The sequence below is a fragment of the Stomoxys calcitrans genome, chromosome 5 (assembly GCF_963082655.1).
Source record: "Stomoxys calcitrans chromosome 5, idStoCalc2.1, whole genome shotgun sequence".
NCBI classification, from domain to species: Eukaryota; Metazoa; Arthropoda; class Insecta; order Diptera; family Muscidae; genus Stomoxys; species Stomoxys calcitrans.
The window spans coordinates 6,460,595-6,945,162 of NC_081556.1; the positions used below are offsets into that span (position 1 = coordinate 6,460,595).

The following is a 484,568-nucleotide window of genomic DNA, read 5'->3' on the forward strand; positions in this document are numbered from 1 at the left end:
AAAGTAATTGCGGATTTTTCATATAGTCGGCGTTGACAAATTTTTTCACTGTTTGTGACTCTGTAATTCCATTCTTTCTTTTGTCAGTTATCAGCTGTTACTTTTAGCTTGCTTTAGAAAAAAAGTATAAAAAAGGTTGATTAAAGTTCATTATAAGTTTTATTAAAAATGCATTTACTTTCTTTTAAAAAATCCGCAATTACTTTTTGGGCAACCAATAGATAAAGATAAGAAGTTAATAATTGTTTCAAAAGGCAAATGTATCACCACTTACTTACCCCCAGCAAACGACAGTTGGCTGGAAAATTTCTTGAACTACAAACACATAAAACTATTAACACATCCTTGAGAACTGGTACAATCTTTCCATAGTTGTTCAAATCACATACATTAAACTTTTAATCAAGAAATTCTAGAGCGAAAGATCCAATTTTGTTGTCTAGAGGTAATGAGAGATGCTGATCTAATTCCAACAACACTTTTAGCCCATAGCGTCTTTAGGCTAATTGTTGGAAATCACATTCCAGCTGCTTAACGGGAGTAACAATGCCATCACAAGTGACATTTAGCACTTCTATGTGCAAAAGGTCGTTTGACAGCCTAAATTTACAATTAGAGGTTATGAAGTTTGGCAGACAAGGTCAAATGAAATGATTAAAAATAACTCACCTGACTGATATGGGAAAAATACAGAGCTTCCAAATGTATTACTAATTGCTTCAACATTTTAGAAACTAAGTTTTGAATCAGATAACAAAATAATGAATTGTTCTATGTATAGCAATTTTCCATAAAATTGGTTTGTTTTAATTTATTCCAAATGAGTCGGATCATTGAACCTGTAATTATGCATAATAGCTCTATTACATGTAGAAGGGAAGAGTCAACTATACATTTGTTTTCAGCCATGTATAACAGTTATAACGATTATAACAGTTATAATCAAAAATGCATGTATGAATTATGGCGGAAAACTTATAAAGGAGTTTTATTTATTAATAGCCGAATCGGTCCGGCTCCCGCTCCGCTGTGCCTTCTTTAACTCTTTAATATCATTTTAGGGAGGGGACACTTCGCCCTGAATGTGGATATCGAATTCGTGCCACTGTAGCCTGTGTCCGCCAATGACTCTGAAAGCCTGTGTTAGAGTCCTGGCAAGAACATCGGACAAAATTTAAAGCGCTGGTTGTCCCCTCTCAATGCTGGCGACATTAGTGAGGTACCATGATATGAATGGCCATGAAAAAAATTCTCCCCAAAGAGTTGTCGCACTGCGGCACGCCGTTCGGACTCGGCTATAAACTTCAGTTGGAAAGCACTCTTTGATGTGTGAGAAGTTTGTCCCCGCTAGGTTTCTGGGAAATTTTTTACTCTACTGCCAAATGTCTTTTTTGGAGTCCTATATTACCGTATTGGTAAATATTTACGGTTAAGGGGGCATTTCTGGGGTGGGGTGGCCACCCAGACCCTTGGTCCTTTAAGTAGATATAAGTTTCGTGCTCTACTTTCAAAAACATTTTATATGAGCCCCATAGTGGCACGATCGGTAAATAAGTTGTGTTTGAGGGCGGGGTTGAACCCAGGGTATTCGCCTCGAAAATGAATATCAATTTCCCTAAAACTTTTATTAATAGGGAGATATTTTGGCGTTGAGCGGCTCCCCAAACTCATAACTCTTCAATTGGATATCAAATTAATTTTTTTTTCTCGAGCACCTTTCGCTTGAGCTCTATATTGTCATGATTGGTCTATACACCCATTTGGCGGGTTTTGGGTAACCCCCGAGGCACATAATAGGGAGTTATTTTGGGGTGGGAGGCTCCCCAAACACATAGCTCTTCAATAGGATATTTCGAATTTTATACCTTCCACCATAGCATAGGGGTATACTAATTTCGTCATTCTGTTTGTAACTCCTCGAAATATTCATCTAAGACCCCATGAAGTATATATATTCTTGATCGTCATGACATTTTAAGACGATCTAGCCATGTCCGTCCGTCGGTCCATCTGTCCGTCCGTCAGTCCATCTGTCAGTCGAAAGCACGCTAACTTTCGAAGGAGTAAAGCTAGCCGTTTGAAATTTTGCACAAATACTTCATATTAGTGTAGGTCGGTTGGGATTGTAAATGGGCCTGTTCATAAAAATATGAACACAATCTATACATTAGAATAATCTTAAGGTGGAGTAATAAAATATCTTAAGCATACTTTTCTTATCAAAATAGTTCAGGTCATTAGGATCATTTATCCCTACTCTTTCAATAGAGATTGTTTATCTCTTTACAGTTTATGGTTTCTTAATGCATATCTAATGTAGCCATAAAGTAAATGAGTTTACAAGCGATAATTGTTTAGGGTTTTCCTGCCGCGCATATGGAAGACGCTTAGGTAGTTTATGACCGGCTTATCACTTAAAAGGGACGCTGTAATTAGGTACTGTTGTTATTCGTCTAATAAGGAAGATAAGATTGTTCGCTTAGTGTAGTTTAAGAATTAGTTGGTAAGATAGTATATAAACAGGATTGAATGGCATAATAAATTAGATTTGAAGATACAACCAAACCGTACGGGTGTTTTCATTTCTCCTACTTCAACATTGGTCCTTCGAGAGAAAGAGATCAGCGGCCGTAAAAAATATAGAAACAATATATTATAAATAAAACAGGAAAAGAAAAAGCCAAAAGGGCTGAACCAAGAATCATAAGAGCCAAGAATAAAGGCAACTACAAAACAAAAAAGAAAATAAAAAAAAAAAACAGCGCTAAGAAAATATATATGTAAAAAAAATACAAATAGCCAAAAAAAAAAAAGAAGGCAAAAACAAAAATTAAAAAAAAAAATATATCAAAAAAAAAAACAAAACCAATTAATAACAGCTAAAAGGCAAATACTAAAAAAAAAAAAAAAACAAATAATAAAAATGTCGGCAGATAGACATATTCTTTACAAAATTCAAAATAAAATCCTTAAGGAAATCATTGAGATTTCTGGAAAACTAAAGACGGAGAAGTTCAGAAAGGCTACATTGGAAAGTACGTCCAAGTCGCTAGAGAATAAAATGGAGGAAGCAAAGCTAAATAATTATAAATTAGAGCAACTTGGGCCGAATAGCGATGTCTACTTCAAGGACAACATCTGGGAGAGAATTGAGAGTTCCTATGAAAAATGCAAGGAACACATGCAACAAATTAGAGAGGAGCCCGAAAATGAGGAAACCGGAAGCGAAAAAGTGGAGCTTGCGCTACTGACAAATCCTACAACGACAACTGAGCACGAAAAGGGTGCAAGGAAAAAAGAGAACCAAGGAGCAGTAATGGAACAATTTCGGGCATTACAGGAAAACATGCTACTTCAATTTCAAACACAGCAGGAGCAACTGAAGAGACAGCAGGAGATATTTCAAAAGAAAATGGAGCAGATGCTACAAGAGCAATTATATGAGAAGAAGAGAGAAGTCACCCAGCAAGTAGAAGAGCGAGCAGCGTTGAAGGAATTGACCATAGCCACCCCACATACCAATAGTGAGAGAAAAAATGCAGTGCTGTCTCAATTCCGCAGAAGGATCATGAAGTTTTCCGATGCCATGGAAGCAGATATTTCTGGGGTCTCCATATATGCTCTAGAAAATATGAAGTCTATGTGGGAAAAACAATTCGACGACATCAAGCGGCTTCATTTGGAATTAACCACAGAACATGGAATGGAAGAAGTGGATGAAGAACTGGAAGACATAGAAGAAAAAATGAACACAAAAATACAAAATATAATTGTAAAGATGAGTGGCTTGAAAGAAGAATCACAGACTGTGGAATTAAAAAGGATAGAGATTCCATGCTTCAATGGAAATGTGGAGGATTGGAATTCCTTTCATGACCTGTTTAAGAAAATGGTAGATGGAAACTCTCAATTATCCGAAGTTCAAAAACTGTACTACCTAAAAACGAATTTAAGAGGAGATGCCTTCCGTTTAATTCAGCATCTGCAAGTCACAGACGCAAATTATAAAGCAGCATGGGAATTGCTGGAGAAGAGATATAATAATAAAAGAATTTTGTTCACGAAACTAGTGGACAAGATTCTGGATCACCCAAGTATAAACAGCCAAGTGGCGGTGGGTCTAAGAAAATTGCTAGACAGCGTGAATGAGAGTATTCATGCTTTAAAAGCAATGGATATTCCTTTAGACCATGCGGATCCAATTTTAGCCCGAATTATCATACGTAAACTCGATAAGGAGGGGCTTATTCAGTATGAGCAAAATGTAAAAAAATCTAAAGAGATTCAAAGACTGGCAGATGTGTTGGACTTTCTGGAACAGCAGTATCAAGCACTGGAGGCTTCAACAAGCAGAAAACAATTCGTACCAGGACTATTTAAGCCGCAGGATAGATCTGGAATGGCGGAAAAGAAGCAATGCCGATTCTGCAAGTTTAATGGGCATGATATTGTTGCTTGTAGGAAATTTGCGGCACAGTCATCGAACGAGAGATATAGTTGGGTAAAGACATCGCAGTTATGCCTCAAATGTCTCAAACACGGGAAAGATAAGCGGTGTTTGAGTGATAGCAAATGTCAGAAGTGCGGATTGAGTCATAACACACTAATCCATTTGGAGAGAATCAGCAACACGAAGGCAATGACAACAAACTCAGCAACAAATGTTCTTCTGGCTACCGCCCAAGTTCGTGTAAAGTCTTTACATGGAGAATACGTAACATTAAGGGCTTTAATTGACCAAGGATCCCAAATAACATCGGTATCGGAAGACGCAGCGCAGCTACTACAACTACCAAAGACGAAGACGGAGGTGAAACTACGAGGTCTCGGAGAAACCATGGTGGGAATGGCAAAATCTAAAGTACTAATGGAAATAAGACCTAGATTTGTCAGCAACACTAAAATCAAAGTGGAAGCACTAGTCCTGCCGAAACTAGCATCAGCTCATCCAGATAATAGCTTCCAATACAATATTGGAAGATGGAAGAACATTAATCTGGCCGATCCAAACTTCAACAAATCTGAAAGAATCGATATGGTAATTGGGGCCGACCTTTTCCCACAAATATTGGAGGGAGGAGTTCGTCATGATGAAGCGATTGTGGCACAAAACACGAAGTTTGGCTGGATCCTGTCTGGAAAAATACTAATGAGGCCTGGAAAAGGTAGCGGAAGGTATGTTGCTACCACAACTATTGAGCGATTTTGGGAAATTGAGGAGATAGAAGACGAAGAAACGATCATGGAAGATGATTATTGCTTAAAACTCTATGAAGAAACAACACGAGTAGACCAATCAGGAAGATTCGTCGTCAGGTTACCGTTTGCTGAAGACAAGGTATTGGGAGAATCACATAAAAGAGCAATGACAAGATTTTTAAATATGGAGAAAAGACTGGAAGAATGTACGGAGTTGAGAGAAGAATATGTAAGGACGATAGATGAGCTAATATCAATGGGGCACATGGTGAAGGTAGAGACGAAAAAACTAGCGAAGTATTATATGCCCCATCAAGCGGTTGTCCGAGAAACCAGTCTTACCACTAAAGTAAGGGTTGTGTTCGATGCGTCATCAAAAACATCGAATGGAAAGTCGCTGAACGATATCCTTCATACAGGTCCCAAACTACAAAAGGACATATTCGACATCATTACTAAGTGGAGATCGTGGAGATTCGTCATATCAGCCGATGTGGAAAAAATGTTCCGACAAATTAAAGTAGAAGAGGAAGACCAGGAATATCAGTATGTACTCTGGAGAAATAGTAGGTCCGAGCCGGTGCAACAATATAAGCTCACTACGGTCACATATGGCACGGCGTCAGCACCGTTTCTGGCCATAAGGACGCTTATAGAAATTGGTAAGAGATGTACAAATCAGGGCATTGGCAATAGAATAAAGGACGATTTCTATATGGACGATTTGCTAACAGGAGCAAATTCAAAGGAAGAGTGCCGGGATGTTCAAAAACTAATATCGAAAGAGCTAGAAACTTACGGTTTACATTTAAGAAAATGGATCGCAAATGCCCCTGAAGTTTTGTGTGCCGTAAGCAGAAGAGAAGAAAATGAAGTACTACAGATACGAGAAGATGAGTGTCTGAAAACATTAGGGTTACAGTGGAACCCAACCATGGATTGCTTCACATTCAACATGCAAATAGGCGGTGAAGATAGAGTAACTAAGAGATTGGCGTTGTCGAGTCTGGCAAAGATTTTTGATCCATTGGGTTGGCTGACCCCAGTAACGGTAACTGCCAAGCTATTCATTCAATATTTATGGAGGCAACAAATAGAATGGGACGTACCATTGGAGGAAAAATTGAGCGCTGATTGGAAGAGATTTGCGCAAAGTCTTCACTCGCTGAAAAGTTTGCAGATACCAAGATGGTTTCAAATAACACCATCTAGTGGAGCAGAGCTGCATGGATTTGCTGACGCGTCCGAAAAGGCATACGCAGCAGTAGTGTATCTGAAGGTTGAGTCTAAGATAATAATAGTGGCCGCAAAAAGCAAGGTAAATCCCATTAAAAATGCAAAGACTCTCCCAAAATTGGAATTATGTGCGGCACACCTCCTGGCGAAGCTACTTCAGAAGATCAAAAGGGTCTTGACATCAACCGCAAAAATGTATGCATGGAGTGATTCCATGATCACGTTAGCATGGATAAACAACTCAAAAAATAAAGACAAATTTATAAGAAATAGAGTCGTTGATATTTTGGAACGAATCCCTGAAGCGAAATGGGGATATGTTAAATCAAAAGAGAACCCAGCAGATTTGGGATCAAGAGGCGTTCCCCCCGAGACATTAATAACCACCAGGATATGGTGGGATGGGCCTGAATGGCTAGTGAAAGGTGAGCAAGAATGGCCCAAAATAAACGAGAAGTTAGCAGTGTCAGCAGCGACAAGAATTTCAGCGGAAGAGAATGGCGTGTATGAGAAAATTATGCAATTTTCGTCATTCAAGAAACAACAAAGGGTCATGGCATACATACTACGGTTTATTAAAGGATTGAGAGGAACGAAAGCAGAAATAGAGCATTTAACTGCGATCGAGCTAGAAGAGGCTGAAATGAGAATAATTAAACTGCACCAGGAATTAGAATGGCCAGCGGAAATAAAACAATTAAAAGTATCAGGAGCCGTGGATCACCGAAGCAAATTAGCGTTATTACACCCGCAGTTAGACAGTCTTGGAGTGATGAGAGTCGGAGGAAGACTTCATTATTCAACATTACCGTATAATCAAAAACATCCGATTATTATCCAGAAGTCAAGGTTAGCTGGAAACATCATCCGACATACCCATTTCGAAACACTGCATGGAGGAAATAGGGTGATGGAAAACATGATACGAAGGAAGTACTGGATTATCGGTGCAAAGAGCAGAATAAAGTTATGTATAAGATGCTGCCCAACATGTATACGCTATCGAGGTGAAGTAAGAAATCAACTGATGGGGGACCTTCCAGCATGCAGAGTCAATATAAGCCAGCCATTTCAACATTGTGGAATTGATTATGCGGGTCCGATTCAACTAAGATGCTCCAAAACTAGGGGAACGAAAGCCATGAAAGGCTATGTTGCTGTTTTTGTTTGTATGGTGACTAAAGCTATTCATTTGGAAGCAGTGAGCGAGCTTACTACGGATGCATTTCTAGCAGCTCTTAGACGATTCTTTGCTAGGAGAGGCAAATCAAGCGACATCTATTCGGATAACGGAACGAATTTCGTTGGGGCGTCAAAACAGCTTGAAAAAGATTATGTAGAAGCCATAAAAAATAACTTTAAAGTAGCGCCGATCTTGGAAAATGAACAAGTAAAATGGCATTTTATTCCCCCGGCAGCTCCTCACTTCGGAGGAATATGGGAAGCAGCTGTTAAGTCAATGAAGCATCACCTGAAAAGAATTATTGGAGACACGAAGTTAACATATGAAGAAGTGAGCACAGTGCTGTCTCAGATTGAAGCGGTTCTAAATTCAAGGCCTTTACACGAACTCAGTAGCAGCACGGAAGATGTCGACACAATAACACCAGGCCACTTCTTAATTGGGCGACCATTGTTAGAAGCTCCGGCGAAAAGCGATGAAGGAGACTTGGGATGCGTTAACCGGTGGAAATTAATACAACGAATAAAAAATCATTTTTGGAGAAAGTGGAAGGAAGAATATTTAACATCCTTGCAAAATCGAACAAAATGGAGAAAGAAAGAGCGGAATTTAGAGGTTGGACAAATGGTGATACTACGAAATGAGGATACTCACCCAGCTCGGTGGCCACTAGCAAAAGTCACAGAAGTACATACGGGCAAAGATGGAGTGGTAAGAGTGGTGACGGTTAAGACACAAAGTGGGGAATTGAAGAGACCGGTCCATAAGTTATGCCCGCTAGAGCACGAAGATGAAAGATTGGAGGAGAAGAATATGGAAAACTTGCAGCGGAAAAATGCGCAGTTAAGCACGACTAGGCGATTACCAAGTATACTGGGAAATCCCACAATGATGATGATTATGTTGGTAAACATTTGTATGTTGATGCCGACTAAAGCTACGTTTGTGCACGAGCTGAACAGTTCCACGGCAATGTACTTGGATCCGATATCACAGACCCATATGTCATCATCTTCATGGAATATGGTCATATATTTCGAAATGCGAAGTTATTTGGATGCTTTGGAGCTTGCAGCAAGATTACTGGACAAATCAAAAGAAATATGTCCGAGACTCCAAACATTTCAAGATCAGTGCTGGTCAGTTATAAGGAACATGGAATACAAAATAAGTAAAATAAAGGCGAATAATCGTTTATTCATGAAAGAAGATAGACGCCAGAAAAGAGGAGCTCCATTGAAGTTCGTAGGCTCTTTTCAACATTGGGTTTTCGGAGTGATGGACGACGAAGATCGCGTGGCAATGGAAAACAACGTGAGAAACCTATTAGCGAACCAGCATGATCTTAAAGAACTAGAAAGGAAGCAGACATCTGTAGTTGATGCTACGGTCAATCTGCTAAAGAGAACGACAGATGAAGTCAATTCGCACTTTACGGAAATGAAGTGCAAAATTGAGAACATAAGCGCCACAATGAACGAGAATTATTACGTTTATAGAGAATCAATTCGGTTCTTTATAATCACCAAAGAAATACACGAGAGTATCACAGAATGTGACGAGGCGCAGAAAGAGGTCATCGACGTATTGTTGGAAGTGAACAATGGTCACTTTCACCCCGTGCTCATGAGTCCCAGTCAACTGCAGTCTGAGATAATAAGAATACGTAATGCTCTACCAGAGAAGTATGTTTTACCCGGTAAAAGCACTGGTGCAGAACTGAAGGAGGTGTTGCATTTAATGAGAGGTCATGGGATGTTTGTAGGCACTCAGTTGGTAATCGACTTGAAAATACCTCTTTTCAATAGGCAGTCATCGCAACTATACAGAGTTATTCCGATACCGTTTGAACGAAATAATGTCGTCATGATAGCGAGGACAAAGGCACCGTATATAGTGTACAATTTCGAATTGGATTCATTTCACTATCTAACGCAAGCCATGTTGAACGAGTGTAAAGGCACCTTGGATGATGAAATTGTTTGCGAAGAAAATTTCCCGTGGAGAGATGCGTCTACAAATGATTGCGAGTTAGCTCCTCTGAGGCCACACATAAACTTGAAGTGCACTTACGATGAAGTAGAAAACAGTCCATATTTTATACAGCTCAAACGCAAGGCAAACTGGTTATTCAAGATATTTGCTAACACAACAGCTCACGTGAAATGTTCGGACAAACAGCAAACCCTAATGGAGCTTCCACAGCAAGGTATTTTAGTCCTAGAGCCAGACTGTGCGGCAAGGATAGACCAAATCACATTGGTGGCGGTCCATCAGCAAAAGGATGAGATATCTTCCAAATTTCCCTCAGTTCTTTTGAAGGATGTGAGTCCGGCTGAAAGAGAAATCATAAAACCCCTTGGAAATGTACTGGTCAATCATCACGAAGAGATCAACCAACTGAAGAAGGTCGTGGACAATTTAAAGAAGGAAGGAATAAAATTAAGAGGCTTAGAGTTCCATCATTGGTCCGGTCATTTGGCATTTATTTTAGTTATAATAATATCAATAATTCTAATAATTCTATGCATAAGAGGAAAGATAAGGAAGAGGCGCATAGCTGCAATTCAGTTCCCAGGGGTGCCGACGGTCTAGAATGTTTATTTGCCGGCCGGGAGAATGTTCATAAAAATATGAACACAATCTATACATTAGAATAATCTTAAGGTGGAGTAATAAAATATCTTAAGCATACTTTTCTTATCAAAATAGTTCAGGTCATTAGGATCATTTATCCCTACTCTTTCAATAGAGATTGTTTATCTCTTTACAGTTTATGGTTTCTTAATGCATATCTAATGTAGCCATAAAGTAAATGAGTTTACAAGCGATAATTGTTTAGGGTTTTCCTGCCGCGCATATGGAAGACGCTTAGGTAGTTTATGACCGGCTTATCACTTAAAAGGGACGCTGTAATTAGGTACTGTTGTTATTCGTCTAATAAGGAAGATAAGATTGTTCGCTTAGTGTAGTTTAAGAATTAGTTGGTAAGATAGTATATAAACAGGATTGAATGGCATAATAAATTAGATTTGAAGATACAACCAAACCGTACGGGTGTTTTCATTTCTCCTACTTCAACAGGGCCATATCGGTCAATAACCTGATATAGCTGCCATATAAACCGATCGTGGGTCTTGACTTCTTCAGCCTCTAGAGGGCGCAATGCTTATCCGATTTGAATGAAATTTTAAACGACGTGTTTCGCTATGACTGTGCTAAGTTAGGTTCAAATCGGTCCATAACCTGATATAGCTGCCATATAATCCGATCTTGGGTCTTGACTTCTTGAGCCTCTAGAGGGCGCAATTCTTATGCGATTTGGCTGAAATTTTGCATGAGGTGTTTTATTATGACTTCCAACAATTGTGCTGATTTTGGTTTAAATCGGTCTATAACCTGATATATCTTTATATAAACCGATCTGGGGTCTTGACTTCTTGGGCGTCTAGAGCGCGCTATTTTTATCCGATTTGGCTGAAATTTTGATCGACGTATTTTGTTATTTCAACTTCCAACAACAGTGCTATGTATGGTGTAAACCAGTTCATAATCTGATATAGATGCCATATGAACCGATCTTGGGTCTTGACTTCTTGAGCCTGTAGAGGGCGCAATTCTTATCCGATTTGGCTGAAATTTGGTATGGCGTGTTTTTTTTATGACCTATAATAACTATGTCAGAAATGGTTCAAATCGATACAAAACCTGATATAGCTGCCATATAAACCGATCTGGGATCTTGACTTCTTGAGCCTCCACAGGGGGTAATTATTATCCGATTTGGCTGAAATTTTGTACAACGGCTTCTCTCATGATCTTTAACATACGTGTCGAATATGCCATGAATCGGTTTATAGCCTGTTACATCTCCCATATAATCCGATCTCTCTATTTAACTTCTTGAGCCCCTAATGGGCGTAATTGTTACTCGAATTGGCTGACTTCTGCTATGGTCTTCAATATTCAGTTCAATTATGGTACGATACGGAACATAACTTGTTCTCTCTAGTAACTTCCGTTTGTGCTTTATATTGTCGTGATTAGCGGGTTTTCGGCGGTCCCCGAGGCATCCAACCCCAACTACAGCAACCATATTTTGTTTTTGGTGACTGTAAGAGTTCAAAAAAATTTCGAACGAATCGCATTAACAATCTCCGAGATCTAGTGTTTCGAAAATTAGGATAATGAGAAGTGCTGTTTAGTGTAGGGAAGGCACCTCAGACATTTCAACTCAAATATGGATATCAAATACGTGCTCTACTCCCAAATTCCCTTAATTCGAGCCCCATATTGCCATGGTCGGTTTATATGAACCGTATGGAGGGTGTTTTGGGGCTGCGGCGGCCACCGGCATTTTGCTCTGAAAATAGATATCAAATTCGTTCTTTACTACCAAAAACCGTTGATTTGAGCTCCATATTGCCATAGTCAGAAGTGAAGTCCAGTTTAGGGGATGCTTTAAGCCGTACCCTTAAACACTTGGCTCCAAAATTGGATATCAAATTCGTTTTCTACTCTCGAATACCTTTCGTTTGAGTCCTATATTGTCATAATGGGTCAATTTGCCTATTTGACGTATTTTTAGGAAAAAAATCGCCACCTAGACTTGATGCAAATTGTAATGTCATTTTAGTAATCTACTCCCAAATAACTTTCATTTGAGTCCCATATGGTCATAGTCGGCTAATTTGCTTATTGGGGGTATTTTAAGGTTAGATGACCTCCCATTACTTGAACCTAACTTTTTTATGCAATCCTTGTTATGTAGTAGTAGTAGTAGTAGTAGTTCTTCTTCTTTATTTAACTATTTTTTCTTTTCATTTAATATCAAGAATACATTCAGTTATTCTAATTTATTTTTAATATGGACAATGTATCATCAATTCGTTGTGAAGAAGTAAATAAATAAATGTTATTGCGACAATGTATTTAACGTCTGTCGCTCAATAAATTTTAACATTTTGGGAATTCTTTCTATTGGAATTCAGATAATAAATAGTGTCTATAAGTGTATGCTGATTTTAAATATGTTACGATGTTGTCCCAATCGGCATCATTCTTGCCGTCCAATTTCTCCAAAATCTCTTCCTGATTCAATATTGTCTTTCCAAAGGCCATCATTCTAAACTCCTTGTTATGTACTGCCAAATACTTTTTATTTGAGTCCCATATTGATAGGAACTTCGAATATATCTGTTCAGAGGAATTTTGAGGATAGTGCGGCCTGCTGGGTATTTGAACCCCAATTTGAATACGATATTCGTTTTCTTGTCTCCAATACCTTTGATTGGATATCCATATTGTGTCTATCGGTTCACTTTTGGTTTTGGGTGTCTTTTGTGGGGTAAGGGGAGGGTCTGCGCCATATCCGATATCTAAAAATTATATAGCCTATGTTTGCTTCCAGACAAACCTACACAATCTGTGAAAATTTGAAGAAAATCGGTTCAGCCGTTTTTGATTCTACGGAACAAACAAAAAACCAAGTCCCATATGGTCATGATGGGTCATATGCCCATTTATGGTATTTTTGGGAGTTATGGTGACCTCCTTCAAACTGATTTTGTATGCCAGATTTGTAATCTACTCTCGAATACCTTTCATTTGAGGCCCATATTGACATGAACGATATGTCTGTTTGGGGGAATATCGGAGTTTAAGCGGCCCGATGGGTACTTAGACCCAAAATTTTAATACCATATTCGTATTCTATTCTCCAATATCTTTCATTTGATACCCATATTGGGCCGGACGGTCCACTTTTGATTTTGGGTGGTGTTTTTGGGTAAAGGGGAAGGGTCCGCCCCCCTTACCCAGACCAATCGGAATCTACTTCCTTGCTGACTTAAGGCTGACCAATCGGAATCTACTTCCGAATTTCTTTCATTTGAGCCCCATATTGACATGGACGTTCAATATGTCTGTATGGGGGAGTTTTGGGGTTGGGGCGGCCCGATGGATATTTAGACTTAAATTTCAATACCATATTCGTATCCTACTCTCCAATATCTTTAATATCGCATAACGTGACTTGCCGGACTTGGGTATAAAAACCACCCTTGCCTCCCGTTAGGCTTTTGGAGTATATGCAAATCCTAGGCACGCTGTGAAAATTTTGGCCAGATGGGGCGCCAGATAGTTTGCCTCTTTCTTTAGTAATGCGGGATATATTCCATCAGGTTCGGGTTACTTAAATGGTTTGAAGCTCCTCAAGAATACCTTCATCATGAATTCCGCTATGATATGCCGTCGATCAATGTCATTATTTCAAGATTCCGGTGCATCCGTGAGTCCCGTCGTACCAAAAGCCTCAACATGTCCTCCATTGTTTGTGCTCTCACTTCCATGTAGTCTACTAATGATTCAATTTGGCCAAGGATTTTTGAGAGAAATTTTTTTAACTTGGCGGCGTCATTACGGCAATCAATCTATTCGCAGGAAAACTTCCAGGAGGTAGTAAGTTTACCGCTCTGGTAACCTCTCTGTATTCCTTGAGCCGTGTGTAGTACACATCCTAGTAAACTTCCGCTTGTTTAAGACGTGCTCTGTCAAAAAGTATGTGGACCTCTTTCCCAATGTAGCGAATCTCCCCGGTCATCGAGGGTTTGTTCTTGGGCTGATTCCATTTTCCGAAGAGAACAACAATCCCCACCAGTGCAGTCGTAATCCTGTTGACATTGTCGTCAATGTCTTCTATGCTTGGACAATCTAACATCATTGTATTCCTTGAGCCGTGTGTAGTACACATCCTAGTAAACTTCCGCTTGTTTACGACGTGCTCTGTTAAAAAGTCTGCGGATTTCTTTCCCAATGTAGCGAATCTCTCCGGTCATCTAGGGGTTGTTCTTGAGCTGATATCAATTTCCTTAGAGTACAACTATCTTCAAAAGACCCCACCAGTACAGTCGTAATCCTGTTGACATTGTCGTCAATGTCTTCTATGCCCGGACAATTATCTTGTCCAAGTCTTCTTCTGAGTTGTCTTCCGAATTTGGGCCAGCTGGTTTTCAACTTATAACGGAAGTTTATCGGCGCTGACCGAGCTGTTCTAAACCTGATCTAGCGATGGTCAGAGAAGGCATGCTCCATGGAGACCCTCTAATCCTGAAGCTCATCGATTAGATTTTCCGAACATATTGTCACATCTAAAACCCCCTCCCTAATCCTATTAACAAAGGTAAAGGTGTTACCAATATGAAGTGTTATTAGGTCGTTAGTATTCTAGAATTCTGCCAGGGCTTGGCCCCGCTTATAAGTGTTTGTACTATCCCACGAAATGTGGTGGGAGTTTGCATCGCACCCTATGTGTATCTCAAACTATGAATGAACAAATTCTTATCCATTATCTTTGTATGCCTTTAAAGAGATATGGGGCAAAAAACTTGACAAATGCTATCCATACATGGTTACCTTTAAATTTTGATTTTACTTTAGATCCATAAATCAAAAGACATAGTTTTTTCTATTTTTTTGCTATAAAGTTTTGTTAATATTTTTCTCAATCTATTAGAGACAGACTGTTTCTGTTTGATGAATACAGAATAGAGAAAAATGTTTTGTTTGTTTAATAAGTTTTTCTCAAAGATTTTTTTCTCTTATCCATTCCATACTCTCCCATGAATAATTGCTGCCAATGCAGCCGCCTTCACGATCTCGGCACCAGGGCTCCGAATACCGTATACTTTGAAAACAGTCTGCCTTTGTCAATCAGAAGTATGCTTGCATTGAATTGTGAAATTTGACCATGAGGAGGAATATTCTCCTCAGTAATTGTCAGATCGGTCATGTTGTATTGATGGTTCTGTAAGATTTGAAATTTTTGGTTGTGGAAAAATAGAATACCGGCAACGACAAGTAACCGCTGATGTCTTACCGCCAAAAATGGACACAATATCGGCCAGTTAGTTGACCTATATAAACTAAGCATATAGTCCTTAACAATGGGCAAGAGATTGACGTGGTTTAATAAATCGCAAAGATTTATTTTCAAATCCATTCGTTTTCGCAATTTTTTTCCATTTTTTGGCAAGCTGTCAACATCGATGCCTACCTGGACGCTGCGGGGCAGCTCTCTATTGAACACCATTGCGCTGCTTAGGGCAAAGCGACTTTTGGCCAAGTGTTTGAAACCGCATTCAAACATTATGACGGGAGATTGGAAGCCATGACAAGTGACATTATACACCTCTAGCAGAAATCGACGTTTGGCGGTCTATGTAAGAATAATGGAAAAAGCTTTAATTGAGAAAATTTCCACCTTCTATCGGTTGTTTGACTCACCTGAGTTGGTTGCCAATAAGTGCAAGCGCTTAGTAGAAACACCATATGCAATAACATTTCTCATGCAGACTTCCCAGTGAACTAGCGAAGCCAATGTGTACTACTGTCCATATTTATAAATGCTCCAATTACAAGAAACTTAAAAACAAATTAGAGACAAAAACAACAACAACAACAACACAAAATTTTGCTTTTGCAAAGGTTAAAAATAAAAAAAAAAAATTTTAATTATGGAAATATTGTAATTACCCAAATCTTGATCATGTTTTTTGACTTAATTTGGCAACAGTGCCTATGTCTAACATATGCCATGTTGCTGCTGTTATTTGGATGGCTGAATCATAGGCATTTAAATGAAAACAATTAGGGATATGCTTGTTACATACATTACGATCCACTAGCATCCCGCTGGTCCGCCTCGCTACCCCCCTTTTTTGATACGCACTTTCTACTGTAGGACTTCCAAAAACCCAGGTAGTCACTCCGTATATAAGATAATGAAGTTCGGTAATAACTGCGTATAAAATTTCAGAAATCTGTCCTCTTCTGTAGAGCATGTATCAAGAATAACAATACATCGGAAAAATTAATAAGTCGCCCAATATATATTGTCAAGGTGTAAATGACACGACATTGTTGAGCGTTTTAGCTCATTGGTATGTTTTAGCAGCTAAATGTACGATTTTGAAAAAAAAAACTTCTGGTCAAGGTTTAGCTGGATGTCAATTTTGAGAACTTAGCAGAACTCTGTAGAGAAAGTACCATATTGTATGTTTAAAGTACCTAAATGCATGAATTTAAAGCTAAGCTTCGAACCGTCCAATTTTTTATGTCAAGGTGTGACCGTATGCCAATTTTGAGTGCTTTAGCTAAATTCGTAAGGAATGTACCATTTCGTACGTTTTAGTACCAAAAAGTACAATTTAGAATAATCACTCTGGTCATCCAAAATGTGTAGTCAAGGCCTATATTTCAGTTCCATCTCTAGCTTTATTTATGAAGAAAGTACCAAATGGTACCAATTTTGGTACCAAAATGAATGAATTTTTAATAAATAATTTAGTCAACAATCATTTATTTCTTAGTTGTACCTATATGCCCCATATTTCAGTCTTCTAGCTCCATCTATGAAGAAATGACCAAAATGGTACCAATTTTGGTACCTAAATGCATAAATTTAAAGCAAAGCTTCTAAACGTCCAATTTTTACTGTCAAGGTGTAACCGTATGCCAATTTTGAGTGTTTTAGCTAAATTCGTAAGGAATGTACCAATTTAGAATACTCATTCTGGTCATCCAAAATGTATAGTCAAGGCCTATATTTCAGCTCCATCTATGAAGAAAGTACCAAATGGTACATATTTTGGTACCAAAATTTATGAATTTTTAATAAATAATTTAGTCAACAACCATTTATTTCTTAGTTGTACCAATATGCCCCATATTTCAGACTTGTAGCTCCATCTATGAAGAAATGACCAAAATGGTACCAATTTTGGTACCAAAATGCACGAGTTTTGAGTAGAGCATTTAATCATCCATCATTTATTGCTTAGTTGTACCTTCATGTCAAATTTCGGACCTCTAGCTCCATCTATAAAGAAATTACCAAATAGTACCAATTTTGGTACCAAAATGATCGAATTGTGAAAACACCATTTAGTCGCCCATCATATATTTCTAAGTCTTACCTACATAGAAAAAAAAAAAACAAGCGTGCTAAGATCGGCCGAGTCGAATCTTACATACCCTCCACCATGGATCGCATTTGTCGAGTTCTTTTCCCGGCATCTCTTCTTAGGCAAAAAAAAGGATAAAAGAAAATATTTGCTCTGCTATTGGAGCAATATAACGATATGGTCCGGTATGGACTACAATTCAGATATATATGGTGGAGACCTGTGTAAAATGTCAGCCAATTCGAATAAGAATTGTGCCCTTTGGGGACTCAAGAAGTAAAATAGAGAGATCGATTTGTATGGGAGCTGTATCAGGCTGTAGACCGATTCAGACAATAATAAACACGTATGTTGATGGTCATGAGAGGATCCATCGTACATAATATCAGGCTAATCGGATAATAATTGTGACCTCTAGAGGCTCAAGAAGTCAAGGTTCCAGATCGTTTTATTTTGGCAGCTATATCAGGTTATGAACCGATTTGAACCATATTTGGCACAGTTGTTGGATATCATAACAAAATACTACGTGCAAAAATTTATTCAAATTGGATAAGAATTGCGCCCTCTAGAGGCTCAAGAAGTCAAGACCCAAGATCGGTTTATATAGCAGCTATATCAGGTAATGGACCGATTTAAACCTTACTTGGCGCAGTTGTTGGATATCATAGCGAAACACGTCGTGCAAAATTTCATTCCAATCGGATAAGAATTGCGCCCTCTAGAGGCTCAAAAAGTCAAGACCCAAGATCGGTTTATATGGCAGCTATATCAGGTTATGAACCGATTTAGACCGTACTTGGCACAATTGTTGAAAGTCGTAGCGAAACACATCATGCAACATTTCCGCCAAATCAGATAGGAATTGCGCCCTCTAGAGGCTCAAGAAGCCTAATCGGGAGATCGGTTTATATGGCGGCTATATCAGGATATGGACTGATTTACATTATACTTGACACAGTTGTTGGAAGTCAAAATGAAACACTTCATGCTAAATTTCGGCCAAATCGGATAAGAATTGCGCCCTCTAGAAGCTCAAGAAGTCAAGACCCAAGGTCGGTTTATATGGCAGCTATATCGGGATATGGACTGATTTAGACTATATTTAGCACAGTTATTGGAAGTCATAACAAAACACTTCATGCTAAATTTCAGCCAAATCGAATAGGAATTGCGCCCTCTAGAGGCTTAAGAAGACTAATCGGGAGATCGGTTTATATAGCAGCTATAGCAGGTTATATACCGACTTGGACCATACTTGGAACAGCTGCTGGAAAACATACCAAATCGACATATGCCAAATTTCAACCACATTAGATACAAATTGTGCCCTCTATAGGGTCAAGAAGTATAATCGGGAAATCGATTTATATGGCGGCTATATCTGGTTATGAACCGATTTAGACCATACTTGGGACAGCTTTTGGAAGTCATACCAAAGCGACATATGCAAAATTTTAACCATATTGGATAGGAATTGCGCCCTCTAGAAGCCCAGGAAAACTAATCGGTAGATCGGTTTATATGACGGCTATATCAGGATATGGACTGATTTAGACAGTACTGACACAGTTGTTGGAAGTCAAAATAAAACACCTCGTGCGAAATTTCGTCCAAATCGTATAAAATTTGCGCCCTCTGGAAGGTCAATAAGTCAAGACCCAAAATCGGTTTTTATGGCTGATTTAGACCATACTTGGAGCAGCTGTTGGGAAACATTCCAAATCGACATATGCAAAATTTCATGCATATTGTTTAAGAATTGAGCCCTCTAGAAGCCCAAGAAGTCTAATCGGTAGATCGGTTTATATGGAAGTCATAACGAAACTCGTCATGCAAAATTTCAGCCAAATCGGATAAGAATTGCGCCCTCTAGAGCCTCAAGAAGTCTAATCGGGAGACTTACCAGAGCACTTCATGCAAAATGTCAGCCAAATCGGATAAGTATTGCGCCCTCTAGAAGCTCTAACAGTCAAGTCAGTAAATATGGCAGCTATATCAGGTTATCAATCGATTTGGACTATACTTGGCACAATTGTTGGAAGTGATACCAAAACACGACGAGCAAAAAAATTCAGCCAAATCGGATAAGAATTGCGCCCTCTAGAAGCTCAAATAGTCAAGACCAACATCAAAACATGGACCGATTTGGTCCTTTTACAATCCCAAAAAGTATTTATGCAAAATTTCAAGCGCCAAGCTTTACTCCTTCGAAAGTTAGAGTGCTTTCGACAGACAGACGGATGGATATGCCTAGATCGACTTAAAATGTATCTCTCTCTCTCTTCCTCATAGTGTCTGCATTCAGATCTCCACTTTTTTCCCTACGTCATGGCGTCGAGGCCTATCTTTTTCCTACCCAGTATTTGTCGGCGTACCTGGCCCCAATATGAATCCCAGGTCGGCCCCTGAGGTGGCTTGCATCCTTTCTGGGCCTTGGATCGTCTCGAAGACTAGTAACCGATTTAGCATAAACGCAAATTTACCCATGAACATTTCATTAAGGAACAGGGACAAACTTCTCACATGTCAATGAGTACTGTCCCATTCAAGTTCCGCCTTTTTATAGCCGATTTTGAACGGCATGTTGCAGTGCGACGCCTCTTTGGAGAGAAGTTTTCACATGGTTACCATGTCCGCCTATGACGCTGAACGGCTGGGTTCGAATCCTGGCGAGAACATCAGAAAAAACATTTTCAGCGGTAGTTATCCCCTCCTAATGATGGCGAGATTTGTGAGGTACTATGCCATGTTAAAACTTCTCCCCAAAGATGTGTCGCATTGCGCCACACCAATTTGAATCGGACAGCACTCAGTGATATGTGAGAAGTTTGCCCCAGTTCCTTGGTGGAATGTTCATGGGCAAATTTGGAATGTGGAGTTTGATGGGGACGGTAGGAAGGATGGAAGGAAGTGGATGTGGCGATGACGGGTGAGGCGATGGGACAACGGATGGATGAGCAGTTAGTAGGCTGCATTGAAGAGGTCGGTGAGCAGAAAGTGGCTGGACCATGAAGTTTCGGAGCTGGTCGGAAGGAAGTGGATGTGGTAATGGATGGGTGAATCGATATCACGATGGATGGATAAGCAGTAAGTAGACTGCATTGAAGAGGTCGGTGAGCTGAAGATGGCTGAACCATGAAGTCTTGAAGCTGGCTGAACCATGAAGTCTTGGAGCTGAAAGTTTTAACACGTTATCGCTGTTATTCCTTGTGACTAACATACCGTGTGTGTGAATATTTCGGTGGCACTCCAGTTTTGGTTGAGACTTGTGCTGAGTCACTAGGGTGAGTTATGCCACCTAATTTCTGACTGTTTCTGAATGACTTCTTGCTACGGGATGGAGCTTACATTATCCCCTTAGTTGACCAGTCAGTAACTGTCTGAAGTTCAACTGGTAGTAGTTGGACTACGTGGTCAAACCAGAGTCCCTAATCTGGTATCACGGGAGTCAGGAAACCCCTGGAACTTCGATTCCAGCCTGACTATTGGTGAGGTCCCAGTTGGGAGCAAGAAGGCCATTTCGATGCCGTGACCCATAGAACGGAAAGAGTTATGATAGTGTTCTGATCCTAACTAAGGGGGAGAACATGTCCAGACAATGTGAACTGGAATTAGTACTCATGCTAGCTTCGGCTATGTATGGGGGCGTTGGTAGACGCATCGTTATCAGCCGGGGTTAAGAGCCCTGCAGGATTAAGCCTTTGTGGCATAAAACACCATTTGGACTTGTCTCTAGAGCCTGTATAATAGGGATGGTGCTTGTCTCAGCCCATTAGGTGACCAGTCCGGAACATTCTGGAGTTCAACTGGTAGTAGTTGGACTATTTGGTCGAACCAGAGTCCTTAATCTGGTTCCGCAGGAGTCAGGAGCCCCATGGAACTTCGATTCCAGCCTGACTATTGGTGAGGTCCCAGTTGGGAGCAACGTGGTGACTGTTGATTAACACCTAAAATCGCAGGAGGGGCATTTCGATGCTCGGTGTGGAGTTGCATGTACTAAACCGGGTGCCGTGACCCTTAGAATGAAAGGAGTTTGGATAGTGTTCTGCTCCTAACTAAGGGGGAGGACACAACCAGACAATGTGAACTCGAATCGGTACTCATGCTAGCTTCGGCTATGTATGGGGGCGTTGGTAGGCGCATCGTTTTCTGCGGGGGTTAAGAGCCCTGCAGGATTAAGCCTTCGAGGCAGGTGCCTGCATAAAATACAATTTGGACTTGTCTCTAGAGCCTGTATAACAGGGATGGTGCTTGCATCATCACATTAGGTGACCAGTCCGGAATATTCCGGAGTTAAACTGGTAGTAGTTGGACTATGTGGTCGAACCAGAGTCCTTAATCTGGTTCCGCAGGAGTCAGGAGCCCCTGGAACTTCGATACCAGCCTGATTATTGGTGAGGCCCCAGTTGGCAGCAACGAGGTGCCTGTGGTTTAACACCTAATATCGCACGAGGGGCATTTCGATGCTCGGTGTGGAGTTGCATGTACTCAACCGGGTAACGTGACCCTTAGAATGGAAGAAGTTTGGATAGTGTTCTGCTCCTAACCATGGGGGAAGACATGTCCAGACAAGATGAACTCGAATTGGTACTCATGCTAGCTTCGGCTATGTATGGGGGCGTTGATAGACGCATTGTTTTCAGCCGGGGTTAAGAGTCCTGCAGGATTAAGCCTTCGTGGCAGGTGCCTGCCTAAAACACCATTTGGAGTTATCTCTGGTGTCTGTATAACAACTGACCACCTCAGGCTGTTAAAGCCATTAATGATGTCTATCTAAATACTAAATTGCCCATGAACATTCCATTAAGGAACAAAAGATACTTCTCCCATATCAATGAGAACAGTAGATACTTCCCTCACAGATATGAGAGAAGTATTTTCATTATTTAGAGCATTTTTATAGCCGTTTTTTTTTTTTTTGGAATTTTAAACTTTTTTTAATTGGATAAAATGTAAAAAAAAAAATTGATTTTTAAGAGAAAATTAAAAAAATCCTTTGAACAGTAGATACTTCTCTCATATCTATGAGAATTTTTTTTTTTTTTGAAATTTTTTTCAAATTAATCAAGGTTTAAAACTCAAAAAAAAAAAATAAAACATCAATAAAAATGCTCTAAATAATGAAAATGTATTATTCATCGAAAATGGGCAAGGGAATGGAAGTGATACATCCCTCATATCAAAGAATGCATTCCCATTAATGTTTTAGCTCACTGATAAGCAATCTTCTTTTTAATGGCGAATGCAAATGGCGTGCCGCTTAATGACACCAAGTTGCAATGAAGTCAATCATGACTGGATAACTCACAAATTTCGCCAGCGTTAATGGGGGGATAACAACCGATGAAATTTGTTTTCTAATGTTCTCAACCGTGGAACCCAGGCGTTAGAGGCGGCCATGCTAACCTTTGAACTTTGTTGTATTTTCAGGTCCGCACATGCTAACCTTTGAACTTTGTATTATTTTCAGGTGAGTAATTAAAATTTTTTTTTTTTTTGCTTTTAATTTAAATTTTTATTCAAATTCTGCTCAGTCAATCAAGGACAGAAGTTGGGTTTCATAAATACAAAAAGTAGAATCATTTTTTTAAATTAAATTTTGTCTTCCTATTAAGTTTCAAGTTTATCCAAAAGCTTAATTTTCTTATCCATCCAATACTCTGCCTTGAACAATTCATGATCTGGGCACCAGGGCTCCGAATAGCGTATACTTGGAAAACAATTTGCCTTTGTCCAACATAAGTATGCTTGCATTGAATTTCGACAATTGACCATGGGCAGGAATATTTTCCTCAGTTATCATCAGATCGGTCACGTTGTATGTATGATTCTGTAAGAATACAAAATTATTATTCCAGAAGAATGGATGACCACCAATCACTGAGGACTGATGACTGCGGCATCAGTTGATTTCTTACCCCCAAAACTGGACAGGATATAGGCCAATTACTTGACCTATAGAAACTAATCATGTAATCCTTAACGATGGGCAAAAGATTGGCGTGGTTTAATAAATCGCAGCAATTTATTTTCAAATCAATCCGTTTTCGCAATTTTTTTCCATTTTCTGGCAAGCTGTCCACATCAATGCCCGTCTCAACGCTGCGCGGCAGCTCTTTGTCAAATATCATTGCGCTGCTTATGGCATAGCGACTTTTGGCCACTTTTTTAAAGCTGCATTGCTGCATTAGAACTGGAGAATGGTATTCATGGCAAGTGACATTATACACTTCAAGTAGAAATCGACGCTTGGCGGCCTATATGAATAATGGAAAAAAACCTTAAAGCAAATTTCCACCTTCTCCAGCAGCTGTTTAACTCACCTGCATTGGTTGCCAATAAGTGCAAGCGCTTAGAAGAAACACCAAAGGCAATAACATTTCTGATACAGAGTCTCGCAGTCGACTAACAAGGCGAATATTGGACAACCCATATTTATAAACTGCCCCAATTACTAGAAATTAGAGACAAAAACTACAGCAGGAACACAAAATATATTTTTGGAAACTTTAATAGCAAAAAATTGTAATTACAGAAATTTTGTAATTAGCCAAATCTTGATCATATTTGTTGACTTAATTTGCCAAACAACAGCTGAGTATCCTACACACCATGTTGCTGCTGTTATTTGGAAGGGGCAGGGGTGGTATAAATTATAGACATTTCATATGACAACAATTAGGGATGTTTCTTACACACGTACTGATCCATTAACCGAACTCAGTATAGACTTTCAAGCGCTTTTTCTCCAAATTTACAGTTTCAACATAAGTCACTGTGGCAAATTTCAGTGAAATCGGATTATAAATCCGTCTTTTATGTGTCCAAGACCTCAAATCGAGAGATCGGTCTATATGGCAGCTATATCCAGATCTGGATTGATCGGGACCAAATTGAAGAAGGATGTCGAATGGCTCAACTCTGCTCACTGTCTCAAAGTTTAGCAAAATCGGATTATAAATGGGGCGCAGGTAGGGTGTAACCCACACTGCCTGAAACATCGGATATTGCATCAAGGATAATACAGTGTCCGTTGCCGCCACATGAAAGAAAGTGCCCTTAACCTCACGGCAGTGATCGCAGCTATTTGTCTATTCACAATGTCCAGAGGCATTAGAGGTAGCATTAAATTCAGTGCGTCAGATGGTGTCGTCCTCAGTGCGGCTGTGATGCACAAACCAGCCATCCATTGGATCCGGTTAAGTATTGAACAGTAGGTGGACTTTTGAAGTGCCGTCCACCAGCCAACAACACCATATAGCATTATAGGTCTAACAATTGCAGTATATACCCAATGCATGACACGCGGTCTAAACCCCCAACTTTTGCCAATGGCACCCTTGCAGGTGTATAGGACAAGAGTTGCCTTTCTTGTCCTTTCCAAAATGTTGTATTTGAAGTTCAATTCCTTATCCAGCAAAACACCCAGGCACTTTCTTTAAACAGAACATTCTCTCCTCTCAATAGTATATTGCCAATGTCAAAAATTGCTACCCTTGTGTATTCCTTGACAGCGAGAGAACCCTTTAAGTAGCTGACTAGGTTGTGAAGGGCTGCTTCAGTGGATTTGCATTTGCTTCTTATCGCCCAAAGTATTTTCGGCTTGATCGTCGTGACATTTTATGTCGATCTAGCCATGTCCGTCCGTCTGTCCGTCTGTCCGCCCACCGTCCGTCTCTCTGTCGAAAGCACGCTTACTTTCGAAGGAGTGAAGCTAGCCGCTTGAAATTTTGCACAAATACTTCTTATTAGTGTAGGTCGGTTAGGATTGTAAATGGGCCATATCGGTCCATGTTTTGATATAGCTACCATATAAACCGATCTTGGGTCTTGACTTCTTGAGCCACTTGAGGGTGCAAGTATTATCCGATTGGAATGAAATTTTGCACGACGTGTTTTGTTATGATATCCAACAACTGTGCCAAGTATGGTTCAAATCGGTTCATAACCTGATATAGCTGCCATATAAACCGATCGTGGGTCTTGACTTCTTGAGCCTCTAGAGGGCGCAATTCTTTTCCTATTGGAATGAAATTTTGCACGACGTGTTTTGTTATGATATCCAACAACTAGAGGGCGCAATTCTTATCCGATTGGAATGAAATTTTGCACGACGTGTTTTGTTATGATATCCAACAACTGTACCAAGTATGGTTCAAATCGGCCATTAACCTTATATAGCTGCCATATAAACCGATCTTGGGTCTTGACTTCTTGAGCCTCTAGAGGGCGCAATTCTTTTCCTATTGGAATGAAATTTTGCACGACGTGTTTTGTTATGATATCCAACAACTGTGCCAAGTATGGTTCAAATCGGTCATTAACCTTATATAGCTGCCATATAAACCGATCTTGGGTCTTGAATTCTTGAGCCCCTAGAAAGCGCAATTCTTATCCGATTGGAATGAAATTTTGCACGACGTGTTTTGTTACGATATCCAACAACTGCGTAAAGTATGGTTCAAATCGGTTCATAACGTGATATAGCTGCTATATAAACCGATCTTGGGTCTTGACTTCTTGAGCCTCTAGAGGGCGCAATTCTTTTCCTATTGGAATGCAATTTTGCACGACGTGTTTCGTTATGATATCCAACAACTGCGCCCAGTATGGTACAAATCAGTCAATAACCTAGTATAGCTACCATATAAACCGATCTTTGGTCTTGACTTCTTGAGCCCCTAGAAAGCGCAGTTCTTATCCGATTGGAATGAAATTTTGCGCGAAGTGTTTTGTTATGATATCCAATAACTGTGCTAATTATGGTTCAAATCGGTTCATAACCTGATATAGCTGTCATATAAACCGATCTGGGGACTTGACTTCTTGAGCTTCTAAAGGACGCAATTCCTATCCGATTTTGCTGGGACGCAAATCTCAACCGTGAGCTTGGCTGTTCAATTCCCAACCGCGGTGAATCGTTGCAAAAAAATCTTCGATCATTAAGAAGGGGGAAAAAATTAAAACATTAAAAAAATATTTTTTCCTCAATAAAAATGGTATTAAAGTGGAGACGGTAATTGAGGTGATACATCTCCCATAACACAGAATGCATTCCCATTAATGTTTTAGCTAACTGATAAGCAATCTTCGTTTTAATGGTGAGTGCATATGGCGTGCCGCTTAATGACACCAAGTTGCAATGAAGTCAATCATGACTGGATAACTCACAAATTTCGCCAGTGTTAATGAGGAGATAACAACCGCCAATGACAATTTTTTTCTGTTGTTCTCTATCGTGGAACTCAGGCGTTAGAGGCGGGCATGCTAACCTTTGAGCTTTGTTTTATTTTTAGGTCCGTAATTAAGAGACATTTTTTTTTTGCTTTAAATTTAAATTTTTGATTCTAACTCTGTGTCGAGTCATTGCAAAAAAAAACTAAAAAAAACATAGTCATAGAAATAAAAATAATCTTCGCCTTAACAGGCAAAAAAAAAAACTTAAACAAAAGATAATTTACTCTTATTTCAAATGAGGCCCATTATCGAATTTTAATCTTTTTTGGACCCTATTTAGATTCTCTTAGGGATATACCGCCTAGTGGCATATATATTTTATAGCCGAGCTGGGCCCGCTCCGCTGCGCCTTCTTTAAGTTTCTAATATCTTTTTAGGGTGGGGGTATCGAATTAGGGTGCGGATATCGAATTCGTGCCATTGTAGCCTATCACGAGAACATCGAACAAAGCGGTGTTTATCCCCTTTTAATGTTGGCGACATTTGTGAGGTACAATGCCATGCATGGTCATTTAAAAAATTTTCCCCAAAGAGGTGTCGCACTGTGACACGCCGTTCGGACTCGGCTTTAAAAAAGGTCCCTTATCATTGAGTTTAAACTTGAATCTCGGAAAGCACCCATTGATGTGTGAGAATTTGCCCCTTCTCGGTTCCTGATGGTATTGTTCTTCCTTAGGGTAATGTTCTCATTAGGGGAGGGATGGCACCTCGGACATTTCGACTCAAATATGGATATCAAATTCGTGCTGCACTACCAAATCCCTTTAATTTGAACCCCATATTGCCATGGCCGGTAAATATGAACGGTTTGGAGGGTGTTTTGGGGCTGGGACGACCACCGGCACTTTGTACTGCAAATAGATATTAAATTCGTTCTTTATTCCCAACGCAAATGAAGTTCAGTTTAGGGGGTGCTTAAGGGTGTACCCCAAAACACTTGACTGCAAAATTGGATATCAAATTCGTTTTCTACTCTCAAATACCTTTCACATGAGTTCCATATTGTCATAATGGGTTAAATTACCCATTTGACGTATCTTTAAGAGGAAAGGCGCCACCTGGACTTGAACGCAAATTTTAATGTCATATTCGTAATCTACTCCCTAATATCTTTCATTTGAGTCCCATATAACAATGGTCGGCTTATGTGCCCATTTGGAGCTATTTGGGGGTGGGGCGACCTCCCATTACTTGGATCTAATGATTTATGCCTTATTTGTAATCTACTGGCCAATACTTTTCATTTGAGTCCCATATTGACATGAACTTCGAATATATCTGTTTAGAGTCGTTTTGGACCCGCTGGGTTCTTGGACCCAAATTTTAATACCACATTCGTTTTCTGATCTCCAATACCTTTCCTTTGATACCCTTATTGTGCTCATCGGACCACTTTCGGATATGGCTGGCTTTTTTGAGGTAAAGGGGAGGGTCCGCCTTCACCCGATATCTAAAAATTATCTAGTCTATGTTTCCTTCCAGACAAACGTACACAATCTATGAAAATTTTAAGAATATCGGTTTGAGTGGTAGGATGACTCCCTATACTTCGAATTGATTTTGAATGCGAGATTCGAAATCTACTCCCGAATATCTTTCATTTGAGCCCCATATGGAAATGAACGTCCAATATGTCTGTTTGGGGGAGTTTGGAGCTGGGGCGGTCCAATGGGTTTTTAATCTATGAAAATTTTAAGAATATCGGTTTGAGTGGTAGGATGACTCCCTATACTTCGAACTGATTTTGTATGCGAGATTCGAAATCTACTTCCGAATACCTTTCGTTTGAGCGCCATATTGAAATGAACGTCCAATATGTCTGTTTGGGGGAGTTTGGGGCTGAGGCGGCCCAATGGGTACTTAGACTCAAATTTAAAAACCATACTCGTATTCTACTCTCAAACACCTTTCATTTGATACCTATATTGTCCCGATCGGTTCACTTTTGATTTTGGGTTGTGTTTTTGGCATAAGGGGGAGGGTCCGTCCCCCTTCCGATATATAGCCTATGTTTCCTTCCAGACCAACCTACACAATATGCACAAATTTCGAGAAAATCGGTTCTGCCGTTATTCAGTCTATAGGGAACAAACAAACCAAGTCCCATATATCCATGATTGGCTAATGTGCACATGTTGGGCGTTTTGTGGGGGCGGGGTGACCCCTCTATACTTCGACATGAATTTATATGCCAGATTCGTTATCTACTCCCACGTACTTTTCATTTTATACCCATATTGTCCCTATAGATCCACTTTTGATTTTGGGTGCAGTTTTGGTGGTAATGGTGGAGGGTCCGCCTCCCTCCGTTATCAATAAATTATACATCCTATTCCTACTTCCTGACCATATTCGTAATCTACTCCCAAATACCTTTCATTTGAGTCCCATATTGTCATGATCGTCAAATAAAACTATTTTAAGGGGTTTTGGGGCTGGGGCGGCCCCTCAGGTTCTTGGACCCAACTTTTATTATGAAATTCGTACTCTACTCCTGAATATCTTTCATTTGAATCCCATATTACCCGGAATGGTCCACTTTTATTTTTGTATAGTACCTTTAGGGTAAGGGGGAGGGTCCGCCCCCCTCCCGATATCAAAAAATTATATAGCCAATGTTTCCTTCCAGACCAACCTACACAATCTGTGATCATTTCAAGGTAATCGGTTCAGCCGTTTTTGAGTCTAACACAAACACAAATTGAATTTTATATATAAGAAAGAAGATAACACAGGTCCTCTGCCAAGTACCAGTGTTTGCATAGAATAATTGGTAGTTGATATGGTTCAGTCCAAAAACTTAGTTCTGGCCCGTCCATGGGTCCTGAATTAAGGCAATATGAATGTTGCCCTTACTGATTTTCTCCATCAGAGCGTGAATGGCAGACTCGCTCCGGTGAAGGTTTATCTGGATGACCTCAATTATTGGTCCTCCATTAGATGGGCTTCTTGGGAGTGACTGATGGTCTCATCGTTTGCTCCCTGTTCTTTAGGTTGCATTGAGTTTTCCGTCACTGCTTTGCCTGATGTTTAAATGTTAGTATCTTTGCCTATTCTAGTCTTCCGAATCTTGAGAAAGTCCGTAATGGTCCTATCATCGGATCCCTGTTTGTTTGGCTGTATTGAGTCTAACGTCCCTGCACTGCCTGGTGTTCCAATATTAGCCTATACTAGGCCACCGTAGCGCAGAGGTTAGCATGTCCGCCTATGACGCTGATCGCCTGGGTTCGAATCCTGGTGAGACCATCAAAAACTTTTCAGCGGTGTTTTTCCCCTCCTAATGCTGTTTGTTAGGCTGTATTGAGTCTACAGTCCCTGCACTGTCTGATGTTCCAATATTAGGATCTTTGCCTATACTAGGCCACCGTAGCGCAGAGGTTAGCATGTCCGCCTATGACGCTCAACGCCTGGGTTCGAATCCTGGCGAGACCATCAGAAAAACTTTTCAGCGGTGTTTTTCCCCTCCTAATGCTGGCAACATTTCTGAGGTACTATGCCATTTAAAACTTCTCTCCAAAGAGGTGTCACACTGCGGCACGCCGTACGGACTTGGCTATAAAAAGGAGGCGCCCTATCATTGAGCTTAAACTGTTCCTTAGTGTAATGTTCATGGGCAAAATTTGTTTTGTTTGTTTGCCTGTACCAGTCTTCCAAATCTTGAGTAAATGGGCTAGCTTACCTTTGAGTTTTGTTTTGTTTTTAGGTTCGAAATTGAAAGGTTAACTTTATTATTGGTTGCCCAAAAAATAAATGCGGATGTTTTAAAAGAAAGTAAATGCATTTTAATAAAACTTAGAATAAACTTTAATCAAATATACTTTTTTTACACTTTTTTTCTAAAGCAAGCTAAAAGTAACAGCTGATAACTGACAGAAGAAAGAATGCAATTACAGAGTCACAAGCTGTGAAAAAATTTGTCTACGCCGACTATATGAAAAATCCGCAATTACTTTTTGGGCAACCCAATATTTTGTTTTATTTTAATTTAAAAAATGTTTCAAGTTCTGCTCATGTAATTAACGACAAAAGTTCTGTTTCAAAAATACAAAAAGTAGGTCTACAAAAATTTCATGAATTCCAAAATCTTGTTTGAACACATTTGCCTCTATATTGAATTTTAAGGGTTTTTAAAAGATTTTTTCTTCTCTCTCTCTCTCGAACAGTTGACATGACTACCTTCATGATCTGGGTATCATGGCTCCGATTATCGTAAACTTCCAAAACATTTTGCCCTTGTCAATCATAATTATGGTTGTATTGAATTTTGAAACTTGCTCGTAAGGAGGAACGATTTCCTCAGAAATCGGCAGATCGGTCATGTTGTATGTATGGTTCTGTAAGAATCGAAAATTATTATTCTTGAAGATTTAATAGCGCCAACTGATGACTGGGTGGTCTGTTGTTATCTTACCCCCAAAATTGGACAAGTTATTGGCCAAGTACTTGCCCTGTAAAAATTAACCATAACGTCCTTTATGATGGGCAATAGATTGACGTGGTTCAGTAAATCGCAAAAATTTATTTTGAAATCTATTCGTTTGAAGTACTTGTTTCCATTTTTCGGCATGGTTTGGTAAATTATGCCTACCTGAGCGCTGCGGGGCAGCTCTTTTTCGAATATCATTACGCTACTTAATGTGTAACGACTTTTGGCCAATTGCTTTAAACTGCTGTCAAACATTAAAACGGGAGCATGGTATTCACGACAAGCGGCACTATGCAATTCAAGAAGAAAACGCCGTCTGGCTCCCTATTGGGATCAGGAAATAAGTTTAAATAAGAAACACTCACTCAGCCCGCCTTCGAAGTTTTTCAACTCACCTGAATTGGTTGCCAATGAGTGCAGGCGCTTAGAAGAAACACCATAAGCAATAACATTTTTGAAACAAACTTCGCAAGCGACTAACAAAGCGATTATTGGACAACTCATATTTATGCTCCAATTACAAGGAACTAAAAACAGAACAAATTAGACCAAAAATAAAACTTTAAATTTGTTTTTAGAAATATTAAAAACGTAAAGTTCAGATTATAGAATTTGTTGCAATCAGCAAAATCTCTTTCCTCTTTTGTAATTAGCAAAAATCTCTTTGGCTTAATTTGACAGCAATATTAACACCATAATTTTGCTGTTGTTTTTGGGGGGGAGGGGAGGTGAAAATGATGGGCACTTAAATAACAGCAATTAGGGTCACGCATTTGTTCATTCATTCATTATGATCCATTAACATGTTACATATTTTCAAGGCCTCTTTCTCTAATTTCTGAGTTTCACAGTTTCGAGATGTCTTTGTCCACTAGGGCTTTCCATGGGAAGTGTAATGTTCCCTTTCAGCGTTTACTGCACAATGAGAGAAAGAGAGAGAGAGAGAGAGAGCAGCTACGATACACAGAAAAACAAAAATATCACTAAAATGTTTCCAATTAAAAATGTAGTTGTAAACAAAACTCAGTTCCACTGATTGCAGACATTGAACATTGAATACAGATGATAAAAGAGGACACTGAGAAGGATATAACTAGGGCAAATAAGATTTCGGACTTCAGAAATAATTCAAGAAACACAGAAAAAGAAAAGTTCATGCTTGGAATTTACGAATATACCTGAAAATTGATCAAAGATCACAAGAACACGTACAAGACTGTAAGCGACGATCCTACAATGAAATTAGAAAGAACGAACAATAACATCGTACAAGAACTGTATAAGAATAATAACATAACGAATTGGGAAAGATCGAAGTTAGTTTGCAATTCAGCCTTGATTTCTTTCTTCCTCAAAGTCCTATCGCATAGTTCTCATTCAAACGCACACTGTTTTCAAAGAAGTGTTAATTAGCTTCTATTTTTCCGGTTTTATTTCCTAATGTTATCAATTACATATGTATGTTGCTACATAATTTTCCACATACTCATTTTTTGGATAATTGCCAACACCGTGTTATTGCATTTTAAGACCACGGAATTGTAGAGCCCATCACTTTGAAGGTAGAAACAAGCTTGTCGCCAATGAAACCTGTCAATGTTAGATTGTAGTATATAATTTGGGAGTAGATGGGGAAGAAATCCTCGGTAATTATTAAATTGGAGATATTGTAAACATAATTCTGAAAAAGAAACAACAAATAATTGGTTTTTTGCCGTAGCTTAAATGAAACTCATATTCACAACTCACCCCTAATAAAGGACAAGATAAAGGAAAATTACTACTTCCGGCCAGACCAAGCATGTAGTCCCTCATGAGTGGCACTATGTTGGCATGACTCAGTACATCGCAAACATTAAATTTGAAATCAAAAAATGTGACAATTTTGTTGGCATTTTTATTCTTTGTTTTGTTCACAATGCGTAATTCGTAATTGCGTGGCTATTCACGTTCGAAAACCTCTATTACATTGATGGCATAACGACTTTTGGCCATTTTATCCACGCTGCAATCAAAACGTTTTATGGGAGATACGAAATCACAAGTCACATTATACATTTCAATTTGAAAAGGACGTCTTCTGCCTCTGCCAGCCTTATAAGGAAAAATTCAAATAAAAAAATCATCTTTAAGATAATAGTTAAACTTACCTGCACCATGTTTAGACAGGCTATAGTGCTCAAAAGAAAAATTATTTGCCTTAACATTTTAGCTCAAAAACTGCCAACTGACTAACCCAAAACCGTATTTGTTAGTTCTGTTTTATATGAAAACAAAAACTTAGAAAAAATAAGTACTCATGCCTTCAAATTAGTTTTAATAAAACCTCTTTGTTTTGCTGAAGATTCCAAAACAAGATACAAAATATTGACCAAAATTAAGGCTTCCCAAAGTATACATTTGAAATGCATAATTTTTTTTTTTTTTTGCTTTATTGCGACAGAAATTTACGCTAATAACTCTTTTTGTTAATTTTTCTTAAAAAAAGTGCATAAACACCCATTGCAGCCAATATGAGTAAAATTTTTTGCAATTTGCCATCAACTGGAAAATTGTTTATGAATTAGATACCCGCTGGCACTTGCCTTTATTCTTTCTCCCACTCTTAGTATTTTTTTAGATTTATGACTGTGTTCTTTTGAAGGTTAACAAAAATAAAAATTGTTTTTGTTTTTTAATTTCACCAATGCGTGTAGCTGTTGGCCAATATTAATCAGACGTTTAAATTGCATGCTGTTGTCGCCTGTCTTGGCAATAGCATGCATACAGTAAAGGCAAGTCCACTGAAACAGCCCTTCACGGCCTAGTCAGAACGGCTACATAGATAGATCTCTTGCTATCAAGGAGTATACAATGGTATACTCATAGAAATTTGTTAGTTAAAATAGCGGAAAGTCATCTGAAAACGGGTCAGTAGTAATTTCTTGCTAAAACAGCAAAATTTTTTCTGTTGTTTTCAAACTTTAAAAAGTTAAAAAAATCTCAAAGATTTTATGAATATTTCAAAAAGTGTTATATTTCATCTAATTTATCAATTTGACAAGCATATAACTTAAAATTTTTTCAACTGAATTTCTTCAAAGAAATATTCTCCCTGGCCCATCTGCATTCCCTACAGAGCTTAACTTGTTGACGCCCTATACACTTGCAAGAGAACTATTGAAAAAGATGAAGATAGACTTATTTGCAAACTATACCTCTCCTGTTCTCTCCTCTCCTCTCCTCTCCTTATCCTTATCCTTATCCTTATACTTATCCTTATCCTTATCCTTATCCTTATCCTTATCCTTATCCTTATCCTTATCCTTATCCTTATCCTTATCCTTATCCTTATCCTTATCCTTATCCTTATCCTTATCCTTATCCTTATCCTTATCCTTATCCTTATCCTTATCCTTATCCTTATCCTTATCCTTATCCTTATCCTTATCCTTATCCTTATCCTTATCCTTATCCTTATCCTTATCCTTATCCTTATCCTTATCCTTATCCTTATCCTTATCCTTATCCTTATCCTTATCCTTATCCTTATCCTTATCCTTATCCTTATCCTTATCCTTATCCTTATCCTTATCCTTATCCTTATCCTTATCCTTATCCTTATCCTTATCCTTATCCTTATCCTTATCCTTATCCTTATCCTTATCCTTATCCTTATCCTTATCCTTATCCTTATCCTTATCCTTATCCTTATCCTTATCCTTATCCTTATCCTTATCCTTATCCTTATCCTTATCCTTATCCTTATCCTTATCCTTATCCTTATCCTTATCCTTATCCTTATCCTTATCCTTATCCTTATCCTTATCCTTATCCTTATCCTTATCCTTATCCTTATCCTTATCCTTATCCTTATCCTTATCCTTATCCTTATCCTTATCCTTATCCTTATCCTTATCCTTATCCTTATCCTTATCCTTATCCTTATCCTTATCCTTATCCTTTTCCTTTTCCTTATCCTTATCCTTATTCTTAAATGCTCCTTAGCCACAAGTGTTTAATCATTCCTCTATCATTTTTAAAATAGTTGGCATTGATCACCATACTCCATTAACCGTTATAGGAATTGCCCTTAAAAAAATTTTAAGCACCCAATTCATCAAAATAAAATCCTAAATAAGTACTATTTACTAGACAGTAAACCATGATGTATAGTTTTGGCTCCATAAGAGATTTATCTGAAATCCCTCCTAAAGTTTCATGCCCTATGGTGCGTATGATTACCAACAATTTACCATTTACAATGTAGCCCATACACTCCCATGATTTTAACCACAGATAAAGCCTTAGGAAATTTAATTGAAGTTTCTGATGCTTATGCACCTAATTTAACACATTTCCTATTATTTTTGAGACTAATACTAATTAACATCTTCTACAGAAATTAAACCCAGCAATTTCATTTTCACCCCAGCCAAGTCAGCCTTTTGTTTGATAAGAACAAAAGCCGCATAATAATACACACCCACACACCAACACACATACACACACTCATTTTCGTACACAGAAGGTAAGTCGTGAGCAAAGACTTTCTCTCTCTTCCTTTCACCCTCTCTTCATTTCTCTCGTTTTATTAAAAGCTCAATCAATATAAAAGTGTTTTGATGTAAATAACCTTAAGCTCTATAGCTAAACTCAGACATTGGCCCCTTATCTCAAACCGCCGTCGGCTTAGTGCTTTAGTTGCTGTGTTGGCTATCAATTGCCGGTTTCTGTGCCATGTTCTGCGTTGTTACTTAATGCTAAGGTATTTACCTTAAGTGTGGGTGGGTGGGTGGTTGAATGAGTGTTGGTGATTGGGATGACTACAATTTAAATGGCTTTTGTGTACTAAACATGGCCATCAATTGTCTGTTTGGTTTACTTTTCCTGTCCATGATACTGTTGAAACAAGAGAACAAAAAAGGAATACAAGACGATCAACCAGTTATGAGAGAGGTATGGGAAATTTAGATATTTATGGTAAGTGAATATCACAGAATGAGGGTAAAGCTCGTGTAGATGTACTATTTGAACGTCAAAATAGAACCAAATTTGTTTTGGTACTATTTTTAGTTCATAGGCATCAGACGAAAAAAAAACCCAGACTAATATATCTCTAGAATTTGGCATAAATTAATTTCCCTCATTTTATTTGTTTGAGTTATTTTGAGATCTATCCATATGCTCTCTTGCTCTTGCTCTCCGCTCTTTCTCTTCTGCCCACCATAAAAGTGCTATTCTGCCCTGGGCATAGCGATTGTTTTTCAGTGCTTGTGCGGTGTAAAGATTCATGCAGGACATGAGACTCGGCTACAGAAAATGTCAGAAACAACAGCAGCAGCAAAACCAATGACAACAACTACAATAACAGTAAGTCAGGCTATGGAGATGACACGTAATAGAATGACAAAATAAATTATGTAAATTGTTGCACTGCTGTTTTTTCTAAAGCCTCCGTTATGAAAGTGACAGTGCAAGTGAAGGCTATGAAGGACAATCAGGATGCAGCTACAATTGCAAGTATAATAACATTTACAACAACTACATGACATTAGAAACATTTTGCATGATATGTCCAAAGAGGATAAAGTTAAAGGATAATGACATTCGAACAGAGAAACAAACAACTCAATTCTCGCTATAGCACCACCCTATGACAAGGCAATGGCATAGAAATGCAAAGACCTCCTGTTCCTAGTCAATCACAAATGCCACAACAATGGCAGCATCAATACCACTAGGCATAAAGCTGTAACTGGAGCTCTGTAACATGGCAAAAAGGATCATAGCCCCACATGCCAACAACAATTCATCCAACAATGGAAGGGGAAATGCCATCTGGCAAAACATTCAATGTGTCTAATGCCAAATACCGTATAATTTACAGCAAATTCAATTCATTTCGGTTGGATGGTATGTCATTGACTAGCTGCAGCTCTTAGCCTACGATTCGGTCTCCACTGTCTGCTGTTGTTATAAACGAAAAATTCTGGCTCTGAATGTTAAACATCCTTTTAAATGTGTATATCACAAGGGTTTGTAAACGAAACAAACACCCCATGAAACCATTAGTGATGTGTTGACAGCAATACTTGGTGTATTCGAAGGCTTTGTAGGAGAACATAGCGCCGTTTTGTTGGCTTTTACAAAGTAAACCTTATTTTTTTTTTCATACTCCACACGACTTGGTATGGAATTTGATGCTGTAACAGCTTTTGAACAGTAACTACAAATCAATTGAGCTTTGTGCAAAGGCCTGGTCGTTTTTCCAAGAAATTACATTTGCTATAGCTTTGCAGTGATGACAGGACGCAAGATTGAAAGAGGATACCTTGTTGATATATATGTTCGTGTTTTTTTTTTCTTCGAAGATATTGATTGCTGTAAAATCAATTCTTTAAAGGAAATCAAATTTTTAAATGAAGGATTTTTTGCAAATTTTGTGTCATCCCTTTAGGGATGAGTAATTGATGATTAACGGTTGAGTTTTTGCTATAGTATTTGAATGGTTAGGATGTAATATGGAATGTTGTCAAGGTTTTCTATGTGGTTTGTTTTAAAATTATTTCGACAATCTCCGCTCTTAGTAAGAGTTAAACTTAACTCGTTTTTTTATTTGTAACAACACAAGGTATGGATTAGTGACTCTTTTAAGTCTTTATATGTTTCTTATCTCTGTAACATTCTATGTGCAACCAGTTGTGCCCCTCCGTAAGTCCATCTGTCTGGCAATCTGCCTTTTTGGCCATCTATCTGTCTTTCTCAGTCTGTATGTCGACTGTCTGTCCGTCCGGCGACCTAGTCGCCTGTCTGTCTTTTATTTTTTTGCATAGCTGAGGTTGTGGAATCTTCGAAAAATGTATTCAGCCCATACTGAAAAACATGCACGATTTCTACGTACGAAACAACATCCCCATCTCTTATCCCCGATCTCGCGGAACTGTCATATGCTTGTTCCACTTTTTCAGACACTATCTGCACTTTGGAAGCTGAGTGTTGCTTGCAATGGCTTTTGGGCTATCTCTTCCTCATTCAGTCTTTTGTGGACTGTCGTCATGGAACGCGATGTACGCGTCTATCGGCACTCTACCCGCGATTTGGGTCTTAAGCACAGCCACCACATTGCTCCCCACTAGGGCCTCACCATTGTCAGGCTGGAACCCAAATTCCAGGGGCTCCTGACACCCATGGCATCTGGTTAAAGTCTCTGTTCGGACTTCGTAGCCTTATAATACTACCACCAGTTGAACCCCAAACAGTTCCGTGCTGATCCCCTAGGTAAAAGAAATCACCCTAAACCGATCTATAGCCAGCATACAGGAGTATGCATAAAAACCGCATACGCCAGGACGATATACACAAACTCAAACAGGACACGGCAGCCCTCTCAGGCTACGCCACATACATCAGCTCCAATATGGGACTCACAGTAAATGGAGCCACCCTCTCGAATCACCGAACACAACCACAAAGGCAAGGGAACGAACAATGGGCAAACGCCGCGGCATCAACATAGTCAAGACAGGTGCCAGGCCATGTCATGCGCAGCACAGAATCATTCGGTCGCGTCAGTACAGTAACACCTCGTAATGGATACCTAGCGTGAATTTACGCCTCCACTTAGTCGCGTTCGTCTCATAATAACCCGGGAAAAGCTGGCTAACCTTGTCTTTGGCCAACAGTCGTGTAGTCTTCAATGGCCCTAGTGAAATCCCGCACCGCCTTGGCAGTCTCCATTGCGCCTAAATCTCTGATGTCTGCATAGTACGGACATTCAGTCAGCATATGCCTCCAGTCCTCAGGTCTCGCACAGCCGCACAAATCATTTGCTGAGAAATTCCTCTGCTGAAAAAATGCATTTACGGAGCCTTGTCCCGTCAGTATGAAACCCAGACTAAGGTCGGAGCCAAAGTCCTGGCGGTGCAGTACGGAACTAACAACACTTGCAAGTAGCACTCCTCGACTTTGTCTCGGGCAGCCTATAATTGGCATCATTCTGGAGAGAGAGCTGTTCACATTCGATGTCTTTTTTTACGGCATATTTCACGTGCTCATTGAATTCCAAGCAGTCTTCTATAAGGTCTGTCTATCCGTCTGGTTATCCGTTGTTATGATCTTTATATTCTGGCTATTAAAGGGTCAAATCGGTTCACTCCTCCTCTCAACTCATATATCCTCACCCTCACATAGCTGAAATACGCAATGTTGACTTTTGTAATGACTGGCAATATCCTCTCGAAGTATAGTGAGTATCATTTCTTAATCTACAATAGCCTCTATACAAACTTACAACTAATAAAATCTCAGTATATCACGTAACCGCAAGTGATTTCCGACTCTCATATTCTCATTTCTTTGAAACTCATATTCATGTGTGTATGATATGAAGTTCCAACTACATTCGATGTGTTTCTCTTCTTTAGTATAATGAAGCAGTTGAAACTTAAACTTAAGTTATTACCAATTATTAAAATCCCTTTATCGTAATTCGTTGTATCCTCCATTTCCCAACAATCTTTGTTTCTCGTCTTACGGCCAAACTTCTTCCAACACTTATCCCTATATGGGAGGTACATAATTGAAACATATGCATGCATTTCCTTACAATTGATTTCCGACTGAAGACAAGAAAGTTCAGTGAACCAAGAAATTGCAATTCCCCAGTAAATCGAAAGGCTTACAATGGCTTGACTAGTAAGACAGAAGACAATTTTCTTTTGTGTTGCCATGTTTTTTTTTTTTTTCGAATTTCATCCTCCACATCAGTAAGGCGATGAAAGTGGGGCAACCGTATGATAAAAGCATGATTTGACATTTATTATAGATGAAGGAGGGGACGCAATTCCCTCCACACCATGCACAAATTACTTGCCTTAGACAGACTGAACAGAAAAGCAAACTAGACCGGAGAAGTTTTGCCAGAGCAGAGTGATGAGGGGTAAAGGTTTGAAAGGCTTATCATAAAATATTATTACAGCTTCCAATAAAACAATAAACGCATAGATGATGCCAAAAGACGCCATACTTAGTCTGTGCAGTATATCTTTGCGTAAGTACAGAAACAAGCGAATGGAACACTGAGAAAATAAAATTAAACATAACAAAGCAAAATATATTAAAACATAATAAAATAAATTAAAATAAAATAAAATAAAATTAAATAAAAAAAATAAAATAAAATTAAATAAAATATAATAAAATAAAATAAAATAAAACAAATAAAACAAAATAAAATAACATAAAATAAAATAAAATAAAACGAACTAAAATAAAATAAAATAAAAAAAAAATAAAATAAAGTAAAATAAAATAAAATAAAATAAAATAAAATAAAATAAAATAAAATAAAATAAAATAAGATAAAATAAAACAAATTAAATAAAAAAAAAATAAAGTAAAATAAAATAAAATAAAATAAAATAAAATAAAATAAAATAAAATAAAATAAAATAAAATAAAATAAAATAAAATAAAATAAGATAAAATGAAATAAAACAAATTAAATTAAATAAAATAAAATAAAATAAAATAAAATAAAATAAAATAAAAAAATAAAATAAAATAAAATAAAATAAAATAAAATAAGATAAAATAAAATAAAATAAAATAAAATAAAATAAAATAAAATAAAATAAAATAAAATAAAATAAAATAAAATAAAATAAAATAAAATAAAATAAAATAAAATAAAATAAAATAAAATAAAATAAAATAAAATAAAATAAAATAAAATAAAGTAAGATAAAATAAAATAAAATAAAATAAAATAAAATAAAATAAAATAAAATAAAATAAAATAAAATTAAATAAAATAAAATAAAATAAAATAAAACGAACTAAAATAAAATAAAATAACATAAAATAAAATAAAATAAAATAAAATAAAATAAAATAAAATAACATAAAATAAAATAAAATAAAATAAAATAAAATAAAATAAAATAAAATAAAATAAAATAAAATAAAATAAAATAAAAAAATAAAATAAAATAAAATAAAAAAAGTAAAAAAAATAATAAAATAAAATAAAATAAAATATGCAAAATAAAATAAAATAAAAAAATAAAATAAAATAATGTTGCTGAAATTGAGGATGTAGGGGCTTGTTATGACTTCCAATAACTGTGCAAAGTACGGTCCAAATCGGTTAAGAACCTGATATAGCTCCCATCTAATCCGATCTCCCGATTTGACTTCTCGAGCCCCTGGAAGCCGAAATTTTCATCCGATTTGGCTGAAATTTTGCACATAGTATTTTGTTATGACTTCCAATAGCTGTGCTAAGTACGGTCTAAATCGGTCAAGAACCTGATAAAGCTCCCATATAAACCGATTTCCCGATTTGACTTCTTGACCCCTTGTAATTCTCCATTTTTGTCCGATTTGGCTAAAATTTTGCACAAACTATTCTGTTATGACTTCCAATAACTGAACAAAGTACGGTCCAAATCGGTGAAGAACCTGATATAGCTCCCATATAAACTGATCTCCCGATTTGACTTTCTAAGCCCCTGGAACCCGCAATTTTTGTCCGATTTGGCTGAAATTTTGCACATATGACTCTCAAAAACTGTGACAAGTACGATCCAAATCTGTCTATAACCAGATATAGGTCCCATATTTTAGCAGAATCCATGGTGGTGGGTGCCCAATATTTGGCCTGGCCGAGCTTAGCACGCTTCTACTTTTATCACCCTAAGTACCTTTGTTTCTTTCTATGCATTATGCGGCCCATCGTTAGATGCCAAGAAAAAGTCAAATTTCCTTAAAAAATATGTTCAGCTAGAAAAGAACCTAGGCATTTCTATGGCAAAGTTATTTGTAACAACATCGCCAGCATTGCTAGCAACATATTCGACGAGACAACAGCAAAATAAACAACATTTTTTTTTGTACATGCCTTTTTTCGTATTTGTCCAAGGCGCGTTTGCTATACATCAGTCTGCGAAACGTACAGGAACAATGCTGACGTCTAGTGGCTGCTGCGGCTGCTGCTGCAGCAAATCAGCGTAACAGCCTAACCATGCCATGCTGTGTTGGCAATTTTATTTTTGGCCATAATAGGACAACTTACGGTTATGGTGCTGTGCTAGCTGACAGAACATTGAACGCCAAAAGCAAGGAGGATGAAAAAAGAGATGAACAGACGAGAAAAGGAGGTGGTGAAAGAGGAGGAGGTGAGATGTGATGAGAATAAGGTGAGAAGAGGAGGAGCCGAAAAGAGCTAGAAGAAATACCCAACTATCGAATCAAATAAAAACAAAGCACTTCGTTTACTTTTTGTTTATTGCGTACTGTAGTTCTTGTTGAATGATGCTGATGTTGATGACGATGATGCTTTGATGCGGATGCTGCTGATTTGTAGCTTTGTTGCTATTGTTGTTGTCTTGGCTTTGTTGTTTTTTCTTTTCGGGTTTTAGAATTGGCATTTGCTCTGCATGTTATATTTAACCAAATCTGTTGCAGTATCCCTTCTTAGAGCAGTCAGCAGCCATAAATAGTCAGTACTTTCGATGCAGCCACCTCAACAGCACTATTGGCATCAAAACACCACCAGCTCTATGCCATTGTCATTGGAATTGGTATAAGCTTAAGGAGATAAAACTAAAGTTCAACATAATAACAATAGAATGGATAACATAAATTTTGATAAGGATGAATGCTAAAAATGAAAGAGTGAGAAAAGGGAGGTTTATTGAAGCTGAAGAGTGAGAAGGTAGGAAGGTTTATTGAAGCTGAAATTGATGCAGATACTTTTTATGCCCACCACCGAAGGATGGGAGTATATTCATTTTGTCATTCCGTTTGCAACACATCGAAATATCCATTTCCGACCCTATAAAGTATATATTGGGTTGCCCAAAAAGTAATTGCGGATTTTTTAAAAGAAAGTAAATGCATTTTTAATAAAACTTAGAATGAACTTTAATCAAATATACTTTTTTACACTTTTTTTCTAAAGCAAGCTAAAAGTAACAGCTGATAACTGACAGAAGAAAGAATGCAATTACAGAGTCACAAGCTGTGAAAAAATTTGTCAACGCCGACTATATGAAAAATCCGCAATTACTTTTTGGGCAACCCAATACATTCTTGATCAGCGTAAAAATCTAAGACGATCAAGCCATGTCCGTCTGTCTGTTGAAATCATGCTACAGTCTTTAAAAATAGACATATTGAGCTAAAAGTTTGCACAGATTCTTTTTTTGTCAATAAGTAGGTTAAGTTTGAAGATGGGCTATATCGGACTATATCTTGATATAGCCCTTATATAGACAGATCCGCCGATTTAGGGTCTTAGGCCCATAATAGCCACAAATTTGCTGAAATTTGGGACAGTGAGTTGTGTCAGGCCCTTCGATATTCTACTTCACTTTGGCCCAGATCGGTCCAGATTTGGATATAGCTGTCATACAAACAGATCCGCCGATTTAGGGTCTTAGGCCCATAAAAGCCACATTTATGGTCCGATTTTACTGAAATTTGGGATAGTGAGTTGTATTAGGCCCTTCAACATCCTTCTACAATTTGGCCCAGATCGATCTAGATTTGGATATAATTGCCATATAGACCGATCTCTCGATTTAAGGTCTTGGGCCCATAAAAGGGGCATTTATTATCCAATGTCGCCGAAATTTGGGACAATGAGTTGTGTTAGGCCAGTCGATATCCCTCTTGAATTTGGCTTAGATCGGTCCAGATTTTAATATAGCTGCCATATAGACCGATCTCTCGATTTAAGGTTATTGGCCCATAAAATGCACATTTATTGTCCGATGTCGCCGAAATTTAGAATTTAGGACAGTGAGGTGGGCCCTTCGCCATTCTTCTGCAATTTCGCCTAGACCGGTCCAGATTTGGATATAGCTGCCATATAGACCGATATCTCGATTTAAGGTCTTGCGCCCATGAAAGGCTCATTAATTGTCCGATTTTGCCAAAATTTTGGGACAGTGAGTTGTGTTAAGCCAGTCGATATCCCGCCTGAATTTGGCTTAGATCGGTTCAGAATTGGATATAGCTGCCATATAGACCGATCTCTTGATTTAAGGTTTTGGCCCATAAAAGGCGCATTTATTGTCCGATGTCGCCGAAATTTGGGACAGTGAGTTAAGTTAAGCCTTTCGACATCCTTCTGCAATTTGGCCTAGATCGGTCCAGATTTGATTTAAGGTCTTGCGCCCATAAAAGGCTCATTAATTGTCCGATTTTGCCAAAATTTGGGATAGTGAGTTGTGTTAAGCCAGTCGATATCCCTCCTCAATTTGGCTTAGATCGGTTCAGAATTGGATATAGCTGCCATATAGACCGATCTCTTGATTTAAGGTTTTGGCCCATAAAAGGCGCATTTATTGTCCGATGTCGCCGAAATTTGTGACAGTGAGGTAAGTTAGGTCCCTCGACATCCTTCTGCAATATGGCACAGATCGGTCCAGATTTGGATAAAGCTGTCATATAGACCGATCAGCCGACTAAGGGCCTTGGGCCCATAAAAGCCACATATATTACCCGATTTTGACAAAATTTGGGACAGTGAGTTGTGTTGGGCCCTTCGACATACTTCTTCAATTTGGCCTAGATCGGGCCAGATTTGAAAATAGCTGCCATATAGACCGATCTCTTGATTTAAGGTTTTGGCCCATAAAAGGCGCATTTATTGTCCGATGTCGCCTAAATTTGGGACAGTCAGTTAAATTAAGCCCTTCGACATACTTCTGCAATATGGCACAGATCGGTCCAGATTTGGATATAGCTGCCATATAGAACGATCCACCGATTTAAGGTCTTAGGCCCATAAAAGCCACATTTATTGTCCGATTTTGCCAAAATTTGGGACAGTGTGTTGTGTTGGGCACTTCGACATACTTCTTTAATTTGGCCCAGATCGGTCCAGATTTGAATATACCTGTCACATTGACCGATTCCTCGATTTAAGGTTTTGGGGCTATAAAAGGCGCATTTATTGTCCGATTTCGCCGAAATTTGGTACAGTGAGTTGTGTTAGGCTCTTTGACATTTTTCTGAAACTTGGCCCAAATCGGTCCAGATTTGGATATAGCGACCATATAGACCAATATTTCGATTTAAAGTCTTGGCCCCATAATAGGCACATATATAATCCGATTCCACTGACATTTGACACAGTGACTTATGTTACGCTTTTCGACATTCATGTCGCATATGGTTCAAATCGGTTTATTTTTAGATATAGCTACTAAGAAGGCCAATATTTTGTTACGCACAATTGAACAATGACTTTTACTGATTAGTATTTGGTCCAAGTCGGAACATATTTCCATACAGGTGCTATGGGACATAAGGTATGCAATTTTCACCGTATTTTGATGAAAGGTGGTTTACATATATACCCGAGGTGGTGGGTATCCAAAGTTCGGCCCGGCCGAACTTAACGCCTTCTTACTTGTTTTTGTTTGTGAGTAGTTTAAATCGGGAGGGGATGATACTTAAAGCCTATTTATCTTGGCAAAGACATATGCCAGTTAAAGGCCCATTGTCTCACAGTCAGATTAAGTTTGAAGAAGTGTTTATTGGAGTATATTTTGATATGCTACAAAGATCGATTGTGCGAAGGCTTAGTTTTGCATAGAAGGCTTAGTTTTCATCCGAAATCTTTGAAATTTGGAATAATAAGTTGCATATTTTGAAGGGGATATACTTCACCTGTTCCAAATATGCTGTAAAGGCGAATTACCCATTTGATTTCTTAAAGACACTGAAGCCTGTTTTCGATAAAATTTCGAACAATTTTAAAATTGATTGATTTATTTGGCCCTCCTACTACCTCTCTTGGAAGTATGCTCCCAACTTTACCATGCAATCTATAGGAATTCTTTACTAATTCCAAATTTTTATAAAAAACTACATCAAAATTTGTTTTTAAAGACAATAAGAAATATGAATAATTTATTAAAGAAAATGCATGCCAATATATCACTTCGTTACATAGTAAATGACAGGCAGAAATATAAGTCCTCAGACTTCTTGCAGTCATAAGAAAAAACAGACAAAAATGCCTTAAAGAAAGAAAAACACAACTGATGTCTTCACAAAGATTTATTATTTAAAAATCAAAAGTTTTATTTTGGCAGTCGCTTAAGACTTTGGAAGCTGCAGCTAGTCTGGCTACTCAACTGCAGTTCACTGGCGATGATGATGATGATGATGATGTTGATGTCTTTTGGCCCAAAACAAGTAGCCTTATTATTCCAGCTTGTTATTACTCTTGTTTTGGAAAATTTATTTATTGAAGTCTTGTTGATGTTCGTTCTTCCTTCCTGCTCTTCGCCCTGCGAAAGTAGTGATTTATGCTTTCTGCTGTAAGCCCAAGAAACAGCTCACAAAAGCAGGGTAGAAAAAAAAATAAATCTCAAAATAAAATTACCCGAACAAATTGGTTATATAAAACAAGAAGACATACTGACAAGCAGTTTGCTTAACTCAAAGCTACCTCGTTGGTCATTTCCTAGCAGTCGACACAAAAGGAATTCCGTAAGGCAAAATTAGCATTTTTGTGGAATTCTTTCAGATTATTTGATTGTAAACGAAATTTATTACATTTAAGGCAATTTGAAGAATTTTTGTGATGACAGAAAATATCAGTGGAGTTAAATTGGCTTGCAAGGGGATATACATAATTTGAGATGATGGTTATAACCTTGAACTTGCTCTGAAGGCAACATGATGGGATTTGTCATAAAAAGGGCATAAAAATGCAAGATGATTACGAATAATCCATTGTTACATGTTTCGTCAAAGTTAAATGAGAAAGAAATCTTTTGTCTTGTAGAGGTCCAAATAATTAATTTTTCTACTATCTTTATACTAGGTCCAAGATCTCAAATCGATGAATCGATGGCAATTATGATCCGATCCGGAAGTCAAGGTGTCTTATACAACTCATGGTTCCAAGTTTCCATGATATTGGACAATAAATGTGTCTTCAATGGATTCACCACTTTAAATCGGGACATTGCTCCATAAAGCAGCTACATCTAAACTAGCATCCCGGTGGTCCGCATCGCTATCCCCGCTTTTGATACCCACTTTTTAAGTGTAGGACTTACAAAAGGTAGGTAATTAGTTTATAAGGTTATGAAATTTTGTAATAATTGCGTATAAAATTTTAGAAATCGGTCCCCTACTGTAAAGGAAGTACCAAATAATACCAGATAGCCCAACATATATTGTCAAAGTATAAATGAATCGCAATTTTGAGCGCTTTAGCCTAATTTGTAAAGAAAGTAACATTTTGCTTACTTTAGTACCTATTTCGCACTTTTTGGTACCAAAATGTACGAATTTTTAATGGATCATTTAGTCACCCATTATACATTTCCTTCCTATACCTACATGCCAAAATTCAGACTTCTAGGTCCATTTGCAAAGAAAGTACCAAAAGGTACTAGTTTTGGTACCAAAATGTATGCATTTTTAATAGATTGTTTAATAACCTATCTTATATTTCTTGATTGTACTTACGTGCTAAATTTCTAGCCTCTATCTTCATCTTTGAAGAAAGTACCAAATAGTACCAATTTTTGTACCAACATGTGCGAATGGTGAAAAAATCATTAAGCCACCAAATATTTATTTTTTAGTTAAATCCACTTGCAAATTTCAGATCTCAAGATCCATCTGAACAGAAAGTGCAAAATGGTACCAATTATGGTACTAAAATGTACGAAAATATCATTTAGTCATCCATTTTTTTTTCTTAGTTGTACCTACATCCCAAATTTAGGACCTTTTGCTCCATCTGAAATGAAACTACAAAATAGTACCAAAATGTACGAATTTTGAATAGTCATCCATCATTTATTGTTAGTTGTACCTACGTCCGAAATTTGGGACCTCTAGCTTCATATATAAAGAAGTACCAAATAATACCATGTTTTGGTACCAAAATGTTAGAATTGTAAATAAAATCATTTAGTCGGACATCATATATTACTAAGTTTCACCTACATCACAAATTTCAGTCGTCTAGCTCCATCTGCACAGAAAGTACAAATGATACGAATATTAATACCAAAATGTACGAATTGTAGAAAACTCCTAGTCATCCATCATATTTTTCTACATCACATTTTTCAGTCCTCTAGTTCCATCTGCACAGAAAGTACCAAATGGTAACGATATTAATACCAAAATGTACGCATTTTGAATAGATCATTAAGTCACCCATCACATTTTTCCTAGTTGTAGTTGCAGCCAAATTTCTGACCTCTAACTCCATCTTTAATGAAAGTACTAAATGGTACCAATTGCCGTACTGAATGTACGTTTCCTCCCGTTACCAGTACTGCTTATCCATTTTTGCTTTTTACCCTCATCCTTTTGCATCAGATGTCTTTTAAGTCAAAATTCTATCCATCCGCCCTGTTCAAAGTACTCCCATTTCGTACCATTTGGTACTTTTTTTAGTACCTAAATGTACAAATTTCCAAATAGTCTTATACTCACTCAATTATAAAGTGTACCCAAGTTCCAAAATTCAGAGTTCGAGCTCAATTAATAAAGAAAGTACCAAATAGTACCAATTGCGGTACTAAACGTACTATTTCTACCACTTCTGGTAAGATTTTCCAAAATCATTTTTACCATACCTTTTTTCGCTCTTTTCTATGAGCCTAAGAACATAATTCTAACCCTTTTCGTTGGCGCTGGGCAAATATGTACAATTTCGGTCCTTTTAGTACCTAAACGTACGAAATCCAGTCTTATCCCGTACGCCTACGACCCAAGACCAATATTCATGCAAAATTCTGACCAAAAATCGGCACTGATGTCGGGGAGTCTGATACAACTCACCTTCATAAATTTCAGCTAAATCGGACAAGAGAAGCTACAAGGGCACAAATCGGGCAATTGTCTATATGGCAGTTATATCCAAATATTGTATAATCCAATCTGGACAGCATTAGCCACAGATATGGAGGAGTCCAAATACAATATTTATCCAAAATTGGAAATTCAAGTTCATTTTATGGAACTTAAATCGAGACACTGTTCTATTTGGCAAGTCCAAGTAGGCTTCCCGTTATCTGAGCCAAATATGGTCCAAATCGGACTATATATAGATATAGCTTCTCTATAGACCGATCTGCCCATAAAGGGTCTGAAGCCCATAAAAGCTTTATTTTTTATCCGATTTCACTGAAAATTGGAAAGAGTGAGTAGTTTTAGACCTCCCGATATCTGACCCAAATATGGTCCAAATCGGACTTTATTTAGATATAGCTGCTATATACACCGATCTGCCCATAAAGGGTCTGAAACCCATAAGAGCTTTATTTATGATTCGATTTCGCTGAAATTTGAAAAAGTGAGTAGAGTTAGGCCTCCCGATATCTGAGCAAAATATTGTTCAGATCGGACTATATTTAGATAAAGCTGTCATATAGACCGATCTGCCGATAAAGGGTCTGAAGCCCATAAAAGCTTTATTTATTACCCGATTTCGCTGAAATTTGAAAAAGTGAGTAGTTTTAGACCTCCCGATATCTGACCCAAATATGGTCCAAATCGGACTATATAGATATAGCTGCTATATAGACCGATCTGCCCATAAAGGGTCTGAAGCCCGTATAAGCTTTATTTTTTATCCGATTTCGCTGAAATTTGAAACAGTGAGTAGTTTTAGGCCTCCCGACATCCGACCTAAATTCGATTCAAATCAGAATATATTTGGATATAGCTGCTATAAAGACCGACATATAGCTGCTTAGCCTCCCGACATCCGACCCATATATGAATCAGATCAGACTATACAGATATATCCGTCATATAGACCGATCTTCAAATTTAGGGTCTTTAACCCATAAAAAGCCGATTTCTTGACCGATTTCGCTAAATAAAATATGATCGAGACCAGCCCTTATTTAGATATAACTATGAATAAAGTAGTGAAATTATAATAAAATAGGATGATTATATATCCTTGGTGGTGGGTATCCAATTATATCCTCAGTGGTGGCTATCGGTTGGACCTACCACCATAATCATTCCGTTAGCAAGATTGCAAATTTCACCCATGAACATTCCACTAAGGAACAGGGGCTAACTTCTCACATATCAATAAGTGTAGTCCGATTCAAGTTTAAGCTCAATGATAAGGGGCCTCCTTTTTATCGCCGAGTGCGAACGGCGTGCCGCAGTGCGACATCTCTTTGCAGAGAAGTTTTACTCGGCATAGTACCTCACCAATGATGCCAGCATTAGGTGGGGAAAACCACCGCTGAATATTTTTTGCTAATGGTCTCGTCAGGATTCGAACCCAGGCTTTCCGCGTCATAGCCGGACATGCTAACCTCTGCACTACGGTGGCCTCCGTTTGTAACGTCTCGAAATATTCGTCTAAGATCCCATAAAGTCCGTCGGTCTGTCGAAATCACGATAGAGGTCAAACGCGTAAAGCTAGACGCTTGAAATTTTGCACATATACTTAATATCCATGTAGATCGTTAGGGATTGCAAATGGGCCATATCGGTTGAGATTTAGATATAGCTCCCATATAAACCGATCTCCAGATTTGGTTCTTGAGACCCTGGAAGCCGCAATTTTTGTCCGATCTGTCTGAAATTTTGCATGTAGTGTTCCGTTATGATTTCCAACAACTGTGCCAAATGCGATCCCATCGGTCTATAAACTGATATAGCTCCCATATAAACCGATCTCCCGATTTGACTTCTTGAGCCCTTACAAGCTGCAATTTTTGTCCAATTTAGCTGAAATTTTGGATTTAAGGTTCAGTTATGACTTCCACCAACTGTGCAAAGTACGGTTCAAATCGGTCTTTAACCTGTTATAGCTCCCATATAAACCGATTTCTCGATTTGACTTCTTGAGTCCTTACATGCCGCAATATTTGTCCGATTGGGCTGAAATTTCGCATGTGGTATTCTGTTATGACTTTCAACAACTGTGTCCAATACGGTCCCAATCAGTCTATAACCTGTAATATCTCCCATATAAACCGATCTTCCGATTTGACTTCTTGAGCCCTTACAAGCGGCAGTTTTTGTCTGATTTACCTGAAATTTTGCACGTAGTGTTCTGTTATGACTTCCAACAACTGTGCAAAGTACGGTTCAAATCGGTCTTTAACCTGTTATAGATCCCATTTAAACCGGTCTCTTGATCATCCATGTTCGGTTCCTAGAAACTTGAATTTTTTACAGATGTTTGGTATGTAGAATAAAATTTTGCCCTACAACTTAATTAATTTTGTACAAATTTTTGCCAGAATCCATGGTGGTGGGTTCCCGGCCAAACTTAGCACGCTTTTACTTGTTTTTAAATAAATTTATTTTCAGCCTCTTCTATCGTTTTAAAATTTTTAAAAATTTTTCCTCAAAGAAAATTTTTGCTTGAATAAGAAACCTGAAGCCTATTTTTAGGCTAAACCAATATCGTAGTGCTTGAATGTTAGTGAATTTTTTTAGATGGTTTGAAATGTTATTAGCTTAGATGCAATAGGCCAAAGACCATAGCAAACAATAGCATGAATTAACAAAATGAAAGTCTGACGAATAGCACAGGGCTACCATTGCTTAAATAAGGCTATGATGACAATACATTTCATATTCACTTAGATAAATTGTTCCTCACAGCAGCAACAGGCCAACGCCATTAGAGAAAATCAAACCTATGGCCCACCTTTGAGAGCCAAGTTTGGAATCAACATGGCCACCGAAGAAGTTAAAAATTCAAGACTGAATCGCCGCAGAATATCAGGCATTCTTCGTACAACTTTTTGGAGTTCTGACAACCCTCTCTCGGAGTATTAGTCATCCACTTTGTAAACCTCTGTTGAAGTGTGGGTAAAATCCATCAATTCGATTCTGTTCCGCTTTTCTTTTTTTAACGTTCACATTTCACCATCCTTAGTCTTTGCCTGCAGTCCTTAACATTTTAAACTTCTCATGGGTCTGCTTATTGTTAAGTAATTTTTCCTTGGAAAAATTACCTTCCTCAAGTGACTCTGTTGCCCCTAACATAATTTTCTCCTAAGTTCTTTCTTTTTTCGGCATACCATTGGCTATTTATGTTTTTTTTTTTTTTTGTTCAATTTTATCTCAATTTCCCACAACATACTTTCCCTTAAACCACATTTCTTAAGATCTTCAAATATTTACTCACGAAAAAAAAAAACAAAATCCCTCAACCTTACAACCCGTAAATGCTTATTTTATAAGCAATAGGAATTTTTGCAATACCCAGGAATTTTAAAATTTCCCAAAGATGCCGGGTAATAAATTTAACATTAAACCCACCTCCTTGGCCCATCACAAGTTGCCACTGACACTAGCACCTACTCAACTCGAACGGACTGTAGAATCCTTGATTCCCTCCGGCGGGGATGTTTAAGAGCATGAATGCAAGAAGGAAAGATCCACAGACAGTGGAAAGGCAGCAGGATGTTTGGGCCGTTGCAATGTGCTTGAGCCCAGTTGCAACATGCAATGCAACAACATGGTGCATCATGACATGGTGATGGCTGTCTGTGATGTCTGACTGTGTAATAAATTCTGCGATTGTATGTTACACATGTTAAGGAAGAATTTATCTAGTAAATCACCCACAGCAGGAAGGAATCGAAATCAGGCACTTCACTGCACTCCAACCCACTAACCACCACACCAGAATGAATGGTCAATGCCAAGGAAACTCCCGTCAAACAGTAGGTGTATGCAGGAAGCAGGAGGCATACAACTTTTGTGCAACATCTTGCCAGAACATGTTACCTGCAGAGCTGCAGATCCATGCTGAGGCATGGCCAATAACAATCTGAACACAACGAAGAAGTAGAATAAGCCAATAGGGCTTTGCCATAAAATTATATTGAGACCGTGAAATAAGCTGCCGCTTGGTGGACAATGGACTACCTACCTATCATCCCACAAAAGGATCAACAACAACAACAACAACAGCAATAGCAACTATTGTATTGACCAAAATGGACAAACTCAATAAATGTAGACGAAGAAGAAGCCATGGCCCCAGTGCCCAAAACGAAATAATGTCCAATTTAGATTTTGAGCAACGAACGAAATGTTGCACATCACATAAAACATTTATATTGTTTAAATCAAAATAACAACAATACCAAAAGGGCCAAATAGATATGTAGGCATACTATGGCCTTGGTATGATGTACACACACACATGCCTACCACCAATACATCAGCAGTAGATATGAGGCAATACATGGTTAAGTAGAACACAAAAAATTAAATAAAATAATATACGATAAAATAAAATAAAATAAAATAAAATAAAATAAAATAAAATTAAATTAAATAAAATAAAATAAAATAAAATAAAATAAAATAAAATAAAATAAAATAAAATTAAAATAAAATAAAATAAAATAAAATAAAATAAAGTAAAATAAAACAAAATAAAATAAAATAAAATAAAATAAAATAAAGTAAAATAAAATAAAATAAAATAAAATAAAATAAAATAAAATAAAATAAAATAAAATAAAATAAAATAAAATAAAATAAAATAAAATAAAATAAAATAAAATAAAATAAAATAAAATAAAATAAAATAAAATAAAATAAAATAAAATAAAATAAAATAAAGTAAACTAAAACAAAATAAAATAAAATAAAATAAAATAAAATAAAATAAAATAAAATAAAATAAAATAAAATAAAATAAAATAAAATAAAATAAAATAAAATAAAATATAATAAAATAAAATAAAATAAAATAAATAAAATACAAAACAATAAAACAAAATAAAATAAAATAAAATAAAATAAAAAAATAAAAGGAAATAAAATAAAAAAAAAATAAAAAGGCGTTTAAAATTTATTTAAAATTTTTAAAAAATTTAGAATTTTAAAAATTTAATCAAAATTTTAAATTAATTAACAAAATTAAGCTTCTAGGAACCGAACAAGAATTATCGAGAGACCGCTTTATATGGGAGCTATATCGGGTTATAGACTGATTTGGACCGTATTTTGTACAGTTGGTGGAAGTCGTAACAGAACACTATATGCAGCCAAATTGGGCAAAATTTGCAGCTCATGAAGTCAAATCGGCAGATCGGTTTATATGGGAGCTATATCAGGTTATAGACCGTACTTCCCACAATTGTTGAAAGTCATAACAAAACACCGCACGCAAAATTTCAGCCAATCGGACAAAAATTTCGGCTTGTAAGGGCTCAAGAAGTCAAAGCGGGAGATCGATTTATATGGGAGCTATACCAGGTTATAGACCGATTTGGACTTTACTTAGTACATTTGTTGAAAGTCTTACAGAACACTACATGAAAATTGCAGCCAAATTGAACAAAAAGGGAGATCGGGAGATCGGGTTTTATGGGAGCTATACCAGGTTTTAAACCAATTTGAACCGTACTTGGCACGGTAGTTTGTAGTCATAACAGAACACTACGTGCAAAATTTCAGGTAAATCGGACAAAAATTGCGGGAGATCGGTTTATATGGGAGATATAACAGGTTATAGAATGATTGGGACCGTATTTGACACAGTTGTTGCAAGTCGTTACACAACACCATGTGCAAAATTTCAGCCAAATCGGATAAGAATTGTGGCTCCCACGCCAAGAAATCAAATCACGAGATCGGTTTATATGGGAGCTATATCTAATTCTGAACCGATATGGCCCATTCGCAATTCCCAATGTCCTACATCAATTGTAACTATCTTAGGTCAATATTTCGAGGTGTTATAAACGGAATAACTAGATTGGTGTACCCCTATCCTGAGAACCTAGTCGGGGAATGAAGAAACGCCCATCTTCACATAAGCACGGATGTACCTACGCCGGAGCTTATGGCACCTCCCGTCTGAACCCTTCAGTTCCTTCAAAAAATCTCGGGAGACTTTCCAGAGTTACGTTCGCAAGTTCACCCAGACCATAGAAGAAACGGCTCCCTAGAAAGAAGAGCCTACGCCCCTACAGCCCCAGACATGAACACAGCAAGTGTTCAATTGTCCCCTCTTCACCCTCATTGAGGCAACTCCTACAGAAGTCATTGTGCGGTATTCCCATGCGCGCCGCCATGAGGCCTATGGTACAGTGTCTGGTTATGACCCCTGTCTTGGTATTCGTGGACCTCTTATCGAACGCCGGCAATTCTCTTGTCCTCCTCCGTTCAATGACCGGCCACAGCACCTTTGAAGTCCGGCAACCATCCACCGAGTCCCACCTCGCCACCAACGCCGCCCTAATCATCCCTTCTACTGTGTTTAGTAGCTCGACAAATGACACGTAGGCAAGACCGGTGACTGGTCCGTTCGGCGTAGACGAACCCCTCCTGAAGCACTCGTCCGCCCTATCATTCCCTGGAATCCCCTCATGCCCAGGAACCCGTGTCAACGTCACATCGTGGGCCGGAGGCTATCCAGGGACCCCAAACAATCCGCCACGCAACTCCACCCCACCATCCTCCGCCGCCATACTGTCCACATAAATTCTGAGTCTTGAGGGCGGTAAATTCCTTGGTAGAATTTCCCATGCGGCCACTGCAATGGCACACCATGGCACTCCACCCCACCATCCTCCGCCGCCATACTGTCCACATAAATTCTGATTTTTGAGGGCGGTAAATTCCTTGGTAGAATTTCCCATGCGGCCACTGCAATGGCACAGAAAGGCCGTACTTTCATCTGGCAGTCTCAGAGACATACTAATATGTAGTGCATCAGAGTAGACCCCCAATCCAGTCCCTGGCTCCATCTCGGAGCCATCGGTGTAGATTGAGGTCTCATCCTGCTCAAGGGCGAATGCTGTCGCCCTCCATTCATCCCACTCCAGTCGGCACTTGTGCCAGGTAGTCGGTGATCCTTCTCAGTCTACCTTTCGCATACATATCACCCAGAATCAAACTGTGGCTGCAACCATTCTCCTTCAGCATGCCGAGCTCCTCAGCCTAAGCGCGACCCTGGCGGCGCAGTTCTGAATATAGGCCTCAATGGGCTGCATATCCAGCATTGCCTCAAGGCCTGCCTGCGGTGCGGATCTCAGCGACCCCTCCGACGCCGCTGCAGGCAACCATGCCAATGTTTTGAACAATATTTCATCGCCTTTCTGGATAAATAATTTTGCAATTTCCCATACCCATTGTTTTCATGTAATTCGTTAATGTTTAAGATTTTTATTTATTTTTGTTACTTTTTTTTATTTCGGTTACTTTTCATTGTTGGCCTTTGCCAGAACAAAATCATGATGCATAACTAAGAACAAACCTACAGTACAACGAAAACAAAAATCATTTATAGCCAAAATCCAAAACCTGACAAGCAACTGACAAACGACCGGAGATAAAACATTAACAACCCAAAACTCAAACTCCGAAAACCAAAAACATTTTCGCTGTTGATGACACAACCTAGCCAAGCAGAGTTGTGTGCTGCTGCACAAGAAAATTCTAAATTCGTTACTCGTTTTTACCACTGCACACCAAGCATGCAATGGCCAGAATCATTCTCTTAGAGGTCCTAAACTCTGAGGATAAATGCATTGTTCATAAGCTTCACAGTTTTGCTGTTGTTTTTGTTGTTCTTTTTTTCAAAATATAAAAGTTTTATTTGCACGCATGCGTACGTGTTTCAATTGTCCAATGTTTTGGCTATTGCATTTGTTGTTGTTGCCCGAGGGCCAAGTTGTTGCAGTAACAGCTCATGCAACATGCAGACACTTCCTCAATGCCGCCAGTGCACCTTTTCGGGCAATGGTTGTTTAAATATTGGCCAACGTTAAGGCTATGGTGTTGGGGCATCTTGATTGTGTAAGGTACCAAATGAAAGTTGTAAAGTACGACGGTTGTGTGTGTGCACTGCAACATTGGGTTTAAAGAGGTTATAATCTGCCTTTGAAATTGAGAAAATATTTTAATCTTAAAACTTCATATTCATAAACATACTGTAACAAGCAAAAACGTGCTAAGTTTGGCCGGGCCGAATATTTGGAACCCACCACCATAGATTCTGCTAAAAAGTTATACAAAAAAATTAGTTGAAGGGCATAATTTTATTCTACATACCAAACTGCTGTCAAACCAGCAAAAATTAAGGCTTCAAGGAACCGAACAAGGATGATCGAGAGATCGGTTCACATGGGACCTATATCAGGTTATAGACAGATTCGGACTGTATTTGGCACAGTTGTTGGAAGTCATAAGGGAACACCACAAGCAAAACTTCAGCCCAATATGGCAAAAACTGCGGCTTGTAAGTGCTCAAGAAGTCAAATCGGGAGTTCGGTTTATATGGGAGCTATATCAGGCTATAGACCGAGTCGGACCGTACTTGGCACAGTTGTTGGAAGTCATAAGGGAACACCACAAGCAAAATTTCAGCCCAATATGGCAAAAATTGCGGCTTGTAAGTACTCAAGAAGTCAAATCGGGAGTTCGGTTTATATGGGAGCTATATCAGGTTATAGACCTAGCTTATACTTGAACCGGACTGCACTCTTTCATGTGTGAGAAGTTTACCCCTGTTCTTTAATGGAATGTTCATTTGATTTGATTTGATTTTGACCAAACTTGACACAGTGATTAGAAGTCATAACAGAACACTATATGCACAATTTCAGCCAAATCGGACGGAAATTGCGGCTTGTAAGGGCTCAAGAAGTCAAATCGGGAGAACGGTTTATATGGGAGCTGTATCCGGTTACAGACCGATTCGGACCGTATTTGGCACAGTTATTGGAAGTTACAACAGAAAACTACATGCAAATTTTCAGCTAAATCGAAAAGAAAACAGCAATTTTTAAGGGGTCAAGAAGTCAAATCGGAAAATCGGTTTATATGGGGAACACCACATACGAAATTTCAACCAAATATTACAAAACGATCGACTTGTAAGGACTCAAGAAGTGAAATCGGGTGATCGGTCTATATGGGAGCTATATCTCATATTATAGACCGATTTGAACTGTACTTGGGACAGTTGTTTGAAGTCTTAACAGAACACTACATGCAAAATTTCAGACAAATCGGACGAAAATTGCGACTTGTAAGGGATCAAGAAGTCAAATCGGAAGATCGGTTTATATTGGAAGCTATATCAGATTATATAGAATCTTAAGTCTTAATAGAACACTACATGCAAAATTTCAAATCGGGGGAAAACTGCGGCTTTCAGTGACTTTATTTACCTTATATCTGTAAGTCCTGCACGAGTCAAGTTTTGAGTTAAATAATGAGTGAGGTTCTATTTATAGATGGCTGCGAACGACGTGCTGAAGAGCGACACCACTTTCTGTCTAGAACTTATATATGACTGAAGATTTTACAATTGTTTGCATGGTTTTAATTCGAATTACTTTTTGTTTTCACTAAACTTTTTGTCACGCAGCATAATTGGTATAAATTTCAACGAAATTAAAGGAAAATCAAAAAGACAACTGCAATTGTTGCGTTAATGGAAATTTTGGACATAATAAAATAATGTTACATAACGATTATTTCGTTGCGTACTCTTAAAGAAATATTATTTTAAAATTAACATCTTTCTGTTGCTTTAAGTACGATATTTGCGCTCCATTAGGTTTCGTTAGGTCACGTTACCTTACGTCATATTGCGTTACGTCATGTTACGTTACGTCATGTTACGTTGCGTCATATTACGTTACATCATATAACGCTGTATGTAATTCTTACGTTAAGTGATAGCTTTTTAGTTTATACCTATCGGTTAGCTTTGACGTACACCGAATATTCAATGGTCCTGTTAAGTTAAACTACGTTACGTTATATTATTCAACGCGATCTGTGTTCGCATACTCAAAAATTTAGGTAAATTTGCACCAATTGTTAATGGAATTCGTTCGCGTACTTAATATTTTCCACTTAATTTGAAGAGAGTGGAAGAGTACGTGAGAGCGAGCAAAATTTTGAGAGTTTGGTAATTGAATGCTCTCAAATTTTTACTGGAGGTTTTTTCCTAGCAGAAATTTTGCAGCATCGAACAGCTGTTTTTTGAAAATCTGTTGGTTAATTGAAATAAATAGCAAAAGAGAGTAAAGGCTGTGCTTACCCTCCTGCAATTTTTTTTTTACAAAGTACAAACAGACATTTCATGAACACTTTTTGAAACATTCTGTCAATGCATGCTATGTAGAGTTGGCTGACTCTAAATTTGATGTAGCGTCAATTTACATTAAATTACCTTGAGTAAATTTTTTTATTTCATATATATTAATATATCAAATCAAATATTTTTTTCGGTGTTGCTTAATAAACATTTTTGTTTGGGATACACTTTGGTCTTGCCTGAATTGCTACCACTGTGCAATTTAGGATGTCAGGGCCGCTCTTTTGTTGCATAAATCTTAAATCATGAACTAAACAAGACCTTTTGATGCAACACGGCACGACTGCATATGCCTTCTAGTCCAACAAATGCGTTTTGCTTCCAATTACAAGAAAATTAACATTTTTTAAAGATTTATTTTGTTTGGGAGCTCACACTGCCACGTACATAAAGTATGTGTGGAGGACTTCAAATTGTTTAGCAGCAACAACAGTGGAGTTGTAGTTATTGCAGCGTAGGCGTTTTATGAAAACTTTTTTTTTGCCAGTTGTGTTCTGGAACCAAAGGATCCTACTACCTACCTGTCATGAAGTCAGTCATGAAAAGGCCAAGTTCTTTAGATGTCTTGCGAAATCGTTTTGTTAAATGTCATGGCGCTTGAATTGGTGGCTTCTGTTTGTGCCACAGAGTTGGGGAAGTTCATTTAAAATGTCCCATTTCTAGTTGGAATAAATTGAAATCCTGCAGGGAGAATTCCTGAAAAACATGGAGGATTCCTGAAAAAAAAGTTTAAATCACATTGTCATTGGCATTAAAAAAATTTCTTATGAACGCAAAATTTTCTAAAGAAACAAATTTTGACAAAAACCGTTACCGTAATAAAATTTTAAAAATAACTTCAATAAAAGTAAAATATTTAAAAGTTGGTATTACACCCTACACCACTATAGTGGTACAGGGTATTATAAGTTAGTGTATTTGTTTGTAACATCCAAAAGGAAGACAAATAGACCCATTGATAAGTGTACCGATCGACTCAGAACCACTTTCTGATTCGATTTAGCTATGTCCGTCTGTCTGTCTGTCCGTCCGTCTGTCTGTCCGTCTGTCCATGTTAATTTGTGTACAAACTGCAGGTCGCAGTTTTCATCCGCTCGTCTTCAAATTTGGTATGGGCATGTTTTTTGGCCCAGAGACGAAGCCTATTGAAATTGGAAAAAATCGGTTCAAATTTGGATATAGCTTCCATATATATGTTAGTCCAATTTGCAGTAACAATTCAATAAAATGGTCATTTGCTAATCGATTCTCTTGAAAATTGGTAGGAATATTCATAGAAATCGGTTCAGATTTATATATAGCTCTCATATATATATAGCCCGATTTTCACTCCTAGAGCCACTGCAAGCGTATTTATTGATCAATCTTGCCAAAATTTTGTACAACGCTTTCCTCGATGACTACCACAATATCTGAAATCGGTTCAGATTGTATTTATAGGATAGGTGTAGGGTATTATACAGTCGGTACCGCCCGACTTTTGTCCTTCCTTACTGGTATATAAAAATGAATTTGTGGTTGTTAATTTGTCGGTTTGTTCCGTATGGACTCAAAAACGACTGAACCAATTACCTTGAATTTTTCACAGATGGTTTAAGTTGGAGGCCACCGTAGCGCCGAGGTTAGCATGTCCGCCTATGACGCTGAAAGCCTGGGTTCGCATCCTGGCGAAGACCATCAGAAAACATTTTTAGCGGTGGTTTTCCCCTCCTAATGCTGGCAACATTTGTGAGGTACTATGCCATGTAAAACTTCTCTCCCAAGAGATTTCGCACTGCGGCACGCCGTTCGGACTCGGCTATAAAAAGGAGGCCCCTTGTCATTGAGCTTAAACTTGAATCGGACTGCACTCATTGATATGTGAGAAGTTAGCCCCTGTTTCTTAGTGGAATGTTCATGAGCAAAATTTGCATTTATTTTAGTTGGTCTGGAAGGAAACATAGGCTATATAATTTTTTGATATCGGAAGGGGGGCGGACCCTCCCCCTTACCCCAAAAATAAAAGTATTCCGATCGGGACAATACGGGACTCAAATGAAAGGTATTTAGAAGTAGAGTACGAATTCCATATTGAGAATTGGATCCAAGTAACTGGGGGGCCGCCCCAACCCTAAAACACCCTAAAATAGGTTTATTAGACGATCATGACAATATGGGACTCAAATGAAAGTTTTTTGGGAGTAGATTACGAATATGGTCAAAAATAAGGTATAGACTAAATAGTTTGATGATATCGGAAGGAGTCGGACCCTCCCCGTACCCCAAAAACACCACCAAAAATCAAAACTGGACCGATAAGGACAATATGGATATCAAATGAAAGGTATTGAAGAGTAGAATACGAATATGGTATTAAATATTTTTAAGTTGAATCCAAGTACTCAGGAAGTCGCACTAACCCCAAAATATCTAAAAACAGACAATTTGAACGTCCATATCAATATGGGGCTGAAATGAAAGGTATTCGGGAGTAGATTACGAATCTGGCATATAAAATCAGGTCGAAGTATAGGGTATCACCTCACCCACCAAAAACGCCCCAAATGACCCATCATGACTTTATGAGACTTGATTTGTTTGTTTTTTTTTCGTAGAATTAAAAATGGCTGAATTGATTTTTCTAAAATTTTCACAGATTGTGTAGGTTTTTAAGGAAGGAAATATAGGTTACAAAATCTTTAGATATCGGATGGTGGCGGACTCTCCTCCTTACCCCAAAAATGGAGGACTGGTAGGCACAATATGGGTATCAAATGAAAGGTATTAGAGACTAGAAAACGAATATCCTATTAAAATTTTGGGTCCAAATACCCAACGGCCGCCCCAACCCCAAAACTTATCTAAACAGATATATTCGGCGTTCGTATCAATATGGGACTCAAATGAAAAGTATTCGGCAGTAGATTACAAATGTGGCAAAAAAAATTAGGTCCAAGTAGTGGTAGGTCGCCCCACCCCAAAATACTCCCAAATGGGCATATCAGTGGACCATGGCTAAATGGGATTCAAATGAAAGGTATTTGGAAGTGAATTACGAATACGACATTAAAATTTGCGTTCAAGTCTAGGTGGCGTTTTTCTTTCCAAAAATAAGTAAAATCGGTTGATTGACCCATTATGTCAATATGGAAAATGAAAGGTATTTTCGAGTAGAAAAAGAATTTGATATCCAATTATGGAGCTAAATGTTTGGGGGTCCGCCCTAAATCACTCCCTAAACTCAGCACAAATCAACGGTATTTAGGGGTAAAGAACGAAATTGATAACTATTTCCGGGCAAAGTGCCGGTGACCCCCCCAGCTCCAAAACACCATTCAAACGGTTTATATTTACCGACCATGGCTATATGTTGCTCAAATTATAAGGATTTGCGAGGGGCGCACGAATTTGATATCCATATTTGAGTCGAAATGTCTGAGGTCTCATTTCTTCTTTCAATAGCACTTCTCATAACCCTCAATTTCAAAAACACCAGACCTCGGGGATTGGTAATGTGATTCGTTCGAAATCTTTTGCACTTTTACAGTCACCCAAAACAAACCATGGTTTCTATTGTTGGGGTCGAGTTCCTCGGGATCCACCAAAAACCCAGAAAATGGACAATACGCGACAATACGAATGGTGCTTGAGAGAAAAAACAATTTTGATATCCAATTGAAAAGCCATGTGTTTGGGGGTCGCCCCATTCCAAAATACCTTCCTAATCGGACATATTTACCGACCATTGCCATATGTGATTTATATAAAAGTTATTGGGGAGTAGAGTATGAAATTGATACCCATTTTTGGGACAATGACTCTGGAGTCCACTCCACCCTCGAATAGAACTTATTTACCGATCATGCCAATATAGGGCTCATATCAAATGTATTTAAAAGAGGAGCACGAAGCTTATATTTACTTTAAGGGCCAGGAAATATTGTAAAAGTGGTAATGTAGGACTCAAATAAAAGGCATTTGGGAGTAGATTAAAATTTTGCCCATGAGCCGAGCAGGGGCAAACTTCTCACACATCAATGAAGGCTTTTTGATTCAAGTTTAAACACAAAAAAAATATTTGGCTAAAAATTTTCTTGTTTTTCCAATACCAAATACTTAACTTCTTTTTTTAGAGTTCACTATGTTTTATAAGTTCTCCGGGTATTCGTGCTTTTTTTACTTTTCAATTCCAATTTGTTGAAAAAAAAAAAACTAAAAGACAACAACAACACAAATGAAATTTAAATCCATATGTTATGTAAAAGCAATAAAAAGCATTGGTTTTTGTTCGCCTACTACCAACTGTAGGAGTTGAAAAAATGCAACTCATTCCAGATCAGGATAAAGAAAAACAGCTTTCATTTGCCATGGTCCCCATAACAGTTCCCCCAACAACTTAGACTATAGCCACCACCAATGGCCCATCTAGGCAAGGATATTTGCCTTCAATTTCAACAGTTTTGTTAAAAATCCTTCCGTTCCCTGCCATAGGAAAGTGAACTGCAATGTCCCTTCTTGCCTAGGTTTGCCTGGGTTGTCAACGGCCAAGGCAAGGCAGGGCGATGGCAGTGCAGAATAGAGCAAAAACTTACACTGCTAATGCATTGGAGCGTGTGAAAAATGCAATTTCCAAAGCTTTACACACATACTCTCACACACACACATAGGGAGGGACTTTAAGCATATCTTCACATTTGTGCACCAAAATTATTCCTGTCGATTGTGAAATATTTCCAGAGTGTTTTTTCCACAGCCATTTTGCTGTTGTTGTGCTTGTGTTTATATTTTTGGTTCGTTGACTCGGTTATTGCATACAATTTGTTTGTATTTGTTTGAGTGTTGTTTGAATTTTTTGGTTGGTAACCCTTTTGATCAATTTCATAGCCAAAGGGACATAAATATTTTCCCTCGAAGAAATTAATGGAGAGGAAACGAAGCTGCAATGGCATGTTGCGCATTTCTGATGACAGTAGCCTTTTAAATGCATTGCAATTTTATAATGAAAACCATTAAGGGTTCGCTTTCTCTAATTGAAATTTTAATATAGGGGGAGACAGTATTGCTAAGGAAGGATGGTAGAGACAAATACAAGTAGAAACCAATTGATATACATACAAAAATGCAACAATACTTTTTGACTTTTATATATGAAAACATTGATTAAAATCATTACCTCAATATCCCCGGCACGGGATAGCTGTCAGCACCACACCGGCCGGAACATTGATGTCCGATCTGTGTGGAGGTCATTGATATCACGAGAAGCTTAGCTGTGAGCTACCGGGCGCGTCCACAGGAACATTGATGTCCGATCTGTATGGGGTTCACAGCTATCACAAGAAGCTTAGCTGCGAGCGTCCACAGGTTGCGGATAGTGGAATATTCCATCCGGAGTAGCTGGAATGTTCCATCCGGAGTAGCGTCCACAGGTTGCGGATAGTGGAATGTTCCATCCGCAGTCGCGAACTCTACGCTGTATCGAGCGGAGCCTCTCACTGAGACTCTCCGCTCGATACAGCGGAGAGTCTCAGTGAGAGGCAGCTCATGCACAAATACTGAATGCCTATGATGCTCGATATGACAAGGCGAGTTATTGACGCTTTTAAATAACCATTGGCCACCCTGTTCCCTCTGCGATCGGTCCTTTGGATCGGTACGAGCTTGCTCACCTACAGGAGCTTGACGAGGATCGCCACCCTCACATGAATATGTGGATACAACAACAACGACAAAAATTACCTCGATATCTATCCAACTTAAAGAAGTAAGTGAAAAAGTGTTACAATCCCTGTTTTTAAATAAAATCGATGATATTTCGTCTCTATTCATCTTCTCTCCAAATTGTACACAAAAATACAAACCGTCATACACATTATTCTGCTAGCAAGTTTTTTATTCCCATTGCCTTTAAGTTGAGGTGAATTCTTTAAAAGGCTTCTCCCGCTAAGTTGTTGGGCGGTAATGCAACGATATGCACACCATATGGCAAACTTTCTCTTTCTTTCTATCATCTATTTGTAAGCATAGCTCTTAAAGACTGCATTATCTACACTTGTTAAGCAGTTCACTAATATACCACAACATAACACCACCCACCATACCCACCCACAATCCCATGGCAGCCGATTGTACGTACTCCTTCATCGGCAAGGGCTGCCGCCTCAGTATACAACACACTGCTACAACAACAACAACCCACCATGCCATTGATCTCTAATTATGCTCTTACAATACGTCATATATTCTCTCTCTCTCTCCCAATAATTTAATTCTTACCAACACACACTCTTTCACCTTTACCGTTGTTCCAATATAAATAGCAAACTCAGCAACAACTAATCCACACATGACACCTCGATGTAAAGCAATAACAACTACACAAACAATATTAAGTCAGGGTTGGCAGACGGTATTTAATGTTTTTTACCATAATTAAACTGTTTCTTACACATGACTGGCATTAAGAAGAAAAAAAGTTTTAACATGGACGTTCTAAAGAAATTAGGGTAACATCTGCTCTATGTTAAATCCATGTGGCAAGAACGCTTATTCTGCGGCGGGCACCGTTTTTTTTTTCTTAAGCATACATATATAAAAGTCAAGTGCGTTTGTTTGTCTATCTGTGCTATGGTTTTTGCTTTATTTGATTGTTTGCTTCATTCAAACTCGAAAAGGGCTGAAGCGTTTTCCTTGGAACTTTCACGGAATGTATAAGTTGGTCTGGAAGGAGTATTAGACTTTAAAATTGTTCCATATCTGAAGGTGCGGAACTACCGCCTTAATTTCTTCATATGCGATATCTCAGAGGACTGGTTCAAAGGATATTTATTTTTGGCATGTAGAAATGTGGGGTAACGTCCCACCCTAAAACCTTCTCAAACGAACATTTAACCGATTGGAACAATATGGGTATCAAAAAAAGGATGTTGGGAAGGGAGTCCGATTCTGATATAAACATTTTGTCTGGGTCAAATTGACATAAAGGCCGTTTAAGAGAAAGACAATTTTATCTTGTGGTACCAGATACTACAAGTACCTGTGATTATACTCCCTCCCTCGAAAATGCTTCATAAAAATACATGTAGGCTGATGAACACAACATGGGACTGAAATGAAAGGCTTTGGATTGTGATAGTTACAGCCACGTATCAGTGGTGCAACCCACCCCCAAAAATCCTACCAAATCGAAGCGTGGGCCTATCATGCCGATATGGGACTTCAATGGTTATCCAATTCATTCCAAACACCACAATTCAATCGTTTTGCAATTTTTAATTGGTTTTTGGTAGTTTTTATATATTCTTTGTATTTCTCTCATTCTCATTCTCTCTCTCTCTCTCTCTCGTCTTTTAATCTCTTACGTTGAATCTTAACTTAAAAAAGTTCTAACAAAGACGTGACAGACTATAGGACCATTAATTATTTCCGGATAACTGACATCTCTGTTTTTGGTCTCATCCAATGGCCCAATATCCGTTCAATCCTTTAGTAAATGTTCTTTATCATTGCCTGCCAAGAAGACGACAAAAAAAAACAAAAGGATGGTGTAGGAACATTTAATGGTCAATTGTAAAAGTTAACCAAAAAAAAAAAACAAAAGCAAGCTAGCAAAAAAAAAAAAAAAACAAACGTTTGTGTGCATAAGATTGCCCACAAAAAATGGAATGTCCTTTTTACACATCAACAGACGAAGTGCTGATAGCTGAAGTAGTCACATAACCAAACACACTCAACAGCTTACATAACATGTGTACATATATAGTACACATACATGGAAAAAAATTCAACGTTTGAAATAACTTTGCTACATACAAATCTGTTTCATGGGAGGAGTACTATTTGTACGCAACGTACGCCTCCACCGTTGCACGTTAGTCATGAATTTGCCATATTTTGATGTTTAAGGCACTTTGGTTATGGTAAAACTATTAAAAACTTCATCTGTGGTAAATGATGGCAATTTTACGCAAAAGTAAAAAAACTTTTTTTAAGCAAAAAATGCTTCGTTTACAGCAAAAGACGATTTATTACACGAAGAGATGATTATTTTGGTTAGTTTACATCTTGTGTCTCTTCCATTTGGCAGAGAGTGTAACAAATAAACACTTTTTTTAAGTTTTTTTTCTTAATTGGATAATGAGTCAATATAGTGGTTGGGATGTTCGTGGTCGTGTTAGGATGTAAACTCGGTAACTGTAACAGGTTATAGATCTAAAGATCTAAAGCCTGGGAGTAGGCTTAAAATGGACTCCAAAGACCCAACAGCTGCGGTGGTGGTATCAGGTCGTAGCATGTTGTCTGCTACTGAAACCACGGCTGGTGAAGCGGCTGCTGCAGGCTCCACTAGCCGACAGACGTCTGGTCAGCAGGGGCTTCTGAAGAAGACGCCTGTTTCGAGACTAAAGGACATGGCCAAGAACCTTTGCTAAGGAAAGTTTTGTGATGGCAGTTGTCGACAAGGGAGAAGAACAGGGCTGCATACCTAGGAATAATTGGAGTGGGACAGTCAATGCCGTTGCTCCACCACTACCTCCAGGCATGGACAATTTGTCACGGCTATTGAACAGCACATTCAGCTCGAAGAGTAGCAAGCCAGTCTGGACGACCACATTTAGGCCAGGGTCAACATATGTCTTTGGGGCCAACGGAAATGCAGGCGCCAGTAGATCCGCTAGCCTCGTCGTTTCAACAGGCCGAGGCGTTATACTCACAACCACCGCTTTTTGTACCAAGCACCAGCGTGGTCCCACCTGCTGGACTGTCATCAGTATACTCCGATGACCTTGCGGAATTTCTTGGAGCTCTTCCAATTTGTAACGATGCAGGCTGGTATCGAGACCGATACAGACTAATTGCCTTCGGCGATCAACGCTCAATTGAAATATATCATTGTGCGCTTAAAAAAGATTGGTGAGATCTGGCCAGGTGCAGCACTAGATTTAGTCAAGAAGGAAGATATTCCTTCTCGACCAATGGCGCATGCTAGGATACAAAGAATTCCCCTAGATCCTGAAGCGAGACTTGGAAGACTAAGGGATTGTAATCCCAATCCTTCAACCACCGGCTGAATGATTGGTAGATTGGATGAGGCTAATGGTGACCAGAGACATGCAGCATTCGTACTAAACTCCGGCTGTCTGGCAGACCTCAACAAGTCTGAAGGGGTTGTATCCTACGGATTCTATAAGTTGAAACTGTAGGGGATTGGGGAATCAGAAGACTACTCAGCAGTTGTTGCTGAACACTTGCCTGAGGAACTATCGACCACATCGCTAAAGTCCGGCGGATTGCGGGAGACTGAAAATCCCTCTGCCACAATCGAGACAGTAGGGAATGGCATCGAACAAGCCCTGTGTGGGTGGGTCACAAAGTTGGACTGGGATCAAAGTGCGCGCCAGCGGGGAAGCACGGAACTCAGAAAGTACTTCGACAGCAGCAGTTAGTAAAGAATCCAAGGAGTATCCTGAGGAAGAGTGTTTTCACAGCTTTCTCACCTACCCCTGGATGTGTATGGCAGCTCATCATGACAAGTTCTAACGAATCTTGTGAGTATGAACTCAGAAGACGAGGCTAACACAACAGTGGTGGAAGTTCTGAATCCTGACTATGGTCCGGTTTCTACAGATAAATCTCCACCATGGTAAGGCCGCTTCGGCGGCACTAAATGTCCTCCTGATACCTGGGGGATTTGAAGTGGCTCTTATCCAGAAACCATGGGTGTATGGAGGAATGGTATGAGGACTAAGAATTACGAGATTTAAACTTCTCGAGGGTACGGGGAATGGGAGATACAGAGCCTGTATTCTTGCAAAGATAAGTCTAAATGTTTTTCTTCTTCCGTCGCTAAGCACTGAAGAGTTGGTAGTAGCCAGCCTTGAAAAAAAACATGGCTGGCTTCCCTTTATATGGCGCACGATTCAGAGATGCAGCCTTCAAACCTTAAGTCGCTGGTTGAAGCTGCTTCTGTAGGAAAGAAAAGCCTCATTGTAGGAAGTGATGATAATGCACATCACCAGATATCGGGAGATCGGTTTATATGGGAGTTATACCTAAATCTGAGCAGGCCACTGTAGCGCAAAGGTTAGCATGTCCGCCTATGACGCTGAACGCCAGGGTTCGAATCCTGGCTAGACCATCAGAAAGAATTTCCAGCGGTGGTTTTCCCTTATTAATGCTCCCCAAAGAGGTGCTACAGAGGCACGCCGTTCGGACTCGGCTATGAAAAGGAGGCCCCTTATCATAGAGCTTAAAAACTTGAATCGGACTGTACGAATTGATTTGTGAGAATTTTCCCCCGTTCCTTTGTGGAATGTTCATGGGCAAAATTTGCAAATTTTCATATCTAACCGATATGGTTCAATGACCTACATCGATATTAAGTATATGCGCAAAATCTCAAGAGGCTAGCTCTACGTGTTCGACTGCTATCGTGATTTCGGTAGACGGACGGACATGGCTAGATCGACTCAGAACGCCTAGACGATCAAGTCTATATACGCTTTAGGGGGTCTTAGACGACTATTTGGAGGTGTTACAAACGGAATGATTAGATTAGTATACCCCCATCCTATGGTGGTGGGTATAAAAACCTCGCTCACCACAGCGCCAGGTTGGATGAAACAAGGATTTCAACAGCGCATAAATTTTTTGAAAATTTTTTGAGCCATAAAAAATATTCTCCTTTTATACTCATCACAAATTCAAAAAAAATTACTTGACGAAAATTTTGTTTATGGCTAATGAATTATTTTTTTGCGTGTACTCATACACAATAAGGGTAGGATATCTGTTCATCTGTCTGTCTGTAGCTATGTGTGTTCTGGCTTATATTTGCCATTTGCAAGTCGATTGGGTTGATGTGAAAACATGTGTTGTAAAATTGTTATTACACAAAAGTACTTTACCAAGTAGGGGGGGAGGGAGGGGGGAGAGTAGTGAGCAAAAGGCTGAGGAAATGATTTTCGGTTTTTATCTTTTGTAGTTTTTCAATTTGTTTAAACGATTTTTGGGACCTCCTATTCGATTTCAGAGAGGAACTGATGCTCAATATGTAGTCCTATTAGCCATTGGGCAATGAGGATAATCACACAACACTTAGAGAAAATTGGGGTTAACAAATTTTAAAATATTACGCAAACCGATTTCATGGCACATAAAACGATTTTAATATTCCCTTGCTTACTACCTAAAAAGTTTTCTTATAACACTTCAGCTTGCTCTTGAGTTTTATTTAGACTTTTGTTTTTTTTTTCGGATGTAAACCTGACAAGCAAATTTTGTAGGCAACACCGATTAACACAAAACCAGGATGAGCAAAAACGATGATGTTGTAGAAATATTCATGAATGCCGCCACATTGAATGACAAGTGAACATATTTGAGATGTCAGTGAGTACTTTGAAAAAGCAGAGCTCAGCCAGCCAACAAACAGTTGGGAACTTAAGTTGTTTATGATGTGATTGTGGGCATACTGCCAAGGTTCATGCCAGCCCAACTAAAAAGACAAGTGGACAGACAAGCCGCACAATCAACCTCCCCCTTCATAGGTAAAAACCCAAAACTTTTATGGCGGCCATTTGGTTCAGGCAGCATTCCAAACACAAATGCTACAATCATTGTCCCCCACAATGAGCAAAAGCAGTGGAGATCTTGATGAGGAGGAGAAAAGAGGAACCATGGTTTTTGATATCCACTCGCCCAACTTCATAGATGTAAACAAAGTTGTTAAATTTGCAATATCCATTGTATGCTAACGAAAGAATTTTGTATACCAAGTTACTTTGTGTGTGGGTGTGTGTGTGTGTGTGTAGTTTTTGTCTCCAATAGTCAAACCCGAACTACACAAAGATCCTGGCACTTTTAAACGAGCAAAAACTTATCGCTGCATGATGCTATACATGTTCGATCACACACATAATCTATCATAGAATGCTGGGTTTTTGTTCATATGGTCATTTTATCCATACATTTGTTTTAAATATATTTCATAACTATTTTCATATCTACCATTCGTTTTATATGCCAAAAAGCGTAAATTAAAACAAGTAAAAGCGGTGGTGGCACCATGGATTCTGCTAAAATATGGGTGCTATATCTAGTTACAGACCTAAGTGGACCGAACTTGGCGCAGTTGTTGAGAGTCATAATAGAACATTAAATGCAAAATTTCACAAATCGGATGAAAATTGCGGCTTCCAAGGGCTCAAAAAGTCAAATCGGGAGATCGGTTTATATGGGAGCTATATCAGGTTATAGACCGATTTGAACCATACTTGGCACATTTTTTGGGAGTTATAACAGAACACCATGTACAAAATTTCAGCCAAATCGGATGAAAATTGCGGATTCCAAGGGCTCAAGAAATCAAATCGGGAGATCGGTTTATATGGGAGCTATATCAGGTTATAAACCGATTTAAGCCATACTTGGTACATTTTTTGGGAGTTATAACAGAACACCATGTACAAAATTTCAGACAAATCGGATGAAAATTGCGGCTTCCAAGGGCTCAAGAAGTCAAATCGAGAGATCGGTTTATATGGTAGCTATATCAGGTTATAGACCTATTTGGACCATACTAAGCACAGTGGTTTAAAGTCATAACAGAACACTACGTGCAAAATTTCAACCAAAGCGGACAAGAATTGCGGCTTCCAGGGGCTCAAAAAGTCAATCTGTTATGAGTTCCAACAACTGCGCCAAGTATGGTCCATAACCTGATATAGCTCTTGTATAAGTCCATGTCCCGATTTGACTTCTTGAGCCCCTGGAAGCCACAATTGTGTCCGTGGGAGAGAAAAGAATTGTGAAGCTTAACCATGCCGAATAATATAGGGGAGCGTCCCACCCTGAAACCCCCAAGCCGATATGTGGACCGATAAAGACAATATGAAAATCAAACGTCCCACCCTGAAACCCCCAAGCCGATATGTGGACCGATAAAGACAATATGAAAATCAAATGAAAAATATTTGAAAATATAATACGAAAAGAGGGAATAGTAGTGCCCATCCAAAGGGGGATAGGACCCTCCCCCTTACAATAATTTTCCAAACGCCAGATTACGCAAAAAGTTTCACAGATTAAAGCGAAATTTTGTTTAAAATCTTAAGGTAAACCAAAAACACGAATATGTTAAACGAATTGAGGGCAAGAAATATAGGGGAGGGTCCTACTCTAAAACCCCCCATCCGGCATGTGAACCGATCTAGATAATATGAATATCAAATGAAAGTTGGTTTAAAATATAATACGAATCTGATACAAAATTTAGGACCTAAGTATCTGGGGCCGCCCCAAACCAAAAATCTCCCCCTTCCCCCCAAATGGACATGTACACCAATCGGGACAATATACCATTCAAATGATAGGTCTTTGATAGTAGTTAGCGATTCTGGTATTAATTTTATGTGTCAGAGGGGTCACCCGGCTGCCCTCAAAACTCTCCGAAAAGACGTATAGACCGATTAGCGTTATATGGTTCTCAAAAACACAACCTTTCAGAGTAGAGTATGCATCTGATGTTGGTGTTAGATGATCGTTACGAGCCTTCAAGTCTCTAGGCTCATATAGTAAACATATGTTGTTACTATTTGGGGCCCAGAACCTAGAATGCATCCCCAGTCCCTTAGGAACCCCTCAAATGGACATTTAGGTTGACTGGGTCAATATGGGACTCAAATGATAGGCCATTGAGAGTAGTGTACGAATCTTATATAAAAATTTGAGTTGGTTATCTGGGCCTGCCCACCCTTAAAGAAACCCCAAGCATGTTACTCCAACAAACAAAAACAAACACAAAATTTGGGCAAACATTTGGGGAATTCTGACACAGAAAGGATCATGAGTTGTTGCATCCGCTGTGGTTCCTTTAAGGCATGATCTTAAAAGTAAATGATAAATACGGAAAAAAACCAAAGAATGTAAATCTAAAATGGACCCATGTTCCTACAATAAATGTCTTGATCTTATGGAAACCAGCTTTATTGCGTTAAGGAGAGTTGGAGGACTTATTGAGCCCTGTTTCAAAACAAAAGCTTGCTCTACACCGTACTAAATAGTCGTTGGGTATGTAGAACACCTTAATAAATATGATAAAGGTATTGATAAGAATACATGGCGTTCCAGAAATCGCGATCCACTATGCCAGTCAACGTGTATTGACAACAGCACGCACTTGCTAAACCTTAATAACTTCTTTGCACTGAATTTAAATGATCACGAGCTGCTATATGTTCGAAAAATCAATAAAAAAAATTAAATATTGAAATGATTTTTTATATTTAAAAGTTTAACAAATATTTCCATAAAAAAATTTAATTTTACCAAAAATTTTTATGAATTCAAAATGTTGATAAGGTTTGTTTTTTGCTTAATTTTTTGACGAAATTCCCATAAAAAAATCTTGACATTTTTTTCTATATAAAGTTATGAAAAATTTTCACAGAAATCAGTGTCTTAACACAGCTCTTTGTGCCAAATTTGATCAAAATCGGATAATAAATTGACCTTTTGTGGATCTTATGCCTTATGTTGTAGAGAGGTCTATATGGTAGCTATATCGATATGTAGCCTAAATTAAAGCATACTTCGTGAGGATGTCAGAGGGTCTTACACAACTCACTTCCAAATTTCAGCGAAATCGAATGATAAATGCTCTTCTCAGGGCATAAGATCGTAAATACAAAAAAAAAAAAAAAAAATAGAAATACGGCATCAAACCTTAAAACGTATTAAATTATAAGAAAATTAATTTCCTTTAAATATAATTAAGCCAGAATCACCCTAAAACATTTGTTATACATTTCTATTGTACGTTTTCTCATGACTTAATTTTTGGACATAAACTATTCTATTCCCGTTCAAAACAGGCAAATTTACTTCCTTATGCCATACCGTTGCAAATTTATAGTTGTAATAGTTATAGTAGTAATGCTGTAAAAATATATCAAAATTTTTGTGTTGCCATATGGCAATACCAGGACAATTTGGTGTAATTTAATTTAATATAATCGCTTTTTCCCGCCTTAACCTCGGAACCAAACAATGGTTGCGAGCACTGAAATAACGGTGACATCCAGCACTTGTTGCTTTCATCTACCAAAAGGTGTAATGTTGCCAGCAACATGTTGTCGTCAAACAAACGTTCAAGTCTCATGACTCAAACAACTATGTTGCCTAACAACAGCACATGTCGTACTAATCGAACATGTATGAAGCCAATTGGTTTAGACCTCCAACTATAGCAGCAATGAGTAACAGGCCCATTTGAAGTAGGCCTACAAATAAATGCTCGTATATGGAGCAATAAATCAAAGACAAGCATCTGACATTGAAAGAAGTCTATGTTTTTCTCACGAACAACCCTTAAGGGCATGAAAAGGCAAAAAATTATAAAAAAATATTTAAAGATTTTTGAGAATTCATTGCAGGATATTGTCCGGCAATAGACCATTTTGTTCAATGTTTTCTATTCAAAGAATAGCACATCAAAGAACACTTACAAGTAAGGCAAACTGTGTGATGTTGCTAAAAAGCATTTGACCGGCTCGATTCGTTAAATGGATCATGGTGCTTTGCATACTAACCCAATTAGAGTAGGTCGTAAAGCACACATCTGAATTTGAACAGGGCTCTTAAATAAGGGAAGTAAGATTTCAATTGTCTTCTATTGCGCTTTTTGTTTAAGATTAATAAAAAAAAATAAAAAATGTTATTGAAAAAAAGCTCAATTTTTTTACCCAAAACTAAATTTTGCTAAAATTGTTTAATGCACTTTTTTCGTGATTTTTCGAACATATTCTAGATCGAGAACATTTAATGCTTTCTATTCAAGGAATAGCAAAGCAAAGAACTTTTAAAAGTTAGGCAAGTGCGTGATATTTTCAAAACACTTTGACTAACATAGTGGATGACGATTTCTTATCTTTATCTCTATTAACACCTTCGTCAAATTGATTAAGTTGCTCTGCATAACCAACGACTATTGAGTACGGTGTAGAGCACTCTTTTGTTCTGAAACAGGACCAATAAGTCCCCAAAAACTTCCTAGCGCACTAAGAGAGCAGGAAGACTTATTTTCCATTATTCTGACACAAACTAATCATCAGTGCTTAGAAAAACGAAGCACATGATCAATGCCAAACACTTTTTGTTGTGCACTTGAACATTCATCGAATCTCAATGCAGGTGCTTTTTGTGCTTAGGCCACATTGCCATACAGCTGATCTGTCCAGCACGTTCCGAATCGGCCTGTAACATGAAATACATAGCCGTCATATGAACCATTTGTTGGAAGGCGTTACGGAACATTACCGTAACACCTTCCAACAAATGTGACAAATACGGTCTACATCGGCTTAAAAGCTGATAAAGCTGCCACGATTTAATTTGTTTACAAGTCAATTTCTTCCCAACACATGACCTTACATGCCAATTTGTCTTCTTATTTTTCATTTTACTCCACTTAGAATTTATTAAGGACTGTTCTATGTTTTGGGTATTTTCTTTCTAAGCGTTTTAATATCAACAAGGATATTTGCAATTCCTTATGATTCTTTAATTCTAAACAAAGTTTCATTCATTTAGTTTTTAGTTTGTTTTGGGTTTTTTAGTTTTTTCAACTTTTGTTTTTTTTTTATTTCAGCAAATTACGGCAGATTTATTTATTTACAAACACAACAAGCTGGCTCAAACCTTTGCAACTCATTCAAATGTTGATAATGTTTATAAAACCCAAATGTTGCCAACAGCCCACACATGTTGCCAACATAGCGCCATCGAACCTCTGCATTTGCTGCAGTTGGTTGGTTTCTTTTATGTGTGTGTGTGTGTGCACATGTGTATGCCGCCTGCCTACGAATGGTCAAATGGTGCAAAACAAAGAGCCTAAGAGCCATTTCAAATCCCAAAGACGAATCAGACGATGTTCGATGTTGTGCCGTTGTGGTTGGCTTTTTACTACGCGTCGGGTTACGGTTCTTTTCTTTCTCTTCTCCGCGCTCCGCTCCGCAACTTTGATGTATGTACGCCGCGTGTGACCGAACGTACGAACGGCCAAAATCTATAAAACGAAAAAACAGGTGCGTGAATCAAAAATTATGAAAATTAAATGCCATCCATACGCTCAGCTTGGCTGATGATTATGATAAAATCACCACCATCGCCAGTCAAACAAAAGAAGTGCAAATGAAGAAACCACAGCAGTAATAACAACAACGATAACACACCAAGTGGTAATCCAATAAAATTAAAACAACAACAAAACGGGCGTAAAGAAAGAAAAAAAAAACAAACTACGGTCATTTGGAGTGTTTGTAACACAAAGCAAAAAAGTGAAAAAAAGAAAACAAAAATCGAAATGATTCAGGTGGTTGGTGATTTGTTTTAATAAGAATGATAATTAAAATAAAGAAAATATATCCGCGAGAGTGAGAAAGTGCGACAGAGAGAAAGAAGGCAAAGTGAAATGTAAGAATTCTTTAGTTTTTCCTAAAGCGATAAAAGTGATAAGAAAAAAAGTCAATATAATTTGTCGATTTCTAAGAAATCCAACGACAACAAAGTGCATTGGCACTCATAACAAGTATTTGTAGTGTGGTGGAGGTATCAAATTTCCCAGCAAGTCTTCTAAAGTCACGGAGAAACAACGAAAAAGGTAAATCTCAACACATGCGAGTAGTTAAGAAAATGATAACACGTTTGTGCGGAAGTGCAGCAGCAAAAACTAAATACAATACAAGAATTGCTTGCCAATAACCGCTGTCTGTCATTTATTGTCAAACTGTTCCAAGTGGCGTAGGGCATATAGGCACATAGCGTGTATATAACATTTGAAGTGTTCTTGAAAAAAAACCCCTTTTGATATTCAATCGTAGAGCATAGAAGATTCGCATATGTGAAAGTGTGTGTTGTATGTCGGTATGTAACTGCAATATTGTTTGGTTTTCACTTGCACGTATACGCACTCGTTACGCATTGCTACAGCCGGGTGAGCGTGGCAGCAACATGCGTTTGTGACAATATGTCAAAAGTGACAAGTAATGTTCATATCAATAACTGTCAAGTAAAAACAAAAGTCTAAAAGAAAACAACAAAACTATCAAATGAAAACAAACCAGACCCAATGTTGATGTTCTTAGAGGGTAAATAAAAGGCCGGTGACCAAGGAAGGCAGATTGCCAAGAAGGCAATGCCTTGCTTGCGTGACTTGCCCTACCCCCATTGTATTATAGGCTATAGGACGACAAGTGCTTTAGTATAACAACAATACAACAACAACAACTGAAACAATAAGGGAATGTGACATTCAAAGAAAAACTGATTACAACAAACATGAACAAAAACACCAAATAACAGGAAGTTGTCTACAAAGAGAGTAAGAAATTCAAACCCCCTTTTCCCTTCTGCCTACTTCCCGGAATGGTTGACTTTTTCCAATGGTTTGTTAGTTTATGTGTCGTATGTGCTTAACTGTGTATTGTTTGCCTCCTCCTCCTCCACTGTCTGCCTAGAGGGAGTGAAAGAAAATCTAAAGCAATTTAATGATAATGAATATTTTTGTGGCTTAAGTTGTGTGTGTGTGTGTGTGCATCTATTGTGGGGAGTTGTTAGAGGGGTCCTTATCATGCGGGTCAGCAATACGTGTTGGATTAACGCCTGCGCTTATTTAGTTAATGAGCATAGACATCTCTATTTCTCGCTCTCTTTCTCTCTCTTTATCACTGCCATCCAAATGGTGCACCTGCATTTGACATTTTGACAGCAGCACGCGAACTATGAAAATAATGACAGAAAACAAGAACAAGAACAAAAGAAAAAACCAAAATACATATTGACAGCAGTACTAACGAGTGTGGATGGGAAATGCATTTGATTTACATATATGAAAAGGAAGGGAAGACATTTAGTTTACTTTTATTGTATTTAGTTGATAGGCTATGTTTGAGGGCTGGCTTTTTTAAAGAAAACATCAGCGGAACATGAGCGTCGCCATATGCCAAGTTTTGGCGAAGAAACAGACGACCATTTGCTTCGAAGTGCTTCTTCCATGAACAAATTTCGTTAGCCTTTTGAGCGATTGTCAAACTGTGCGGAATCCAACCAGAACAAACCTTTTTAAACGGCAAGGTGTTCATCCTACTCATGCCTCTGTTTTTAATAACGTCAGATCTGGCGCATAGGTAAGCATGTCCGCCTATGATACTGAACGCCCGGCGAGAACGTCGAAAATGTTAGGCTGTGGTTATCTCCTCCTTATGCTAGTGACATTTGTGAGGTACTATACCATGTAAAAACTTCTCCCCAAAAGGGTGTCGCATGGTGCCATTCCGTTCGAACTCGGCTATAAAAAGGTCCCTTATCATTTAGCTTAAACTTGAATCCGACAGCATTCGTTGATATGGGAGCAGCTTGGCCCTGTTACTTAATTGAATGTATATGGGAAAATTTGCATATCTCCGAGACAAATGAAGCGTTTTATTTAAAGCTGTAACAAGGGCTAGATCTACCCTCAAAAATCTATCGAACTGGATCTGATATTCAAATACGGGGTCAAGTTCCTATATGGGGCAAACATGGTGATCGATTAAAGCAATATGAAGTTTTTGTTTCTTTCTCTTTCGAGACGAGCTCAATGATCGGAGATTTTCTTTGCAAATGGAAAAGGAAAGCTAGAGATCACCACACACCAACCCCTATGGGACGAGTTTCGTCTTTGGTTAGAAGACTTTACTTACTTACTATGCTTGGCAGTCGAAAACTTCAGTCAATAATACGGCACAGCAGAGCGGGATCCGCGAGATTCGGGTGATCACGAAATGCTGAGTTCGTATGGTGTTAACGCGAGGACTTCGAGTGTGAACATTCTTATGGACAGTAAACAGGCCATCAGGGCTATAAAAACCAGGATAGTAAGTTCACAGTCTTAAAGTTTACAAAGGATATTAACGCCTACTCTAAAGAAGGCATGAATCACATGGTTTGGGTGCTAGGCCATAGTTGGTTAGGGGAAATGAAAGAGCAGACGATTTGGCAGTGAAGGTAAGAGTACTGCCAACAACAAACATGGTTAACCTGAAGTCTTTCGTGGCGCGTAATCCGAGTTAAAGGCGTCCGAGTTTAGAGCGCACACATCATCCCATGGTACGGATTAATGTCCGCACTTCTTTTCAATCTAAAGTAACCTAACATAAAGCTAGGCTAACTAGCTTGAAATTTTGCACAAAATACTTCCAATCAGTGTATGTCGGTTGGGATTGTAAATGGACCATATGGGTCCATGTTTAGATATATCTGTCATATAAATCGATATTTGATCTTTACTTCTTGAGCCTCTACACGGCTCAATTCTTATCCGATTTGGCTAAAATTTTTCATGAAGTCTTTTGTTTTGATTTGCAACAATTGTGCCGGTTAATAACCTGACAAAGCTCCCAAATAAACCGATCTCCCGATTAAATTCTTATCCATTTGGGCATACATTTTGCACAAGGTCTTTTGTTTTGACTTCCAACATGCCAAATATGGTACAAATCGGTTAATAACCTGATATAGCTGCCATATAATAACTTGAATATTGACTTCTTGAGCCTCTGTAGTGTGCAATTATTATACTATGGTCTCCTTCATCCAAACCAAGTATGCTCTAATTCGGTCCACAACCTAATTTGCCTCCAATAGCAGAGCAATTTTTATCCATTATCCTCTATTTGCTTATAAAAAGATACCGGGGAAAGCCCTTGGCAAATGCGATCCATGGTGGAAAGTATACAAGATTCTGCGCAGCCAAACTTAGCACGTGTTACTTGTTTTATTTTATTTAACTTGAATTAAATTTATTTTTTATTTAATTTATTTTATTTTACTATATTTTATTTTTTTACTTTTATTTTATTTCATTCCATTTTATTTTATTTAATTTCATTTCATTTCATTTCATTTCATTTCATTTCATTTTATATTATATTATATTATTTTATTTTATTTTATTTTATTTTATTTTATTTTATTTTATTTTATTTTATTTTATTTTATTTTATTTTATTTTATTTTACTTTATTTTATTTTATTTTATTTCATTTTATTTTATTCCATTTTATTTTATTTTATTCATTTTGTTTTATTTCATTACTTTTATTAAGTTCAATTAATTTTTAAATTTTTGTTTGTTTCTCTTTCGAGACGAGCTCAATGATCGAAGATTGCAAACGGAAAACTATGTGACACGTTTCGTCTTTGGTTAGAAGACTTTTCAACCATATTAGGTGTGATGGCTTCAAGGGCCGTGCGTTGGTATGTTGTATGGCATTAATTGCTAAAATGCATCTATGATACAATTACAACATTAACCACGCTCGACAACCCTCTCTATTAGCTTTACTTTTTCCCCATGCATGTATTTTTGTGTAATGACAGTTTTTTTTCGGTGGCACTTACACTTCTTCCGTACTACACATGATTTTATGCATCTGTTGGAAGTTGTACTGATGGCTTCGAACGCTAGACAACGAAGCCATTAAAATGTATTTAGATTTCATATAGTCCAAAAGACTGCTTGCATTAATCAGTCGACATTTTCAAAAGATATTCGCTTAAAATTTAACCAAGTTAACTAAAGAATGTCATAGGTACAAATTTACTTGTTAACATACTTGATCTTTATTATTGTGGTTTGTGTCCAACATCCACTCTTGAATTAAAACGAAATTCAAGTTTAACAGATCTAAATATAAATAACAATCAATAAAACACATCGTTTATTGCCTCAAACCAAAACTGGTCTAACGGTGTGTGACATTTGTGATCAAAACGAGATAGAATCAGCTTCTTTGGCAGTAATCACGTTTGTTGGATAATTTCAATTGTATCAAACCCAACCTTTTATTGATTGATAAAACCATAATGCCTGTGTGGCGTTGAAATGAGGAAATAATGGCTATTAAATAATAACCAAATAAACCAAAACGTGTTTGGTTTCTAAGGGGGAATGTTAGTCGAAAAGATATTCAGTTAAAAAAAATACAAACAAAGTAAAGTGACCGGTCTTAACATTGAATATTCAATCCATAATCCATTGAATTACGATATTTGATGTGTATGTCCAATGTATTTGCCATGGAGCTGTGGAAATCAATTAGCGATACCCCTGTATCGCTCGATGGCAGATATTGTGAATTCAACTCCAACTATAACCTTCGATCTATTACTACAAATTTGCTAAGTGAGTCTGCAATGGACTTACCACTATTACCTTACCTCTAGTACTGTATTGCTGTCTTCACCACACACTATATTACCACAGATTTGAAGACACCTAATTAAAGAGCTTCACCATAAGCCTCAACAAATAAATTTCCCTAAAAATGACAAAATTTTTCTCAAATCCAAATTTAAGAGTCCATAACAAGCCGATTACTGGCTTTGGTGTATGTCCAGAGAGGCTTGGGGCGTATTAATACCCTCTTTTCAATCTTACCTACCCCAATTCTGCTGAGTTGTTCTTAGCAAGCAGCTTTATATTTTAATTCAAGTTCTATATGCACACCCTGTGTTTTTGTATAGCTAGCTAAAATTACATTGAACATCTATCTCATGGCACGTTTTCATTCTATGATTGCAACAAAAATTCCCACTTGTTTACCTCCTCACAGCTCATTTGCATTTTGAGAACCGCCCTCGTCTTGAACGTGGTTAACGAACCCTTCTAAAATCCCCATAATAATTTTCATGTCAGCATATTTGAGTTTATTTTTTTTTTTTACATTCCTTACTTTGGCGACGCAAGAATTGCAGTTGTAAACTGTTTTCCTTTGTTGCTGTTCTTTGTTGTTGTTGTTGCCGTATCTGAACTTAACACTTCATTTTGATTATTGGTTGTTGTTTTTGGTTTATTTGTGTGGCTTTGTTATTTAAGTTTAGCCGGTTTTATTTTTGTTTATTGCTTGCTTGCTTTCTTTCTTCAATCTTGAATTTTGGTAGTAGTTTCAGCTCTCACAATGTGGGCTTTCATTGCTCTCTTTCTCTCTGCCAAACCCATTCTCAGGCTCATTCTCAGTTATTTACACTCTCGAACATTCAACTTATCCGACTTGGTTTTTGTTTTTCGTACTGGTAGGTTGTACAACATGTATGTGCCGTTTAATTGTTGTTGACGTTGTTGTCGTGTTTTGCACAAAGTACCGTTGTCTCTTGCCAGCTGTTTTAAGGCACAAACAACAGCAGCAACATGATGGTGGAGCATTTCAAAGCAAAGCAGAGAAGTCAACTGCAGCCATGGCAGCATAAAGGCATGGCATCATGTTTTTGTGTGTGATGCCTGATGGGTGTCGTGATGTTTTGTTGAGCTCTGCTGTAAAATGTCGCCTCCTTTGGGTTTCTGGGCTTTCAGAGGCTTGGTGTCTGCCTACAAAAGAAAAACACTTTTGGCGCTCTACTCTTGTCATTCTGATTATGTGTGTTCGTGTGTCAATGCGTGTGGGTCTTAACCATGTTGTTTTGTTTTAGCTTCTTTTGCTTTTTGTCGCTCATATTTTTCTTGCATATCTCACCTTGTCTTGCTGTTTGTTTATTTGTGTTTGTTTGATGGTTTGTTTGCTTGACTGTTGAATGATGATTAATTTGTTTGTAATTTGTATATTTTTTGTTGTTGTTTTGTTTTCGCTGCTCGATGTTAGTTAGGTTGCCCGTTGTGGCTGTTCTTGTTGCTGGTGGTTGCTGTTTCTCCTGCTGTCCACGCACACACACACACACACACACTTTCCTATTTGGAAAGCTCCTCTTCTAACGTTCATTGACTTTTGTGGCGGTGTTTTTTCTTCGTTTGTTTCGCCTCGTTTTTTTTTTGCACCAGAGAAAGACAATTAAAATTATGTTGAGCATGAATGAAGAAGATGAAGATGAGGCATACTTATATGGACCATCAGAGTACGCCATTAGACATTTACATATGTATGTTTGTACATAAGCATGTGCTTTTGTAATTTTTTTCCGTCTGGTCAATTTGTTTACCTTTTCTCTTTCGTTTTTTTTTATGTTTGATTTCTTTAGAAATTAGACTGGCGGCTAATGCCGGCCGCTTGTTCCATTTTATTTATTTTTTGTTATTGTTGTTACTGTTATGAATGTTGCCACTTCAATTTATTTTGCTTTCTACTGAAAGTCGTAATAAGTTTCCGTTTCCTGTGAAAATTAAACATATCATTAGTTTAGAACAAAAACCAACAAAACGTTAATGTACAAACGACAAAATTAGATTTCTGTTCGGAGACAAAATTTGGTGCCATACGAGGGCTGCTATATAAATTTTTGGCCTAATAATGGAAATGCGAGTTTTTGTTATTGCTTTTATTGGTTTTCAAAGTAGGTATTTTCCAGCATGATTTATGCATGCATGATTTTGTATGCATTCAAACCAAAGCAATTTCCCCACGCCGATTGAGACAGCCCTAAACCAGGTTAGTGAACGCTTCAAAAGCATTATCTTGCTACGGACGATCCATCTATTTGACGTTTTTGCCGGTCAAAAAGACATTCTCATGGGGAGCAATAATTCGAATTCACTTGTTCGTTTTTCGAATTTCTCTAAAGACTTTAGGCAAAAAATTGTGGTGTACCACTCAGATTTGACCGTCTTAGATTGCTTAAGCGGAATAATTGCCACACTACCAGTTTTGCCGAAAAAACTTACAACCATTTGCTTTGAAGTTCTTCTTCCACGAATATTTTTCGTTGGATTTGTCTCATCTCTGAAGACCCACACTGTCGATTGTTGTTTTGTATCGAGGTCTTACGCATAGATCCACCATTCGCTGACTGTGACGATATTATAAATAGTGCCAAATCCAACGAGATCAAACCATTTTTACGACAAAGTGTTCCATCAATATCGAATGCATGCTGGTGGAAGAAGTGCCCAGGGATGTCTCTATCTCACGATATGTCCCAGTACCATTTTGCATTGTAAGTTCACGCACGGAATCAATATACAACGGCTGTTTTTGGCCGAGCATAGGCCATGACTGAATTCATTAAACCAATTTTTCACATTGCTATAGGAAAATGCTTTATCGTCATTAGATTGAAGTTCATCAATGCACTCTAGTCGTTGACAGTTGTGAAAAATGGCCCCACGAAGTAAATTCCACTTTTTTGTGAAATCAATTTTTCAAGTCACTGTAAACAAAACAAATGATGGTCGTACGTCAAAATGTTCTAAATACGATTGTGGTAGAAAATGTCAAACTTTCCAATGGCAATGTCAAATTGGACCTGCTAATACTACGTTTGCCTAAACCAGAGATTTTTACAGCTATTTTCGAATAAAACTAAAAATTCTCAATTGAATTTTTTTTTTGGTAACAGGTTTAAACCAACAAAAACATTTGAACTTTTTCTCTAATCAGTCTTAATACCTTCTTGGATTCAACAAGATATTGTCCGACTTATCACAGCATACTAATTAAATTGGTTAATTTCAATATGCACACACTTTTATATTAAAACTAGACTACTTTTAAGCTAGGGAAAAACTATTAAAACAGGATTCTAAAGCTAACCTTTCCTTTCTCTCAACTTGAACTTTTCTAAGAGGAAGAGTACAAAAAATACCCTTTCCCAAAGGAAAAGATATTAAAACCACCCTGTCCCAAAAAAGGGTACTGTCCGAAGAGAAAGAGTATTACAGCTACCCTTTCCCAAGAGAAAGAGCACTACAACTTTCCAGAAGGAAAGGGTACTAAAAATACCATTTTCCAAAGGAAAGCGTACTAAAAATACTTTTTCCCACAGGAATTGCAAATTTTGCCCATGACCATTCCACTAAGGAACAGGGACAAACTTATCACATATCAATGAGTGCAGTCCGATTCAAATTTAAGCTCAATTATAAGGGGCCTCCTTTTTATAGCCGAGTCCGAACGGCGTGCCGGAGTGCGAAAGCTCTTTGGAGAGAAGTTTTACATGGCATAGTACCTCACAAATGTTGCCAGCATTAGGAGGGGAAAACCACCGCTGAAAATGTTTTTTCTGATGGTCTCGCCAGGATTCAAACCCAGGCGTTCGGCGTCATAGGCGGACATGCTAACCTCTGCGCTACGGTGGCCTCCAGGAAAGGGTACTAAAACTATCTTTTCTTGAAGGAAAGGGTAATAAAAGTACCCTTTGCCAAATGAAAGGTTACTAAAACTACCCTTTGCCAAATAAAAGGGTACCAAAACTAACCTTACTCAATGAAAAGGGCACTAAAATTAACCCTTGCCAAACGAAAAGGTACTACAACTATCCCTCCCCAAAGAAAAGGGTACTACAACTACCCTTCCCATAGGAATGGGTACTAAAACCATCCCTTAAGGAAGGAGAAGGCACTGAAGCTATCCTTTTCCAAGGGAAAGGGCATTAAACCTACCCTTTTCAAAAGGAAAAGTTACTAAATCTTCCCAATGCCAAAGGAAAGGGTACTAAAACTACCATTTCCTATGGGGAAAAAACTTTAAGAAGAATTTCCTATGCGAAAGAGTTCTAAAATTGAACTTTTCTAGGAAGAAGAGTACAAAAACTTTCCCAAAGGAACGGTACAAAAACTACCCTTTTCCAAAGTAAAAGGTATTAAAATTACCTTAAAACTACCCTTTAAGGAAGGAGAGGGTACTAAAACTACACTTTTCCAAAGGAAAGGGTACTGAAACTACCCATTTCCAAAGGAAAGAGTACTAAATCTTCCCTTTGCCAAAGGAAAGGGTACTAAAACTACACTTTCCCAAAGGAAAGGGCACTACAACTATCCCGTTCCATAGGAAAGAATACTGAAAGTACGATTTGCCAAAGAAAAGGGTACGAAAACTATACTTTCCCAAAAAAGGGTACTAAAGCTATCCCTTCCTAAAAGAAATGGTAGTAAAACCTCCCTTTTCCAAAGGAAATGGGTACTGAAACTACCCTTTCCCAAAAGAAAGGGTGCTGAAACTACCCTTTCCCAATGAAAAGGGTGCTAGAACTACCCTTGCCTAAATGAAAGGGTTCTAGAACTACCCTTTCCCAAAGGAAACGATGCTAGATCCACCCTTTTCCAAATGAAATAGTACTAAAACTACTCTTTCCCAAATGAAAGGGTACTAAAATCACACTTCACCAAAGGAAAGGGTACTAAAGCTGCCCTTTCTTAAAGGAAATGGTACTAAAGCTACCCTTTCTAAAAGAAAAGGGTACTAAAGCTACCCTTTATTAAAGGAAAGGGCACTTAAGCTACTCTTTTCCAAAGTCATATGGTACTATAACTATCCTTTTCCAAATTAAAGGGTACTTAAACTACCCTTTCTCAAAGGAAAGGGTACTAAAACTACCCTTTCTCAAAGGAAAGGGGTACCAGAACTACCGTTTCCTAAAGGAAAGGGTACTAAAACTACCCTTTTCCAAAGAAAATGGTACTAAAACTACCCTCTCCCAAAGGAAAGGGTACTAAAACTAACCTTTTCCAAAGGAAAGGGTACTAAAACTACCCTTTTACCAGGGTAAGAGTACTAAAACTACCCTTTTCCCAGGGAAAGGGTACTGAAGCTACACTTTTCTCAGGGAAAGGGTACTGAAACTATCCTTTTATCAGGGTAAGGGTACTAAATCTATCCTTTTCCCAGGGAAATGATTCTAAAACTAACCTTTCCCAATAGGAAAAGGTACTAAAGCTTCCTTTTCCAAATTAAGGGGTACTAAAACTACCCTTTCATAAAGTAAAGGGTACTAAAACAACCCTTTCACAAAGGAAAGGGTACTAAAACTATCCTTTCCTTTGGGAAACTACTACAAAAACTACCCCTTTCCAAAGGAAAATGTACTAAAACTGCGCTTTGCGAAAGGAAATTGTACTAAAACTACCCTTTAACAAAAGACATAGTATTAAAACTTCCATTTCCTAAGGGAAAGGGTACTAAAACTACACTTTTCCAAAGAGTACTAAAACACCCCTTTCGCAAAGGAAAGGGTACTAAAAATTACCCTTCACCAAAAGAAAGGGTACTAAAACTACTCTGTTCCAAAGAAAAGTGTACTAACTCTACTCTTTTCTTACAATGACTTTTACAAAAATGTAATTGTACTAAAATTACCCTTTCCCAAAGGTAAGGGTATTAAAACTGCCCTTTTCCCAAGGTAAAAGTACTAAAACTACTCTTACTCAAAGGCGAGAGTACTAAAACTATCATTTCTGAAGGGAAAATTTATTGAATCTACTTTCCAAAGGAAAGGTTAGTGAAAATACTTTCCCAAAGGAAGGGTTAGTACACCTGCCCTTTCCTAAAGAAATAGGTATCTAAACTTATCTTTCTCGAAGGAAAAGGTACTGAAACTACCCTTTTCCAAAGCAAAGGGTACTAAAACAACCCTTTCTCAAAGGAAAGGGTTCTAGAATCACCCCTTCCCAAAAATTCCCTTTTCCGAAGGAAAGTGTCCTGAAACTACTCTTTCCTTGAGGGAAGAGTACTTAAAAGACGTTTTTCTTTAGGGTACGGTACTACAATAGAACTATTCTTACCTTTGCGAATGGGTATAATTTGCATAGGGAAAGCCTACGAACAAAATGAATGCTTTTCCTTTGGGAAGGGTACCAAGATTTCCCTTTCGTTATGCAAAGTTGCAAAAAACCCTTTAGTTTGGAAGAAGTTTACAAAACCAATCTTTGTTTTGGTTACCAGTACTTCCAAAAGGAAATGGTAGTTTTGTTGACCTTCAACTTCATCTGATGTAATAATTCTAAAGGGATTGTGAACCTTTAATGCTTCTTCCCAATCCCTTTAGAAATGTTACATCAGATGAAGTTGAAGGTAAACAAAACTACCATTTCCTTTTAGAAGTACTGGTAATCTTTACAGAACAAACTTTAAACCAACTCGCGTATTTATCAGATCATCAGAGTCAAATGAGGTGGATGCAATATCAGGTTATTAACCGATTTGACGCAGATGTAATAGACCATATGGAAATCTTCAGTCAAATCATCCCATAATTATGCCCTGTATCGGCTCTAGAAATGAAATCTGGTGAAACCTCAAAAAAAAAAAAACATCACATACAACATTTTAGCAAAATCGAATTATGATCGTGCGCTTTGCAGGATAGTGAAGTAAAATCGAAACGTCGGTTTAACTTGATATGGCCTATTTACAGTCGCTTTCACTCAATCATTTTTGTACAAAGTTTCGAGAGAATATCTTAATCAATTCAAAAGATAACATCCTTTTGATTCATTGATATTCGTGCAGAAAGTCAGGTTCGTCCAGATTATGCCTTATAAGGTCTTCAACCAGTATTGTGTTACAAAGAGACGAAGGATAAAAAAATATAGAAGGACTTTTAAACCTTTGTTTCAAGGACATTTTCCTAATTTGGCTTTTTGTTATTCTTTTACATTTAAGATCCATACCATTACCATGGCTTTCATTATTTTTCTTTGTTTTTGGTTTTTTTTTTTTTTGTTTTTTTGCGGCTCATTATTCCCTATTCACACAAAGGCCTTTTAATGCTCACATGAAATTCGATATTTTCTCTTTGGCTGGCATTTTTATCATCATTAAAACATAAAGCGAAGGCATGTCAATGGCAAGAGGTTTTGTTCCATGGCTCCATTCTTTGCCATATCATATGGATATGTGGCTGATTTTTTTTTTTTAATTTCAGATTTCAAGTTCTAATTTTGGGTTTCCTCACTTTTTTTTTAATTTCTAACTTTCCAGGAAGCTTGTTTTCCACATTGTTCCGCTTGTTAATGATACGCAGAATGTCATTGTTAAATATTATGGCTTTAGCTTTTTTCGCTCGCTTGTTATGCCCCAAAAAGCCACAGAAACAGTAACAGCAACAGCAAAACAAAATTTAATTTGGAAAATGAAAAGAGTGTAATTTCACCACGCAATATCTGTGCTAGACGCAAAGAAGGTAGCGGCGCATGGCAGTTATCTGGTCTAGATAACCATTAATTAGAAGTACCTGCTGGAAGAAGACGGCGTAGTGGTGGCAGGTTGAAGCACTGGTACGGTATTCTTGTTTCAATTGCTTTGGCATTTCATAATCAATATGAAATAGAAGGCAATTATAATTCGCCCATGCCGGCTAAAGATAGCACTCTAAGGGTTCCATGGAAAATGGGCCAATGACAGAGAGGGTGCCTAACGGTAATAATAGCTGGGCTTTCTGCCTCTCTCACAAATCTGATACGGTTTGTTATCAAACGACAAGGGATTTCATTAAGAGCTGCCTGTCATTTGAACAACTTTTGTTGATAAAAAACACACACACACACACACACAAAATCAAAATTAGTCTTGGGACTATATCAATTTCCTGGCCATAATTTTAATCGAAGTTAAATAAGTTGTACTTTGTTATGCAATTTTCGTTGGTTTTTTTGACAAATTTCCTAACTTGTCTCTGTCATTTGCTTGATGACAATACATTTCTGTTTAATTACTTTGTTAATGTTTGATGATTTGCATTGCGTGTTAGATTTGCTTGCGTTGTACACCAATTGTGCCGTGACGTGGAACCTCAGCAAAGAAACCTTGAAAGACCTCTGCCGAAGATCTTAAGTTATGTCTTGCATAACAGCTCCAAGACGACACATACACAAAGGACGGACTACTATCAAAAGTCGTTTCTTTTTCAAAAAGTCTTATATTGCACAATAGATAAGATAATCATTAGGTAGAGATTTGAATCTTCAACATCATTAACTTACGACATATAAAAATGCAGCGCTTGACAAACAGAACAGTTAAAGAATAAGTCATACAGTTTTTCAATATATACTGCTGACATTAACTAATTAATAAAAGCAAATGATTTCTACTCATTCACTCGATTTTCCACTTCTCAGACATCTTACATTCAGCTTAATTCCATTACACTTTACCTAAGCAACAAAACTAATACCCTGCAATGTGTCAAAATTTCAAAGGACAAAATTGAGAATGTGTCCAATGCCATTCATTTGAGGATAACATTTCTTCACAGCTTTCAAAGTTTCTATGAAATCATGACACGTTTCATCTGACAATGGATGACATTCAGTTTTTCTTGCCTAAGCTGTTTCCAAGAAAAACCAGGAGTGAAGAAAACGTCTAGTGAAGAAGGCGAGGAAAACATGGGCAAATGCTGCATGCAAAGGATTTGTGAAAAGGGAATAAATGTTTGCCTTTCACCTGACACATTTCTAAAAATTTTAGATACTTCTGAAAGCTTAAATATGATTAAAGGGAGGTAAACTTTGTATTTGAAAGAAAAATAGAAGAAAATGTTATAATTTCTCGAGGAAAAGCGAAATTTTGGTGCCATTTTCCAAAGCAAAAAGAAAAGTTTTAATTCACATTCCCAAACGATAGGGTATTTTAAATACCATTTCTATTATAATAGGATAGTTTTATACGGTTTTCCAAAAGAAATCGTAGTCCCAATCCGAAGTTTCAACACCTTTTCCCCAACGAAAGGGTTGGGGGAAAGGTGTATTTAGACTTCCACCTCTTTGGGGAAATGGTGTCAAAACTAACTTAACTAACCTTTCCTTAGATAAAGGATATTATACCTACCCAAGCTAACCTTTCCTTAAAAAATGGATATTAAACATACCCTTTTCTTAGAGAAAAGGCATGAATACTACCCTTTTCCCAGAGAAATGATATTAAAACTACCCTTTACTTAGAAGAAGGTAGAAGTACCTTTTCTAAGAGAAAGGGTATATCGACTAAGCTTTCCTTACAGAAAGGGTATAACAATTACGCTTTCCTTACAGAAATGGTTTTAAATCTACACTTTCCCAAAAAAGGGTATTGCTATGGGGTATGAAAACAACCTTTTTCTTAGAGAAAGGGTATTAATTGAACCCTTTCCGGAGAGAAAGGATGTTAAATTTACGCTTTCCTAAGAGAAAGGGTATTAAAACTATCCTTTCCTTAGAGAGGGAGTATTAAAAATACCCCTTTCTTAGAGAAAGGGTATTACAATACGTTTTGCATACAGAAAGGGTATAACAACTAGCCTTTCCTTAGAGAAAGGGTACTAAAACTACCCTCTCCTCAAAGAAAGGGTATTAAAACTACCTTTTCCTTGGAGAAAGGGTATTAAATTTACCCTTTATTTACAGAAAGGGTATTAATTTTACCATTTCTTTAGAGAAAGGATATACAATTTCCTTAAAGAAATGGTATTAAAATTACGCTTTCCTTAGAGAAGGGCATTAAAACTACCCTTTCCATAGAGAAATGGTATTAAAACTACCTTTGCCTTAGAAAGGGTATTAAAACTAACCTTTCCTTAGAGAAAGAATATTAAAACTACCCTTTGCTTAGAGAAAGGTTATTCAAACTACCCTTTCGTTAGAGAAAATGTATTAAAACTACCCTTTCCTTATAGAAAATGTAATAAAACTACCCTTTCCTTAGATAAAGGTCATTAAATTTACCCTTTCCTCAAAAAAAAATATTAAATTTACCCTCTCCTTGTAGAAAGGGTATTAAATTTACCCTTTCCTTGGAGAGATGGTATTGAATTTACCCTTTGCTTAATGAAGGGGTATTAAAACTACCCTTTCCTTAGAGAAAGGGTATTAAAACTACCCTTTCCTTAGAGAAAGGGTATTAAATATACCCTTTCCTTGGAGAGATGGTATTGAATTTACCCTTTGCTTAATGAAGGGGTATTAAAACTACCCTTTCCTTAGAGAAAGGGTATTTCTTAGAGAAATGGTATTAAAACTACCCTTTCCTTAGAGAAAGGGTATTTCTTAGAGAAATGGTATTAAAACTACCCTTTCCTTAGAGAAAGGGTATTAAAACTACCCTTTCCTAAGAGAAAGGGTATTAAAACTACCCTTTCCTTAGAGAAAGGGTGTTAAATTTACCCTTTCCTTAGAGAAAGGCAAGACAAGAAAAGTTTCTTTACGAACAGCGTCTTCGTGCCAAAGTTATTATACTGGCTGAAATGTTTGCAGGAAATTCTTCCTTGCCGTTTAGCAATCAACCTGATTGCAAATTTTGCCCATGAACATTCCACTAGGGAAGAGGGAGATACTTCTCACATATCAATGAGTGCAGTCCAATTCAAGTTTAAGCTCAATGATAAGGGGCCTGCGTTTTATAGCCGAGTCAGAACGGCGTGCCGCAATGCGACATATCTTTGGAAAGAAGTTTTACATGGCATAGTACCTCAAAAATGTTGCCAGCATTAGGAGGGGAAAACCACCGCTGAATTTTTTTTTTTTTTTTTTGATGTTCTCGCCAGGTTTCGAAACCAGGCGTTCAGCTAGGCCTCCGTAGCAATCAACCACTCGCCACGAATAATAGTGTACCTAGTTCGATGCCCCAGATATTCCTTCGAACACGTGGAGTTAAAAGGGTCCTTGAGGATCTCGACGTTAATAAACCTCCGGGCCCGGACGGTATATCAACACTTGAACTTTGTAAGTGTTCTTCGACGCTTGCTCGTCCACTACCCAACCTTTTCAAACTTGCTCACAGTGAGTGGGTCTCCCGGCGGGCTGGAAGATTGCGAACGTTCAGCCCATCCCCAAAAAAGGTGGGGCGAACAACCCTGCGAATTACCGGCCAATTGCGATATGCTCCGCGCTCTCCAAGGTTATGGAGCGTATGGTTAACCATCATCTTGTCAGATACTTAGAGTCCAATGGCTTTCTTAGCAATAGACAGTATGGGTTCCGCAGAAATCGCACTTTTATCAAAGCTTGTCGCTTTGGGAGTCGGTAATAACTTCGTTCGATTTATATCGAGCTTTCTACGAGATCGCACTATACGAGTTGTTGTAGATAGGTTCTCATCCGATGAGTATATATTGACCGCAGATGTGCCACAAAGCTCTGTCCTTTCCCTTTTTCATATTTTCATCGACATTCTATTGGGTTCGACTTCGAATACAGTCTACTACGACAGTGTGGGTCTTCAAACGGTCGAGTGTTTCTTAGGCAAAACTGATCGCGTGGCGACACTTGTGTAATGTACAGCGGTCAATTGTAAGTGGGACGCCAAAATTTTTTTATTTGAAGTTTTCAGGGTAATTCGAAAAAGGAACAAGAACAGTTGTGTTTGCTAAGACAATTTTGACCTCTGACACATCGGCTCACTTCGGCCTCTTATTGATCGGCCAAAACGTCGAATTGGGGGTTTATCTGCTGTACATCCCTGCTTTGGCACCTAATGACTTCTTTTTATTCACGCTCATTAAGAAAAAAAAAATACATGGTCAACGATTTTCGTCGCCAGAAACCATATTTTGGAGGTGTCTCTCAAACAGAGTGGAAAAAGTGCATCGACAATTGGTCCTCTTACATATTTCTGGCCTTATTATGAAAATGCGAATATTTATCATCAGAAATGCTTTCTCATTTACATTGATTTAAACGTAGCTTGTATATGAAGACAATCAAATTTTACTTGTAGAAGTTTTTGATAAACTTTTTTTTATCAAATCTGCATTGAATCTTTATTTGTTTACTATTTGTCAAATTTTGCTCTGTCCCCTTTCTCAAAATTCAATAAGTGGCTTGAGCTCTGAAAGATATTTTCAACTTCCACTTCTAAGAAAATCGGTGAATTCAAACCACGTTTTGCATTTTGATAAAGAGAGATAAAGAGAATAAATATCTCTCTTTATCAAAATGTGGCTTGATTTCACAGATTTTCTTGGAATATGATGCCATACACTAACCCGTTTAACATGCAATTTGCTATTCGGTCATTGATTTATATTTTAGAATTATTTTCGCGCGGACGTAGTTCGTTAATGTTGACAATAAAATTTTATTTTTGGAATTTTTTTCTAAACTTTTATATCAAATCTGCATTGAACGGTTATATGTTCACTATTCGTCAAGTGATCAAATCAAACAAAGAACACTGAACGGAAAGTATAAACCAGCGACAAGACTTCTCGATGTATAAATTAAAAAGTAACATTTTTATTAACAAGATAAAAAAACAATTAAATTTTTTTTTTGTTTTTTTTAATACTAATTTTATTTCAAACCTTAAATCTCATACCCCTTGAGCGCTCTCTGCTGACTCATCTCTCTATGACACTAATCGCATCTCCTACTAATGCTGGTCATAAATCATTTCGTTGTTTATTTTACTGATGTAACCATAAAATTTTTAATAATTTGCTATTGGCCCACCAGCAAAATGTTAAATGTCAAAATTTAAACGCTAAAAATATTCAAATAACCACCTCTTGGCCATTTCAAATGCAAGAAAAAAGTGTTAAAAATGCAAATGTTGTCAAAAAATGTGAAAAGTAAAATCAAAACTCAAAAAAGCAAAATGACATTTTGAGGCACAAATTGTTACACCCAACAGAAACACCCTTCACACAAACAAAGCGACAGCCCACAAGGGAATCCTACCCATCCAAGTTGTAAAAAAAAATTCCAATTAAATTGAAATATTAGAAAAATGACCGCACACGTTCATTCACAAATAAAAGGTTTTTTTTTATACATTCCTAGCTGAATAACAGCATCAATTTTCAAGCGCGCGCCTGTTAGTTTTTAGATTCTCCTAAAGGGAGAAAATCAAAAAATTCATATGCTGATGGAAAAAGCGTTAAAACTTGGCATAAGTAAATATATGGTGCTATGATGTTTGGGACTACTCAAAGTTTGCGTATTTGTTGTCCAGTATGTGTGTTGAGGAATCCATTGCAAACCTTCATGGTCAGCAATTTGATGTTGTTCAAATAAAGGTGTAATTTTATACAACAGCGTACAAATGGTAGATGCACAAATAAACAGTGGGATTTTGTTAAAAAAAATTAAGACTGTATAAAAAATAGAGCAAAAATTAAGAATATAAACAAAATTATATTAAATATTATTATAAAAACTAAAAAAATAAATAAAATAAAATGAAATGAAAGAAATGAAATGGAATGAGTGAAATGAATGAAATGAAAGAAATGAATGAAATGAATGAAATGAATGAAATGCATGAAATGAATGAAACGAATGAAATGAATGAAATGAATGAAATGAATGGAATGAATGAAATGAATGAAAAGAATGAAATGAATGAAATGAATGGAATGAATGAAATGAATGAAATGAATGAAATGAATGAAATGAATGAAATGAATGAAATGAATGAAATGAATGAAATGAATGAAATGAATGAAATGAATGAAATGAATGAAATGAATGAAATGAATGAAATGAATGAAATGAATGAAATGAATGGAATGAATGATATGAATGATATTAATAAAATTAATGAAATGAATGAAATTAATTAAATGAATGAAATGAATGGAATGGAATGAAATGAATGAAATTAATTAAATAAATGAAAAGAATGGAATGGAATGAAATGAATGAAGGGAATGAAATGAATAAAATGAATGAAATGAATTAAATTAATTAAATGAATGAAATGAATGGAATGGAATGAAATTAATGAAATTAATTAAATGAATGAAATGAATGATATGAATGAAATGAATAAAATGAATGAAATGAATGAAATGTTTGAAATCAATGAAATGAATGAAATGAATGAAATGAATGAAATGAATGAAATGAATGAAAGGAATGAAATGAATGAAATGAAGGAAATGAATGGAATGAATGAAATGAATGGAAAGAATGAAAGGAATGAAATGAATGGAATGAATGAAATGAATGGAATGAATGAAATGAACGAAACGAATAAAATGAACGAAATAATTGAAATGAATGGAATGAACGAAATGAATGAAATGAATGACTTGAATAAAATGAATGAAATGAATGGAATGAACGAAATGAATGAAAGGAATGAAATGAATGACTTGAATAAAATGAATGAAATGAATGAAATGAATGATATGAATGAAATGAATGAAATGAATGAAATGAATGAAATGAATGAAATGAATGAAATGAATGAAATGAATGAAATGAATGAAATGAATGAAATTAATAAAATGAATGAAATGAATGAAATGAATGAAATGAATGAAATGAATGAAATGAATGAAATGAATGAAATGAATGAAATGAATGAAATGAATGAAATGAATGAAATGAATGAAATGAATGAAATGAATGAAATGAATGAAATGAATGAAATGAATGAAATGAATGAAATGAATGAAATGAATGAAATGAATGAAATGAATGAAATGAATGAAATGAATGAAATGAATGAAATGAATGAAATGAATGAAATGAATGAAATGAATGAAATGAATGAAATGAATGAAATGAATGAAATGAATGAAATGAATGAAATGAATGAAATGAATGAAATGAATGAAATGAATGAAATGAATGAAATGAATGAAATGAATGAAATGAATGAAATGAATGAAATGAATGAAATGAATGAAATGAATGAATGAATGAAATGAAATGAAATGAAATAAATGAATGAATGAATGAAATGAAATGAAATGAAATAAATGAATGAATTGAATGAAATGAATGGAATGAATGAAATGAAATAAATAAGAAATAAATAAAATGAAACAAACTATATTTTATTAATTAAAAACAAAAAAAAAACAAAAATTTCATCACATTGTGCCTGATACTCTTTTTCTTCTATTTTCACTGTGCCAGCACATATCAGCCAGGCACGTCTCTCTGTCCCTGCTCACATGTATTGATATCATCTTCTTTTTTCAGCCCAACAAATTAAAATTCATAAAACGTTCGGTTTCAGTGGGCATTCAACAACAGAAGTTCATTCACTCAATCTCTCGGGCATGGCATTTTCATTTACAAAAATCAAAAAATATTAACTCAACTCGAAGAATGTTTTAACATAGAACCAAATGAATAATTATTTAGAAATCCAAAATTCCCTTGTTATCCATAAAATTGCTGCCGGGAATGGGAGTAGATGCCTATCCTCCTTAAGCTTTATTTAGCTAATCACTTTGGACTGTAAAACATTTTTAAAATGCCAAAAAAAAAACCTTATTGTTTTTGCCTGTTCACAAATTTTTTGGTTTAGTTTATGACGTTCATAAACTTTTGCAAGCGAGTTAATATTCATGCAACCACAATTACACAATATAATTGTTTAGAAGCAGTACTAGAGTTTATGTTGTATATTTGTATGTAAGTATATCGTTTGTGTTTTTGGCAAATTATAATTGCTTATCTGGAATTATAGAACTTCCGCTTAGTTAGCCGGTTGGCAGGGTTGCCATGGTGGTGGTGTCGTGTAACGAACATCTCAAAAAGATTTCAAGTAAAAAAATATAAGAAAAATTTTGAATTCGCTAAGATACCTTCTACTTTCGGTAGGTAAATGCTTAGGTGGTAACCTATAGTTGGCAACGCAGGGTTGCCATGGTGGGGGTTTCGCATACCGAATAAAAAAATACAAACGTTTTGAATTCGCAAGATACCTTCCACTTTCTTTGGGTTAATGCTAAGGTGGTACCCTATAGGTGGCGAACTTTGGTAATGCAAAAATTTTCTGAAAAGAGGGTGCGGATATTAATCCGCTCCATGCCACTATGTACATACACCTAAGCCAATAATTGGCTTGTTGGGCGCTCTAAGGCATTGTGACAAAGAATCTCAAAAAAAACTGTGGCTGTTCATGTTTGTAAATTTATTGTTAACATTATTGAAATATTTTGGTAACCCTCATTGGTCAACTTAATTTCGCCCATTTTTTATTCAAATGGTCATCACATTTTATACGGGCGCCTGGGTTAATCGCAATGCATGTTAACATTTTGTTTTATTTTTCTGCTTTGCAAAAAAGAATCCAGTGAAAAGGCATTGAAATGTGCACATACTTATCAACATATACTGGTATATGGGGCAAAAAGCAAAACAAAAGCACAGCTCAGTTGAAATGTGTAAATTTACGACCCATGATGGAAATAATAACCGAAAAATAGTATGATAATAAAAAATCCTTTTGAATGAAAATCGGATTTCAACAAAAGCCACTAATAATAGGGGACCACCCAAATGAGAACCAGAAAAACAAAGTACATAAAACAACAATGTATGGAAAATGTTATCTTGTTTTTGTTACACATTTTCAAGTGTTATTGGTTTTATTTGTTTTATCAAAAGCAAAAAAAAAAAGAGAAAATGAAACTTTATCAGTAACAGAGACCAATTGAAAACAATGGCCCATATGACTATAATGGAATATAATTACAGCAACAAAAAACTGTCCATTTTCAATGACATACTGCGGGTTGATTGCCATTCAACAACCATTTTTATTGAGATTTTCCTATATGTTCTCCATATAGGGATTGACATGTACTCTCCTTTGTTATTTTGCAATTGACAAGTGATAAAATTTCCATTTTTTTCATGCGACTAACAATAAAAGGCATGCTCGATGAGCCATAAGAGCTGTAGGTAGAATTAAAGGAAAAACAAGTAAAAAGGCATTAAGTTCGGCCGGGCCGAACTTTGGTTACCCACCACCTCGGGTATATATGTAAACCACCTTTCATCAAAATCCGGCGAAAATTGCATACCTTATGCCCCATAGCAGTTACATCGAAATATGTTCCGTACATATTCGTACATATAGCTACGTACAGTAGCTATATCTAAAAGTAAACCGATCTGAACCATATACGACACGGATGTCGAACGAAAAGCCTAACATAAGTCAATGTGTCAAATTTCAGTGAAATCGGATTATAAATGCGCCTTATATGGAGCCAAGACATTAAATCGAGATATTGGTCTATATGCCAGCTATATCTAAATCTGGATCGATTTCGACCAAGTTGCCGAAAAATGTCGAAGAGCCTAAGGCAAAGCATTGTCCCAAATTTTGGCGAAATTGGGCAATAAATGTGCCTTTTATGGGCTCAAAACCATAAATCGGGAGATCGGTCTATATGGCAGCTATATTCAAATCTAGACCGATCTCGGCCAAATTGAAGAAGGACGTCGAAGAGCCTAACAAAATTCGCTGTCTCAAATTTCAGCGACATCGGACAATAAATGCGCCTTTAATGGCTCCAAAACCTACAACCGAGATATCGGTCTATATGGCAGCTGTATCCAAATCTTGACCAATCTGTGCGATTTGCAGAAGTATGTCAAGGGGCTTAACTTAACTTACTGTCCTAAATTTCGGCGACATCGGATAATAAATGCGCCTTTTATGGGCCCAAAACATTAAGTCGAGAAATCGGTCTATATGGCAGCTATATCCAAATCTGAACCGATCAGGGCAAAATTAAAGAAAGATGTTAAAGGGACCAAGACAACTCACTGTCCCAAATTTCAGCAAAATCGGATAATAAATGTGGCTTTTATGGGCCTTAGACCCTAAATCGGAGGATCTGTCTATATGGCAGCTATAACCAAATCTGGACCAATCTGGGCTAAATTAACAAAGGAAGTCGAAGGGTCTACCACAACTCACTTTATTCACAATGCAAAGTAGCTCACAAATATTGCCACCATTAGCAGGGAGTATCCATTGCAGAATTTTTATACCCTCCACCATAGGTTATATATATATATTATACAGGGTGGCTGATGAAAGCCGCTACCAAAAAAAAATGTAATAACTTTTTTTCTATTTAATAATAATAATTTAATAATTAATTTAATTAATTAATTAATTAATTTAATTAATAATAATTTAATAATTAATTTAATAATTTAATTTAACATGAATAAAAGAAAAATGTATTCCATACACCGAAAAAAAAATGTAGCAATATTCATCATTGTAGCAATATTCATCAGCCACCCTGTATATATAAGAATATATATACTTTATGGGGCCTTAGACGCATATTTCGAGGTGTTACAAACAGAATGACGAAATTAGATCTTTCTGTTTGTAACACCTCGAAATATGCGTCTAAGGCCCCTTAAAGTATATATATTCTTGATCGTGGTGACATTTTAAGTCGAACTAGCCATGTCCGTCCGTCTGTCTGTCGAAAGCACGCCAACTTTTGAAGGAGTAGAGCTAGCCGCTTGAAATTTTGCACAAATACTTCTTATTGGTGTAGGTCGGTTGGGATTGTAAATGGGCCAAATCGGTCCATGTTTTGATGTAGCTGCCATATAAACCGATCTTGGGTCTTGACTTCTTGAGCCTCTAGAGGGCGCAATTCTCGTCCGAAATTTTGCACATAGTGTTTTGATATCACTTCCAACAACAGTGCTAAGTGTAGTGCAAATCGGTTCATAACCTGATATAGCTGCCATATAAACCGATCTTGGGTCTTGACTTCTTGAGCCTCTAGAGGGCGCAATTCTCGTCCGAAATTTTGACTGAAATTTTGCACATAGTGTTTTGATATCACTTCCAACATTTATGCGAAGTATGGCCCAAATCGGTCCATAACCTGATATGGCTGCCATATAAACCGATCTTGGGCTTGACTTCTTGAGCCTCTAGAGGGCGCAATTCTCGTCCGAAATTTTGACTGAAATTTTGCTCTTCCAAAAACAGTGCTAAGTGTGGTGCAAATCGGTTAATAACCTGATATAGCCGCCATATAAACCGATCTTGGATCTTGACTTCTTGAGCCTCTAGAGGGCGCAATTCTCGTCCGATTTGCCTGAAATTTTGCACATAGTGTTTTGGTATCACTTCCAACATTTATGCAAAGTATGGTCCAAATCGGTCCATACCCTGATATAGCTGCCACATAAACCGATCTGGGATCTTGAGTTCTTGAGCCTTTAGAGAGCGCAATTCTCATCCGAATTGGCACAAATTTTGTTCATCGGCTTCTCCCATGGCCTTCAACATACGTGTCTAATATAGTCTGAATCGATCTATAGCTTGACACAGCTTCCATATAAACCGATCTCCCGATTTTGCTTCTTGGGCCCCAAATCGGACTATAACTTGATATAGCTCCTCCTCCTCCTCCTTCCACATTCATTATTCTTTGTTTGCCTAAAAAGAGATACTGCGCAAAGAACTCGACAGATCCGATCCATGGTGGATGGTATATAAGATTCGGCCCGACCGAACTTAGCACGCTCTTACTTGTTTTTCTGATGTTCTCCTCAGGATTGGAACCCAGGCGTTTAGCGTCATAGGTGGAGATGCTAACCACTGCGCTACGCTGTGCTCCTTTCCTCCCTTTAGCGCAGTAGGCTGCATAATGAGCAAAGACCTCAGGAATCTCATGAATACGGATCCGGCCAGTCTTTGGGCCTTCTCTCTAATATGAGTCCTTTTGTCAACAGCTTTCCCACATAATAATGCGGCTTAGTACAGCAGTGGTCTTATGAAGGCCTTGCAGATGCTGTAGATCATAACTGAGCTCAGCATTTCTTACCCATCAACTTTCTGCGGGAGTGGAAGGCACGCGGTACCTTGCTGCTTCGTTTTGACATATTTTCTAAAGCATTCTTGGTGTGCTGTTGTTGTAAAAGAGAAGTAACGTTGCTTGGCTTATTAAAACAGAAAGCTGGGATATATTTTTTCAAAATTAAATTGAACTTGCTATCATAATTACATCATGTTTAAACTAAATGATTCTAGTTGAAATGAGGTTATTAATTAAAATGCGTATTTTCCCATTCATCCATTAATTAGGTCATCATAACTGGAACAGTAAAAGTCATCATTCTGAAACTGAAATAAAAAAAAATATTCAAATATTTATTCTATACATTTATAATCGTATATTGGAAAAACTTGATCTTTTGCTTATTTTATTTTCAATAATGACCATAATTAAAAATTATTAATTAACCATGGAAAATGGTGCTGCAATAAAACTATGACAATTTAACATATCAGATTTATGGTTCATATTTAATATTTCCCATCAATACAACTATAATAACTTTATTTTTTTCAATTTATTTTCAGAATTATTAAAAAAAAATAATGCATGAAAAAGGAAACTAAAATAAATGTGTGCCAGATTTTTGGGTATTATAATTTTTTCCATTTAAAAAACAATATTCAAAGTGAACACAACAAATCATAGCAGATTACCAAACATTGTGAGCAGATTTTCTTCAGAAAAAAAAACGTAAAAATTCCCATGGAATATTAAACAAGGTAAGTTATTTTTATTATTTTCAACAGCTCTTCTGTGGAATTATTATCATTTTTAGTGACTTCTTCAAAAATCTGTATTTATAATTTGATTTTGTTTGTTTTTTGTTCATATTTAAAATCTTTGCAACATATTTTTTATATGTTCATTACATTTAATAAGTGTGGCTACATTATGGCTTCCTTGGCTCCGTTTCTTTTACTGAATGTAAACATTTATTCCCTACCCCTACACCAAAAGTCTTTTGTATTGCTATTTGTTATTTTTGTTTTTTTAATGAGGCCTTAATGTGCCATAATCTGTGGTAAAATTTGTTAATGGTACTTTTATTATATTGGCGGTTTGTTTTTTTTTTTTTTTTTGTGTTGTTCATCAACATTAAGACCATTTGACATGGAAAAAGTTTAGCTTGGTAGCGTATAAAAAAGTATGAAAAAATCATTTAAAATAATCGTAGATCATAAAGGCATTATGAAAAACACCATTTTGGACAAGGCCATTTTAAGATTTTCTTAACGAACTCAGTGTCGAATGTATTTCATTCATAGCTTGGCAAAAGCGAAAAAAAATCAATCAGTCTTTAGTTGGTGTTATAATATATTTCAAAAAAAAAGTAACCGCTAGCAAATGAAAAATAGCTACTACTGTGAATGGTTAGAGAGAGTTTCTCACCCCACAAACAAAAATTTGTTATGGTTTTTAGCAAAGAAAAAAAAAAAATACAGCAATCGAAAGTGTGACTTAAGGTTTTATGTAGTTATGTAGAGACAAGTTTCGTAATGTTTGTTTAGACAAGAAGATAATGAGCTTCTCTCATTGCTCAAATGATTGTGAAAAGTTTTGATAGCGGGCGGTAAATGGAATTTATATTGAACTAGGGATTTAAACACCACTAACGGGACCTGGCCCGTTTCGCATTGCGTTCTTTTACAAAATGCGGTTCCAAAAATCCTCATTAACACCTGATCCTGGATATCATTGTCCGATTTAGATGAAATTTCATATATTCATTATTTCTTCAATATTATTCAATATTGAAGAAATTCAAGAACAAATTTTTCTTATGATCTTCTAAGTTTCTACAATACGTTTTGTTCCAAAAATCATTTGAATTTATGTTTTTATGCCCACATATGGACCACTGTGTACTCTTCATAATGGTTTGAGGCAAGTGGTTCACACGGCACGAAAAGAGCCCACTGATGTCAACTAGTTCAGTTCGTTCAATTCGTTCACTGCAGAGAGCTGTTCAATTGAGTTGGTTAGTTCATAAATTGAACAATCCTTATTTAGGCAGAGGATTATCGCACTGTGTTTTAAAAGCAAAGTCCAACACTTCTAACTTAATGTTCTGAGCTGTACAAAAAACTATGTTCCAAACATTTGTCGAGGAGGGTTGTAATTGGGAAGTATCTTAAATAATGGATAATATAATGTGTGTCAACATTTACCATTTGTTCACACCTCTAACCATCAGATGGCACTATCCGCATCGTTTGGGTGCCGCGTCACATCGGAGTGAGGGCAAATGAAATGTAAACTATTTTTTTTTTAGTATGCCACAGTTTATAACTTAGGATGTTAGTTTTCTTGCCTTTAGTATTTTTATACCCACCAGCGAAGAATATACCCCCAATGTATATATATTCTTGATCAGCGTAAAAATCTAAGACGATCTAGCCATGCCCGTCCGTTTATATGTTGAAATGACGCTACAGTCTTTAAAATTAGAGATATTGAGCAGAAACTTTGCACAGATTCTTTTTTTCCATAAGCAGGTTAAGTTCGAAGATGGGCTATATCGGACTATATCTTGATATAGCCCCCATATAGACCGATCCCTCCGAACCTCCGGGTTCAGTAAGCTTAAATGACCGTTCATTTTATGGAAACATTGCCCAACACTATTCTAAGGCGTTAGGCCACTGTGGGGAGTAGATCAGCAACTTAGTGAACTGTTAAGCTAGCTAACTGGAAGATCTAGTTAAGTGAGCTAAAATGAGCCGAAGTGAACGGTAACTTCAATAAACGCTATTTCCCAACAACAGCGAAAACGTGGATATTATATTGATGCACAGAGTTGCAGTTTACTGAACCAATTGACTTACTGAACGAACTAGTTCAGTGAGGTTAAATAAACTGAGCTGAAGGTTTGCTTCTACGAGCGACATTACCCAACACTACCGCAAGCCTATAAGAGTCCGTGGGCTATGGATTTGCAGCTTATTGAACTAGTGAAATATCTATAAGAACTAGTTCAGTGAGCAAAAGTGGGCGATAACGTTGTCCAATACTGGCGTAAACCCGGAGGAAGTTAAGCTGCTTACTCAACTAACTGAACAAACGGTTTCAGTTAGCTTAAGCACAACTTTGGCCAACACTATTCTAAGGCGTTAGTCCACAGTGCGGTGTAGATCATTAGCTTACTGAACTGTTAAACTAACTGAAGGAACTAGTTCTGTGAGGTAAAATAAACTGAGCTGAAGATTTGATTTTACGTACGACATTGCTCAACGCTGCCGCAATCCCATTTTTGGGCACCCTGTGGTGTGAATTAGCAGCTTACTGAACTAGTGATCTAAGTGAAAGAGTTGGTTCATTAAGCCGAACTGATCTTCAGTAAAGGTCGCTTTAACATTCATTGTTTCAGCTAAGGTATAATGTCAAGTCAAATGTATGTTGGCTGCAAATGGGTGATTCTCTCGATATTTGGCAGGAAGGATTTTCTTATGACTATCGCCGGATTTCAACTTCTAGAGTCCCAGCAAGCGCACTTATTGAGCCATCTTGCCAAAATTTCGCACAGCGCTTTCCGCGACGACTACCACATTATCTGAAAAGTTTGCTTCGAATTGGTTCAGATTTAGATACAGCTCCCATATATATGTTCGTCCGATTTTGAGAAATATTGCAATAAAGCGCTCATTTGTGAACCGATTATCTCGAAATTTGAGAGAAGGGATTTTGTTATACCTTAAGACATTACTGGTAAATTTTATGGAAATCGGTTCAGATTCAGATATAGCTGCCATATATGTATATCGCCCGATTTTCACTTTAGAGCCAAAATAGTCCGATTTTGTGAAATATTGCACTAAAGTGCTCATTTGTTGACCGATTCTTTCCAAATTTGGTAAGAAGGATTTTCTTATAACTCTCGACATTACTTGTAGATTTCATAGAAATCGGTTCAGATTTAGATATAGCTGCCATATATGTATATCGCCCGATTTTCAATTTTAAGAGCCACTGAAAGCGCCTTTATTGACCAATTTTGCCAAAACTTTGTACAACGCTTTTCTCGACGACTGAGAACTTGGCTCGAAATCGGTTCAGATTTAGATATAGCTCCCATATATATGTTCGTCCGATTTTGAGAAATATTGCAATAAAGTGCTCATTTGTCAACCGATTCTTTCGAAATTTAATAGGGAGGATTTTCTTATGACTCTCGACATTACTGGTAAATTTTATAGAAATCGGCCCAGATTTAGATATTGGTCTCACATATGTATATCGCCCGGTTTTTTGCTCCGAGAGCCATAGCAAGCACATTTTTTAACCAATCTTGCCAAAATTTTGCACAACGCTCGACGACTACCTCAATATCTAAGAAGTTTGTTCGAAATCAGCTCAGAATTAAATATAGCTCCCATATATATGTTCGTCAGATTTTGGGTAATCTTGTCATTTGTCAACTGTAGCTAGAAATTTGATACGGATTGTCTCATAACCCATCTGAAAAAACATCCGCCGAGGTTCGTCAAAATTATTGGGTTGCCAAAAAAGTAATTGCGGATTTTTTAAAAGAAAATAAATGCATTTTTAATAAAACTTAGAATGAACTTTAATCAAATATACTTTTTTTACACTTTTTTTCTAAAGCAAGCTAAAAGTAACAGCTGATAACTGACAGAAGAAAGAATGCAATTCACAGTCACAAGCTGTGAAAAAATTTCTCAACGCCGACTATATGAAAAATCCGCAATTACTTTTTGGGCAACCCAATATATACTTCCAGTTTAGAATCCTCTCCATTAACAACATGTATGAGCCAACTCAGCACATTCCTGCACTTCCTGCTCAGTTTCCTTTCCAGGATCACTTCGAGATACTACCAATCACGTTCCTCTATAGCACCAAATCATTTGTCAGAATCAGTGTGACCTAAATTTTCATGTTTCTGAATGTGGTACTTCCAGTTTAGCATCCTCTCCATGGACAACATGTATGAGCCAACTCAGCACACTCCTTTCTGATATTTCCTGCGCAGTTTCCTCTCCAGAATCACTTCAAGACACAACATGTATGATCCCTCTAAACATACTCCTGATTCTGATACTTCCCGCTCAGTTTCCTCTCCAGGATCACTCCTTCGTGGGCCCTCGTATTGACCCATCTTCGTCTTCTCATTTAACAGACAGATATTCGTCTTCCCAGGGCTAACGTTGAGACGCTAAGGCCTAAGCTACATATATGCCCTTCCCAAATCTCTTTTGGCCTCATTGAGTATGACCTCTGTCTAGGAAATGTGAGTTCTCGCATTGATCGTTTGCTTAGTTAGCAAAGTTTCGTTGGACCCCTGAACCACTACCATACCCAAGGCCCTTTCGGCCTCCCCCAAGAACTATTCTAACTTCGCCTGCAAAACAAACTGGCCTTAGAGACAGCCTAACTGAAAGCCCAACTCCTCGCACATGTTTTATTTCATTCATTTATCATCTAAAGTTTCCTGATGCCAATATTTGTATTAGCATATGATCCACATTATATCATAACTCATAAAAATATTTGATTTCAACCATCCAACAATAAACCTAAGAAGCTAAGAAAATAAGGCGTATAAAATTGCCCTAAGGTGATTATGGACGTTGCTATGTTGCTGAACTAAAAATGTAGATAAAAGTTTATTTTAAGCAGAGTTTAATAACACATTTCTCGATCTCAATTAACCACATAAGGGAAGGCTACTTTGCGGTCGACCACAAAAACAAAACAAAAGATAGATAAACCACAAATACTTCAATCAATCAAAATAAAGATATATGACGTCGACACGCCTGATATTCGGGGCAACTAAAAAGTAATAAAAAAAATATTAGCCCACGGGTTTTTTTTTTGTGGTATCTATAAAATGATAAGTAAGCAGTTTTAAATTCAAATAATAATTTCCACTGACCTTACAGAGATTGAGAAGGAGGTTAGAGAATCCAAAAATGTATTACCAAGCCAATTATTTAGAACTCTTTGGTGGGAACTAAAAGAGTTTTTGGGGTTCTATTGTAATGGTCGAAACAATAATCGATTAAAAATTGGTTAAACATAATCAAAGCAAAGCTTTAGTGAAAAGTCACAAAAAACACAAGAGGGTTCACACTAGATAATTACTTTAAATTTAAACTTACACTTTGCCTTATGAGAAGATAGTGTTACTATTTTTGAATATATTTTTCTTTAAGTACTTTAGTTCTAAAAACATTCTTTTATTTTCATGAACTTTCCTTTTATTTATATACGATATCGTGTGAATCTCCCTAATACATCATTCAGTTCATTTTAATCAGCTACTCAAGTAGAAGAACCCACCCGCCAAAATTTGCCGGAAGTCTGATAAGATTTCATTAAAAAGTTTTTAAGCAATAACAACTTGGGAAAAATGATATATATATTTTTTTTTTCATTTTCGTTTCAAAAAAAAAGAAATAATCAGCGAAACACTGAAGTCATCTGTGGATACTAACAATCATTCAGCTCAACTAATTATCCACAGCCATTGATTACAGTTTCGTTTCACCTCCAGACCATAGTTTGCGTTCAAGGGTTCAATCAATTTTCATATAAAGATGATTAAAGTTAGAGGTGGGATGGGTTTTTTTTTTTTCTTCTACAACTGCCTGGCAGCAATAGTCAGAGTTAACTAAGATTTCTTTGGAGTGATTTATTGAAAATATTTTATATTTTTATTTATTAATTCATTCGTTTTTCATTCAAGTGACGCTGTTACCCATGCAATTTGAAAGATTTATTTATCCGCCAGCCATCACAATAAAATATTTTTTGTGAACATTACTTTTTGGCAAAGTCACATAACAATATTTGAATTTGTATAGAAACAATAAGCAAGCAGAGATTTCGTAATATTCACAATTTACGAATTATTGTGGCAAGAGGGGTCAAGTAAAAATAGAAAAGAAGCAAACACAGCAAAAAATTCAAAATTACACATCAAATATTTGTATTACTATAGACTCATATATTGGGTTGTACAAAAAGTAATTGCGGATTTTTTAAAAGAAAGTAAATGCATTTTTAATAAAACTTAGAATGAACTTTAATCAAATATACTTTTTTACACTTTTTTCTAAAGCAAGCTAAAAGTAACAGCTGATAACTGACAGAAGAAAGAATGCAATTACAGAGTCACAAGCTGTGAAAAAATTTGTCAACGCCGACTATATGAAAAATCCGCAATTACTTTTTGGGCAACCCAATAGAAGCAAAAAAGAAATTGAATAGGAGAAAAGAACAACGGTTAGAAAGCATTCCATTCAGAAATAGGCGATACATCTCTCATATCTTGGGCATCCCCCAACATGGATTCTGGTAAAAATTAAAAATTTATATAAAATAAATTTAGTTGAAAGGCATAATTTTATTCTACATACCAAGCTTCTGTCAAACTAGCAAAAATTAAGCTTCTAGGAACCGAATAAGAATGATCGAGAGACCAGTTTACATGGGAGCTATATCAGGTTATCGACTGATTTTGGTCGTACTTGGCACAGTTGTTGTAAGTTGTAATAAAACACTATGTGCAAAATTTCAGCCAAATCGGACAAAAATTGGGCGATAGGTTTATATAGGAGCTATATGAGGTTAAATACCGATTTGGACCGTACTTGGTATAGATGTTGTAACTTAACACTACGTGCAAAATTTTAGCCAAATCGGATAAAAATTGCGGCTTCCAGGTCCGATTTGGACCGTACTTGGTATAGATGTTGTAACTGAACACTACGTGCAAAATTTTAGCCAAATCGGATAAAAATTGCGGCTTCCAGGCGCTCAAGAATTCAAATCGGGAGATAGATTTATATGGGAGCTATATCGAAATCTGTACCGACCTGACCCATTTGCAATCCCCAACGACCTACATCAATATTAAGTATCTGTGCAAAGTTTCAAGTGGCTTGCTTTACGCGTTCGACCGCTATGGTGATTTCGGCTTCCAGGGGCTCAAGAAGTCGAATCGAGAGATAGTTTGTATGGGAGCTATATCAGGTTATAGACCGATTTGCACCGTACTTTGCACAGTTGTTGAATGTCTTAACAAAACACTACATATTCAATTTCAACCAAATCGGGTAAATAATTAGGCTTCCATGGGCTCAAGAAGTCAAATCGGGAGATCGGTTTATATGGGAGCTATATCTAAATCTGAACCGATATGGCCCATTTGCAGATCCCAATGACCTACATCAATATTAAATATCTGTGCAAAATTTCAAGCGGCTAGCTTTATGCGTTCGACCGCTATCGTGATTTCGACAGACGGACGGGCATGGCTAGATCGATTCAAAACGTCAAGAGAATCAAGAATATATATACTTTATGGGGTCTAAAATGAATATTTCGGAACGACTAGATTAGTATACTTCCATCCTATGGTGGTAGGTACAAAAGCGGAGTGACTAGATTAATATACTTCAGTATAGAAATATCTGGGTCAAAATGCCAATATATATTTCATAATCATAACTCTGTTAAAAATTATGTTAGATATGTAAAACATTTTAGCTAAAAATAAAAAAAAACGATAAAACATCGATAAAAATGTTATCGTTAAGCAATTTCGATAACAAAAAATTTATATAAAAACATTTTTACATAGAGCTGACAAGCTATCGATAATCGCAACATTCGATATTTTCGATAGTTTCAATAATAAATATCGATAGTATCGATACTATCGTTAATTTGCCATCACCTATATTTCAAACTAAAATGGGAAGTTCAAATCAGAAGATCGATTTATTTAGAAGTAATATCAAGGCAAAGACCTAATAATACCAAGATTAATAAAGTCCGAGAGAGAAAGAAAGTGAGAGAAAGCATTGTATAAAATTTGCCTAATAATTGTATAGTAAGCCTAATCGGATAAAAATTGCGCCCTCTATAGGCGGAATATATCTTAAAGGATGCTTTCAATGTCGGATTGCTTATTGTTGTTTAATGTTGCAAAAAATTTAACTTTTGCGATAGTATCCATCGGAAAAATATCTATCTTTTTTGATTATACTAGTGTTTCGATAACCATCTGTTAATTTTCGATAACTCTATTTCTATTCTATTTTGATTACGATTATTTTTCGATAACAATAAATCTGTTTAAGGTATTTCAAATTTACCCACGATAACTCTATTTCTATTCTATTTTGATTACGATTATTTTTCGATAACAATAAATCTGATTAAGGCATTTCAAATTTACCCACGAACATTCTGTTATGGAACAGAGGCCAAACTTCTCACATGTCAATGAGTGCTGTCCGATTTAAGTTTATGCTGAATTATAAGGGGCCTCCTTGCGCCACCTCTTTGGGGAGAAGTTTTTACATAGCATGATTTGATTTGTGATTTGTTTGCACTGAATTTCTTTCCAGAAAATCTGACTTGAATAGTATGGGACTAAAATAAAACACAGCTAATATTGACTTAATAAATGATTATATAATAATATAATAGCATTAGGAGGGGATAATGACAAATGCAACAATAATGTTTCAATGGGAATAATGTTTCGATAACGATTATAGTATGATATTTTCATGAAGAACTCTTTCGTTAAGTATCTAATTTCAACTTTTTTGTAATAGAAAAGGATATTATCTGAGTTTTATTTTAGTCGTTTCCATTGCATATGTGTTGTTCTGGATAGAATTTCAGAGTAAACTGGATATTTGCCCCTTATCATTTGATAACAGTTTACAATACGCGATAAAACGTGATTTGCACTATAAAAAAATAAAATTATATTTTTCATTTACCTTCCAGAGGGGAGGGATACCGGCTGTTGACCATGAGAATGAAGGTTTTTTTTATTGATTACAGAAAAGAAATCGGCAAACAGGCAGACGGAATGGACACAGACAACACATCACTGGTGGAAGTTTCAGGTGCTGCTGTGGTGTATTTTGATTCCAGAGGAAATCCCCTTTGTTTTCTAAGCTTAAATACCAGAGACAGGCATGCCAAGAACTGTGAGCCGGCAGACGGGAGGCTTAGTAAACACTATAGGGTCGTAACCAGGCACCCGAAGCGTCCGCCGGAAGTGCTTTGTTGTCCATTCCGCCTGTATGTCTGGCGATTTCTTTTCTATAATCAACCAAAAATCTTTTATTTTAGTGGTATTCATCATCATGGTCAACACCGTGGCGAAAAGGTTAGCATGTCCGCCTATGACGCCGAACACTTGTGTTTCGATAACAAAATTATTATTTAAACAATAATTTTTAAATAACGATATTTTTCGATAACAAACATTTTTTATATACTAGATAAAGGTTAATGTTTTTATTTTTTTTGTAATAAATAAATAACGGTCGTGTGTCGAATAAAAAATTTTCAAAATAATTTTGTATTCAATGACGACCGTTATTTATTAAAAAAAAACCCCCAAAATGTTTTAAAAACATTAAACCTACATTTTTATATTAACAATTGTTGAATAATGAAATTTTTCGATAACAAAAAGTTTTTTTATACTGGATAAGATTTTTAGAAACATTTTGTTTCTTATAATTAAATGACGTATATCGATAACAAAGTTATTTTGTAGACGATCATTTTAAAATAACGATATCATTCGATAACAATAAATGTTTTTTATTCTGGATAAGAATTAATTTTTTTGAAACATTTTGATTTTCTTTAATGAGTAACGGTTATGTTTCGATAAAAAAATTAGTTTGTAAACAATAATTTCTAAATAACGATATTTTTCGATAACAATAAATTTTTCTATACTAGATAAGATTTAATGCTTTCAAAACATTTTGGTTTTTTTTAAATAAATAAATTTTGATTTTCTTTAATGAGTAACGGTCGTGTTTCGATAATAAAATTATTTTGTAAGCAATAATTTTTAAATAACGATATTTTTCGATAACAATAATTTTTTCTATACTGGATAAGGTTTAATGTTTTCAAAACATTTTGTTTTTTTAAATAAATAACGGCCGTGTTTCGATAACAAGATTATTTTGTAAACAATAATTTTTAAATAACAATATTTTTCGATAACAATAAATTTTTTTATACTGGATAAGGTTTAATGTTTTTTTGTCTTTTTTTTAACAATGGTCACTATAGCGTTAATGTTTCAATAAAGATAGATTTTCGATAACGATATATCAAAAATTAATTTTATTTAATTTTCGATAACGATAGTCATATTGGGACCTTTTTCGATAGCTTAGAAGTTCTAATTATGCAAAACAAAATTCCAAAAATTATTATCCATAATTCTCGGTTTTTATTTCCGCAGATTTCAACAATAAAGTCGTTAAAATACTGAAGAAATATTTAAAATTTCTACAGGTGCGAAAGCCAAACTCAGCAATGCCCTAGACATATTAAATTTGCATAAACGCATTTTTTTCATTTTTCTAGGTTATTTGCCATGTTTTTTACAAGACCTGGCTGTTCGCGCGCCGGCCAGTAGATGTCTCTTTGGGCCATAATGTTAGGTTTTTGTCGTAATATTAATCATCAACTTATTATTTATTTATCTCTTATTTACTAAAATGCCATGAATTTTATTTGCATTTCTAGTTTTAGTTGTCTTTTTTTTGTTTTCTTCACATTTTTGCTGATATGAGGTATTTGTGTGGCTATGCGTTAAGTCCGTCTGTCGCATGGCTCATATCTAGTTTGGTGTTTTTATTTTATTTACCATCATGGGTTTTAGGTTTTTTGTCGACATTATCTGTCTAATCTTTTTTGCGGTGCTTTTTTCTCTTGTCATCATTTGGTGTTTTGTTTTTCTATTGTTTTCATTTTGGTGTTTCTCTCTCACTCTGTTTCACAGGTATTTGAAATGTTTTTTTATTTTTCTTTTTTTTTGTGTTAATACCAAAAGGCATCAATGAAAGTGCAAGTGAAAATTGTTATTGTTATCTTAAAAAATGTTGGATTTCATAGAGAAAAAAGGCCAAACACAAAAACTCTAAAACATAAACCGGAAAGTGTTTAACAATAATCATCGTCATCATCATCATCATCACAATAGCTGAAGTTTTGCTTCTCCTTCATCTCCTTTTGTTGTATAATTAAGTATTAAAATAATTAATATTCAGCTTGGCGTGTTTCAATGGGGTTGACCTTAAGGCTACCTTTAGTTGATGACGAGTTGTGTTTTTCTTAAACAAAACATTCCAAATTACACACAGATGATGCCGCTCTTGGCTATCACAAGACACTGACGACATCATCCTGCTGATGATGATAATGATGGTGATGACAACAACGTTAATAATGGCCGCGCTAATAAGAATGATTATGGCAATACAAAACTTCTTCTTCCCTACAACAATATGTACGAATAATTTTTGACAAGAATTTTAAAAGGAATAGAACTTTTAAATAAATTTCAAAATTTTTTTTATAAAAATAAACAAAATTGCGAAGAACTTTTTTTAGTTCCTTGGGCCCCACACGTGCCCTTATTTGTCTCTAAACCCCCATCAATGTGTCACCTACTTCAAGTTACGAAAATAGCCCAAAACAAAGTTGAAATATTTGTTTATCTTTCACTGATTCATTTGGATTACATCAACAGCAGTGGTAGTAGACTAAGAATGGCAGTAGCTTCAAATGGCAGTGAGCTGCAAATAACGATGGGCGATAAGGAAATGTCTTGACAAATATTGTGACAAAAAACAAACCTTTATCAATGACTGTCCCAAATGACAGCAGCAACGACAACTACTAAATACACAAACGCTGGTTGCTCTTTGACAAAGGCTAATTGTGACAGTCACAAAGGGGTGTCAGTTGAACAAAAAATCCTCTTTTTGTTATAAAAGCAAAAAACAAATCAATGTATATTAAACTCCCAATTTCATTTGGTATGGAGACGACTGGTTTCATTTAGGTGAAAATGTTAGAGGGAAATTTTCAATGTAACTGAAATCTCTGCCATGCACATTTAAAATAAACAAAAAACTTTTTTTTTATCGTCTGTATTCAAATATTGTCCTGTTTAAATATTGTTTTTATTTGAGATAAGCCATGGTGTGATTGTTATCTGTGTTTGTGTGTTGAGTGTAAATAAGTTATTAAAAAAATAACTTAAATTTCCATAGGATTTAAATAAATTGTCATATTTAATTTTCTATAATTTTTGTTATACAGGCTGTCTCTCTGTTGAATGTGCTTCAACCACAAAGAAAATATTTTAATATGCCATTTTCATTTCATTTGCATTTTTTAATTTAGGACAAATGTTATGGTGCGAAACAAAAACATTCTTTATATGTAGTTGTACCAATTAATTCGTTTTTGAAAGCAAAATATATCACACTGCAAAATCAACTTTGCGGTAGCCTGGAAAAAGGAAATACAATCTACCAATGTGCGCCCTTTAAAGCCCCCATATCCAAAGATTTCTGATGATGGGTGCAAAATACGTCAAATAATGTTTGGGGTGGTGCATCTCCTATGGATTTCCTTTTTGGCATTGCATAAAAAATTTCGCTTATTCAGCTCATCTCGAAAGAGAATTGAATACATAATTAGAAAAATGATCCTCTCCCTAACCGACATACAAACTGAAATGGGTTTCATTAAAATAATCATTTTTATCTAACTTATTCATATCGAAAATGTGTGTATTTTATTTAAAAAATTATTCGATAACTTAAAAAGCAAAATTAAAATATTTTGTAAAAAAAATTCTTAAATTTCTCTGAAGTAGGATAGATGGAAATATTTATAAATACCAAAAATATACCGATATTACAAATTATCGATAAAAAAATATATCGATATGAAAAATTATCGATATAAATCGCATCGATACCAAGAATTATCCTTGAAAATATATCGATATCGAAAATGATCGATAAAAATATATCGATATCAAAAAATATATTTGCATCAAAATTATAGCATATGACTATATTTATATAGATATAATTTTTGGTATCGATATATTTTTGATGGCGATTATCAAAAATATATCGATACCAAAAATTATATCTATTAAAAATATATGGGTATTAAAAATTACCGTCATTAAAACTATCAAAAATTATCGCCATCTAAAATATACCGGTATCAAAAATTATCGATCAGAAAATATTTGGATATCAAAAATTATCGAACTGAAAACTTATCGATATAAAAAAATATCGATATCAAAAATGATCGATAAAAATATACCCGTATGAAAAATTATATCCATTAAAAATATATGGATATTAAAAATTACCACTATTGAAACTATATTAATATCAAAAATCATCGCCATCCAAAATGTTCCGGTATCAAAAATTATCGATCAAAAAATATCGAAGTGAAAATTTATCGATAAAATAATATCGATACCAAGAATTATCCATTGAAATGTATCGAAATCAAAAATGATCGATAAAAATGTACCGACATCAAAAATTATCGCCATGAAAAATATATCGATATAAAAAATTAACGCCATTAAGACTATATTGATATCAAAAAATTTTGCCATCAAAAATATATCGATATCAACAATTATCTCCATTTTAAATACATCGATATCAAAAACTATCGTCTTTAAAACTATATTGATATCAAAAATTATCGCCATCAAAAATATACCGGTATCAAAAATAATCGATAAAAAATATTTGGATATCAAAAATTATCGACATACAAAATATTGATACGAAGAATTATCCATAAAAATATATCGATATCCAAAGATTATATCCATTGAAAATATATCAATATCAAAAATTATTGCCATTAAAACTATATTGATATCAAAAATTATAGCCATCAAAAATATTGGGTTGCCCAAAATGTAATTGCGGATTTTTCATAAAGTCGGCGTTAACAAATTTTTTCACAGCTTGTGACTCTGTAATTGCATTCTTTCTTCTGTCAGTTATCAGCTGTTAATTTTAGCTTGCTTTAGAAAAAAAGTTTAAAAAAGTATATTTGATTAAAGTTTATTCTAAGTTTTATTAAAAATGCATTTACTTTCTTTTAAAAAATCCGCAATTACTTTTTGGGCAACCCAATATATGGATATCAAAAATTATCTCCATCACAAATATGTCGATGTCAAAAATGATCTGCGTCAAAAATATATCGACATCAAAAATTTTCACCATTAAAACTAAATCGATATCAAAAATTACCGTCATCATATAGCCAAATCGATATCAAAGATTACCAAAACTATACCGGTATCGAAAATATAATTAGCGACAAAAAATATTTGTATATTAAAAATTACAAATCGGTATCGAAAATTATCGATAAACAATTTTTGTATATTAAAAATTATCGAATTGAAAATTTATCGATATATCGATTTAAGAATTGATGCCAACAATTATCCATAAAAATATATTGCTATCAAAAATGATCGATAGAAATATACCGATATCAAAAAAATATATCGATATAAAAAAATATCGATGTAAGCATATATCGATATGGCCAATATCGATATTTTTATCCCCACCACCGAAGAATAGGGGTATATTCATTTTGTCATTCCGTTTGTAACACATCAAAATATCCATTTCCGACCATATAAAGTATATATATTCTTGATCAGCGTAAAAATTTTGAACCATCCAGCAGTCTGTTGAAATCCCGCGACGGTCTTTAAAAATAGAGATATTTAGCTGAAGCTTTGCACAGATTCTTTTTTTGTCCATAAGCAGATTAAGTTTAAAATGGTCTATATCGGACTATATCTTGATATAGCCCCCATATAGACCGATTCGCCGATTTAAAGTCTTAGACCCATAAAAGCCACATTTATTATCCGATTTTGCTGAAATTTAAGACAGTGAGTTGTGTTAGGCCCTTCAACATCCTTGTTTAATTTGGCTCCGATCGCTCCATATTTGGATACAGTTAGGACCTTCGACATCCTTCTTCAATTTGGCACAGATCGGTCCAGATTCGAATATAGCTGCCATATAGACCGACCTTTCGATTTAAGATTTTGGGTGCATCAAAGACGCATTTTTGGTCCGATGTCGCCAAAATTTGGAACAGTGAGTTGTGTTGGCCCCTTCAACATTCTTCTTCAATTTGGCTAAGATCGGTCCAGATTTAGATATAGCTGCCATATAGTCCGATCTTTCGATTTAAAGATTTTACCCCATAAGTGGCGCATTTATTATCCGAATTCGCCTTAATTTGGCACAGTGAGTTGTGTTAAGCCCTTTGACATCCTTTTTATAACCTCCACCATAGGATGGGGTATACTAATTTCGTCATTCTGTTTGTAACTACTCGAAATATTCGTCTGAGAACATATAAAGTATATTTATTCTTGATCGTCGTAACATTTTATGCCGATCTAGCAATGTCCGTCCGTTTGTCTGTCCGTCCGTCCGTCCGTCTGTCTGTCGAAAGCTCGCTAACTTTTGAAGGAGTAGAGCTAGCTGCTTAAAATTTTGCACAAATACTTCTTATTAGTGTAGGTCGGCTGGGATTGTATATGGGCCAAATCGGTCCATGTTTTGATATAGCTGCCATATAAACCGATCTTGGACTTCTTGAGTCCCTAGAGGGTGCAATTCTTATCCAATTTGGCTGAAATTTGGTATGACGTGTTTCGGTATGACTTCCAATAACTGTGCTAACTATGGTGGAAATCGTTCCATAACCTGATAGAGCTGTCTTATAAACCGATCTTGGGTCTTAACTTCTTGGGCCTCTAGAGGGCGCAATTATTATCCGATTTAGCTGAAATTTTGTACAACGGTTTTTTCCATGACCTTCAACATGCGTGTCAAATATGGTCTGAATCGGTCTGTAGCCTGAAATTTGGAACAGTGAATCGGTCTGTAGCCTGAAAGAGCTCCCATATAAACGAATCTCCCTACTTTACTTCTTGAGCCTCTAGAGGGCGCAATTCATATCCGATTTGGCTGAAATTTGGTATGACGTGTTTCGGTATGACTTCCAACATCTGTGCTAAGTATGGTTCAAATCGGTCCATAACCTGATATAGCTGTCATATAAACAGATCTGGGATCTTGACTTCCTGAGCCTCTAGAGGGCGCAATTATTATCCGATTTGGCTGAAATTTTGTACAACGGTTTCTCCCATGACCTTCAACATGCATGTCAAATCGGTCTGTAGCCTGAAACAGCATCTATCTAAAGCCTGAAACAGCACAACAGAGACACCGGGAAAAGAACACGACAAATTTGATCCATGGTGGAGGGTATATAAGATTCGGCCCGGCCGAACTGATTTTTGATTTTTTTATAGAAATGCATATTAGAAATTTTGGAGATGTGAGTAACATTTCGATTGCAAATTTTAACAGCCTTATTCACAAAACCTAATGAAGCCTTAAAATAAGTTTATTCGTCATTTTTATGAAGGAATTCTGTCAAATAATCCTATTTAAATCTACATTAAGTTTTGTTAATAACGGTGTAAATTTATTCAAGTAGAAACATTTTTATATGATTTGTGTAGGAATATGAATTTTGGCCGAAATCGATTTTTAAAGAACATTTTGTGCGGTTATTTACTTACTTTTAACTTAATTTCAGTTTTTTTTATCAGAGTCTCTAATGAACATTGTGCGAATGTTATGCCACATTTCTTACCTTTATGCTAATTAAAGCTTTTATATTGTATTATAGCTTTATATAAGATCAGCACTCTTTAAGTTTTCCTTATCCCTTCTCCAGATCATATTTCTGGTATTAACTGCTGGACCAATGTTTGTCTTCTCAGCCCAGTTTTTTTTTCGATTTTATCTTTTGCTGTTTTTATTTTTTGCCAGTTGAGGTTGTAGTTACATAAAATTAAAATAATTATCCAGCGCTGTTATTTTTGTTTCTTTTTCTTTTTGGGCGGGTAACTTGAATTGCCTTTCTTGGTGGTAGATTTTCACCTGGAAATTAAGCGGCTTACTGTTTGTGGTCAGCTGTGGTTAAATATAAGTAGCCAAGAACAAGAAGACGATGAAGAATCTCTGCCAAATGAGGTAGTCAGGCCTAATTTATGGACTCGTCTTGTATGTAAATTGAACTTTATTACAGTGTGTATGGATGGATGGATGGATGAATGAATGGCTGGACAAATGGACAGGCGAATGGTTAAGCTTGTGGTGACGTTGATGTTATGGCGCTTTTTTTGTAATTTCCTATGTGTTTTCTTTACATTCTTCATGGTTTTAACTTCAATCTTCTTTTGCTGCTTTTTCTTCTTGTTGCGAGGTCTTCTTGGCCTGGTTTATTAAGTAAACCCCATGCTAAGAAAAAGTCAGCTACTGCTGTTCATACGCCAAGCGATGTCAGCGAACCTTGACACCATCAAACAGAGCAGGAATCAAAGGCAAAGCCACAAGACCTTACAACAAAGTTGTAGCAAAAAAAAACATAGGAAATAAACATAGGAAAAAAACCATAATAGTTTCCTACAAGAGAATAGAACAAAGGTCAATGTTATGATTAAATTGTAATATAATTGCCTTTTCAAAACGTTTGCCTTTCCAAAGTGTTTTTCTTGTTGAACAAAGGCGCCGTGTAATTATGTCAAAGAATAACAGCAACCTCAAATGGCTTTATTAGATGGAAATCTTTTGAGGAAACAAGCCTCATAATTAATAACAATGTCCAACAATAATAACGAAATAACAAACTGAGATGACAAGTTAAAAAAAAGATAATTGGATTAGCGTTGGATTTTGGATTTATCATTGAAATTTTATCATGATTAAAACTATAATACCGAGGAATTATTTGTGTTATCTACTATCAATTTATTTATTTATGAGTAGTTTTTTTTTGATGCTGCTTGTTTACTGGCTATGACCATCTTTATTTGGCAATTAATGTATTTTTAATTATGGGAAAGTAAAAATAGTTTTTGGAGTGAATCCCAAAAAAAAAATCAGTAATTAAAAAGATATTTGAAAAAGCTTAACTCTCACAGTCAATCAAAAAAAACCTATGTTCCCACAAACTACAAACCAAAAAACGGGAATGTTTAGACTGGATATGCTAAATGGAAAATAAATCAAAAAATTTTAATTTTTTAAATGTTTTTGAAAAACTATTTATAAAAAATAATTTTTTAAAAATTTTATTTTTTAAAGAAATTAAATTTCTTATTGAGATTCCATTGCAGAATTTAAGAACGAAACAAGTGTAAAGGCGTTAAGTTCGGCCGGGCCGAACTTTGGATACCCACCACCTCGGGTATATATGTAAACCACCTTTCATCAAAATCCGGTGAAAAATGCATACCTTATGTCTCATAACAGTTATATCGAAATATGATCATTGTACAATTGTGTATAACAAAATATTGGTCTTTTTGGTAGCTTTATCTAAAAATAAACCGATCTGAACCATATACAACATGAATGTTGAAAAGCTTAACATAAGTCAATGTGTCAAATTTCAGTTAAATTGGATCATAAATGCGCCTTTTTTGGGCCCAAAAGCCTTAAATCGAGATATCGGTCTATATGGCAGCTATATACAAATCTTGATCGATCTAGACCAAATTGCAGAAATATGTGGAGGGGCATAACTTAACTCTCTGTCCCAAATTGCGGCCACATCGGACAATAAATGCGCATTTTATGGGTCCAAAAGCTTTAAATCGAGAGCACGGTCTATATGGCAGTAATATCCAAATCTCGGCCGATCTGAGTGATATTTAAGAAGGATGTCGAAGGGCCTAACTCAACTCTCTGTCCCAAATTTTGGCAACATTGGACAATAAATGTGCTTTTTATGACCCCAAAACCTAAAACCGAGAGACCGGTCTATAAGGCAGCTATATCCATATCCTGACCGATTTGTGCCATAATGCAGAAGTATGTCAAGGTGCTTTACTTAATTGACTGTCTCAAATTTCGGCGACATCGGACAATAAATGTGCGTCTTATGTGACCAAAACCTTAAATCGAGGGATCGGTCTATACAACAGCTATATCCAAATCTGATCCGATCAGGTCCAAATTAAAGAAGAATATCGAAGGGCCTAACACAACTCACTGTCCGAAATTTCAGCAAAATCGGATAATAATTGTGGCTTTAATGGGCCCAAGACCCTAAATCGGAGGATCGGTCTATATGGCAGCTATATCCAAATCTGGACCGATCTGAGCCAGATTGACAAAGGATCTCGGAGGGCCTAACATAACTCACTGTCCCAAATTCCAGCAAAATCGGATAATAAATGTGGATTTTATGGTCCCAAAACCCTTAAATCGAGGGATCGGTCTATATGGCAGCTATATCCAAATCTGAACCGATCAGGTCCAAATTAAAGAAGAATGTCGAAGGGCCTGACACAACTCACCGTCTCAAATTTCAGCAAAATCGGATAGTTAATGTGGCTTTTAGGACCTAAGACCCTAAATCAGAGGATCGGTCTATATGGCAGCTATATCCAAATCTGGACCGATCTGAGCCAAATAGACAAAAGATCTCGAAGGGCCTAACACAACTCACGGTACCAAATTTCAGCAAAATCGGGTAGTAAATGTGGCTTTTAGGGTCTAAGACCCTAAATCGGAGGATCGGTCTATATGGCAGCTATATCCAAATCTTATCCGATCAGGTCCAAATTAAAGAAGAATATCGAAGGGCCTAACACAACTCACTGTCCCAAATTTCAGCAAAATCGGATAATAATTGTGGCTTTAAAGAGCCTAAGACCCTAAATCGGAGGATAGGTCTGTATGGCAGCTATATCCAAATCTGAACCGATCAGGTCCAAATTAAAGAAGAATGTCGAAAGGCCTGACACAACTCACTGTCTCAAATTTCAGCAAAATCGGATAGTAAATGTGGCTTTTTTTTATTTCTTGAGCCCCTGTAAGCCGAATTTTTGCTCGCTAAAATTTGGCTGAAATTTCGCATGTCGTGTTGCGTTATGACTTTCAACAACTGTCCCAAGTACTGTCCACATCGGTATAGCTCCCATATAAACCGATCTGACTTCTTGAGTCCCTACAATTCGCAACTTTTATCCAAATTAGCTGAAATTTTACATGCGGTGTTCTATTACGACTTCCAACAACTGTGTCAAATAAGATCCAAATCAGACTATAATCTGATATAGCTCCCATGTAAACCAATCTCTCGATCATCTTTGTTCGGTTCCCAGAAGCTTTAATTTTTGCTAAATAGTTTGACAGAAGCTTGGTATGTGTAAAAAAATTATGTTCTTCAACCAAATTTATTTTGTATAAATTTTTAGCAGAATCCATGGTGGGTTGGATTTGGCCCGCCGAACTTAGCGTGCTTTTTCTTTAGTTAGTTCTCCAATATCTTCAAAACAAATTTTTACGAAACTGTAATCAAAATTCGATAAATATATGTCGATAAATTTGAAGTTACAATTTCGATAACATTTTTTTAAATAGAAACTTCAACAATTTAACTTTGAGGAAATTTTCTATGAAAATCAAATTTTGCCCTAATAGTTTTATGAATGACCATTTTGATGAAATATGGATTGTTTTCAGTTTTTTTTTTTTTAATTTTTCATTGTATCGAACATGTGTAATATCGTAATCGAAGATACATATTTTTGTGAACATATAGAGATATATTAGCAAAATACATTTCGATAACATTTAAAAGGTAATCAAAAAAGAAACTTCCAAATGAAGTGAGTCTGAGAATCTTAATTAAATGCAGTTTTTTAAGAGAAAATAATTTTAACGACCACGAAATGGAAATATCGATTTCCATATCTTTTGAAAATATATCGATAAATTTCTATATATAGCTTTAAATATCGATAAATTTAAAAATCGTTTTTCGATAAAATTTGAAAAGAATAGGAAAATTTCAACAAATTTTTTACTAAAATCAAAGTTCAGTAATATTTCCTACTTAAATTAAGTTTTAATTTATAAGAGCCTTGATTGTTTTGTCGATTATGCTCTCAATCAAGTTGTCTTTTTAAACATCAAAATTTCAAGAAATGTTGTTTTAATTTCTTAAACTTTTATATCTTTACGTAGGCCCCTAGTATTATGTGTTAGAAAAATTGCGTTATTCCCCCCCTGGATTATTTTATACAGTTTGACCACTTCATCACAAAGTTGACATAACCTACCTTACTACAAACTTATATGCGAACTCTTTTAGGATCTGAGTGGTTCGCTCTTCTCCTTCGCATCATACCTTGCGATATTGTTTTTCCTACTAATGCATTTATCATTTCCTTTGGGAAGCTTAAATGTCATTCTTCCTCTTAAACTGCAATTCATGGAAATCCCCTGTAATTCTGTTGTTTGTTATTTTTTTGGTGTTTTTCTTTTTGAAAGATTGTCCGGGACAAGATAAAAAGGAATGGGGACAATGATTTTTGATATGCGTGTTCTGGTTGATTTGGTCTGCTTGTCGTTGGCATGGTAACTTGCATCCTCACAGCTTTAACTCGATATTAGAAAATATAATCCACTTAGAGGTTCATTGTTGTTAGAATTGCACCATCATCAGCAGCAGCGACAACTGCACCATAGCTAGCCCACAAAAAAAAACCATGGACAACAACTAACCATGGTCATGGCCAAGCCATAGACAAAGCGATGGGAGATGAACTGACAAGACAATGGCCATGTACAAGTCTCTAAATGTGTTTGTGTGTTGCTTAGTGCTATAAGTGGTGGCTGCATCCGCATGCATTTGGTGAAATGTGGAAACATTAAATTTGTGGAGTTCATTGAATTCAGGCAACGATAACAGCCAGCAGGCACTTAGCCAAACCAAGACCACTTTGGGGAGAGAGAGGGAAATCGTAAATTATTGCAAACAGGTTCTTTTTCCTGGTTCTTAAGTGCAACTGAGTTTTGTTGCTTTTTTTACAATAATTCGTATGCAGCATTTTTAGCCATAGACGAATAAAATTGGAAAGCTGTTAGGATATATTTCAGAATCATAAAATGGCAAAAATTCTCATGCAGTCTAGCTGAGTAGGGTTTTCTGTAGGAAAACTGAAATTAAGCTTGGATGAATAAGGTGTTCTATAGGAAAATTGAAATTCAGTGTGGATGAATGATTTTTTCTATAAGAAATCTGATATTCAGTCTGGTTGAATAAAATTTTTTGTAGAATAACCTTCATTTAGTAAAATAAACGTGATGACCTTTCCAACTTTTCATTGTTTCACACCTCAATCACCCATTTCGGATCATCACCTTGCCATCCCTAACTTACACTCACCCAAGAGGAAACACATTTAAATGTTTGTGGCTATTGAACTACAGCTGCGGGTTTCTCGTGATGTTCTTAATGATACTGATGATGAATGAGCTGATTAAAGTGTGATGTCGATTTGATGTAGTTTTTCATTATCATTCGATTTATTCCACTTGGGGTTCTTTGTGTCAGCAATGTGATGACTGCACAAATTCCTGTTCGCTTTGGGATAACAAACGGCCGTCAACAATGCAGCACACGTTATCAACAACTCAATGCCTTAGATGATGCATCTCATTAAAATGATCCTCCGTCAAGGTTTTATTGAGAGATGGACAGAAAATCAAAATTGCCATTGAAAAAAGATAAATCGATCGAAATAAAACCTGGAGGGGATAGAATCTAAAAGCATACATAGGGAGGAATCTGAAAACCTTATTCAGCCAGGCTGAATTTCAGTTTTCCTATAGAAAACCTTATTCAGCCAAGCTGAATTTCAGTTTTCCTTTAGAAAACCTTATTCAGCCAAGCTGAATTTCAGTTTTCCTTTAGAAAACCCTATTCAGCCAAGCTGAATTTCAGTTTCCCTTTAGAAAACCTTATTCAGCCAGGCTGAATTTCAGTTTTCCTTTAGAAAACCTTATTCAGCCAGGCTGAATTTCAGTTTTCCTTTAGAAAACCTTATTCAGCCAGGCTGAATTTCAGTTTTCCTATAGAAAACCTTATTCAGCCAGGCTGAATTTCAGTTTTCCTATAGAAAACCTTATTCAGCCAGGCTGAATTTCAGTTTTCCTATAGAAAACCTTATTCAGCCAGGCTGAATTTCAGTTTTCCTATAGAAACCCTTATTCAGCCAGGCTGAATTTCAGTTTTCCTATAGAAAACCTTATTCAGCCAGGCTGAATTTCAGTTTTCCTATAGAAAACCTTATTCAGCCAGGCTGAATTTCAGTTTTCCTATAGAAAACCTTATTCAGCCAGGCTGAATGTCAGTTTTCCTATAGAAAACCTTATTCAGCCAGGCTGAATTTCAGTTTTCCTATAGAAAACCTTATTCAGCCAGGCTGAATTTCAGTTTTCCTATAGAAAACCTTATTCAGCCAGGCTGAATTTCAGTTTTCCTATAGAAAACCTTATTCAGCCAGGCTGAATTTCAGTTTTCCTATAGAAAACCTTATTCAGCCAGGCTGAATTTCAGTTTTCCTATAGAAAACCTTATTCAGCCAGGCTGAATTTCAGTTTTCCTATAGAAAACCTTATTCAGCCAGGCTGAATTTCAGTTTTCCTATAGAAAACCTTCTTGCTTTATAATCCATTTTTTGCTACGTGATCTCAGCTGTCTGATCTTTAACTAAAATCGCTTCTTTTACTTCTACAGAAACTTGAAATGTTGTCACTATTAATGGTTGATCTTTCCTTTGAAAGTCAATAACAGCAGCTTCAAAAAAACTAAAACTTAGAGAAAATGATTTCCAGGAATGATTGTCCACTTCTTTCAAAGATTCCATTGATGTTATTGGCTTAGTGTTGATGCTGTTGTTACTATTTTAAATACAAGTTACTACTTAGCAGTTTCATAGTGAATATGAATGAATACACTGAGAGAAAGTTTGTCTGTTTATATTTTAAAGAAATATCAAAATTTAAATGCCCACCCATCATCAAAGTTCCGAAGATTTCCTTTTAGACTTTCTGCCGCATATAAATTCTTTAAGTTACCTTTAAGTGGAAAGGTCGCCAAGAAACGAAATCCATGTGGACAATCTTCAAAAATAAATACCAAAACCTTTCTTTTGAGTTTATAATTTTAAAATTCTTTGTCTTATATCAATATTTTTTCAGTGTATTCATTCGTATTTGAATGCATTCATGCAGTGAATAATGTGTGTGCGCCCGTTGAGTGCAACGACAAAATTTCTTTCCATTTCCTTGTATACCAAAGCAAGATATTCAACATTCTTAGGCGGCTGCCGGCCGACAGTCGTTTTAAGCTGAAGTGTTGCTTATTAACGACTTAATGTCTTTTCTTGTCTCGGCCACATCGCGGCCCCCCCTCGAAGAGATGGGTGATGCTATTTCTCTTTGTAGCCTTCTAAGCCTTCTTGTTGTATGTGGCTGGACGGGTTTGGTGAGAAAATTGTTTTGATGGCGATATTGATTTTTTATTGCCCAAAGTGGTAGTTTCTTCTTTTCATTGTGGCCTTTAGTTTTCTTTTTTCCCCTCATCCCCCAAACATAGTTGTCTCTTAAATTTACGATGTTGTTATTATTGTTTTGATGCTGTAGTTGTTCCTCTTTCTCTCTTTCCCTCTCTCTCTTTTCTATTCTTAACCAGGTTAACTGGGGAAAAGAAAATATTTGTTTGCGGTCACAATAATCGATTTTAAGCTATTGCAGCATTGTTGCTGCCGGCATTTTCGTTTTTTGCCGTTGTTGTTTAAATGTCTTTGTTTTATCTGAGTTAGGTTTTGTTTATGTTCAATATCATGGACAAAAGGTTTATAGAAAAGGTCAAAGTAATCTTTTCAATTTACTTGGGAATTTTTCAATATTTTCTCTTTTTTGTTGCAGAAGATTAAAACACTGTGGGAGAGTCACGGTTGACACTTTCGAATTCAATTAACAAAAGGTAGTAAAAAAATTTGATTTAAAAAAATGGATATTTTTAAAATATGAGAAAATAAACGGAATGTGCAATCCGAAGAGTGCTTGGAGTTTTCGAGAGAAACATTCTTGATACAATTACATTTGAAGTGTATCTTTTGTATATAAAGAGAAATTTTAGTAAAGTAGTACTTGGAGTGTTCAAGAGAAAAAATCCTTCGTAAGATGAGTCAATGGCTTGCTTTGCTTTGAGGGTTCAGTAGCAAATATGCTCTACTCAACCGTAACAAAATATTCTTTGCATGGTTTTGAAACTACTAGGGTTTCGCCTCTCTTTCATCAAAGTTTTCTCCCAAACACTCCAAGTACTACTTTCCTTCATGTCTGAAAAGGTTTAGCAATATTTTTAACAATAAAAAAGTAGTACTTGGAGTGTTTGGGAGAAAACTTTTGTTGAAATATAGGTCAAAACCTAGGCCATCGAAGCAAAACATTTTGAGTATAGGTTTGTTTATCCATGTTCCATTTACTGAAAGCACAAAATGCAGGGGTGTCTTGCTGGACAAGAAAGGGAACTTTAAATCAAACATTTTGGTAAGGACATGAAAGGCAACTCTTGTCCTTTACACCAGCAAGAGAGCCATTGGCAAAAGTTGCAGTTATCATATCTATAATGCTATATGGTGTTGTGGTCAGGTGGACGGCGTTTTGAAACGTCGTCCATCATGCGGCTCTCAGTGCCGGATTTCAGTGAAATTGCATAATAGAAGCGACTTCTACGGGCCTTAGACCTTTCGGTCTATATAAAATATTGTCAGATATGCACAATATTCGATATGGTTGTTGAGTGTCATGAGACAACTCACTGTGTCAAATTTCAGCGAAATCGTACATTAAATACTGGTTATATGTATGGGTCTTAGACCTTAAATCGGGTGATCGGTCGATATGGGGGCTATATCAAAATATTGTCCGGATTATTGTTGGATTATACGAATACTGAGGGTACCAAAAGAACCCTCCATGCCAATTTCAGCACATTTGCATAATATGTACGCCTTTTATGGCTCCACGACATTAAATGGCGAGATCAGTGTATATAGCAGCTATATCCAAATATTGATCGATCTTAACCATATTCGGCATGAATGTGGAGGAACCTAACAAAACTCTTTGGCTGAAATTTGGTCCAAAAAAACTTGGCGCCAATGTTGTAAGTCATAAGATAGGTGACTTACATCATTAGTGCCAAGTTCTATCCGAATCGCTCAAAATGGTGATATAGGCCCTCCTTAGTATCGATATCCCGATATGACTTCTTGAGAACAAAATAATTCAAATGCAAACTTTGTTATAGGGGTAAATTTTTAGCGGAATCCATGGTGGTGGGTACTAGAGGAGTGCACGTGAGTCGTCACGGGTAAGACACGTGGTTTGTGAGTGAAATCCAAATCAAATCACGTAATCTTGCGTGAGCGTGATTGAATTAAAATTCTTCGTGCGTGAGCGTGAATCACGACTTAAAGCGCTAATCACGACATGTCCGTCCGTCCGTCTGTTGAAATCACGACAGAGTTGAACGCGTAAAGCAAGACGCTTGAAATTTTGCACAGATACTCAGCATTGATGTGGGTCGTTGGGGATTGCAAATGGGCCATATCACCATAAACCGATCTGCCAATTTGATTTCTTGAGCCCCTGGATGCCACAATTCCCTTCCGATATGGCTGAAATTTTGCACGTAGTATTCCGTTATGACTTCCAGCAACTGTGCCAAGTACGGTCCACATTGCTCTATAATCTGATATAGCTCCCATATAAACCGATCTCCCGATTTGACCTACTGAGCCCTTACAAGCCGTAATTTTTGTCCGATTTGGCTGAAATTTGGCACGTAGTGTTCTCTAATGATTTCTAACAAACTGTGCACATTGGTCCACATTGGTCTATAATCTGATATAGCTCCCATATAAACCGATCTCCCGATTTGTCTTCTTGAGCCTTTACAAACCGAAATTATTGACCGATTTGGCTTAAATTTAGCATATGGTGTTCTATTATGACTTCCAACTACTGTGCAAAGTACGCTCCAAATCGGTCTATAACCTAATATAGCTCCCATATAAACCGATCTCTAAATTTGACTTCATGAACCCTTCCAAACCGCAAATAATAGCCAATTTGGCTGAACTTTAGCATGTGGTGTTCTATTATGACTTCCAACAACTTTGCCAAGTATGGTCCAAATTGGTCTAAAACCTGATATAGCTCCCATATAAACCGATATCCTTATTTGACTTCTTGAGCCCTTACATGCCGCAAGTTTCGTTCGATATGCCTGAAATTTCGCATGTGGTGTTCCGTTACAACTTTCAATAACTGAGCCAAGTACAGTTCCAATCGGCCTATAACTTGATATAGCCCCCATATAAACCGACCTCTCGATTTGACTCCGTGTCCCCTTACAAGTCGAAATTGGCTGAAATTTTGCACATAGTGTTCCGTATTGATTTCCAACACCTGTGCCAAGTACGGTCTAAATCGGTCTATAACCTGATATAGCTCCCATATAAACCGATCTCCCGATTTGACTTCTTGAGCTCCTGGAAGCCGCAGGACCGATTTGCCTGAAATTCTGCTATGACTTCTAACAACTGTGCCAAGTACGGTCCGAATCGGTCTATAGATATAACTCCCATATTTAAGCAGAATCCATGGTGGTGGGTTCATAAGATTCGGCTCGGCCGAACTTAGCACCCTTTTAATTGCCCCAAAAGGGAAGGATATTAAAGAAAATTTCAAACAAAATCACTTTCGGATAATTGAAAAAATTCAAATTAAAAATAAAATCCATTAACAACTACAATTCCTTTCATATTTCCTAATGACTTACCTAAAACTTTTGTTTGACTTTTCTTAGGAAACGCGGCATGGTAACATTTGAATTGAATGCCATTTCGAGTGTTTAACCCTCAAGCCTTCTATTTTCGATTGACCTTTTCCCTTGCCCTAGTCATCAACATCATCATTTTTATTTATTTATATTTTTTTGATTCTTCCCTGCCGCAAAGGCAAAGACCAAGATGAGCGCAATAACAGAATTCAATTTGTTATGGCAAAACTAATTCTGCAATAATCAGCAAATGCTAACAACTGGCCAAAAAAGAAAAGAGAAACAACAACAACAATAACAATCATAATAATAATAAGAATAAATTCAATCAAAGAACTCAGTGGAAAACAGAGAAGCAGGCGTACAAATGGACGGAGAGACTTGGAGACCACAGAGTAAGTGGGCAAACAAAACGAAACTTTCAACCAATGGACAAAATTATCATAATCTGCCACCACATAAAGGCCAAAAGGGGTCCAGCTTAGAGATCTCAAGGCATAGAAGGCAAAAAACCAAACGAAAAACCGCCATTAGCAGAATCATGCGCTGCTGCTGCATCACCACCATTAACATTAACATCATCATCATTATCAACGCCAGCTTCTTGAAGCGCTGAACAGCAATGATTGCAAACACTTTTGTTCCCCGTCATGAGTTTGCCCCCACCCCCCTTCAGCTAAAATCCACACAAGTCAGCGACAAGCCACAACAGTAACTGAAAAAAAAAACTTTTTTTGCATTTATTTTTGCAAGAGACAAGGAACCCATATTCCTTTACCCATCTGCCTCCTAACGTAAAGTATTTTGGTGCAGTTGGTTAAAAAATGTTTGTGTTCCTGTAGTTGCTGAAATGAGAAAAAAAGCGAGGCTCCCTACAACGACCAATAAACTTTCATACAAATTTCCAAAATAATGAAATCAGGAAAAGCACTACAGATGAGATCCCATGAATGAGGATGCTGCCAAAGAAATTGCTTACAAACTTGAGTTTTTGTAGTCTCTCCCATCACAACTTCAAAAATCCATAAATTGCAAAACCTTTTTTTTGGGGGGCTGTGTTTTTTTCATAAATAAAGCTGTTGACTGAAATCACTAACTTTGTTTATGTCATGTGTGGTGAATTTAATTTCATATACAAAAAAATAATAATAAAAAGTTTTCTGAGGCTATATGGAATTTGTGGGAAAGGAGACAGTGGGATTATGTAGATTCAAATATAAAATTTGAGGGGAAATACCAATTATATAAATTAAGTTATTGGCCTCACCCATACAATGCCACGTATGGTGTAAGTACACCAATACATTGCCATGACATGCCATGTCATGCCATGCCATGCATAATAAGTGTTTATTAGACATAGACAAGTAATACTAAGCATAGAACAATGCTTAGTATTGCTTGTCATGCCCAAACTTAAGTTGAGAACAATGTTTACGATAATGGCATCATGTTGCATGGCACATTGTCAGATATGTCAATGCAACGCTGAGCACAATGTTTACGACAATGACATGGTGTCATATTGTATGGCACAATGTGGTATGTCAAACAGCAGTGCAGCACTACAGCACTGCATGTGTTTAGAGTACCATGCCACTGCAAGATAGTTGTTTGCTGAATATAGGTTTGATTTGTATATCCTCCACCATAGGATGGGGGTATACTAATTTCGTCATTCCTTTTGTAACACCTTGAAATATGCCTCTTAGACCCCATAAAGTATATATATTCTTGATTTTCAGGACATTCTAAGTCGATCTAGCCATGTCCGCCGGTCTGTCCGTGCGTCCGTCGGTCTGCGGAAAGCACGCTAACTTTCGAAGGAGTAAAGCTAGCCGCTTGAAATTTTGCACAAATACTTCTTATAAGCGTAGGTCGGTTGGGATTGGAAATGGGCCAAATCGATCCACGTTTTGATATAAACCGATCTTGGGTCTTGACTTCTTGAGCATCTAGAGGGCGCAATTCCTTTCTGATTTGCCTGAGATTTTGCACGTGTTGTTTTGTTATAACTTCCAACAACTGTGCTAAGTATGAATGAAATCGATCAATAACCTGATATAGCTGCCATATAAACCGATCTTGGGTCTTGACTTCTTGAGCCATTAGTGGTGGCAATTCCTATCCGATTTAGCTGAAATTTTGCATGAAATATTTTGTTATGACTTCCAACAAATGTGCTAAGTATGATTGACATCGGTCAATAACCTGATATAGCTGCCATATAAACCGATCTTGGGTCTTGACTTCTTGAGCCATTAGTGGTGGCAATTCCTATCTGATTTAGCTGAAATTTTGCTAGAAGTGTTTTGTTATGACTTTCAGCAACTGTGCTAAGTATGGTTGAAATCGGTCCATACCCTAATATAGTTGCCATATAAACCGATCTTTGGTCTTGACTTCTTGAGCCTCTAGAGGGCACAATTCTCATCCGATTTGGCTGAAATTTAGCATGAAGTGTTTTGTTATGACTTCCAACAACTATGCTATGTATGAATGAAATCGATCAATAACCTGATATAGCTGCCATATAAACCGATCTTGGGACTTGACTTCTTGAGCCAATAGAGGGCGCAATTCTCATCCGATTTGGCTGAAATTTTGCATGAAGTATTTTTTTGTGAATTCCAACAACTGCAACAAATATGGTGAGGTTAGCAGAGGTTAGCATGTCCGCCTATGACGCTGAACGCCTGGGTTCGAATCCTGGCGAGACCATCAGAAAAAATGTTCAGCGGTGGTTTTCCCCTCCTAATGCTGGCAACATTTGTAAGGTACTATGCCATGTAAAAACTTCTCTCCAAAGAGGTGTCTCTCCAAAGAGGAGGCCCCTCAAACTTGAATCGGACTGCACTCCTTGATATGTGAGAAGTTTGCCCCGTTTCCTTAGTGGAATTTTCATGGCAAAATTTGCCTTTGCAATAAATATGGGTCAAATCGATAACCCGATATAGCTGCCATATAAACCGATTTGGGATATTGACTTCTAAAGCCTCTAGAGGGCACAATTCTTATCCGATTTTGCTGAAATGTTGTACAACACACGTGTTTAATATGGTCTTAATCGATCTATAGCCTGATACAGCTCCCATATAAACCGATCTCCTGAATATGCTTCTCGAACCCTTACAAGGCGCAATTCTTATCCAAGTGGACTAAAATATTACCCAATAACTTCTACTATGGTCATCAACATTCAATTTACTCATGGTGCGAATCGGACTATAACTTGATATATCTCCAATAGCATGACAATTCATTTCCTTTATTCTTTGTTTGCCTAAAAGGAGATAGCGCGCAAAGAACTCGAAAAATCCATGGTGGAGGGTATATACGATTCGACCCGCAAGCTTTTACTTGTTTATTATTTGTTGTTTGACAATGATATGCAGCCATGTTCTGCAGCTTTAACGGATCTATCGTTCAGCTTAGTCTATTTGCCAAGTATTCGGCAATGTTTAGTCTTCCCTATGCAAAACTTTAAGATCAACATATAAAAATTCCTTCAAAAAGTCATTAAATTTTTTTTTCCTTAAATTCTCACCCACTGTCATATGCAAAGAAAAAGTTATAATGGCGCCTGAACAAAACCAATATCCCTGCTGTGTAAGCAAACAAAGATCATCACTTCATGTTTGCAGGCACATTTTTGTTTCCTTTGTTATATTCCCCAAAACACCAAAGCAATTTTACTTTGGCAATGTGGTAGACCCAATACCACTTGCAGGTATTTGCAATCAAAGGCTAAACCAACTTTGCCCTCTGGGAAGGATGGTCTTAATAACCACCTGTTAGATGAGGCAGCCATAAATCATCACCAGACAAAGTGTCGGCTAAGCCAAATACAAAAAAAAAAAAATTTTATAAAAATTTATTATAACATTTTAATGAAAATTCGCTTAGCGATGAATACAGTTATTAGCGAAGGAAAACAAAACAAAAAAAAAAGGAGCCTTGAACAGGCACCATAGCCTACAAAGGCAGACTGCCAGACGAATACAAATAGCCAGCTAGCCGGTCAGCCGGCCTATGGCCAGTCAGGCAAACAGGCAATTTAAATTAATTGCCAACACCAAACATATATAAATGGTGGAGGAAGTGGACCAAAGAAGTGGCAATTAAAAGTGTTTCTCAGCTTCAAACAAAAGAAGAAAAAAATGACAGAGCAAAAAATTACAAAAAAAGGTTAAACGGAACTTAGTTTTTCCATTTTTGTTTTCTTAACAATTTTTTTGTTTGCATCAAGTTTTTAGTTAAATAAGATCTGCCAACAAATTTAAGAAGGCAAGCCTAATGGCATTTTTTGTAACATGATATTTGCTTTTAGTTTTTTTTTTGGTTCGTTTCGTTGTACTACTTTGCAGCCTGTTTTTGGCCTATCAACGGTGAAATCACTTTTACTGCAGTATTATGTTACTTGGAGAATGGCAAATGACCAACGAACAATACAAAAGTTAAACTTAGAAAAAAAAAATAAATAAAAGTTGTTTTTAATTTTTTTATCCCAAATATATTATCTCACTTCATAGCAAAGGCATTCTCTACACTCTGTCGTTAATACCCGTAACTTTATTATTTTTTCGTTGTGATGATACCAACCGTCCCCAGCTTGCTCGAAAATATCAATAAATTATATAAAATAATTTTTTTAATTTATTTTAAAAATAATAATAATAAAAATTCATAATTGATTGTATGCTGTAGACACATGCCAGCATACATTTTTAATAAACAGTGGTGAACAAAATTTGAGCACAATTTTTTGTAATAATAAAATAAGATATAAAATGATGTAATAAAAAAATAAAATAAAAAAATAAAAAAAAATAAAAATTAGCCTTTTCCAAAGGAAAAAGATCTAAAATTTGCCAAAACTACCTTTTCTTAAAAGAAAGTTTACTACAACCACCCTTTCCCAATGGCATGGTTTGTAAAACCACTTTTTCCCAAAGAGTAGTTTGTAAAACTACTCTTTCCCAAAAAGAGAGGGTACTTAAACCACGCTTTACCAAAGTAAAGGGTCCCAACATCATAGTTCCCATACTAAAACTACCTTCTCCCAACGGAAAGGGTACTCAAACTACCCTTTCCCAACATAAAGTTTACTAAAACTACCCTGCCCCAAGAGAAATAGTACTTAGACTACACTTTCCCAAAGGAAAAGGTTCTAAAGCTATCCTTTCACAAACTAAAAAGTTCTAAGATGACACTTTCCCAAAAGAAAAAAAATTTAAAACTACCATTTTCAAAAGGAAAAGGTTTTAAAACTACCCTTTCTCAAAGGAGGGGGTACTAAAACTACCCTTTCACAAAGGAAGGGACCCTAACAACACCCTTTCCCATAGGAAAGTCTACTAAAACTACCCTTTCCCATAGGAAAGTCTACCAAATCTACCCTTTACCAAAAGAAGTGGTACTAAAACTACCCTTTCCGAAGGAAAAGGATGCTTAAACTACCCTTTCCAAAAGGAAAGTGTACTAAAACTACCCTTTCCCCAAGAAAAGGGTACTATAACTACCGTTTCCCAAAGGAAGAGAAACTAAAACTACCCTTTCCGAAAGGAAAGCTTATTAAAACTACTCTTTCCCAAAGGTAAGGTTGCTAAAACCACAATTTCCGAATTGTAAGGGTACTAAAACTACCCTTTCCCAAAGGAAGTGGTTCTAAAACTACCCTTTCCCAATGGAAAGGGGTTCTACAACTACCCTTTCGGAAAGGCAAGGATACTAAAACTTCCCCTTCCGAGAGGAAACAGTACTGAAAGTACCCTTTTCCGAAAGTAAGGGTACTAAAACTACCCTTTCCGAAAGGAAAGGGTAATAAGACTAATATTTATCAAAGGAGTGGTTATTAAAACTACCGTTTCCCAAAGGAAAGTTTACTAAGACCACCCTTTGCAAATGCAAGATTTGTAAAACTACCCTTTCCCAAAAATAGAGGGTACCAAAACTACCCTTTCCCAAAGTAAAGGGTCCCAATGTCATAGTTTCCATACTAAAACTACCCTCTCTCAAAGGAAAGGGTACTAAAACTACCCTTTTCCTAAGGAAGTGGTTCTAAAACTACACTTCATGAAAGGCAAAGATACTAAAACTACCATTTCCGAAAGGAAACGGTACTGAAACTACCCTTTTCTGAAAGAAAGGGGTGCTGAAACTACCCTTTCCGAAAGAAAAGGGTGCTAAAACTACCCTTTCCCAAAGGAAAGTGTACGTAAACTATCCATTTCAAAAGAAAGTGTCCTAATACTACAATTTTTTACAAAGGAAAGCGTATTGAATGTACCGTTTCCCAAAGGGAACGTTCCTGTATTTATCCTTTAACAAACGAAAAGGTATTTAATTTGCTGTGGCCTAAAGCAAACGGTGCTAAATTTACTTTGCCTCAAGGGAAAGGTTGCTAAGTTAACCCTTTCGCAATTGAAGGGGTATTTAGTTTACCTTTTCCAAAGGTAAGGGCACTAAATCTAAATTTTTCCAACGAAAAGGGTATAAAAACTACCCTTGTCCAACAAAGGGGTACTTTAGTCACTTTTGCTCAAAGTAAAGTGTAATTAAGTTACTCTTTCCCAAAGGAAAGTGTACTAAAATTACCCTTTTCTAAAGGAAAGGGTACTAAAACTACCCTTTGCCTTTGGAATGGGTACCAAAAGTATCCTTTTCCAAAGGAAAGGGTACTAAAACATCCCTGTCTCAAATGAAAGGGAACTAGCGCTACCCTTTACCAAAGAAAAGGGGGCTAATCTTACCCTTTCCTAAAGAAAAAGGTACTTAAACTACTCTTTCCAAAAGAGAGGGAAAAGTTACTAAAACTACCCTCTCCCCAAAGAAGGGCACTAAAAGAAACATTTCCCGAAGGAAAGGGTACTAAAACTCCTCTTAACCAAAAGATAGGGCACTGAACGAAATCTTTCTCATAGGAAAGTTTACTAAGACTAGCCTTTTTCTAAAGAGCAGTGACTAAAGCTACTCCTTTCTAGATGAAAATACAATAAAAAAAGAAGTAAATTCAAATAACATATTTTATATTTTTTGAAATACATTGAAGTTTATTAGTATTTGATTCTGTTTGACTAACTAGTCCCTGTTCAAACTTATTTCATTCTCTTCAACACATATCCCTCTTATGTTTCTCCAATTTGGCTCCCTACAGTATGTAATGTGCTTTCGAGCCACATGTGTGACTAAGTACTGAAATTACATATCGATGGCATTTTTTCTGGCTTTGGCTGATGCTGATGCGTTGTTGCATTAATGTGGATGGAGAAAAATGGCTACAAAAGCAAACTCAGACAGACAGACAGACATTCACTCGATATGCCAATTCAAAATATACGATCTTACATTACAGCTTGCCAAAGCCTCTGCTACGCCCCCTCTACATCACATTGTGGCAGATGAGGTGCTGGTGAAAGCACCATAACTGGGTAGTGGTAGACATGAAAGGGAAGTATTAGCAGTAGCAGCTTAAATAACCATGAGTTGGTAGCGATGATGACGATGATGCTCCAATATACATATGACAAACAAAAAACACTCTTATGTATTACATATTTGTTATTGTGTGTAGTTTTTTTTTATTAAGTTATTTGTCTGTATTACAATATAGACATGTATTGCATGGGTTGCTCAAAAACTTTATGATTTAAGATTAGGCTGTAATGGGAAAGGATAAATTTCGGGTAGCATAAACAAGTAAAAATGTAAACGGGCAGATCTTGGATATCCCCACCATAGCCATATCTTATGAGAATTTAGTAGCATTATGAATAAAAAGGCGGACAAATCTACTATTCGTTGTAAATTCCTGAAAATCGTATATGATCTGCTCTCATAGCTCAATACTTTTAATTGCGGGATTGGTCTATATAAAATTTCTCTTTGCAACTATGATTTGTTCATTATGTCTTCCATTTTCCACTTTCTGTCGTTACAACCTAATCTACGTACTTATTTAAGCTATTGTTGCTCCACATAGCTATCGGTATATTGTTAACATGAACATAAAGGAACTTTGTTTTTGTGGTTAACACAAATGAAAAAGACCTGCGGCATCAGCTCTTTAATTCTTTAAAATTATAAAAAAAACAACAACTAGTTATTACAATAGAAAAGTGTTGAAAAATATGTAACTTTTATCAACAAAAAATTGTGCAATGACAAGCATTAATAATTACTAACAATGGTTTTTTTTGTTGAGAGTAGGTAAACAAAAGTTTGATTGAAAACCAGTAAGGAAAGGCAAATGTCGGGCGGTACCGACTGTATACCCCACACCTACCCTGTAAGTACAATGTGGGACCTATATCCAATTCTGAACCAATTTTGATGGTCCTCGGCAAGCAAATATGTTCAAACTGTAAAAACTACGGTTGACAAATGACAATATTGTGGCAAATTACCCAAAATCTGACGAACCTATATATGGGAGCTATATCTAATTCTGAACCGATTCTGAGCAAACTTCTCAAATAATGTGGTAGTCATCGAGGAAGGAGTTGTGCAAAATTTTGGCAAGATTGGTCAATAAATGCGCTTGCAGTGGCTCTTAAAGTGAAAATCGGGCGATATGCATATATGCCAGCTATATCTAAATCTGGACCGATTTCTATGAAATTCACCAGTAATATTGAGAGTCATAAGAAAATCCCTCCTGCCGAATTTCGAGAAAATCGGTCAACAAAAGACCATTTTATTGCATTATAACTGAAAATCGGACGAACATATATATGGGAGCTATATCAAAATCTGAACCGATTTTTACCAAACTCTATGTATATTGTGGTAGTCATCGAGGAAAGTGTTCTGCAATATTTTGGCAAAATTGGTTAATAAATGTGCTTGCGGTGGCCCTAGGAGTAAAAATCGGGCGATATATCTATATGAGAGCTATATCTAAATCTGAACCGATTTCCCTGAAATTCATCAGTAATATTGAGAGTCATAAGAAATTCCTTCCTGCAAAATTTCGACAGAATCGGACAACAAATGATCACTTTTTTGCAATATTTCTCAAAATCAGACGAACATATATATGAGAGCTATATCTAAATCTAAACCGATTTCTAGCAAACTCCTCAGATACTGTGGCAGTCGGCGAGGAAAGCGTTTTGCCAAATTTTGGCAGGATGGATCAATAAATGCGCTTGCAGTGGCTCTTAAATGAAAATCGGGCGATATACATATATGACAGCTATATCTAAATCTGAACCGATTTCAATGAATTTCACCAGTAATATTGAGTGTCAAGAGAAAATCCTTTCTGCCGAATTTCGAGAAAATCGGTTAAGAAAAGACCATTTTATTGCATTATTACTGAAAATCGGACGAACATATATATGAGAGCTATATCTATATCTGAACCGATTTTCACCAAACTCTACGTATATTGTGGTAGTCGTTGAGGGAAGCGTTGCGCAATATTTTGGCAAGATTGGTCAATAAATGTGCTTGCGGTGGCCCTAGGAGTGAAAAACGGGCGATATATCTATATGAGAGCTATATCTAAATCTGAACCGATTTCCATGAAATTCACCAGTAATGTCGACATTCGTAAAAACATTCTTCCTGTTAAATTTCGATAGAATCGGTTAACAAATGATCATTTTATTGCATTATTACTGAAAATCGGACGAACATATATATGGGAGCTATATCTAAATCTGTACCGATTTTTACCAAACTCTATGTATATTGTGGTAGTCATCGAGGAAAGCGTTGTGCAATATTTTGGCAAGATTGGTCAATAAATGTGCTTGCGGTGGCCCTAGGAGTGAAAATCGGGTGAAATATCTATATGAGAGCTATATCTAAATCTGAACCGATTTTCACCAAACTCTACGTATACTGTGGTAGTCGTCGAGGAAAGCGTTGCGCAATATTTTGGCACGATTGGTCAATAAATGTGCTTGCAGTGGCTTAAGGAGTGAAAATCGGGCGATATATCTATATGAGAGCTATATCTAAATCTGAACCGATTTCTATGAAATTCACCAGTAATGTCGATAGTCGTATAAAAAACGTTCCTGCGAAATTTCGGGAGAATCGGTTAACAAATGATCATTTTATTGCATTATTACTGAAAATCGGACGAACATATATATGGGAGCTATATCCAAATCTGAACCGATTTCTTTCAATTTCAATAGGTTTTGTCTCTAGGCCGAAAAACATGCCTGTACCAAATTTGAAAACGATCGAATGAAAACTGCGACCTGTACTTTGTACACAAATTAAAATGGACAGACGAACGGACAGACAGACAGGCGGACATAGCTAAATCGAATCAGAAAGTGATTCTGAGTAGATCGGTATGCTTATCAATGGGTCTATCTCTCATCCTTTTGGGTGTTACAAACAAATTCACTATTTTATAATGTCCTGTACCACAGTAGTGGTGTAGGGTATAATTATTTTGATAGGTGCAGTGAATGGAAATTTGCTTTAAAATTTAAGCACTTTTAGATCAAACAGTCTAAAGACTATAGTTTGAAATATCACAGAGAGCAACATTTAAATAAAATTCTTTAAAAAAAGACTCAACAAAAATTTCCTAAAAAAATTTTAAAAAAATAAATACAAATTTCTATAAAATTAAAAAAAAACGACATTTTAATGCTCTGGAACTCCCTACTGCTGAACACAACATCATGTCAAAGAGAGAGGATTAAATCAAAGCCATAATAAAAAAACATGTAAAACACTTTAACCTCGTTGTGTTTTTCCACTTAAATTAAAATTGATTTGATTAAACATGAATAATTTGATTAACCAGCAAATGAATGGTTAAAAATAATTTCCCTTTTGTTTTCATTAAATTCATTTATTTTTAATTAAAATTACAATTATAATATTCTCCGAAGAGGGGATTTGAGCACTTGTTTATTATTAATAGTGGCTTCGTGTTTGCCTTTTTTTTTTGTTTTAAATCACATAATTGTAAATGTGTAATGGCATGGCTGGGATTTAACGATTATGGCATATCCGTCCTTTGCAGAGCATGATTAAAATATCCTCTTGGGGAATTAAGATTCAAATCTCTTGGAAAATAACATTAAATAAATAAATTCTTATCTAGGACTCGCTATCTCAATTGACTTGCTTGCGCACTCATTTGATGGCACGAGGAATGTACCAGAGGAATGAGTCCTTAGTTGGCAATCTATTGGGAGAGAGAGAGAGAGAGAAAATTAGTTTTAGGACAAAACTTTTCTCATTCATGGGGCTGTGTGAAACTTTATAAACGAAAGATGTAATGAAATTTTGCAAAATAATTGCGTTTTGAATTGAAGGCATCGACAGCCAAAAAAGGAAGACTTTAAAAAATGCTGAACCAAAAAAAAAAAAAAGAACTAAAAGGGCAATCTGGCCAAACCTTGGATTCCCTCCATCTCGTGTATTCATATAAACAAGAATTCATCAAAATCCGTTGAACTATGCTTCATTTATATTCCCAAAGTAGCCACATGGACATAAGACCAGTTCTGAACCAAACTTGACACAATTCTTACTTACTTTACTTTAATTGGCTATGACAGAACTTTTATTCTACTAGCCGAACGTAGAATACCATTTTCTGCGCCTTGCTCTTCTGAGCTCATTCTAAAATCTCTGACACCAAGTTTCGAGATGTCTCACTCCACTTGATCTTTCCATCGGGCTTTTGGTCTTCACGGTTTGCGTGTACCACCGTGTTTGTGTTCAAAAGACTTCTTTGCTGGAACTTCTTCATCCATTCTGACAACATGATCTAGCCAACCCAGCCGTTGTTACTATGCTATCGTCGTCATACAGCTCGTGGTTCATATGTCGCCTATATTCTCCATTACCGAAAACTGTTCCATGTATTTTACGAAGAATCTTTCTCTCAAATACTTCAAGTACTGTCTCATCTGCTTTGACAAGTACCCATGCCTCAGAACCATATAACAACACGAATAGTATCAGTGTCTTGTATAGTGTAATTTTCGTCTGTCGAGAGGTGGCATTGTTTCTAAACTGCTTACTTAATCCAAAGTAGCATCTACCAGCCCAATACCTCTTCTTCATCTGGCGCGTTGCTACTGATTGCAGGATTGCTCTATATGCCGCATTCTTGGCTTCAGTAGCATCTCAACACTACTGGTCGTACCATGGGTTTCTTGGGGGAGGCTTCCGATACCTTACGCTGGATGAATGCCTTCCATCTATCAGAACGTGATCAATTTGGTTCCTCGTGTTTTGATCGAGTGACAGCCATGTGGCCTTATGAAAATTTTTATGTTAAAATCAGATGCTACTAACTACCATGTTTTTTTGTCGCAGCGAAATCTATCAGCCTCAACCTATTGCTGCGCTAAACTTTCGGACTTTTGAACCAAAGATGTCTTCATTCCCTATCTTTGCATTAAAATCTCTCAGAACGATTTTAATATCATGGCCCCTTCCATGATATTCTCGGTCATATTCTCTCTCTAGGCGCTCGTAGAAAATATCCTTGGTCTGCTCGTCCTTGTCTTCCGTCGGGGCATGGACACAAATAAGGCTGATGTTGAAGAATTTGGCTTTTATGCGGATTGTGGCTAGCCTCTCATCCACCGGAGTAAAGCTGGGGACAAGTTGTTACAGTCTCCGAGTAACCATGCCGCGTGTTATGGCAGCAATAGTATAGTTCGTCACCGTTTGGTGTTGTAGTGACACCATTCCCAGTCCATCGCACTTCGTGTAAGCGGTAATATCTGCCTTGTACTTCCCCAATACATCCGCCAGCGCATATACTGCACTTTCTCTATAGAGAGTGCAGATATTCCAGGTGCAGATCCGCAAATCATGGTCATTTTTGCGTTTACGTGGGTCGTCAACGTTTGGGGGGGTCCGTTTTTAGTATTCCTTTGTTTCTCATAGTAGTTCTCAGTTTTCCGAGGGCAGGTTACTGGCCCAGCGCCCCAACCGCATGGGTTTTGTGGGATTGCACATGTGTCTCTCGTTGTGGCGAGCCGCTTGCTTCAAGATCCGAACCTCGCCTCCAGCCGCCCCTTACCTATTTCAAGGCCCCAATAACTCGCCTTGTCATCTTGAGTATCATTGGCACTCGGTATTTAATTAAGAACCAGTGCCACATGACTCTTCACTATTTCAAATTCCAGTGAAATCGAGAAATAGATGGGTCTATATGGGTTCAAGACCATAAATTGGGCGATCGATATGTGTCTACGGTCTATATCTGAAGATGATACTATCTGCGCGATATTCGGGGCGGATATTTAGGGGTTTAACATAGCTCACCGTACCAAATTTCAGCAAAATTAGCCAATAAATTGGCCAGTTAGGGGAGAAAAACCTTCAATCGGGAGATCCGTCTATATGGGGGTCACAACCACAATGTTCCGATTTGAACCATATTCGGCACGGTCGCCAAAGAGCAAAACATAGCTGCAATTTCCATTTTCGGCGAAATCAGACAATAAATTTTTATGTGCCGAAGGCTGTAAACTGTGGGTTGGCCAATATATGCCAAATTTCAGCGAAATCGGGTAATATATGCGACTTTTGTGGGCCTAAGACGTATACTCGAGAGATTAGTCTAAATGGGGGCTATACTAAGATAAAATTCGATCTAGACCATAACCGACGCATATATTAGAGGCCTTTGCACCACTAAATGCAGCTCTTATTGGTCTAAGGCTTAAAATAGGGAGATCGGTCTATATGGGGGCTATATTTAGATATAGACCAATTTCGACCATAGTCGGCAAGGATTCTGACATCCTTGCTGACATCTTAACACAACTCGCTGTGCTAAATTCCAGCGAAATCGTTCAATAAATTCCGTTTGTATGGCCCTAAAAACTTAAATAGTCTGATCGGTATGTAGGGCAGCTATATTCAAATATAGTCCGATCTAGAATATTCAGTGCGAATATCGATGGACCTAATACAACTTAAAAATTTGCAAATCTTGCCCACGAACATTCCATTAAGGAACAGGGACAAACTTCTCACATATCAATAAGTGTTGGCCGATTCAAGTTTAAGCTCAATGATAAGGGTCTCCTTTTAATAGCCAAGTCCGAACGGCGTGCTGCAGTGCGACAACTTTTTGGGGAGAACTTTTTACTTGACTGCCATACCTTTTTATACCCACCACCATAGGTTGGCGGTATACTAATCTGGTCATTCAAAGACCCAAAAAAGTATATATATTCGTCATCGTCTCGACGTTCTGAGTCGATCTAGCCATGTGCGTCCGTCTTTCGAAATCACGATAGCGGTTGAACGCATAAAATTAGCCGCCTTAAACTTTGCACAGGATTGCAAATAGGCATATCGGTTCAGATTTCGATATAGTTCCCATATAAACCGATTTGACTTCTTAAGCCCCTTGGAAGCCGAAATTCGGGTGGTCCCCCAAACACTTGGTCCGACAATTGAATATCAGATACACTTTCTACTCTTAAATGCCGTTTATTTGAGTCCCATATTGACGTGGTTGCTCTTTATATATATTCGGTAGGTTTTGGGGGCGGGGCGGCCCCCTTAGGTACCTCAACCGAAATTTGGATACCAAAATTTTTGTAGATTACTTTAAGAGAGCACATAAAATTTCGCTAAAATCGCAAAACTTATCTCCGAGATCTGGCATTTCTGAAAATTAGGGTTAGGGGGAGGAACCGCCTCCCCCCCCCCCTTTGGATATCAAAAAATGAAGTACCCTATTAATGCAAAATCTATGAATATTTCAAGAAAATTGGTTCAGCCGGTTCAGCTCGCACGGAAATTTGTTTTCTTGGAGAAAATATCATATGGTTGCCCAAAAAGTAAGTGCGGATTTTTCATATAGTCGGCGTTGACAAATTTTTTCACAGCTTGTGACTCTGTAATTGAATTCTTTCTTCTGTCAGTTATCAGCTGTTCATTTTACATTGCTTTAGAAAAAAAAGTGTAAAAAAAGTATATTTGATTAAAGTTCATTCTAAGTTTTATTAAAAGTGCATTTACTTTCTTTTAAAAAATCCGCAATTACTTTTTGGGCAACCCAATAGATTTTTTAGAAAATGTTTGGAAATTCGTTAGCAATTTCGTCTTTAGATAAAAATGAATACTTCCCCTTTCTACGGCAGTTTATAAATAAATTTCGCTTTTCCATAGTCTCCTTTAGACAAAGAAGAATATTTAAAATTTGAATTTTAACTGCACTTGGTTTAAAAAGTTAAGCCTTTGGCATTTTGCACTCCAATAAAATCTATCCTACCTGGCATTTATTATGGCTCGCACTTTAAATACCTAAAAAAACTGACGTTTTTCAGTCAATGGGTTTTCTGTTCATAGTCATATTCTCGTTGCTCGGTGTCGAGTTGATGCTGTTCATCATCGTCATCAACGTCAACGTCATCATCATCATCGCACTCAGTGACGTTATGCTAAGTGCTTTGTCCCACTTAGCCAGGGTACTCTACTGGCCCAATTGATGCCATAAAGCGATGCGGCCCATGCAGTGAAGCCTTCGTCATTGATTTTGCTTGGCTTGGAAAACACTTTGGCCCAAACGTCTGCCTATGGCAACTGGCCCGGTGCATGCAGCCAGCCAAGCATGTAAAAGGTTTTCCTATCAGCCAACAGTCAACATTGTTGATAAAATTCAAAATTTACTAACGAAATTAATTAGCACATTTTCAGTGAATTCATTTAGGTTGGCTGGTTTGTGGTTCTTTTTTTCTCTCCATTCATTTAACTCACTATCTGGCCCTCAGGCACAAACTAAAATTGACACACTTAAGCGACGATGACAGAATCGCTAAATGATTTTATAAACTGACAGACCTGTTTCGGTCTCAGTTACACAAAAAAACTCAAAATAAAATAATAATTTTTTTGGTAGTTATCAAAATACGAGGTGTACTCGAAATCACTTGGCCTAAGGCTAAACGTGCAGCATGAAGGGAAAAGTAAAACTAATCATCATTGGCATTGTGAACCTCGTTTGTGGGACAGTCAAGTGATAAGATATGCTGCAGCTACGTGATTCTTTCCAAGTGGTTGGGGTACTCCCAGAGAGTTGTTATTAAAAACAACTCGAACATACTTGGAAGCAATTTGGTTCAACGTCATGCTAAGGAGAAACCGGTGCATAACTGAAGTTTTTGTCTGGTTTTGGAATTCTTTTGTTTATAGTCACCTGTAAGCAACCCAATTAACTCCTTGCCATCCATTTCAGCTAGTTAGTGCTAGTCAGCTATGCTGCATTCCTAGAGTGTTAATAGCAAGGATATGTAATAAATTCTGTAGCAAATTGTTGAGAGTGATTTCTAGGTAATTCGTAATGGTCAGTTGGGAATATCAAGTTTTTCTGATGAACCAGACAGTGAAACCCAGACATAGACACAACATACCTGGAGACATTCTTCAAAGGGTTGTAAGTCCCAAGGAATAGAGGATGGAGGAGGTGAAGGAGGAGCAGAATCTAGGCCTAAATTCCTCTTTTCAAAGTTGTAAGATACCCTTAAAGCCTTTAATCTCCTGTTACAGCAATCGAAACTTAATAATGTTCTACTTGATAATCCTATTTGGCCCATATCCACAGCAAATCTCTCTGGCTAAGGTAAACATAATTCGCTTTGGCCTTACCTTACTCCATTTATATTTGTTTCTCCTTTGGTTACTTCTTCTTGTTCATCTTCTTCCATGGTTTCCTTTTATTAGACACTTGATATCTTGTGGCGTTTCTAATCAGGCGCCTTGTCTTCCCCATCTCCGACCATCATTAATAATGCACGACTTAATTAAAAGCTATTAACAACTCCGACGATTTGTTTATTTCAACAAAAGCCGAAACTTAATTTATAGCACATCAACTCTATTGGTGGGAATAATTATTTGAGATTTTACCTTTAGGGCTTCTTCTAAACATAATTAGGTTTTATTTTGGTTTTTTTTTCTTTCTTCATAAAAATGATTATAATTGGCCCACAATCTACTAAATTGGGCAGATAAACTTTTGATTATGCTGAGTAGAGACAAAATGAAAAGAAAAAAAAAAAACATAACAAGTAAAAATAGTCAATCCCATGGCAGCCGATTGTACGTACCCGATTGACCCGATCGACCCGATATTGACCCGATCGAGTCCTTCAACGACAAGAGCTGCCGCCTCGGTGTACAACACACAGCTACAGCAACAACCATCTCCATAGTTATATCCAACTAAGGGCTGGTCTGGATCATATTGGATTCAGTTCCCGAGAACTCTTCTACAAGTCACAGTTTCAGGAAAATAGGAAATAAATCCGCTTTATATGGGATTAAGAACCTGAACTGAACCATATTCAGCTCGAATGACAGAAGTCTAAAAATCTTGCATCTTCTATAGGCTTTAGATCCTAAATCGGCAGATATGTCTATATGGCAGCTATAACCAAACATGGTGTGATCTAAACCATATTCGGTAAGGATGATGAAACATAAAACCCACTGCACAGAAAAAAATAAAAATCGGTTTCAATCAAGAAATTAATTGATCCAATTAATTTTTTAATTGAAACAGCTTCAATCACTAAAATAATTATATCAATCACCGTTTTTGAAACGGTAATTGAAGAACTTTTCAATTAAAAAAATTGCATATCCAATTAAAAACATAATTAAATTTTCAATAAATTTTTTAATTGATTAAAAAAAAAAGTTTACATTTTTTAAAATTTTTAATTAATTTTTTAGTTGATCCTATTAAAAAAGGTCAAATACTTAGGTGTGACAATGTCAAATACTTAGATGTGATCATGAACAGGAAACTGAATTGGAATTGTCACATTCAGGAGCGTATTGAGAAGGCTCACAGATGCTTGGCACTATGTAGACGGGTCGTAGGCTCGAAATAGGGCCTGAATCCACCGGCTCTACAGGAGCGTAATTAGACCAATACTTATTAACGACTTAGTAGTGGACTGCTATGGAGAAAAAGTGCAACATAAGAACCATACAACAGGTTCAGAGAACATGTTGTCTTGGTATGGGCGGAGCGATGAAGACCACGCTCACTAGGGCACTGGAGACTATTCTAGATATCCGACCCAATGACTGGAAAGAATGGAAGAGGTTTCCTGCGATGAACCTTTAGGTCGAGTGCGAGGCACTGCTTCAAGCGGCACAGTCTTGAAATGAAGAAACCCTAGTATTGCCATCTGGAAGATCATGTTACACGGATGGATCAAAGCTTGAGGACGGAGTGGCCTGGGGTTGTACATTGATAACCCAGGGAGTGAGATCTGTTTTAGACTGTCTGACCATAATACGGTCCTGCAGGCGGAAATCCGGGCGATCACAGAAATCATGAGGTAGTGTGGTGTTAACGCGAGGATGCGAATGTGAACGTCTTTACGGACAGTAAAATTGCCATAAGAACAATAATACGGTAAGGTCGCGAACAATCTTGCAATGTATGATGGATTTGAACACCTTCTCTGAGGATAGATAAATCTGCATCGTTTGGGTACCGGGCCATAATAGAGTAGGGGGGAATGAAAAGGCAGGAGATTTGACGGTGAGGTTCGGAGGACTGCCGTCAATAAACTTGGTTAACCCGAAGCCTTTCGAGTCAATGCGCATGCAACCCTAACGGATAGCGAAACGGTCGGTAGAGCGGCGAAAATCGTATGAATGGATCCAGATCGTGAGAAGACGAGGCTATTACTGAAATTAAGTAAGAAGGAGGTCAGTCAGTAGAAGTTGGTGCATTTCCTATGTCATTGCGCGGCTAACAGATAGCGGCAATTAGGTGAGAAGTCCCCACCTAACTGCCGATATCTGGGAGACTGGGGACAGACAGACATGAACCGACTAAGGGGAGTGGCATGGAAAACAATGAAGGATTTTGTAGTTAGCACGGAATTCCTAACTTAGATTTTCTTTTTCGAGGTTACTTTTTTGTATTTAGAGCGCACAACAAGCCGATTACTGGCTTAGGTGTATGTCCATAGCGGCATGGGGTGCATTCATTTCTGTACCCTCTGTTTTTAACCTAACCAAATCCATTAAACAAATTATTGCATTTTTTTGAAAATTTCAATTTCCTATTGGAACATAAACTTGAGGTGCGTTGTTTGGGCAAATGTCCGTGGGCACTCGTGTGAAAAAAAAAACTTCCCCACGCGGTGTTCTACAAAAAATTTCGGGTGTCGGTTAGGGATGCCCTATAAATTTGTTGTTGTTTTCGTTGCAGAGTGTTGTACACAAAGGCGGCAACCATAGACCGATGAAGCACTTTATCGGGTTAATCCGGAACGTACAACCGTCTGTCATGCTATCCGTACCTTTTATCGTAAGACACAAAATAGCCTTTAATTGAGTTTACTTCAGTGCAATACTTGGAAAACTTTTAAGATGCGATTAAAAACAATTGAATCAATTAATTTTTTAATAGAAAATTAGAAAATTTTCAATTACGATTGCGATTGAAAAAATGTTCCAATTCAATTAAAAAAGAATTGTATCAATTAATATCAGAACGTCGAGATGATTAAGAATATATATACTTTATGGGGTCTAAGACGAATATTTTGAGGTGTTACAAACGGAATAACTAGATTAGTATACCCCCATCCTATGTTGGTGGGTATACAAAAACCAGCAAACATGTTTTGACAAAATTCTCTTTTTTGGCAAAATTTGTTGAAAACCATGAAATTCGCTTAATGGGGGAAAAATGTTTAAGATAACGGGATTTTTCATTCTCTCGTCGAATGTTTCTTTATATCGGGAAAACCCGCAACCATTTATTTCCCAAAGTGTTAATAAAAATTTTCTTGAATCGGGAAATGTATTCGAAAACGTATGATTTCACATTCCGTTATAAAATCGTTGTTCGTTTTTTTTCGGAAAAAAGGCAACTTTTTAATTCCCGAATTTGTGACTAAAATCTCCAAAAATTCTCTTAATTGGAAAGGATGATTGAAAAAATCAAGTTTTTCTTTGGGACGGCGACCGACAACATTATTATTCTCAAAAAGTCCCCAATATTTCCTTGAGTAGGGAAATGGAAATTTTTATTCCGTTATCAAATGTTTCTTTGAGGCTAAAAGACCTGTATAATTTTATTCCCCAAACAGAAATCCCCAAAATTGGACAAAATGTGGAAGTATTTGAAAAATTGGCATTTTTGTATTTTCTTTCTTTCTTAAACGTTGTTATTGAGCGGACCCAAAGGTCGAATATTTTCCCAACATTTTTGACAAAAATCCCCAAATTGGGATAATATATTTGAACAGTGGCATCTTTCCTTAACATTTGAAACCTTTAGCAACATTATGTTATTGAGCGGACACATAAGTCCAATAGTTTCCCACTTTGCTTAAAACGTTTTTCTTATGTAATAATTGTTGTTCTTGGAAAAGTCCTTCGTTGAACAAAATCTCATAAGCCATTGTGTTTGCCCTAAAGATTTAGTTTTCTCCAGGATTTGCCAGATTTAGCACTTAATACCTTTCTTTACCTTTTATATTGCTGTCGCATGCGGCAAAAAAGAGCTTATTCTAGTTTCTTTGTTTCCGCATTATGGCAAGAGAAAAATGAAAAAACACACTTCAATGTTTTAATAAACTATTATTGTCTACAACATTGAAACAATAAAAGCAAATCTCTTCATGGGATTTTCGTTTTATTTTTTCCATTTGTTTTTTTTTTCTTCTATTTCTATCGATTTAACTTGCAAAGCATGCTTTAAGTATTCCATTGTATAATCATTGGCATTTAGAGATTTATTATGGCCCGGCATGCAAGCCCATTGTTTCGATCTATCCCTGGCTCTTTCGCTTCTTGGCTTAGCTTGCTTTTGCCTTAGGCTGTTGCTGCCATTACTGTTTACCTTTTGTTTTCAAGTATGGCAGGAATGTTTGCTGGCTCTGTGTTCGTTCCCATAGTCCATTAAGACAACAAGTCTTAAGTTTAGAATTAAATGTTCTTGTAATTATTACAAGTTTATTTTACATGGCTAGTGATTGATTAAACAGAGATTGAGTGAGTCGTTGTTAATAAATAACAATGATTTCCAAGGTGTTAAAATTGAATGCTCAGGTAATATTTACTAGAAGAGGAAGATAGTGATGATGTTTGTGGTCATCTCGTTAACGTCTATCTTCAAGGCTTTATGAAAGAAAATAATTAATACTGCTAAGAGCTTGAAGAAAATTTAATGAAATATGAATAAATGAAGAGAAAGGGAAGCTTAGGGAAAAGGACATTACAACCTTTTCAAGGAAAACGGCACTAACACTGCTCTTTCTCAAGGAAAAGGCAATGAAACTATACTTTTTCAAGGAACAGCTATCTTCTATCAGGAAAATGCATTATCGTACCAATACAGAAGGAAGAGGCTTTAAAACTACCCTTTCACAAGAAAAAGGGTATTAAAACTGCCCTTTCCCAAGGAAAAAGATATTAAAAATAACCTTTCCATAAGAAAAGGGTTCTCAAACAACACTTTCCCAAGGAAAAGGGTGCTCAAACTACCCTTTCCCAAAAAAAAGGGTACTTAAACTACCCTTTCCCAAGGAAAAGAGTACTAAAACTACCCTCTTCCCAGGGAAGGGGTACTAAAACTACCCTTTCCCAAAGAAAAGGATACTAAAACTAACCTTTCCGAATTCAAGGGTTACCGAAACTACCCTTTCCCAAGGAAAAGTGTACCAAAACTACCCTTTCACAAAGAAAAGAGTACTAAAACTACCCTTTCAGATGATAAGGGTACTAAAACTACTCTTTCAGAAGATAAGGGTACTAAAACTATTCTTACCCAAGTAAACGGGTACTAAAACTAACCCTTCCCACGGAAATGCGTACTAAAACTACCGTTTTCCAAGGAAAATGTTACTAAAACGACCCTTTCCCAAGTAATAGGGTACTAAAACTACCATTTCCCAGGGAAAAGGGTACAAAAACTACCCTTTCCCAAGGAAAAGTGTACTAAAACTACCCTTTCCCAAGGAAATGGGTATCAAAACTACATTTCCCAAGAAAAAGGATACTAAAACTACCCTCTCCCAAGAAAAAGGGTACTTAAACGAAAACCACCCTTTTCCCAGGGGTACTAAAACTACCTTTTCCCAAGGAAAAAAAGTAAGGTAAAAGTACCGTTTCCCAAGAAAAAAAAGGTACTAAAATAACTCTTTCGCAAGGAAAAGGGTAATAAAACTACCCTTTCCCAAAAAAAGGGTATCAAAACTACCCTTTCCCAAAAAAAGGGTATCAAAACTACCCTCTCCCGAGGAAAAGGGTATTAAAATTACACTTTTTCATGGAAAGGGGTACTATAGCTACACTTTCCCAAAGAAAAGGGTACTAAACTACCCTTTCCCAAGGAAAAGGGTACAAAAACTACCCATTCCCAAGGAAAAGGGTACTACAACTACCCTATCCCAAGGAAAGGGGTACTAAAACTACACTTTGCCAAGGAAAAGAGTACTAAAACTACCCTTTAACAAGATAAGGGTACTAAAACTACACTTTCCCAAGATAAGGGTACTAAAACTACCCTTACCCAAGTAAACAGGTACTAAAACTAACTCTTCCCATGGAAATGGGTACTAACACCAACCTTTCCCAAGGTAAGTGGTACTAAAACTACCCTTTCCCAAAGAAAAGGGTACTAAAAATACTCGTTCCCAAAGAAAAGGGTACTAAAACTAACCTTTTCGAATTAAAGGGTTACCTTTCCCAAGGAACAGGGTTACCGAAACTACCCTTTCCCAAGGAACAGGGCACCAAAACTACCCTTTCACAAGGAAAATGGTACTAAACCTACCCTTACCCAAGTAAACGGATACTAAAACTAACCCTTCCCAAGGAAATTGGTACTAAAACTACCATATCCCAAGGAAAATGTTACTAAAACTACCCTTTCCGAAATAAAAGGGTACTAAAACTACCCTCTCCTAAGGAAAAAGATACCAAAACTACCCTGTCCCAAGTAAACGGGTACTAAAACTGACCCCTCCAAAGGAAATGGGTACTAAAACTACCCTTTCCCAAGGAAAATTTTACTAAAACTACCCTTTCCCAAGAAAAGGGCTACTTAAACTACCCTTTCCCATGGAAAAAAGCACTAAAACTACCTTTGCCGATGGAGAAGGGTACTAAAACTAGAACTCGAATTACCCTTTCCCTAGGCAAAGGGTACTAAAACTACCCCTTCCCTAAAACAACATTCTAAAACTAACCCTATGTAATGAAAATGGTACTAAAACTAAAGAAAAGGGTACAAAAGCTGCTTTTTCCCAAGGAAAAGAGTAGAAAAACTACCCTTTCCCAAGGAAAAGAGTACTTAAATTACGCTTTCCCAAGGAAAAGGGTTCTAAAAATACCCTTAACTTAGGAAGAGGATTCTAAAACTTTAGTTTTCCAAGGAAAAGGTTTGGAAATCTACCGTTTTTCAAGGAAAAGTGTACTAAAACTACCATTTCCCAAGGAAAAAGAGACTAAAACTTGCCTTTCCCAAAGAAAAGGGTACTAAAATTAACCTTTAAAAAGTTCAGAGGCTATTAAAACTACCATTTCCTAATTCATAGGCTACTATACTACACTTTTCCAGGGAAAAGGTTAATAAAACTACCCTTCATAAGAAAAAGGGTACTAGAACTACACTTTCCCAATGAAAAGGGTACTAAAACTACCCTTTCCCAAGAAAGTGGGTACTAAAACTACTCTTTCATAAGGAAAACTACATTTTCCCAAGGAAAAGTGTACTTAAACTACCCTCCTTCAAGGAAAAGGGTAGTAAAACTACCCTTTCCCAATTAAAGTAAAACTACCTTTTCCCAAGAAAAAGGGTACAAAAACTACCCTTTCTCAATGAACTAGAACTAGCCCTTCCCAAGGAAATGGGTACTAAAACTTCCCATTCCCCAGGAAAAGTATACTACAACTACCATTTCCCATAGAAATGGGTGCTAAAACTTCCCATTGCCAAGGAAAAGGGTACTAAAGCTACCCTTAGAAAAAGGATACTAAAATAATTTTACAAAAAGGGCTTTTAAACTAAATTTTCTCAATGAAAAGGCACTATGTTTTCGTTTGTCAAGAAAATCATTAAAACTAACCTTTCTCAAGGAAGAGGGTACAAAAACTATCGTTTTCCAAGGAAAAGTCTTTTGTCTTTCCTTACTGGTTTATATTTATTTTTGTGATTGGATTAGAATCTCAAATTTTCTTAAGTAATTTTTAGTGGCAAATTTTTCTATGCAAATCGTTTATAATACATTTTCTTTTTTTTCAGGTACTTACTCCCTCTATAGATATAATTTGTAGGTTGGAAATAAATATTCTGGTGATATAAGGATGTAATGTAAGTTTGGAAATTTTTTCAATTTGTTGACTTTATCATAAATGCCTTAACTTGGTACCATTGAGAGAAAAGTGGGAATAATAAGAAAAATATTTAACTTGTGATTATGGTGCAAGTTTCAACCCGCTGCATACGTTTGTAACACTCATCGGCTAGCTTTGTTATTTAACCAGCAGTTAAGCCTGAAAAATCTCTACTCTTCACATTGTCCTTAAACCTTTACCGTTATATGCCCCTAAGCTGCTTCAAATATGATATTGCATATATTATCCTGTGTTGGATGCTTTTAACTTCCATCAACGCACAATGTTGCTAGCGTCCTGTTATAATACCTTAATAATGCACTTAGTTAGCATATATTTTATTTAATTCTCTCTGGTTCAAGAATAGTAGTGGGATGCCTTCTATCCCTTGGCGCATTTCGTACAACTTTTAAACAACAACTACAAAAAATATCCATTTTAATGAAACGTTTTTGCTTACCTTGAGTACAAGAGCATAGCATAGATTGTTATATTCTCTTCATAAAATCGTCTTAAGGTTTTAGCAGTGTGCCACAAAAATCATTTGTCTTTCAAGGCTTTCAACATGTTTCCATTCGCACTTTGCCGAACCCTTGCACTTAACATTATTCTAAGCCCCCATCCCCCAATGGCATTGCCCAGGGTTTGACATAATCATTATTACTCTATGCCTCAATTGCCAAGAGAAATGTCACAAATATGTCAAGTGGTAGTTTGTGTCCGTTCATCTGTCTGCCAACCTGCTTGCTTGCTTGCTTGTCTTGTCTCCCCATCTGTCTGTCTGTCCGTCAGGCTTCTTCTATGCCCATGAGCATGCGAAAAATACAGACATTAGAATAAACAAATTACCATGGTTCTGTGATAAGCATAAATAAATGTGGGTGCAATTCCTTTTGTGTTCTTTAAGAAATCTGCAAAACCAAAGAGTTTAACCTTGCCACCAAAAGGATTCAACTGTGATACACTCAGAAAAAAACAAAACAAAAATATTTCTTAAATTTGTTTCTATTTGTAATAGAAACAGCGAACCCTAAGGTCTGCAGCCGGACAATATCAGTAAGGATTTTTCTAAAAGTTTAATTTTTAGGATTTTTGCTTAAATGATTATTTCATGCTGACAATTTTGGTAAAAAATGTTTTGTAGCTAATTTTGTTTAAATTTTTTCTAAGGAAAATCCGTCAACAATTTTTTTTTATAAAAAATTTTATAAAAAAAAAAATTTATAGAAAATTTTTCCAAAAATTTTGGTTGTTGTAGTTATCTCGGATTTATGGCAAAAAACCTCTATGTTTGTCAGTAGCAATTTTTTCAAAATTATTTTATAAAAAAATGTTGTCACAATTTTTTTAGAAATTTTATGCATTTTATTATTGAAAATTCTAAAAATTTTTGATAAAAAATGACCAATTTTTAATAAAAAAATGTCCAATTTAAAAAAAATGTGTGAATTATTGGGTTGCCCAAAAAGTAATTGCGGATTTTTTAAAAGAAAGTAAATGCATTTTTAATAAAACTTAGAATGAACTTGAATCAAATATACTTTTTTTACACTTTTTTTCTAAAGCAAACTAAAAGTAACAGCTGATAACTGACAGAAGAAAGAATGCAATTACAGAGTCACAAGCTGTGAAAAAATTTGTCAACGCCGACTATATGAAAAATCCGCAATTACTTTTTGGGCATCCCAATATTTCGTAAAAAAATTTTTAAAAAATTTAAAAAAAAAATTGTTAAATATTTTATAAAAAATGTTAAATTTTTTATAAAAATATTTTGTAAAATTTTTTTAAAAATATTTTGTAAAATATTTTATTAAAGTAAAACTTTTTGTGAAATAATTTTTTTAAAAATTTTGTCCGAATATTAGATTTTTATAGAAAAATAGTCGAACCGGACGCACTTCGCTGCGCCTACTTTAACTCACTAATGTCTTTTTAGGGTGGGGACACTTCGCCCTGAATGGGGATATCGAATTTGTGCCACTGTAGCCCATATCCGCTGAACGCTTGCCTTCGAATTTTGATAATAACACTGAAAAAAATTTAAAGCGTTGGTTATCCCCTCTTAATGCTGGCGAAATTTGCGAGGTACCAAGCAAAGCATGATCGTGTAAATTCTCCCCAAAGAGGTGTCACATTGCGGCACGCCGTTTGGTCTTGGCTATAAAAAAGTCAATTATCATTGAGTTTGTGAGAAGTTTGCCCCTGCTCGGTTCATGAGCAAAATTTTACTCTATACCCAAATATACTTTTGAGTCCTATATTACCGCTTTGAGATTTATATTACTTGGCCCTTGAAGTAAATATAAAATCGGTGCTCCACTTTCAAATACATTTTATATGAGCCCCATATTGGCATTATCGGTAAATAAGTTCCATTTGAAGATGGTGTGGACCCCGGGGTCTTTGTCCCAAACATGAGAATCAATTTCGTACTCTACTCCCAAAACGTTTTATATAAGCTTTTTGAGAGCCAAACACACGGTTCATCTCTCAAGCACCTTTCCATTTGCCGGATTTTGGGTGGCACCCGGGGCACCCGACTCCAAAAATAGGAATCATGTTTTGTTTTAGATGACTGTAAGAATTCAAAAAAAAATTCGAACGAATCGCATTACCAATCTCCGAGATCTGTTTTTTTTTTTTGAAAATTAGGGAAATCAGAAGTGCTTTTTAGGGGAGGGATGGAACCTCGGAAATTTTGACTCAAATATGGAAATAAAATTCGTACTCCACTTCCCTTTAATTTGCGCCCCATATTGCCATGGTCGGTAAATATGAACTGTTTGGAGGGTGCTTTGGGGCTGGATCGCCCACCGGCACTTTGCCCTGAAAATAGATATCAAATTCGTTCTTTGCTCCTAAATACCGTTGATTTAAGCTCCATATTGCCATAGTCGGAAATGAAGCTTAGTTTAGGGGGTGCTTTAAGGCGTACCCCCAAACACTTCGCTGCAAAATTGGATATCAGATTCGTTTCCTACTCTCAAATATCTTTCATAATCAGTCTATAGCCTGATATATATATATATATATATATATATATATATATATATATATATATATATATATATATATATATATATATATATATATATATATATATATATATATAGCCTGATCTAGCTACCATATAAACCGATCTCTCGATTTGATCTTTTGATCCTCTAGAGGGAGCAGTTCTTATCCGATTTGGCTGAAATTTTGCACGTGGTGCTTTGGTATGACTTACAATAATTGTGCATTGGTTAAATAGGTTTAAATAGGTTCATAACCTGATATAGCCGTCATATAAACCGATCTCCCAAAATGACTTTCTGCACCCTACAGAGCAATTCCTATCCGATTTGGAATTTTTTTGTTTGAAATTTCGCTCACGTCGTTTTGGTAGGACTTCCAACAACTGTGCCAATTATGGTTTAAATCTGTCAATAGCCTGATATAGCTGCATTTTAAAAAAATATAACTGCTATATAAACCGATCTCCCAATTTGACTTTCTGACTCTCTGTAGGGTTCAATTCTTATCCGATTTGCTTAAGATTTTGCACATATCGTTTCTGAGACTGCCTGAAATTTCGGAGGTTGTATATTTCTATGACTTCTAAAACAGCCACGACTTGTACGGTCCATATATGTAGGTCAATAATTTGATATATTGGGTTGCCCAAAAAGTAATTGCGGATTTTTCATATTTTTCATGACTCTGCAATTGCATTCTTTCTTTTGTCAGTTATCAGCTGTTACTTTTAGCTTGCTTTGGAAAAAAGTGTAAAAAAAGTATATTTGATTAAAGTTCATTCTAAGTTTTATTAAAAATGCATTTACTTTCTTTTTAAAAAATCCGCAATTACTTTTTGGGCAACCCAATAGTTCCTATATATTGGAAACAGCCATTCAAAGAACTTGACAAATGCGATCCTTGGTGGAGGGTATCTATGAGTCAACCTGGCCGAGCTTAGCACGCTTTTACTTTTTGTTTTTATTTCCCTTTTTCTTTGAGTGTATATTTGTAGATTGCATGCATATGTTGATGATGATATCCTTTGGCGTTGAATACTTACCAAGACAACATACAAAACACTAAAACTGTTGATGATATGGGCCTTATGGCCCAATAGCAGCATATGTTGTCGTCAGAAACCTTGTGGTGATAATGTCCTACTCATCACCATCAGTGCCACCCAAAGAGCTTTCAACCCACCGAATGCCCTTACAAAGTCTTATCAGTTTGTTTATTGACATGATGTGTTGTTGTTCTTCTTCTTGTTGCCACATATCTTGCATATTTTGTAGAGGTAACATGCTTGGGAGTCCTTGCAACTGTAATTGTAAGTAGCATTGACATGTTGTCCTTAAAACTGTGTAGTTGTTGTCAGTTGTCAGTGAATGGAACCCCGCATCGTCCGTCTTTGAGCAGGCCAGTTCCCCATACAAAAGTATGAATGGATGGCAATGCTTTGTGGGGAATACTCACTACCAGACATTGTTTCTTTTCCAAATAGTTCTGCTTGTAGATCTAGTTCTGTTTTGTATGGCATGCTTGTTTTACATTTGCTTTTTCTTTCTTTTTGTCGACTCCTTATCGTTGCCATTGTCATGTTGCCTGTATTCCACTCCAGTCCAGACCCTGGGTAAATGTTGTTAATATTATTTGAGTTGTAGCTGCTGCGATAAGATTAGATAAAGAAAATTGAATTTCGTTGTTGAAAATTCACAAATGACACACAAACACAGCGCTGCAACATTATTTCCAAGTAAATACAATGACAGCAATGAAACCATCAACCATAAGTCCAGAAGTTGACAAAACGCAACAAAATACAGAAGAAAAAGGCACCAACAATACAAACGTTTATGTATTCCGGCAAAATATGATTCTGTTGCTTTGCGTGGGATGGGCTGGATGGGTTTGGGGAATGTTATCACTATAACTGAAATACTGCATGTGAGAGTCAAAGTTGAGAAAAACATACATATCACATTTGTAGGACAACACGCCCAGTGGCTGGTGCCTTGACAAGATACTGCAGAAACTGTTAACTGTTATCAACTATAATTAGATAAACAAAATCTAATTCTGGTATATTTATTTTACTTTCAAAAGCAGTTAAATTTTGAATGTCGCCAAACTTACACAGAAAAGACCATAGACCATTCAAAGGTTTTCACAGTGAATCATTATAGGAGGCCAAGAGGTGTAAAGTTGTTTTTGTTTCACCTTGAATCTGTACTACAATTCAAAAGGCCATCATTAACATTCAACAACCATCTATAGAAGTGAGTGAGTTATTGTGCTATTAAGATTTTTAAAGAATTTTTCAATGATGACAATTTGATGCAAGTGAAGCAGTCTGTAAAGGGCTATGGTAACCTTGTTCTGTTATGACTTCCAACAACTGTGCCAAGTATGGTCCATATCGGTCTTTAACCTGATATAGCTCCCATATAAACCGATCTCGCGATTTGGCTTCTTGAGCCCTTACAAGCCGCAATTTTTGTCTGATTTGAAATTTTGTACATGGTGTTGTGTTATGACTTTCAACAAATCGCTCTATTGGCCAGTTTGCGTGTACCAACGTGATCGCCTTCAAAAGACTTTTTCGCTGGAGCTTCTTGATTCATTCTGACAACATGACTATGCTAACGTCGTCATACAGTTCTTCGTTTAAATTGAGTCCCATATTGTGCCGACCGGTCCACTTGTGATTTTGGGCGCTACTTTTGGGGCGGGTTGGGCCTGGGGCGGCTTTCTAGGTACTTGAACCCAATTCTTATTTGAGGGCGATGGGGCGTCCTCCTAGGCTACTCGACCCCCAAATTTTATTACAATTTCGTGTTTTTTTTGCACCCATCTTCGAGATCTGGCGTTTTTGAAAATGAGGGGAGAAAATTTTGTGTTTAGAGAAATTTTAATGGAAATTTTGGGAAATTTCATCTTTAGGGAAAACATTCTAAAAATTATATGAAGTTAAAAATTCATGGATTTTTTGTAGAGAAAATTTTGTTTTATATTAGTTTTCTGATTATTTCGTCCATTTGATGGACGAAATATCCATGAAACTTCATTTGTTATGCTGCCCACCACTAGATGGCGCTGTTTTATGCGGAAAAACTTTTTCTACTGCCGTAGCATTTGCCTGTTGAAATTGTTTTACATTCGTTTTCTGATTTTGTTTTACATTCGTTTTCTGATTATTTCGTCTATTTGATGGACGAAATATTCATGAAACTTCATTTGGTATGCTACTCAACTCTAGATGGCGCTGTTTTATGCTGAAAAACTTTTTCTTCTTTCGTAACCTTTGCCTGTTTTTCTTCGAGAGAGTTTATTTGTGTTTTATTCATTCGGTCTAATTGGTTTTTATGATTTTTCAGAAACTAAGCAAAAGTAAAAAGAGTTGACATCTTTGTTTTTCCCCCGATCCTGGCCTATCATACCTCTTTGGTCAATTCTCTATCCCATCTCACTAATCACTACAAAATACCTCTTCATGCATTTTCATTTGTTTTTTCCCTTTTCCAAATGTTGTTTTGCTTTTTCAAGTAAACTAACGGAGAAAGTTTATGTAGTGGAAATTGTCTAATTAAATAAATATTTGAACAAATCGCTTTTTCACTGACCATCACTATAGTTTTTCCTCTTCCTCTCTATGCCAGTGAGATCGAGGCATGGACAATTTTATTTTGTTTCGCTGTGTTGTTGTTGTTTTTTTTGATTTCCTTAAAATTAATTAAGAAACAAGCCAAGCAGACAAAACATAGAGAAATTGAATGCTATGAAGTGGAGCTGGGCTCCGTTTGTGACACCATAGTAACGAAACGGTTCACTTTTTCTAAACGCTTTACCTGGGATGGGAATTTGTATTTTGTGTCACTTTGTTATGGATTGAAATGACGTTGTAATGGACCATTGCAGTGGGTCTTTCTAGAGCAATGTGCACATGCACAACTTGTCTACATGTTGCTGGAAACCAAATAAGGATCCTGGTAAACATGAAACTGGTGCTCACTCTGTTGGTCTAATGAATTGAATGTGAGCATTCTGCTGCATATCCGGTTCGAATTGGTTTTTTTTCTGCTACTCCAAAAAGGAATCTGACATAGTTTTTTATACAATTATTTTTTGCTATTTGCCTTGTCTCCATGGTTTTTCTTATTTTTTTCTATTTTTATTTGTTAGCTGTTTTTGTTGTCTTGGATTCAGGCCAATGTTGTCTGCCTCACACTTTATAAAATAAAAGTAGTATGAAAGAATGTTTAAACCTGCCATTAGTGACAACGGCATCTTCTTTTGCTAAAGTTTTTCCTCTTTTCCATCCACCTATTGCTTTGACCATATGTGAAAGAAAACTTAGTTGAAAATCCACTTTTTAAACTCCACAACTGCAAAGAAATATCTGCAGCTAGTCCTTGGATTTCTTTCGCTTGGCTGGTTCGACAAACTTTCAATGATTATTGCAAAATATTTGAACGTATGGACGGACTAACATTCTTTGTAGATGTTGTTGAATTTTCCAATAACGATAAATTGCAATAAAAATGACACCACATGCAGGATTTATTGTAAGATATTTTCACATCTGATGTTCCATGAATCTTCGAGACAATGAGGGATAGAGAGAAAAATGGAAACAGACAGTTTCTTGGTGTTTAACAGATAATGACACTGCCAAAACGGAATTTTCCCAAAGAATTTCATAATCTGGCCAAAGAGAAGGTAAATCGCATAGGAATGTCTCTGAGTCAGAGTAGACCAATGATTATGGCCAATTGTTGAAATAAGTGCTTTCAACAAAAAGTTTTCATTTATTTGTCAATACTTTTTCTTTGCCCATGTGAACTTTGACTATAAATTGTGATATGGTTTTTGTAATTGAAAATGACCATTTATCAATGTCAGCAAATAAAATGAACTGATGGAAAGTTTGGCCATGCAATTCTTTTTCTTTCTTAAAGTAGGAAATGCTCGAGCAAGGAATTATTCATGGGAAAGTGAAATTCAAACCACAAAAATAAAATAAAATAAAATAAAATAAAATAAAATAAAATAAAATAAAATAAAATAAAATAAAATAAAATAAAATAAAATAAAATAAAATAAAATGAAATAAAATAAAATAAAAAAAAATAAAATAAAATAAAATAAAATAAAATAAAATAAAATGAAATAAAATAAAATAAAATAAAATAAAATAAAATAAAATAAAATAAAATAAAATAAAATAAAATAAAATAAAATAAAATAAAATAAAATAAAATAAACCAAAATAAAATGAAATGAAAAGAAATTAAATGAAAAGAAAAAAATGAACTGAAACGAAACGAAATGAAATTAAATGAAATTAATCGAAATGAAACGAAACGAAATGGAATGGAATGAAATGAAATAAAATGAAATAAAAAAAAAATAAAATAAAATAAAATACAATAAAATAAAATAAAATAAAATAAAATAAAATAAAATAAAATAAAATAAAATAAAATAAAATAAAATAAAATAAAATAAAATAAAATAAAATAAAATAAAATAAAATAAAATAAAATAAAATAAAATAAAATAAAATAAAATAAAATAAAATAAAATAAAATAAAATAAAATAAAATAAAATAAAATAAAATAAAATAAAATAAAATAAAATGGCATGAAATGAAAAGAAATGAACTAAAATAAAATCGGTCTGCATGGCAAAATTGCAGAAATATGTCGAAGGCCTTTACACAACTCACTGATTTCGACGATATCAAACAATAAATAAGTGCTCCTTTTATTGGCCCAAATCTAAATCGTGGGATCGGTCTATATTGCAGCTATATCCAATTCTGGGCCAAATTGCAGAAAGATGTAGAAGGGCCTGACGCAACTCACTGTCGCACATTTCAGCGAAAACGGACAATAATTGCGCTTTTTATGGGCCCAAACCCTTAAATCGAGAGATCGGTCTATATGGCAGCTATATCCAAATCTGGAACGATCGGGACCAAATTGAAAGAGGATATTGAAGGGCCTAACCAAACTCACTGTCCCAAATTTCGGCCACATCGGACAATAAATGCGCCTTTTATGGACCCAAAACCTTAAATCGATAGATCGGTCTATTTGGCAGATATAACCAAATCTGGACCGATCGGGGCCAAATTAAGGAAGGATATCGAGTGGCCCAACACAATTCACTTTCCAAAATTTCAACGAAATCGGATAATAAGACCCTCAATCGGCTGATCGATCTATTGGGTTGCCCAAAAAGTAATTGCGGATTTTTCATATAGTCGGCGTTGACAAATTTTTTCACAGCTTGTGACTCTGTAATTGCATTATTTCTTCTGTCAGTTATCAGCTGTTACTTTTAGCTTGCTTTAGAAAAAAAGTGTAAAAAAGTATATTTGATTAAAGTTCATTCTAAGTTTTATTAAAAATGCATTTACTTTCTTTTAAAAAATCCGCAATTACTTTTTGGGCAACCCAATATATGGGGGGCTTTATCAAGATATAGTCCGATATAGTCCATCTTCGAACTTACCCTGCTTATGAACAAAAAAAGAATCTGTGCAAAGTTTCAGCTCAATATCTCTATTTTTGAAGACTGTAGCATGATTTCAACATACAGACAGACAGGCAGTCAGACGGACGGACGGACATGGCTAGATCGCCTTAGAATTTTTCAGAGGATCAAGTACATATATATTGTACTTTGTAGGGTCTAAAATCGATATTTCTATGTGTTGCAAATGGAATGGCAAAACGAAAATACCCCATCCTTCGGTGGTGGGTATAATAAAACTAATTAAAAAAAAAATTATATAGTGAAATAAAATTAAATAAAATAATTGGGAGTTTGGTTTACCAATATCAGGTTACGGACCTATTTGGCTCATTTCTCATCCCATACGCCCTTCATCAATAGGAAGAATTTACAGAAAATTAAAGCGGCAAGCTTTATTCGATCGAAAGTTGTGCTACTGACAGACGTACAGCGCTGAATGACTTAAAATGTCATGTCGATTTAGAATTTAGCCTGATTTGGCTACTCAACACTTATTAAAACACAAGATTTTCCAGTTCTTGTCTGTCAATTCTCTTAAATTTTTTCTGGATCTTCTGTCAATAGCACACCTGATTGTTTCTCATCCTCCCTAGCATGCCTATAGTATGAGTTTTATCCAATTAACTCGTAGTAAACAAAGAAACCTTACGCCGACATTTCCAAGAATGTATGTAATTTCCTTTTTGTTTTATAAAAACACAGAACCTTGATGTCAATAAATTTCGTAGCTTCAACAAAATACAAGGAATTTCATCACAACATTGCCAATGACAATAGGTAAATGGCACGTTCCTGTGAAAGGATTTTTCCTAGAAATTGCCAAAGGCAATGTTTTCCATTCGTTTTGAAAGACAATAAAGCAATTCGTTGTGTTTCTTTAAGCATTGTCTCAACAAAGTCAAAAAAAATATTTTGAGCCATAATCCAATAAAAAGGCCATGTCAGACCCAAAAATTAAGATTACCAAAAAAAAAAAAAAAACTAAATAATTGCCACAAACAAAAACCGCACTTACACGTGTTGCCCTATATTTTCTCACTTTTTAACCCCAACAAAATATATTTATGCTACTTTAAGTACATAAAGGAAAATCGATTTTTTCCACTTCTCTTTCTTTGGTGTTTTTCCATTTTTTGTCCTTTATCTTTGCCTTCACCCCCACCCACAAAATGCCTTGGCAAGTATGTATGAAAGTCTCTTGGTCGAGGCTGTGAGGCATTGCACAGTTCAAACACTTTCCGACCTTGAAACTTTTGCTGGGGCCATACACACACACACGCACACACACACTTTGGCATCAGCCAAACTTGTGGCCATAGGATTTTTTCTGTTTTTTTTAGGTTTGTTTGCCTGGTTGATTCTTCCTTTATACAGTGTGAAAAAGGCGGCCCTACAGCCAAAAATAATCGATAAATGATTTGCATAATACAAATAGGGCCAAGCTACTTGAACCGAACCTAAACAGAGAAGGGTAATAAACAGAAAATATATGCCAATATTTCATGTCAACGGTTTATTAAAGAATTAAACAAAACTAAATCAAATTAGAGAAAACAAAAAGACGTAATGTTGGACGAAGGAGAGGTTTGGAGAAACAGTCAAATGTTGTTATAGAATATTTAAGCATTAAACCTTACTATAGGGAAGTATAGAGACATTCTTTAGGTAAGGAGCATTTTACGTTCTATACATAGTCAAATGTGAAAGTGGAGCAGAAAATCCGAAACAGTTACCATAAAAGGTACTAAAACTATCCTTTCTCATGGAAAATGGAACTCAAAGAAAAGGTTACTAAAAATTTATTTTTTTTCCAAGAAAGAAATTTCTAAACTAACCTTTCCCAAGTAAAATATTACTAAAATTAACTTTCTTAAGAAAAAGGGTACACAAATTTCCCTTACTGAAAAAAAAGGGTGAAAAAAACTGCTCATTCCCAAGGAAATGGATACCAAGAAAAAATTTTCAAATCGAAATGGTTACTAGGAAAGAAGTTTGTATTAATTTTTTAAAGACAAGCGGTCTTAAACTACTAAAGTTATCCTTTCACTAAGAGAGGGCTCCTTGAACTGCCCTTTCCCGAGGCAAAGCGTACCAAAACTAGCCTTTTTTTAGAAAAGGGTACTAGAACTAACCTTTCTTAAAGAAAAGGGTAACAAAACTACCCTTTCTTAAGGTAAAGCGTACTAAAACGACTCTTTCTTAAGGAAATTGAACCAAATCTACCCTTTCTTAAAGAAAAGGGTACTAAAACAACTCTTTCTTAAAAAAAGGGTACTAAAACTTGCCTTTCTTAAGGTAAAGGGTACTAAAGCTACCCTTTCTTAAGGAAATGGGTACCAAAAATTCCCTTTCTGAAGAAACAGGGTACTAAAATTACCATTTCTTAAGGAAAAGGGTAATAAAACTACCACTTCTTAGGCAAAAGGGTACTAAAACTAACTTTTTTCAGGAAACGGGTACTAGAACTACCCATTCGTAATTAAAAGGGTAAGAAAGAACCATTTTCCAAGGCAAAGGATACTAAAACGACCCTTTCTTTAGGAAAAAGGTACTAAAATTAACCTTTCCCAACGAAAAGGCTACTAAATTTATTTTTTCCGCGGAAAGGGGTAATAAAACTAATCTTTCCCAAGAACAAGGGTACTAATACTACCCTTTCCCAAGAAAAAGGGTACTAAAACAACCCTTTCCCAAGGAAAGGGATACGAAAACCAATCTTTCCCAAGAAAAAATTTACGAAAACTACCCTTTCCTAAGGAAAAGGGTACTAAAACTATTCTTTCCAAAGGAAACGGACACGAAAACTACCCTCTCTTAAGGAAAAAGGTACTAAAATTACCCTTTCCAAAGGAAATGGGCACTAAAACTACCCTTTCCCGAGGGAGAGGGTACTAAAACTGTCCTTTCCCGAGGAAAAAAAGGGTTCTAAAACTACCCTTTCCCGAGGAAAAGGGTTTTAAAACTGCCCTTTCCCAAGGAAAAAGGTACTAAAACCAACCTTTTGCAAAGAAAAGAGTACTCAAACTACCCTTTCCCAAAGAAAAGAGTACCAAGGAAAAGGATAACAAGACTACCCTTTTCCAAAGAAAAGGGAATTGAAATTACCCTTTCTCAAGGAAAAGGGTACTAAAACTACACTTTTCCAAAGAAAAGGGTACCAATGCTGCACTTTTCCAAGAAAAGGATACTAAAACTACCCTATCCCAAAGAAGAGGGTACTAAAACTACCATATCCCAAGGAAAAGAGTACCCAAACTTCCCATTCCCAAGGAAAAGGGGACTAAAACTACCCTTTCGCAAGAAAAAGGGAACTCAAGCTACCCTTTCCAAAGAAATGGGTACTAAAACTACCCTATCCCAAGGAAAACAGTACCAAAACTACCCTTTCCCAGGGAAAAGGGTGTCTAAGATATCCTTTCCCAATTGAAAGGTCTGTAAAACTTCACTTTCCCAAAGGGAAGGGTAATAAAACGAACCTTCGCCAAGAAAAGGACTCTCAAACTACCATTTCCTAAGAAAAGGCGGTCTCAAACTACCCTTTCCCAAGCAAAAATAGTACTAAAACTAAGTATAAGGGTTGTAGAACTACCCTTTCCAAAGAAAAAGGCTACTAAAACCACCCTTTTCCAAGGAAAGTGTATTAATATTAACCTTTCCCAAAAAGAAGGATACTAAAATTAGTCTTTCTCAAGGAAAATGGTACTAAAACTACCCTTTCCCAACGAAAAGACTACTAAATTTATTTTTTCCGTGGAAAGGGGTATAAAACTAATCTTTCCCAAGAAAAATGGAACTAAAACTACCCTTTCCCAAGAAAAAGGGTACTAAAACTAATCTTTCCCAAGGAAAAGAGTACTAAAACTACCCTATCCCAAAGAAAGGGCACATAAACTCCCTCTTCTCAAGGAAAAGAGTACTAAAACCCGCCTTTCCCAAGGAAAAGGGAAATAAAGCTACCCTTTCTTAAGGAAAAGGGTGCTAAAACTTATCTTTCCCAAGGAAACGGCTACTAAAACTCCCAAGGAGAAGAGTACTAAAACTACACTGTTCCAAAGAAAGGGCACATAAACTCCCTTTTGTCCAGGAGAAGGGCACACAAACTCCCTCTTTCCAAGGAAAAAGGTACTAAAACTACCCTTTCCCAAGGAAAAGGATACCAAACTACCTTTTCCAAAGAAAAGGGTACGAAAACTACACTTTTCCAAGGTAAATGGTACCAAAACTACCGTTTTCCAAGGAATAAGGAACTAAAACTACCCTTTTCCAAGGAAAAAAGGAACTAAAACTACCTTTCCCCAGGAACAGGGAATTAATACTACCCTTTCCCAAGGAAAAGGTAATAAAACTACCATTTTCCCAAGTAAAAGGGAACTACAAATATTCTTTCCCAAGGAAAAAGGTACTAAAACTACCCTTTTCCATGACAAAGGGTACTAAAACTACCGTTTCCCAAGGAAAAGGATACTAAAACTACCTTTTTCAAGGAAAGGGGTGCTAAAACTACCCTTTCCCAAGGAAAAGAGTACTAAAACTACCGGTTCCCTAGGAAATTGTTACGAAAACTTCCATTTCCCAACGAAAAGGACACTAAAATTACCCTTTCGCAGGGTAAATGGCACTAAAACAACCCTTTTCCAAAAAATGGGTACTAAAACTGACCTTTCCCAAAAAAATGTTACTATAGCTATCATTTCCCAATTAAAAATGTACTAAAACTATCATTTCCAAAGGGTACTAAAACTACGCTTTCCCAAGAAAAAGGGTACCAAAACTACACTTTTCCAAAGAAAAGGGTACAGGGTACTTAAATTTGCCTTTCCCAAGGAAAAGGATACTAAAACTACCCTTTCCCAAGGAGAAGGGTACTGAAACTACACTTTGTTTAGGTTAGGGCTTCTAAAACTGCAGTTTCTCAAGGAAAATGTTACTTAAACTACCCCTTCCCAAGGAAAATGGTACTAAAACAACCCTTTTCCATGGAAACGGGTACTTAAACAACCCTTTCCTAAAGAAATTGCTACTAAAACTACCCCTTCCCAAGGAAAAGCTTACTAAAACTGACCTTTCCCATGGAAAAGGTTACTAAAACTACCATTTCCCATGGAAAAGGATACTAAAAATACCCTTTCCCAATGAAAAGGGTAGTTAAACTACCCTTTCCTCAAAAAAGAGCACTTAAACTACCCCTTCGCAAGCAAAATGATGCTAAATTGAACCTTTTGCAAGCGTAGTAAAACTCTCCTTTCCCAAGGAAGAGGGCACTTAAACCACCCCTTCGCAGGAAAAATGATACTAACATTAACCTTTTGCAAGCGTAGTAAAACTCTCCTTTCCCAAGGAAAAGAGTACTAATTTAACACCTTTCCTTGGGAAAGGTTACTAATACCACCCCTTTTTTGTGAAAGGGTTGTAGTACTAAACCTTTCCTTTGAAAAGGATACTTTTCTATCCTTTTCCTTGGAAAATGGTTCAAAAACTCCCCGATCCCATGGATAGTTATACTACCCTCTCTGTTGGAAACAGTAATAAAATCATCAACCCTTGCCCTTTGGAATGGTAAGTAAATCTGACCTTTTCCTGGGAAAAAGATACGATAACCCGCCATAAAATTGAGATATGGTATTTAAGCTACCATTTATCCTTGTGAATGATGTTCAGACTACCCTTTATCTGGAGAAATGGCATTAAAGCTATACCTGACTTTGGGAGAAAGTACAATAACGGCCCTCACGTTGCGAAAGAGTATTTTAACTATTTTGTACTTAGAAAGATGGTACGTAAGCCCTCTTTACATTCGAAAAGTGTAAATTTGCCCTTTACCTTGTTAAAGGGTACCGTTGATATGCGGTCAATCTTTATGGTGGCTACTACCACATTTCTAAAGATGGGAAAACATACATTACATAAAATTTCTCTTTTACAGATGTTTCGAACAACTCTTTGTAATATCGCCAATGATGTCTTTCAAAACGTCCTCCTTAAATTTAACCTATGCTGGTTGTCCTTAAGCATTTAAATCTACATATAAGCAACTGATGTATAAGTTATTCGAAAATGTATTTCTTCCACATTATGAACATTAATCCGTAGAACCACAATACCAAATTGTATACTCAGGCAAATATTTTAATTTGCATGCAACTTTTTGAGATTTCTCATATTGTTGTGTGTATGCTTATCAAATAAAATGCGGTCTTATGAATTGTCAGTACAATACGGGAAGACTGCTGTTTGGTTTTGTAAAGAATTGTTAACTTTGCAGCAGATAAGATAGTTGGAAACCATACTCCATGCAATCTGCAGTTCTTACCATTCCCTGTGCTTCTTATTAATTTTTAACTTTGTTAGCTAAAGTTTGAAATTGAATTAAGGCACTCCAGAGGGAAACGAACATAAATAGTAAAATGCTTTATACAATTGCAATAAACTTTTCAAGTCCTTAAGATGCTATACTTCCTTCTCTGGCTTTTCTGTGATTCCCCACTCTCCTCTATATTCAAGATTCCCATTTGCATACAGAAGTATTTTGGGGTAGTATGAACAAGGATATACGAATGTCATCATGTGCATGTAAGGGTCTGGTATAAGCTTCTTCCGTTTATTCCTAGGCCATTCAAGCCAGACGGCTTGCTTTACAAAGTCGTCCTTCCTTACAATGCGCATTTTATGGACGGACTGCACGATAGATGCAATCCTTGCTGTCCGAAAAGAAGTGCAAATTGCTTTAGGCCATTACTTGATGCTGGTATCCATCAAGATTTTCATATTTGCTCTTCTATGTCATTGGAAGACCAAACTCATATAGAATTAAGAGAAGGGTATTGCCACAAAAACTAAAATTAAAATCCATTTTAAAAAGTCTTTACTCATTGAGCTCGCTTCGAAAGAGAAACATCAAAAGAAACATTAAAAGTTCTCTGAATTAGATTCTCGGTAAGACAAATATCTCGTCACATCTAGGCTTTTATGCAAGTCGATTAAATTATATTTCAAACAAAATTATATTGAAATTTCGTTTTTAAAGAAAATTTTTCTACATATTGTTTTTCTTTTTTTTTCATAAAAGATGTGCAATTTCAAAAAAAAAAATTTAATGTCAATTTTTATGGAATTTTTTCCACTTGGCAACTCTGACTGCCAAACGATGGCAGTTCTTTTCTTTTCTATCAAATGGCAAATAGTTTTTGAAAGTATCCTTTGGTAAGTGCACAATGACAGCATACAAGGATTTTCAGTTGTAACATAACATGTGAAGAGCAAGCAATTTTGAATGAGCGTTTTCTGTTTTTGTTGTTGTAGTGGCTCTTCTGACGATGCTACAAAGTAATAAAACCAACTTCACCAGCATCACCAGAAGAACTATAAAAGCAAAATAGCCTTAGCAAAAGTTTCCTTGTTTGCTTTGGCCAAACAGAGCTTCGCCTTCTTTGACCATCCATTTGCATATGAGCCAGAAAATGTGTTAAGAGATAACACTTGGACCCAAAGACCAAAAGCACCACCACACAATCTACATCATCATGGACATTGTGTCCACAAATTAGACCTCTAAGCCTAGGGGGCAACAACAACATGCTGGAGTGTTATAAACTACTAAAAGGATCCGTTCTGAGGGTTCTTTAAAGGAATTTAAAAATTCATTATAAACAATACATGGAGGAACTAAGAAAAATGCTTTTTGGAAAAATGAAATATGAAACTTCAAACTAATGTAAGGTTGGAGTAAGACGAAACTAAAACATTGTTTTATACTGTGATTTCTAGAGCTTTCCTTTTCCTCATCAGCAGATATGATGCCCTGAATCTTCTCTTTTGTCAACTCCTCTCTATTCCTCCCACTGAGATAAGAAGGAGATAGCCTTAAGCCTGACGACACTTCCGGTGTCTGAAAATAGATAGAACCACGAATCCTATTTCTACTCAGGCGCAAAGCTTAAAAAAAAAAACTTTTTCTAGGAGAGGGAAGTTTAAGTGCGCTTTCTCTTAGAATATAGAAGTTTTAGGGTAAGAAAGGAAAGGGTAGTTTATGTGTCTTTTTACCAGGGAAGTACACCTTTTTTACGCTTTTTTAACAGGGAAGAATTGCAGTTTTGTACCTTATCACAAGGAGAAAGGTAGGTTCCCTTTAGAAAATGGAAGTTTTAGTACCTCTTCCCTAAAGAAAGGGTAGTTTTAATACCTTTTCTCTATGGAAAGGGTAGTTTTAGTACCTTTTCCCTAGAGAGAGAGGGTATTTTTAGTACTTTTTTCCTAGGGAAAGGTAATTGAATTACCTCTTTCCTAGGGAAAGATTAGTTTTAGTATATTTTCCCTAGGGAAAGGGTAGTTTAAGCATCGTTTCCTTAGAGATAGGGTAGTTTTAGTACTATTTCCCTATGGAAAGGGTAGTTAAAGTACCACTTCCCTAGGAAAAGGGTAGTTTAAGTACCTCTTCCCTAGGAAAAGGATAGTTTATGTACCTTTTCCCTATGGGAAGGGTATTTTTAGTAACTTTTTCTAGAGAAAAGTTAGTTTTAGTAATTTGCCCCTTCGGTAAAGGTAGTTTTAGTAACTCTTCCACTTCGAAAAGTGTAGTTTTCCCTAGGGAAGGAGTAGTTATAGTACCTTTTCCCTAGGGAAAGGTAGTTTTAAAACCTTTTCCATAGGGTAAGGGTAGTTTAAGTACCTCTTCCCTAGAAAAAGTGTAGTTTTAGTACCTTTTCCCTTAAGAAAGGTTAGTTTTAGTATAATCTTTCCTAGGGAAAGGGTAGTTTTATTATATTTCTTCAGGGAAAGGGTAGTTTAAGTACCTTTAGCATAAGAAAAGGGAGGTTTATGAACCTTTTCCTTAGGGAAAGGGTAGTTTTAGTGCCTTTTTCTTAGGGAAAGGGTAGTTTTAGTATCTATTCCCTAGGGAATGAGTAGTTCTATTACTTTTCCCTAGGAAAAAGGTAGTTTTATTACATTTTCCCATGGAGAAAGTAGTTTAAGTACATTTTCCCTAAGGAAAGGGTTGTTTTAGTACATTTTCCTAGAGATAGGGTAGTTTTAGTACCTTTTCCAAGGGAAAGGGTAATTTAAGTACATTTTCCATAGGGATAGGGTAGTTTTTAGTACATCTTCCCTAGGGATGGGGTGGTTTTAGTACATTTTTCCTAGGGTTGGGGTAGTTTTTAGTACCTTTTTCCTAGGGAAACGGCAGTTTTTGAACATTTATCCCAAGAAAGGTGAAGTTTTGTACCTTTCTCCTAAGGAAAGGTTAGTTGTAGTACCTTTTTGCTAAGGAAAGGGTAGTTTTAGTACCTTTTCCTTAGGGATAGTGTTGTTTTAGTACTTTTCCCCAGGGAAAGGGTAGTTTTTCTACGTTTTCCCTAGGGAAAGGGTAGCTTAAGCACCTTTCCCTAAGGGAAGGGTAGGTTTAGTTCGTTTTTCTTAGGGTTGTCTTAGTACATTTTCCAAGGGAAAGGGTAGTTTAAGTACATTTTCCAAAGGGATAGGGTAGTTTTTAGTACATCTTCCCTAGGGATGGGGTAGTTTTTAGTACCTTTTTCCTAGGGAAACGGCAGTTTTAGAACATTTATCCCAAGCAAGATGAAGTTTTGTACCTTTCTCCTAGGGAAAGGTTAGTTTTAGTGCCTTTTTGCAAAGGAAAGGATAGTTTTAGTACCTTTTCCTTAGGAATAGTGTAGTTTTAGTACTTTTCCCCTGGGAAAGGGTAGTTTTTCTACGTTTTCCCTAATGTAAGGGTAGTTTAAGCACCTTTCGCTAAGGGAAATGTAGGTTTAGTTCCTTTTTCTTAGGGTTGTTTTAGTACATTTTCCCTAGAGATAGGGTAGTTCTATTACATTTTCCAAAAGAAAGGGTAGTTTAAGTACATTTTCCATAGGGATAGGGTAGTTTTTAGTACATCTTCACTAGGGATGGGGTAGTTTTAGTACCTTTTTCCTAGGGAAACGGTAGGTTTAGAACATTTATCCCAAGAAAGGTGAAATTTTGTACCTTTCTCCTACGAAAAGGTTAGTTTTAGTACCTTTTTGCTAAGGAAAGGGTAGTTTTAGTACCTTTTCCTTAGGGATAGTGTAGTTTTAGTACTTTTCCTTGGGGAAAGGGTAGTTTTTGCACCTTCTCCCTAGGAAAAGGGCAGACGTAATAACTTTTTCATAGGAAAAGAGTAGTTTTAATACCTTTTTCCAAGGAAAGGGTAGTTTTAATACCTTTTTCCAAGGAAAGGGTAGTTTTAATACCTGTTTTCTTAGAGAAAGGGTAGTTTAAGTACCTTTTCCTAGGGAATGGGTAGTTTTAGTACCTTTTCCTAGGTAATGGGTAGTTTTAGTACCTTTTTCCTAGGGAATGGGTAGTTTTAGAACATTTTTCCTATTGAAAACGTAGTTTTAGTACCTTTTCCATAAGGAAAGGGTGGTTTTAGTAGCCTTTTCCTAAAGAAAGTGTAGTTTTATTTCCTTTTCCCCAAGGAAAGTGTAGTTTTAGTACAATTTATCTATGAAGAGGGATGTTTAAGTACCTTTTTCGTAGGGAAATGTTAGTTTTGGTAACTTTTCCCTAAGGAAATGTTAGTTTTGATAACTTTTTCCTAGGTAGAAAGGTAGGAGAAAGTTAGTTTTAGAACCTTTTCACTAGGGAAAGGGTATTTATGGTACCTTTTTGTTAGCGAAAGGGTAGGTTTACAGCCTTTTTTAGGGAAAACGCAGTTTTAGTACCTTCTTCTTAGAGAAAGTGAAGTTTTAGTACCATTTTTCTAGAAAAGGGTAGTTTTAGTAATTTTTTCCCTACGTAAACGGTAGTTTTAGTACCTTTCCATAGTTTAAGTACCTTGTCCATATCTTAAGGGTAGTTTTAGTACCTCTTCCCTAAGGAAGGGGTAGTTTTATTTCCCTTTCCCTAGGGAAAGAGTAGTTTTGGTAGATTTTCCAAAGAGGAAGGTAGTTTTAGTACCTCTTCCTTTGTAAAAGGGTAGGCTTAGTACAATTTCCCTAGGAAAATGGTAGTTTTAATACCCTCTTCTTAGGGAAAGTGGAGTATCCTTACGGAAAGGGTTATTTTAGCAACTTTTCCCTAAGGAAACGGCTGTTTTAGTACCTTTTTCCTAGGGAAAATGTAGTTTTAGTACCTTTTGCCTAGGGAAAGTGTTTTTTAGCAACTTTTTCCTGGTTCCTTAGGTAAAGGGTAGTTTTTGTAACTTTTCCTTCGAAAAAATTTAGTTTTAAAACCTTTTCACTAGGGAAATGGTAGTTTTGGTACCTTTTTGCTAGCGAAAGGGTAGTTTTAGCACCTTTTACTTCGGGAAAATTTTGTTTTAGTACCTGTTTTTAACAAACAGTTTTGTTTTAGTACCCCTTTACTATGGAAAATATTGGTTTTGGTACCACTTTCCTAGAGAAAGGGTGGTTTAAGTACCTTTTTCTTAGAGAAGGGACAGCTTTAGTACCTCTTTCTTAGGAAAAGGGCAGTTTTAGTAATATTTTCCCAATGAAAAGGACAGTTTTATTACGTTTTCCCTATGACAAGGGTAGTTTTAGTACTTTCTTCCTAGAGAAAATGCAATTTTAGTACCTTTTCCATAGAGAAAGGGTTGTTTTTGTGCCCTTTCCCCTATGAAAGGGGAGGTTGTAGCACCTTTACCCCAGGGAAGGGGTAGTTGTAGTACCTATTCCCTAGGGAAAGGGTAGTTTTAGTTACTTTTCCCTAGGAAAAGGTAGTTTTATAACTTTAACTCTGGAAAATTATAGTTTTAGTACCTTATCCATAGGGAAAGGGTAGTTTTAGTTACTTTTCCCTATGGAAAGGCAGTTTTAGTACTTTAACCCATGGAAAATTATAGTTTTAGTACCTTATACCTTCGAAAATTATAGTTCTAGTACCTTTTCGCTAGGGAAAGGGTAGTTTTAGCACCCTTTCGCTAGGGAAAGTATAGTTTTAGCACCTTTTCGCTAGGGAAAGGATAGTTTGAGTACCTTTTTCCTTGCGGGATCTAGCCATACGATGCTTAAAGGGCATGCAGGGACAAGGTACTTTAAAATCTTCAGCATTGGAAGCACTATCGAGGCCTTAGGCCTTACTCTATTTGGCGCTATGAATGACGTAGTAACATCATTCAACATAAATTGTCATGGGTGTCTATTGGCTATGGCTCTCCTTCTCGCTCCACCAATTTCGGGAGGCTTAGTTAATTGCCATCTAAGCAACCTAGCGCATCTCTTTGGATCAGTCACTACTTCATCACCAAAAGGGTCCAATCCTATCATCTACTCAGGTTCTAGAGTGTCGTGACAGTAGATTTCACATCACCGGAATTTAAGTTCCTCTTTTCGGTATGAACAGCGTTTGCACCATACTCCAATTCAATAATTTTGTAGAAATTTTGGTGCTAAATAGTTTTTCTCTTCTATGCTTGGGTGTTTCCAACATTTCTTTGTCTACGCAAAACCTAGTTCTTAAGATATCTATTGATATGCACTAATCCTCTAGGAAATTCATTAGCACCCAAACCAGTGAGCTTTAAATATTTTCTTTTCTTTTTTGAAAATTCTTTACCATGGCCTCCTTTTAGCCCATAAATTTTGTGACCTGCTGCTGCCACTCATTTCCATATCGGGACAAGTTTTCGCCCATGTTTCTCTTGTCTTTGCTTGTTTGGTTTTTGTTTTGCATAGCAACAACAAAAAAATAGAACAAAACAAATTTATTGATTAAATGCAAAACGCATAAAATGCTGTTTTGGAGCAGATTTCGGCATTTGAAAAACAAGAACACGTTCTTGTAATCAAAACATGAAAATGTAACAGCTGGGCCCACATGAAGGGTATTCGATTACACATAAATGTAGTAGATTGCCAATGTACAAGTTCTGTGGGTTTATAAGGGTGGGGTGAAAAAAAATAAATTGATAGAAAAAAAATCGTAAAAAATATAAAATAATGTAAAAAAAAATTAATATAAAATGAAACTCCATTTTAATAGTTTATAAACGGAAAAGATGAGAAAACAAAATCATATCGTTGATTAATATATTGATTAATAAAATTTTTTATTTATTTTGTGGGTGTACGAATATGGATTTTGCATACTGTATGTGTTTAACAGCCAACATTTTCCCCCAGATTTAAAAAGTTCCTCAGGTCAACCATCGGCTCCTGTTGCCTTTAAAATTTTAGCTGTTCTACTGGTATAAGCCACTACATTTCCTATGTTTTCCTTTAGCCAGTTTACATTAACCGGCTACTGTATATGGGTTGTTAATATTTTGCTGTTTGTAAACATTTTTGCTGGTAACCCATCGGCTTCTGCTGCTTTCATAATATGCTGAATATTGTCGATATTGTACACACTCATCTAGTGAAATTTTTATTATTTGTAATCGCTCCACCCTAATGTTCATATCGATATAAATACTTTTTGAGAATAGTTGCATTACAATAAAAATAAAAACCATAAACATACTTCAATTTACAACGAATGTAGACGCTTCGACCATACCAGTCAGCAGTACCTTGTTTTCAAGTTGTTCGCCTGTGCGTTTGTTTCCTGAGTGAGACATGGTATTAGATTAAATCCATGGTTACCTCAGAGACATTCACTTCAACATTTGTACACACGCTCGTTCGCTTGCTCACTCACCTTTGCTGCTGTTATGCTAAACGTGTTCTTTGGGACTTGTTTGGCTGTCAGAAGAGATGCAAAGACTGCAGCAGCAGCAGTAGTTCCCAACACCCCTCATACGCCTGGGGAAGTGTCAAGATACAAAAGTAAGCAATTGCGTGAATGCTGGCAACACTCGCCTCATATGCAGATAGTTCAGCAATTGCTCACTTCACGATACCCAATGACTACAGACAAGACTCTTAACGTGTTCTAAGATTACAGCCAGCAAACCCAACTGCCTAGAGTCGGTGTTTGAGCCAAACATTTGAATATCTGCTAAATGAAAGCAACTATGTTAAATTACACTTTAAAGAATGATATCAACCTTGCTGCTGCAAACTCACATCCCTGCCTTAAGCACCATTACCCAACAACTGCCGAGCTTTTCATTACATCTTAAGCCAAAATGTTGCTTGGCTGTTCGGAGGCAAGCAGCAGCGCCATGAGTTGAGGGAGAAGGTTAACTGATATGGCCTTTCGTTTGAGTGTCGTCTTCAGGGGAAATCTAAACCAGATACTCCACTCTTACTTCCTTCTCCTGTTCTCTGTTGTTCATGGTTCTCAATGTGAGTGCAAAGAATATTCTGGGAATTGTGGTGGCATGGCATTAGAGGAGATTTTGACTTTGGTAATCAGCAATTTCGTAGTATCGCAACAAGTTCAAATTTGAATTGCCAAGGATGCAACACCAGGGTGACGACTATGGGTAATCGTATCATGGCCTTCACCTGCAATGAATAGACATTTCACAGGTAACCAGTTAACAAGGGTTTGAAACGGTAGGTCAATTGTCACTCTAGGGATTGTCAGTGCTCTACTAAGCTTCAATAAAACAGGAAGACAAAATTGCTAAGTGATTTCTAGGAATGAAATCTGTAAAGCAGGTTAGAAGGAATTTCATATAAGCGACTATGAAGGTTTTGCAAAACGCTTTAAATTTAAATGGTAACAATTCATGGTATAAATGGTTAAGAAGCTTTCCACATTTTTTTGAATTTCTTAAGGCAGCCCAACCCTAAAACGCCCACAAATCGAACATATTTACCGACTATGGCAATATGGCGTTCAAATAAAGGCAGAGCACGAAATTGATATTCAGACCAAAACTCCAGAGGTCCACCCCACACCGGAAACACCTACCCCCAAACAGTAAATATTTACTGACCTTGATCGTATGGGGCTCAAATAAAACGTACTTGGGGGTGGCCAGCCAGAAAATTCTCCACCCAATAAACCTGGCTGGCTCCAAACAGAACTAATTAACCGACCATGGCAATATAAAGTAGAGCACCAGTGTGATATTTGCATGTCTAACTCTTGCAATAAGGCGCTCAAAAAAACTCTTTGAGAGTAGAGCACGAATTTGATATTGACTTTGGAGACCAAGTCTCCAGGGGTCCACCCTACCCTCGAAACATCCCCCAAACAGGACTTATTTACTGACCTTGATCATATGGGGCTCAAATAGATGGTACTTGGAGGTGGCCAGCCAGATAAGTGGGTGGAGACTAAACCTGACTGGCTCCAAAGAGGACTTTTTAACCGACCATGGCAATGTGAAGTAGAGCACCAGTGTGATATTCGCATGTCTAAGGGGCCGTTGCACCCCAAAAATACCTCCAAATTTCCCCTGTTTATCGGCCATGGCAATATATGACTCAAATAAAACGTATCGAGGGTTAGAGATCGCTGCGCCTTCTTTCTCCCTCGATACGTTTTATTTGAGTCATATATTGCCATGGCCGATAAACATGGGATGTTTGGAGGTATATTTGGGATGCGACGGCCCCTAAGACATGCGAATATCACACTGGTGCTCTACTTCACTGCGCCTTCTTTCACCCTCGGTACGTTTTATTTGAGTCATATATTGCCATGGTCGATAAATAAGTCCTGTTTAGAGCCAGCCAGGTCTAGTCTCTGTTTATATAAAAGAAAGGCTTGACTGCTTGATTGCTAACTGACTGCCGACTGATCAATGCCCAGCCCAAACGGCTTAAGGTTCAATCATGAAATTTGTACGACTGTTTGTCTTGGGTCGTTGGCACGGGGTAATTTTCGTACGTTTTGGCGATATTTGTACGTTTAGGTACTAAAAAGTACCAAATAGTACGAAAAGGATGACGGTTTGCCCAGGGCAAACGGAAATAGCTAGAAGAATGTAGTTGGGCGCAAATAAAAAAGTGTCTCGAAATAATTAGATTGGAAGAAAAAAATTCGCGAAATCGTACCAGATAGGGGAAAAATAGTTCGTTTAGTGCCTTAGTTGGTACTATTTGGTACTTTCTTTACGAATTGGGCTAGAGCTCTGAATTTGCAACTTAGATACACTATAGCGACCTTAATTGGGTGGCACCCGTAGCGTAGAGGTTAGCATGTCCTCCTACGACGCTGAACGCCTGGGTTCGAATTCTGGTCAGAACATTAAAAACAAAATATCAGCGATTGCTATCCCCTTCTAATACTGGCGACATGAGGTACTTGGCCATGTAACAACTTCTCCCCAAAGAGGTGTCACTGTGCAGCACGCCGTTCGGACTCGGCTATAAAATGAGGCCCCTTATCACGGAGCTTAAACTGGAATCGGACAGCACTAATTGCTATCGTACGGAAAATGGGAAGAGGTGCATTTAGTACTAATTTAGGTACTATTGCGTACTTTCTTTACGAAGTGAACTGGAGCTCTCAAAATTGGGATACATTATACACTGGGATACCTTGACAGTGTATATTGGCCGACTAGAGAATATTTATACCCACCACCATAGGATAGGCGGCATATTCATTTAGTCATTCCGTTTGTAACACATCGAAATATCCATTTCCGATCCTGGATCGTTTTAAAATTCTAAGGCGATTTACCGATGTCCGTGTGTCTGTCCGTCCGTATGTCCATCAGATGTAATCACGCTACAGTCTTTAAAAATTGAGATACTGAGTTTTTGCACAGACTCTTGCATTTTTTTGCATTGCCACATCGGCATATATTGGGTTACCCAAAATGTAATTGCGGATTTTTTTAAAAGAAAGTGAATGCATTTTTAATGAAACTTAGAATGAACTTTAATCAAATATACTTTTTTTACACTTTTTTTTCTAAAGCAAGCTAAAAGTAACAGCTGATAACTGACAGAAGATAGAATGCAATTACAGAGTCACAAGCTGTGAACAAATTTGTCAACGCCGACTATATGCAAAAACCGCAATTACTTTTTGGGCAAGCAATATTTAAATGTAGCTGCCATATTGACTGATCTGACGATTTAGTGTCTTAGATATGCGCATTTATTACCCGATTTCTCTGAAATTTGGAACAGTAAGTTATATCAAAACTCCCAACATCTGTTCCGAATATGGTCCAGATATTTAAATATAGCTGCCATAGAGACCGATCTTCAGCTTTAGGGTCTAAAGACCATAAAATCCGCATTTATTGTCCGATTTTGCTAAAACAGTGAGTTACACAGCCGACCAAAATATGGTGTATATCAGACGATATTTATTTATATCTGGCATATGGACCTATCTGGCGATTTAGGGTCTTAACCCTATAACCGGCGCATTTATTACCCGCTTTTGCTTTAACTCAGAACAATGAGTTTTATTAGGCCCATCGATATCCGAACCATAAATGGTTCAAATCGGTCCATATTTGGTCATATAGGTCTTTAGGTCTTAGGCTTATAATAGGCACATTTATCATTCGACTTCGCTGAAATTTGGAACAATGAGTTGTATTAAGACTCCCAACATTATCCGATTTTGTTGAAATTTTAAAAAGTGATCCGCTTTAAGACTCCCGACATCCAATCCAAATATGTTCCAGATCGGACCTTATTCAGACATAGCTGTCATATGGGTGTTGCGATTTAATCAAGATTTTGTTTGTTCTCTTATTATAACCTAATACCGAAAAATCCAACTTTTGGGTCGGGTGGCTAAGGGGATTGCCACCCGACCCAAAACTCTCGAAATATATATATTGGGTTGCCCAAAAAGTAATTGCGGATTTTTTAAAAGAAAGTAAATGCATTTTTAATAAAACTTAGAATGAATTTTGTGAAAAAATTTGTCAACGCCGACTATATGAAAAATACCAATCATGACAATATGAATTCAAATAAAAGGTATGTGAGAGTAGAAAACGAATAAGGAACTCAATTTTTCGGATACCTATTTGGGGGACCGCCAACCCCTAAAAAAAACCCTTCATCGGACTTGTTTACTGACTGTGGCAATATGGAGCTCAAATGAAAGGTATCTGGCAGTAAAACATGAAATTGATACTTCCTTTTGATACTTTGTCTCTGGGGAACCACCCAATCTCTTAAACACTCCCCAAACAGAACTTATTTACCGACCGTGGAAATGTGAGCACGCATCTGATTTTTTTTCAGGGCCAAGACTCTGTTTGCCCGACCCACTCACTAAGCACACCCCAAAGCGGACATATTTGCCGACTAGGGCAATAAGGGGCTAGAGCACAAACCTAATATCAAATCTGATGGCTTTGACATTATGGGACTCAAACAAAATCGTGCTCTAGCACGATGCTGATATTATTTCAGAGTCGCCCCCTAAACTCCCCCTTATTGCCGGCTATGGCAATAAGGGGCTCAATTAATGGATATTTGATAGTAGAACATGAATTTGATATCCAATTTTGAGACACCTCATAAACTCCCTCTAAACCATTGGTGATTGGATCTCAAATAAAAGAAATTTGAGAGTAGAGCACGATGCTGATATTTTATCAGTAGCCGCTCGACTCTACATACTCCTCAAACTGGACATATTTGTGGAATATCGCTAAAAGGGGCTAAAAACTGACATCTGTTTTATGGCTAAGTGTTTCAGGGACGCCTCACCTCATACACTCCCCCTAAACCAGACATATATACCGACTACAGCAATATACAGCTCAAATGTGGTTTTTGGGAGTAAAATATGGCTACTCCAATCCACCACCAAAACTAAGAGAATGAAGTAGATCTAACATCCGAACTTTAATGGACGGACTCTTCCTTTACCCTATTTTCAAAAACGCCAGATCTCGGAGATGAGTGGGGCGATTTAAGCGAAGTTTGGTTTGTTTATAATAACTCAAAAACAGAATTTTGGTATCCTAACTTAAGGTGGGATATCTAGGGGGGCCGCCCCACCTCCAAAGCCAGCCAAATGGAAATATAGACCAATAATCACAATATGGGGCTCAAATGAAAGGTATTGGGTTGCCCAAAAAGTAATTGCGGATTTTTTATATAGTCGGCGTTGACAAATTTTGTCAGAGCTTGTGACTCTGTAATTGCATTCTTTCTTCTGTCAGTTATCAGCTGTAACTTTTAGCTTGCTTTAGAAAAAAAGTGTAAAAAAAGTATATTTGATTAAAGTTCATTCTAAGTTTTATTAAAAATGCATTTACTTTCTTTTAAAAAATCCGCAATTGCTTTTTGGGCAACCCAATATTTAAGACTAGAGCACGAATCTGATACATGGTGGTCCGCCTCAATCCCAAAAATACCCCCATACAGAACATATATACCAACTATAGCGATATAAGGCTCGAATGAAAGGTATTTGGAAGAACAATTTTCCAAATAACTTTTATTTTCTTAAACAATTAAGAATCTGACAAAATCTAAGAGTCAATGAGAACTTTCTATTCACTCGTAGATTTCTGCATTCTGGAACTCTTTATCTCTCTCTCACAAAAATTTCTTATATGCGATTAGACTCATAAGCATAATCGAAAACTTTCCAACACCACCGACTCCTTTACTCATTACCCTTAGTGGCTAATGGGGAAGAAGACACTTACAAAGTATTATCTAAGTGTATACCTGCATTTCTTGCAGGAATCACCAAGGCTTACTTAGCCAAATGGTGTTAAAAATTATCTGCCATTAAAGTTTTCTATGGCTGTGTTGTGCTCTACCGCTAGGCAATAAAAATTTGCATAATTTTTGTTACTTCAAATCATGCCACATGGAGTGGAACCTGAAAAAAAGGCTTAATTTGTTTTTTATGTTTTTCAAAATAAAGTTTTATAGCAAACTTTGTTTCCTGCTCCTTTGCCGTAAGCCAACCCTATGCCTTGTCGCTCTAACCATTTGCTAGCAAAATAAATCCCTGGTATTAGTAATGACGGTGATTGTAGAGTTGAATGGTTGGTAGAAAGGATGGATGTGGTCGGTTGTTCGGTTGGTTGATTTGCACTTGACTGCAATTAAGTTTGTTGACCATTAATTCATTATTTCCAGCATAACATTGGATGGGATGTAGTATTTCGTATTCAACTGCCATCTGGATGCCCATAACATTAGTCAAGTGGCAGCACTAGCACCAAACTCCCTATGTTTGTTCGTTGTTGTTGTTGTTGGTGCCATCATTAATTTCCCATAAAACAAAACAATAGCATGCACTAGCACTGGGTATCTGCCGTGAATATCTAAAACCCTCACCATTATTGTACCAGCGGGACCAAAGCTTTGCTTGCAGCAAATGAAGCTCCGTCAGTCATAGGTCTGTGGCTTTTATTAGTTAGACGTTGCCGTTCTGTTTTTGGTTTTTTTTTTTTTTTGTTTTTTTTTTTTTCCTGCCATGGTTGCGGCTGCGGCAAGATCGGCCACTTGGCCAAATGAAATACGGTAGCAAGATGACCATCATCATTGCTGTCGTAGTCATCGCTGTCGCCATCACCATCATCATCTTTGTAATTGCAATAGAATGAATGGTGAGTTGGTGAATGGTCAGGTAGTTTGGAGAACACTCAAGGAAAAATCAAAGAAAAAAATTAAATAAAAAAATAACTATTTATAAAAGATATATATAGAAAATGGTGTAAATATTGCATTTTAAGAGTTTGGTTTTTATATCCTCCACCATAAGATGGGGGGTATACTAATTTCGTCATTCTGTTTGTAACTACTCGAAATATTCGTCTGAGACCCCATAAAGTATATATATTCTTGATCGTCGTGACATTTTATGTCGATCTAGCCATGTCCGTCCGTCTGTCCGTCCGTCCGTCCGTCCGTCTGTCCGTCCGTCCGTCCGTCCGTCTGTCTGTCGAAAGCACGCTAACTTCCGAAGGAGTAAAGCTAGCCGCTTGAAATTTTGCACAAATACTTCTTATTAGTGTAGGTCGGTTGGTATTGTTAATGGGCCATATCGGTCCATGTTTTGATATAGCTGCCATATAAACCGATCTTGGGTCTTGACTTCTTGAGCCTCTAGAGTGCGCAATTCTTATCCGATTGGAATGAAATTTTGCACGACGTGTTTTGTTATGATATCCAACAACTGCGCTAAGTATAGTTCAAATCGGTCCATAACCTGATATAGCTGCCATATAAACCGATCTTGGGTCTTGACTTCTTGAGCCTCTAGCGTGCGCAATTCTTATCCGATCAGAATGAAATTTTGCACGACGTGTTTTGTTATTATATCCAACAACTGTGCCAAGTATGGTTCAAATCGGTCTATAACCTGATATAGCTGCCATATAAACCGATCTTGGGTCTTGACTTCTTGAGCCTCTAGAGTGTGCAATTCTTATCCGATTGAAATGAAATTTTGCACGACGTGTTTTTTTATTATATTCAATAACTGTGCCAAGTATGGTTCAAATCGGTCCATAACCTGATATAGCTGCCATATAAACCGATCTTGGGTCTTGACTTCTTGAGCCTCTAGAGGGCGCAATTCTTATCCGAATGGAATGGAATTTCGCACGACGTGTTTTGTTATGATACCCAATAACTGTGCCAAGTATGCTTTAAATCGGTCTATAACCTGATATAGCTGCCATATAAACCGATCTGGGGTCTTGACTTCTTGAGCCTTTAGAGGGCACAATTCTTATCCGATTTGAATGAATTTTTGCACGAAGTATTTCGTTATGATATCCAACAATTGTGTAAAGTATGGTTGAAATCGGTCCATAACCTGATATAGCTGTCATATAAACAGATCTGGGGATTTGACTTCTTGAGCTTTTAGAGGGCGCAATTCCTATCCGATTTGGCTGAAATTTAGCATGACGTATTTTATTTTTACTTTCAACAATTGTGTCAAATAAGGTTCAAATAGGTTCATAACCTGATATAGCTGCCATATAAACCGATCTGGGATCTTGACTTCTTGACCCCTAGAGGTCGCAATTATTATCCGATATGCCTGAAATTTTGTACGACGGATCCTCTCATGACCATCAACAAACGTGTTTATTATGGTCTGAATCGGTCTATAGCCCGATACAGATCCCATATAAATCGTTCTCTCTATTTTACTTCGTGAGCCCCAATGGGCCCAATTCTTATACGAATTGGCTGAAATTTTACACAGGTCTCCAACATATAATTTAATTGTGGTCCGAACCGGACCATATCTTGATATCGTTTTAATAGCAGAGCAACTCTTTTCTTATATCCTTTTTTGCCTAAGAAGAGATGCCGGGAAAAGAACTCGACAAATGCGATCCATGGTGGAGGGTATATAAGATTCGGCCCGGCCGAACTTAGCACGCTTTTACTTGTTTAATTTAATTAAGTTTATTGGTCTGTGAATTCGCTCGGCGGTTTTAGAGTCATCTAAGATGTTAGATGTACTCCATTCTTAAAAGACTTTATTTGATAATATTCTCATATTCTTGATTTTGATGTTGATTTTGGAAGTGCAAAGGCCCCCAGGGTGGGGTTTGGTGCTATTAGGGGGTGGTCCTGAAAGGGGTATGAATTTCGTGCTCTACTCCCAAATGCCTTTCATGCGAGTCCCATATTACCATGATCGATAAATACGTATGCCCGATTTAGCGGTTTTTCGTTTTTTCGGAGGTGAGGTTGTCCCCCAGACTCTTAGCCCTGAAAAAAATATCAGCATCGTGCTGTACTCTAATATACCATACCATTTATTTAAACCCCATATTTCAATGGGTTTAAGGGTAGTTTATTGGATAAGGCGTCACCCCAACACTTGTCCCCCAAATTGTTTATCAAGTTCGTTTTCTAATCTCAAATACCTTTCATTTGAGCCACATATTGCCATGGTCGGTAAATTTGAACTCTTTGTGGGATGTTGTGCTGTGTATATATATTCGATTAGGTGTGTTTTGGGGAGTGGGGTGGTCACTCAAACACTTAGCCCTGAAAATAAATCAGCAACATGCCCTACTCTCAACTATCATTTTTTATATGAACCCCATATTGCATATCAAATTTGTTTTCTAATCTCAAGTACCTATCATTTTAACCCCTTATTGTAAATGTTTGCAAAAATGTCCGATTTGGGGTATGGGCCCTAAAAACTATCAATATCGAGCTCCACTTTCGACCTATTGTGGTATTTTTATAGGAATGGGCGTCCCCTAAACAGTTGGTCCCGAATGTTGACTTCAGATTATGTGGTCTACTCCCAATTACATTTGATTTGAGCCCATATTTCCATAGACGGCAAATATATTCGGTTGAGCCCCATATTGCAATTGTCAGCAAATATGTCCTATTAAGGTGGTGTTATGGGGTTATGGTTGCTCCATAGACACTTTTCCCGAATATTGATATCAGATTCGTGCTTTACTCCCAAAGACCTTTCATTTGAGCCCCATATTGCTATGGTCGTAAATTTGTCCTGTTTTTGGGTGTTATTGGGAAGGGGCGGCTCCCTCAAATACTTGGTCGCACATTTGAGTACTAAATTAGTATTCTTCACTGAAATACCTTCTATTTGCGATCCAAATTGTCATGGTCAGTAAATAAGTCGTATTTGAGGGTGTTTTGGAGAAGAAATGGACCCCCAGAAACTTGATGCCACTTTGGATATCAGATTCGTATTCTACTCCCAAAGCCCTATATTGCCAAGATCGGTAAATATATCCGATTTAGGGGTGTTTGGGGGGTTGGGGGGGCCCCAAACACTTGGTCCGACAATTGGATAGCAGATACGTTTCATGTGAATCCCATATTGTCATGATTGGTCTATATATATATTTGGTTGATTTTGGGGATGGGGATGCACCCTTAGGTACCCCATCCGAAATTTAGATACCAAATTTTTATTTTTAGGTTACTTAAAGAGAGCACACAAAATTTCGCTTAAATCGCACCACCCATCACCGAGATCTGGCGTTTCTGAAAATTAGGGCAAGGGGGATGGTCCGCCCCCCCTTCAGATATCAAAAATTTAGTACCCTATTTTCACCACGGGATCATTATGCACAATCTGTGAAAATTTCTTGAAAATCGGTTCAGCCGTTGTTGAGTCTATACGGAACAGACAAACAAACAAACACAAATTCATTTATATTTTGAGTTGCCCAAAAAGTAATTGCGGATTTTTCATATAGTCGGCGTTGACAATTTTTTTCATAGCTTGTGACTCTGTAATTGCATTCTTTCTTCTGTCAGTTATCAGCTGTTACTTTTAGCTTGTTTTAGAAAAACAGTGTAAAAAAAGTATATTTTATTAAAGTTCATTCTAAGTTTTATTAAAAATGCATTTACTTTCTTTTAAAAAATCCGCAATTACTTTTTGGGCAACCCAATATATAAAGAAGAAAGACTACCTGGACAGGGCTTGCTCCGCTGCCCCTTATTAAACTCTTTTATTATATCTGAGCATTATATTGGCACGGTCAGGAAGAAAGTCCTGTTTGGAAGTGCTAGTATGGTCTTTCAAATGGTTCCCCAATGTGGATATCATATTGGTGCTCTACTCCCAAATTTCGCGTAAATCGCCCCACCTATCTCCGAGATCTGGCGTTTTTTAAAATAGAGTAAGGGCAATGTTCGCCCATTAAAGTTTGGATGTTAGATCTACTTCATTCTTTTGGTTTTGGTGGTGGATTGGAGTAGCCAAACCCTTTGCCCCGAAAGGGAATATCAGATTCATACTTTCTCCAAAACCACAAATATGTCCAGTTTGAGGGGTATGTAGGAAGGTACGGCCACCTACGCACTTAGCCCTGAAAAAATAACAGCATCGTGCTCTACTGTTAAATTCGATTTATTTGAGTCGCAATTGTAATTGGTTCATGGGGAGTTTATGGGGTGACACTGCCCCCAAACACTTAGCCTCAAAATTGAATATCAAATTCGTTTTCTACTGTCATGTCCATTTTAACTCAATCTGTTAACAAGTCCATGCGGGGGCATTTTAGGGGGTGGGGAGGTCTCTTTCAGGCCTCTCATACCATGGAATAAATTTGTATGTCAGATTTGTACTCTACTTTTAAATACCATTAATTTTTTACCCATATTGCCCAAAGAGGTGACCCGTTCACCTCTTTTGTTTATAGAATTTTTCATAGAAAATTTTGTCAAATATTTATTTCCATAGAAAGCTTTACAGAAAGAAAAATTTTTTAAAATTTTTAAAATTTTTTTTTTTTTGGATTTTTAAAATTGGTGTGGTTTTTTCTCTCTGAGTGTTTCGCTTTGGGTCTGAGGACATTTATTGCCAAGTCTATCTATCTGCAACTAACAAACAAATATTTCACAATTCCAAATGCCTTTTGCCATTCTTCGCCTTGGGGAATGTCTAGCCGGGCAAACATTTGCTAAAAGTAAAAGCAAACACATGTTCTTCTACCGCAGTTGTGCGGTGTAGAGTTAGATGGCGGCATGTTGTTGATGTTGAATTTATTTGTTAAATCACAATTACTAATCACTGTCATTAGGAGTTGGAGGTTTTTACTCAGTCCGCTTTAGTCCCTTTCCAATGCATTTCTTAAGATGGCATAACTCTACTGGCATAAGGCCAAATGAAGAAAAACAAAAACTTTCAACTAAAACTCAGGAAGACATCTTCTTTACGAGCAAAAACGAGTTGCCAGTTGGCAACTTGATTGCCTACACAGGGAACAAATGGCCTAATGGCTCATCTGCACCACAACAAAGATATGGGGGATTTTATGCCTCCTCCCGTCCGCCTGGTGGGACGGTAAAACAAATTACCCAAGAATTTCCTCTGGACATTTAACTTGCAAATCAATCTGCCAAGTGACAGCCAACAGAAAGCAAAACCGACAAACAACTTGAAAAATAAGTTCTTTAATTGCCATGTTCAGTTCTATGTTCAAGCAGATGTCGAGGCCCCCAGACAGACAGACACACAGACCCTCTTCCAAATGAATGACTCAATTATTGAGTGTTTTCGCTTTGTTTTGTTAATTGCCCAGTTTACCTTTGTAGCCAGGGCAAAGAATCGAAAGTTTGAATTTCAATTTTAATGGCCAGTGACAATTTTCAAAGTTCTGCTTCCCCATTTTTTTTTCTGGTTCATATGCTGATTTGTTTTTTTTTTGCATTATTTCATTAACATTTATTGCCGTCAATGGCAAGTAGCATTCTATTTGAATTTATTTGGAGAAATTTAGGCAGACATATGGAGAGAGCGTTGTCTCCCTCTATGACCATTATGTCAACAGCAAATGTTCAGCTGTCAGTTTTTGTAAATTCCAAATTCGAAAACAATTTATTTGTTAACGCCTATGACAGTGATTGATTCATGTATTTTCGATTTTTTTTTTTTGCTTGCTCCTTATTTATTTACATATTCAATGAAATATTCTAATGGAATTTGGCATAAATTTAAGGACTAGGGGAAATTTTGAAAGTGGATTAAATCCTTAGAGAGCTACAAGTTACCATTTGTTGAACTAAGAGGATACACAAATGTTTATCGCAGTAGGTTGTTTAAATGTTTATCATATTAGGACAATTTTGTATTAATAACAATAACTGCACTTGGACCATTTTCAAAATTAACGGCTTTTATGTGAGTTATGATATGAATTTGCGAAAATATTTTAAAATAAAATGCAAAAGGACTTAAAATTTTTATAGAAAAAAGGGAAGAGGGAAAAAAAGCATTTTGCAAATATGAGCAGTTGTTATTATTGTTGTAGCAGTGTGTTTTACAGTGAAATATTGGGTTGCCCAAAAAGTAATTGCGGATTTTTTAAAAGAAAGTAAAAGCATTTTTAATAAAACTTAGAATGAACTTTAATCAAATAAACGTTTTTTTACACTTTTTTCTAACAGCTGATAACTGACAGAAGAAAGAATACAATTACAGAGCCACAAGCTGTGAAAAAATTTGTCAACGCCGACTATATGAAAAATCCGCAATTACTTTTTGGGCAACCCAATATTATAGTGCGTCAACTTTGAAGGGAATAACTATGGCTTTACCAAAGCATAGTGTGCATGATGTAGGCTATACAGCAATAAATCAGGTAACACTTTAAGACATGCTTAAAAGGCATTAAAAGTCGTCCCTGTAGCCGTTCACCATTACAGAGGATTCGAGGTTTCAGTCTTGTCTGGGGATTTGGTTTAAGCTGTTGTGTTACCACAATGGACCAGACATTATCAACAACTAAAACGGACTGCCACATTCCCTACCCTTGCCAGACTGCCACATTCTCTACCCCAACTTTTAGAATCATATTTTTAAAAATTCCTTTAAAATTTTAGACACATTTTATAAAAAAACTGGTTGTTACCATTCTTTGCCCCATGCTACTCTTTGAAAATTCATTCACGCATCTAACCCTACCTTTGTTTGCAATTTATTTTTTTTTTTCATTTGAATACAAATCTGATTTGGCATTTGGAAATTTTTATATGTTTTTGGCATATAGCAACTTTTTCGTGTGCATAATTCATGGAGTTAGCATAAAATGTAATACAATTTAAAGTAATTGATGGCAAGCTAATAATGAGGCAAAAAAAAATATACAACAGAAATGGCTTATAAAATTCTTATATACACAAATAGCTGGACAGGGCCCGCTCCGCTGTGCCTTCTTTCACACTCTCTCTCTATCTTAGCCTTTTACTGAAACGGTCAGTAAATAAGTCCTGTTTTGGGGTGCTGGTACGGACTTTCAGATATTTCGCCCCAATGTGGATATCATTTTTGTGCTCTACTCCTAAATACCTTTCATTTGAGCCTTATATTGCTTGGGTCGGTAAATATATCCTGTATGGGGGTATTTTTTTGGGGGTGAGGTGGACGCCCATATATCAGAGTCATGCTCTAATCTCAAATACCTTCAATTAAACCCTACATTACCATTAATGGTTTATATCTCCATTTGGTGGGTTTTGGAGGTGGCGCGTTCTCCCTGGATATCCCAACCTAAATAAGGATACCAAATTTCTGTTTCTGAGTTCTTATAAACAAACTAAATTTCGCTTAAATCGCCCCAAACATCTCCGATATCTGTCGTTTTTTTAATTGGGTAAGGAGAGGGTCCGCCCATCAAAGTTTGGGTGTTAGTTCTACTTCATTCTCTTGGTTTTGGTGGCGGATTGAAGTTGCCAAACCCTTTGCCCCCAAAGTGGATATCAGATTCATACTCTACTCCCAAAAACCATATGTAAGCTACATATTGCTATAGTCGGTATATATGTGTGGTTTAGAGGGAGTTTATGAGGTGCGGCTTCCCTGTAACACTTGGCTATAAAACAGATATCATCCCATTTTGAGCCCCTTTTTGCCATAATCCACAATTATGTCCAGTTTGATGAGTATGCAGGGTGGGGTGCCCACTCACCCACTCACGCACTCAAGCCCTTAACACGAAATTCAGAGTAACGGGTCTCCACCCAAATTATTTTTCTTTTTTGTTTTGGTTATCTACATTCAAAATCATATTCCAAAGCTGCCACTTGGGATACCACATTTTTAAAGATCCGTAGGTCCTCCTGTGTCCATCCCAATTTTAGGGTAAACAATGTACTCTACTACCAAAGACCTTTTATTGGTGTCCTTTTCATCCTTATCGGCCGTCTTATTTTATTTTTAAGTCCTTTTTTGGATAGGATAATGGGACGGGGATTGCCCTCTTACACATCCCTTAATTTTAGTGCAAAATATTCTCGATCGTCCTACTTGGCAGTTAGGTGGTGTTTTTATTGGCTCCCCCCGACGCTAAAACCCAAAAGACAAAAAGGCGGCAGGACGCCTGGACGTGAACCAGATTATTGAATCTTTATATCAACATAAGATTCGAACTATACGGACATATACCTTTCTTTTAATTCATATATTATCCCGCTCGAAGTACATGTCCTATTGAAGGGTATTAAGTGGGTGGCCCAGTCTCAGACTCTGTCCCAAATGTTTATACCAAATTCGTAGTCAACTCTCAAAGACTATTCATGTTATACCCATTTTGCGACGTTGGATATTCATGCCCGTTTTGGGAGCTTTTTGGGTTGGGGAGGCCCCGTAGACACCTTGGAACAAATTTTTATCACAGATGTGTACTCAACGTCCAAATACCTTTTACTTGATAACCATATTGTCCCAATTGATAAATATGTTGAAGGGTATTAGGGGGTGGGGAGGCGCCTCAGATGCCAAAGAATAAATATCAGATTCTTAGTCTACCTTTAAAATCCTTTCATATCCGTTGGTGGGGAAACAACATGTTTTTAGAAAATTTTTCAAAATGTGTTATGTGTAAAAAAATATATTAAAAATTTTATTTTCATACAAATTTTTTTAAAATTTTGTAAATTTATTATTAAATTATTACAAAAATTTGTAAAATTTTATTTTATAAAAAAATTTTGTAAAATTTTATTTTTATTAAAAAAATTTGTAAAATTTTATTTTTATATAAAATTTTTGTAAAATTTAATTTTTAGTAAAAAATTTTTTAGAATTTTATTTTAATAAAATATTTGTAAAATTTTATTTTTGTATAACAAAAATTGTAAAATTTAATTTTTTAAAAAAATCCATAAATTTTTTATTTTTATAAAAATAATTTTCAAAATTGTATTTTTTTTTTTTAAAGTACTGTCAAAAGTTAAGTTCTGCAGAAAATTATGTTAAAACTTTATTCTCATATTTTTTCCACAATTCTTTTTTTTTTCAATTTTATAAAATTAAAATTTATTATTTATTTTATATTTTTTGTAAAAATGTATGCAATATACAATATTGACAAAATCTTTTATATTGTAGAAAAAATGTAGACCAAACTTTCCTAAAAATAAAAGAATTCAGTAAAATTTCTGTAAAATTACCCTTAAAAAACAACAACAACGATTTTTTTGTTATAAAAAATTTTGTCAATTTTTTAATTCTACAAAAAAGATTTTGAAAAAATTTCCGTACAATGACATCATTTTTAACAGAAAAAAAATCTTTAGAAACAAAATGATAATAATGTTTATGGTCTTAAAATTGTGACAAAATTGTTTATAGAAATAAATCTTTAGCAAATTTTCCCCATATACTTATAACATTTTAGCACAATTTTGTATAGAAATCAAATTTTTTAAGACAATACAATATTGACCAAATTTTTTGGGAAATAAAAATTTTGCAAAATATTTTCTGCAAATTAAAACTTGGCATAATTTTTGATTTTCTAGAAATAAAAAATTTTATGTAATGTATTATATAGAGAGATTTTTTAAGAGCTGTATGAAAGTCTAAAAATATTGTCCGATTGTATGAAGGAGGCCGAATAAATGTAGCGCATAACGTGGAAATGTATTATATTTAAATAATGTTGGCCTTTAATGACAAGTCGTCTATCTTTCAGTTCTCTACGAGAAAATATGGCTTCTTGAATCGCCAAATCATCCTCAAAACCGTTCAGACCCCTACCCAGCCCAGTTGTATCCCATCTCCAGGACCGTTTAGTCCCTTTTGCAAGAATTCTACTTCTTAGAAGTAGAAGAGAATACATTGAAAAGTTACTCGAAAAGTTTTTGAAACCAAATATGAATAGAGTGTTAGAAGTTTCCCCCAAGGACCAACGCCCATAGACAACATTTTGTTTGTCAAATACAAATTTAAGATTTAAAATTTAAAATTTATTCAAATTAGTCTTCTTCTTGTTTTTTGCTTTGTTAACCTTAACCTTTGCTATTGCAATCCCTTTAATTTCCTGTATTTGCTTTCATTTTCATTTACAGAGTATGCTGGAGAAACCCGAATAGAAAGCGATAAAATTAAAAGTCTCTCACACTTCACTTCACATCCCCCATGGCTGTGTAAAATTTAGATACTCGAGTTAAGCTCCCACGTTTTGTATCGCCAAGTCACACTCGAGAGTATTTAAGCAAATGACCCAAAACAATTACAAGCTAAAACAATTAAGGAGAGACTCGAAAAAGTAAAAGAGAAGAGCACCAGAGGAGGGAAAATACAAAAATATACGGGCGATAAGCGGCATAGCAAACCCCAAAAGTCATCGGACAAGGGGGCCACTTTAAAGCAACTGAAATGGATGAGAAGAAAAAAACAGCCAACAACTGAATGAATTGCACAAACCATCATAGGAGTACAGTGAAAAGGCACACAGGGCCCGGCATAATCAAAAGGACATTTAAAGGAGACAAGGCACGAACCAAGGCAATGAGAAACAATTGCAGGGTAACCTCAGCCTAGTACCGAACCCCCAAAGTATTTAAAGGCGCACAAAAACATAAAAATAATTCAGCAAAGACAAAAAGAAGAAAAAAACAACAGCACAAAGCAAGAAGAGCACAAAAAAAACAAACAAACAAAACCATATCGTAATTCAGTTCAAGGCACAAGGAAACGGAAGTCGCAGGAAGATGATGTAGCGGGCCATAGCCAACAACAGCAATTTTTCAAATGCAAAAACACCCAAGAAAGTTAGAAACAGGACATTTCCTTTTTGAACTGGACAAAAGATTTTCGTGGCAAACAGCGGAGAAAAAAGGCTGCAACATGTTCCAAGTCCACAATAAACCCTTCTGCAATTAAGGCTGCCAAATGTAATCAAACTACACTCAAACACGCACCAAGCAATGACACAAACTCGATATCACAAAACATAATTCCTAGTGCTCAAATTAGTACAACAACAAAAGCCAGAAAAAAAACCAACGTCCTCTCCGCAACGTTTAATTAACAAAAGCCCCAGCAGTAGAATACAAGTGTCACAGAGGAAAACCGGCTTAATTGCCACCTATTGTCCTCCCACAACCCACTCACCCCCGCCCCAAACAGCACATTGGGCCACAAATCCTCGGTGTGAATTCTAATCCCGGGCAAAAGGAAACTGAAACAAACAACTTTGACAAAACGGCAAAATGGCGTTTATATGGCGGCGACGTTCCACTTCAATTGTGAAAATAATTGCCATTTTGATGGCCATTTGGTTTTTCGTCGCTTTCTTTATCTACACCGATGATGCGCGACGCGATTCGGCTTCCAATAAATGGAATAGCATGTCACTGCCATGGAAAGGATTCGCCGGCAATGCTGCTGGTGCGGGCGGTGCTGGCAATGGTGCCGGTTCTGCTTTGGACAACCAACAAATTGGAGTTTTCGAAGCCGGTGGAGGATTTGGGGTGGGCAATAATCCTGGCGGTGGCGTCGTTGGTGATGACGAAGTCGAAGGTGTTGCCGCCGATGTGCCCCTAGCCCAACCGGATGAGCCCAACAACAATAATGGCAATGTGATGGCCGGCCACCATGCCGAGGATGGTGCGGCGGCAGATGATAACGATGTTGATGGCGATATTAACGAGGGCGATGAGTCCATCTTGAACAATGTGGTCGTGCAGCATCCCAACAACGACAAGGTGTATCGTGGCAAATTGTTGGCTGGCAAAAAGGCAGACGGAAGCAATAAAATGCCACCCATGGATGATGGTGAGTGAGTCAACAACTCGTTAAAATAATTTGATGATATTTTTTTTTTGTCAAAGATGACTATCATGACTGTCATGGAGAGGTCAAAAATATATATTTTGTTTTGGGGTGGGGGTGGGGGGGAAGGAAGGAAAAGAGGTGGTAAAATGAACCGTAGTTTGTGGCTTTAATGGGATTAAAAAAAGAGGGCAATACAATTGAAAGCCATAGAAAAGGAAGAACAGAAGGGGGAAAAAAACGAAACTTGAAAAATTAAAAAATAAGAAAAGTTGACATAAAATCTTAAACATAAAAATATTTACTAAATTTAAAAATAAAATAATTGTGATAAAATTTTTAAAAAATACAAATTTTTTACTACATTTCCTAATATTAAGAAATTTTAACTTAATATCTTAAAATTATAAATTTTTACAAAATTTCTTCATATTGAGAAATTTTAACTAAATTTCTTAAAAAATAAGAAATTTAACTAACCGTCTTAAAATTAAGAAATTTGAACTAAATTTCTTAAAATGAAGAAATTTTACCAATATTTCTTAAAATTAAGAAATTTAAACTTAATTTCTTAAAATTAAGAAGTTTTAACTAAATTTCTTAAAATTACGAAATTTTAACTAAAATTTCTTAAAATTAAGAAATTTTAACTAAATTTCTTTAATTTAAGAAATGTTAACTAAATTTCTTAAAATTAAGATATTCTAATTCTTAAGATATTAAAAACTTTGGCTAAAATTCTCAAAAATCAAAAATTTGGACAAAATTCCTTAAAAACTACAAATTGCAACAATATTGCATAAAAAAAAATCCCATAATTTCCTAAATATAAAAAGTTTTAACAAAATTTCAAAACGGTAAAATATTTCGAAAAATTACCGAAAATGCGATATTTCGACAAAATATTTCTGAGAAACTTTTCAGAAAATTCCCCCAACAATAATAAATTTTAATTGAAATTTCCTGAAAATGGAAAATATTGGCTGAATTTTTTGAAAATAATAAATTTTGGTTTGATAAGAAATTTTGCCGTAATTACCCAAAGATAAGAAATTTTAAATACATTTTTTAAAAATAAATAAATTTGTTAAATTTCGGCGACATCGGACAATAAATGCGTCTTTTATGAGCAAAAAACCTTAAATCGAGAAATTGGCCTATACGGCAGCAATATCCAAATTTGCACCGATCTTGGCCAAATTGAAAAAGAATGTTGAAGGGCCTAACACAACTTCCTGTTCCAAATTTCTTCGAAATCAGACAATAAATGCGTCTTTTATCGAAAGATCGGTCTATATGGCAGTTATAGCCAAATCTGGATCGATCGGGGCCAAATTGAAGAAGCATGTCGAGTGGCCTAACATAACTCACTGTCCCAAATTTCAGCAAAATCGGATCATAAATGTTGTTTTTATGGGTCGAAGATTATAGATCCTCGGATCGGTCTATATGGGGCTAAATCAAGATTTAGCCCGATATTGCTTATCTTCGAACTTAACCTGTCTATGGACAAAAAAAGAATCTGTGCAAAATTTCATATCATATCTCTATTTTTAAAGACTGTAGCGTGATATGAACAGACAGACGGACATGATTAGATCGTCTTAGATTTTTACGACGATCAAAAACACATATATTTTATAGGGTCGGAAATGGATACTTCGGAAATGGATAGGGTCGGAAATGGATGGGGGTATATTCATTCGACAAAATGAATATACCCCCATCCTTCGGTGGTGGGTATACAAATTTTGAATAAATTTCCCAAATATAAAAAAAAAATTCATAAAAATTAGAAATTTTAGAAAAATTTTGTGAAAATAAGAAATTGAAATTGAAATGACCCACCAACATAGGATGAAGGTATACTAATTTAGTCACTCCGTTTGTAATACTGCGAAATATTCGTCTAAGACCACATATGATCGTCTCGAAGCTCTGAGTCAATCTAGCCATGTTCGTCCTTTCGTCCTTCTGTCGAAATCACGATAGCGGTCGAACGCGTAAAGCTAGCTGCTTGAAATTTTGCACGGATTTTTAATATTGATGTAGGTCGTTGGGGATTGCAAATGGGTCATATCGGTTCAGATCTAGATATAGCTCCCATATAAACCGATCTCCAGACTTGACTTCTTGAGCCCTTACAAGCCTCAATTTTTGTCCGATTTCTATAAAATTTTGCACAAGTACGGTCCAAATCGGTTTATAACCTGATATAGCTCCCATAAAAACCAATCTCCGGATTTGACTATTGAGCCCCTGGAAAACCCAATTTTTTCCCGATTTGGCTAAAATTTTGCAAGTAGTGTTTTGTTATGACTTCAAACAACCGTGCCAAGTACGGTCCAAATGGGTATGTAACCTGATGTAGCTCCCATTTAAACCTATCTCCAGATTTGACTATTGAGCCCCTGGAAAACCCAATTTTTGTCCGATTTCATTAAAATTGGGTATAAAGTGTTCTGTTACGACTTCCATCAACTGTGCCAAGTACGGTCCGAATCGGTCTATAACGTGATATAGCTCCCATATAAACAGATCTCTCGATTTGACTTCTTGAACTCCTTGAAGCCGGAATTTTTGTCCGATTTGGCTGAAATTTTGCCTGTAGTTGAACCATCCAGATCGCTGTAAAAAGCCTAATAACTCGCGAATGTTCCCATTCATAATTAAAATTACACATACAGCTGCCTTTTGTTCCGTGCTCCAAACTTTGATAATTAAAAACTTAAATACATCCGTTCGTACACCAAAAAAGTTCTTAAAGTATACAGCAGCGCCTGCTGAACACCCACTGACGAAGGCGGCTTGGAGGTTGCCTGTGATGTAAAGATTTTACACATTCTATTAATTTTTATCGCGAAAAAAAAATTATTTCTTCATTGGAATGTGAGTTCTTCTTCACTAACACAGACAAGGCAAAAGGTAAACATCAGCTGTACTATTCTATCATACTTGTCGAAAGGCTGTTAATCGATAACAAGTGCCAGCTGAAGTATTTTATCGTTATCGTCGATCATATGTTGTACTGTGTTGCCAGATGAATAGTAAGCGCACGTTATTATCAACATCACCAGATCAGGCAAATCATACACCGAAAAAATTTTCGCCGTGCCAAAGCATGAATTCTGACCACAAAGATGTTTTCTCATGGAGCAAGCTGGGGGATATGTTGGACGACAAATTGAAGGACGTTGCCAAGAAGGAGGATGTGGCTGCAATTAAGCAAGAAGTGGAAGACTTGAAAGTTGAAAACTCTAAGTTGAAAATCGAGGTAGAGAAGCTTACGAACCGAATTGAACAAATAGATAGACGAAGCAGGTCGGCAAATGTTGTGGTGAGTGGGCTTTCGTGTAAAAGCACCTTATCAGCTAAGAAGAGATTTGAAAAAATATGTAAAGATGATTTGAAAATGGAAGTTGATATCGTGAAAACAAGAATGTTATCGTCTGGCAAATCCTTTATCTTCTCTCTTGATACTTATGGACAAGCGCAGCGTGTAATCGATTCAAGGACAAAACTAAATGGAAAATCTATATATATACAAAAAGATTATACTGCCGTTGAACAGATGAATAGATACAATCTAAGAAAACTGTCTAAAGTACTATCCAGTAGCAAAAACAATATAAAAGTTCGTCTAGGTGAATTCTGTATTTTCGTTGACGACATAAGATACACTTGGGGAGATGGTAAAATACTTGCACCTTCTCAACGTGAGGCAGATTATCTCAACAATATTCTAGCAGATACAGATTGTTCTTTTGAAGTTCACTGTCAAAAACCAGTTAATTCAAGTAATGTAAGCTCAGGTTCTTTCACACAATAGCAGTTTGATTCGTGCCATATACTATCTTATAATGTTTCAAATCTACAAAGTTGTCTCAATTCTGGTAATTTTGTAACTTTTTTAAATAATTTTGATGTTTTCCTTTTATTTGAAACACATGTAACTGCAAATAAACGATCAAACTTTTCGTCATACCTCAAAAACTACTACCTACACTGGGTGGACGCAATTAAAATGAATAGATTTGGTAGAGCAAGTGGAGGAGGCCTCTATGGATTCAAAAAAGAGTTAAAAATCTCACTCAAAGCTAACTTTATAACGTCATACTCTTATCCATTTCTATCTTTAAATATTTGCGGTAACACAGTCTATTTAATTCCCATCTACATAAACTGTACTAGCTGGAAGCATGAGGCTGAAAAATTTGACTCCTTTTTATTGGATCTTGGCCCAACAAACTTTTGCCTAATGGGAGATATGAATGCCAGAATTGGCAACGTCCAGATTTTAGACAACAACATGATTCGTGGTATTTCTCATATTAATTCCGTTAGAAAGTCCAAAGATATAACTACAAACTCTCGTGGGAAACAACTATTGAACATTGTTGAGAACATTGGCGGTATTATATTAAATGGTAGGATAGATGGCGACGTTGAGGGAGAATACAGTTTCTGCGGTGTAATGGGTAACTCTGTTATTGATTACTGTATCTGTTCCACTACTTTCATTCATTATGTCGAGAAACTTGTGATTCCCCCTAAACCATATTCTGACCACATGCCTTTGTGCCTTCAAATCAGAATTCCTAGGCTAATGGGCAGTGGAGGCGATAACAACTTTCAACACCGTCTTTATTGGAAAGGAATATATAAAGCACAGTATGTACGAAAACTTAATTCCATGCTACTTGATCTAGGTCAAATGAATAGTTTACCTGTTGATGTTATGGTCGAGAGCATTTCCCGGGCAATTAGACAGGCTCATATCCACAGGAGGAATAGAAAATTTTTTGAACCTAGGCAAAGATGGTTTGATTGGTCTTGCTTCCGTGCACGGTCTGTTATGTACAGAAGGCTAAAATTGTACAAAAGAATGAATACGGAGAACAATAGGAGGCTCTATTACTCATCAAGGAAAAGTTTTCGAAGGCTGTGTAGTGAAAAGAAGTTGGAATATTTTAACAACAACTTGATGAGGTTAGACGAAGTAAAGTGTAGCAAGGAATGGTGGGAACTATCTAAATCATTAAGTACCAGTTCGAACAGCATGAAAGGAAACATTGATGCAAATGAGTTCAAACGATATTTCAGCTCGCTTTTGGATAAGTCTGGTCAATCCCAGGAAATTAGTTGGTGCATGCCGTTTTTCGTAGACCCGTTCTTAGATTCCCCTATTGAATATTATGAATTATATAATGTTATAAGGAAGTTGAAACCGAATAAGTCCCCAGGGCAGGATGGTATCCCTTATGAGTTCTACAGACATGCTCCCAGATGTTTCCTTCAAAAACTGTTATACGTTTTCAATCAAATCTTCCTTAAGGGAGACATACCAATCACATTCACTGAATCCATTCTGATTCCATTACACAAAAAAGGGGATGTAAACGTACCAAGCAACTACAGAGGCTTATCGCTTATTGACTCGGTTTGTAAAATTTTCAACTCTATTCTTTTGAATAGGATAACGAATTGGTTGTCAATGAATAGTATTTTGAATGAATTTCAGGCTGGCTTCAGAAAGGATTATTCTACGATTGACAACATTTTCAATTTAGTTAGCATTGTGAAGTTGAACCAGGCTAAAGGTAAGACCACTTATGCCTTTTTTGTTGATTTTTCCGCGGCTTTTGATCTTATCCCAAGAAACAGTCTGTTCTACAAACTCTCATCTTTAGGACTTTCAACGAAAATTGTATCGATAGTGACATTACTGTACAAGAATACTAAAAGCAGAGTATGGGATGGAAATACATACTCGGAATATTTTCCTGTAGAGTCGGGAGTGAAACAGGGATGTATTCTTAGCCCAGTTCTTTTTTCACTATATTTAAATGACTTACCCGATGCTCTAACTGGAGGAATAAATATCGCGAACACACACGTGAAGATACTACTCTATGCCGACGATATTGTGATCTTGTCTGATACACCTAAAGATTTACAGATTATGATTGACACTTTGCAGGAATATTGCAGTACATGGAGCTTAAAAGTAAACCTTACTAAGTCGAAAGTTATGGTTTTTAGAAAGAGTACTAGGATATCGTCCGGTCTTCGTTTCCGCTACAACGATGAAGATATAGAAATAGTTAACAGATATACTTATCTCGGTGTGGAAATCGCGTACAATTTGTCTTTCAAAGACCATTTAAAGAACAAATTATCGGCATCGAAAATTGCTATTAACTCCACGTGGTCGAAATATATAAATAACCCAAGAATCTCTCACGATAATAAATTAAAAATATTTGACTCTTGTTCAAAGTCTATCATGTGTTATGCTGCTCAAGTATGGGGTTACGAAAAATATGATGATGTTGAAAAGTTGTTTCGTTTTTTCATTAAAAAGATGTTTTACTTACCTAACAACACACCTAATTATATGTTGTATCTAGAATCCGGACTATACTCCTTATACTCCTCCACCCTTAAAACTCATTTTCTTTACATCAAGAGGGTACTTCAACTAGAAGTTAGTAGACTTCCTCGAATTCTAGCAGAGGAAATCCTTAAACTAAATATTTCCTGGGCAAAAGTGTGGTCGGAATTATGTCAGGATTTGAACTATCTGCCCGCCAACAATAGATTGCCCTTATGCGCCTATTGGAGGGAAATAATTGATGCCTTGAATGTAAAGGAACGATATAGTTTTGAATCGGCAGCCAGAAATTCTCAGTTTCACGATCTCTACCCATATCTTGATTATAATATGATCCCAACACTGACAGAGAATCTTTCTGCTCGTGCTACCAGCTTGATCATTAAAGCCAGAGGTGGATTGCTTGATCTGAATTCCAGGGCATTTCGAAGTAACACTACTGGCATATGTTCTATCTGTAACACAGATGAACCTGAAAATACTTTACATTTTATTGGAAAATGTCCTATTTTGAAAGAATTTAGGAAACTTTATTTTAACAAAATAAGTCTCGAAGAAAATGAAACATTAAACATACTAAATGGCACGAATCTTACCTCTCTGTACTCTTATTTAGAAAGCTGTATCAAATATAGAAAATTAATAATAAACTGTTTTGATGTTTGAAAATTATATAAATGATTAAATATTTTAACATGGCAAGCAGCATATGTGCTAAGCCATATATAGATTGTATGCTTAAGAATCAATATTATATACATGCATGTATTATTTTGTATTTCTTAATCAATCTATTAATAAATAATAATAATGTTCCCATCCGCTAAATCAGACAGGTTCTCAAAGAAATGAGTGGAATTCCTTATGACTGCTAGTGCGGGACACATACATAGCAGATGTTCTATAGTCTCTTTTTCTTCGATGTTCTCACAGCTTCTGCAAAAGTCATTGCTGGCAACTTTCAGCTTTTTTTTCCCGATTAGACAGTGACCTGTCATGACGGACACAATGACTGTCTGTTCTAGCATGAATGAGACGTCTGTTTTAGCCAGTGACAGCCAAGCGGTAACCCTTTTCATGTCTAGATTAAGCCACTTAGTTTGGAATGCTAAAAGTCCCCTCTTTGTGACCATCTATCATTCGTTGTCCTTCGGTCCTGGTCCTGGAAACTTAGCGCATAGATTCCAGTATCCCTGGAATGTGTAGGGTAGTTCCTAGTCTCGCAAGCTCGTCCGCTTTACAATTCCTTGGGATATCTGTGTGAACCGGCACCCAGAGCAGGTGAATTTTGAACGGTTCAGTCATCTCCTTGAGAAATACGTCCTCCAGGAATATAATGTCTGCCTGACTGTATGAGAAGATATTTATCCCAATCGTCGTTATGACTTTATATCTTAGCCATTCCATCACTTCCTTAATTTGAAAAATTCTCCGATTGATACACACTGCAGTGGTTGGGTAATCTTTTCTAAATGACCAGTTCTAGATCTCTAGAGTACACCCCAAAGCCCACCTGGTCGTTTAGTTTGGAACCATCCGTATAGAAGTCTATGTAACTTCTAATACCAGGGGTATCGTAGTTCCAATCAGTTCTATCAGGAATAGTGGTACAGTATTTTTTTTATCAAAAAGCAGGTAGGGTTTACTCCACACTGCCTGGAACATCGGATATTGTATCAAGGATAACAGTGTCCGCACATGACAAATGAGAAAGCTCCCTTTACCTCATGACAGTTGTCGCAGCAATTTGTCTAGCCTCAATGTCCAAAGGCATTAGATGTAGCATTAAATTCAGTACATCAGATGGTATCGTTCTCAGTGCGGCTGTGATGCCCAAACAAGCCATTCTTTGCATCTGGTTAAGTATTGAGCAGTGGGTGGATTTTTGAAGCGCCGTCCACCAGACCACAACACCATATAGCATTATAGGTCTGACAACTGCAATATATACCCAATGCATGATGTGTGGTCTAAGAGTTGCCTTTTGTATTTGTATTTTGTATTTTGTGCTTTCTGTAAATCGAACGTTCTCTCCTCCCAAGGAGACAAGTTCCACTGTATGCAACTTGTATCTACTGATGAAAAGAACTACTTCTGTCTTGCACGGATTTATACCTAGACCACTTTCGGTAGACCACTTCGTTGTTGCACGAAGAGCTTTCTGAAGTATATCTCTTAGAGTTGTGGGAAACTTTCTCCCAACCGCAATCGCCACGTCATCAGCATACGCGACCACTTTTACCCCCTTTTCTTCCAGAGACAATAATTTATTGTTAATGGCTATATTCCAAAGTTGAGAAGACAGTGCACCTCCTTGAGATGTTACTCTGCTGACCCACAGATCCCAAGCCTGCCGTAATGCATCTTTTAGTAAGTTAGATAAGATAAACTTTCTTACGGTGGAGTTAATGCCTAGAAACTCCCACTCCTTCATGACCGACATCGGTTTTACATTATTGAAGGCACCTTCAATGTCGAGAAATGCTACCATTGTGTATTCACTGACAGCCAGAGAACCCTTTATGTAGCCGATTTGGTCGTGAAGGGCTGTTTCAGTGGATTTGCCTTTACTATATGCATGCTGCACCCGCGAAAGGCGATCTCCAAGGATCTTTGCCCTAAGATATGTTTCTATCAACCTTTCAAGAGTCTTCAGCATAAAGGATGACAGACTGGTAGGACGAAAATCTTTCGCCTTGGTGTCGTAAGGTTTTCCTGCTTACGGAATTAAAATGACCTTTGTGTTCCTCCATCCCACAGATATATATGACATGCTGATACAAGCAGAGTATATCTCCCTAAGCCAAAAAACCAGTCTATCAGACACTGCTTGTAATTCAACCCGTGTTGCACCACCAGGGCCTGGCGACTTAAAGGAGTAGAAACTTCTTATCGCCCTAAGGATTTTCGGCTCAGACACAATTTCCCTAATAAACTCCGACGAATGCATAGCAGTGACAACCTCTTCTGGCGCCACGTATAGGCAAGAACTTTTGAGAAACTTGCCTATACGTAGAAAATTTTGCCATATTTTCCTAAAAATAAAACAAAAATTTCCTAGAAGTAAGAAAATAATTTCCTAAAAATAAGAAAAAATTTACTAAAAATATTTTTTTTAATTTCCTAGATTTTTATATATAGGAAAAATTAAAATTTCCCTATAACTAAATACTTTGAGATACTTGTCTATACATAAAACAATTTGTCATATTTTCCTAAAAACAAAAAAAATTCCTAAAAGTAAAAAACAAATTTCTTAAAAATAAGAAAAAAATTTCTTAAAAATAAGATTTTTTTTTTAAAAAAGAAAAAAATTTCTTTAAAATAAAAAAATGATTTACTAAAAAAAAAATTATTTTTTAATTTTCTATATTTTAATATATACAAAAATTAAAATTTTTCTATAGCCAAAAACTTTTGACTTGTCTATACATAGAACATTTTGCCTTATTTTCCTAAAAACAATAATTTCCTAAAATTAAAAAAAGTAATTCTTAAAAATTTTTTTTTATTTCCTATATTTTAATATATAGGAAAAATTCAAATTTTCCTACAGCTAAGATTTTTTAAGAAACTCGTCTATACATAGAAATTTTTGACATATATTCCCAAAAAAATAAAACAAAAATTTCCTAAAATTAAGAAAATAATTTCTTAAAAATAAGAAAATAATTTCCTAAAAATATTTTTTTTCTGTTTCCTGTATATAAAAAGAAATTTTTTAAAAATATAAAAATTTGGCAAAATATTTCGACAGACTTTAACTCCATTTAAAAAATTTTGTTTGTTTAAAATATTTTCCAACTTCCGTCTATTGGGCATAAAATTTTGGTTTTGGGGAATTGCCTTAATTGAAGTTTTCTTTCTCCCTCTGCAGCATTAAGTTTTGTGTTGTGTCATTTATCCTTTTATGATTCCTAATTTAGTGTCATACATATTTGATGTGTGTTCTCACATAAATTTCATGACATAATATTTTTTTTTTATTACATTGACGACAAATTTCCATAGTTTTGCCATGGTTGTTTGTTCAGCTCTTGGTCACATGGTCTTGTAAGGATTGATGGAGTTAATTTTGGCCAGCATACGCCGTAACGGCCAACATGTGGAACCCATTAAAATTGGGACAATAAGCAAACAGCCAAACTGCATAACAGCAAACCCGTCCAACATCATTTTCATAGGCAGTAGAGGGCAGTGACAAGGCGGCTGTGGCAATTGCTGGTCATGAACAAGCTCCCCATGATTCTGGTTAATGTAAATATTTGTTTGGCCAACACTCCATGAAATCGACAACTTGTCCAATGTCATCAGAGTGCCATGGCGCATGGATGAAGTGCGATGGCGGCCGGTCGTATTCCAAAAGCCGGCTGTTGGTTGCACCAAAAAAACAAAAAATACAAAACAACTGCAACAAGGGACATATGATTTATAGCCATTTACTCCACTACAAAAAATCTCTGTTAACCCCAACACCAAATGGTCCTCCGTCTACTACAGTCGTCCAGTCGTCATTGTATTTGGCGCAGCATTTATCATCGCAATGTGAAATGTTTGAATGCCAGGCCATGCAATGCATGGAATGCCGCAGAGACTTGAGTTTTCGCTGCTGTAGCTGCCACCAACTCCACCTCCAATTCTTGGGCTATAGATTGGTCGTTGTTTTTTAACTGGGTTAGTTAACTTTTGTTGTCTCAAAGCCACTATTAACGTCATAGTTATTACCACGGCTGGCTGGCTGGCTGGCTTGCTGGTTGGCAGCCAAATCTATTCCAAGCTGCAGCCTTGTTTTAATCTTTTGTTACTATTTTTTACCTGCTGCTGCAGTTACTGCTGTCTCAGCGGCATTGTTTGTGATTAAATTGGAGGCTGTCGCCGCCACAAGAGCTATGGGCTACAACTTCATTGTTGCCTGGCTGCATGGCTTTTCCTCATTTCGGCCCGCCGTCTGTGGTTTTTCTTTATTAACAAATAATTTATAAAGTCGTATAATTTAGGAAAGAAAACCAAACCAAAACGTTCAACTAGAGAAAAACCAACAACAGCAGCAGTAATAACAACAACCACTGAAAACAACCACTAACCAAGAAAATTGCTTAATTAGTCTTGAAAATGTTTCGTTTTGCCGGATTTGGTAGTTTATGGTTGTTGAACTTGACATTGAGTGTGGGAATCGAATCGTTGCCATCAGTGCGGCAATTGACTGTAGCGTCGGTTGTTCGTGTTTTTTTTTCTATTTTTTTTTTTTTGTTTGTTAATATTTTTCCTCTTTGTTGGAATTAGGGCTGATTTGGTTAATTGCTTAATAAAATATGAGAAAAGTTAATCGATATTATGCGGCTGCGGTCAACAGATGGCTGACCGGCAAATGGGCGTTTAAATTAATCCAGCCTAATTTGGAACGAAAAGTCCATAAACGAACTTATGGATGAAACGTGAGAAGAGAAATGCGAACAACAAAGAAATAAAAAAAAATGAAATGTTAATGACTCATAAAATCGAATTTCAGAACATTTTTTGGGGAGAAATGATGATGATGATGACGGTGATGTGCTTTTAATAACTTATTGGAGGATGACGTATGTGGGGAATCTGGATGACTTGCACAGTTTCCAAGATGTCCGATTAAAGTTGCAACTAGGCTAAGGAAACTCGTCATTTGAAATAGGACGACCACAGTTTTGGAATGCATCTTCAGGATAAGTTATCCCAAAAATAAAAGATTGGGAGTCGTATCGTGTGTTTGTGGACAATAATATATTGATATTCAAGGATGCTGCAAGTTGGAATTAGGAACAATATTTTGAGTCATCTCCGGTGCACTTGATTCCGACATGTGGTTAAGATTACTGTCCATATGACTAGGTTTTTGCCGTGACTATTGTCTCAAACGAAATCCTTAATGGGAATTTTCTGCCCCCAACAATCAGGATTTATGAGTAATGTAAAGCAGCGGAAAAGACCTTCAATGCAAAAAGGGTAAGGTTGAAAGACGTGACGACTGCCGGCATATCTAAATGAATTTCACATACTAACATAACACTGACTAGGGGTCCCTGGACCCGACGACATTCGAGAAAGAATGCAGAAAAATATGGTAAGAGATGCTCGCTCTTACATGCATACAATTTCTCGAACTATTGAACCTTGTGGCTCAGCTGGTTTGAAACCATGCACGAGATGTGAATCGATGACCGCAGTACATCGATTGTCCCTAGTTCTTACTTGACTTCGCGGAGCCACCAGTGATATGCCATTTCACTTTGCCACAAATGTCACTTAAAAACACCTTCTAAGATACCCCATGGTCCTTTAGGGAGGCTTAGAATTATCTTTTTCCTCCTCCGTGACCAGGGCTGCGGAGTCTAGCACTCGATCTAGACCCGGGGTCGGAGTCTAAGTCGAAGTCGGAGTCGGAGTGTTAAGCCGGAATTTGAGAGTGGTTTGGAGTCATGGCAAGCGTTGGAGTCAAGCCGGCTCATAGTCCAATTCCGGCCTCAAAAACTCGACTCCGGCCTCAAAAACTCGACTCCGGCCTTAAAAACTCGACTCCGGCCTCAAAAACTCGACTCCGGCTGACTCCGCAGCTCTGTTTGTGACACCACCATGGATCATTATTTGTCCCTGTTTCGTAAGATTCCCATACCATGTGTTTTTAAGATCATATGCAGACAACTCTCAATCTGTTAAGGATGCCTATCCAAAAAATTTGCTAACAATGCTGAACCCAGTTCCCATGTCTGTCTGGGATTCATTCGCATATATAGCCAAATCGTTTTAATCCCGTTGTTCCCTTTGGCAATGGGCTACTACCCTAGACCTATTCACATTCGTTCTTAACGCCACGAGAACTGCTTGACTATTCTGGCAGACCACTAGCTGCCTTTCTTGCCAAAACTCCTATGCCTTGTAAACTTTTGAGCCTACAATACAGCAAAGATCTTCTCCGGGTAAAGCTGCTCATTTTCTTCTATTTGTAAAGGATGATTAAATGATTCGTTGAAAATAGCGACATGTTAAGTTGCCGTTTAAATGGCAAGCCAACCATTGCCTCTAGGCCAAGCTTTCGTCTTTGGGAATAATGATTTTGCTAATTGCAGAGAGAGAGAGAGAGAGAAACAGAAGTGAAGCTTGTTGTTTGTCTGTGCTGCCAGTCCTTTCTCACTTGGGCTATCCACCACGGCGGAAGAAGCTGGAGTGTCCTTAATCAGATTCATTCCCTACACACGTCTCACGGAGCATGGAGTTAGATTGAAATCATTCGCCTAAATGGCAACTCTGTCAAATGGGAAGTCGCTCCTAGCCCATGATTTCGACAGTTGCAAAGAGAGGGGGAGAGAGCGAGACAGTTTAAAACATGTAGTCCGCTTATATTGTCAAATCCTTTGCTCTTAGCATTCTTCCACCGCAGCGATCCATACAAATGGTGTGACTGAAAAACATTCGTATAAGTGGCAACTCTGTTGATTGGGAAGTCGCTCCTAGCCCATGATGACTTATACAGTTGCAGTGATAGAGAGAGAGAGTGACACAGTTTAAGACATGTTATTCCGATTGTATTGTCAAATCCTTTGAGCTTAGTAGTCTTCCATAGCAGCTATTCAAACAAAGCTCATGCCTTCCTCTTAGGAATAATGACTTTGCTTCGCCATTCCAGACAGATGGAGAGAGACTGTTACACCGCACGAGAATTATGCCTAATCCTTGCGAAGAATGCTGAAAAGTCCATAGTGAAAGTCCTCCCATATTTAAAGTGCAAAAGATTTGACAACAGAGGTAGACCACATACCTCTGTTGTCAAATCCTTTGCACTAGTTCAACCTATCACCCCGTCGGAGTGCACTTGACTCATGTTTGCTTTGGAAAGAGCAAGTGGAAAGGAGAGAAAGAATGGGAAGGAAAGAAAGAGTTCGGGGGGAGAGAAAGATTGGGAGGGAGAGAAAGAGTGGGAGTAAGAGAAAGATTGGGAGGGAAAGAAAGAGTTCGGGGGGAGAGAAAGATTGGGAGGGAGAGAAAGATTAGGAGAGTGGGAGGGTGAGACAGTGGGAGGGAGATAGAGTGGGAGGAAGAGAGAGTGGGAGGAAGAGAGAGTGGGAGGAAGAGAGGGTGGGATGGAGAGAGGGAAAGAGAGTGGGAGGATGCGGGATAAGGGCAATAGAGAGTGAGAGAGGGAGAGAGGTAGGGAGAGAGTGGGAAGGGGAAGGGGCGATATTGGGAAGTAGATTAAGTGGGAGAGAGTGAGGGGGAGTGGTAGAGGGGTAATAGAGAGGGGTAGGGAGAGAAAAAGTGGAAAGGAGAACAGAGTGAGGGAGAGTGGGAGGAGTGATAGTGTGAAGAAGAAAGTGAGAGGGAGTGGGATAGGGGGAATAGTGAGGGGGAGGGAGAGAGAAAGTGGGAGGGAGAGAGAGAGTGGGAAGGGGAGAGAGTGTGAAAGAAAGAAAGAGAGAGGAAAAGAGAGAGGGTGGGAAGGCGAGAGAGTGGGAGGGAGATATAGTGGGAGGATGAAAAACAAGGAGGATAAAGGAGAGAGAGGGTAAAATCGAAAGAAAGGTGGAGAGAGGGAGTGAGAAAGAGAGTGAGTGTATGAAAAAGGGTCTGAGAGAGACAAAATGAGAGAGAGGAAGAGTAGTGCTGTGATAGATAAGTACACGTTAGTGATTTTACACTTATGCCCAAGTCAAATTTGCGGATCGGTTTATATGGGGGCCACATCAGTTTATAGACCGACTAAGATCGTACATGACGTGGATGATGGAAATCATAACGCAAGTCATTGTTTCAAATTTCAGCCAAATTGGATTTTACACTTATGCCCAAGTCAAATTTGCGGATCGGTTTATATGGGGGCCACATCAGTTTAAAGACCGACTAAGATCGTACTTGATGTCGATGAGGGAAATCATAACGCAAGTCATTGTTTCAAATTTCAGCCAAATTGGATGAAAATTGAGGCTTCTGAGAGCTCAAGAAGTCAAATCCGAAGATCGGTGTATATGGGGGCTATATCTGTTTATAAATCGATTGGGATCATAGTTGGCATGGTTGTTGGAAGTCATAATTCAAGTCTTTGTTCTAAATTTCAGTAAAATCAGACGAAAATTGAGGCTTCTAGGAGCTAAAAAAGTCAAAACCGGGAGTTGGTATATATGGGGGCTTTATCCAAATCTGAACCGTTATGGCCCATTTGCAATCCCCAACGACCTACATCAATAAGAAGTATCTGTGCAAAAATTTAAAGCCTCTAGCTTTACGGGTTCGACCTCTATCAAGATTTTGACAGACAGAAAGTCGGGACGATGCAGAATATTTATACATTATATGGTTGAAGATCAATATTTTGAGATGTTACAAACGGAATAACTACATTAGTATACCCCCATCCTATGGTGGTGGGTATGAAAATGGTATGGCAGCCATGTAAAAACTTCTCTCCAAACAGGTGTCGCACTGTGGCACACCGTTGGGACTCGCCTGTAAAAAGGAGGCCCCTGATCATCGGACAGCACTCATTAATATTCGAGAAGTTGACCCCTGTCCCTTAATGGAATGTTCATAGGCAAATTTGCGTTTGTTATTGTAATTTGGTCTAGATGAGACTATATTTGGATATGACTGCCATATAGGCCGTTCTTCCGGTTTACGGTCTTTAACCCATATAAGGCCAGTTTATTACCAGATTTTGATTTTAAACACTTTGACGTTCGTGTCTAAGTTGGTTCATGGTTCGAACCTTGTTTCGATATACCTGATATGGGTTCCTAAATGGGGCATTCTTCATCGGATTTTGAAGAAATGAGGGGTTCCCACCATTTGGCGGGTATCCAAAGTTCAACCAGACTGAACGAAACGCCTTTTTTCATCGACAACTCTGTTTTGTTTTTTTTTTATTAATTTCATATCACAACTTAGAATAGTATATTTTCAGTTTTAAATTTTCAAATGCTGTTTGCGATGTGCTTTTCGTCTCTATCCGAATTACAAAAGTTCGCGGGTATCCTTTCAACTTTCTCTAAAGATCTGACCCGTCATATATTATGCCCACCTACTTCAATACCATGTGAAATAATGCTGCTAGAGGTAAACTTTTTAATGTATCCATTACACAAACCCATTTCATTGTGAGGAGTCTATCTTAGGTACACCTTAGCTACATGGTGGTGCTTGGGCAAAAGTTTCCTTCTGCCAAATTTTATTTCTTTTCCCTTTTTTCTTAGGCCAAAACTTAACTTAAACTGGCAACTACTTCGTTTTATGACATCAGATATCCATTTCAAACAAAAAATTGTGTGCTTATTGCTAATAAGCATCCTTTAAACCAACCTTTTTTTCTATTTGCTAATGAAGAAAAACAACCATAGTTTCTTTTCAAATAAAAATGATAAATGTCTGTGTGCTCTGCAAATTAAAGTCTGGCAATGTTTACGTTTGTCACATAAATATTTGCTCTACAAACTATTTGCAAAAGACCGAAAGATAGAGAGAGAGAGAACGAGAGGAAAGCAAATAACCTTCCAAATGGCCACCATGGTATTCCTAATTACGGATTATCACACAATTTTCTGAGCAATTCAGCCATGAATGTAATTATCGTGACCAATTCCATAGCAATATCTCATTTCCTGGTGCGAAGCATACCAGCAGCACTATCGCTTGCCCACCTTAACTTACCTAACATAGATAGCTCCAGCCAGCTAACTTGCCGCCTCTTATCCTCAGTTACACCATAAAAACGTGGTGGCGTTAAAATTGCGTGTCTTAAATACAAGTTCGTTCGCCCAGGAACATTGTTTAACACTTGAGTACTGATGTTATTGTAGCCAACTGCGTTTGGTATGCCTGGGCCCCACAAACTCATGTTTCATTCTAGTCTCCTTTGCCAGGAACGAAGGGAGCACCAGCATCGCAAACACGCACTGGCAACAAAAACTATGTCAGAGAATTCAAAACCATGACAGCCACTTCCAGTTCTGGGTTGCAAGTGGATGATTGATTAAAGTGTAGCAAGCAAATACCTAGTACTGCTTAAATACACACTGAGAAAAAATTTTGTCGAATAATAAAACTCTCTATGGCATTTGATCTATGGGTTTAAATCTTAGATATGTGTCTAGTCCGCTAAATATAGGTCCCTGCTTTGTCCTGGGTATGTTTACTCTCATAATTTTTTCAGTGTATACCAGTGGAGAGAAGGAACAATGATGGCAGTGGACCATTGTTTAGTTTACGTGTTTCAGAGCAGTCTAGAAATCATCAAGCAACATAAGTATCAAGTGCAATGAAAAACATAAAAGTGAGGTCATAACACTGATACCTAGCTCTCCCTTGCTCTTACTCTCTCTCTCTCTCTCACACACACACACACTCTCCAGGGTAGAACATTAAATAGAGGTAAAACATGTGTACGCATGTAAGAACGCGCATACCTGCAGCGCTAGGATATTGCAAAAGGCTGATGGATGGCCAGAGAGCAGCCAGTCAAACAGACAGACAGACTTATCATAGGCAAAGACGGACGGATGTATAGACACAAGGACCTAAAAACATGCCAATAATGAATGAATGACTGAAGCTTTTAAGACAGTGGCCACCACTTCCCAGGAACTTCTGTTGATAAAAAATCTAGCCAGACCATATATGGAAGATTGGCCAACGCCACATGAGTTTTGTTGCAAACATCTTCTTCATCGACACATTAAGTCGGTTTTTGGGTTTGCCGTTTTGCACTTATAGTAGCCTGCCATCAAAGCATCAGTGGTTGTGAGGGCGCAGTTGCGGGCCCGTTGTTGCCACCACCGCAGTTGCTGTCGACGTGATGGCTGAAAGTACAACATGATCTGGTAATTAGTGGTTTTACTATTGTTTCGGTGATACTTCCAGTGGGCATTTTTGTTCATTAAGGCAACAGGCAACAATCGACATACATCGATTGCCTAGCAATGTTAAGACTCCCCATTATACTACTGCCCTCTCCCCCCAACCATTTCCCTCTCTTAGAAGAGTAGGAAGTTCATGTGGCACAAATGTGTGTATGAGTAGTTCCTACAAAACCTATAATTTTCCCAGAGATGTGGAAATGGCGAAAAAGGAAAATGAAAATGAAGACCTATGAAGACACTGTTGCCTGCGGTGAAACGGTTAACAAAAAGAAGGACAAATAAAAATGAACAAGAACCCGCCCTATTAAAATTTTATCATGCAGGCATATTTGTACAAAAGACCATTTCTTATTCAGTTGGTAATTTAGTACTCAATGAACTAAATATAGTTTATTAGCGATGTGTGATGCAGAGGTGACCCTCCATGTAGGGCAAAAGACCCCCATGTAGGTAAAATTTAAATTTTAAACTAAGAAACCCAAATGAAAGCAGCGAAATGTTGTTGACCCGACATGGCAATAAAAATTTTACCATGAACATTGCATTGAGAAATTGGGGAAAACTTCTCTTATATCATTGAGTGCTATAGGACTCAAGTTTAAGCTCATTGATAAGGGACCTCCTTTTTGTAGTCGAGTCCGAATGGCCTGCTGCAGCGCAACACCTCTATGGGAAGAAGTTTTTACATGGCATTGTTCCTCACAAATTTCGACAGCATTAGAAGGCGATAATCACCGCTAAAATGTTTTTCTGAAGTTCTCGCTGGGACCCGTTCCCAGCTACATATGCGGAAGTGCGGTGTCCTCCAATACCACCGAGATCAATCTCATATAAATAATTTGTAATATCTTGAATTATTGACCTAAGGCGCCAGTCAATATAGAGATGTCTGTCCGTAAGGATATCCGCTTTAATCGATTTTCAATTGTGATACTTATAGGATGGGGGTATACTAATTTTGTCATTCCGTTTGCAGCATCTCGAAATATTCGTCTGAGACCCCATAAAGAATACACATATATTCTTGAACGTTATGACATTTTGCAAATTTTGCCCATGAACAATCCACTGAGGAACAGGGACGAACACATATCAATGTGTACAGTCCGATTTTAAGGCTTAATCTCAATGATAAGGGCCTCTTTTTCATAGACGAGTCTGAACGGCGTGCCCCAGTGCGATACCTCTTTGGAGAGAAGTTTAACATGGCATAGTACCTCACAAATTTTGCCAACATTAGGAGGGAAAAACTACCTCTGAAAATTTTTTCTGATGGTCTCGCCAGGATTGGAATCCAGTCATTCAGCGTCATAGGCGGACATGCTAACATCTGCGCTACGGTGGCCTCCACTTTAAGACGATATAACCACGTCCAACCGTCTTTCTGTCCATCCGTCTGTCTGTCGAAAGCACGCTAACTTTCGAAAGCCTAAAGCTAGGCGCTTACAATTTTGCACATATACTTCTTATTAGTGTAGGTCGGTTTGGGTTGTAAATGGGACGTATCGATCCATGTTTTGATATAGATATGATTTTAGCAAAACTGTCTCTAACGAAAAAATTTGATAAAAGGACAAAATTTCAATGAACAATGAACAAAATTTCTATAGACATAACTTTAATGAAATTTCAGATTTTTCGGTAACATTTTCTGCAAAACAAACAATCGATAACATAACGATCTGCAAACAAACAAGAGTCCAGTATCATTTTCTGTAAACAAAATTTCGATATCATTTTCTGCAAACAAAATTTCGATATTATTTTCTCAAAAGGCAAAATTGAATGAAATCTTTTCTTCGAACAAAATTTTGGTAAAATTTTCTCGAAAGATAAAATTTCCACAAAACTGATGAATTTTTTTTTTGAAATTTCGATAAAATTGTCTCTACCGAGAAAATTTTACTAAAATCTTCTCTAAAGACATAATTTTAATGAAATTTTCTCTAAAGGCAAAATATCCATAATATAAAATCTAGACGAAATTTTTTCTAAGGCAAAATTTAGATAACCTTTAATGTGAACAAAATTTCGATAACATTCCTTTAAGGATAAAATTTCGTTTAAATCTTCTCTTAGAACAAATTGTCCCCAAAGAGAAAATGTTAACAAAATTTTTTCTAAAGGAAAAATTTCAATGAACTTGTCTATTAAGACACAATTTCGAGCAAATTTTGTGTGAACAAAATTTCGATAACATTTTCAAGAAAGACAAAATTTAGATAAAAACTACTTTTGGAATAAATTTCGATAAAACTGTCCACAAAGGCAAAGTTTCAATATAATTGTCTCTTAAGACATATTTTTGACAAAATTTCCTTTTAAGATATAGTTTTAATGAAATTTTCCCTGAAGGCAAAATTTCGATGGATATTTTTATTTAAACTTTCTCATAAGGTAAAGTTCCTACGAGTTTCACTTATAGACTAAATTACGACAATTTTTTCTCTAAACAAAATTTCGATAACATTTTCAATAAAGACAAAATTTTGATAAAACCGTCAATAAAGGCCATTTTCGACATACAAAGTTTCAATATAATAATAATAATTTTATTTCTCTAAACAAAATTTCGATAACATTTTCTACAAAAAATAAAATTTCGATAAAAACGTCTTTTGGAAAAAATTTCGATAAAACTTCCAATTAAGGCAATTTTTCAATAAAACTCTCTCGATAGACAAAGATTCAATATAATTCTCTCTTAAGACATATTTTCGACAGAATTTCCTTTTAAGATATAATTTCAATGAAATTTTCCCTGAAGGCAAAATTTCGATAAAATTTTTGTTAAAATTTTCTCACAAGATAAAGTTCCTACGAACTTTACTTATAGACTAAATTGCGATAACTTTTTCTCTAAACAGAATTTCGATAACATTTTCCATAAAAATTAAATTTCGATAAAACTTCTTTTGGAAAAAAGCTCGATAAAACTGCCAATTAAGGCAATTTTGCAATAAAACTCTCTCGATAGACAAAGATTCAATATAATTGTCTCTTAAGACATATTTTCGACAGAATTTCCTCTTTAGATATAATTTCAATGAAATTTTCCCTGAAGGCAAAATTTCGATAAATATTTTTGTTGACATTTTCTCACTACGTTAAGTTCCTACGAACTTTACTTATAGACTAAATTGCGATAACTTTTTCTCAAAACAAAATTTCGATAACATTTTCTCCAAAAACAAAATTTCGATAAAACCTTCTCTCAAAAAAAAGTCGATAATATTTTGTCCAAAGATAAAATCATGACGAATTTTCCTATAGACAAAATTTGGATAATATTTTCTGTAAACAATGTGTGATATAAATCAGTCCATAATCTGATATACCTCCCATATAAACCGATCTCCCAATTAGACTTCACGAGCCTCTAGAGCTCGCAATTGTTTTCAAATTTGGTTGAAATTGTGCACATGTCGTTTTGACATGATTTCCAACAACTGTGCCAAGTATGGTTCAATTCAGATTATGACCTGATATAGCCGCCATACCTCCTGATTGGACTTCTTGAGTCCTAGATGGTCTTATCCAATTTGGTTTGTACATGTGGTTTTGGTATGACTTCCAACAACTGTGCGGAGTATGGTCTAAATCGGTTCATAACCTCATCTAGCTGCCATAAAAACCGATCTCCCAATTTGGCTTTCTGAGCCACTTGAGGGCGCAATTACTACTGGATTTGCCTGAAAATTTGGAGGTGATATTTTTCTATGACTTGTACGGCGTGACAAGCACGTTCCATATCGGACGATAACTTGATATAGCTCATATATATTTGAAAAAGTCATTCAAATAACTTGGCCAATGCAGTTCATTTTGTTGTCGTTTATTTTATTTTATTCTTATTTTGTTCTATTTTATTTTATTTTGTGTCGTTTTATTTTATTTTCAAAAACTACAGCGCTATCATATATACATACCCTAGTTTGTCTGTCCCTCTGTCAGTAAAACTACTCATGAACCAACATCTATAGGGCCACATATTGTTCTACTCGGCTGCCGTGGAAGATCCTTTTGCATGCATAACAATGCAGTTGATTTAAGTTTCTGACCCTATGGCCACTATCGATTGGCCATTGTAAGCAAAGGTGGCCTTTATCCGGGGGTATTCGTGCATTGTTTAGTTGTTAATTTCAAGCATTTTTTACAATTTATCGGCGATAATGATTTTATGGCTTATAGCCTCCAGATCGGTAAACTGATTTCATACTTTAACCCGGCTAGATTGATTTTTTCTGCAGGCATTTTGTTGTTGTCTAAACGCAATTTCCTCTTGTCCGAAATCATGTTTGAGGTTGGGGCTCTGCAGTTGCGCTAGTCTTTAGCAATTCTCACTCAGTAAAGTGGAGCCGTGGTTTCCCAGGGAATGAGCTGCAGCAAACATAGAACATTTTAAATGTTGGATTGGCATTTAGTTTTCGATGCAGGTTTCGCGTTGATGGGGAGACAATGAAGCACTACACCGCCATTGTGGTGTGGGCTGTTCCAGATATCTTCTTCGTGTTGTTTGTAATTTTCTGCTTATCAAAGGGTCCACAATTAATGCAGTGCTGTGTTCATAGTCCCTGTCTATGAAGGGACCAATAGAGCTGCTGATTATGCCTTGCTTTTGCCTTTGTTGGTCGCTTTTGTGTGTTACATCTCATGTTTTTCACTTTGATTTACTTGATAGCCAGCTCGGACTTGATGTGAGCCAGGGCCATTGGTAGAGGGAAAACCTTGGCCAGGATGCTGAAACGATTCGCTTTATATTGGCCATATCAGAGCGTAACTAAAGCCAGGGAAAAACTTATCTAAAGTGGATTTGTAGTTTTAAAGGATTGTGAGAATAAACGCAGAGCACACACAGAGGGAAAGATGGTTTCAATGGATTTTCGAATATGTTGCCTTGACTAAAAGATTTTTCACATCAGATACAAGTGCGTGTATGTTTGTGTGTGTGTGTGTGTGTTTTTATTCTCAGTTTGTGGGTAATTATTTACTTTGTATAAGCTGAGGCGAGAAAGACACAGAGTGGGAGAGAGAAAGAGAATGAGAGGCAAAGATAAAGCTTTTGAAAATCTTTTCAGGGATATTAAAATTATTGTAATGGGTGGTAAGTATGGCTAAGAGGATTGCACAGAGAATAAGATCTGTATGTGTGTTGTGTTGCAGATTTTTGGCTTTTATCTTCTTTCAGCAACAGATAATTAACCAAGAAGAATTGTATTAATGGCCAAAGGCTTTGTCAGGAACGATTTCGATTGCCTTTGTAGGGTCGTAAGTCTTTAATGAAATAAACTATGGTATGCTTTAACCAATGAGGGTTTCATAGAGCGAAAAAGGGGAAAACTATAAATAAAAGTTTCGAAAACAAAAAAAAAACAAAATCTTACAAAAAAATTTCATATCGAAACTCGGACATTAAAAACAAAACTAAAATTCAAAGTGTAAACATCCAATATCTATATTATTAAAATTAGATAAAATTTCGATAAATATTGGTTTAAAAACAAAATTTCGATAAAATATTCTCTAATACAAAATTGAAGTCAAATTTTCCTTGAAGGCAAAATTTCTGTTTCGATATTATTTACTCTTAAGACAAAATTTCAATAAAAACCCTTTTACCAACAAAATTTGGTAAATTTTTTCTAAAAATAATATTTGAATAAACTGTCTCGAAAGACAAAATTTCTATATAATTTTCTCTAAGAACAAAATTTCCATCAAATTTCTCTAAGGACACAATTTTAATGAAATTTTCCTTTTTTCTATAACATTGTCTGCAAAAAAAAATTCAATTACACTTCTCTAAAGAAATAATTTTATTGAAAATTTGCCTTTTTCGATAACATTTTTTGTGAAAAAAAAAATTTCGATAACAAAACCTTGTGGTAAGGAAATAATGAAATGTTTTACTTTTCCGACAACATTTTCTGTTAATAAATGTTCAATTGAACTTCTTTAAAAACATAATTTTATTGAAATTTTCTCTTTTTCGATAACATTTTTTGTAAAGAAAAATTGCGATAACATTTTCTGTAAACAAAATTTCGATATCGTTTTCTCTAAAGACAAAATTTCAATAAAAAATTTTCTTGGAACAAAATTTTGGTAAAATTGTGTCCGAATATAAAACTCTCTAAAGTCAAAATTTCGATAAAAGTGGCTTTTACGACAAAATTTCAATAAAAATTTCTTTAAAGATATAATTTTAATAGAATTTTCTCAGAAGGCAAAATTTCCATACAATTTCGATGAAATTTTATCTAACGATAAAATCTAGGTAAAAGTTTCTTAAATAAAAAAACCTTTATTTAAACTAAATTTCGATAACATTCCTCTAAGGAAAAAATTTCGATAAAATCTTGTCTCAGAATAAATTGTCTCTGAAAAACAAATTTTGATTAAATTTTCTCTCTTTTTGTGTTGGATATCCACCACCATGGATAAATTAACCGTCCGCTTTTTATTAAAACTCCACTACTATATCCATTGTGATATGCAAATCGGGGCTGGTCAGGATCATATTTGATTGAGGTACCGAGAACATTTATACAAGTCACAGTTTCAGCAAAATGGGACAATTTATGGGATTGAAACCCTAAATTGGAAGATCGGTCTATATCAGAGAAAGATATTTAAATAAGTCTTATTTGGACCATGTGTTGGTGGGATGACGGGAGGCTTAATACAAGTAACAGTGTCAAATTGCAGCGAAATCGGGTAATAAATGCGGTTTTTTATGGGTTCAAGACCCTTAATCGTCAGATCCGTTTTTATGCCAGTTATATCGAAATATAGTCCGATCTGAATCATGTTTGAGTTGGTTGTCTGGAGGCTTAGAACCACTCGCCATTTAAAATTTCAGCGTATTCGGGTAATAATTGACCCTTAGTCGGCCGATCTGTTAACAAAATTTCGGTAACATTTTCCCTAAATATAAAATGGCGATTAAACCTTCTCTCAGAAAAAAAAATCGATAAAATTTCCTTCAAAGATGAAATTTCGGCTTTTATAGACTAAATTACCATAACATTTTCTGTAAACAAAATTTCGATAACATTTTCTCTGAAAACATTATTTCGATTAAATTTTCTCTAAACGTACAACTTCAATCAAAGTTTTTTTAAGACAAATTGTCAATGATAGAACTCTTTCAATGACGATATTTTAATTCAATACTCTCCACAGAAAAACTTTCTAAATTTTCCTAAAGCAAAATTTCGATAACATTTCTGTAAAGAAAATTTCAATGAAACTTTCCCTAATTATTAGCTTCGACAAATTCTTTTCTAAAGTCTAATACTGACTTCGACTTTTCCGATTCCGTGGAAGTGGTAGTAAGTTCTATGAGCAAAATATGAGCGACATGGCGCTGCGCCAACACAAATTTCGCTTCAATTAATTACAAAGATAATTAATTGCTCACGAAATGGACAGCAATCAACTCTGCATCAATGCTGTTATCTTTGTTGTGTGTTGTTGTTTGACTTTTGTTGTATTTTGGCGAAGAATAGAGTCTGTCGGACTTCGAAATAAATTAATTGGCATTTTCACTGCGAATGAAGTCAGTACTAAACTTAAGAACGAATTTTTGATTAATGTTTCTCAAAAGACAAAAGTTAGAAAAAAAATTTTCTAAGGACAATATTTCGATAAAAAGTTTCGATAAACAATTTCTAAAAATTTCGATAATTTTTTTCTCTAAAGATAACATTTTCATGAAATTTTCTCTGAAAACAAATTTTCATAGAATTTGCTCTGAATCCAAATTTTCATAGAATTTGGTCTGAAGACAATATTTCGATAACATTTTCCTTAACATTTATCGTATACAAAATTTCGATAAGTTTTTTTAAGATAATATTTCTGTAAAATCTTCTCTAAAATCAAAATTTCAATAAATTTCATTTTGAAGGCAAAATTTTAAAAAAATTCTCAACTTTTCGATAACTTTTTTTGTACAGAAAATTTCGATAACACCTTTTCTAAAGACAATATTTCGATAAAATTTTCTCTAAAATCAAAATTTCGAAGAAATTTGTCTCTAATTTTCTATAAAGTTATACACGCATCGGATAGGCAGTCACTCACATAGATGCTTCTTGAAATTTAAAACGAATTCCACTTTGAAGTGGGGAATACATTGTTAAATTATGAATGGAATGGCACCAAATACTTCCACACTACCTTTTGCCTTCCTATCCATCCTATGTCGTTGGTCATACAAATAAAAGTAACAGCTGATAACTGACAGAAGAAAGAATGCAATTACAGAGTCACAAGCTGTGAAAATATTTGTCATCGCCGACTATATGAAAAATCCGCAATTACTTTTTGGGCAACCCAATATGTGTTCCAAAACCTCGAAAACGAGAAATGCAATCCAAGTTCGTTATCCATAAGATTTTAATTGGTCATTCACCACCATTGTTGGTGGTGGGACAATATCGATTCGCCTGGTTTGCAAGTTCTGGCAGCCTTTTTTGATTCTCTAACAAGCAAATGTCAAGAAGATTGATAAATGACAATTGCTGTTGTGCAAATTGGAAATATGATCCCTTTCAGCTTGTAAAAAATTTTCAGTAGACAAGAGACCGTTAAAAATCTACTCTTTTGCAAACAAGGATGCACCTATCAAAAAAGGAATTTAGAAAATTATTGTAATGCAATTATCTTGGAATGTGGGAATGGGAATTAAAAAAAAATGTTTAGATGAAATAGAATTGAAGCAACAGCTTTTGTTCCAAGTATTGGTGTTGAACCTCAAAATGTACTCTTCTCATGGCCAATTAAGGCACTCAACTGAGAGAAAAGGATATTTGTAAGTGTTGGATGCAATTTTACCAATCAACATTCCATTAAGGAATATGGGATATTCTTCTCTCAAGTTTAAAGCCTCCTTTTAAAAGCCTTCGTATTGATGCCAAGTTACCGAATATGGAACAACTGGTTGTAAGTTTTGTTATTCATTTTATGTCACCAAAAAGGAAAGCAGAACTCCCCCATCCATTATTAAAATAAATTGTGGCGTTTCTCCCCAAAATAATTTCCTTATAAAAGCTATTCATTCATAAGTGGTTGCCACGCACTCAGCTAACCATAAAATTAATCTGCCAAAATTCTTATTTTCTGAAAAACCCCTCCCTTTATTTAAATTTTGTAACTTTTTTCGCCGCCATAACCATTATTTGGTTTTAATCCGAAATCGATTTAAATTGTTTCCCCATTTTATCCTACTTTTAATTGCAGGCAAAAGTGTACTCGCTCCGCCATCACCACCCAAGGATGCTCCCGGCGAAATGGGTAAACCAGTGACATTGCCCACCAATATGACAGAAGAAATGAAAAAAGCTGTCGATGATGGCTGGCAAAAGAATGCCTTCAATCAATATGCCTCGGATATGATATCCATACACAGGACCCTCCCAGATCCTAGAGATGCCTGGTAAGTAACACATGCGAAATGAAGGACATGAACATAAAGTAAAGCCTTTGCCGCCGCCTGATCATCGATAAAGGCGACATAAGAAAGAAAAATCGCCCATTAATGAATTTTAAAAACGAAAGAAGAAAAATTAAAAAAAATGGGTGTAAAAACCCATTTATTTCAATGGCCCCATATAAAATAATAGTTTTGTATCTTTTTTTGTTACCCCTGCTATCTGGGAGTCAGTTTTAATATATGTAAGTGAAACACTTTTAAAGTGTTCGCCTAGATGGCCAACTATTATAAAGTTTTAAATAGCAAAAAAAAAAAAAATAAATAAACGCGCAGTGTCGAAAACATTCTCGCTGTAGGCAGGTTTCGTAGCCTTTTGCTGGCTAGGCATGGAAAAAAACCTTGGCGGCTATTTTGCCAAGGGTATGGGTTGTCCAGTACAACAAAGGATATGAGGTGGCACTGAAATTTCAACCCAACAATAAATTTTTGTTTCGGCCGGGCCGAATCTTACATGGATCGCATTTGTTATTGTGTAAAATTTCAGCCAATTCGATTAGGAATTGCGTCCTTTAGGGGCTCAAGAAGTAAATTAGGGAGATCGGTTTATATGGGAGCTGTATCAGGCAATAGACTGACTCAGACCATATTTGAGAGGCATTTTGAGGTCATGCGGCAAGCCATTGTACATAATTTCAGCCAAGTCTGATAAAAATTGCTTCCTCTAGAGGCTCAAGAAGTCAAGATCCCAGATCGGTTTATATGGCAGCTATAACAGGTTATAGACCGATTTCAACCATACATAGCACAGTTGTTGAAAATCACAACAAAACAGCTCATTTCAACCAAATCGGATAAAGATTGCTCCCTCTAGTGGCTCAAGGAGTTAATATCAAGGATCGGTTTATATCTATATCAAAAACATGGACCGATATGGCCCATTTGCAACCCCAACCGACCTACTCTAGTAAGAAGTATTTGTGCACAATTTCAAGCAGCTAGCTTTACTCCTTCGATAGTAAGCGTGCTTTTGACAGACAGACGGACGGGCGGACAGATCGACTTAAAATGTTATGACGATCAAGAACACATATACTTTATGGGATCTTAAACGAATATTTCGAGGAGTTACAAACAGTATGATGAAATTAGTATACCCCTATTCTACGGGGAAGGGTATAAAAATGTTAATAGTTATCGTTATAGGAAAACATTTTCCAATTATTGTGAAATTTATCAAAATGTCATACTTTTGGAGATTTAAAAATTAAAACTTCTCAGTTATAAATACAAAAATTTTAAGAAATTCCTATAATATGAAATTTTTGAAAAATTTGTTACAAATATTAAGCCTTTAAAAAATATCCCAAAAAAATAAATTATGAGAAATTTCCCTATAAATTGGAAATTACCAAAAAAATTTCATAAATTGACAATTTTTGAAAATTTTCCTATAATTAGAAAATTTCTAAAATCTTAATTTTTCCATTTAACGTTTTGAGGACAGAAAGTTTTTTAAATTTTTATAATTATTTATAAGAAAACTTTTAAATATGTCTTATTAATAGGGACATTTTCAAAAAATTCCTATATATTGGGAAAATTGAGATTTTTTGAAAAACTCGTATTTATAGGAAATTAACATATTTTTTTATTAAAAAACTCCATAGTTATAGTAATTTTTTTAAGTTTAAATTTTGTAGGGAAATTTTTTAAACATTTGTTATTTATTAAAGGGAAATTTTCAAAAATTTCCTTTACAGACAATTTTTATAATTTTCATATTTATAGCAAAATTTTTCAAAAATTTTATTGTCGTGATTGATGTATATATCCATTTGGAGGGTTTTGGGCGGGCCCGACCCCAACAATAGAAACCAGTTTTGTTTTTGTTGACTGTGAGAGTGCAAAAAGATTTCGAACGATTCACATTACCAATCTCCGAAATCTGGTATTTTTGAATATTAGCGTAGAGAGAAGTGCTTTTTAGGGGGCGAATGACACCAACACCTCAGGCATTTCGATTCAAATATGGATATCAAATTTGAGCCCCATATATCCATGGTTGGTAAATATGAATCGTTTTGATAGTATTTTTTGGGTCTGGGACGGGCACCGCAATTTGATCTAAGAGTAGATATCAAATTAGTTTTTTACTCCCAAATACCGTTGATTTGAGTCCATATTGGCTTTAGGGCCTATCTCTAAACACTTGGTTCCAAAATTGGATATTAAATTCATTTTCTACCTTCAAATACCTTTCCAGTCCCATATTGTCCCATATTGTCATAATGGGACAATTTACCTATTTGACGCGTTTTAGGAGGAAAATCGCCACCTAGACTTAAACGCAAATTGTAATATCATATTCGTAATCTACGCCCAAATATCTTTCATTTGAATCCCAATAGCCATGGTCGGCTGATATACCCATTTGGGGGAATTTGGGGATGAGGCGACCTCCCATAACCTGGAGCTAATTTTGTATGCCATATTTCTAATCTACTACCGAATACTTTTTATTTGAGTTCCATATTGATAGGAACGTCGAATATATCTGTTTAGAGGAGTTTTGGGGTTGGCGCGGCCCTTTGGGTATTTGGACCCAAATTTTTGTACGATATTCGTTTTCTAGTTTCCTTTGATACCCAAATTGATTTCGGGTCAAATTTCATCCAAATCGGATGAAAAATGCTCCTTTTATGGGCTCAATACTCTATATCGGGAGATCGGTCTATATGGCAGCTATATCCAAATATGGTCCGATCTGGACGCACTGTTTCTAATTTCATCCAAATCGGATGAAAAATGCTCCTTTCATGGGCTCAATACTATATATCGGGAGATCGGTCTATATGGCAACTATATCCAAATATTCAACAAAAGGGTTTAGAGGGGTACCACAACCCGCAATGCCAAATTTCATCAAAATGAACGATATTCAATAAAAGGGTTTAGAGGGGAACCACAACCCGCAGTGCCAAATTTCATCGAAATAGAAGGAAAAATGCTCCTTTTGTTGGCTCATTACACTATATCGGGAGATCGGTCTATAAGACAGCTATATCCAAATATGGACCGATCTGGACCAAATTTGATAGGAATGGGTAGGGGTCTACCAGAAAACACTGTGCCAAATTTCATCGAATTCGGGTAATAAATGGATCTTTTCTGGCTTCAATTCCCTATATCAGGAGATCGGGTGGTCGGTCCAAAGGGCAGCTATATCCAAATATAGTCCGATCGGTCTACCAGAACTCACTGTACCAAATTTCATAGAAATCGGGTCAAAAATTATCAATTTATTGCCTCAATACTTTAAGTCTGGAAATCGGTCTATATAGCGGCTATATATAACTAAAATCTGATTTTATGAGATCAGAAGATCAGGTTTATATACAAAGAAAATGAAATCATCAAAAATTGTTTGGAAAATATTTTTATACCCACAATATCTGCAAACTTATAAATACCCAGCTTTTGGGTATAAATGGGTAAATACCCGGGTATTTACCCAATTTACCGGTTAAATACCTTTTGGGTATTTACCTATCGCCGATCTCTAATGATGGATGGATGGATATGCCCATTTGGGGCGTTTTTGGGGCATGGGGTAACACCCTACACTTCGACCTGATTTTGTATGCCAGATTCGTAACCAACTCCCGAATACCTTTCAGATGAGCCCCATATTGATATGGATGTTCAATTTGTCTCCTTTTAGAAGTTTTGGGGTTAGGGCGACTTCCTGGGTACTTAAATCTAATTTTTAATGCCATATTCGTATTCTACTCTTCAATATATTCCATTTGATATCCATATTATCTTTATCGGTCCACTTTTGATTTTGGGAGGATTCTCCCCCCTTCGATACCAACAAATTATAAAGCATATTCCTTATTCCTGACCATATTCGTACTTTACTCTTGAATAGCTTTCATTTGAGTCTCATATTGTCATGCTCGTCCAATTAACCTATTTTAGGGGGTTTTGGGGTTGGGACGGCCCCACCAGTTACTAAGACCCAATTTTTAATATGAAATTCGTACTCTACTCCTAAGTACCTTTCATTTGAGTCCCATACTGTCCCGATTGCCACACTTTTATTTTTGGGTGGTACTGTTGGTGTAAGGGGGAGGGTCCTCCCCCTTCCGATATCAAAAAATTATTTAGCCTATGTATCCTTCCGGACCAACCTATACAAACTGTGAAAATTTAAGGTAATCGTTTTAGCCGTTTTGGAGTCTATAGAACAAGCAAACAAACAAAAATTAATTTTTATATATTAGAAGATTTTTTCAAAAAATTATAATTATAGGATTTTTTTTTAATAAACACATATGTATAGGAAATTTTTCGCAAAGTTCATTTACATGGGAGGTATTCCAAAAATTTTATTTCTATAGAAAATTTTTCAAAGATTTCATATTTATAGGAAATTTCATATTTTTAAGAATTTCTTCAAAAATTTCTTACATATAAGAAAGAATTTTAAAATTTCATCTCCACAAAAATTTGTGAAAAATTTTATGTGTATAGGAATTTTTTTTTTTAATTTTCGTATATATGGGAAATTTTTTAAAAATTTCATTTTTTTTAAAAAATTTTTCGAAAATTTCATATTTAGTAAAGATTTTCCGAAATTTTTTAAAAAATCCCTTTGTTAGAAAGCTTTATAGAAGTTTTGTCTTTAGAAAACATTTCATAAAATTTCCTGGTTAACTTCAATTCTTGTTATGTTTGCTGGGTTATCGAAATAACCTAAATGAAATATGACTACCATATCACCCTAATATTTTTCCTTTGGAGTTTTTTGTTTTTTATTTTTTGCCATAGCGGCTTTTCAAATATTTCCCTTTAAAGAAGCCGTTTTTTATATACGCAAAAACCAAACTGATTAACTTTTTTTGCTTTGCTCCTCTGATACATTTTACAGGTGTAAAGAGCCGGGACGTTATCTACAGGATCTGCCAGCCACCGATGTAATTATTTGTTTCCACAATGAGGCGTGGTCCGTGCTGCTGCGTACCGTGCATTCAGTGTTTGATCGTTCGCCAGAACATTTGATAGGCAATGTAATATTGGTAGATGACTACTCCGATATGCGTAAGTATCTGCCGGCAACAGAGTGCTATCAAATAAATGAGAATGGGGTTTGAGGCCATGCGATGTTGCCTTGTGAGAGTTACAGATTGGCAGGGTGTGCAACAATGATGACGTCGACTACGATGACGATGACGACGATAATGGGAAAACAATATCAAGATGTTGTTGTGCCATGACAGTGAATGAGCTGAAGAGTGAGTGAGGTTGGTATGCAGCACATGCAGCTAAGCAAACCACGCGGTGTGATTATGTTCTGGTATTGTCTGGAAACGTGATTGATTGCTGCACGTGTCTGGCATGGCAAATAAATTCTGCTATACCGCCAACACCGCCACCATCTTAGCCACACACAACAATCTATGCTATTTGTAACTCCCTTCAAACCTCACTGCCGCCAGTCTTTTGTATGCCAACTGCACCTGGTTTCATTACATGGTTTGAAGCCTCTTGTCCTCCTCACTCCCCCAACCCTCTAAAGGCCAATAATGTGTTTTTTTTTTGTTTGTTCTGATTTGTTCTTTACATTTGAGCTTTTTTTTTCTCCTTTTTTCACAGCGCATACGAAAAAACAATTGGAAGAGTATTTTGCCGCATATCCAAAGGTTAAAATTCTACGTGCACCAAAGCGTGAAGGTTTGATACGCGCGAGACTACTTGGAGCACGCCATGCCACATCGCCGGTCCTGACTTATTTGGATTCACATTGCGAATGCACTGAAGGTGAGTTGAATCATGATTATGTTGATGATGATGACGATGTTGATGGTTTTGATGAGACCTTGTTTGTGGTGCATCAGATAGGGGGGAAATCAGACTAAGGTACGAATTTTTGATGTATGAAGGAAATTTTCAAATGGTACCAAATTTAGCTAGGAAAACAAATGGGTAACGGTTTAAGCGGGATAGGGCCTACTTTCTATACAGGTTATCGCATCATACTCAACTGATAAACACCTTAAATTTGATTTACAAATTGCAATGATGGCTCTATATGTCAATTTTAAGTGGTGGCATAACCCCTCTGATTTTTGACCCAAACTTCAATGACAGATTCGGACATACAATAGGCATTGATTTGAGTGCCAATTAGGGATGGGACGCCCGTTAACTTAATTTCTCGACACTTGAACCCAAATGTGTACAAAAGAATAGTAAGCTACTAATGAGAGGGTGGGGGGCACCAGATCGGTTGTTAGTGGCTTTGAGGCATTTCTGTTGTGGATGCACCTGGCTTAGAATATTCCGGTTTCACGGGTTTAAAATGTTTAAAACCCGTTAGACCGGGTTTCGAAAACAAAAAAACCTGGGTTTTCGCTGTTGAAAATGAACTTTTTCCAATAATGAGTTCTAGCATCCAGATTTTTTTAGAGTGTTTTTTTAACCCGGGTTTACGGGTTTAAATCTTTTGTACGGCTTTTTGTGGGTGAACCGCTTCAAATATAAAATTCGCCGGTTTTCTTTTTACCGAACAGGTAAAACTATACACAAATTTGTAGTACTGATTTGAAACATCTAAAAGCGGTTATTTTTGGACAAAAACCAATTTCGTAGGAATAATTTGTTAAAAATCTGAGAAAACTTCATTTTTTCTGAAACTAATTGTTACAAAATCGTGCCAAATTTTTTTATTGTATCTTTTTTTTGCAAACAAAAAAAAGAGAAATTTCAGAACAAACTGATTATTATTCTATTTAGGCTACAAAACTGGAAAGTGGTTTTCAAAAACAATTTAACCATAGAACATCTAAAAACCGGGTTATGTTTGAGGGAAACCCTTATTTATTAAAAACTGATTTCTTGACAACCCGAAAAATTAGAACTTTACAAATCGGTTACTATATTTACCACTAAAAACCGAAAATCCGATTTTCCAAAACGGCAAAACCGATTTTAAAATCGGTTAAAACTGTACAACCGGGTTTCAAACCCGAAACAAAAATTTAAAAAATTGTAAAACCAATTTTTTAACCCATATAACCCGTAAAATCGGTATTCAAGCCCAGGTCTAGTAACAAGAAATGGTCACACAATGGCTATTTATTGACATTTTTTGCCAAATCAAAAAAAAAACATACATTAAAAATCAAATCAATCAGATTACATTACTAGATAAACCATATACTAAGGACTGGATAAACCATATACTAAGGAACAAATGGATAAATTGTGGGTCCCATGACATAAATATAAGGGAGAAAGGAGCACAAGGCACGCCGCAGGGGGGCATTTTATCCCCACTCCTATGGATGACCACCATAATATTACTGATCCTGAGGAGGGATTTGAACCCATTTGCTATGCAGAAGATGTTATACTGCTTATAAAGGATATGGATCTTTTTCTTCTACATAGCGTAGAAGGGCCGAAAAGGTCTTGCAGATGGCATACGACTGGGCTGGACCTTGGGGTCTCAATGTTGACCCAAAGAAAACTAAAATCTGCCTGTTCACTAGGAAGACGAAGGTGGGCCAATTTGACGCACCACGTTTCCTCAATAGAACGATTTCGATAACTGACAAGTTAAATTACTTAGGAGTGATATTGAACAAGAAACTGAATTGCAAGTGTCACATTCTGGAGCGTACTGAAAAGGCTCAGAGATGTTGGGCACTATGCAGGCTAGAAATGAGGTCTGAATCCGAGGATTATTCACTGGCCAATGATTAGACCAATATTTACTTACGACTCAGTGGTATGGTAGACTGGGGTGGAGAAAAGTGTAATACAGCAAATTCAGAGAACATGTTGTCTTGGCGATGAGCACCACGCCCACCAGAGCAATAGAAAATATTCTAAATATCCGATTCATAGACATACAATTTAAATGTGAGGCAGCCATTGCGGCTTTGAGACTTAAGGCAATGTAAGAATGGATGGAGAATAGGAGCAGGTCATACTATCGCGGTATATTGAGGCGACGATAGGAAGGAATGAAAAAGGATTCCGATCGTATACCTGAGATGATACTTGAGGTCGAGTGTAAGGCACTGTAGATTGTGAGCGGCACAATCTTGGATTGGCGGAACTCTGAGATTGCCATCTGGAAATTCAACCTACACATATGGATCAAAGCTAGAGGACTGAGTGTGTCTGGGGGTCTACATTAAGAACCCAAGAACTGAGATCTGTTTTCGACTTTCTGACCATAATAGGAGGAGTGTGTTCACGAAATGCGTGAAGTGGTGTTGTGTTTACGCGAGGAATTCGAGTGTAAACATTTTTACAACCAAAACGGCAAAGTCACAAACATTCTTGGAGTATCAGAAGGAGATTAACGCCTTCTCTGAGGAATTGTTTGGATGCCGGGCCAAGGCGCAGTAAAGGGAATGAAAGCAGACGATTTGACAGTGAATAAACTTGCTTAACATAAATCCTTTCGGCTCGGCGCAGTCCGAGTTGAGGGCGTGGGCAACGAACGTAGAGCAGAGAAACAGTTGGTAGGACGGCGAAACTCCTATGGGGTGATCCGAATCGTGAGAGTACGAAGCTATTACTGAAAAGAATTAAAAGAGAGGTCAGCATATCTTTCGCTTTCATAACAGGATACAAAGCACTACGAGTTCGCCTATGCAAAATAGGAGCGGCAGATGATAGCATGTGTGGGGAAGATGAAGCGACGTTGGAGCATTTCCTATACCATTGTCCAGTTTTCGCGGCTAACAAATATCACCCAGTGTTTCCAAATCGAAAAATTTTTTAGCATGTTTTTGTAGAATTTCACATACTCTTGTTTTAAAAAAGAATCAAGCCGATCGGCCCATAAATAGCTGTTCGGCAATTAATTCAAAATTTGATATGTTCGAGGTGGACAACTTTTAAGCCCCATGCATCGCACTCTGGACTCACTAGGGTCCCCGAATTAATTCCAGGATTTTACGATTTGGCAACACTATACACCAACACCTAGGTGGGAAAACAATACCAGACATGAACCGACTTAGGGGCATGGTATGGAGGATAATTAGGGATTTTGTTATGTAGCATATAAATCCAAACTTTGGTATATTATCATTTAGTCATTTTTTAAATTGTTGTTTTAACCAAATTATGTTACAATCTTCCGAAATTTTTTAAAAAAAATTTTAATGTTTTACGATTTATAGTACTTTTCATGCTAGTGACCATACCACTATGCTATTTCTCATCTCTGGTGTGTACGCACACTTCATGCAATTTCACATTGAGCACCACAACTTGCATTGCATGGTAGCTACAACTGGGGTATTTAGTGGCACCAGCTAGTTGGAGTTCCAGTTGCAGTTCTGCCATTCTGCCAAATCATTTGCATAGGGATATGGGGGCTCGTTTGCTCGTTCGCTGGCCCTGTTCGTCCCCCATGAGCTGCGTAATTGTTTTGGTTAAACAAACGAAAACTTAACTAAATGAGGTTAAATGTGGCCATCATGCCCCATGCAAGCATGCAATACCTGCTGCTTTACGTACCAATAACACAACGATAGGTTCTCATTAGGGGCCACCAGGTCTATGGTGTTGATTAAACAATTTTCACATGTCTCTGGGCTAAGGTGAGCATTGAAAGTAGACAGCAGCAAAAGTAGAAGCTTCCGAAGCTCATCTAATCAATTGGAAATGAAAGAATGAATTATTCAAATTCAATTTACCTTTCCAATAGGATGGCAACAATGAGCTGAAACGAAATGTGAGGGCACAATCGAAAATCACATTCAATTTGCTACGTAAGGGCATTCCATCACATGATTAAATTGAAAATTTGGCAAGGATATGCATTGGATAAAGCTTAGAGGTAATTCACCAGAATGAATTGTGTTGTACAATTTCAATTTTTCGAAAATTTTTGGGATTTTATGATATTTTGTTTTTTTTTAAATGTAAACAATAAGAACATTTAAAATGTTGTCTTTTGCATATCCTTTTATTGTAAAGTCAAATTTTTTATTTAAATTTAAAATCATCTCAATGGTTTTCTTTATACTTTAAAATCAAAGACCAATATTTCATTGTTTGTTTAACAATTCCTTTAAAATGGCCAAAACAGCAAATAAAAGTTTGTATTTCAATTTCCTATTAAAGGAATAAAATAACTGATTTTCAATACCAATAAAGTTTAAGAGCAGTCAGCTGCATTGAAGTGGAGAAAATTTCACTTTACTTTTAATACGAAAATGATATTTATGCATATAAAACTCTTGATGTATGTAGAAGCAAACCAATGCACACTCATGCACACATGCAAATAGGCCAACCCCTCTATAACACCGCATACCCATTTATGAGTAGGTATGCAAGGAAATACATTCACATAAATTCGTTATGAATACAAATACAAATGTATATCCTTATGTGTACGAGTATGCAATACAATGAATACTTATGTGTATGTCTGTGTGTGTATGCGTATGAACATCAATCCTTGTTCTGTTTAAGATTAATATTCCCCTAGGCTTGTTTCTGTCCGTCTATTGGTCTGCCGTTCTGTCTTTCATCCTAGAATTTTTGTGCCCCAAATTGTAGCTACACATTGAAGTGTATGCTTTTTGGAAAACTTCATAACCTGGAACCATCAATCATAAAATGAAAATGGGAAATTGAATATGTGAACATTTCTTCAATTTTCCAACCGGAGAAAAATCTTTTACTGACATGCTGCCTTCCATTCTGATTCATATTTGTTTGTTGACATAGTTTCGAATATAAATTGAAAAACATTTTAATTATTTTTATATGCAAGAATAAAATTTAATTAAAAATTAGTACGTGCAAAAAAAAGGCATACATTGCCATAAACGAATTTCGTTTATTGAAATTGCTTGCTACGAAGAGACTTTGCTTAAATACAGAAAATATATGTTAAGAGAGAGTGTGGATGATTTAGCGTTCAAGTTGTCTGTCAAAGGGTGGAAATACATGATATTTATAATAAACTTGATAAATGAATCAGTTTTTACTGTTAACGAAATATTTTTGCATTAAAATAATTTTTGAATTCCTTCAACAACATTTTTTCCAGTGGGTGGTGGGCAGAAATGTAGATGAGAGTCTAGATCTTGACCATGTTCGATACGATAGAGGGTCCTAAGACAACTCACAGTGCCAAATTTCAACGCAATCGGGTAATAAATGCGGCTTCTATAGGTCTTTGACCTTAAATCGGAAGATAGGTCTATATCGAGGCTGAAGACAATTCAGTGCCAAATTGCAGCCTTATACTAGGGGCCTTATAGCTAATATCGGGAGTACGGTCTATATGGGGACTTTATCAAGATATTATTTGATCTAGACCATATTCAACACGGATGTGGAGGGTTCTAAGATAATTTCCTTGAAATCGGGTAATAAGTACGACTTCTATGGGTCTTTGACCTTAAATCGGAAAATCGATCTATTGGGTTGCCCAAAAAGTAATTGCGGATCTTTCATATAGTCGGCGTTGACAAATTTTTTCACAGCTTGTGACTCTGTAATTGTATTCTTTCTTCTGTTAGTTATCAGCTGTTACTTTTAGCTTGCTTTAGAAAAAAAGTGTAAAAAAAGTATATTTGATTAAAGTTCATTCTAAGTTTTATTAAAAGTGCATTTACTTTCTTTTAAAAAATCAATTACTTTTTGGGCAACCCAATATATAGGGATAACAAAATATTGTCCCATCTAGACCATATTCGACACGGAAATCGGGTAAGAAATTCGGCTTCTATGGTATTCTCCGGTCAGCGTCTCCATCTTGGAGCCAACAGTGAAGACCTAGATTGCAGCACACTCATACAGAGCATTCTTTGCGCAATCCTCTATCGGAAAACTGAAGATCCCATCTCGAATCTATGTCGGTACAAAAAAGTCGGAGATTGCCAGGAAGTCAATTGCGGCTATGGGAATGGTACAGATCTCCTCTAAAAGGATCAGAAAATCATCCCACATAAGGTGTATAGGAGTTTCTAATACTTTCGCCGTATTCATATAGCATCCATCAGTACAAGCCCAATCCTTTATGTCGGTAAAGGGAATTCAGAAGATCCTATCCCAAATCTGTCTGGGTGCCAAGTTGTCTGTAACTTTTTTTGGCCTTGCCCCCGCATGATAAAGTTAATTTGATAAACAACAACTTTTGTCGAAAAAACAACGACAAAATTTGTTAATTTTCCTGCAACAATTCATTTTGAATCACAAGGGCCCAAAGTAAAAGTTTGTTGTTGAAAGGCCCTTGCATTGCAAGCCAAAATTTAACAACTTTAAAACAAAAAATAAAAATTATAACCCCAAAACACGCCACAAAGTGGCTTTTTGTGCTGCACAAGCTTCGGTGAGTGTGGTGGTTGCTTTTATTTTCTTTGTTTGGATCACGCTGCTTGTTCTCTGGTTTATTTACTGCTATTTCCCGTAAAAATTTTATTAATTTTGCCACCGCGAAAATTTTAACTTGAAATGATTCAATAAGCTTTACTGCACAGTAAAAAGTGTATCAGTTAAAAAAATGTAAAAAACACTTTTAAAAAATACATATTTGTATACCCCCCACCATAAGATGGGGGTAAACAAATTTCGTCATTCCGTTTGTAACACCTCAAAATATTTGTCTAGGACCCCATAAAGATCGTCATGACAATGCAATGATCTTGACTACATGAGAACAAACACGAGATGGAAACGGTAGGCTGGTCAGACGGTCGGATGTGATCCACGATTGTGTTGAAAATGTTTATCTAACCAATAATCGAAACGCGTCCACCATCGTTCTGGTATCTGTATCTTGATTTGTCCGAAAATTATGGCAATTTCTTATTTTAAAAAGTAATTTAATAATCTCCTTTTTGTGTGTATGAATTGATTCACAGCCAGGTCGTGTGTAAAAAACCAAAACAAATCATATTTTACTGTAAAAAATCGTATCAAGCTGGTAGCAAATCATACTTTATTGTCAAAAAATTTTTGAACGTTTTCTGGACGGTTTGTATGAAAGAATTTTTGTTCCGACAGTTCTGAAAGAATTCCGAACGATTTCTGACCGTCTTTTCTTATGGGATTTTTTTGAGTTTTTCTTCCAACAGTTTCAAACGAATTCTGAACGATTTCTGGACTGTTTGTCTGAAGGAATTTTTGTTCCGACAGTTCTGAAAGAATTCAGAACAAAATGAGGGGGAAAACATAATTACATACAACGTTATTTTATGTTCAAAACTTCGTTCAGAATTCAGAATTGGAAGGTAAGTCCGATTTCAATATGAAATTACTTCCGAGAATTCTTTACGAAGTATTGGAAGGAACATCGGATTTCATTACAAAATTATTTCCGAAATCATTCAGAATTCTAGACTGTTTGGGAAGAAACATCCGATTTCAATACGAAATTACTTCCGAAATCGTTCACAATTTTTTACCAAATTTCGGAAGGAACATCCGATTTCAATACGAAATTACTTCCGAAATCGTTCGGAATATTTTGCCATGTTTCGAAAGAAATATCCAATTTCAATACGAAATAGCTTACGAAATCTTTCAGAATTTTTTACACCAGATGTTTTTCGGAAGGAACATCTGATTTCAATACGAAATTGCTTCGGGAAACGTTCAGAATTCTTTACGAAGTTTCGAAAGATATGTCCGATTTCAATACGCAATTACTTCCCAAATCGTTCAGAATTCTGTACGAAGTTTCGAAAGAAACATCCAATTACAATATGAAATTACTTCCGAAATCGTTCAGACTTCTCCATACAGTTTCCGCAGATACGCCCGATTTTAATACAAAATATCTTCCAAAATCGTTCAGAATTCTATACGAAGTTTAGAAAGAAACATCCGATTTCAATACCAAATAACTTCCGAAATCTTTCACAATTCTTTACGAAGTTTCGGAAGAAACGTTTGATTTCAATGAAATTACTTTCGAAATCGTTCAGAATTCTTTGCGAAGTTTCGGAAAGTACGTCCGATTTTAATACGAAATTACTTCAGAAATCCTTCAGAATTCTTTATGAAGTTTCGGCAAGAAATTTTTCTTTCCCAATTTTCCAAGCTTTTTCTTCAGAATTCGAACCGATTTATATCCAAAGCTTCGACGTTCGAAAATATGTTAACCCTATATACTCCCTATAACTTTCGTAGAGATTTCGTTACAATTTCGGATTCAAAGTCGGAAGAATCATCCGAAGTTTGTACAGATTTTGTTACGCTTTCGTAACGATTGGTTTGCTGGGAATATCTTCTAAATATAGTAAGCGAACTATGTTTTGCTGAAAATGTATCATGTTATGCGGTAAAAGAATCATATTTTACTGTTAACATTTTAAGGTTAGTTCTTCTTTCTTTTGAAATAGAATCTTCTTTCACTGCGATGGCAACCCAAAATGTCGAAGTTTCTTCACCTCGACTAAAGCCAAATTTTTCACTTTGAGTTCTGTAATGACTTCCAAACATACTTAGAACCATACATGACTTGAGCCATTCTTGACATAACATTCCATTCGTTTGGAAAACATGCAGAACTCAATCCGTGGCACAGGGTGAGTGTACTGGCCGAACTTTACGCCTATTATTGTAATATTAAGAATTCCAAACACATTTATAAGAGAAATTTTTGTTTTCTATCTGATTGCCTTGTTGTAATCCCCTCTGTGAATTTTCTAGACCACAATTAATTGCTAGTGGTCACTGATAGTTTTATCAATTACCTGTTGACTTTTGTTATGTGCGCAGGCAGTTATTTTCATTAATTTCACTCTCAATGATAGCAGCTTGGGTTAAATACGTACACCAACAAATGAATGGCTAAGGCCAGCCAGCAAAACATAAACATATGAATGAATTCCTAATTGTTGATGAATAATTCATTAAACATCTGCATAAGTTCTATACCTACACTTCTTCTTCTCCCCCCACAAACTTACCATCTCAACACTCTTTTTCAGGCTGGCTGGAACCATTGCTGGATCGCATTGCTAGAAATTCCACTACCGTCGTGTGTCCCGTTATCGATGTCATTGACGATACCACTTTGGAATATCATTATCGCGATTCGGGCGGTGTTAATGTTGGTGGCTTCGATTGGAATTTGCAATTCAATTGGCATGCAGTACCCGAAAGGGAGAAGAAACGCCATAAGGTAAGTCCGTCCCCGCCGCTTATTTCTTTCTTTTATTGTTATTTCTTTGAGCGAGTTTATGTTTTGGTTTTAATTGATTTTCTTGGGATGCCATGCAAAATTCAAAATCCTACAAAAATGCCAAAGGTATAACGCCGTCAAATAGCAGCTTGGCAGGTGAAGTCGCCCAAGTTAAATGCCTGTGTTCAATGTTCTGTATATTGCGACCCTTTTGGCATACAAAAACAATAACAAATTAAATGTTTTATAATCCTTGTAAGCCATAAAATTTCGAAGGGCTTTTGGAAGAAAATTTACAAAAAAAAGGATTCAATTGCCATTTTGTCAATTTATTTATTTGACTTGTGTTGTGATAGCCCTAAGAGGCACATGCTGCCCGTTTCCGTCTTTCTCGATTGGTTATAAAACATTTTTATTATCCAACCTTTATTTGCCAAAGTCTCATATGGTATTCTTCTTCTACATCCTCCCACCAATAGGTTAGTCGCAGAAATTTTACTTAAGATTTAATGCCATAAAAGAGGGTTTGTTTTTACTACGTGAAACATGCCATGTTTAAGGCTACGTTATTATTTTTGTGTAAACTTGATGTATGGGCTTACCTACTCAGATATATACAAACATACATATACTACATGTACATATGAAATTTATATTGTATATCCTAGTCCTAGATATATATTCATTGATGAATGTCTGTGGCGAGTAAACAGTGGGCTAAAGACGAGGAAAATTGCTCAAAGTTTATTTCAATCATCCATAAACAAATTAAATTAAATTTTGTTAAAATTAAAGAATAACTAAAAGAAGTAAGATCATGCTAAGTTCGGCCGGGCCGAATCTTATATACCCTCCACCATGGATCGAATTTGTCGAGTTCTATGCGCGGTATCTCTTTTTAGGCAAACAAAGAACATTGAATAAGAACTGTTATGCTATTGGAGCTAAATCATGTTATAGTCGGATTCGGACCATAAATGAATGCAGAACATTGTAGAATTCATTATGTAATATTTCAGTTCATACGGATAAGAATTGCGCCTTGTATGGGAGCTGTATCAAGCTTTGAATCGATTCAGACCATATTAGACACGTATGTTGAAAGTCATGAGAAAAGCCGTTGTACAAAATTTCAGCCAAATCGGATGAGAATTGCGCCCTCTAGAAGCTCAAGAAGTCAAGATCCCAGATCGATTTATATGGCAGCTATGTCAGATTATATACCGATTTGCGCCATACTTTGCACAGTTATTGGAAGTCATAACAAAACACTTCATGCTAAATTTTAGCCAAATCCGATGAGAATTGAGCGCTCTATTGGCTCAAGAAGTCAAGACCCAAGATCGGTTTATATGGCAGCTATATCAAAACATGGACTGATTTGGCCCATTTACAATACCAACCGACCTACACTAATAAAAAGTATTTGTGCAACATTTCAAGCGGCTAGCTTTACTCCTTCGAAAGTTAGCGCGCTTTCGGCAGACAAACGGACAGAAGGACGAACGGTCGGACAGACGGACGGACATGGCTAGATCGACTTAAAATGACATGACGATCAAAAATATATATGCTTAATGGGGTCTGAGAAGCATATTTCGAGGTGTTATAAACATAATGACGAAATTAGTATACCCCCATCCAATGGTGGAGGGTATAAAAAAGATTTCAAATAAAATTTAAAAAAAAAATTAAATAAAAGTCAATTAAGGCCATTTTTCACTAGAGTTACAGGGATACCAAACTCTGATACGGCTTCAAATAATATCCCACAGTGGAATCAGGTAACACAATTGAAAAAAGTCTAAAATTCTTCAATGTCCTGTCGTTTTCTCACACAGTATGCAGCACACAATTTTCCCTGTAGTGAGCCAGATTACAGAATTCTTATCTCAAATAGCACTTGAAGTCAGGTTGTCAAAGATTTTCTATCATAATGGCACAGATCAACATCTAAAAGATCGCACACTCATACAGCAGTCTCAATGACATACCGATACCAAGTGTATGGGTGTAGGTTTCCATACCCTCACAACCAACAGCTTGAAAACATCAGTGAAGACCAAGGTCTCATCGTCCTCAAATACATTATCCACCACAGAAGGTTTCTGTTGGGAAAATAAATCTTAGAAATCCCTTTTTGCATCATTCACGGTGCCTGGTAGCTTGAGACCTCTCTTAATTCAAATGCACCATCAGTATTTTCCCATGAAAATTACTTTAAGGAACAGTTTCAAACTTCTCACTTATCAATGAGTGCTGTTGTTGTTGTAGCCACATGTCTCTGTGTTGTTGTTGTAGCCACATGTCTAGCTCCTTTAGGTGAGCAAGCTCATTCCGGTTCAAAGGACCGATCGCCGCATGATTTATGGTAACCCATAAATGAATAACTTAAATAAATCACATGGTAACCCATCGGCTCTTGCTGCTTTGTTATTCTTAAGACGAGTTTCAGCTTTTTTTTAACCTTATTTAGCACTTTATACACTTCAGCAACACAACTTACTAATAAACACATTTGGTCTTTCGTCTGCCCAAACTGGTCATATACACAACCTTGCTTGCCATAAACTAATGCTATGCTCGTATTTTCCATGGCATGGTCATAAACATTCAAAGTAGCCATTTCCTTTCATACCATGCTAAACTAGACTTTTTGAAAATTCACAACTATTTAACTTAATTAAAGTCCTCACGAAATTGCCTATCCTAATCTTATCGCCAATCTAGCAATTTTTGTGTTTTCGATTTTTTTTTTTTCTTTTGGGAAAATTGATACCACTGTTAGTGTCTGCGCCACCTTAAATTTTTATGACATTTTCGGTTTATTTGCCCAAACGAGTGGTGGGATCAATGTATAGATATGGGAGGGGGGGGGGAGCTAGCTATGGATTTCCCATGTTGGCTGCTATAGCTGTGGCTTTGGTTCTGCTTGCCTGCAAATGAAAGCAAAGAAAATTAGGAGAAGGAAAACAAAACAGCAGTCGTAGAAGAGCAAAAGAAGAATGACTACAAAATGTTTACACATAAAACGTGACTGGTTTTCCAAAAATGACACTCAACAACAACAACCTCAATGACACCCAAATGCCCTCTCCACTGCCATTGTCCTTGTTTGGGGGAAAACGAGCTTGCCTCCTCCTCTGGCACTCATATTAAATCTCTTCGACAAATAAATGGAAACAAAATTTGTGACCCTCACCTTTTCTACTCTCCATCTTCGGCTCGTTTTGTGTGGTAATTGTATCCTAAACTTCTAAGCATTTTGGCCATAAAAGAAATTGCCCTTGAATAAAGGTTTTGCAGGCGCTTTGGCAATGCGTAAACCATGGCTGGGAAACCTTTAAAGTCATTTTTTTTTTGGGGGGGGGGGGGTATATTTCGGCAAATGTCACTAAAATTTGGAATACTGAGTAAGCATAGCTTGTCAACAATGATAGCAAGAAGTTGTTCATGGTGAACAAAAATCTATTTTTGAACTAATAAAGCATCCGGCAGCGAAATTCCCTTTTTGTGCTACAATTTTCAAAGAGTTTTCTTTGTTGGTGCTTGGTGCTTGAAAACTCTTTGGTTTTTATGAAATAAGAAAATATTGATATTTTTTTTTTGAACTTAGTCCTTTGCCAGGACCTTAAGGTTGCCCATCCTTTCACTTTCCTTACATTTACTGATTTCGCATGTATGTCATAGCTCTGGGTGGGTATTAGATGGCATTAGGTAGTACCACAGTTGATTTGACTTAAACCATTTGGGTTTTGCATGATTTTCTTTTGGTAGTCTTGTTGTGTTTTCATTGTGTTTCTCTGCAAAAGATTAGAGGATTTACTATGGCCACTGTTGCCATTTGCTACTTTGCCTGGCCATTTACATTTCCATTCCTCATATTGGTCATCAACTTCTACATATATTTATAAATACATACATATATTGGGCTTCTTTGCATATCCTTTTAATAGGATTTCTTATTGTCCAATGATATTAAGGGTTTTATATGGTGGTGTGGTTTTATGCCATTTCTATTGTTTATTTTTTTTTTAGGGACTTTTTAGATAGTCCCAGAATTTCAGAGGATTTTAGAGAAAATTGTTATTCCACAAATGTGCTCACTTAATAAAGGTTGCAGAACATTTGTTAAGGCATTACTAAAAGAATGAGCCAGAGTCATTTAGGCATGACCAAATAGTCCTTTAAATGAAACAATTTAGAAGTTTCGGTGTGATCCTATTGCCATAGCAAAACAACATAAACAAACTTGGCAGCTTTAAATAAAAAAAAAAATTGAAAAAAAGGAATATCAAATGTTTTTGGGTGACATTTGTTTTGCAAATGTCTGCAAAATGTAGCCAGCAAATTCTTGTTGATAAACTTTTGTTTTCGCAGTTCTTTTTTTTCGTTTTCTTCTTCTGTGAAAACTGTCACTACCCAACATATGGGTTGCCCAACTTCATGGCTATACTCTAGCTTATAGCCAGTCATTGGCAATTTTCCACCTCTTCTCTGTTGTTTTTGCTAGTTTTGCGCCTTTTTCCTACCTTCCATTGCCTCAACAGTTCATAAACGATTTTTTTTTGGGGGGAACCAGCAGAACATCAATTTCCTTTTAACCATTTCGTCTCTTTCCATGTGCTTTTTGGTAAATTCTTTCATTTTTTTGCCATTTGGCATTGCATTGGGGTTGCTTGAAAGGCAGCTGAAATACTTCCAAACTTGGCAAATGGAATTATTGTGCAAAAAAATGAAACTTTTCACAATTCCCAACTTTCTAGAAACAAACAAAAACTAAAACTCAAAAAGATGGCAGCAGGGCAATTGCAATACCTTGTATGAGTTTTTTTTTTCTTTGGAGAATTCCATTAATTATTTATTAATCAATAAAGTTCTTGGGTTAAATTGGATTTAAACAACAGCTAGAGTGAGTTTTCATGTCATAGTTGTTTAGCTTATAATGAAATTGCTAAGCCATCCAGGGGTTAATATAAGTAGGGATGCAATGAAGGAGAGAACTATAAAAACTAAAGCATACCTTAAGGCGGTATATGAACTTAGGGCATAGTTGCCATAAGTGAAGAACATTGTGGGTAGCAAAGAAAAGGGCAGAGGTGATTATTTCGAATTAGGCAAATCGTGGATAATCTTTTCACCAACAAATCTTGTTTATATAAACAGGCATTGAATAATGATTGTGGCACAATGGGATGAAAGAAAGTCGAAGAGTGAAAAAGAGTCAAGCCTTCTCATTGTTTTTGAATGCTGCCATTGAATACATTTTAGCATCAATTATGCCTGATAGCCGAGTTGTAAGCTTGATCGGATTAGCAGCGCGGGGACGAATGATTTCGACCATCAAGTGTCCCAAAATTCTTGGCGCCACATTTGACAGCTCTTATAAATTCTCCCCACATGCCACAGCAATTTGCGCTAAGGTCAAAAATAGAAACAAGGTCCTCAAGCCATTTGCCGGCAGCACTAGGGGTGCAGGCAGAGAAACCTTGTTGACAACATATGCAGCGCCGGGGTGGTCTCGTCAGCTCTGTGACACGCACGTATTATATTCAGACCTGTCAGAATGCCGCCCTCCGAACTGCGACGAGCTGTCTCCTCAGTTCTCATGTGGACCACCTCCATCAGGAGACAAAGATGTTTCCAGTGCCAAGACATAACTACATGCTGTCTAAGCAATACCTTTTGGGCTCTTACCGCAGAGACCATCATCTTGTGGATAGATATCCACCGCCCAGAAGCCTTAAGGTAGATCTACATGATCTAGAGCGTGAGGTTCAGCGCTACAAGAGAAAACCTCTAGATCAAGCGGTCTAGACAACATACATGCAGACACGGAGCAGATGCGGTAAATGGCTACCGGGTGAATGTAGTCCTTGGAGAACGACCGCCTCCCATTGCATCTGAAGAAATTGAACTCCCCCGGCAAACCAGAGTAGTTCTGGTTGAATTACAATCCGGCAGATGCAGCCGCCTCAACTCCTACAGAACAAGGATTGATGCCGACTTGCAAGATGTATGTCCCGATTGTAACCAGGGACCGCACGATACACCTCACCTGAACTGAACTGCCCAACCAGACCCATTCGACTCAGACCCAGATCCCTCTGGACGCACCCCATCTTAGTCGCAGAGTTCTTGGATCTTGACACTCAACAGAATCAAGCAGACGAAAGATAGAATACAACAAACTACTGCAACAACAACAAATAGGGGGTTTTTGGTTCGATTACCATCAGAGGCTTCGGTCTGTCTCTACTGTCGTATCACAAAAGACTTAAATTGTTGAGTCAGGTTAAAAAAATGCATCTCTATCCAAAGCGAATATCCTTGTATCTTGTAGAACAATTTCTCTGAGAGCCAGGTTCACCTAGTCTAAGGATGTCAGATTTGCTGATTTTTCGGCATTTTGCCAATGTTTACTTAAAAAATAGCATACTGCGGATTTTCTGATTTGAAAAAAGTTTTTTTCTCTTTGAGAAAAAAACTTTTTCAAATTTGATTTTGGGCAGATGTAGTTCGAAGTTAAGCCTTGATATATCTTGATATCAACCAATCTTAAGAATTCATTTTACAAAAGGCATATTTTTTACCAGATTCCGCTAGACAGACAGCTTCTACATAATCATTATGGTTATGACCGCCATCGGAGTACTCGGGGGCCTAAGCTAAAATCAAGGCAAGGCCAGAGTTCTGGCAATCCGGCATTCAAGTACAGATTTCCATCTTATCCTACTCTGCCTCCACACTGGTCATTCCCTCTACCAGATTCAGTAACTGGATAAATGCTTCCTATGATACCCGTCTACTTAAATGCATTTTCGAATAAGTGGATTCATTTGGCCAAATTTTTAGAAGTCTTTGTGAAGAAGCAAAATAAATTTCTTATAGAATTAAAATTTTCCTCTTACGTTGTATGATTTTTTCTTTTTATTTCTTTTTACTTTCTTTTTTTAATGATGGGTAAGGACATCAAGTTTCATGACATTAATTACCTTTTAGTTGATGTATTAAGGTCACCCCAACTAAGTTTTAAACAACTTTATTTGAGACTTAAAACTAAATTTAATTGAATATACATACTTCCCACTTATCTTGTTGGTCAAAAGTTTTTGCCTTACCTTCCATTCTGAGTAAGCTATAAATTATAGTTTAATTATTAAAATTCAAGTTTTAATTGAATTATTATTAAAAAGGGGAATTTCATGCTTTAGTTCTCAAGTCCTAAGTAGTCAAAATTGAAGAAATTACAAATTTCCGAAATTTTACACATTGAAAGGTCTTAATGCTAAAAATAACAAAGTAAAGGTAGCAGCAAGTTTCTCTGCCGATTAAGCCCTTTAACCCAAAGCGTCATTGCCATTGGAGTAACAAAACAGCCAGCCAAGCAACCTGCCAAACCTGTGCCACCATTACCTTTGATGGTCTTGTGCTCTACCAAACACTGGCCTTTCGTATAAAACACATAGATGTCAGCCAAAGTTTGCCCACTACCTGCCAAGAACAGAGGAAAACCCACTTCGCCCCTTCACCCACTCATTAAGCCGCACCAACAAATTGATATTTTGTTACATTTTACCCATTTTCCATGGGGCTAACGTTTGCCTCGACTCCTTGGCTCCTACCTAACTCTGCTTACAAATGCTGTTTCGTTTTTATAATTTTAATTGTTTCGCCAAGAGTGAAATTATTGCTGTCAATAACAGAGAGAGGTCCTTGCCGTCGGTGTGCATGAAGTTGCCTGATGCCAGTAAGAATTCTTTGTATTCTTGCCCCCTTGTTGTATTGCGTTGCGCCTTCAAGGTTTAACCACGCACAAGTTTTCAGAGTGCGCCACACGCAACCATAACCAAGACTGTGGGAGCGGGAGCCGTCTCCATGTCAGTGTGTCTGTTGCTTTGTTTGCCAGGATATGCCAAGAACAATAATAACAATTGCTGCTGTGGCCTGTCAGAGAGAGAGGGAGAGAGAGAGGGAGAGAGAGAGGGAAAGCAGCAACCGAGGATTTCCTTGTAATGTTAGACTGTTTCCGTTGCCAACAAATGATGACGAAGTCGTCATTCACTCCTCCACACTCACATTCGACCGCTTTCGTAATGCGTAAGGGAAATTAGTGAAATCGTGTTATAGAAGTTGTGAAGTGGTTTTGTGGTTTGGTGGCCAAGAGCGGCAAGAGGAATAAATAAGGGCATAACCACAGGTCCTTGTATAATTAATAATACATTTAGCAGACCATTGCATGCAGCACAAAAGTTGAGTGGCTTTGGAAATGAATATATTCGGTGTGTAAGCATAGACAGCGAGAGGTGTGCATATTTAAAGAATCATATTTTTGGGGTAGAGAAAAAATAGTTCCACCTATAAAACTATTCTTAAAAAAAAGGTTGTCCAATAGAATAATATGAAAATAATTTAATTCCTAAAAGCATGTTCAAAGGAATATTTGATATGACTTTGGAGCGTTTTTTTGGCTTCCCTTGGTTATGGTGCTGCTTGATGCAATACTTCACAGTTTTCATTGGAGAAATTCAGAAAAATCCTTCATATCCTTCTTCATATTTTTAAAATTCCCGAATCCCAAAGCATCCTGTGCTTCAAAATTCGAAGACGAATCATAATATAAACAGAAATTATTAAAATTTTCACTTTTGATTTTATGTGAATTTTTCTAGCAAGGGGGTAGCCTTTGGAAATTTTCTATATTTGATGCCCAAAAAAATTTTGAGTTGAGTATACAGTAGTGAAGTTTGTAGCTTAAAAATGTGATTTAATGCTCTCCTTGAGATTTTCTTCCAAAAAAATGCAGAAAAAATTGGAAAAATTAAAAAAGTCCATTTTAAATATTCAATGTAATTTACAAGGTCGAAAATGCTGTAACTCCATCATATTTTCGAATTTCACAAATCCCAAAGCATCCTGTGCCTGTGGCTCAAAATTCCAAAAAGAATCATATTATAAACAAAAATTTCTAAAATGTTCACTTTTGATTTTTTTTTGCATTTTTCGAGCAAAGGGGGTAGCAATTGGAAGTTTTCAATTTTTAATGCCCAAAAAATTTTTGAGTTGAGTATACAGTATGGAAGTTTGTAGCTTAAAAATGTGGTTTAATCCTCTTCTTAAGTTTTTCTTCTAAAAAAAAAATGCAGAAAAAATTAAAAAACGTCAATTTTATTTGGACGTAAATATCCAATGTAAGGTCGAAAATGCTGTAACTCCTTCATATTTTCGAATTTCACAAATCCAAAGCATTGTTGGATTAGAGACCAAGTGTTCCTTCGGTAAAGGTACTTTTTTGAATCAAATCCGAAGCATTGCTGGATTAGACACCAAATGTTCTTTCGAGAATAGTACATGTTTGAATCAACAGTTCACAGTTTTCTTTGGAAAAATTAGAAAATAATCGATTTTATTTGGGCATAAATGATAAATGTAATTTTTAAGGTCGAAAATGTTGTAACTCCACCATGTTTTTGAATTTCGCAAATTTCCAGTGTTCAAAATTTGAAGAGGAATCATAATATAAACAGAAATTCCTAAAATGTTCGCTTTTGATTTTTTTACTGCTTCTCCGACATACTGACCCACTGACGTGACAAAAATTCCAGATTTAATAGATTTTTTCATAGCACACAAAATAGCTGCAACACACTTGATAACTGAAGAAGGTTTTGATTTGAACTCTGATCATTCTCCTACATACCTGTCATATTGTTCAACACTAATTATATAAAAAGAAAATCCTAAATTTACGAGCAAACCAACTGATTGGGAACTTTTTAGCACCCTAGTACAAAAGAACATAAACTCTTTTACAGCTATAGTAGAGGCAGAAGAAGTCCTTGAACGAGAAGTCGTTACATTAACCAATATTATACAAAAGGGAGGATGGAATAGTACGTCAACTAAATAGAAACCAACACACCCCCCGTACATAAGAAATTTAGTAAAACTAAGAAGGAAGCGACGTAACCAGGTCTCCTACCGAAAAAAAGGATACTGAATAAAATGGTCTAAGGAGTAAGTAAAGAGATAAAAAAATTTAACAACAACAAATTCAGAGAATTTATCTCACCTATGATAGTAAGACTGATAACACTTTATGGAAAGCTATCAGGCAACTAAATCAACCAAAAAAATCTGAATCGTTCCTTGAGAACAAACCAAAATACATGAGCGAAATTAGATACTGATGTCCAAAAAATTAAGAGCGAACACATTCCGAAAGTTACTATGAGAGAAGACTTTCAGGAAGAAAAAAAATCTCCAAAACAAAAAATCTTCAGGCTTGGATCTGATAACTGGCGATACTCTTAAGCACTTACCGATAAAGGCGTTGGTAAAGCTTACAAAAATTTTCAATTCTGCCATTCGGCTACAGTATGTGCCTTCTCTTTGGAAGGTAGTTGAAAAAAACCATGATACCGATGCCTGGGAAGAACCCAAGCGTTCGCTAGCTCTTACAGGCCCATTTCCTTAATACCGCTGATTGGAAAACTGTTCGAAAAAATAATTTGTAAACGTCTTAATTCATATATATCGCAAAAAAGGTGTTATTCCAAATCATAAGTTTGGATTCCGCAAAGGTCACTCTACAATGGAACAAATTCATAGAATAACCCATAACGTTAAAGATGCTGTTGAAAAGAAAGAGGTATGTACTGCAGTATTTTTAGACATATCTCAAGCTTTCGATGGAGTGCTACACTCTTCAATGATATTGAAACTCAGAACAATTTTACCGGAAAACTACTGTTTGTTGTAAGCATCATACCTAATGATGATAAATGAGGATCAGTGTTTTCCACAAGGTGGTATACTAGGACCGCTTTTATACCATCTCTACCCCCATAATTTACCATCTAAACAAGAATACATCATGAGTACTTTTGCCGATGATACTGTTATAATGGCAAGAGCTCCTGCCAATCAAATGTCAACTAAGAAACTGCAAAGTTCCCCTAACGGATATCGACCGATGGATGTGAACTTTACGCAACAAAACACAACACATAAACCTATATACATTAAGAATCATCAAGTACCTACGTCAGACTCAGCGAAATATCTGGGAATGACCCTTGATAAGAAACTAAAATCAAATGATCACATAAGGAATAAGAGAAAAGCTCATGAAATTAAACATCGCGAGCTAAAATGGCTCATTGGCAGAAAATCCTCCTTGTTAGTGGAAAGCAAACTGATGATTTACAAACAAAATTTTAAGCCCATGTGGATGTATGGTTTATAAATCTGGGGCTGCGCAAAGGACCACAGTATTGATATCATCCAAACTTTCCAACATGGAGTATTGAGAAACATTGTACAAGCGCCGTGGTATATAAAGAATAAAGACCTTCACATAGACCTGAAAATAAACACAGTACGAGAAGAAATACAACAAATGGCAGTTGCCCATGGAAATAGATTGAATTGTTACAAAAACGCAGAGATCCTAAAACTACTAGAAGATATACCAAAGCCAAGACTGTGAAGATAAAAACTACTTGAACTGAAGGGCCGTTTTACCCAGTAATCTGTGCTTAAATGCTCTATTTGTAAATTATTTAAACTAATATTTTTGTTAACAAAACCACTAGTTAGTCTAAAAATAAATAGATTAGTTCTAGTATAATAGCTTAAACAATATTACAATACTTATGTTTGAGAAATAAAAAAAAATATATAAAAAAAAACAAAAAAATCTTTGATTTCTTCTGCATTTTGCAAGTAAAGGGTTCGATTTGATTTTTGAGTTCAGTATACAGTAGTGAAGTTTGTAGCTAACAAAAGCGATTTAATGACCACTTTGAGTTTTTCTTCCACAAAAAAAATTCAGAATAAATGGAAATAAAATCGATTTTATTTGGGCGTTAATATTCAATGTAATTTTGAAGGTCGAAAATGCTATAACTCCTTCATATTTTCGAATTTCACAAATCCAAAAGCATCCTGTTGTTCAAAATTCCAAGAGGAATCATATTGTAAACTGAAATTTCCAAAATTTTCACTTTTGATTTTTTTTGCATTTTTCGAGCAAAGGGGGTAGCCTTTGGAAATTTTCAATTTTTGATGCCCAAAAAAATTTTGAGTTGAGTATACAGTATGGAAGTTTGTAGCTTAAAAATGCGATTTAATGCTCTCCTTGAGTTTTTCTTCCAAAAAAAAACCCAGAAAAAATTGGAACAATTAAAAGTCGATTTTAAATATTACAAGGTCGAAAATGCTGTAACTCCTCCATATTTACGAATTTCACAAATCCCAAAGCATCCTGTTGTTCAAAATTCCAAGAGGAATCATATTGTAAACTGAAATTCCAAAATTTTCACTTTTGATTTTTTTTTGCATTTTTCGAGCAATAGCCTTTGGAAATTTTCAATTTTTGATGCCCAAAAAAATTTTGAGTTGAGTATACAATATGGAAGTTTGTAGCTTAAAAATGTGATTTAATGCTCTCCTTGAGTTTTTCTTCCAAAAAAACCCAGAAAAAATTTAAAAAATGAAAAAAGTCGATTTTAAATATTACAAGGTCGAAAATGCTGTAACTCCTTCATATTTTCGAATTTCACAAATCCAAAAGCATCCTGTTGTTCAAAATTCCAAGAGGAATCATATTGTAAACTGAAATTTCAATTTTGATTTTTTTGCATTTTTCGAGCAAAGGGGGTAACCTTATGAAATTTTCAATTTTTGATGCGAAAAAAATTTTTGAGTTGAGTATACAGTAATGAAGTTTATGCCCAAAAATTGCGACTGCCGCAATTCCTGCGTTTTTTTCTTTAAAAACAAGCTCAAAATCGCATAATTGTTATCCAAAAAATCCAAAATAAAATTTATCTGAGTCAACGTAATTTTCAAGGTCGAAAACGCTGTAACTCCTTCATTTTTTCGAATTTCGGAAATCCAAAAGCATTCGGCAATTCGAAACTGGTAGAGGAATCGTTAACTAAACAGCATTTCTAAAAAATTTCACTTTTGATTTTTTTGCATTTTTCGAGCAAAGGGGGTAACCTTATGAAATTTTCAATTTTTGATGCGAAAAAAATTTTTGAGTTGAGTATACAGTAATGAAGTTTATGCCCAAAAACTGCGACTGCCGCAATTCCTGCGTTTTTTTCTTTAAAAACAAGCTCAAAATCGCATAATTGTTATCCAAAAAATCAAAAATAAAATTTATCTGAGTTAACATAATTTTCAAGGTCGAAAACGCTGTAACTCCTTCATTTTTTCGAATTTCGAAAATCCAAAAGCATTCGGCAATTCGAAATTGGTAGAGGAATCGTTAACTAAACAGCATTTCTAAAAAATTTCACTTTTGATTTTTTTGCATTTTTCGAGCAGAGGGGGTAACCTTATGAAATTTTCAATTTTTGATGCGAAAAAAATTTTTGAGTTGAGTATACAGTAATGAAGTTTATGCCCAAAAATTGCGACTGCCGCAATTCCTGCGTTTTTTTCTTTAAAAACAAGCTCAAAATCGCATAATTGTTATCCAAAAAATCCAAAATAAAATTTATCTGAGTCAACGTAATTTTCAAGGTCGAAAACGCTGTAACTCCTTCATTTTTTCGAATTTCGAAAATCCAAAAGCATTCGGCAATTCGAAATTGGTAGAGGAATCGTTAACTAAACAGCATTTCTAAAAAATTTCACTTTTGATTTTTTTGCATTTTTCGAGCAGAGGGGGTAACCTTATGAAATTTTCAATTTTTGATGGGAAAAAAATTTTTGAGTTGAGTATACAGTAATGAAGTTTATGCCCAAAAACTGCGACTGCCGCAATTCCTGCGTTTTTTTCTTTAAAAACAAGCCCAAAATCGCATAATTGTTATCCAAAAAATCCAAAAAAAAAAATTTACGAGTTAACATAATTTTCAAGGTCGAAAACGCTGTAACTCCTTAATTTTTTCGAATTTCGAAAATCCAAAAGCATTCGGCAATTCGAAATTGGTAGAGGAATCGTTAACTAAACAGCATTTCTAAAAAATTTCACTTTTGATTTTTTTGCATTTTTCGAGCAAAGGGGGTAGTAACCTTATGAAATTTTCAATATTTGATGCGAAAAAAATTTTTGAGTTGAGTATACAGTAATGAAGTTTATGCCCAAAAATTGCGACTGCCGCAATTCCTGCGTTTTTTTCTTTAAAAACAAGCTCAAAATCGCATAATTGTTATCCAAAAAATCCAAAATAAAATTTATCTGAGTCAACGTAATTTTCAAGGTCGAAAACGCTGTAACTCCTTCATATTTTCGAATTTCGAAAATCCAAAAGCATTCGGCAATTCGAAATTGGTAGAGGAATCGTTAACTAAACAGCATTTCTAAAAAATTTCACTTTTGATTTTTTTGCATTTTTCGAGCAAAGGGGGTAACCTTATGAAATTTTCAATTTTTGATGCGAAAAAAATTTTTGAGTTGAGTATACAGTAATGAAGTTTATGTCCAAAAATTGCAACTGCCGCAATTCCTGCGTTTTTTTCTTTAAAAACAAGCTCAAAATCGCATAATTGTTATCCAAAAAATCCAAAATAAAATTTATCTGAGTCAACGTAATTTTCAAGGTCGAAAACGCTGTAACTTCTTCATTTTTTCGAATTTCGAAAATCCAAAAGCATTCGGCGATTCGAAATTGGTAGAGGAATCGTTAACTAAACAGCATTTCTAAAAAAATTCACTTCTGATTTTTTTGCATTTTTCGAGCAAAGGGGGTAACCTTATGAAATTTTCAATTTTTGATGCGAAAAAAAAATTTTAATTTGAGTATACAGTAATGAAGTTTATGCCCAAAAATTGCGACTGCCGCAATTCCTGCGTTTTTTTCTTTATAAACAAGCTCAAAATCGCATAATTGTTATCCAAAAAATCCAAAATAAAATTTATCTGAGTCAAAATCGCATAATTGTTATCCAAAAAATCCAAAATAAAATTTATCTGAGTTAACGTAATTTTCAAGGTCGAAAACGCTGTAACTCCTTCATTTTTTCGAATTTCGAAAATCCAAAAGCATTCGGCAATTCGAAATTGGTAGAGGAATCGTTAACTAAACAGCATTTCTAAAAAATTTCACTTTTGATTTTTTTGCATTTTTCGAACAAAGGGGGTAACCTTATGAAATTTTCAATTTTTGATGCGACAAAAATTTTTGAGTTGAGTATACAGTAATGAAGTTTATGCCCAAAAATTGCGACTGCCGCAATTCCTGCGTTTTTTTCTTTATAAACAAGCTCAAAATCGCATAATTGTTATCCAAAAAATCCAAAATAAAATTTATCTGAGTTAACATAATTTTCAAGGTCGAAAACGCTGTAACTCCTTCATTTTTTCGAATTTCGAAAATCCAAAAGCATTCGGCGATTCGAAATTGGTAGAGGAATCGTTAACTAAACAGCATTTCTAAAAAAATTCACTTTTGATTTTTTTGCATTTTTCGAGCAAAGGGGGTAACCTTATGAAATTTTCAATTTTTGATGCGAAAAAAAATTTTTAATTTGAGTATACAGTAATGAAGTTTATGCCCAAAAATTGCGACTGCCGCAATTCCTGCGTTTTTTTCTTTATAAACAAGCTCAAAATCGCATAATTGTTATCCAAAAAATCCAAAATAAAATTTATCTGAGTTAACATAATTTTCAAGGTCGAAAACGCTGTAACTCCTTCATTTTTTCGAATTTCGAAAATCCAAAAGCATTCGGCAATTCGAAATTGGTAGAGGAATCGTTAACTAAACAGCATTTCTAAAAAATTTCAATTTTGATTTTTTTGCATTTTTCGAACAAAGGGGGTAACCTTATGAAATTTTCAATTTTTGATGCGAAAAAAATTTTTGAGTTGAGTATACAGTAATGAAGTTTATGTCCAAAAATTGCGACTGCCGCAATTCCTGCGTTTTTTTCTTTAAAAACAAGCTCAAAATCGCATAATTGTTATCCAAAAAATCCAAAATAAAATTTATCTGAGTTAACATAATTTTCAAGGTCGCAAACGCTGTAACTCCTTCATATTTTCGAATTTCGAAAATCTAAAAGCATTCGGCAATTCGAAATTGGTAGAGGAATCGTTAACTAAACAGCATTTCTAAAAAATTTCACTTTTGATTTTTTTGCATTTTTCGAGCAAAGGGGGTAACCTTATGAAATTTTCAATTTTTGATGCGAAAAAAAATTTTTAATTTGAGTATACAGTAATGAAGTTTATGCCCAAAAATTGCGACTGCCGCAATTCCTGCGTTTTTTTCTTTATAAACAAGCTCAAAATCGCATAATTGTTATCCAAAAAATCCAAAATAAAATTTATCTGAGTCAACGTAATTTTCAAGGTCGAAAACGCTGTAACTTCTTCATTTCTTCGAATTTCGAAAATCCAAAAGCATTCGGCGATTCGAAATTGGTAGAGGAATCGTTAACTAAACAGCATTTCTAAAAAAATTCACTTCTGATTTTTTTGCATTTTTCGAGCAAAGGGGGTAACCTTATGAAATTTTCAATTTTTGATGCGAAAAAAAAATTTTTATTTGAGTATACAGTAATGAAGTTTATGCCCAAAAATTGCGACTGCCGCAATTCCTGCGTTTTTTTCTTTATAAACAAGCTCAAAATCGCATAATTGTTATCCAAAAAATCCAAAATAAAATTTATCTGAGTCAAAATCGCATAATTGTTATCTAAAAAATCCAAAATAAAATTTATCTGAGTTAACATAATTTTCAAGGTCGAAAACGCTGTAACTCCTTCATTTTTTCGAATTTCGAAAATCCAAAAGCATTCGGCAATTCGAAATTGGTAGAGGAATCGTTAACTAAACAGCATTTCTAAAAAATTTCACTTTTGATTTTTTTGCATTTTTCGAACAAAGGGGGTAACCTTATGAAATTTTCAATTTTTGATGCGAAAAAAATTTTTGAGTTGAGTATACAGTAATGAAGTTTATGCCCAAAAATTGCGACTGCCGCAATTCCTGCGTTTTTTTCTTTAAAAACAAGCTCAAAATCGCATAATTGTTATCCAAAAAATCCAAAATAAAATTTATCTGAGTCAACGTAATTTTCAAGGTCGAAAACGCTGTAACTCCTTCATTTTTTCGAATTTCGAAAATCCAAAAGCATTCGGCAATTCGAAATTGGTAGAGGAATCGTTAACTAAACAGCATTTCTAAAAAATTTCGGCAATTCGAAATTGGTAGAGGAATCGTTAACTAAACAGCATTTCTAAAAAATTTCACTTTTGATTTTTTTGCATTTTTCGAGCAAAGGGGGTAACCTTATGAAATTTTCAATTTCTGATGCGAAAAAAATTTTTGAGTTGAGTATACAGTGATGAAGTTTATGACCAAAAATTGCGACTGCCGCAATTCCTGCGTTTTTTTCTTTATAAACAAGCTCAAAATCGCATAATTGTTATCCAAAAAATCCAAAATAAAATTTATCTGAGTCAAAATCGCATAATTGTTATCCAAAAAATCCAAAATAAAATTTATCTGAGTTAACATAATTTTCAAGGTCGAAAACGCTGTAACTCCTTCATTTTTTCGAATTTCGAATATCCAAAAGCATTCGGCAATTCGAAATTGGTAGAGGAATCGTTAACTTAACAGCATTTCTAAAAAATTTCACTTTTGATGTTTTTGCATTTTTCGAGCAAAGGGGGTAACCTTATGAAATTTTCAATTTTTGATGCGAAAAAAATTTTTGAGTTGAGTATACAGTAATGAAGTTTATGTCCAAAAATTGCAACTGCCGCAATTCCTGCGTTTTTTTTTTCTTTAAAAACAAGCTCAAAATCGCATAATTGTTATCCAAAAAATCCAAAATAAAATTTATCTGAGTCAACGTAATTTTCAAGGTCGAAAACGCTGTAACTTCTTCATTTTTTCGAATTTCGAAAATCCAAAAGCATTCGGCAATTCGAAATTGGTAGAGGAATCGTTAACTCAACAGCATTTCTAAAAAATTTCACTTTTGATTTTTTTGCATTTTTCGAGCAAAGGGGGTAACCTTATGAAATTTTCAATTTTTGATGCGAAAAAAATTTTTGAGTTGAGTATACAGTAATGAAGTTTATGCCCAAAAATTGCGACTGCCGCAATTCCTGCGTTTTTTTCTTTAAAAACAAGCTCAAAATCGCATAATTGTTATCCAAAAAAATCCAAAATAAAATTTATCTGAGTTAACATAATTTTCAAGGTCGAAAACGCTGTAACTCCTTCATTTTTTCGAATTTCGAAAATCCAAAAGCATTCGGCAATTCGAAATTGGTAGAGGAATCGTTAACTCAACAGCATTTCTAAAAAATTTCACTTTTGATTTTTTTGCATTTTTCGAGCAAAGGGGGTAACCTTATGAAATTTTCAATTTTTGATGCGAAAAAAATTTTTGAGTTGAGTATACAGTAATGAAGTTTATGCCCAAAAATTGCGACTGCCGCAATTCCTGCGTTTTTTTCTTTAAAAACAAGCTCAAAATCGCATAATTGTTATCCAAAAAATCCAAAATAAAATTTATCTGAGTCAACGTAATTTTCAAGGTCGAAAACGCTGTAACTCCTTCATTTTTTCGAATTTCGAAAATCCAAAAGCATTCGGCAATTCGAAATTGGTAGAGGAATCGTTAACTAAACAGCATTTCTAAAAAATTTCACTTTTGATTTTTTTGCATTTTTCGAGCAAAGGGGGTAACCTTATGAAATTTTCAATTTTTGATGCGAAAAAAATTTTTGAGTTGAGTATACAGTAATGAAGTTTATGCCCAAAAATTGTGACTGCCGCAATTCCTGCGTTTTTTTCTTTAAAAACAAGCTCAAAATCGCATAATTGTTATCCAAAAAATCTAAAATAAAATTTATCTGAGTTAACATAATTTTCAAGGTCGAAAACGCTGTAACTCCTTCATTTTTTCGAATTTCGAAAATCCAAAAGCATTCGGCAATTCGAAATTGGTAGAGGAATCGTTAACTAAACAGCATTTCTAAAAAATTTCACTTTTGATTTTTTTGCATTTTTCGAGCAAAGGGGGTAACCTTATGAAATTTTCAATTTTTGATGCGAAAAATATTTTTGAGTTGAGTATACAGTAATGAAGTTTATGCCCAAAAATTGCGACTGCCGCAATTCCTGCGTTTTTTTCTTTAAAAACAAGCTCAAAATCGCATAATTGTTATCCAAAAAAATCCAAAATAAAATTTATCTGAGTTAACATAATTTTCAAGGTCGAAAACGCTGTAACTCCTTCATTTTTTCGAATTTCGAAAATCCAAAAGCATTCGGCAATTCGAAATTGGTAGAGGAATCGTTAACTAAACAGCATTTCTAAAAAAAAACACTTTTGATTTTTTTGCATTTTTCGAGCAAAGGGGGTAACCTTATGAAATTTTCAATTTTTGATGCGAAAAAAATTTTTGAGTTGAGTATACAGTAATGAAGTTTATGCCCAAAAATTGCGACTGCCGCAATTCCTGCGTTTTTTTCTTTAAAAACAAGCTCAAAATCGCATAATTGTTATCCAAAAAATCCAAAATAAAATTTATCTGAGTTAACATAATTTTCAAGGTCGAAAACGCTGTAACTCCTTCATTTTTTCGAATTTCGAAAATCGAAAAGCATTCGGCAATTCGAAATTGGTAGAGGAATCGTTAACTAAACAGCATTTCTAAAAAATTTCACTTTTGATTTTTTTGCATTTTTCGAGCAAAGGGGGTAACCTTATGAAATTTTCAATTTTTGATGCGAAAAAAATTTTTGAGTTGAGTATACAGTAATGAAGTTTATGCCCAAAAATTGCGACTGCCGCAATTCCTGCGCTTTTTTCTTTAAAAACAAGCTCAAAATCGCATAATTGTTATCCAAAAAATCCAAAATAAATTTTATCTGAGTCAACGTAATTTTCAAGGTCGAAAACGCTGTAACTCCTTCATTTTTTCGAATTTCGAAAATCCAAAAGCATTCGGCAATTCGAAATTGGTAGAGGAATCGTTAACTAAACAGCATTTCTAAAAAATTTCACTTTTGATTTTTTTGCATTTTTCGAGCAAAGGGGGTAAACCTTATGAAATTTTCAATTTTTGATGCGAAAAAAAATTTTGAGTTGAGTATACAGTAATGAAGTTTATGCCCAAAAATTGCGACTGCCGCAATTCCTGCGTTTTTTTCTTTAAAAACAAGCTCAAAATCGCATGATTGTTATCCAAAAAAATCCAAAATAAAATTTATCTGAGTTAACATAATTTTCAAGGTCGAAAACGCTGTAACTCCTTCATTTTTTCGAATTTCGAAAATCCAAAAGCATTCGGCAATTCGAAATTGGTAGAGGAATCGTTAACTAAACAGCATTTCTAAAAAATTTCACTTTTGATTTTTTTGCATTTTTCGAGCAAAGGGGGTAACCTTATGAAATTTTCAATTTTTGATGCGAAAAATATTTTTGAGTTGAGTATACAGTAATGAAGTTTATGCCCAAAAATTGCGACTGCCGCAATTCCTGCGTTTTTTTCTTTAAAAACAAGCTCAAAATCGCATAATTGTTATCCAAAAAAATCCAAAATAAAATTTATCTGAGTTAACATAATTTTCAAGGTCGAAAACGCTGTAACTCCTTCATTTTTTCGAATTTCGAAAATCCAAAAGCATTCGGCAATTCGAAATTGGTAGAGGAATCGTTAACTAAACAGCATTTCTAAAAAATTTCACTTTTGATTTTTTTGCATTTTTCGAGCAAAGGGGGTAACCTTATGAAATTTTCAATTTTTGATGCGAAAAAAAATTTTGAGTTGAGTATACAGTAATGAAGTTTATGCCCAAAAATTGCGACTGCCGCAATTCCTGCGTTTTTTTCTTTAAAAACAAGCTCAAAATCGCATAATTGTTATCCAAAAAAATCCAAAATAAAATTTATCTGAGTTAACATAATTTTCAAGGTCGAAAACGCTGTAACTCCTTCATTTTTTCGAATTTCGAAAATCCAAAAGCATTCGGCAATTCGAAATTGGTAGAGGAATCGTTAACTAAACAGCATTTCTAAAAAATTTCACTTTTGATTTTTTTGCATTTTTCGAGCAAAGGGGGTAACCTTATGAAATTTTCAATTTTTGATGCGAAAAAAATTTTTGAGTTGAGTATACAGTAATGAAGTTTATGCCCAAAAATTGCGACTGCCGCAATTCCTGCGTTTTTTTCTTTAAAAACAAGCTCAAAATCGCATAATTGTTATCCAAAAAATCCAAAATAAAATTTATCTGAGTTAACATAATTTTCAAGGTCGAAAACGCTGTAACTCCTTCATTTTTTCGAATTTCGAAAATCCAAAAGCATTCGGCAATTCGAAATTGGTAGAGGAATCGTTAACTAAACAGCATTTCTAAAAAATTTCACTTTTGATTTTTTTGCATTTTTCGAGCAAAGGGGGTAACCTTATGAAATTTTCAATTTTTGATGCGAAAAATATTTTTGAGTTGAGTATACAGTAATGAAGTTTATGCCCAAAAATTGCGACTGCCGCAATTCCTGCGTTTTTTTCTTTAAAAACAAGCTCAAAATCGCATAATTGTTATCCAAAAAAATCCAAAATAAAATTTATCTGAGTTAACATAATTTTCAAGGTCGAAAACGCTGTAACTCCTTCATTTTTTCGAATTTCGAAAATCCAAAAGCATTCGGCAATTCGAAATTGGTAGAGGAATCGTTAACTAAACAGCATTTCTAAAAAATTTCACTTTTGATTTTTTTGCATTTTTCGAGCAAAGGGGGTAACCTTATGAAATTTTCAATTTTTGATGCGAAAAAAATTTTTGAGTTGAGTATACAGTAATGAAGTTTATGCCCAAAAATTGCGACTGCCGCAATTCCTGCGTTTTTTTCTTTAAAAACAAGCTCAAAATCGCATAATTGTTATCCAAAAAATCCAAAATAAAATTTATCTGAGTTAACATAATTTTCAAGGTCGAAAACGCTGTAACTCCTTCATTTTTTCGAATTTCGAAAATCCAAAAGCATTCGGCAATTCGAAATTGGTAGAGGAATCGTTAACTAAACAGCATTTCTAAAAAATTTCACTTTTGATTTTTTTGCATTTTTCGAGCAAAGGGGGTAACCTTATGAAATTTTCAATTTTTGATGCGAAAAAAAATTTTGAGTTGAGTATACAGTAATGAAGTTTATGCCCAAAAATTGCGACTGCCGCAATTCCTGCGTTTTTTTCTTTAAAAACAAGCTCAAAATCGCATAATTGTTATCCAAAAAATCCAAAATAAAATTTATCTGAGTTAACATAATTTTCAAGGTCGAAAACGCTGTAACTCCTTCATTTTTTCGAATTTCGAAAATCCAAAAGCATTCGGCAATTCGAAATTGGTAGAGGAATCGTTAACTAAACAGCATTTCTAAAAAATTTCACTTTTGATTTTTTTGCATTTTTCGAGCAAAGGGGGTAACCTTATGAAATTTTCAATTTTTGATGCGAAAAATATTTTTGAGTTGAGTATACAGTAATGAAGTTTATGCCCAAAAATTGCGACTGTCGCAATTCCTGCGTTTTTTTCTTTAAAAACAAGCTCAAAATCGCATAATTGTTATCCAAAAAAATCCAAAATAAAATTTATCTGAGTTAACATAATTTTCAAGGTCGAAAACGCTGTAACTCCTTCATTTTTTCGAATTTCGAAAATCCAAAAGCATTCGGCAATTCGAAATTGGTAGAGGAATCGTTAACTAAACAGCATTTCTAAAAAATTTCACTTTTGATTTTTTTGCATTTTTCGAGCAAAGGGGGTAACCTTATGAAATTTTCAATTTTTGATGCGAAAAAAATTTTTGAGTTGAGTATACAGTAATGAAGTTTATGCCCAAAAATTGCGACTGCCGCAATTCCTGCGTTTTTTTCTTTAAAAACAAGCTCAAAATCGCATAATTGTTATCCAAAAAATCCAAAATAAAATTTATCTGAGTTAACATAATTTTCAAGGTCGAAAACGCTGTAACTCCTTCATTTTTTCGAATTTCGAAAATCCAAAAGCATTCGGCAATTCGAAATTGGTAGAGGAATCGTTAACTAAACAGCATTTCTAAAAAATTTCACTTTTGATTTTTTTGCATTTTTCGAGCAAAGGGGGTAACCTTATGAAATTTTCAATTTTTGATGCGAAAAAAAATTTTGAGTTGAGTATACAGTAATGAAGTTTATGCCCAAAAATTGCGACTGCCGCAATTCCTGCGTTTTTTTCTTTAAAAACAAGCTCAAAATCGCATAATTGTTATCCAAAAAATCCAAAATAAAATTTATCTGAGTTAACATAATTTTCAAGGTCGAAAACGCTGTAACTCCTTCATTTTTTCGAATTTCGAAAATCCAAAAGCATTCGGCAATTCGAAATTGGTAGAGGAATCGTTAACTAAACAGCATTTCTAAAAAAAATCACTTTTGATTTTTTTGCATTTTTCGAGCAAAGGGGGTAACCTTATGAAATTTTCAATTTTTGATGCGAAAAAAATTTTTGAGTTGAGTATACAGTAATGAAGTTTATGCCCAAAAATTGCGACTGCCGCAATTCCTGCGTTTTTTTCTTTAAAAACAAGCTCAAAATCGCATAATTGTTATCCAAAAAATCCAAAATAAAATTTATCTGAGTTAACATAATTTTCAAGGTCGAAAACGCTGTAACTCCTTCATTTTTTCGAATTTCGAAAATCCAAAAGCATTCGGCAATTCGAAATTGGGAGAGGAATCGTTAACTAAACAGCATTTCTAAAAAAAAATCACTTTTGATTTTTTTGCATTTTTCGAGCAAAGGGGGTAACCTTATGAAATTTTCAATTTTTGATGCGAAAAAAATTTTTGAGTTGAGTATACAGTAATGAAGTTTATGCCCAAAAATTGCGACTGCCGCAATTCCTGCGTTTTTTTCTTTAAAAACAAGCTCAAAATCGCATAATTGTTATCCAAAAAATCCAAAATAAAATTTATCTGAGTTAACATAATTTTCAAGGTCGAAAACGCTGTAACTCCTTCATTTTTTCGAATTTCGAAAATCGAAAAGCATTCGGCAATTCGAAATTGGTAGAGGAATCGTTAACTAAACAGCATTTCTAAAAAATTTCACTTTTGATTTTTTTGGATTTTTTGAGCAAAGGGGGTAACCTTATGAAATTTTCAATTTTTGATGCGAACAAAATTTTTGAGTTGAGTATACAGTAATGAAGTTTATGCCCAAAAATTGCGACTGCCGCAATTCTTGCGTTTTTTTCTTTAAAAACAAGCTCAAAATCGCATAATTGTTATCCAAAAAATCCAAAATAAAATTTATCTGAGTTAACACAATTTTCAAGGTCGAAAACGCTGTAACTCCTTCATTTTTTCGAATTTCGAAAATCCAAAAGCATTCGGCAATTCGAAATTGGTAGAGGAATCGTTAACTAAATAGCATTTCTAAAAAATTTCACTTTTGATTTTTTTGCATTTTTCGAGCAAAGGGGGTAACCTTATGAAATTTTCAATTTTTGATGCGAAAAAAATTTTTGAGTTGAGTATACAGTAATGAAGTTTATGCCCAAAAATTGCGACTGCCGCAATTCCTGCGTTTTTTTCTTTAAAAACAAGCTCAAAATCGCATAATTGTTATCCAAAAAATCCAAAATAAAATTTATCTGAGTTAACATAATTTTCAAGGTCGAAAACGCTGTAACTCCTTCATTTTTTTCGAATTTCGAAAATCCAAAAGCATTCGGCAATTCGAAATTGGTAGAGGAATCGTTAACTTAACATTCATTTTCGAAAAAATTTCACTTTTGTTTTTTTGCATTTTTCGAGCAAATGGGGTAACCTTATGAAATTTTCAATTTTTGATGCGAAAAAAATTTTTGAGTTGAGTATACAGTAATGAAGTTTATGCCCAAAAATTGCGACTGCCGCAATTCCTGCGTTTTTTTCTTTAAAAACAAGCTCAAAATCGCATAATTGTTATCCAAAAAATCCAAAATAAAATTTATCTGAGTTAACATAATTTTCAAGGTCGAAAACGCTGTAACTCCTTCATTTTTTCGAATTTCGAAAATCCAAAAGCATTCGGCAATTCGAAATTGGTAGAGGAATCGTTAACTAAACAGCATTTCTAAAAATTTTCACTTTGATTTTTTTGCATTTTTCGAGCAAAGGGGGTAACCTTATGAAATTTTCAATTTTTGATGCGAAAAAAATTTTTTAATTTGAGTATACAGTAATGGAGCTTATGCCCAAAAATTGCGACTGCCGCAATTCCTGCGGTTTTTTCTATAAAAACAAGCTCAAAATCGCATGATTGTTATCCAAAAAATCCAAAATAAAATTTATCTGAGTTAACATAATTTTCAAGGTCGAAAACGCTGTAACTCCTTCATTTTTTCGAATTTCGAAAATCCAAAAGCATTCGGCAATTCGAAATTGGTAGAGGAATCGCTAACTAAACAGCATTTCTAAAAAATTTCACTTTTGTTTTTTTTTTGCATTTTTCGAGCAAAGGGGGTAACCTTATGAAATTTTCAATTTTTGATGCGAAAAAAATTTTGAGTTGAGTATACAGTAATGAAGTTTATGCCCAAAAATTGCGACTGCCGCAATTCCTGCGTTTTTTTCTTTAAAAACAAGCTCAAAATCGCATAATTGTTATCCAAAAAATCCAAAATAAAATTTATCTGAGTTAACATAATTTTCAAGGTCGAAAACGCTGTAACTCCTTCATTTTTTCGAATTTCGAAAATCCAAAAGCATTCGGCAATTCGAAATTGATAGAGGAATCGTTAACTAAACAGCATTTCTGAAAAATTTCACTTTTGATTTTTTTGCATTTTTTGAGCAAAGGGGGTAACCTTATGAAATTTTAAATTTTTGATGCGAAAAAAATTTTTTAATTTGAGTATACAGTAATGAAGTTTATGCCCAAAAATTGCGACTGCCGCAATTCCTACGTTTTTTTCTTTAAAAACAAGCTCAAAATCGCATAATTGTTATCCAAAAAATCCAAAATAAAATTTATCTGAGTTAACATAATTTTCAAGGTCGAAAACGCTGTAACTCCTTCATTTTTTCAAATTTCGAAAATCCAAAAGCATTCGGCAATTCGAAATTGGTAGAGGAATCGTTAACTAAACAGCATTTCTAAAAAATTTCACTTTTGATTTTTTTGCATTTTTCGAGCAAAGGGGGTAACCTTATGAAATTTTCAATTTTTGATGCGAAAAAAATTTTTGAGTTGAGTATACAGTAATGAAGTTTATGCCCAAAAATTGCGACTGCCGCAATTCCTGCGTTTTTTTCTTTAAAAACAAGCTCAAAATCGCATAATTGTTATCCAAAAAAACCAAAATAAAATTTATCTGAGTTAACATAATTTTCAAGGTCGAAAACGCTGTAACTCCTTCATTTTTTCGAATTTCGAAAATCCAAAAGCATTCGGCAATTCGAAATTGGTAGAGGAATCGTTAACTAAACAGCATTTCTAAAAAATTTCACTTTTGATTTTTTTGCATTTTTCGAGCAAAGGGGGTAACCTTATGAAATTTTCAATTTTTGATGCGAAAAAAAATTTTGAGTTGAGTATACAGTAATGAAGTTTATGCCCAAAAATTGCGACTGCCGCAATTCCTGCGTTTTTTTCTTTAAAAACAAGCTCAAAATCGCATAATTGTTATCCAAAAAATCCAAAATAAAATTTATCTGAGTTAACATAATTTTCAAGGTCGAAAACGCTGTAACTCCTTCATTTTTTCGAATTTCGAAAATTCAAAAGCATTCGCCAATTCGAAATTGGTAGAGGAATCGTTAACTAAACAGCATTTCTAAAAAATTTCACTTTTGATTTTTTTGCATTTTTCGAGCAAAGGGGGTAACCTTATGAAATTTTCAATTTTTGATGGGAAAAAAGTTTTTTAATTTGAGTATACAGTAATGAAGTTTATGCCCAAAAATTGCGACTGCCGCAATTGCTGCGTTTTTTTCTTTAAAAACAAGCTCAAAATCGCATAATTGTTATCCAAAAAATCCAAAATAAAATTTATCTGAGTTAACATAATTTTCAAGGTCGAAAACGCTGTAACTCCTTCATTTTTTCGAATTTCGAAAATCCAAAAGCATTCGGCAATTCGAAATTGGTAGAGGAATCGTTAACTAAACAGCATTTCTAAAAAATTTCACTTTTGATTTTTTTGCATTTTTCGAGCAAAGGGGGTAACCTTATGAAATTTTCAATTTTTGATGCGAAAAAAATTTTTGAGTTGAGTATACAGTAATGAAGTTTATGCCCAAAAATTGCGACTGCCGCAATTCCTGCGTTTTTTTCTTTAAAAACAAGCTCAAAATCGCATAATTGTTATCCAAAAAATCCAAAATAAAATTTATCTGAGTTAACATAATTTTCAAGGTCGAAAACGCTGTAACTCCTTCATTTTTTCGAATTTCGAAAATCCAAAAGCATTCGCCAATTCGAAATTGGTAGAGGAATCGTTAACTAAACAGCATTTCTAAAAAATTTCACTTTTGATTTTTTTGCATTTTTCGAGCAAAGGGGGTAACCTTATGAAATTTTCAATTTTTGATGCGAAAAAAATTTTTGAGTTGAGTATACAGTAATGAAGTTTATGCCCAAAAATTGCGACTGCCGCAATTCCTGCGTTTTTTTCTTTAAAAACAAGCTCAAAATCGCATAATTGTTATCCAAAAAAACCAAAATAAAATTTATCTGAGTTAACATAATTTTCAAGGTCGAAAACGCTGTAACTCCTTCATTTTTTCGAATTTCGAAAATCCAAAAGCATTCGGCAATTCGAAATTGGTAGAGGAATCGTTAACTAAACAGCATTTCTAAAAATTTTCACTTTTGATTTTTTTGCATTTTTCGAGCAAAGGGGGTAACCTTATGAAATTTTCAATTTTTGATGCGAAAAAAATTTTTGAGTTGAGTATACAGTAATGAAGTTTATGCCCAAAAATTGCGACTGCCGCAATTCCTGCGTTTTTTTCTTTAAAAACAAGCTCAAAATCGCATAATTGTTATCCAAAAAATCCAAAATAAAATTTATCTGAGTTAACATAATTTTCAAGGTCGAAAACGCTGTAACTCCTTCATTTTTTCGAATTTCGAAAATCCAAAAGCATTCGCCAATTCGAAATTGGTAGAGGAATCGTTAACTAAACAGCATTTCTAAAAAATTTCACTTTTGATTTTTTTGCATTTTTCGAGCAAAGGGGGTAACCTTATGAAAATTTCAATTTTTGATGCGAAAACAATTTTTGAGTTGAGTATACAGTAATGAAGTTTATGCCCAAAAATTGCGACTGCCGCAATTCCTGCGTTTTTTTCTTTAAAAACAAGCTCAAAATCGCATAATTGTTATCCAAAAAATCCAAAATAAAATTTATCTGAGTTAACATAATTTTCAAGGTCGAAAACGCTGTAACTCCTTCATTTTTTCGAATTTCGAAAATCCAAAAGCATTCGGCAATTCGAAATTGGTAGAGGAATCGTTAACTAAACAGCATTTCTAAAAAATTTCACTTTTGATTTTTTTGCATTTTTCGAGCAAAGGGGGTAACCTTATGAAATTTTCAATTTTTGATGCGAAAAAAATTTTTGAGTTGAGTATACAGTAATGAAGTTTATGCCCAAAAATTGCGACTGCCGCAATTCCTGCGTTTTTTTCTTTAAAAACAAGCTCAAAATCGCATAATTGTTATCCAAAAAATCCAAAATAAAATTTATCTGAGTTAACATAATTTTCAAGGTCGAAAACGCTGTAACTCCTTCATTTTTTCGAATTTCGAAAATCCAAAAGCATTCGGCAATTCGAAATTGGTAGAGGAATCGTTAACTAAACAGCATTTCTAAAAAATTTCACTTTTGATTTTTTTGCATTTTTCGAGCAAAGGGGGTAACCTTATGAAATTTTCAATTTTTGATGCGAAAAAAAATTTTGAGTTGAGTATACAGTAATGAAGTTTATGCCCAAAAATTGCGACTGCCGCAATTCCTGCGTTTTTTTCTTTAAAAACAAGCTCAAAATCGCATAATTGTTATCCAAAAAATCCAAAATAAAATTTATCTGAGTTAACATAATTTTCAAGGTCGAAAACGCTGTAACTCCTTAATTTTTTCGAATTTCGAAAATCCAAAAGCATTCGGCAATTCGAAATTGGTAGAGGAATCGTTAACTAAACAGCATTTCAAAAAAATTTCACTTTTGATTTTTTTGCATTTTTCGAGCAAAGGGGGTAACCTTATGAAATTTTCAATTTTTGATGCGAAAAAAAATTTTGAGTTGAGTATACAGTAATGAAGTTTATGCCCAAAAATTGCGACTGCCGCAATTCCTGCGTTTTTTTCTTTAAAAACAAGCTCAAAATCGCATAATTGTTATCCAAAAAATCCAAAATAAAATTTATCTGAGTTAACATAATTTTCAAGGTCGAAAACGCTGTAACTCCTTCATTTTTTCGAATTTCGAAAATCCAAAAGCATTCGGCAATTCGAAATTGGGAGAGGAATCGTTAACTAAACAGCATTTCTAAAAAAAAATCACTTTTGATTTTTTTGCATTTTTCGAGCAAAGGGGGTAACCTTATGAAATTTTCAATTTTTGATGCGAAAAAAATTTTTGAGTTGAGTATACAGTAATGAAGTTTATGCCCAAAAATTGCGACTGCCGCAATTCCTGCGTTTTTTTCTTTAAAAACAAGCTCAAAATCGCATAAAAAATTTTTGAGTTGAGTATACAGTAATGAAGTTTATGCCCAAAAATTGCGACTGCCGCAATTCCTGCGTTTTTTTCTTTAAAAACAAGCTCAAAATCGCATAATTGTTATCCAAAAAATCCAAAATAAAATTTATCTGAGTTAACATAATTTTCAAGGTCGAAAACGCTGTAACTCCTTCATTTTTTCGAATTTCGAAAATCCAAAAGCATTCGCCAATTCGAAATTGGTAGAGGAATCGTTAACTAAACAGCATTTCTAAAAAATTTCACTTTTGATTTTTTTGCATTTTTCGAGCAAAGGGGGTAACCTTATGAAATTTTCAATTTTTGATGCGAAAAAAATTTTTGAGTTGAGTATACAGTAATGAAGTTTATGCCCAAAAATTGCGACTGCCGCAATTCCTGCGTTTTTTTCTTTAAAAACAAGCTCAAAATCGCATAATTGTTATCCAAAAAAACCAAAATAAAATTTATCTGAGTTAACATAATTTTCAAGGTCGAAAACGCTGTAACTCCTTCATTTTTTCGAATTTCGAAAATCCAAAAGCATTCGGCAATTCGAAATTGGTAGAGGAATCGTTAACTAAACAGCATTTCTAAAAATTTTCACTTTTGATTTTTTTGCATTTTTCGAGCAAAGGGGGTAACCTTATGAAATTTTCAATTTTTGATGCGAAAAAAATTTTTGAGTTGAGTATACAGTAATGAAGTTTATGCCCAAAAATTGCGACTGCCGCAATTCCTGCGTTTTTTTCTTTAAAAACAAGCTCAAAATCGCATAATTGTTATCCAAAAAATCCAAAATAAAATTTATCTGAGTTAACATAATTTTCAAGGTCGAAAACGCTGTAACTCCTTCATTTTTTCGAATTTCGAAAATCCAAAAGCATTCGCCAATTCGAAATTGGTAGAGGAATCGTTAACTAAACAGCATTTCTAAAAAATTTCACTTTTGATTTTTTTGCATTTTTCGAGCAAAGGGGGTAACCTTATGAAAATTTCAATTTTTGATGCGAAAACAATTTTTGAGTTGAGTATACAGTAATGAAGTTTATGCCCAAAAATTGCGACTGCCGCAATTCCTGCGTTTTTTTCTTTAAAAACAAGCTCAAAATCGCATAATTGTTATCCAAAAAATCCAAAATAAAATTTATCTGAGTTAACATAATTTTCAAGGTCGAAAACGCTGTAACTCCTTCATTTTTTCGAATTTCGAAAATCCAAAAGCATTCGGCAATTCGAAATTGGTAGAGGAATCGTTAACTAAACAGCATTTCTAAAAAATTTCACTTTTGATTTTTTTGCATTTTTCGAGCAAAGGGGGTAACCTTATGAAATTTTCAATTTTTGATGCGAAAAAAATTTTTGAGTTGAGTATACAGTAATGAAGTTTATGCCCAAAAATTGCGACTGCCGCAATTCCTGCGTTTTTTTCTTTAAAAACAAGCTCAAAATCGCATAATTGTTATCCAAAAAATCCAAAATAAAATTTATCTGAGTTAACATAATTTTCAAGGTCGAAAACGCTGTAACTCCTTCATTTTTTCGAATTTCGAAAATCCAAAAGCATTCGGCAATTCGAAATTGGTAGAGGAATCGTTAACTAAACAGCATTTCAAAAAAATTTCACTTTTGATTTTTTTGCATTTTTCGAGCAAAGGGGGTAACCTTATGAAATTTTCAATTTTTGATGCGAAAAAAAATTTTGAGTTGAGTATACAGTAATGAAGTTTATGCCCAAAAATTGCGACTGCCGCAATTCCTGCGTTTTTTTCTTTAAAAACAAGCTCAAAATCGCATAATTGTTATCCAAAAAATCCAAAATAAAATTTATCTGAGTTAACATAATTTTCAAGGTCGAAAACGCTGTAACTCCTTCATTTTTTCGAATTTCGAAAATCCAAAAGCATTCGGCAATTCGAAATTGGGAGAGGAATCGTTAACTAAACAGCATTTCTAAAAAAAAATCACTTTTGATTTTTTTGCATTTTTCGAGCAAAGGGGGTAACCTTATGAAATTTTCAATTTTTGATGCGAAAAAAATTTTTGAGTTGAGTATACAGTAATGAAGTTTATGCCCAAAAATTGCGACTGCCGCAATTCCTGCGTTTTTTTCTTTAAAAACAAGCTCAAAATCGCATAATTGTTATCCAAAAAATCCAAAATAAAATTTATCTGAGTTAACATAATTTTCAAGGTCGAAAACGCTGTAACTCCTTCATTTTTTCGAATTTCGAAAATCCAAAAGCATTCGCCAATTCGAAATTGGTAGAGGAATCGTTAACTAAACAGCATTTCTAAAAAATTTCACTTTTGATTTTTTTGCATTTTTCGAGCAAAGGGGGTAACCTTATGAAATTTTCAATTTTTGATGCGAAAAAAATTTTTGAGTTGAGTATACAGTAATGAAGTTTATGCCTAAAAATTGCGACTGCCGCAATTCCTGCGTTTTTTTCTTTAAAAACAAGCTCAAAATCGCATAATTGTTATCCAAAAAATCCAAAATAAAATTTATCTGAGTTAACATAATTTTTAAGGTCGAAAACGCTGTAACTCCTTCATTTTTTCGAATTTCGAAAATTCAAAAGCATTCGCCAATTCGAAATTGGTAGAGGAATCGTTAACTAAACAGCATTTCTAAAAAATTTCACTTTTGATTTTTTTGCATTTTTCGAGCAAAGGGGGTAACCTTATGAAATTTTCAATTTTTGATGCGAAAAAAATTTTTGAGTTGAGTATACAGTAATGAAGTTTATGCCTAAAAATTGCGACTGCCGCAATTCCTGCGTTTTTTTCTTTAAAAACAAGCTCAAAATCGCATAATTGTTATCCAAAAAATCCAAAATAAAATTTATCTGAGTTAACATAATTTTCAAGGTCGAAAACGCTGTAACTCCTTCATTTTTTCAAATTTCGAAAATCCAAAAGCATTCGGCAATTCGAAATTGGTAGAGGAATCGTTAACTAAACAGCATTTCTAAAAAATTTCACTTTTGATTTTTTTGCATTTTTCGAGCAAAGGGGGTAACCTTATGAAATTTTCAATTTTTGATGCGAAAAAAATTTTTGAGTTGAGTATACAGTAATGAAGTTTATGCCTAAAAATTGCGACTGCCGCAATTCCTGCGTTTTTTTCTTTAAAAACAAGCTCAAAATCGCATAATTGTTATCCAAAAAATCCAAAATAAAATTTATCTGAGTTAACATAATTTTCAAGGTCGAAAACGCTGTAACTCCTTCATTTTTTCGAATTTCGAAAATTCAAAAGCATTCGCCAATTCGAAATTGGTAGAGGAATCGTTAACTAAACAGCATTTCTAAAAAATTTCACTTTTGATTTTTTTGCATTTTTCGAGCAAAGGGGGTAACCTTATGAAATTTTAAATTTTTGATGCGAAAAAAGTTTTTTAATTTGAGTATACAGTAATGAAGTTTATGCCCAAAAATTGCGACTGCCGCAATTGCTGCGTTTTTTTCTTTAAAAACAAGCTCAAAATCGCATAATTGTTATCCAAAAAATCCAAAATAAAATTTATCTGAGTTAACATAATTTTCAAGGTCGAAAACGCTGTAACTCCTTCATTTTTTCGAATTTCGAAAATCCAAAAGCATTCGGCAATTCGAAATTGGTAGAGGAATCGTTAACTAAACAGCATTTCTAAAAAATTTCACTTTTGATTTTTTTGCATTTTTCGAGCAAAGGGGGTAACCTTATGAAATTTTCAATTTTTGATGCGAAAAAAATTTTTGAGTTGAGTATACAGTAATGAAGTTTATGCCCAAAAATTGCGACTGCCGCAATTCCTGCGTTTTTTTCTTTAAAAACAAGCTCAAAATCGCATAATTGTTATCCAAAAAATCCAAAATAAAATTTATCTGAGTTAACATAATTTTCAAGGTCGAAAACGCTGTAACTCCTTCATTTTTTCGAATTTCGAAAATCCAAAAGCATTCGCCAATTCGAAATTGGTAGAGGAATCGTTAACTAAACAGCATTTCTAAAAAATTTCACTTTTGATTTTTTTGCATTTTTCGAGCAAAGGGGGTAACCTTATGAAATTTTCAATTTTTGATGCGAAAAAAATTTTTTAATTTGAGTATACAGTAATGAAATTTATGCCCAAAAATTGCGACTGCCGCAATTCCTGCGTTTTTTTCTTTAAAAACAAGCTCAAAATCGCATAATTGTTATCCAAAAAGTCCAAAATAAAATTTATCTGAGTTAACATAATTTTCAAGGTCGAAAACGCTGTAACTCCTTCATTTTTTCGAATTTCGAAAATTCAAAAGCATTCAGCAATTCGAAATTGGTAGAGGAATCGTTAACTAAACAGCATTTCTAAAAAATTTCACTTTTGATTTTTTTGCATTTTTTGAGCAAAGGGGGTAACCTTATGAAAATTTCAATTTTTGATGCGAAAACAATTTTTGAGTTGAGTATACAGTAATGAAGTTTATGCCCAAAAATTGCGACTGCCGCAATTCCTGCGTTTTTTTCTTTAAAAACAAGCTCAAAATCGCATAATTGTTATCCAAAAAATCCAAAATAAAATTTATCTGAGTTAACATAATTTTCAAGGTCGAAAACGCTGTAACTCCTTCATTTTTTCGAATTTCGAAAATCCAAAAGCATTCGGCAATTCGAAATTGGTAGAGGAATCGTTAACTAAACAGCATTTCTAAAAAATTTCACTTTTGATTTTTTTGCATTTTTCGAGCAAAGGGGGTAACCTTATGAAATTTTCAATTTTTGATGCGAAAAAAATTTTTGAGTTGAGTATACAGTAATGAAGTTTATGCCCAAAAATTGCGACTGCCGCAATTCCTGCGTTTTTTTCTTTAAAAACAAGCTCAAAATCGCATAATTGTTATCCAAAAAAACCAAAATAAAATTTATCTGAGTTAACATAATTTTCAAGGTCGAAAACGCTGTAACTCCTTCATTTTTTCGAATTTCGAAAATCCAAAAGCATTCGGCAATTCGAAATTGGTAGAGGAATCGTTAACTAAACAGCATTTCTAAAAATTTTCACTTTTGATTTTTTTGCATTTTTCGAGCAAAGGGGGTAACCTTATGAAATTTTCAATTTTTGATGCGAAAAAAATTTTTGAGTTGAGTATACAGTAATGAAGTTTATGCCCAAAAATTGCGACTGCCGCAATTCCTGCGTTTTTTTCTTTAAAAACAAGCTCAAAATCGCATAATTGTTATCCAAAAAATCCAAAATAAAATTTATCTGAGTTAACATAATTTTCAAGGTCGAAAACGCTGTAACTCCTTCATTTTTTCGAATTTCGAAAATCCAAAAGCATTCGCCAATTCGAAATTGGTAGAGGAATCGTTAACTAAACAGCATTTCTAAAAAATTTCACTTTTGATTTTTTTGCATTTTTCGAGCAAAGGGGGTTCAAGGTCGAAAACGCTGTAACTCCTTCATTTTTTCGAATTTCGAAAATCCAAAAGCATTCGGCAATTCGAAATTGGTAGAGGAATCGTTAACTAAACAGCATTTCTAAAAAATTTCACTTTTGATTTTTTTGCATTTTTCGAGCAAAGGGGGTAACCTTATGAAATTTTCAATTTTTGATGCGAAAAAAATTTTTGAGTTGAGTATACAGTAATGAAGTTTATGCCCAAAAATTGCGACTGCCGCAATTCCTGCGTTTTTTTCTTTAAAAACAAGCTCAAAATCGCATAATTGTTATCCAAAAAAACCAAAATAAAATTTATCTGAGTTAACATAATTTTCAAGGTCGAAAACGCTGTAACTCCTTCATTTTTTCGAATTTCGAAAATCCAAAAGCATTCGGCAATTCGAAATTGGTAGAGGAATCGTTAACTAAACAGCATTTCTAAAAATTTTCACTTTTGATTTTTTTGCATTTTTCGAGCAATGGGGGTAACCTTATGAAATTTTCAATTTTTGATGCGAAAAAAATTTTTGAGTTGAGTATACAGTAATGAAGTTTATGCCCAAAAATTGCGACTGCCGCAATTCCTGCGTTTTTTTCTTTAAAAACAAGCTCAAAATCGCATAATTGTTATCCAAAAAATCCAAAATAAAATTTATCTGAGTTAACATAATTTTCAAGGTCGAAAACGCTGTAACTCCTTCATTTTTTCGAATTTCGAAAATCCAAAAGCATTCGCCAATTCGAAATTGGTAGAGGAATCGTTAACTAAACAGCATTTCTAAAAAATTTCACTTTTGATTTTTTTGCATTTTTCGAGCAAAGGGGGTAACCTTATGAAAATTTCAATTTTTGATGCGAAAACAATTTTTGAGTTGAGTATACAGTAATGAAGTTTATGCCCAAAAATTGCGACTGCCGCAATTCCTGCGTTTTTTTCTTTAAAAACAAGCTCAAAATCGCATAATTGTTATCCAAAAAATCCAAAATAAAATTTATCTGAGTTAACATAATTTTCAAGGTCGAAAACGCTGTAACTCCTTCATTTTTTCGAATTTCGAAAATCCAAAAGCATTCGGCAATTCGAAATTGGTAGATGAATCGTTAACTAAACAGCATTTCTAAAAAATTTCACTTTTGATTTTTTTGCATTTTTCGAGCAAAGGGGGTAACCTTATGAAATTTTCAATTTTTGATGCGAAAAAAATTTTTGAGTTGAGTATACAGTAATGAAGTTTATGCCCAAAAATTGCGACTGCCGCAATTCCTGCGTTTTTTTCTTTAAAAACAAGCTCAAAATCGCATAATTGTTATCCAAAAAATCCAAAATAAAATTTATCTGAGTTAACATAATTTTCAAGGTCGAAAACGCTGTAACTCCTTCATTTTTTCGAATTTCGAAAATCCAAAAGCATTCGGCAATTCGAAATTGGTAGATGAATCGTTAACTAAACAGCATTTCTAAAAAATTTCACTTTTGATTTTTTTGCATTTTTCGAGCAAAGGGGGTAACCTTATGAAATTTTCAATTTTTGATGCGAAAAAAATTTTTGAGTTGAGTATACAGTAATGAAGTTTATGCCCAAAAATTGCGACTGCCGCAATTCCTGTGTTTTTTTCTTTAAAAACAAGCTCAAAATCGCATAATTGTTATCCAAAAAATCCAAAATAAAATTTATCTGAGTTAACACAATTTTCAAGGTCGAAAACGCTGTAACTCCTTCATTTTTTCGAATTTCGAAAATCCAAAAGCATTCGGCAATTCGAAATTGGTAGAGGAATCGTTAACTAAACAGCATTTCTAAAAAATTTCACTTTTGATTTTTTTGCATTTTTCGAGCAAAGGGGGTAACCTTATGAAATTTTCAATTTTTGATGCGAAAAAAATTTTTGAGTTGAGTATACAGTAATGAAGTTTATGCCCAAAAATTGCGACTGCCGCAATTCCTGCGTTTTTTTCTTTAAAAACAAGCTCAAAATCGCATAATTGTTATCCAAAAAATCCAAAATAAAATTTATCTGAGTTAACATAATTTTCAAGGTCGAAAACGCTGTAACTCCTTCATTTTTTCGAATTTCGAAAATCCAAAAGCATTCGCCAATTCGAAATTGGTAGAGGAATCGTTAACTAAACAGCATTTCTAAAAAATTTCACTTTTGATTTTTTTGCATTTTTCGAGCAAAGGGGGTAACCTTATGAAAATTTCAATTTTTGATGCGAAAACAATTTTTGAGTTGAGTATACAGTAATGAAGTTTATGCCCAAAAATTGCGACTGCCGCAATTCCTGCGTTTTTTTCTTTAAAAACAAGCTCAAAATCGCATAATTGTTATCCAAAAAATCCAAAATAAAATTTATCTGAGTTAACATAATTTTCAAGGTCGAAAACGCTGTAACTCCTTCATTTTTTCGAATTTCGAAAATCCAAAAGCATTCGGCAATTCGAAATTGGTAGAGGAATCGTTAACTAAACAGCATTTCTAAAAAATTTCACTTTTGATTTTTTTGCATTTTTCGAGCAAAGGGGGTAACCTTATGAAATTTTCAATTTTTGATGCGAAAAAAATTTTTGAGTTGAGTATACAGTAATGAAGTTTATGCCCAAAAATTGCGACTGCCGCAATTCCTGCGTTTTTTTCTTTAAAAACAAGCTCAAAATCGCATAATTGTTATCCAAAAAATCCAAAATAAAATTTATCTGAGTTAACATAATTTTCAAGGTCGAAAACGCTGTAACTCCTTCATTTTTTCGAATTTCGAAAATCCAAAAGCATTCGGCAATTCGAAATTGGTAGATGAATCGTTAACTAAACAGCATTTCTAAAAAATTTCACTTTTGATTTTTTTGCATTTTTCGAGCAAAGGGGGTAACCTTATGAAATTTTCAATTTTTGATGCGAAAAAAATTTTTGAGTTGAGTATACAGTAATGAAGTTTATGCCCAAAAATTGCGACTGCCGCAATTCCTGTGTTTTTTTCTTTAAAAACAAGCTCAAAATCGCATAATTGTTATCCAAAAAATCCAAAATAAAATTTATCTGAGTTAACACAATTTTCAAGGTCGAAAACGCTGTAACTCCTTCATTTTTTCGAATTTCGAAAATCCAAAAGCATTCGGCAATTCGAAATTGGTAGAGGAATCGTTAACTAAACAGCATTTCTAAAAAATTTCACTTTTGATTTTTTTGCATTTTTCGAGCAAAGGGGGTAACCTTATGAAATTTTCAATTTTTGATGCGAAAAAAATTTTTGAGTTGAGTATACAGTAATGAAGTTTATGCCCAAAAATTGCGACTGCCGCAATTCCTGCGTTTTTTTCTTTAAAAACAAGCTCAAAATCGCATAATTGTTATCCAAAAAATCCAAAATAAAATTTATCTGAGTTAACACAATTTTCAAGGTCGAAAACGCTGTAACTCCTTCATTTTTTCGAATTTCGAAAATCCAAAAGCATTCGGCAATTCGAAATTGGTAGAGGAATCGTTAACTAAACAGCATTTCTAAAAAATTTCACTTTTGATTTTTTTGCATTTTTCGAGCAAAGGGGGTAACCTTATGAAATTTTCAATTTTTGATGCGAAAAAAATTTTTGAGTTGAGTATACAGTAATGAAGTTTATGCCCAAAAATTGCGACTGCCGCAATTCCTGCGTTTTTTTCTTTAAAAACAAGCTCAAAATCGCATAATTGTTATCCAAAAAATCCAAAATAAATTTTATCTGAGTCAACGTAATTTTCAAGGTCGAAAACGCTGTAACTCCTTCATTTTTTCGAATTTCGAAAATCCAAAAGCATCCTGTTGTTCAAAATTCCAAGAGGAATCATATTGTAAAATTTCCAAAATTTCACTTTTGATTTTTTTTTTTGCATTTTTCGAGCAAAGGGGGTAGCCTTTGGAAATTTTCAATTTTTGATGCCCAAAAAAATTTTTTTAGTTGAGTATACGGTAGTGAAGTTTCTGGCTTAATAATGAGGTTTTGTTCAATCCCTAAGACATTTCTTCAAAAAACAAACTTAAAATCGAATAATTAAACCCAAAAAAATTTACAAATGTCTTTGTAAGTTGGAAATTTCTGTAACTAACTTAGAATTTCGTACAATAAAGTTCTGAGAACTAAATTGGATTTGAGTCGTTAAGCTTTTTCCAAATTGATGCTTATTTGCTCAATAATCTCATACCATAGATTTTTTTTGTTTTGTAATATTTCACTTTATAGAACTGGCCTGTAAAACTCACCTTTTTACCTGCAGCCGATAAATACATACACCTTTATTTATAATTTTCACAAGAATTTTATTGCGAAAAAGATGTTTCTTTAAGTTTTGTTTTTATTCATTCTACCACATTTGTTTGTCGTCAGAGTACTAATGTGCTTTCATTTTAACATCCTTAAAAACTAAACAAAGAGTTTCGTTCAACGTGTCATACATCCCTTGTACTCTGCTAGTTAAGTAGACGATATTTGATGGCACGCAAAATGGGATATTTCTCACCCACACATAGACCACGGAAATCATCATATTCCAAATCGAACAAAGCAACACCACCCAAGTTATGGCTCTTAGAATACATAGCCTTTTCGGCGGCGGTATCAGGATCTTCATAGGACACCCAAACACCATGTTCGCCCTTCTTGTCGGCTGCTCGATAAGCATAGACTCCACTCCTTCTCTGGGGATCCATTATCTTTTTCAAGGGTGCAGCAGCACCCTTGGCATACATGTTGTCTTGATTGGGCAACATCGAGCAGGTCTCTTGCCAGCTATACAAGCCTTGAATTTGAGTGTGTTCACCCTTGGGGGCATTATTCTCGACCTTGGCCACAGGTGGTACACCAGAGTCTCCAGAATCGTCTGTCATTTTCCAAGGCCGACCATAGGTGCTGATGCCCACATTGATTTTGTTGCTAGGGAAGCCATAGCGCAACCAGGTTTGCACCACCGAATCGACACTGAATTCGGAATTACGATCAGCCATGGGATAGAGAGGTGCAGCAATATCAGCCAACTCGGGATTGCGTTCTGGGGTGTAGAAATCGAAGGCAGCCAAATTGACAAAGTCTACATAGCTGTTCAAGGACGAAATGTCAAAGAATTCTAGAAAAATGTAAAGACAAAATTATTTTTCGTATTTTTTACTTCCCCAAAATCCCCACTTACTTGTAGAATTCACATTGGGCAACACTGTAGCGGACAACAAATAGTTATCGGGCCTCAATTCATTTTTGATTTCACGCATCAATGCGGTAAATTGCTCCTTATGTCTTTCCGAATTCTCATCCACATCAAAGTCGCCAGTGAAAGATTTCTTAATGCCCTTCCAGAAGCTGCCCAAACCACTGTGCACCTTCTTGGGTTTGTTCTTGGGGAATTGATAGGCCATATCGACACCATCAAAGCCATAGGTCTTAACCAAAGCATAGATGGTGTTAATGAAACGTTGACGTCCAATGGGATTTTCCAGCAATTGCAAATATTTGTTGGGCAAATCTTTGGCATCTTCTCCAGTCTCAATGTCACGATCACCACCCACGCTCAACATAATCTTAACATTGGGATATTTGCGCTTTAGACGGGTCACTGTGCGATAGAGTCCCTTGCCCAAATCCAAATCCAAATTTTGATTCAAGCTCATGGCTTTGAAGGAGTCACGATCAATGCCAGCATAGCCATAGATAATGTAGGTGCAAAATTGGAATGAGGGTTCCAAATCGTCAATGACCATTTTGGCAAGACCTGCAATTTAACAAAAACATAAAAAATTAAAAAATGTATACGAAACAAAAAAAAAACCAATAATAAAAATTTCCTTTACGAATGAAATGTTAACAAAATCAGTCTCAAAAATTGGGGGGAAAAGTAAAAACATTTTATAGAAATAACATTTTTAGAAAATTGGCGAACATTGACTAAAGAAATCTTCTCTAAGGTAATATTTGAAAATTTCCTATAGAAATTTTCTGTGAAGTTTAACTTTAAAAAATTTTCCAAGATAAGAAATAATCAAAAAAATTTCCTATGGAATTGAAATTAAAAAAAAAAAAAAAACAAGTAAAAAGGCATTAAGTTCGGCCGGGTCGAACTTTGGATACCCACCACCTCGAGTATATATGTAAACCACCTTTCATCATAATCCGGTGAAAAATTCATTATTTTTACACCCATAGCTGTATGCAAATTCGGCACGGACATTGAGTAGTCTAATAAATAAATAAGAGATATCGAGGGGCCTAACACAACTCACTGTTCTAAATTTCAACGAAATCGTATAAAAATGTATCATTTATGGGTCCAAGACCCTAAATCGAGAGATCGGTCCACGTAACAGCTATATCCAAGTCAGGGCCAAGCTGAAAAAAATGTTTGAAGGGCCCAACAACAACTCTCTGTCCCAAATTTCAGCCAAATCGGACAATAAATCCGCCTTTTATGGACCCAAGATCTTAAATCGAGAGATCGAGCTATATTTAAATCTGGATTAATCTAGGCCAAATTAAAGAAGGACGTCGAGTGGCCTAACATAACTCACTGTCCCAAATTTCGACGAAATTGGACCATAAATACGTCTTTTATAGGCCCAAGACCTTTAATCGAGAGATTGGTCTATATGGCAGCTATATGCAAATCTGGACCGATCTGGGAACAGGGTGGTCATTGGTTATTTAAAGGCGCCAATAAAGCGCATTGTCATATCGAGCATCCTAGGCACTCACTATTTGTGCAAGGGCCGGTGCCGCTCGGCAACTCTCTGAGGCTCTTCGCTAGATACCGCTGATTGGCCGCGACTGCTATTGCCCCTACTCCATATGAAACATTCCACTATCCGCTACCTGTGGATGCGCCCGGTAGCTTGTAGCTAAGCTTCTCGTGACAGCAATGAACACCACACAATTTGGAGCTCAATGTTCCCGTGTAGGTCGATGGAGAATAAAAATGGGCCATATCGGTTCAGATTTAGATATAGCTCCCACATCAATCTATCTCCCAATTTGACTTCTTGAGCCTTTATAAGCCGCAATTTTTGGCCGAAATTTTACATTTAGTGTTCTGGTATGACTTGCAACAACTGTGTTACGTCCAAATGGTTCTATAACCTGATATAGCTCCCATATAAACTGATTACCCGATTTTATTTCTTGTGGTCTACAAGCCGCATTTTTTATCCGATTTGGCTGAAATTTTGCATGTGGTGTTCTTTTATGACTTCCAATAACTGTGTTAAGTACGGTACAAATCGGTATATAACCTGATATAGCTCTCACATAAACCTATCTCCCGAATTGACTTTTTGAGCCACTGGAAGCCGTAATTTATGTCGAATTTGGCTGAAATTTTACATGTAGTGTTCTGTTAAGTCTTCTAAAAACTGTGCCAAGTACGATCCAAATCGGTGTATAACCTGATATAGCTCCCATATAAACCGATCCCCCGATTTGACTTATTGAGCCCATACAAGCCGCAATTTTTGTCAGATTTGGCTGAAATTTTGCATGTGGTGTTCTGTTACGACTTCAAACATCTGAGCCAAATACGGTCCGAATCGGTCTATAACCTTATATAGCTCCCATATAAACCAAGCTCCCGATTTGACTTCTTGAGCCCTTACAAGCCGAAATTTTTGTCGGATTTGGTTGAAATTTAGCTTGCAGTGTTCTGTTAAGACTTCCAACAACTGTGCTAAATATGGTTCAAATCAGTGTATAACCTGTGATAGCTCCCATGTAAACCGGTCTCTCGATCATCCTTGTTCGGTTCCTAGAAGCTTTAATTTTTGCTGGTTTGACAGAAGTTTGGTATGTAGAAAAAAAATTTTGCCCTTCAACTAGATTTATTTTGTATACATTTTTAGCAGAATCACTGGTGGTGGGTTCCCAAGATTCGGCCTACAAAACTACAACTTAAATTATTTTTTTTTCTTTAGAACCTTCTTATGCCAAATTTAGTTTTATTTTGCCTTTGAAGGCATTGGCCTCCAAATTCCTGCTGCATTTGATAAAGAAAATTTCCATAGAAATTTTTTGAGGCTACTACACTTTTTCCATTCCAAATGAATCATTAAAATTCTAGAACAAGTCATCTATGCTATCAGTGACAATTTCACCGTATGTGACCCTTGTTATCTTTCTCAAACATTTGAGCTAATTTCGAGTACTAGGCTTGTGTGCTTTGACGATGAAGCCCTAAAACATTGAAAAACTACAGAATTCAAAGAATTTCTCTTTTGACAATTGAAAATCTCATTCGGTTTGGCAAATATTTTCCAATGAAATCATAATCTTACAACCCTCTTTACAGAAAGGGGGGGGAGGGAAATAAAAGCAGAGGAGATCTGACAGACTGACGTATGAAAAACATCAGTAGCACATATGTATATGCAAATTTCCTAGAATATGAAATTTGATATTTTCACAGTTTGCTAACTTTGCAGCTAATTAAATTTAATTTGCCTTTGATTTTTTCTTTTTTTTTTTTTTGCTTTTCGTTTGCAAATACTACACACAGAAGAGTTGTGTTATCGCAGGAAGTGTGCAAAGGGGAATTTACTTTTTAATTGCATAATTAACAGTTCTCCGGTGGTTTTTCGGAGAGCTTACTTACTCACCTTCCTTTACAAAACTAGCCGAGTCGTAGTAGCACACCAATTGCTTTTGAGCTCCAGTGGGTGGGGCGGGAACATTGCCGGCCCATGAGCTGGCCACAGCCAGAGCCAATGCCAAAAATACAATCGAAAATTGCATTTTTAAGACTCACTGACACTCCAAACTCCGTAACTTATTTAAAAACACAAAAATTAGCTTCCCAAAACGATGTGATCTTAATAACGTTTCGCCACAGACTGATCAAGCGTATGATGAGAAGACACAAATAAAGTCTGACTTCGAGATTTCACATCGGAGAGCGTCCAATGAGATTCTACTATGACAATGACAACAAAAACAACAAAGCCCGGCAAAAGTAACGTTGACTGACTGCTGACGACGTGTGCGAAGGCCGCATTGAAAACAAAATCAAAGTAGATTATAAACATTTATTTAGTGCTGTCATCTTGTTATTGTGGTTGTTTTTATTATTCTATAGATTTTATTCCACGAATCGTGCCATAAAGTGACAAAAGAAAAGAAACAAAAAAGAAGAAGTAGTTGTTTTGTGTGTTTGTCACAGAGCTGTGATCTTCTTCATCTGGTTATCATTAATACGTTAAGTCTATTGTCTAAGGAGAGGGGATTTTTTCGTCATCTTCACTCTCTATAGGCACCAAACTAGATGAGAATGCTTGGTGAGGATGAAAATAATGGTAAAGGTTGAATAAAGAGAAATTAAATTTTCTGAACAAAATTTGCAAAGAAAATCAATAAACAATAAAAATTTACTTTCAACCATATTGTGAGATGAAGTGTCTCGGAGTACACCCAAAGCCCTTTGGCAACTCCATCTTCCAGCCATTTGTGAATCCCATATAATCTTTTTTTATATATAAAAATCAATTTGTGTTTGTTTGTAGGTTTGTTTGTGTTCCTTATAGACTCAGAAACGACTGAACCGATTTTCTTCAAAATTTTCACTTATGGTGCATAATGATCCCGTGGTGAAAATAGGAAACTACATTTTTGATATCTGAAGGGGGATCGGATCCTCCCCCTTACCCTAATTTTCAGAAACGCCAGATCTCGGAGACGGGTGGTGCGATTTAAGCGAAATTTTGTGTGCTCTTTTATAGTAACCTACAAACAAAAATTTGGTATATAAATTTCGGATGGGATACCTAGGGTGGGCGCCCCACCCCAAAACCTACCAAATATGTATATACACCAACCACGACAATACGGGACTCAAATTAAAGGTATTTAAGATTAAACAACGTATCTAATATGCAATTGTTGGACCAAGTGTTTGGGGGAACACCCCAACTCCCAAAACACCGCTAAATCGGACATATTTACCGACCATGGCAATATGTGACTCAAATGAAAGGTATTTACGAGTAAAATACGAATCTGATATCCGAATTTGGGACAAAGTTTCTGGGGGTCCTCCTCCGAGAACATACCCAAAGAAGACAAATTTACCACCATAGCAATATGGGACTAAAATGAAAGGTCTGTAATGGGGGTTGTGTGGCCCCATAGACATTTTTTCCCGAATGTTGATATCAGATTCGTGTTTTACTCCCGAAGGCCTGTCATTTGAGCCCCATCTTGCTATGGTCGGTAAATTTGTCCTCTTTGTAGGTTGTTTTTGTAGAGAGGCTTCTAGAGGGCGCAGTTCTTATCCGATTTAGCTGAAATTTTGCACATATCGTTTTGATATGACTTTCAACAGCTGTGCCAATATGATCTAAATCAGTGCATAACCTGATATAGCCGCCATATTAACCGATCTCCCGGTTTGACTTCTTGAACCCCTAGACGGAGCAATTCTTGTCCAATTTAATAGAAATTTTGCATACGTTTTTTGGTACGTCGTTTTGGTATGACTTTCGAAAACTGTTCTAAGTATGGTCTAAATCGATTTCTAACCTGATATAGCTCCCATATAAAGCGATCTCCCAATTTTACTTTCTGATCCTCTGCAGGGCGCAACTATTAATCAATTTGCCTGAAATTTTTGAGCTGACATTTTTCTATGACTTCTAATAGGCATGACTAATACGGTCCATATCGGTCACTAACTTGATATAGCTCATATATATTTGAAAAATTCATTTAAAAAACTTGGCAAATGCGATCCATGGTGGAAGGTATATAAGATTCTTTTATTTGTTTTAATAACAAAAGACCCAAAACATTGTTCCAATCTATCATAATTTTTGGAATATTTCCATTTCACTGTTCCAAAGACGTTCATTACTTTTAATGTTTGTTCCCACCTCATCATACCACCCCTCCATGGACTTTTGTTACTCCCTTGTGTGTTATTCAAATTTCCAATATAAATGTATGCCTTAGAATCTCTTTCAAAACGAGTTTATTATCAAATATTCGAACACAAAGATTTGCTACGCTTGTCGAGGGATTGATTGATGTACTGCTATCATTAGATTTTCGTTGTATACAAATAGGAAACACAATTTAGGAAAATTTTGAAAAAAAAACTGTCATAATAAATAGTTTCCAAATCGTAATTAAACGAAATATTTGAAAAGTCTCTTCTCTATTAGGCATAAAATTACGTTTTTCTTGATGTGGGTGGTATCTTTGCGGTTTAACCCCTTTGTAAATATTCGTTCAATTACATTTCCTTTTGAGTAATTAAATGAAAACATTTCTTTGTTGGGTGCAAAAACATTTCGAAAATAATTATTTTCTTATTATCATAAGAGCATTTTTTTGTTTTGTTTTTTTTTTTCTATAATTGATTGAAATTTTATAGCGTCCTCAATTTATTATCAGGCCTAGTATAGATAAAGGTTCAAACTACATTTTAGAGGCTGCTGATGTTGGAGCTGACGGTGATGAGGCTGTACAATGCTCTGTAAATACAATTTAAGTATATTGAATTTGTTTCAATTGAAGTGTCTGTCCGTTTGTCCATGCTGCCTGCATCTATCCATCAAATGATGCCTCCCAATTTGCCAACCCATCAGTTGGCTGCTTTTTGCTGAGGTTATGCAAATTTATTGAATATAAAAACGATTTTTTTTATGCAAATGACCATTTGACAGTGTGTTTGGGAGTTGAATAAATATTCAAGTTTTTTTTCCCCAAATATTATTGGTGGCCACACCACAGGCGGCAGTTATTTACATATACACATATTTATTAAATTATTTGTAAGTGATTTTTTTTTCATGTGCAGAAATTCAAACCGCAGCAAACAACACCCTGTTTGAAGTGGTTGAAAAAAAAAAAAACGAAAGAGCAAAAGTTGCCTCAAGCCTAACAACAGCAGCAATGAGCAGCAGCAGTCATGGCTGATAATTGGCTTCTTGATAATGGCTTATGAGCCACTTTAAGCAACTACGTCATTTGCCACTGAAAATGTGTTAAACTGACAAAAAGTGTTAATTTCTGGCTGAACTGGCGTTATTGACGACATTCATTCCATTGGAACCGGTTTAAGGCTATTTATATTGAAATTACCCTCCAAGATATTGTTAAAGCTGTTAATATGTGTAAGAGCATAAATAGCACAAAGCCCATAAAGGAGATAAATTATTGTGGGAGTGTTTGCATGAACCTAAATAAAATAACAGAAAACAAGTAAGTGTGTGCTAAGTTCGGCCGGGCCGAATCTTATATACCCTCCACCATAGATCGCATTTGTCGAGTTCTATGCGCGGTATCACTTTTTAGGCAAACAAAGAATATTGAATAAGAATTGTTATGCTATTGAAGCTATAACATGTTATAGTCCGATTCGGACCATAAATGAATGCTGAACATTGTAGAAGTCATTGTGTAATATTTTAGTTCATTGGGATAAGAATCGGGAGATAGGTTTACATGGGAGCTGTATCAAGCTTTGGATCGATTCAGACCATATTAGACAAGTATGTTGAAAGTCATGAAAGAAGCCGTTGTACAAAATTTCAGACAAATCGGATGAGAATTGCGCCCTCTAGACGCTTAAGAAGTCAAGATTCCAGACCGGTTTATATGGCAGCTGTATCAGGTTCTATACCGATTTACGCCATACTTAGCACAGTTATTGGAATTTATAACAAAACACCTCATGCAAAATTTCAGCCAAATCAGAAGAGAATTGCGCGCTCTATTGGCTCAAGAAGTCAAGAACCAAGATCGGTTTATATGGCAGCTATATCAGGTTCTATACCGATTTACGCCTTACTTAGCACAGTTATTGGAAGTTATAACAAAACACCTCATGCAAAATTTCAGCCATATCGGATGAGAATTGCGCGCTCTATTGGCTCAAGAAGTCAAGATCCAAGATCGGTTTATATGACAGCTATACCAGATTATGAACCGATTTAAATTATACTTAGCGCAGTTGTTGGAAGTGATACCAAAACACTACGTGCAAAATTTCAGTTAATTTGGACGAGAATTGCGCCCTTTAGGGGCTCAAGAAGTCAAGACCCAAGATCGGTTTATATGACAGCTATATCAAAACCTGGACCGATTTGAACCATACTTAGCGCAGTTGTTGGAAGTGATACCAAAACACCACGTGCAAAATTTCAGTCAAATCGGACGAGAATTGCGCCCTCTAGGGGCTCAGAAAGTCAAGACTCAAGATCGGTTTATATGAAAGGTATATCAAAACCTGGACCGATTTGAACCATACTTAGCGCAGTTGTGGGAAGTGATACCAAAACACCACGTGCAAAATTTCAGTCAAATCGGACGAGAATTGCAACCTCTATAGGCTCAAGAAGTCAAGACTCAAGATCGGTTTATATGAAAGCTATATCAAAACCTGGACCGATGTGAACCATACTTAGCGCAGTTGTGGGAAGTGATACCAAAACACCACGTGCAAAATTTCAGTCAAATCGGACGAGAATTGCGCCCTCTAGGGGCTCAAAAAGTCAATACCCAAGATCGGTTTATATGGCAGCTATATCTACACTAATAAAAAGTGTTTGTGCAAAAGTTCAAGCGGCTAGCTTTACTCATTTGAAAGTTAGCGTGCTTTCGACAGACAGACGGACGGACATGGCTTCGACTTAAAATGACATGACGATCAAGAATATATATATACTTTATGGGGTCCCAGACGCATATTTCGAGGTGTTACAAACAGAATGAGGAAATTAGTATACCCCCCTCCTATGGTGGAGGGTATAAAAATCTAATATATGGAAACTAAAAAGCCATCAGGTCTTGGCATCCCAGCATGAGACTTAATGGAGGACTGCGACTTCCAAACTGAGGCCAAAGCCATCACGAAAGGGGAAGATGGTCGCTGAGAATGGTAAGGAGCCGCCCTCTTACGCCAGAGTGGCAAGGAAGCACAACAGAGATGAGGTGACTTATGCAGTTAACAATATCGGCTGTGCATCCGGTAGGATTCCACCAGATCATCGGTACCAAGTGGAGAATCTGGTTAACGATCGGATTTTCGAACATGTGTGGAACTCTGTAGAAGGTCCACCCATACAAATGATGAGCTGTGAGTATAGATGCGTTTTGTGTCGGCGGAATGTATTGATACCGTCAAACAGCTCGTCATTGGTAGGGCGTTAAGCTCGACCTGGTGAGAAAGATGGATATCCACCAGCTCACAAAGGCGACGATTTTCATCAAGGGATGGGGCAGTAAATTTGCGACGGAACGCATGTTGGGATTCTTGGGCGACTAAGATAGGTAGGAATTCTCATTTTGAGCCATCAGGCCGTGCAGTGGCAGGTGATTCAACACCGCCCAACGAACAGGGGGCTGACAACGAGACAATTACGGCCTCTCTCAATATAGGAAAGACTAGGATAAGCAAAGATCCTAATACTTAAATATCAGGCAGTGCAGTGGCAAGAGACCCAAAACAGCCTAACAAAAAGGGACCCGACGACGGACCCATCACCGACTTCAAGATTCGGAATACTAGGATAGGTAAAGATCCTAATATTGAAACATTAGGCAGCGCAGCGAAAGGAGTCTCAAAGCAACCCAACAAACAGGGAGCTGATGATGGTACCATCACCTACTTCCAAGAAGCCATAAGATAGGCATAGATCCTAGTATTGAAACATCAGGCAGTACAGGGAATGGAAACCCAAAACAGCCTAACGAACAGGGACCCGACGATGGAACCATTACCGACTTTATAAAGAGTCGGAAGACTAGACTAGGCAAAGAACCTAAAACGATGACATCAGACAGTCCAGTGACAGGAAAGTCAATACAGTCTAAAGAACATGGAGCAGACGATGCGATCATCACCTACTTCCAAGATGCCTATTTACTGGAGGACCTACGATTGAGGTAATCCAGAAAAACCTACACCGGAGCGAGACAGCTACGCACGCTCTAATGAAGAAAATCTGCAAGAGCAAGATTCATATTTTCTTAATTCAGGAGCCATGGACGACCTGGAACAAAGTTTCTGGACTGAACCATATCAACTAGTAATTATTTTATGCTAAAATTAGTACTCGGCCGAGGACCAGCGTTATTTGTCATATAAATTTGAATTATATATTTTCCCCAGAGTTGTCAACGGAGACGGTGGAGCATACCTGGCATCACTTTATCTACCTTTTGACTCTCCGACACCGCCACCCACGTCGGAACTGCAACGGCTGGTGAGGAAAGCGAAACAGCAGAATACGAGGTACTACTAGGGTGCGATGCGAACTCTCACCACATTTCGTGGGGTAATACCAACACTAATAAGCGGGGCCAAGCCCTGGCAGAGTTCTTCAATACTATCGATCTAATAACACTTAATATTGGTAACACCGCTACCTTTGTTAATAGGATTAGGGAGGAAGTATTAGATGTGACGATATGTTCGAAAAATCTAATCGATGGGGGGTTCAGAATAGGAGGGTCTCCATGGAATACTCTTTCTCGGACCATCGCTACATTAGGTTTAGAATAGCACGGCCAGCGCCGATTCCAATAAGCTTCCGGAACAATTTGAAAACCAACTGGACAAAATTTGGAAGGCTACTCAGAGGAAGACTTGGGCAAGATAATTTAGATTCTCCAAGCATAGAAGACATTGACGAAAATGTCAACAGGATGACGACTGCACTGGTGGGGTCCTTCGAAGATAGTTGTCCTCTTCGGGAAAGGAAAACCAAGAAAAACTCTATATGACCAGGGAGATTCGCAATATTGGGAAAGAGTGCCATGAAGTGTATGTCCCCTTTCCATAATTTCAAAAAAAAAAAAAATTAAGCTTAACTTCCATTAAACATAAATTCTAAAGCCTTGTTTCATTAGTAGAGATAAATAAAATTGATTGCAAATTTATTATATTTTGCTTTTTTTTGTCTATGAAAACTTTGATTGGCACTATAACAGTCATTATTCACATTTTTATATATAGAGTTTTTTTCTATTGAATTGTGTTTCGATTGCACTTTCTGAAATGCAGTTGAGTTCATTTGAATACTAATCCGTTTTTCCAGTGCTCACAGTTGTGCTCTCATTTTAACACAAATTTATATGAAAACAAAATATAATACAAAAATACAAAAAAAAGCGACAGCGGCAAGTATTTTAATCACTGAGTCAGTCGGTCGTTCTCCCTTTTGTTTGATTGACATGCTCGATGGTTTTGTTAAATCCTTTTCATTTGAACGCAACAACATAGAAAAACCTAGCCAGCAAAAACAAGTGAATGAACAAAAATGAATCGTTTTATAATTTTTGATGTGTAGCTTTTGATGCTATGCACTTTTTTCTTGGTTTTGGCCTAATTCAAGTTTTCTGCTTCAATTCATAGAAATTTCGTTGGGTATGCGTATGAGTGGTCACTTTTTGTTTGGCTTTATTTTGGTCTATTTGCTTTGGCATGGTCGGCCAGTTATTTGGCTGGTCTAGAGCAAAATAAACGAATGTCTATACAAAAGGATATTATTCTGTATATTAAAAAAGTTTTTTTTTTTTTTTTTCACTGGCACAGTTTGAAATGTTTTTTGGTTGTTTATTTTTATTCGGGTCTTTGATTTGAGTTGCTCCAGATTTTTTCCGGTTTAGGGTTTCTGTTTCAAAATCCATTATTATTTTTTGATTTTATTGTACAGTAAAAATAAGTTTGTAGTGAATTAAATTTGTTATGCAATGGAGTTGATAAAATGAATGAAGAAAAATAGTGATAAGTAATTAGTTATTTTTTTATTTATTATAAAATTACTACAAAATTTCCCATGAACATTCCATTAAGGAACAGAGGATTGGGGGGAACCCTCCACCTTACCTTAAATTTCAAAAAACCCCACATCTCGGAGATGGGTGGTGCGATTTCAGCGAAATTTTTATGTGCTCTGTTACCGTAACCTAAAAACAAAAATTTGGTGTTCAAATTTCGGAAGGGGGTACCTAGGGGGACCGCCACACCCCCAAAACTTACCATATATACATATATATAGACCTATCACGACAATATGAGACTCAAATTAAAGGTATTTAAGATAAGAAAACGCATCTGTCGAACCAAGTGTTTGGGGGATCACCCCTAACCCCCAAAACACCCCTAGGTTAGGTTAGGTTGAAAGGGTCGCCCTCCAAAGGTGAGTTCACTCGGAGGCCAGTTTGGCCCATTGTGAGAGAAAGGGAAGAAAAAGAAAATGTGAGACCTCGTATTAGAGGTTATACACGAATAAAAGAAAAATACAGGAGGAGTGGAGAAACCCGAGCGGGGGGTGAATAACCGCCCGTTCCTACGCAAGCATGGATCTACCTACGCCAGAGTGTGTGGCACCCCACCAACTGTGTAGATCGAGGTATCATCCTCCTCAAGTACACCATCCGCTCTCCATTCGTTCCTCTCAGGAAAACGAATCGTGAATGCCCTCACTCCAGTCGGTACTGGTGCCAGGTAGTCGGAAACCCTCCTCAGTCTAACATCCAGAATCAAACTGTGGCCGCAACTATCCTCCTTCAGCATGACGAGCTCTATCAGCCTAAGCGCAACCCTGGCGGCGCAATCGCAATGGACTGACCATTACAATATGGGGCTCAAATAAGAGGTTTTTTAGAGCAGAACACGAATCTGATATATATTTTCAAGGCCAAGTCTCTGAGTGGCCGTCACATCCACCATAATACCGCCCGAACCGGTTATGTTTGCCAACTATGGAAATATGGGGCTCAAAAGAATGATTCGGTAACGGTCATTCGATTTCGGTCAGAATGAGTAGGCCACGAATATTTTATTTATTTTACTTTTATTATATTTTTTTTTTTTAATTTTATTTAATTTTATTTTTATTTTTTTTTTATTTTTTTTTTTTTACTATTTTATTTTGTTTTATTTTTTAATTTGCTTTATTTTATTATTTTGTTTTAGTTTTTTTTTATTAAATTAGTAATAATGTTAGGAGCACTCGGAGCAACAGCGAGAGCCATTGCCGTTGTCTTAGCGTTCGAAGCCATCAATACAACTTCCAACAGATGCACAAAATCATGTGTAGTACGGAAGAAGTGTAATTTGTCACAGAAAGAATGTCTGTCATTACACAAAAATACATGCATTGGGAAAAGTACAGCTAATAGACAGTGTTGTCGAGCGTGGTTAATGTGGAATTGTATCATAGATGCGTTTTCGCTATTAATACGATTCAAATACAACATACCAACGCACGGCCCTTGAAGCCATCACACCTAATATGGTTGAAAAGTCTTCTAACTAAAGACGAATAGCGTCCCATAGTGGTTGGTGTGTGTTGCTATCTTTGGCATTCCTTTTCAATTTGCATCTCCGATCATTGAGCTTGTCTCGAAAGAGAAACAAACAAAAATTGTAAAATTAAATTTTGAAAAATTTGTAAAACTAAATTTTGAAAAATGTTTATAAAAATCTAATTTAGACTACATTTTTATACCCACCAACGTACTTATGTAGCAATTACATATCTAACATCTGGAAATATTGATCTGAAACACAATAAGGTATCTTGATCTTGATAGCCTGTCCGTCCCCTTGTCTATCTGTCTGAAGAAATCACGATGGCAGTCGAACGTGTGGAGAGCACCGTGACGGAGAGTTTAGCATGTCCGCCTATGACACCGAATGTCGCCAGCACTAGGAGGAGATAAACACCGCTGAAAATTGTTTCTGGTGTTCTCGCCAGGATTCTAACCCAGGCATTCAGCGTCATAGGTGGACATGCTAGCTTCTGCGCCTCCACATCTAATATGGAATCTCAGAGATTCTCATGAGATCTCCGATTATAGATATCGAATACTCGAAAAAGGCATTTGGGAGTATAAAGTATAAATCTTACATTAATTTGTATCTGAGAGAAAGCTTGTTCCCCATGACAGATTACAAAGGCAACGACTAGGTCTTTAAACAGCTTAAAAGTACGTTTAAATTAGTAAACTACAAGTTTTTCATTATTCCAAAAATCCTTAGGTACCTAACTCTTAAAAAAAAACAACCAGAAGCTATTGCTTACAAAATTTTAGATCGAAAATTTTAATTTTAGAAATTGGATAATTTCTAACAATTCGATTCAATTCAAATTTTTTATTTCCCCTTCCATTTTCCAAAAACTATAGCCGTTCCCTTGCAAATAAATCATTATGTTTACTTGGTGCTGTTTCTTTGCTTTAATACGTTTTACTTTCAAACAATTCCCCAAAACAATTATTTGTCCATTTTTAAAGGGTCATTGTCCTTATGGACCTAACAGCTCGTACACGACTACAACAAGTACTGCAAGTCCTTTCATTGTTCTTTCCCACCATACATTACTTAAGCATTGTTGCTGCCTCAGGCTTAAAGCAGGATGGGGAGAGAAGGAAAATATGTTCTAGCATTTTTGTTGTCTTAGTCCACAAGCCGTAAACGGTAGGAGAAATGGGGGTCAGGGGTGTTTTGGCATGCAGCTGCTGCTGCTATTTGGGGAGTCAACGCCTCTTATATAAATGTCATGTTTCCGTTCACATTTCTACACAAAAGAAATTTATGATACCGCTGTAAAACAAAATATTTATCCAAAACACATACATTTACAGATATTATGGCAGTCGTGTAACGACTGAGAACAGAGAGGTTAGAAGAGGCTAGAGGATCGAAGAGTTAGGAAAAAGAGTCTCCTATCACTTCCCTCTGCCTCTGTATCAGCCAGCTGAAAATCAGGAAATTACAAATGTAAGCAACGAAACGGAAAGAAAAAAATAATAACACAGTAGTTATTGGCTATCCCCTCATCTTTAACCCCACCCCTCATTCCTACTCACCAAAATGTCAGCATGGCTAAAACAAATCTCAAGCAATAAAGCCAAACAAGCAATTACTGTTTTAAAGCTACATACATTTTTAACCTTCGGCTTCAATGCGCATCATAATGTAAGGCATACTTTAAGGCTCAAAGAGAATTACCACTGAAACGAAAAATGGAAGTGAATAAGTGGAAAATTGGATTATGATAATAAAATTGAATTTCTATACCATTACATTTTGTCAATTTAGATGCAAACATAAATTAAGACTGATTCGGTCATGACAATGGTAAAACCACTAAAGCATACTCTTAGGCGTATGCAAGATACAACTTTAAAAAGGCTCAAGGTTTTGTGAGAGCTTTAAAGGCGATAAAACACTTGGTTAACCACATGGTTTTTATTGCAACATTTTAGAATGTTGTGTCAATTGGCATTATGCCAAGTAATTTGAGAAAAGCAGCCACAATTTATAAGGCCATTTGAAGAAATTTACATATGTGTAGTCCTTAAGATGAGCAGAGAATTAGGAGTAAGGCACAAGCAGCATTTACGTTGATAAATTTCGAACAGCAAGCTAAAAGGGCAATTTTTTGACAAAAAAAGCACCCCAAACGGGGACTTTATTATTAAAGGTATTAAAAAAATTTTTTTTAAAAAAATTTTTTTTAAAAAAATAATTTTTCAAAAATTTAGTTTTTCACAGAAATAAAATTTTGATAAGACTTAAAAAAAATTGTCAAATATTTCTATACAAATAAAATTTTAAAAATGTTTTCTATAGAGATACAAAGTTCGAAGCCTCGAGATTGAATTTTGATCAATACTTAACAATCTAACTACAGAGGCCGAAAAGTAAAAACAACATTTATATAGAGATATGGGTTGCCCAAAAAGTAATTGCGGATTTTTTAAAAGAAAGTAAATGCATTTTTAATAAAACTTAGAATGAACTTTAATCAAATATACTTTTTTTACACTTTTTTTCTAAAGCAAGCTAAAAGTAACAGCTGATAACTGACAGAAGAAAGAATGCAATTAAAGAGTCACAAGCTGTGAACAAATTTGTCAACGCCGACTATATGAAAAATCCGCAATTACTTTTTGGGCAACCCAATAAAATATATGCTAAACTAAGTGCATTATTAAGGTATTATAACAGGACGCTAGCAACATTGTGCGTTGATGGAAGTTAAAAGCATCCAACACGGGATAATATGTGCAATATCATATTTGAAGCGGCTTAGGGGCATATAACGGTAAAGGTTTAAGGACAATGTGAAGAGTAGAGATTTTTCAGGCTTAACTGCTGGTTAAATCACAAAGCTAGCCGATGAGTGTTACAAACGTATGCAGCGGGTTGAAACTTGCACTCTTATTACAAATTAAATAGTTTTCTTTTTGATCCCACTTTTCTCTTCTCAATGGTACCAAGTTAAGGCATTTATGATAAAGTCACCAAATAAAATTGAAAAAATTTGCCAAACTTACATTGCATCCTTATATCAAAAGAATCCTTATTTCCAACTTACACATTATATCTACAGACGGAGTAAGTACCTGAAAAAAAAGAAATTGTATTATAAACGATTTGTAAAAATATTTTATATAAAAATTAAATTTCAATAAAATTGCCACAGAGGAAAATGTTGCCAAATTGATTTGTTGGAGGCCAAAGTAGATGTCATTGTGTAAAATTTCAGCCAAATCGGATAAGAATTACGCCCTCTAGGGGCTCAAGAAGTAAAGTCGGAAGGTCGGTTTATATGGAAGCTGTATCCGGTTAAAGTCCAATTCAGACCAAATTGGATAAAAATTACGCCCTCTAGAGACTCAAGTAGTAAAATCGGGTGACCGGTTTATATAGGAGCTATATCATGTTATACACTCATTTAGAGCATACCGTTATAGGAGAAGTCATTGTGCAAAATTTCAGCTAAATCGGTTTATATGGGAGCTATATCAAAATATGGACCGCCCTACTATAATACGAAGTATCTGTGCAAAATTGCAAGCATAAAGCTTCACTCCTTCGAAAATTAGCGTGCTTTAAACAGACAGTCAGACGTACATGCATTGCAAAATGGACTTAAAATGTCATAGCGATCAAGAATATTTACAAATACTTTATGGAATCTTAGACCAATATTTCGATGTTCTACAAAGGGAACGACGAAATTAATAAACCCCCATCCTATGGTGGAGGGTATAACACTAATGTCAACTACCTTTTAAAGTCTTGAAGAATTTGCATTTAACCAAAGCATTTTGTTCAGCCATTTAATTTAAAGTCTCTTATCATCAATGCAATTTAGATTAGTTTTTGAATTTATATAGAAGGACACTTGACATAAAATGAACAGTGCTCTTTAGTTAAGTGTTACAAGCAAATTAAATTAACATTAAGTAGGGAGTATAAAAAAGTTAGTTATTTATGGCATTCCGGCATTGAAGTACATGTTTAAGTACCAGATGAAAACAAGATTTTTTTAATTCTTTAAAAAACTTAAACAAAATTTAATGTTCCACTACGGGGATTACTAGCTGAATTTGTCATAAGATTTAAAATTCGCTGCACACTTTTAGGCTTAATGTACATTTAGCAATCATTTAGGTAGAATTATTATTTTGAAATGCAATATTTATTGATTTGGAAAATCTTTGCATACTTATAGACATAATGTTCAATAATATTATTAGGTGGTATTTATATGGAATATCAGTATGATAGAATGTGATGCGATATGATTGGAAAAACCAGTGCATACTGATAGATATAGTAAAAAGTAGACATTAAGGCTTACCATTAATGCATTTATTTAGGTCTAAATTACAAAATTGATATTTCTACTTTACTAGAAAATACCTCAGTGTACAAAACACTGCTACAACAACAACAACAACTATAAATACTCCTCTAGACTAAAAAACTTGAGGTTTTTTTAAATGCCTGGTGAAAATCATTATCAATGTGGTAATGTCATATATGTTAAGGGCACTGCATACTTTTCGGCAACAATATATTTTTAAAATCTATGATAATAAAAATTCTATTTAAAATTATTGTGATTATTGTCTGATTAACATTCAGACACTATATAATATTTAATGATTTCAAAAATCATTGGAGGCGCCATCATTACAATATTGATTTAGAACTAAACAAAAATATTGGCTTTAATTATTATAAATATTAGAAAATATTTCAAACTTTTCAGCAAATTAAATGATAATTTGCGATGTGTTAGTATCATATGATTAAAAAATCACTGCATACTTTTAGGCATGCCATATTTAAGATTCATTTTAGCAGCATTTTTATTGTGGAATGTCAGTATGACACTATGTAATGGATTATGATTTAAAAATAATTTCCTACTTTTAGGCATAATGATTACAGCATACAGTTAGGCAGTACGTGTATGGAATGTTTGTATGATGCTATGTAACGTGTTATTATTTGAAAAATCGTTGCATACTTTTAGATGTAATATAAAAACAATACGCTTAGGCATTTCCTTTGTTGCATAAATTAAAGTTTAAAAATATATTATATAAATTGATTGTTATAAATTCTAGAAAATTTTAAATTTTTATATTGGCAATTTAAGTTTTCGGCCAAGTAAAAGACAATTAAATTGAGTATGATTATTGTCACATGACTTAAAAATTACGGCATACATTAAATCATGCTATTTAAAACATACATTATTATAAAGCATATATAAAGGCGTAATAATTTTTGAATTTTATCTAATGTATGTTATAATTGAAATTTAATGCACACATTAAGGCTTAATAATACAAGCATGCATTTTGGTCATTGCCATTATAGCATACTTTAAAGCTTAAAGTACTATATTGAGAATAGTTGATATATTTTCAAAAAAAAAAAAAAAATACTCCAAATGTTAAGACAACTGAAGTTTTCGGCGATTTAAATGCCAGCTGTTAAGGTATATAAAACATCCGTTTAGGTAGCATTTTTTTTTGTGGAATGTCAGTATGACCGTATTTAATCTCTAAATGGATACCTACACATAATAACAATAACGGACCCCAGGACCCATGTACTGAATACGAGTTATTTCTATTATTTCGATAAAATAATTGAAAATCAAAAAGTGAATACGCATTAACCCTGAACATAGGATAGTCACCGCCACGGACATATATATCAACATTAGAGTGATTAGGACCACATTCGGCAAGGCCAAGTAGTGTCTTATAACTCACTGTACCAAATATCAGCGAAATTGAACTGGAACAAATGTAGATTTTATAGAGTTATAACCTTAAATCGGGAGATCGGTGTATATAGTAGCTGTACATGAATATAAAAGTTATTTACTAAAAGTTAATCCCCTTAGAAAATTAATTTCCTTTATTTATCTGTACAATAAATACATTTCACTGATAATCCCAGCCAAATTTTATATTTCCTATTGGGGCCTGGCCAGGCCTGGAGTTCCGTATATGAAGTAAATTTGTTTTTCGGCTATAACCGTGTCCCCTTGTTTAAAAATGGAATAATTTTAACATTCTTTGTTAGAAAACATCTCGATTAGGGAAATCAAGAAGAAACAATAATTTGCAGTAAGAAAAGAATGTCTGATAAAAGAAGTCAGTGCCTATCTTTAGGCAGTATGTCTAAAGCAAACTTTTAGTAGGATTTATATGGGAATGTCAGTATGAAACTTTCAATGTATTATTAATTGAAAATAAAATTGTTAGAAACTACGCCCCATGTTAAGATATTTAAATGTTCACAAATTTATTTGCATCCGAATATGGCTAAAGATGTTTTAATGACTTATGATTTAAAAATCACTGCGCACTTTAATCATGGTCAGGTAAGGTTGAATAGCTCTACACCTGGAAAACCTAAGGAAACTTGAAGGCATACTATTCATAACATCCATTTAGCTGGATTTATTAATGTTGTTGTAGGCACATTTTCATGTTTTAAGACAGACCAAGGCTTGTGGCGGGAATCGAACCCGGCCTCTGCACTGGTAATCCAAGCACGCTACCAACTCGGCTACCGGGGCGCCCTATTATTGCAAAATGTTAGGGCAAAAAATTCATAGCATACTTTTAGGAGTTATATTTGAAATAAATATTTAGGTAGAATTTTTTGGAATGTTGCGATTATATTATACAGTGATATGATTTAAAAATCAATGCATATATTAAGGATTAATAAATAATGAAAACAGTTCCCTTAGTAAAAATTGTAAAAATGTTCTGTAAATCACACATTTTGCGCTAATTTTTCTATATCAAGGCTATTAAATTTAAGTACATTTTTTATGTTTATAACAATTATTAAACATATATACCAAATTCAATCGTTCCTTGGGTTACTTGATTCACTTAAAGTAATTGCAGAATCTAATACATATAAATACTGACTTGATATTGTCTAACATTAGGACAATTTGGTGATAAAAAAAGACAGACACAAAAAACACATTTCCAAAAAACTGTTAGGCTTTTCTTAAATGAAACTATTCTAACAATTCCTTAGACATTGCTAATTTATTGTTTTTCCTCTTCAATAACTACCAAAGAGGGGTTTTTTATAGTTTGAAGGCTTGTGTTCTTTAGCTCAAAGTTTCAAAACAAATTCAATTAATAGTGCGTGAAAATGTAAGTATCTTGGTAAATGAATTAGGGTTTCTTGGCGAAAAGCTTCATTATGAAAAGTGGCTCGTATACTTTTAGGAGCTCTTGAAGAAAATAATTTAATCATATGTAAGTGATGGAAATGGAGACACCGGAATGTATTAAATAAAAACATGTAAAAGGTCAGGTCAATGTTTTGATGTGTTACAAAAGGAATGAATGGAAGTATACCCCCATCCTAATGTAGAAGGTATAAAAAATGCGAAAGGCTGACCAAGCCGAAACTTAAATACTCTCCACCGCAGATTTTAACTGTTTAAGCCTCTAGAAAAGGAGACTCTTATGCGTTTTAGCTAAATTCGCTGTCCTATGCATCATGCTCACATTCCCATAAATACAAACTTGTTTGAGTTTTATTGCTACACTAAAAAGCTAATTTCCTCAAATTTAACTTACCTTGACAATTTATAAATAAAATATAGCATAATTTTGGGCTGAAAATGTTTTGAACGCTACAAACATTCACCTATAACCTTAACCTAACCTGGAGTCATAAAGAAAAATTAATACAGGAAACTGATGACAAATTTTATTAAACCTTTCCTGGCATCAACCATTAATGAAAAATTCATTTAATATCCGTTATTTGTCATACCTGAGTCCTAAGAGCCTCTGTTGCAATTAAATTGCCATTAATCATTTCGTAATTGTTAGTCAAAGTTTTGTGGGCCTTAAGCCAACCACAAAGAGTAACCAAAACAGAAATGCCACCAGCAAACATGAAGAAATAATAAAAAAAGGGAAAAGTTAAACAATCACTTCATAGGCAAAAGTTTTTTAAGTCCTTACTTTGAGTTTTTTTTTTTTACAAAAAACAACACAAAATGCCGATGAAAAGTAATTAGCATTGAAATAAAATTTTTTCAGAATATTGCTGAAGAAATTATTTTCTTCTGAGCTTATTAAGATTTTCTACCTTACAATCCTATTAAATTTGAGGAAGGAAAAACAAACAAAAATCTTAATGCAGAAAAAAGGTTTTCACCATTCACTATGGTTGATAAATTAAAATTGGTTTCTTTTTATGTAGAGAGTACAAATTGAGTATACAAGCTCCTGGGCGTTTTATTTTTATCGGTAGATTTTTGTTATGAAAGTACCAGAAAATGTTATTGTTTCTCATGGCAAGCCAAGAGGTTTTTTGTTTGTCTTTCACAACTTTGATGATTTAAAGGTTGTGCTATGAAACAACAATTTACATTTATCACTTCACTGCAACTAATTGGCAATGAAGCTTCTTATCGTTGTCATTTGATTATAACCCCATCAAAATTGTGTTTGAAGATCTTTTCACTAATTGATAGTCTGTTAACTGGACAACAAAGCTTGTTTTCCATTAGTTAGGCATTTCATTAAATGCATGTCAGATTGGATAACCTTCACATCGACATGTACACAATTATTCATTTTCATAATGATTTCCCACACACAGCAGTGTAATTTTATTAACCTTAAATTTGTAGCATATTTCTGGGCAAACCTTGGCAATTCCTCTTGTCAACATATAGGTCACCTTGATTGATTTAGTATGCCATCTATTATTACGTCATACGAGTTTTTATCCTGTTTAGTAAAGCCTTACCTTAATTGGCACTACAAGTGTGTAATCAATATCGACTACATGTTTTCTTGTTGAAAGAATTACGAAAGTTTTCTCCTAACAAATTGAACATTGTTTTTAGGAGTTTTTAGTTAAGCCACCCCTGTCACAGTTTGAGCAGTTTGGATGAACAATTTAATTAGAAAAGTCATTTAAAGTGCAAACATGCTGCACACAGGCAAAAACACATACACATTGAGTTTATGGTATATTGGTGGGGTTTTAGTTAAAAAATTTATATTTCGTGGTGAGTTGCATACTTTTGGGAGACTAGATAGAGAATGAGTAGTGATATGAGAGAAGTAGCATATATTTTGGGACTTTGAAAAATATTTGTATTAATAGTCTTAATAGATTTACAACGGAGACCACCGTAGCGCAGAGGCTAGCATGTCCGCCTATGAATCCTGGCAAAACCATCAGAAGAAAATTTTTAAGCGGTAGTTTTCTCCTCCCATTTAAAACATCTATTTGGGCAAAATTCTTATTATGGAAGGTCAGTATGACACTATGTACAGTGTTACGATTTGATTAATTATTGCATACTCTTAGGTAAATGTTTAAATCATAGATTTAGGCAGAATTTTAAAGCATAATATAAAGCATACATTTACAAAAACATTCCTACATATATTTAAGCTCAAATTACCATATATGAGCAGATGTTGGTTAAAGAAACGCAAAATGCACTGTTGCATACTTTTAAGAGATTAGAAAATGTTTTATATTTAAAATATTTATGAAAATGTTAGGTTTTAAGCAAAACTCTGTTGGTCCATATAGCGGTTGCATAATTGCTTGCTGATCAGTGAGGTCTGTTCACCTCATCATTGTCATGCCTTGCGTTTTGGATGTCTTGCAAAAATTATCGGAGTTGATTATCTATATATACATACTTTTTTAAGAGCCTTCTGATATTTTTTAATATCTCGTTTACGATAGTCATGATGACAATTAATCAGCTTTAAAAACCAAAAAATCTACTCCGGCCTTAATGTATACACCAATTTCTTTTTTACTTAAATTATTTATTCTTAGCGATATGATTTATTATTACTTTTATATTAGCTTGACTTTGTCACTGTGCTAACAACATTCACGATATCATCAAACTTCCCTGCTTCTCACATTTCCTATTTGTATTTTAATGTCAAGAAAACACGCCTATTGTTGCATAAGCACCGCTATTTATTTTTTGTGTTTGCTTAACAAACTTTTTGGCTTTTAATGACAATTTGTCCATCCAACAAATAAAAAAAAAAAACAACGACAGGGAGTCTGCAAACTTTAACATACGACAAAGTTTTTAGGCTTTATTTCCTTAATTAATATAGCTATGAGTGAGTGATGGTATTAATTGGTTGCAGAAATAATTAATTGTGTTTTACTCCATGAAAGAGTTTTGAGTGAGAGACCAGAATGGTAACGCAACAGGGGAATGGCGTTTTAGACAATCTGCCTAAGCCACTCAAATCAAAATATTTTACAAAACTTAGTTAAAATAAAAAAAAAATAAATAAAACTACCACAAAATATTTATAAAAATCAAATATCGAAAAATTTTATTGAAAAAAAATATAAAATTAAAATTTTTAAAAAAATTTAATTTTTGTGTTTTCCGAATAGACTCTAAAACAGCTACACCGATTTTCACAAATGGTGGAGTTTAGCCCCAGATAAAATCCGCGAGGGTGGGGTGGGGCGGACCCTCCCTCTAAACACAATTTTCAAAATGTCAGATCTGGGAGAAGTGTGCATCGATTTAGTGAAATTTTTTATTCTACTTTCTGGTAACCCAAAAACACAGAATTGGTATAATACTTTGGGGTCAAATAATCGTGGGGAACGCCCTACTCCAAAACCCACCCAAACGTAAATGTTTCCCGATTGGGGCAATATAGGTAATCAAATGAAAGATATTTGAAATAAGAATACGAAACTTATATAAAAATTCGGGGTCAAGTCCCAGGGCAGCCGCCCTGACTCATATGTACGTTTCACCCCGAAACGTACATATGAGTCGATTGGAACGATATGGATTCAAACGAAAGGTATTTGAGAGTAGAATACGAAAATAATAAAAATGTTTGTTATCTATACTCAGGCGGGACATGTACACCGAATGGAACAATATGGGACTCAAACGAAAGGTATTTGGGAGTAGAATACGACAATTACCGGGGAGTCACCCCACCGCAAAAATATGTCCCAAATGGACATGTATACCAAACGGCAAAATATGGGATTCTAATGAAAGTTATTTGAGAGTTAAATACGAAACAAATAATTTTCAAATTTGGACCATGTCAAAAGGGGGTCATAAATACTTATGGGCGTAGCGAAGCACATCGGGCCAGTTAGTGTTTAATAAAACTTTAAAATGTTTGCCATTTTTCAAAATTTTACAAAAATTAAAATTTACAAAACTTAAAATTTTTACAAAATTTAAAATTTTTACAAAAATTAAAATTTTTACAAAAATTAAAATTTTTTACAAAATGTAAAATTTTTACAAAATGTAAAATTTTTACAAAATGTAAAATTTTTACCAAATATAATATTTTTACAAAATTTTTAATATATAATTTTTAATATATACAAAATTTTAAATTTAGCATTTTTACAGCATTCAGATTTTAAAATTTTTAAAAAAACATTTAAAAATTTTTAGTTTTAATTTTTAGTTTTAATTTTTTAAATTTTTAAAAAAAATTTGATTTTAAAAATATTGATTTTTAAAAATATGGAGTTTCTAAAATGTTTTTAGAATTTTTTCCTAATTTAAAATTTTTAAAAAATTCCAATTTTTTAAAAAAAAAATTTTAAAAAATTTTAAGTTTTTTTTTAATTTTTTTTTTTAATTTAAAATTTTTAAAAAATTTAATTTTTTTTCATTTATTTAGTTTTTTGAATTAAAAAAAAAATTAGGGCTGTAAAAATTTTAAAGATTAAAAAAATTTTAAATTTTGTAGAAATTTTTTGTGTCTACGGAGATCAAACTCTGACTAAATTTCTACTTGGTTACATGAAATTGGGTTAGACATTCACTTAAGGCCTTTATTTTTTGTTTAAAACACACAAATTCTCCATACTCATTCCCCACAACAAAAAAAAATGCCACCTCCACCATTGCACACACAACAAGCCAGTTAGCTTTTTTCACATCCCCTTCAATTTTGAATCATTTTATCTCTGGATTATTCACTTTCATTTCCAGACAATAAATTTAAAATATTCATAGGCGCACCGAAAATACTCTTTTTTAGCCAGCTTCCCTTATGTGGAAGTACAAAAAAAATCTGTTTCTGTTTTTTTTCTAGCCTACTTTTAAGCGCCATAAATTAAAATGTGTGCTGCCAGAGTTTTGGGTGCCTATTTACATTTAGGTTAATAGTTAATTTATTAAAAATCCTTTCTAAAGCGAGACAATAAACGTCGAGTGTCTCTACTCCACCTATACACTTTCTAGGCAACTCTCCCCCAGCCTATGTTTTCGAATAGAATGTTTTGCTAAAATTTGCATAGCTGCCATAAAATTCCACAGGGCTGGCATGAAAAAATATGCAACATCGAGCAAAAAAACCCTTGCAAAAAAGGAAGACAAGTTTATTACCCATTTTTGTGCTTTGTTGTTGGCCAAAACACTCTAAGCCGACAACTGTTATCCTGTTGAGATAAGCAAGGCAAAAAATCCACACACCATCAACATTTTGGCGGTGGTGTTATTTCATACGCTCCTTGTTTATCTTCAGTTGACTTCAAGCTGCTGCCCGAGGAGCCTTGCATTACTGGAAAATAACTCATTTGAATATCATCATAACCCATGTCGCCCCATGCTGTTAAGAAAGCAAAGATGAAGAGAAGAAACAAAGGAAACAGGGAATGCCACCTAGTTGGTTTCATAAAGGCTTGAAATTTCCTGTGAAATGTTTTGTTTCCAAACAATAAAGCATTGCGCCGCTCTAAAGGAAGTCAACACATAAACACTGGCTCACTCACACACACACACACATGAATGTTTCACAGGAAAACAGTCATAAAATGCTCGGCTGGTTATTCATGGTTTTTTCTTTTTAGCTTATCGACGTTGCTACATTTTTTGTGAAAGGGGAGCTTTTTTATTATCACATTTCGTCTATATGCAAATAAGCCTAAAAGTATGCTCTTAGATTTTATATGCTTTTATACCTGTAAGAGGTGTGCTTTATAACTTTTTTTGTTTGGCTAAAAGAATGTATAATAAAATTAAAGGTAACAAAATGTTACAAAAAAGAAAAATCTTCAGAAGACAAAGAACAAGGTGAAGAAGAAGAAAAGGCAGCTAAAATACTGCGCACAATAATACAGTGTAAATTTGCAACTAAACTAGATGTGGGGGAGTTACCACCTTTGATCTATACATAGGTTATGAAATGAAGTTAATTGGCAACACATTTTATTTCTGGTGTCGAATGAAATTATTTAGAAAACAAAAAAATTACAGAAATTTGTAAGACATTTCAAAATTACGAAAAATTTTATAAACTTAAAAAAAAAACTATAAAACATTAAAACATCGTCTTGAAAAGAAATTTATTTAAACCTTTAATTATTTGTTTTGGCTACTAGAGCCGGTTTTTTTGATAAATCATTCTGTCTTGCGTTAGTCGAGCTTAAATGGCCACGAGAATGTGTGTAAGGAAGAACAACGGATAGTTTTTTTTATGAATTGAAGAAAAGAAATTGCCATCAGGCAATCGGGCATAGATATCACAACTATTGGCTGACACTTTTCTGGGCTGATGACCCTCCTCAATGCCTAGTGTATCATATCCGTCCGTCTGACTGTCCATTAAAGAGATAAATTTTATAAATTTCTTAACAAAACCAGACTTTATGAAATTTCTTTCTGAAAATTTACTTAACCCTTCTTTAACTCACCAGTCAAAGAAAAATTTCCTACAGCTTCTCCTGAGCAAAATACAAAGTTTCCCCGCAATTCATTTAATATTTTCCTGTATATTAAAATCTTTCTAAGCATATTTTCTGGGAAAATATTGCAATTTTATAAATAAACATGTTTTATGCTGCAACTGCCATAATAAACTGCAAAAGGAAATGACGACTAAGACGTGAGGTTTCTTTGAAGTTTTTGTTGCTTTTTTTTCTTATTTTCTTACGAGTTGTTGTATGTACACAATAAATTGTTTTTAAAAGTCTGGCACGTACTTTTAACATAAATACTTTAGCTGTTTGTTGCTACTGCAACAATTCCCAACGTCTGCTTTGTAGCTTTTTTCCGCCTCTTTAGCATTTGTCAAAGTGAAAAGTCTTGAAACTAGTCGCGACTTGCAAGTTGTGCCATTCTTTCCCTGAACTTAATTCCCTGTTGTCTCAATAAGAGACTCTTTTAGATGCTGTGTTTCTCTCTCTCTCTCAAACACTAGAGTCTCTTAGCGGCATTATGCATTCTATGCAGCACTTCTTTGCTAGCTGGTACAATGGAAATCACGCAAAAGACGTTGCATACTTTTGAGAGTTTGAGTTAATGATATAGCAGCAAAGCATAGCATATCATCAAGGCTGCTGTCACAGAGTTTGCCACATTTCGTTTTTTTCTAAGTTCTGTAAATAAACATGAAATGAAAATGTTTCTCTTTTTTGCTTCTTCATTTCAATGGTTTATGCTTTTATGCATTAATGGCACTTTGCCATTTTGCATATGCCATTATAATTAACAATAAATTTATGCCGCTACTTTTTTCTTTTATATTTTAATCTACATTTTTCCTGTTATTGTATTATTTCAAGCGATAATTAATTGTGTGCCTTGAATAAATTACATTTGGTTGTTTGATTTATTTTAGCCATTTAAATGTTGTCTACGAATAACGAAATGTTAAATAAATGGGAACTTTTATGAAATATGAATTATTTATTTTGTGTTTAATGTTAATCTGATCTGATGTATGTCCATTTATATAATGATAACCATTTTAATACTTTTTATACGTTAAACAAAATTCAATTAATTAAAAAAAAATTTTAAATTTTTATTTATTAAAAAAAATTTTAAAAATTTCTGTTTCAAAGTAATTTCTTTGAAAATTTCATTTTTATAGGAGATTTTCGGAAAATTTAATTTAAATGGAAAATTTTTTAAAAATTTAATTTAAATGGAAAATTTTTTAAAATTTAATTTTTAATTTTCTTAAAATTTCATTTCTATAACTTACTGATAATTTCAATGTTATAGGAAATTTTCTAAAAATTTAATTTTTATGGGAACTTTTCTAAAAATATAATTTATATAGGAAATTTTCTAAAAATTTGATCTTTAGGGAAAATTTTCTGAAAATTACATCTCTAAAGGAAATTGTTGGAAAATTTAATATTTAAAGGAAATTTTCTGAAAATTTAATTTTTATGGAAATTTTTCTGAAAAGTTCATTTTCATGGCAAATTTTTTGAAATTTGATTTTTCATAACAAAATTTCTAAAAATTTAGTTTTTATAGGAAATTTTATGAAAATTTATTTGTTTATAATTTCATATTAATTTTTTGATAATTTCATATTAATAGGAATATTTCTGCAAAATTTCCTTATTATATGCAATTTTCTACAAGATATCTTCTCCATAGCAAATTTCTTACAATTGTATATTCTTAATTTGTATATCCTTAAATTTTATTTTATTTCATTTTGTTGTTGGGTTAAACAGCTAAGACCAATGTGTTTTTATTTCTTGGTTCTATTTCAAAACAAAACAACAAAAACACTTTAAAGAGTCTCAGCATTTGTGGTGTGTTAAATGTATCAAGGGGCGGGCTGCAATGATCGCGATTTCGGCCCTTGCCTGGGGCCTCGTCAGACTGCTATGCCACCAAAAAATTACATGCTTCCTTCTCAATAATTAGTGAGCAGTGCAATGGTAGAAGCATGCCCATTGAATGAAATGTTGGATCTTGTTAGTTAACCTCTTATTATAGCGCAGTAAGAGAAAAGTTAAATTCTAACACCCAATATCTCTTCAAAAAAGACACCTAACATCAACAACACACACAAAGCCTAAGACTTATTATTCAGACAAACTTCGCTTGTCATAGAATAACTTTTCAATATAAGCATAGCAGCATCATATTTCTCGACGTGCTGACCGTGCCTTCATTCATTCCTTTGCGCTTCTTTAGTTTGGTCAGAAAAATTATTTCATTTTGTTGTTGTTTTAACCAGCTTAGACCAATGTGTTTTTAGTTTTTGCTTCTATTTCAAAACAAAACAACAAAAACACTTTAAAGAGTCTCAGCATTTGTGGTGTGTTAAATGTATCAAGGAGCGGGCTGCAATGATCGCGATGTTTTCTAGTAATTATTCTGAAAATTTCATTTTATAGTAGTCTAGAATAGGACCAGCTCCGCTGCGCCTTCTTTCACTGGAACGGCATTTGAGATATTTCGCTCCAATGGGGATTTCATATTGGTACTCGTAAATACCTTTCATTTGAGCCTTATATTGCTATGGTCGGTAAATATGTCCGGTATGGGGATATTTTTGGGTTTGAGGCAGACCCCCATATATCAGATTCGTGCTCTAGTATCAAATACCTTTCATTTGAGTCCCATATTGTCATTATTGGTCTATATTTCCATTTGGCGGACTTTGCAGTTGGGGCGGTCCCCCTAAATATCCCACCATTTATAAGGATACCAACCTTATGTTTTTGAGTTATTATAAACCAACCAAATATAGCTTGAATCGCCCCACTTCTAGATCTGGTAAGGGGAGGGTCCGCCCGTTAAAGTTTGGATGTTAGATGTACTTCATTCTCCTGGTTTTGAATCTGATATCCACCTTCGCCCTGAAAGTGGATATCAGATTCATACTCTACACCCAAAAACCACATTTGAGCCGCATATTGCAATAGTCGGTAAATATGTGTGAGATGAGGCGTCCCTGAAACACTTGGCCATACACCAGATACCAAGACTTGAGCCCCTTTTTGCCATAGTCTATAAATATGTCCAATTTAAGGGGTATGAAGGGTGGGGCGGCCGCCAATGCACTTGGCCCTGAAAAAATATCAGCATCGTGCTTTACTGTTAAATTCCTTTTATTTGAGCCGCAATTGCAAATGGTTTAGGGGGAGTTTATGGGGTGAGACTACCCCAAACAATTTGCCTCAAAATTGGATATCAAATTTGATTACTACAATCAAATACCCATTATTTGAGCCCCTTATTGCCATAGTAGGCAAACATGGCCGGTTTGAAGGGAATTTAAGGGCAGATCCTGAAATATTAACAGCGTCATGCTTGAACATAATCTTGTTTGAGCCCCATAATGTCACGCATTTTGAAGGTGGCGATCAATATATTCCGGGCTACGGGTCTCGTTCAGATCCACACTAATAAATTTGTTTTGTATTGGTTATTTACATTCAAGATCATATTTTAAAGTTACCATTTGGGGTACCACATTTCTAAAGATCCGCAGGTCCTTCTGTGTCTACCACAATTTGAGGGCAAAAAGTATTCTCATTACCAAAGACCTTTTATTGCTCTCCTATTCTATCCTGATCGACCTTCGTATGCTATTTTTAATTCTTTTTGCTGTTTGGATTGGGGGAGGGAATGTGGATATCAAATTCTTGCTCATGCTTCCAATATTGCCATGGTTGTTAAATATGTCAGGTTTTGCGGTGCTTTCTATGGTTTAAATCGGTTCATAACCTGATATAGCTGCCATATAAACCTATCTCGAATGTTGACTTTTTTAACCTTTTGTTTTGTTTTCTAACAACTTTGCCAAGTATGGTTAAATCGGCTCATAGCCTGATATAGCTGCCCTATTAACCGTTCTTCATATTGGACATCTTGAGCCTAAGGAAGGCGAAATTACCACTCGATTTCGCTGAAATTTTGCTCGTAAAGTTTTGCTATGGCTTCCAACAGTATAACCTGATTATTCATTCATTCAAAGAAGCTCTTAAATACGATTTATGGCGAAGCTAATATAGGATTAGGGCCGGTAGAGCTTAACGCGATTTCACTTGTTAAATATATGCCTTAACTCTTATATCTTATGATTTAAAAATAGCAATTGTTATTATTTTGTTTCCCCTCTGGTTAAATAGTCAATTAAGAGACAACACACATTTTTACTCAACTTATGGGCTTTCTGATAATTCATTATCATTAATTCTCTGAATAAAAGAAACAATAAAAGACAATTGTATTTAAGGTGGCTGTTATCATTAACATAGATTTATTATCGAAATAATAATGCTATTGTTATTATATGGTTGTTATTGTTGTTCTAATGATACTCGAACTAAGAATTTAAGCCAAAATTTGCTTTTAAAGCAATAAGCAATAATAAGTATCTCTTTCAAGCATTAACTCTTAAAATGTCACAGTCTACTTAAGACAGCTACATGACAATAAAAGTATAGCATATCTTAAGGGGCTTGTAGTAGCTAATTGCCAATTAAAGGAACTAAAAATTTAATTTAAAACTTCTACAGCCATTAAAAGAAAAGGAGATACGAAACCTTCCCAAGACAGACACGTGTATCTGGCATTCAAAAGACAAAAAAGCTCCTCTAAGCAAACAACCCCTAATTTGAGTTCTTTAAAAGAAATAATTGTTTTAAATTTTTCAAAAATATGATGTGTCTGTTTCCCTCCCTAAGCTGCACTGTCATGGAAAAATTTCCACCTCATCTCTAGGCATTTGTATTTGTCATTCATGCTTGCTTGCGTTATCTTTCAATAAACAATTGTTTATATTTCACTTAAATATAATTTATGCACACACAAAAAGTTAATTGCATATTTTCGGGATACTCTGGCAAATTATTTATGCATGATACCAACCTGAAATGTTAATTACTTTCACATTTTGTGTAAAAGCATGACATGTGTTTGAAATTTTTAACACACTCGATCTACCACATAACGACAAATTTTAATTGATATACATCTGAGATTTAGCAAGAACGAAGTGAAAACAATTTTGTTTATTTCTTCACAACGGTAAAATGTAGCATATCTTAGGGTAGATAGAATGAATAAATGTATGTTAAACATGTGTGAATATTTCATTAATTGTTTATCATAAGCCTTTGATGATATTTATAATTGATTTTAATTAATTAATTACAGGGATTTGTGTTAAGAAGAATTCGAAGGAAAAAGGAAATTTTAAATTGATGTATGGACTAAATAAATAGACCAGGGAAAGTTTTTTTCTATAAAATTTTTTTATGATTTTATTTTAAATAAAATTTTTTACGGAATATTTAATCTCTGTGGAATTTTTGCTGCAAATTTTATATTTCTTAAAATTTAATTTTTATATGCAATTTTTTGAAAAATTTATTTTTATGGAAAACTTTTACAAAGCATTTTTTAAAAATTTAATTTTTATGGAAACATTTCTTAAAATTTAATTTTTATGGAAAATTATTTGAAAATTTAATTTCTATCGGAAATTTTTTGAAAATTTAATTTCTAGAGGAAATTTTCGGAAATTTTCCTTTCTAGGATTTTTTTTTTTTATTTTTATAGGAGATTATCTGAAATTTTTATTTGTTTAGGAAATTTTCAGAAAATTTTTTTTTAGGAAATTTTGTGATAATTTCTGAAAATTTCACTTTTATAATTTCATTTCTATAAAAAATTTTCTGAAAATTTCATTTCTATAAGAAATTTTCTGAAAATTTCATTTCTATAGAATTTTTTTTGAAAATTTCATTTCTATAGGAGATTTTCTGAAAATTTCATTTCTGTACGAAATTTTCTGAAAAATTCATTTCTACAGGAAAATTTTTTGAAAATTTCATTTCTATAGGAAATTTACTAAAAATTTCATTTCAATAGGAAATTTTCTGAAAATTTCATTTCTATAGGAAATTTTCTGAAAATTTCATTTCTATAGGAAATTTTCTGAAAATTTCATTTCTATAGGAAATTTTCTGAAAATTTCATTTCTATAGGAAATTTTCTGAAAATTTCATTTTTATAGGAAATTTTCTGAAAATTGCATTTTTATATTGTTCTATTTTCCAAAAATGTAATTTTAATTTTCCAAAAATAATTTATATAGCAAACTTTCTGAAAAATTTTTATGTTATAGAAAATTTTTCGAAAACTTAGTTTTTGAAGAATTTTTTTTTTAATTATTTTAATAGAACGTTTTCTGAAAATTTCGTTTTCTACAAAATTTGTAAAAATCTATTTTTATAGAAAATTTTTTAAAAATTTAATTTTTATAGAAAATTGTCCAAAATTTTCAATTGGAAAAGAAATTTTCAAATTATTGTATTTTGTTAATAATTTTTAAAGGCTACTTTTAGGAGTGTAAATGTTGGCCCATATAAAGCGCTTTAAATGGCTTTATGATGATTAAGAAGAGCTTATATGGCTCAAGGTGCTTGCTTTAACACTTACATCCTTAATAAAATATTAAAAAAAATCCATTATTTTCATTTTCCTACACTTGCTTGGAACGAAAACTGAATTATTCATTATAGTTCAAATAACGCTTAATGAAAAAAGTCATTGAGTTAATAGCAGGCCACGAAGACATATTTTTAATGATTAATTATTTTTGATAAAATATGTAGCCTGCTTTTAGACATCTGAATATTTTAAAGCCTATTTTCTAAGTTAAAAAACATTTTCACAATGGGTATAGCAGTAACGTTGATGGATTTAAGTGCTGCCACTTGGAATAAAACAAAATTACTCCTGGCATTTTCTATGGCGGAAGCAAAACTTATTAAATCTTAATTAGACTAACCTTAAGCTAATGGAAATTTATGCATTTCACTAGTTGTTGAAGTAGGCAAGCCATTGAATACAAATTTGTATTTGTGTGTGTCTTTATAAGGGGGGTTAAGGCCTCAAAGAGCACAGACGCCCTCTGGGAATTTTTATTAATTGCTTTAGGGGTGAGATTACTTGGAAAGAAAATTGTAAGGACTTTTTTTCTAAATAAACTAAGAGCAGCCTAATTTTTAAAGCTTAAGAATTTGCTTTAAATAATAGATGGGCAACAACACACAACCGCGAATAGAAGCACACGTATAGTGTGAGCAGCTTGTGTGCCTTCGTTCGGTCGATGCGTTGTTGTTATTTTGCACTTGGTTGATTGGTCGGCATTTACTGCCTCATACAAACACAATTTATTATTTTCAACAAGTGTGTCCATCACTGCTTTAAAAACTGTTAAATTCTCGGCTCTTAATCTTTTATTGCTTAAATTTAAAAGTGTTGCCTACTTTTGGGCTGTAATAACCAAAGATTCGTATGAGTGATATCAATTACCATAATTCATATCAGCGATGGGCACACACATTTGCACGTAATTTCCGAGCCATTGGGCTTTGGTATTGCGTAAGTACATAACAAATGCTGCACAATAGTGTAGACGTGTATGTTTGCCCTTCGTTAATTGAAGACAGTAAAAAATCAGTTCCCTTACAAAAGCCAATTTCCTGCTGCAGTTTCTACTTAAAGCTTGTATTTGCTTTATATTAATAATAAAATTTTTTTACATAAATATTGTATTAAAAAAAATAAAAAAATTCAAATTCTTTTTAAATTTTTAAAAAATGATGGCCTACTTTTAGGCAATTAGGCGTATAATTGATAGTACTGTACATATTAAAAAAAATTAAAAAATACATTTCTTTCGCTTTTTCTACTCCATTGATTTCCATGAGAAAATTCCCACATGATGACCATTCTCAAAGCAAACATTTGCTTAAAATTTTCTCTAAAAAAGAATAGTCCAGCCCTCTTTAATTTGCACAATAGTGGTCCTATTTCCCCCTCTTTGCTCTATTTTACAAATAAAGATAACCCACTTGCTGCTTTTTACTATGCAGACTTTTGATTAAACTTTTCGCATTTCCTTTAACATTTCAATTTATTCAAATTACTCAACAGTAGTCAGCAGCAATTCTCCCTGGAACATGAAGTTCAACCGCTATTTTTATCAAAGTAAAAATAATAAGATAAGCTTTAAAACATTTTTCGTTTTATGTTTTTGCTTTTTTTTGTGGCATTATATCTGGCATTCGCTCTGCTCCCAGGGCGAGTTTACATTCTGTGAGTTTGTTTTTTATAAGTTAAGGTTATATGTATCAGCAATGTTTGGCATATTTTCATTTTTCGGGAGGTCTGGGAGGATACGAAGAGTAAAATAAACCACATTTTTTTGTCTTGTTTCACCAACCTATATGAGTTATTCACATATCCTTGGGGACTCTTGAATGACAAATTGTTAGTTAGTGTATGTGTGCATGTGTGTTGGTGTATAATTTAAAGCAAGGCGCGTTTGCATGGGTAGATAAACAGTTCGCCATACCTTCGTTTCTGATGCCCTGCAAAGGCATTTATCATATTTTTTTTCTGAAAGCAAACATTTTTTTTCTCAGCATAAAGAAAAATAAAACCCAGTTTCACTATGCATAGCAACAGGATTTGGCTGGAACTTGGAACAGCATAAATATTCGCTTCGTGAATTTATTTTTTTATAGCCAATTTTTTTCAGAAGCCAAGGTTTTTTTTTCACTTTTTTCCTGCCTTTTAAAGCAGGATGTTTAAATAATATCATTTCGAACAAAAGGATTTTGTCGTTTGAGAAATCAAAATAATAGCCATGTTTTCTTTATTAAAAATTGATTTATAATGAAAATTTTGCTTAACATTTTTAAAACTTTTTTTTTTAAATTTCGTACTATTTGATTTTTATGAATATATTAAAAAAAATTAGATTTTCATTCAAAATTTGGCTAAAACTACTATGTCAGGCGTCATATGCGTTTATAGAAAATTCTGTCAAAATTTGAGTTTTTTGGAAATTCTTGTAGAGAATTGCCTCAACATAAAAAAATTCGTTAAAACTTGACATACATCTTAGCATGACAGCTTCGATTGGTCTAGGTCAGCGGTAGACAAATACTAACGCCCACTAGTTAACATTATTGTGTACGTACACAAGAACATAGGCCCATGGAAAGGGCAGATCAATTAAGACTTCAGTTCGGTTCGGGTCTGGCAAAAAATAAGCACATTGTGGGACTCAAATGAAAGGAATTTTGGAGTAGCGTGCGAATCTGACTGACGAAAATTTAGAGACAAGAGACCAGGCGGTCCCTCACCCTTATAACGAGACTAGTAACGGGCATAAATGCAAATTTGCCAATGAACAGTACTCGAACCCAGGCGTTCAACGTCATAGGCAGACATGTTAACCTCAGCGCTACGATGGCCTCCAATTCTGAAGTCTATTCTACTACAAATTATTTTCATTTAAGGCCCATATTGTTCCAATCGGCAAACTTGCCCGTTTGGGTAGGGCACCCCCTGGTCTACATGTCCGCTTGGAGAACACCCAGATACTTGGCACCAAAGTTTTATAGCAGATTCGTACTCAACTGCCAAATACCTTTCATTGAATGCCCACATTGTTCCAATCGGTAAACTATCCCATTTGGTTGGGGCATACTCCTAGCACACCAAATTTTTTGACAAGTTCGTTTTTACTATATTATCGCAAACAAAATTTAATCGAATCGGTACATCGAACTCTGAGACCATGAATTTTTAAAGTTAAGTTAAGTTAACTAACTTAAGGAGACACCTCCCCTTCTGCAATCAAAAAATAAAGTACACAAATTTATACCCTAGCTTGTGCGAAAATATCAGGAAATTCGAAAATTTTGGCTGTCATTAATATTCATGAATTTTTATAAAAAAAAGTCAAAATTTTTTAGTTTACCGATTTTTATTTTTTTAGAAAATTTCGTTAAAACTTGGATGTCATGGAAAATTTTGCAAAAATTGTATTTTATAAAAAAATTTTATTAAAATTTTATTTTTCAGAAAAAAATTTAACTTTGAATTTTACAGAAATTTTCAACATTTCATACTTATTTCGCTGAAAATTCAAAAATTTAATTTTGTGTTTATTAAAAGTCTAAGTCCAACAATAACGAGCTACATCAACATATATCAACTCCTAAAAATATGCCATATAATTTAAAAACAATTAGAACATTGGCTTGTCAGCCATCAAAACCCACCTGCTATCAAAAGCCCTTAATTTGCACTGAAATCAATCAAAATCGAAAACGTGAAAGCCAGCTGGACAAGTACTAACTAAATATAGCAATTTGATGGAGGAACATATTTTCCTACAAAAATTGAAATCCAAGTCAATTAGGCATTAAATGATTGACGTCATGGTTAGATAAAAATGTACAAATATAAAAAAGGTTAATATATATTATCCTAACCTTGGTAAACGTTGAAAAAATTCGAAATACAAACTCATAAAACAATCGTGTGAAACTAAAACTTTTTCTGCCGCCTAAAGCTATACTACAACTTTGTGTCTGTTAGCCTACTAACATAAGCTTTCTGGCACAAGTCTGGGCAAAAAAATTCACACACAGCACTCACTTTCTTGGTCATGTCTTTGTTTCTAGTTTTTGTATACTCGTTTATTCTTTCTGGAACATTACCCAGTTATGCAGATAGCATGCATACAGGCATGTAGTGGATAACAGTGTGTATGAATGTGTATGTGTATGTTGTGTTGTAGTTTTATTGCTTATTTTTTCTAATAAAGTTTTATTTTATAAAATCTACTCTCCTTTATGGCTCAAATTAGAAGTGGCTCTAGGTTTTTATTTTAAAATAAAATAAAACGAGAATACGAAAAAACTAGAATAACACGAAAACAGCACATGTTTTTGAATCCTAAGCGTTATACAAAAGGACTTACAAAAGCTTGAGAAGAGTACATGCCCGGAGCAAGGCAAACCTTTAGCAGTATTAGCAAACGTACAGAAATGGAATTTTATGTTACCTACTTGCTATGAAGTTAAAGGGATTGAAGGGAAATAGCCTTTGTTGGGAAAGTATTTATAAAGCATACTTTTAGGAGTAAAATATATAGAAATACATTAAAAAAATTAGTTGCCTTAAAACTCATATTTACAGAGAACATCATTTAAGAAACTGACTGACTGACTGACATTATGAAAAATAGTGATTATTTAGCAGCAAGGGAGCATATCTTTATAGCCAAATTGAAATGGATAACAGTAGAACTACACCGGTTGGAAAAAAACGTAAAAACAACAAAATAAACAAAAAATTTTGTATTTATCGCCTTTACAAAAAACTAAGGACAATGCTTTCTTAAAACTAGGCCGTTAAAAACTTTTACTGCATTCAAACAAATTATAAAGAAACACTTCCTTTGCTTCCTGCCCTTTGCTCGTTATCACTGATGTTCTTTGATTCAAATCACAAACAAAACTTATTCAAAACATATTTCCCTCAAAAGAGCCCTTTTTCGAAATTCCTGACATCATGGCAACCCCATACAAAACGTACTTAACGAGCTCTGCACAAACTGTTAAGAAGACATTTTCATTTCATCCTTCCTTACTGCCAAAGCACTTGGCATTCTCTTCATTCACTCCACTCCATTCTCTATAGTTCATGTCTAATGTACCATATAAAATGCGAAATGTTGAAGTACGCAGTGAAACAAAAACAAAAATATTCGATGAACAAAAAAAAAAACAAAAAAAAATCTCCAAGGAACTACATTAGAGCAGCATGACAGCGGCAAATGATGCAGGGCAGCACTAGAGCGAAGGGGGCAAGCAGTAGTAGTTTGTTTTTTAATGTTAAAAACATGCTGGAGTCCTTACAATCAAACACCAGTTCCAGACTATTGAAATTGAATGCATGGCTGAGGATGATGCATAAAAGCCAAGAGTAGAGTGTAAAAGAAAAACAAATTTATTTAAGATTTAAAACTTTTGAAATTTGAAGTTGCGTTTTTTTACGCCTTTTCTTTTCGTTCTTTGCTTCTCACTCACTTAATAATGCATCTACAAGAGATCATTTACATATGGGTGTGTTAGTGTGTGAGTGTACGTGTAGGTAAGCTACAAATGGAGGAAAAAGAGTTTTTGATTAAAAAGAATACGTAAATAAATAAAAGTATTTCACTTTTGAACTCGTTAAGCATCCATAGCCCTGGCACAGTGGAACGAAAATGTTAGCAAAATGCAAAGAAATACCATAAAGGAAATAACTATAGCCCAAAACTTAATTTCTAAGCGGTGGGTGTATAGATTATAGTTCTGGGGTCTATATGACTTTGGTTGTGTAGAAGACGTTTTGTGCTTTGGGATGCCGCCCATCACACCAAAAACATTGGTTCAATCCCTATAGCAAATTCAAATTCTCCCATGAACATTCCATTAAAGGAACAGGGGCAAACTTCTCACATATCAATGAGTGCTGTCCGAGTTTTAGGTCATTGATAACGCTGTAAATTTTTCTGATCTTCTTGGCAGGATTCGAACACAGGCGATCAGCGTCATAGGCGCACATGCTAACCTCTGCGCTGCGGTGACCTCTAACCGTTACAAAGACTCTTAAAAGTAAAGTAACAATTTTAAAGACCCCAGCGCGCGACGTAGGGAAGAAAAGAAGCCAGACGGACCTCCAGTAGGCTTCCTTCCTTTCTTCTGTCTATAGTAGTCTAGAATGACGAAAGTACTATGTGCCGTAAGAAAATCGAGACAAGAAAACAGGTGTTCACCATGAATCTATGCCTCCTTCATCCTAACAGGAGGCACAATACAAGGTGGACCTTCTTTAACACCTCCTCATCCTCCCAACCCCCACAATAGTCCGCTAATCCTTGCGTCAGATATTGAAATGATTAGCAAAAATCCCTATCAAGGTCATGCTTTCTTAGCCCTAAGATAAGTGGGGCTGATTTTCTTAGAGACACTCGGTCACAAGACCTTGACCACAATGCAAGCCATAGCATCACCCCATGCTCTATTCGTTTAGCCATTGTAGTTAGCGTCTATTCCAAGCGTAGCGAAGAAAACGGCAGCTACAAATTTTGATTTTATAGGAAAGTTGGACCCTAATCTTTAAACATGCTAGCATATGCTTTCATCCCAGGTTGTTAAGATCGATTCACACGTCCGTTTTCGGCAGTATTGCGGGGTAAATCCCTAAAGCATTGATCAAAATTTGAACCCAGGCGTATACTCTACTTCTAAGTAGCTTTCATATGAGTCAAATACCATATCGTTTTATCCACATATCCGCTCAAGATATTTTTATATGATGGGCCGAATTGCATTGAAGTCCCATGTTTCTTTGTTTAGCCTATATATTCTAAGATGGGATTTTTGGCGCCAATTTTGTGTCCAATATTCATAGTCTACTCCTATGTACCTTTAATTTTAGTCCCATATTGTCTCTGTTGATCTGCATGCCCGCTCGACGGACGTTTTGAGAAGGGGCGTTCCCCTCAGTTACTTAAAGTAACACATTTGAATTCAGTTTCATATTTAATTGTTATTAGAAGAATGCCAACAAAAATTAGAATTTTTCAAAATTTGAGATATGGAGAAGGATCTCCCTATTTTCTATCCCCCATCATTCGGTTAAGGAGCTACAGTTCTGAACAACAACTTATTTTTAACGACCTTCACGAAATTCCACTTGGAGTGAACAACGACTTCGGTTGAATTCCCCATACCATCGATAAACACTGGTCCGTGATGGAGCTTTATCACCAAAAATTGAGTTAAGTTCATCGATGAACTTTTGTTGATTTAATCCTCGTCGAAAGTTGTAAAAAATAATCGCACGAAAATGTTTACAACCTAATTCTATTTTTTGGGCGAGATGACTCTTAAAAAGTTACTGTAAACAACACAAAAAAAGCGCTCGTATGTCAAAACGTTCTCAGTACGTATAACCTCAAAAATGTCAAGCTTTGCGATAGAGCTGTCAGTTGGCAGATTACAACACAAGGGTTGTCCAATCCCGATATATAAAAACAACCCTCGTATATGGGACAAATCGACTCAAGTTTTGATGCCATATACACCGAATTACGATAATTTACGCCTTTCAAGATTTATGCCTGATAAACCGATTTTCGTGATTCTCTTCTTGGGACTATTAAAGGTGCAAATATTACCTAATTTGGCTGCTGCTTTTCACTGTAACTTTTTTTAAGAAAAATTTTTTTTATAAAATTTTAAAATTTCATAACTTTTTAAACATATTCGACTGTGCCTTGTTTTCCAACGCATATGCAAAATGGACCAGAGCAAAAAGTGGAGTAATGCATTTCGATATACCGTTGCCATTGAAAAATGGTAATGACTGACTATGAAATTGATGTTGATGTTGATGATGGTGCCGTGAGAAATATCCTTTAATCGAAATGTATATTTTATTCATCCTTACTCGTCAATGTTGTTCAATGGACTTCAAGTGGACGAAAGTATTTCTTTAGTTACATAAGATATTCATGAGAATACTGAATTTTAATGATGGAATGTGATTAAAAAGGAAGAAGGGAGAGAGAGAGAGCAGAAAGAAGAATTTTCTGGGGAAAAATTACATTTATCTTTTAAATTTTCCCCAAAGCAATTTAAAGCTTAAACCAAAAGTCTTACAATTATCGACTTCTAAATCAATAATTTCATTATTCTTGGTTCACTGTTTACTTGTTCCTTCATTTTCTCTAATTCTATCCTCAAAGCAATACATTGCTTTCCATAATTCCTCCTTTTCTCACATGTCTCGCCATTTTTATTTTTTTCTTCTTAATAAGAACTTATGATTATGAATCGTAATAATCATTGTTGCTGCCATTAAAAGTATATGACAATTGTTGTCATTATCCTTTGCTCTTCTTATAAAGGCTCAATAAACTATTTAAATGACTACACTACCACAGGCACATAGACAATGTGCCTTATTATTAACTGGCTATATGTGATACCCACGTTACACAAGATATTTTTGCCAATGGCTTGGCGTATGTTATGATGGCCATTAGTAGGACAGCAATCATGTTATCCTACTTAGGCTAAGCATATTATCACAACTATTATCCTATTTTCCATTAGAACTTGAGCATTAGGGGTGTAAGGTTAGAGATATATCAGTTGGATGGATTGGAATTAAGTTGGAGTGTGCGTGAGTGAGGCCTTTGTCATGGTTAAATAAATGCCTTTGGCTACACTAAAAAAAAATTAAGAAAAGTTCACTTGAATCAAGCCTCAGCGGTTTCATTAGTACAGTATGACCGGGTTTACAAAATTTAAGCGCAAAATTCGCAAATTCTAATTTCTGGATTTTGTTTTTTTTTTTGATCGTGTTCACTCTTGATATTGCCAAATGAGCTCGTTAATACTTGAAAAAGTATATAAGCATACTTTTGTGGGCGTAAAATTGGAATTTTAAGATTGATTTTAGTACGCCTTTTTTTCAGTGTTTACAAGGAAAACAATCTTGCACTTATGGTTGAACACCTACTATGTCTTATGAAAACTTGGCTACTGTTTCCAATAATCTCCCAGGAGGGCAGGGAGTTATAGGGGATAATAGTTATAGAACAGTGGTGGTGCTGATGATGATAACGATAATGGTATTTGCTTTACCATATTCTACATTGAATAGCCTAAGGCACTATTATAGCACTTCATTTCTATTAGCCATAAATCAATTTAGGAATTCATTCAATTGTAATGCCCGAGGCTTTCGTTATTTTTCTTTGTGATGTTAGCTGTTTACAAGAATTTATGCCACAAACAGAAGTGTTTTGTAAGATAATTGAATATCTCTACACAAAACTTGACTTGAGGTGAATGTCATTTCTCCATTTGATATGGGAGAAAATTCAATGGAAAATTCATTACGAATATAATCTTCTTAAAAAGCCTTAGGTTATATACATAAGTGTCAATTTATAGAATGACTTAAAGATTTAAAAGTTTGAATATTAATCCTTAAAGTATGCTTCATATTTTGAACACAAAAGCAAATGCGGCCATATAAAACCTAACAATGTTTTCCACCTATTTGATTTAAATGAGCTACCTCAAATCGGTGGAAAAAGTGCTTAAATGCTTAATAATGTAATCGAAGACGGGGAGTTTATGTGTTAATAATATTTTTTTATCAAGTATTTAAAGTTTATGTCTATGAAAAATAACCAACACACATTCAATTGCTTATGCAAAAATATTTTTTTAGATAGAATTTTTCCTAATATTTTACGCTAACTTAAAATCTACATAAGTAGAGAAATTTTTTTAAAATTTTTTTTTATTTTACAAAGGAAAGCGTTACAATAAACACAACAAGGTAAAAAGGACATGCAAACACTACACACAGAAAAAAATTCATACCACAAATATGTATGCTTGCCAAGGCTTTAGAATGTTTCCCAAGATAAAAAAGGGTATTCACACATGTGTTTGTTTAACTAAAAGTGGTAGAACTGTGTGTGTGTGTTTGGGTGATGAGTCGTTGTAAATTATGGCTTTATTTGTAGCTGAAAAATATTTCTTCTATTTGCTTTCAATTCCGGTCGCCTTGCTGCTCCCACAATACCAGTCCACCCAGCCCTTCTCAGTCTAACTTTTTGGTCATTCTTTTCATTTTACCACAAATGAAACGGAAGGACACTATCGACCATTTTTGCGTTGCAAAAGCATAAATGTTTTGTGATTTTTTCCTTTCTCTCTGTCTCTCTCTCTCTCTGTATGCCTCTTTGTTAGTTTGGCAGTTTAAAGGTAGAAGTTCTGTTGTTTCAATATTTATATCTTTATCATTGTGTTGCCCCTGCGAGCTTGGTCCATGGAGATTCTCCTACAACATATTCATACATATTTGAGATGAGCAGAGAAAAACGTATATGGACGTTATTGTAAATAGACAATGGGTCATATTGATGGTAATCTGGGTTTCAAAACAAAAAATATGAGCAATGTTAAGTGGTTAAATATTTCGGAAGATGGGGTTAGATTAGGTTAGGTTGCAAAGAGGGTGCGTATATTGACATAGTGGCCTATGGACATTAGAACGGGTCGATTTTTTGCGCCCATCGCCATAGGATGGGGTTATACTAATCTAGTCATACCGTTTGTAACACCTCGAAATACTGATCTAGCACCCACAAAGTATATACATTATTGATCGTCTCGACATCCTGAATCGATCAAGTCATGTCCGTTCGTCAGTCGAAATCTCGATAGCGGTCGAACTCGTAAAGCTAGCCGCTGCACATTTTGCACAGATACTTAGTATTGATGTATGTTCTTGGGGATAGCAAATGGGCCATATCGGTTCAGATTTGGACAAAGCTCCCATATAAGCCGATCCCCCGATTTGACTTATTGAGCCCTTACAAGCCACAATTTTTGTCCCATTTGGCTGAAATCGGTCTATAACCTGATTTAGCTCCCATGTAAACCGGTCTCTCGATCATCTTTGTTCGGTTCCTAGAAGCAATAATTTTTCCTGGTTTGACAGAAGTGTAAAATTTATTTTGTATAAATTTTTAGCAGAATCCGTGGTTGTGAATTCCCAAGATTTTCTTTTTAATCGTATAGCAAAAACGTAAACTACACAACATTTTAAGCAACTTCTCCTAAAAAACCATTTATCTAAATTAAAATCCTAGTCCGCACCTCTTGACCAAAAAATGTATATGTTCACCTTTGCCAAAAAAAAAAATAAATGCTAGAAATTATAGCTGTTTTCAAGTCGAGAGGCGCGAATTAGAATTTGAGTTTTGATCCATGGATTCTTCGGAAAATTTTCTTAGAATTTTATGTATATTAGGTTTTTGCAATACGATTTTTAACTTTTTTTTTCATCCATAAAAATCAACCCGCCCTAATGGACATACACCCAAGCCAGGAATAAAACAAAAAAAAAATAAGTCAGTTATTCCGTGCTACTAGCAAAACCCTTAATTCTCGTTTGTTGGTTTTTCGAGACGAGCTCAATGAACGGAGATTTTTTACAATGGAAAAGGAAAGCCAGAGATCACACCAACCACTATGAGACGCGTTTCGTAATTTGGTTAGAATAACTCATCGGTCATATTATGTGTGAAGGCGTCAAGAGACGTCGGTAGTATTTTACACTTATATCGTATTTATTGCGAAAACGCCTTTATGATATAAACACCACATTACTCACGCTCGACAACCTTGTCCGCTAGCGGTTCCATTCCCAATGCTTGTGTTTGTCTAATGACAGGTTTTTTGTCTACACAATTACACACTCCCATGACATACACATGATTCTGGGCACCTTTCGCAAGTTGTATTGATGGCTTCGAATGCCAGACAACGTCAACGGCGCTCGCTGCTGCTCCTTGCGTCCAATTTCGAATCCCAGCCAGGCTCTGCCGAATTTTCATTTTCAATTTTTGTTTGCCTGTTAGGGCGAATATCATTTTAATTTTACAATGTATGTTTGTTTCTCTTTCGAGACGAGCACAATGATCGTAAATTTTTCTGTAATGGAAAAGGAAAGCCAGAGATCACCACACACACACCAAACACTTTGGGAGGCGTTTCGTCATTTGGTAAGAAAAACACATCGGCCATATTAAGTGTGAAGGCTTCATTGGCCGTACGTTTGTATGTTGTACTTATATCGGATTTATTGCAAAAACGCCTTTATGTTGGGGTTAAGTCTGCCATCAGACTCACTTAGACGTATTCGTCTATTGTGATACCACAGGTACAGAAGAAGAAAGATGGCTTCTAGTTCCTACCATTGAACCATCCAGATCGGCCAATGCGGGACACATATACAGAAGGTGTTCTATAGTCTCTTCTTCTTTGATGTCCTCACAGCTTCTGCAAAAGTCGTTACTGGCAAACTTCAATCTGTCAGCATGTTGCCCGATTAGACAGTGACCTCTCATGAAGGACACAATGAAGTCTCTATAACATAAATACCACATTACCCACTAACCCTGACGGTCTTGTCTGCTAGCTGTTCCTTTCCAAATGCATGTGTTTATGTAATGAAAGATTTTTTGTCTACACAATTACAATACTCCCATGGCATACACATGATTCTGTGCACCTTTGGCAATTGTTTTCCATACCTTGCCCCTAGGTCGGTTCATGTCTGGGTATTGTGTTCCCACCTAAGTGCCGGTTTCTTTAGCCGCGAAAGTCGGGCAATGGCATAAGAAATGACCAATGTCTCATCATCTTCTTTAAACATGTTATCACTTGCCGCACATATTCTGCCTAACTGAGCTCGTAGTCCTATGTGTCCCGCTGTGATACCGAAAGCTATACTACTTCCTACTTGTTGCCTTTCAGAAAAAGACTTGTCTTCTTACTATCCGGATCTCCTCAAAAGGATTTTCGTCACCCTACCGATCGTTCCGTAGTTCCACAGTCACCTACGTTCATCACCCACGCCCTCAATTCGGACTTCGTCGCACTGAAAGGCTTCTAATGAACCAAGTTTGTTGAAGGCACCCATACAATGGGGATTATGCCACCCCCAGAGTAGGAGTTAATCTACTACTTACACTCCAAGACAATTCCTGACCTAACCGTCCTGGTTGTTATTGCCCTTGTGGTCGGTTTACTATTCCTAACACCACACCATCGCACGCATTCCGTAATCGCCCGGATCTCCCTCTGCAGGACCGTATTATGGTCAAGCAGTCGGAAACAGATCTCAATCTCTGGGTTCTCAAGTAAAGAAAAAATTGTTAAGTCGGGCTATAAATGAAGCCCGAACAGTTTTTCGAAATGAAATGCCGAGGTGGCCAACTTTAGAGCCCTTCCAAGAGGCACCCCAACCACCTTGGGCCTTGAAATTTTACACATGATCTCGATAACAGCTTAGCACTAACCATTTCAAAGAGTTATCTCCATCCGTTCTCAAATGGCATTTTTTACTTGTTTTATTTGAATGTATACCATTTTGTGACGGCCATGAATATATACAGTGGCACAGATAAGTCTACATACTTTTTCGTAAATGGCACCTTCGCAAACTGACAGTTACGTAATGAGAATAAACCGAATAGAATAAATTTTAACTAATTTCAACAAGCATGACCATGGTGAACACTTTTAGCAACATGTGATATTTGGGGCAAAAACTTTTTTCTATACAAATCTCGATTTGTAAAACTTGTTTACTGAATGGGGTATGTAGACTTTTCTGTGCCACTGTATATATATACTTTAAAGGGTCAAAAATTGATATTTCTATGCGTTGCAAGCAAATGGTATGACAAAATCTTCGGTGGTGGGTATAAAAACTGTTGCAATCCACTGTGTACCATTTAGCACTTTGATACTAACTAGGATTATCTTGCCATATATGCTTCATGATGCTATGCCATGCTCTAAACACATGCAGCTATTCTACAAGTTTGAAAGCATACAGAGGCATACCTATGCAAAGGGAACAAAAAATCAACAAAAACATAACAGAGTTTTGTTCCCTATTCCATTCTATCCATACATACTCAATCAATTGTGTTATTTTTGCTTTGCTTCTCATGTCCCACATGGCAATGGAAACCACCTATCCCCAGGCAACAAGCGGCAAATGTTTGCAAAAATGAAAAATAGTGGCAAAGAGAACACAATAGACGTACCCACCCTTATGGTTTATTGTTTACATGCAAGGATTTTAAGGATGTTTTTTTCTTTTTACTGCCATTAAGCATTAGTGGAAACAATTTGTCTTTCTGTTGCTTTTGAGCGGGAAGTCCTTTGACAGGGAATCTCCAAAGGTTGTTTTTCATTAGCTTAGTTTTAGCAAAAAGGACCTACCGATTGTTTTTGTTTACGGCTTCATACATTTACTTTGGAAATTGATTAAGCTTTATTGCTTTACCTTTATACACCCATACTAATGACTTGTTTTTTGGTTTTTCTTCTTCTTTCAGAATTCAGCCGAACCCGTATATTCACCCACAATGGCTGGTGGCCTTTTCTCCATAGATCGTAAATTTTTCGAACTACTGGGCACCTATGATTCAGGATTTGACATATGGGGTGGAGAAAATTTGGAATTGTCCTTTAAGACTTGGATGTGTGGTGGAGTTTTGGAAATTGTACCCTGTTCTCATGTGGGTCATATATTCCGCAAGAGATCACCATATAAGGTAAGTTGAAAAGACGGAAATGTTAAAAAAAAACCGCCAAAACTCTTCGGCTCTGTAGGTGCTCAACAACTTTAATTGAAAGGAGGTTCATATGGCAGCTTTATCATGTAAAGGGTGATTTTTTTGAGGTTAGGATTTTCATGCATTAGTATTTGACAGATCACGTGAGATTTCAGACATGGTGTCAAAGAGAAAGATGCTCAGTATGCTTTGACATTTCATCATGAATAGACTTACTAACGAGCAACGCTTGCAAATCATTTTCAGTGAATGGGCCCTAGAAAAGTTGGCAGAAAATCCGCTTTTTTATCGACAAATTTTGTTCAGCGATGAGGCTCATTTCTGGTTGAATGGCTACGTAAATAAGCAAAATTGAAGACAGAAGCCGTTCAAGAACTGCCCATGCATCCCGAAAAATGCACTGTTTGGTGTGGTTTGTACGCTGGTGGAATCATTGGACCGTATTTTTTCAAAGATGCTGTTGGACGCAACGTTACGGTGAATGAACACATTTCGAACCGAACACTGATTTTGGTAATAAAATTCAATGATTTGCAAGCGTTGCTCGTTAGTAAGTCTATTCATGATGAAATGTCAAAGCATACTGAGCATCTTTCTCTTTGACACCATGTCTGAAATCCCACGTGATCTGTCAAATACTAATGCATGAAAATCCTAACCTCAAAAAAATCACCCTTTAAAAGTCAGGTTTTCTTTACGAAAATTTTAATTCTGCCTGGTTGAATAAGCTTATCCATGGGAAAACTTTAATTCTGCCTGGCTTAATAAGGTTTTCCATGAGAAAACTTTAATTCAGCCTTGCTGAATAAAATTTTCCAGGAGAAAACTTTAATTCAGCATTGCTGAATAAAATTTTCCAGGAGAAAACTTTAATTTAGCCAGGCTGAATAAGGTTTTCCTGGGGAAAACTTTAATTCAGCCTGGCAGAATGAGGTTTTCCATTGGAAAACTTTAATTTAGCCTGGCTGAATAAGGTTTTCCATTGGAAAATTTAATTCAGCTTGGCTGAATAAGGTTTTACATTGGAAAACTTTAATTTAGCCTGGCTGAATAAGGTTTTCCATTGGAAAATTTATTTCAGCTTGGCTGAATAAGGTTTTACATTGGAAAATTTAATTCAGCCTGGCTAAATAAGGTTTTCTATGGGAAAACTTAAATTCAGCCTGGCTGAATAAGCATTTCCATGGGAAAACTTTAATTCAACCTAGGTGAATAAGTTTTTTCATGGGAAAAATAATTCAGCCTGGCTGAATAAGGTATTCCATTGGAAAAATTTAATTCTGCCTGGCTGAATAAGGTTTTCTATTGGAAAATTTTAATTTAACCTGTTTAAGTAAGGGTTTCCTTGGGAAATTCAGTCTGGCTAAATAAGTTTTTCTTGGGGAAAACTTTAATTCAGCCTGGCTGAATAAGTTTTTCCATTGGAAAACTTTAACTAAACCTTGCTGAGTTTTTAACTGTTGCCTTATTTGTTGTAAATATTCTCCCAAATACTTTAATAATTGTTTTTACTGGGACTTACATTTCAAGTTGGTCCCACCCAAAACACAACAATGACATGTAATAGCCATAGGGCCAAACGAATTCAAAAACAGCATTTCTACAACAGCCTTTAAATGGGCTTAACGTGGTGCACAAATCCACATTTAGGACATGTTAAACGGGCGACACAGTAGAACATTATTTCGTGATGCCTCCAGAGTTTAATTGCAATGGGGCTGCCATTGATGGCAATGCCTCATCCTTTGGAAAAATTGCACATAAAACAGACACATCAAGGCCGAAACCATAAAAAATTCGAAAAAATTAAACCGCACTTACTACGGGCCAGAGCCTCTAATTCACAAAAACCCAAAAGGGTAGGCTAAATTACTAGAACCACATTGCAAACAACGAAGCACTGCGTTAGGCTATAAGGGCCACTATACGAATTGCGGAAGCCGCTTGCAGGAACAACGAAACAAATTGTGTTTTGGAAAGCAAACCCCAACCAAACAAGCTATGGGCCAGGCAAGCTGATTAAAATCGCTGTTGCTGTCGTGACCACCAGGCATCAAATGTCCTTAACAACGAGGCAGGTTTGGCAAGTTTTGGCAGCATTTCCCAAAACTTTCCTTGTTCTCTCTGTTGGAGGTGTTGGGGGAAGCCCTGGCACGAGTTAAGCAAGCTCATGTTCTGCAAATGTACCATAATTTGATATACTACTTGGATGGGCTTGGAGTCAGCTTCCATACACATGGTGGGGGTTTTTGCTAAAGAAAGGAATATTTTTTGGTCAGCATGGGCTTTAAAAACAACGCAACCCATGACTAGTGCTAAGCAATGGTCATGTTTTCACAATTAATAATCTTGCCCTTTCAACCAGCAGCAGTGCTCTGTGCTGTGGCGTAGTTGATGAAAGCAAAGAAATGTAACACTAACATTGTGTCCCACTGGAGTCCATGCGGGGTTTTTTGGGAGGAAAAGCAATGCTGCCTGTTTTAAAACCACATGCAAGCTGGAAATTACTGTCCTTGGGCCATAATGGTTCATATATGTAGGTTGGGCAACATGGCCAGCACTTTTGTATGTCGAGTCCTTAAATAACTTTCCACTTGAGTGGACAAAGATGACACATTAAACAGAGAACGCTAGTTTTTGGAGGGCAACAATGCCAGCAACTTTAAAGAAGTTGTAGGTAAAAAATAAAATGTACTTAAAAAGCGTTGTCTTGCCATGAGTGTTTACTTCATTTTGGGAGAATTTTCATCAAACTTGATTTAAATCAAAATAAAAAAACGCAAACTTAAAAAAAAATTAAAAATGCAAAAAAAAAAAATTATAAAAAAAAACAATAAAAAATTTAAAAAAAAATAAAAAAAAATTTTAAAAAAAATTTAAAAAAAAAAATGTAAAAAAAATTAAAAAAAAAAATAATTAAAAAAATAAAACAAAATAAATATGTTAATTTTCATATTGTTAAAATTAAAAATGTTGAAAAAAATAATTCTTAAAATTTATAAAAAATTAAATAAAAAAATAAAAAAAATAACAAAATAAATATGTTAATTTTTTATTAGTTTTTAATTTATGAAATATAGAATTTTTTATTTTGCTAACCATTTTCTACACTTTTTTGCGTTTTCCTTCCATTTCAGAGGTTTTATTTTTATTTTTGGGCAAAAAAAAACAATTAAAATAGTCTTTAAACTTTATCTCGACTCCCAAAAAAAATTAGGAAAATTACCCTTTATTAGTTTTGGTTTCGCTTTTACAAAACTTTTGTCACTATTCATAATTGTCCCATGAAAAAAAGACTTTCTTTGATTTCTCCCCAAGAGATTCGCTTTGCTGCTTTACAAGGACTGGAAAAAATTTCAACTAGTAAAAGCAAAATTTGTACTGCCATTATAAAATCAGAGAAAAAAATACCCACACCCCAAAAAAGAGGGGCAGCAACAGCTGCTGGTGCTAGATCAGAATGTCACTAACCAAAAAACTATGTTGAGGGGGAAGTAGTAAGCCAAAGAAAACTGATGCTAGCACCACAATGAACCTTTATAATTAGTGACTCAATTAAAACCACACTGCAAATCTTTGTGGTTGAATAAAATATGTATTTGCATTTGTATCCTTTGTCCTGGGGATGGGTCAAGCAGCGGTTGGTCTAAGGTTCGCAACTGGCGGTTCCTATGGCAAAAGTTGCCTTAATTTGAGTACAAATAACACGACCACAGTTTGTGTTTGTTTATGTTTGGTTGTAGGCGGCTATGCGTATAATTGGGTTAATGCTCGCTACTACCACCTCTTCTACTATGCGGTTGCACTTATAAATGCAAAAATGCATTCATTCGTTCATTCACTGGTTCATTATTTCAGGCATTCATTCAAAAGGCATGCATAGGTTATAAAATATGTTGCCCCCATACCATACACTACACCATACACTACACCATACAAACGCCAACCACCATCCTTGGTAGAATTTCATTCTCAATGCATTTTCTCCTTTGAACATGCCTTTGTCTTTGCTTATGTTATTCCTTTGCAATAGTGTGTTTGTGGGCATGTGTAAGTGCACATTTGGTGGGCATATTAGCATTGTCCTGTGTATGCGCTTCAACCATTCGCGACATACATAGTGGTACAATGCCTAAGATTAGCTTGTAAAGGATATTCTTAAAGATACTGAGAGTGACAATATAAAAATATTGTTTTCATTTTTAGGAAAATGTTGTTAAACATGTTGTCAAAAGAATAAAATTCCTAAAATTTTAAAAAAAAATTAAAAAAATTTTCTTTTCTTAAAAGAAGGTCTTGACATAAAACAAGTAAAAACGTCTTTAGTTTGTTAATCATCCTATTTTATTATAACTCTACTAGCATATCCATAGTTATATCCAAATATGGGCTAATCTTGATTACATATGACTCAGGTCCCGAGAACTCTTATACAAGTCAAAGTTTCAGCGAAGTCGAGCAAAAAATCGCTTTAAACAACTCACAATTTCAAATTTCAGCGAAATCAGTTAATAAATGCGGTTTTAATGGGTTTAAGACTCTAAATTTGTCTATATGGCAGCTATATCTAAATATGGTGTCATCTAGAACATTTCCGATTCAAATAACGAGAGGCCTAGACCAAATCACTGTTCCAAGTTTCAGCGAAATCGAGTAATAATTGCAGCTTTTGTGGGATTAAGACATTAAATCGGCAGATCGGTGTATATGGCAGCTATATCTAAATATGGTCCGATGTTGGCCATATTTGGGTAGGAATCGAGAATATAAATACAACTCCCAGATTTAAATTCCAGCAAAATCGGATAATTAATGTGTCTTTTACGGGCTTTACAAATTCCAGAGCAATTGGATAATCAATGAGTCTTTTACGGACTTTAGACCCTATACGGCAGACCGGTTCATATAGCAGGTATATCAAAATATGCTCCGATGTAGACCATAATCGGGTCGGATGACGGGAGGCTTAAAGACACTCACTATTGCTAATTTTAGAGATATCAGTCAATAAATGTGGCTTTTAATGGCCTTAAGAGCCTGAAACGGCAGATCGGTCTGTATGGCAGCTATATTGCAATATAGTCTGATTTGGACCATATTTGAGTCGGATGACGGAAGTCTGAATACAATTTACTGTTACAAATTCCAGAGCAATTGGATGATAAGTGCGTCTTTTACGGGCTTTAGACCCTATGGCGGCTGATCGGTCTATATGATAGCCAGGGTCGTAGCCAGGATTTGCTTTGGGGGGGGCTCAAAATTATATCTACAAAACAATAATAGGAACGTATACGCGCTACCATTTGAAAAATAGGAATTTTGGGGGGGGGGGGGCTCAAGCCCCTTAGCCACCCCAAAATAAATTCCGGCCCCCTTTTGGCCCAAATTTTCATATAATTTATATTAGTGTTTAACTCTCTAATACCATATGCATATCCCCTTCGGTGTACATGTCAATTTTGGGGATAATTTTGGGATGGGGCGGCTCCCCTGAAAAACATTTTTCATAAATTTCGCATTTTTCTCTCAAACACCTTTCTTTTGAGTAGCATATTGTCCCTAACGGCGCCTACATACATGTCTGTTTTGTGGGGGCCCGTCTGGGACTTGACCCCATATGGTCGTAGTTTACACTCAAATAACTTTCGCTTGAATCCCATATTGTCCCGTTCCGTGTACATGTCACTTTGGGCCATAATATTGGGATGGAGTGACCCCATGGGAATAGGCGCTAAATTTCTATTCTACTCTCAAAGACTTTTCGTTCCCCTCTGGGAATATACCCCAAATTTTTACAAAAACTTCATATTCTACTAGCAAATACCTTTCGTTTGAGCGCCATATTATTCCGATCGTCCTACATACCTGTTTTCTCATACCCGTTTGATTATGTAGGACGATCGGAATCAAGTCTCCCGCCTAAGACTTCGCCCAAATTTTTATATAAGTTTTGTATTTTACTTCCAAATACCTTCCATTTGAGTTCTACATTGTCCTTTTCGATCTACATATCCGTTTGGGGGTGTTTTTTTGTTATAGTGTACTGACCCCCGGCACTTAAGGCTGTATTTTTATATCAAGTTCGAATTCTCTTCTTCTCTTCAACACCTATCATTTGATACCCATATTGTCCTAATCATCCGTTTTGGTGGGTTATTGGGTGGGGCGTTCCCCCAGATTATTGGACCTCAAAGTTTTATGCAAATTTTGTGTTCTAACCCAAAAACACCATAAGAATGCATAGAAAAAATAACGCTTGAATCGATGAAGCCATCTCCAAGATCTGGCGTTTTTGAAAATTGAAGTAAAGAGGGAGATCCGCTCCCCCTTGGGATATCAAAAAATCGGGGCCCTATATCCATCGAAGGACCAAACATTACCATCTGTAAAAATTTCCTGAAACAAAAAATTTTTTGACATTTTTTTTAGTCAAAGTATGATTTCCTCTTTTTCGAAAATAAAGCCTAGACATAAACATCCTATGTTATTGTAAAAAAGAAAAACCAGAAAATGTAAATGTGTGGGGTTGGGGTAAGAAAAAGTTTTCCCCCAACTATCTGTGTTTGGCGCTTGTACTCGTACTAGTGCTAGTACCAACATTCTTTTGTTTGAGTTTGTTTTTTTTTTTTTTGCTCCTGCCATCTTTTATTCCCGCCAATTCTCAGAGGAATTTTTAAGCGTTTGTTTTCTCGGTTCTCCAACCTTTGTTTTAGTTCATACTGTGGAGTGTTGTTCTTGGCGGTTTTTTTCTATATTCATATATATGAGGTGTAGGCGTGCTGGTATGTGTGTGTTTGTGTGCATATATTTACCCACTGATGTTACTCTTTTGTATGTTTGTTTTGTCATCACAATTTTCCGGATTTCTGCTTGTTTTTCTCTTTTTGCAGTGGCGTTCAGGCGTTAATGTACTTAAAAAGAATTCCGTGCGACTCGCTGAAGTTTGGCTGGATGATTATGCGAAATATTATTATCAGCGGATAGGTAATGACAAAGGAGATTATGGCGATGTCAGCTCGAGGCGGAAATTGCGGTAAGTTATTTTATGTTTGCTTTTGCCCTCTTGTGATTTTTTAAGTTTCTTTATTTTTGATTTGCCCAAACTTTTTAAATTATAACTTGAAATTTTCGGAATCAGGAAAAAGATGATAAAGAAAAACTTGAAAATGGGCGATAAAAAAACTTAAATAGTTTGGCAAAAGAACAAAAAAAATGTTTTTGAAACTAAACCTTAAATATCAAAAGTTATTTTAAGATATTTAACCTAGATATTTTGAAAACTTAAAAATGTGTTTAAGGTTCCTTATTTTTATTGCAAATAACAAATTTAATTAGTTACTATCATTTCATTGACAATTATATTGTAGAATCTCAAAAGTATGCTTCAATTTTCGTTTATTGCGTCATGAAAGTCATGACGCCATTTAAGATTAAGAATAGTATCTTAGATCAAAATTTGGTGATGTTGCAAATGATATGATAGTTAGTACTTCCTTTAAAAGAGAGGTATACAAATATTGCTAAATTACATCCGTCTCAATTTCACTTGATGACAAAATAAAAAAGCAAGTAAAAACGTGCTAAATCCAGCCGGGCCGAATATTTGAAACCCTCCAACAAGGATTCTGCTCAAAATTAACACAAATTAACCGATCAGATGAAAATTTAGGCTTCTAAGGGGTAAGAAGTCAAATCAGGGGATTGGTTATATGGCGGCTCTATCTGTTTATAGGCCGATTTGGATCATACTTGTTATGGATGTTGGAAGGCATAACACTATTTTTTGTTCTGAATTTCAGTGAAATCGGATGAAGTAGAGACTTCTTAGGGCTCAAGAAGTCAAATCAAGGGATCGAGACCGATTCGGATCATACTTAGCATAGATGTCGAAAGTCATAACTCAAGTCATTGTTCCAAATTTCAGCCAAATCGGATGAAAATAAAGGCCTCTAGGGGCTCAAGAAGTCAAATCAAGGGATCGGTTATATTGGGGCTATATCTGTTCATAGACCGATTCGGATCATACTTGGTATAGATGTTGAAAGTCATAACTCAAGTCATTGTTCCAAATTTCAGCCAAATCGGATGAAAATAAAGGCTTCTAAGGGCTCAAGAACTCAAATCCGGGGATCGGTTTATATGGGGGATATATCTGTATATCCGATTCGGATAAAATTGGCATGGATGTTGAAAGTCGTAGCTCAAGTCTTTCTTTCAAATTTTAGCCAAATCGGATGAAAATTGAGGCTTCTAAGGGCTCAAGAATTCAAATCCGGGAATCGGTTTATATCTTTATATTGACTGATTCGGATAATACTTGGCATGAATGAGCATTTGTTTGCTAAGAAGGAGAAGAGCTAGACCCATTAACAAGAGCTCGACCGATCGATTCAGAATTCACTTTCTAATTCGATTTAGCCATGTCCGTCTGTGCGTCCATGTATTCTTGTGATCAAGGTAAAGGTCGTATTTGTTGTCCAATCGTCACGAAATTTTGCACATGTCACTTTTTTTGACCCAAAGGCGAACGCTATTTTTGTAAACTTTGGTAAAAATCGGTTCAGATTTGGATATAGCTCCCTTTTATATGTGTCGCCCGATTTGCACTTAAATGGCTGTAGTAACTAAAGTTATCTACCGATCTGCACTAAATTTGGAATGGGATGTTACCATTCTTAACATATCTGCAAGATTTCATCAAAACCGGTTCAGATTTGGATATAGTCCCCATATATATGTATCGCCCGATTTGCACTGGCAATAGTAACAAACATTTTCAACTAATTTGCTCAAAATTTGGTACAAATTGTTTTGTTACCAATCTTAACATATCTGCAAGATTTCATCAAAATCTGTTCAGATTTGGATATAGTTCCCATATATATGTATCGCCCGATTTCCACTTAAATGGCTTTACGAATTACAATTTCCAACCGACGTGCAAAAAATTTGGCACATGTTGCTGACCTTAACATGTTTGCAAGATTTCATCAAAATCGGTTCAGATTTAGATATAGCTCCCATATATATGTTTCGCCCGATTTGCACTTGTATGGCCGTAGTAACAACAATTTTCAAACGATCTGTTCCAAAAATGTCGGTTCAGATTAAGATAAAGCTCTCATAAACATATGTCTAATGTCCGAATTTATGTTTGTAGGGTACGTGTAGGATATTATATAGTCGGTTACGACCGACTTTAGCCTCTCCTTACTGGTTTCTTGTACAGTTATTATTTTAGACCAAGGGTGACTTTTATGTATACATTGCAAAATGATAAGAAAATCATACAACTTCTTCATTATAGTTGTGTTAAATGAAGTATTTATATTGTATTCAATTATTCTAAAATATGCTAGAGATTGATGATTTGATATAAAAACCAATTAAAAATAAAAATTGAAGCATAAGAAAATTGTTTCTACAAACAAAGGAAAAAGTTTTTTTTTTTTTATTATTGTTCCATTAGTTCATATGGGACACTGCAATAACTGAAGCATACTTTGAGGATTCTTGTTCTTTATTTTATTATTATTGCATACATGTAGGCTATATACACACATTCTAAATTCTATATTTTTTATTATTCTTATGCTCTTTTGTTCTCTTTTTTTATTGCTGGCAGTGAAAATTTGGGCTGTAAAAATTTCAAATGGTATTTGGACAATGTGTATCCTGAACTTTTCATACCTGGTGAATCGGTAGCCTATGGCGAGGTAAGTACTACAGTACTCCATGACACCACTTTACATACACTCACACATAAACTAGCTGCCAACTGCTTTGAACCAGCTAACACAAGTCTGAACTACCTGCCCCCTTCTGACCCCACTCTCTCTCTCTCACAACTTAAGTCCTTGTTTAAAACTAACAGAAAATAAAACGAACAAACAATTGGATAAAACATAATCACAAGGCCACAGTGACAAGATAAAAAATGAATTGGTTTGCAGCATATGTCACCCCCTAAAACCTTTTTAACACTATAATTAACTAAAAACTAACTAACATAAGCTAACTAAAACATTACCCCTTGAAATTATGATAAATTACATTTATTTTATCCCCTCCAAAAATCACAGATAAGAAATTTAGGTGCTGGCGGTCGCACATGTTTGGATTCACCGGCACGCAAAAAGGATTTGAAAAAGCCAGTGGGCTTGTATCCTTGTCACAATCAAGGAGGAAATCAGGTTTGTTATAACACTACACACAACTAGCACCGAATACACACAGCAGCCCAAAGATAACTAAAATGCGACCGCCACAAGCTCCGTTCAAAAATGTTCCAAAAACAAAATTTTACAAATAACTTGAAAACATTTTTAACATATTCCACCAACAACCAGAAAAACAGCCAAAATAACAAAGATAAACTAAATTCTAATGGTAATGGGTTCCGTATTGTCTGCTCCTTCTCCAACGCCCTGTCCTCCTGCCCTGCCCTGCTAGCCTAAATGCATGCTACAGCCTTTTGTCTTGTTTTTTTTTTAAATAATTTCAGTGTAAGAGGTCTTAGGCACGACATTTAACAGAAAAAAAAGTAAATTTTAAGATGTGGTAAAAACTACAAAAAGAAGATTGGAAAACTTCAATTACTTACCAAATAAGTCTTAGGGAAATTAAGAATAAGTTTCGTTGGCTGAACCTGCAAAAAGAAATAAAAAAAGTTCATAATTATTTTTGAAAATGATGTAGAGGTAGGCCCAGGTATTTTATTACAAAACTCTAACATTTGCTTTCATAGAAATATTATTTACAAATTATAGAATATTTTATATTTATTGTTCAAATATTATTTTTTTTATCAAAATTGGTTGTTTATCGGAAAATTTACACGAGTAATCACCATTGGTTTGTAGCTGACAACTGTTCAGCAATACCATCATCAGTCGCGATGATACTAATGAAGGAGTTGCAACGCATTCAATTTTGTGATGCTTCGTGAAATATTGCGATTTGTTGGTTGGCAGCCCTTTCATCAATATCATCCTGATAGTACTGAAGGATTACTAATGAATAAAAATTTCTCATTAAGAATTCGCCAGAATACCTTTTTGTGAAAAACTATCAACAAAATTTTACTTTCTACAAAATTCAGTTTTTATTTATTTTTAGTTTTAGAAAGTTCCACAAATTGTACCAATTTTATGTTTAAGTAAAATTTTTTAATATTTTTTATATCAAATTTTTCATATATCATAATTTTTCATAAAAATTTTAATTTAAAAATATTTCGTAATAAGAATAGCATAGCAAAATACGCCAGTCAAACTGTTTTGAATAATTTGAGTACTTTTGCTATGCTATTTTTTGAAAAGAAAGCTTTCGATATGATCTCGAGCTTTATTATGGTCGAAAAATCACAAAAAGATTTAAAAGATTAAAATAAAAGAGCGCAAACAGACAAACCATTTCGTAAAAATTATGTTTTTTTAAATATTATTTTTAAAGAAATCAAACCAATGCCACTATGGTCATATGCCTAAGCCAGAAATCGGCTTGTTGTGCGCTCTAAATTCTTAAAGTAATCTCGAAAGGAAAATCGAAGTCAGGATTTCCCTGCTAGTAACAAAATACTAAATTTTTTTTATGGTATCTCCAACTAAGTGTCGGTATCTGTTACCCGAAGAGTCGGGCAATGACATGAGAAATGCTGCAACGTTTCTTAATCTTCCCCACATGCCCTACACATGCTATCATTTGCCGCACCTATTCTGTATAAGTGTCCTCATAAACCTAAATGTCCCGTTTTGATACCGCAAGACATACTGATCTTCTTTCTTCCATTCAGAAATAGAATCTTTTTCTCTTTTTCCGGATCTCCCCATAGGATTTTCGTCGTCCTACCGATCATTTCGCTGTTCTACAGCAACACTGCAGGAATAAATGCACTTTCGTCGCTAACGCCCATAAATCGAACTGCGTCGCCTGAAAGGCTTCGGATTTACCAAGTTTGCAGTCCTCTGACCTTATAGTCTGCTTTTTCCCTCCCCCTTACCACGCTATGACTCGGCTAAAAAACAATGCGGATCGTTCCGTCCTCGAAGAAGGCATTAATCTCCTTCTTACACTTCAAGACCGTTCACGACCTTACCGTTCTAATTGTTATTGCCGCGATGGCCTGTTTACTGTCCAAAAAGATGTTAGTAGTCGTACTCCTCGCGTTAGTACAAAACCACATCACTCATTATCATCTTATACCTTTTATTTGAGCCCTATATTGCAATAGTCGATATGTAAGTCCTGTTTTGATAGAGTTTTAAGATGGGAATATTTCAGTGAGGGTCCGTAGGAGTTGTCTAAAAGGTACGTCTAGACAACTGCTGACAAGTTTGGGTGGTACCAAACGAAATCGCGGTCTAGGAAACCAGTCAGAAGATATTACAAAGCAAAAAACACATTTTCTGCCTAATTTTAAAACAAGGTTCTTTTTTGTATTTCTATGTTTTAATAGAAACCGATTACCTTATGGTCTGCAGCCGGACAATATCCTAATGTATGAATTATTTCAAGACCATATGAATTTAGAGCAAAACACAAAATTATATTTCTTTAGAAAATTTTGTTGATGTACAAGTTTTTCCAAAATTCTATTTTTATAGAAAATTTTTAAAAATTTTATTTAATAGAAAAATTTTCCAAAACCTAATTTTTTTAAAAAAATCTTATCTTCATAAAAATTTTTTTAAAAAATTTTATTTGGTTAGAATACTTTGTCAAAACTTTATTTCTAGATAAAATTTTTCCAAAATGTATAAAAAAAAATGCATTATTTTTTTAAGAAAAATTTAAAAATTTTTTCTATACAACATTTTGTCCGTTTAATTCACTACCAGAATGGTAGGAATGATATCATTTGGTTTGAAATCAAAATGTTTTAAAAATTTTGTTGAAAGGTTTACGGTATTCTTCGACAAATTACTTAGTCAATTATTAATGTTATAAGCTTAGGCAAAAATAGTCTAAATGAAAAAAGCACTAATTTTGAAAACATTTAATTTTTATACAGCTCCACTATTTGCGGAGAGACTGCATAAGGTTTGCTGTCTTTACAAATGCCATTTTTTCCACATAATGCGCTTAATTTATTTGAATTTGAAATTATTCATACAATCGGATATGTCCGGCTGCAGGCCCTCTGTTTCTACTAAAAATAGCAGAAAAACAAAAAATCTTAATTTTTAAAGTTAGGCAGAAAATGTAATAGCATTGACTGGTTTCCTAGGACGCGATTTCGTTTGGCACCACACCAAACTCATCGGTAGGATCTGTCAAGCTGGACACGTGCCTTTTTTCACATCTTCAATTCTGAAACTTTTAAGAGCATAGTTTCAGCCTAGAAAACATGCCTTTCTGACAGATACTTCCGAGTCTGTTTAGAAAATAGTCTAACCTAACCTAAACTAGACTCTAAGTCAAAAATTCAAGTTCAAGAGATTTTTGTTTAAATTATTTATGAAAATTTCAGTGCCAATTTCTTAAAAATAAGATAGCTTCAAAAAATTAATTTAAGAAAAAATCAAATTAGCAATAATAATTTTTTAATAATGAATGTCGTACAAAAAGATTTTCTTTAAATTTCGTAGCTTAGTAGTATTTCTTGCACCACTTAAATTACCACCTTTAATGTTTCCAATTGATGAGTCGTGTCTATTACCTCTTTTCCATTCACACTGATTTATTAAATTTTTTGTACCCAAAAAAAAAAAAAAAACAATTTTTTAATCTTTTATAAAAATACGTACCAAACCATTGTAAACTGACAATTACAGATTGCCAATATCGAAACCGATATGTGTCTCGATTCAGCCGCCAAACCGGACGACATGCAAGGTGCCGTTGATCCTTATAAATGTCACGGTCAGGGTGGAAATCAGGTACTTTTATTGTTTCTTTCCTTCTCAGTTTATGTTCGTTTCTCTGTTACTTTTTTTCATTTATAATTTTTGTTTTTATTTACTAATCTTTCAGTTTAACCTATGTTTTTCTTCTTCTTATAAATGATTTACACTTGGATAAGGGGTTTTGAAATAGAATTTTCCACTCACCAAATTTTATTTAATGCTTAATGCTTTGCTTTCAATAAGGAAGAAAGAAATGTAGGTGGAAGAAATAACAAAAAAAAAAACAAAAAATAAAGCCAAAAAGAAAAGGAGAAATATGTTCCCATTCACCAGCTTCAAAGGCCCCCTCACACCTTCCCCTTCACACAAAAAATCTATGACATTTTTTGGTTCACCTTTACAAAATGGTTTTTGGTTTGTAACGAACATAAAAAACAAGAAAGCGAGCTTATTTTTGATATAAATCACATCAAGCAAGTCTTAATCATAAATCATTCCCCATCATATTATCCTTGATTTAAAGGCCATAATGTTGTTGAAAGCAAGTAAAACGCACTCATAACATTCCCTGTTTCTATGTTTTTTTTTCTGTAAGGCTAACCAGCTAAAGAAAAATTGCAAAAACATTATGGCCCGAAAAATACCATAAATCATTGCTTGTTTTTTTCTATTTTTCATTTGCTTTCCTACTCTCTTATAACTCACAAACATCATATTATTAAAGCATACTTTAGGGGATTTTATAAATCATAACATTCGCCATTTATTCATAGCATTGCATATTCATTGCCCCATTCTGGAGGGCATCCGTTTGTACATCCTTTTTGTTTAGAAAGCAATTATAATTTGACATTTTATGGCATATCCTTGGCACTTTGTACAAAACTGTGCTCCCATGTTTATGGCTAGAGGCTTAAAATAGAGGTGTGCACGGGAGTTGTCGTGTCACGCTTGTAACACGTGTGAGTAACGTGATTCGTGAGTGAGATTCAAATTTAATCACGAGATCGTGTGCGTGATTGATTTAAAATTCTTCCAGCGTGAGCGTGAATGAGAGGAATCATGCTCACGACACTAATCACGACTAATCAGAAAATCACGACTCACAAGACGCTTATGACTCACGAGACACTCACGACTTACAACTCACGAAACGCTCACGAATCGCGAAATAAACAAAAACAACGGAAAACTAAATTTTCACATGCTCTCAAATCATATGGGTTTTTATCATACGAATCTGTCTACAGATGCAAAGAATGGAAAAGAGCAAATAAGTTGTTATGCAGGGCTGATACATTTTAAATATTAATATACGTATGTTCAGATGCTGTATGATTTGAGACACATGGAAAGAAAACGTAACTCGTGAGCCGTAATTGTCTCGTGAGTGCCTCGTTAGTTACGATTTTCTCGTAAGTGCCTCGTGAGTAGTGCGTGAGTAATATTTTAGTCTCGTGCATGAACGTGAGTTGCCACAAAAAAGTCTTGCGTGAATAAAATTATGTTCTAGTTAGTGTCAGTGAAAAATCATCCCTATCTTAGAGTTAAATGAGAGTTTCAACATTGGTTTGACAAGCCGTTATGGTCAAATATAAAATTGATAATAAAAGCAAGGTATACTTTAGGGAGTCACTGTGTTTATTGACAATAATTGCTGCCTAGTTTTAGTTCTGCATTGTAAACCTAGTGAGTGTCTCTAGAGTTGTGATTTTCTCGTGAGTGCCTCGTAAGTCGTGATTGTCTCGTGAATGTTTCGTGAGTGAGTAAAATGTTTATCTCGTGAGCGTGCGCGAACATGAGAATTAACTAAGAGTTTTAGCATTCGTTTGACAAACAGTAATGGTCAAATAGAAAATTGATAATAAAAGCAAGGCATACTTTAGGGGGTCTAAGTGTTTATTGACAATAATTGGTGCCTAATTTTAGTTTTGCATTGTAATGCTAGTGAGTTTCTCGTTAGTCGTGAGTGCCTCGTAAGTCATGATTGTCCCGTGAGTTGTGAATGTTTCGTGCGTGAGTAACATTTTAGTCCCGTAAGCGTGCATGAACGTGAGTCGACATAAAAAAGTAGTGCGTGAGTGAAAAATCACTCACGCGCACATCTCTAGCTTAGAATTAACTAAGAGTTTTAGCATTCGTCTGACAAGCAGTTATGGTCAAATAGAAAATTGATAATAAACGCAAGGCATACTTTAGGGGGTCTATGTGTTTATTGACAATAATTGCTGCCTAATTTTAGTTTTGCATTGTAATGCTAGTTTGTGGATTGCAATGCAAAAAATTTTGAAGATAATTTTTATTGACAGAAAGAAAAACATTTCGGGGCAAGTTTTAATAAATTAGCTATGGAAAAATATTCATGGGAAAGCTGTGGTACAATTGAAATAATTTTTAGTACAAGGAATTCAAATGATAAATCGGTCTAAATGGCAATCAGATAGATTCCGACGCTTAAGACGCCAAATTTAATGAGGGTAGTACCACATCAGTTCGTAAACCGATATTGACTATACTTTTTTGGGATTATACGGAGCCAAAAGAATTCAATTTTTGGGGGACGACTGCCGTTTTATACTGATGTGGACAATGCAAGTCATGTATATTGGAAATGATCTAAATTTTGGAGTTTTGATAAACCGAAAAACCCCTTAAGACAAACTTTACGTTAAATTAAGCTTCAATAAACAATTCGAAAGTTAAATTATCACAAAACATTTATTAAAAAAAAAGGAAATTAATTTTGTGAGTCTCTCTTCCTCTCTCTTTCCCCTTTTCACTTTCAAATGAAATAGTAAATCTAAAAATTTACATTCGTTATCAATCAATACCCAATATGATGAACCAATATTTGCCGAAATTTTGCATATTTCCATATCCATTTATAATTGGGAAATTGTATATGCAAAATTCACACATGCATGCTATGTATGAACATAATATTGTGTAACACACACAAAGCCATTCAATTAGTAAATCCTTGCAACGAGTCATAACAACAATAGAACACAATTAAGATCGTTGATTGAGAAACGTAATACAACGTTTAACACAATCATCAAAGTTCCTGAATGAGAGAAATGCAAACAGTATGGAAAATCATACAGATTTACAGAGAACATAAAAGCTCATAATTGCTTGTTAGAATCCTTGCTAGCTTTTTCATGCATTTCTTGCATTCTTTGTTTTTCATTAGCGTTCCAATTTGCATTGGTTATCCTTTGAGTTCACTCTACGATTATTTAATTAGCTTTAATGATAAGTACATTTTATTTTAACAATTCTCTTTTTACTCAAATTTACTGTGAGAGTACCAAACAGCAAGGACCTCATTTTACATTTGGTTAATTAGAAATTTGGTTCAGCAATAAAAAGGCAACACATGTTGCAACATTAGCACATCATTCATGAAACATTACTCATGCAAACACAGTTCATTAGGATTTTGAAGTAGGCAGTATGGGCCCCTTTAGCATTCATTCGCAAGGACATTTTGTATGGTGCTCTTGTTAAGCCTGGAAAAGAGTGCCAAATAACTAATATTTCCATTTAAAACATTTGTTGCCCTGGCATAATAAAATTAAATTTGGCCTTTAGCCAAATTAGCAATTTTGTTCACAATTTTTTTTTTAAATTTTGAAAAATTTTTCCCTTGTTCACCTGACCACATCTGCTCATACATCAGCCCACTCAACTATGTCTGTATGTGTGCCTTTTGGCTAAATTTCATATATTCTGCAATGCACGCAACTAAGAAAATCACTGGGTTTTGTTTAAATTAGGAATCATATGCTAGTTCACAATGATGATGATGATGATGCCGCTGATTGTATGAAATTAATAATGCAATAGTAATAAATGCTGTTTATTTTTAACGGAGTTTGTGGCTATAATTATTTTATACTACTACTATATAATGTATTTGTAGCAACAAATTATTATTATTAGTCCATAAGTGTTTATTGTGCAAAATTCCACAGTGTTAATTATTATTCTTAGTCATTTTAACAATAGCAAATATTTGAGGTGCCATTTTCGGTTTGGTTCATAAAATGTAAAAATCTATGATGTCAAATCGCAGAGAAGGAAAATTTATAAACAAAATGAGTAAGAATTAAATTGCAGCATTGTTTTGCAAGTTCAACTTCATCAGTGCCATTGTGAATTTTATCCGTCTGTCACAATGGTACTCATGAAGTTGATCTCGGGAATCTCCAAAAACGCGTTTACCAATGGTGTGATATCGGTGTCATCATTGCTAAAAGCTGATAATTTCTTTTACTCAAAAAAATTTATAGCACAGTTATCACACCATTGGAAAATGCTTTTCATTGATTGACAACTTCTTTACTACCATTGTGAATTATATCCATCTGTCATAATGATACTCATGAAGTTAGTCTTGACAATCAAGAAAAGTGTCTACCAATGATGTAATATGCAGGTCCTCATTGTCAATGAGTTGTAGAAAATACCTTCTTCAACTCATAGACAATCAGGGCGCTGTTACCAAACGATTGGTAGACGATTTCCTTGATTGGCGCAAGCTCAATTTCAATAGCATCATTGTGACTGGCGGAAAAAAATTCACAATGGTACTTACAAAGTCTGCAATTAATCAGTAATCCTTCCGTCATAATTCTACTAATGAAGTTGATGTTGCCAATCTACGAAACGCTTCTGCCAATGGTGTAAGATGTTATTTCTAGTAAAAAATTTAATGATGTTTAAGGCTCTACTTGTTTCTTTATTGAATGGAGAATGGAGAAAAGCCATCGAATTAATACTAAACTAGCCGAAACGGACTGAACGCCTGCGTTCGAATCCTTGCGAGAATATTGACAAAAATTCAATGCTGGTGACATTTGCAAAATTTCTGTGTTTAACGCTGGCGACATTAGCGAGGTCCCATGCCATGCATGGTCATGAAAAAAATTCTCCCCAAAGAGGCACGGCATACGGACTTGGCTATAAAAAAAGTCCCTTATCATTGGGTTTAAACTTCAATAGGAAAGAACTCATTGATGTGTGAGAAGTTTGCACCTGCACGGTTCATGGGATAATTATTACTCTACTGCCAAATGCCTTTCTTTAGAGTGGTGGGGTGGCAGTCCCCGGGGCACCAAACCCCAACAATAGAAGTGACTGTAAGAGTGCAAAAATTGAACGAAACGCATTACCAATCTGTGAGATCTGGAGCCAAATTTCCGCATACGTGAACGAGTAAAATCGATCGAAATCTCTCTATTGTGAATTATGTATCTCTTTATTGAACGGGATAAAAATTTCGTATCGAGATTAAATTTCATTCGATACGAAAGCGCACTCGATTACGTATGTGGCAACTCTGCCCCTGGTGTTCTTGAAAATTAGGTTAATGAGAAGTTGTTTTTATGGGAGGGATGGCATTTCGCCTCAAAAATGGCTATCAAGTTCATGCTCCACTCCCAAATCCAAAATTATCCCAAATTATTTGAGCCCCATATTGCCGTAGTTGATAAATAAGAACCGTTTGGAGGGCATTTTGGAGCTGGGGCGGGCACCGGCACTTTGCCCTGAAAAAGATATCAAATTCGTTCTTTACTCCCAAATACCGTTGATTTGAGTTCCATACTGCCATAGTCTGAAATGAAGTTCAGTTTAGGGGGTACTTTAGGGCGTACCCCCAAACACTTGGCTCCAAAATTGAATATCAGATTCGTTTTATACTCTCTCTCTCATTTGAGTCCCATATTGTCATAACGGGTCAACTAACATATTGATGTATTTTTAGGAGAAAAGGCGACACCTAACTTGAACGCAAATTTTAATATCATATTCTTAATCTACATCCAAATACGTTTCATTTGTCCCATATAGCCATGGTCGGTTAATATGCCCATTTAGAGGTATTTGGTGGTCGGGCGACCTCCCATGACTTGGACCTAATTTTTTATGCCAGATTCGTGATCTACTGCCGAAACTTTTCCTTTGAGTCCCATTTTGACATATCTGTTTAGAGGAGTTTTGGGGTTGGGGCGGCCCGCTGGCAACTTGGACCCAAATACTAATACGATATTCGTTTTCTAGTCTCCAATACCTTTCTTTTGATACCCATATTGTGACTATCGGTCCACTTTTAGTTTTGGGTTGCGTTTTTGGGATAAGGGAGAAGGTCCTCCTCCTTCCGATATCGAACAATTATATAGCCAATGTTTCTTCACCAACCTTCACAATCTGCGAAAATTTCAAGGTAATCGGTTCCGCCGTTTTTGAGTCTATACGGAACAAACAAACAAACCGAGTTCCATATAGTCGTGATTGTCTAATATGCCCATTGGGGAGGTTTTTGAGGGATGGGGTGTCCGCGAAAGTTCGACCTGATTTTGTATGCCAGATTCTTAATCTACTCCCGAATACCGTTCATTTTAGCCCCATTTTGATATGGACGTTCAATTTATCTGCTTTTAGAAGTTTTGGGGTTAGGGCGACTTCCTGAGTACTTGAACTCAATTTGATATACAATATTCGTATTATACTCTTCAATACCTCTTCAATTTTTTATCCAAATTGTCTTTATCAGTCAACTTGTGATTTTGGGTGGTATTTTTGTGAAAACGGGGGAGTGTTCGCTCCCTTCCGATATTAACTAATTACAAAGCATATTCCATCTCCCGGACCATATTCGTAATCTACTACTGGATACCTTTCATTTGAGTCCCATATTGTCGCGATTGGTCCACTTTTATTTTTGGGTAGTACATTTGGGGTAAGAGCGAGGGTCCGCTCCCCTTCCAATATCAATATTTGACAATATCTGACACGTATGTTGATTGTTGAAGAAGACGTTGTACAAAATTTCAGCCAAGAAATATAATCGGGAGATCGGTTTATATGGGAGCTATATCAGGTTATGAACCGATTTAGACCATACTTGGCACAGTTGTTGGAAGTCCCAACAAAACCTCTCACACGAAATTTCAGCCAAATCGGATTATAATTGCGCCCTCTAAAGGCTGACGAAATCAATAAACCAATAAACCCATCCCCGGATTGTACTTCTTAAGCCTCTAAAAAACTCCATTTTCAGCTGATTTGGCTGAAATTTGGCACAAAGAAAATGGCAATGCGACAAAGATTTAAACGAAACACTGGCCATTGATTCAATGAAAATCCCTAATATATAGTTTTTAATTAATTATTTAAAAATAGTTTTTCTATCATCTCACAAAATATTTGCTGTTGTTAAAATGTATTTTCTACCACTCATGGAAATTAAATTGAATACTCTGTACTTCATAACTCACTCAACGCATCTATATAAAAAATATTAACAAATACTGTTTGTTTTCATTATACTTCTATTGTTATCATGGAAATGAAAAAAAAAACTCACAATGCCCAAAAAAATCAACAACCACCACCAACCATTTGTAATTGGCATACATTTTGGCTCCACATGACAACTACTTTGTGGCATCTCCTGCTGGGAATGCATTTTTTTGCAACCTGCTACATACACCTGGCTGGGTTATGAATTGTACTTGTGATGAACAAAATGCCAAAAACATCACCACCAACACCCACACGATGATAATGTGCCACTCGCATCTCGCCCCTACTTCATTATCATGGTTTCGTGTGCAAACTGTTTTTCCTGCGCTTGGCTGACTATGGAATTTTGTGCTGCTGCTGGGGAATAGTACTGGATGCTGAGCAAAGCTGGGGAAATTCGTCGTGATGAGGCCTGCCTTGACTATGCAGGACATGATGTTATGCTGTATCCTTGCCATGGCTCCAAAGGAAATCAGGTAAGATAGCTCTTTCATTGTTTCGTTGGTTTACTTTTGCGATTAAATATTATTTTCTTGCCTTTATGTTAAGAGGGGTAAAAGGAAGTTCCTTTTTCTTTCTCCTATCATGTGGCAGCAGGATGTGGGCATATTAATAAGGACACTATAAGACAAGACCATTCATAATGTGTGTTGTGTGTGGCAATCATTATGATTCTTATGGTCGCAGAATATCTTCGCCCTCCCTTGAGGATGGTGTTGATGGTGTCCCCCATTCAACTTTTATGCAACATTAACAATGATAATGCCACCCGTATGTTGTTGCATAAGTAAATGTGTATTTCATGTGACACTCCATTGCTTTTGAGAGGGTAGAATGAAGAAGCAAGGAAAATTTTGATTCTTAGAAACAAAAATTACCAAAAAAAAATTTTAACTTTGGATATTTAATCAATGGTTTCATCAAATTTAATTTTCTTAGAAAATGTCATAAAAATAAGATTACTGTATAAAGTTTTGGTGACATTTGAATTTTTAGGAAATTTTGTCAACATTTGTTTTTTAAAGAAAAAACCTTGAGGAATTGCTCTTGCCATATCAAAAGTTATGGCCCCGGAGGGTTGGAGAAGTCAAAAGTGGTCAACTGACACCCTCTATTTCACCCTATGTTAAAGATATGGACCTTTCCTGAAAGCCCATGTCCTCCTCTACATTTTATACCACTAAAATCAAGAGATAAGAAGATTTAGACTTATTTCCAATTTTTTGGCCGTTTGGCCCACTGTGCGTCGGATCTGAACTCTACTCTACTGAACTATTAGTTTATATTATTTTGGTTAACGTTAACGTCTTTTTGGAGGGTGGGTTGATTACAGTTGACAATTCATTCCAAATTTAAATGTCTGGTATGTTCTCCACTACCAAAGTCTTTTATTGAACTGATAGGTATATTTCTCGGTTTTAGAGGATTTTGGGGACAGTGGCACGATGCCAGAGCTTTTCGGGTCGCCGTAATGTTCACATATATGGAGATAGTCCGATCGGTCAGCTGCTTCTGTATCCCTTTCGAAAGCTTATATGGCTCCCTAGTCTTAAGGAATTCTAAAAAGACTCTTGCTTTCTCTACTCTGGACAAGTCACTACGGCGGGATGCCCCCAGCTTCCTCCTGGGAAAACTACGTAAGGACCATCGGCCAGCAGTCGCTCAGTTCCTAGCCTAAGCCATAACCCCAAAGTGAAGTAGATTCAGTAACCTTTGGACACTCTGGTTGACGTTACTTCCACAGTTTAGTATCTGGTCAATAATAATATCTATATACTTGGCATCCTTTAAGAGAAGCAGATCTAGCGCATCCAGAACAGGTGCCCTGAATACACCAAGCGTTCTGGTGAGCGTTGTGGCAAACCCATGTATGACAAATCATTCCATTTTTCTTTAACCTATTTCAAGTTAATTTTTCCACATTCTTCGAAATCCAAGCAAACTCTTTGCATCCACAATTGTTGTATCTGTACATTTCATGTTAATTGTTTTCCCTGCATTAAACCCCCAAGGAAATTGGTGTACCTGACAACAGTATTCTCTGACAGACTAAAACAATGGCAAGCAAACCAACTATCCAACCAACACAGAAATAACAAAATGAAAAACTGCACAAGAAATTCTCATTGTCAAGACACAGAATAACAAAAGAATTACAACAGCAAAAATATAGGGGATCCTCTTCTGCAAGGTTTTGTCATTTTTCCATTTCACAATTTCAAATGAGACAAATTAAAACTGCTACACGGCACCGACCACCTTCTGGAAAGAAATAATTACCTTGCAGGTCCTGCCAAACCGCTGTAGCATATCCTGTGTTACAGTTGCATTGTGATGGTGGTAGCATAACAAACATTTATCCTTTTATACAGCTACCTTTGTGGTTTCATTCTTGAAAAACAATGGTATGCCGGATGAAAAGTAAATTGTGATGGGAAAAGGCCAAGTATGGGGGTATACATATGCATATGGGGTATTGCATGGTTTAAAATTTTTGGGTTTCTGAAATATTAAAACATGCGGTATACAAAAGATGGATACGATTAAAGATTTCTTTAACTAAGTTTGAAAATATCAAAATTTCTTGTAGCGCAGAGGTTACCATGACCACCTACGACGCTGTATACCGAGGTTTGAATCCTGGCGAGAACATCAGAGAAAATTTTTTAGCGTCGGTTATCCCCTCCTAATGCTGGCGACATTTGTTAGGTACTTTGCCTTTTAAAAACTTCTCCCCAAATAGGTGTGGCACATCGGCCTGTCATTCGCACTTGCCTCTAAAAACGAGGCCCCCATCATTGAGCTTAAAAAACTTGAATAGGACTGGACACATTGATATGTGAGAAGTTTGCCCTGTTCCTTAATGAAATGTTCATAGACAAATTTGCATTTCTACATTTTCTTGGGTGATTAATACTTTACTTGATAAGTTCGGCCGGGCAGAATCTTATATACCCTCCACCATGTATCGCATTTGTCGAGTTCTTTTCCTCTTTTTATGCAAACAAAGGATAAAAGAAAATAATTGCTATGCTAATCAAATTGAATGTTGGGATCTATAGTAGAAGTTATTGTGTAAAATTTCCGCCAAATCGATTAACAATTGCGCCCTTTAGGGGCTCAAGAAGTCAAGACCCCAGATCGGTTTATATGACAGCTATATGAGGTTAGGGACCGATTTGAACCAAACATAGCACAGATGTTGTAAATCATAATGAAACACCTCGTGGAAAATTTGAGCCAAATCGGATAAGAATTGCGCCCTCTAGTGGGTCAAAAATCAAGATCCAAGATCGGTATATGAAAATATGAACCGATATTGCCCATTTACAATCCCAACACTATTTGTGCAAAATTTCAAGCGGCTAGCTTTTCAAAAGTTAGCGTGCTTTCGACTGACGGACATCGCTAGATCGATAATAATTTTTTGTAATCCAAAATGTCTCATGTGTGCATGGAGTATCCCATAGGTATGCAGAGTGTACTGTTAAAATATATGGAAATGATTTATCCAAAAATTTAATTTCTTGATTATAAGGCCAGTTGAACCCTTGATTATAAGACCAGTTGAACCTTTTGGTGGAGCGGACGTTTTGCTATTCCGCTTGGCAAGAATTTTTTCTGCAACTCGTAATAGGTCATTATTTTTGGAAAAAAATTTTAGTCACTCAAGGATAGATACGATAGGGTTATCCATTAGGCGGTTCATAATCTGCGTCTGTTTCCAGTGGAGCGGCAGATCTAGAGCCCGGGAGTAGACTTAGAATGGACTCCAAAGATCCAACAGATGAGGTGGTGGAATAGGGCCGTAGCAAGTTGTTAGCTACTGAAATATCGACTGGTGGAGCCGCTGCTTCAGGCTCCACTAGCCTTGTCTTAAGGACAAGGCCAAACCTGTTCTATCTCGACTGGTGGAGCCGCTGCTTCAGGCTCAACTAGCCTTGTCTTAATGACAAGGCCAAACCTGTTCTATCATCGCATGCCTATAATTTGCCTAGGCCATCGGGCTACTCTAGCAAAATAATACGCTCTTTGGAATAATAAGAGGCGCATCGCTCTCAGGCTTATTGAGAGGCTTGGTGGGAATGATCCTAAGACACTCACTATTAGGGAGAGAGACTCCCTAAATTGGGCTCGGAGATTCCCGGTACAGGCTACCCCAAAAGACCACACGTCCAGATTCGGAAACTGCACCGCAGTCAGCCAAAAGGCTGCAGTCACCTGGAGAGCACCCCATGACTAAAAGAACTAGGGCGAACAAAAGTAAGATGGGTCAAAGAACCTTTGCCAATGTCGCTAGGGACAGTTTGGTGATGGCAGTTGTTGACAAGGGAGAAGAAAAGGGCTGCATACCTAGAAATAATTGGAGGGGGATAGTCAATGGACTGTCATCAGTATACTCCGATGTTCTTGCGGGTCTCCTCCATTTTGTGATGCTGGCTGGTATCGGGTCCGATACAAACAAATTGCCTTCATCGATCAACGCTCAATTGAAATGTATCGTTGAGCACTAAAAAAGATTGGTGAAATCTGGCCAGACGGATCATAGGATTTAGTCAAGAAGGAAGATGTTCCTTCTCGGCCAATGCCACAGGCATGGATACCCTCTGATCCTGACTTGGAAGACTAAGGGAATGTAATCCCAATCTTTCAACCACCGTCTGGAGGATTGGAAGAGTCTGATGGTGACCGGAGACATGCTGTATTCGTATTAAACTCCGGCTTTCTCGCAAACCTCAACAAGTCTGAAGGAGTTTTATCCTGCGGATTCAACAAGTTGAAACCGAAGGTCTATAGAAGCGGTGGGTTTAGGGAATCAGGAGACGACTCAGCAGTTGTTGCTAAACACTTTCCTGAGGAACTATTGACCACATCGCTAAAGTCTGGCGGAGTGCAGGGGACTTAAAATCCGCCAGATGTCAGACCTAAAATGCTGTATGGTGTTGTGGTCTGATGGACGGCGCTTCAAAAGTCCATCTACTGTCAACCGGATCCAAAGGATGGATCACGACCATTGCCGTGAGGCTAAGAGAGCTTTATCTTTGGTCATGCGGCGGCTACGGACACTGTGTTATCCTTGATACAATGTCTGGTGTTCCAGGCAGTGTGGATTACACCCTACCTGAGCCGCTTTTTGATAAAAAGTACTGTACCACGATTGGAACTACGATATCCCTTGTAATAGAAGTTACATAGACTTCTATACGAACGGTTCCAAACTAGACGACCAGGTGGGTTTTGGGGTATACTCTTAAGATCTAGAACTGGTCATATCGAAAAGGTTACACGACCATTGGAGTGTATATCAAGCGGTTGGCATAAATATCTTCTAGATAGCTAGGCAGCCTGGAGACAGTATTTCTGAACACAAAAACGAACCCGGACTGTTGCAGATCTCTAAACGAAATGGCTGAACAGTTCAAAATTCACCTGTTCTGGGCACCGGGCCACAGAGATATCCCAGGGAATTGTAAGCGGACGAGCTTGCGAGACTAGAAACACCGCAACACATTCCAGGGATACTGGAATCTGTGGGTATGCCTCTTGCAAGCTAAGTTTTCAGGACCAGGCCCGAAAGACAACGAATGATACGTGATCACGGAGAGGAGGCTGTTAGCATTTCCAAACTATGTGACCTAATCTAGACTTGAAGAGGTCTGCCGTTTTGCTATCACTGGTTAGAACAGACGTCTCAGTCATTGTGTCCGTCATGACAGGTCATCACTGTCTAATCGGAAAACATGTTAACGGACTGAAGGTTGCCGGCAGCGATTTTTTCAGAAGCTGTAAGGACATCGAAGAAGAGACTATAGAACACCTTCTGTGTGGGTGTTCCGCACTAACAGTCAGAAGGAGTTCCACTTCAGGTGAACCTTAACCTTAACCTTAGACCAATATTTCCTAGCCAATTTTCTCATGGGTCATATAAATAAAGAATTAAGTTACTTTCATATTATCAGAATTTTAATGAAAATTCTTGGTTCAAATCGTTACATTCTAATATATGGATTAGTGGCCAAAGTTTAAGAATTCAATGCACATCTCCCACTGCAAACATAAGCCAAGTCCAATGCTAACATGTTAATGGATGTTCCAAAGTTAAACTCACACACACACACACAGCCAACCTTATGGATATCCCAAGGATATGTGACTAGCAAAGCTCTTCACTGTGTATCTTAACATGAGCACACGTTCGCTCTTATATTTATCTACGACTATTGTATATGAATTATGATAGCGATTATAAGCAATAAAAATAAATTTCCCAAAGGCTATCTCTTTAGAATTCAAATTTACTTTGCATTTACCAACTAACAAGGACATAACTATTACCCATGAGTATAGAACGTGAACGGTTCAAAGACGAATGGGAGAAGTAGTGCATGAGAAACTTGTAACCCGATAACGCTGAAACGAGGAGGAGGAGAAATTTTCAATTGAAAAGAAAATATTTAAAATTTAAAATGAATTATTGCACTATGGAATATTGCCATATTGTTCAACATGTGCACTTTGGATGTTTGGAGGTGAGGACCGGACACTTAGACACTTCAATGGTGGCCTCGTACTCTATTCCTAACCTCTAATTTGAGTTGCAAATTGCCACAATCAGGTTATATCTTCTCTTGGAGTGTTCTAAGGGTTGGTCCAACCCAGACACTTGTTTTTCCCGGTCTAAAGCCTGGCTCGCTCCATGGCATGTAGGTCTATCGGAACTATTTATAGGACTGCTGGCTCAGGCATTGTTCGATAGGATGATATAAACCAAAAGCCTTCTCTGAACCAGATGTACGGGCTATACTTGAGGAGACCATGGAGAGATGGCAACTAAGTTTGATGAATGAGTGCCGGGCAGCATACAACGAATAATCGGATTACAAAGAGATATCGCTTGGCATGCTGTTAGCAGCGTCTGGCCAATAAAGTAGGATGTTATTTCATGTCTCCATTAAGAGTCTGAGCACGCTCGGGAGAGGTCCACCTATGTTAGCCTTTATTCAGCAAAATACATGAAATATTTATTGGATTCCATATACAATTAATTAATGTTTGAAAATTACTTCATGCAAGTCTTGTCCGCGACTGTGCCTCAAATGGTCCGTCCGCTTAGTTCAATTTTGGCATACTCTAAAAGCTTTAATGTTGCCTTCCAATGCGTCAATTGAAGCGGGCTTGTCTGTATAGACATGAGCTTTAACATGCAAATGCAAATGTGTCCATGAGCATTCCATAAAGGAACAGGGGCAAACTTCTCACTTATCAATGAGTGCTGTTCGATTCGAGTTTAAGCTCAATGATAAGGGACCTCCTTTTTGTAGCCGAGTCCAAACGGCGTGCCACAGTGCAAAACCTCTTTGTGGAGAAGTTTTTACATGGATGCCATACCAAATAGTACAATACCTCCAAATGTCGCTAGCATTAGGTCCTGTACCATTTTTTTGTGGCTTTAACACAGCCCCACAAAATATGGTCTCAAGGCGTTAAGTCGCACGTAAAAAAATTGTTACGCGTGCTGTGTGGCATGTGGCACCGTCTTGTTGAAACCACATATCATGCAAGTCAAGCTTTGCATTTTGGGCAAAAAAAAAACTTCGATATCATCTCACGGTAACACTCACCATTCACAGCTATGTTACGATTCGCATCATCTTTGAAGAAGTACGGTCCAATGACGCCACCAAACTGTGACTCTTTCTGGATGCATTGGTAGCTCTTGCAATGCTTTTGGCTGATCTTCACTCTAAAATCGACAATTCTTTATTATTTACGTACTCATTGAGCTAAAAATGAGCTTCGTCGACGAAACGGAAGAAGCGCGCGATTAACTTTCTTAACAGAGCACGAATTTTGATAATAAAATGCAATAATTTGCAAGTGTTGTTCGTTTGTAAGACGATTCATGGTTAAATTATAGACCAAAAAAGTTTGACAGTAAAACAAAACACAAAACTTGCGTGATATACAGTTCACGCAACCAGTGTTGCCAAAAAGATAATATTAGCTATTATCTCCCTTTGCTTTCACGCGTCGTAAGTTGAAAGCCGTGAGAGTTTAGCCAGGCATTTGACCTTAGCATCACCTGCCGCAGTTTGTGCTCTGATCCTTCCATGTCTCTGGTCGCAATGACTGAAGCGATGTCTTTGGCATATCCTACTATAAAGGTTCCCTCTGGCATTTCGGTTCCAATATTCCATCATAACTGACATTCCCGAGAACAGGTCCAAATAAGGAGCGTCGCGCCAATTTCGTTGTGAGTTCATTAACCTGTTATGCAGGTAACTTCTTATTATTCTTATTACATTAAAGTCTTCTCTAAGTGCTTGGAGGACGTCAGAACAATTGAGGAATTTGAATGCGTTCCTCAACTTCAGTGTGGTCAAGAGAACAATCGATCTGAAGTAGTGGTTCCTTTGCCTGACCAACTCTACGATCTCCAACACATCCCTAAGGGCTCCGATTGTGCATATTCTTCCCGAAAGCCATGCTCTTTCATTGAAAGTCCCCCTCCCTCAATGACAGAAGCGTGGCTTTGTGTGTTGCTGTTGTAGCCACATTTGGAGGTGGCAATCCTACTCTAGCTCTTATAAATGTGCAAGCTCGTTACGATTTATACAACTGATAGTCCCCAATTGGGGAACCCTTAGAAATATAACCTAATTTTTCCATGTCAGTTTCGAGCTGGACTCTTAAAAACTTACATCAAAGCTTGTTGGGTTTTGAGGGTTGGGCGGATTTTCAGATACTTAGCCACGACAACACGAAAATACAACAAACTAGAACAATTAATTTTTTTCCTTAAAAAAAGTGCCCAACACTTGCAAAAATTTTCCACCTCCTTGCCCTTTTAATAGTAACAAAGATCGATCTTTATTTTCATGCCGACCTAATTGTGCGTTGCCATAGTATTTTGTAGCCGTTGACAATATAAAATAAGTTCCTCATATAGGTAAATACCACAGACTTCGCACGCCATAGCCGAATAGAAGCTAATTGTTTCCCCTTTACCCACACACCCACCCACACTGTGATCTCTTACTAAGAGAGTATACTAACACACCCGGCACACTGTATCTCTCACACAACTGTTAGCTTCCATACTCTCCCAACTGCTGTCGGCAATGCTCTCTCTAATCGACTTATGTTAGATGACATTGAGTTGACAAACAATTACCCAGTGAAAAGCAACAATTTGCTGTGATTCTTCTTCTTGCTAATTCATGGATTTTTATTGGCATTTTTTTTAGTTTTTATATTGCCAAAATTGGTTTTAATTAATGCATATTCTGTACATGTAAGGAAATATAACTTTGGTTTGATAGAAAATTAAAATCTCATACGCCATTTTGGCCTGAAGTCTTAACAAAAATTTAAGTTTTCTAATTTATTTTCCTTTTGCTTTGCAGTTCTGGACTTTCAACAATGAAACGAAACAAATTCGCCATGGCTCCTCGGACAAATGTCTGGCCATCAATGAGAAACGAGACAAAATTGTCATGGAGGAATGTAATGTGGGACACCTAAGACAACATTGGCGTCTCGAAAATTACGATCCATCGAAATTGTGAGGTTACTTTTTTGGGAATGGTACCCAATTTATACCAACCTCATTGACGCTAAACAATTATCGAAAATGGAAATAGCATAAAATCAAAAGAAAATGGAGAAAAAAGGACAGCAAACAACAACAACAGCAAAAACACAAAGTGCAATATTTTCAAGGGAATTTATAAAAATAAAAACTAAAGCTGTTGTGTTAAAAAAAAATAAAATTGAAAAAGACATTTTTAAAATGACTGTTGTAGAGTAACAAAGACACAAAAGAAATTCTAGGCAAAAACAATACTAAAAAAGTTAGCTATAAATTAGTTTTTTTAGAAGAATTTTGTTTTGTTTTTATTTTTCTTTTTTTTAATTTAAAATTTTGTTAGATTTTAATAAAAAAAAACAAAATTCTAACAATGTATTATTTACCCTATATGTTTACATTTGTTTTCTATTTTCAAATTCCTTTCATTGTTTCTTACCGAAGAAACGAAAAATTCTAGTTCTAAGCCTAAGTTTTGCCAAATTTTATTGTTTTCATATTATTTTGTTTATATTTGAATAGTTACTAAGAGATTTTATATAATAAAAAATAAATTGCAAAAAAGGACTTTGTATATATGACAAGAAAAAAAAACTTTTTGTAAATTAAAACAAAAACACAAAAAAATAAAACCAAATTGGTTATAATTTTTTTTTTTGAAAATTTTTTTAATCATCATTTTGTTATAACAAAATGTAATTTTCCCAAAACATTGTATATACATACTATATATAAAATAGAAATAGAATTTATAAAAATTAAAAAAAAAAAAAAAAACAAAATATTTCTGAACTTTATATTTAAGAGGTTAGTGATATCCTATAAGCATTCCTGTAGTATATTAAGTATAAATATTTAAAAATAAAATATTAAAAAATAAAATGAATAAAATATCCATACCAGCCACAAATAACAAGAAAAAGTTACGTAAAAGACATAGAAGCCTAGAAAAACTAAAACAATAAACATATACAGAAAAATATTATTTTTTTTTAATTCAAATAATCCTAAAAATAATTTTAAAAATTTATTAAAATTTTTAAATTAATTAATGCATAGAGGAGTTTTTTTCAATTTTAAATAATTATTTAAAAATTTGGAATATTTTTAAAAGTTTTGTAACCATTTGGACTTCAATTTAAAAGACTTTTTAAAACTTTTCAACGATTATAAATTTAAATAAGAAGCCAACATTTTAAATGTTTATTTAGGTTAGGTTATATGGAGTGGGTTGCCCACCAAAGGTGAGTTCACTCGAAGGCCAGTTTGGCCCATTGTGGTACCCTAGAAAGAAAGGGAAGAGAAAGAACATGTTAGACCTCGGACTAGAGAATATACGCGAATAAAAGGAGAACTGGTGGAATGTAGAACTCGATCGGGGGGTGAAGAAACGCCCATCCCCACGGGCACGGATGTATCTACGCCGAAGCTTATGCCATTCCCCTTCGGACAATCCTTCAACAAATCTGAGGAGAACTACCAGAGGTACGTTCGCAAGTTCATCCAGATCGCAGAAGAAACGGTTCCCCAGAAAGGAGAGCCTACATCACTGCAGACCCGCACATCAACACAGTAAGCGTTGAATAGTCTCCGCTTCATCGTCATCAAGGCAATTGCTACAGAAGCCATTGTGCGGTGTTATCATGCGCGGCGCCATGCGGCCTATGGCACAGTGCTAGGTTATGACTCCTGTTAAGGTATTCATTGACCTCTTCTCGAACGCCAGAAACTCCAGTCCGAACAACGATCCACCGAAGCCGCCGTGGCTATCCCCTCTACTGTGTTCGAGAGCTCGACAAGTGGCACATAGGCAAGATCGGTGGCTGGTCAGCTAGACCCAGAAACTCCAGTCCGAACAGCGATCCAGCGAAGCCGCCGCGAATTGTTGTCTTTCTTTTTTTTTTTTAATCAATCTCACACTTTTTTCTGTATATGTTCTTTGTTTTTGTTACAAAATAAGAAATAAATAAATGAAATTTCAAGCACAAATCTTGCCAAAAGTTTAAACTAAAGTAAACCAATCAATACACTTCCATTTAATAACCCTCAATGGACAAATAAGGCAGAAAATTGTATCATAACATATCAATTAAACCTCAACCCAGGATGCCATTTCCTCACTCCCACTCCATTTCACTCGCATACGCTATCGGCGTAAGCAAATAATAACAATAATGGAGTGTAATAAATTATTAAGGATTATCACTTCGGCAATGGCAGCGTCATAGCAAAGCATAATGACTTTTTAAATGGCTGCTCAATTAGAGTCACATCATCTCCCGTTTTAGCCATCAACCTACTGCGAGTATCTATTTCCGTATGTTTTCTTTGTGTTTAATTTCTGTTTTTATTTTCTTTTTAATTCGTTTTTAAACATTCCATAGCAAATTTGTTTGTTAATTATTTATGCATAATTATAAATACCAATAAGGCCCAACACACACACACATACACAACAAGATGAGATAAAATGTATAGATATATCGTACATGTAAACCACATACATATATTAATACATACAAATACATACTACAAACGTAAGCACAAAAAGGAATTACAAAATATGTAGTAGACAAAGCGCTTTCAACAGTTATGCATTTAATTTTAAATTTGAATAAGTGAACATCAAAATAACAAAACCAACACACATACATAAACACAAACTATGTAGCTTTAAATTACATATCCTGATTAAAAATCGCTTATAAATTTCAAAATGTTTTTTGTTTGTTTTAATTTTGAGGCCAAAAAGGAATTTGAAATGCTCACACAGAGGAAATGGAAAAAATAACACATTTATTACAATTTTAATTATATGGCAACAATAGCGTTAGGTTTTAAATTTTCAATGGCTTAATTAAAAAATATGCAGCACATCAAAGAGTTCAGAGACAATAAAAAAAATAAAATTGCAATTATTTGAGAGCAAACTGAAAACCACTGATTCTCACAGCTCAGCTTTGTTATGGTACCCAGTCACATGCAGTCAAAAATATACAATATGATTATTTCTATAAATTATTAATTTCGTTGGGGGCCACCGTAGCGCAGAGGTTAGCTTGTCCGCCTTTGACGCTTAGCGTCTGGGTTGGATTACTGGCGAGAACATCCAAAAAAATTTTAGCGGTAGTTATCCCCTCCTAATGCAGGCGACATTTGTGAAATACTTTGCCATGTAAAAACTTCTCCCCAAAGAGGTGTCGCTCTACGGCACGCCGTTTGGACTCGGCTATAAAAAGGAGGCCCTTTATCGTTGAGCTTAAACTTGAATCGGACAGCACTCTCGGATATCTGAGAAGTTTGCACCTGTTCATGGGCAAATTTGCACTGGCATCAATTCCGTGTATCAATTTCCCTATTTCTTGCTCTACTCCCAAGTACTTTTCATTTAAGCCCCATATTGACATAGTTGGTAAATATGTCTGATTTAGGGGGTTTTGGAGAGTCCCAGAAACACTTGGTCCCACAATTGGACACACAAAATTTCGCTTTAATCGCCCCACCCATATTCTCCGAGATTTTGCGGTTCTAAAAATTAGGGTAAGGGAGGAGAGTCCCGTTTACACCTGCCCACTTGGGACGGTTTTGGTTTTGGGGCGGCCCGATTCGTAATTCCATATACTCGGATCAAAATTTTAATATCATATTTATACTCTACTCCCGAAAACCTTTCATTGAAGTCATACATTGTCCCAATCGGTCCACTTTTTTATTTTGGTCGGTACTTATGGGGCGGCCTCCTAGGTACTTGGACCCAATTTTTTATAGCATATTCGTATTTAACTCCCAACTACCTTTCATTTAAGTCCCATATTGTCTCAATCGGTAAATATGTCCTGATGAAGGGTCTTGGGTGGGTGTAGATTTGTACTCTTCTTTTAAATTTTGTACTCTACTTTTAAATACCTTTACCCATATTGCCGGAAGCACAAGTGTCCTGTTAGGTGATGTTTTTGGGGTGGAGGACCCCCTGACACTTAGGTTGACATTTTAATGGCAAGTTCGTACCCTACTCTTAAATACCTTTCATTTGATACCCATATTTCCCAATCAGGAACATGTCCGTGCAGGTGGATTTTGGAATGGGGAGTCCCCCCATGTTATTGGACCCCAACATTGCATACCAATTTTGTGTTTTTAAGGTACCATAGGGTGGCATTCAAAATTTCGCTTAAATCGGTGCATCCATCTCCCAGATCTGGCGTTTTTTAAAGACCCCTAGATTCTTCCCGAGTGCAATTTTTGGACATGTTTCGCCAGATCTGGCGTTTTCTCAAGATCCCGCAGATTCTTCCAGGGTCCAATTTTTGCATATCGTATTCCACTCGACAATACCTCTCATTTGATACCCATATTGCTTTGTCGGACCACTTCTCCCAAGGGGGGTTTTTGGCCTCCACGGGGCCAAGAGCCTTCACTCGAAAAACGGACTTCAGATTCGTGTTCCTGGGGAGGAGGTGCAAAATATAAAATAAATTGGGGGTGCGCCCTATAACGTGAAATTTTCCTATATATATTGTCCGATTTCGCTGAAAATTGGAATTGTGAGATGTGTTAGGCCTTTTGACCTTCGTGCGGAGTATGGTTCAGATCGGACCATATTTGTATTTAGATGTCATATATACCGTTTTCCAAATTTAAGGTCTTTCAACCATAAATTGCGTATTTATGACCCCATTTTGCCTAGATTGAACCATACTACATAGCTGCTATCGTATTTTGTCGAAATATGGTTTTTATATATAACTGAGGTGGTGGGTATCCCAAGTTCGATACGGCCGTACTTAATGACTTTTTACTTGTTATCTTTATGCTATAAAGCCTGCATAGTACAAAGTTCAAAGTACGCGTTATCGGCTAGTATCGCATAATATCGATAACAACCCAATGTAGCTTACTCTGAAAACGAAAGCACGTGTATTGCATGATAACGATTACAACACTTTACAGCTTGCACTGAAAAGGGTTCACATTTTTTGATCAATATGTCTAATAAAACAAGCACCCATTTTTATATTGTCCACCATAGAAAAGGCCTACACTAAACTCAGATATTGATCTGAGAGTCTATAAAGTATGTGTTTATATATATTATTAAACGGCTAAGAGTTGTATAACGGCGATTTTGGGGTACATATTACGGCCAAACGGCTAAATGGATTTTAATAAAATTGGCATCAATCGAAAGATATTGTTCCAAAGAAGCGACGAATATATATGAAAAGTAATTTTTCGAAAAGAAACGCCATGAAAATGAGGAATTAATTTTCCATTAAAAAAGAAGCATAAACACAACAAATTGCTGTTGGATTTTTCTAAAGCATCCGTTATGGGTGTAAATTCAAAGCCATAGGTGGGAGTATTAGTGGTAAGAGTAATGAGAAGCAAATGGTGCGAGAGAAAGAGTATCACTATTTAGGTGAAGGTGCTGTGGAGGTGTGATTTGCATGGCCCTACTTGCCATATAGGTCAGTCAATTCCTTAGGCCTCTGATTTGGAGCGCGAGGCATTTGCATTTGTTGTTGTTTGTATATGCTATGATAATATGGGCCTCAAATTCAAGGGATTTGAGAATAGAGAATAGAATTTGACATTGAAATTTTTGGGCCAACAATCTCAAGGGCCTCCAAACCTGGTGGAAAGGACATGTTGCCGATTTAAAAAAACCTGGGTCTAAACTTTAGGAGTAGAATACGAATGTAATATTTAAACATTTAACAAGCGGCTGAGAGTCTGCCTTATACCAAAGTTGACATGTTGATATATGGCAGTATGATATTCAAATGAAGAGTATATGGTAGTAGGGTAAAAATTTGTTTCGTCCACATGAAAAAGCGCTAAACAGTTACTATAGTAAACACCTGAAATGGCTATATAAAGTCAAGTTTCCAGCGCTCGCCTCTCCTTCAATTCCCACCAAACGGACACATATCCCGACAATAACAATATGGGGTATACATTAAAGAAAAGAGTTACGAATCCTACAAATAATAAATGAAAATGACAAAAAAAAAAAAAAACATTTTGGGCTAAGTGCTTGAAAGGTTGCACAAACTTTACCTTTTGAAATATGCACTGCACCATGTGGAGTATTCTTGAAGTCAAGTTACACCCATGAAACCTTGAAGTTTAGATTGAAATATAAGTACATTTTTATTCTGTGTATTGTAGAAGGCACAGCGGAGCGTGCTTGGGTGGTTTAGTATTAATAAATGTTGCCATGAAAGGTAATGACAGCTGTCACAGTTTCCAGTCGCTATGTTGTGATCTATGTACACTCGTCTCTAATTGTGGTGTTTTATTTTAGTCCTACCTAGTAAGATATTCTGGATAGAATATTAGAGGGAAATTTTAATGGATAGTTATCGATATTATGCGATAACAGATAATAATTATCGATTAATCGTTATTTGCACCATATATTGGGTTGCCTAAAAAGTAATTGAGGATTTTTTAAAATAAAGTAAATGCATTTTTAATTAAACTTAGAATGAACTTTAATCAAATATACTCTTTTTACACTTTTTTTCTAAAGCAAGCTAAAAGTAACAGCTGATAATTGACAGAAGAAAGAATGCAATTACAGAGTCACAAGCTGTGAAAAAATTTGTCAACGCCGACTATATGAAAAATCCGCAATTACTTTTTTGGCAACCCAATATGTTGACAGCCAAACCCATGAGGCTAGTTCCACTTCTTCGTTAAGTGTAGCTGATCGGATTATATACAAACAACAAAAGATATTCGTGTGAGTTGCACATCCTTAGTTTGAATATAACTCAACTCAATTTTCTCTTGGTTTTTCAATGAGACTTCATTTTCTTTAATTTCTGTTCAACATTTGCTGTAGTAAAAATTATTTTTTTATTAATAAAAATGTAGTAATATTCACAAAAAATAATGATAGATTTCATTAAACTGCTGTAAAAATAAATTAATAGCAATTTCAAAAAAACAAACACAAAAATAAAATGTGCCTTTCTGTAAATTACTATCACACATACACATACATACTGACTTATACAAAAACATAGCCAAACACAACAACAAGCTTCTCATTAACCTTAATAGACATAACACATATACTAGAGAGCTGGCAAAATATCGATGGTACTATCAATATTTTTTTGTCTGAATATCGATTGATATTTTTCCTATCGATATTATCAGAAAAGTTAATTTTTTTGCAAAATTTAACAAAAATATACGATACACCTCGGATGGTATCTTTAAAGATAGATTGCGCCTACAGAGGGCGCAATTTTCATTGATATTGCTTTTATATTTAAACGATCTCCTGATTTGTATACCCACCACCATAGGATGGGGGTATAGTATGCTAGTCATTCCGTTTGTAACACCTTGAAATATTGATCTTGGACCCCATAAAGTATATATATTCTTGATCGTCTCGACATTCTCAGTCGAACTAGTCATGTACGTCACGTTCGTCTGTGCAAATCACGATAACGGTCGAACGCCTAAAGCTAGCCGCTTGAAATTTTGCACAAATACTAAATCTTGATGTAGATCGTTGACGATTGCAAATGGGCTATATCAGTTCAGATTTTGATATCGCTCCCATATAAACCGATCTCCCGATTTGACTTCTAGAGCTCTTACAAGCCGCAATTCTTGTCCGATTTGGCTGCAATTTGCATGCGGTGTTCTGTTATGGCTTCCAACAACTGTGCCAAGTACGGTCTAAATCGGTCTATAACCTGATATAGCTCTCATATAAATCGATCTCCTGATTTGACTTCTTCAGCCCCTGGAAGCCTTAATTTTCATCCGATTTAACTGAAATTTGCGATGTAGTGTTCTGTTATGACTTATGACCAACAACTGTGCTAAGCTCCCATATAAACTGATCTCCCGATTTGACTTTTGCAGCCACTGGGAGCCGCAATTTTTAGTTAAAACTTTGCATAAGTGTTCTGTTATAACTTCCAAGAACTGTGCCAAGTACGGTCTAAATCGGTCAAGAACCTGATATAGCTCCCATATAAACCGGTTTTAATCGGTCAAGAACCTGATATAGCTCCCATGTAAACCGATATCCCAATTTGACTTCTTGAGCCCTTACAAGTCGCAACTTTTGCCAACTGTGCCCAGCTCCCATATAAACCGATCTCCCGATTTGGCTTTTACAGCCTCTGGAATCCACAATTTTCCTCCGATTTGGCTGAAATTTTGCATGCGGTGTTCTGTTATGACTTCCAACAACTGTCCCAAGTACGGTCCAAATCGGTCTATAACCTGATATAGCTCCCATATAAACCGATTTGCCTATTTGACTTCTTGAGTCCTTACAGACTACAATTGTTGTCCGATTTGGCTGAAATTTCGCATGTGGTGTTCTGTTATAACTTCCAAAACTGTACCAAGTACGGTCCAAATCGGTGAATAACCTGATATAGCTCCCATATAAACCGATCTCCCGATTTGAATTCTTGAGGCCTTACAAGCTGCGATTTTTACACAATTTGGTTGAAATTTTGTATATAGTTGTTGTTGTAGCAGTGTGTTGTACACTGAGGCGGCAGCCCTTGCCGATGAATGATTCTATCGGGTCAATCCGGTACGTACAATCAGCTGCCATGGGATTGTTGCCATGGGATTGTTGCCATGGTGGTGGGTTCCCAAGATTCGGACCGGCCGAATTTAGCACGCTTTAACTTGTTATTTCTCATTTTCGTTTGAAATATAGATGATGGAAAATTAACGATGGTATCGGTACTATCGATAGGTATTATTAAAAATATCGAATGTTGCGATTATCGATAGTTTGCCAGCTTTAATGCATACATAAAAGTTTGTACAAAGGCTTCAATGTCAATGATCAAAAGAGTCATGTTTATTATTAAAAGGTTGAGAAAGGAGTGACCCTCTTCAACATTAAAACTTTTGCTATTAAAAAAACTCTCAATAACAAAGAGACACCCAACATACTTGCAAATATCCAATATCCATAAATACTTATTGTAAATATCATACCAACCTAACCATAATTAGCAAATTAATTTTGCACCAATGTTTTCTGTTCAACTCTTTGAGAAAGTGTTCACAAATTGTATAAAAATAAACATGGGACAAGTAGGCAAATTCGCTCTCCCTCTACTCCCTATGCATATATAAGCCTTTACTATTTGTACAAATAAAAAAAAAACACATATTAAAATAGTAACTTTGTTTTTGCATATCATTATATGTAATATAGACATACATACATACTTAAATAGCATCAGAAGGACCTACCATGCCATTGTCTGAAAAACTGAAAAAAAAAATTAAAAATATAATGAGACTACAATTAATTATGTGTAATATGATAATTCGTAATAAATTACATAAATAAACACAAAGAAAATATTGTATAAATAATTTAACAACAACTACAAAATGAATGATACAACAATTTTATATGAAAACAAAATATGTTGAAATGGAATAAAAGCAACCCAGCAAACCATATTTCTATATTAAATACGCCAATGGAATCTTCCTTAAGCAGAGAACATCATTAAATTCAAATCTATGGTAACACAACAGACAAAAGTTACTTTTCTGCGGCTGTATGCAGATTTGCCACTATTACCCAACCTAACATTATGAGAAGACAGCCAACTAACCACGACTTTTTTTAAATTCTTCTCGCCTGGGTTTCATTATTAACAACTTCCTATACATTTTTCCAAAACGAAATTCATATATTCTATTTAAAGGCAATAATTTCATCTAAACACAAAATGTTTGCTGGGTTATTCTAAGTATACCATTATATTTAAATAATTGATAAAGTAGTGTCAATATCTATATACAATAGATAATCATTAGGAACAACTATGAAAATTAATTAATAAAAAAAAGTTTTTGAAAAAAATTCAAAATGTTTTATTAATTCAACTGCGAAACACAAAATAAAGTCCAGAAAAAGTAAGAGGTAAATATTGGGTTGCCCAAAAAGTAATTGCGGATTTTTCGTATAGTCGGCGTTGACAAATTTGTTCAACGGCTTGTGACTCTGTAATTCCATTCTTTCTTCTATCAGTTATAAGATGTTACTTTTACCTTGCTTTAAAAAAAAAGTATATTTGATTAAAGTTTATTCTAAGTTTTAATAAAAATGCATTTACTTTCTTTTAAAAAATCCGCAATTACTTTTTGGGCAACCCAATATACAAAACACTAGTCGAACCCGGTCCGCTCCGCAGCGCCTTTTTTACCTTTTATTTGAGCCCTATATAGCAAGTCCTATATAAGTCCTGTTTTGGTAGATGGAGACATTGCGCCCCAAAAGTGGATGTCGAATTCGTGTACGTGATGCGCAGAGGTAAGCAAGTCCGCTAAGCGCATGAGTTCAAATCCTGGCGAGAACATTGGAAAAGTGGTGGTTATCCCCTCCCAATTTTGGCGACATTTGTGAGGTTCTATGCCATACATAGAAGTAGTGTTAAGAAGAGGTCCTTTATGATTGAGCTTATGCATGAATCGGACAGGACTCATTGATACGTGAGAAGTTGGCCTCTGTTCTTTAATGAAATGTTCATGGGCAAATTTTTCCTCTACTCCCTTATACCTTTCTTTGGATTCCTATATTGTAGTGGGAAAATATGTCCGGTTTTAGGTGTATTTTGGGAGTGAAACCCAGACACTTGGCCCTTAAAGTTAATATAAGTTTCGTGCTATAATCTCAAATACTTTTTATATGAGCCCCATATGACCATAGTCGGTAAAAGAAGTCCTGTTTCATTTCAGCTCTATATTGTCGTGATTGGTCTTTATATCCATTTAGCGGGGAGTGCTTTTTGGGGTTGAGATGGTACCTCAGACACTTTGCCCAAATATGGATGTCAAATTTGCGCCTACTCCCAAATACCTTTCATTTAAGCCCAAAGTTGCCGTGGTCGATAAATATGTACGGGTTGGAGAGCGTTTTGGGGTTGCGGCTGACATTCCGCCACTTTTCCCAGAAAATAGTTCTCAAATGGGTTTTTTTTAACAAAAACCTTTATTTTGAGCCTTTTATTGATATGTTCGGGAAATTAGACCTTTGCAGCTTACCTATAACTTGATTCCTTTTATTTACTCTCAAATACCTTTCATTTGAGTCCCATATTGTTATAATGGTTCAAATAACCCATTTGAGGTGTTTTAAAGAGATTAAGCGCCACTTCAATATACTTAATGCAAATTTTAATGTAATTTTCCTAATCTAATCCAAATTGCTTTCATTTGAGTGCAATATAGCTATGGCCAGCTAATATGCCCTTTTGGGGTGGGGACACTACCCATTACCTGAACTTAATTATTTTTATGTATATTCGTTATCTACTGCCGAATACCTTTCATTTGAGTCCCATATTGACATGAACGTCCATTATGTCTGTCTAGGGGAGTTTTGGGATAGGGGCGTCCCGCTGGGTACTTAGACATAAATTTTAAAACTATATTCGTTTTCAACTCTTCAATATGTTTCATTTGATACCCATATTGCCCGATCGGTCCGCTTTTGAATTTGGGTGGTGTTTTTGGGATAAGGGGGAGCGTCCGCCCCTTCCGACATTAAAAAATCATATAGCTTATGTTTCCTTCCAGACCAACTTATACATTCTGTGAAAATTTCAAGGTAAACAATTCAGCTGTTTAAGAGTCTATACGGAACATACAAACACAAATTGATTTTTATGTATAAGACTAGCTATGGGACTCAAATGCCAATTTTGTCCCGATCGGCCCACTTTGATTTTGGGCTGGTTTTAGGCTTGGAAAGGCTTCCTTGATACATGGATCCAATTTTATCATATTTATACTCTACTCGCGAATACCTTTTTTGGAGTCCTATATTATCCGATCGGTTCAATTATTTGGGGTTGCACTCTTAGCTCGACGCCCTAGGTACTTGAATCCAATCTTTTGACACAATATTCGTATTCTACTCCCAAAAACCTTTCATTTGGGTCCCATATTGTCCCGATCGGTCCACTTTGATTTTTGGGGCACTTTTGGGACGTTTTTGGGCTTGCGACGGCTCCAAGGATTCTTGGACCCAATTTCAAATATCAAAATCATATTCTACTCGCAAATACCAGTCATTTGGGAGTGGGAAGGCCCCTCAGACAACAAGGAATACATTTTATGTTAGATTTGTACTTTATTTTAAAGGCCTATCATTTGGGTATCAAATCATAATCATCATAATCATATTGCCCAAAGCGGTAAGTGTCCTATTGGGTGGTGCATTTTGGGGTGGGGGACCCCCCACACTTAGGGGGCCATTTTATGACGTGTTCGCATTCTACTCCTAAATACCTTTTATTTAATACCCATATTGTCCCAATCGGTAAACATATCCGTTCGAATGGGTTTTGAGATGGGGCGTCCCCCCAGGTTATTTGACACCAATTTCGTGTTTATGGGACACCATAAGGTGGTATACAAAATATTGCTTAAATCAGTGCACCAATCTCCTAGATCTGGCATTTTTGAAAATGGTGGCAAGAGTGATGTTAGTGTTGTTGTTGTTATAGCAGTGTGGTGTACACTGAGGCAGTAGCCCTTGCTGTGGATTCCATCGGGTTAATCCGTTACGTACAACCGGCTGCCATGTGATTGCAGTGCTAAGGTGGACGGGCCTATCAAAACTCTCTATGCAAAATTTCAGCTAAATCAAGCAACAAATGCGGCATTTATGGACTCTATATGATAGGGAATATATGGCAGCTTCATCCTAAAATAGTCCGCTCAAGGCCATAGTCGGTATGGAAATCGAAAGGACAAGCACAATTTGACAATTGACAAATATGACTTTTATGGGTCTAAAATCTTACATCAAGAAATCGGTCACAAGTTTTTTTCAAACGCATACCCTCCATACTCTAAGCAATTGCTACCAAAAATTTCAAAAGGGGACAATTCCTCTCCCTGTTAAGGTTGATTCTCCATATAAACCTTTAAAACCCCTATAAACGTGTCTTCTATTTTTGACTCTTCTTTAAGAATCCATTCAGTTTTCCCTCAAATTTCAGAAAATTAAATTTTCGCCCCACCCTATAATTTATTAGTATTTTATTAAGATATATTGGGTTGCCCAAAAAGTAAGTAAAGTTTTTACACTTTTTTTCTAAAGCAAGCTAAAAGTAACAGCTGATAACTGACAGAAGAAAGAATGCAATTACAGAGTCACAAGCTGTGAAAAAATTTGTCAACGCCGACTATATGAAAAATCCGCAATTACTTTTTGGGCAACCCAATACAAGACATACATATATGAGATGTTAGTAATGAATAAAAACAAATTTTAAACCCAATTTTTATTTTATATTTTCAACAAAATGTCACTAATTTTGATTTTTCGTTAGTTAACGGCGGTGTTTGGTCTAAGTTTTTTCCTTCGTCTTTGGTTTTTTTTTTTGTTTTCCTATATCCTGTTAAAGTAACCCTCTATTTCAAAACATATAGAGGTATTTCTTAGCTTATTGTCTTCATCGTAAGCCCAGGCCTTGAATTCAATTTTATGAAGTCCATTAACTTGAATCGTTAAATCGAAAATAAGTCTAAATTCGTACTCCTGCATATGATAGATATGCTATAACAAAAACAAAGGCTCAATTAAGACAGAAATGGGTAAGGAGAGTCATAGATTCAACGTACCCCAAAGTTGGTGACACATAGGCGTTCTTCCTCGGGTATGTATTGTGTCCAATTATCATACCAATATTTTTTCGGCATGAACTGTTCCTTGCAGAAGTCCATCGTTATGATTGTAAATGGCGTTGATTGCCAATATCCACGTGAAAATTTAAATAACTCGATTATCAACTAGGCATGCAATAGAAATTAACAAAAATAAGTTATATGGGAAAACTCAAATAAAAACAATTAAGGAAATGCAAATGTCGGGCGGTGCCGCCTCTATACTACCCTACACCAATGAATCTGCGAGAGCATGTACAATTTTGCAAATACCCCAACAAAATTGTGATACCTACAGCCATAAAACTCCATATCGGATGAAAAATATAAATGGGAACTCTTTCCAAAGCTGGACTGATTTTGATCAAATTTTGTGCCCAAATTAACCCATTAATGACGAATGGTTACAAAAATACCCAAAAATAGAGCTGTTTTAAAAAAATTCCAGCTCGAGTTGGGAAGAAGGTATCGTTATGAAAATTACATTGGCGTAAAGTGGACGAATGAAACTAGTAAAAACAATGTTCGCATCATCTTAAAAAATCAGACAATAATTTTTCTTAGTAGTGATATTTCTGGAAACCATATCTAGTTGCATTTGGTGGTTTCTATTGGGTTAATTGCGGATTTTTCATATAGTCGGCGTTGATAAATTTTTTCACAGCTTGTGACTCTGTAATTGCATTCTTTCTTCTGTCAGTTATCAGCTGTTACTTTTAGCTTGCTTTAGAAAAAAAGTGTAAAAAAAGTATATTTGATTAAAGTTCATTCTAAGTTTTACTAAAAATGCATTTACTTTCTTTTAAAAAATCCGCAATTACTTTTTGGGCAACCCAATATATTAAAACAATTTAATTTATGGCTATAATCGCACTACTTTTGACAGCAGGTGCCATTTTATGTCAATGTCATTAAAATCCACTTTTCTTCGCTAAATAGTCATATAATATAAAAAAATTATTTTTTTTTTTTGTTGCAAAAGTAAAGTAGCCTGGGAAATAAAAAGATTTTATATTTTTTTTAAATTTTTTCATAAATTAATATTTTGTTGAAAAAATTTTAAAAAATTATTACCTCAACATAAATTATCTAAATAATAATAAGTAAAGCGTGCTAAGTTCGGCCGGCCCGAATCCACCACCACGGATTCTGCTAAAAATGTACCCTTATTAGGTTAGGTTAGGTCAGGTTGAAAAGAGGATGCAGTCCTCTAGCTTTGATCCATCCGTGTAACATGATCTTCCAGATGGCAATACTAGGGCTCCGTCAATCCAAGACTGTGCCGCTGGTGCCTCGCACCCGACCTCAAGCGTCGTCTCAGGTATCTGAATCCGATCGGAAACATCTTCCCTTCTTTCCAGGTTTCCTATAGTCGCCTCGATTATACCGCGATGGTATGAGCTGCTCCCATCCTCAATCCAATCTCCCATCGCCTTAAGTCTCATAGCCGCAGTGGCTGCCTCACACCTAATCTGCATGTCAAAGAAGGAGATATTTAGAATAGTCTCCAATGCCATAGTGGGCGTGGTCCTCATCGCTCCGTCTATGCCAAGACAACATGTTCTCTGAACTTGTTGTATGGTCCTAACGTTGCACTTTTTCTCCATAGAAGTCCACCAAACTACTGAGGCGTAAGTAAGTATTAGTCTAATCACGCTTCTATATAGTCAGTAGACTATCCTTGTATTCAGGCCCCATTTCGATCCTATGGCCCGTCTACATAGCATCCAACATCTTTGAGCCTTCTCAGTAGGGTCCTGAATGTGACATTTTCAATTAAGTTTCCTATCCAAGATCACTCCTAAGTATTTGACCTTATCAGATTTCAAAATCATTTTGTTGAGGAAACGTGGTGCGTCAAATTGGCCCACCTTCGTCTTCCTCGTGAACAAGCATATTTCTGTCTTCCCTGGGTAAACACTGAGACCCCTGGGTCTAGCCCAGTCATATACCATATGCAAGACCCTTTCGGCCCTTCCGCATAGCTGGTTCGCTTTCTTACCCCAAGAAGTATTATAACATCATCTGCATAGCAGACGGGTTTAAATCCCTCATCAGTCAGCATCCGTAACAGGTTATTAGTGGTGGTCACCCAAAGGAGTGGCGATAAAATGCCCGCTGTGGCAAATTTAGCCACCTGTTCCTTAGTATATGGTTTATCCAATCTCTAAGGACCCGGTCCACCCGTTACTGGTCTAAGGATTGCATCAATGTGTCGGTCCACACATTTTTAAACGCCCCCTCGATGTCAATGCAAACCGCCGCCAATGTGTACGTCTTGGCATCGAAGGATTCTTCTATTTTATGCACAACCTCGTGCAGGAAGTGGCCAACGACCTTCCCTAGACATAGACATGCTATTTGTATGTAAGCAGTTTGCTGGATGTCATACTCTTCACCATGGTATCCAAAATGCGTTCCATGGTTTAAATAGAAAGGTGTCGCATAACTTGCCTTGCAGGGCTTGGGTATAAACACCAACCTTGCCTCCTGCCAGGCTATCGGAGTATATGAAAATCCTAGGCACGCTGTGAAAATAGTGGCAAGAGGAGTTTCAGTTACCCTTATTAATCGAGTTTGTTATTCAATTATTTTGGTCTCAAGAAGTCATATCGGGATATCGGTACCTATATCACCATATTGACCGATTCGGATATAACTTGGCACTGATGCAGTGAGTCATAAGATAAGTTTATGAGCCAAATTTCAGCCAAGTCGAAATATATAGTTACTTGAGAGGATTTTAAGGAGCTGTGTTATATCTAAATCAAAGAGTGGTGGGTGGATTTTATTGCAAAGCACTATAACTGATTAGTTTTCCGTCTTGTCTTCTAAAAAGACGCTTGAGATTTGCTGAACGTACCTAGAGTAGCTAAACACTACTCTAAGACTAAGCTTAAGGTCGGTTGATTGACAGTGCCCACAATGTTGTAGTGGAAGAAGGGATTTTACTCATCCTGGAACTGAAAATGCATAACCTTAGCTTGCTGATAACGCTGTTGATAGGACACTGCAATGCCAGATCGCCAATGTCGCTCTGTATACAGGAAAGGCGAATATCATTCTAGACTTCATCCGAATCATAAGGCGGCCGGCTAGAGGGAACAAATTACTCAAGTCTGATTTTTCTCATCAATAAACCTGCCTCAGAAAAATACCTTCAAGAGTAAATGGCACCAATGAAACACTTACCTTTACGCGATCGTTTGGTTCTACTCCTTTCCACGCGCATTTCATATCACCAGATATAAGGATCGAGTTAGGACCAACCTCGAAATTAGCTTTGGATAGATCCAACAAATCGTGTATACCATTGGTGTTCGGATCATGTTTACAATTAGAGAAAATTTCATAATTATCCGTTACGAAGACATAACGCCGAGCCTTCACATCTGGCGAGATGAAAAAAATAACTAGGAAATAATAAATGAACATTTTTTCCAAATTCGCGTATTCAACCAAACTGTTGCAGACACCATCGGTTGTTCTTGCTTTTTATAGAGACATTTTGAAATTAAAAATCAGTATAAATTAATATACTTGTACTAAAGTTTGAACACGGGGTTTGCATTCGCACAATCTCTTGGTGGATATCTACAATTTCCAAAGTGTTATAAATCATGCCATGTCAATGTAATATCAATCACCTACACCTATCTACAGATATCTTTTCTTCGATGGTCCATATATGAAATTTGTTGTAGTTTATATCTTCCATAGACATCATCATCCTAAATTGGAGTTTGTGGGGATCAGGATAAAATCGAAATTATCCTTATAACGGATGCACGACAGAAGCCAGGACTGAAAATTGTTCACATAAAAGCTCAGAGCCTTAAGAACAAAATTGATGAGTTTCGCTATTCGAGAAATCCGTTGTTGACATTATTGCTGTCTCTGAGACATGGTTTCTACCACATTATGGAAATAGGCTGGCATTCGTAGATGGTTACAGATTTCTACAGTTCTGATGTACTTAAAAGGAATAAATTGCACGTAGCCTTTAATGATGTTGTTAGATACATTTTTGGTTTGCGTACATAGAAAAAAATAAATATTGTTTTCAATCACGAAAATAATTAATTTTTTAATTGAAACTGCTTCAATCACGAAAATGGAAATTCAATCACATTTTTTGAAAAAATTTTCAATTACAAAAATTGCATATTCAATTAAAAAAATTATTAAAAATTTTTGAAATTTCCAATTAACTCTTTTAATTGATCCAATTAAAAAAATGATTGAATTTTTCAAATTTTCAATTAATTTTGTAATTGATCGAATTAAAAAAATTTTCAAAATATGCAATTAATTTTGTAATTGGATCAATTAAAAATTTAATTGAAAATATTCAACTATTAACATTTTTGGGGAAAGCACAAAAACTTCTGCGGGTTGTTCCAAAAATGAAACCGAAAAATATTGTTTTCCGAATTACAATATAAAAGGAAGTGTAGCGAGGCAGTAACTTTATGAATTACAGGCATTGGGAAAGTAAACCCTACAGAAAAACATTTAAATAGTATATCTTATAAAATGTGATTTTTACTGCGCCTCAAGTGGTCCTCCAGCTTAGTCCAATTTTGACGACCTCTTTCCATCATTTCGGCCGCCATCTCACGAATAAATGCTTCAATGTTTTCTTCCAATGCGTTAATTGAAGCGAGCTTGTCAGTATAGACATGAGCTTTAACATAGCCCCACAAAAACTAGTCTTAAGACAATAGATCGCAGAATCTAGGCGGCCATTTGACCGGTCTCGAACGTGAAATAAAATGTTCACTGAACTCGCCTCTCAATAAGACCACCTAGATTCTCGGACACAAAGTTTAATGTCATATTCGTAATCAACTCCATAATACCTTTTATTTGAGCCTTATACAGCTATGATCGAGTAAAATTCGCATTTGGTGAACGTTTTGGTGGGGCGACCCGCAAGTACTAAGACATCATTATACCCTACACCACTACTGTGGTACAGCGTATTATAACTTGATTATAAGTGAATTAGTTTGTAACACCCAAAAGTTAGAGAGATAGACCCTTTGATAAGTATACCGATCGACTCAGAATCACTTTCTGATTCAATTTAGCTATGTCCGTCTCTCTGTCCGCCTGTCTGTCCATGTTAATTTGTGTACAAATTACAGATCCCAATTTTCATCCGATCGTCTTTAAATTTGGTATCGGCATGTTTTTCGGCCTAGAGACGAAGTCTATTGAAATTGGAAAAAATTGGTGCAGATTTTAATATAGCTCCCATATATATCTTCGTCCGATTTGCAGTAATAATGCAATAAAATGATCATTTGTTAACCGATTCTCTTGAAATTTGTTAGGAAGGATTTTCTCGACATTAATGGTGAATTTCATGGAAATCGGTTCAGATTTAGATATAGCTCTCATATATATATATATATATATATATATCGCCCGATTTACACTCCTAGAGCCACTACAAGCACATTTATTGACCAAGCTTCCCAAAATTTTGTACAACGCTTTCCTCGACCACAATGTCTATAAAGTTTGCTCGTTTTTTATATCATATTCGTAATCAACTCCCGAATAGCTTTCCTTTGAGTCCCATATTGATATGTACGTCCAATATGTTTGTTTGGGTATCTTTTGGGGTTGGGGTGACCCCTGAGTTCCTTTTAATAACATATTCGTATTCTACTCTCCAATACCTTTCATTTGATACCCATATTGTCCCAATCGGTCAACCTTGATTTTGGTTGGTGTTTTTGGGGTAACGAGGGACGGTCCGCCCCCTAAGAATATCAAAATGAAAGGTATTCGTAATCTACTCCCGAATACCTTTTATTCGAGTCCCATATTGTCATTTTCGTCCAATATGCTTATTTTAAGGGGTTTTGTGGTCGGGGCAGCCCTCTAGGTACTTGGACCTAAATTTTGATATCATTTTTGTATTCTAGTCCCGAATACCTTTCATTTGAGTCCCATATTGCTCCGGTCGGTCCAGTTTTATTTGTAGGTGGTACTTTTGGTTTAAGGTGAAGGGTCCACCCCCTTGAGATATCAAAAAATAATATAGCCTATTGCTCCTTCCGGACCACTCCAATTTTTTTGACAGTTCCATAAAGTCAAATAAACCTATTTCATATCTACATTAAGTTTTTTGAATACCGGTGATAGTCTACTTCAAATTTTAGATTTATGCTGATATGTGATGCATTCGTCTAAAACAAAGTTTCATGTTAATTCAAATATTTCAAGAAGTTACCAACGGTATGACCAGGTTTGTATACCCCTCCCATCAATATGCATACCACTGCTAACAACAGATGTCTATCGTTACTAGCAATAGGTGTTTTTCAGTAAATTCATGTTTCGTTTAACCTTCACACAATCTACACAATCACCTTTTAATATATTAGCAAAAAACAAGTAAAAGCGTGCAAAATTCGACCAGGCCGTATCTTATATACCTGCCAATAGGGATGGCATTTGTCAAGTATTTCGCCCGATAGATATATCGGGCAAAAAAGAATAATGGATAAGCATTGTTATACTATGGACCGGCCATACTTGTTTTAGATGTTGGAGACCAAAATTTCAGCCAAATCGGATAAGTATTACGACTTATAGAGACCAAAGAAGTAAAATCGGTTTATATGGGAGCTATTGGGTTGCCCAAAAAGTAATTGCGGATTTTTTAAAAGAAAGTAAATGCATTTTTAATAGCACTTAGAATGAATTTTAATCAAATATACTATTTTTACACTTTTTTTCTAAAGCAAGCTAAAAGTAACAGCTGATAACTGACAGAAGAAAGAATGCAATTATAGAGTCACAAGCTGTGAAAAAATTTGTCAACGCCGACTATATGAAAAATTCGCAATTACTTTTTGGGCAACCCAATATATCAGGCTATGAACCGATTAAGATTATATTTCGCACCTATGTTGAAGATAATAGGAAAAGTAATTGCGAACATTTCAGCCAAGTCTAAAAAGAATTGCGTCTTATAGGAGCTGAAGAAGTAAAATCTGAAAATCTGTTTGTATGGGAGCTTTATCAGGTTATGAACTGATTCAAAACATATTTGGCACATGTGTTGGTAGTCATAACAGAACACTATGTGCAAAATTTCAGCCAAATCGGACAAAAATTGCGGCTTCCAGGGGCGAGCTATATCCAAATTTGAACCGATATAGACCATCCCCAACGACCAACATCACACTAATACTAAGTATCTGTGCAAAATTTGAAGCAGCTAGCTTTACACGTTCGACCTCTATCGTGATTGTGACAGACGGACTGACGGACATGGCTAGTTAGACTCAGAATGGCGAGACGATAAAGAACATATATACGTTATGGGGTCCTAGGTGTTATAAACGGAATGACTAGATTAGTATACCCCATCCTTTGGTGGTGGGTATAAAAAGTCATTCAAAGAACTTGACAAATGCGATCCATGGTGCTTAGCACCCTTTTACTTGTTTTGTATTAAAAAGTACACGATTAATAAAGCTAACATTGATTTATTTTCTGGTAAACGGCAATATGCTTCTTCAAAGCAAGCCGCTCTGCTAAAAAAGTTAAAAAATGTTTTATTAATACCAAAAAAAAAAACGAAAAAAGATACACAATTTGGAAGTTTAGACTCACGAAATGCGCATTAAGCCATAGTTCCCTTAACGGAAAAGGAAATGGATATGAAGAAAATGTAAAACCACGCAAACTGCATGAAATTGAGAGCAAAATTCTGCTTGCGTCATGTATGTACTTAGATAGCTCAAATTTATCTATTATCACGGGCGCCACCATCCGGTCAATGTGTGAACTTCAAAATCTTTATCTATCTGTAATTTATCAATAGTGGCGCTATTGTAAATGTCTTGGTTTTTTTTACTGGCTATGTACTTAGCTAAGACATAAACCATGCATAAGAATTATTAGTGCTTCTCGAACTATGTGCTCGCAAGGTAAATTATTTTAAAACTGTAACACAGGGTGATTCATTATATGAGCATTCAAAAAAGTAGAAGCCAAGGCGTATTTATAAAGTGGCCGCATCGGCTAATTGCTACAACAAAGCATCTTTTTGGGGAACTTGATATGACAAAATTTATAAAGAGGACAAATTTTCGGCAAATTTGCTTCGGCCAATCAGAGCAAAAGAAAGAAGTTTATTAATTTTTGAGTGTCAAGCAAGAAAAAAACCAATTTATAAATGTTTAAAAGTTCTATTAGCTCCAGACATAACCCTCAAGATGGTAGGTTTAAATAGGAGGGGCCTAAAGTTTGTTGGCAACGGGTATGACGTTTTCATCTTGGTGTGTGGCCGTTCAGAGAGCATATAGTATGCTGCCAAGATTGGCCAATGGGATTGACGTAGACCTCGGAATGATAAAGTCGGTGCTATTCACCAATATGAAATAATTTGGTATGTTTCGAAGACCTCCCCTAGATGGGGTGGAGCTATCGCTTTTACTACTGATAGGGCTTCTAACAGTCAATTGCAATGTCAGGACTTTGAAATCACATGACGGACAGGTTGAGCACCTATTGAGCACCTGCCTGAATTGGTTCAGGATTATGGCTAAACACCTTTTTATAGCCTACTGTATAAAACACACCACAATAGGATGGGGATATACTAATCTAGTCATTCCGTTTGTAACCCCTCGAAATAGTGATCTGGGACCTCATAGAGTATACTTTATTATAATAGAGGTCGTTGGGGATTGCAAATGGGCCATATCGGTTCAGATTTGGATATAGCTTCCATATAAACCGATCTCCCGATTTGACTTCTAGAGCACCTGGAAGCCTAAATTTTCATCCGATTTGACTGAAATTTTGCACATGGTGTTCTGTTATGACTTTCAACAACTATGCCAAGTACGGTACGAATCGGTCTATAACCTGTTATAGCTCCCATATAAACCGATCTCTCGATTTGACTTCTTGAGCCCTTACAAGCCGCAATTTTTGTCCGATTTGGCTGAAATTTTGCACATGGTGATCTGTTATGACTTCCAATAACTGTGCCAAGTACGGCCCAAATCGATCTATAACCTGACATAGCTCCCATTTAAAACGATCTCCCAATTTGACTTCTTAAGTCCTTACAAGACTCAATTTTCATCCGATTTGGTTAAAATTTTGCCCATGGTATTCTACTATGACTTCCAACAACTGTGCCACGTACGGTCAAAATCGGTCTCTAACCATATATAGCTCCCATATTTTAGCAGAATCCATGGTGGTGGGTTCCCAAGATTCGGCCCGGACGAACCTAGCACGCTTTTATTTTGATATACCTACTGTGATGAAGGGTACTCTAACTTTGTGCATTTGTTTGTAACACCCAGAAGGAAGAGAAATAGACACATACGAAATCGGTTCAGATTTGGATATAGCTCCCATATATATGTTCGTCCAATTTGGACTAATATTGCAATAATGTGGTCATTTGTTAAGCGATCGATTTTTTCTCGATTGTATCCCACTGTGTTACGTTTTGTGCTAAGTGCATAGACATTTCAATATTTTCTTTAATTTTTTTTAATTGTTTTTCAAATTTAAGACTATAATGTCCCTTGTAACACGTTCAACCTATCGTCCCGTGGTGCGTTTGGGCAATTGGTATGAGGACATTTGCTTGGAAGAGGAAAAACTACAAACTTTTTTGTCACTGCGAGAACGCGGTGAATTAATGGTGGAAAAGACTCGACGATTGTACGAAAATTTTCACAAAGAAATCCAATTGTCAACACCCAGAGACACCATAAGTTTTGGTGATATAGTTCAGCTATTGCCAGTCCATATGCAGATTTGCAATAACTCTCGCAACGCAAAAAATTCCCCCGCTCTCTCGGTAAGCATTAATGAAAGAGTGGTGCGTCGTAGCCAACAAATGAATGAGGAATGCGATTTGACACTGGCGCCATCTGTAAGGCCTTGTATTCGCAATTCCTTTCGCATAGTCAGCATTGCTGGTGATGGGTGGGAGGATAACTCAGCGCTCAGAATTCCCAAAGAAGAGTTGTTAAAATATGGACAACCATTTCGTTTGCAATGTTTGGGGGGAGGCGAGCCTTTGTTGTTGTATTCTTCACAAAAGTCTTGGGATTTGACTTCGCCCATACATAGCAATTATGAGTCAAGGAAATTTGGTGAAATCAACCTAACACTGGGATTGTGTGCAAAAAAGGTGGACAAGTGATTCCCAGTTTGCTGAATTTAATTTAAATATTTCTTGCATCTTGTTGTAGAACTGTGGTCCCGGCAAATTTGTGCCTTTGGCCTACACCCATTGGTATTGTCAGCACCTGGATCCTCATAAACGTTTTGAAACCGAAGGCAATCCCTTGCCGGTAATTTTTAACAAATATATTGTCCCCTAACCGCCAAAAGATGTCAGTGGCTTAAAAACACATAGGCACTTACATCTTTTTGAGGTTAGGGGACGATATGTCCCCGAATGAAGAGATTACCCTGGGTATTTTGATTTCCTTTTAGAGCAATCAACCCCTGGTTATAACCCATATGGCCACTAATCGCAATCTGGCCGCCGAAAATCTTAAGATACACACTTTATTTGGTACTGAATTCGTGGTTTGTGTGCAAAATTATAAAAATATTTTCAAACGCGAGACCTGGCAGAATATTTGGATGATTAGCAATGGACATCAAATAAAATAATTGCATTAAATTTTTTTTTTTTTTTGATGGAAACTTTCAAATTTTACACTTGCCTTGAAGTGGGGCAGTGATTGCCTCGCCATAGGAAATTTAAAAATTGCCAAAGTCAACATGTTTGCCTGCATGTGAGATAGTGATAAGAACACCTAAGCCAGGCAGTGATACTAAAAATTAAATCTAGGTCAAAAATGGTTTTATTGACTTGACGCTAGAAGAACTTTTATTTTTGGCACCCTTCTGTGAAATATCTAACAACTAGTGTTGGGCCTTTGTCAATGGCTTTGAAATTTCTGTGGGGGCCAGCTATATAAAAACATCTAACGTCGCATTGAGGAAACAGTGCAAATTCTATTTCGATTCAAAAACAAAACAAAAATGTTATTGCGTTCTATTCTAATGGCCTTGTGGGTGGCCCAAATATCCTGTGACGATACCCGCATCATTGGTGGTGAATTTGCCTCTGCCGGCCAATTTCCCTATCAGGTCTCCTTGCAAATGAAGGGTCGCCATCACTGTGGAGGCTCTTTGATTTCGGAGAATTTCATAGTAACTGCTGCCCATTGCACCATTGGTCAAAATCCTGCTAATATGAAGGTGGTGGTGGGCACCACCGATCTGCTCTCGGGAGAGGGTAAAACCTACAATGTGGCCCAATTCATAATGCATCCTCAATATAATTCTCAGACTCAAGATTATGATTTGTCCCTCATCAAATTGGCCAGCCCTGTGACTTTGGGCTCTAGTAAGATCAACAAAATTGAATTGGCCGACAAGGATACAAACTTCGCCGCTGATACCATGGCCACCATTAGTGGTTTTGGTGCCATCAACGGCCAATTGCAATTGCCCAATAAGCTGAAATATGCCAAAGTTCAATTGTGGAGTCGTGATTTTTGTAATCCCAAAAATATTCCTGGCATTACAGATCGCATGATTTGTGCTGGACATCCCAGTGGCCAGATAAGTTCCTGCCAGGGTGACAGTGGTGGCCCTTTGACTGTGGGCAATAAGCTTTTCGGGGTGGTTTCGTGGGGTTTCGGTTGTGGTGCCCAAGGCAAACCGGCCATGTACACCTATGTGGGGGCCTTGCGTTCTTGGATCAAACAAAATTCGGGAGTATGAGTTGAGATCAAATTATTTTATTATTGTCTTTGTGTTTTTTTTTTTGTATATGAAATAAAAATATTTTTTTATTTATGATGTGTTTTATGGGTTACCTTTATCATTTAATTTTTGGTTGGTAATAAGTTGGCAGGCAAAAGCGTGCAATTTACGAAGAAAATAACCAAAACAAGTAAAAGCGTGTTAAGTTCGGCCGGGCCGAATCTTGGGAACCCACCACCATGGATTCTGCTAAAAATTTATACAAAAGAAATTTAGTTGAAGGGCATAATTTTATTCTACATACCAAATTTCTGGCAAACCACCAAAAATAATGCTTCAAGGAACCGAACAAGGATGATTGAGATACCGGTTTACATGGGAGCTATCACAGGTTATACACTGATTTGGAACTTATTTGGCACAGTTGTTGAAAGTCGTAACAGAACACCGCCAGCAAATTGGACAAAAATTCCGGCTTCCAGGGACTCAAGAAGTCAAATCGGTAGATAGGTTTATATGGGAGCCATATCAGGTTATAGACCGATTTTGACCGTACTTGTCACAGCTGTTGAAAGTCATAAGAAAACACTAAATGCTCAATTTCAGCAAAATTTTATGGACCGATTTAGACCGTACTTTGCACAGTTGTTGAAAGAAAAAACAGAACACCGCATGGGAAATTTCAGACAAAAATTGGGGCTTCCAGGGGCTCAAGAAGTCAAATCGGAAGATTGGCTTATATGGAAGCTATATCAGGTTATAGACCGATATGGACCGTGCTTGGCGCAGTTGTTGGAAGTCATAACAAAACATTATGTGCAAAATTTAATCCAAATCGAACAAAAAATTTAGCTTCCAACAGCTCAAGAAGTGAAATCGGGAGATCGGATTATATGGGAGCTATATCAGGTTATAGACCGATATGGAATTTACTTGACACAGTTGTTAGAAGTAATAAGGGAACACTATGTGCAAAATTTTAGTCAAATTGGATGAAAATAGTGGCTTCCAAGGTCTCAAGAATCAAATCGGGAGATCGGTTTATATGAAAGCTATATCCAAATCTGAACCGATATGGCTCGTTTGCAATTCCCAACGACATACATCAATATTGAGTATGTGTGAAAAATTTCAAGCGGCTAAATTTATGCGTTCGACCGCTATCGTGATTTTGACAGACGGACGGACTGGCTAGTTAAATTCGCCCTCTAGAGGCTCAAGAGCAGGTTTTAGACCTATTCGGACCATGCTTGACACATCTACTCAATGTCACAGAAAACGTCATAGTACAAAATTTCAGCCAAATCGGATAAGAATTGCGACCTCTATAGGCTCAAGGAGTATAATCGAGATATCGGTTTACATGGAAGCTATATCAGATTTTGGATCGATTCGGACCATACTTGGTACATCTGTTCAGTGTCATAGAAAACATTATAGTATAAAATTTCAGCCCAGGATTCACAAATAGAAGGTTAGGTCACTTGCAAAACATAAAGTGGATAGGCCCTGAACATCATTAAGGATGTTAAATCTGGCGATTGAATAATGTCATCAAATAAGGGAAATCGTAAACAAAGAATGAATGTAAAAAGAGAACAAGTTGACATCCTCAATGCCAGTACGGAATGACGATGTTAGTATACACACATCCATGGAGGGTAATAAAGCGTCAACTTAGTGCTTTTTTTGGTTGGCACTAGGTGGTACCTTTTGCAGGTTTTTTGGTGATCGAAAAAGCTCTAAATTTAGTGCATGACACTATGTTGGCATCCCTGGCCAGCACTGGTTGATTATTGTCTCCATAAAGGTAACCCTGCTGAACAATGTTGTTTTTATACCCTCCACCATAGGATGGGGGTATTTTTATTTCAGTTCTAGGGAGTTATTTTGTGGCGCCAAACAATATACCGTGGGCAAGATTTATATGAAGTTATTCTTAAAAGTAAATGGAAAAGAAAATTTTTTTTCCAAAATAAATTTCGAATATATGATGCAAATTTAAGTGTTTTATTAGATTAAAAAAACGCTATCATCTGGCCTTGACGCATTTCAATTTTATTCCTATTCACTTAATTACATTTTTAGCTGGATATTAGGTGTTATACAACAAGGCACTTCACAATGATGTGATCTATAAAAGGGTTATTAACGTCAATAAATCATGGAATGGCTTCGTTGATAGATAACCAAATGGTGTCATTGTTTAGGTACTACTCATTGGAGTATGTACATTATTGATATCCTCATTGGAATGAGAATAACAATGTAATTTGTTATCTCCATCTAGTGTCTGTCTGTCTATCGTTATATTGAGGTAAATATAATTTTCACGTGTATTTATATCCAGGTGAAAAGTGAAAAAAACAATCACGTTCTCTTATCGGCTGACAGTTGCGTGATTTGCGTTTTCGCGTGTCGCTCTACTTGTTGAGGGACTTTAGTTTTCGCTGTCATTTCATCCCCTACCTAATGTCAATAAACAATTACCCTCTAATTTTATTTGATTTGAACTGCAATTTCTTTATGTACTCTAATTTACCATGTTTTGCTAGATTTACTATGTCTTTGTTTGTTTTTTTTTTTTGTGTTTTATGGCAGAATGACTTTGCTTTACGAGACATTAACTAAGTATTAAACAATTATGAGAGGGGAAACTGTGGGAATAATTTGCGTTTAATTTTTTTGAGGTATCACTTAACAAGGCGGTGTAAATCAATCAGCTGACATAAATTTGTTATAATTTTTACGAGCACTTGCTATTGAGGATGTCAACTTGTTCCCTTTTTTGACATTATTTCATTGTTTATGTTTTCCCTTAGTCGTGTCATTTTCAATCGGCACATGTTGACATCCTTAATGTTCATATGGCCTTTCCACTTTTTGGTGTCGGTAAAGCTGGAGTTACATACCACGCGCAGCACTTATGCGTACTTAAACAATCAATTGCGCCCACATGCGATCTTATATAACCCATATAAACCGATCTGAGATTTTGACTTCTTGAGCCTCTAGAGGACTCAATTGTTATCCTATTCGGCTGAAATTTTGTATCTCCCATGACCTTCAACATACGTGTCAAATATGATCTGAATCGGTCTATAGCCTGATACAGCTCCCTTATAAGCCGATCTCCCTAATCTATTCAATTCTTATTCGAATTGACTGAAATTTTACAAAAAGACTTCTACTATGGTCTCCAACGATTATGGTCCGAATCGGACCATAACTTAATATAGCTCCAATAGCATAGCAATAAGTTTCTTAAATCCTTGGTTGGCTTAAAAAGAGTTGCCAGGAAAAGAACTCGACAAAGAACTCGTTTGTAACACCTCGAAGTATGTATATTGTTGATCGTCTTGGCGTTCTGAGTCGATCAAGCCATGTCCGTCTGTCGAAATCATTATAGAGCTCGAACGCGTAAGGCCAGCCGCTTGAAATTTAGCACAGATACTTAATATCGATGTAGGTCGTTGGGGATTGCTAATGAGCCATATGAGTTCAGATCCGGATATAGCTCCCGTATAAACCGATCTCCTGATTTGACTTCTTGAGCCCCAGGAAGCAGAAATTTTTGTCCGATTTGGCTAAATTTTGCATGCGGTGATCTTTTACGACTTTCAAAAACTGTGCTAAATACGGTCCAAATCGGTCTATAATCTGATATAGCTCCCATATAAACCGATCTCCCGATTTGACATTTTTAGCCCATACAAGGTGCAATTTTTGTCCGATTTTGCAAAAATTTTGCATGTGGTGTTCCGTTATGACTTCCAACAACTGTGCCAAGTACGGTCCGTATCGGTCTATAACCTGTTATAGCTCCCATATAAACTTATCTACCGATTTGACTTCTTGAGCCCCAGGAAGCCGCAATTTTTGTCCGATTTGGCTGAAATTTTACAAGCGGTGTTTTGTTAAGACAACAACTGCGCCAAACACGGTATAAATCAGTCTCCTATATAAACCGATCTCGCAATTTGACTTCTTGGGTTCTTACAAGCCGCAGTTTTAGTCCGATTTGGCTGAAATTGAGCATGTAGTGTTTTTTTATGACTTCCAACAACTGTGCCAAGTTCGGTCCAAATCGGCTATATGGGTTATAGCTCCCATATAAACTAGTCTCTCGATTATACTTGTTCGTTTCCTAGAATATTTAATTTTTGCTAGTTTGACAAAAGTTGGGCATGTAAAATAAAATTATGCCCTTCAACTAAATTTCTTTTGTATACATTTTTAGCAGAATCCATGGTGGTGGGTTCCCAAGATTAAGTCCAACCGAACTAAACATGCATTTACTTGTTCTTTGTTTAGGTTGTTTCTTATTTGTGGCACTTTTACTTGGCACATTTTGACATCTTCAATATTCATGGGGCATTTCCACTTTAAGATTTCGGCTAGTGACGCAACCTTTTGTAAGTGAAAGCTGTGAATAAGGTGGGTCAAATAATATCACACAGCGACCAAAGTGTGATTATATCTTCTGCCTTTCTTTTGTCATTGTAAGAAAATCTACAATCATTAGGCTCAACTCGAAGGAGAAAAATTGCATAATGAAAAAAGATTCTGTGACAATCAAATTTGAACAACATTTTCAGCTCAAATTCTTTAAGTAAATTATATTTGTCTTTATAAATTTTTCATATTTATATTTTATTAATTTTTTTCTATGTGTTTTTCTGTGACAAAAGCCAAGACATTTGTTTGCTTGATTTTACATATTTATTTTTTGTATCCCTTACATTATTTATTTAGTGATTATATGGCATTGTGTTTTATGACAGTCTAGTCAGAGGATTCATCGTTGTGCATGCATAGACAGTGTTTGCATTGTAAAGTGAAATTTAAATTTAAAATCAACATTGGCCTCAAGGAATTTAATCTAGTCTTTTGTAAATTGTTGTAAGCAGTCAATCAAAGTCACCTCTGCATGAAATACAACTGTGCGCATTACAGTTCGTTCTATTGCTTTATGGGGTGTTTACATTAGACGATTTATTGAGCACTTAATGAGATTGCAGTTTTTGTGTTATCAACAAAAGAACCACATAAAGAAAAGAGGGTTCAAAGGAAATCTATTTCGTTTTAAATATAAAAGGATTTATAGATTTAGAGTTGTTTTAATGCTCTGTTACTCAAAAAGTAAAAAATTTACAGAGTAGGTAAAAACTTTTCACTGGATAGTGAATAAATCAATCATGTAACATTTATTTTGAAAAATGAAAATATCTTTCAGACTTTTGATTATTTTTCTCCTTCGAGTCAAGTTTAATGTTCAAAAGATTTATATGGGTGGATGTAAAATATCATTCAGGTGTTTTTGTTTTATTTGAGGGTTTCCAATAACATTTAAGGTCTAAAGCATTTTGATATACTTTGCACTAAAATTATTATAAACTATTAAATGTATTTTTTCTCACCAAACACGAAAATACCATATCTCAATATCAAATTAAATTTGTTGGCTAAAAAACTATCATTACTAACGATTAGATGCAATTTTGTTTTTCTCCACCATACTTTGTTTACCAAGTCATATATATATGTACTTTAGCAAATCTAATCGTAGAGGCCCCCATTAAGAAATCAGGGTTTGAAAGAAAGTAATTAAAAAATATTTTACCCAAATAATCTTAAGATTACTAGGCTAAACTTTCTTATGAATCACATACTTCATACATTGTCACGCTGAACTACTTGACAAAGCAAATTATCTGTATTTTTGGAGTATTTTTTCACAAAATTAAAGCTTATTATGATCGAAGTAGATATCTCCAGATAAATATATATATATGGGGCCAATTAATTTCGCTCCATTAACGTCACATTCAACGTAAGATTGTAGTGATTTTAAACGATTTGTTTTGCGTTGTTAAAAATTATACAATCTCTTGTATATTTTTCATAGATCCCATAAACATTATGGCACTCTATTACGTAGGTGGCGGTATTTACACTTGACACGTTCGTCACAAGAATGGGCTATGAAAAAAGATTGTTTTGTCTCATTTGGAGCAATTTAAGAAGTGTTTCAAACAAAAATAAACCATCATAAAAGAAAGTTTACATAAGGAATTATTTTTAAAAGATTCTAAAGTCGAATTCCCTAGAATTGTATAAATATTCCTAAAATGTTCTCAATGACAAAAAAATCCCTAGAGAAGAAGTATTATTGAAAAAATTTAATTTTTTAGTATTGTTGAGAAAATGTTTAGAAAAATCTAAGAAAGAAATTATTAAAGGCAAATTTCCAAAAACATCCAGCAAAAAAATGTCCAAATCGAATTCCCAAAATTTCTTAAAAAATCCCCAAACTCCTTACTTGGGGACAAAAATCCAGATTTTCCTTGAATAAGGAAATTTTTATAAAAAAGCGGGATCATTCATTTTTGTACAATTTGAAAAAATTACGAATTCCTAAAATTTATACAAAAATTCCCAAATTTCCTTGGTTGGGGAAATAAGTTTTGTTAATATTAACGTTATTTTTTCCAAAGGGCAAATTTCCAAAAACACTGCGACAAAAAAATTGTCCAAATAAAATTCCCGAAATTTTTACAAAAAGTCCCCTTGCTTGGGGACAAAAACCATGTAATTCATTGAATAAGGAAATTTTTTGGAAAAAGTGGGATCATTCACTTATTTTGAAATTTGAAAAAATTAAAAAATACGAATTTCTAAAATTTTTACACAAGTCCCCAAATTTCTTAGATTGGGGAAATAATTTTTTTTTTAATATTATCGTTACTTTACCAATATTTAGAAAAACCCAAGAGAAAGAATATTTAAGGCAAATTACCAAAAAACTGTGGCAAAAAAAATCTCCAAATCAAATCCCCACAATTTTTATAAAAATCCCCAAACTTCTTATCTGGGGACAAGAATCCCGAAATAACTTGAATGAGGAAATTTATATGAAAAAGTGGGGTCATTTTTTTTGTGGAATTTAAAAAAATTGCAAAATACAAATTCATAAAATGTTGAGAAAAATCCCCAAAATTCCTTGAGTGGGGAAATAAGTTTTGTTAGTATTTACGTTACTTTTCCAATGTTTAGAAAACCCCTAGAAAAATAATATTAAGCAAATTCCCCTAAAACTGTAACAAAGAAATGTCCAATGAAATTCCCAAAATTTTTACAAAAATTTTGACTAAAATGAATGAATGAAGACATTTTTATGAAAAAGTGGGATAATTTCTTTTTTTGGAATTTGAAAAAATTGCAAAATACGACTTCCTAAAATATTTATAAAAATCCCCAAAATTCCTGGAGTGGGGAAATAAGTTTTGTTAATATTTATGTTAGTTTTTCAATGTTTAGAAAACCCCTAGAAAAAGAATATTAAAGGCCAATTCCCAAAAAAAATCCGACGAAAAATGTCCAAATCAAATTCCCAAAAGTTTTACAAAAGCCCCAAACTCCTTATTTGGGGATAAAAAATTGCAAAATGCGCATTCCTAATTTTTTTACAAAAATCCCCAAAATTCTTTGAGCAGGGAAATAAGTTTTTTTAATATTAACGTTTTTCCAATGTTTAGAAAACCATAGAAAAAGAATATAAGGTAAATTCCCCAAGAAATGTCAAAGTCAAATTCCCAACAATTTCCAAAATTCCTTATTTTGAATTCCTTATATGAAAAATTTAGACTATTATTCTTTGGAACTTGAAAAAATAGCAAAATACAAATCCCTAAACTTTGGAAAAAAAATCCCAAAATTCCTTATTTTAGAACAAAAATCTCGTAATTCCTTGAATGACAAACATTTTATGAAAAAAACCACATAAGTAGGAAAATATGTTTTTCGAAGTTCTTTTTAGTATTAAGAGCGCACAACAAGCAAAGCCGATTATTGGCTTAGATGTATATCCATAGTGACATTGGGTGGATAAATATCCGCAACCTATCCTTACATAGTATTGGGTTGCCCAAAAAGTAATTGCGGATTTTTCATATAGTCGGCGTTGACAAATTTTTTCACAGCTTGTGACTCTGTAATTGCATTCTTTCTTCTGTCAGTTATCAGCTGTTACTTTTAGCTTGCTTTAGAAAAAAAGTGTAAAAAAGTATATTTGATTAAAGTTCATTATAAGTTTTATTAAAAAAGCATTTACTTTCTTTTAAAAAAATCCGCAATTACTTTTTGGGCAACCCAATACTTGTCTATGTAATTCCAGCGCACAGTGGGTCAAAAGGAGAAAAAAGTAGGAATCAGTCCACAACTTTTTACCTAATGATCTGAGTTATAAAAAAAAATTTGTTGTTGTTGTTGCAGTTTTTTGTGTTCTACCTTTCGTCGGCTTGATTCTGTTGAGTATCCAGAGCCAGGAATTCTGCGACTAAGATGGGGTGCGTCCTGAGGGATCTGGGTCTGAGTCGAGTGGGTCCGGCTCGGCAATTAAACAGGCGACATGTGTCGTGTCGTCCCCGGTCACAATCGGAACATACATTCTGCACTTCAGCATTAATCCTTGCTCTTTAGAGTTGAGGCGGCTGCATCTGCCGGATCGTAATGGGGCCAGAACTACTTTGGTTTGCCGGGGGAGGTCAATTTCTTCAGATGCAATGAGAGGCGGTCGTTCTCCAAGGACCACATTCACTCGGAACCTATTCACAGAATCTGTTATCGTGTCTGCATGGATGTTGTCTAGACCCGTCCAGTCCGGAGGGATCTGGGTCTGAGTCGAGAGTGTCTGGCTGGGCAGTTAACTGGGCAGTTAAACTGGCAGTTAAACTGGTCTCTGGTCACAATCGGGACATACATCCTGCACGTCGGCATCAGTCCTTGCTCTGTGGGAGTTGAGGCGGCTGCATCTGACGGATCGTAATGGGGCCAGAACTACTCTGGTTTGCCGAGGGAGATCAATTTCTTAAGGTGCAATAAGAGGCGGTCGTTCTCCAAGGACCACATTCACTCGGAACCTATTCACCACATCTGGTTTCGTGTCTGCATGAATGTTTTCTAGACCCGTTCGATATGTCGCTTGATCTAGAGGTTCTCTCTTGTAGCGCTGGACCGGTCTAGATCTACCTTAAGGCTTCTGGGCGGTGAATACCTATCCACAAGATGATGATTCGGATTGTCTCTGCGATAACAGCCCAAAAGATTTTGCTTAGACAGCATGTAATTATGGCTTCGCACGGGTAGGATCTTTGTCTCCTGATGGAGGTGGTCCAAATGAGAACTGAGAGGACAGTCTGTCTGTCTGTTCGAAGGACGGTATTCTAACAAAATGTAAACAATTTTCTAGACATTTGTGGATAGAGAGGTTTTCAGAAGTAAAAAACTGAAAAAACCTGGTCAAAATTTTGACATTTTATAATTAAACTATCAAAAGCATTTTATAATTAAACTATCAATAACATTTTATAATTAAACTATCAATACCGTTAGGTATACGATAGCATGGCAGATCTCGTCTATCTCTTTCTCCAAAGTCTTAAAGCATGCAAATCGGTTTAGTAGATCAAAAGTTATAGCCCCTTGAAGATTGGAGAAGGGGAAAGTGGTCATCTTTGACTTCCTTTAGTGACTCTCAAAAAGTGAGAGGCCTACTCCTATAACCTTTTCTCAAAGGCAAAACTAAACCACATGTGCTTAAGAATCTTCCCAAATGATTTATCTATAGTTTCTTCGAATGACATTCCTTTTCGTTCAATATTAGCATTCCATCTTTATATTCAAGTGTTTGTCCTGTTAATGCTGCCTGTCTGTCTGTCTGCCATTCGCTATTCTTCTCAAAATAATCACAATCAAAGCTTATCTGCATTCATATGAAACGTGTTTCCTGCGATAAAAAATAAACTATAGTGGTGAGGGGAAAAACTAATGGCCTCATACAGCACGATTTTGTCTCGTGCTCTAATTTATCGAGGAAAGTCAATAAAAAAAAAATAAGTTGTTTATTGTTAGCAACTTGTCACCCGTCTGGCATTCCAGACTCTATCTACCATCAAGTTAAATTTGAATTATGGAGTGGCCAGATGATGATATTTGCCAAAGGCACAAACGATAACGTCAATTAGCTAACTGTCCCGCACCTCCTCTGATTTTCTATATCAAGTCGGATCATTTTGTGACGATAATAATTACGGTCATAATAGCCAGCCCCAGACGTCAATAGCAGTAATGCAAATATTTGTCAATGTATTTTTAATGAATTTACAAGTTTTGTATTTTTAGGGTGCCATATAAATTGGTATAAATCTATTTTTGTTATGTTTTTTTTCAATAAATTTATAATGGCATGTGCGTAGTTTGCAATGGCCAATTTCTAAGAATGCAAAATTAAAAATTTTGTTTTGTTATATGTTAAAAAAAATATGGAGTTTCTACTGAATATAAACGTTCAAAAGTTTTATATGGGCGGAATACTCAAATATATTGCCTTAACTTGCAACTTTCAAAAAGTTGTTATCCTTTAGGACTATTAACTCCCTATAGTGTTATCCAATGCTGTTCGCTGAAGTGACCGCTTACATTAGCCTATTTAAGCTTACCGAAATACTTAGTACACTAACTTAGTTCGTTTACTGGGCTTTTCATATCCACCACATAAAATAGAGGGTATACTAATGCAATCGTTCGATTTGTAACAACTTCGCTCATTGAACTAGTTCGTTCTGTGAGGAACTATACCATGTAAAAACTTCTGCCGTTCGGACACGGCTATAAAAAAGGGGTCCCTTATCATTGAGCTTAAACATGATTCGGACAGCAATCATTGATTTGTGAAAAATTTGCCCCATTTTCTTATTGCAATGTTGATGGGAAATTTTCAACTCGAAATATTGCTTCTGAACAAGTTAATTCATTTAGTTCACTAGTTCAGTTCTTTTAGTGAGATTTTTTTACCAACTAAGATGAGGTATACTAATGTTTTGGCGGTTTGTTTAATTAGATCAGTAGTTAAATTTTTTTAGACAGTTTTATTTTTTACGAACTATGATAGATAATTTCGCTTTTCCGTTTGTAATATCCCGAGATATCGCACACTTAACTAGATTGTTCAGTCAGTGCACTAAATCAGTTCGTTTAGTGAAAAGATGTATTTTTTTAAGAACAATCTGCAAAAGTCGAATTCCCAAAATTAAAAAAAATACAAAATTTTGACTATATTATAACAAAAATTCCCAAAATTTTTACAGAAATTCCCAAAATGGCTTAAATGGGTATAAATAATAGAAAACGGTGTTTAGTGAGATTTTCTTACAAACCAGGATGTGTGCTGATTTCGTCATTCCGTTTGTAACACCCTGAGATACCGATCTTAAAACTAGTTCAGTCAGTTGGCTCACTAGATTGATTTATTTAGTGAGTTTTTTATAACCACCACCTTAGGGTGGACTTCACTAGTCTTGACATTCGCTCAGTAACATTTCGAAATGTCGATCTGCCATCCTATAGAGTATATACATTCTTGGCCGTCTTGCCATTCCAAGCAAATCGGCCATGTCAGACAGTCCATCCTTCTAAATACCCTTTTGTAAAAAGAAATCTCCTTTAAATCTCAAGGCATTGGTCGTAGCAGTTAGTCTTAGCACTTTGTCTAGAGGCATGAGTCAGTGCCTCATATGGTTTTCATCCAGATTCCAGCTATGATTCACAGACAAACCATTCTTTGGACACGGCAGAGTATTGATCAGCAGATGGATTTTTGAAGTGTCGTCCATCAGACCACGACTCCATATACCATTAAAGTTCTGACAACTGCAGAATACAGCAACTGCATAAGTCGCAGCTTAAACTCTCAAAAATTGCTAAGAGCTCTCTTAGAGATAATATTGAACTTCTAGCCCATAATATCAAACTTATGGGCCAAGAGTTGCCTTTTCCAAAAGTTATGACTGAGTTGGTAGATGGAAAGGACAGATGCACAAGTATCTGATGGTGTCGTCCTCAGTGAGAAATGACGGACAAGCAGCCACAGTATTAGAGATGTGCAAATGACTGATTTTTCAATAACGATCATGCACGCTCACAAGAAAAAAATTTAACTCACGCACGTTCTCGAACGACTTTTCATGAAATACGCACGATAATGAAATACTCAAGGGACAACCACGACTCACGAATCAATCACGACTTACGAGCCCTTTACGGAACCGTCACGACACACGAGAGATTCACGACTCACGAGACAATGAGGAATCACGAGAAAGTCACGACTCGCGAGACACTCACAACTAACGAAACACTCAAGAGACAATAACAACACATGAGACAATCACGATACATGAGACAATCACAATACAAGAGACGATCACGACTTTCGAAACACACACGATATTAATCAGCACCCACGAGAAAATCAAAACCAGCGACAAAATGCTGTCAAAATATATCAGGTTAGGCTTAAGAAGTCAAATCGGGAGTTCGGTTTATATGGGAGCTGTGTAACCTGACACAAATGATTAAACACGTATGTTGGTCATACAAGAAGTCGTAATGCATAATTCCAGCCAAATCAGATAAGAATTGTGCCCACTAGTGGATCAAGAATTGAAGATCCAAGATCGGTTTATATGGGAGCTATATCAGGCACAGTTGTTGATGATCAAACTAAAACACTTCATGCTAAATTTCAGCCGGATCGGGTAATAACTGCGCCCTCTAGAGGATCCAGAAATCAGAACCCGATATAGGTTTATATGGGAGCAATATTAGTTTATGAACCCGTTTAGACCATACTTGGCACAATATGTTGGAAGTCAAAATAAAACACTTGGTGCAAAATTCAGCCAAATCGGACTTTGCGCCCTCTATAGGCTCAAGAAGTCAAGATCCAGGATCGGTTTATATGGCAGCTACATCAAAACATGGAGCAATATAGCCCATTAAAATCCCAAATGACTCACACTAATAGGAAGTATTTGTGCAAAGACTCAAGAGCCTACCTTTACACCTTCGAAAGTTAGCGTGCCGCCGACAGACAGACACCATCCTATGGTGGAGTATATAAAACCAAGGGAACGCGTGCTAAGTTCAGCTGAGCCGAATCTACCCTCCAAGATGGATCGCGTTTGTCAAGTATTTTGCACGGTTTCTCCTTTCAGACAGAAGCTAAGGAAGATAATGGGAGGTCATTACAAGAAATACCTGTGGATTCTTGTATATTCTTATATACGAATTACTTTCTCTAGTGGCTCAAGATCTCAAATCGGGAGATCAGTTTATATGGGAGCTATACCAGTTCAGATCATATTTGGCACAGATGTTCGAGTGAAGTCGGCGTGCAAAATTTCAGCCACATGGGAAAAGAATTGCGACCTCTAGAGGCTGGAAAAGTATATTCTTAAGATCGATTTATATCGAAGCTATATCTAGACATGGACCGATTTGGTCCATTTGAAATACCAACCGACCTACATCAATGAAGATTATTTTTGAAATATTTCGAGCAGCTAGCTTCACCCGTTCGGACACAGACGGGTTTTTTTCTTTTAAAATATAGTGATAGGTAATTAACGATAGTATCGATCGGAAATAGTGAAGGTTGCTATAATCGATACAAGACTTACAAGACATTCAGGAGAACAGCACGACTTAGACCATTAATCAAGACTCACGAGAATGTCACGACTCATGAGAAAGTCACGACTCACGAGAAAGGCATGACTCACGACGAAATTACGACTGGCTCACTCACTCACGCACGAAGAAGTTTTATTCAACCACTTTCGCGACCGTAGAGCACACCTTTACGTAGAATGGAGAAGTGGGAGAATTTTTGAAGTGTCGTCCACCTGATCACAAGACCATATGTGAAGGCTTGCTATTATCGGTGCCAAAACTTCAGTGAACAGCCGCTGCACGATACGCGGCTTGAAACCCCCAACGATTGTTGGAAAAGTAAATGTTGCCTCTTGGCTTTTTCAAAATATTTTTAAATGAGCTAAGACATCGGATGGTGTCATCGTTATTGTGATTGTAATGCACAGATGCGGCTGAATATTGAGCAGTGGGTGGACTTTTAGGTGCCGTCCACCATATAACATCAATCCCATGGCAGCCGGTATGTATGTACCGGATTGACCCGATGGAGTCCATCATCGGTAAGGACTGCCATCTCAGTGTACAACGCACTGCTACAACAACAACCACACAGCATTTTAGGAATGGAAAGTTTAGTATATAGCCACTGTATGATACACATGAGGCATCAATCCCATGGCAGCCGGTATGTATGTACCGGATTGACCCGATGGAGTCCTTCATCGGTAAGGACTGCCATCTCAGTGTACAACACACTGCTACAACAACAACCACACAGAATTTAGGAGTGGAAAGTTTAGTGTATAGCCACCGCATGATACGCATGAGGCATATACAAGCCTTCCTTTAGAGCCGACTGAGTATGGAATACTAGAGGAATGTTTGAAATGGCGTCCACCCGACCACAACACCATATTACATTAAAGGTTTGAGAACTGCAGTAAACAGCTTAGAATAAGTATGAGTTAGTTAAAGAACTGCGCAACTCCCCCACCTTCTTTAAAGCCTTTTGCGATGTTATTTTCCAAAAGTGCCTACCTCAAAACAACAAACTTTGAGTTCACACCAACCTAATCACCCCCGAGTTCAATGATCAATAATCATGTATCAAATTATCATTGTCAAACTATTAGAAAATTTGTTTACGAACATTCGATGATTGATAATCTAATAAAGACGTCATTATATCATATGCCAGTACTTAAGAAACAGCATGACTCCCTGATGTTAACGATCTCAAGCAATGACGCCGTTTATTCGATAATTCCACTAATTTCTAACGCGTCACACTTAACCATTTTTTTCAGAAACTTGTTTCTGCCCCCATTCATTAATCCATTCTGACACTTGTCCTATCTAGGCCAGCGTCAGGCTATAGATTATAGGCGACTCTATTGGCGCATCGTATTATCGATGAATGGTCGATGGAATTATATCTTGCAGCTATCATCATTATCGGTGCAAAAGTGCCACTTCAATACGCAGTGGTAAATTCTATGGGCCGCATGGAACTGACAAGTATGCATATATTTCTTGAAAAAATAATTAATAGCAATGTCGTTCGAATTGACAGCCGATAAGTGGGAACCAACACAAAGAAGAGACCAATACATGTCAAATCTAGGACCGATTTGCGCAATTAACTTCAAGTTAGGTCGTGGATTTGCGATAATGCGATTAAAAGGCAACAAAAATCGATAGCCTAAAGTTGTAGTCGTTTTTTAATTGCACATCAATTGGAGAGGTTTTCAAAAAAGAAATAAAAACAGATAAAGAAAGAAAAACAGATAAAGAACAGATTCAGAACAACTCAATCAGATTTCTTATGCTTACTATTCAGCCCTAACTGTGTTGCAATAACATCATATATTTTTTTGGTTATTCCTTTTATCTCTGTAATCCATGAAGAACGATAAGTTCCTTATTTGCATAATGGATTAAAAAATATTAAATTTCGTTAAACAACAACGACATTTATTTCCAGGCCATTATTTATATGTAAAAGTCAAACAAACATAAAGGTGGGGTAATAATTTTAATCATAATATATGGCAGCTATTGTATACACTGAGGAAAATAAGGAAAACTTCATTCCATAGGAAAACGTGGCCACCATACCAAGAAGGCTACTCTTGCCCTAATGGCTATTGAAAAAAAAGGGGGGTTTTAACTGGCTGTTATTGTCGTTGTTGTAGCAGTGCGTTATACGATGAGCCCTTGCCGATTAAGGACTTCAACGGGTCAATGCTATATGGTGTTGTGGTCTGTTGGACGGCACTTAAAAATCCAACTACTGGCCTATCATCAGCCAAAGCATGATTTGTATTTGCATTACAGACTCACTAAGGACAACACCATATGATGCACTGAATTTAGTGCTACATTTAATGCCTCTGGACACTTTTGCTGTAACCACTGCCGTGAGGATAAGGCAGCCTTTTTGAGTTAAGCAGTGGAGACGGCCACAGTTGAATAACATTTTGTCTAAGGCGTTATTTAGTAACAAGTACAGTACCACTTAAGTTTGGCAGGTCCTCAGAGAAGGAAGTTGGGAAACTTAATCTTATAAATCGGGATTAGCCCGGATTCTCAAAAAAAAAAAGCTAAACCAAAGTCAAAATTCGGTTTTTACTATCAAAAAGAGCATCGAAATTTATATGCCTTCCTCCAAGGATAAATTAAGTTCTTTAAAAAATTTTCGTAGACATATCAGAGGATTACTTATAGTTTATATATCCTGTTATAAACTGATTTAGGACTTATGGTCCGTGGCTTATGGTTTAATCGTCCAAATATTTAGCACTTTCACTTCTTTGTGAAATCGGATATCGGTTCTTCGATGTTGAAAGTTATAGCAAAGCACCATGTCTAAAATTTCAACCATATCGGATTATTATAGCGTCGTCATGGAGTTAAAAAAGTCAGATAGGTCATTTAAAATCCAAAGTAAATTACACTAAGAGGAGGTATTAGTGCAAAATTTCAAGCCCCTAGTACTTACTCCTTCGAAAGTTAGCGTACTTTCTGTAGACGGACAGACTTAACACGTTTTCGAAAAACAGACAGGCATCTCTAAATCCACTTAATACACCATTACTATTAAGAATATATAAACTTTAGAGGTCTTAAATCATTAATTTGCATGTTTAAATTTAAAACAGAACCATAAGCGTAGAAAGCGGTGGGCTAAGCATCACCTAGAAATGTTTTTGACTGCCCCCCCACCCCACCAAATTTTAAAAGTGACCTTGTTTTCGGTTCTTATTTTTCTTAAACGCCTGGGTTCGAATCCTGGCGAGATCATCAGAAAAAAATTTTCAGCGGTTGTTTTCCCCTCTTAATGCTGGCAACATTTGTGAGGTTCTATGCCATGTTAAATTTATCTGCAAAGAGGTGTCGCACTGCGGCACGCCCTTCAGACTCGGCTATAAAAAGGAGGCCTCTTATCATTGAGCTTAAAACTTGAATCGGACTGCACTAATTGACATGTGAGAAGTTTGCCCCTGACATGGGCTAAATTTCCAACTTGCTAAGAGGGGGTAACCGCAAATTAGAACAATATCAAAAGTTGAACCTATGTTTCCCATACTTGCACTGATGTAGAAGCAGTTTTTACAACTCATCATCCTAAACTTCGTTATCGGATAGCTTTATTTGTGAAACTAATAGTGTCCTTAGAGCCAACAGACAGGAAGACACACGGATGGACAGATGAACATTTCTTGGCTGCTTCAAATATTCATAATTGAATGCACAACCATGATTGAGAATGCGCCATCATATTTATAAAGAGTCCAAAATTCGGGAGTCGGGACAGCCACATAAAGTCGGGATAACTTCGACCAATCCCGACCATCCGGCAAGCCTAGTACCACTATACCTCAAGTAGCCCACTGGACATTCAATAGCCTTTGTAATAGATGGTAAAAAGACCTCCATGTAGATGGTTCCAGACTAGGTTATCATATGGCCTTTAAGATATACTCTAAAGAACTAAGTTTGGGCATATTGAGAAGTTTCCCAATCACTGTTGTGTCCAAGCGGAGTCCATTTTTAGTTTTATATCCAAAATTTAACTTCGGAAATTTGGGAATTTTGTTCAAAAATCTTATCTATAGAAAATTTCGCCAAAAATCTTATCTATATGACAATCAATAATTTTGACAAAAAATTTAATCTCAACGAAATTTTGTTCAAATTTTTTTCTATAGAAAATTTTGTCCAAATGTCTTATATTTATAATTTCTGTATATAAAATAAGAATTTTAAAATTTTAATTTTATATATATTTTATTCCAATTTTTTTTTGTTCAATTTACATTTTTTAACGTCTTTAGTCATATAATTGATAATTATATACAATTCCCATCTCACTGTAGACTTAATGTTCATACTACTTAGTAAGACTTGAACTGATTCATGACAAATGACTGCCAGACATTATACTATGGCAACGCATGATACCTGTTGCCATATGGTTGCCAGTGGTTTGAGCAAAGTGAATAAAACCACACGCAGCGTTTTATTCAGTCGCTCACATGTTATTCTTTGTAGTGCGGATTCCAACATCCGATGCACATGGTATAATAAGACAACTTGGCGTCGATGTCGTAAAACAATGAGTGAGTCAAGTGCATATTGTCAATTAGTATATTATGCTAATTATACTAATTAATAAACATTAATAAATCAAGAGTACAATGTAGGGACGTGATGTTTTAATTTGTGATTATAGACGCTAGTATAGGTCTGCTTGGGATTTTAAACTGGTATGGATATACTGAAAAAAAATATTTATACATCTATATCTGATGTATCACTTGCTGTTTTATTGGCAAAGGTCATCAGTGTATTGAACGAGAAAGAGAATATATATGTTCATGGAAGTAGCAAAAACTTCTTCTCTATTTCTGCCTTAGTTAATGATGAACAGAATATCATTATTGATTTCTTAATATAAAACAATTTTAGTTTAAAAAAAATAAAGCTATATAACTCTTTCTAGAAATTAAAACTTGCTCGTAACTCCTTCACTCCTTCTGGTATGAAAGACTTTGTACAAATTACCATTAACCAATTCTTAAGGACAACAGCAAGGACATTTAGTTTTTAATAAACCACGTAACTCTCTAGAAGTCAAAACTTTTATTTTTTACTTCAAATGCTTGTAACTCCTTTTATATGGGCGATTACTGGCTTAGGTGTATGTTCATAGTGGCATGGGGCGAATTAATATTCACACCCCCTTTCAACTTAACCTATATATGGTCCTGTTCATGAAGTGAGATGTCCGTTTCAAAAACTGATCATTCTATCGAAAACTACAAACAAAATCTGTCTAGAATTTGAAACTTGTATTTCTAATTTAAAATACTCACAACTCCTTAATGTTAAAAACTCAAAAAACAAACGAACGGTATTTATAGCTAGAAACGCATATCAAGAATAAACTCTTTATGTCAGGAGAAAAATGTATATTCACGAGAAATTATGGAACCCAATAATACCAAATGTATAGCTCGATTTCTTAGATAGATTTCAGATTTCAAAGATTAATTGAACAAGACCGAAAGAAGATATCGATTAATCAATTACCCGATTAACCAACAAATCGTTTGATGTGTCTAACAAACCATAACCGGATATATTTGAGATTTTATTTTTCAAATATTTCTCCATATAAGCATTTCGAATTGAATTGTAAATAGGGCAATTGGATCCGGTTTATTGAATCTTCCTCTTTGAACTAAAGCAAAAAATTTTGATCCCTATCGAATGAAATTTTGCCCAACTAGGGCCCAAATAATCGAAAATATGGTGACAAATGACACAATCCCTACCTTTTGAAACTTAATTAACATCAGAACGACCAGCAGTTCTAAATTTTTCAATTATTTGAACATATATAATTTTCAATTGTTCGACTATTTGAAGTCACGAATAATCGAATAATGATAAATCGCGTGTGCACCCTAATGTGGATGGTCTTAATGGATGTCATTGTTCAAATTTTTAGCTGAATCGGATAACTTTACACCGTCTAGGGATTCAAGGGAAACTAAATCTGATTATAGACCGATATAGGCCTACCAGGCATGGATTTTGGATGTTATAACAGAAGTCATTGAAAAAAATATCAGCAAAATTGGAAAAGATTTCTAGAGGCTCAAGAAGTCAAATTTGGAAAGTAGTTTATTTACAGAGTTTGTTGTGTTGAGTGTATGTTTGAAGTCATTATGGCAGTCGTTGTGCAAATATTCTAGGTAAATCGGACTAGAATGCCAAAAAGTAAAATCGTGAGATCGATTTATATGAAAGCTCTAATCGGACCATTATTGGAACGCAAGCTGGATGGCATCATAGAAGTTATTGTACAACATTTCAAATCGAATAAAAATTCTGCCCAATAAGGGCTCAAGAAGTGAAGTTGGACCGAGTGGACCCATTTACACTCCCAACCAGCCTATATAAAAAAGAGTATTTCTAAATTGATTGGCTAGCTTAAATATGTCAAAGTTTTACTTCACTGTTTCACTGTTCCAAATTTCAGCCAAATCGTGTACTAAATGCGATTTTTATGTGCTTAAGACCTTAAATAGGCAGATCGGTATATATGACTGCTATCTCTAAATAAGTTTTGCTATTCACAATAATCAGTTTGGAAATCGGGTGGGCAAATCCAACACTCTGTTTCAAACTTCGAAATCGGATAATAAATGTGCCTTTTACACGCTTAAGACCCTTAGGCGGCAGATCGGTCTATATGGCAGCTATAACCAAGGGTGGTCTGATGTGGAACATACTCGGTTCGGATATCAGGTGGGCCAATCCAACTTAATGTTCCAAATTTCTGAATCCGCAGATCGGTTTATATGACAGCTATGTATATATGGTCCGATCTACGTCCATACTACGTTCAACTACATGGTGTCACTTGCAAATTATTATTCCAAACTTCAGTAAAATCAGGCAATAAATGCAGCGTTTATGGGCTTAAGACCCTGAGTCCTCAGAACGCTATTTGTAAATATAGCCCGAAAAAGACCATATTCGGTTCGGATAACGGGGACAGCTATATCCAAATATGATCCGATTTGACCCGTTCAAGAATTTAACCTGCGTAATAAAGAAATACGGTTCTGTGCAAAATTTCAGCTCAATATCTCAATTTTTGAAGACTCTAGAGACGGACTGCATGCGGACAACGTTAAATCGTCTTAGAATTTTACGACGATCCAAAATATATACACTTTGTAGGGTCGGAAATTACATGTGTCGATGTGTTGCAAACGGAATGACTCTATGAATATACCCCCTATCATATGGTGGTGGGTACAATAAGAATTTCATCTGAGTATTGTACGGAAATCGAAACTTTGAAGAAAAATCTATCAAAATATGTGTTTGTAAGTTAAAATGCTTAGAAATCCTCAAATGTAAATGTTTTTGGGGTAATACACCCGGCGTAAGTTTGAAATTTACACAATCGGATATTGTCCGACTGCAGACCATATGGTAGTCTGTTTTTATTGTAAATAGAAAAACTGTCTAACTTTAATTTAAAAAAAATGTTTTTACAATAGAAACAGCTTACCCTATGGTCTGCAGCTGAACAATATTCGATTGTATAAATTATTTCAATACGGAATAAATTTAACGTAAACGTCTAAATTATTTACACCAAGAAGCAAAGGCAATTTGCCCACAAACATTCCATTAATGAATATCGAGCAAACTTCTCACATATCAATGAGTGCTGTCCGATTCAAGTTCTAAACTTATTGACAAGGAACCTCCTTTTTATTTCCGAGTCCGAACGGTGTGCTGCAGGCCGACACCACTAAGTAGAGAAGTTTTTTAAGGCTGATTACCTCGCAAATGTTTCCAGCATCAGGAGACATTTCACCGGCATTTAAACCCAGTCACTCAGCGTCAACGGTGGGCATACTAACCTCTAAAGAGTTAGATCTATGAATGCTTTTTGGTCATCCTACCAAACATTAAAGAAAGTTGGTCGAAATTTTGGAGGAAATCCTATCAAAAATTCCAAGCCAGTGTACGAGACTTAAAATGCTTGTAAATACGTAAGTGTGTTTGGGTGTATTACCTAGACCTTGAAGTTATAAAGGTCCTATATTTGACTTAAATTACTTGCGCCAAAAATTTGTGGTTAGGAAATTAAGATTATAGAACGGAAAAATAAATTCTAAATAAAGTTAAGTGAGCAAAATAATGTTAGACATCACTACCAGCCTGGGAAAAGTGGTCGGAATAAATATAATCTAAAGTTGGCGAAGTTAGTCTAATAAAATTTTTTTACATGAACATGCACATCTCTATAAAATCAATTTAGACTAACTCTATTATGCCCATGGATCTTCCGGAAAACTTAGCCATTAAGCATATGTCCCTTAGAAGTCAATTTGACAAATCGTTTTATAGGGGACTACATCGAAAAGAGTTGTTTTGTGTACGTTTCTTGGCTAGGATGTAGTTGGGAGTATTTAACCCACTATTCAAATTGGAATTAAATCAAATAGCTATATCAAAAAATTGGATCTATGAGCGAAAATTTTGCATATTTAAAGATGTGATCATTTTGTTCAAATTACATAATAAAAGAAGTCAAATTGGCGAAAAATCTGTAGAATGTTTCAACCCGATAGCTTCATTTTTGAAGACTTCAGTGAAGCCAGCAATAAAAAAAGGTAAAGCTTTATTAAGGTCCTATGTTGTTTGTAGGCACCTTTTTCATGAAATTGAATTGCATTATTAAACCTCCCCATTGAAATTTTCCTATTGGGTAGGTCCTTCTCGGTTGCAATTTTCTAAAATATACACCGCATTAGTTTTATTTTCACATTTGTTTGAGATTTTTGCAACAATGTACTTGTTTTATTATTATTTACATGATTTATAAGTCAGGGTCACAAATTTTATGCCTCAGAAAACCAAATAAAAAAAAAATAATACACTTTTGTCTTATTTGCAAAGCCATGGCGAATTGAGAGAAATCTGCCATAGCAATTCACAGTTATATAGCGACATACATCAAAGTAACAAAAAATGGAAAAAGCAAAAAAAAAAAAAACTGCGGAATTTAATCGACTTGAGCAGGCTTTGTTGTTTTTGGGATTAAGCAGCAATTCATTACCTGTTGATTTTGTATTGGCCATATCTTTATGGTAATCACGTGAACTTTTTAAACCTTTTCTTTTTAGGGGCCGCAACGGCCGGCAATTGTGATATGACGACTAAATAACTAACTACTTGTCTTGATACAAGCAATAGAGTTGAAATGGCCAATCAAGTGTTTATATCGTTTTGTATCGCTTATAATATACAATTTTAGTCGTAAAGATTTCCAAAAATCAATGACTATAATTTATTTATGACATTTATGATGCCAAATAAAGTTATATTTTTAAAGTCTCAACATAAAGGTATCGATTTTACGGGTGGGTTTTTACGACACAAAGGCTGCAATAGGCTTGCGTGTGCCGACATTTCGGTTTTTCCCATTTGCTCGTAAGGGGACTTTATCAATAGCTGATTATTTAAATTTCAATTGGTTGAAAAATAGAATGAGTTTCAATATTTTCAACCAATCCAAAGGACAAAATGAATTATCTCACCATTACCTTTGCTGTCGTCAGAGGAATATAATGGCTGCTGTTTCGGAAAGACTGCACCAAGAAAATAAGTTTAAAAAATTTACTCCCATATAAAATGCTTGTAATATTAATAGGCGTCTAATCGAAAATAAATTTTAAATGACAATTTTACCAAAACCTCAAATTTCATATAGACATATAAATTTCTGAAAAAATCGTTCCGAAAGCCAAAATGTTTCCTTTTTACTTAAAATGCTTGTATTTCCTCAATTACAAATGGCTTAAATGTTGCAGTTGATAAGGCCGCATCTCGGGCTTAAAATGGCTTAGTAGTTCAAGGATAACATATCCAAGAAATTTGTTCCAAATCTAAAACGCTTTTCAATTCTTAAACAGTTCTTCTTATTCTGCGATTTGCATTCAGAACTTAACTGAAGCTGTCAACTGAGAGATGTTTCAAAATTTGTTTTTCACAATTGTAGAACATTTTGAAAACAATTTACCAAAATATTCAGCATTTATGAAATTCCTTTACACTTTGGTCTTCATAAAAATACAGGTGCAGGAATCTGGTTGAATGCCAATCATTTTCCAAAAGTTGATCCTTTAACTCGTTGATTGTTTATGCCTCCCAATCTTAAAAATGTGATTTTTTTTATTTGTAAAGAATTCAAAATTCCCGTCACGCATTAAAAGCTTCTTCCTTCATACATTTATAATTTGGACGCCACAAACTTGTCTCGCCATCAACAGGTATTTCACACCTATATCACATCAAACCCTTGCGGAAGTACACAACACTCCAGTTTCGATCTACTTGTAGTTTAGTAATTTTCTTTAACACAACATACAAAACCTTGACGAGTTTCGTTTCCTTTAATCGGTCATTCAATTGACAAATTCAAGAGTTTATCATGCAACGACTAGCTCGCATTGCTTGAATTTAACTTAACAAAGTTAGCAAAGCAAACAGGCGAGGGCATTTAATGAGAATTATAAATTCTGCGCGTAGCACAGAGTATAGATGTAATCGGCTCATAAAACTATATCTGAGATTAGGTGTGGTGATAATGCGAGAAATCGTCGCATTTCAAATTACACAATCCACAAAAAATGTTAGACATGCAATCTAAGTTGGAAAAATTACATCAATGACATTAACAACTGTAAAAGGCAAAAGGCTTGTCAGAGATAACAATAATAATTTCTGGTACGATTTAGCATTATTCCAGTACTTTAAGCAAACTGTTATACAAAGATGATAATGATAAATTGTTTTACATAAATTAAACTTAAATTTCAGTGACAGCTACTCACAAATCGTTTACGCAATCTTGTTAAAAGTACACATACCCGATAACTGGAACCCTTAGCATACTAAGTCCCGTACACAAAATAAAAGTTAGCCAAATTGGATAAGAATTGCTCCCTCTAAAGTGTCAAGAAGTCATTATACAAAATGGATTTATATGGGTTATATGTCAGGTTATAACCCATACTGGGCGTAGCTTTTTAAAATCAAAACAGAGCACTTTATGCAAAATTTTAGCCAAATCGGATAATAATTGCGCACTCTAGAGACACAAGAAGTCAAGACACGTGATCAGTTTACATGGCAGCTATATCAAGTTATGAACCGATTTGATACATTTACAATCCCAACCGACCTACACTAATAGGAAGTATTTGTGCAAAATTTCTAACGCCTAGCTTTATTGCTTAAATAATTAACGTGACTTCCACAGACGGACGGACATGACTAAATCGACATTGAATGTTAAGAATATATGTACTTTATGGAATCTTCGACGAATATTTCGAATTGTTACAAACGAATGAAATTAGTATACTCCCATCCTATGGGGAAGATATAAAAACCATGAAAGATTAAGTCCCCTTTCCATCACATGCGAGATACTTTCGACACTAAAATATTAAATCTTACATCAACGGGATAATTGAGCCTTATCAATGAGGCTCCTACCTGGATGATTTTCCTAAAAATCCAAGACGATCTAGCCGTGTCCGTCCGTCTGTCTGTTGAAATCACGCTATAGTCTTTAAAAATAGAGATATTGAGCTGAAATTTTGCACAGATTCTTTTTTTGTCCATAGGCAGTTGGAATTTGTAGATGGGCTATATCGGAATATATCTTGATATACCCCCATATAGACCGATCTCTCCATTCAAGGTTTTGGGACCATAGAAGACGCATTTATTGTCCCATGTCGCCGACATTTGGGACAGTGATTTGTGTTAGGGCCTTCGACATCCTTTTTCAATTTGTTCCAGATCGTTCCAGATTTGAATATAACTGTCATATAGACCGATCTCTCGATTTAAAGTGTGGGCCGCATTAAAGGCGCATTTATAATCCGATTTTGCTGAAATTTAACACAGTGATTTATGTTAGGCTTTTCGACTTCCGTGTCGTATATGCATCAGAACGTTCTATATTTGGATATAGCTACCAAAAAACAACAACAACAAAGCAAAAAAACACTCCCCCTTAAAAAAAATGTCTCTGTAAAAACTCTTAAAACAAACAAAAAAAACCAATATTATGTAATTCTGGTTTAGAATTTTCGTCCTAAAAACTAGAGGATCAAGAACTTAAACCATACTTAGCACATCTATTGAAAGTCACGGTCACAAAAGAAAAGGTAAAATCATCGTGCAAAATTTCGGCCATATCGGATAAAAATTGCGTACCCAGAGGCGCAAGTAGTAAAATCGGGATGTTGGTTTATATGGGAACTGTATTATGTTATAAACCGGTTCGGACTTTACTAAAGGCTCTATGACACGACATATAGTTGTCTTATGACATGTCAAAGCTAGCACATGTTGAGTTATACATGTCGTGTGATACAAACGAAACTAAAATATGAAAATCACTTTTCAAAATAGCGCATGTAACTTTTTCGATTAGAGCTTGTTCTATTCCTGTTAACAAAAACATAAAGAAATTAGCTGTTTTTGTTGAAAATTATTACGCATAAAAAATCTGCTTATGTTCAAATTTTTGGGCTATGTCATACGAAAATAACATACAGGTGTGATAGCAAAAATTATGAATCGTATGTAAATTGACAATTTTGACAAACATTTTCAATTAAATGTAAAAAAGTGGCATGTCATTAGCCATCTACATGCCGTGTAATAGCGCCTTAAGGATAACTGTGGGAGGTCATATGCAGTGTTGCCAGTATTTTATTTGTAAGGGCTGTCTCCTCAGCGTTCACTGCTACAACAACCATACACACATATATTATTATACTTTCCCAATTATACACTCGCATAGATGAAGAATTAGAAGTTCGCACATAGACTGGTTGGTGGTGCTTGAGAATATAAATTAATGAGTTATCTAAGGACATGCCACAAGCAAGTTTGGGTCGTTTGCAATTTCTAAAAATCTATTGTTTTCTTTCTCGGGAAGGAAACTATGGCTTAATGAACATATATAAAATTAGCCTCCAAAAAGTGTATCTTTATTTTGGTTAGTGTTTTTTTATGCTGTAATTTTGATTTGTTATTAATTTTTTCAAGAAAATAAAATAATTAACGACAACCATAAGCTTGACATTTGATGGATAATTTTTGAGAGAAATTAAATGACTTTTTTATCTCTCTGATCTTTGCCATAGACTCTTGGTAGAGTAGATTTCTCATCCGACTCAGGGATGATAAATGAAGTTGGCAAAATGGTACTAAAAAAAAGATCAAAAGGTACTTTTTGTAGCGAAAAGGTATCATTTTCTACTCAATAAGGTCATAAAATAATAAGTGTAAACTGGGTTGGAAGATTTGCTTAAATCAAGTGGGTCGTAGCAAAATATATTCATTTATAGGTAGTGGCAGTTGCCCAACACCAAAATATTGAGTGCACTATCTGTCAAAATCATTGATTAGTGCAACCCTGATTTCGTATATGTTACTAGTTCACGCCATTTTTTCTTGTTTGTGTGTGCTTTGGTTCTTAACTTTAGTACACACACAAAATCAAAACTCGTTGACAGATAATGCACTTCGCGAGAAAAAATTTTACTCAGCTGTACGGTACGGTTACACTACCTGGCAGTTATGTCATGGGTCGTAGTGTAAACGGCGTAGAAATTTTTTTATTTTTTAAAACACTATCTTTTTACAATTACTGAAAATGATTATCCTAATTTTTTACTACCATTTGGCGATAAAAAGTAGATTTTAATGACTATTGTCAATAGTAGTATTTTCGTAAATTAAATCAATTTCGCAAAATATCAGTAATGATGCCAATTACTGAAATGGCTCGTACAACTATCTATAACCAATTTAAACCGAATCTGATAAAAACAAGTAAGAGCGTGCTAAGTTTGGCCGGACGGAATCTTATATACCCTCCACCATGGATCGCATTTGTCGAGTTCTTTTCTTCTTTCTATTCGAATAAGTATTGCGCCTTGTAGGGGCTCATGAAACAAAATCGGGAGATCGGTATATATGGGAGCTGTGAGCTGTATCAGACCATATTGGACATGATGTTGAAGGTCATGGGAGAAGCCGTTGTACAAAATTTCTGCCAACCAGGAAGAGGATTGTGCTCTCTAGAGACTCAAGAAGTCAAGATCCCAGATCGGTTTATAAAGCAGCTATACCAGGTTATGCACTGATTTGCGCCATACCCATTTGAAATATTCTTCGTACAGTCATTGGAAGTCATAACAAAATACTTCCTTCAAATTGCAGCCTAATAGGATAGGAATTGCGCCCTCTAGAGACTGAAGAATTTAAGATCCGAGATCGGTTTATATGGTAGCTATATCAGGTTATGAACCGATTTCAACCATACGTGCAAAATTACTGCCAAATCGGATAAGAATCGCGCCCTTTAAAAGCTCAAGAAGTCAAGACCCAAGATCGGTTGATATGACAGCCATATCAAAACATTGACCGATTTGGTCCATTTGCAATCCTAACCGACCTTTATTAATAAAAAGTGTTTGTGCAAAATTTCAAGCGCCTAGTTTTACTGCTTCACAAGTTAGCGTGCTTTTAAAAGGCAGACGGACGGACATGGCTAAATCGACTTAGAATCTCATGACGATCAAGAATATATATACTTTATAGGGTCTTAGACGCATATTTCGTGATATTACAAACAGAATGACGAAATTATTAAACCACCATCCTATGGTGGTGGGTATAAAAATTTCGCCGAAAGCGAATTAGTACCCCCCTTTACAACTAAAAATAGGCAAATCTGGCAGCCCTGCAATCCTCTTTGACAATTTGTGCAAATTTGCGCACACTTATAAGCAGCAGCCTAAGAAAATGTCAATTAATTTTAATTATATAAAAAAGACTCCAAAAAGCCTTTATTAATTATATATCAAAATAAAAAACTTAGTATAGTATCCAACACACTTGCAAATAAACTTTAACTAGTATATACATACCTTAATTGCTCAACTAAATGTCCAGTCTTTCACAGGTGTTGTTAACAAGCATGCAACAAAGTTTTTGGCAAGTTTTCCTTAAGTCCTCGCAAGAATTTCACTAAATTCATATAATTAACAATATTTTTGTACGCACAAACTTTTTAGTCAATAAAACACCTTTTTTTAATTTTTAATATTTTACATTGCACTACACTCAACACTTACACAATGACTGATCGATTAGCATACCACAGCTCACATGGCCGACTGCATAAAATACATCATTATCATTAATCATCGTATGTCAAAGACTTACTTGACAGCTTTTTGCTCTCATGCTCTCTTCTATTGTTCTCTGTTATTGTTTTAATTTTCCGCCGGCCGGTGCATTTCTATCTTAATGCCATTTTCGCGTTGTTAAATTATAAAATAAATGCTAAATAGGCAGATTCAAGGAATTTGTAATTAGAAAAATGTGTAAGTAGTGAACAAGAAAAGTTTTTAAATTCAATGGTAATGGTGGAAAAATTAGAAATGTGAGGTTACCAAGACACCAGGCATACAAGATGAAAAAAATGTGCGCTTTAAATGACACGAACAATTTCAAAGCCCTTAAAAAGTTTTACAATTTAAGTTATATATTTTACTTTATGGTTGTATAAAAAGAGGTCGTAGACATCTAAATGAAATACATTTTTAGAAATGACTAAACGGCAACAAATTATTTCATATTTAAGATGTAAGTAAAGACTAGAGACTAATCTGCGTGTTTGGGATTTACAACGCGCGACGCCATGTGATAAACAACAGGTAGGTTAATCGCTTCAACAAGCAAATATATTTTCCCTGTTTTTTACAATCGTTTCCTCCATACAGAGCAAACTGTATGCATAGCTTAGAAGCGGGATTTCCCATTAGCAGTTTTATATTCCATGCTATTGAAAGTACCTACCTACATATATGAAAATAAAAAAAACGTCTTCCAATATGTGAGGCCCATTAGAGAAGTTTAGTGGCTGGAAGCTCTCTAACTAATTAATCTTTAAGCCTAACGTAACGTCAGGTAGACAGTGCGGGAGTCGTGGTCTCAATTCTCAACAAAGGCTGCTGTGGTGTTATAGCCTTAATTAGTATGACAAAATACAGTTTTCAATTTGATATAACAATGGGTTGAACATTTTCTAGTCGAGTATGTAATAGAATGCCACAATAACCTAACCTACACCTCTGAAAAAAGGAAAACAGACATGTTAACATTGATACAACAACATAAGTATCTCACTAGTTTACTTTAAGTTCACACCAGAAGTTCATCCTAACCAATGGTTCAACCAAGCATTTGCTATTAAAAAGTTACTCACTTTGGATGCTTTTATATATTTTTATGGTTTGCTGAATTTGAGCAAACATTTTTTTGTTAATTTTTATTGACGATAACGAATTACCACTTCAATGCTGAGATGTTATCCAATAAAGTATTCCTGACGTAGGTAATTGAAACAATTTGTGTATCTTCTTAGAAGTGGAACTTGAAGAAGAAAAAACATTCCACTTAAATTGTGCCACTTATCAAAGCGAGACTCATCCATTCAGTGAAAGTAGAGTCTTATTTATGGTTATTAGAATTAGTTTACGAGTAATCGAAATGTACGTCACCATAGTGTGAATTTTTTTTTACATTCGCAAAAAGACAGCATTTTTAACATAGAGGTGGTATTACCAGAGATTATCACACATAACCTGATTTGTATGGGACGTCATGTCTTCTTTGTCGATGTCAGCTACGATTTAATCCTCATTCTACTGTAATTCACCGACTTATTGGAAGTGTGTTAATAAACTTAGAATACAATGAATGAATCTTTGATGTGACAATTCAAAGGAAGGTGTTAAAAACTATATATAGAAAGAGTTTTAGAAGTTATAAGTCATATAATTTTAAATAATTCCATAGAAGAATCCATATATACCTATACAAAAGGGTCTTTCAACAAAGTATTGCACAATGATAAAAAAAAACGTGTTTTTGTAGTCTCCACAACAGGGCAAGACAAACTAGTTTGTGCAATCCCATGGCAGCTGGTTGTACATACCGGATTGACCCGATGGAGTGATTAATCGGCAAAGGCTACCGCCTCAGTGTACCACACACTGCTACAACAACAATAGCAAACTAGTTACGTTAATTCGTTTGTAGCACCTCAAAATATTGATCAAAGGCCCAATAAAGATTGGATCTGACTTTTTAAGTCAAGCTAGCCTTCTCCGTTCTACCCTCATCGCTGTGGGAGCGGGATGGCCTTGGACTATTTAAAAGAGCCAAAAACTCGCCTTGTCATATTAGGCATCATAGGCTCTCAGTATATACGACAGAGCCGCTGTCACCCGGCCTCACACTGAGATTCTCCGCCACTAATTGTGGTGGACAACCCCTCGAATGTGCTACTTGCCGAGAGAAAATTCCGAGACATCATTAACGCAGCAACCGCTCGCTTAATACCAGCAGGCAGTGGTACCCGCAGACGAGCGTGATAGTATTCTTTGCATGGGCCCCACTAATTCCATAATCAGCGAGCTGAATCAGGAAATAAACAGGGTAGTCAACGAACGAAAGCGGAATTTGGTGCCTGGATCACTTGGATCAATGTATCTTAGGTACTGGTTTAGGCAAGCTGTGGTCTACTGTTAAGTCTCTCTCGAACCGCGGTAAACGAGACGACAGGACCGCAGTCATTTTTGGCGACGTGACCGTGTCTGATCCGAAGAGGGGCGCCAGGTTATTTAACCGTCAATTTATTGTGTATAAGAGAGCCTTTTGCCGTATCCCTGGTCTCCGAGCCGATGGATAGCCACCTAAATTTGCCGTAGGCTACGTTACAATGTCATCCGTGGCACCAAATTATCCAAGGCGTTGGGCCCGGACGGAATCTCTACACTGATGCTGAAGAATCGGGATCTACCTGGAGTTGAGTACCTTACAACTTTCCTTAACCTGTCTTTGAACACTTTTATAGCTTCCGATGTCGGGAAGATGGGCAGAAAGATCCTGCTACTAAAGCCTTGAAAGGACTCGCGTTTGGGAGACGTACAGATCGATCTCCCTTCTCTCACCAGTAACCAAGACGCTTTGCATGCCATCACTGCACACATTTGCGTGGCTTCAATCTGCGCAGGCCTTGTGATAGGACGGTCCTAGCGGTACTGGACCTATTGAAGGTATTCGACACGGTCAGCCATGCTAAACTCTTTGTGGAATTTAGGGATAAGAAGTCGAGGCACCGTAGAGTGAAACAGGAAGTTCCCCCAGGTGGGGTGATAACTCCGGCACTGTTTAACCTCTACCTATCCTGCAATCCTCCAAAGTCAAAAGTAGAAACAAGGTCCTCAATTCACTTGCCGGCAGCACTTGGGATGCGGAGGTGGCGATCCTTGTTAAGCTCCTGTAGGAGAGCAAGGGCCGATCGCCGCTGGAACAGGGTGGCCATTGGTTATTTAAAGGCGCCAATAACCCGCCTTGTCATATCGAGCATCATAGTCACTCAGTATTTGTGCAAGAGTATTTGCGCAAGTGCCACCTGGCTTTTCACTGAGACTCTCCGCTCGATATCGCTGATTGTCCGTGACTGCCGTTGCAGCTACTTCGTATGGAGCATTCCACTATCCACAACCTGTGAACGCGCCAGGTAGCTCGCAGCTAAGCTTCTCGTGACGGCACTGAACACTACACAGATCGAACCTCATTGTTCCAGCCTGTGTGGTGCTCCGGGATAAGGGATCTCTTTCAAATTTTGTAAATTCTGGGTAGGAGATGCGGCTTTGAGCCTTCAATCGGAAAATAGGCCTATGTGGGAGCCGCACACAAAGATGTTGAGAGGTAGATGCAACTCACTGTTACGACGCAAATTGGTTGTAACAGTGCATTTATTGGCCCAAATATTTAACTCGGAAGATAGCTTTATCTAAACTCGGCGCGGTTGTTCATTGAAATCGGTTAAAAAATACGGGTATACAGGGTGCTACTTCAAGATATGAGCCATAATTGAACGTAAGGCTAAAAAGTGGCTATATCCTTTATGAATAACGACGGTAATAGATAGTTTGTAGTGTTGAAAATGTTTAATTGGATGTGTTTAAAATAGAATGGCAAAATGGCATAGTTTCAGATGGCGGGTATAAAAACATATACCGCATTTTTGCCTTGTAGAACTTTTGGTAGATTTTGGTAGGGTTTTTCTTAAATTTTTGTAGGAAATTATTTTCTTGAACATTGGCCAAGAATGGTCTAAATAAGTTCATAAACTGATGTAGCTGCCATATAAACCGATATCGGACCTTGACTTCTTGAGCCTCTAGAGGGCGCAATTCTTATCCGACTTGGCTGAAATTTCGCAGCAGATGTTTTGCTTTGACTTTCAATAACCGAGCCAAGAATATAGTCGGATCTCGACTTCTTGAGTCTCTAGAGGGCGCAAATCTTATCCGATTTTGGGTCTAAAACCTCATATAGATCTATTTGGCTGAAATTAATGGCTTTTGCTAGTATGGTACCCATTATCCAAACCAAGTATGGTTCGAATCGGTTCATAACTTGCTATGGCTCTAATAGCATGGCAATTATCCATTATCCTTTGTTTGCCTATAAAGAGATAATGGACGAAGAGCTTGACAAATGCGATCCATGGTGGAGGATATATAAGATTCGGCCCAGCCGAACTTAGCACGCTTATACCGTTTTTTTTTAGCCTTATGGGAAATGGTGTAACATTATTTTATAACAACAATAACAAACATGATATGCTCCATCCATTTGCAAATATTGATATTCCCATAGATAAACAATACATGGTATGCTGGTGTTTCTAATACAAACATAAACAGCAACCTTTTTTTTTAATTTTTAAGTAAATTGTATGTCCCTCAGATGGGTAATTATTGTAAAATTTATTTGCTAATTTAAAATTTAATTTTACTTTCATTGTATACAGATGGCAGTTTAGCACTGTTAGTTCAGAGTGGTTTCGATTACAAGCTTGAAATGTTATAAAAATACAGGTTTTGGTTAAATTTGTGTTTTTTGTATAACAGTCTGTGTGCTTTGGGTTTCACTCTATAATCACATGCATTTTTGCACTTGAACTTGAATTTTTGATAGGCTTCTCTTGGTGGATGATTTGTGGAAATGCTCCATGAACAAGATTTAATGAAAGGAAAAATATTTTATAAAGAGGTAACATATGGGCTACAAGTATGAATATTCTGTCTATTTATTAATCGGCTTGATATTTAATTATAGCCTTTTGGTATTTTATTATTGAAATGGTCATATTTTATTCCTTTGAAAAAATTTCTTAATTTCCCCAGATCTCGTCAAACAGGTTCTAACAAAATTTTCATTTTAGCATTTTTTTCATTGTCTTCAAAGTGTTTAGGTTGCAATTTTTCTATTGTCTTAGGGCATCTGAACGGGGATTTTTCAACTTGATTAGAATTTCAAATCGAGTGGCTTTAATTACTTGAACATGATTCTAGGATTTAATGGCCACACGTGTCGTTGAGATGTGGTAAAGTACCGATTTACATACATCTTTATAATCATCTCCATCATCAAGGTATTGTGATTGATTTACTGAATAAGGGCTTTGTTGGCTAGCTTAAAGTCATAGCCTATTATTACACGCTATTGCATTTGTTTGTTTCATTTACTCCTCGTTCTTTTTTATTTTTTACCCCTTTTTGTTGTGGCTATATCGAAAATACTATTGTCGATTATTATTAATTTTAATTCTATTTGACAGTCTATAAGTTGAAGCATACACAAGGCCCTCTAGCATTGATATTGGAATTGAATTGGAGTCTAATCATTTATTGATTATCACCTGGTGATAACAATGTCGGGCCCCATAAAATACTCTTGTTCACTGATTACGGCCAAGAGCCCTAGGCGTTGTTAGTGTGAAGGTGCGAAATCAAACAACAACCACCTGCACCAGCGACAGAGGGCACTATCGAAAAGCACAAACATATCGTTCAAATGGGGGAAGTAGCAGCAGAGTTATTGAAAACGTCAATATCAATCAATTTCGCTTAGGAGTATATCGATTTTGTTTTATTGACAATAACAACAACTTAGGCGCATGGTAAAATTGTTTTGGTTTTAAAAAGTCCCTACTGATTTCATGGAATAGTTAGGCAAATCTGTGTTTTTGATCGCAAAGGTATAGGAAAATAAATAAATGTGCGGAGGATTCAATTATTTTTTAACGACCTTATTCACAAGACTTTACGAAGCCCTAAAATAGGTTTATTTGACAGTTCTATAAAGGAAATACATATGTCAAATAAACCTGTTTCAAATCTACCTTAAGTTATGTAAAATATTCCATCAAGTCACCCGAACCTGATGGCATATATCCGGCGTTACTACAAAAGGAGGCCGACTATCTGGCGCCTCATCTGGTCACTATTTTCACAGCGGTCCTATGACATGCAAACACTCCGAAAGCCTGGCAGGAGGCAAGGGTGGTGTTTATACCCAAGCCCGGTAAGGCAAGTTATGCGATACCAAGGCCTATGAGCCTTACGTCCTTTCTACTCAAACCCATGGAACGCATTGTGGATACCATGATAAAGATTAGGACATCCAACGAACTGCTTAAATACAAACAGCATGCCTATGTCAAAGGAAGGTCGGTGGAGACTGTCCTGAACGAGGTTGTGCATAAAAAAAAGAATCCTTCGATGCCAAGACGTACACATTGGCGTTTTGCATTGACATCGAAGGGGGCGTTTAATAATGTGCGGACCAACACATTGATCCAATCCTTAGACCAGTACCGGGTGGAACAGGTCCTTAGAGACTGGATTAATCATATGCTACAGAACAGGTGGATAAATTTCGGGTCCCATGACATAAATTTAAGGTAGAAAGTGGTACAGGGCACGCCATAGGGGGCATTTTATCGCCACTTCTTTGGTTGACCACCATAAATAACCTATGACGGATAAGGAGGGATTTGAACCCGTCTGCTATGCAGACGATGTTATAAAACAACTTGGGGGCAAGGATCCGAACCCGCTATGCAGAAGGGTTTTGCATATGGCACATGACTGGACTAGACCCAGGGGTCTCCGTTTTCTCAATAAAACGGTTTCGATATCTGTCAAATACTTAGGAGTGATCTTGGATAGGAAACTTAATTGGAAGTGTTGTTGTATCCACATTTTCATGTGGAGGTGGCGATCCTCGTCAAGCTCCTGTAGGTGAGGAAGCATGGGAGCAGCTCATACCGAAGCGGTATAATCGAGACGATGGTAGGAAACCTGGAAGGAACCTTGAGGTCGAGTGCGAGGCACTACTGCCAGCGGCACAGTCTTGTATTGACCTGGTGGGCCAGGTCAATGGGTTGGAGGTTTTTCGTGGTATAACTCGATACGGAACACTTAACGAGTTTCATTAAGTTGGAAATGGTCTAAAACGATTCGCCATTCATCAAAACAATATTTTGCATGCAAAACTTAGATAGCAGAAGGCGTCAATCAATACCCAGCCGGATAAAGCTTCGTTATAGTAGTCAAATTATTCAATATCAGATTTTTTTTTGTAATTGTTTTTTGTTGTTGTTGTAGCGACATTTGCATGAGGAGGTAGCAATCCTTTTTAAGCTCCATACATGAGTAAGCACGATCGTTGCGGGAACGTTATGACCAATGCTTAATTAAAGGCGCCAATAACTCGACTTGTCATATCTAGCATCATAGGCACTCAGTATTTAAGCAAGAGCCGGAGCCGTTTGTCCTCTCACTGAGACTCTCCTATTGATAACGCTGATTTTTCGCGACTGCTGTTGCAGCTACTCCGTTCATGAAGCATCCCACTATCCGCAACCTGTAGACGCGCCCGGTAGCTCTCAACTGAGCTTCCTACTATGACGTTGAAAACCATTGTTGGTTGGCTTAACAAGTCTCCTGCCCATGCTACTCAAATTGTAGCAAAGTTGTAAAAATGACAACGTGCTTAATTCAGCCGGGCCAAATTGTATATACCCTCCAACATTGATCGCATTTTTCAAGTTCGTTGCACTATATGTCTTGATTAGCACTTCAGCTAAATCAGATAAGAATTGCTTCCTGCAGGTACTCAAGATATTGGTTGATATAGGAGCTATGTATATCAGGTTATGGTCGAATCAGACCATACCAGGCATAAATATTGGTGAATATTGGAGGTCATGGGAGAAGTCATTGTGCTTAGTGTCAGCCAAATCGGTTAAGAGTTGCGTTCTCTATGGGCTCAAAAAGTAATATGAATGGGTCGGTTAGGGTGGGGCTGATTGAAGAACACGCTGGTAACCGCAGTTGCCAACCGCTTCACTCGGAGACTTTTAGTCCATTGTGTTTGTCCTCGAAAGAAAGAATGAAATAAAAGTGAGAAAGATTAAATTGGTGGAGGTATTACACGAGCACATATACTAGCACATGCACCTAAAGCCGGAGAGAGAGAGAAACGAAAATACGGTGTAGAGGCCGAATTAGGCCCCAAAGAAGTCTAAAATTACTAGGATATCGAAAGGTTGTAGAAAACTTAGAGTGGAATAAGTAAATGCGTTAAGTTCGGCCGGGTCGAATCTTATTGGTTGATTATGGATTGCAACCTAACTTCAGTTGGTTCAGTCCAAGGGCCTAATTTGTTTTTGAAATTTCCATTTCTGTATTAAATTGCATATATTTTTACAAATTACTAAATAGGTAAACGCTGAAAACGCTGATAATGAATGAAACTGAGAATAATATCCAAATTTTTGTTATTTTTTTTCATCTCCTGCCAATGCAACTATAGTTGCCGGACCATCCATAATTGACCCCCCTTATACACCCTCGCAATTGACAGGTTCTTCGAATGACTTTTTCATGTATAGGTGGCAATTTAAGCCAAATCGGATAAGAATTGCGCCATCTAGAGGCCCAAGAGGTCAAGGTCCTACATTGGTTTATATGGCAGCTTTATCGGGTTATGAGCCGATTTGGACCATGCTTGGCAAAGTTGTTGGAAGTCCAAACAAAACATTTCATGCCAAATTTCAACCAAATTGGATACGAATTGCGCCCTTTAGAGACTCAAGAAGCTCAAGAAGTCAAGGTCAGAAATCGGTTTGTATGACGGCTTTATCAGATTATGAAGCAATTAGAACCATACTGGGTAAGTTTTTTGGAAATCAAAACAAAACACCTCACGCAAAATTTCAGCCAAATTGGATAAGAATTGCGGCTCTAAGGCTCTAGAAATCAAGATCCGAGATTGGTTCATATGGCAGTTATATGAGATACGACCTCTAAGTCTCTAGAAATCAAGATCCGAAATTGGTTCATATGGCAGCTATATGAGATTTTGGGCCGATAAAGTCTTGAGGCAATAAAATGGTGATTTTTCATCCGATTTCGATTAAATTTGGCACAGTGAGTTCTGGTAGATCCCTACCCATTTCTGTATGTGGTAAGTGTGGTTCAGATCGGACTATATTTGGATATAGCTGCCCTATAGACCGACAGCCCGATCTCCCGTTATAGGGTATTGAGGTCATAAAAGATCCATTTATCACCTGAATTCGATGAAATTTGCCAAAACAAGTTCCGATATCCCTCTAAACCCTTTTGTTGAATATCGTCCAGATAGGACCATATTTGGATATAGCTGCCATATAGACCGATCTCCCGATATGGTGTACTGAGCCTAAAAAAGGAGCATTTTCCAATCTATTTCGATGAAATTTGGCACAGTGAGTTCTGGTACCCCTCTTAACCATTTTGTTGAATATCGTCCAGATCAGACCAAATTTGGATATATGGACTTCACAGAAACAGGCAGGGGTCCATCAGAACTCTCTGTGCCAAATTTCAAATCGGATGGAAAATTACCAATTTATTGCCTCAAGACTTTAAGTCTGGAGATCGGTCTATACAGCGGCTATATATAACTAAAATCCGATTTTATGAGATCATAAGGTCAGGTTTATATTACAAAGAATACGAAATCGTCAAAAATTGTTTGGAAAATTATTCTATATCCAAGATATCTGCAAAAGTATAAATACCTAATTTACCCATCTCTAGAAATGGCGCAGCAACAATACATTGGGTCACAAGCAACTCTGTTTCATAGTAGTTGTCGTCGTTGTATGACTTGTCTTTGCGTTACATAGTCCAATAGAAGGCTGCATATTTCGCAATCAATTAATAGACAATTTTCGTGTGAAGTCTTTAGACGTAGAGGCTCCATCAACTTACTGTCTCATCACAGCGCGACACGTCGCTCTACTTGAGATACAAATAAGAAAATTGCCATTGTTGTGAAACTCTAGAAACCTAACTAATAGCGTATAGTACAGTTGGAAACTAATTTTTACACATCCATTTTAGATTGTAATATGCCGTTAGCTCTATGGCCCTAGGTTCCAATTGATAAGAAAGAAAGAATTATTTAATGTGAATGCTGCAGACTCATTTAAAGCGTGTGATAGTCTTGCCTTGGCAAAGAAGAGGATGATATGCACTAAAGTGAAATTTTTCTTTCAAATCTTCTTCACTTCTCCGTCTATTATTAAGAGTTTTAAACTTAAATTGAGTTTTATTAAGGCGTCTGGCCACTTGAATAAATTGTATGATAAAGTGAAAAGAATAACACAAAGCAGTGGTAGTGGAAATGAATTGTCTTTTCAAAATTTTTTAATATAAAAAAAATCTTCTTGTATATTGGGTTGCCCAAAAAGTTATTGCGGATTTTTTAAAAGAAAGTAAATGCATTTTTAATAAAACTTAGAATGAACTTTAATCAAATATACTTTTTTACACTTTTTTTCTAAAGCAAGCTAAAAGTAACAGCTGAAAACTGACAGAAGAAAGAATGCAATTACAGAGTCACAAGCTGTGAAAAAATTTGTCAACGCCGACTATATGAAAAATCCGCAATTACTTTTTGGGCAACCCAATATAAAAATCAATTTGTGTTTGTTTGTTTGTCTGTTCCGTATAGACTTAAAAACGGCTGAACCGATTATCTTGAAATTGTCATAGATGACGCATAATGATCCCGTGTTGAAAATAGAGTACTACACTTTTTGTTATCGGAATAGGGGGCGGACCCTCTCCTTTACCCTAATTATCAAATACGCCGGATCGCGGAGATGGGTGGTGCGATTTAAGCGAATTTTTGTATGCCCTCTTATAGTAATCTGAAAACAAAATTTGCTATCCAAATGATGACGCATATTTTGTTATCGGAAGAGAGGGCGGACCCTCCCCTTTACCCTAATTATCGGAAACGCCAGATCACGGCGTTATAATCTAAAAACAAAAATTTGGTATCAAAATTTTGGATGGGGTGACTAGGTGGCAAGCCCCAGCCCCCAAAACCCACCAAATATATATATATATATATATATATATATATATATATATATATATATATATATATATATATATATATATATATATATATATATATATGTATATATATATATATATATATATATATATACATATACATATATATAGACCAATCACAACAATATGGGACTCAAATAAAAGTTATATATGAGTAGAAAACGTATCCGATATCGAATTTTAGGACCAAGTGTTTGGGAGACAACACTAGGCCCCAAAACACCCCTTAATCGGACATATTTACCGACCATGGCAATACGAGGCTCAAATAAAAGGTATTTGAGAGTAGAATACGAATCTAATATCCAAATTTTGAACCAAGGGTTTGGTGGACCGTCCCTCCACCAAAACACCCTCCAAAGAGGAATAATTTACCGACCATAGCAATATGGAGCTCAAATGGAAGGTATTTGGGAATAGAGCACGAATCTGATTTCAACATTGTAGAGTATAGCACGAATGGGAGTAGAATACGAATATGATATCCAAATGTGTGACCAAATAAAATCAAAGTTGTTTGAGATTAGAAAACAAATTTGATATACAATGTTGGGGCTTAGTGTTTGGGGGGCGCCTCATCCCATAAACTCCCCTTAAACCAATGGCAATATGGAGTTTAAATAATGTTATTTGAGAGTAGAGCACTATGCTGATACTTTTTCAGTGCTTAGTGTCTAGAGGACCACCAGGTATTTGGGAGTAGAATACGAATCTAATATCCAAATGTGGGACCAAGTATTTGGGAACTCCCACAAAATCCCTCAATGAGGACAAGTTTACCGGCCATGGCAATAGGGGCTCAAATGAAAGGTATTTGGGAATAGAGCACGAAATTGATACCCACATTCGGGACCACGTTTCTGGGGGTCCATACCACCCCTTAAACCCATCACCCTGGGGCCCATGAGAATATCGGGTTTTTATAAAGCCCTTTAAGAATGGAGTACATCCATCCAGTTACATCCAAACTAATAACCCTAAATCCTTCGAGCGAATTCATAGACCAATAAAGATCATATGAGATTTACATAAAGGCATTTATGTTGTTATACTCTAAGTCAAGCGACGTACACACATATACCACTTTCGTAGCATGGTATTTCACTAAAAGCCTTTTAATCGTCGATAATAAATATTCAAAGGATAATTTTGTTCTATAAATTGTAGAAGAAGGCGCAGCGGAGCGGACCGGGTTCAGCGAGTAATAAATAAATTTTTTTGCGTCAACTCAGTGAAATGGATTATTTTATTTAGATTGTTAACAATGAAAGTATTTTTCAATTCATTAATTATATTGCTTATATTTGCTTGGAAACAATAAAATATGAGTGCTCTTATACAAAACGTGAGTGATAAGTGTTTGTTATATTTTTTTATATATAGATTAGAATTTTTGTTTTAACTAGTCTTGGTTACTGTGCAATATGTCCAATGCGGTATACTTCAAAATGGGTTAACCTAAGGTACAGCTTCGTCAGTAAAGTTCGATCTAGCCATGTCAGTTTAAGAGAAGCAATTCTCTAGCGTGTTCTTATCTACTTTCAATATATATAAATTAATATAAATAAAATATATTAGTCTAACATAGTACAGTTTATTTAATTCATTTTACAATAATTTCATTTATTTATATATATTTTTAATTTTAATAATTTATTTTTTTATATTTTTGTTTGTTTTATAAAATACTAGCTGGAAAGGGCCCGATCCGCTGCGCCTTCTTTCACTTTCATATTTTATCTAAGCCCTATACTGTCACGTCAGAAAATAAGTCCTGTTTGGGGTTGCTGATACGGACTTTCAGATATTTCACGCCAATGTGGATATTATATTGGTGCTTTACTCCCAAAATACCTTTCATTTGAGACTTATAGTGCTATGGTCTGTAAATATGTCCGGTATGGGGGTGTTTTTTGGAGGTGAGGCGGATTTCCATATATGCTCTGGTCTCAAATACCCTTCGTTTGAGTCCCATATTGTCATTATTGGTTTTTATTTCCATTTGGCTGGCATTGAAGGTAGGGCGACCCCCTAGAAATCCCGCCCTAAATAAGGATACCAAATTTCTGTTTTTGAGTTTTTATAAACAAACTAAATTTCGTTTAAATCGCCCCACCCATCTCCGAGACCTGGCGTTTTTGAAAATGGGCTAAGAGGAGGGTACGCCCGTTAAAGTTTGGATGTTAGATCTACTGGTTTTGGTGGTGGATTGGAGTAGCCAAACTCTTTGCCCGAAAGTGGATATCAGATTTATACTCTAATCCCAAAAACCACATTGCTGCTACACATTGCTATGGTCGGTATATATGTGTGGTTTAGGGGGAGTTTATTAGGTGAGGCGTCCCTGAAACACTTGATCATGAAACATATACAGACTTCGACCACTTTTTGCCATAATCCACAAATATGCCCCACACTTGGCCCTGAATAAATATCAGAATCGTGCTTTACTCTCAAATTTCTTTCTTTTGAGCCCTAATTGCCATTGGTTTAGGGAGAGTTTAAGGGGTGAGACGACTCCCAAACTCTTGGCCTTAAAATTGGAGATCAAATTCGGTTTCCACTATCAACTACCTATTATATATTGCCATAGTAGGCACACATGGCCGGGTTGAAAGGAGGATGACTGGACATGGCCCAGATACTTGGATCCTTATATAAACATAAGATTAGAAGTCTACTGTCATCAACCTTTTAATTAATTCCCATATTATCCGTATGGAAATACGAACCCTATTGAAGGGTATTTAGTGGGTGGGTCGGTGCCAGACTCTGTCCCAAATGTGTATATCAGATTCGTAGCCAACTTTAAAAGAACTTTCATTTTATACCTATTTTGTGACTTTTGGACACTCATGTCCGTTTTGGAGTTTATGGGGATAGAGAGGCCCGTAGACACCTTGGACCAAATTCTTATTACAGATGTGCACTCAAATTCCAAACACCTTTCATTTGACATCCATATTGTCCCAATCGGTGAATATGTCCTGCTGGAGGTTTTGGGGTGTGGAGAGGCCACCCAGACACCAAGGAATAAATTTGAATGTCAGATTTGTACTCTAATTTAAAATACCTTTCATTTGATACCCATATTGCTCAAAGCGGTAAAAGTGTCCTGTTGGGTGGTGTTTTCGGGGATGGGGAACCCCCCGACACTTAGGCTGACATTTTTATGCCAAGCTCACACTCTACTCTTAAATACCTTTCATTTGATACCCATATTGTCCTAATCGGTAAACATGTCTGTTCGGGTGGGTTTTGAGATGGGGCGTCCTCCCAGGTTATTTAACCCCAAAACTGTATACCAATTTCGTGTTTTCGGGGTACCATAATGTGGTATACAAAATTTTGCTTAAATCGGTGCACCCATCTCCGTGATCTGGCGTTTTGGAAAATCGGGTTAAGGCGGAGGGTCCACCCCCCTTCGGTTATTAAAAAACGTAGTACCCTATTTTCACCGGGAACTCAAACTCTAACATCTGTGAACATTTCATGAAAATCGGTTCAGCCGAACAAACAAACAAAGCGCAATAATTTAATTTTTATATAATAGATATTATATTTAGTAATTTTTTTTTATTTATTTATATTTTTTGCTGAGCTCCCAAAATTTTCTTCTTTGCAATCTGCTAAACAAAGAAGTCAATGATTGTTAAGGCATGCTTTCTTCTTGTTTTCACGTTTTTTTAATCAACGTTTTTTTTTTATGAACAAAATATTTTCCACTTGCAATTTTGTTGGCCATTTCTTTCATTTGAATATTTATAACCCCCTCGCCTTCATTTAGGTGGCGATAATTATCACTCACTTCTGTGAATAACATTACGTTTAACGCTTTATATTGGTCTCTATCCATATTTCTTTTTTTTTTTGCATCAGCTGGACATAAATTTTTGTAATTAACAGGAGTGAGCTGGCGCCTGGATTGAATAAATTTTTGGAAAAACACGTGCGTTATTAGTCTGATAAAACATAGACTTCAATATTTTGGAAATTTGCCATAAATTCCCGGGCTTATCATTAGTTCCGTCCACGTACTAAATGGTTTCAAAAGTTTTACTGCAAGTCATTGGCGTGCTTTACCAGCTGATAGAAAAGAGCGGAAGAGAGAGAGAGAGCAAATTTTTTTTATGACTTTTAAATATTTCGCTATGATTGTCATCGTTATTAACTGAAAATGTCTTAATTGCAATTAATAGTAAAACATAGCAGTATTTCTGAATTGTATCAATTCACAATGTCTTTTAGTTTTGTTGGATTTCTTACTTACAATCTGTTTGAAATAATCAGTTTATAATTACTCTTTTTTTACCTTTTAATTTCTTTGAAATTTAAGTTGTTTATTAGCTTTCAGAAAAAACAACAGGTTTAATTGCCGGCAAGTAAATCAAGAAAAAACAAATCAGTCCACTTTATTACATGAGTTTCCAAGAACTCCAAGTTCGATTACAACATAACTGCAAAAAACGAGACCTTAATGCCCTTCCTACACACTTCAACAAAGACCGCAACTTCTGACAATGATGATAAGTGTTTCATTAATTATCTAGAATTTTGTTTTTGTTACTTTCTGTTTACTCTTTTTTTTTTGGTTATTTTCTGTTTACGCAACTCTTGTTGACAATAATTATTTTTATTTTTTTTTTTTTGGTAACGAAATTTGGATGTTTTTTTAAGATTCATTTTTTCTAGGTATAAATGATAGTAGAAACCAGGCATTCATGTGTGATTTTAAAAATAGATGTTGCAATGTTTTGTCGTTATCGGCACAGTGGCTTGAAAAAAGGAAATTGAAGAAAAACATTTTTCATTTGTTTCTCTTTCAAGACGAGCTTAACGATCGAAAATGGTTTGCAATGGAAAAGGAAAGCCTGATGCAGAGAAGATTTTTCAAAATATTGGCAAAAGTAAAGGTTAAAACATAGAACAAAAACATCTGTTTTTTACTAACTCAAAATACAAAGAAATAACAAGTAAAAAGGCGTTAAGTTCGGCCTGGCCGAACTTTGGATACCCCCACCTCGGGTATATGTGTAAACCACCTTTCGTCATAATCCGTTGGAAATGCATAATTTATGCCCCCATAGCAGCTATATCGAAATATGGTCCATTTTGGACCAAATTTGGCACGGACATTGAGTGGTCTAATAAGTGCAAGGCATTGTTAAATTTTGTAAAACAAAATTTTGATCTTTTTGGTAGCTATGTCCAGATATACACCAATCTGAAGCATATACGACACGGGTGTCGAGAAGCCTAGCATAAGTCAAGATGTAAAATTTCAGCGAAATCGGATTATAAATGTGTCTTTTATGGGACCAAGACTTTGAATCGACAGATGGGTCTGTAAGGCAGCTATATATCTGAACCGATCTAGGCCAAATGAAGAAGGATGTCGATGGGCGTAACACAACTTACTGTCCCAAATTTCGGCGAAATCGGACAATAAATGCGCCTTTTATGGGTCCAAAACCTTAAATCGAGAAATCGGTCTATATGGCAGCTATATCCAAATCTGGATCGATCTGGACCAAATTGAAGACCAATATCGATGGGCCTAATATAACGCACTGTTCCAATTTTTGGTAAAATCGGACAATAAATGCGCCTTTTATGGGCCTGAGACCAAACTTCAAAGAAAGCTGTCGGTAATAATTTTGAAAACATTTCGATTTTTATACAGTTCCACTATTTGTATAAGCTTTGTTGTTGTTGTATATTCAAGCTAACAACGTCCTACACCACGTTTCATCGTTGTTCTGCAGTTTTTTGTTGATCTGTTTTTCCATAGTTCTTTTCGTTGTCTATGCGTTCAAGATCAGTTATTTTGGCTGTCATTACTAGGGTTTTAGAAATATGGTACCAACCAAACATTAAAATATGGATTAATCTTTTAGAAAGCCTTAACCCCATAAGGGATTAACGGGCATGACGCCCAGGCACGTGACGCCAAATTTCTATGTCAGATTCGCTATACCTTCCATTTGAGACACCATATTGCTTTGATCACAATAGAGAGATTTCGAACGGTTTTATTCATTTACTAAGCGGTAATTTGGCCACTGTACTGTAGTTACAAATTTTTTTGTCTTGTTGTGTAGGCTCCCAATAGATATACATGCAAACAACAACAAAATTTCAAATGCGACAAAGCCTTTAAAAATTAAGTGACCAACATGTCGAGTAGAGTCACGCACATCACACCCCTACAACACCCTCACTAAATACAAATAGAATACACTTTCTCTCGCACTCTTTTTCTCTCACCACTACTTCTCTCTCTCTCTCTTACACTCATCACTAATACTCCCACCTATTGCTTTGCATTCTTACCCATAACGATTGTTTTAGATTCTAAAGCATTCGTTTTTTTTCTAAACCAACCAACAACAATTTGCTGCGTTTAAGCTTTTTCTTCTTTTATTGAAAAATTTATTCCTCATTTCACGTGGCTTTACTTTAAGGAAAATTAATTTTCATATATACTTGTCGCTTCTCTGAAAAAATAACTTTCGATTGATGTGAATTTCATTAAAATCCATACTGCCGTTTGGCCGTGATATGTACTACAAAATCGCCTTTATTAAACCCTTGGCCCTTCAATAGTATATATACCAACGTAATCCAAATGAGCTGAGTCTTTAAAGCGCCTTCTAGTTAGCCCTCTTCTTTATATCTTAAACTTATTCTAATTGTATGATACCAAACACAATGCTTCATGACTCAATTGACAATAATTAACAACATTTAAAACTTGAATGACTGAACCGCAGTAATTAATAAAGGTGTGTGCTTTTTTTTGTCTCTACTGAAGATGTTCTCTTTACAAAGTAATCTGTATTGAATTAGGAAAAAAATCTATGTGACACTTGTCTAGTAATTGCTGACATTTTCTTGTCTTGATAGGTAATTTCTTAATTTATTTTCAGAGAAAAAAATTTTAAATGTATACAGCAATAGAACTACAGGTAATTATAACATAACAACAAGAAAATACAATACAAAAAGATAAACGATAAATTCGAAAGATCTACGTGGTAAGTTAGGATGGCTTGTATTATGACAAGCCAGGTAGTGTAACGTAAACAGCTGAGTACAATTTTTTCTCGCGAAGTACACTATCTGTCAACGAGTTTTGGATGTGTGTGTGTATTATATTATATAACTCACAAACAACGAAAATGGCGCGAACTATAATTCAGTTCAAAATCAGAGTTGCATTAATCACTGATTTTGACAGATAGTGCACTTGGCTTGTATGAAAAAATATAACACCTGTATTCATAAAACTTAATGTAGATTTGAAATAGGGTTATTTGACAGATTTCCTTTATAGAACTATACCAGATTATAGATTGATTTAAACAGTACTTAGCATGAATATTGAAAATTATAACAAAACGCTACGTGCAAAATTTTAGCCAATTCGGTTAAAAATTGTGGCTTTCATGAGCTTATGATGTCAAATCGGAAGATCGACTTGTATGGGAGCTATATCCGGTTAAATACCGATTTGAACCATACTTGGCTGGCACGGTTGTTGGAAGTCTTAACAAAACATCTCGTGCAAAATTTCAGATCAATCAGACAAAAACTGAGCCTTTTAGAGACTCAAGAAGTCAAATCGGTTATAAAATGATTCGGGTCATATTTGACACGATTGTTGGAAGTCATAACAGATAACTTTGTGGAAAATTGTAGCTCAATCACACTACAATAGCGTCTTTTAGAAGCTCAGGAATTCAAATCTGGAGATCGGTTTATATGGGAACTATATCAGGTTATCGCCTGATTTGGACCGTACATACCACATATGTTGAAAATTATAAAAAAAAGTTTCAAAGAGGCTCAAAAAGTCAAATCAGGAGATCGGTTTGTATGGGAGCTAAATCCAAATCTGAGCCGCTATGACCCATTTTCAACCCTCAACGAACTATATCAATAAAAAGTATCTATGCAAAATTTCAAGCGATAAGACGGACAGACATGGCTAGATCGATTCAGAATATCGAGCGAATCAAGGTATATCATTTGAGACGCAGATCAGTATTTCGTGGTGGTTAAAACGTTATGACTATATTAGTATACCCCCTATGGTATAAAAAGTTGCCGAGGATAGCACAAAATTATTTAACTTCTGGTTGTTGCATGCAGAATAAAACCATGGATGTTGAGGGGCCTAATATCCTAACAAAGGGCTTCACTGTTTCAAATTTTAGAGAAAAAATTCGTAAGTTCTGATATTAACTGTAACTGGTACGAGTGTCGAGGGATTTCTTCCGAATTTCGTAAATTCTGGGTAAGAAATCTGGCTTTTGTGAGTTAGTGCTAGTGATAATAGTGCTAGATTTAAGCTACATACAACAATGATCAGTTTGGATTAATTCTCAGATGTTGAGTGGTCCACGCAGTAAACTTTTTGGACTCATTTTGGCTTATCCAATCTCCGCACGGCTGTTCATTGAAAATGGTATGATAAAATAGCCAACTCTATGTAATGGACTCTAAAAAATATACACCAATTTTTGGCTATAGAACATTTGGAAGGTTTTAGACGGCTTAGGTAGGATTTTTCTAAAATTTTGGTAGGAAATAATTTTCTTGTGTGGCAACACTGACTACAACTACGCTCCCGATGTTATTATATTACAACTACAACTACCTTTAAATACTCACCACTCAGCATATGATGGGGTGAGTATCAATCCGTGTGTGAAACACTTGGAAATATTGATCTTTAGCCCTGCAAGTTCATATATTTTTAAACCTCATAACATTATAGGTCGATATAACAACCATCTCCGTCCATTTGCGTTTGAAAGAATTAAGCTATCCGTTTTGTAATGCATAAACAAATGTAACATAAAAACCATTAATTAAATCGTCTTGACCATTACCCAATTTTTTGCCAAAAATTTTACAATACAAATTTCAATGTCACATTGTCATTATTGTGTAATTATTTATCCCCTACCGTTATACCTTTTAGAATTTATGAAATCATGACATCAGTAAATAAACCACACACGAGAAGCGAATTATAAAATTCGTAGAATTTTATAGAGCTGTTGGTGATGCTGCTTCTACAACACTATCATGTTAATGAAAGAAAACAACACTCTCTTCTTGACTTTATCACACTGGTTGTTGGGGTGGATAGGTCTTTGGAGGCAATCACGTTTATTATGAATTTACCCATCTACACTAAATCATATCTCATAAAAGTGGATAACTGATAGTCTTAACATTAAGCCATTCGTCCACAAAATGTTTATGATTTAACGTCATCACCATCATCATCATTCTCAGCAATTATATATGTATGTGACCAAAAGACCAAAAGTCAACATAATTAACACCTAAAATTATTATGGTATAAGTGGTATGCAGTGGTAAGAAAGGTAGGATTTTTTGGATTAAACAAAAGAAAATAAATTAAAAGTGAATTAAAAAAAAACCCATTTGGACCTTATAAGAATTAAAAAAGAAATTTAAAACAGAAAATAAAATTGGGCCCATGTTTCCCAGTTGAGGTTTTGGTTATTACGAGTGATCAAGTGGGTTGTGCTGGAGAAGAAAAATTTATAAAACAAAATTAAAAAAAAATAATTTAAAAATTAATTTTAAGAAAAAAAAATTAAAACAATTGAAATAATGTTATGTTTTAATGTTTTCATTAAGTCGCTTTTGAATTGAGTTTTGGTATTTGTATCAATCGATCGAGTGAAGAGAGAAGATGTTCTACTGCCCATGTGTGTTAAATAATGTAAGAGAGAGAGAGAGAGTATTACAATGTAATTAAGTGTTTATTGTCTTATTGAGTGTTTCACTAAATGTTGTGCATTGCTATGCTAAGTTCTGAGTAACGGTAAAAGCCCATCAGGCTATAAAAGTCCATGCAATACACAAATCTGTCAGATTCTTGAGAAGAGCTAAGAACTAAGGTTTCTTGGAAACGCATTATCGTGGCCGTTGTCTAAACTCTTACCTAGTCGACGGCAACTAACACTTGATTAAAGCGACAGCAGCCACCTGGATGATTGTTTTAGACATTAACGACCTTTATTGGTTTTAACCGTAAGGTAAACAAAAATTGCAAATTTTCCCCATGAACATTCTACTAAAGAACGGGGGCAAACTTCTCACATATCAATAAGGGGCCTCCTTTTGGGAAGCGTAAAACTATTCAATGTTTCAAATTTCAGCGAAATCGGTTAAAAAAATAAAGCTTTTCTGGGCTTCAGACCCTTTATCGGAAAATCGATTTATGTATATGGCAGCTATATCTAAATACAATCCGATCCGAACCATATGTGAGACGAATGTCGGGAGACCTTAAACTACCCACTGTTCGGATAATAAATAGAGCTTTTATGGGCTTCAGACCCTTTATCGGCAGATCGGTCTATATGGCAGCTATATCTAGATATAGTCCGATGTGATCCATATTTAGGTCAGATGACGGAAGGCTTGAAACACCTCACTGTTTCAAATTTCAGCGAAATCGGTAAAAAAAATAAAGCATTTATGGGCATAAGACCCTTTATCGGCAGATCGGTCTATATGACGTATCGAAAAGACGTATCTGTGCCAAATTTCAGATCAATATCTCAATTTTTGAAGGCTGTAGAGTGATAACAACAGACGGACGGAAAGACGGACAGACACACGGAAATCGTCTTAGAATTTTACGACAATCCGAAATATATATACTTTGTAGTGTCGGAAATTGATATTTTGATGTGTTGCAAACGGAATGACTAAATGAATATACCCCCTATACTACGGGGTGGGTCTAAAAAAAAAAATAATTCCAAACTTTTTTAAAATTTCTCAAAAAAAAAAATTTTAAATTGTCAAAAAATTTTTTTCAAAAATTTAATGGTTTAAATTACTCACAAATTTTTTTTCCGATTTTTTTTTTAATTTTAGTCAATAAATAAAAGTACATAAAAGTTTGTTAAAATTTTTTTCCAAAATTTTTTTTTTCTTAATTTTTTGGTAAAATGTGGAAAATATCATCTTTTTATATGAAAATCAAATATTGATATATTTTCATCAAGCTTTTTCAACAATTGTTTTTGTTTTAATTATTAAGCAGTTTTAGTTAACATCTGCTTTGAAAATCTTGTACTTCATAAAAATTTGAGTCATTTACTTTTTCGCAACTTTTCAATTTTCCTCAATATTAAATTTAATGTTGAGAACAAACAACAGCTAAGCAATTTTTTCTTTATTTGTTCAATAATTGCAAATGCTGCTATTAAACGCTATGGAATGCCCTAAGCAAATGGCAACACATATCTACCATTTTTATTTTATAAATAATCATCATCAGTGGTTGCAGCGACAATTATTTTGACTTAGTTTGTTGGCTATTCATTTAAATTGCACATGTTTGTCATACATTGCATCCTTTGAATAAAATATTTAGTAATAAAATGTTAATGTGGCGTTATTAGGAATTTTCATTGTTTTTTATTATTTTATATTTTTTTATTATGAATATGATTGCTAAAATATTTTTATATTGATTTTAGATTGGGTTCAAAATGCGACTGTGGCAAATGGTAACAAATTTGGGGCCAAAAAAATATTTTACATATTTATTTTTTATGAAAATTTATTAAAATTAAGGTTTTTGGGCTTTTTTTAATTTTAAGGTTTAAAAAAATCATTATTTTTTAATATAAATAAAATTGAGAAAATTTTAATTCTCACAAACAAAAAAATTGAGATTTTTCCCGAAATAAGCTTGTTATAAACATTTCGCAAATTTTTCTTTTTAAAGCAAACAAAGCTGAACCCCTCAGGCTCCGCTGCATTTAAAAACTTCTATTTACCCTTACAAAGCTTTTTGTATGAAAGAAGAATCCGAAATTTTCAGGGTGCCTTCACTATTTTTATACCGATCTTGGATCTTGATCTTCTGCAGCCACTAGAGGGCGCAATTCTTATCCGATTTAGTTGAAATTTTGCATGAGTTGTTTTATTATGACTTCCAATGACTGTTCTAAGTATGGTTGAAATAGGTCCATAACCTGATATAGCTGTTATATAAACCAATCTGGGGTCTTGACTTCTTGAGCCGCTAGAGGCCGCAATTCTTAATCGATTTGATTGAAATGCAGCAGTACGTGTTTCGTTACGACTTCCTACAACTGTTCTAAGTATGGTTCAAATTGGTGGATAATCATATGTAGCTGCCTAGTAAACCGATCTTGAATCTTGACTTCTTGACCCTCTATAGGGCGCAATTCTTATCCAAATTGGCTAAAATTTAGCGTGACGTGTTTTGTTATGATTTACAACAAATGTGTTAAGTATGGTTGAAATCGGTCAATAACCTGATCTAGCTGTCATATAAACCGATCTGGGGTCTATAATTCTTGAGCCTCGTGTCAAATATGGTCTGAATACTGAATAGATACAGATAGACTGATACAGCTTCCATATAAACCAATCTCCCTTTTCTGCGACAGTCGAGGGCAGTTTTTGTGTTCAGAAATACGTTCTCTAGAGAATTAATGGCTGCCTGACGGTCTGAGAAGATTTTTACGTTAATCGTCGTTATGGCATTATATCTAAGCCATTCCACCATTTCCTTCCTTCCTTATGACCAGTTCTAGATCGTTAGATCTGGAATCGATCTTTAGATCTAGGTCTTAAGATATAAGCATTATAGGTCTGACAACTCCAGTATATACCCAATGCATGACACTCGGTCTAAACCCCCAAATTTTGCCAATGGCTCTCTTGCAGGTGTATAGGGCAAGAGTTCCGTTTCTTGTCCTTTCCAAAATGTTGGATTTGAAGTTGCATTTCCTGTCCAACAAAACACCAGGTATTTTGCGCTTTCCGTCCATCAGACCACAACAACTGACAACTGCAATAAATACCCATTGCATGACAAGCGGTCAAAACCCCCAACTTTTGCCAATGGCTCTCTTGCAGGTGTATAGGGCAAGAGTTGCCTTTCATGCCCTTTCCAAAATGTTGGATTAGGAGTTCAAATTCCTGTCCTGTAAAACAACCATGTTTTTTGCGCTTTCTGTAAATGGAACATTCTCTCCTTCCAAGGATACAGGTTCCACTGTTGGCAATTTGTACCTCCTGCTGAAAAGAACTACCTCTGTCTTCATGTAGATGTAGCATTAAATTCAGTGCATCAGATGGTGTCGTCCTCAGTGCCACTGTTTTGCACAAACAAGCCATCCTTTGGATCCGGTTGAGTATTGAGCTGTAGGTGGACTTTTGAAGCGCCGTCCATCAGACCACAACAACTGACAACTGCAATAAATACCCATTTCTGTAATCCTCCCAAGGATACAGGTTCCACAGTTGGCAACTTGTACCTCCTGCTGAAAAGAACTACTTTTGTCTTGCACGGATTTACACCTAGACCACTTTCGGTAGTCTATTGTCTATAACTTTTCTTTTTCCATTGTTTGCCTTAAAAGAGATACCGGGAAGATAACTCGACAAATGCGATCCATTGCGAAGGGTATATAAGATTCGGCCGGCCGAACTTATCACGGTTTTATTGTACTTGTTAAGTATGTGGAACTCTTCAGAAACGTAAGTCCTACACGTTACTACAAATATGGATGACAGATGTTTACCCCCTGTATATTAGATTCGCAAATATCTTTCATTTGTTTTCGATGTTACATATCTGATTGGTGTTTTTTGGGGGTTGGTCGGTCCTCAGACACTTGACTCCAACTTCGGATGCCTGATTTTTCTTCTACTCGCAAATATTTTTCATTAAAGTCTCATATTTCACAGACTTGTTGTTTCTGAATCATTATAACCCACCTTAATGTTTTCCAAATATTGTCATATTTGTTTTCCTTATTCTGTCTAGATTGAATTTTTACTCCCTATATATTAGATTTGCAAATATCTTTCATTTGTTTACCATGTTACATATCCGATTGGTGTTTTTTTTTTGGATTGCTCGGTCCCAGACACTTGACTCCAACTTCGGATGCCTGATTCTTACTCTACTCGCAAATATTTGTCCTTAAAGTCTTATATTTCATAGACTTGTTGTTTCTGAATCATTATAACCCACCTTAATGTTTTCCAAATATTGTCATATTTGTTTTCCTTATTCTGTCTAGATTGAAATCTAATTAATTTATAATCAAAACAAACACTTTGTGGATACCGCTCAAATTATTACTTAAAATTTAAAAAAAAGATTTTATTTCCCGCAAAAAAAAAAAAAAACAAATCATTGCAATATAATGGTTAAAACAAATATTTGAAGTTAAACAAATGTCCAACTTTTTTTTGACTATTATTTTCCTATAGAACGTTTTAAATTGCCAAATCATGATTTTTGGCATTAAAATAGAACTTAAGTCTGAAAAATATTTACTTTCTGCGTTATTTGAACAAGTGATCAAACGACTGAAATTTTTCATGTGTTTGATATATGATTTTGCCCTAGTCATCGACGAAGAAACGTGCATTTATTTATATACCATGGAAGGATGGATGGGTAAGTTTTTTTTTGTTATTATTATTATTTTTTGATGTTCTTAATTACCATATTTTTCCATTGCGCTATAGGGTCTGACTTTTTTAAATCAAAAACTAACCGTAGGACCTGCGACTCTTTGATTATGGTCTTGACATTCTGTTCGTCATGTCCCTTTGTCGCAATGATCATTAAAACTACAAAGTGCTAAAACTGGAATCTCATTCCCAATAATTTTTAAAATAAGTTATGTTGCAGGGCGCCCCGTTAGACGAGTTGGTAGCGTGCTTGGATTACCTGTGCAGGGGTTGTGGGTTTGATTCCCGCCAGGAACCTTGGCCTGTCGCTACTGTGGTATCACAATGGACCTAAAATTGTCTAAGTGAGTCTGTAAAGAATTGCCACTCTTACCTAACCAAACCCTAACATATGTAGGTTAGGTTAGGTTTAAGTGGCAGTCTGCCATCAGACTCACTTCGACGTTTTCGTCCATTGTGATACCACAGGAACAGAAGAAGCGTTGAACCATCCAGATCGCTTTAAAAAGCCCAATAACTTGCGAATGTTCACATCCGCAAAATCGGACAGATTCTCAAATAAATGAGAACCTAAAGTGGAACTCCTTCTAACTGCTAGTGCGGGACACACACACAGAAAGTGTTCTATAGTCTCTTCTTCCTCGATGTTCCCACAGGTTGCCTACCGGCAACCTTTAGTCTGTCAGCATGTTTTCCAATTAGACAGTGACCTGTCATGACGGACACAATGACTGAGACATCTGTTCTAGCCAATGACAGCAAAGCAGTAACCTCTTCAAATCTAGATGAGGCCACATATTTTTGGAATGCTCACAGCCCCTCTTTGTGATCATCTATCATTCCTTGCCCTTCGGGCCTGGTCCTGAAGCTTACATGTCGCTAGAGGCATACCCACAGATTCTAGTGTCCCTGGAGTGTGTAAGGTAGTTCCTAGACTTGCAAGCTCGTCTGCTTTAGAATTCCTTGGAATATCTCTGTGGCCAGGCACCCAAAACACGTGAATTTTGAAAAGTTCAGCCATCGTGTTGAGAAATCTGCAACAGTCAAGGGAGGTTTTTGTGTTCAGAAAAACGTTCTCCAGGGATTTAATGGCTACCTATCTGTCTAAGAAGATATTTATGCCAATCACCCACCTAGTCGTTTAGTTTGGAACCACGCGTATAGAAGTCTATATAACTTCTGTTACCAGGGATATAGTAGTTCCAATCGGTTCTATCAGGAATAGTGGTACAGTAATTTATATCAAAAAGCGGCTCAGGTAGGGTGTAATCCACACCGCCTGGAACATCGTATATTGTATCAACACAGTAACATATGTTACAGTTTGGACATTTTGTGAAATTTCTTACTTTTGACTACAACTTTCCCCGAATAAGTTCTGTATGACGATGTGGCAAGTCCAAACATCGCTATTTTTAATATTTTTTTACCCTAACCTAGAGTGTAGATAATAACAATTCGTAACAGCATTAATCTACATTCTAAACTAAATTAGATTAGATTGAAAAGAGGGTGGGGATTGTAATCCGCACCATGCTACTATGGACATACACCTAGGCAAGTAATCGGCTTGTTGTGCGCTCTAAAATCCAAAAACCCTTAACTTATTACAGAAAAAAACTTAAAATTCTTATATTCCCTAAAAAATCTGTGCGAACAGTTTGTCGCTTCTTAGCAATATGTCAGGGGGTTATTTTCCTCATTTTTTCATTATTCGCCATACAAAAATACAAAGCTAAATTGGTGTCACACATGAAAGTATAGTATAAGCGGCAAGGTCACTTAATTAAATTCAGTTTGACCACAAGGAAATTCCATCTATGTAACATATATATTGTATGTGTACATCTTGGGTGCAATTGTAAATATGAATGAAATTATCAAATGATATCATTCATGTTATAACCAGCTTCCTTAAAGTACTTAGCCTTAGTCCCATCTGTTTACTTTAGTTCATTCGTCGGTAATTTGTCATTCTTTTGATTCTTGCAAATTGAATGCCAAACAAGCACACACCACCCACCCACCCCACCAACAACATACAATTAAACAACAACACTTGTCTGTTCAAATTGTTCTTTAAATAATAAAAAAATCAACTTGTATTTATTTTTACATTTATTGTTTCTTTCTTCACAGATTAATTATAACCGCATTTAAACAAACACACTAACCCAGCCGCACAGTCATCAGCATCATCATCATAATCACTTCATAGTTTACACTAACCACAATATCTGCCTAGGCGTCTGCGTTTCTTGGCTCTGCCAGCAGTCATCATCACTAATTCATCACACCGAAAGAGACGGACGACTCATCATTACCAACCATTAAGCAAGTGTAACAATCATTGATAACGAACGACAATAGCAAACGAAAGAACGACTGACTATTCTATATCATACTCGTAGCTGTTAATTGGAGATAACTTCTCACCCATACCCAATAACTCATATGTGAGTACCACCCACATACACACGCAAACACAACACAACACAGGTACTTTGGCTTCACGTTGATCATAGCAGAGGCGTTAAAGTAAACGTCGACTTTGACGTTTTGCGAAAAACTGAGAGTTAACTAGAGTGCCACACAAAGGCAGAGATCATTCGCCTAATGCCTCAGCGGTAAAAGAAAAGGTTAAGCAGGCTTTGCTAAAGGGCCTTTTATATAACAAAAAGTTGTCAGGCACAAAGTAAGCGAAATCATAAAGAATAATTAAATATAGGAGTGGATTATGAAAGTGGAGGTAGAAACAGAACCTGAATTGATTTTTGGATTTCTTTTTTAATAGATAGATGCAAAAATTAGGTACATTTTCCCATGGTGAACATTTTTGTAAATAATCGTTAATATTTGTATATACTCCTTAACCTTACACATACAGTTACAGTGTCTTTGGCAAAATTGCTGCAAATACTGTCAGAAGTATTTTTGTGCACTTCGTATCTCACTTTTACCATATTTCATATTTTACTTTTACCTCAAAAATCAAATTTTTCATATGTCACATTACAACTTTTACTTAAAAAGCTTATATTTCCTCAACTAAGTACCTAAAAAAGAAGTTTAGAAATGTTTTAAATATCATTCTCAGAATTCCTTTAAGTTTTGGGTTGGCTTCGGTGGTTTTCCATCGGAAGGCGAAGAACATCCCAAAATTTTCTGCGGTGTTTAAACACTCCCAATGCTGGCGACATTTGTGAGGAACTGTGCCATTTGAAAAAAAGAAATAGCTTTGCAGTCATGTAAAAACTTCTCATTGAACTTATAACTAAATCGGTCAGCTCTCATTGATATGCTGTTCGATTCAAGTTTGAGCTCAATGTTATGGGAAATCTTTTTCTATAGCCGAGTCTTTTTGTAGCCATTTTGATACCTCAAATCTCATTCAAAGCTAATTCAATTCGTTCACTTCAATGACCTATTCAACCAGACTAGTTCGCGAACTTAATTGTAATTTGGCTATGAACATTCTACTAAGTATCTGTAGGATTACTGAATGCTGTCTGTTTCAAGTTAAAGCCCAATGAGTATGGACTTGGTATGGGAATTTGATGTCATTGCTGAAATATTGGTGCAACATTTTTGTGAAATCCGATAAGAATTGCGACATCTAGAGGCTCAAAAAGTATAATCGGGAGATCGGTTCATATGGGTCCAAATCGGGTTCTAGATTGATTCGGACCATACTTGAAGGTCATAGGAGAAATATCTGCGCAAAGTTTCCGCCTAATCGGATAAGAACTGAGCCCTCTACAGGCTAAAGAAGTATAGTCCGGAAATCGGTTCATATGGGAGCTTTATAAGGTTTATGATCGATTCGGACCATACTTGGTACTGCTATTATAGTATTAGAGATGATAGGAAGAGTCGTGAATCAATTTGACCCATTTACAACTAAAAAGAAGTATTTCTGCAACATTTCGGCCGGCTAGCTTTATATGTTCAAGAGTTAGCGTGCTTTTGACCGATGGACGAACGATCAAATTTATATCGGGTTTTTCAATAAGGACTTGACAACTTTATTTTTAAATAAAACGCAAACCATCTGAGATACTATTCCAGATAGAACCGATAGGAACTATGTTATCCCTGGTAACAGAAGTTACATAGACTTCCATACGGATGATTCCACACTAAAGATCAGGTGGGCTTTGTGGTGTACTCTAAAGATCTAGAACTGGTCACATCGAAAAGGTTACCCGACCACTGCAGTGTGTATCAAGCAGAGATCTTTAGAATTAAGGAGTTGGTGGAATGGTTAAGGTATAATGTCATTACGACGATTGGCATAAACATCTTCTGAGACAACCAGGCAGCAATTAAATCCCTGGAGAACTTATATCTGAACACAAAAATCTCGCTCGACAGACCTCTCAACGAGATGGCAGAATAGTTCAAAATTTACCTGTTCTGGGTGCCGGACCACAGAGATATCCCAGGGAATTGTAAAGCGGGTGAGTTTGCGAGTCTAGGAACTGCTCTTCACATTCCAGGGATACTGGAGTCTGTGGGTATGCCTCTAGCGACATGTAAGCTAAGTTTTCAGGACCAGGCCCGAAGGACAACGAATGATAAATGGTCGCAAAGAGGGGGTTGTGAGCATTCCAAAACTATTTGGCCTAATCTTGACTTGTAGAAGTCTACTGCTTTGCTGACATTGGCTAGAACCGACGTCTCAGTCATTGTGTTCGTCATGACAGGTCACTGTCTAATCGGAAAACATGCTGCCAGACTGAAGGTTGCCAGCAACGACTTTTGCAGAAGCTGTGAGGACATCGAAGAAGAAGAGACTATAGAACACCTTCTGTGTGTGTGTCCCGCACTAGCAGTCAGAAGGAGTTCCACTTAAGGTTCTCATTTCTTTGTGAACCTGTCTGATTTAGCGGATGTGAACATTCGCAAGTTATTGGGCTTTTTAAAGCGATCTGGAATGTTCACCGATAGGAACTAAAGGGTGATTTTTTTGAGGTTAGGATTTTCATGCATTAGTATTTGACAGATCACGTGGGATTTCAGACATGGTGTCAAAGAGAAAGATGCTCAGTATGCTTTGACATTTCATCATGAATAGACTTACTAACGAGCAACGCTTGCAAATCATTTTCAGTGAATGGGCCCTAGAAAAGTTGGCAGAAAATCCGCTTTTTTATCGACAAATTTTGTTCAGCGATGAGGCTCATTTCTGGTTGAATGGCTACGTAAATAAGCAAAATTGCCGCATTTGGAGTGAAGAGCAACCAGAAGCCGTTCAAGAACTGCCCATGCATCCCGAAAAATGCACTGTTTGGTGTGGTTTGTACGCTGGTGGAATCATTGGACCGTATTTTTTCAAAGATGCTGTTGGACGCAACGTTACGGTGAATGAACACATTTCGAACCGAACACTGATTTTGGTAATAAAATTCAATGATTTGCAGACGTTGCTCGTTAGTAAGTCTATTCATGATGAAATGTCAAAGCATACTGAGCATCTTTCTCTTTGACACCATGTCTGAAATCCCACGTGATCTGTCAAATACTAATGCATGAAAATCCTAACCTCAAAAAAATCACCCTTTAGAAGGTATCTTCCTTATTATGTAGCTGTGGTATTACGATGGACGAAAACGTCTAGGTGAGTCTGATGGCAGACTGCCACTTAACCTAATCTACAGAACAAATTGACAGTGATTGGAGTAAGAGAGCGTTCACAAATTAAACTCAAAGTTGTCTATTGGAAATCCCTTTACATACATACTTTATTGAGTCTTAGCTCAAATATCAAGGAATGAAGAAGTTAGCATACCCCATCCTATGATCTAGGATCGAAAGGAAAAAAAACCAGCTCACTCACATATATTACCGAGTGCGATCCGATTCATGTTTAAACTCAATGATAAGGGTCCTCCTTTTTATAGCCGAGTCTGAACGGCTTGCCGCAGAGCGACACCTCTTTAGCGATAAGTTTTTACATGGCTAAGTACCTCATAAATGTCGTCAGCATTAAGAGGGAATAACCACTGCTGACAAATTTTTTGTGATGTTCCCGCCAGGATTCGAACCCAGGCGATCGGCATAGGTGGACATGCTAACCTCTGCGCTACGATGGTTTACTAAGTGAACCAAAAATAACCGATAGCAGTTCAAATCACATTAGGAACATCAAAATTTTATTTATGTGTCTTTGCTGTTCTACCTCCAAGCCAATTTAGGTTTATTAATAGATTTGCCCGATATCTTAGGATTAATTTTATGCATATTTGCAACTTTTCAAAAACTTGTTATTCGTTATCCACATAAATATGTCAAATTTTGTAAGTTATTAGAAGGCCCTCTTTAAAGGTCTTTGACTTTCAAGGCCCTCATAAATTCTAGCTCTGCGATTTTATGCGGTTTGTTTACTGTTGTTGTCGCGTTGTTTTTGCGCGACTGACTTGTTTGCTGGGCTCATCGTCGTCGTCGTCGTTTTAGTAGTCGTTGTTGTGTTGCCGTGTGTTTATAACTTTGTTTTTAGCGAATATATTTTATTTAAATCGCAGTTACGTTGCTCAGGTTTTATCAGAACGTTTTCAACTGTTATACGTTGAAGTACGCGCTCTTCAAAACAGCCACACCAAAACATAGCGCAAGCTAAACGGCTACCAGTGTTAAAAGACTCTGGTTGTCAAAGAACGAAAGTGACGGACAACGGTTCTAGTGTGAGGCATCGGGCTGCGCTTTGTTTCAAGTGTGGTAACAACGCGAAAAAAGGTTTTTTGGCCAACCTAAAAAGAAATCAAGAAAAAAACAAAATTCGAAATATATTGGAAAAAGCCAAAAAAAAGTGAAACCACAAGCAATACTTGTGGCTTGATCTGGTGCTTTCTGGTAACCTTTTCAAAAAAAAATTACTGCATTTCCTACTCGCAAAAACCAAACAATCAACCAACCACCTAAATTCGAAACCTCAAAAAAACGTGAGCGCTTATTTTGTGTTTATTTTCGTTTTGTTGCGATACCAACCAGAACCACATGGAAACTTGTAAATTTTAGCTACTCCCTTCAATTGGTGCATACAACAAAAAGTTCAAAGTTTGTCTTCCAAATTTCGTAACGTAAAACAAGCAAAACTGTATTAAACAAATTTCTTTAGAGGAAATTTGTTAAAAATAAAACAAATCGTAAAAGAAAACAAAATAATTAGGAGTTAACCAACGCAAAAACAAATCAATATAACGAAAATGACGTCCAAGGAACAAATTATGGCGAGTGAGGAGAAGGATTTGGACAAACCATCCGGTAAGTGGCTCAGAAATTACTACTCCTATATGAAGTATGAGACAAAAAGTAGTCATTATGTAAATTAAGGGACAATTTTTATTAAGTATGTATACCAAAAATGTTTGCTTGAAAATTTTTGTTCGAAATTTGATACGGATTGTTTAATAACCCATCTGAAAATATCTGGCGAGGTCCATCAAAATTGCTTCACAATTAGATATAGCTCCCAGCTTATGGGGTAGGTGTATGGTATTATACTGTCCACATCGCCCGACTTTTGCCTTCCCTTACTGGTTTTAAATTTGGAACTTCATTTATTCTATGAAATTGGGTTTTTTCTGGCAGCTATTAGCATTCGATTGCCAAGCTCCAAAGCATAACCCAGAAGCTCTCCGCCTTATGTCGCCTGCGTAACTTGCGCACTCACAAATAATTTGATATTTCTTCCAGCTATTACAACTTTTTTGAACAAATTTTAAAGAGTCTATACATTTCCTTTGTCTATAAGATGGTGGTGTTCAGAGCAAAAACTACCTTTTCGGTTAATTCTTTCGGTTAGAATTGGTCCCCCTCAATTGTGTCTAAAATTTATCTTCATTGATTTTGGGTGCTAAAAAAGTGCGCAGTGTTCTCGAGCTCAAAATTTTCATTTTAAATATGGAAAAATATCATCGGGTATTGCTTTCAGAAAAGAATTTTCCTCGTCGACTTTGTCGATGTCAAGAGGCCAAATTGCGCATAAATTATATTAAAATGCTTGTATGTCCCAAAAAAATCCTCCTTGTAGACTTGGAAGATGTCACGAGCCCTGGCCTTCTATTTTTGATACCAATCGAAGGCTAGAAAATCTATTTGCGCACCTTCCTGAGCGCAGAGTGTCCCCAAGCTAAAAATTTTTAAATCTATCAATGTAAAGACCGGGTGGGCGACGTTTGATTAAAAAAAAATAATGAATGATTGTTATGGAATGTCCTTTAGTACATATTTAACAACCTTTGGCCTATTAAGAATTCCACAATATCTTCTTTTTCCCAAAATACTAGTTTCGCCATGCCTCAGCTCATAATCAGCATTTTGAATGTGCTTTTTTGCTGCTGCCAAAATCCCCTAAATTGGTAGGTGATTTGTATTTTTGGCAAAAAACACGAAAATTATTCAATTTGTTATACATAAGGGTTTTTTGTAAAAAGCACGTAAAATGATAAAGTATGCAAATTTCTCTGGAAGACATGTGCATAACTTTTAACAAAAAAAAAAGGTTGCATATGAAAATTTCCTTTGAAGACGTAATACCAACAGTGGCAGCCATATTTCATAACTTTGGGAAGCAATATTTTTGAATATGAGACTTAAAGTGGGGGATTATTAACAATCAATGATATTTTGACTCCGAAAAAAATGTTGCCTTTTAATACAACACCTAGGGTTATGGATATATTTTACTATCATCTAAGATAAAATGTGAACTAAAAACTGTTTTTCATTTGCTTCTTTTTCGAGACGATTAATGATCGAAGATTTTTCTAGCAATGGAAAAGGAAAACCAGAGATCACAACACACCACCCACTGTGGGACAAGTTTTGTCCTGGTTCACTCTTTCACCAAAGAAAATTTTGTCTAAAAAAGTTATATATTCCTACTATTCAAGAAAAAAATTCTTAACCAAATAAAAAGGTGGAAAATTGGTCAGTTTTACATTTTTTTCTTTTTAGTACTTTCACCTGCTTTAAAATTTTGTAATTTATGTTAATTATATTTAAAATGCTTCCTTATTGGTTTATGTCCCTCTTCTCCTTGTTCCACTCAATTGGCTTGCAATAAATTTCTTTATTTGCCGATTCTTTTTTTTCATACAATTTTGTCAAGTGATAAATTTGTGTATTTACTGTATTTAAATTGTCTTGACGCTTACGCCAATGAGACATATTATTGTTGTTATCATACTTTTCTTTCGCTTAATTGGGCTTAAGAATATGCGACAAATGGGTTTCTGTTTGTGTGGATCATGTAATTGTTGCTTCTTCTATACAAATTACAAAGAATGCGGAATTTTTGAGTGATTTTTTTTATTATCTTATAGAATTTTCTATAGGTCTCTTGTAAATTAGGCATGGCTTTTTTGCATGATTTACATAACGTTAAGTCAGTAAGAAAATTAAATTGTAAGAGAAGCTCTATCGTTTTAGATTTATTACTTAAAAGCCATAAAACGTCAAGCTTAACAAAAAGTAAATAATTTTTTGCTTAATTTTAAAGACTTTTTGAACTAAATTTAAAGAATACCATGTTGCAATTTTTTTCCTTAAAACTTCTTCCAAAAGAGGTATCGCTTTGCCACATGCCGTTCGTTTACGACTAAAAAAATAGATCTCTTATCATTGAAATTTAAACTTGAATCGGACAGCCCTCATTGATATGTAAGATGTATACCCCATGTTCTTTAATGGAATGTTCGTGGGAAAATTTTGCAAAATTGGTTAATATTTCTAAGAAAAATTTACTTGGTAAAAGATATTGTGCTTGATTTTAAGGAGTTCATCAAGGATAGTGTAGGAGTACCTCTACTTTGGGCCTACAGACAAAAGTCTTCTATTGAAGCTCAAAATATTGTTGAAACTTATGCATACAAAAGATTTGATTTTTCCATGGGAGATTTTGAGTTTAAACTTTACCGGCCCATCGCTGTGCTGCAGGTCAATATTGGCTATGCACAAAAAACACTTGCAGTGACGTTCAATGAATGTTCAGAAAGATTTTGGCAATGTTGATGAGTTTGTTGTTCTTAGCATTGAAGATTAGTTTGTATTGGAATGGTGGAAAGTAAGGCTTTCTTCTCTCTTAGTACGCTAAGGAGTGTTAGAGGACCTATGTAGGTTTGCTTCCATAATTTTTTAAACATACTAAATTACTGATTTTGACAGAGAGTGTACTCATTTTGTTGTTGTTGGGCAACTGCTTCCACCTGTTAAATTTATCTTGACACATTGTGACATCCTTAATATTTAAAAGGGCTTTTCACTTTCTGTCTCTGGATTTAGCCATGTCTGGATTTAATTGACGTTTAGAACGTTTTCTCTAAAAATTTGCTTTCGACTTGTTACCCTTGTTTCCAGTAACTCTTATTTTGACAGATGTGTCGGCAAATCCCCAGCTGTTTATAGGAGCTGACTAACCCTTTTACATTTAAAAACTTCATTTGTCATAGAAAGACATGTTTTTGTATATGATGTCATATTTCCGTATTGGAAAATTACATATTAACCAAAAAAATTGTTTTGTTGTACATTAACTAAATAATTACAATAATTCGACATAATAACTGAATTGTAATTAGAGTAAGTCCATTAAATAGAAAATAATAGATGTTTACCCCATTTAAAACTAGGATTTGTGAGTAATCATCTACATTTAAATAGCCATGGCGTTTAATTATGGAAAATACTGGAGCTCCATTAACAAAATCCCCGTTTGAAAGAAGGTTGTATAGCCATTGAAGCAAAATTGCAAATTTTGCCCATGAACATTCCACTAAGGAACAGGGGTAAACTAGCTATTGAAGAAACAAATGTTTGTCAAACTTTTTGGACCATTTAACAAAATTCCCGGTAGATAATACCTCAATGAATTAGAGTATTTTATGTATACTGTAGTATTTTGCTTGCTGCATTTTATCCGTGAAACGTAATCACTATTTATAATTGTTGCCATACAAAAATCAAGCATGGCCTTTATTTAATATCAATTCTTGGCTAAATGATGATACTATTTTAATTTATTACTTATAATTAATGCAATATTATCACTTGTCTATTCTACCAAACGTGAAACCAGCTAAGATAATGTACAGCAGCTAACACAAATAAGCTTAATCATTTGATTTAGTACCTAGCTCATACCTATAAATTGCACAATATTTATAGATGTTGTATATATAGAAATTCTTAACTAAATTTGAATAAAAATCGCAGTATTTCATATTAAAGACAGAAATAAACTGGCGTTCAAATTGTATAACCTATTTACGAGTAGAAACAATCGAAACCAGATGAGAAGAAGATATAAAATATAGAAAAAAATATAAACAAGATCCAAATTGCTGTTGGGGATTAGAGACCCAGTGATTCCTCTTCGAATTTGCAATCCAGGGTTGCAATTGTTTCTTCGAAATTCGAAGATAAGAAAGAATTACAGCAATTTCGAACTCACATTGATTTTTTCAAATTTTTGTACAGTAAAATAGCGATTTTGAGTTTTTTTCTTGAACTTAATCATTGGGGACTGGGTCAAATAGTATTTTTGTGCAAATGTCAAGCTTATTGGTGTTGGTAGTTTTTTTTTTTCTTTAAAGTAAGCAGCTCTCCCGAAAAAAAATCAAATTTACAACCAAAAGAAAATAAATAAAAGAAAGAAAGATGCACATATTGGTAGCTTCCAACTGCCGAAAACCTAAATACGAACATTACGCCATAGTATCCGTTTCCTTTACGGGAAAGGAAATAATGCATATTTAGAAAATACAAAAGAAGCTAACTGCATGCTATTGAGAGCAGAATTGTGCTTGAGGCATGTTCATATTCTTTTTATATATATAATTTATCTATGTCCATGATGTAGACTCCCTTTACTAGTTTAACTTGTAATTTCTAAAACACAAATCTTTTAAAATTAATGTTGTTTTGTTTGTTTTGAAGTATAACGATCAGCAACAAATCTTGAATATTACCCTTAAATAACCTCAAAATATCTATAAAAGCTTGACTAACTTAAAGTACTAAAAAGAGGCATGCCTAATTCAAACAAAAGCTTAAAATAACTGTCGTTAGTGCTTACCCCTCCCATTGCCTACATATTTACAGATAACTTAATTGCTCCAATAATTGCACTGTGAAAAACCTCCTTGAATAATTATAGCTGAATGGTAATTAAGCGAAATATAACAAATATTCTTGATTTTTGTTATTCCGTCGAAGTTATCATGTCTCAGAAACTTTCTGAACCACCCTCCATTTGTGGCCTTTATTTCCTCAACTGCCAAATAGAGCATTGCCTTACAAACAAGCAAAAAATAACCATAAAAGTTTCGATGCAATTTCGTACTTAAAAAAATTAAATTCCAAGAAAAACTTCATTTCAGCAAACAAAATATATCAACTTAAAATTCAACTCAGGTTTGTCAATATAGCGCTGCTGTCAAAAGTCGAACGCTGAACAAGGTTAATAGTCTACCAAAAATTTAACGCAATACAAAAAATGATTTAATTATTGTAGGCAAATATACAAATAACTAAATACCAGGCACCAATACTTTGGGCTGGGGGAAAATTATTCGGCAAAACAAAACAAAATTAACTCACCATATAAAAGTTAAAATTTTTTGATAATTGTTTACGCATCACACGCTGCTAACAAAACTCAAAATTCACAAGCTGCTGCTATGATTTATATATAAATCCATAATTTATTTATAAACTCGTGACAATGTAAACTAACCAGAGACTGAGACTCTTAGTGTTTGATTTTTTTCTAGCTTAATTGTAGAGCATATAAGCACTCTGTTTACTATGATGAAATCGGATCTTTGTATGTTCTTAGCATAACAAATAACTTCCGTTAATTTAACTTGCCAATTTATGTTAGTTTTGAGTATTTTTTTTTTGTCCATTGAACAATTGCTAAAGATGGTTACTTTTGAATTTCCCCCTGTGCGATTTTCTCATAACGCATCATCATCATCATCACCATCACTATCAAAAGCCTGACAAATTTAAGTTAATTTAAATTTGATTTCATCTTTTCTTCAAGTGATTAGTTAAGCTAAATATTTAACTAGAATTTAGTGTCTGTATGATTTTGGATGCCTACAGTTTAACTTTACTTGACTAACGGAGAAATGACGCAGTTTTTCTTTATCAACCATGATACACACGCAAGTCAACACTCAAAGAGAATTTAAATGGTGAATTAAGTTGAATTAAATTTTTGAATGTTGGCATATATGGAATTTGTTTACCCAAACAATTTTTGCATTAAAATATTTCTATTAAATATATATGAATATTTTCTTTTATTTTCGCTATTATTTGTGTTTACCCATTGCGGTGCGTTTTGTATTGAGAATGAGAGACTTCTGCTGGGGAAAAAGACCTTCAGCAGATTTTTGTAAGCTCTCATTTACAAAACTCTCCAAATGTTTTTCCCTCTCACACTCTCTCTCCATATTTTTCTTTGTGGAAACCGAACGACTTTTCGTAAAAGTTTGTTCACAAAAGTTGTTGAGTACCCTATCACTTTAATTGCTGATTGCTGCATAATGTTGCCATATCTTTTAAATTACCTTAAAGTATACCTTAACAGGAGGTTTAACGCCACCATAAAGTAATGTTCCAGTTACCTTACCCAAACTTTATTTTTTCCACCTGAAACCCGCCCTTAATCCTAGTACTGCTGACTTCGAACAGTTGTCAAAACGCATTATAAAAAAAACTTGTGAAATGACTACGAAATGTTTCCAAATAAGCAGTACTAAGTTCGTTTTATAAAATGATTTCAACATGTTGCTAGCAACATTGTCAAATTTCGTAGATTTTAAATGTACACGTCTATTAAAAACCCAAGTACTGACTTTGATTTTGCCGAAAATATCAATTAACTACTTGTGAAGTCTCACAATCCTTCCAACAGTGTTGCTAATTTGTTTAGCTGTAATTAAACTTTTTTATTTGGTGTGTAAAGCGTTGTTTTGGTCCCTGACTCCCTCAGATAGAAGGCAGACCTCAACGCCACGACCACTACATAAAAGTGTAAAGGTCTGGCGTCGCGTTAAGTGCCACAGCAAGCGCCCATAGGTGGGGATTAGCCCCTGTCCAAGATCCCAAATCCTGGCTATTAACTTATGCCAGGATAAGAGCGCACTCGGCCTCCGTTTAACTCTCTCCTCAACGTTCATTCTCCGGTTATATTTATGGTCAAAAATTATGCCCAGCCTCCCGAGAGAGCAGCAGCTCACTCCTTCCAGGACCTGTCCTCTGAATTCCTCATAATTTCTCCTTCTGGTGAACAACACCAACTCTGCCTTTCTGTGTTTTATACCTCTGGTTTGCCGCGGGAGGTCAATTTCTTCAGGTGCAATGTAGTCTCCAAGGGCTACATTCACTTGGAAGTATCCATTAAAATCTCAACCATTAAATCCTTTATATTTCTCAATTAAAAATATGCAAATTTTCAGAAAAATTAGTTTTTACTTTGGTTGGCAGACATATGGTAACAATGATATCAACATACAACTGTTTTCTACCAGAACAACGCTTTTCACATGCGTTAAAAAAATGTAAATACAATTAAACAAATTAGCAACACTGTTGGAAACATTGTGAGATTTCACAAAATTGAATTGATGTTTAGCAACATTTTCCGCACAATCGAAGTTAGTACTGGCTTTGAGGATGGATGTTTTAGTATTTGCGGATTTAACTACATCGCATTTATTCATTCACATCAGTTTTAGTGGAACGACCTCAAACGGAATTTAGTAATTTCAAACTAAGAGCAGTATATAATTTTATCTGACTTAAATTTTAAGATGCTTGTGCTACATTTGAATAAGTGATGTGACCATCTCAAATAATCACAAACACTTGAACGTGCATAACTGCACAAAATATTTATCACTTGAAATAAATCATAGAACGTTGCTTCCTTCACTGCCGCTTTAAGACTGCACACATCACATCAAAGCACAAAAGCACATCGTTGTTATTCAACAGCCATATGACCGTTAAGCCAAATTTAAAAGCAAAATGTTGTTGATATGCCTTTTAAGCAAAGCCATATATAACATTTTTAGGAAGAAGTTATAAAAATGTTTTTTTTTTGTTCTCTACTTTTCGAATGAATAATGAGCTCGCAAATCAGTATAAAATTAGATTACTTTGTTGTATTTATTTAAACTATGGACTTGGAATGTTGTCGTTTAAATAAAGTTGTTTTGGCTTTAGTGCAACTAATTTATATTTTGCAATAACTTATTAGCGTTTGTTAAGTGTCAGAGATATTTCCAAGAACTATTTAAATTATCTAAATTCGTATTGCGAACAATTTTTTGCAGGTTTTTTGTTTGCTTCGTAAATAGGGTAAATGAACTTTATCAAAAAGGAATGAACAAAAAAACATCTTCATAGAAATAGAATTAAAACAAATTTTGACTGTAACCAGTTTGAAGATAATAAATGCACATTCCCATTTAAATATATATTTATTTAAAAAAGAATATGACAAAACTTGAATTATTCCAAGAAATCATTTAGATTTCCAAAAAAAACTCATTGTCTAATATATGAATAGATTAGCTATCTAAAATGTAAGCATCACAACAATGTCTAAAACATATGACATAACAAAATTAAACTAACGGTGCTAGGGTGCGTGAGTGTAGAAAATATAAGACCACATATTCTATGGTGAACTCTCTAGGTGGCATGCCCTTGAGAGGGAGAGAGTTGTGTAATATCGGAACTCTGGTGAACTTTCAAAAAAAATTATGCTGACGCAGCGGCATGTCGCTACAATTTTTCTGATAGAACTCAGTACCGTATCACTTCTACGGAATGTGTTCGGATTTTCTTCGTCACCATTTTTTATACCCTCCACCATAGGATGGCGGTATACTAATTTCGTCATTCTGTTTGTAACTACTCGAAATATTCGTCTGAGACCCCATAAAGTATATATATTCTTGATCGTCATGACATTTTATGTCGATCTAGCCATATCCGACCGTCTGCCCGTCAAAAGCACGCTTACTTTCGAAGGAGTAAAGCTAGCCGCTGGAAATTTTGCAAAAATATTTTTATTAGTGTAGGTCGGTTGGGATTGTAAAAGAGCCAAATCGGTTCATGTTGATATAGCTGCCATATAAACCGATCTCGAGTCTTAAATTCTTGAGCCACTAGAGGGCGCAATTCTTATCCGAATTACCTCAAATTTTACACGACGTGTTTGGTTATGATTTCCAACAACTGTGCTAAGTATGGTTTTAATCGATCCATAACCTGATATAGCTGTCATATAAACCGGACTGGGGTCTTGACATCTTGAGCTTATAGAAGACACAATTCCTATCCGATTTGGCTGAAATTTTTTACGACGTGTTTCGCTGTGATTTCCAACAACTATGCTAAGTATGGTTCAAATCGGTCCATAACCTGATATAGCTGCCATATAAATCCATTTTGAATCTTGACTTCTTGAGCCATTAGAGCGCGCAATTCTTATCCGATTTGGATGATATTTTGCATGACGTGTTTTGTCATGATTTCAAACAACTGTGCCAAATATGGTTCAAATTAGTCTATAACCTCATATAGCTGCCATATAAACCGATCTGGGATCTTGACTTCTTGAGCATCTAGAGGTCGCAATTATTATCCGATTTGTCTGAATTTTGTGCGACGAATCCTCTCATGACCATCAACATACATTTGTTTGGTCTGATTTTCATTTTTTATGGTCTGAATTGTTCTATAGCCTGATACAGCTCTCATATAAACCGATCTCTCTATTTTACTTCTTGAGCCCCCAGTCAAAGGGCGCAATTCATATTCAAATTGCCTGAAATTTTACACAGGTCTCCAACATATAATTTAATTGTGGTTCGAATCGGACCATATCTTGATATCGCTCTAATAGCAGAGCAAGTCTTTTTTTTATCCTTTTCTTGCCTAAGAAGAGATGCTGAACTCGTTTTGATAATTGTTTGGGCGAAGAGTCTATGTCAGTATTGGGCTTAAGGATTAATGTGAAAATATTCAATAATTGAGAGTGAGAGAGAGTATAGCATAAGTAACGCATGATAATTTGACGTTTGAGAGAGTAAAACATATCATATAGCTTATATTAAAAGTATAAAGATAGTAATAAAAAATAATCCAAAAGAGCTAAATCATTATTAAATTTTCCACCAATATGCGATGTGCAGGACTTTTTGAAATGCCTGTGACCTTAGTTAGCTCACTAACTTTCATTCGACGGTCATCCTAAAACACTTTGTAGATTTCTTTTAACCATTTATTTATTTTTTTATTTTACTACTTTTGGGACCTTTCTCGTTGCCATAAGATTATTAAAAAAGAATATGGCCTATGTTTAAAGTATGCCAGGATTCACTGAATAAGGTTAAGCCAAGCGACCAGCCGACATACAATGTTTTTAATTTTTGGTAGAACTTACCATTGAGGATGTCAATTTGTTCTCTTTTTACATTCCTTCTTTGTTTACGTTTTCTACTCTTTGATGACATGTTCAATCGGCAGATTTGACATCCTTAATGGTGTTCATGGGGCCTTTCCACTTTATGTTTTCGCAAGTGACCTAACCTTCTATTAGTAAATCCTGGAAGTATACCCAAAGTTTATAGTATGGTATATGGTAAAGTCAGGATTCACTGAATTAGGTTAAGCCAAGCGATCAGCCAACATACATAATATACCCTTTTCTTTATTCATACCACCATAAATGTTTGGTTTTCTTACTTCAAAAACTATTGGATTACAAGTTTAAATGCCGGAAACCACATGAAAAAATAAATATTGAAAAATGTTTAACTTTGTTGACAAAAAAGAAGAAAAAAAATGCTAAAACGATTTTAATCGGGATATTTTTGGACATATTTTTTGGCAAAGGTTTAAGGTGTGCTTGAGTTAATTGTGCTAAAAGTCCCAAATGGAACCAAGTGTTTATTTTTTTCAAGTTATTATTAATATTTGTTTATTTATTTTTCGCTAAAACCCAGAAAATTTGCACTTTTGGGCTTTTAATTGTTTGTTTTTATTTTTATTATTGTTTTGTTTTCTTCGTTTTTGTGGCAAAATATCACTATGACCTTTTTTGGTGTTTGAAACGCATATGATGACTAATGCTCTTGTCTTGATTTCTATACCCTTTTTGAGCTACGATTCTTCTCCAAATCGATTGTTTATTTTAACATATTTCATGGGAATTTCGTTTTAACGTTATGCATTTAGCCACATACGAAATATAACACCTTACCCAAAACCGGTTGCCGGCAAAACAGATACCTTGTGTCTTTGGCTTTGGACAACAGCAAATTGGACAACGTATGGGGCAAACTGAATATTTATTTTGTAAATAAATGCATATTAATTGAAAGTAAACATTCTATAAATACAAAGCCCAAGCTGATTTTTGGCTAAGCAACAATAATAATCAACTTTTTTTTTGTTCAAGAAAGGGGAAAAACATTTTATTTAGATGCGTATCATTTTGTCCTAATTTAATATATTAGGAAAGAAATGTTTATAATTGTTTTGCATATAAAATATAAATCGTATATAGTAAAGCTTTTGGAAAAAAATTCCCTTTACCTTGCAGGTATTACGACTTAACAAACATACTGGTCATAGCAGCTTGTTTACAAATAAAATAAGTTTATTGAATCGTTTCATTATTAACTTATTTAATAAGGTCATTGTACCTTTCAGGAAATAAATTCGTTTTCAACTGGTGGCTGTGATTATAGATTGAACTCCTTTTTAAATTAACGCCCCTGCCGTTATTGAATTAAAAAAGAAGGGAATTATAATCTTACAGATAATAAAGGAGATGAAGAGATTTCTCTGCTAAACTTATACCTCATTTTATTTTATTTTTTTTTTTTATTTTATGGAGATATCTGTGAATACAGATCGACCAAAATAGCTTAGAAGAAATTTTGTCCCAAAACAGTTTTACAGCAGCAGTAGCTGTTTGGGTGGATGTACACTAGGGTGGGGCGATTTGAACATCTTAAGGGGCTCTTCGCGTTTCTGATTCTTGGGATTGTACTGAGCAAAAAGTTCATACGTCTACGGTGAAAATCGAGCCTACAGATTTAGACTTGCAGTTTTTTCTTAGACTTTTGTCACGTTTTTTATACCCTACACCACCACTGTGGCACAGGGTATTATAAGTTTGTGCATTTGTTTGCAACGCTAACAAGGAGAAGAGCTAGACCCATTGATAAGTTTACTGATAGACTCAGAATCACTTTCTGATTCGATTTAGTGAGTCCATTTATTCTCGTAATCATAGTGCAGGTCGTATTTTCATCAGGAAATTTTGCACATGTCACTTTTTTGGCCCAAGGACGAACTCTATTGATTTTGGTAAAAATCGTTTTCGATTTAGATATAGCTCCCATAAATATGTATCACTGGATTTCTACTTAAATGACCGTAGTAACAACAAATTTCGACCCATCTGCATAAAATGTGGTACGCATTGTTTAGTTACTCATCTAAACATATACATATGCCAAATTTCCTTAATTATTTACACTTATAAGGCCGCAATAAAAAAAAAATTATCCGATCTGCACAAAGTTCTTAAGATCTTTACTCGTTTTTTCACGATTACTTTTTTTAAAACATTACGAAAAAAACAATTATAACATAATAATTTCATTAAAATTTTGCCATAAGTAATGAAGGAATGTCCTACTGAATGAAATCAGCAAGTCTTTCTGATTAAAATCTATTATCTAACAAAACTAATCAGCGAAAAATATCGCGAAAAGCGAATATTGGACCAGCCTTAATTTATCAATACAATATCTAGCCGTGTCCGTCCGTCTGTCGAAATCATGATAGCGGTCGAACCAATAAAGAAATCAGTTTGAAATTTTGCACAGATACTTGTGGTTGATGTAGGCCATTAGGGATGGCAAATGGGCCATATCAGTTCAAACTTGCATATAGCTCCCATCTAAACCGATCACCCAATTAACAATGCCAATTTAACGCCGCAATGGGTATCCGATTTGGCTGAAATTTTGGACGGAGTGTTTTGCTTGACTTCCAACATCAAGTCATAAAAATCAGTGTATGACCTGATATAGCTGTCATATAAACCGAACTCCAAATTCGACACCTTGAGCCCCTGGAAGCCACAATTGTTATCCGATTTTGCTGAAATTTTGCTTAAAGTATTCTGTTATGACTTCCAACATGCATGGTAAGTGTTGTCTAAATTGGCCAATAATCTGATATAGCTTCCATATAAACCCATCTTCTGATTAGTCTTCTACGGTCCCTGGAAGCTCAAATTTTTTTCTGATTTGGCAGAAATTTGGTAGGTAAAGTACACATATTCCCTTCAACTTAATTCATTTGTGGAAATTTTTAGCAGAATCCATGGAGTTGGGTTCCCAAGCTACGGCCCGGCCGAACTTACCACAATTTTACTTGTTTTTCATTAGAACATAATTAACGGAAGCTTATTTGATTGCTTCTTCTTTATAGATAGTAAACTTTGCTACAAAAAATTCCATTGCACACATTTTCCAAACATGTGTTTGACATGTGTTCAATGTTTGTCAAACTACCTGACGTCTTTGAGCTAAATTGTGGCGCCAAAAGCATGTTTGCTCTTGCACTTACATGTGCTTACGCATTAGTATTTGCATATACACGTATGTATGCATGTGCATATATATGTACATTTAGTAATTTTAACCGTTGTTGCCATTCGCAGTGTCACTGTCGCCTTAGTTTATTGCACATTTAATTTAGTTACAAGTTCAGCATAATTACTAACAACCAAACAGAGTTTGTGCGGCCAAGTCAGGTTTTTGGCACGTGCTGACAAACTAAGTGTGTCTAGCTAGAGGCAATAATGAATTTTTTTCTTTCCTCTCTTCAACTCTCTCTCTCTCACTCCCTGTATCGATGTAGTGTTGTGTGGCGTTGCCAAAAGACATTGAAACCGATTGGAAATGCTTACAAGGTCAACCAGAAATATAAATCACATAGTTTATTCTTATAAAGTGAGGATTCTGATAACAAGCACTTAGTTGCAAACTCTTAAGACAAATTTTCGCCTAATTATTGAAGTATAGTTAATTTCCTTTAATTATAACCTAATAATAATGAAAATTAAAGTAAATGTGTTAGTGTGAATGAATGTAAAATAACTATTGAATTATTCTGTTCAATTATTAATGGCATAGTCATCTTTGATTTTACAAAACAAAAATGACACATTTTAGAGCTATGTTATATTGACTTTGAAATACCCACAGCACCAACTATTACTTTGTCATAGTGTAGTAAATGACTTTCTTTTAATTTGCTAAGGGGATTTATTTTTCTTTTTCTCTCTCTCTCTCTCTTTGGAACCCTATTACCCTCTCTTACTCACCGGTTCTTTCTTTCTAGAACAAGGGCTTTTCTATAATGTGTAAATACTAGCACATATGACAATTTTCAATATGTGTTTACTATATCAATTGTTAATTGAGCTTACATTGTTCCGCCTAAAAATGTGACAGACTAAAGTAAACACAGCTTTAAAACTTCATAATTGTCAGCATTCGTTGTTGATGACACACTCAGTGTAAAATTATTTTATGGCGTGATGGACAATGCAATGGACAATATATAGGGCATATATATATTTTTTTACTAAGATCTAAGTCATTGAATTAAAACATGTCTTTTTTTATAAACTTGCCTTATTATAAAAGAAAGGAATCTGAAATCAGAGTCAAAAAACAGCTAGCGGCGAAGGCTAAGAAAAGCGTCGAAGTCTGCACTCAATTTTGATAGAAGAAGAAAAGGAAGATCAAGTACGGTGGTTAAGTAAAAGTTGAAGTGCGGATTATAATCCACCCCATGCCATCATGGACGATGAAAACTTTAATTCGCTGAAATTTTTAATTAAAGTAAAATAAAAAAATCGTTAAAAATAAATTTCAAAAAAAAAAAATTAAAAACTATTTAAAAATTTAATTTTGATGTTATTTTTCATGAAAATTCAGTTCCTCTAAAATTTCCTAAATTTTATTTTTCCTTTCATTTTTTCAAATATCCAAAAAGCTAATGAACATTGGAAAATATTTTCACCGTTATTGTTGTTGTTGTGTAAAACAAAAATTTCATTAAACTCACCTCTAGATATAGTTCATTTAACACAAAAGTATTGAGTCATCCCCATCTCTCACAATGATAGCGCATTCACTTCTAAACCAATTAATTGTCTTTGTTGTTGATATTTTTTTCGTTTTTCATTTTGCTGAAACACGACAACAACAACAATAATAGAAATAAATTAAATTAAGCGGAAATTCATCTCAATGCATCACTATGTATAATTGTTAATTCAAGCGTGTAACAAGTGTATGGGGGAAAAATGTTGAAACAAACATTTGTTATTATCGTTAAAGTTTTTTCGATTCTCATTTAGTATTCTACGTGCCATGAATGAAAGTAAAATATGTCATCGATTGCGAATGCTACGAACGCAATGTTGTATTTTGACATTTGTATAACGGTATAATGATGGCTTGCGTTGGACAGGATCATCCAATTGAAAATTTATTTGTTGTACATGCTCTTTTTATTAAAACCAAAGTTGCCAAAATTGAGTAAAGACTCAAAAAGTATTTTTTTGCTAGGGAACTTTAAGAGTCAAGAATTGATGTTGTTGTTGCAGCCACATTTTCATGTGGCTACATCAAGTCAAGAATTGATGTTTGATAGTTGTCTTCAAGAAAACAATATAAACTGAATTTTTACACCGTTATTTACAAAACTTAATGTAAATTTGAAATAGGCTTTTTTGACAGAATTCCTTTATAGAACTGTAAAATAAACTTATTGTAAGGCTTCGTAAAGTTTTGTGAATACGGCCGTAAGTTCATATACTTTTATTGTAAATTAAGTTTTCCCTGCATTTCCAAGACACTCTAATGTACAATATATAGACTTGCTTGCATTTGTGCCTAGAATACGAGTATATGTAAAACCATTATTCTACAAGGCATACCCATTACTCTAGCCATCATAAAAATAAAATGTTTATGTCAAAATTCAAATATTGCAAAATGCATTGCTCAAAATGTCTTATGCAAGTTCCGCACATGTTTTGTGTTTTCAAACATCTAATTCAATGTCAAAGAAAGATATCAATTTCGTAGAAAAATCAACAAATAATTTTAGAATATAATAAAACAAAAATTATTTCATGTCGAAATGTAAACATTTAAAAGAATAATATACAGATATACCTACATACAATACATATTTTGCAAATCCCTTAAATAATAAAAATTGAAAGACACATTTGCAAATGTAAAGCTCCCTAAGATATGCTATACTTATTGTTATTTTTTTAATTTAATATAAAGCCATTGTACTAAAACTTTTTCCTTTTGTAAGTAACAGTGAATTGGATTTCTTTGTAAACCAGCTAAATAACAGTTACAATATAAAAAGCTCTAAATAAAGCTTATACTTTGCACACCTACACCGCGATGGGTATGTGTGTAGTCTTGTGTTGTTTTTGAAGCAGTGTGTTGTACACTGATGTGTGTAGTGGTATGGAAGGGCAGTAACTGTATTTTAACTGTATTGTGGGTGTTTCCAGTGTCAATTCAGTGAAATTTTATTTCGTTTGGTTTTATTTTATAATTAATATCACCGACTAAATTAATTTTCTTTTGATTTAATTTTTTTTGAAGTGCCTTATATTAATTTCAATTTAAATATAATAAATATAAATATTATTTGATATTTTTTTTAATTTTTTATATATATTATTTTAAGAAACATAAAGTATATGTAATCTTAATCGTCATGTTGTCTGTCGAAAGCACGCCTACCTTCGAAGGAGTAAAGATAGCTGCTTGAAATTTTGCACAATTACTTCTTATTAGTGTAGGTCGATTGGGGTTGTAAATGGGCCATATCGGTCCATGTTTTGATATAGCTGCCATATAAACCGATGTGGGATCTTGACTTCTTGAGCCTCTAGAGGGCGCAGTTCTATCCGATTTGGCTGATATTTTGCATGAGGTGTTTTGTTGACGTCCAATAATTGTTAAAAGTTTGGTTCAAATTATTCTATAACATGATATAGGTGTCATATAAACCGATCTTGGATCTTGACTTCTTGAGCCACTAGAAGCCGCAATTTTTCCGATTTGGCTGAAATTTTGTACATGGTGTTCTGTTATGACTTCCAACAACTGTGCCAAGTACTGTCCAAATCGATGTGTAACCTGATATAGTTTCCATATAAACCGATCTCCCGTTTTGACTTCTTGAGCCCATAGAAACCACAGATTTTATCCGATTTGGTTGAAACCAAGTACGGTTTAAAGCGGTCAAGAAGATGATATAGCTCCCATATAAACCGATCTCCCGATTTGACTTCTTGAGCCCTTACAAGCTGCGATTTTTATCCGATTTGGCTAAAATTTTTTATATGGTGTTCTGTTATAACTCTCAACAACTGCGCCAAGTCTATAACTATAACTAGATATAGCTCCCATATTTTATTAGAATCCATGGTGGTGGGTGCTCAAGATTCGGCCCGGCCGAACTTAGGAAGCTTTTACTTGTTTCTTCTTTCAACATGTTTTTTTTTTGCCTTGTCAATTAGTCTGAAATCTGTTTCATCGACGGATAAAGCAACAGTGTATCAACTTATTAAACATACGAAGATCGTTTGCAGTAGAAAGCAATTCGTTATTGCAATTGATTTAACTCTCTCTAAATGAAGAAAAGAGAGTGAATGGTGGTTGGGGTTAATGTCCGCCATTTGCTTATTAATGAAATCAAAAGCATTCGACTAATTAGTGTATTTAATTTATTTTTCCCTCTACAATATAATTATTCAATTTTAATTTGGTTTTTGTAATGTTTTACTGCCATACTATAATAATTTTTGTCACAATTTTATTAATTGTTATCTGTTTAATTGGTTTTCTATTTCATCAACTGATACTTCATACAACAGATTACTAATCAAATGTAATTCGATAGCAGTTGAAAGCATTCCGTTATTGTAATTGATAGAACTTGCACTATTAGGCGAAGAGAGTGTGTGAGATAGAGAGAGTTATGGCCATTCAACATTTATAAAACGTATAGGGTTAAAGTCCCCCTCATGTTTTGTTCTTAAAATCAAAAGCAAATGACTAACTGGAGCATTTAATTGATATTTGTTACGAATAACACCTTTGGTGTTAGCTAACATTCCAAGAAAAACTTACAACTCTTATTGTAGACTATCTTATTATTGGCAAATGGCAATTGTTAATTACTTTTGCTTAGGTTGGCAACATGTGAGGTAATGAAATGATTCTATGCCGAGTCATGCACATACACTAGAAAGAGGATTGAAATAACAGAGAATTTTTTGTGCTCTCAAAATTTTACAGCAAATGTCAAGCTTATAGGTGTCGGTAATTATTGGATTTTTTTCAAAGCAAGTAGCTCTGCCGAAAAAATTTAAAAAATCAAATTTACAGCAAAAAGAAAAGAAAGAAAGATGTTCATATTGCTACCAATGCCGAAACCCCTATATATGTGCATTACGCCATAGTTTCCTTCGTGGGAAAGGAAATAATGCATATTTAGAAAATGTAAACTGCATGCCATTGAGAACGGAATTCTGCTTGTGGCATGTTCTTAGATAATACTCATTTATCTATATTCACAAGCGCTACCAACCAGTCTATGTGCGAAGTTCAAATTCTTTATCTATATATAATTTATCTATGTACACTACACCGCATAGGCTGCCTGTGTGGAAAAATGTATGCAAAGGTGTGTAGAATGTTACAAAGATCAAATTAATTTCTGAATCTAAAACTGCAGATGTGACTCGAAGATGTCATAATGTCAGTTGAAAAATGCAAGAGGCTGTTCAAGGTTAGTGTAAAGATGTGAGTTAAATAAAAAAATTAAAAGCATTAGTAGGAGAATTTTCCTAAGAAAGGAAAACTAAAACCATAAGCAATGAAAACAGTTTATTTTAGAATAAAACACAATGGCTTTTTATATTTAAAATAATACAAAATAAGAATGACTATCTCTTTCTTTCTTAAAAATTTCGTAAAAAAATCGCCATCGAAATTGTCTTTTTTTATTATTTGTTAAATAAATGTTCATTCCTAACGTTCTTTATCACATGCTTTCGTTTTTTTTAAGTTGTAAATTGTCTCATTTGCTTACCTCATCACTGCTAGCAAATTTCAAAATTCCAACTATTTCAAAAGATCGGAAAGAGATTACGTTGCTGAGAGTGCATAGCAATAAAATAAATTGTCATTAAACTTTTTTGCTTATAAATGAGACTGTCACGAGTTTTGCATTTGTTAATACACACAAACTTTAAAAAAAATGTACAGCAGTGGCGTGGTAGTAGACGTATATCTTTACATGAACAGTGCTAACAACAATGTGGACTTATTTCTTCTAGTTTTACAAGGGTTTGATTAATATTTCAATTCATGGTTAGAAAGTTTAAATTAACGTTAATAAATTGAAATTTGACTAACGTTAAATGAAAATGAGAGTATCACCAACCAAATGACAACCCTACGTGCTTAGTATTGAAATAAGAAACACAGTTTGCGATTTGTTGTAAGACATTTACTAAAGATAGCACATGTGAATATTATGCTAGTCTAACTCTGCTTATCTCTGCAAATCTTTTCTATAATATCTGCATAATCATTTTGCACAGAACCAGCTCGTTTCTTATCTCATCATAGCTTTCCACACCCAACAACACTGAAACATGTGAATGGGCTATGCGTTGCTAGCATTTAAATAGAAATTGTATCACATTTATTGGTGTTTTTGTTTTTGTTCTCTATCAGCCGAGATACACGTGAGCCGACAGAAGTATCGCAAGACACACACAGACATGCCTGAGTATTCTCTACATTTTTATTAACATTCATTGAATGTATTTGATCTGGCAGCAACAGTGTGAGGTGTTATGGTGTCAGTCACTTGCATTTGTTTGTTTGTGTAGCCATGTCTGAATGAAAATAAAACAGTTCTAATTTGAAAGCGCAAAAAAGCTAATTATTCATAGTACGACACTAGAAAAAAATGTTAACGTACGTTGCGGGCTGATTTATAAGTGCGAAAGTTAGTGACAAACTAATAAAAGGGGGAATTTTTGCACCGTTTAAACGCCAATTTGATGATCTGACAAATATTGTTTTAATAACGGCAACAGTAAATGACTGTGAGATCGTTACATTGTGAAATAGCCAAAAACTCTAAATAAACAGAAAGAGAACGAGAGAAAGATAAAAATAAGAGAGGGAAAATGGTAATCTAGAGGCAGATAACTAAACAGAGAGAGGGAAAAGAGGTAGGCAAGAGTAAGTAACCTTAAAAGGGAGATCTTTTTGGGACCTTCTTCAAGAAAGTCTGAATAGGTCAACAACAATAGCAATTCTAAAAGTTATAGTTATACACATGGTATGATACGTACGAAAAATTTAATATGGCAAATGGATTTTGAATAAATATGCAACTTTTTCGATTAAATCGGGCTATTATTTCATCGAACATACATGTAGATACCAGAGTTTCCGTTTTTGGTAGGTTCCCAAAATTGGTATGTTTTTATTCTCTTGGTAGGTTGGTAGGACCAAGTTATTTACTGAAAAAATCGCCGAGGATAATTCAAAATTATTTTACTTCTTGTCGTTAAGAGTGAAGAATAAAATCATGGATGTCGAGTAGCCAAATACTGTTACGAGGGGTCTCACTGCTTCAATCATCAAGATAAAGGCAGTATACGCCCTCATACGCTTATATAACGACGATGTATAATTTGATGTCTTGCAAATGGAGTGCCAAAATGGCCAACTCTTCGGTGGCGGGTATAAAAACATATATCGCATTTTTGGCTTGCAGAACATTTGGTAGGTTTTGGTCAGGTTCGGTAGGATTTTTCTTAAATTTTGGTAGAAATCAATTTTCTCGAGTGGCAGCACTGGTAGACACATGACCGTACAATACATTTGAGAATACATGCTGATTAGAGCACGCTCTATATTCGTATTTGATGAACATAACAAAAGTCTTATAAATAAAAAAAAGTGACAGCACATATAGCATATGTCTGACCGTGTAATATCAGCTTTATTTAACTTCATCTTCATATTTTTATGCCTACAATCAATAAAGATATTAATGGTTTAAATTAACAAGTTGTTGCACTCATTGATATAGCTAAACTTTCCCCTCAGTTCCCCAATGAAATATTGATGGAAACCCTTAGCATTTTTTCTTTATGTGCATAATGCATTTTTTTTCTCATTTCACAACTAGCGAACGGGTTTGTTTTTTTTTTGTCTAGACAATTGCTTGTCCACCCACACTTTCATCCAATCATCATCATACATTTATTTGCTCAATTATAATCACCCATTTTATTCTATTCTCTTTTAGTTCGTTGTTACAGAAATCACAATCAATTTGTGTAATGAACTATTGCCAAAAACTGTACATAGCTTTTTTTTTTTGAAAAATAAGTCTTTTTTCTATTTTATTAGACAAATGAGAACAAACACAAATTTACTTTCGATGAGCCATGATTTATTTTTATAAACATGTTCAATTATAACGATATGATGAAACTAAAATAAAAATATCTCTTGCATTGGCCATTAAGCAATTAAGTTATCCATCGTTCATTCTGATCAATACCCCTCCCAGTGGGAAAAATTATTTCCGTTTCTGGCAAATTTGTTTGATATAGCAAAATGGCATCACAGCAAATGTATATTCGAATAAAATCAATTTTTTGCATTTTTTTTTTGTTTTCTATAATTTATTGAGGGAACACATGATTTAAATTGGCACCTGCATGAAGGTTGGGGCAACCAAAAAGCCCCATGGAGCTTTTCCTGGCTTGTTTTGAAACACATAAATGCGAAAACAAATGAATTTTCAATCAATAAATATGATGAGTGGGATGTTTTATGTTTTTCCTGTGAGGCATATATTTTCCATTTCTTTATATGAGACCCATACATGTATGTATATATACATACATATTGAGCAAAAATTAATGCAAAGGGGTTATTATAGGTCAGTTCATAAAATCTATGAAATACTTGGAAAAAGTTTAAAATTAAAAAAAAATCGCTAAAAATTTAATGAATGTTTGCATAAAAAATTTTTTGAATTAACATTTTTATGAAATATAAGTTGTCCCATAAAAATAGTAACAGATTTGGTAAAGCCTCCGTTAATAATCGATATTTAAATTTCTGAAAATAAAATGCGATTTTAATTTTCGTTATATTGAAAGTTTGGTTTTTCCCAATCATTTTCTATCCTTTTTTGTGAAGTACATTTGTGCGTATAATTAATATTAATTACCCATTATCAAACAAAAATTACACATACTACACCTACATACTACACCTTAGATACTTTTAATGCATCACTATAGTGACGTATGGTTGATGGTCATTTTGAACAATCATACTACACCATGTGCTTAAAATAATTCTAATTGCCAAGAAATCCAAATATATTTAAAGCTCCTAATTAATGTTAAAAAAACAATACAATAAAAAATAATTCAATTAAAATATGCAGTTAAAAAAGTCATTGATCCAAAAAACCCTCGAATTGTGGAAAAGATAATATTATATTTGCTTTATAATTAAACTACAGAAAAAAAAACTATGTTCGATTAAGGCATTCAAATCATAAATTTGCTGAAATCGGTCCTATAACGGAATTTGTATTATTGATTAACAATTTTGCAATTTAAATTTATGATACGCTCAAAAATCCAATTAAAGTTGTTACTAACTCCACAAACCAATTTTAAAGTTGCCCTTTCTTTTAAGCGTCTTTTAATAAAAATAAATAATTAATTTTCACATGAATAAAAAACTTTTTATTTCATTGCATTAAATTGCCTATAAAACATGAAATATACTGCTCAAAAAATACATATATTTCTTATTTATTGATCTCAGACTTCAAAAAAAAGAAGAAAAATTATCATTATAATAAATGAACATAAAATATTATAGTGGCAACATATATTTTTTGATACAAGTCAAAATGTCTGTATGATGTGCCTAATTTTTTAGAGTGTAACGACTAATTTTTCAAATACACTGTTTAGACTGCGTTGGGCATCATATTACATGCTTAAAGTGGGCAGAACCCTAAGACGAGGGAATGTCTTAGGGTTCTGCCTAAGACTCTCTCTTTTTTACTCTCTTTCTCTCAATGCAGAAGACTGATCTTGTTAAAGTTTTTCTTAAGTAACTCCAAAAACTGACAATAACCAACATTTGAATGTCTTTGACAACGAGAGAGGAAATATAAATCCCTAGCCATACTCTCATTACAATGAAATAAAATAACAGTAAAAGCTCTGCTTTGCTATAACAATAGCAACAATCCTATCTAGAAGTAAACACAACAACCCCTGTCTATCCCATAAAAAAACTGTTGGCGTAAGACAGAAAAAGATGACACAAATACATATAAACAAGGGCTTTGGTACCTACACGATGCGGAGAATGCAAAGAAAATTGTTGAAACGATAAAAGTTTGCCATAACAGATAGATAGGCAAGTGTCAGTTGAACAGTTGAACGTCAGAAAGCGCGCCAAAAACATATAAAAAAAACTATTCTACCAAAAAGCAATGCCTTAGACTTTTCTTTTTTGAATTTTTGCTTTGGTTAGCTGCATTCAAGCACACAAAATAATTTAAAAAATATATAAGAAAAAAAAAGCAAAAGCATTTCCGTAATACTCAATTTACAACGGCGAACACCAAAACATACACAATTATTCACGAAAACGAAACCCCTTTTTCAAAAGAAAAGAGAGCAGCAGCAGCAGCAGACATACCGTCAGGAATCTCAGCCAAATAGCGGCAGAATATAGAGGAAAAACACACTCAGCAGCATTTACGAAATTCTTGCGCATTTAATTAAATCAGTTGAATGAAAACCTTTTGACGCGACGATAGTGATAGTTGAGTACAAGTCAAACGCCAAAGATCATTCAAATTAAGAATTTAATGAGAAATTAACCTAAAAGAAAACACGGATTACGGAAATGTTGAAAATATTTACAAACCTACGGTAGAACATGAAATGGTTTAAACGTGTGCGTAAAAAGTGTTAAACATATTTGTGACACAAAACCCACAAAATCTCGGAAAAGTGTTGCAAAACAAAAAAAGATCTAAATATCTGTGATCTGGGAAAATCCAACAATTGCAACAAATACTAAGAAAATTTTCATTAGAAAAATCTAATTTAAGTGTTTAAACATAAGTTAAGCGTAAAGCAATCTGATAAATTTTTGTCGAAGAAAAAAAAAAACACAACAACACAAAATGACAGTGCCACGCCAACAAACACAAAATCGTGAGCGTAACGGTCACGTCCTTGTCTGGGATCAAAACAGTTTTAATGAGATCTTTGAGGAAACCAAGCCGAAAAGTAGGTGCTTAAGTATTTTTTTAATAATCTACGAAACATCATTTTCCATTCTCTTATTTTTATATAAATAGTCGGTGTGTTATTACTTTACACGTGCTTTTCGCTTTTTATAATGCTAAAATATATACGAATGCACGTTGGCCTAGCCTTTGCACTAGGGAAATTAAACAAGTTTACAGTTATTATTTACTTTAATTTGAACTAAAAATGTTTGTTTTTAAATAGAAAAAAATATTTGTAACATTTTCGTTTGTTTCTCTTTTAAGACGAGCTCAATGATCGTAGATTTTCTTTGCAAATGGAAAATGCCAGAGATCGCAACACACACCAACCACTATCTTTGGTGGTTGGTGTGGTTAGAAGATTTTTGAACCATATTAGGTGTGATGTCTTCAAGAGTCGTACACAGATAAAAATAATTTTAAAAAACAATAACTTTGGCCGAAAAAACAACTATGAAATTTGTTAATTTTCTTGCAACAAATTATATTGAATCTCAACGACCCAAAGTACAAATTTGTTGTTGAAAGCAAAAAACTATCTAACCAGCCAATGCATATGCTCTGCTTCGGGTGTTGGTGTTTTTGTTTTCTTTGTTCGGCTCACGCTGCTTTGTCTCGTTCGGCTCACGCTGCTTTGTCTCGTTCGTTTTACTGCTGCTCTCGGGTTTTCCTCTGTCATACTCTATTACCCTTAAAAACAAATTTTAATAATTTTGGTGCCACAGAGTATTGAACTCATGATCTCAGGTTTGGTAGTCTTGGCCGACTGGGGGACTCGAACCTGGGTTTGCAAGTCATGAATGGCATGGAAGTTTTGTGCTCTACATGGTAGTACGCCTACCTCAACGAAAGAATTTGTTGAAAGTCAACAAAACTTCAATAATTTTGTTTGTCAAGTCTCTTGTAGAGACTTCCTTAAGTACTTCAACAAATAATGTCTTCGATTCAATGCTAAAATTCGTTGAGAATTTAAAGTTTCACACACAATATTTTGTAGTTGGTTTTTCCTAAGAGTTATTTTTTTCTGCGTTCGTATGTTGCATTTTTATCGTTTTTATTGCAAACACGCCTCTATGATTCAAATACCACATTCATTCACATACCGATCATTGAGCTCGTCTTGAAAGAGAAACAAACGCCTCAACAGCAAAAAAAAAAAAAAAAAACCTGAAAATGAGAAAAATATATGGTTCCAAAATATTTTTTTATAAATAACAAATAAAATTAATAATAATAGATAAAAATAAATATCAAATAAAACAAAGGTAATAATTAATTTGAAATAATTAACATACAGAAATAACGTTAAATGTTAAACGATAATTACCTGCGTTGCCTTTGAACGAGTACCTTATATGAAAGAATCCTATTTTTACCTCAAGAGACGAAGAAAAAAGTTCAACAGCTGGTTCACGAACGACAACGATTTGAGGTTTTTTTCATTTTAAAGAGTCGCCTAAGAAAGGAGAAAAGGAATTGGAGGAACTTAAAAAACTTTAGAAAAACACAACTAAATTAACAAAAAGAACCTAACAAGAAAGTACAAAAGTGTTTTCAAAAACTTACTTAAAGTTTAAAAGCAAAAAAAATTCCACAAACAAGTTAAATCATATTCGTTGTTCATACACAGTTATCTTGAAATTCTCTCTTCTCTTAATTTTCTTCGTTTATTTCTCTCTCTCTCTCTCTCTCTCTTAAAAGACTCGATGGTTTATCTACTATTTATTTACTGTTGTTGTAGCAGTGTGTTGTACACTGACTATTCATTTACTGTCTATGATAAACCCTAACATAAGCAGCAAACTGCGGCTATTGACTCACCAAAATATGATCCTCAATATACAACGGTGTTATGGAGGTTTGAAATAATTTTACTAAATGTAAACATCCCTGTGTTATGCACAAACCGTTATTTTGCCAATCGATTATTTCAGTAACTGTTGATGTAATTTCTATATTGCAAAATAAGGGATAAAACAAATCCGTTAATTGACAACTCTAAACATAAAATATAACATAAACAAAAAATTGCAGCCTTTACAACAAAAACTTTTTCCACGAATATTCCATTAGGCAACAGGGAGAAAACTTTTCACATAGTAAAGAGTTCTATCCGATTCAAGTTTTAAGCTCAATGATAAGGAAGCTCCTTTTTAAAGCCGAAAGCGCACTCTGCTAAAGGTAAACTTCAATAACGTAAACATTTCTCTGTTGCCTATGAGCCGCTTATGTCAAAGAGTTTGAGTTATAAGTCTAGAGAGAGAGAGAGATAGATACGTATCACCAACTTATCTCTAGATAAAGAAGCAAGCTTTGCTTATAAACCACCAAGCAACAATCAGCTGTTATCGAATACTTTGCCTCTCTGATTAGGGGCAAAAAAATAAAGCAAAAGCAGAAATTATGAAAAATTTATAAAATTAGAAATCTTACATTAGAAATGAAACTAAAAACATTAGCCATATCTTTTGCATTTCTAATACAAATAAAGGGGAAAAATTTTAAATTTTTCATAAACAAACTTTGTCATTTTATGCATTCTACCCATGATATATGTAGTTATTGCATATGCATTTAAATCATTCATTCTTATTTTCAGCTGTATTTGTATGTATTTTGTGCAATAAAATCACATGGTAGCTAAGTGAATAATACAAATAGTCACGATCAATCGAAGAAATAAAAGAAAAAATGCAAAAAGTGATCCATATTCCTTGGGAATAAAGACATTGGCTAAACATGTAGATGAAATTCAACTAATTTTTATCATTTCTAAACTTTTCCACAATAAAGACGCAATAACATCTTTTTTCGCCGCTACACCGGAAGTCAATGATATAGAGCATTTATTGAAAGTCTTCATAATTTATTGCTTATTTTACTACAATTATTGAGAAATTTCCTCTGAGAAACCAGCTAGTTCTAGTAAGTGGCATATTGTATTTGTTTTTGTTGTTCACCTCTTGATAAATATTTGCATCAAATTACAAGCATTTCAAGTATTCGTATTCAGGCAACACACGTGTTCTACAGGGTGGCTGATGAATATTGCTACAATGATGAATATTGCTACATTTTTTTTTCGGTGTATGGAATACATTTTTCTTTTATTCATGTTAAATTAAATTATTAAATTAATTATTAAATTATTATTAATTAAATTAATTAATTAATTAATTAAATTAATTATTAAATTATTATTATTAAATAGAAAAAAAGTTATTACATTTTTTTTTGGTAGCGGCTTTCATCAGCCACCCTGTATATGACATATTTGCTTACATATACAATTATCAGTTTCAAAGTTAAATAAAAACAAAAGTGACAATTGTGTTTAACTGGCAGAAAATTATGATACAACTAAAGTGGCAATCAAAGTCTTTTTTTTTGCTTATATTCTGAAATTTCGCAATATTGTTGTTTTAATGTTATTAAGTTAAAACAGAAATGCAAATGTAGACTTCTTTTGCTAATAACTGCGTATATTATATACTTTTTATAAAAATATAAAACGGAAATTGGAGCTTAATTATGAAAAATTGCAAATTTAAAAAATAAAAAAGTTAATATTATAATTTATAAAAATCTTTGAAATATTTGAATTTAAAATTTATCCCCTTTTAATATTCAAGTATCATTTAGCCATAATTTCATTCCCTTCAGACCAATGATAGGCACACTAACACAGTTGAAGAGAACAAATTTTGTGTTTTTTTTTTTAATAAGGGGCTGTAAAACAAGAATACTCAACTAAATAAAGTAGCTTTTTGATATTACATTAATCCGTCAACCGAACCAAGCCATACGAAGTTATTTACACTGTACCTGTAATTCTGTTCGTTTGTCCGTAGGCATACGGATGTGTGTTGGTACCCATCTACACTTTTTGGGGCGTTTTCATGACACATCATTATACGTGGTCATTGTAATAGTATTGGTGAAAATAAAGAAAGAAAAAAGTTTTTGGAAAAACCTGTATTTAGTACCTACGATCATGATATTTCACGTATACTCCCCATTAGACGGATATTAATCAATAAACTCACCTCGATTTAATACACCATGAAAGGTGTTAAGACAATAATAAAAAATCCCTTCTCTGAGGCCAATCTCAAAACCAAATCACAGCATCAACTTTCGTCATCAACCACTACTATGAACAATCTCTTACCTCACCCCAACCATTCAATCTTATTTCACTTACTTCTTTTCCTACACGGCAACAAGTCCACATATCTATACAAAATCGTTTGCTTAAGCTTTAGATTTAACATTAAAATTACCTCCATATAAACATACAATCATGAAAGTGTTAGCACCTCAACCATTTCCATGTAACCAGAACTACCCATCATAACTATGATCTTTAGATTGATGCCCTTTCTCACTAATCAAACCTATACTCGTAAATTAGCATGCTGTCTACCACTTATATGCTAATAATTCTAAATAAATTCTAGAGAAAATACATTAACGTCATCTGTGGACAATCGGGTGTGATCTGAGTTTCATTTCCCCTTTTACCCCTTAAGACATTTTGGTATCATCACGTGAATGAAGGTTTTTCTAAAATTTTCATTTTCACCGCAAGGAATTAGTTTTGGCTTTTATTCACGTCACACAACAAATTGTCCTCAACACACCTGTGTTTAGAACAAACCTGAAGAAAAACATATTTACTAAACATTTGAGAGTAAACATATTAAGTTAGTGAACTCTCCCCCTTTTTTGTCATTCGGGGGCATAACGGTTTATAGTATGCTAGTTATGTTTGCTTGAGGGAATGTTCAGTTTTGTAGGAAAGAGAGGTTAGCTGAAAAGTTTCTCTTTCCTCCTTTCTCTTTCCTCCTATGGTACAAACTTGAAATAGTCTATAAAAACCCTCTAATATTCAAAACTGATGCATAATTTGATTTATTCCTGTTCTCGCCTAGAATCAAATCCCGATTTCCAACCCCATATCAATCTATGCACTACAGGGGACCACGTGGTTTGAAATAAAGTAGAATTATAATTCTCTTCACATGCGTTGATAAGCGGAAAAAAATTTACCTTATTTTATATGTCACTGCTACAAAAAAAAACACAATAAAATGTGACGTTAAACAATTTTCTTGGCAACTTGACGATAGATTATTGTAATGGCAAAAGTGACTAATAAATATCAGTTTTAAAATCACAAAATTGCAACAGACACCATTAATTTTACATACGAATACTATATGAATGTTTCTATGGTAGGGAACACTTTATTGTTTTATTATAACTTTTTTGTTTTTCATAATAAGTTGCTTATTGCTAAGTGCATTTTGGCTTAATCACAAGAATATTATTTGTGTAATTTTATTTAATTCTGGCAAATAAAGTAGTCATAAAACCTCTTATAAAACTACAAACAGTTTTATAAAGGTTATTCATAGTAATAATAATACCCTTATTTCCAAATTCAAGCATATTAACCATAGAAAATCAATTTAAATATTTCATTGAAAACCTTTAAAATGTCTTATTTATAAAAAAAGTATTTCACAAAATATTTGTGTTTTTTTTATTATAATTTAATATAATTGCCAATTCATTTTAAGTTTTGTTTGAGCTATGTGTATAACCGCACTATTTTTTATCTAAATGTTTATGAAATTTTAACCATAAAAATAGATACGCAAACAATTTATTTGTTTTGTTAAACAAGTGTTAAAATGCCATGAATGAAATTTTAGTACCTGCCAGCAGCAGACTTTAGGCGAAGATGATGTAGTCATGCTATGCGGGAATGAAATCAGAACACATGACTTCACGTGTTGATATGGCTTTATTAGAGTGGCTTTGTTTGCATGGTATTATCTTTATGGGAATTTATATGTTTCCTAGAAAGTGAATCATAATTGTCACTGCTACTCTATAAAATGATCCTTCATCTTATCTAGATGTAGGTGACAAAGTGCTGCAATTCCTTATTTTTCAAGGAAATCGATAATATTTGGCCATATCCGTTTTCTCTATAAAGTTCTGATAGATAATACAAATCCTTATGGATTAATACTTAATGGCCCTTTTAGACGGCACATCATGATCGTACTCATTGTGTGTACGTGTTGATTACAGCTTTTGCCAAAAACGGTACATCGATTATTTTTTCTTCGATTTTATTTTATTTTTCATAATTTACTACTTATTTTATAACTTTATTTGGCACAGAATGTGTTTTTCAATATCCGTCAATTAATGATTACACATTTTTTTGTAAACGGTAATCGATAGACGCCATTAATCAAAAAAATCAAATGATTTTGATTTTTCAGACATGACTGATGGTTTTGTGTAAATGTGACGCATACACCTTTGATTTCACCAATACTATTACAATGACCAAGCATCAGATGTGCCATATAAACTCTGCATTAAGCATGTTTTGCATTTCCATTGACTTTAGGTAGAGGTAAATTTATTAATTTATTAACAAAAACAATATTTATAACATAAAATTGTTTATGCCCCACCTTAATATACACCTATTAGTAATAAAAAATAATGCATTCTTTTTTAATGCCAAACCAATAACATCATAAAATCGAATGAATTTCCACCAATTATGAAGTGCAAACAAAAATTTTAAAAATCGCAATTAATAGGTCTGTTCGTTAGCAGCTCTGCCGAAATATTAAAAAAAAAATCTAAATTACAGCACAATTGCCACCAACCTGTCTTTGTGCGAAGTTCAAATTCTTTATCTATATATAATTTATCTATTGCCGTCTATTGATCGACAAGTATAATAAAGAATGTTTTATTTGACAGATTCGTTAACTTATGGACAAATAAAACTTGTCTGTGAATGAAATATTACATTCGATTTCAATTACGTCAACAAGAAAACATATCGATAACTATTTTGTATTAAGTCCTCATTCTACTTTACCAAACACTATTCAAAAATAACGGTACATATACAAATATAAGGTAAAATGAAGCAGCAATTGTTAGGTTAATATGATGAATGTACCTCGTTTTAGAGCTAATCCAGCGAAACTGTTTCAAGAAATTATTTATTAAAAATTTACTTTGTTCACACGCTATACAATGATTGGCAGGCACTATTAAAAAATTCTTAAACTCAAAAACCGGTAGTTTAAACTACAGAGAGCATTAAGACAAAGAGAACATTTTGGTCTCTCAAAATAAGGGAACAAATGTCAAGATAACGTTTTTAGTTATGTTGATACAAGATTGCATTTGCAAAAGATAAAAATCAAAAATCCATATAGCCATAGTACTCATGTCGATTGAAGGAATTATGAAACTTTTAAAACAACAGCTCATAAAAACATCTACTCGGAATGATAGTTGCCCAACAGAGCGAGACCTAGCTATTAACTGAGACAAACTTATGTCCGCTGCAATCTTAGGTCTACTTTACAATGCCGACCCAGTATCAGCCAAGAACTGATCAACAGCACGGGCTTTGCATTGCTTCTACGCAATGGACAACACTCTAAATGAGTCTGGTTTTAAACTGCCGCGAAACATTCGTTTAAGAAACATAGGGCAAACTTTTCACATATCAATGAGTGCTGTTCGTTTCAAGTTTAAGCTCTATGATAAGTGACCTTCTTTTTATAGCCAAGTCCGAACGGTGAGTCGCAGTACGACACCCCTTTAGGGAGAAGCTTTTGCATGGGTGCCATACCATTTTTTCAAATGTCGCCAGCATTATCAGGGGTATAAGCTTATGCCATCATATGCGGACCTGTTAACCTGCGCCACGGTAGCCTCACCTAAGCTGTCACTAGTCTAGACCTTATTTAGGAAGCTTTTATTTTGATACTAACCTCATATTCTATTATCTGATTTTATTTTATTAAATTTTAATTTATTATATTAAATTTTTAACGTTTTTTTCTTTTTTGCATTATATATTTTCAGGTTTTTTCCAAACCCGCTTCTTTGTCACCTTCATGCTCTTCCTGGGTATGGCCAATGCATATGTTATGCGAACGAATATGTCTGTGGCCATTGTGGCTATGGTCAATCACACAGCCATCAATGATGGACATGATGATGTTATGGATGATGAATGTCCGGACTCAAATTACACAGAAGTTGTAAGTAATACGACTTAACGTTTTTACAACCTTCCTTCCAACCTACAAAGCTCAGACAAACTGTACACGTTTTATGGGCACTTTCACATTTTCTCCGAATAACAATTTTATTCTATAAAATTTCATAACAGTATCATATCCTTATCATACTCTTTCTTCTTCCTCGTTTCCCAATTTAAACATAATTTTTTATTCTTTAGGATCATGGTCAAGATGGTGAATTTGCTTGGAACTCTGCCCTGCAAGGTTATATTTTGTCTTCCTTTTTCTATGGCTATGTCATAACACAGGTAATTTGTCCCCAATAGAGTATTAATATCTATAATACTAAATCTTTTTTATATCCATTTCAGATTCCCTTTGGCATGTTGGCCAAAAAATATGGCGCTCTAAATTTCCTTGGCTATGGTATGCTGGTCAATTCTGTTTTTGCTTTCCTTGTGCCCGTGGCTGCTCGCGAGGGTGGTGTTTGGGGTTTGTGTATAGTACGATTCATTCAAGGTCTAGGCGAAGGACCCATTGTGCCCTGTACCCATGCATTGTTAGCCAAATGGATACCACCCAATGAACGCTCGCGTATGGGTGCGGCGGTTTATGCAGGCGCTCAGTTTGGCACTATTATATCTATGCCCTTGTCTGGCCTGTTGGCTGAATATGGTTTCGATGGAGGCTGGCCCTCAATTTTCTATGTTTTCGGCACTGTGGGTACACTTTGGTCGATTGCTTTCATTATTTGGGTATACGAAGATCCCTCAGCACATCCCACCATTGATGAGCGTGAAAAGAAATATATCAACACCTCACTGTGGGGCACAACAGAAATTAAGGTTTGTTCAAGAATTAAAACATTACAAAAAGCGAAATTTAATTAAATTTTGTTTTATTTTTGTAGAGTCCTCCCATTCCCTTCAAGGCCATATTCAAATGTCTGCCTTTCTATGCCATTTTGTTTGCCCACATGGGTCATAACTATGGCTATGAAACTTTGATGACCGAATTGCCCACCTACATGAAACAGGTTTTGAGATTTTCTTTGAAATCAAATGGTTTGTTGTCCTCATTACCCTATTTGGCTATGTGGATATTTTCGATGAGCATTTCAGTGGTGGCAGATTGGATGATCTCCTCCAAGCGTTTCAATCATACACAAACAAGAAAAGTCATGAATTCCATAGGTATGTAAAAGGCAGTCGTCATACAGAATGGTTTTGGTTTTTATTTATGGTGTATTGATTTAAAGGTCAATATGGTCCTGGTTTGGCCTTGATAGCTGCATCCTACACTGGATGTGATCGTGTACTCACCCTGGCTATTCTAACTATCGGCGTGGGCCTGAATGGTGGCATATATTCCGGTTTCAAAATCAATCACTTGGATTTGACTCCACGTTTTGCTGGCTTCCTTATGGCCATAACAAATTGCTCAGCCAATTTGGCGGGTCTGCTGGCCCCCATTGCTGCGGGTAATTTGATCAACAATCAGGTAAGGAGTTTTGTTTGAGATGTGCCGATTTCATAACGCGTACTGATGTTAACTTTCTTTTTGAATTTGCTTTTAGCCCACCATTGCCCAATGGCAAAAGGTATTCTTCATTGCTGCCTTCATTTACATAATTGCGGGTACATTCTTCAACATCTTTGGCTCGGGCGAACGCCAATATTGGGATAATCCCGATAATGATGTCAAGGACACCAATGCCCTGGAATCACAAACACAAATTCCCAGCAATCAAAATGGCAATGATGCCCGGAGACGGATATCAGCCATAAGCGGAAATCAATAGTTTGTAAATAGCAAAAAGAAAAAAAATGAAACTGCAACAAAAGGCTAAATCCATTTTTCTAGTTCATAAGAGTTTAAGTCAACATACAAACACAATTACAAAGAAAATGAAAATTATTTAAATATATTGAACAAAATGCGCTAATCAAGCAATGAATGAAATACAAAGAAAACAAAAGACATGATTAATCAGGTGAATTGAAACGAGAGAAACAAAATTGTGAAAAACTATTACTATAAAGCTAAGTGTTAAACATAATAACCAGATATAAGTTTGTTTATTTTGTTTGTAAAGTATGTAATTATTTATAAATTTTTAAAAGGAAATCATCATCCAATTATGTATGTAAATCATTTTAGTGTTTAGTTAAAAGATTAAACCGCCCCTTCGGCCACGTCCCCCCACATACCATACACAATTTATAATTTAAATCACCAACGCCCACCCCCGACTTTCCTCTCTCTCTTCCTAGTCCTATGTACCATATAACCCCCAAACTTCTACAACTAAACCATTGCTAGCACAAAAACATCAGTATAATGATAATAATAATAATGATACAAGCGAAATTCTATTTTATAATAAAGATGAAAAAAAAAAAAACAAAAGCACAAAGAAAAAATTTCTAAAAGAAACCCAAAAGGAGCTTTAAGTACCTCATCACTTGTGTTAAAAAGCAAACAAGACATGCTATAATTTATAAATAAACAGAGGAAAAAACGATATTTTTGTAATAGCTTTTGTAAATCTTGAAAAGGAAGAAAACACAAGTTATTTATTATTTATAAACTTTTACCATATTACCTTGCAACATTTTGTTTTGTTTTTTTTTTTTTTGTTTGTTTAACTACCATGTAGATTTTGATAAACGATTTTTAACAGTTTAGTAAATGTGATGATATTTTTTTAGCCTAGAATACTGTTGAAAATAAGATAACCATTTTTTTTAACAAACTGAAAAGAACAAAAAATTATATTAACTATTTGTTTTTCAATTGTTTTGCTTTTATATACTATTCTATTGTTAATTAAATTGGCTTTGTTTTATTGAAAAAGACTTTATAATTTTTGTTAAATGTTTGGAATAAATGAATGTTCTGTGCTGGTATGAAAAAAAGAAGTTTAAAGTCTTCATTAAGATTATGAAAAAATAAAAAATTAAACGAAAAAACCAAATAAAATTTTAAATTATATACAACACTCCAAAAAAAAACCCCTAGCTTTTTTTCTGTCATAAATTTTGTTCGCAATAGTGCTTAAAAAAATCCAATTGTGATGAACAACCTTAATTCCGAAAGTAAGTCTTAAAGTTCTTCCAAACGTTAATGCCATACTTGGGAAATAATTCGCGCATCACAGGATGAACTACCTGACTCCTCATCCAGCCGTTATATTCACAGTCTTGCCTAGGGCTCGCTTATATACCTTCAAAGACTGGGGACTGTTAAACCTTACATGTTACTTACATCTACTCAAGATAATGGGTCGTATAGATAAAGGGTTGGAGCAATCCCATGACAGCCGGTTGTATGTACCGGTTTGACCCGATGAATTCCTTCATCGGCAAGGGCTGCCGCCTCAGTGTACCACACACTGCTACTACAACAACAAAGCGTTGGATATTCGTCAAATTCCTTAGACAAAAGCAACATACCAGGAGGAGGCCTATAGACCGCTAAACCTTACATATTACTTACATCTACTCAAGATCATGGATTGTATAGATAGAGTTTTGATTTCCGTCAAATTGCTTAGATAAAAGCAACATGCCTCTCGTTTGATGCCTCTGGGTTCTTAAGAAGTCAAATCGAGAGATAAGTTTATATGGGAGCTATATCAGGTTATGGACAGATTTGAAGGTCATTCTTGGCTTGGATGATAGACTGAATAGCAGAAATTATCCTTCGAAATTTCAGGCAATTCGAAAAAGAACTGCGCCGTCTAGTGGTTCAAGATGTATAATTGAAAGATCGCTTTATATGGGACCTATATCAAGTTATGGACAGATTTGAGCCATGTTGGCGGTCATAAGAGAAGTCTGTATGCAAAGTTTTAGTCAATTCGAATAATAATTGCGACTTGTATAGGAGGAGCACAAGAAATCAACTTGGAGATCGGTTTATATGGGAACTATTATCTAAACATTGACCTAATTTTCCAACTTTGGCCAAATTCGGCAATCAAATCGTTATAAACATGAAAGTAGAAAAAATTACCTTTCAACCGATATATACAGACTTTATGTCGGACAAACAAAGTTCTGCTCCAAGCAACACGAGGAAAATTACGTTAACTTCATACCAAAGACGATAAACTTTAACACGCAAATTTAAAGTCTACAACAACACTTTACCAAACTTTTGTATGTTTTTTTTTTAATATATAATTTATTTCTTTTTATATAATTTTAACACACCATAAACTTTTTCTTCTCGTTTAAAAACCAAACAATTGAACACAACAACTAACGACAACTTTACCAGATCATTTCTAATAAGAGTAGTTCAATGTATTGTAATTTGTTCAAATCGGCGTCATGTCATGTGGCTTTGATGTAATGCAAATAAAAAATGCAGAGTTGCCACCTACCTGTTTTTGGTCTTTCCAAACTCATAGGCGCAAAACACCGTTATTAATAGTTGAAGGTTGCTAAGTTTAAAAATTTACTTTTCGCAAATGGTGGTTGTTTAAAACAGTTATTACTAGGAAAAACTAAATAAAAACGATATGTTATTGTTTTTACACAATAAATTGTTGTTTTATGTGAAAGAGAACTAAAAAGTATGTGGCTTACGTTGCCTCTAGCACAGCCAACGGTGCTTCTTTGAGGTTTCTTTCGGGCAGGCACAAGGAGAACAACAGCCATGACATTATACCGTAAAAAGCTGAGTACATTTTTTTCTCGCCAAGTGCACTCTCTGTCAACGAGTTTTGGTTGTGTGTGTGTGTGTATTATAGTTAAGACCCATAACTGACACAAACAACGAAAAATGGTGCGAAATAGTAACATACTCAAAATCAGAGTTTTACTAATCACTGATTTTGACAGATAGTGCACTCAATATTTTGTTGTTGGACAACTGCCACGAACTGTAAATGAATATATCTTGACAACAGCCAAAGTACAATTGAATAAAGTTAGAAGCTTTTCCTTGAAAAATGTTGGTTTGGTCATGTTTGTAGATAATTTGTTTTGCCAAATTTGGCTCAAGCGCAAAGTTAATTTTTTTTTTCCAAATTAAAGGACCAAAAATGTAAATATATTATTAATTTAATTGGCCAGTACATAAAATTTATTCCTCTAGCCGAACGTAGAATAGATGACCAAGCGCTTCGTTCTTCGAGATGTCGCTCTCCACTTGGTCAACCCATCGGAGTTTTGATCTTCCCTTTTACGCTTTCATTTATGGTCGCCTTGAAAAGACTTCTTTGCAGGAGCTACTTCATCCATTCTGACAACATGACCTAGACAACGCAAACATTATATTTTGATGTTTCTACAGCTCGTAGTTCGTACGACACTGGTAGTCTCTATTAACGCAAAGTGGTCCATATATTTTACGAAGGATTTTTCTCTCAAACACTCCAAATATACGCTTATCTGCTTTCGCAAGTACCCATGCTTCGGAGTCACACAGCAGAACGGGTAGTATCAGTGTTTGTATAGTATAATTTTTGTCTATCGAGAATTGGCTTTGCTCCTCATCTGCTTGCTCAGTCCAAAATAGCATCTATTAGACAATATTATCCTTCATTTTATTTAAAAACTGGTGTCGTTTCTTAGGTTACGGTTGTGCCGAGATAAAGTTGCTTACTATCTCAAAGTTGAAGTTTCCAACTTTCTCCATTTTCTTTATCTGATCAGGTTTGCAGGTCTTTGTGGGAGTTGATACCATCCACTTTGTCTTATCTCCATTTACTACCCCAGACCCATTTTCACTTATTCCCTTTCGATTCTTTCAAAGGCTGCAGTTACTACTTCCGGTGATCGATCCATAATATCGATGTCGACGGCATAGCCGAGTAAAATTTGTTGTCTTGTGAGTAGTGTGGCATATCTATTCACATCTACTTCTCGCATATTCTTCGCCAGCAGGATATTAAAGAGATCACATGATAGTCCATCTCCTTTTTTGAACCCTCCTTTGGTATTAAATGGTTCGGAAATATTCTATCCTATTCGTACTGAGGAACGTTTATCAGCAAGTGTCATCCTGCAGAGTCTAATTAATTTTGCAGGGACACCAAACTCAGACATGGCTTGAAATATCTTTGAACGTACAGTGGTATTGAAAGGAGCTTTGCAGTCAACAAAGAGATGGTGGGCGATGATTAGCTCTTCTCGGGTCTTTTCCAGAATTTGGAGCAATGCGAATATCTGATCTATGGTGGATTTATCAGGTCTAGAACCACATTGATATGGAACAATTATCTCATTGATTTTAGGTTTTAATCTATCACTCAGTACGCTCGAGAGTATCTCCAATGCGATTGGGGAGGAAACTTATTCCTCTGTAGTTGGCACATTCCGTCTTGTCTCCTTTCTTGTGTACGGGACATAGAACGCTGAGGTTCCAATCATCGGGTATGCGTTCTTCTAGCCTTATCTGCGTGTCGCCTCCGTTCTTAAATAAATAAAGATTCTACTACTACTAGTACGTGAAGGCCGATATGCTTGCGAGGAAAGGGTGTAATACTTAACACGGTTTCGCTAACAGCAGTAGATGTAACTCAACAGCAGGTTGTCAGCTACAGCCGACGCATGAAATGTGTTTGCGTACTTTTCCAGTAAAAATTTGCAAATTTGCATGCTACTCGCCAATGCCGACGACATCGACATCATAGTTCGGTCACCGGAAGTAGTAACTGCAGCCTTTGAAACAATCGAAAG

At 35.7% G+C, this 484,568-nt stretch overlaps 7 protein-coding genes and 1 long non-coding RNA gene across 11 annotated transcripts; 5 read left to right on the plus strand and 3 right to left on the minus strand.

Moving 5' to 3' along the window:
- Nucleotides 1–15,266: 15,266 nt before the first annotated feature.
- LOC131997676 (uncharacterized) lies at nucleotides 15,267–15,958 on the minus strand. Its single transcript, XM_059368894.1, has 3 exons — nucleotides 15,902–15,958; nucleotides 15,495–15,833; nucleotides 15,267–15,422 (listed from the first exon to the last, which is right to left on the minus strand). Exons 1-3 carry the CDS (start codon nucleotides 15,956–15,958, stop codon nucleotides 15,267–15,269), a joined length of 552 nt encoding a protein of 183 aa, XP_059224877.1.
- A 31,173-nt stretch (nucleotides 15,959–47,131) lies between these two features.
- On the plus strand, nucleotides 47,132–362,988 carry LOC106095261 (putative polypeptide N-acetylgalactosaminyltransferase 9). Of its 3 annotated transcripts, none has more exons than XM_059369150.1 (13): nucleotides 47,132–47,318; nucleotides 75,967–76,977; nucleotides 102,134–102,328; nucleotides 194,703–196,413; nucleotides 223,927–224,122; nucleotides 229,053–229,222; nucleotides 229,778–229,942; nucleotides 239,104–239,297; nucleotides 327,291–327,509; nucleotides 334,421–334,563; nucleotides 337,156–337,246; nucleotides 341,306–341,410; nucleotides 341,505–342,370. In XM_059369150.1, the coding sequence occupies exons 4-13, from the start codon at nucleotides 195,849–195,851 to the stop codon at nucleotides 341,535–341,537; spliced, it is 1,881 nt and encodes a 626-aa protein (XP_059225133.1). In that variant the 5' UTR covers nucleotides 47,132–47,318; nucleotides 75,967–76,977; nucleotides 102,134–102,328; nucleotides 194,703–195,848; the 3' UTR covers nucleotides 341,538–342,370. The 3 variants fall into 3 exon arrangements, with proteins under 3 accessions (XP_059225133.1, XP_059225132.1, XP_059225131.1); XM_059369149.1 differs by lacking the exons at nucleotides 47,132–47,318; nucleotides 341,505–342,370 and adding exons at nucleotides 349,060–349,167; nucleotides 358,099–362,988 and having other exon boundaries at nucleotides 76,177–76,977; XM_059369148.1 differs by lacking the exons at nucleotides 47,132–47,318; nucleotides 341,306–341,410; nucleotides 341,505–342,370 and adding exons at nucleotides 337,613–337,723; nucleotides 349,060–349,167; nucleotides 358,099–362,988 and having other exon boundaries at nucleotides 76,188–76,977.
- LOC106095446 (imaginal disk growth factor 6) lies at nucleotides 278,677–283,256 on the minus strand. Its single transcript, XM_013262691.2, has 3 exons — nucleotides 283,010–283,256; nucleotides 279,568–280,143; nucleotides 278,677–279,504 (listed from the first exon to the last, which is right to left on the minus strand). The coding sequence occupies exons 1-3, from the start codon at nucleotides 283,143–283,145 to the stop codon at nucleotides 278,852–278,854; spliced, it is 1,365 nt and encodes a 454-aa protein (XP_013118145.1). The 5' UTR covers nucleotides 283,146–283,256; the 3' UTR covers nucleotides 278,677–278,851.
- Nucleotides 362,989–371,628: 8,640 nt separating the features above from the next.
- On the minus strand, nucleotides 371,629–376,591 carry LOC106095126 (uncharacterized). The gene is made up of 4 exons (XM_013262375.2): nucleotides 376,525–376,591; nucleotides 375,168–375,367; nucleotides 371,934–372,101; nucleotides 371,629–371,868 (listed from the first exon to the last, which is right to left on the minus strand). The coding sequence occupies exons 1-4, from the start codon at nucleotides 376,589–376,591 to the stop codon at nucleotides 371,701–371,703; spliced, it is 603 nt and encodes a 200-aa protein (XP_013117829.2). The 3' UTR covers nucleotides 371,629–371,700.
- A 4,894-nt stretch (nucleotides 376,592–381,485) lies between these two features.
- On the plus strand, nucleotides 381,486–382,665 carry LOC106095103 (cilia- and flagella-associated protein 161). The gene is made up of 3 exons (XM_013262356.2): nucleotides 381,486–382,164; nucleotides 382,226–382,327; nucleotides 382,473–382,665. The coding sequence occupies exons 1-3, from the start codon at nucleotides 381,544–381,546 to the stop codon at nucleotides 382,653–382,655; spliced, it is 906 nt and encodes a 301-aa protein (XP_013117810.2). The 5' UTR covers nucleotides 381,486–381,543; the 3' UTR covers nucleotides 382,656–382,665.
- Nucleotides 382,666–382,765: 100 nt separating this feature from the next.
- Nucleotides 382,766–383,805, plus strand: LOC106095115 (trypsin-1). The gene has a single exon (XM_013262365.2). The coding sequence runs from the start codon at nucleotides 383,031–383,033 to the stop codon at nucleotides 383,775–383,777; it is 747 nt and encodes a 248-aa protein (XP_013117819.1). The 5' UTR covers nucleotides 382,766–383,030; the 3' UTR covers nucleotides 383,778–383,805.
- Nucleotides 383,806–412,586: 28,781 nt separating this feature from the next.
- Nucleotides 412,587–427,965, plus strand: LOC131997728 (uncharacterized). Its single transcript, XR_009398367.1, has 2 exons — nucleotides 412,587–412,768; nucleotides 427,607–427,965. It is a non-coding gene; the product is annotated as an uncharacterized LOC131997728 (long non-coding RNA).
- Nucleotides 427,966–444,776: 16,811 nt separating this feature from the next.
- Nucleotides 444,777–480,433, plus strand: LOC106095088 (putative inorganic phosphate cotransporter). 2 transcript variants are annotated; one of them, XM_013262345.2, is made up of 7 exons: nucleotides 444,777–445,516; nucleotides 477,716–477,894; nucleotides 478,095–478,184; nucleotides 478,248–478,721; nucleotides 478,787–479,069; nucleotides 479,135–479,376; nucleotides 479,453–480,433. In XM_013262345.2, exons 1-7 carry the CDS (start codon nucleotides 445,459–445,461, stop codon nucleotides 479,675–479,677), a joined length of 1,551 nt encoding a protein of 516 aa, XP_013117799.1. In that variant the 5' UTR covers nucleotides 444,777–445,458; the 3' UTR covers nucleotides 479,678–480,433. The 2 variants fall into 2 exon arrangements, with proteins under 2 accessions (XP_013117799.1, XP_013117791.1); XM_013262337.2 differs by lacking the exon at nucleotides 444,777–445,516 and adding an exon at nucleotides 469,290–469,790.
- Nucleotides 480,434–484,568: the final 4,135 nt, after the last annotated feature.

Excerpts from the sequence above, each read along its gene's own strand:
- LOC131997676 (XM_059368894.1), bottom strand. The coding sequence starts at position 15,958 with ATGTTATTGCATATGGTGTTTCTACTAAGCGCTTGCACTTATTGGCAA. Across the intron at positions 15,834-15,901 it reads CTTATTGGCAACCAACTCAG|ACCGCCAAACGTCGATTTCT; the intron begins GTGAGTCAAACA and ends ATTCTTACATAG. Across the intron at positions 15,423-15,494 it reads TATTGTGTCCATTTTTGGCG|AACCATCAATACAACATGAC; the intron begins GTAAGACATCAG and ends CAAATCTTACAG.
- LOC106095261 (XM_059369148.1), top strand. The coding sequence starts at position 195,849 with ATGGCGTTTATATGGCGGCGACGTTCCACTTCAATTGTGAAAATAATT. Across the intron at positions 196,414-223,926 it reads AATGCCACCCATGGATGATG|GCAAAAGTGTACTCGCTCCG; the intron begins GTGAGTGAGTCA and ends TTTTAATTGCAG. Across the intron at positions 229,223-229,777 it reads AGATGACTACTCCGATATGC|CGCATACGAAAAAACAATTG; the intron begins GTAAGTATCTGC and ends CTTTTTTCACAG.
- LOC106095446 (XM_013262691.2), bottom strand. The coding sequence starts at position 283,145 with ATGCAATTTTCGATTGTATTTTTGGCATTGGCTCTGGCTGTGGCCAGC. Across the intron at positions 280,144-283,009 it reads GGCTAGTTTTGTAAAGGAAG|GTCTTGCCAAAATGGTCATT; the intron begins GTGAGTAAGTAA and ends GTTAAATTGCAG. Across the intron at positions 279,505-279,567 it reads GCCCAATGTGAATTCTACAA|AATTCTTTGACATTTCGTCC; the intron begins GTAAGTGGGGAT and ends ACATTTTTCTAG.
- LOC106095126 (XM_013262375.2), bottom strand. The coding sequence starts at position 376,591 with ATGGCGGCCGAAATGATGGAAAGAGGTCGTCAAAATTGGACTAAGCTG. Across the intron at positions 372,102-375,167 it reads AACCAAACGATCGCGTAAAG|TTGATAATCGAGTTATTTAA; the intron begins GTAAGTGTTTCA and ends TTGCATGCCTAG. Across the intron at positions 371,869-371,933 it reads TATGTGTCACCAACTTTGGG|CATATCTATCATATGCAGGA; the intron begins GTACGTTGAATC and ends TTTTTGTTATAG.
- LOC106095103 (XM_013262356.2), top strand. The coding sequence starts at position 381,544 with ATGTCCCTTGTAACACGTTCAACCTATCGTCCCGTGGTGCGTTTGGGC. Across the intron at positions 382,165-382,225 it reads TGGGATTGTGTGCAAAAAAG|AACTGTGGTCCCGGCAAATT; the intron begins GTGGACAAGTGA and ends ATCTTGTTGTAG. Across the intron at positions 382,328-382,472 it reads CCGAAGGCAATCCCTTGCCG|AGCAATCAACCCCTGGTTAT; the intron begins GTAATTTTTAAC and ends ATTTCCTTTTAG.
- LOC106095115 (XM_013262365.2), top strand. The coding sequence starts at position 383,031 with ATGTTATTGCGTTCTATTCTAATGGCCTTGTGGGTGGCCCAAATATCC.
- LOC106095088 (XM_013262337.2), top strand. The coding sequence starts at position 469,685 with ATGACAGTGCCACGCCAACAAACACAAAATCGTGAGCGTAACGGTCAC. Across the intron at positions 469,791-477,715 it reads TGAGGAAACCAAGCCGAAAA|GTTTTTTCCAAACCCGCTTC; the intron begins GTAGGTGCTTAA and ends ATATATTTTCAG. Across the intron at positions 478,722-478,786 it reads GGGGCACAACAGAAATTAAG|AGTCCTCCCATTCCCTTCAA; the intron begins GTTTGTTCAAGA and ends TTATTTTTGTAG.